This window comes from Vicugna pacos, chromosome 15 (assembly GCF_048564905.1).
Source record: "Vicugna pacos chromosome 15, VicPac4, whole genome shotgun sequence".
NCBI classification, from domain to species: domain Eukaryota; kingdom Metazoa; phylum Chordata; class Mammalia; order Artiodactyla; family Camelidae; genus Vicugna; species Vicugna pacos.
In genome coordinates, this window is record NC_133001.1 from 12,013,578 (window position 1) to 12,590,293 (window position 576,716).

The window sequence follows — 576,716 nt, forward strand, 5'->3', positions numbered from 1 at the left end:
AAAAAAACATTTTGTTGCAGTTTTCAACTTAAACAATTTGATCTAGTAAGGGAAACCCAGGTTATACTTGTAAGAGTATATGAAAGACATATTGCATGTTCTAAATGAACTTCCATTTTAATAGCTCACATTAAATAATTCCATGTAATCAGTGCTCTATATTTTAAAATAATCATACAGAATACAATAAATTTTTAAGCTATTAAGCATAGATGATTTAATCTTGAGTATTATAGAAATATATTATTTTCCTATTGTCTGTTCCTATTATTAATCAAGCAAATTAAGTTAGTGAAGTGGTTCCAATAGAATGTGGTGATTTATTACATACACCAGTGTTAAAAATTAAAAAGTTCAACTCTCTGTGGTAACTGTATTCCCAAATTTAAACATCTAGATGTTTAGAAGCAAATAAAGAACTCCAAATAAAGAGTTCACTGCTTAGTAGGATTTTTTAAATAGCTCTCTTTGTGATGATTCAAAATATATTGCAATAAAATGATTCTAAAATTTAAAAATTATGTTTATTCCCACACGGGTTCATGCACTGTGCATTGCTTTCCTGTCAATGAGGTGCAGTACTAACAATTCACCTCTTGATAGATGTCTTGTGTCTCAGGCTGGGTTCTCCTCTCCCTTTCCCTGTGGCATTTATGGTAATAGAATAACCAGCTGACAAGAAAAATCAAAAAAATATAAACAAGTACATGTGTTTATCTTATAGATGCCATTTTTTATTTAGATTCTCAAATGATATTTAAAGGAAGACACACGGTAAGACCGCAATAGGGATAGCTTACAAGTTTTCAGCAGTTGCATGAGATCTGCATCAACTCCTCCTGCCCTTCTAGTCTTGAAAACTCCAACCCTACTTGTGTGTTACACGGAGCATCAGGTCAAAGCGTATTGCCACGATGGACAAGAAAAGGAAAAAAGAAACTCATGTTTACTCATTCTTAATGGTTTTAATTTTTTTAGGACTAATTTGTGTTAGCCTGTGCATCATCCTGTGAAATTCTTAGACCTACGAATGAGTCAGTGAAGATGGAAATGGTATGTGTGTTAATGTCACTCTCAGGAGCCCCCCACTGGCTAACACAGAGACACAACAAGTGTTTGTTTTATGTGTGACTGTGCTTAAGTAAACACAATGCCACAAAACCTCTAATTTTATATGAACCCCAAAGGTGCAAGAAGCTGTGTTTATTAAACCTATTGTGAAGTAACAAGGTTATGTAAAAATTGCTATTCAAAAATGGAAATGCTTTTACAACAGAAGGAAATACAGGGGAGATATTTTTCTGAAAATTATTTGGAAGGACTTTTCTTCACAGTCCTTGACTTGGAGTACCAGAGGATCCAAAAAGTCCATTTTCATTATAACTCTCAGATTCTGTCATCCTTTCAAAAAATTATTATTATTAGAATGCCAGTCCACTGACCTTCAACTTCCGCTGAGTCTAATCTGTGCATTTTGGTCATGCCTAGGAGGCAACTGAAATAAAAGCTTGAGGGTTTAAGAAGTGAAGCTTGAAAAAGTTTCTTCCTCCCTGTAAATTAGAAAATAGAAGCTATGTCTTTCCAAGTATTCCAGTTTATTAAATAGCTAAACACACGCTTCGTTTCTAACGAGGGTCCCCACTCAGCCCAGAATGGTTCTGTCTGCAAGGGACGTTTCCACTCAGAGGTCAGCGGGGACTTCCATTGAATCAGAAGGTCTGGTTAGATTGAGTAACTCCACTGAGAAATAGGCACAGTGCGATCCAGGCTTAGAAATGTCCTCATTAAACAGGACTTCAGAAGCTTGCAAATGTTGCCAAATTGAATTTAATGTTGACTACTTTAGGAATGTTGCCAAAGCTGAGGGCTGGCCAAGTTACGGCGAAAAGGCCCAGAAAGAAAATGGAAGATGTTGAGGCCATTGGTTTGCAGAAGTTATTTTTCAAAACATTACCATCCATCTTTGTGTGAGCTTTGTGTGTCCACTGAACAGATGCGTGAACGCCAGCGCCCATGCCTTCACCTACACAGAGAAGGCGTTTCAGTGACACCACCATGTTTGTGTAAGGAACGGCCGGGAACCTTGCATGGGCCCTGTTCTTGGGGTCCCAAATCTGCCAATTACCTCCCTTGGCTTTGCAGGTTCAAACACTCCACAGCTGAAATTCGCAGGCCCTTTCTCTTCAAGCACATTGACAGTTGGAAAGTCAAGTAACGGCATCTTCGGAAAGCTCTATTGTGAGGCTGAATTTGGGTAACTGACACCCATAACATAACAGCATTAAATCACCCATATTTTTAGAGTGGATAAGCTAGTCTGCTTGTAAATATGTTCAAGGATAGCAGAGAGGTGGCAGAAGAATTATGCTACAACTTTACCAACTAATAAATCTTTATTTAAGCAGGGGACCTCTAAAATTTAATTAGGCATATGAAAGCAGAGATCACTCTGAGGGTAGAAATCTGCTGATTCTCACAAGGAAAGACACCTGCTTCATGGAAAAACTGTCAGTTAAAATTTACTCTTCTGTTACTTTGTCAATAGAAGGGCTTTCTGGTAGAAGAGCAAATACCTAACTTAAAAAAAAAAAAGGGCAGAGGCAGACAGGACACATTCTTGGCACAGCCTAGAGGGGCGAAGGAAAGGTTGTGTTCATTGTGAACTGTGTGTGTGTGGTTTAGCTAATTCACGTAGATGTCCCTCCTTTCTTTTCCTGTCTTCCTTCTTCCTGGGTCATGGAGGGGTAGTCAAGGATCAATGGCAGATTTGGTAGGACCCAACAGGTAAGACTGGCGGTCATGTTGTCATTTGAGACCATCCAATGTAGTGCTGCCTCAGCGCTCCCCACCCAGAAACCCGTCCTTCTAAGCTCACATCGCAAAGGACGGCTACACTCAGGTAACCCCCCTCCTTCCCAAATTGAAAACTTATGTATCTAAATTACAATCACAGTAAGTGAGATAAGTCAGACAGAGAAGGACAAATAGATGATGTCACGTATACGTGGAATCTAAAAAAATGACACCAATGAACTTATTTAAAAACAGAAAAAGACTTACAGACACAGAAAAACTTATGGTTAAGGGTGGGGCAAGGGAGGGGAGGGATAAATTAAGAGTTTGGGATTTGCAGATGCAAACTACTGTATATAAAATAGATAAACAGCAAGGTCCTACAGTATAGCACAGGGAAGTCTATTCAATATATTGTAATAACCTACAATGAAAAAGAATCTGAAAAAGTATATATGTAAAATTCAATCACTATGCTGCGCACCAGAAACTAACACAACGTTGTAAATCAACTATACTTCAATAAAAAACAAAACAAAACAAAAACCAATTAGCCCTTGAGCCCTTTAATGGATTATAACGTCTCAGTACCTAGTAAGGCTCCCTTTTAAAACGCAGAGACCACTGGGGCTGGTTTAATTCTAATTCCAGATTCTCTAACTTGAGATTGTATCTCTTCTTGATTTCCCTTTTGAGAGAAGGGCTTCCGTCAGTACAGCAGAAAATGATGTCCTTGGGAAGGAAAACAACACGCTTTAAACATTTCTTACGGTCTTGGAGCAAATTTTCTCCTTCTGTCACTACAGCATCTGGTAGACACTGTGGAGGAAGACAGTTAAGTTAGGGCTTGTACTTGCAGGGAATATGATCTACTTCGGGAGATGAGACGTGAACACTTGAAGCAGGCGGCAGCATTTCAATCGTAGAAGGTACAGCCCGCGGCGGTGCGTACATATGCACCACAGCACTCAGATAAATAACTCTTCAGTTTTTTTTTTCTTTTCCCTATGGGCCAACCTCTGTCCTTGAGCCAACAAGGCTGTTTAGGTTCTTGTTTGTTTTTCATTTCTTGGGAGTCCTTCATCCAAGAACAGGATAATATATTTTCACAAAATTAGCTATAGGAACGCGACCTTTGTTTTTAACGTCTGCTGCTTTGAGATACACAAATGAAGCCGAATGAATATCATGAAAACAAAACTGGGTGACGAGAGGATGTTCTCGTTTTTTGTTATTTTTTTTCCTGCGACCATTTGATACATCCTGAAGACGTTCTGCTGCTTGCATGGTATTTCTTCTGAGTCATTTATTTTCCACTAAGAAGGTAACATTGGTGACTTACTTCAAATGTCAACAAGCATCATTAATAATGAATTCAGATCCGAGCTCATGTTGCCCAATTAAATAGTTCTTTCATCAGATCAAATGGCATTCAGGCCTTTTTTGTGCACTTTTCTTGACGCTATTTTAAAAGTCATCCTCGTGTTGTTTTTTTAAATAATAAGTGAAGTAGATGCTCTCTTTTGTGATAGACTTTAATGCTAGCTTTAAATGGCAACATGATGCAATTTAAAGAAAATAGAAGTGGCTGTGATGTAAGGAGAAATGCAATTAGTTATCCTTCCTGGGATTCTGGAAGTGGGTAAATCCTATGCTAGGTGCCCACTTCAAGCGTTCAGAGACCTGGGGGGCTGCATCCAAAAGGCAGTGCTCAGCAGACTGGGGATTAGGTTCCTGGCTTGGCCTTGTTGCTATGCACTGACTGGTGGACATGAGTTAGTTTCCTGGATCTTACCTCTTTAGCCCAAAATATTTGAGGTGTAAACAAGATGACCTCTGAGCTTCCTTCCTTTCAGCTCAAAAATTCTATAAGCTAGCCCAACTCCCTCTAAAGTTCATACAAACTTTGAGTCTTATTTCCATCAATGTGAGAAACTGAAAATTCTGTTCGAATACAAAAATGTGTTGGTCTTCCCAGAACTTATGTTAAGCTGTTCAAGACCTAGCAATAGACTTGTAGGCTAATTGGGAAATGACAGAGATTTATTAGGAACATTTGGGGGTTTCCGAATCATTGCACAGAGCAGAACAATACTTTTATAGAGTTTCTCTTCAGGGTGCTCCTTGACGAGGAGAGCACGCGTCATGGTTTTGTGGCCAGTTCTGATTGCCTTGCCAGTTCAGGGTTTTGTGGAGTACTTTTTATATTCTGTGTGTTCTGATCCATGGTTTCCTCAAGTGTGAAATGAACAATGCCTATTTCAGAGGGTTATTCTGAAAAGGGACCCTATAGTGAAAATTATCTTGTCTATCAGAGATATACTGATATGTAACAAATCATGCCAAGCCTTAGTAACTTACCAAAACCACCATGTTATTACTCATGTGGCCTGGGAATTTGGAGAGAGCTCACAGGGGTCTGCTCATCTCTGCTCTACGTGGTGTTGGCCACTGGCTCAGTGCTTGTCCATGTGGCGTCTCTTCCTCTCCCCACATGGCTTCTCTACCCAATGGGATAGGCTGGACTTCTCAGCATGCTAGCGGGATTCCAAGAATGAAAGCTGGTCTTGGTATGAGAGTCCCAGAAAGCCATTTCTGCTGCTTTCTATTGGTCAAAGGAAGTAACCAGTGCAACCCAGATTCAAAGACTGGGGAACAGACTCTACCTCTTGATGGGAGGAACAGCAAAATGACTTTGCATTTGGCATGGACACAAGAAGGCTGGATTCACTGGGGGCCATTTTAAGCCACCAACCACACCTCAAATAAGGCGAGGCACGTAGTGGGCACTAGGTGAATGTATTACATCCTACCTGTGGCAGTTTCATCAGAATTCAACCTTGTTAGATAGGCAGCACATATTAACTCTGTGAGTTGGGGAAACTCAGAAGAAATGGTGTGTCAGCTGCCTGAATTCATACAGTCAATAAGTGATAACTTAGGACTTGAACAGAGCTTTTCTGACTCCAAGTTCTCTATTCTTTCTACTATAAATAATTCCTGGCAGATTGGAAAGAAAATGAAACATGGAAGGTGAAAATGCCATGGCCAGGAAGTCTTCCATGGCTTTGCTATTTTAGAGAATATTTTAGAAAATGCACTTTTTGGGAGCCAAAGGTTGGTTGGAAACAATGAAAGAAGAATCTTTACTGTGTTTCTTAGATATCCTTCTCCAAAATTTAATTACACCTGGGGCAACTTTATAACTGAGCTTTAGACATACATTTATCAGTAAATGAGTTCTTGGAAATATGTCCAAACTTTCACATCGCTTCAGCTTCAACCAAGAAGTAGTCTTCATAGACAGAGAAAAGAGGTAAAGATATTAGAGTTGAGTCAGACATGATCTGATATCTATGCCTGTAATGGTCTCCCGAATTCAATTTCTGTTCATTCTTTTCCTCCTTCAAGTTTGGTATCAAAACGATGACTACTTTCAGCAAGAATGCAGAATAAAAACCAAAGGAAAACTATTTTAAAAATATTTTCTACAATAGAGTATTCATTATAGTGCAAGCCATTATATCATGTTTATATAATACTTAACATCAGGTCCGGGAACCCTTTATGTAAAAAGTGCCATACAAAGGTTTTCATTCTTGCGTGACAGTTCTTATTATTGTCATTATTTTGATTGAGTCCCTTGTTGAACTCTGAATTCTATTTGAACCTGAAACGGTAATCAAAACCGTGGGCTATTGGATAATCCCCGTGAATGTGACTGCGAAGTTTTCACGAGAGCCCTGCAGACTGAACCCGCTGAATTTAGAATAGTTCTCATTCCAGGAGAAAGAAGCAGATGTCCCAAACCAAACACACTCAGTTTAATATACTTTTACATTGGCTTTAATGGACAGATGTTTTGACTATGACATGGCAAGACAAGGATTTGAAATGGTGGATTGGAAAGATTTTGTTCATAAAAGTAATTGCTCTTACATTACAAAGTGAAGGATTTACATGTGGAAAATGTCAGCCTGTAGCAGCATCTCATGACGGATTGTGTTACCTCCAGCCATGGAGTTCACTAGAAATAACCAACTCACATCTGAGGGGCCCTTTTAATAGGCATCACATAGAGAATGGCAGGGATGGGGAGCCTCAAATCGAGAGTCATTCTAGTTATGCAGTTGATCCTTGATTATACACTTTCAGGATTATCTGGGACTTTTTTTTCCTCCCATCAGAATTTGACTTCTGCCTACATATTGCTTTACGAGCTAAAAGCAACGCTGACATGCCAGGCACTATCCGAAGAGCTTTACACGTAGTAATTACCTACTTTATCCTCATAAGAACTCCTAAGAAAAGGTGAAAAAAAAACAAGATGTACGGAGAAGCCCTGTAACTTGCTCAAGGCCATGCTGCTAGTAAATGACAAAGACAGACTACCTCGGTCTAGCTTGAGTCTACGTTCTTAACTCATACTTTGTTCTCTGCTCTTATTCAACAGGTGGTGGGAGTTCTGTCTAACTATTTGCATGGCTCAGAAATTTCTAAAGAGAGGCTGACTCGGATAAGTGAATCCATCGCCCCAGAACTTCGCGTGCTACTATCTCACTTATGTGGAAGTCACGCACCAGCAAACCCATTCCAAAACTGAGAAGTCAGAAGAGTCTTCGAGCCCAGGATAGTCACAAAGCCCTTGCACCGATTCCCAGCACTGTACCCCTTGGGCTCACCTTCCTAATGCTTATTTTGACAAATAAGAGATGAGAAGGAAAGGGACAGAAAAATGTTAGAAAATATAAACCTATTTGTCCTACTATATGGCATAATTTAAAAACTTACAATGATGGCTCTGAATTGTTCACAAAAGGTTGACTAATGTTCACTCTCTTTTAGAAGGCAGGCGGATTGACTATGTATGCGAAAAGGCCTTTCCTCAGAAATTTTCAAATGTTTAGGCTTTGTTCTGCATTGTCTATCGTGAGAGATCTTATTTGTAGGATACCACATTCCCGGCCACGCCAACCGACTAAGTAAAAGACGCAATCACTGTGGAAAGAACGCTGGGTGAGTTGGAGGCACTCTCCCACTAGCTTGCTGATAAATGATCTGGGCGGGTCATTCATCCTCTCTGTGCCTCAAATTGCTTATATGCCTCCCTCAAAGAGTTATTGTAAGGATTAAATGAAATAATGTATGAGAAAGTGCCTAGTACAGAGCGTGTTCTCAATAAATATTTGTTAGAGAAAAAAGTAGCACTGCATTCCAACATCAAAGATAAATTATTTTTGAGTTATGCTTTGGATATTGCTTGTGTAATAATACCTATGCAGAAATATGGACAGAGGAACAGAGTGATTGTCTTGATTCTTCAATAATTACATTATGTTCTTTTTAATTTATCCAACCTTTTTTTTTTTTTTTGTCTTTCATCTACTTTGAAGAATATAACTATTCAAGGACAGAATTCTTCTCTTTGATAAAACCCAGATGCATTAAGGCAAGATGCATTTCCTGCAGAGGCTCATTCAGGGACCAACGGTGTCCAAGAACTCTCTCCTCTTGTAATTCCACCACACCTCCATTTTTGTTTCTCTTGGCAAGTAGGGATGGAGCACGGACCTTTGCTCATATGGATACTTGTGACAAGAGAATGACCGAGAAAGAAGTAATGTTGGATAAATCAAAAATAACATCATGTTTACCTCGTAAGGTTATTAAGAGCATCAAAGGAGATAATACACATGAAATTATTGAGAGTTATAATCTTTATCGACCTGATACAGAATAATCACTCAAATAATGTTTTCTATTCTTTAATTCATTCAGCTTTTTGAAAATAGCTTTACTGAGGTATAATTGCTATGCAAAAAAATTATACATATTTAATGTATACACTTTGATGAGTTTGGGCATACATGTACACCCATGATACCACCACCACAGTCAAGGTGATAGTCCGTGACTCAGGTGTCATCTCCCTATTGAAGACGTATAAATATTTTCTTGTCCCATTAATTTTTCTCTTCTTTGAAGTCCTTCATTTTTGACCATTATTATTGCACTATTTAACTTTTGTTTATATTCCATGGTATATTATTAGTTTAATATGGTTTTTCAAATCATATAACAGACTTTGGGTCAAAGACAATATCGTTCACTTATTTTGTATCCTTCACAGTTCCGTGTACAATACTGAACACAAGACAGACCCTTAAGAGTCTCTTTGGTGTTTGATTAATTAATCGGAAAGAAGTATTTAAGAACAAATAGGGCTGATCTGATTTGGAATTTCAAGAAAAATGGAAAGAGGAAATGACTCAAATAAGAAACCAGGAAGCAAGGGTTGGAGAAGGAAAATCACTCAATTTGCTGATGACTGAATGTCAAAATCTGGCAGAATTTGGTGGAAAGGCTGACATGCTTTTCCAGCTGAGTGAGGGGGGCAGAATTACTTGAATCCCCGGTAAGTAAGAGCCTCCTACACCTGGGATAGGCTTGTGTCTGCTTGGTGTCCGCCCCCGACCTGCACCCCCTACCCCCTTGGTAAACTCTCAGAACAGGACTATTATAAGACTGCATCCTGAGAACAGTGATTGACGCAGAGATCATCAAGAAAAAACAGCATCAGAGTGTGGGGATTTTGCAAAGGCAGTCACTTGTGTCGCTGTGTACTGCATTCTCACTCTCCCGCTAACGGGAAAGTGAAATTTCAAGTCAGCGCTTTCCATCATGGCCAACCCGTTTCTTCTCTCATTTGCTTAAGGCATCAGACGGAGCAGACTTCAGCTGGAAATCATGTCGGGCTGATTCTAGGCCACAGCATTGGACCAAAACAAGTGGATGATTGAGCCAAAGCCTAATTTGTTTACCCCCCTGCTGACAGAGAGCAATGTTCGTGCTTACTTCTGAGGCAGCAGTGTGATGTGGAGTTCAAGACTTCTGAAACTCTGCACAGATAAAGTGATATCATTCGGTATTTTTCTTTCTCCTTCTGGTTTACTTCACTTAGTTCAGGATTGGCAGATACACATTACTGTATATAAAGTAGATAAACAACAGGGACCTACCGTATAGCACAGGGAACTCTATTCAATACCTTAGAATAACCTATAATGGAAAAGAATATGAAAAGGAATATATATATATATATATATGTATAACTGAAACATTACGCTGTACACCAGAAATTAACACAACATTGTAAAAATAAAATAAAATAAAATAGTTCTAAAAAAAGAGTTCTGACATATTAACACACCATGCAGGCTCAGAAGCCCATCCATCCCTCATTCTTTTGTTGGCGAATATATTGGGGATTTCACTTCACACCATTAAATGCAAGAAGGGAGGCGGCTCTGACCTTGTATCTTTACCCGAGCATGCCTCGTAAACAGAAGTGGCCTCTCTGGCAGGCTAGTGGCTCTGTCTAAAGCCCCTGTTTACTTAATCCGAACGTCTGTTTCTTTCCTGCTCGGGCTGCAAGCGAAATGAAATGAAAAAGTGTGTCAGAATTAGAACTATATGAGTCTGAAAAAGACATTTGGGTGACTGAGTCGCTAAAAGCACCCTCTGTTTACATGTTTTCGCAGTTTGTCACGGCAGCTGTGTTACAGCTTATAACAACTAATCTCTTTTTATTTGTATCTTACTTTATTTAATTTTGTATTAAGGGTTCTTTTAAGCCATGTCTTCCAAATGTGTCTGAGGTTTCAGAACTGTCTTAGGAGCGTATGCACGTGAGAGTGAAGGTGGTGGACCTCCTCCAATCTGGATTTTGTTAAGAGCATCTTTAAGGAGAGTCTGTAGGACAATCAAAATGTGTTCATCTGTATTTGAAAACTTGATCCAGTTAAAAACTGGCTTCCCGTCCACTTGTGTTTTGCCCAAGTTTCCAGCGTCTCGGAGCTGGGTTTACTGGAGAGGCGCATGAAGGAGGTGGTGGGGAGGAGGGGGCCTGGAAGTTAGGCTAGATTTTAGGCCTCTGGGCTGATGTCCTCTTAACATAACCCACGTTCCGCTCCAGGGGGAGGTGATGCACTGAGGGCTGGAAATGGGGCTTGAGCAAGTATACTTTTCATGCTCAGCAAAGCCTAACGTCATTTCACCATGCCGTCTGAGTTATGTGTGTGCTTTTCATAAATCGATCCTCACCAAAAAAATAAATAGATTTGTTCTGCTCAAACTGGCAGAGGGCTTGGGGAGGGGAAAAAGAGTCTTTAACACCTCTTGGGGGTTGGAAGGTAACTTCACTCGCCAGCTTCATGTCAGGAACGTGGGTAACAATCGGACGGGAGGCCAGCGGATCCTGTCCCGGCCTCGGGAGGAGACCGGGCCCCGAGCACAGGGATGTGGGTCTGAAGGCCGAGCTTCCCGCCCAGCAGGGGGTAGCCACGCGCCGGGAACTGGGAAGGGATTCCACTCACAGGATCCTCGCCTCCGCGCCAGCAGCCCGGCTCTCAGCTTCTAGAAGCTGGCCTTCCTTGTCAGGGCTTCGATTATTCACTCCAACAGGAGCCACGCACCTGAGGCCTTCGCCTGAGAGCTGGGGCCTCGGGGATGATCCTGTTGCAGAGGATCCCAGTGAAGGGGTGCGGGCCGGCACGCATCTGCCCAAGGCTCGGGGTGAAAACTGGGGGCCCGGAGGCGAGGTGTCCTTTTCCTTCTGACTCTTTTTCCTGCTCTCCCAGGGGCAGAAGCCCAGAGTTCCCTGAGGAAGGAGGGAGAGAGACCAAGAGGTCAGGCCGGTGTATGCGCATGTGTGAATGTATGTGCTTGGGGTGGGGTATGTGTGATATGAGTGTGTGTGAGTGTGTGTGTATGTGAATACATGGGTTGTGATGGGCTACCTGTGCAGGGTGTGTGTGTGTGTAAGTGTGTAAGTGAGTGTGTGAGCAGTGTGAACACATATGTTGAGGGTGGGGTATGAATGTGATATATGAGGTGTGTGTGGGAATACATGGGTTGGGGTAGGATATGTGTGGTGTGTGAGTGTGTGTGTGAACACATGGGTTGGGATGGGGTGTGTGTGATATGAGTGTGTGTGAGTGTGTGTATGTGTGTGAATACCTATGTTGGGGTTGGGTATGTGCGATTGTGTGTGTGTGTGAATACACAGGTTGGGGTGGGGTGTGTGATATATGAGTGTGTGTGTGTGTGTGTGTGTGTGTGTGTGTGTGTGGTGTCAGAGGGGCCTATGGACAGAGTCCCCAGCGTCTCCCCTGTGAAGACTGGGCTCCACCAGGGAGAGGGGAGGGGAGAGGAAGGGAGGGAAGAGGAAGATTGTGGAGGGGAGGGTTGGGGAGGGGGCCCCAGGATAGCAGGTTAGGGGCGCAGCGCTGGCGCTGCGCTGGGCGGGGGAGAACCAGGGCTGAACCTGGGCAGCTGGGAAGGCTGAACTTGGCTGCAGGGAGGAGGAGGAGGAGGGGGAGGAAGAGGAGGAGGGGGAGGGGGAGGGGGAGGAGGAGGAGGACAAGGTCACTGCCCTGCATCACTCGCTGTGGCTGTGGAAGGAGTCGGGCCTGCAGACCGCTGGCTCCGAGCGAGAACATTCCAGCCCGGTTTCCCCAGCCTGCTTCACCTTGTTGCTTCCCACTCAGGCCATTTTCGGTTGACGCTGCTTTTCTTTGTTCTGTTTTCTGCCAGTGCAGTGAACCCTGACATTATGGGTTTCTGTTGTAGTTCTAACCTCTAATACACCACCATTACATCTTATCTCGTCTTCTAAATGACTCTAAAATCCAATTATAAACCCCCCTCTCCTTCAAGAGCACACGACTTGCCACATTACTGAAAGTCTGGGCTGTTCTTTTGTTTTTCTAAATTAATAATAACTACCATTTTCCGTCTGCTCTTAGCGTGGGAGTCTTTTATATCACCCCACAGCTTTCCAAAATGCGTATTATGATTCTTTCTTACATCTTTGCTGGGCTACAAAAGAGCTAAGGATGATTTTCTAGATATTCATAAAAGATCTGTCAGTTGGTTTTTAGTATCAAAACATTTGAAATCCTGCAATCCTTAAAAGAGAAAGCATTTTAAAATTTAGCAGTTAAAATTTCACCAGTGCTTTGCCATGGTATAGTGAAATACAAGCCTGTCACTTGGAAGGTTTTAAAAGGTTACAATGGATTTTGTTTGTTAACATTTTTATGGATTGGAAACCCTTAGTCCTACTAAGGTTTCAAAAGTACGAGGAATTTTTTTTTTTTTCCAATCCAACACCCATTGTGAGTTTCTCGAAACTACAGGAGGGAAGTGACCATCTTAAAGACAGATTCAACATTTGTTGAATACAGAATATTTTAGTAGAAGTGACCATGCCAAGAACATTTTCGGGAAAACGTTAGTGAGATTATCCTCAATGACTTTTTCTGACAGAGGGGGTAATTGTGGTTTGTAATAGAAAAATGCTTTTAAGGAAAATATGGTAAATTCAAATTCGATATCAGAAAAAAAAACCCAAAAGAAATCTTGTTTCATAATATAACACTTGTTTTACTGTTTTATAATCTCAGGCATGTAATTGAACTGCAATTGCTTTTCTTACTTGCAAATTCTTACTTTTAGTCTTGGGGACAAAGTGTATTTGACACTCCTAAGGCATCTGGTTATGCAGCAACTAAATATGCCTGATGTGCAATTATTGAAAATACTTATATGGTGATCAGCCGCTATACATTTTACTTCACAAGCTTGGCCAATGTTCAGTGGAGCTTTTTCATGTAAATTCTGCACTTAAGAATCCTTTTTTTTACCAGGGGGGTAGAGGGTGGGAAGGGATAGACTGGGATTTCAAAATTGTAGAATAGATAAACAAGATTACACTGTCTAGCACAGGGAAATATACACAAAATGTTATGATAAATCACAGAGAAAAAAATGTGACAATGAGTGTGTATATGTCCATGAATGACTGAAAAATTGTGCTGAACACTGGAATTTGACACAACATTGTAAAATGATTATAAATCAATAAAAAATGTTAAAAAAAGAAAGAATCCTTTTTTATGCCCAGGCTTTAGCTGCTTAGGATAAAGAAATTATAAAATGTTGGAAAGATTGGAAACGTTCTAAAGTGCATGTTGAATCTCAGTCGAACATTGAAATAATCACATCTCTAGTTAGGTATTTTGTATGTTTGTTGTGCCTGGAAGTTAAATCTTTGTCCCCTGAAATATTAAATACATGAAAGGTTGGTTGTTCTTCTTTAATAAGTTAACTCTAGTTAGGTGTTTTCAGAGAACAGAGTGAAACCAAGAGAGAAGATGAAGAGGGTGCAACTGATGAGGGACCACTTGGAATGTACAAGCTGAGACGAACCAGGAGGACGTATGTGGTGGTCACTAACCAGCAGCACCAAATGCATGTTGATGCTGCCCTGATCGCTATCCTGAGCGGGACTCGGGGGAAAATGGAGAGCAGGAAAAAGAAAATCATAGACTGACGTAAAACACACAAACATAGTTTTTCAGTCATAGTAATCAGATATTACATATTGAGTAGTTATGCATATGCAAATATATGTTATGTATTGTATGTTTTTTAATTGTCTTGAACAAATAGGCTCCACAGTCTTAATTTTATCACAATGAAAGCCTCATTCTGCCCTTTAACATTTCAACAGTACAAGTGAAGTCTCCTTCCTTCTGTTTTTTCTCTTTTCAAATTTTCCAGTGAAAATAAAAGACAAGATTATTTTTCCCTTGTATTTCTAAATTCTGAATATTATCCTGTAGTTTCCATGCAGATTAGACACTATTCATTTTGTTGGACAGAATCTAGTCCAACTCACCGTTTCCTTAAAGTTTATATGTTTTAATGATTGACATTATTTACCTTGCTTAGAAATATATATACTGAAACATTCTACTGATATGTTCTTTACGGCTCTCTGATTTTTTTTTTTCACTCCTAATTTTTAATGAGTTTTCAATCATCTGGACAAAGCAGATTCAATTCAAACAACTGGAATATTTGGGTAGCCCTTGTAGAATTGCTTTTTTTAAATACAGAATGGGTTTCCTATCATGTGGAACTATTGTGTAGCAAACTGGAAAAGAAACATTCAAATTTATGACTGTATTATTTTGCATACTTCATGGGGCTTCATTTTTAAATTAAGATTTGGGGGACTTGGTGGCAGGTTAATACGCAGACTATGTGATCTCTAAGCTCTTTAAAATAATCTGTTCTATCTGCTAAACAAATTGCAAGTGACTGTGATTTGTGACATTTGAAAAAGAATATCTAGAAGATCAACATAGTGTCCTAATTTATAAGCCACCTCCAGCGGGTCTTTGAAGTTTTGTGTCGATTTGGAGACAGACCAGGTCTTGGACCACAGGAGCACCCTTTGGGGTGATGTAGCAGTAAATTACTCTGTAGGACCCCGGGGGGCCCAGAAGGGTTAAAGCAGCTCCCAGCAAAATGGAACACCTGGCCAGTAACTCAGGCCGGAGGACGGCCTGATTAAATCTGTCACAAGCATGTCTCAATTGTGATTTTCAAAGAGCAAGATGCAACAGTGCAGCCAGACTTTTCCCCTCTTCCTTTGCATCTCAGCTTCTAAGGGACTGAGCGCTGGTGCCCCTCCCTTCAGCTCTGCAGCACTGGGAGATTATGATGGTCTTAAAAATGAAAGCCTATAATTTAAAGTCATAATTCCACCTTTAAAATGGAGATTGAAATACAGTAATATAAAATACATAAGGCACCAGGATGTAGCAGATGTCTCCTCCCATTAGAGTTCTCTATTTACAAGGCGGACAGTAATATGAAGTCTATTTTCCAGAAGATTGTGTAGCCTCTCCATGTAAAACTGAGCAAGCGTTCTCCACTAGACCCAAATTTCTTTTAATGCCAACTAAATGAAATTTCCTGGCCCTAAAATAAGAGCAAATACAATAAAATTTAAAAGCCCAGAAAAGGAGGCTTCAGTTTTCTAAGATAGGGAATATTTCTTAGAAAACAAGATCGTGAAAAGTTGGATGAAAATGAATATACAGTCTGTATTTCCCTTACCATGCCAATAGTTTACCAAAAACATAAAAAATGTTAAGTACAGAAAAGGATTCCCGTGGCAGCTCCAGAAACAAAGGAACTCAAGACATTTGGCCAACTCAAAACATCCCCTCCCCTGCCTTTTATAATCGTGTTTATGTCTATTTCTGTAACACTCCAGAGCTTTTCCATGATGCTGTGTACTGATTTGAAAGCGCTAGTTTTAAATACTAAATAATGGTGAAATGAAATTTTCTGTGAATCAAGTTTCAGCCACGTGACCAAAAAAAATGTGGAAAATGATTCTGTTTTCACAGGGAAGGAAACGTCATGGGGCTCTTAACTGGGGTGGGGGGAAATCCTTGCAGTGGTACCTATTGGAAATTACACTCAGAATAAAGATCTTTTCTCTTTTCCTTTGAGATAAAGTTCAAGGTAACGTTTTTAAGTGAATAATTATTTACCATTTGGTTAAGTGCTGGCATGCATGTCAGCAATCAACTATTAGTACAAATGCCTTTTCTGCTTAGAATGGCTCATTAGTTTCTTTGTAGGCTGCACTGGCTTTAAGATTCAAACTCAAAATCTCCTCCGATTTTGCTGTTCCATTTCTGGCAGCTGGCCAGCGGCAGATATGCATAATATTTCACTGTTAGACCTTGCAAACATCATATCCTGCTGTGCTAAAGAAAACATTGTGTTTCTTACCACATGAAAATAATCCATCACTTTTCAATCAGCACACACACAAAAAGCTCTACCTGTTTTTCCCATCAGACTCAAGAAAAATTAATGGCCCCAATGTGAAAGGTGGACCCTGCATACATGATCCATTAAAGTAGAAACTAATCAAAATATATCTAGCATCTGATTTGCTAAGCAAGATGGAACAAAAGAGGTGCGATGAAAAAAATAGATCCCTCGAAGACCCATACAACCTTGTTGTAGCAGTGTTAACCTTATTTATTTTAAATGTGGGAAGACATAAATAAAAGATCATGAAGTGGGATCTGCTGAATTCAATCAATTCAAACAGATGCTCTGTATTTATCTGGAAGAGATGGCTAAAGACACCTACAGTGGACTGGAGGAAAGTTTTACATAAAATTTTCTTTTTAAAAAGTAAAGAAAAATACATTGTAAGTACCCCTCCAAGTGGGTCACTAAACAACATAGTAACGTTTTCTTTGGGAGTAAAAATACCAATGTTCATGCTTTTAAAAGTAATTGCATGCCTTTAGCAATGGTGATGCTAAAGCTAGTTTTGAGTGGGGCATGAAGACTTCTTTCTAGGGCAATAGAACTTTGACGACAATATTCTAATCAAAAAGATGGCAGCCATCTCAAAGGAGGGCCCATTTAAAAACTCCATTTTATAACTTTTTAACAGTTCTATTGGAGTTGTTTGGGGTGGCAAGACAAACACTTTGGGGTGGCAAATTTTGCTACCCTATAATCCTGCCTTTGAAATTCCTCCAAGAAACTTCACAGTCCAGAGCTGAACTGGTAAATCACTTCATGTCTCATTGAGCCAGACTCTTAGTCCTGACAATAGGTCAGTTCAGATAAACTCATTTCAAGAGGCAGCGATGCAGGTGGGCTCACAAAGTTAGGCCTATAAGGGGCAAGCAATCAGGTATTTGATAAGACATATTTCTACGGACACAAAAGAAAAACAAAGGTTAATGGTTGGAGTAAATTAGAAACCCAGTGTCTGAGTCCTGCGAACGGCCAGTTAAGAATGTTTCTGGGCGTCAGGTGGACTGAGGGCAGGTAGTGACAATCTGATGGATCTTCCTGGTTTATAGTTTGATTGTCTCCGATGATGTCACCAGGTGGCCAAGTAAACTTTCTAAATGACTTACACAGCAGCAGACATGAGGCTTGTCTAAACACTGGCTGTCGTGGTAATGTCTCTTAAGTTTACAGTAAGTTGTTTAGTTTTTGTTTGCAGGGCTTCAGGAAAAGGACAGCTTTAGTTCTCAATGATCCCAAGACAAAAGTGGGAGAAGAACTGGAAATGTTAGTTTGGAGAGCTGAAGCCAAATATTTGAAGAAACCCAGAGTAATTCAGCCTCCAGTCGTTTATAGGTGCAAAAACAAAACCTCAAAGACAATTAACAGAACTAGAACTTAATATCCGCAACTGTCTATAATAGGTTCCACTGAGACATTTTTTTCTCTCTAAAATCATCTCATTTTTATTAAAAATGGCTAAATTTTGCTCATTTGCTTGCAAAATAAGTCTAGTTTTGGTACAACTGGCTTGATTATTTACATTATGCCCTGCAAGAGTACAGTCTGACCTTATAGACACTTCTAGGTCTGCTTTGCTGGAATTTTTCATAAGGAACCTCCAGACTGAATGTTTAAATGCCTCTTGAAGCCAAGAAGCCAAGCCAAGAACTTACTATGAGACTTGCTTGTAATACCTATAGATTTGGGTGGACACCTGTCTGTCTGAGGTCACCAAATATCCTGAGGTTCCTGCACCTGCCAGTAATTCATCTTCTTCACTCACCTGATAAGGCTGCTAGGAAACCTGTAAGCAAGGTACCAGGGTATTTTTCCAAGGGGCTTTATGGCTCCAATTCAATTTTTGTTAATTTTGTTCAATAATTTCAATTTTTGTTCCTCAAAGCTATCTGGTCATATCTGATTTGATGCACATCCTCAAATATGAAATTCTAGTCAAAGCCTTGGTAATATAAGTGATATTTCCAAATGTGTCCTGTTACAAGAGAACAGATTCTTAGTGAACTTATGTAAAATGATATTGCCGTGAAAATAAGAACGCTCTCTAAGAGTTTCCAAATTCTGGAGGGATCAGGCAGGGAGAAATGGTAACTGTTTCACTTCTGCTTACAAAGGTATAATCTTCCAAATGACTGTAAATCATAGTTAGCTTAAGATAAAAGGTTTCCTTACACCAATAAAACAAAGATTAAAAAGCCAGTAATATTTCACACAAAATGTCGTAAGAATTATAATTATATTCATCAGTTCATTCCATTCTATGTAATTAATTCTTGTTGATCTTGATCTTTCGTTAGCAATTTTATGAAGCCATCAAGTTTTCCATTAGAGTTCTGTAATTTCTTACTCAGTGGTATGATCTGGAAGTTATCAGAAACCTTTATTTGTCAAAAAATTCTTCCTATGAATGGTCTTCATGATGAAGCATTTTTGTAAAAGCTTTAGAGCAAAACAATAACTGTCTATAAATGACAAAAGACTTAAAATGGCATGGTCTAACATCTGATTCATTAAAATGCAATTGATAAATTTTGTTACTTCTGTGACACATAAAATTTTAAGATAACTCAAATTATAACTGATCACATTTTACCAGGAAGCATCAGCTTTTTAGGAATTTTATATAATTTTTAGAACACTTATAGTAATAACATTTATCCATGCAAATATCACCACTTCTTTAACGATGTTTCCCATATAAAATAACATGCCAAGAAAGCCTCATTAGTTTAAAATCTCTCTTTGAGATGTTTTATGGGCAGCTCTGAAAAATCTCAAAGTTGGCTACAGGTTAAAAGGACTTCATCTAAAATTTGATTTGGGGAAGTTTATCAGAGATATTGAAAGTTTTCAAAACATTTGGCCAAACAGGACCACAGATCATTGTGAAACAATACTTAGTTAACCACTTAATCAGTGACAATAGAAGATTTCGAAAGCGAAGAAAGTTAACAATAGATTAGCTAGGTAGGATCTGTTATAAAATGCAGATCAATATAGTCCAAGAAAAGTTTATTCTCTTAACAGAGAGAGAAAACCAAATTACCAAATTCTAGCTTTGCACCAGCTTACTTTTGATATTAAAATATATTTACTCAATTAAATTCAATTTAATCTTAGCTGGTCTTGACTGCACAAAACTCTTTTCTCAGGGGTCCTTTTCCACAAAATTTCTATAGCTTCCTTTTTGTATATTTAGATTTTGTCCTATGTTTAACCTCTCTTTAGGAAAAAATTTCTTTCTTTTTCCTTAAGAAAATGCCTTTTCATTCCGTGTTCCTTTACGAATCAGACATAATAATATAAAGCTCACTAATTTATAAATAACAGTTGGAATAAGTTTTTTTTTTTTTTTTTTGCTTTGGTGGTTATGGTCTTTTTAGTACACATGGAGGAGAGCTTTAAGATTTGTATTTGCCTTTGACAAGTAGTTTTTAAGGAGGCTGTGAATTAAGATTTTGGGTTAGGGAGCCTTTCTAGCAGTTTATATTTTTAAAAGTCCTCTTGTCCTCTTTTTTTTTTTCCCCCTTTTGGTTTCAGGTTCTATCAGTTGAATTCACTGGGCTCAGCTTCAGGTGACTGAGGACGGTGCTTACATTTCTGACTCCGTAGAGTTTTGCAAGCTAAAGACAATTGCTTCTGTTAGGCCTTGAATATTGGCTTCCAGCTTTTGCCTCACCCTGTGTGGGCTCTGGCAACCCTACTGGCTCCCTTTAGCCTGTTTAATTAATGTTTCCTGAAGTGTGGATTCACATGCCATGTTCTACAATACCAGATGAGGGAAAACAATCCCAAATGAGACACAGTGTCCATCTCCACAACACATTCAGGCAAGAGATGTAGCCACTTTACACAAAGACTGTTCACCAATTTTTCTACAAACCTTCACCTCAATTCCATCAACTTTTATACCTTTAATGGTAGTCTCCACTAGGATTCCATCAACAAAATTTGCTCTTACAATACTGGACAGGGAAGCCTTCACGGCTAGACTTAACATCCATTCCCATAGCACATTCGGGCAACGTTGGCATAAGCTCTTCACATAACATCCTCTCAAACCACCCAAATGCTATAATCATATTAACCTTTGTACCTTTATGTTTTTTGAATCTAACTGTAGCCCACGTCAGGGTTCCACCAATGGGTTTTGGTACCATAGCTCATGGGGTTCTCACATTAAGGAATCTCAGAAACTTTTCTCCACTCGCTAGCCATTTAACCCATTCCTGTGTAAAACATGTTGGGTTCCCAGCCAGGGGTGGAGCTAAGGGACCCAGGCCCTTTTGTCAATTGGGCAGAAAATCTGCGTTTCTATCAAGGGTCCAGAGCATCCTCATGCTAGTTTGGAGATTACACTGGTGTAGCAAGGATTGGAGAAGTCTGTCAAATTCTTAGACTGGATCTCAAGGTCCTTGGAACTCTAGTCATTTTTTCCACTGGCCTGGATGAACAGTCTAATCTAGTTTATATAATACTTGCTCACTACTGAATATTCTTTGAGTTTTTTGTTTTTTGTTTTACTTTAGTCTCTTTATTCATTCCCTCTGCCTCTCTTTGCTTCTTTGCAAGTAAATGCCTACATTTTTTTTTCAATAACAAACTTAAATCTCCACTTCTCCATGCACTTTCTTGTGATCAAATGTAGAATGACAGTTCTTTCCTCTGATCACCTCTGTAACTCCTCAAGAACTTACCAAGTCTTTGTGAAAAACTGTTTATTGAACAAAAGAACAAAACAAATGCCTGAGTAAATAACATAACAGCAGAGAATGAGGTACATTAAGTTACAGAAGGAAAGAACAATGAAATTCCTGTGGAAAATCTCAGAATTAACAAAGGATTTTTGTCCTTTTCTTTTACTACATCAAATTATGGAAATACTTCTGGGCCAATTGCAGAAAATAAAGCTTGGAATTTAATATAAACTAAAGTTTGGATTGTCACAGGTCAAAGGTCATCAATTTTTTTCTTAAAGTTCCAAATAGGAAATATTTTAGATTTTGTGATCTCTATGTCAACTACTCAGTTCTGCCATTAGCAGGAAAGTAGGCACTGGCAGCATATAAGCCAATGGATATGGCAGTGTTCAATAATACTTTATTTATAAAAAAGGCACCAGCCAAATTTGTCTTGCTTAGAGTAGTTTTCCAATCCCCATTATAGATGGTGCCCAAATATTATATTCTAAACCAAGAAAGAGAAGGACTTATTTAATCCACAATTCTTAATTATAGCTCAAGTAACTCTATAATGGGAAGCAAACCTGAGGAATTGCATCAGGCCAGTGAGGAGATGCACCGGGAAAAGCAAGGAATCTACTTGGTTTTTTTCCCAATAAGATCACTTTTTATGGACAACCGTCTAAATCATGTGTTACTTATCTCAAACTCAATTTTCAAACTTCTACTACCTCACTATGCAAAGGTGTGGTGCAAGGATCGCGCCATGGGCCATACTCTGGAGCTTATTAGAAAAACACACCTTGCTCTCACAGAATCAAGATCTGCATTTCAACAAGATCCTCAGAGAACTTACACATTTTACAGGTTGAGATCTCAAAACCAGGTCTACAGCTCCTCTGCATCAGAATCATATGGGAGCTGGTAAAAATGTCAACTTTTGAACCAATCTCAGACCTACTTAGTCAGTGTCACTGGGCATGAGGCCTCAGTTTATTTATTTATTTGTTTTGAAACTTACTGAAGTTTTAGAAACAGAGAGCTACACTGAACTCTAAAACTAACCATCAGGAACATGAACCACCGCATTGTCACCAGTTGCTTCCAGTCTATCTTTTCTATCATGACTCCTTAGCCTTATCGTTTGCCAGCTGTACGTGTTTTGTTAATCCCTTTCCAGTTTTTTTTTTCCAGCTCTGAGTTTGTTTTATCTAACATATGACTACAATTTACCTTCTGTTATTTTTCGGTCAGCATTAGTATATATCAGTAAAATGATATGATGACTATTCAATAATCTTAGTAGACGGTAAGAAGGTTCCTCTTGTGGGGATCATTGCACACGTTTAGGAGAAGCTTTTGCCAAGTCACTTGAGTGCAGATGGTTGCAAAGGCAAGCTCAAATAATGACATGGGGACTCAAATGTTTTCTAAGGATGGAGAGACATATTAACTGCGTGGATTTCTGGTTTTGTCTGTGAATATACAGGTCTGCGGTGGAGGTGAATTGCTCTGTAAAACAAAGGAGACAGAAGCAGCCAGTCTTGTTTGGAAGAAAAGGAGAAAAAAAATCTCAGTTGCAGTAAGGGAGACAGCGCTTTAGAGGAAGACAAGTGTCACGTGATAGGAAGTGTGTGACACAAAGAACCTTATCTGACTCTCTCCGACAGCATCAGCTAAGTCTCCACTGTTTACTCTGATTTCTTTTTCTTATTGGGTTTTATTTAGGGGTAGGGAGCAGGAGGGGAGGAGAACCAGAAGGGGATGCCAAAAGGTGAGTCATGGTGGATGTGGAGGTTGAAATGGCAAGAGAATGAGAGGTCAGCTGACTTAAGCTTACATCAGTATCTCATGAGAAGATTAGGGCTTCACTAGACTTCTCTTACCAATTTGCACATTTAATATTTTCATCCTATCCTTTTAAGACAGGGTTTTCAAGTCTGGCTTGCTCCTTCTTTCTTTCTTTCTTTCTCATTTCTCTTTCTCCTTCTTTCTTTCATCACTGAGATAATTTTAAACTACTGTTCTGATAGTTTTTATTGTGTAATAAGCACTCAGTACCTGTATTGAGTTCCTAACAAAGAGAGAATAACATTAAACTAATCAATCAGTATAAAGAAATGCATCTAAATTATTACAATCTACTTAGCTCCTAATTATTAAAGAGCATTCATGACTAATATAAATTTAGTACTAATATATTATAAATACATGTGCATCTGATTTGACAGTTATATGAATCTACACTATGTTTCAGTCTACATATCAGTCTGCATTATGTTTAAGTAGGCTTTTTCCCCCAAGTTGATACATTTCTCAAAAACCATCTTTTTTTCCAAAACCATTTTATTATAAACCGATTTTTTAGAGCTTGGGATATTTTGAAAGAAAATAATGTATTAAAATTACAGGTATATCTTAAATGAGTATTCTTGAATTGCTCCCCAATACCTTAGCATTGTAATGGCTACAGAAAAATCGGAAGAAAGATCAGATGAAGTTGAGAAGGTGAAAGTAAACTATGTGAAGAAGGGATCCATTGGTAATAAAGGATTCATTAATGGATTGACTCACTGAATCAGTCTAGGACTGACTGACTCTGCTACGCTAAGGCACTGGGCAGAGGATGATAGGTAAGGTATTATACTTGGAGTCTCCAGAAAAATCTCTCTTCTTGGGCTCTTTGAAAATTGGAAAAACAATTAGAAAAAGAATCTAAGTCCTTAATTTATTATGAATAATTATTCAAAAGAACCTAGACAGTGAGAGTTTACCACAAGTATATTTATGCAGCTGTATTTCTGTTACTTTGGTTGTTTATTAAAAACAAGTCTCAGTATATTTAATGTGTTTATATATGAATAGAAGTGTTGGTTTCTTTGAGCCCATCTCTTTACATAAGAATAGAAGGCTTTTAATGGGAAATATATATATTATATATATCTCTCTATATATTCATCAGAGATTAATACATTATATTGTGACTCAGAAAAAAAACCATTTCAATAAGTAGTGCTATTAGCATAGACACTATGCTCAAAAAATTTCAGCTAAGTTCTTTTTAATTAATTATATTTATTATAGCTCTACTGATGACATTCAACAAGCTGTATTTGCTATTGCAAATAAACTTCTATAAATATTTTTATATGTCTTTATATGGACATGCTTTTGTTTCCCAGGTTAATGCCTAGGAGTAGAATGCTGGGTGTATGGGAGTTGTATGTTTAATTTCTTAAGAGCATACAGACTGTTTTCCAAAAAGGTACCATTTTACATTGTTAAAATGCAACATCACACCGGCAGGGTATGAGAGTTTCAGTTTCTTCGCATCCTCAACAGCACTTCATAAGGTCAGCATTTTTCATGTGAGTCATTCTAATAAGTGTGTAGCCATATTTCAGTGGAACTGCAGGTAAGTGATCTTAAAGACTTCCTAGCTAGGGATATAGGAAGGTAACAGCATTCATTTAGTTTTCTTTTTCTTTCTGCCCTGTCCTAGATATTTCAAGTAGAGCATCTATTTAAAAATCTTTCTCTCTGCCCTACCACGGTCAAAAAAGTTCACTCCCCTTTCCCTCTTTGACTCTTGGAGACAACTGTGTGCCCTTAAAGGAACTACAACAAGAATTAGAAGTGCCCTGGAGGCAAGGTAAAATGTGGCCCATGTAATCCATCATATCTGCTTCACTGAACTGTAATGACCCTGTGTACAGAAAGCATCTTCAGTGAGGCAGACCTGTTTCCATGAAGTCCTTAACATTTGGGGGGATAGAAAGCCATTTCATACCCATTCTTCTCTTCTTGGACATACAGTGACTTGCAATGGTGTACAGTTATAGTAGCATATCAAAATATAAGGATAAGTAGATCAGAAAGTCACCTAACTTGAACTATTAATAATTCAAACTAAGGAACAGGATCAGTTGCATAATATCCAGCATCACAATAGCCATTTGCAAATAGCGAATAGTGGCAACTGCCCTGGGTTTCATCAAGATTTATTCCCTGCAAGTCAAGTCAAGTAAGTGACTTGGAGACAGATATATGACTTTGAGGAATGATTTCCAAGGGACACAAAGGAAAACAGCTTATTTGTGTCTGTAGTAAGGAAAGTAGCTACAATGTTGGAAAGACTCACCAAATAATAATGGTGGCCAATGAAATGATTACATATGCCAAGCACACGCAGCTTTCTAGGGGAAGTCACTTCATAATCCAGTTTTCTGGTTTCCATTTTCATTGAAGTTCAGATACAAACCTAGGATTTTATTCAGCTACTGAGGAGCTGAGATGAAGCCTTTAAGATACAAGAGTTTCTTTGTGCCTGTTTCCCGTAAGTCATTCCAAACTACTCTCATACAACTTAAAGGAGAAATTGGGAAAACCTCTGGTCAACCTCCCCCTTCAGAAAAGTATTCCTGAATTAGATGCGATGTAGTGGACACGATGACCTCTCAGAGTCTAATCTACATCGAAGAGTCTAATCCACATCGAAGTGTCTAATCTTGACCAAGATGATGCTTGTGAAGGGAGTGATGATGAGGATGCCAAAGTTAAAGATGGTGATGCTAACAGTAACCCTACTGATGATAATGGTAGCTAGCACTTTCAGGGAGCCTGCTCTGGGCCAGCGCTCAGCTAAGTGCTTTGCATGCATTGTCCCATTTGATCTTTGCAAAGCCCCCTCAGGTTGGTACTATTATTATCACCCCTTTACAAGGAAGTTTAGTGAAATAAATGACATAGACTGAATACCACTCTGTGAGTGCTCCCCAACTAGTCTTGTCTCTCTATTACTACAAAAAAAAAAAGGGACTTAGCTCTAATAATTATTATTAGCAGAAAAATTGGAGGCCAGACAGTGTACAGTTGGGTTGGAAGAAGAACCTGAGAGCCCTCCACCTGGATAGCAATCAGTTAATGGATGGAGGTATCAGAAAAAAGGGAGAAAGCTCCTGGACCAGCAGATCATTATGCGGCAGCTCAGCATGTTTATTAATCATTGTGCACAATTAAAATGCCATTTCATCCCTCTAATTAAAACAAGTAGCTCCCCGAGGCTAGCACCTGAACTAATGAAGCCTGGTTGCCTCAGGATCTTACTCAGGGAAGGGAATTAAACAACGGAGGAAGCAGTATGTTTACCAAGTTACCCAGACAACGTCAGACTGTATATGACATCATGAGGGAGCGGACCAGTTGAGCCTGTGATTTTAAACAGCCAGGGATGCTTCTGTTCCTGAGCAAAGGCTGGGTTTAAATATTGAAATTATTCTAGTTTTTGAATTGGTCAGGTTCCATCTTTTGTCATCTTGTCTACTTAATAATTACTTCTGAATCATCTTCCTTCTTGGTGTGTGAATGGGCATCTTGACATCCAGAGGAAGGAGATCCAGGGACTGTATTCTGGCATCTAAGTATTTGGTGGGGGGTGGGGGCTGCAGGGATTTCTGAAATTGGCTGATTACACAAATAAAAGGGAATGTAGACAGATTGTGGAGTCACAAGCTAAAACAGTGGAATGATGAATGGACCAGATGAAGGAAAACCAAAGGTTTAGTCCAAGTATTGGTCACTTCAACTAAATGACCCTGAGCGAGGCTTTTAGTTTCTCTGTTGCACAATGAGAGGACTGGACTAGGTCATCATCAGGTGTTTTTCCAGCTCTGAATTTCTATGGCTTTGGGAGAATTTGCAATCAACAAAGCCTCTCAAAGAGCTGTCATTGTGTCCTAAGGTTCTTACAAATTTGGCTGCATCAAGCCTTGCTTATTCTTTCTTTCTAATTCCTGTTTAATTTACCACATAGCTTTTCTGTCTGGGCATCGTACCTTGCGTGTAGCAATTGTCCAGTTCAATATCTGTAGGAGAAACAAATTAGGTTAAATCCACAGATCTCAGTAACTCGGTGATTTCAGTGCTCTGTTCCTAAATAATTGGTACTACAAAGAGCCATCTTCCATCGGGTTCTGTATCACTCTTCTGGGGAATGGCAATTCTGAGGAATATGAGAATTGCTTTCATCCCATCCAATCTACCAACTCAGTTTCCTACAATTCTGTTCTTGAAATGTCTGGTCCGTGTAGCCTCCATTTGCACTAGGAAAAAGCCGGGGCTCACTCTTCCTTTGCTTTACTCATTACTCTCTTGGTCCTAATGATTCCCTGGTGTCCCAGAAAAAACATCTATGCCTAAAAGTTTGAAGAGCATGAAAGTATTTGTTCTTAAGCTAGTTTTTTTTTTTTTATGGGTCACAGAGTTCTGTGAGACTCTGATCGATCTTACGGAACCTCTCATCAGAAAAATGCCAAAAAAAAAATTTGCAAAGAACAACAGTATGAGAGGTTCATAGACTTCCTAAAATGTATCTATGGAGCTCATATTAAGTTAAAAATCCTGTTTTAAAGAATCTCATAGGAGTTTTCAATAGTTCTTTAGGAGGCCTGTGTCTAGCTACCTCTCTTGCTTCGCTCCAGAAACCGAAGATAGCCATCAAACGTACCAGTCGGAACCAGAAATGCCAATGCTTGCCAATGATGAGTCTTTTTTTTTTTTTTTCTTGTACAGTGTGGCTGGCAGGCTCCAGAAGGAGATACTGTGATTTCAGTTATGACATCTCTTGTTTTTTTATTTGCAACTAGGCAGCTGGCATCCATGTTTTTATTTTAAACAAATGAAAAAGACACCAATGATGTGGCAGTAGCCATACTAATAGAAAACAAGTCATTTATAGAAAAATATTAAGGCTTCTATTTTTTCATACTATGTATCCTGTTCTTAGGGCCAGAAGGAAATTGGTAACTGGAAATTGCATGGAAATTGCAAACTCTGGTGTTAGGATCTAAGAATCTAGGAGTTTAATCTTACTGATTTGGGGCAATTATTCATATGCTGAACCTAAATTTTTCTTTCAAAACAAATTCAGTGTCTCTTGGACGTCACAGTAGGAAATATAACTTGGTCAATAAGATATCCAGAAACTAGCAGAAATCAGCCAATAACTCAGATTAAGTGGCATGATAATTAGGTTTCCTAAGCATTTTTTGGTATTAAAACAAGTTAATCAACCATAAAACACAAACTCATCAGAATCCAAGGTCTTATTCAATTAACTTCTGGCCTCAAACACTTAAGTGAGTTTTTTCTTTCTTTCTTTCTTTCGAATCGTTATGTCATATTTTGCCAAGACAGAAAGGATTTCTGGGGTGGGAAATTCCAAAGATGGAATAAGAGCCAAGTCTTTTAAACTATATCATTTTACCCGTAATTATTATTTTTAGTAAAAAATGAAAACAAAAGTTTCTTCTTGCCCAGAAGGGAGATAAAATCTTGAACTTACAAGTTGAAGCAGAGGGACTGAAGTTGTACAGATTTTTGTTTGAAGTGACCCTTATATTCTTATATCATATTTACTCTAAAACACTGGATAAACTAGAAACTTGGGAGGCAAAATAACTATTAATATAATACCACCAACACATGATTTTGTGCCTAGAAGCTTTGTTTTAAATTGATTTACAACTTCTTAACATCTTTTCTTGATAGTAAGGTCAGAGATTCATAGTCAAATGAGGCAGGTGTAAACCTTTACTAGTCCCCAAATCATAGCTATAGCTTTAGCTTTCCTGAATGTGAGCCTTTGGAAAGGAAGTTTGAGCCTTTTATGTTGCCAAAGTATTGTGGTAGAGTTAAAAGGAAGAGATCTTTTTATTTTCTTGGTCCGACAAAACAGGTTAAAATTCCATATGCCACATATTTAGCTACGTGACACTGGGTAAGTTATTTAATCTATGAGAGTCACAGTTTCTAGCTGTATTTGAGAGAAAAATACTTCTTCCATAAGGTTCATGGTAGGCACACTCACAAAAAAAATCAGTTTCGCCACTATTCCTTGGATCATCAAGCCATTTGGAGTGTCACTGTAACTTCAAATGGTAGTAGAAAAGATGGAGCAGGAAATAATCTATTACTAGGAGATCGGGAAAGAGAGTGGGTCAAAATTTTGGTAGGTAACCTGAGGGCAAAGATGTAAGTAATTGGGTTTCAGAGGTGAGAATGGACCACTGGTCAAGATAATTCAGTCTATATTCAGAGTTGGCAAAGGGAAATCCAGGGCACTGAGTATGGTCAGTGAAGTATCAGAGCATAATCTGGCCAACCAGGGAAGGGATAAAGAAGTCAAATATTTATTTGCTCCTTTGCTCAAAACTATATACTGAGAACTTGCACTGTTCTGGTACTGGAGTAGCTCACTGTCTAGCCAGGGAAACAGACAACATACACACCATAATTATAATGCACTATGATAAGTGCTAGTGCTATTTACAAAGTCCTTTGGGAATAAAGAAAGTAGAAAACTTAACATTGGAGGAGTTGAGAAATCTTCTTGGTCCACTAAAGGTTTGCAGGATGAGAAAGGAACATTTGATCGAGATGTTGAAGGATGAGTGGAAGTTTGTCAAGGTGAAGACGCAAGATAAGAACATTCTACTTTGAGGGAAATGGGTCTATCCTGAAATCATGAACGTCTGATGTATAAAGAGAATAATACAAAATTTAATGGCGTCAAGGAGGCTGGGTAGGAAAATGGACCCAGGCTGGGAAGTCTTCAAATGCTGATTCTGCTTTTATTGTATAAGCAAATGGAGCGCTATCAGAGATTTGCTAAAGTGCTGAATGACATGACAATTTTGTTTTTTAAGGGAAATAATTCTAATAGCAGGCTGAGGATGGACTAGAGAACAGTAGTCAAGTCACAGAAATATTAGGAAGTTCACTGATTTAACAAATACTTTACTAAGTTTTTGAGGGGTAGAGAATGGTCATATTAAGCATTTACATCTATAAATACCTTGAATTTTATTGCATTTACAGTTTATAGAATATTCTTATGTCCAGTATTTAATTTATTCTCTAAAGAGCTCTGTGAAGCAGATATTAGTAAGATTATTCACATTTCATAGATGAAGAAAGTGAAACTGGGAAAATGAATGATTGTTTATCCATCTTCCAGTTACTAAGTGGAATGATTGGTTTAACTCAGGTATTTGATCACTAAGATTAATTTTTTCTTTTTCCTAACATACAGATAGACATTCAGTAGTCAACTGCATTTTCAGCTGAGCACGGAAATTATGCTATTGCAAAAACAGCTGCATTAATTCACCTTTCTGAATCAACACACTTGGTTAGTTCTCTCCCACCTTAACTCTGGACTTAGCCATATGTCTTCTTTTGGCTAACGGGACAATGTAATCATCAAACTGGAGACCTCAAAAGTGTTTGCGCACTGGGGCTTTCCCTCTCTTGCTGCTCTTTGGAAGCCTGAACCTGCCATGTGGAGAATCCTTGGCTTGCCTTCTGCATAAGAGACTTGTGCCCAAATCATCTCCGTTGCCCCAGCTGACTTCAAGACAACCACAAGACATACGAATAAGGCCACTGTAGGTTCTCCAGCACCAGATGAGCCAACCCAGCCCAGAAGAATCACCTAGGTGACTCATAGACTTTGTTTACTGCTTTAAGGCACTAACTTTTGGAGTTACTATGCAGCAATTATACAATGCTAATCAATGGTCTAGTACAGGTTATTTCTACAAAGACTCTTTGACATCTATAGATATTCTGGCAAAGCAACAAAATGATATAGTTATTTCTATCAATTAGAGCAATGATTTTCTTACTTTATCCTGTGAAGTTTACCTGGTCAACTTGTTTGGAAAAAACTCAGACTTGAGATTACCCCAGACCTACTAAATTAATCTTTCTGTGGCAAAAAGCCTGGAAGGCTGCATCTTTAACAAGCTACCCTGTGATTCTTATTTTCGTTAAAATTTGAACTAATCTAGCATATTATTTTCTTTGTATTGTCAAATATTCTCACATGAATATTTAGTTTGATAAGTTACTGGAAATTAACTTTTAAACCACTAGAAAATAACAGGAATCTCTGAATTTTTTTTCCTTTTTTTTTTTTTTTTACAGAATCATTCTCTATAGTCTCAATGGACTTAGTGTATAAAAAGAAACCAAACAAATAATATAGACAGTGATTGAACATCAAATGGCAACATGTATTAAGTTCAATATTCACTTTCATACTGAGGTTAAATTACTAGTAGAAAAGAGAAAAGAAGAGGGGAAGAAATGAAGGGGGAAATAGTAGGTATGAATGCTCTGCAAGAGAGGAAGGGGAAACTTAATCACTGGGGTGTGTACAGTCTCCCAAAATAGAGTTCAGACAGAGAGGACTAGAGGGGAGAGGGGGTCAACAAGAAAAATAAGATAGACTTGCCAAGACTTGACCCCAACATAATTTAAGATTAATACCCACTGTAGCTGTCTCAAGTCTTTTCTGTGGATTTTTACAGCACCATAGGACAGCAAGGTTCACGAAGCATAAAGGAACACAACAATGCCTGCTAAAGTGCTGGCGTCTACCAACTGAAGGAAAGGGGAGCTTAGAGCCAACTCCCAATGAATGAGGGGGTCCGGTTACACTACGAGCTCAATTAACGAACTCGTTATTATACACAAGGACATTCATTCTTCTGAGTGAGGGGAATGATTACAACTTGAATGGGAAAGCCACAAACCACTAATCAGGGTATCTCAGGTTTGACCTATTCAAGTATATTCCAAATTACCCAATTAGCTAGATTGCCGATACGTTCCTTGTCACAGTTATATTGGCACTGATGATACCATAATCAGTTGTGTTAATCAGCCTTTGAAAACAAAAATGATGGGCTACTATACTCATAACAAGGACTGAGAAATTAGAGCCACCATGTCACCGCTGTTGGGTCACTCAACGTTCTGCTCTGGCAACTACTCTTGGAAGACTGCATGACTTTCATTTTGTTTGCTTTTGTATTACCTGCCCCCCTACCCCCATCCTCAGCCTATGCTCCTGTTCCTTAATCTTCCAGCCTCCCTTGAAGGGCACCATCGCTACCTAGGTGACTCTTACAGCCCCTTTCCTGGTCCTGAATCCACTGGCCTTCTTGAGCCATACCTTGGTGGCCTGGATTCTTCGTACTGCTGTTGCTACCCACCAGCTCCGGCTGGGTCTATTCCTAACTGCAGAGGTTGGAAAACGTGAGACCCTCCCCACCCCAGGCTTTTCTGATGATGACAGAGTGCCTGTATATTTCTTGGGTGCCATAGTTGTTTGAGGGCAGGGACTGCTCACTGCTGTGGCTCCAGAATACACGCCTGCCACATAGTACATGGTTACAAATGTGTGATGAATAAGTCAGTAAGTAAATGGAAAACATTTTTATACCAGTCATAACACTATTCCAACAGAGGTAGGACATGGCATTTAAAATACACCTGACCGCAACAAACAGGGAAACTTTCGGTCTTATTCATTTTCCCCAAAGCCTCAAATGATGTCTGGATCATTTATCCTCAAGAAATATTGTTTTGAATGAATGAATATCAGTGATACTTTATTTTTTTTTCCCACTTTCTGGTGAAAATCACGACAATGTTCCAGACATGGGTTAAGGCCAGGTTGGAAACAAAGGAACAACTTATAAAAATTCACCATCCACTGGAACTTGGAGTCGAAGACTAAAATTCTAAACCCTCTGGAAAGCAAGGTAATCTTGGGGAGATCACTGGCCTTTCTACTGCAGAAGGAGCTGGGGTTTGAATGGACAGAGACACTGCAGGTAACCCATTTGGGAATTTAGAAACAAAATAGCCTAACACTTGACTGTGGGGAAGTTGAGGAAAAAATCCAAGAAATTTACATTTAGGCTGGTCTTTTTAAACATTATTGGCAAATATGAATGCAAAAGTTCGAGAAATGGTCTCTGTGGTGGTTTGGGTTCCTCTGAGATGAACATTCAAGTATGAGTGGTTTCTCTGGAAGGTGATCCTAGAAACCTGGTAGGGAAGTGGGGACGCGAGAGGGAAGGGAAGGAAGGCAGAGAAGGTGTGGTGTCAGGTCAGTTACCTGACAGCATCTGGAGGTCAGGGTCTCTAGAAAACTGGTGGACAGTGTAGGACATTCCTCGGGGTCATTCCAACCAAAGTGCCAAAAAGCTGGGACATTTTGTCACCAACTCCTTGCCATTGGTCGAAGGGCTGCTTTTAGGGACATTAACTCTTGCCTCGTCCCGCAGGTAGATCAAGCATGCTTCCTGGGCAGAAAAGATCCCTGGACAGATGATCACACAGTCCACGACCACCTCTGATTACAATGCGATTAAACTAAAATCAATTCCGCATCAGAGTAACTTGAGTCTGTTTTTGCCTTTGCAACTGCTTCCCTTTCCCCTCCCATAACTAGGGCTCTGGAACAATAAAGGGCAGTTAAAGAAGGCATTGTTCCTTTTGTTCCTGCTCAACTAAAACCTGAAACAGAGTTGGATGACTTCCACAGAGCAGAGTGATTGGATTTCACGCACCAGGCCAACGGGGAAGGTTTCGTTGAGGCAACATGTTCACTGATGCCCTCCCCACTTCTTCCCAACACCTGTGCAGAAGCACAGACACAGCGCTCAGTTCTCTAGACCCCTGCATCTTTATTTTATTCTCTTTGGAGTTGTTCCATAACTACTGCCTATCTTATTCTCTCATTTCCTGACAAGAAAACCTAACAAGGACCTAACTTGGCAATTTCAACTCAGCCTATGAGCTGAATCTTAAACTATTCTTAACATCAGATTTCTCTACCTGCTGGCAATTCCTGCCACAGAACACGGTCCTATCAAGACAGTCCCATAATCCACAGAATAATTCTGAAAAGGACGGTGGGTAGGGTGCTAAGGGAGCAAGATTCTAACCAAGGGTACTCTATGAGTGCCACAGAATAGTCCCAAAATGAGTAAAAATGACCCCAAAGTTCAGGATACCTATATGAAGAGGGAATGAGTGAGAGAAATAAACCCCAGGTCTCCAGCAAGAAAAGACAACATTTGAGGGGATGAGAAAGGAGACGCTGAGCAGTGGGAGAAGGTGTCATGGAGGGGACTTAGGGTTCTGGGGAAGGGAAGAGTTACAAAATTAGCAAAGAACCAGACTTCCCTAGAAAGATGCAGGTAATCTATCTTGATTTTAGTGAATCATTTTATGCAAGGCCTCGCACAATCTTACCTGCAAAGTTAATTCAGATTGGCTTGGATGGGAGCACTGCTGCCTGTGTTGAAATGTAACGCTAAATGGAAGGGGGCGACAATACCTGACATTACATCACGGGGAAGGGGGAGATTTTAGTGCAGAGTGTGAAGGCCTGGTGTTGCGTCTGGTCTTATTTAACACCTTGATTAATTCAATTCAGGAAGGAGTAAACAAAAGTATTAATGAAATCTGCACACTTCAATGGAAAAGCAAACTACAGTGAAAGCTGAGAAATGATGCAAAGAAATACTGAGAAATTAGAAACTGGATCGGAAATAAAATAAAAGTTAGATGGAATGGTGTATCTTCCAAAGTCCACTGTACACAAAGTAATTCTTTGAGAAGAAAATCTAGAAGGCAATATATGGAGCAATATTGGAAAAGATTTTACAAGAGCATGGAACAGGAAGTGCCCTTAAGAGGTACATAGCCTGAGATGGCCACATAAAGCAATAAATATCCATTTGGTAGGAAACTTGGGAAATCTAATTTTTTCCTGTCCTAACCCTTCCAGACTCTCATCTCTGTTTGCCCTACACACACACACACACATACACACACCCACATTTTCTGCAGGGAAAGAACAATCAGTTTTTTTTAAGGGTTGGGCATTTTTTGGATTAACTTGTATTTTTATCAGTTACTGCTACTGTAACTGAAAAAAAAAAGTTGTTTTTTATGTTTACACTAGCTGTAGTCTTTAGAATGAAGTCTAGGGAATTTGAGAGTTCAAGAAAAGAACAAGTCAAAATTAAATTATGAAATGAACTGAAAGCTACCAAATATACTACATTTTCTTGAATCTTCCCCTTTTTATATAAGCTGATCTTTCTCAGACTTTTTGATCTCAAGACGTCTTGCACTCTTAAAAGTTATAGAGAATCCCAAAGATCTTTGATTGGTGTAGATTATAGCTGTCAATATGTATCATATTAGAAATTAAAACTGAGAAAATTTTAAAATGTTATTTTACTTAAAATAGCAATAAACACAGTATATGACACAATATATTTTATGAAAAATAATGTTTCCCAAACAAAATGATTAATGGCAAATGGCATTGTTTTATATTTTTACATAATGTGCATACATTTTACACAAAGTGAATCCCTAATATTTGGCTCAATAGAAGACAGTTGAATTCTCGTATCAGCTTCTATATTCAGTCTGCTGGATGTATTGCCTCTGTTGAAATATATGAAGAAAATCCAGCCTTACACAGATAAGTAGTTGGAAGAGAAAGGATAATGCAGACCATCTGAAAGAGTCTTAGGGAGCCTCGGGCTGGGGTCCTCATTTCAAACTTTGAGAATCTGACTATAGGTCAAAGATTAATTACGTCACCCAAGGTCTATATATGCTGAGCTGAATTCTCTTCGTTAATAAAGAAATCATATTTTTTAATCTCCAAATTGCATAGAAAAAACCTTTTATAGCAAAGAAAGATCCGAGTGTTTGGGGTATGCAGTGAGATACTAAGAACATTTTCAGAGCTAACATATACGGTTTAACAAAGCCCCCATTGCACAAGGTCAGACCAGTGAGTATTTTCAAAAATCAGCCACAACTAGAAAAAGCTCTTGGGCTTACCAGCTTGCCGTCTTGTAAGGAATTGATTATATTTTATAAACTGCATCATTACCAATGGAAGCTCAAGCAGACCATTTCCAACGCTGAATGCTTGATTTTAGTTAACACAAATATGGCGGCTATAAAACTTGAAGCTCACCCAAAGACAACCTCTGGAACATAAACCACCAAAACTTGAAGACTGAGTTGTGTTACTGAAGGAAGTCCAAAGGCACACAATAACACTATTCTGCAGAATGACAAACACAGAGAAACACTTTAAAATGGTTCCAAGTCAGACTGTGTTGGGTCACCTTTCAGACTGAATTGGCCAATGAGTTTGGCAAATGTTTTTCCTGCTCTGATAAGCAGTTTTAATGACTTGCCCAAATAGTTGTTTTGGCATTCTCCACAATATTACCAAAGTATTCAACATGCAATTCTGATTATGTAACTACCTTACCTCAGATTTATTCTAAGATGCCTCTTTGTGGTGTGGTCCAAAAACCACATAGGAGGATTTTTTAAGAAATGCAGAGTCCTGATGTCCACCTGAACTAGATTTTAGGGGCAAGGAGGTTCTGGAAACACCCACTTTAACTTTTACCCCAAGTGAGTCTTCTGGTATTCAACTTCCAGATAAAACACTAATCTTTATAGGATTAACTAAAGCATTCTTCATGATCAGTCCCCAAACCTCCCAAGTTAATTTGCTATTGCTCAACTCACATACCCACACCAACTGCTTATCCCAAAATATGCTCCATTGTCTCATATTTCTTTGCCTTTGGCCCTGCTGCTTCCTTGGCAATGCCTTTGCCCTCAGTCTTGGGTACGTTTGGCCAACACTATCTTCCTCTTTCAAGAATCAGGTCAATATCACCTCTTCTGTGAGGTCTTCCCCGACTTACCCAAGGAACATGGCTTTCTCTTTTTGGGCATCATACCTTGACTCAGCCTTACATAATTTATCCCATTGTAGCATAAGCGTCCATTTTCTTGACTATATCTCTGCTGAAATGTTAGCTCTCAGCAGCATAAACTATAATTTTTTCCACCCCCACGTTCCAAATCCTTAGCCCAGGGGCTAGAACAGGCTAAATAAAAGCTTTTGAAAATGAACATAGTAGTTCCTAGAAGATAAGATGAAAATTCCGAAAGGGTGCTTTCAAACATATTTTTTTCTTTTAAAAAATTTTCTTTCATTGTAGAGGCAGAACGTTGAAAACACCAGGAAAGGTGGTGGTGGTGGTGGGGTGTCGCTGTATACAAAATCAGCTAGTGTAAATCAGTGTTATACAACTAACTCATGATGTTGGGCGAATGAGGGGACTGCCACACACCTTTAGGGCAGAAAGTCTTATTAGTCTGCAATGCAATAAACAATGGATTCCAAATTCAAACTCAGAACAGTTCTAAATCAAAGCCATAAGGTGAAAAATGATGGGATTAGCAACAGCAGTGGCCTTACCGGGTGCACCTGCTGTGAGCAACCCATGGAGATGCTTGAGAGAAAATCCCAAGGCTCGACCAAGGGCGAAGATGCAACGTTGAAACGGGTGAGAGATGAAGCTGAGGTTCTGGATGTTTAAGCGTGTTTGCAAGGTCAGAACTGAAGACTGAGTTTCCCGGGAACTCTTCCTTAAGGACAACTGAGCTCCAGGTAGTATTTTTAAAGGCAAGTTGGTCAGTACTTTCTGAGGATTTCTAACGGAACGGGCTCACTGTTTGACCACTCTTGGTTTTGTTGATATCTTTTTTTTTTTTAATTCTTGTGTGTGTGCGTGTGTATGTGTGTGTGGGGGTTGATCTCATCTGATCCAGGATGGTCGAGATAATAGTCAGAATTATCCCTGGAGACATAAAGCAATGTTAGCATGTTCAAAACCCTCTAGTTGTGTGGCCAGACAGGTCTGTTCGTTCATATCTAGTTGCCGTAGTGGTGTCAATGGATGAACAAAGCCTGCTAGCCATGGGAGTCCCTCATCCTGTCCCATTTTCCAATTTTAGTGCTGCCTATAGGTGTTGGATTGGCTCTTTTCAGAGGAATTTGTTTTGGGGTTTTGGCTTTTGATTTTATCAAGCTAACACAACCAATAGCTACAGAAAAATCATTCCTGTTTGCTCCTAATGAGGAGGATAAAAACACTGTACATGATTCTTGTATGTTAAATTTTTACGTATCAGTCAGCCACATTATGGTTTTTTAAATCGATAATTCAACAATTAATCTGCTGTCCAAAGAATCAGTGTCATTAATAATATGTCGGTGGTGGCTCTAATAAATATTGTGACATGAAATTATTGGCTATTCATCACCAATCAGGTTTGGCTTCAAATAACATGATGAAAATATTTGCAAAATATTTGATTTTCCAATACCCCCACAGTAACATCAAGTCAAGCTCATCTTCCAGCAGAAAAAGTGGACAAGCCTAATAATAGCGAAGCCTCCTACATCATACAGGTAAGTAGTTTTGCAGCCCACTTTGGGTGGGGGTAAGCTTTCTCCGAATTCTGGCAATAAAACGTTTAGCACATAGCCAGGAATAACAATAGCTAGCACTGATGAAGCGCTTACTGTGTGCCAGGCTCAGCGGTAGTCTTATGACTCCCCAGATGCACAACGGGGTGAAGGTGAAGACACTGCAAAGGGCAGCAGCCTGACCCCGACCCAGGAGTTAACGAGAAAATAACGCACAACGCGTATTCGAGGAGTCTGACATCCTTTCAGATAACTTGGAAATGTGATTTCCCCATAAATGCCATTTCTTTGGCTTCCATACAGGAGTCTGGCTGGGGCTTATGTCTAATTTCTCCAGCATCCCTTCGTCTCACCAGCTGTTCAGTGGTCACTGCTGATGTCTTCCAGTTGGTCTTGAAGAGAGAGTTTCAAAACCTACTGAGATGGATTATGTTCTTTCAGTTCTTCATTTCTCCTGTCTGGGTGCTGTGAAGGCAACTCTAATCTGATCTCGACCTCACCCCCTGGAGCCCTCTCACCCTGGCCACTTTGCAACACCCAGGATCACAACAATCACACAAGAGATCAGCTGGAATGCATTATTCAGTTCCAGGCAATCTTCAAATAACAGAACATAAACAAATATGTAATGAACCGAATCTCTTCTTTGTGCTGATTAAACTGAGCTGTCAGGGATTTCCTCCATGTTAACCACAGTGCTAGAAAATAAAGTACAGGCGTGGAACATAAATATCAAAAAATTACTTAATGAATATGGCGAAGAAGCTGAGACATCAGCTGAATCAGGAGAAAGCACTGCTGATTGCAAATCATTAGACTGCTACGCAGCTGAGCAAATTATTATACAAACCGTAGCTCACAGCGGGGAGTACCTGCAGTGCCCAGCTCCTGCATTTACACCCCAAAAGTGCTGAGGTGTCAGAGGTGCCACATGACCTGACGGATGTCCACCTGTGGTTCAGCCATGCGCGCATGTGTGTGCATGCAGATGTATACTGATGTGTAACTTCTAACTATATGCTTAACCCTTTATTAAATGAACCTCTACCTGGCTCCTTTAAAGAAGGTTGAACTTTGTTACTTAAGTAACACTTTTTAAATTGCTAATAGCAGATTTCTGCTTTCATAGTCGATATTTAGGTTTAGAAGTAAGACCTCAGAGCCTTAGATATACACTTAAGGAATCCACAGCGCTCACTCAGGAAGGAAACTGCTAACCTAAATAAATCAACATGAGGAGGAAATCCTTCCTTGTAGATGAAATCCTTCCTTGTAGATGAAATCTGAAAGTTCTGTTTCTATTTGAGAATTAGTCGCCCCACGATATGACTCCTGGACACTGGTGAGGTTTAAACAGGCACTTCGAAAAGGCTGACTAGGAATATTTGGATGTCAAATGGAGCCCCTCTCTTCCCCCCCGCCTTTTTTTTTTGCCAGAGAAAGGACAGCAGAGCGGATGTTTCAGTGTCAGTCACTTACAAGACATGTGCCTCGGAGAAAATCATGGCTGGCAGGTGCCGGCTGGGTCTATTTACAACACCTACATTTAGCCAGGGCTCACTCTATGCCAGGCACTGTGTTTGATGCTTTATAAGGAACATCTCATTTAATCCAGATAACAAGACTATGAAGTAGGTACTATTATTATTTCTACTTTTTAGGAATGGAAATTAGTCTAGCAGATGGGTGGCCGCTGGGATTCTCACGTAAGTAGTTCGATAGTAGAGCTGACTCCTATAAGCAATAAACAGCCCTGCCTCCTGGGTTAGTGTGTGGCTGTGATCGTTTAGGGAGTGTGCCCGGCATAGAGTGAGCCCTGGCTAAATGTAGGCACCATACTATTATATATAAAGTAGGTAAACAGCAAGGTCCTACTTATTGCACAGGGAACTATATTCAATATCTTATAATAGCCTATAATGAGAAAGAATATATATATAATATATACAAATACATGTACAAGTGAGTCACTACACAGGACACCAGAAATTAACACACTGACTGTACTTCAATAAAAAAGTTTAAAAATAAAGTAGTTTTAGAAGTCACTGCATATATCAATGTAACTTATATTCAGACAGGAAAAAAAAACTTGTTAAAGCAACATTCTTTAAGAGATGTCTGGAAATTGTACACCTGGACCTGCTTGTCCCTGGCTCCTCTGCACGGTGTCCCAGAGCTCCTCAGTGGATGGAATTCCATTAGCTCACAGCGGACATTGCCTGATAACACAGCTTGGGTTGGCTCCCTTCCCTTTCTCACTTTCCGACTTCTCTACTGTGTTTCCTGCGATCGTTTCCAAGATAAACTACTTACCTGCAAATTCTCGTCCTGGGGTCTGCTTCTGGGACACTGATTCAAAAGAACATCAGAAATACCCATTTGATCTATGTCGATACATAAACAGATAAGCCATGGATGTGGAGAGATCATCTATGGAAAGAATATGAAGGGAGAAGGGAAGTTAATCTGTCTTGAGAAACACCAGTATTTAAGGATCAGGAGGAAGGTACATCCACAGGTGTCAAAGGGAGTTGCAGAGAGACAGGTGGAAAAATCAGAGGAAGCATTTCAAGGGAAGTTTTTTTTTTTTTTTTTTAAGATTGAAAGAAATTTTTTAACTTGATGAAATGTTGATGGAAAAAATGTGGTAGAAAAGAAGAGTCTGAAATGCAGGTAAGTGAAAGGATGAATGTAGGCAACAGTGTAAGATTCCCAAGGCAGTAAGAGAAAATTGGATCCACATCTCAAGTGGTCCCATAAACTCTGTAATGGACTTGGTGAGTTTGGTCACGGGAAATAGAGGAAGTTCCTATCTGCTGTTTTGGATATTTAGGTATTTGGGAAAAACAAGACAATAAATTGACTTTCCCTCCAAGTTTTATCTGAACATTCTGAAAAATAAAGAGCATTGGCGTGACCAAAACTCAGAATAAAATGAATTTCACGTTTTTCCCGCTAGACTACTCTGCTATTATAAAGAACAAATTGGATGGACATGGAATTTGAGGAGGTTTGTTTTATTAATACTAAGTTAAATCTCCCTCTTCTATTCATCAAATTAAATTGGAATAAGGGTCCCTAAACAAGGACCTCCAAATGGGGAAATAGTCTAGTGATTCTCATTGGTTTCATGTCCTAGGTGGGTATAGACAATTTCTACATGGATCTTACTGAATTATATCAATTTTAAAAATTCATATGAAGCCTAAAATAGTTGGATTGGAACATTTTCTTTGTCCTGCTGAAAATAACATCTGGTTTATACTACTGTTGGATGCTCTTGCAACCAAAATAGAATTCTATCGAATTCTGGTCATGATTGAAACTAAAATTACAGTGAATATACAATGATTATTTACCTCTTAGTTCTAAATTTTTCTTAAATATCCAAACCTTTCTGTTCTGCAGATTCAATCTATGTTGAGCAAAATACTGGTAGGGCCACTTAAACTCTGGTCCATTAGCCATGGTCCATTAACATCCACATCATGGTGCTAGAGGTTAATACGGTTAATATGATCCTGGCTGAGGGATTAGATTAAAAGGTAAATTTTGAATATAATATAAAACACTAAAAATTGTTAGGAGCAGTAAAAAAAATATAAGTTCCCATACATGGGTTAGAAAAATCTGGCCTTTACTTTGATCCTTGGGCCTGCTAGGCTGCAGCAAAAAAATATGCAGAAGAAGAAACTGTGATATTGATCTCTGTCTGTAAGATACTCGTGATTAACTCCAGATATTCCATCCATAATAAAAGGATGGGCCTTAGTTATTCTGGTATAACCACTGTGATATTTATAAAGATCGAAGACCTACCATCAAATGCATGAAAGGAAACTATTTGAAATGGTTTGAAATTTCACATAGAAATCTATTTGTTATTTCATGAACAGAGTTTAGTAAAATCAGATAGGAGAACATTGTGATAGCTGAATTATAAAAACAAATGGCTTTGGAGAAGGTGATTTTTCTTCTCTCATGTGTCATGTGCGTGTGTGTGTGTGTGTGTGTGTGTGTGTGTATGAGAAAGAGAGAGTGACTGACGGAGATTGATGGTCTATTGAGCATGGTGTTGGTCTGCCAAATGGGATTGGATACATTCTTTGTTCCTGCTAACTACCCACTTCTCCCCACTCCCCTGACCCAGAAGATTATAGAAGCAAAAGAGAGTGGGCGGGTGGTAAGGAAATATGAATTATTTAAACTGTATAAAAATACCAGAATAAGATGAACATTCAAAACTCCTTTGGTTATATTTAATCTTTTGTTCAACTCATTCACCAAGGAAATCTGTCTTCAAATGGTTCCTAGTGCAGAATATGATGACTCCAGCCACCCATCCTAGACACTACATTTGCTGTAAAGACTATTGCGGCATGATGACAGATGAGGAAATTTACTCCTATAGTCTGCACGGGAGTCAAGTGCCAATAATTTAAGGCTTTCAGCAATACAGTACTAACTTTATATTCTAAGCAATCACAACCTACAGTTATCCACCTGCTGTTTTTATGGCTTAGAAATTACACCATTTGTTTGTGACGGTAATTTATTATATTATAGAAGAAGATTTTTCAAACTACAGACTTGCATTGAATTAGGATGGGAATTAAAATATTTTGCCCTGCTCCTGTTGATAAATAAAAATAGTCCGTTCAATAGATGGAATGTTCTCAAGGAAATAGGACTTTGGGTCATTTTCAGAGTTTTCATTTGTGAACAAAGCCTATGGGGACATAATTAAGTTTTAGACTAGGGAGGCCCAGAAACCAGTTTTTAACAAGAAGAGAAGGGTGGTACCTACAACACTTTGAAGGATTCCTTCAGGTGTACTCACTCGATTTTTCAAAATCATGTTTACTAACAACCGTTAAAACAAATTTCTCTTACTTTAGGCATTTGACAGTTACCTTCATAATTTCTATAGTCTGTGTTACTTTTGTACTATTATTTGCATGATTTTTCTTCAAATACACCCACTTCATAATTATTTGTTGTAGAAGCCAATAGTACTAGTGACATACCTCCTACACTTTAGAAAACACTGCATTAAAACAGTAATTTGCAGCTAAATTCACTGGCAATGTTCTATCTCCATTTTGCTGCAATGTGATGCGACCTCAAAACATTTTGCTTCTTTTTTTCTCAATATCTCAGTGATAGTTGGTTTCAGCTGACACTATTTGAAATTACATTTGGATCATCCTACCCTCAATAATATGTATCTATCCATTACTAAACTATATGTTGCTAATAAATTGCTCTCCGTCTCCCCTTAATTTAAATTGTCTTTTTATCATTTTGCTCAACTCTACACCCAATCATCAGATACAATTAAATGTCTATGAACATGCATTTTTCTATTTCAATGACATTACTTACACAAAAAGAATAGATGGCACACTTCACAGCTTTTTAAGAATAACCCTACGTGAGTGGGTATAAGGATGCTCATTGTAAAATTATTTCAACTTTTCTGTATTTTTGAGAGTTTTAATAATAAAACATTGGAGAAAATACCCAACTTACACTCCTTGAGAACCCAAAACATACCCCTTTGAGTTTATTCTGAAGTTAGAAGTTAAAAGCAAGTGAAACATACAGTAGCTAAATGAGAATATTAGCAAATTTTCTTCATATAGGTTGTAGGTCCTTAAAGTCTTGGTTTAAGGAACGTCACAAAACCCTAAAGATGGTCATAAATTCCCTGAGGTACTGACAGTTACTAATAGGTGAATATGTTTGGTTCCTTTCCTCTACCAAAAGCTAAAAGTAAGGAACTTCAAATATTAAGCCCTTTTTTTTCTTTTTGACATTTGTACAGGATTATTTATTGTAGTCTTATTCATACTGGGCAAAAACTGAAGATAAATTTAATTTTGTATTAAAATTGTTATTACTTATTTTATAGTTAATAGTAGCATTTTATTTTATTTTCATTGAAGTATAGTTGATTTCCAATATTATATTAGGTTCAGGTATACAGCAGAGTGATTCAGTATTTAAATAGATTATACTCCATTAAAAGTTATTACAAAATAATGGCTATAATTCTCTGGGATGTACAACATGTCCTTGTTACTTGTCCATTCTATACATAGTAGTTTGTATTTTTTAATTCCATACCCCTATCTTTCTCCTCTCCACTTTCCTCTTGCCACTGATAAGCACGAATTTACTTTCTATATATGTGAATCTGTTTCTGTTTTGTCATATACATTTATTTGTTTTATGTTTCAGATTCCCCATGTAAGTGATACCATACAGTATTTGTCTTTCTCTGTCTGACTTATTACTAAGCTCACTTAGCATAATATCCTCTAGGTCCATCAGCATTGCTGCAAATGGCAAAATTTCATTTTTGTGTGGGTGAGTAATATTCTCTGTGTATATATACCACATCTTCATTATCTATTTGTCTGTTGATAGACCCTTTGGTTGCTTCCATATCTTAGCTATTGTAAATCATGCTTCTAATGAACATTGGGGTCCATGCATTTTTACAAAGCAGTGGTTTTGTTTTTTCTGGATATACACCCAGGAGTAGAATTGCTGGATCATATGATAGTTCTATTTTTAGTTTTCTGTTCCTTCTGAGCAGAGTCCAGGCTTCCCACAGCCCTCTTATTGTCCCAGTGGCCCTCTGACAGCCAAGGATGCTCATGTAGCCTGGACTGGGCACCCAGTCTCAGACTGCTCACCCCCCAGTGCAGATCTCCACCTGTGTCATCTCCCTTTTCTTCCGAGTCTCCTCCCAGGAACACAGTACCACCTTGATTGCTTCCCTTCGCTTTCTACCCAATTACATGCATATCTTTCTTACAGCCTTGGTTGTACAGGACTCTTTCTGCCAATTTCCAGTTAGTTTCCAGTGAGAATTGTTCCACATGTAGATGTATTTTTGATGTGTTCATGGGCAGTGGGGAGCTGAGTTCCACATCCTCTTACTCCATCTGGATCTACTCTTTGCTATTGAGAAGACAGATTTGAGCTAGCCTCCTGTCTCCTACTCAGCTGCCCTGCGGTAATCTTTTTTTCTTTTTTTTCCTTTTCTTTTGAAAATCTATGATCTACATTTTTTATAACAAAAGTTTCCTGAATCTTATTATTGGAAAGGTACAAAAGGTAATCTTCAGATATAGGAGAGTAAGAGCCTGAATTACTGTATAGGTATTAGCAGTGTATCCCTTTCTGTTCCTTCTGTCTCAATTTACTTGACAAATCCTCTCAAGGAAATATTTTAATCAGTTTACTACTTGATAAAATTTTACCTTAATTTCCAGTAGTAAAAGTTCACCCAAACTATCATATACAACTGTATATGCAGAACTTTAAAAAATCTTAGGTGATTTTTTGAGACATTTTCAGTGTGGCATAGCATATTTGAATATATAGCAAGCCACTTCCTAGATAAAGAATAAGACATATGACACTTCTGTGGTGTGAACAGTCCTCATTATCTTTTGACAAATAATAGTGACTCATCAAATAAAAATTAATGATTTTAATGAAGAATCACTGGAACTTGCTGTCACTAAGGAAAGACAGATGCATTGATGTGATGCACATGGTAACATGCCCTGAACGATGACTATGCTAGGTCTTCACTCTTTTCAATTTATACGCAAGCTGTAATAAAACTTTCACTGTTATTCAGTACAGCAATGGCATTAACAACATAATACGAGTTGCTTGGTGGAGAAGACGACCAAACAAGGATAACTGAATATTGCTGATGGATTTCAAGTTTTAAGATCTTAAGTTAATTCAACTTGGTCGCATCAAATTCCTAGAGTGAGAAAAGGATCTGAGCAAAAGAAAAGAGGCAGAACATGGGAAATATACTCACATGCATTTTTATGCTTACAACAGCTTTTCAAAAACTGAGTTCTCAATTAATTATTTGCAATAGGACAGGCACAAAGCATTCTATGACAAATATTTTAAGTCTAGTGCTAAAATGCCCTGTTTAGACAAGGCAGGCCATGCAGCATCCTTTAAAATTAAATTTTATATTTTCTCCATGGTGGTGGTTGATTACAACTGCTATGGTTTAAAACAACAAAAACAACAAACAGGGTCTGCTCTTTCTAATACCAGTACCTAAAATCTGCATGACATAGTATACATAAGTAAAAACTGCAGACGTTTCTGGGGTAGTACATCCTTCCTGACCCCTGAAATTTCTGATCATTGACCCCTGATGTAAAATGATCCACTGTCCACTTGGCACATGGATTGCAGCATATCTTGAGTTTTAAAGTTTCATGGAATTAGCTTAAACCGCGAGGGTACTTGAATGTTTGAACTTCAGCTGACATCCTTGATGATGGATGGTTTCAGGGAACAGTTGTCATGGTTAACCTAGAACACACTGAATTTGTCTGCATCTAAGCCTTTTTGACTCCAGAATTTTTTTCTTTAATTGAGGAAGTCCAGACCCTATAATCTATGGGTCATCTACCTAAACATGTTGTATTTGTTTACCACAGTTATTTTTACCCAGTCTCGTCTGACCTGCACAAAAACCATGGTACTCATTAAGTCAAAGAGATTTTGAAGCAAGTAAAAAGTGATATGGCTTATGATGTGCACTGGTAAGTGCTGTTGATAACCTTTAAAATTCTTATGCCTATTTGAGGACAGTATTATAACATATTCCAGAATTGTTTACAGCTTTTGCCAATGACCAGACGTTAGCTGTTATCAAACAACATTACAAAAGTGTAGATGGGAAATGGGGGAGTTTTGAAAGACTAAGAATAGTTACCACAGAACTCTGGAGTCATAGAACTGAATGAAATATAACAGAAATGATAATAATTCCTGGCACTGCATGTCTTGGTCCAATCCACAAACATTTAGTAAGCCTCTTCCGTGTGCCAGATGTTGATGATAGAAAGATACGCTTTAAGGAGCACAGGGCTGAGGGAGAGAGACGGATACATCGGGACGCAATAAAAGTAGAAATCTGTTTGAGGGCTGATGGCAATCCTGATTCATAAGGTCTATTTTTCCCTTCTCTTGATCAGATCTAAATAGCACTGTGTTCTACTTAATTTTTAATATCATTAAAGTGGTTGATGACGGCATCGGATAACAGTTTGCTCTTCACAGCAAAGAAAGGCAAAAATGTCTTATCGTGTGATAACTCACATGCAAACGTACATATTTGGTAGTTTTTAGTAGGAAGTTCTTGAGCAGGAATGTATGAAGGATGGAGTATGTGTGCTCTCTCCACTTAACTAAATGATTGTTTAGAGTTAGACTAGTTGTCCTCAATAATGGGTGCACATTAGATCCACCTGCAGAACTTAAAATAAAAATACGCTGGTTCCCACCCCAGAGAGTCTGATTTAATGGACTGAGGGAATCAGTATTTTTATGTAGTTCCCCAGTTGATTTTGTCCTGCCGAGAGCTGAGAGTCTTCGGTTTAGAGTAGCAGACTTATTCGACCCATTCTCAACTCGATTTGAATACACTTAACACTTCCAAGTACCACATTAGCTGGACCCATGGCTTATTTAGGAAGATACTCAAGACACACAACAGCCTGAATTAGCCGCTTCTTATTCTGGAGGCTCAGAAGAGCTGGCGTTCTCCCTGCCCCACTCTCTTTTCCCTGAACAGCCTGCGTGACTCTCCCAGTATGCCAGTGTGCGCGCCTTGTTCTCAGCAGGGTGTCTCGTCCAGTTTTTAGATGCCTTTTTGTTGTGAACTGCCTTCCCTTTTCCCCCTTTCTTTTTCTTTGACAATAATGTGACTTTTCTTATAAATTATGTGTTTTTATAGAAAATATGTAAGACATAAAGCATTAAAATTAAGTGCAAAGATTAACCTGTGTTACAAGACACATATTTTCAAACTTTTTTCTGTGTTAATAGACATATTAACATTTTGTTTATAAATTTAAATATCTTTTATCATCAATGTTTCACCTAAAAAATCTTATCTTGGAGTATTTAAATATTTATTAAAAAATTTGATCCTAATTTCTGACAGTTGCTTGGCTTTCTACTGAATACACAATATATTTTTTCAACAGTCGCCTGTTGAGGCATTGAGGTTGGTACCATTTTTTCCTTTTTACTTGAAAGAGTCTACAGTTAGATTTTGTGTTTTGATTCCAAGTTAGAGTCTTTTTGGAGACTTTAAACCATTCATGCTGACTTTAGTATCTCACAATTTTAGTCCACTTCCATATCATTTCATGTTTTCTCCCTCTTTTTAAGAAGTTGTCTTCCTTGTTTTCCATTCACTTCTCCCTCGCCATTTGACCATCAGTCATGAAGTGGTTGGGAGTAAACACCATGGCAAGCTCTTTGCTCATGGCTGGATCTGTCCTTTGCCTCCAGCTCGCCTTATTCCAGGAAATATTGAGAATATTCTGCTTGAATGTCTTCCTCCCTTTTCCTAGGTCATATGCTCTTTCACATACAGGTCAGAACTGGATTTACTTCAGTGTGGTCTGTATCTTGCAGGACTCTTAGAAATTTCTGCTCTTTGTATAAAATAGCTCCAGTTCTGATGGCTGACACAGATTTTCCTGTGTGTGTCTATCACATCAGTCATGAGAAATAGTCCTGCATAGATTCCAGACTCAGACATAAATGAACACGAATCAAGCTTCCCTCGTTTACTCACTTCATGTGTTCATGCAATAATTTACCTCTCTAATCTCAGTAATCTCATCTGTAATAGGGGGTGGCTCTTGCATTTCGCTCAGAAGAGTATCATGAGGATTAAATGAGATAGTGAGTGTAGTTTGTGCTGCACAATGTGTGACGTGAAGAAGTGCTTAATGTTAGATTGATGAGCAGGAGAAGGATGATAATGATGAAGGTGATGAGGATGATGAGGATTTGAGTGAAAACTTCAGGTTGCTATTTTGCCCCAGAACCATTGACCGAGGCACGAGTAAAAAGCAACCTGATGCTTTTACTGGAAGCACATCACTTTGAACACAAATGAACATATATTAAATTACAAAATCAAATAATAAGTTATTGAAAGCAGATTTTTTTGTTTGAAGTTGAGTCACCCTGTACCTAAAAAGTTTTCTTTTTTATTTCTTAGATCCAAGTATATCTCTAACATTTATAATCCCCAAACTCATGACACAGCTTAAACCGCCTTATGGGCTGAGTTGTGTCCCACCATGCCCCAGATTCACATGTTGAAGTCCTAACTCCTTATGCCACAAAATGTGACAGCATTTGGAGATAAGATCTTTAAGGAGGTGTAATTAAGGTTAAATGAGGCCATTAGGGTGGGTCCTAACCCAACATGATTGGTGTCCTTACAAGAAGAGAAGATGGGGACACAGACACATACAGAGAAAGACTGTGGGGACACACTGGAAGGCAGCCATTTAGAAGCTAAGGAGAGACGGCTTAGGAGAATCCAAGCTACCAACACTTTGATCTTGGCTTTCCAGCCTCCAAAACTAGGGAAAAACAAATTTCTTTTGGTTAATCCACCCAGTCTGTGGCACTTTGTTATGGCAGCCCTAACAGACTCATATAGTTTATATTTTGCCCTCTGTAGAGTTAAAAACTTTGCTGGCTAATCTGGCTTTTTAAAACATATCATCATCATCTTCATTATCGTCCTCCTCATCACCATCAGCATTACACTGCTTTTTAGCAAAATAGCCTTAGTTTATATGTTCCTAATAAATTCTATTTCTTTAAAGTATTTTGGCAAAAGCTACAAAGCTGAAAACATAAAGAAAAGAGTTTCTTCAATCTGGACACTTGTTTTCTTCAAAAAAAAAAGACTATTTGTTGCTTGAGTCTTTGCTTTCTACAGCGGTCTTATTGAATATTTACTAAGATAGTCACATGATGAAAAATATTTCAATTTTTTTTGTTAGTTTACCTTTTCTTGTCAGGCTACAGAAGGAGCTCTTAAAGTGCCTCAAAATGCATACATATCAGTGGATTTTTTTCCTTATGATATTTTTTAAGAATTCATTTCCTTTCTTAAACCTACAGAGATAGTATATCTGAGTGCTCAATAAAAGTTACTTATTTAAGTAAATGTTCAGAAGGGAATCCATGAGCAGGCTGAAATTGTAGCTGAGCAAAGCCAAAGGAACCAAACAAGAATTATATCCACAAAGTTGAATTTTTGTATTTTACTTGAACTTATCTCAATTAGCAGCTGCTGCTATCAACTAGCTTTTACTTATTTATCCATCTCTGCCTAAAAACAAAAAGGAGTCAAGGAAACACTCTCTTCTCTTATTAAAATTGAGCTCTTTGAGATTAAAAAAAAAAAAGTGATGATACACCCCAGCAGGTATCCAGGGTTCAGAACATGGAGGGTGTCCATTAGTGTTTTCTGCTGGTTGAGAGATTTGCCGAGTGTGAGAGGCTATTTATTACTGCACAGAACGAAGTGTGGCCACTGTAAGAGTGTGTCTCTCTCCATCTGAATCACTGTTGATAGAATCTCTGAAAGTGGAGGAGGGGCATTCTTGGGACTTCCGTGCTTAGCAAATTGCCTCTTATCAGTAAACAGACATAAATCAATGTCTATCAATTCAAATTAACTTAAATATTTCCCATTTTAAAGTGTTTTCCAAGGAATGTGTTTTAGAAGCATAGAGTAATTACATAACTAGATGCTTTCTCAAGAGCCAATTTTGTCCATTTGCCAAGGTTTTAGGAAATATAACCAGACCGTCTTGGGTACATTCTTATCTATATGTTTGAAAAGAACTTCATAGACAGTGATTCGACAACCATCCATAAATAAATTTTCGTTTCACATCTATACTTGCGTTATGGGAGGAATTGGGAAACAGTACCTCTCTAGAGTCTTAAAAATGTTAGAGAAAAAAAATCCATATAGGAGCTGTCAGCCCCACAGTATATTTATTCAGGAGATCTCATTCCCTGAGTGTGGTATACAGTATTTTATTTTCTTTCGCCTGTCTTCCAATCCCAAAGTAATTATTCTTAATTTGTTTTCTCACATGACATTTCTGAGCAACAATTAATATCACAATTTTAACTACAGCTTCTTATCAATACCATACATCCTTCCCCCGTCAGTTTTATTCTTACCGCAGTAGGCTCTGCAGTTGGGTACGTACTTTTTACCTTATCAAAATTGAACATACCAGCCAACGTCTTTATCATATTTGAAGTTTACTGTGTTCTGGGGTGCTATCACTGCCATGTTCACTAGATGCCTTTCCTTTAGTGTAAATTAAGCCATTGAATTCAGTTATAGTCATTTCCTGGCAGAGAGAGGCAATTAAAATGGTGTGGGTCCAAAGCTGGTAATGACTTCACAATTATGAACCAACCACAGACCAGGGTTTCCATATAAATGATCACAGTAGCTCTCAACACGGCCTTTCACGTGAGAGCCTGTACTTGGAAGGTGGACAGCAACACTTTGTAGCCGACTGTATCATTTTAGCTTTTGTTGCTTGACATTAATTCTCTTTGTTACACTCATGGGCAAGGTTCCAAGCAGCAGAGCACTATGGAGTATTTTAATTCTAACTACATACTGATTCACCTAATCTCATACTTGAATAGTCATAATTTATCAACTTCATAATTTTAGATGTTTACTTGATATTGTTTACTTATTGTATAGTTGGAGTCTTTTCCTCTTTCCGAACGGGGTTTCTAACTAAAATCTCACTTACTATGTCCAGATGCCGCCACAGGACACTCTGTGCAATAGCTTTGGATGGTTCTGATTTAAGAGGAGGATGAGAGTGGGTGTCCATTTCTTTCAACTCCTCAGCTCTTTTGCCATCCATCATAGTCCATGTGTGGTTACTCAGGACACAGCATTACTGATAGCTGTCAAAATAACAGTCTGCGAGTGAGAGGCCAAGAAAAATATGTAAAAGACTTCAGGGTGAACTGATGATAAAGTAATTCACTTAGTCATTTACATGCTCAACTAGCATGGCCTTGGTGGGATCAGGGGTTAGTGGGAGCCAGAAGAATAAATGGGGACATCTCCAAGTAGTTTACTCTTGTTAAAAAGTAGAAAAAAAAAAGATGATAATAGCATTACCAAACAAGCATGCTACAGGCAAACGTCTTAATTATGGTGCTGACCCAGCAGTGTACACAGAGTGGTCTTGCTATTGGCAGCAATGCTTTTACTTTCAAATAATATTAACTCTTCTTGGTACTGTATGTCTTAATTAAGATAATTCCCAGAAGTGCTGCTGCCAACATCAGCAGTTTTATTTCTGTTGGTGTTTCAAAGCCATTTGTGAAAGAATTGAGCTGGGCTCCTGGCACAGGGTCCATAGTGAGTTGTTCTAAGGAACTTTTGCAGTGAGTCTACAAGAAAAGCCCACAACATACTGTCTTATTAGATTAGTTAGTTAATATCACATTTCACAAATTCCTGAGAGAGAGAGGTGGTCTTGGTACTATAAAATATTCTGGGACAGCAAAAACCACATCACATGATCTGTACAAAAAATACGTTATTTGATTTTAAATATAAAATTGGCATTTATAATCTTGAAGCTCAATTTTGGGGTGTAATTAATTATAATACATTGTTATCTTCAGTGTATAGAAATACTAGAGCTGTTTGTGGTAACCGTACGATGGAAGAATCATTGAAATCTCATTCTAACATCTGAGAAACACTGAGTTGTAATTTTTAAACAAATTCTTACATTTCTTTACCACTGCAGGACTCCAGGAAGGAACCTTTGACATGCTTTGGAGAATAACTGTAGTTACTTTACGGTTACTTGAAGAATTGCTTTTGGAAGGAGACCTGTGATAGGTAATGTCACTCCAAAGTATGCTCTTCTGATTTCCCTACTTGGAAATGTGAATGTGAAATGTAGCTTCTCTGAGAGAGCTCATGGTTCACATAAATAGTGAGCTTGAATACTGTTTGACAAATTTGAGTTCCTGAGGGTTCTAAAGTGGGTATCTGTATGCATCGACAACTCTGTGGACAGTGGCCAAGTCCTCACGTTCCTTGACTCTGGTTAGAAAGTTAAAGGGATAAGATTTCCCGATGGGCTGATTTAGAGAGACCAGACCTATTCTGTTCTACAAATTTTCACTATCGTTTTTTTAGATCTCTATTATTGTCTTCCACTGATGACTTGTTATACTGTACTGAGTGCCAGCATGTTTTCAAACATATGCTCAGGGTATGCATTATTTTCAAACTTAACACACCAAATACATCAGCAAACTTTTCTTTACAGTCCATGTTATGAGATTATGAGATAATACAAAAAGTTCATTAATTATTCTGCAGTAATGAATTTCTAGGCCAAATTAGAGCCGCTCCTGCCCAGGGGCGCCGCGTCAGCAAATCAAACCTTAGACAACTTGTGTCTTTGTAAATGGTCTCCTGGACCAGAAATGCAATACATGCAGCCAATCCCCAAATGCCAAGCCAACTCTGGGCTCTATACTTACTTCTTTGTTCCTTCTTACCACAGACTAGGTTGACTAGATGACCCCAACCAATCAGATGTTTTCTGTTTTTCTGCCTTATACTTTATTCTTTATCCTATAAAATCGTTCTGCCTTCCACCCCCTTTTGCAATTCTCTGGAGACTGTCCACTTCATGAAGGGTAAAATAGAGTTTGTTGCATCACCTAAGTTGTCACCTTTAACCATTTAAAATAGTTCTTTTAGTTGTTTTATGTATGGAAAGTGCCTACTATTATACAATGTTTTTCAACTTCATAAAAAATGTTTTCTCTTTGGTAATTGTTTCCACCGGGCACTAAGACCCTACTATTGCCCTGTGGGTCTTCCTTTGAGAGTTCCTTAAGAGTGTACTTGTTGCCTCTGACGATCTAGGAACTTTTACAAATGACATTAGAACCGAGAGAGAATGGCATTGGCTCTTAATTACATAAGGTTCCCAGAAACCAGCAATGGCTACAGATTGTGGTAATTGAAAGTAACGAAAACTTTTCCCTTAGTGTGAACATTCTCATCTTTAAAAAACAAACAAACAAACAAATTATATCTATTAAAAGAATAATTTCTTTATATTTTAAGACTATGATGTTTGTCCATATTCTAGAAACATTTTGATAATGTAGACAGTTTACATTACATAGGTGGGGGGAAAATAGTATATTTATTTTTTTGAAATCCAAATAAAACAAACAGCACAGTTGGTAACCATACTCAGCTATAACTTTTGAAAATCAGTCAGTATTAAGACTTGCTTCCACCTGTTTTTTTTTTTTTCACTTCTTATTGATGTGTGAAATACTGCAGTTATCTTATAGCATCAGAATTCCAAAGGGGAAAAAAAATTCTACATTTCTCCTAGTAGAGGTGAGAAGGAAGAACTTAGGCAGATGTGGTTATCCAGGTCATTTTTTAAATGAATACTATCATAATGTGCTAAGTGCAAAAACAGTGTCAGGTGTCTCCAAAGAAGATGATCATCTAAATTAAGTTAGGGCCTCAGTGGGCTATTTGAACAATAGTGAAAATAAAATCTTATTTCTATTTCGAAAGATATAGGGTGATTTAAATCACGTGGACAGAGTATTTCACTGAAATGTAATAATCTAAAAAAGAAAAAATGAAATGTAATGATCTGAGGGAAATTTTAATGGAAAGGGATGGAATGTAAGAAAGGGTCAATGTACGACTGATGGAATAGGAAATGATTTAGAAACATTAAAAAAATTATTTCTAGTAATGAATTTGAAGTAGTAAAAGTCATCTTTCTCTTCCTCAATTATTTATTCTTCTATTCATTTATTCAGTTAGAAGTTACAGAAATTCTCTTACTAAGTTTTGTATTTTGGGAAAAAATGCTTCATGTTTATAATTAACAGAACCTGAAATGTTTCTAAAATGTTTACTTAGAAAAGAAGAAATAAAGATTTTTTGCAATAAAAATATGGAGAAACAGTGCAAAATTAATCAACGTATTAAATATATGTTCTTGAGCAAATAATAACCTCTCTGGAAATAAGTTGCTTCCTTTGTAAAAATGAATTAGAAGTAACCGAAATTTACTATCCATTTAAGCTGCATTTGCCAACTATGAGATGAGCTGGACTTGGTGGTAGGCGGGCCCCCTTTCTGAAAGTTGCTAATTCTCTATTTGCTGGCCAAACTATTATATCTCAACATATGTACTGCTCTGGAAAGCTGTAAGGATAGCCGTAATTTCAAGCCTTGGAACAAGCTCCAGAAATCTTAGTAGAACTTACACCTTGAGTGAAGTCTTCCCCTTCCAAAATGGAGTCTGCCAGACTGATGACTTTGACTCACTCTGACTCAGCTAAGGAACTCCAGATCTCAAGCCCGTTTTCTTTCCCACTCTCAGTGACTGAGAAACACTGCGAGTCTCTGTCTAAATGGGTGAGGAGGGGAGGGGAGCAGACACCTTGTTTTCTGGTTTCACGTTGAAGAAGGACAGAGAATCGCGACTAAATGACCCTGGGGACAAAAACACACTCTGATTCAAGGAAGCTGGAAAAGGCTGCAAAATAAATGGATTGTGACTGTGCTATAAATGAACTTGTCAAGGCTCGATCAATCTGAGCAACATCAGACCTATGGAGGGACCTTAGATTTTCCGAATGAAAATATGAGTTACTACGAAACGTTACTGTTTTGTACTAGAACATTGGGTTAAATAGACAAAATCATGAAGTCTTTTGGGGCTCCAGATGGACAAAATTCTCTTTAAAGAATTAAATTTAATTCTTTATGAATTAAAGATGAATAAAAAGTAGTGAAAATCTACGCCCAGGTTCCTATAGTCTGTCCCTACGATCACACATTTGTTTATCTTTATCTTTTGGTCACTAAATTCCTCTACATCCTTTAGTTGGGATTTTCTCCTTCCTTTGTGGAAAACAGAGATATCCTTCTAGAGACTCCAAAAAAATGAAGACAGTACTGTTTTAAAGATGGTATATCAATGAGGTACATCAATTGCTGAATACAGACCATATTTGCAGGGACACAGGGAGATGTGGGAGCTCACAGGACATCTGTGAGCCCAAGAGGGAGACAGAGATTAAATAAGCAGCCACATCAAACAACTTCCGCCTCTTACTTCCAATCGGCCCTGTTGACATGGAGATGAGAACTTGACCTTGTAAATCAACTGAACTCCAATTAAAAAAAACAAAAAGGAAGAACTTGACCTGATTTCCCCCACTCCCAGTCTCCCTTGCCCCTTCCCAGATGTGGTCTATTGCAGTTAGTAACTGGAAGAGCCGTAATACAACAAGACTGCAAGGGACCACAGAAAGGACATGTGACAGAAGCTGCAGGAGGGAACTAATTGTGCCAGGGTCTCAACACTAGTTATGGGTAAGATGATAACTGCAACTCACATCCTACGTCTCGTTTGGTCACAGCTACTCTCTGGCATCAGGCAACTTCCAGAAAATTGTGGAACTCTCCACACCCTGGCTTCACTTTTTAGGGCTGCCATAACAAAGGACCACAGGCTGTCGCTTCCAACAGCCGATGGTTCTTCTCTTATCTCACGGTCTGGAAGCTGTAAGTGAAAAATCAAGTGTTGGCAATTCATGCTCCATCCAGAGCCTACAGGCAGAATCCTCCCTTGCCTCTTCCTAGCTTTTGCTGGCGGCTGGCCATCCTTGTTGCTCCTCGTCTGGTAGCTCCATCACTCCCGACTCTGCCTCTGCACTCACATGACCTTCTTCCCTGTGTGTCTGTCTTCACTTCACCTTCCCTCTTCTTTTAAGGATGACACTCATATTAGAGCAAGAGCCCACCCTACTCCAGTATGTCCTTATGTTAACTAATGACATCTGCAATGACCTTATTAAGTTCATAGTTGGAGGTAGTGGGCATTAGGGACTCAACATCTCTTTTGGGTGGGTACACAACTCAGTCCATAACATACTCCAGACCATGGAGGCTGAGGTCTGCAGAGATCGGAAGGGCAATGGAGAGGCCAGTAAAGAGGTCTTCTGAGGATCTCTCATTTGTTTCCCCTGGTTCCATTTGATATTCAGCTTGTGTATCGTTAACAGAAACTCAGAGGAACTTTGCAACCAAGAAGAGGAGAGATGCTCCTCTCTGTTTCTCTCTTATTCTCTCTTCCCAAAGCAGTTGCCATTTGGAGAAACAAAGGCAGTCTTTGCCCATTGTTTCCTGCCCGCTGCCTCCTGTCTTCCCACCAGAAAATGGGGTCCTATCACTTGCTCGCCTGGTTCACGGTCGTTACCTGCCGACCAGGCAGAGAGCACCACAGTGGCTGATGGAAACTTTCTCCTCAGCATAAACTGTGCCGTTCTCTAATTTGTTTGGCTAAACTGCATTAGTCATACTGAAAGTTTTATTAGCAGAGTCGAATACAGGAAGCTGGGGCGGGCATGCTGTATTTTTAAAAATTAAAGCATTTTTAAAAATAAGCTTGGCACATTGATTAGCTCATTTTCAACACAAGAGGCTCAGTCCTTTTAATAATCCTCAGCATTACTGTAAATTCTGTTTCCGCCTATAGGTCATACTGTTCAAAACAGGATTCACAAAACCCCTTCCAACAACAACACACACGTGTTTCATGTTAGGTTCTGCTTGAGGCTCACTTTTGCTAAGGTATTACCGAGCTGGCCGAGAGAGGGATGGCCCTGAATTTCTGCAGGACCTTACCACTGTAAATTTAAAGGACAAACTGTGATTCTTTGCCTAAGTTGAAACTAACACTTTTTATCCATAAATGTGATTTTTGTATGTTTTCCCAGTGGTCGAAGGCAAGCAATTATGGGCAATTATTCTGTCATTTCTAGAGGTCACTTCATTTGACCTGGTTTTTTTTTGTTTTTTAAATTTCTCCCAGCCTTTCATAGGAGTGGGCGCTTAAGCACATTTTTTTCTTCCCCTTATTGCCATTGTTTGTTTGTTTATAACAGATAAGGAACACTTAGCCTTTGTTTAGAACTCAGCCAATGCTATTGGGTAAGTCCTATCATTACCATGTCAGACACATCACTAGTGCACTAGATCCTGGTAGGTGAGCTTCTCATCACAGCCCACAATGTTTTACAGGGACTATTACTCTGATGTTGCGGATACACATCATATAAAGCCCTTCCGGCACGTTAGCATATTGAGAGCACACTTGGAATCTCCTCTTCCAAAGAAACCTGACTGATTATAGCCTTCATTTCATCAAATTCACTATTACTGCTTTCAGGGTCAAGCACGGTGCTCATGTTGTAGTAAGTATTAATAATCTGTTGAATAACAGTGAAAAAGAAGCGGACAACTGTTTCTTCATCTACATTATTAAAAAAACAGAATTTCTTATTCTTGTTCTTGAATTAAGTAACTCTTACAATAAAGATTTTACTAGGCTCTATGTTGATTAAAACTTCTCATATTACAAGAGCAGAGGAAAAGTCTATGATTTGAAAATTCTCAAGTAACTCATTTTATGGGTTAATGTTTTAGGTTCAGTAGATTAAAGATACGCCAAACAAGAAGAAATTCACTTGAAAGAAAATGGTGGATATTTGTGTATTTTCTTCCAAAAGTTTAACGAAAATAATTACATTAGGAAACCAATAACTTTATGTTTGCTTCTGGAGTTTGTTTGGGAGAAGCAATTTATTTATTAGATTCTGCATTGCCAAGTTAATTTTTTTATGACATTTGCAAATGGATCAGACAGTGTAACATTACCTCCTTGCAACAAAAGGAGAAAAAGCAGCACCAAAAATAAATGTCCTAGGCGTAACTCTCACGTAATTCAAACGACCCAGTTCAGAGTTTGATGCCAATCTAAATGGCCTTACCCATCCCTACCACTGCCCTCCCACACTGGAAATGTGCCCCCCCTGTAAGATGTCTTCATGATGAATGAGCTAATATTTATGAAGCACTGAGAGATTCCCTGGGCAATACACTGTCTAATTACAAAGTACAGTCCTCATTATTAAATGGAAGCTATTTTCCCCCTGTGTTTTTCGTTATCCCTACCATTTCCATGCCATACCCTCCTGATGGTTTCCATTGCAAATTGGAATAAGCTTCTTAAAAATGATGGGGGGGTGGGGTGGAGGAGCTCAATAATTTTAAGTCACAGTGCGTTGCACATGCCCAGAAAAGCCTAGATCACTTCCAAATTCAAGGACTAATAAAAATTGGAAGCACTCCAGTAATTTTAAATTGCTTTGCACATTGAAGAGTGATTTAAAATCACTGAAGTGATTCAATTTTTTTATATACGCACTTCAATTTAGAAGTGAGTCAGACAGCGTCATAGTGTAGACTTAGAAGTCCAAGACATCGAATTAATGTTTAAAAAGTTAGGAATTAGACTAAAACATAACTGCGGAAACCAAGATCAAACAATCACTAGAGTCAATTGGGCCATTACATTGAAGGACCCTGGTCAATGTCCAGACATATTTTCCAAGGCCTGTCCTCATCTGTCCATGACCATCTCTTTTTCTTCGAACCAACAATACATATATTTACTGCTTATTTATAAATGTACTATATATGCTCTTTAACATTTACCAGATTACTTTTTCAGTATTATTATTTATTTTTGTCTGGTCATTTAATTTTCTCTTTTTTCCTCTTTTTAAAAATTGAAGTATACTCAGTTTACAATGTGTCATTTTCTGGTGTATAGCACAGTGATTCAGTTGTACATATACATACATACATTCCTTTTCACATTCTTTTTCATTATAGGGTACTACAAGATATTGAATGTAGTTCCCTGTGCTATACAATAGGACCTTGCTCTTTATCTATTTTATGTATAGTAGTTAGTATCTGCAAACCTCAAACTCCCAATTTATCCCTTCCCACCTGCTTCCCCTCTGGTAACCATAAGTTTGTTCTCTATGTCTGAGTTTATTTCTGTTTTGTAAATAAGTTCATTTGTGTCATTTTTTTAGATTCCACATATGAGTGATATCATATGGTATTTTTCTTTGTTTTTCTGGCTTACTTTACTTAGAATGACAATCTCCAGGTCCATTCATGTCGCTGCAAATGGTTATTTCACTCTTTTTTATGGCTGAGTAGTATTCCATTGTGCGTGCGTGTGTGTGTGTGTGTGTGTGTGTGTGTGTGTGTGTGTGTATATATATGTTGATGGACATTTAGGTTGTTTCCATGTCTTGGCTATTGTAAATAGTGCTGCTATGAACATTGGGGTGCATGTATCTTTTCAAATTAGAGTTCCCTCTGGATATATATCTAGGAGTGGGATTGCTGGACCATATGGTAAGTCTATTTTTAGTTTTTTGAGGAATTTCCATACTGTTTTCCATAATGGCTGCACCAAACTATATTCCTATCAACAGTATAGAAGGGTCCCCTTTTCTCCATACCCTCTCCAGCATTTATCATTTGTGGACTTTTTAATGGTCATTTAATTTTCACATGGGAAATATAATTATACAAATGCAATCAACGTATATAATTTAAATTTTCTACAGTCATATGAAAAAAGAGAAAAATGAAAATGTAAAATTAATTTCAATAGTGTATTTCCTTTAGGTTAATATATCCAAAATATTACTTCAATGTGTAATTAATATACAAAATTATTGAGCTATTTCACTATTTGTTTTCACACTTACAGCACATCTTGATTTAGAGTGGCTGCCCTTTCAGTGTCCGATGGCCACATGTTGCTAGTGGCCACCATATTGGACAGTGCAGGTACAGACTTGAAGGTACGAACTATGTTTTCTACTTTGCAACCTTGGTTATGCTTCTGGTTTGCATTTTTCCTCGCTTTCACCACCTCATTTTACTTTGTGGCTATCTCAATGATGCAGGTTTATCAGCATCAAAAGAAAACCAAACAAAGCAAGACCAAACATCCCAGCGATTGTTCTTCAGGCCACGTGCAATTTGACAACCCATATTCTACCTGAGCTGCATCTCCGATTGAAACAGAAAGCTGACATATGGAGTTTCCTGAAGGCCTAAAGCTAAATTTCAACGTGTATTCATTTATGCATAAAATTCAAATATGGCCAATGAAAAGACTCTCTATTCACCATGACAGAAAGAAGAAAAAGAAAACACACGAATAATTTTCAGTGGTCAAATTGAGCAAGAGTTTATTAACAGCTACAAAACAAGGAGCATCATTTTCCCAGTAAGGAATCTGGCCAGTGATTTTTGCCTATCTCAAGTCTCTGCTGGAAAAGGCATTCTATGCTCAGGGGACGGATTTTTCAGAGCCTCCCGGGCCAGCACATGAGGATATGAGTAAATGTAAAAAAGATGGCAGCGCACAGTGGATGCATTGTCGGGAAAGCAAATGATTTTACATGGCTCAGAGCAAAGAAAGGATGTATACGGCCACAAATGACAGTTTGATGGATAGAGATGGATGGCCAGAGAGAAACCTCACTTAAAATTCTTCCTTTGAACATTCCTGCACTGAAGAATTTCATAGAACTACTCTTGTGTTTTTTCTCCTTTTTCAGTCTTTTAATTATTTATTTGTCAGACTCTAAAAGCAACCTATGTCCTTTATAACCATGTTGAAAGTTTACAAAAAAGAAAAAATAATAATAAAAGATGACCTTCCTTCCCACTAGCCAGAGGAAATCATTGTTAACATTTTGACCATGTTTGGCACACAATATAGAACCAGATCATTTGACATCTTTATTTCTAGTTTTGTTCCAAAATTATTGTTTTAATTCCCCTTTTGTAGTTTTGTTGATAATATTCCATAAGCTGCTGTCAAGAACTTGATGAAATATCTTTGCCCCAGCAGCAACTTGTCCTTAGCATCTATTCAAGCTATTTGTGAACAGACAGTACAGAGAGGAGAGACTTTGGGAGTATTTCCCTCCATTAAAAGTATTATTGCTTGAATTTCAGCAGATAGATTATTAATAGAAGAAGATTTGGGAAAGAGTCCCTTTCCATGTACTCTAAGCGAACACATTTGATTTACTGCCCCCTTGCTGCCTGGCGGACTAGTCATCTTTTAAAGTTGGTAATAACCTACATTTGCTGAGAAAGTACTATATTCCAAATATTTTATATTTTGGATTTTATCATTTCATCCTCAAAATAACTTTATGAAAAGGACACCATCATCAGTCCCTTTTTTTCCATTAAGGGTCCTTATCCTTAGAGATTGAGAATAAGTCATTTATTTAAATCACAATGCTATTAAACAGCAGAGTCAAGATTCACACCCAGAATGTAGAGTCTATTTTGAGAAGAATTGTCCGTTCTTAACTCCTATTACTATACAGCCTCAGATTCATGAAGAAATTCCCCAGTTTGTCCTATGCCTTTGCATCTGCCACTCTTCATTGCACATAGCTGTTCAATTAGCTGACTGTAAGCTTCCTGAGGGCAAGTTGGTGCCTTGTTCATCCTCGTAACTCCCACTGTCTAACACAGCGTCAGGCACCTCAGAGGGGCTCAGGAAGCATTTACTGAACAAATGGTGGAAGTCAAAAATCTTGGAAGAGAGACATAACATGATATTTTACGGTGTTTCTCTTTAAAATTTGAAGTCTTCCAGGGCAGATGGCCTTCTTCTTATGAGTGTAATTTAAAATCACCCAAAGGAGCTGAATTGTTTAGTACTGTGAGAACTTTTGGCTATTAAAACGATCTTCAGAGTACCCTGGGTTATATTTGGCCTATAGCACAGAGCAAAAATTTATCCAACACTCTTTCAAAGATTTACAAACTGCTGTAAACTAAAAATCTATTTTTTTTAATGGGTCTAAATTGATGTACCATAACTTAGAAGTCCTGTGAAGCTTCTTGGTTTCAATTGTTTAACTTTTTTTTTTCTATCCACATGGTTTCAATTGTTTTACTATTTTTTTTTTTTGCTTTTCTATCAACATGGTTTCAATTGTCTTTTTTTTTTTTTGATTTTCTATCAAAGTGTAGCTCAGCAAGTGTGAACCCACACAAGCCAAAATGAAAAAAAGGGGTTTTCACAGAGTCTTTGGAAACTGAGTTGCATGGTACTCGTGGCTTTGTTCAGCAACTCAAGGGGGCTAGTGTGTCCAGCATCGCAATCTATGACATTAACAAAAATGATGACTCTTGGTCAGGGGAGGGTATAGCTCAAGTGGTAGAGTGTGTGCTGAGCATGCAGGAGATCCTGGTTTCAATCCCCAGTACCTCATCTAAAAATAAATAAATAAATAAACCTAATTGCCAACCTCCCCCCCAACCCCGGCCGCCACCTCAAATAGGATGACTCCTTAGGCAGCTGGAATAAAATGTTTAAAAACCAAGTAGCAAGGAAAATATTTAATGACTCCTGTGTGTGCATTTATGACTTCTGTGTTTCCAACTTCTGTGTGGTTTTTTAACAAGGATAGATGTGTTCTTTGTAAAGAAAAGAAGTTGTGTGAAACCCCAAATGCTCAGGTTAAGACCAAAGGATGATAAAATGTCTTCCTCACAGAGAATTCTTACATTTTAAAAAAATGATTTTAAGTACAGCGACTGAGAAACAAGTTTCCACTTGTCTAGATAATGCAGCTTGGGATGGAATGATACATCTTTAGCCATGTGCCTATTTCACTCTTGTGATTTGTCTCATGTTAAAAAAAGGCCACTTCAGAGGTTTTGTACACATTGACTTTGGTTTTATGTCTGTTTAATGGACAATAAAGTCTGCCCTATTATTTATACTTAGTACCTTCCATTTATCCTGCAACCTTACTACACCCAAGTGAAGAAACATTGAATTAGGGCTATGGGTAGGGTTAGGAATTTTGTGTGTGTGTGTGTATGTATACACATACATATACATATACACACACACACACACACACATATTTATTTATAGAAGCATTATATACATATATATTCTATATGCTTATGTGTGTATGTGTTTTGTGTATATATGTGTGTATCTCTATCTCCATATCTCTAGTGTAGTTAAAAGAACACTTTTGAAAGTTTCCTAAATTATCTCCCTGTAGTATTTCCCCTGTCTTCTCTCATATCCCCACTGTGTCCTATATCTTCTGTTTTTGGCAGTATATGAACTCTATTTCCAAAGCATATTTAGATAAAGGATAATTTTTTTTTGTATCATTTTTCATGGACTGCTGATTGGTTGGCAATATGAGACACCAGCTTTTGCAGAAATCTGAAGTATTTTTCTGATCACTCTTCAGCGGGATGCTCCACAGTGATGTCATTTGAATGCTTGGGGTAGCTTAAAGAAATGTCTGTGCAGAGATGGGGAATGCACAGGGCCAGTCCTAGATAAAGAGTGAGTGGCCAGCAGATACAATCTGTGACTAAGTAGCAACATTCAGAAAAAAGTGTGACAACTACTATTGAAAGTTCACAAAGTGACACCAAAAAGATGTTCTAAACATTGTAGTTCAATGACCAATTGAAATTAAACAACAAAGATCTTGGTTGCAGATCAGGGAACTGGCTTCAGGTACCCCACGAAAATTTTTCTTAAACACTTTCTGTTGTTATTGCATTGTTTCTATCTAGATTTCTCTACTTTGATTGGTTTGAATGTACCACTCATGTTACAATCGGATCTTAGGGTAAAATCTCTCCAAATATACTGTGTATTTAATGTCTGGTTTGGCACCATTAGCAATCAGTTTAATTCAGCTCAGATTATTGTGGGGTCAGGAAGCTGGTTTTTAATATAGAGTAGGATCACACCCTGATGTGTGTTTTGGGTGAGGTGGGGATAGAACACAAGGAGAGCAAAATTCAAGATGGAAAACCATGGATGGTAACAACAGTGGAGCCAATGGTTTCTAGGTGTTAATCATTACTCTTCTGGAATAGATAGATGAACCAGGGATGGTTTCATCAGACTTGGTCTTCCAGTTGATAGGTATTGCTCATAAATAGTAAATATTCCATCAGCATTCATCTGCTGAAGTGAAGTCAGGAAAGTCAACTGCAGCTTTGAGCAAGTCCGCACTAGATCTGGAGTTTCTCAGCAGTACCTCAGGGAATCAACAGCAAGGAGCAGGATGGATTGGGAAGGAGAGGAACTCAGAGGAAGTACTCTGTGTCCTCCACCCCTTCTTCAACTAGAGTAACTCCACATAATATAGAATATACCCTTGAATCTAAGGCTTAACCATTAAAAGTACTCTAAGGACTTCCACTTTGGACAACTATTTAGGTGGACACTGAAGTAGTGCCACATACTTCACTGATAATAAAAACCATCATTGCTGATACTGCTTTGAGGCTTAACAGGTCTGTTGTAGAAGAATTGTGTGCTGGATAATAAGAAAGATCAGCACCTCCTGTGGTTTTTGGGGAGATCTGTCCCTGTGCAACACAAACCTTGTCGGACCCTGGTATCTTCTTTCTGAGCATCTGTGACACAGTCAAGGTTAAAATACAGTGCCAGACCAGGTTGTTAAAGGATGCAGTTGTCACTGACTACCATGCTTGTTGAGGGTACAGGTGTCGAAAAGCTTGCAATGAAGGCTGACTATAATCCAAGCACGCTGGGTGGTGCTGGGCTGGTTTCGCATTCCAGGAAGCTCTAACCATTTTGTAACACTGAACTAGGCAGAGGATATCTGGATTCTCTATAGCACAGTGACGTGCTCTGGGATCTTGATTTAGGACAAAATTAATTTACTCAAACTGTTTACATTTAGAAAGTGCTGGTAATGCTTCTCTGAATGAACTGGTAGTTTAATGCCAGGCAATAAAATTGGTCAAGATGTCATATAGGAGTATTTTCTCCACTCAAAAATAAAGAAAACTCTCTTCTAGTGCTTCTGGATGAGAATGGGAGAGTGGTATCAAAGGATTATTAGTATTAACCTCTGTTATATCAGTTTACACACAAGTAGTAAGTTTGTGGGTCTTGAATCATCTAGGGGACAACTAGTCCTTGAGTGCTGGAGCATCAACTTAATATGGAACTGTGCTTCCAGGAGGTTAATCAAACTAACTGGGTCAGAGGTTTTTGTAGCCATGTCCCTGCAGCATAAAGTTGTCTTGAGCAGGGTGATTGGTGCCTTGACAGACTGGTCCAAAAAAAGCTCAAATCATTGTACACCAAGTCCTGGTTTAGATTTCAGATGGCCGATCATTTCATATATTACTACTAAGTGTATGGTGAAAAATGTGGAAGCATCTTCTGTATTGCTGAAGGGTAATTTTAGCATTCATAGTTTTATTTTCCAAAATGTCTTGCAAAGTCTTTGGATTACCTCTATGATCAGAAAGAGAGTGAAATCATTAACGAGATAAGCTCTTCTCTTGGCTCAGGTTTTACCCAAAACGGGGCCTCTTCTGGGTGATACAGGAACACAAGGGACCTCCTTTGGTAAGTTACTCAGTGAGAAGACTGAACGAGAAGCTTTGGACAATTCTCATAGAACTTCTCCAGGTGCTCCAGAAGAGCTGGCAAAGACGTGGACCAGCTGTGATGCTGGACTTGCTCTCCTGAGTCAGGGGTTGTACCTATTTGCTCTAGGCCAGATTACTGGCAAAAAGGAGCAATTATTTGTAAACAGATCAAAAATCTTCCAGTGAGCTGGCTGGGGTTGGGAAGACTTTGGTAGTAAGAAATGTGATGGCATGCTTAATCAGCACCACATAATTCAATGATAACGTCAGGGGTACTATGAATCATCTCTTACCAGTAGTAAACAGTGAGCTGAGAAAACAGAGCTACATAGCAAGTGGGACATTAGTACTGAATCTACTGAAATCTAGTGCAAAGAAGGTGTTGTGGTCAACGAGAGGACGTATTTAGATATAGGAAGATGGAAGCATGAGTCCTTTACAGAAACCTCTCAGCAAATTCTGGCACATTACTTTCTGCTTCTATGGGGTTATCATTTCTCAAGTTCCCACATGCACAGCAACTTCTGTCCCACGGCTCTGCTTTTGTCCCCAAATACTGCTTAGCTTCCTACACTTGTAATCACACATGTCTCAGGATCACCAAACTAAAGGACTTTCGATGAGGCCACAACGAATACATCCATGTTTCAGATATGTCCTATCATCTACACTTATAAATATTGTTGCATATTTCTTGTCACTCACAAAGCCCCTTAGGCTCTGACTACATCTTTTCTTCATTTATATCATATTACAAAAGAACTGCCTCTTAAATATTATCATAATTATTGACTTCCATAATGGCCACTTTAATTGAAATCATTTGGGATTTCCCAATGGTAGTCACTCAAGTGCCATGCAAAAGAATGACGTATTAGCAGCTTTGGAATGCTACACGTTATTAACAAGGGGGATTCCCCTTTCATCCATCTTCCACCCTAAGGATTGTATCATTTCAACAGGAACAAATCTGTTTCCTATCAGGACTCCAGCAACTAACACTTGGGCTTACCTACCATACACTGTATTAATATATACCTCTTGCCAGGCTTCTTACTAATTCAGAGTTTGTATGTGAGTTAGATTATTATTCACAATAAGAAGATGAACTATTCTTAGGATTGGCAATTATTAATGAACTCCAAACTTCTTATCTAATTCCCTTATTTCACAGATAACCTAACGAATTGGCAAGCATTATTGATGCAGGAAAAATGGATGTGGGGCGCGGGGAGGGCCGTGTCCCAGGCTTCAGTTGAGCTCCTAGGACGTTCCCCGCCAAGTGTGGGTCCTTGGTCTCATGCAGGAAAGAATTCAAGAGCGAGCCACAGTTGAGTAAAGGCAAATTTATTTAGAGATACATCAAAAGGCAAAAGAAAGGCCACGAGGTGTGGGGGTTGGATGCTCAGATTAAAAGTAGGTACACACTCCATAGACAGAGCGTGGGCTGAATCCAAAGAGGAAGAGAGAGAGAGAGAGAGGGCAGCAGCCTCAAGGCCTCGTGTTGCCAGTTTTTATGGGCTCAGTGGCTTCATATGCTAACAAGTGGAAGAACCAGTCAAACTAGCCTGGGGAAGGGAATGGGATTCCCAGGAAGTTGGCCATTTCCCACTCTTTGACCTTTTGTGGCTAGTGTTGGGACTGTCATGGCGCCTGTGGGCATGTTATTTACCATGTTAATATATTACAGTGGGCGTATAATGAAGCTCAAGATCTGCTGGAAGTTAAATCTCTCACCATCTTGAGCCTCAAGGCCTACTGGGGGTTGAATCTTCACTATTTTGATGTTAATTGCTGTATCATTCCTTGAATGGCTGTGCCCTGCTCCCTTCCTGTCTCATTATGATCCTCAGTGTGATCTTATAAAAACACCTTTTCTTTGGTATGAAGATTTAGAACCAATCACCTTAAAATACCTTTAACTAGAACTTGACTAACAAGGATCATAACTGAATATTTTTTGCATTCAATTTAAATGGATAAGCAATATCTAATAATTCATTCATTCTCTCAATATATTTATCAAAAAGCTTTTTTATGTGTAAAGTATTGTTCTAGATCCTAAGATTAGGACTTTTTAAAAATAAAGATATAATTTCAGTACACATCCTAGTATTTGGTGCACATTCATTTATATTCTCTTTTTCGCTAAGTGAAGAAATTAAGCTGATTTATTTTCACAGAAAATTTCAGCAACAATGTTGAAACAGAAAGTGCTCACTCTGAATTAAAAAAAACAACAGCACAATTCATCAGAATTCCTGATGGCCAAACTGTTCCATCTTGCGTTGTGATTTTATTTTATTTGGCATCACAGGATCTAAAGGTATCTGTGGGTTAACTGTAAGCCTTACAGTAGCTACGTAAAGTGAAAGAGATGGCACTGGAGTTGGTAGGTACAGAGTAAGCTACTCATACCATAGTTCCTTTCTTCCGGATATATAGACATTATAATATCAAAATACACTACTCATTATTCAACTCAGGAATTGTTTCCTTATCAAGTTCTTCAGTGCTAGGCTATTGTCACATGCAAAATTCCTACTGCTCAACATATTGCTAAAATAATCTTTCCTAGAGCTTTGTGAGGTTTTAAACTTCATAAGTGAACAAACTGTCTTGTAGACATTTACTGATACTATGTTGTGTATTGTTTCAATTTCTACTTAACAGCTGAGTCATTTCTTTAATTTTTGAGTATACATTCAGCCGAATTGACCATTCAATCACAAAGGACTTGCACACAATGTATCTTTATCACCACCACTCTCTATCCAATAAATAATTGGCAAAGTCTAATGAAGTTGACCAATGTCTTCAAAATAATACAAATATGTTCCTAAATATTTAAGTCAACAAACTCATCTCCTATTCAAAGACCCTAAAGTTTCAGATGTGTTTACCAGACAGAAGATAATATAGGGCTGGTGGTGGGTGTAGCTCAGTGGTAGAGTGCATGCTTAGCAAGCATGAGGTCCTGGATTCAATCCCCAGTACCTCCATTAAAAGTAAATAAGTCAATTAAATACAATAAAAAATTGAAAAACACAATAATATGAAACTTAGAAGAACTTTAAGTTTTCTAAGATTTGTCAGCATAAGCTCAGTTTATGATGCTACTTCAATTTTATTTTCTGAACTTAATAAATACTAGTTTTACCCACTTGAGATTGGAACTGTATTCTTTGATCCACTGCAAGTATATTTTTGAAAACAAGAGCAGATAAGAGCTCTTACCAAATAAGAAAGAGACACTTCACACCTGTAATAGTTTATTGCACTGAAATTCTGTGTTAGTCTCTCATTAGCTCTTGCTATTCCTGTGGATGCTGATCATTCTTATCAAGCAGCATAGATTTATGCTTAGGTTTTCAGCAGGGTCGACAATGACAAAAGGATTTATTTACCTCCAGGTACCATTTGTAGTGGGTTGCACAAAACATTACATTCGTGTTAACTATATTTAAGCCCAAGATTTTCACATTTCCTGTAATTCTAATGTTGATTCTAATTTTATCTGGGGGAGGGGAAGGAGTGATGGAACGATTTTTTAAAAATAGAAAATATGAGTGTTCCTAAGACCTTCTTAGAAGAAATAAGCAGATAGCACACAAGCCCATCGACAATCCTTCTTTGCAAACTGGGTCAGGAAATGTGTGTTCCACTTCAAAAAGAAACACTAAATTTGGAGAGAAAGATCATTATGCAAAAATTAACACAAAGCTTTCAAAACGTTTGATTATACGCCAGAGGAGAACAGCACTGAAGGGTCAATTGAACAAAAGGGAGTAAGAAAATGCACTTTTTACATCAAATGCCACATTTTAGGCAAAGCTTCCATTTACGTCAAAAGAGTTTGCTTAGAAAATACAGCGGCATCCTGAACCTAAAGCTTGCTACACATTCTCCAAAACAAACGATAAGATTAACAGGAGTGCAAATAAAGTCATACAGGACCCATGCATCCAGCATTACTACCAGGGAATTGACAATATTATGAACTTGCATAGAATAGAGAAAGGGTGTGACCCTTAGAAATGCGGAAGTGAAAAGAAAGAATAAAGTTAGGAGAAAGATTAAGGGCCCTGATGACAAGACAGAGAATCTTAAGATATAACAATCTTTCCCCTTCTCCCTAACCAACAAAACAATCCCTTTAAAAACTGCATTTTTTCCTATTGACAAAAGATGGAGATTTTGAATGAGGACCCCTGTCCATCTACCTAGAAATAGAAGCCAATTTTATACAAAACTACTTTAAGAAGAAAAATGAAAAATAAGAATTGGAGTATTTCAGAGGATGAAAATTTCACCCTCTAAAATCATGAAGCGAAAGAAACCTACTGTAACACAAGACTCCCAATTTGATTAAATAGTCTCAAACTTGCAGTTGGAAATACATGTGCGTGTACATATATTATATACACATATTTCTTGTTGTAATATAAGCTATCACAAATGTAATCAGAAATTCAAATACTAAGGACAGAACTGAACAATAATAGGACAATAAATCCAATGAGAATGGATAGAAATCAGAAAGAAATTAAAGAAATAAAATTATCTCAGAATCTTAAAAATGAAGAATTACAAGGTAATCAAGGGAGAATAGAGTCAAATAAAAATCCTACAAGAGACATTGAAGAATAGCAGAAAAACTATGAAGAGAATGAAAATGACATTAAGAAAGAAATAAAGATGGTCGTAGAAATAGCACTTGAAATAGAAGACATAAAAAAAGAAGAAATAACGTGTATATTTGAATCTTGGAGGGAAAAAAAAATGGCACACAACTAATTAAACTATAACCCCCAAATGTTTCCAGAAATAAGAAAACAGACATGTGCATATTAAAAGGAGCCACCATGCATCTGGGAAACCCTATCTGACGTGGTCAACTTTAAGACATCGTAGTAAAACTGCTAGGATTTAAAAACAGAAAAACAATATACCCCTGGTGTCTTCAGGACAAAGAAGAAATTATGTAAAAGTTTAAAATGTTAGGCTGGTTTCAGATTTCTCAAGAATAACATATAAATCTTGCAACAATGGAGCAGCATTTAAGACACTCAAGTAAAGAAAATTTATGTCAAGGATTTTATATACTGCCAAGCTGTCTTTCAAGCACCAAGTATTATAGAAAAAAAGAAGTTTAAGACATGTAAGAATTCAGGTAATAATTTACCCACAAACTCTTCCTAAAGAATCTGCTAGAATTAGATCTCTATCTGACCAAGAGATGACTGGGAAAACTTAGGTAAGTGGATTAATAGTCTACAATTATAAATGTAACCATTAAACAAGAGTGGGAACATCAGTGGAATAAAAGCATATAAAAATAAAAATAATACAAATTTAAAATGTGAAGAAAAGGGAGAAAGAGGAAAGAAGAATAAGATCATTAATTCTACCATATGGAAAATAGGTGGAGTCAAAGGAGATAATTTAAAACCAATCAATCATTTAGAAAAAAGGTTAAGAGGGGGGTTCGAGGCACCATGAAAGTTACAAATACAAGGGTAACCACTAGAACAAAAAGAAATAAAAAGGGGAAAAAAAAAAGAAAAGAAAAACATCATACCACATAGAGAAAAAACTCATTAAATATTACTTAATATGCACAGTAATTATGACACAAAATAGTAGGACAGAGTTTATGAAAACATAGAAGTCATATAAAGAAAGAGAATGGGGCTGAATTGGCCCATTGAAAGGAAAAGACATTCAACTTGTTTCATAAGGCAAAACCTCACTCTGTGCTGACATAAACCTAAATAGAATGATTCAAAAAGGAGGAGAAAAAAAGCAAAAAGTCTAACAGGGAAAGGGAGACCATAAGAAAGCAGGGGTTATAATCCTGATATCAAATAAAGAGAATTTAGGCCAAAAAGCATTAAGCAAGACATCTTTGTAACCCAAAAAGCTGTAATTCATAATGCAGATTTAACAGTTATGAGCATCTTTGAATCAAAGAAAAATAGAAACATGGATAATAGAATATTTTGACATACCATCTTTTGTGTAAAACAGGTCAACTGGATTAAAAAATAAAGAATATAATGTGAGTAAGCAATGTAATCAATAATAAGATTTTATGGATTTGTTATCAAACACTACATTTTGAGAATAGAAAATGTACCCTCTTATCAACTGCACATAGAACATTCACAAAAATTGATCATGTAATAGCTTACTCGGGAAATCTGACTAAGTTATAGAACATTTAAAATATTAAAGGTAACATCATCTTATTACAATGGAATAGAACTAAAAGTAAAAAATAATAAAGCCCATTCCAATTGGAAATTTAAAAAAAATCTTTATCCTTAGCTTAAAGGGGAAATGCAAACTGAATTAAGATACTTCTTAAAATGAATGATAATGAAAATCTATACACTTGACTTTATGTTATTCACTTAAAGTAGCAACCAGAAAACTATTCCGTTTTCAACACCTATATCAATATAAATAAAAGAATAAACTTAAGTGAATTCAATTTCTAATTCAAAAATCTGGAGAATCAAAAAAACAAAGTAAACAAGAAAGAAGCACAGGGAAAGAATCAATAAAGATACAAACAGCAATTAAAAAACAATAGGTGAATTAAAAAAAATCAAAGTTCTGTTTTCATTTCTTAAAAAAATGAACAAAACACACAAGGCACTATTTAATCAAGAAATAAGGAGAGAAAGCACATATATACCAAAAGAAAAAAAATGACAAGGAATAAATAACTACTGATTCAGAGGAAATATTAAAAAATCCTCAGAAATTACTTTGCACACCTCCACGCAAATAAATTTGAACAACTAGATGAAGCATGTATAGTTTTCAAGGAAGACAGAGTTTACCAAAATTAACCCATAGAGAGATGACTTTTTTTTAAAGAAGGAAGCTAACAAGGAACTACTCCACAAAAAAGAGTATGCCCAAATATCTTGTATTTTTTTCCAAGGTCTTATTGGCTAGCTAGTTCCAATGCTTTATAAAATATTACAGAATGTAAAAAGTGAAGAAAGACACTGAAATTCTTTTCATGAAGCTAATATAACTTTGACCCTTAGATCTGATACAGATAGGGAAAGAAAAAGAAAATTACAAACCAATATCACTTATAAGTATTGATTCAAAAATCCTAATTGTAACATTAGCAAATAGAAAATTATCCAATAAAATATTAGGGCATAAATGTTATTTATATTAGGAATGCAAGGAAATAGGAAATTTCTTAATATAAATCACCATTTTAGTAAGTCAAAGGAGAAAAATTATTTGATTGTCTTCATGCATGCTGAAAAAGTCTTTGACAAAATTTAACATTAATTCAATCAAATCCTTGAGAATATAAGAATAGATGATAACATGATTTAAAAAAAAAACTTCAATTATAAAGCCAGCATATTACTTAATAGGAAAACTGAAGAATCCATACTAGGACTGGAAATAAGCCAATATGTCCACTTTCTCCACTACATTATATATTATCCTGGAAGCCTTAGCCATTGTAGTTAAATAAAAGAAAACAATTAGAGGCATAGAAATTGGTAAAGAAGTGAAATGGTTTTCACTTGTAGATGAAATGATAGCATGCCCACTGGAATACCCCCTAAATAATTAACTTAACCAATAAAACTAACTTAAACAATCATTCATTACTGCAGTAGGCTATAAAATCAACAGGTAAAAATCAGTCATCTTCATATATACCAAAAGTAACCACTTAGAAGATGCAACAGAAGAGAAGAAATCTATTATATATTTTGACAACAATGACAACAATAAAAATGCTGAAGTATAAACCTAAAAAGTTAACATGAAAAGCATATTGAAGAAACCTATAAAACACATCTTAAGAAACAAAAGGTACACTTGGACAACAACATCAGCCAGATATGATTTCTCTCCGATTTATGAATTCAATGTATTTGCAAACCAAAGCTTTATTTCTAGAGCTAGAAAACTGGTATGAAAGTTCTCATGAAAAAGCGAACATTCAAGAATAGCAAGGAAAACACTAAAAAGAAGAGGAAGGGGTAGGGGTAGGTGCTGGCCCCGACAAACATTAACATTTACTACAAAATCTCTTTAATTAAAGCAATGTGGTACTGGTCCTGAGCGGACAGACAGACCAATAGAAGAGGACAACCAGAAATAGACTCAGGTTCACATGCAAGTTTCATATACGATAAAATGGAATCTCAAATCAGGGACCAAAGTGGATTTTTTTGATAAAAGATGTGAAACAACTGGACGGACAATTTGAAAAATAATGAAAAATGAACCCTTTCCTCAACCTATACAAAATAGTAAGCTCCAAATGGACTGGATACTTAAACATAAAAACAAAACTGTACAAACATGAGAATAAAAGCAGAGGTAAGTGCCTTTATATAACCTAGGCTGGGGAAAGCTTCAGAACTGTGATTCAAAAAAACCCAGAAGCAATAAAAGATTTACATATTTTACTACATAAAAATAATTAAAATATTTCTATGCATTTGTCTAAAGGCAAATGACACACTCGGAAACAATACTCCAGGCTATCCTCTTAGTTAAAGGGCTAATGTTTTACTCTACAAAGAACATTTTAAGATTGAGGAGGAAAAAAGACTAAAAATTCAAAATGAGCAAAGAATAATTTTTTAAAGTTATTAAAATGCTCCTCAAATCTATTAAATGATTTTAACTTCATTCATAAAAGAAAAATGCAAACTTAAAACTACAGTGGATACTGTTGAGAGAGGCAAAAATTGAGAAGGTTGACAATATAGCACCAGGGAGGCTGCTGGAAAACAGGCTTTCTCATTCATCACTGGTGGCAACGCAACATGGGACAGCCTTTTAGAAGGGAAAGCTGACAGTAGCTAAAAAACTATAAATGCCTTTGGCCCAGAAATCCCACTTCCAGAAATGCAGCCTGATGAGACCCCTCCAGGAAGCATCAATCGTAGTCACTTACTACTGGCCATTCTAAATTGCCAAAGCAAAGAAGACTGAGTGAATAAACTATCGTACAGCCACACAGTGGATACAATGCAACTGTAAAAATGGAGGAGAGAGATCTCTACAAACTGATAGAGACTTATTTCAAATATATATTATCAAGGGAGAAAAGCAAAGTGCAGTAGAATTCCTATAGCATGCTGTTCTTTATGTAAGAAAGGAGAAATAAGAAAACATGCTTATTTTTGTTAAAAGAAACATAGGAAAAGATAAGCCAGAAATTTATGGGACTGATTTCTTATGGAGAAAGTTACAGGGGAGAAAGTGGTTTTCTCTGAGTAGCATTTTTTTGGTATAATTTTGTTTTTTGTCATCAGGTAAATATTCTGTGTATTCAAAAAAACCAGAATGAAACTATGAAGAGTTAGGGGCAAACCCCTAAAACTGAATGCAAGGAGAAATAAAAGAATTCAACTAATTTTTTTTTTTAAAAAAAGAACAGCTACATTTAAGGGGAAAAGAACTGATGCAGGTAACTTTTGAATGCATTACTCTACTGTATACTCTTAGTCTTAAACAAACAAACCAACAAACCTGCAGACAAATCTTGAACTCTTGTAATAGGAATGTTTGTTGCAGGAGTACCTTAACCAAAAAATCAAACTAACATCACTAATAAAAGGGTGCACAGACATCACATCCCTCCTTATATAATAATAGCTTATGTAGTATTCCAGCCAAAATGCATAACCTGAACCTAAAAAGGAACCATCAGAAAAACCTATTCAGCTTTTATTGTCCTATTATTCAATGAGATTTTTCTGTAAAATAATTGGCCTGTATTCTTTCAATCTTTTGCATGTCAAAGGCATGAAAGACAAAGAAAGTCTGATGGACTATGTTTGATTAAAAGATATTAGAGAGATTTTGGGTGTATCCTGGACTGGATAAGATTGTTTTAAAGGACATTATTGGGGCAGTTGAAGGAACTGAAATCTGGGCTGAATATTAGATAAGAGCATTATGTCAGTGTTAGATTTTCTGGATTCAAAACTTGTTCTTAGGAAATAAACACTTAAGGGTTAAAGAGCATGATGCATGCAGACACTCCCATGTAGTTCAGAAAAAAAATGAAATGTTACTGAAAGAATGATAAAGCAATGTGGTAAAGTGTTAAAGCTTAGCAAATCTGGATAAGAATATTCCGAAGTTCTTTATTTATACTGTTCTGACCATCTTCTGGGAGGTTGAAATATTGAAGAAAAAAGGTTTTTTAAAAAGCACAGAAAATAAATTGTGTGCATCCTTCACTTGGCCAATTTTTTCTGTAGTATTGTTACTGATGGTAAAGATTAATGTTTGGATGGAGAGAGATATAAACTTTAAAAAATTATCCCCCCCAAAATATTGCTTCTACTGTGATTTGGGTGTTTCAAAACAGTTGACCTACACATTTTCTTTTCTCCTTTTCCTACCTTGATAATCCTTCTATGGGATTGCACATGGCTCGCCCATTACTAAGATTGAGGCTTTCTTTTGTAAATTTCCATGTGTATAACATTATATTGTGAAACAATTTGAAAGGTTTTTTTTTTTAATTATGTACGTAGGTATCCATACAATTTTAGAAGTAAAATATATTCTCTCGGAAAACTTGGAAACATGGAGTCATGGCTCAGTGGTTAAGGTGATAGGCTACAAAATCTGAAAAATGTAGAAAAGTATATAAAATAGAAAAGGAACATCAGTGAGTAATGATTTCATGAAGGAGAAGACAGTGAAAAATATTTTGCATTCTTTTTGGATAAAGGGTCAAAATCATTTGCAAAACAAGAGAGGAAAGATCAGAGATGAAAACGTTGGTTTCCTAATGAAAATAAATCCACTGCATTCCAAAAATAGGAAATTTGCAGTTGAATTCACTTACATTTTCCTTCCAGAAAGTGATCTTCCTTATAAAAAATGAAAAATTTGCTGATACTCAGTTTCATAAAGTAGATAAATCAGTAACTACATAAAGCCTGAGTAGTTTGTTGGCACGAACTGGCACGACCTTATTTTTCACTTAAATGTATCAAGATTCGTTCTGGCATTGAAAAAGAAACACTTTTAAGTTGTCAGCCCCAAAATCTAGACAAACAAGTGAATAATCGAATTACTCACTTTTTTATGCATATAATGACAGAGATGGGTGGGGGGAGGAGAAAAGGGGAAAAACAGTTGAGAGTTTTCCAAGGAGCTGTTTAAAGTTGAAGAAGATGGCCACTGGGAAACGACACAGCACTGTATAAAGATCTAAAAATGTACCTCATCTTAAATCAGGACCACAGCCAATTGTGGATTTAAGTGCAAAGGACAGCCGGGTCACTTTCCCTGGAGTTCCTTTACCGTCAGACCCCTTCCCTGGTGCTCACGCTATTACTGCCATGGGGTGCACTGGAAAAGGGGCCAGGACTCCCCTGCCCAGGGCCTCCGAAGCAGTCCATCTGTCATGGATCATGTTATACAACAGAAATGTTTGTTTTTGATCCTACTCATTTCAACTGGCAGGCAGTTATTATTAGAATGAAAAATTAAGCCATTACGCCGTGGAAGCCTTGCTGGCTCTATCAAATTCATGGAGTTAATACAGCAAAATTATCTTTTATAGCTGATAAAAACAGCTGTCTGTAGACAGCTGGCCTTTTCTTCAAGAGGAAGAAACACAAAATGGCAGCCCTGTTGGGATGGCCCGCGCCAAGGTGGAGGCGCCCGTGATGATTGCTGTTTGGGCAGCGCACGAAGAGGTACATCACCAGGGAGTCTATTCCGAGAGACGGTTTAATTTTCATTAGCCTTCCTGCAGGAAGGAACCAAAAGCCATACCTTCAGGTTTTCTACAAATAAGCGTCTGCTGTCCTTAAGCAGCATTGTTATTTATAGGCCTGCCATTTTTCTGTTATTCAGTGAATGTCTCAATTAACATTTCTGCTACAAAAATATTCCTGTAGCAATTACAACTTTTCCGAAACCAATGAGCTGCAAGGATAGCTGTTTCCTATTTATAAACCACTCTTCTGATATCTTTAGAAGCTGCTCCTCTCTTGTGAAAGATTTGAGTCATAAAAAATGCAAAGCACAATAAGTACTGATGTGGGCTTTTCATTCCAAGAGCTTTATAGTGATAACTTATTCAGGCCACCTCTGTAAAGGTCACATTGATGATGGTACCCACTAGACCAGAACAGTATTGCATCCTTTGGGGGAGGGGGAGGGTCCAGGTCTCTAGGGCACGCGTGACTGAACTAGCACATTAACACCTGGGTATTTTTCAAATCAAATTCTTGAATCTTTTCTTATCACATGTAATAATACCCAAATGCCAACAAGAGTGATATTTTAACCTTATCCTAAAGACTTAAGTGTGTCAGAGTCTCTTAATATCTGTGTATGTGCATGTGTGTTTTATATATGAGTGCTTATTGTTTTATTATTTGTTGAGTTTTAAAATTTTCTTTTGCAGGTTTCATTAAAATGATTTTACTGTAACACAGCTTTCCTTGGTTATTAGGAACTTGTGTGGTTTTTTTGGAGAGAGCATGTAAGTTCTGCTCTGTCAAGATTATTGTATATGAATGGCCATTTTTGACCTTACCAGTGAGGTTAGAATTAAAAGGCAAGTACATTGACAGTATTTCTAAGACTATGTTCAGATGCAAATCCAATTGGCCTACCCATCCTTTCCTTCTTAAAGATGTAATAGGTTTGGCTAAAAAATAATAGCATTCTTGAGGTACAGGGCCATAGAGGAAGGAGGGTTTTTTTTTTTTTTTCATGTTTGCTCTCTTCCTTCAAAGATAAACTTACCCTCAGAAAAGGAGCCAAGGTGCTAGTCTTAGCGACAATGGAGAGGCTTTTTAATAACAAGAATAGGTATCGGTTATGGAGTTTTCTTTTGTGCCATGCTGCATTCTTCATATTCCCTACTCATTACTTCATTTCATTGCTTCATGCCCATTTCATAGACAAGGAAACCAAGGCACTCGTTAAAATTACTTGCAAAGGTCCTACAGATAGTAACTAACTGAAATTCAGATCCAAGCCAGCCTGGCTCCAGTGACTTTATCCCTAAACATAATGAAACTGCTTCCCTATCACAAGGGATTCTGTTGAACAGAGCCTTCACCTTAGGGTGGACAGCTGGTGGGTGGCAGTCTTAGCTAGGACCATGGGCTGGTCTCTCATCAGAGGATTGGCCCCATAGGCCCCACCGCAGTTCCTTCCCTGGCTCCCTCTGATGCTTCCATCAGTTTTGGGCCTCGGGCCCATGTGGCCCTGTAGAACTCCAGGAGCGTTTCTGTGATGGCTCTTGTTCCAGTTGGAGCATGTCACTGGAGCAGCTTTTCTGCTCTGGAGGTCCTCCCTGATTCAACACTTTATTGATGAATTTCACCACTGCATCATTTCACTCCCCACGGGCTTGCAAACCTCAGAGTGAATGCAAAAGCGCTAAGGTCAGTAAATGAACACCGAAGTGACGACGTCAAAAGCATCCTTTTTATCAGAAATTGTTTATTTTACGATTACTTTTGATATTGTAAAGAGATTCATCAAAGTTATTTCATGATGTGTTTACAAGATTTTAAGGCTGATTAATTTTTCTTTTTTCTTAATTAGAGATTTGAACTTTGGTAATGCCACTTTCTAAAAGCATGACTTTGGGCAAATTATTTTAACTTTTCTAAGCCTCAATTGTATCATCTGTGAAAATGGGATGATAAGAACTGCATGGAGCTGTAAAATCTGTTCTGATGTTAGATAAATATTAATTCTCTCCCCTCAGGTAATCCTCAAATTAATACATAGGCTTATATTGAACACAGAGAAGAAAAATATTATATCTAGACTTACATTCTCAGTGATAGTGTATGATTTTTATATCTAGGGTAAACACTAGGATTGCTGACAAGAACAGTGTTTAAAATTCAAGCTGAGTATTCCATCAAACAATTGATTTGTCTAATGAGTTAAAAAGGACTTCCCTATTCAGTCTTGGAAGACATTATGGAATAAACAGGAATTGGGGAGTCATTTAAATGACTCTCTGGAATTTTTTATTTAAGCAAGAAAATTCCAGTTAACAGTTTCAATCCTAGTTTTAAAAATTTGAGTTTTAAAAAGCTGATATAACATCACCCATAAAAGGTAATTATTTTTACTTCCAATGAGGCATGGTATGATTAAAGTTATCTTTTTTTTAAAAAAAAAAAGTATTAATTGGTATAAATGAGAACAATATGTCACAGTAAATGACAACTTTACATTTAAAATGAGGACAGTATCTTCGCACTGTGTGCAATGGCTAATGGTAACAAATAGTGGTGATCTATTACTTTATTTTTTAATGAAATATAGAAGCAGTTAAACTGAAAAGTGGCATTACTATACTTAAAATTCTATGTGTTCCTAAAAGATACACTAAAAACTATGAAAATAATACATAATCTATAAAAGACATGGTTTCTGTTTTTAGGCAACCAATACACATACATACTGAGATACAGACAATGCACATTGAATCAGAAATTAGGTCAGTCCCCAGAGCAACAAAAATTGCAAGAACTTAGATGTATATAAAAATAGGTTGGAAGAAACTCAGAATTTAAACATTAAAGGACATATTGTACAAAACGCTTTCATTTTCAAAGACAAAATCAACTCTCTGCATTTGGCATAAGAATCAATTTAATTTAAAAAGTCAAACTCTGATTATTTATATACTGCCAGAAGCTGGTGTGGGCAAACTTCGTACTTGCCAATCTTATTATGTGTGTGTTACGTACATATGTGTTTATCCGTAAGTATATATGTGCACATATATACACATATATATGTGTGTCTGTCTATACACATACAAATATGGGCGTGTGTAAGCAGACCCACTGTTTTAGTCTATACATTCATACCATCCAGAATAAACAGCAATCCTTGCTAATACCAATCGTCAACAGGAAGTGATTTAAGAAGGGGGCTGCCATGAGAAAAGCCCGCTCTTACAGCACACTTTTAACGACACAACTCTTTGGTTGCACCGTGGAAATGTGTGGCTTTGTTTCCAGCAGACTACACTGAGAGATTCCATCTGGTCAGCAACGCTCATGTGTAAGCTTTGCGAGTTTTGTTCAAGTTTCATAAATCTTCTCCTAGATCAGGTTATTCTCCATTCAGCCAAAGTAAATAATCTACAGCCAGAAGAGTGAAAGATCACTTGTGCCCTAATTGTAGGTCAACATTCTCTCGCGGCCAAAGCCACGGCTCTCCTTTCCTGCGTCAGGCCGTTGGTGACTAACATCGCCTGATGCGAGGAGGAGTTTTCTGTGAACAAAGCTGCAGAACATAAACTAGTCTGGAATTAGGATATTTAATTGTTTGAGTGACAGTCAAAATAACCCTCATGCGGTGTTTTCTTTTTACTAAATGCAATATTGAGAAATGAGGGAAACCTAAGAGGCTTCTGAAAGAAACGTCAATCCCGGGAACTTGGGAACACTCATAAATCCTCCTGCCCTCCTTACCCCTGGCTCTAGTTTGCTGGGCTCCCCGACTCACCATTTTCAGCTATTAATCTCATCATGCTTCTCTGTCTTGACATTAAGCTACTCAAAATTTAACAAAACATTACTCAGACTCTAGAAACACGAATTCTTTGTGTTTTTGCGTGAAAGCTGCTGTTATCTAGATATTTCCTCTACCAGCCTGTAAAAACTGAGATGGAATTATGACCTCTTGGAGGACCGCTTTAGGGCTCTCATGTCTTCCGTGGTGCTTGGAGGGTCTGCGCACACACTGGTTTGGCACATCAACAGTATCTCCTTCTTGTACCTGGAATGTCACTAGTGCTACCTACATCCCAGGTTTTGCGTCTATGGCAGTTGGTTTCCTTCTCATTATCCACCTCTATCTGAGGCCGGCACGTGTGTCCTTCTTTGGCTATTTCCTGTTTCTTGAATTCTCAAGAAGAGCTCGCTTGTTATGGCCTGTCTCACCTTGTTTAAATAAAATCCACCTGAAGCGATGAGATACTGAGAGTAAACAAGCCTGACGTAAACTGACTTGACTTGACTTGAGGTTGTAGGTACATTTATTTATTCAACAAATATATATCAGGTCTCTACCATGCACCAGCATGGAGACAATGGTGACTAAGACAAGAGTGCCTGTCCTCTTGGAACTTATATTCCAGTGGGGAATGATAGGTCGTGGACACGTACACACAGAACATTATTTCTGATATCGGTGAGTACCATGAAGAAAAGAAAGTGTGGCCATTGAAAAAAAGGGTTTGGGGAGCAGCAGTTTAATATGAGATCGAATGGTTGGGGAAGACCACTCTGGGAATGTGACATCTGAGTTGAATGGTAAAGAGATAGGTGTATGAGGGTATGGGGACAACAAGTACAAACACCTGTACTAGAAAGTTGGGGTAATTAAGAAAACGGTACGAAATTCAGCGTGGCTTTTGTGCTGTGAATGTACACTCTCTCGTCTAGCAGCTTTGGCAGTACCATTAGTCAAGGCTTTTGATGGGGAATCTGCAGGCATATCTGTATTTTGAAGGAAACACCTAGAACCTTTGACCTCTCTGATTCTTAGGGGGACCATGGTCAAGCTGAACCAGGTACTTAGATGCTGGTTTTCTTTGATCACTTCCACTGTGTCTCACCCATGATCTGATCAACAAAGCTAAAATCAGAACTAAGCTTCTCTGAGATACACTCTGAATCAGATGTAAATGGCTCATTTGTCTCATATAGTAAAAGACCGATAATAATGGCAAGAAAGGAGCTGGTTTCCTGGGAGCAGTTTTCCTTCCAATCCCTTCCATCCCAATTCTTCCCCCACCTCCCTGCCTTATATAATAATTTGCTTTGTGTCATAATTTGGTATCTTCTTTTGCAGTCAATCCTGCTCTTCGTGCCTATTTTAAATATTGTCTACTGATATAAAACAACTGCATTAATAAAATTGTAGAGTTATTTTCTACTGAGGTTTCCAACACTCCTGGTTTTGGTCCTTAATTTGGGAACACATAGAGTAATCCTATTCACTCAATCTTTAACTAAAATTGACAAAAGATTGTGATTTAAAAAAAAATTAGTACTGCACTATTCATCCACTTTGGGGTCTCCAGGGTTTCAGTCCCCGGGCTACATGGAGAGGGAGAGACACATTGCAGTCCTTATCTTCACGGCTCCGACAGCGTACACGGGACAGACACACAGAAAGTGGACCCAGGCTAGTGCAAAGAGGCATGTGGGAAGTCTGAGGGCAGCTCAAAGTCAAGTCCTTAACCCTGGAGAAATGGCAAGGCCCATTAGCAGACTCCAAGAAAAGCTGGAGTAGGTGACTAGCCTCGGGCCCCTCAGACATGTCCGGTTCTGGCTTACTACCAGGAGTTCGTTATTAGATCCAGTAGAACCTTGCAAGCTGATGGGAAGACACAACGTTCTTTAGTATTTACCTTAATTCCTTATCAGTGCCATAATTGCTGTCCTAGCTTTCTCAAACCACCGAGTGACCCACGGCTGCAGTTACCCAATGATTATTTTCAACACAGCTGATGACAATACTTTATAATTCCGTAGCCCTTCAACATGAAGCCTGGCTCCAGGTTATGACACAAGTTGATGTTGCAAGTTTTATTATCTTTGCCTTCTGACTAAACAGTCAAGGACAGGTGAGGAAAGATTCCTAAAGATTTAGTTGATGTTTATGATGGGTAACTGAAACAGGAACGCTGACAAGTGAAAAGGCAATTAGAGACAAGGTTTCTATAGGTCCAAGGTGGAAAAGAAGCCAGGGATTTATTTAAATCCTTCTCACTCAATACCTATTTTCACCCGAGGGGTTCACTTGAAGAATGAGAGATGGTTTTATCTGGTTAGTACAACCTTTGTTCATAGCCTCTAAATAGCACAGTGTTAATAATTTTGAAGCAAGAAAATAAAAAGATAATGAGATTGATACATTTAAGGCCTATAATTTTGCAAACCCACACCCAGAAAAAGCAGCTAAAAAAAAGTAATTGTCAAAGCTTTCTTCCAAAACATTTGATTGCATTCAACATGTTAGTAGCCAGTATAAGTGAATAACAAAATCTGTTTACAGTCTTAGAAAGTAAACAGTATCCCAGAACATTTGTAGAAAAATAGTAAGCTAAAAAATATACTTGCAGTGCATTTATCTTTTCATCCAAGAATTCCACTTATGAGAATGTATATCCCCCCGGCAGGGGGAGGTAGAAATGTGTGGGACAGATTTAGCTATAAAAGGTTTATGAAAGCAATATTAGTAATAGAAAAAAAATGAAAATCTGAACATCCAATAAAAAGGATCAGTTAATGAATTCCACATAATGGAAAATTATGCAGAAATTATAGTCATTTATTATGGAAATATATTCATGATATACTTTTAAGGGAAAAGAAACAGATTGAAATATAGGATGTATAGATTGAACCATATAAAATTCTTGTTTTTCTAAGTCAAAAGTGGTTGAATATAAGTAATCTGTTATTAAACTAAAATATGACCTCATTTTTGTAAATAATAAAAATAAAACAACTGTTAAATATATGCGTTTGTGTGCACATAAAGATTCTGAAAATATATTTGCCATGGTTTACAATAGCTATCTGTAAGATAAGCTTAAGAGGTTTATTATAATTATTAATTTTTATTATAATTATTATAATCTTTCCTCCTTCATATTTTCAGACTTTTCTTTAAAAGGAATAATCTCCTTTTATTTTTTTACTGAAGGGTGGTTAATTTACAATGTTAGTTTCAGGTATATAGCAAAGTGATTTGGTAATACATTTACATACATATATATTTTTAGATTCTTTTACATTATAGCTTATTAAAAAAAATTGAATAGAGTCCCCTATTCTATACAGTAGGTCCTTATTGTTTATCTATTTTATATATAGTAGTGTGTATCTGTTAATCCCAAAATCCTAATTTATCCCTTCCCCTCCCTTTCCCCTTTGGTGACCATAGTTTGTTTTCTATGTCCATGAATCTATTTCTGGTTTGTAAATAAAATTTGTATCTTTTTTTAGATTCCACATATAAGTGATATTATATGATATTTGTCTTTTATAACAATAAAAAACAATGAAATATACTCCATTTTGAAAAAATTAAAAAAGGAAGAACTTGATGCCACAAATTTGTATTCTTTTCATTTAGTGATAACCCCTTCTGCTGTTATCTTTTATTTGGCCTTGATTCCTCTTCTTTTATGATAACAAAAGGACACATCCTTCATCCTAGTAAAGGTATTCTAAAAAACAGCCAGCAAAATGTGAGCAAGGAAGAAAGAAAGCATGGCTGAGGCCAATTAACTGACTGGTAACTTCAATGAACCAAAATGTTCTCTTCCCAAGCAATATCAAGAATTTGATTAACACACACACACACACACACAAACACACACACACACACACACACTTTGGTCTAGTGCATGCTTTGAGTCATTTTTAGATTGTTACTAGTTGGTATGTGCACAGAAGTGCGGGGTACCTGCTAGAAACAAGAAATTGAGGACAAAGAATAATCTACTTATATTCCAAATTAGCACAAAACTGGGTGCAGTGCCCAAATGGTATGGCACTCCTTGCTCCCACCTTTTCTTCAACCTAGTTCTGTGACTTGACTGCTTTGGGGCTTGGACATCTTGGCAGAAGCTCACTCCTGCCCCACCCACAACCTCCACCCTTGGAAATGCAGAGTCCAAGTCACTCAACACTTTCAGTACCCACTCCTACTTCCCTGAAGCCATTTCTCGGAGAATACTGTAGACATGAATGTACATTTAATCCAATTCCTATTGTATTCTACACTGTTATGATCACTGACAAATGTAAAATGATGATCACAATTATGGCCTCAAGAAAATGCAAGATCCTCAATCAGCAAAGAAAAATTAGATTATCTTCACTTGACTGTTCTTCTGACCAAAACAGTAGATTCATATTAAAGAAAATTTTTCTAAAAATACGAACCAAAATATTTTTTATTATAATTTTGATGACAATTATCTTCTAACCATATGGGCTGACTGGGTATTGGATAGTTAGCAGAACTCAATTATTTCACTGATTTTTACAAGAAGGTCTTACCCATCTAGCACTTCATAATTTGAGTTAACTTTATTGAAGATATATTCACACTGTGCCAGTGTGCCTATTTCTTTTTCCACATTCTCACCTGACATCTCTGTTTGTCTGATTCCAGTGGTTCTCAAGCTTTTTTTTTTCTAATAGTCTTTGCCTCTGAAGTTTGTTGAAAATGAAGATTAGAGGCTTCATGTCTTGAGATTTTGACCCAGTAGGTCTGGCACAAATTGAATAACCTGCATTTTGATCAGGCACCCCAGAGATTTTGATGCCTTGTCCAAGTGGGAAAGGAATCTTTGCAGTCCTTCCTTTACCAAACAGCCCAATGAGATTTTTCTGCCACTTTTCACCCTTCCAAGTGCCCCACCTTCCCGGATCCTTCAGAACACTAGATACCCCTCCATATCCCCAACATTAACTCTTCACCAATTTATTATGAAGGGTAAGTTTATGATCATCTTTGGGTATCCGAGAGTTTCTCTGGGAACTTAGCCAATGTCCTGAGAACTTTAAGGGGCAAATCCTTTCCCAAGAGACTGTTTCAGCTCCTTATATGAAGTTAAAAACCTCCCTTAATCAGATAAGTAACAGATATTTTGATTCAGTGTATTTGGATTTTTAACATCGAAGGCTAATTTTAGCGAGATTCATTAGCAGCTGTGACTCCCTCTAGATCTTAGAAACCAAGGATTAGTTTCATCGGTTTAGTATATTTTTTGGTCAATACTTAGTCCAAGACATAAATAGGTGATTTCAGAAATTTAAACTTTCTGTTTCAGATTTCTTTACACATTTAGGAAATAATTGCTGTGGCAATTCCCTCGCCCCCTACTTCTTGCTGAAGAATTTGGGTTGATGAGTAAAAAATGCAGAACATGGAGTCCACCTGCTTTCACCTCACAGTCTGAGAACCTTCTTCTATTAAAGTTGAACTACAGAGTTCCCTGTTTCCCAGGATTCAGAGATCACTGGCCCAGCTGTGATATGCAGTCTCAAAACACAAAACATCTGGAGAGATGATATGAATAGTTCATCTTTCCTTATTTATATTTGAAAGCTGAGGCAATGTTTATGGAATGAAGAATTTGTTTAAATGAATGTCTGAACATTATGAATTCCTTGTCACACTTTATCTGGCTTCACAATTGATGTAGTGAACCAAGACCTCTCTACACAGATACTCACAGACATATGCATATACATGGGCATACAGCCACAGAGCTATATATGATATATATATAGCCATCTATGATATAGCCGTCTATCAAGTGTGAGGTTGCTTTTTCTCTGTATGTACTTAGGGAAATCTCAAAACACAATAAGGCCACTGTATTCATTCTTCTAAAATCTAAAAGTAGACTGGAATAATGGGATATAAGTACAACATGAAGGTAATATATTCACAAAATCATGGCTATTAAGAATCTCGCCCTCTTTGAATGGAATGTACACTTTGAAATTGAAGTCCTATAACTGAATAACCTTCTTACAAGAAAAAAAATGTGCTCATAAATCTGTTACCCAAAATGCTTTTGAAAGACAGTTCACCACTTTTTTCAGCTTTAAAATCATAATTGCGAGGGAAGCTGTGTGCAGAGCAGTTTGGGATAAATATGAAAGAAAATATAAAGATCTGTTATGTTACTGGAAAACTGGGGGCAGACAGCTTGGACCCAATTATTTTCTTGACCTCTCTCCATCTGATTCATCAAAGACAACTAAAAGTTCCTGGTAAACTATATTTCTGGCCTCTGAATTAATCATGACTCATTCAGAGAAATTATCTGCAATCCAGACTGTACCCTGATTAAAATTTGGACCATCAGAGGCCTCAGAGCAGTCAGAGAGCTCAGAGCTTCAGCAGGCTTTGATCCATCTTCCCTAAGTGCAACTTTTGGATGGTGAGGCAGTTCACTTACTGACTAGACGTTGAATGACTCTGGACCAGTGAAGACCTACTCTGGTGGTACATGGGTTGTCTACAGAGGGTCAAACCCTCAGCTGTCTGAGCCACTCAACAGTGTCAATAGATTATTTCTTGACAGTCACATCAAATTTATTTGTATTTCTTTTCACCTGATTTAGAAACATAATTGAAATATTCCTAAGATATTTGTTTTAAAATTTTGATTTATATTAAAAATCTCACTACTCCTAAGCCTTCACAGATAATTTACTTCAGTATCTCATGTGACATTGAGAGATCCAGTAATCAGTTCCTCCTTTGATTTCTATTTGAGTATCCTTCTTCTCCTAACTCTCAATTAACATATTTGTGAGTATCTATGTCTATGTACGTGTGCACACATTTGTGTAAGTTCGCAAATGATTACTTTGATTTCTATCAAGTGAACTGAAATAAAATTAGAAAATTCTCATTTTGTTTTCTTATTTAAAGTTCTATTTCTGGTGCTAATGACTGCATGTGTTTGTGTATTAATTCATTCCAGATTTGTGTGCTTGATTTTGTCTCAGTGATCTTTGCTACCTTAGGGCCTAGGACAACATTTCAGGTATTCAACATTTTCATGTTATATAAATAAATTAGTAAGTCCAAAAAACTGAAAGCTATACCTTATAAGATTATTTACATATTACAAGTCTTTAGTTTTGCTTGAGGAGATTTAAATTAGGGCAACAATTTGATTTGATTTGATTTATTAATGGCTCCATTTATATCTACAAATAACAAAAGTTTGGGTTGACAACTAAAGTTTAAGCACTAGTACAAATATTTTAATCCTGTATATATTTTTGGCATTTAAGTGCCTTTAACATTATTAACATACACAGTGTTTTTATGTATATGTCTCTACCCCAGTTAATTATGATTTTCTGGAATTAGCCCTTAAAAATCTACATGAACAAGGACAAAGCTTTCCATCATGTTAGAACTCTCATACTGCTTTACAGAATGCCTTCCGCACAGTTGTTATTAAAGGAATGTCTGTTGAACTTCTCCAGTCACGGCTGGAATGATCAGTCAATGATTTACAGAATATAGAAAGAATTCAGTAGATGGCAAGATGCATTATAAAGATAAAAGATTCATTGCACAATAGGATTTCTGCTTCCAATGATGGTGGAATAGTTCACCTTAGACCAAAATTGCTCCCAGCAATAGAAACGCTGGGGAAAAAAATACTAAAAAAACTAACTGAAGGCATCAGAGAGATACCGAGGCAGGACAGACTTGCCGACATCCAAGAAAGAGTCAATCCCTGAGTTTTTTTTATGGCTGGGAAAGAACCCTGATAAAAGCCTCAAGTTTCTGACTGCAATAGAGTAACAGTGACTTGATTTATCTATCTACCTAAAATAATGAAAAACTATGAAAATATATTGTACAGTGATTTTCAAGATACTGGATACCAGGGGAAAATATCAGTAATCCCCGAGTGATGAGAAACACACACGGTGAGTCCTACACTTGCCCAGCTTTCTGCCTTGAGAGACTTTCCAGGCTGTAGAACAGGAAAAAGAAACTGAGGCAAATCCTGGTGGACTCCTTGAATTGAGGAGACAGAGCTGAAAGTGTAGGGAGACTAAAGCAGCTAGATTTCAGAGAACACTAGAGAGAAGAATCCTGCATAAAGAGAAAGACATAAATAAATAAAAACGCATTCCATGTTCATGAATTGGAAGATTCATGTATATACGTATAGGAAGTGGATATGTATAGGAAAAATGTTCTATAATAGGTATAGAAAAAATGTTCACTGTGTACAAGTGGACAGTATCAAGTGTACCATGGAAAAATTTGGCAACTTTTTAAATGAAGTTAAACATACATTTATCATATTACCCAGAATTTTCACTCAGTTGATTACCTAGGAGAAGAAATAACTTAGGTTCACAAAAATACCAAATGTGAATGCTTAGCTGTAATTGCCAAAAATTGGAAACTACGCAGAAGTCTTTCAACTGCTGAATGGATAAAAGCACTGTGGTGCATCCAGACAAGTGCATACTAACCACTTAGCAATAAAATGGAAGAAAATGCTGATTCACACAACAAGGATGAACCTCAAATTCATTTTGTTTAGTGAAAAAATTGAGAACCAAAATATTTCACATGGTGTAATTTGATTCATTTAGCATTCTGGAAAAGGCAAAACTGTAGCGAAATTGCAGAGCAGTGATTGCTAGGAGTTGGGTGTGGCAAAACAAGCTGACTGTACAGGAGGAGTTGAAGAAAATTTGGGGAGTAATAGAACTGTTCTATATCACTATGGTGGTGGATAAAACTTTATGCACTAATCAAACCCATAGAACTATCAAACTGTTTTCCAAATGACTGAACCATTTTATGTTCCCACCAGCAGTCTATGAAGTTTCTGATTTCTCCACATCCTCACCAACACTGGTTATTACCTGACTTCTCAATTACAGCCACCCTAATGAATGTGAAGTGTGTCTCACTGTGGTTTTGATTTGCATTTTCTTGATGACTAATGATGTTGGAAATTTTTATGTGTTTATTGCCATTTGTATATATGAGAGGTGTGTGCTTTTGTGTGACTAGTAATAAAACGTATTCCCTTCCCCATAAATACACTGTACCAACTCCCTGTCATGATACTAAAGATCTAGTAAGAAGGAACCAAATATTCATTCTGATCACCACACTCTTGCAAAAAGTTATTGGAAGACATTTCAAGATTAAAGGGTAAATGGGGGAAAACTATACATAAAAGGACCTAATCACACCCAAGACAGAGAAAGCCTTTAAGTGAGAGCACAGGAGATGGAAACAACAATACTGTCAGCATTCAGAACTTGTTACATTGAGACACAAACTGAAAGGCACAAACAAAATTCAAAAATATGGACAGTATTTATATTACTGAAGACACTTTATTCAAACGTTGATCATTCCTCCTTGGAATAGTATTTATTTACTTAAATCATCAGTATATGTGGAATAGCTGGCAACCCAATTTTTGATGAAGTTTGTATAGAATTATTATGCAGATAAAGGTTCACAGATGTATGCTTTATGTTGGCTAAAAGCATATTTGCATTTCATGCATTTTCTAATGGTATCTCCTATTGAAAGATCTTTTTTTCTCAAGGCAATATTTAGAAGTTATGTCATGCATTTAATAGAGACAAAAAAAATCAATAAGCTACTCAAATAATTTAATGTTCTCAGTCCTCCCAATTCAGACCAAAGGCTGGGAGGAAAATCAAATAACACTGAAAAGGGTTATGATCAAATTCTTTTTTCCCCTCAATGTAAATATAAAGTCCAAGTCACACAGAGAGAAGTTCTTGTAGAGACAGATTGTAATGCGTGCAGGTCACCCTTCTGACTGCCAAAAGGAACAAGTAACTCTTTTGAAAAATGGAGGTCAGCTTGAAGAGATTATTTGTAACTAAATAAAGACTTAAAGCATACATTGAGGTGTCTCGTGGGATCAATTTTTTTTGAAAAAAGGAAAAGTAGGTAGCAGATTTTTTGAAGGTTGCTAGTAAAGCAGTGGGATGTTTCCTGGAACCACCATAACCAAGGCTTAATCACTATTTGGAATTAGAATAAGCAAACCCTATAAAGTTGCACAATGCTTTATGGTTATCTTTGGGTTCGAAACTTTTATGTTTCTGAGTATATATATTGCAGGCAAGACTTAGGACCAAGGTCCCTTTCAGCTGCCTGCAAAATTCAAACAGGCTCACCTTGTGCTAGTATTGGCCTTTCCTTATCCACAACTAGCTCATGGAAATCGATAGACATCCAACAAAATGAGGATATTAGTGAGAATGTTCACTGCTGAACAGTCTTTGGATAGCAAATAACCAAGATTTCTCTAGTTTGCTTTAAAACCTGTCTGTACTATTTACCTTTTGGTAATGAGGCTAATGTACATCTAAAGTAGAAACCAGCCAAAATTGTTCTCTTAAGACCAAACACAGAATTTCTTTCAAGAAGAAAAGCGAACAAAACCTCTTTCAGTAAATAAATAAAAGCATTTTTCAAAAAGTCATCAACAAAAATTTTATTAAGAAATATAGCAATTAAAATGAATTAATTTATTCTTTAAACTCTATTTATTGACTGCCTACAATGTTTCAGGAATTATTCTAGGTGCTGTGGATACAGTGGCAAACACATTAAAAGCCTCTGCCCTCATGGAATTTGTGTTGGAAAGAAGGAAGGAAGGAAGGAAGGAAAGAAAATGTTATGTAGTGATAGATAACTATGGAAAATAAAGACAAAGAACTAGGTGGAGAAGGATACTCTCACCACTAATATTTATTTAATGTTTAATTACAATCGTCTGAAACCATCCGTAAAGGTATAGATCTTACATGTTGACAAAGTCCGAAGATGAATAGTAAAGGTAATATAACCATTATTTTTATAAGCACTTGCTGAACTTGCCCAAATTTAATTATTGTTTATGTATCTAAAATTTATCAGCCAATAGTTACTAGATTTTTGTCCAAAGGAGATGAAGGCAAGATGCCAGGTGTCTAACGAAATAACCTTTATGGTGTTTACTGTCTGGCTTTTTCTATCTTGACAAAGTTAAAATGATGACAGATTTTTTTTCCAAACAGTTTAGTTTGAATGCTCTTCTTTAAAAAAAAAATACTATGAAATATAACAGAGAGTGAAAAGTGCTTAGAACATAAATATTCAACTTAGCAAATTACTGAAAAACAAACATCTTTGAGAACACTCACTCAAGAAACAGCTCACTGCTGCCCTCCCAGAAGTCCCACCATGTACCACGACCCCTTTACTCCTTGAGCTAATCAGTATCCTGACTTTCATGACCTCACTATGTAAGTAAAACTTCCTATCCAATAGAATTAGTTTTGTCTTAGTGTTATCAGACATTAAAAGTTTGCCATTCTGATGACTATGGAGAAGACTGCATTAAATCTATAGAGCAATTTGAGGAGAACTGATATCATTAGAACACTGAGTTCATAAATCTGGTACATCTCTCAAATTCTTTTAACTTCTTTTCCATCCCTCAATAAAGTCTTATAGTTTTCCCTATAAATATTTTGCACATCTTACACTGGGATTATCTGAAGGTACTTTATATTCTTGATGCTATTATAATTAGTATTATCTTATTTGATGTCTTTGAATTGTTGCTAGTATATAAAATGAAAATTGCTTTTTGTTTACTAATATTGCATCCAGAGAACTTGTGGACATTTTGTATAAATCATATTTTATCTTAAAATTCTTTTAGATTTTTTATGTACAACTAATATCTTTGGTGACAGTTTTCTTCATTCTTTTTATCCTTAGGTATTCATGTGTTTTGTCTGTAGATATGTATGTATGTATCTATTGTCATCCTTTTCTCATCCCCAATTTCAAAGGGACTAGTAGGGGACGTTCACACCCCACTTACGTCAATGTAGAAATCATCTGGACAGAAAATCAATATGACAAGAGTGGTCTTAAATGAAACAACAGACCAGTTGGACTTAACATCTATAGGACATTCCAGCCAAAAACAGTAGAATACACATTCAGTTATTTCTGCTTTCAGTACACAGATCTCCACCAACACTGAAGCGCAAAGTGTTGGCCCTGGGTAGCTTCTTCTATTTCATTTTATGTCTCTCTTTGTTTCTCTGTCTCTGTGTTTCTTCTCTCTCTCTTTTATAGTATCCATCACTTTTTTCTCTACTTGATAGAAAGGTAAAGTCTTGCCCATTTTATATTAATAAGAAATAAATCATTACTATCTAACATTCCTCCCAGCTCAGATGTCTGTGAGGACATACTGAATCCTGTTTAGAAACATTTCCTTTCTTCTTTCCTTCTTTCTTAATTGAAAACCTATTACACAGACCCAGGAGAGATGGGAAGACATCATCATAGCAGCCAGAGCCCATATATAAAGGGCACTCAGGCAAGGAGGCCCTCAGTAGAATCAGAAGTTTGCTACATACAAGGACTTGCACATGTAAATATTTATGTTGAGAATACTAGGAGTCAGGATTTTCACCATCGGAGACAGGAAATACAAATACAGAAAGGGCGAAAATTAGAATAAACCCTGTGGTTTTGTACTGGAAATGAAGAGGTTAGTATAAACTCTACACAGTATGTCTAATTTCCTAGCACTTTCTACTCAGGGAGACTAAGGTAGTGACATTCCAGTAGCTACAGCACACTTATCACCCAGCTACCAGTTTTTATTTACCATTATTCACTAGAGGAACTAGGACTCTTGGGAGAATGGCTGATTCCAGGGAAAAACACAATGGACTGAAATAGTTTTTTGTGTGTGTGCCAAAAAGTAAGGAAGGGCTTCAAATGACAGAATCATGTCAAAAGAACACAGATACTAGCTTGAAGGAATTATCACTGGCCAAATCTGGGACCATTGAAGCATTACACTAAATATGTATAATAATGGACCATAATAATTGGAATAAAATAGGAATCTGCAAGTTTACATTGATATAGTACATAAATAGTTTCACCTTACAATAAAATGTCTACTAATAAATGAGATCAATACAGTTATTTCAATTTTACAGATAAAGAAACCGAAGTGGCTTGGAGAAGTTAATCTATTTTCTCATTGTCACAGAACTAGTAAGTGTTATATTCAGCCCTAAATTCAAGTCTGCCTGACTCTTGAGTCCAAGTTCTTTTTTTCTTTTTTTTTAATTGAAGTACAGTCGATTTACAATGTGTTAATTTCTGTTGTACAGCATAGTGATTCAGTTATACACACACACACACACACATATATATACCACATATTTCTTTTCATATTATTTTCCATTCATTTCATTCAATGGCTCATAGGCCATTCTAAGGTACTGAATATAGTTCCCTGTGCTCCACAGTAGGACCTTGTTGTTAAATAGAATCCAGTATCACCACAGGCTTCCTGTTGCTCGCGCTACTGGTGGTAGCCCTAAATACCTCTACAAAGGCCTCCCTGTCTGGCTGTGTTCCTTGCCTCAGACTTGGCCACACAGAGTCACCGGTGGATCTCAGACACCCGTGGTCCTCCTCCACTTCTGTGCTGAACCCGCTCTCCCTCAGAAGTCACAGCTTCCTCTGTTCACCTAACCTCATTCAATGCCCAACCCTACTGCTTGCCCACCTCAGATCTAGTGACTCTTCACATGACCTGATTCTCCAGGATGAACAAAACACCCAGGCTCCATCAAAACTGCCACAAAAACATTCTAGGGGGTAAATAGTGTGGATAATAAGCATCAGCTCTGGCCAAAGTGTCTTCTTACCTCAATTACTCCTAGGCCACTGCATCCCTCTCATGTCCATTCTTCCCTTGGAAGCCCTGGTCACCTGCCAGACTATCCTGTCCCAACACATCTGCTCTCAACGGCCAGTTAACTGCCTTGTGAGATGGGTTTGTGAAGCCCCAAACCATCATCCAGGTAATCAAGCCAAAGATCCATTTCATTGACCTCACCCTCCCCTACCTGGTCCCCTAATAGTTTTCCCATAATAAGCTGAAAATTACCCCTCCTAAATGTGACCACTCACCTGGGCCCACATAGTATCCACCATGTCTTGAATGTCTCCACCAAGAATCTGCCTGTCTTAGATTTCCAGACCTGTACGTTCAGCTGCTCAATTCATGCCTCCACTCACTGGTCTCAGAAACACCTTAGACGTGCAACATGCCCAAAACCAAACAAAGCTCTCGATATCCCTGGTGAATATCACTCCTACTATAATGTTCCCCATCTTTTAAACATTCTTTTGTTTGTTTGTTTGGAGCAGGGAGGTAATTAGATTTATTTAGTTACCTATTTATTTATTTTAATGGAAGTACTGGGAGTCGAACCCAGGACCTTGTGCATGCTAAGCATGCACTCTACCAGTTAGCTATACCCTCCCACCCTAACCTTACCCCTCTTGGATGATGGTGCTTCCATTCCTACAGGTGCTAAAAGCCAGGTGTCATTCCCGAATCCTGTGTTTCACTCTCTCTTCCTCCACATTAGAGAATCTAGTTGCTCCCTTTTAGAACATGCATCTAGAATCCAACCACTTTTCCCAAGCCACCATTCTGGTCCATTAATCTTCACCTGGAGGTAGCAGTAGCCTGCACCCTAACCTTACTTTCTCCTCCTTCATCCACATCTGCAGCCAGATATAGATGGGTGAGATCATTTAAGATCTTCACCTTCCTCTGATAAACCTCCAATTAACTCTAGAATAAACATCCATCTTCTCTTGCAGCCATTCCAGTCCTTACTCCTACATACCTGCTGTTCGTTCCAACGTGAAAGACGATTTGTGGTTTCCTGAACACTTCCGGCTCCTGGTATAGCCCTCCACACTTTTTTACATTGGTTGCCACAAACGGGAACACCTGTCTATATATAAAGCCTGAAATGGACTCAAATCTGGGCTTGGTGTCTCTCCAAGGATCCCAGACCAAAGGTCAGGGAGAAGGGCACTTAAGACTCCTAGGGAAAAAACAACCCAGAGAACATGTGGGCGGAGTTTGGGGCCAGTGAGGGTCTGGGACAGGCTCCCCTTCCCTGTGTGGGTCCCAGAAGCACTTCTGCAGCCACGGGAACCTGTACGAAGAGTGAAGCCCTGTAAGAATTTGCCCATGGTGGGGTTCCATGGGCTTATGCCTCCCTGTACCCTTGCTAGGTCCTGAAGCCAGGTAATCTCAAGCTGTCTGTCTAACCTCTGTGCTTCAGGGCTCAGTGTTGTCTCTTACCAGCTGTGGGATCTTGAAAAAGTATTCAATCTCCTAAGGCCTCAATGTCTTTATAACTCCTCTCCAGTCTGTTCTTACTTTGAAAAGGCTTTGGGAGAGTTTTAAAACACAAACGCAGACTGTGTCCCCCTTTGTTCAAACCTCTCCATGGCTTCTAGAACCCTCACAACGAAGGTACATTCCTGAGTCTGCCATTCCAGGCACGAGGCTGCCATTCCAGCCGCGGCTCCGCCTCACTCTGCAGCACAAGACCGACCCCAGGTTTCCCGAATCCTCCCAACTCAGGCCGACCTCTAAGCCTTTGCACCCGCGGGTCCCTCCACCTGTAAACCTCTCCCGTGCGCCATCACACGGTCAGAAATCGGGCCTCACCGTCCTGGATACCGCGGCCTGGGCTGCAGGCACGTGAGCCGGGGCCCCCCAGTCGGGGCTTTCGTGTCTGGTGGGGTGAGGGTGGTGAGGGCCCGGAGGACAAGCGCTTACCTGAAGCGCGGCCACCTGGAGAGTCTGCAGGCGGACTGGGGCCGGGAGAGGAGGGGAGCCCCGGGCACGGCAGTCCCTGTCCCGGGCCTGGCGCGGGCGGCGTCGCGGAGCCTCACACCCGCCTCTGTGCGGCGGGAACAGATCTGCTCGGTCCCGTCACCTGGATCCCGATCGAAGCTCAAGCCCCTGAGACCCGGTGAAGGCCCCTGAGAGCCGCCGCAATGACCGCCGGGAGGAGGGCGCCGGAAGTCCTGCCCCGAGGCGCTGCGCACGCGCAGAAAACCGAGGGGCCAAGATCGTAACCTGTGCGTTCAGGCTTCTGTTTCTTCTCTTCTAGACCTCTCGGCCCGATGGTCGGCTTTCTCTGCAGTTCTGGCAACCAGCCCAGTAGCTGTAATCGCATAATGGAACTGTGAGTAACCTACCTTTCATCTTTTCCCGAAACCCTCCATCTCCTACTCGTTTCACCACCGTCCCAACCTCTGACACAAAAGCTGTGACTGTACATTCATACTCCTAACATTTTCGTGGTTTAGTTTTTGTTTTCAGGAGTTGGAATTGCTGTTGATGTGATTTCTTCTTTAAGAACTCAGCTAAACAAAACTTTCTCTTTGTTTTTTGAGAGAGAGACAGAACTCAGCAGAGACCAAATTCATATCCTGTTCGCCCTTGGCTCCAACAGACTAGAACCAGCCAGAAACTCAGACGACAGACTGTATTTTGCAACAGACCCTTAGCTAGATTTGTATAAGACCAGATGTCAGCCAAATACAACCTCTCCTCATATCTCCCATGCTAGAACTTTCCTTTCTAATTACAGTAAAAGGTTTGCAGGCATAGAAATATTAAAAGTAAAATTAGACTTGTTCAAAACAGGTTCACTCTTGAAACAGGGCAAATTAGATATAGTCTGGGTTTTTAATACCATTTAACTGGCTGGCTAGCTAGCTAAGACTTGACTCCCACACAGAACAATAGCACTAAGATTTAAGAAAAGTTAGATCACATGATCCTTAAAACCACCAATTGACGCACAGCCACATGCCCTTCCCCATGCCACAACTTGGCAATAGTTTGTATTGTTCATGCTCTGAAATACTGAAATTTGAAGCCAAATACATGAGAGAATTAGTCATGGACTTTGTTCCTCTTTGACTGCATACGTTAAGTAAATCTCTGAGTGTTAATAATCACAATTATGGGTCTTGGTACACAACTCCAAAGATACAGTATCATATAGCCCAGGTTTATAACATTACAAGGTAGAATTCTTAGCCAATATCCACGGACTGGATTCAGAAACTGCAGGGTACTGGACACTTAGGAACTTGCCAGTTTCCCCTTCCTCCATCCTTCTTTTCAGCCACATAATAGATGATGCTTGAAGGAAGAAAATGGGTATCATTTAGTGTAAAACCAAAATAACTACAATGCAAGTGAAGTGTATACCAAAAATCAAATATAATGCTTCCACAGAAGGTCCAATTTGAATGTAAGTGATGCATAAATTAAAATGTAAACTTTCTTTATGGGTTAAATAGAAACCTTTGGCCTTTAATCAGAACCTGAATGCTGGAAAGTAGCTATTTTCAATATCTATGACTTATAAATTAAGATGATATTCTTTCTTCACACCTGACAGGCAGGTTGGAGATGAGACCTAGGTCATGGTTTCTGTCTCTTCTTGTGTATGTTTGTCTCCTGAGAGGATGCTTTTGTTTAAAAAAAAGATTCACCCGAGTACCTTTTGAAGATCTTATACACTTTATTATACCATTTATGAATCAGGTAGTATCCAATCCAGAAAATAGAAAGGAGCTCTAAGGAGCTGTACAAAAATGAAAGGCTTTGATAGGCAGAATGGAGCAGGAACAGGGAAGTTACACTAGGCAAAAAGTGGATTGGTTGTGGCAAGGTAGCTCCATTGTTATTACCAAAAATACAAAACTAAAGCTCAAACTAAAACAAAACAATGAAGAATGATTAGTTAAATAAATTATGGCAAGTTCAATGATATAAAACTATCCAAGTGTAAAACAGAATGAGTTATTTATGTGCACTGAAATTGAAGGATTTCCTCAATGAGTCCTAGGTGAAAAAAACTGAATGTATTTATTATTTGGGTACATAAATACTTAACGTTATGTGAAAATGTATGAGCGTATGTTGGCCGAAAATATGTGAAAGATACAGAAGAAACTGGGATGAGTGCTTGCCACTGGGAAGGGGCACCAGGAAACTTACTTTTCATTATTTTGAGTTTTTGGAATTAGGTACCACTTACATGTTTTATCTATCCATAATTACAGTTCTTTAAAAAAATGTACCAGTCATGAGACAGAACATGAGTCTGTTGAGGCAATCTGTTCATACCCTCTCCCTTCAGTTGAGTTATTTTGTATTGGGAACATTTGTTGCTTAAAATATATTCAAATTACACTATAATCCAATATTGAAAGGCAAGATGATTGTATTAACAAAACAAAAATAGGCATAAGACAGTTAAGACAATTAAAACCAATGAGAAATTGCCAAATCCTTTGAAACAGAACATAGGGTGTCCCAAGGTGGAGAGTTTGGTGTGACTGAGAGAAATTTCACAAAGAACAATCACTTCCATACTCAACAACTATCTCCCCAAAGCTTCTGATTGATAGTCAAGAAAAGATATTTAACTTTTGCACAAACCATAGTGGTTTTCAATATGCCTTGAAATCATACTGTGTGAAAGATGCTAAAGAGGTCAAGACTTCCAGCATGAGGTAAGAGGAGCGGACTGTCACCCCGTGCGTATGAACACTGGTGATAGAAAGTGATGTTGAAGATTCTGAAGAAGCTTTATACACCAACTTAAGCCATGCTACTGAAGAATTAGTATGTAACTTTGGGGGAAAAAACTGCTTGTTTTGTGAACCTTTTGGGCCAACTGGATATAGATCTCTGGACTCCTGCCCACTCTCTGATCTCCTGTACCTTTGGGGAAGAACTGTGATCTCTAATTCTCTCTTTAAGCATTTGCCTTGTCCACATATTCCATCATTGCAAGGACCTTTCTCTTCTTTCTTGTATTTTTTATCAGTTCCTTGACTCACCCCATCCTCTGACCCATACACACTGCCTCTATATCACCTCAGAGGTAGAGAACAGGCTCCTAAACCTTATTAGGAGCCTGAAAACCAGAAAGTCTCCAGAAAACCAGAGCACCTTACTCCACACTATGAATAAAAATGAAAAGGTCATCACTGCATTATAGATACAGTCAGACCAAGAGTGGGCCAACAAAGAGTGTAAATAGATATGGAGAGGAAGAAAACTTGTGAAATACACACACACACACACACACACACACGAACACCCAGAGAAGGACTTCCTTTCAGTTATACTTCCTTCAACAGTAATTACTTACCCTGCAAAATAATCTGCTGTTAGTTTCTGTTTTACCTCTTCCAGAGGTCCTTAAACCCATTCTCACTTCCTAACAAAAATTCCCTAGGAAAAAGATGTGAACTCAAATCAGATTTCCTTTATCCAATCAATTTCTGAATTTCTCCCTTATTTTACCATATCAAGTAAGTCCAAATGTTTGCAACAAGGTTGTTTCTGCACCTTTTGACCCCACCGGTCTCAAATCCCTGTACAGATGGCTTCCTGTTTAATTGTGCTTTAGTTTCCTAGGATAGCAAACCCTCATTTAGGTAAAGAACGTAATGTAGAGGAGTCTCTTGTTACTATAAATTAAGAATGCTTCTAAATATTATGTAACATTTATCTCCACTAAGACCTAATGGGCATTTATTTCCTGTTTATAATGTCAAACATTGGAGGGGAAAAACTTCAAAGAATATTCTTAAGACTGCGTGTTTCCGAATACCTCAGTCTTTGATATGATACAGAAAACACATAAAAACATTTGCCTGCCACTGTTTTCATTTGAATTTTAGGCCCCATGTCTTAATGGAGATGCTTCAAATGGTACTTGATGGTAAGCAGATGACACTACTAATTGTTTCTGCTGTGGAATGATTAAAGTCAAGGAAAGTGAGAACTAGAGCCTGTCTCCTAAACTCCAGACCTGGATGTACACTGTCTACAACGCATTTTCACCTGGCTGTCCCCAAGAGTAGTGACTCCACAGAACTTCCTCAGAAACCAGCTCCTTCCATCACATTCCACTCAAGGACTGGCATCCATCTTGCAACTCCGGCCGGAAACTCTGGTCTCATTTTTGACTCTTTCCCCTCTTTCCTGATAAATCCAGTAAATCATCAGTCTTGCTAGAAAAATTCTGCAACACGCACACCCACACCTCTCCAACACATACGTACCTCTGTCTCTTTGCAGTGAGATATTCTTAGTCAGACCATCAGCTCTCAGCTTAAGGAATCATTTAAAGTCCCTCTTAGGCTCCAGTCTTACCCTTTCCAAATTATTTTCTACATTGCAGTGATCTTTCTTTCTGAATATATGCTTGTAATAAAGATTAAAATAGTATGTTTTCTGCATTTTAAATCTGACTACATAACTCCCCCACTTAAAATCTCTAATACAATTCAGTGTCTTCAAGAGCTGAGTGAAAACTCTGGCAGCTCTAAGGCTGTTCCTAGACAGGTCCTTGCTTACATCTCCAGCCTCATGTTTCACCCCTCTGAGTTCCAGCCACACCGAGCTGTCATCAGTCCCTCTTCATAGTCTGAATTCTCTTCTGCCTCTAGCCCTTTTGCATATGTGGTTATTACTGTTTAACTGTTTGTTACTCAACATTCAGGTCTCAGCTTGAATTTCATATCTCCCAGTGGCTTTGCCTGACCCTCCCCAGCCTCACACCTCTGCCAAGAGTGAGTCAGTGGGTCCAGGTCCAGGTCCCACCTATGTGCTCCTGTAATCACCTGTGTTTACCCATATGAGGTATTACCTGTATTACCTTGTTCTGAATCACTCAGTAAATAATGAACAACTTGAACATAGAAAATAGCTACCAACCCAGCAGAATTCTTAGCTCCATAGTAGGCATTCAAGACATATTGGTTGAATGATGAAGTAAGTAAATGAATGAATCTCAGTGCCATTTACCTTCAAGTTGAAATCAATATCCCAAGACAAACTCATGTCCCAAGCTGAAGGCCTGAACTCCCCAGGCAGTTAGAGACTCAGAAGAGCAACAGTCATCGCCTTCTCAGTGACAGCCACAATCTTGACAGGCACCTCACCGAGGAAAACTGATGCCAAAGTTGGTGGGCAGTAAAATTCAGTGACTCCTAAAACTCGTGCTAGGACCTTCACTTGATACCCCTTGAAATGCAGCACCACAGGTCTGTGTGTAATGAGAAGGCAGTCAGTGGGTCTCCCCATCAGAAGGACTGTTTCCAGTACAGACAGGAAAGAACGAATGGGCATTTTTCTCCTTCCTAATTTCCTTCCTTCCTTCTTGCTTTTTTTGCCTTCCTTCCTTGCCTCGTGGAGTTCGGGTTCAAACACGAGCACACACACACACAAACATATACTACCATTTGCACATTTGCAGCCTCTTGTCATAGAAGAGTAAGACAAGGACATAAATCCAGTGTTTCACACTATCTAAGGTGAGCTCTTAGTTGCATTAAATATTTAGCAGCCAGCATCTGTCCAGTGAGTACGTAGGTATACTTAATTTTTTTAGTGTTTTTTATTTTTTCCATCTGGAATTAAAATGGTGGCCTTAGCCAAAGATAAGAAGGACTTATAACACAGATGTTCACAGCAGAGCATCCTGGAATCACCTATCCTCAACTCACCCCATTGACGCAAGGTTAGAAAGGTGCTCCAAGGCTCAGAAATGTTCTGAGCATCTGTCTGTTTCATTTTGCATCAGGGAAATGAAAAAGAGAAGAGAAGAAGAGTTGGCCACTGTGGTATAAATTATTTGGTTTTAAGGGCTGATTCACCCCTAAAGAGAAAAGGAATTCAGCCTCAGGCCAGTCTGACTGGGGGAAGGTCAAGTTTATTGACACTGCTCATTGGCCGAAGGACTGGGAGGGACTTGGGAGGATGTCTGGCTCCTTATTTTCCTCGGGCAGCTGAAGCCCCTAAAAGTGGCACCGATAATAGGATGATATACTTTCAGCCAATGATGTGTGTGGGTTTCCTCTCCTCCCCCCAGCCATTAAAGCTGTATTCAGTGGGAGACACATAGTAATTTGTTGAAAATCACTATTTGCTAAGAAACTCTCACAAAACCCCAAGAGCCCATTATATTAACAGAAGTGACAAGAAAATAAATGTTTTTGACAAGGGAGTGCTCCTATCCGGGGAAGATGGCTGCAGTGTCAGTGATTATTCAGCAAATCAAACTTATTTAAACACACTGTCTCTGATACTTAATAAATGTTATAGTGTGGCTTTTTGTGGCTAATAAAACTTGGTTTACATTCCACCCCGTGCCTTCTATGATTCGCCTCCCTGGGCTCACTTAAAGTGCATTAAGAAGCAGCAAGCAAGATGAGGACGATTTGCTGCAAAACTTAAATAATTCATTTATGCACCACTGCTTTCAGACTGTGTTTTTACAAACGCTATAATGAGACAAGCTGTGAAATGTTTTACATGGGGAAAAAGGCAGGGAAGTCACTGAAAGAAAAACCCCTTTTCATGCCTTATTTTCTTGAGGTGCAGGACAATAACAAGGGAGCCATCTCTTACAGAAACATTTGTGCTGTTTACCTACTTCTCATAAATACGGGATCGGCTAGATACCATTTATACCTTTCCATTAACTAAAGTTAAAGTCATGCCATATTTGAGAGACTTAATTCCTGAGTTAATTTATAGAATTTTTTTTCTCTTTTTATTTTATTTATTTATTTATTTATTTTAACATTTTTTATTGATTTATAATCATTTTACAATGTTGTGTCAAATTCCAGTGTTCAGCACAATTTTTCAGTCATTCATGGACATATACACACTCATTGTCACATTTTTTTCTCTGTGAGTTATCATAACATTTTCTGTATATTTCCCTGTGCTATACAGTGTAATCTTGTTTATCTGTTCTACAATTTTGAAATCCCAGTCTATCCCTTCCCACCCTCCACCCCCCTGGTAACCACAAGTCTGTATTCTCTATCTGTGAGTCTATTTCTGTCCTGTATTTATGCTTTGTTTTTGTTTGTTTGTTTGTTTTTGTTTTTTAGATTCCACATATGAGTGATCTCATATGGTATTTTTCTTTCTCTTTCTGGCTTACTTCACTTAGAATGACATTCTCCAGGAGCATCCATGTTGCTGCAGATTGCATTATGTTGTTGGTTTTTATGGCTGAGTAGTATTCCATTGTATAAATATACCACATCTTCTTTATCCAGTCACCTGTTGATGGACATTTAGGCTGTTTCCATGTTTTGGCTATTGTAAATAGTGCTGCTATGAACATTGGGGTGCAGGTGTCATCCTGAAGTAGGGTTCCTTCTGGATGCAGTTTGGTGCAGCCACTATGGAAAACAGTGTGGAGATTCCTCAAAAGACTAGGAATAGACTTAATTTATAGAATTGATATAAACCTAATCAAATTCCCAAAAGGATATCTGGGGAGAAAGACTTCACAAAATTTTTTTTAAGTTTATCTGAATAATAACTGGGTAAAAATATCCAATTGACGTTGTAATATAAAAAATGATGTGCATTTGACCTGTTTAATAATAAAGCCTATTGTAAAGCAGTGATATTTAAAAGAATATGGCACTAATCATGGAATAAATAGGCAATCAACAAAACAGTCAAAAGAAAAACAGTGAAAGAGATGAAATAGTCTAGAAAAAAGTGAAGAATCTACTTAATTCAATGTACAGTAAAAGCACCACTGCATACCACTAAGGAAAGAATATATACATTTTTTAAAAGATTCAACAATTCCTAGTTACTCATTTGAAAAAGAAGCTTTTCAAGGAATTTACCAATTGAAATTCCAAATAAAGTGATGACTTAAATATCACAAGTGATACTTAAAGATTTATAAAGTATTTATAAAAAGATCTAGAAAAAATATAACTAGACATTAACATAATTTTGGAGAAAGATCATTCTAAGGTTAACACAACTACAAATAGATTATTATTATTTCATTACTGATACATGTAAAAATGGATCTGTACATAAAAATTAGAATGATAGCAAAGAAAGAAATAAAACTATCATTATTTATAGGTAATAGGGTTGCTTATATGAATTCCCAAAAGAATCCATAGGAAAGCTCTTAGAATTAACAACTGAATATCAAGTTTGCCAAGGATAAAATCAAGATACAAAATTCAATTGTATTTCTCTGTATTAATGATACACTTATAGAAAAATTAAAAAATTGTATATTTTGTATATATAGCTACAAACAAAAAAGAATCTAAGAAAAATTATTTTTAATATTTGTAAGACCATTATAAAATTATGAATTTTTATTAAAAGACAATAAAGAAAACCTAAGTTGATTTAGAAAAATACCACATTCACAGAAACAAATAGTCAGTATTGTAAAGATAGCATCTCTCTGCAAATTCATGTGGAATATTTGATGTAATTTTTATCAAAATTGCAATTGTGTGTAATATGACAAGATAATTCTAGGACAAAGTGTAAAGAACAGCTAAGAAAGGACAGAATAAAATAAAACAAGGTGTCAGAGTGGGAAGGGGAGAACTTATCTTACCAAATGTCAAGACTCATTTAGAAGAACTTAGAGGCAAGAAACAATCTCACTTGTGTAAGGCAACTTTATATACGACAGAACTGAGATGGAACAGGAGTATGGAAGGCAGGACTGGTAATTCATACAACAGACAGAAACAATCCAGATAGACTGAGGACATCAAAGTAGAAGATGAAAGTTTAAAACTGTTAGAAGAAGCATATGCAAGAATATCCTTGTTATCTTGGAGTGAAGAAGGGTTGTTGTTTTTCTTTTTAAGAAGACCAAAAAAAGGCAAACAGTAAAAGAAAAAAAATTAAACAGTATTAAAAGTAAGACATCTATTTAGCAAAATGCAGAACAAAACGAAAAAACAAGTAGAGCACAAACTGGGAGATACTGGTGACACCTGTAACTAGCAAAGGCTTACCCGTCTAAGATCTATAATGTGCTCTTTAAGGAAGGGGGAAAGATGAGAAAGGGAGGAGGAGGAGGAGAAAACAACAACTAAAAGATAAATGGTTGAAAGCCATGAGCAGGCATTTCACACACACACACACACACACACACAAAGGTAAACTCAACAGTTAACGAAGACTTAATCTCCTTACTAATCCGGAAAAAGAAAATTAACATAAAATGCTAGGTTAACATTTCATGCTTACTAGGTTAGCAAATAACGTGAAAGTATAATCATACTAAGCATTGGTGACAATGTGAAACTAGAAACCCTCAAATCCTGCAGGTCTAAACAATTCCACTTTTACCCCTGGTAAGTTACTGAACATTCTCAAGAGACATCTCATAACAAACATTAAGTAGCATTGTTCATAATAAGACAAATTAAAAATGACTCAAATGTCCAACAACAGTAAAATAGACCATTGCATTCTGGTATCCTCATCTAAAAAGAAGCACCATGCAACAGTGAAAATGAGTAGTTCTCAAAATCACAATATTGAGCAGAAAAAGGCAAGTCAACAAAGAATACACAAAGCATACTTACAGCCAAAAAAAGATAAAACAACAGGCAAAATTAAACAATATATTGCTTAGGGCCACACACTTATAAGATATAAAGAAAAGCAAGTGAGTGATGAACTCAGAATTCAGCAGATTGGCTTCGCAGGGGATGGTAAAGAAGGAGCACCTGGGGCATTGACAGTACAGCTCAAACTCTGTGAAGCTGGGCAAATGTGTTTTAAACTGCCTCCTCCAATGCATGCATGATCCATTTCATAATTTTTTTAAATTCAGAAAAACTTCTGAGACATAATAGGAAGTTCATAGGTGATTTTAAAGAATTTTCCATTTTGCTTATATGAATTTTCTAATTTTGCCACAATGAACATGACATACTTATGTGATTAATTTTTTAAACATTTATGAAATGAGACATAATTTTAAAAATATCTGGACTAGTGGACTTGTCCAGTCAGATCAGAAACTTCAGGACCTAGTTAATGTCACATCAAAAGGGTCGTCCATGTGATGACAACTTGCTCATTCATGGGCCAAGGAATTCTGCAATGACTTTCTCCACCAGCAGATACAAATACAGAAATATTAATGCTTGCAAAGGACTTATGGACAGTATTGGGTTCTATCTAAAGAGAGAAAAATTCCAGAGATTTTATTTATATGTCTGAGATCAGATTTTAAAATTCATTGCTTTTTTTTAAAGTATTTTAAATTTAAAAATTAATTTAAGTCTGTCTATCTGTCTATCTAGTAATGTGGCCACAATTAAAGAATAGTTTAAAATAGATAAAGGGAAGAAATACCACTGTTGAGTCTACCATCCTGAGATAGCCAGTCAGGATTTAGTTGTTTTTTTCTCTTAACACTATTTTCCTAAGCATACGTATTTTTCCTCTAAGTGTTAATTCTAGTGAAGATGCATGTTTTTTCTGCCTTTTTCCCTTCTAAAAATTATTGAGGGGGTAGTTATATTCTGCTTTTTTTATTTTAAAAAATTATTTGGAGGAGTAACTAGTTTTATTTATTTATTTATTTAAATGGAGGTACTGGAGATTGAACCCAGGACCTCATGCATGCCAACCCACACTTTACCACTGAGCTATACCCTCTCTATTCTGCTTTTTAAAGACTTGATATTGTATAAAAGCCTTTGTTAATATTGATTTTAAAAATTAACAAAAAACATTTTAAAATATGCGTGATATTCTATGGAGGGAACTGACCGTAATTTATTCATCAATATTCCTATCATTCTTTTGCCTCAAGACTTTCAAAGAAGTTTGCAAAAATGAGCTTAATCTCTAATCTTTATAATGACCAATGTTTATGCTGCTTCAGTGGTAGAATTACTGCCAGGTCTAATACTTCCTCTGCTCCTCTTGCATTTCAAGCCCCTAACAAATAAAAGAGCCCCCAGAGACGTGGTGCTGCAGCACCCCAGGAGGTGTTAGCAGTGGGTGTGCATTTGAGGTGAGAGACCTGTACACTGAAACTTTTTAAATATTGATGAAGGAATTTGAAAACGATTCCAAAAAAAGAAAAAAAAGAAATGGAAAGATATCCCTTGTTCTTGGACTGGAAGAATTAATATTGTGAAAATGGCCATCTTACCCAAAGCAATTACAGATTTAATGCAACTCCAATCAGTGGGATTCCTGATTCTGTCAACAGTGAGTCCCAGAAACCCAACTTGAGGGCCATGCTTCTAGAGCACTACTTCTGAACAACTGTCTTTATTTAGGGTTCCCCCAAAGCAGAGCCTGAGACAAGGCCTTGGCATCAGACAAAAAGTTGCATTCTTGAGGTCACAGCTGTCGGCCATAGGAACGTGATTAAGCTCTGGACTTCTGAGAAGCATAGAAGAAGCCTCCATAATTGTCCAGAATTGGAGGGGTGGGAGGCTGTGTCACTTATCTATTGGCTTCCATCTTCCATTGGTTTAGGCTTTTTCATGGGAGTATAAACTATTTCCCTGTTACAGGGCTGTGCTTGTGATTTGGCCAAGCATGTAGCTTCAGAGAAGACTGAGGCAAAAAGACAAGTGGTACATTCTGGGAAAGGAAGTTGCCAACTCCAGACAAGTCAATGTGTGTAGGACAATCCACTGCAGCTGGAGCTGAGATCAGAGTTGGACTCGGGGAATATGGTGCTGAACTTCAAAGGTGCCTGATACACTCAAACTAACAAACTTGAATTTTTCTTTCATTGGCAATAGAAACTATTAAAAAAATTTAAGGAGTTAAAGTCTGCCTTGTATAACTGGGTAGAAAACAGGAATACTTGGTAAGAGATAATTAAGGCAGAATAGATCAAGGGAAATAGACAAAGAAGCTTAGTTTAAAGCATTGTGACTTGAGCTTTCTGTGAGACATCATCAAACTGTATTCATTTGAAGGCTGAAAATATGGTTTGCACCACTTAATTCCCTACCCCTATCTTGCTCCTCCTTCCTTCTGTCTCCCCTCTAGTAACCACTAGTTTATTCTCCGTACCTGTAGTTGATTTCTGTTTTGTTATTTTCATTTGCTTTGTTTTTTAGATTCCACATATAAGTGATAACACATTATTTGTCTTTGTCTGACTTACTTCACTAAGCATGATACTCTCTAGGCACATCTATGATGTTGCACATGGCGAATTTTCATTCTTTTTAATGGCTGAGTAATATTCCATTATATATATATATTCCATTTTATATATATATATATGTATGTGTATATATATATATACAACACACACATATACATACCCCACATCTTCTTTATCCATTCATCTGTTGATAGACACTTAGGCTTCTTCCGTATCTTGGCTATTGTAAATAATGCTGCTAAACATTGGGGTGCATGTATCTTTTCAAACTAGTGTTTTCATTTTCTCCCACTAAATACCTAGCAGTGAAATTGCTGGATCATATAGTAGTTCAACTTAATTTTTTGAGGAAAGTCCATACTGTTAAAAACTTGTTTTCTGAAATAATTTCAAAATTATTTAAATGTGTATTTTGAAAATACTCAGAAAACGTGTATGCCACATCTCCTTTGTCCATTCATCTGTTGATGGACACTCAAACTACAGTGTATAAAACAAATGAGCTGCAAGAACATATGGTACAGCATAGGAAATATAGACAATGTTTTATACTAACATTAAGTGGAATATAATCTATAAAACTATTGAATCACTATGATGTACACCTGATACTAATGTAATATTATAGGCCAATTCTACTTCAATAAAAAATAAATGAAATAAAAACCAGAGCAAAACATAAAAGACTTTTTGCAACTCAGGGGAAAGGCCTGGATCAAGGTAAATACCAGTGGTAGATAAAGCCATTGGAGACGCGGAAAACGTGAGGGGAGACATGGAATGAAAAGAGAAGGCCACAACAGAGCTTTGTAGAACACCGAAGTTTAAAGGGTGAGCAGAGGAAGAGGGTCAACAATGGAGATGGGCAGGAGTAATAAGGCAAAATGAGCCCAAGAGCTGGGAGTAGGGACTTGAATGAAAAGAGAAGTTGACAGCATCAAACGCTAACGAGAGGCCAAGATAATGAGGGCTGAAAAGAATCCATTGGGTTTTATACTTGAGATGTAACTGACAACTCTGATAAAAGTAATCTTAGGGGAGGGCTCAGGATGAACACCTGTGGGGACTGGAAGTGTAGGTCTGAACTAGGGAAACAGCAGCTCAAGTCACCTTGAGGCTGGGGGAGGTGGTGGGAGGACAGGACGTACATTAAGAAAATCTGCTCAAAGGCGGTGGCAGTGACAGTGGGAGAGAGAGCATGGACTGTCGAGTTTTGAGGTTGATATCTGAGGTAGGAACAAAGGATTTGATAAGTGACTAGATTGGAGGGCATGGAGCTGGAGGGAGCGAAGGGGAGAAATGAGTTGAATGTGTCTTCGAGGTTTCTACCTAGTTGGAAGACAGGTGTAGATGAGGCGTTAAACCATCTTGAATACGTGAGGTGGAATGGTTTTGGGGGAAATAGAATGAATTCCATTTTGGATATGGGATGTATGAGATGACTGATGTGTAAGATTCTATTAGGAATATCTAGAAGGCACTTGGATTTATGGATCTTGAACTTACGAGAAAGAGATGAAAATACAGATTTGTGATTTATCTACACATAGATGAAGTTATATGACTGAAATAGTATAGAAGGCTCTCTGCTCAGGATAATCCTTAGAGTTAAAACAGAAGACTCTACAGTAGAAAGGCTGAAAAATCCAGTCATGAAACACAACCTGAAAGGAGCCAGGGAAGAAGATACAATGCAGGAGATAAAGAATTCAGTTCTTTATGAAAGAGATACTTCTGTTCTTACACAGATAAAGGCCTGAAAATCTTCTGTCTTCTTTCAAACCAGGATGGAAATATTTGCAAGGAAAGTGGAAAAACTCTGGCTGGAAAGTCCTCCGACAGATCCAAAGTCCGTAGCTATAAATGAACTGCAAGATAGGGCCAGGCTTGCATTTTATAAACAAGAAGAAACAGTTCTCAGACACAAAACTTGCATTTGGCTCAAAAATTAAAATTCTTGGAGTTTGATAAATTACAATTTTTTTCTATTCCAGGATATCTGGCTTTCTCTGTTTTTGTGCGTTGCCTCTGGGTGGAACGTTACATTAAATGTCTTCTCTAACCCACTTCACCTATGCTACATCGCTGGAGCCCTTAGGTTCTCAGAGTTTATGGCTCATCCCCAGAGAAGATCTCAGAGAACCAGACTATAATTCTATGGACACCCCGTCATTGGGAAGGTGGAGGCCATTGGACCACCATGTGAGGTCCAATAGGAGGACTCATATTGGCCACAGCCATACCCCTGGCATTGCTGCTTGAATTCTATCCCAATCCCATCCTACAGCATTTGTGATTAACCCCAAGTAGAAGAAGAAGGACGCAAAAAGCTGAAAGAAGAAAACAATGAAAGGTACTTGCCTCTAGGAGCACCGAAGAGGCTGAAAGCCACAGTAACCCTGTTTGTACTCATACAATAAAGATGAAGCACCCGTGAAAAGGACTTTGTTTCTCTTTGCCTCCATGCAGTGAATAGAGGAGCAGGGCCAGGGAGGTTAGACCAGGGTTGCTGAGGTCAATGGAAAAATGGGGATGTGCCCACAGGCCCCAGTGACAGGCAGGGGCAGAGGCCAGGAGCAGTGAGGGGCAGCAGCTGAGAGGTCCTGGGGAGTACTCAGGAGGGATCTCAGGAACACTTGGAACCGGAGGGCTGATATAGCTGAGCTCCTCACAGTTTCCCCAGTGGGCTCTATGCCTGCAGCTGCTACTAACATGGCACAGAGTCTTTGAGCTCCTCAAGGTGGTGGGGCAAGGATGTAAGGGACGCGGTCGCTTGGGTGTCTCTGTAGATCTGACAGCAGAGTTGGTGCTGTCGAAGGGCATAGTCCCGACAAGTCAGTCTCCATCAGTTTAACTGTCCATCCACAGTGCCTGCGAAGCACGCCCCCCAGACAGCAGGGAGATGAGTGAAGATAACCCTTTGATGGCCCGAGCTAACCAATGGTGGTTAGGCTGGAACTCATGGAGGCCCCCCCAAATGGGGGAAAGGTGTGATTTGGTAGCTGAAGCATGAAAAAGCCTTGGATAGTCGTGTGAATGCAATAATCTTCCACAAGTCCCTCCCCCGACACACACACACAAGGTTGTGTTCTATTGACCGCATCTCTCGCCTACCCACTCACCCCCAGCAAACACGTGCATAATGTGCTTATAACTCATCTTTGTTGTTTCAAGGTTGACTGTGATTTTTCACTTCAGCCTTACTTCACGTGGAAGTTTATGTTAGAGTAAGGAGACATCCTCACATATATCGCTGAGTATCCAGGAAGGAGGAAGCTGGGTCACACTTTTACACATCCCCGTCCTAACACCTCACCCCCACCCACCCTCTCGCAGCCGAACAGAAGAATGTACTTTCTTGCACATAAAATCCTTTACTCAACCTTCTAAGTCAGTATTCAGTTTGATTTCCAGTGTGGGAAAATGAGTGACCTCCGATGGGTCCTTCCTGAGCGTGAGGGGAAAAATAGAGTCGAAAATAAACATGTAGCCATCTCTCAGCGCCGCTGAAAATGTCACGATTGGAGCCCAGTCTGAAAACTGCATCAGCTGCTTTACCTCAACTCTTTGCCCTTTTCCCAACAGGCACATATTTATAACCTGGGTTTCCCAAACAGATTACTCTGTATTTCCGCCATCTGGTTTATGGATTTTTTTTTTTTAACATGCTACAGGCTGCCAAACGGTAAAGCTAGGACGGTTCTTGTTTGAGGGAAAGCAACTCTGGCAGAGTGTTGTAAAGTAACAGCACGTTAGCTACTTGGAAGCACTAGCACGGCTCCAGAGATTTGGAAACGCTGGAAGACTCCGAGAGGGCTAATGGGGATATGGCTGGACGGCTTACACGTTTCGGCAGGAGGTTAAAACGTCCTCTTCCATAAGTAGATGGAGAATTTTACCAAAGAGTAAAAGGCGAAATGTTGTTTTAATTTTGCCATTATTTTATGACGATGTCTCCACTGTAGAAAAAAAAATGGTGTGGCTTCATTTATGCGGAGATCCAGGTACTGTGTTTTGATTTCCTCCATTTTTGACATAAAATAGAATCAAGCCAATGTGCGAACAGGCCTCCCTGGTTCCGTGGAAGGTCCCATAAAGTTCATGTCACAGCGACATTTTTGTTAAGTGAATCCTAGTACACTGTTCAATTCCATGATAAATGTCAGAGATTCAGTCTCCGGGAAATCAGCTGGCCCCGAATAGAATGAAATCACAGGTCAGAATGGGGAAAATGTCCTCAAAACACTTAAAGGAACATATCACATCTGTTGAAAAATATTAGCTTCAAGATACGTTTAAAAGTATTCTGCGCTCAGATAATAACATAAGTTATGAAAATACAAGGGTGGGAAATCCTGGAAGCTTTCTCATCGGCCTTAACCTGACTTCGACATTTCAGCAAATGTTAGGAAAACAGTTCCTAATGATCAGAACATGTGGCTAAGGATGTTTTATTTCGTTTTGATCCTCTTCAATTACCTTAAAATTTCTGACTTGATTTCTAGATTTTCCCCCCAGCAGGGTGGCAGAGAGGTACATTTTTTCTAGGCTTGTATGTTAATGTCTCCAGGTATCTTTATCTGTATCCTTATACTAGGGGACCAAAGAGAACTGCATAAAATACAATACCCAAAGTGTGCATTTCTTGTTTCCCTGGAGAGTTCTGCGCTGGTGTTTGCAAAAACAGGTGTTGTTTAGCAAACGGCTCTGTGGCTTTAACAGGGCAATGGTTGTTTGTACACATTGTGATTGCTTTGGACTCACTTCAGAGTTCTTTCAGTTAGCAGATAATGTTTTCTCACTTGGGGGTGTTGGCATATCAAGTGGTGTTTTTTGAGTTTAGAAAAACTTCAACTACTAACTAGATAGGTTTAGTCATTCATCCACCTCTTATTCCTTAATACAAGATCAGATACAAGGTCACTGTCCTAAAGATGCCCATAGTGCCAGGAATGATTGAGAGTCTCTGAAATGTTGAGCCCAGTATGTACAGTCTGACATTTAATCAGCTCTCCTGAAAATATAGGAAGTATTATACCCATTTTAGAAATGTGTAAACTGAGGTTCAGAAGGGGTATGTAATTTGCCCAAGATTATACTAGTATTAAGTGACAGAGTCCAGGTTTAAAGTGGGGGTTCTCTGATCTAGAACGCCAGGCAACTTCCATCACAACGTCCTACTGTTTAACAATGTTTAGCAGTTTAAGAATGAGATCATCAAATTATAATGATGAAACGGGATTCCTAAATTTTGTAACCATAACTGCAGGCTCTTCCCAGCATGAAGTTCTGTTTTAATTCAAGAATTCCTCAAGTTTTGAAATCCGAGAGGCAACTGTTCTCTGAAGGAGAGGAATACCTGTATAATTTAAAAAAAATTTCCAGCAGTCAGCAACCTCTTAAAAACATTTTTACTGACAGTTGGAGATCTTCCTGACATTGGTTTTATGGGATCAGATCTACCATCCTGGATTCCATCATGTTGCTCTTTCTGTACAAACTTGGACAGAAAAGGGAAGATGGGAGGGAGGTAGCCAGCCTCAAATCTCCTCCTGGCCCATCTCAGGATGCAGGTGAGGTGTGGGGTGCGGATGAAACACTTCAGGAAATTCTCCTGCTCCTCCTTTTTTTCTCGCTGGACCAATTCTAGCCCTCATACCTTAGAGGAGAGTTAGAGAGAAAATCAGCAGGCAGAGGAAAGAGAAGGAAGAGGCATAAATAGGATAGGAAAACACGGAAAATGTTTGCTACGCACTCAGAAATAGCAGATTGAAATGAAGCCCTCAAAAATGTCAAGAATATGATTTCAGATTTCTTCAATGAATTTCGAAGTCCTGGATGGGGGAAATTTCCTCCCTAACATTAACACAGGCACAAAAGTCCATCAAGAATGGAGGATCTCCAGTGAATCAGTGTGCTTCACTTAAAGTGGCCTCTATGCTCATTGGAATCAACAGACTATTCAAATACAGTTTTATGGTGTGTTGGCATCACCACTTTAAAAGTGTACTTTAAAAAATTTTTATTGAAATGTATTTGACATATAACATTGAGTACATTTAAGGTGGACAACTTGTTAATTAGGTATATTTGTCCATCCTACCTGCTCACTCCATTCTGAGACGTGGAGCCTAATTTGACCTCTGTCCAACTGAGGAAGGGCAAAGTCGGCTAAGTAGAGAATTTGTGAGACCTTTTATAAACAAACTTGGTAAGCATTCAGTAAACAGAGAGTGAATTTCCAGAACTATTGTGCATGCATCTCCATTGTAATAACGAGCATTGCCGGAGACTGAATTTATTAGCTCCTTTGGGGCTGGAGGTGAGGGAGCGTTCAGATGTAAACTGTGGAGACAGTTACTGGTTTGCACGTGAAGCTGATGAAAGAAGGGTGTGGACAGCTAGTGAGGAGATGAAGAGACTGAAGGCCAATTTAATATTTCTTGTAAATGGTGGGTGATCAGTAGAAGATACTGTTTTTCTGTTTTAATTTAATTGAAGCAGTCCTCAGTACCATGTCAGTGAAGGGTGGAGCACAGTTTTCAGCATCAACAGAGATACGTGTCACTCAATGCCGCCTCTCTTCTTCCCTCTTCTTAATCCTTTTTTCACTCAGTTTTATTGAGATATAATTGACCTACAGCACTGTACAAGCTTACAGTGTATAGCATAGTGATTGGACTTATGTATATTGTGATGTGATTAGCACAATGAGTTTAGTTAACATCTATCATCTCAGATAGATACAAAAAAAAAGAAAAAAATACCCTTGCAATAAGAATTCTTAGGATTTACTCTCTTAACAACTGTCGTATATACCAGACAACAGTGTTAACTATAGTCACTGGATTCTACATTACATCCTAGTACTTAATTATCTTATAACTGGAGTTTTGTGCCTTTGACCATCTTCTTCTGAATCTTAACCTTGTGCCCAAATGAATACTGAATACGGATAAGCACTAGGAGGGAACTGGGAGGCACTGAGAAGCAAGATGTAGGATAACTCTGGGAAAAGTTTCTGTAGAGCAAAGAACATTCATCACCAAGACAAGGAGGGCCACTGTTCACCAAAATGCACATTCTTCTCTTCTTTCTCAGCACATAGACACAGTTGTGTTCTCCAGCCTCCCTTGCAGCTGGATTCAACATGGGACAGAGTCCGAGATGATGACATGCGAGGGGAGGTGATAGAGACCACTTTCTGGTATAGTTTGTTGAAATCTTCCACACATGCTTCTCCAAGCTCTTCTCGATGACTAGGATGGAAAAGGCCACAGAGGCTTCAGAGAACTTACATTGAAAATGGTAGAGCCTCTGTCAGTCTGGATTATTGAACCACCAAGTGGTTCCTCAGATGGAGAAACATCACCACTGTGAACAAAAAACACCTGACTTGCCTGTTACATGAGCAAGTAAGAGTCTTCCGGTATTTTTCATTCATTCTGCATTTCAGATTCTGTTTGTTTCAGCAGCTCCTTTCCTACTAGTCACTGAACACAATTTCATGGGAGACTATATGTGTAACATACAATTACACTTCATAATTTAAGAACAAGCCAGACTTTTAGCTGTCCTTTCTCTGCAGGCCTCTAACATTTCTTTCCGAGTCTGCTCTTGTTGTTGAGAGGAGGCCTTGGGAAAGGGGAGAGGGATGGGTGCATACACGTCTCCAGGTTCCCATGATACTGCAGTTCCGTAATCCCATGTTGGTTGGGGCCATAGCATGAATTGTTTAGATTTCTAAAATGGATCTGGAAAATTTATGCCTTTCCTGTTGGGGAAATTTTCTTGATTTATGATCGCCATGTTTATATGTACTAAATCATACTGAAGTGTATTAAAAATTTTGTTTTTTAATTTTGGTTGAGCAGGGTGCTGGTCATCCAAATTAATGACTATTCATGGGTGGTATAAATTCCGAGAGGCATTTACAGTGGGTGTGAATTATTTGAATGGCAGAGGCAGATTGATGGTCTCTGGATCCCATGTTTGAGTGTCAGGCAGCGCAGCAACTGCTCAGTTCACTCACTCTCCGATCATAAACTTGAGTTGTTATGATTGTTGGTAACAGTTGTACGCTAAAACATGAAGAAGGGTTATGTTTAAATGATGATCCATGTTGTTCCCTAATCACTATTTTTAAAGGCCTTGATGCTTCTACAATGCCATTGTTAGAACCAACGCATATCTGTGTAACTGATGGAAACACTTTGAAGCCACATTAATATCTATCTGCATAACTATCAGAGTAAATTCATTTATTACTTGAATATCATAGCTATTACCTGGTTAAGAATAACTATTTACTTTTCTTTTTGAAAAAATATTCCAAGGTTGCCATTGTAGTGTTTTCACACCAGTAAGAGACCCTCTGCTGTCAATCATTTATTAATTAGCAGGTTTTACTTTGCTCTCAGGACAATGTCAGGCACCAGAAGTGTGGGGAAGAAAGATGAGATGTGTAACATGGTTTTGGCAGTCTTAGGAGGGGCACACTTACCATGATAAGAAACATTTGTGAACAGAGGTGGAATTTCATGATAAATTTGCTCAAGAGGACCTTGAGCATGGATTTGAATCATGTCCCTGGAACCTTCTAGCTCTATAACACTGAACTAATTATTTGACCCATCCAGGCTCAGTTTTCCATTTGCAAGACATTTCTGATACTACCCACCTCCAAACACTGTATGTCAGATGATGGAGACGCACACCTTGTGTCATCCTAACACTAGTCCTGGGATAACAAGAAAATGGCTCACAATTACCAGCCAATAGATCCAGCAGTGAGTGAGGGGTTCTCACAGACAAGGAAAGGCTTAAAAGGAAGTAAATTATCAAGGAAGACTCATAAAAGGTAAGAAATAATGACTCTAAACCTACAAGTGTAAATGGGAGACAACCAGGTCTAAGTAAGTAGGATTAAGAAACCAGAAGGGTGGCAATTTGAACATGATTCTGTGCTATGTTCTGTGTCTGCTGGAGGCATCCTATGTATCAGCTGTCAGCTATGTCTGTAGGGCAAGAGAGGTGTTCAGCTCACCTCTGGTTTAGGAAGACACTCATGAGTCTGCCATTGACCACTAGTTCTTGTGACTTGAGTTATGCTTTTAAGATCATTAGATTTGACAGAAGGCTTCTTATCACTGGATTGACTTATTTATTGTATATCCTCCCCCGACTGGGATGTAAGCTCTAAGAGAACAAGAACATATTGTTGACCTAGTTATAAATTCTTTCATGGATAAATCCCTAGTGCTGAGAACTAGAAAAATATAGACACACATTTTAAATAAGTGAATAAATTAAATAAATAACTCAGTGTCCACTATGACAAAGTCATAGTGTTTTGGTCTGAAGCCCCTACAAAAGATGATTAAAGCAGGTCCCTGCCATCAAGAGATGGGCTCTGTTGGGTCTATGCCAATTATGCAATGCTTTTGCTTGCAATTGACTTAGGGATGGGCTGAATGAAGGCAATATTGGCCAGTAAAACAAATGAATCAGTCTTCCAGAAGCTTTTAAGGGAGAAAATTCTGGCTGCTTAAGAGAAATCTAAGCCTCTGTCTCATTCTCTCTTTCTCTTTCCCTCTCTCTCCTTCCCCCTCCACTCGTTTTCCCCATCTTGGTCCTTGGTGACCACAGCCATCTTGAGACCACAACACAAAACTAGTAGCACAGGGGGCAAGCCGGGTAGAGCTGAAAGAGTGGGAGAAAAATGAGGGTGGTAGGCAGGTCACATGATACTCAACCCACTTTTGAACTCCCAGTTCTGTGAGTCCTTGAGAGTCCTGATTGTGTAAGCCACCGGGAGCTGGTTTTTGTTACTTCAGCCAAAGCATCACAATTGATACCACCTGTTAAAATCCCTTCCAGAGAATTGAATAAAAAATATATGTGGTCATCACGAACCTGCCAAGTAGTCTTTCACAATCTTTCAGAATACTCTACCCCAAGGAGCATTATCTAATGCTTCCTCAGATAGAAGAAGACAGTAACAAAGCCCAGATTAGTTGAATTAAGAGTAGAACCTAAATCTTGCTGCTTTTGCCAAGAAGCTAAGAGAAGGAATTAAAAAAAAAAAAAAACATTGTACAGAAAAGGGAGTAGGAGTGTCCTGTACCCTTTGAGACTCTTAGTAACTGATGTGCACGTGGCAGTGCTAATGTTTTCATCTGTAGCCAGTCATCAGTTTTGCCTTTGAGAGGTGCTGTGATGGGTAGTGAAGCAGGCTGACCTGATCACCCAGCACCATCATGGTTTTCCTGGCCTGTTGGCCACTCTGCATCTCTGTTTTTGCACAGGTAGAAAAGAGCAGAGAAAAGAGATGAGATTCAAATGGGTCACTTCCAGTTCTGGTTGTTTTCATGGCTAAAAGGTGAGGGAGAAATTTAAATCTATTGGCCACTGGGGAGTATTTCAAATTTAAGTAGTATATCCACCCCTCCCACCTCCCGCACACACCCCAGCACTCTCTAGACCTTTCCCTGCTTATTTTCACTGTAGCGTGTATTGTTTTGACATACTATATATTGGTTACTTAATTGTCACTGCTTATATCCTCCCACAAAATTACAGGCTCCAGGAGGGCAGAGATTGTTGTTATCTAGTTCATCTCTAATTTCCAGCATCTGTAAGAGGACCTGCTACATAATAGTGATATAATCAATATTTGGTGACAGAATGAATGGGGTTTTCATTTGCACAAGCATAAAACAGTTGAGATGTTTTACACACTCGGTTTGAAATTACAAATCCAAGCTTGAAACGACTTTCTCGGGTGTCTTCTTTTAGCTAATAAACAATTTTTAAACATGAAGTGACTTCTTTTTACAACTTGGATCCACTCAAAACATATTTAACTCAGGGAAGAGTGTATTAAGGAAAATGTAGATTCATTCAGTCAGGGAGCAAGAAGAGAACTTCTGGAGACTTGGTGTACTGACTTACTTTCCATATCTTAAAATGATGCAGATAGATGGTTTTCATATGTACTTTTAACTATAGGTGAGCCATCCTATGCAGAGAGTAGGATCAGATAGAAGTTAATTTTGAAAGTGCTGCAGTTTAAAAAATGGTCAATGTCTTCCACCTTTTCCCTGGAAGAAATATGGAGAGATATATCCCGACTCGTAGGTTAAAGGACCGCCGACTGAAAACTCGTAGTGATTTTTGTTCTCCTTCCACAGCTGGGTCTTTCTCCTCCTGACAAGGTTGCGCCCATTCCCTAGGCTGTGGCAACTTCCTTGGTTCCTCGCTCCTCTGTTCCCCTCGCCTCTTCCTCCCCCCTCCCCCGTTCTTCTAGAAGAGGTTGCGGTCCAGTGATCTGCAGAAAGTTAACAAGTGCTGAACAAGTGTGGAATCCATGTGATCCCTTCGGTCTGTTTGTTCCCCTCGAGTTCAATATCCCGTTTCTTTCAAGAAGTACCATCCGCTCCTTGTTTGAGGAGATGCCCATGAGTGAGAAAACCTCACTCCAGCCTGGCTCACAATCAAAGAAGGGCTTGTTAACTAGGTCATTAGAGGGTTTCCTGCTCTCTGTGGCTGGGGTGCCTTGTTTCCTCAACAGAAGCAGGTAGTCAGCCAGGGCGTTTATTCACTGAAGGTCAGGCTTTTGTATTATGAAACTTCTAGCAGATGTGATAAGCAGTGAATTGCAGATCTATTGCTTTTTTTTTTCCACCCCAGAAAGTGTGTGTGTATGAAATCAGCAGAATCCTGCCTCTCTGTGATTTATGACCCACTTTTGACCACGTCTTATCAGGTTCCCACAAGCCCCTTTCTGATGCAGTTCATGTCTGAATGACAATAGACAAACCAGCACCATTATGCACCCAAATCTCTCTCTGCATTCTAGACACCAAGATTACATCTAGGGTATTGATTTATTGCTGCCTTTCCCCCACACAGGGACCAGTGCATTAAGCCTGGACAAGATCTACTATTATTAAACAGAGTCACCAACTGTATGTGAACTTGGGAAAGAAAGAATCATTTGCCCCCACCTTTCTCAGAACCTGAGCATAAAAGGAAATGCTTGGTTGAAGTATTAAACTGTTTATTTGTCGCTGCTTGACTCTTTAACTATGCAGAATAAGCTAAAACAGGCTAAAATAAGTCTTGGGAAGAAGGGAACCTTTGTAGTTTCTCAGATGTTGAAACACAATGTACTTCTTTTTATGAACCACACTGAAATGATTACCGATCTCTGCTTTGGTGTATATTTCTGAAACACCTACTGTATCTGTAGCAATGAGGTTTTATGACAGCTTTAACAGTTTCTGCAAAATTTATATGTTCTACCAGTAGATCATTTGGGAAAGCGATATAAATTTTACAGCACATCAGAGTTTTTTATCACCTACGAACGCCTGATGTAGGATTCATATCAAGCAGGCCCTCATCCACCCACACTTTTCTATTCTTCCGGGTATTTACGTTTGCCAGGCAAAAGGGCCCTTCAACACTTTTCTCTTTACAAATCGTCATTCCTCCTCCCTCGTTCCCTCTCAGTTTAGCATCATTCGATCTGACTGTCTGTGGGAGATTCAGCCCTGCTCTCGTCAATTTACACAGTAGACAGTCTCTGCTCTCTTAACTCCCACAGAGAGGGAGGGCGATGTCTCTGGAGTTTCTGGGACCTCTGAAGATCTGAGTGAGCTAAATGAAAACCAAAGGAGGAAATCCTTTTCTAAAGGGGTTTCTTACTTGCTGGACCCCCAGGAGGTTCCTGTGGTCTGACATGCTAGTGGACGAAGAAGTGGCCTAGGGACAGAATACCATCCTCCATAACTGCCTTAAGAGATCTGGGCCCATTATTCCTAAGTCTGTGGGAAAATTCTGGGGCCATGATCCCAGAGATTTAGACCCACTGAAATTAAAAAAGAAGAGAATCAAATTCAGACTCAAAGTTGGATCCAGTCTATTTGTTGAAGTTCTTATCAGAATGCTATTTTTGGAAAAAATTTCTGCCACCTTAGTTCACTGGGTCAGGACCCTCTGTCTTTTAACATTTTTCATTTGTATGAGCCTGATTCTTGGTGTCTGAATACCTGGAAGTTGGTCATGAAGATAGTTTGTCATAATGGATGAAGAAAAGCATGTGTGTTAAGAGGCACAGTGGAAATATTGAGTTTGTCTGTTTCCCTGGGAAACCATATTTCCCTCCCTCCAACCCTCACTTCTGTGTGCACTCCAAAAAGAAAAAAAAGAAAAAGAGAAAAAAAAAAAAAAAGCCTGCTCAACCCATTTGGTTTGAGTAGGAGGGGACCTAGAACTTCAACTCAAGGTGGTAGATTTGTGACCCTGGGCTAGCCAATCAGAAAGATCCTCTTTGTGTATAGAATCATGAGCTACACAAATGAGATAGGGTCAGGGCTACCAGGGGCCATCTGGGTACCAGCCAGGGAACACTTGTCTGAGACAGAAATGAAACAGATGCAAACAGAGCCCAGAGGTGGAGGCAAAGTTCTACGACCTCAACTGAACCTCTTAACACAGCTTTGCCTAAAGACTTTTCTACCTTTTGGACTATTGTTTTGGGTCAGCTGATCAATCCTCGCTTCTGACTTAAGCTAACACAGGGAGAAGAGTAAACACCAACATTTATAAGTAGTCAATTCAGACAAACTACATTATACTTTAGGTATCTCACATCTTACGCTTTTTTCACAACAAACAATGTCACTTGTCTCTTTATGTTCTGTTGCTATGGTTATTCACAAGTTATGACATTGTGGAACAAGAAGTTAAGTATAGGATTCTAAGATAAACAACAAGGTCCTACTGTACAGTACAGGGAACTATATTCAATATCTTGTAATAACCTATAATGGAAAAGAATCTGAAATGAATGAATATAACCAAATGACTTTGCTCTACACCTGAAACTAACACTACATTGTGAATCAAATATACTTCAATTTTTTTAAATGGTTAAAAAAAGTATATGATTCTATTAAAACAAAACGTTACTCCATTCTGGTACCAATTTCTATTTTAGCTGGCCCAAAAGACCAGTCTGGACAAGGAGGACAAGACCAGAGGTATCTGGACTTAATCCCTAAGCAGTAGGAAGCCCAGACAGGTGTATGAGCAAAGGAGTAACAATTACAGATTGTCTTTCCAAGAAGCTAGAACTGGTAACTCTGTGAAGAAGGATTGGCAGTGGGGGGAGATTTGTGGAACGCATAGCTTTTAAGCCAAGTAGAGAGTAGCTGAGGTAGTGGCAGCAAAGGGGAGAAATGAGAGAATCAGTTTGGGGAAAGTTTCTGAGGTTGACTGACAGGACTCGGCAATTAAATACATGGATGTGGGGAATGGGGGTGTTAGAATTCTAACACCTCTAGATAGTGATGATGCTACTGATCATAAGAAGGAAAAAGAAGCATTGTGGAGCAGGTGGAAGGAAGACAGGATGGTGGTTTCCTATGGTAATTTCAGGTTTGGTTGTAGTAGACTGTGTAGACTGCCTTCAGGATAACCAGTTGAGTTTGGAATCATGGGGATGAATGCACTCATTCATGGAGAACACACACACGGAGCCAAGGGAGAGAGAAAGGCAGATCCACAGCTGCTACCACCGTCCAAGGGGTAGCTTCAATCTGCAGAGCCAGGGAAGGAGACAGAGCAGAAGCCATCAGAAGTGAGGCAGAAGAAAGAAGGTCCTTGGGGCTTAGAATGGAGAATGTTTTCACAAAGAGGAGAGTAGTCTACAATCGCCCAATTTACAAATGTGTGGACATCCTAGACTTCGCAATTTACTTATAAATGAGGTGAAAACATCACTTATTGGAGAGCTCAAATGGGAAATGTCATTGTCCCAGCATTGTGTTTTTAATTTAACTTTTTTTTTAATTAAAATGTAGTTGATATACCATGTTAGTTCCAGGTGTACAGCAAAGCAATTCGGCTATACATGTGATTTTACACACACACATACACACACACACACACACACACACATACACATACACATACACAATGGAATATTACTCAGCCACAAAAGAATGAAATAATGCCATTTGTAGCCACATAGATGGACCTAGACTTAAGTGAAGTAACCAGACAGAGAAAGACAAAAATCATATGATATTGCTTATATGTAGAATCTTAAAAAAAAATACAAATTCTATATACAAAGCATTGTTTGTCTTTTTTTTTTTTTGAGGGGGAAAAGTCTCTGTCCAGGGATAGCAATAAAGGTGAGAATTTATTTAACATCAACCAGCAAATTATTTCACGTCTTTCCAATTTTAGAATGTTCTTTTTCCTTTCCATCCAAATGTGATTAATCCTCCAGATCAGGCTCTACTTCTGATTACTCAATATCTCTTTTTTTTTTAACCTGCACCCATATGTGTGTCCTCTCTGAACCACTACCATTACTGCTATATTAATGCTGACACTCTTCACACACCAGGCACTGTCCTAAGCACATTGTATGCATATTAATTTACTTTATCATCCCCAAACTCTGACATAGATAATACTATTACAGTCTTGAGGGCACTGAGGTACTGAGATGTTGAGTAACTTTTCCAAGTTCATACAATTTGAAAGTGTTAAGAGGCAGGATTCGGACCTGAGCTATTTGGCCTCATTATACATTGATCAAATATCTGTTCTATTTTGTGAATGAGCAGGTGTGTATGTGTATGTGTTTGTGTGTTGTTTTGTTGTGTTATTTAGTGACTTTCCAAATGGCTTACAATCCCTTGGATGGCAGTGTCAAGATCTTATACTGATTTGAATTCTTCTTGGAATTCAGTGATAAGAGCTAATGCTTTCTAAGCACTTCCTAGGTTCCCAGCTCTGTGCTTAGTACGTGTACTGTTGATCTTTGGACAGCCAGGGGGCTGGGGGTGCCGACCCTTTGCACTGTTGACAATCCGTGTGTAACTTATACTCAGCCCTCAGTTCCTCGGTATCCAAGGTTCCTCTGCATCCGTGGATTCAACCAACCGCAGATCATACAGTCCTGTAGTATTTACTGTTGAAAAAAAATCCACAAGTTAGTGGACCCCTGCAGTTCACCTGTGCCAGTCAAGCGTTGACTGTATTTCATTTCTTCAGCCAACTCCAAAGACATGGATGAGGTCATTATTGTTTTTTATTTACAAAAGGGGAATTTGAAGCTTGAGGAGATTCAATAACTTGCTTAAGGTCCACACAACAGGCAGTACAGCTAGGATTTAAACACACAGGAACACTAACCTCTGGACTGTATTCCCTCACGTGCAGTTGCTTATCTGAGTAAGCGTAATACACAGAGGACTTGCTGGTTGACTGTGGTCATGCCTGAGACTGCAGAGGTGGAAACTCACTCTCCTCCTGGTGCAGTCCTGCTTGCTGGCCATGTCCCGTTTCCCGGCTGCTTTCATCCGATGGGGAACCTCTGAGCAGGGCTACCATCCAGTGCTAGGTTCAAAATGGTATCAGGAGCTCGATTATCTGGACAAGTCAGAGCTCAGAAGTGTTCAGGCATGTGGTGAGTTTGACTTAAACAGTTTGAAGATTGAAAAATAAAGGAGGGAAAATTTCAATTTCGGCATGTCAGAGCCAAAAAGGTAAGGGAAACTGGCTTTGGGGAGTCATTTGAATAATGGTACAGTTCAAATAAAGTATGCTCAGAGTTTACACTGTATATATATATATATATATATATATATATATATATATATATATATATATATATGCATGTCTTCTTTATCCAATCACCTGTGGATAGACATTTAGTTTGCTTCCATATCTTGGCTATTGTAAATAGAGCTGCTATAAACATTGGGTGCATGTGTCATTTTTTAATGAGCATTTTCTCCAGATATCTGCCCAGGAGTGGGATTGCTGGATCACAGGGTAACTCTATTTTTAGTTTTTTGAGGACTCTCCATACTGTTTTCCATTGTTGCTGCACCAAATTACATTCCCACCAAAAGTGTAGGAGGGTTCCCTTTTCTCCACATCCTCTTCAGCATTTATCATTTGTAGACTTTCTAATGATGGCCATTCTGCCTGGTGTGAGGCAATACCTCACTGTAGTTTTGATTTGCATTTCTCTGATTATTAGCGATACCGAGCATCTTTTCAGTGAGGAAATCCCTTGAGCTATTATTATTTTTTGTAACATGTTAAATTATACAGTAGCCAAAAATAAATCCCTCCCAGCTGATCTCCTTCTTTAGGTTGGGACCACATTGTCATCCTCTTTCAACAGAAACCCTAGGAATGGTAACAGTAGGAATGATGGAAACTTTGCCTTGCAAGTCCCCTCTCAAAGCCTTTATATCCCACTGGGTGGTGTGCCTAGAGCCCAGTCCAGACACTTGACCTGACTCGGGTCTATCAAGGGACGATGGAGGAGAGTGGAGAAAGAAGTGCTCCTGCTTTCCTGCTGAGGAAGTCTGGGATTTGATTGATTGGTTCCTGCCACTCACGGCCCCACTCTCAGGGCAGGGCACACCCCACCCTCAGGGTAGCACAAGGAGTTTGATCAGCCCTCAGCTGGAGGACCAGGTTGACTTTGCAGACACTCTTCTAGCAGAAAATCATTTGTCAGGATGAAGTGCCTGATGATCCCATGGATGCTGTAGCTACAGGATCTGAATAGCCCTCCTCCCAACCACCACCACCCGAATGAAATGGAATACTGAAACCTAGGACAAGAACAGACCCTGGAAAAGGAAAAGGGGCAGGGGGAGAGGGAGGGAAGGAGCGTTAGGAGGAGCCAAAGAGCCAGGCGATGGCTGGAGAGCAGGGAAGGTCCAAAGAAAAGGGAATTGTTCTTTCCTGATCTCCACAATATGGGCTACCTAGGCTTCCTGGAAAACTTAGATTATAGAACCCACCCACATACACAGAGGAGCAGAAGGGGCCAGTGGAATGGATCTATTTTCATTCCTTCATCTCTGTGCTGCTTCCTGTAGATTCCATGGCTCAGAAGATAGGAGAAAAGGAAGGGAAGGGAAGGGAAAGGAAGGGAAAAAGAAAAAAGGAAAGAAAAAAGAAGAAAAATTTGACCCTGGAGTTTACTCTGCACAAAGATAAAATTCATTTTTACTTTCCCTTCCATTTAAAAAGATTATTCAACATTTGTTCTAAGATATTCAAAGCCTTTAAAGAAAAAGTGTAATTCCAAAGCTTCCCTTGATTATTCATGTTACTGAAGGTGAGATTTTGAGCCAAGACTGCTCTTTTATTTAGGAAAGCATGTTGATAGCCCCATTGGTTAGGAAGGATTGTCCATGAACAAGAATTGGAGAATCCTCTCTGAAGAGTCCACAAGACAGAGGGAGGGACTCTTTGGTCTTGAAGAAGTGTGACAAGATGGAAAAGACATGCGAGCACACTCACCCTTGCGATGCGTCAGCCAGCTGGTTCCTAAGAGGAATGGCCAGCCAGGGAAGAGTGGATTAACTTCAGGACTAGAGGTGTCTGCTGTTGTCCCATGTGCCACAAAATAAACTCTGTTCATTATCCTCATCCCTGTACTGAAAATGTCTTTCTTACAATGGACCGTGTTAGTGACACTTCAGGGAACTGAGTGGGTATGAAGTGCTCACTATTGGGATTGGACAGGAGAGAGAATTGTGACTCTTATATGATATGTGTCACACCTGCTTTGAGGTTAGAAGGTGCCAACAGCATCACTTTGAGGGAAAGCGTAGTCCTGAATTTCCGGTGAGGTTGGGATATCCAGCAGTCAGATTCTCTGAAACCCAAGGGAATCTGGCAGGGATCGTTGGGAGACACTGAGAACAGAGCAGCAGGACCTGTGTGAACTGCTTCTATGGGGAGATGCAAGAGAAACTACTCTTTCTCTAAACAGAAAGGCAGATGGAATGACAGAATCGGGGAGCAGTAGGCTCGATCCTGCTAATATGTGGCTTCGGACAAAGCAGATGGCAGATAATTGAGTTATAATTCATCCAATAAGTGTTTATTGAGCACCTGTTACATGGCAGGCACTGTGCCAGGTGCTAGGGATATAAAATCCAATTACACAGACAGTATCCTCCAGAAGTGTCCATCTAGAAAAGAAGACACGCATGTGGGTCAGCAGTTCCCCAACAGTGAGATAAATAGGATGATGACTCGCATACTGATAATAGTTATCATTTCTCTAATGTTTACTCTGTGCTTGGCATTGGACCAAGTGCCTTTCATGTTCTACAGTGTTCACTCTTCCCAACGACTCAATGTGGAAACTCTTCGCAGACCCATCTTACAGGTGAGGAAATTGAAACTTAAGTAAATGAATTTTTTCAGTCCAAGTTACAAGGCTTACATATTTCCTAATTAGGGTATGGAAACTCATAGTCTAATCCCAGAGCTTATCCTCCTCATGGGATGTTGTGGAAGACTGGCAGACAGGCAGACGCACCTGTCAGTCCTGAAGGCTTTAAAGCAAGAGATAATATCTGATTTGATATTAAAATATGAGTAATAGCTTTATAAAAAGATGCTGGGAGGTCAGCATAGGAAAGTATGTTAAGCATGTTGCAAGCAGAGGGAGTGACACCGTGCTCTGCTGACAGCGCTTTAGTTTGGTTAGAGTAGAGGGATGAAGGTGGAGGTGGAGTGGGAGAGAAAGAGGGGACCCATGATCCATGAACCTAGGTAAGTGGGTTCTAATCATGGAGGGCATCGTGTGCCAAATCAATGAATTCTACATATATTATCAAGACTTGAAGTCCACAGAAGCCCCCTTAAGGAGTCAAGGGATCTAATCAGATTGTGATGGCAGAGGGCACCTGGCAGCACTGATTGGGATGGGAGTGGGTGGGGAGGGAGGAGTCAGGGAGTCTAGTTAGGTAGGGTTTGCTCTTATTGGTTGGACCCACTTTGTCACACCCAAGAAATGAGATATTGGGGTGGGGAATTTTGAGCAAAGACAACTCTTTTATTTAGGAAATCATGTTGATAGTCCTGTTCACTTGGAAGGACTGTGCATGAATAGGAATTGGAGAATCCTCTCTGAAGAGCATAGGAGACATAGAATGGGACGCTTTGGTCTTGAAAAAGCATGAAGAGATGGAAAAGAAAGGCAAGCAGCAGATGGCAATCTAAGAGAAAGTAAGAAGTTAGACCAAGAGGACAGTTGTTACAGAAAATGATTCACAGAGAGCCACCCCTACCCCAAGTCTGAAGAGCCTCCATGCCCTTCCTTCACCACTCCCAAGAGCAGACCACCGAGGTCCTAGGAAGTTATAACGTTGGGTATCATCCTTGAAGCAACCTGGGGACCTGGCTTGCCTCCTAGCACAGATCCTCATTGTTCCAACAAACCCAGTCTGGATGCCAGAGAAGGAAAATGAGCGTGGGCAGCTGTGGTGCAGAGGTTAAACACTTGTGCTCTGGGGTCACAATTCTTGCATTTGAATCCTATCTCTATTCCTTATTCTCTCTGTGTGCTCCTGCACCATTTTTTTTTAACCTCCCTTTACTTCGGTTTTCTTATCCATAAAATAGGGTTTAAAAATAGTAACAATAATTAATAATAACAGCACCTACTTCATAAGATGGGTGAAGATTTTATAAAATCACGAAAAGACAAAGCTATAGACTACTGGCTGGTGGATGGAAAAAGTTAGCAATTATTTTCCAGATAACCACAGACCTGATTTCTGGGGGTTCTCTGTTTCTTGCCAAGCAGGAAAGTGGCTGTCTGAGTCTGAGTCCAAAGCCAAGGCCTTTTGGCTTGAGGAAACATTTTCCAAGAGTTCTTTAGGCTCCCTGGCTCTGTTTCAGGGGCCTCGGCCCTCTTCCTGTGGAACAGGAAGCTGTCCCTTGGCCCCCGTGCACTCAGTGTCCAGGATGTCTTCTCACTGCCGATGAATCCCAGACTCCTGGACAAACTTCACAGTCTCCTTTTTCCATGAAGCTTAACAGTCAGGCTAAATACAAGTTAATGCTGATTTTTTTTTTAAAGGGAAGACAGATGGAAGCCTGTATTCTTGATGTGTCTTTGGCAATGAGAAATTATTTGGGCCAGAAAATTCCCTGTTGGCTTCCTGTGGTAATAAACATAGTCAAAGAGGACCTCTAATTTGACACATTGATCCTACGTTGTGAGTTCTTAATGTACTCGATAGCTCCGGGTTTGCCCTCATCCATTCTTCAGAAAGTCCTGGATTGAATGGGTCAAGCAAAGAGATGAGTCTGAAACCCTGGAAGGGGGATTTTGAGGATGTGTACAGCCATAGCATCTCCAGGTGCAGGCAAGGAATCCAGAGACCTGGAATGGAAATCCCTCGGTATGATTAAAGCCACCCATGGATATTTGGAGTCTATCAGGCCTCCTGTTTCTCTGCACCAATTACCAGTCTTCTCAAGGGCATGTCCAGTCAGAAGCTATGCCAGGGACGACCCTCATCCTTGAAGGTCCAGGTCTCCTCCAAACTGCCTTCCACTCAATATTATATCCTTGAGATCTCCCACCTTAGTATGAACCATTATTTCTCTAGAAGATTTTGATGGGGGCAACTCAGCTCTGTCCCCATTTCCCTAAGAACTGGGTTCTACAAATCATTGGAGTGATTTGTCATTTACAAATAGTGAAGCTGGAATTAACAAGAACTGACGCTTAGAGTCACTGCTTCATGGAAGCCAGCTCAGCTGAAAAGATAAACTTTGCTCTGCAGCCAAGAGTAGCTGAGTCAAAATTAGAAGCTAAGCCCACAGCCGGTGAGGTGAGCATGCACTTGAAATGCCACCACTTCCGTTCTCTCTCCTACATTGTGTATACTCTGGGCAGCAGAACCCATGCCCATTTGATATGGACCAAAAAATCCCCAAAAACAAAAATTCACCTGAGCTGCCAGTCTGTGGCCCCTAATCTAAACAAACTGCCTCATTTTATAAATTAGCATCAAAAGTCATGGAGCATCCCTAAAGTATTCCAAATGATAATTAACACATTGACTTTTTTCTCCAGCTCTATTGAGGCATAACTGACAAATAAAAATTGTATATATTTAAGATGTATTACATGATATACAATATACATGGACATTGTGAAATAATTACCACAATCAAGCTAATTAACACATCTGTCGCCTCACAGAGCCATCATTCTTTTTAAGGAGAACAGTTAAGATCTACTCTCTTAGCAAATTTCAATATTAGCTATAGTCATAATGCTGTGCATTAGATCTCCAGAACTTATTTATCCTGCATACCTGAAACATGGTACCCTTTGACCCACATTCCTCTCATCCCTAAGGCCCTGGAAACCAACATTCCACTGTTTGCTTCTTTGAGTTTGATTTTTTATACTCTACATATAAGTGAGATCATGCAGTATTTGTCTTTCTCTGTCTAGCTTATTTCACTTAGCATAATGTCTTCCAGATTCATTCGTGTAATTGCATATGATGGGATTTCCTTCTTTTTTAAGGCTGAAGAATATTCCTCTGTGTGTGTGTGTGTGTGTGTGACATTTCTTTATTCATTTATCTGTTAACAGATCCCTAGGTTATTTCTGTATCTTTGTTATTGTGAATAATGCTGCAATGAACATGGAAATGCAGCTGTCTCTTCAAGACACTGATTTTATTTCCTTTGTACATATACCCAGAAGTGTGAAGCACATTGACTTTTAAAGTGATTTAAAAGCACCATATGAAATCTATGCAAGTGTACAACTTAAAAATGACTACAGCAATGTATTGTCCTTATTATTATTGGTATTGTTTTTATTATTGCTATAGTGGTTATTCTTTCAACAAATGGGCATTGAGGACCCAGGTTCTAGTGTAGAAGGACATCTCCCTACATCTTGGGAAACTCAATGGCTTAACTGGAAAGACATGACTCAGCAAATGCTCCACAGTCCACTGTGGTAGGAGTTTAATAAGAATATGAATGAATCTGTGAAAAATTCTGCACTCATATAGGAAAGTCAGAGGGAGGATGATGTGATCTGTCCCTACAAACGTTAAGTAGATGGTCCCTAGATAGCTGAGGATATTCCAGGAAGAGAGAATAAAGAAACAAAGATATGGAAACTGGAAAGAGGAAGGTATATATTAGTTTGGGTATCCAGCTAAGCTGTCATAATAAGGAGACTGAAATATAAAGTGACTCAGACAAGATAGCAGTGTATTTATTTCTCTGTCCAGATGTAGGCGGGCAGTCTGGAGCCAGTAGATAGCTCTGCTCCATGATGTCAGCAGGGTTTCAGATTCCTTCTTTCTTTCTTTGCCATTTGCCGGCCATCACCAGCATGAGAGCCATATCCAACCCACAGGGAAGGAAGAAGAGAATTAGAATATAAGCTGATTCCTCTTTGCATGACACTGCCTAGAAGTCATACATGTCACTTCCCCTCACATCCCATTTGCTGAACTTAGTAGCATCGAGTTACAAAGAAGCATGGGAAATGTAGTTTATAAGAGAGCCATGACAGCCAGCTAAAATTCAAGGGCTTTTATTATAAAAGGAGGGAGAGAAGCGTGTATAGTTGGGGACAGTTCTTAGCATCTGCTGCAGTTATTTGAGGATTCTTATGTGACTCTTGCCTGAATACTGAGGATTAGTGGGAAATTAAATTTTCATGATGTCTGGTCTTAGACGATGAAAACACAGTCAATAATCAAAGCGGAGGGAGCAGAATATGCAAAAAAAATAGAGGTGTAGACTTAAAAATGGATACAACCTATTAGTATTACTGTTAGGTCACTATTGTGTAAACTTCTGATCCAATGGCTTCATTGAATCTAAGAAATCTTCATAGTGGGGATGAAGCAAACCAGGGTTTTGTTTTGAACAAAATTGGCATAGAGAGACTGTCAACTTTCCTCTGTTGTATTATGTCCTGTCAAAGTAATTGGTCATAAAAGAGGTCAGATCAAAATGATTTCTGTAAATTCCTGTGAAGTAAAGGGAAGCACTGCCTCAAACAAAAAGACACAAGGGATACATTTTTTAATGTGTTTCCCAATGAGTGTCAATCATTGATAGAGAGCAAGATGTTTTGTTAATTATCATATGCAAATTCTGTGTTTTATTTCGGTCATCGGCTGGCTCAGTTTGGATGGGATAATTCTATTATGAAGTTCGAGGAGAGAAATCCTTAAGCAGGAGGAGGTGGTAAGAAGGATGAGATGTGAAATGTGAAGTGGCTGTGCTATATAAAGTAATTTTCTGGTTTCCTGCAGCAAACATAGAACTTACACTTATGCCATATTTTACAGTGAAGTTTAAGCTAATTATTTAAACCTAGAAAATCTAGCTTCTTCTGAAGAACCACAATTACCATCTACAAAGGCAAATCATCCCTTTGGAGGTCTCCAGATTTCTCATATTTGACAAGCTCATAACCTCTGGAGCTTCTTTAGTAATTGGGTGGCACATCCTTATGAAAAAAGACCACAGCTAGGAAAATCAGACGATGTTGACGGTGATCACTGTGCAGGGGCATTTCTACAGTCAGAATAACAGCCCTCTTGGTGGTCAAAGACTTTCTGGACAGTGTGATGCTCAGGAATGATGTGTGAACTTTCCTAACTCCCTCCCTCCTGTTAAGTTAGGACCTACTGGAACATTAGTTAGCAGATGACAGTTGGGAAGTACTGGTGACAGATTTTTAGCTTCGTATCCACAAGACCAGCTGCTCCATGGTGACCCCACTTTGGCAAGCTCCACTGGCAGCTGGTTAAATGTGTTGCTCTTGGCAAGTACCCACCAGCTGTTCCCACCTGTGGGCATATGCAGGGTCTGTCAGTGATGCTTGTTAGATCTGTAAATCCGATGGATAATCCAACCTGTTACAAAGAGCCTGATGCACGGTATATGGGTACCAAATTTAGGGAATCCCCTTTTAGTGGGTGATTATTTTACACGTGGCTTTTCAATCTCATTCTCTCCTACACTCACACCTACAGTCTTTGATGGAAAAACTAATTAATTGGGAAGTCATTCTGCTGTGGGATAACAAGTACATAAGACATCAGAGCTCAGTCCACCGCTGAGAATATGTCGTCACTCAAACCCATTAATTCAAGAACCCATTACTTTTACTCCCTCACTTCTCACCGTCTCCTTCTGCGTGGCAGTTTAAGCCGTATAATTTGCCATCTGAAAGACTTGCATAGGGCACAGAGCATGAAATACTCCGAGAAGTCACCCTATTAATTAGACTCTCACATCATAGGATCATAAAATTTACAAGTGTGGAGGATCTGCAGCAGGAGGTCATTTTGCCCATCTTCCTCCTCTTTGCCTTCTGCCCAAATGGGATGATTTTGTATTGTATTTACTAGTTCTTTGTCCACTTAAGCAGGAAATAGATTAAATATGGTGCTTTCTCAGTGGTCCGTCCAGTGTTATCACAAAAGGTCCCTAAGTAATTGACACTACTTCCCTTGAACCTGTGTGATGAATCCTCACTCAGTGGCCTTTCCTCTATAAATACAGGACCCGTCCCGGCTGACATGCTTGTATTATGGGACGGACTCTAATCGCAGCATTATACAGCCCCACATTTTTCCTCCGCCAAACGCTATTTGCAGTTCTGTCCCAGATGTAACAACCTAATCAAAACAGAATTTCATAGAGCACCACACAGACGGCTGGTTTCTAGGGGACTCTGCAACAGGTATCTGTATGTTTACTGCCTTCTTTTATGGAACTTGATACAACGCAATTGGCAGAGTACACACTGAATACGGGGACTTGACTCATAAGAAACGAGTTGTAAATTACAAGGTATGGTAGCAGCCAGAATCATTGTCAAGTCCTCCTGATGCCAGGTTTCTCAACTGTAACATCACTGACGCCAAAAAAAAAAAAAAAAATTAATGCCTCTGCTACATTATCTTTCTCAGGGACTCATACTCTCAACCGAATTGCATCCCTGACAATGAAGGCCACCATTTTTAGAGCGGAAAAGAAAAACCTTTCATGACCGACAGAAACATGGATGCTTTCAGAGCCCTCTACCACGGAAATGGTCAAAGGACAAAGGAATTAATTAGAAATAGAGAAGTTTTGAGCTGAAAGAGTTTTCAGAAACTACAGACTTAGAAAACATGTACTTGAAACATGCTCTCTAATTAGAAAAACAAGTTACCTGAAAGTAAAACAAAACAAAACAAAACAAAAAAACCCAAAATGGAATGCCTGAATTTCAACTTTTGGCCTGTCACCCACTAGTGCTGTGAATGCATGTAAGTTTCTTGGAGCTTCTGAGCCTCATTATCCTCAAAACTTACAGTTACCAGGGGGAAAATGGGCAGGAAGGGATAAATTGGGAGTTCGAGATTTTTAGATATTAACTACTATATATAAAATAAACAATAAGTTTATACTGTATAGCACAGGGAACTTTATTCAATATCTTGGAGTAACCTATGGTGAAAAAGAATATGAAAAGGGATATAAGTATATATGTGACTGAGACATTATGCTGTACACCAGAAATTGACACAACATTGTAAACTGACGTCAATTAAAAAAGAAAAAGAAAAAAAAAATTGTCAAATTGGGATTTACAGGCCCTGCCTTTCAGATGGCTTTTTAAATAATCAAGCTGAATACTGTAACTGAAATAACTTTTTGAATTATAAAAATCAACATCAGTGTAAGGTGTTATGAACATTTCTGCCAGGATCAGTGCCCAATTCAATTTCTTCATTTTATAAATACAGAAACTGAGGCTCAAAGACAGTAGGAAATTCCTTCCAGGCACCAGATGGCACACACCAAAGCTAAGCCAATAACCAAAGTCTGCCATCGCCCACTGGGCCCACTTCCCTCTATGTAACACGGAAGGGTCGCAAAATTCGAAATTGCCTGAAGGTAAGTGCAAGGCAAAAGTGTGGCAGACTCTTCCAAGAAAAAGAATCCAGCCTTGCTCACACGCCCGGCTGTCCCTTCCGTTTTAGCACTTCTGTGATACATTATACTTGCAAACTGAGATATGACAATTAGTTAATTGAATCTCTGTAGCAGATGGTGGAAGTTTATGAATTGAATCAATTAATGAATAAACAAAAATAAACTGTTGCTCTCATTAGTGTCCCTAAAAAAAATATGTAAGTAGCGTACATTCATTTTCCTAGTTCACAGATGGAGATTTCGAGGCCCATCGAGGTTACATTTGCTCCTGGGCAGGTGGAAATAGACAGATACTCAGTCTAAAAAGAAATTTCCACAGCTATCATTAGCTTCCCCCCCCCTTTCTTATTCAGAACAAAACTTAGTAGAGGCTGTTTACAGTCCTTTCTTCCTGTCTCCTGATTGCCGTTTCATCATCCACTCTGGCCTTGGCCTAGGGACCACTAGTTGCACAAGCTGTGAGCAGCCTGGATATCAGTCAAGCCTTGTCCTTTTCCTTCCAAAAGGTCTTCACACCCAGAGGGCCAGAGGAAAGAGAGCCCAGAGGCCTGGGAACAAGTGCTCGAGAGGGAACCTGGAAACTTCCATCCTGTGAAGCATCAGTGAAGCTCTAGGTGTTCCCGTTTCTGATAGAGTGTCTTCACAGCAGGAAAGGAGGGAGACTGTTGAGTTGTTCCTGGCTTGGTGTCTCCACTCATCCTATCATCTGGAGGGGCTTTGCCTCTGTCCAAGAGTAACCCCTTGCCAACACCCCCCACCTCCAGCCATGCCAGTCCCTTTTGGCCACCTTGGTGGTATCAACGCTGAGTCAGAACTTCCAAAATGTTCTGAGAGGCGGCCCCATGCTACGCCACATTTCACTGATGGTTAGCACCACATTAAAATGTCATTTCAGGCAATTAATATTTTATTTATAAACACTTATAAATATTTATTATAAATGACTATTTAAATAGCAGCTCATGAGAAAACAAATCTATTACGTTTGTATTAAAACATCTTCAGATGCTTAATTATAGGAATATTTAGACAAACCATTAAAAATTTATGCCAACTTTCTTGAGAAGTCTGGGGCAATCCCCATCAGACTTCCCCATTTAGCTGAGGGGGCAAATTTGATAGGATGCCATAATAAACAAGGGAAAGAAATCCATCTTCAGTTCCCCTATCTAGTAGTTGGACAAATTCTGCCTTCATGCCAGGGAAGTCAAGACATCTTTTCTTTTAAAAAAAAAAAATCTTTTCTTAAAAATTGTCAGAAAAGATAGACTCATTCTAGACAAACGTCCCAAGCATACTTGGAAACAAAATATGTCAGGTGTTTAAATGTATCTAATTAAGCGTCTTCAGCTCCCTCGGCTGTTTTAATCAGTTCCCAAACATGCGATCGGCAGTCGTTTTTCAGCCAGAAAGAAAAATGGTTATTGCTGCCATTGATCTGTTGTAGAGCACGTCACCTTACCCTACTCAGCTCTGAAAATATAATTAAAACATTCTGTTTTGATACTGGTGACTCACCAAAGTGTAAGAATCTAGGTGTACATTTTCCTTTTTCATGGCTCTTAAGTTTAGGATGAAAAGAAAGTAAATGAGACGGAATCCCCTTAATTGGCTGTAACTGATTTATTTCTGTTGAAGTGCATTGCAATTTCCATATATCACATATTTCTACCTCAATTACTACACCATCTGATTGGACTTCATTTAACTTTCTTCACGTATTTGCTGATAGCTATTGCGCGCACACCTTAGAAGACTTGCATACATGGAGCTTGAAGGGTACAATGACTGATTTGATAGGAAAGTTGCAGTGTCTCCACGTATTTCCAAAAATTGCTCTTTGGAACATTCTGTTATTGTCACAACATGCCTCTGAGTTATGCTTACTTTAATCGCTCCTGGCTTTTGGTATGAGACAAGTTTATTCCGATACATTACCAAGTAGTTTGAAATAGCATCGTAATTCATAAGGGTCATCTCGTGAATTTTAAGACCATCCAACCCCTTTAGCTACCTTGAATGATCGGAACTATATTTTTGAAAACTGGCAGCATTATGTGTACTGGAGAATATCGTATAACATAAGAAATATGGACTGGATATTTTGCGTAATCAAATCAAGATAGAGGTGAGCAAGCATTGTGGGCTAGAGATGAGAAATCTGGAAAGACATGCTGGATGGCCAAATCTGAGGGGCACAGCTTTGAAATAAAATCCTAATAACCTAAGGAAATCATTTTAAAGACTTTCAGAAAAACCCAGACATATTAGAATAGCTAGTTTTTTGCTTGGCACTTTTTTCCCCCAAAGCCACAGTAAGCAATTTTGAGTGCACTTAAAATGTTGACAACATTGTTTTGAAATACTTTCTATAAGGTCGTATGCCATAGTGAATTGTCCGCTGGAAGTGAACAATTTGATATTATTATAAAGCACAACTTCTCCACGCCTAATTCCAATTAACCACTTGTAACCTAGTTGCAAACACAAATTTGAATCACTTGTCCAGTTTTCTTTCTTTCTTATGTGAGCAAAACCATGATCCGGGATGACTGTGGGTTTTTTTTTTTCGTTGTTGTCATCCTTTTTAATTGAAGTATAATCAGTTTACAATGTTGTGTCCATTTCTGGTGCACAGCATAATAGTTCATTCATACATACACGTACATATATTTGTTTTCATAGGGTGACTGTGCTTTATGTCAATAATATGAAATGCTATGATTCCCAAGGCAAGGAAACCTATCAACCGATTCCAAAAACACCTAGCCGTCGTCCCGTGAAGATTGCGATGCTTTGTTTATTTGCGGGGGATCTGCTCTTTTACTCCAGAAGCAGTGGCTATTGGGGGAATTCAACTTTTTTATTCTCCCTTTAATCACACCCAGAATGCAATGCTTGTAAACTCCACCAATGTGTCACCTCTCTATTTATTACATCTTATGCTTTAAATATCACCTCTGACAAACAAAAGAAAAGCAAATGTCCCTAAATTTCCTGAAGGGCTGAAACATCAAGCCCGGATTATTATTGTTTATGTCTCAGCTTTAGCAGCTCCAGTGTCTCCATGGTCTGCTGTGTGCCGGGCTGGCAATGATGGATGGCCATTACGGCAGCTTATTGGAAATGGCTTGATTTATAACCTGTTCTCCTGCCTCAGTCTAATGGCTTCATTTCTTTCCTCCAGTGCGTGATGCCACAGCCAAGGTCATTGCGCCAATGGCCTTTTGTTGTTAGTCTGCTGATGACCAGTGTGCCTAGGAGTCAGCTCGGGGCGGGGGGGGGGGGGAAGCCCAGGGCAGGGGGTGGGGGGGGAGCACCAACCTTTACATTTTAATTTTTTTTTCATCTCAGTCCCTGATAACTGCAGTAGAACAGTAGATTAAATGCTGTCTTCTATTTGCTTCCCGTGCTTGCCAGACAAGGAGCTACTTTATGATCCTCAGTGGGGAAGTCTATTACTCACCTCTACTTTAAATGACCAACATCAAATATATACAGCTCCCATTAAAGCTGAGATCAATAAAAATGCCATTAAGATAGTAAAAGTTGCTGATATTAGTGAAGCCCCCAAACAAAATATTTGATTTTCTTTCAGGTTGTTAGTGAGATGGAATACGGACAGAGAAGGGGAAGGAGAGCAGGCCAGGCCTATGGTCAATAATTTATCTCAGAGATTCATTCAGCCTCTCACCCAATATTTCCCTCCTGTCTATTGATTCCTCATCATTATTTGTCATAAGCTGTCCTAACTCAAGGAGAAAATATGCCCTGCTGGTCCAAGGGGAGTCATACCTGGAGAAATAGAAAGGAATTTCATTAAAAGCGAGAAAGAACTGCTGTGGCTTTGAGAAACTCCAAGAGCAAGTTGCCAAGACTTTTGTTAAGAGTCTTAAAGCTACTTGGAAGAAGCTTGGCACCGTGAACCCCGGAGTCAGGTTGTTCTGATCGGGGTTCAAGGAAAGTCAGAGACCTTCCCTGTGTATGATTCCAGCTTCCCAAGACTGTGTGTGCCTGTGTCCACACACAGATGTATATACACAAATGTAAACTTGTGCACGCGTGTGTCTACGTATGTATTTTTCCTCTTCGTATTTTCCCTTTCACTAGCATGTTCCAAGTTGATTTTCCTGACTGGTCTCTTACGAAGACCAGAGAGAAGTCAGTGGTCGCAGAGACATGTTAGTAAAGGGTGTACAAGCTTATGCCTACGTCATTAAGTCAAACTAAAACCCCAAAGGTAAAAGCATGACTTTGGCAATGGGATTAATTTTTCAAAGCATGACTGTTTGCTTAAGGGCAATTTTTAATAAATAGGCTATATTTTATTTTAATGGGTACATGCTTGTGATGTGGCAGTCGATGGCAATCTTTGAAATTGGATTTGACCAATGGCTTGAAACTGGCTTTATGCACCACTGAAAGTCGATGTCAGAGAACTTTTTTCTTTAAAGTTAAATCTACCTGCACTTGGCTAATTACCCCCAGTAGATGATCTTATTTAAAATCTTTTTAAATCTTCAGTCAGTTTAGTCTGGAGCATAAATCCATAGTGTTTTAAAACTGCAAGGGACCCACAAGAATACTAGTCTCATTCCTCTATTAAGTAATAACAAGAATGCCACTGTTACTACTGATAATTCATATTAATCTAAGGCTTACTCTGTGCCGGGCATTGCAGTAAGCAGCTTGCATCCTCGTCGCACCTTTATGACGTGAGCAATACTCTCATTTTATTAAAAGGTAAATAGGTTAGGTCGTCCGCCCAAGATCATGTAGCTCATAGTGGCAGAGTCAAGACTCACACCTAGCTCTATGCGAGCTCACAGCCGATCATAAATGGGATATTTGAAGTCAGCTAGAAGAACCTGACAGCTCACCTAGCTCAGTAGTAGATGGCCCAAAGTTGAAAAATACCAAAAAGACAATTTGGAGGTCATTCTGAGGGTATTTTCATTGAAAGATTCAATAAAGGGGATTTTTCTCTGGACTTTTCTTAAAAAATGAAAAACAGAAAGTCACGTATTGGCAATCCTAGAGTTATCTTTCTTCTTTTTCTTGTAAATAAAAGAAAAATATCAGTACCCATTGCTCCAAATGTCAGAACCTGTAGTATACAGAGGCATGAAGTGCTGTTACAGAGATAATTATAATTGACTTAGATATTTTCTAATGTCCACATTTGATTTTGGTTCATTAGTTAATAAAAGAGAAATTATGCGCAATGTCTAGTCCTTTCAGTTATTTAACTTGCAAACTGTAAGACTGTATCTTTTTAATTCTGTGTCTTCAAACATCAAGTTTGAATAAACATCTGAAATCTGTTAAGTTCTTGAACAAAACTTACTTCTGAAGTAAAGGTAAACATGGGCTTGTTTGAATTCATATCATCAGGAAATGGGGCCATCTTAGGGGAAAGGTAGCAGATACAGAACCAGTTTCACCATTCTGAGTAAACTAATGGGTTGTTAATTATCTACTAAACCAGTTATTAGGGGGATATTTACCTAAATTTAGAGAGTAACAAACGTTTAGTGATCTCTCAATTTAGTCCTATTGTCCATGTGACTCTACTGAGTAATTAACAATTACCAAGTGACTGCTGTGGGCCAGAGGTCACCTATGAGAAAAGCCACACGTCTAGACCTCATGTAATACGACATTTAACCTTTGATACAAGCCTGTGTCCATCATGAGAGCATATGTGTAGCAAGATGAATTAGATGAGTGTTGTTTAGTTTCTAAAGGAGGATTGTAGAAGAAAGGAAAGCTCAAAGAGAAAGAAAGGATGGGAAGGAAGGGATGAAGGAAAAGTAAAAGGAAGGAAGGAAGAGGGGGAGGGAAGGAGGGAGGAGGGGAGGGAGGATAACACTCATGTGCTCATGCATGGAACTTCCAAGCTGGCCTTCTATTAGTTCTGTGGTTCCTCTTCCTCCGCTATTGTCAAAGCATCCTTTGTGCCTGTAACTCCTCTCCCTCTGCCTCAGCTACAATCACCAAACACTTGGTGTGAGCAGTAGTGGTTGTTCCCGCCATGATTTCTGGGTGGTGCAGCATTGAAGGCGTCATTTCCCCAGCGGTTGGGAAGGCCATCCATTGACTGCTTTCCACCAGCCACTCTCCTCTGAAACTGCCTCTGTTGAAGGTGAGAGGCAACCAGAGTGGCAGCACATCTCTTCCCAGGGGAGCTCTCATTCAGTGGCTGTGGAGGGGTGGGGCAGGCAGTGCCATATAAAGGCAGGGACCGGATCCCAGGTTCACCCTGACCCCCACCAGACTTCCTGTACTGTCTGCATAATCACAGAGTCCACTTCCAAGGAACACAGCCCACAGAGCTCCCTGGATAGGGCTCTGCGCACAAGCCACACACACTCCTTAGGCATCATGAAGGAGCCGGAGAGAAAGTCCGTAGTTTCTGCTCTTGTTTGGGGTGCTTCTGTGACCTTAACACTGCAGCGAGAGAGCTCACTTTCCAAGAGAACTTTAGGTGGCTTGATTCCTAAAATTAGACCTGGTTTGTCTTTAACTGTTGTTTTAACCAGCTTAATTCTTTTTAAGCGTACAGCTCTGGAGTGTTAAGTATGTTCACACTGTTGTGCAACAGACCTCCAGAATTTTTTCAGCTTGCAGATTTGAAGCTCTGTACCACTGAATGACTCTCCATTCCCTCCTTTGCCTAGCCCCTGGCAATGACCATTCCACTTTCTGTCTCTGTGAATTGGATGACGCTGAGTACCTCATATAAGTGGGAGTGTACAGTATTTATCTTTTTGTGGCTAGCTTACTTCACTTAGCATAATGCCCTTCAGATGCATCATGCTGCAGCGTGAGACAATGTTTCTTTCCTTTTTAAGGCTGAATAATATTCTATTTTATGTAGATACCACATTTTGTTTGTCCCTTCACCCATCAATGAACATTTAGGTTATTTCTACCTCTTGGCTATTGTAGATAATGCTGCTATGAACATGGCTATGCAAATATCTCTTCCAGATCCTGCTTCCAATTCTTTTGTGTATTTGCCCAGAAGTGGGGCTGCTGGAGCATATGGTTGTTCTCTTTTTAGTTTTTTGAGGAACAGCCATACTCTTTGCCACAGCAGTTATGCTATTGTACTGTCCCATCAACAGTGCACGAGGGTTCCAATTTCTCCACATCCTCACCAATTCTTGTTATTTTCTGTTTTCTTTTTTCTTTTTTTAAATAGTAGCCATCCTACTGAGTATAAGGTGGTATCTCGCTGTAGTTTTGATTAGTGATAGCAAACATCTTTTCATATGCTTGTTGGCTGTATATATATTATCTTCTTTGGAGAAATGTCTATTCTAATCCTTTGCTCATTTCTAATCAGATTACTTGTTATTTTGTTGTTGAGTAGTAGGAATTCTTTATATGATCTTAATGTTTATCAGGCATATGATTTGCAACTATTGTACAGGAGTTTTCCCATGATTTGTAAGTCACTAATGGGTGGAGCAATCCCAGCTGGTCCTGATTAGGGAAGAGATTCTGCTCCATCAGTGGGAGGCTGAATCCTGCCGTGTGTCTTCAGGACACCGGTCATTAGAGGACAGTATTGCACCTGCTGAGTCAATCCCATGCTCTCTGCTGGCTCTTGTGAACTACAGGCATACGTGGACCAAAGGGAGGTTGCAGGGAGGCCCCAAACGCCAACATGGAGTCAAGAGGTGAATGTCTGCAGGCTCGAGCAATAGGGGAGTTTCAGCGACTAGTTTTATGTCCTTTCTGGTCAGCAAATGAAAGAAAAGCCCCATGGAAGAGTCATGTTCATGATCGCTAGGCGCTTGGCCAGCCCCAACTCCTCAATCCTCACAGCACCTGAGGGGCCTCGGAAAGCGAGTCACCGAGCCTTAAACAGGACCTGCAAACAGGTTGTTAAAAATGTTTTCTGTGTATGACAGATTGAAGCGTCCCCCAGATCCCGGGTAGACACAATGGTAAATAAGTTTTCACAATTCCTGGCCTCCCTGAAGGACACGGAGATGTGCGTGAACCGATGTTAAGTCTTCTGGGCAAATCTTCCACCTGCTCGCGAGCAGCAGGAAACTGTGACACTGCCTGAAATATCTTGAGCAACTTGGTAGGATGACAGACGTTAAAGAGATTACCATTCTGTGACAGATAGAGCGGTGGTTGAGAGCCGTAGAGATTGAAACCCCAAGTTTTATGAAGGATGAGCTTGGGCAAATACTCCCTTTAAGCCTCAGTTTCCTCCTATATAAAAAGATGCCAGCAGGGGCGCCTTCCTCCTAGAGCAGTGGTTCTCAACTGAGACAGTTTTCTCCTCCAAGGGACATTTGGCACCATCTGGAGACAATTCTGGTTGTCACAGCTGGGGGTAGCGGGTGGAGGGGATGTTCCCAGAATCTAGTGGGTAGAGACCAACATCCTACACAGTGCCCACGACAGCCCCACATTAAGTCACTGGCAGCCCCAAATGTTAGTGGTATTCAGGCTGAAGAAGTCTGCCCCAGGGGTCTTTTGAGAATTCAGTACAAAACTCCACGGAGAAGCTCTCAAGAAAGAACCCGTATCTCACCAGCGTAGTAAGTCTTCCGTCATTATTATAGGGTTTTCATAGGCCCCAACACGGTGTACTTATAGGTCAGTCACTCAACTGTAATAGACACACGTACAATTTGTTAACAAACATAAATAATAAATTCATAATAAATAACGATAGATAAATTCATCCCTCGTTGTACGTGCACCGACGTCAGGATGCTACTCCAGGGAGCAAAAGGCCGCTCAGTCCGGCGGGCCTAGCACGGGTGGTGCGGGGGGCGCGGGGGACAGCCCCAGGGCCACGCGCAGGCCGAGGCGGGGTGTTGAGGCCAGCGCTGAAGGAAGCGGCGGAGGCGGCGGCGGCGCGGCTGGCCTGTCCTCGCTGCCCCCGGGGGCTTCCCGGGGGAGGGCAGTGCCTCCCTCTCTCTCTCGGCCTCGGCTTAACTGGCTTATTTCATGGCTGGACACACAGAAGCTCCTCAGCCTCTTCTACATCCTTGACTGAGCTGTCAGCGTCCAGCAGCGTGACAGAAAGCAAAGTTGGAGCGCCGCCCCGAGGACAGTGTGTAAAAAGGGGGTGGCCTCCCAGACAGGGACGCCGAGGCCCCGGAGGAGGCTGATGGCGGAGCGGCGGGCCTCCCGACGCCCAGAGGGTGTTGCTGTCGATGGGACGTTTCTGTGGAGCTGACGTCCCCCACGCTGTCCTTTCCAAAGCCTAAAGCCCTGCACGTCTCCTCAGGTTCAGAGAGGGCTACTAGTCCGGGAGGCATCTGTGTGGAGCCATTGCCTCCTGGACACTCTTCCCGGCCAGTGGGGAGGCCTAAAAATCTGTGAGGACTAAAGGACTGAACCGAAAGACGGCCGAAGATGGCACTGCTGTCCTGGGCCGCGGGTCTACAGGGACACCAGGTTCCATGGGTCCTTCCAGGCCGTCATGAGGTCTAGAGCAGAGCAAGTCTCGGCTTCAGAAACCTCTGATCTTCAGGGCTACACTTAGAGGGGCTTCCGCCTCCAAATCATCCTTTCAGGTCTTCCTCGAGGCCTGAAGTCAGGCACCAAACCTTCTCAGGCTCAGAGAGTGTCGATATTACAGAGGAGATTCCTCAGAGCCTGCTGCCTAGGAGGTGCCCTTCCAGCCCCCGGGGAGCCAATCAAAGACATTTGCTGGACCTCACGCCCAGAGTTCCTGCTGTAGGTCTGGGGTTGAACGTTACTAGTGAGTTCCCAGTGGATGCTGTCCTGCTGATGAGGGACCACACTTTGAGAACCACTGCTTTAAGCCAACACTGGGGCTCACTAGTTTCTGGCTAATAATTGTGATTATTATGGGTTAAATGTTCCTCAGTACACAGTCTGTGGACCATCAGAATCATATGCATGTTAAGAAACAAATTTCTACTGCCCACTCAAGACCTACTGAATCAAATTCCTAGTGAGGGTTGGAGCCCAGGACTCTGAAATTTCAGTAGGTTCTCCGAAGTGGTTCTGATGTACTATAAAATGTGAGAGTTTACTAATATATGCCTTAAATGTTAGCTCCAGATATATTGGTTTTATATTGTTAGTCCCTGCATTATATTGCCTTATCAAATTTAGAACTTTCATAAGATTCTGCATTTGAAAACACTGTGATCTCTGAATTGATGAACTTATATTACTATTATTATTATTAATATAGTTTCCCAAAGAGAAAATAATCACCTTGATTTCAGTTTCTCTATTTTTGTTGCTTACAAGACCTACCAGATAGCTGAGCACAAATTCAACAAACATTTGTTTATTAGAAATAAAAAAAATACATATATAGACACATGTATGTGCGATGTGAAAAAAAACACATTGGCAAGACACCAAATTGAGAGGCAGTGTCATACATTTATGGAGATGTCCAGGAAATCTAGATTCCCATGTGCCTATGAAAAGAAGCATCAATGGACAAGAGGAAGTCTTTTTTTGCAGTTTTCTAGGAGAAAATGCTTTTTCAGAAAGTCTTGTGAGGAGGGCTACCCGAGGAACACTTTCACAAAAAACAAATGGCTCACAGTTTAGGAAATCAAGAGTTTAAGGTGGAGGAAGCCCTCTTCCCTGAAATTTTGTCCACAAAAAATATGTTGAGTGTGTGTGTAGTTTTGTAAGGACCAAAGGAAACCAAACACTATTCAATCCATCTCTTTTCCGTGGAGTCTGGAGGATGCTTTTAGCAGCAGGTAGTAGACCAAGAGTTTGGACATAGAAAAATGAGTCGTTATTTCACAAAATAAGGAATCTGAAGTCAGGATAGTTAGAAGAAATTCAGTAGCTCAACAGTCCCCAAGGATACAGGTGTTCGCCCTCTGTCCACTCTGCGTTCTGTCCGGAGGCCGTGCTGATGGAGTGGAGAGGCAGGTAGAAAGGAGGAAGCTAAGATCAGGAGCCTAGTGTCTCTCATTGGTTCAACCAGATGTTGGGAGGGTGACAAACAATGACGAGCCCCCTCCCAGGCTAGCCCAAGCTCCTAAGTGAGTGCTTCTGGAACTCTGACCTGGAGGCAGTAAGCCAGGCCAGGTGGAGCCCCAAAGCCACACAGAGTTTGGCCCAAGTGTTTCTCGGGGAGGCTCTTCCCTTGCCCTCCCATCAGTCCCTGAACCTTCAGACAGTCCTCTGAATCCTAGGCCTTTCTTCTCGGGGACATACAGGGGGCCTGAGGCAGGCCATGGGGTGAGACCCATGAGTAGGACATGCCCAAGAGATGGATTTTCCCAGCACCTGGCTCCCCACCTGGCAGCTCTGCCCTGTCCTGTGACTGTGCGTGCTGCTGTCACAGCTTACGGCGTCTCACTGAGGAAAAAGAATACTGCACAATAAAACCAAGCCTCTGAAAAAAAATAAAAAGCCACTGGGGAATTCTCTCTTCCTGCACAAGTCGCCTGCAGTGGTTCTAAGACTTATGCTTAGACAATGCCATATGCAGAGGAGAAGAGCATCTTCCCCATGCATATGGTTTCATTAGCAATAAAAATCTTTTGCAGAAACACCTCAGCCTACTTTTTCAAGTCCCGTTGGCCAGGAAGGAGAAACATTCAGGTTTGTGAATTAAGGCTTGGAAACTAAGTGTAGGTTGTAATCAGTGCATCTTCTATTAGGCTGGAATAGACAGCCTATTGAGACAGGAGGGAATGGGGCAGGGCACAACCATTAAAAGAATGACACAGCCATTGAGCATAGGACAAATATCGGTTAGAACCATCTCAGCCCAAGTGGTGGAAGATCTGACCTCCAGTAGACCTTGAGCCTCATTGTAGGCTCATTGTAACACATCAGCATGGTAAATGGCACAGCCACTGGTGCCATGACAGTTCCCAGGCTGACCATAAAAGGCAAGGCTCAATTCCTAGAAACCCCAGCCCCTTCCCCCAAATAGTTGGAATAATCCTCCCATTCGTTAGCACATGAAATTACTCAGCCCATTAAAAACCCCATACCCTGGGGCCACCTCTCTTGCCTTCCGAGACGGCCTGCACTCTATGGTGTGTGTATCTCCCTGAATAAATCTGTTTCCACGTTACCACGGCATATGTATCTCCTAGGGGGCGCTCTCGTCTTCCTACATGACCCCATGCTCTGGGGCCACTCTCCTCTCTGCACGGACCACATTCTGTCCATGGAATGTGTATCTCTCTAAATAAACTTGCTTTCACTTCATTATGGCTCATTCTGGAATTCTTTCTTGCACGAGACAAGAACGTCCTCTTCGGTGACATAGTGATGCCTAAACCAGCCGCGTGACAGCAGTTCCCTACAGGAGACCATTTCCCTGCACACAAGTCACACAAGTGTGGCGGGGCGGCGACACTCCTACATCAGGGCTCTTCCAGCAAGGAAGAAATAAGGCAGTGGGAATGGCAACTGCGGAAGTGACCGATAGCACCACCTTCTTGGTCTTCAAATGTCTCCGCCTAAATATTGAATTTAAACACTGAATTTGATACCTAAAGCAGCGTCACAGAAACCCGTGCTTCAAAACATGGCAGCACTAAGTAAATGTGAGCAGCTTACTTCAACTCTCTTTGTGTTCTTATCTACAAAATGAGAACAAAGGCAAATTCCAGGATACCCAGCGAAATTTAAATTTTGGATAAACAACAAATGATGTTTTTGTAAAATTATGCCCTAAATATTGCATGGGAATTATACTACAAAATTATTTGTTGTTTATCTGAAATTCAAATTTCACTGAGTATCCTGTATTTTTTTTTTTTTGAACTAAGGTTATGTTGTGCTGGTTTCTGGTGTACAGCATAGTGATTCAGTTATACAGGTCCTATGTTTTTATTTGTTAAATCAGACAATCCTAAATAGAATAGATTGTGGCTGGGGATGGATAGGTGGATGGATAGGGGTAGATTAGATGGAAAGATGGACAGAACTCTTTGGGATAATTTTTCAGTGGTCAAGGGCTGTGTGCCTGTGTGTGTGTGGGGGGGGGGATGAGAGGGTGTGTGTTGTGCATATCTGTGTATTTTCCTCTGAAATAGACCAGCAAGGGAAGGCAGGTGCATATGATGAGAATTTGAGGAGCTAGTCCAGCCTAGAGGACAAAACACCTGCTCTCAGGGAGATGAGAATGTGAACATTTGCCCTGTGATGACACCAGTGACTCACTGTGTGATCTTTGATAAATCGTACAACCTCTCTGTTATGCAGGGTTTCACGTTCATGTAGAAGAGATAACAATAAGGCTTTATCTCCACCGCACATGAGAGAACAAGGTCACGTGAGTGTTGCTTATAAATTCTAGGCCTGAAAGAGGCAAGGGAGGAGTATTTCTGTTCTATTATGTCAATGAAAAGAGAATCGGAACGCTCCCGTAGACCTGGGATTCTTTTCTGGTTTCTTTGGGAAACACTCTGTAAATAATGATTCCAACCTAGCAGAACACGCGCTGATTACAACGTGCACTTGGTTTCCAAGCCTTAATTCACGCACCTGAATGTTTCCCTCGTTAGCTGCGCGCATCACCCTCTCACTGAATCAGCGGAAATTAGCAAATTCAGACATCAGCAGTTTCTTTCCTGTGTTTAACGGGAAGCCTATTGCAACCCAGTGATGGCCCAGGATTTATTTTTTCACGAGTGCCAAAGCAGCACGACACCAGCGGGATCCGAGCTGGGAGCATGTGCCGATAAAAGCCGGCTTCTTTTTGTGGTCGCGGTTGCAGCGAATCGGCTAATGAACGCGGCTCTCATTATCTTGGGAGGTAGAAGTCCCTTATGTTTCACAGGGCCTGGGGGATTTTGCTAATAAAACGAATACAGCCCGAGAAGCAAGAACAATGGAGGGCGGGAGGGTCGGTCCTGTCAGTGATATTCCCAGAGGCCTCCGGGCATCCTCCTACAAGGGGTCAAATGGCCAGAACCAACGGGCGCGCACTGGGTCCGAAAACAGGGGGGAGCCAGCAGACAGGGCACACGTGCAGAAGATTCTGGCCAGGTGCTGCAAGAGGGTGGGTTGGAGTGTGACCCTAGTGGCCCAGGTTAGAGACAGGGCACCCTGCATCACCCTCAAACGCAGGCAGCCTTACAGCCGGTGTAACAACAATCATGACATTAGCATGCCTTCTGGGTCGTTTGCAAAGGACTGTTACATCCAGTAGCTCGGTTCCTCCTTCTCGAATCAGTGAGAAAACCGAAGCTCCTTACAGGTGAGGTGATTGCCTCTAATGCGTATCGGGGCGGGACTGAAAGTCAGGGCTGCTGAACGCACAGCCAGGACTTTCTCCACCAGACCCAGCAGTATTTTCCAAGCGATGTAAATTAGTACCTGCCCAAATGTGGCCTTCACCCCTCTTATCTACAGCTGTTGAAATTCCCAGCACTGGCGTCCCCTTGGGGGGTCAGAGAGGGATGGAAACAAACTCTATATTGTATTAACCCAGGTTATGCAGTGACGGGGAAAGAAAACAGGAACCAATTCTATCTGGCTCTTTCATCCTGGTTGTCATCTTGGAAAGACACATTTCCCTCATGCAAAGTGTGATTTACCAGCATTCATTCCTTCATCCACTCACTCATTCATTCAAAAAAATGTAACTTGAATGTCTATACGCCAGACACTGCGTATTCAGTGGTGAATGAGAGAGAGCTGATGCTTGTCCTCGTGGGGTTCACAGCATCATGAAAGGGACAGGCGTTAGAGAAGGAAACAGAGGCCAAAGTGTCTGATTATCAATTGCGGAAAGTGTTACAGGAATAAGGAGAGGCTGTTTCACAAAAAATACAGATGTCACTTCTCCGACTTGAGCAGGCCACTCCAAGGCGATGCCTCGAAAAATCAGAAGGGGCCCTCTGCCTGAGTAGTGAGAAGAAAGAACGTGAGGAGAACCGTGGAGAAGAGAGAGCTCCGTCCTTTCCAGGAGGTGGATAGACGCCCCTGGAGCTGGAAAGAGGTAAGGGACAGTTAGAGAGAGGAAGGTGACGATGCAGAGGAGGCAGGAGCTCCAAGAAGCAGCCTGGGCTGCGTGGTGCAGACGGTGGCCCTGGCCTCTGGACGGAGAAGGAAACCCCCTGAAGGGCGGGAGACCCCGAAAGGATGGAGGTGAACTTGGACTTTGCCCAGTTTCCAAGTGTGCAGTTGCAGGTGCCCGAGGTGGGCCTGACACCTCCGGCAGTGATTTATCCCCCGCTTTGAATTCTCTGTCCACCACCAGCCCCACTCAGGGGGCTTCGTCCCACCTCCCTCCTACGTTACCGTAGCTGGCCTTCCAGGTTCACGTGGGAACAGGGGGGAAACATAAACTGCCAACTCAGTTCCTCAAAAATATTTTCCCAAGCGCCAGATGGAGACCGAGCCATAAACTGACAAGTTCCTGACCGAGTCCTGGCCACCTGCGAGGGCTCTTCTCAGGCGCCCATCCCGCTTTCTCTCCCGCTGCCCTGCCGGCTGCTCGCGGCTGAGCCAGCGCCCCATCCCAGGGCTGGGCGGCCGATCATTAGAAGTCACTGATTAACCACTGCGGCGGTTAGAAGTTCTGGAGTTTTGTTTTCTGCAACCTGAAAGGGTGCCTGCTTTATGATTTTTTAATTAGAGTGTAAATATCGCAGCCCCATAAAGCTCCTGATTGATTGCTGACAGGTGTGAAAGTTTGCACTCGCTGTAAAAGGCCCCCTGTCTTCTGTTATCTCCGGCTCCTGTTTTCTCAGGCTGCCCTGGCAGCTGGCTGCAGGGGCGGCTTTCTCCGGCTGGGTCGACACACTGGGCGGCACACAGCAAAAATGGCCACACGGAGACTTTATCCTCTGATTTCCCCACTGTCTCCTCTGGAGTCCCTTCTCCCTGTCCCCTCTGCCCTCTTCTTCTTTTGGAAACCACAGTGTGACCTCGGTCTGGTAAAGAACTCCCCACAATGGCTCTGCTGTTCCGAGGCACACCCCATCTTCTGACCATGTCACACATTCTATGGCCCTCACTTCTTCAATGGCTGAGAAACACAAATTAATCCAAATACTTATTCATGGATGTATTCAGTCAACAAATACTAAGGGCGGCTGTGGCTACAGTACACATGTTATTTCAGGTGCCCAGGAGACAGCGTGGAGCACATCCAAGTCCTTGCCATCACAAAGTACATTCTAGAAGGGGAGATGGCAAATACACACATGACCAAATAAGTTAAGAAGATCATTTCAAACACTGATAAGTGCTATGGGGGTGATAATACTGGGGCACACGGATGAGAGTCACTGGCAAGTCGCTTTGGGCAGGAGAGCAGGAGATTTGGTTATTTTCACCATCTTTCCAGCACGAGGCCCCTCACTACTGTTTCTTTTGGAAGACCTGATTTCTTCTTCTTGTTCTCACACCATATGGGCTTCTCCAATCCATGTGACCGAAAATGATCATCTCATCTCTCTTTTCACATTGCCTCAGTACAAGCAATCAACAAAGACCAATCGTCCTCCCTGGGTCCCTGCTCCTAGAAAGTAGGGTCTGATCTGTCCCGCTTGGGTCAGGGTTCATCTTGGTGAAAATCATCCTTGAGCAATCGAGGCTGTGTCACCTATGAGTGTGACCTAAGTCCCTGTTGCTGTGGGCAGAGGGGCATTTATCCTAGGGAAGAGGGAGAATGTAGCCTGGGAATACACCAACTGGTCATCTTGCGTACTGACAGTTGTTTTGTAGACCTGTCATCCATTCCTACAGAGAGGCGGTAATCCAGACAAGAAAGGATGGGCCCTTAAACTGAGGAGGGAGAGGAAGTGCTGTGAAGAAACAATGGGATTTTTAGAGCCAACGTGTTCTGATGAGTTGAACTAAATAATGCAACTATCTTGCAAGCTTAGAATTTGAAACCCGGCCATCTAGAGTGAACACCTGAAATAAAATCCCACAGCTATTTAATATACTCTCAAAGTCCTCCAGAGAAGAAAGCGATACTGCTTTTCAAAATATTTTGAATTTTAAGACTTCTTAGCTCCTACAATCTTGGATTCCTTCATGTCTAGGGCAAATGCTCCAGCGTTAGGTGACAGCATTTACCTGGACCTGAGGGGTAATCATTCATAATGAACCTTTCACTCAAAATACTGTCCCAGTTCAGACACTAAATTAAAAGCCGTCGTATTCCTAGGGCAAGTCAGAGAAAGGCAATTATGTCTATTGTGATTTCAAATATCAAGAAACAAGACAGGACAACTTGAAAAACTATGTGAGGTAAAAGTTTCCAGGTGACTTGGAATCTGAGATTTTAAGTCACATGCAAGTTTCTTGGTGATGATGGTCACTCTGTACAGATTTGGAAGCTATTTACAAAATCCATCATGGCAGGGACGATAATAGCTCATAGCAGAGCACGTGCTTAGCATGCCCAAGGTCCTGGGTTCAATCCCCAGGGCATCCATTAAAAAAAAAACAAAACTCATCCTGCTCAGCGTTGGTGGTATAAGGGTGTGCATAGCTGCCTTCCAAAGCCCTTCTTACATTCTTACACTTTCTCTGATTCTTACTCTGTCAGGTAAGAGGCCCAATCTTGTTTTGTTTTGTTTTTTTCAATTGCAGTACAGTCGGTTTATAATGTTGTGTCAATTTCTGGTGTACAGCATAGTAATTCAATCTTACATATACATATATATATTCTTTTGCAGGTTCTTTCTCATTATAGGCTATTAGAAGGTATTGAATATAGTTCCTGTGCTACACAGTAAGACCTTGTTGTTTATCTATTTCATATACAGTAGTTAGTATCTGCAAATCTCAAACTCCCAGTTTATCCCTCCACCCTCCCCTTCTCCCCTAGTAACCATGAGTTTGTTTCTATTCCCAGAGCAAAAAAGGGAATGAGAATGCATCATGGCCTTTTGGTAAAATGACGGTTATTACATATAACAAAAAACATATTTTTGACAGCAAACCAAAGACCGCACAGGGTATTATCAGCTTTTCAAACACTGAAGTGAAAAAATAAATGGGTAGAGGATTTGTGTGTCATTCAGCAGAGTTTTAGTGTCAGCTATAACAGTTCTTAGTGGAAAAAATGTTTAAGACCCTCTACTTAATCAAAACTAAATTCCTCGTAAATGACTATTTGATAAAAGGAAAGAATTGTCTATGAGTAACTTATCCTACAACGCAGAATTGTTCCCCAACTCCAAAGAATGAAGTAAAGCTGATTGAGAATATTCTAAGTACAGCATTAGGGTTTTGATAAACACAATAAAATCTCAAATACCAAATTGCTCAGCTAGGAACGATTGGATAACCTCGGACAAGTTGATCCCCACTGATTATTTTTCCCCAGAAGCTTAAAGTGTGAATAAAATGTTCTGGTATTTCAGTCTCTCATCAGTTTTTACAAGGGGGTTTTCAAGTTTCTCATATCCTGCTATCCTATTACCCTCCTTTATCTTTCTTGGAGTCTATTCCAGGAATTACTCATGCATAAAGATTATGTGAGCAGCCTTCATCTCGAACACTTTTTTCTAATTGTCAAATTTACAGTAAAAAAAGGGCTAATAACTATTGAGTATTGATTGCTCCAAGCTGTCATAAATGCTCTGGCAATTTCTAGACACAAAAAGCAATCGTAACGTAGTCTGCAGTAGACTGCCCTAATTTACAAGTAAATGCTTTCCAAAGTGAAAAAAAGAAAAAGCTGAGCATACTTAATTCTCTGAATTTTGATAACAGAGGGCAGGAAAAACTGCATCTCACTGGAAACGCAAAGTTAGTCTTCAGCTGAGAGAATTTCTTCCTTGTCTTCATTGATTTAAGCTTTGTTGCCTTTTTTGTGTGTCATAGGCCAGTTCTCAGGTTAGAGGTGATGGCAGAGCTTAATGGTTAAGAGTGAATAGAACAAAAAAGAAAAACAAGAAGAAAACCTACAGAATGGGAGAAAACTTTTGCAAGTGAAACCAACAAAGGCTTGATCTCCAAAATATATAAGCAGCTCATACGATTCAATAAGAAAAAAATAAACAACCCAAACCAAAAATGGGCAGAAGACCTAAACAAGCAATTCTCCAAGGAAGACATACAAATGATCAAAAAGCACATGAAAAAATGCTCAATATCACTAATTATCAGAGAAATGCAAATCAAAACTACAATGAGGTATCACCTCACACCAGTCAGAATGGCCGTCATTCAAAAATCCACAAATGACAAATGCTGGAGAGGCTGTGGAGAAAGGGGAACCCTCCTACACTGCTGGTGGGAATGCAGTTTGGTGCAGCCACTATGGAAAACAGTGTGGAGATTCCTCAAAAGACTAGGAATAGACTTACCATATGACCCAGGAATCCCACTCCTGGGCTTGTATCCAGAAGGAAATCTACTTCAGGATGACACCTGCACTCCAATGTTCATAGCAGCACTATTTACAATAGCCAAAACATGGAAACAGCCTAAATGTCCATCAACAGGTGACTGGATAAAGAAGATGTGGTATATTTATACAATGGAATACTACTCAGCCATAAAAACCAACAACATAACGCCATTTGCAGCAACATGGATGCTCCTGGAGAATGTCATTCTAAGTGAAGTAAGCCAGAAAGAGAAAGAAAAATACCATATGAGATCACTCATATGTGGAATCTAAAGACTCATGGACAGAGAATACAGACTTGTGGTTACCGGGGGGGGTAGAGGGTGGGAAGGGATAGACTGGGATTTCAAAATTGTAGAACAGATAAACAAGATTACACTGTATAGCACAGGGAAATATACACAAAATGTTATGATAAATCACAGAGAAAAAAATGTGACAACGAGTGTGTATATGTCCATGAATGACTGAAAAATTGTGCTGAACACTGGAATTTGACACAACATTGTAAAATGATTATAAATCAATAAAAAATGTTAAAAAAAAAAAGAACAAAAAAGAAGTAGACTCATGGATATAGAGAACAAACTAGTGGCTACCAGTGGGGAGAGGGAAGGGGAGAGAAGCAATGTAGGGGTAGAGGCTCAAGAGGTACTAAATTTTATGTATAAAATAAGCTACAATGATATATTGTACAACAGAAGGAATATAAGCCAATATTTTATAACATATAAAATTATATACTTTATAATGGAGTATAACCTTTAAAACTTGTGACTCACCATGTTGTAAACCTGTAACTTATATATTATACATCAATTATACTTCAATAAAAATAAATATAAATAAATAAATAGGAAAAAGTTTTAAAAAATACACAAGTTAAAAGTTGAATTGCCTCAATTCTAAATCCCAGCTTTGCTACTTGCTATCTGGGTAAATTAGTCCCGATTTTTAAATTTATAACACAGAATATCAATTGTAACTATTCCAGTGAGCGAAATACATATTAAGCGTCAGCACAGAGCCTGGCATAGAGTAGAACCTTAATAAAGTACCCTGTTACATGAAAGGAAAAAATAACTACAAGATAAACAAAGAGCTTAGATAATCAGCCCCTAAATAATTGTAGCCTGAGCCTTTCTCCTCCAGCAGACCTGGGTATATGCCGACAGCCTCTCTTTAATTCATGATGCGTTCTCCATCTACAGGATTCAAGTTCTCTATCTTTTTGGCACAGACTGAACATCATTCCCCAAGGAGGCTGTTAATTCGTTCAGGCCAATGGAAAGCAATCATTATAAGCAATTCAAAGTTCCCTTTGGACTTCCTCTAGGATGCGGATACAACCAATTCTTTATTATTTCCTAGATAAAGGGTGACATCAACCCTGGTAACATGTTAGGGTTGACCCCGTGTTAGAAGGAAATGTTTTCACTGATTTACATTTCTGACCACTACATTCACGTCAGGCAGATTTTGGACACAATTCGTTCTGGTTCACTTTTCCACGTGTCTACCAGACAAGACTGGTTCATGGGACCAGGAGTTTTCTCATTCTACGTTCCAGAATTACATTTTGGAATGTGTTCTTTTGATTCTGACTCAGGTGACTGCTAACTCAGTTATACACAAGTAAACTTGTGGGCACACAGATCTTGATCTATTTACACTGACATTCAGTCTGGCAAGTTCTTGCCAAATGCAGACCTGGCAGAGTTTGGGTTTTTATGAGAATTCCGGGTCAGTGTTATACCTAGAATTCTTAAAATTTTGCTCCAATTACCAAGAATACCAGTCACTCTTCAGAGCATAAATTCCGTAGCTACTGAAATCTAAGAGAAATTCATGTTTATATTAACTTATGGCATGACAGGGCAATAGCATTGGGTTTTTTGGCAAATAGCATTTTCTGTCTAGCTTCTAAGAATATTTTCTTATTACAACTGCTCTTGTCTACAAGTCCATTAAGTGTCTCTCTGAAAAGCCAGATCTCTTTGTTCATCTTGGGCAAACAGAGTCTTATAATAATCGCAGAAAGAACCTAGTGATAAGTACTCTGTACAAAACTGTCATGTGGTCAAATGTCTGTTTGGTGTCTTTTTTTTTTTTCCACAAGGTGCATCAAAAATTCCTATAAATCTGTGGCTGCATCCATTTTGCCTAGTTCGTAACAGGTCTCTTTCCTAAAAAAACTTCCAAAGTTACTCTAGCGTTTGCAAACATGAATACTAGTAGTTCTGTTCAACAGAATCAAGACTTTGGACTGAGACATGACATGTCTAAGAAGATCAGTGCAAGGTTCCCTCCATGACTACCAGTCCCACACTAGGATCACTGAGACACTAGGTAGATGATACTCTTTTCTAGTGTCTTTATTTCATAAGGAAAAGAGAATGCTATAAAGAGATTTCCTATTTCTATTCCACTTTCCTGAAATCATTGGTTTAAAAAAGACAGAAAACATTAGATCAAGCTTCTCAGGATGTCCTAATTCTAAGTGAAAATAAAGCTTTTTAATTTATTATTATTTTTTAAAATCTTGCTACCGATTGCCAGAAAAGCCACTTGGTAGGATACAGTTGCTACCAATAATAAGACTGAGCATGAGAAACCTCATTTTTGGCACTACACTAAAGGGTAAAGTAGAGCAAGGGGGAAAAAGGTCACCTTTGTCAGACAGAAGGTTAGATGTATTAAAATAAAATCTTAATGGAGCCAAAGTGAAGACCTGTATTATGTCCAAGATTTCTGGTGGGAAAGTTTCAGCAATAATGAACTGTTTCCCAAATGGGATAATTAATGAGCAGTGAAGTATTTCACAATAGAAACAATGTAGTTTTGAAAGACCCAGAGAGACATGGGGATATCCTTCACACCAGCTCAAAGTGGCCAAGGTTTGTTTGTTTGCTTTAAATCCTTAATCGACTCCATCAACCCGGGAATGTCCGAGGAAGGAAATGGTGCAGTGTCTGAGCAGTTAACCGAACATAATGGATGGTGTTGCCTTAATCTCCTACTGAATTTATCAGAAGAAATGACTTTTCTTTTTGTTACTTACGTATAGATCATGAAAAATAACCTAATACAGTGGGTTTTCTGTGTATTTCATTGAAATCAACTAAAACCAGCTTGCTATTTTGCCTTCTTTACTTCCTCTTCATTGGACAAATCCTTTGATTTTCAGTCCCCAACACTGGTTTGAATTACCCCCTGTCAAGATCGTCAGCTCTATCCATGTGGCCAAAGACGGTGGTAACCCTCCCATACTCATCCTCGTCTACGTCTCAGAGGGAATAAATACGTTTGATCATTTCTTCCTTCTGGAAACGTGTGTCCTTTTGTCTTAGCTGACTCTACTTTCTTCTGGTCTCCAGGTTGTTCCAACTCAAACTCTTTTCTGGGTCTTCTTCCTCCTCTACTATGTGTTCATTGCCCCAAGACCAATCTTGGCCCCCATCTTTCCTTTATCTACACTAACTCCCCTATGCAAATTCGTCCAACTTCATGACTTAATCTGTGGGGTATTGACTCCAGCCCTGATCACCTCCTTGAGTTCAAGTTCCGTATATCCAACTTCCTGCATGACGTCTCCAGTTGTGGGTTAATAGGGATCTCATCTTTGACTTTTTCAAAGCATACTTCTTTCAAAGCATTTTTTCCCTTCTATTCACCCTCTAACATACACACTCCCACCATCCATTCAGTGGCTCAAGCAAATGCCTTGGGAGTCACATTTAGTTCTCATCATATCACCCACCATGGTCCAAATGCAAACCACCAACATGTCTTTTCCAATCCTGAAATAGCCCATTAAGTTATCTCCTTGTTTTTAATCTTAACTCTGCACATAGCATCCCAAATGATGTATTTAGTGTAACTCAAATAATGTTACTCTTCTGCTTAAAAATCCTACTGTGCCTCTGGTCCACTGTGGCCAGCAGAGCTTTGCATGGTCTAGCTGGTGTCTAACTTTCCTTCCTCAACGCAGGCTGTGTCCTGTACCACTTATTCTACTACACGGAGCTTTTGGTTCAACACACCAAGCTCATTCCTGCCTCAGAGCCGGGGCACTTGCACCTCTCCTTTGCCTCTTTGAACAGCTGCTTCTTGCTCCGTTAGATCCCCTATAAATGTTATTTTCTAAGGTAGTCAGCCCCACGCCACTCCATCTGTCACCATCAGAATGGTGGTTACCTCTGGGGAGATGAGAGCAGAGACTGCCTAGAAAGGTGAATGAGAGAATGTCTGGGGTGATGCTTCTGTCACCCTGTTTGTGCACTTGTCAAAACTCAGTGAAGGTTTGTGCATTTCATTGTATGGAAGTTTAATTTCAAAAGAAACAATATAAATAAGTGTAAAACTCTAGTTAATGCTATGAATGGTGAAGTCTAGAGGAGAAAATGTACTGATGTCTGCACTTTAAAATATTTCAAAATATAAAGTATATTGATAGGTGAAAAATGTATAAATTTAAAAAGTGTGATAAAACAAGTACAGTACAATGTTAAAGGTAGACTCTAGGTGGTGGGGGAACAGATGTTAACTCTAAAATTCACCTGTGCTATATGCTTGAAAGTGTTTTAATGAAACTGGAAAATTATTTTCTTAAAAAAATCTAAAGAGAATCAGTTAAAGATGATTAGATCTGATAAGGATTCAAAAGGTGACTGAATTAAACTTAAATAAACAGAAGGTTTTCTATATAAAAGCTAAAAAGTATAATAAGAAATTGACTCAATTCGTAATAATAACAAAAGCCGTAATATACATATGAACACATTTAACAATATATAAAAATAATATGAAGAAAATTAGAACACTTTCCTGAAACTGCATAAAACCTGACCTGACACCTTGTCCAGCTCAATGTAAAGTGAGTGATAACAGAAATATTACAGAATGTAAATATTACCCAGACTAGTATAAATTCAATGAAGTTTCATTGAAAAAAATCTAATGGAAACACTTATTAACATAAAAAAATTGTTTACAAAATACATTTGGAAAAGCAAAAGGGTAGGAATAGTCAAAATTTGGAACAAAAATTCAAATGGGAGGGAGAAGACTTTTGGATGTTAAAGTAAATCATAACATTTCAGTAATTAAAACAATATTGATTAACCAGATAGATCAGTGAAACAAAAGAGATGGCCCAGATCCTTATCAATATGGCAATTTAACGTATCATAGAGGAGTCATTCTAAATCAGAAAGCAGAGGACTTAATAGAAAGTGTTGACACAATTACATATACATGGAATGTTAATAATGTTCAATCTCTAGAATATATTCTGGATGGATTCATTTCTAACAAACATAGTACAAAATAATAAACCTGCTAGAAAAGAGGAGACTGCTTTCTCTTATTGTGGTAGGTTGCAACTTTCTTTAAAAAAATAATCATCATAAGCCGTAAAAGATGAAATTGACAAGTTTGACCATGAACAAAGTAAACATCTCTATAAATAAATAGATATTATAAACAAAGAAAAAAGCAAAGCATGGAGTGGGGAATTTATCTGTGACATAGATAGATATATAACATAAATAGGATATAAACAGACGAAGCACAGAAATAGAGCTATTTATTAAATATGTAGCCAAGCTTTATCCCTAATATTTTATTTATTTATAAATTAATAGTTATTTATAAATAAATAGTGACCAGTAATAGATGCTAAGTCTCATTAGAGACTGGGACAACAGATTAGCTCTCCTGTTAGTTTTAGCCTATAAAAATAAGGAAAATAAAATTGAAAAGAGAGTTGATAACATTTAGTGTTAGGAAAAATTGAGAAAACAATTTTTCACACATTGGTGGCTGGAGTATAAAAAAATTCTGGAAGGATATTTTGTAAATCGATCAAATTTTAAACTAGTCTTTGAATCATATGCTCCAAGTCTAGGCATACATCTTTGATACACAAGCACATAAAGATGAATGTGCAAGTATGTTTATTGCAGTGCCTTTAATAATGCCAAAAACTGGAGAAAACTTACATTTGCAACTATCAGAAATGGTTAAATAAACGGTACATTCACAATAGGAAATATCATATTTGGAGACAGACCCACAATCTATTGCTGAGTGGAAAACAAATCAGTTACAAAACAAGATGTGTTTGATTATTTATATTCGTTCAAAAAAACATATACTTTTTAAGTGTGTAGAAAATGGGCCAGAAATTTAAAAAAAGCTAAGTTCTCATCAGTGCATTTCTTCAGGAAGGATGTGTATTGGAGGAGTATGAAGAGAGAGCGTTCTTTCACCGTTTTTTATTCCATTTTGGATTTTTATACATTCCCCACCCCCACCCCTCAACACAAAAACAGTTTTAGAAATAGTGTGCTATGTGCTTCTGGAGAAAACTTTTATCTTAAAAAGAGAAAATGCTATGAAAGCAAAAGGAGGAAAGGAAAAGGAGAGGGAGAAAACAGGAAGAAAAGGAGGAAAAGAAAGATGGATGGGGAGGGGTCAGTGCACTGCGGAGAGGAGGAGAAACAGCAGATGTGAGAGATTTGGAGAACGAAGGATAAGGCAACAGAGACAGCTGAGTAATGAGACATGAGGAGGGCCAAACCTTCTTAGCTAATATGCTTGCACCCTGGAAAGGGGGCCTTACCCTGAGCTCCACATGTGAGAGGGACCCACGTGTCACAAACACACACGTGAGAAATACGCGGAGGAACTCACAGGTGTTCTGTTGCTCAGGATCTGATGTCCAGTCTGATGGCCCAGTGTGACCCTACGCATCCACGCCTGCAACACCACTGCTGAAGCCCCAGGGCGGGAAACGCTTCTCCACATCTATTCCTTATGTCTTTAAAACAAAACGCAGCTTGCATCTGAATGCCAGGCAGGTCTGTGGGTAGGGCTGTTGCTGACCTCAGAGGCAGCCACTGCATCAAGTACAAGGACTCTTTAAGAACTAAATCATTTACTGAAGAGAAGATAAGTTAATTAACTTGTCAAATCCTTCCTCTAAGATAGGATGCACGCAATAGATTCTTGCAGAACAATGTACCATTTCCAACCGTCCATTTTCTTACTTTCCTTTATTTTCCAATTTTCTAATTCCTTCAACTTAACGGTTTTGGAAAAAGAGTGCAGCATTTAGGACGTTTGCACATGATGGCCAAAGGAACATTTTTCAGCATTAAATAAGTCACAATTTTCTTAAATATGTGTATGTATGTCTGTGTATGTTCCTACATGTAACATGCATGAAATATACTGCCAATTCCTTCTATGAGTGTGTAAATATAGATATTGCTTTAAAAGATGATGAAAATTGCAGTATGTGTTAATGATTTAAGCTAAAAAATTATAATAATTTCTGACAATAATAATTCATCATAAGCAATCCATTTAAATATTCAAACATGATAGACAAGATTCCTATTCAATTTATAAATCTCAGTGTTGCAGTGTCTCAGTGCAGTTTAAGATGCTGCTGCCACCGGAGTGAAATTTCTGAAACCAAAATTAATAAAATATTGAAATTAGTAAACTGAAATTAATCAAGCTACCATGAGTCACAAAAGGTTGTCAAATTTGGCATTATTGCCAGTAGTACATAAATTATGCAAAAATCTTGATTATTGTAACATAATCAGTGATTCTGCTGAAATGAAGGTAAGAAATGTCTTTTATGAAAAATATATAATAATTGGTGAATTATTTATGTCTTGGTATCATTACTCATCCAATATCACTGTCCCATCAGTAGAACAGTCAGGCATGAAATAATAATTGAAGACACTAGTCTTTCATATTTTACCAACTTTCAAGGATATGTAAACTTTAGCTTTATATCTTTCTATTTTGTGTTATAAATGGACACAGGCAAGGTTGGAGAGGTTTAGACAAAATATATCTTTTTTACAGTCTGCTAACTTAATTTGGATCCTTTAACTATTGAATCCTAAAGTGCATGGTCCTCCATTTGCACTCCTGACCCAGGCTCTGCAAATTTCAGGCACGGACCTTTTACCAGTTTCTTCGCAGTTGAAGCCTTCTCTCTAGCCTTCTTCCTTTCATCTGCCGCTCTGCACTGCACACAGCCAAGCACGCTGTTCATCTTCTGATGCTCCATCCACTGGGCTGGATGATTTACCATTCTCGCTCCTAAGATTCCCATATTAACTGCTCAAATGTGTAGGCTTAGCAAGACAGTGACGTCAAGTCTTTTCTGGACTATAGATTTAAGGCAGAAGAAGTTGAGCTATTTCCCCCTTAGCCTCCCAAAAAAGACAAATAAGAATTTATATTCTAGTCATCTTGGGATTTTTTTCCCCAAGGAACTGTTAATAGGCTATTGTTTTTAAGGTCTAACATCACTTAAAAAAAAAAACTATTTTCCAAACGCGGCCACATCTCCTGTGCTCCTTCTGCAATGTGACTGCTTTAACAATTGAATCTGGTGGAAGTGACACTGTGACATTTCCACGCAGAGCCATTAGCTGGCCTGGTAACCATTTCACTAGTCAGTCTCCTGCTTCTTAGAATATTCAGTGTTAGAACACTGTCTTCTTTTGGAGCAAAGTCCCTGTGCTATGAGAAGCCCAAACCACGGGGAGATGCCACGTGTTGGCGGTCTGGCCACCAGCCAGACCACTCCCAGCTGACAGCCAGTATCAACCACCAGTGGCAGGAGTGAGTCATCTTGGACGGACAGCCCAGATGAGCTCCCTGTGAAAGCAGCTTTGTCATCTTCTGGGGGCAACCTCATGAAAATCACCAAGCGGGGATTGTTCATGGGTCTCATCAACCCACAGCACCAAGAAAGGAATGAATAAATTGCTGTTTTAAGTTTTGGAGTGGTTTGTGACCAAGCCAGTAGATAATCGTATCACAAGGTTTGAACTGAGGATTGGAGTAACCTGTAAGATGGGTTAAGCTTGAGTCCAGTGGAAGGGAAGACTTGAGCCTACTCCGAGGTGACAACTCTGAGGACAAAGCATCTGAAGAATGGGTACACAGGAAGCCAAACTACATTAGTCTCAGGAAGGTAATGAGCTTTTTACCAGCACACTGGTGGGAAGAGAAAGCTTAGACTGGCGATTGCTGGAAATAGGTGTGGCTCGTGAGCTGGGCAGGAACACCTCAATTGCAGAAGGAGAATTTTGTGTCACTTGCTGAAGGCAGACCCTGGGATAGTTGGGTCTGACCCCCTGTTTCCTGTCTGCCCCTCAGTTTCACCAAAGGCATAGCTTCCTGGGAGAAAAAGGTTGAAAGCCACAATCTTTAAAAAAAATACATATATATTAAAAGATGAAAAAGAATGAGTTCGTCAACATGGGCACGTATCCGAGGCTTGTCATTCAAGGATAATTAGACCTCAGTGAGGAGGATAAAAAAACAATACCCTTATCAGACAGCTGTGGGCTTTTTCCCTAGAAATTGGTTTAGGGGAGAAATGTGACCTCTTAAAACTAGTATCAACCACGCTAGCATCTCTCTCAACTACATAAATACCAAAACTAAGGGGAGAGACCTCAGGGTAAAAAAAAAATGCATAACGTGTCATAGGGGATTATTTCCTTTTCATTTGTAAGAAGTCAGACAAGATTAATATCTGCCTTAACCCAAAAATGAGAGTGTTAAGCAAGGGCTCTCCCAGTTCCCCTGATCCTAGCTGCGCTAAGCGACATCGTGGATGAATACTGATAAGGCCAAAATGACATTTCTCTGGAATGTGAACTGTTTTTGCTCCCAGCTAAGAAGTGTAGGGAATCTGGCAGAAGGGGAAGAACTGTACACCCTTGAAGATGATGACAAGCTTAGGTTGACGTCAGGGTCTCACGCTCTTGCCTGAGGGGAAGAAAGGAAGGATGGAGATGAGGTGGGAAATTTATCCGACTCCACTGAGGCCTGAACTGAAAATTCAATTCTCTAGATTTTGAATATGGGCTCACTTTTGTTCTCCGGATATTGGAGTGTGCTTCACACTGTATGAACATTCTTTGGTGTCTCATGAAATCATGGCGACCTGAGACTGGTCCCAATCTCAATTCATTTGCAAGACTAGCATTACATTTTATTGTGAAAATGTCCTCTTAACTTTTCTTATTCTCATGGCTGCAGTTTCTGTGGGCTGGAAAATTTTATTTTATCTCCTCCTCCTCCCCATGTACACACGTGTACACACACACACACACACACACACACGCACAATGTCGACTCTGGTAGGGCTTGCAAGATGTCCAAAGAAAATGAAAGCAAAAATCTCCGGGCGAAAAAAAAAATCCTATAGTATATGGATGGATGTAAAAGATAGTATGATACAGTAATAGAAATAGTTTCAAAAACAAGCGTTAACGCTCTTTCTCCCTTGTCTTTGTGCAAACCTCATATCATCCTTGGGTAGTGATTAGCACCAGTTTTCTCTAATTGACTCCTGCCATCTCCCACCAGAGCTAGGTTGCAATAGCTTGAAACTGATCTACTGAATCTGAAAAAGTTATATATATATATATATATATAAATAACTGAATCACTTTGCTGTTCACCTGAAACTAACACAACATTGTAAAGCAACTATACTTCAATTAAAAAAAAAACTGATCTACTGACCCAAGTGGTCAATACCAAGTAGTCTCAGTCCTGGACTGAGCAATTTCTAGAAGCGTATTATTTACCTAAAGGTAATGAAAGTTCTTAAAGGTGTAGGAGAGTTATTTACTTATAAGTTAGTTTATAATGTACTGCACCGCACTCTGTAGAACCAGACTGGAGCCCAACTGACAGTGTTTGAATCCCAGGTGTTACTAGTTATAAAATCTTGGACAAGATACTTATTTATTTATTTTTAAAATTTTTGTAGGTGGGGGGAGGTAATTAGGTTTACTTATTTTTTAGAGGAGATACTGGGGATTGAACCCAGGACCTTGTGCATGCTAAGCATATGCTCTACCACTTGAGCTACACCCTTGCTCAAGATACTTATTGAAACTCTCTGTGTCTCAGTTTTCCCATCTGGAAACTGAGGATGATAATGACAGTACCAACCTCAGGGCTCTGTTATATGTATTAAAATAATGAATGTATGTTAAGCATTTGGAGCTGTGTCTGGCTTATAGCAAGCGCTATGTGTTTGTTAAGTAAAAACCCTATCTACCTAATAAAATTAGATAAATAAACTCTTGTGATGTGCTAAGGATAGTGCTTGGCATACAGGAAGTACCACGTGCATTCACCAATATTATACAAATCAGAAAACACTACATTGTCTGGCAGCCACACACTGCATTGGTGTTGGGAGAGGAAGGGATACCAAAACAATGAATAGGACAGAAAATTGACCTCCATTTTGCATGTACTATGTCCCAGGCACCTCATTACCCACCAACATTTATAATATCTCTGCCAGCTTGCTCTAGAACCAAAAAAGGCATATCTATAGCAATTTTAATAGGAGGAGATAAAAGTCAGAAAGCAGAACCATAATGTGAGCCATGAGAGCAAGAAGCAAGCGAGGCCTGGAAAACTCAGTTTTGTCAGACACCAAAATTCAAACTTATTCTGCTAGATTTCACTGTCTTTCAGAGTTTGGGTCCTCAGGGAGCTAACAATTTAATAGCGTCGATAAATACACATAAATAATTATGGGCATATGGCATCATGACAGATGTCTGAGCAAAAATATAAGGCATATGTGAGCAAAGCAAAGGGAGAGGCATCTGATCGGTGAGGATGGAGGGAGGGCTTTAGAAGAAAAGATGGCACTGAATCTTAACGTCATTCTCAACAGGATTCCTCCAGTAACAATGAGCACTGGCTACAGCGCACGCTCGGCCTCGAGCATCAGGTCCCACCAACAGCAGGATGTAGCAGGAGACATGGGAGGTGAGAACACTGAAGCTGAGGGTGGTGAACAGGGAGAAGGGAAAAGACCAGGATGAAAGCTGGCTGTCATCGTGGAAAACTTCACCAACAAACATTTCTGCCTTGGAATCCTCAGGTAGAAATATGTTGAACGCCTTGGAGGATGGAGCTGAACACAAATCTGTGCTTTCTCAGACTTGACTGCCTGTCTCTCTGCAAAGGTGTTACTTGCCTCCTGGCCCACTATGGTCTTGATGACTTTGCTGGTCTCCTCGGTCTGGCTGTAGTCTGAGTTGAACACCCAGGACTTCACGACCTTTCACCCCTCATGCCAAATCCTGTCGGTGCTGAGACGACTCCCCACTTCTAAAGGTCAAGGAAACACCACATTGAGAGGCTTGGGGTCTAGCTGCCTGTGCAGCTGCCGAGGGGCTGAGGGACGTAGCCCAGCAGGGTGGGGAGTTAGCTCTCTGTGGGGGAAACTTTGACCAATGAAAAACAGGAGCTGGGAGGGAGCGGAGCAAGTAAGTTCCCTTGTTCATCTTCCTCCTACGGGCTACTCTGAGGTGCTGTTGCTCCCGAGTGCCTGGCAGACATGCTGAGGAAGCTGGTGTGTCTCACTGAAGTCCACCAGGAAGCAGGCGTCACCTCAGTTGCCCACAGCATTGCATTGCTTTGTCTCTATCCTTGCCTGGCTTCTCATTTTATCCTCCTCCACCATGGGCTTCTGCTTCTCAAATATAAAGGATAAACACTTTAATCCTTGCCTCGGCCTCTGCTTCCTAGAGGACCTGGGCTAAAAAAAGAACAATGTGTCTGAATACGTGTCTTTTATTCTTTCATTCCGTGGCACGTCTTACTATGTGCTCTAAAAATCCTGAAAAGTTTTGTAAGGAGAATTTATTCAAATTCAAAACTGTAGACCAAGCCACAGAGTTCTCTGGAGCATTTATGCACCATTTGACTCAAAATACTGGTTAAAGATACAGAGTTCACATCTGCTAGATCCTAGGAGCATTCTTGAGAAGGACCACAGCTAACTCTCTCTGGTTGGCATTGTTAGTGCTTTCGTAGGTATTTTTGGGGTAATACAGAGAGATTCACAGATTTGTTTACTCACTCATTGATTCATCAATAATTTGTTAAATTCTTAACATGCACTAGGGTTGCCGAAACACAACCTCCATACCCTGCTTACCAAACTGAGACTTGAGGACAGAGTTTTGCATGAAGTAGGAAAGGCAGCTTTCTTTCTTTGCTAGGCAAAGAAGGTCACAGCAGGCTAATGCCTCTAAGACTGTGAGCCTGCTGGGGAGAGAGGGCAGAGGGTTTTATAGTAAAAGTTCAAGAGTTCAAGGGGTGGGGCTAGTTTCCATACATGGTAACCAATTATTGCCAGGTTGCTTTTGTTTCACAGATGGGTGGTCCCCTTCCCTCTGCTGGGTATGAAGTTCACCTCTGGCTTTGGGACCCTCTTGATATTCTTGTACCTAGAACAAAGGGTGCATAGGAAGGGGCTCCGTGGAAAAGAGCTCTAGAGAAAAAATTGTGCAGTTTAAAGTCGGGTGGATAAATGTTTTTAGCCTTTTAAGCAGGCTGAGGCCTGGGACCTCCAGCCGCAGGTGGAGGCCTGCAGCTCGAACAACAGGATACAAGGAAACCACAAGAGGTCAAATACAACTGCAGGCATGTTGGGGTGAGTTATGAACAAGATGCACAAAACACCCCACTGCTGTTTCCAAGGAGGGCACTGGGGGTAAAACAAGGACCCTGAGCATGATTCCTGCATGCAGCCCCACAAGGGGCTTAGGTGGACCCCCAGGCCTCCCTCCTCTCCCGGCTAATGCTGGTCAGCAAGAGCATGAGGAAAACCCTTTAAACCATTATAAACGTAAGCCGTTACAAACACCATTACAGACATCAGATGGTCACTAATGACATTAGAGTCCTACTTGGTTACACTAGAACTGCCTAAGTATTGAGGTAGATAGAGGGGGGTGTGTATGTGTGTGTGTGAGTGAGTGTGTGTGTGTGTGTGTGTGTGTGTGTATGTGTGTACATGCTTACTCATAGATCAACCCTAGGGAATTTATCATCAAAGACTTAAAATAAGACATCAGAGTCAAAATCTACAAATAGACCACGTGAAATCAATTTGTTGTTCACAACCTTAGCATTTATATTTGCTTAGAAGTTGCAAAAGCAGATACCAGTGATACTGCAGTTTTAGTTCGACTTTTTTGACACCAATGTCATCAACTAAAAAGGGAAAAAAACATGCAATCGCGTAAATGGTAGTTAAAGCACACGACAGTAAGTTATCTGTTTAATTTCTAGCCTTTGTATTAGCTGATGAGTTTGAACTTGCTCAGAGGGTATATATAAAATAAATATTTTCAAGTTTTTTTTCCTATTTTTTTCTCTTTCTCTTTTTGGAAAGTAGAACTCAATTCCCTTACCTTTCCTCTCTTGATTGTCGCTGAGTTTTTCCTGGAACTAATAAAATCAGATTCTTTGCTTTACCTTTTCTTGGTATTACTGGCTTCCTGGCTTTGTGTAGCCCGGATACTCTGATATTGCCATGGGTCAGGCTATTATTATATTTACAGTGATTTTGCTAGAGGAGGAAAATATTGATGATCCTAGAAGAAGAACAGAAATGAAAAAGACTAGCTCTGCTTCTTTGGGGGTAAGATGTGAGTTTTGAATCAGCAGAAAAGCAAAATCATAAAGGCAGTCTCCTGAAAAAAAATCTCCATTTCAGATTGCTCTTTTCTTTCCCTCTATGAGCCTCCCCCAGCCTTCACGGACGGGCTTGGGCCGAATGAGAGGCAAAAAGTAGCATTAAAACATGTCAGTCATCCATGTGAGACAAGAAAATATGAAGCAGAACTACCTGAAGATATGTGCTGCTGTCCACTGCACTGCTGCTCAGAGTCGTCTGTCAACTATTCCTTATCAGATGTGGTTAGTTAAGAAGCGTGGACAGAAGACGAACCCAACTATGTCACCAAGCGCACTGTTTGGTTTAGTTGCCCTTTTTCCACGGTAAGAGTTTCTGGAAGTGAGTACTATGCTGATTTACACTCTGACACAAGCATCTTATTTCGTCAAGTAACGTGGCTTACTGACTTTCACTGACTTAGAAATTGATCGAGACTGTCTTGTTACACTGCAGCAACAAGCAACCCTCGCATCTCAGTGGCTTACCCTAACCCAACCACAATTTGCCATGGTATGCACGCTCTTCACCTCAAGCAGGTTGATAGGGCTTGGCTCCACCCAGACAAGTAGGGACAGGGCTATTGGAGACTTCTATCTTGTAGCTGACCTTTCTGAAATAGATGGTCTCTTCGTTTCCCAGGACAAGAGGGACAACAGAAAACCTGTAAGGAATCGACCACAGAAGTGACACATGCCACTTCCATTCCCAGTCCATTGGCCAGAACTAGCCAGAAGGCCCTACCTAACCGCAAAGAGGATGGAAAATGGTGGGAGCAAATTGCATGGTTGGTGAACACCAAGTCAGCTCATGTGATGCTGGAATTCTAAAGGCATCCATCATAGATTTCACGTCTTCATCTGTTCAAATGTGGCCCTAAACACAGTTAGAGAGATGTCCATGTTACAGCAATTTCTAAATCTTTTCCTTTCTTCTTTTCAATCTCAAACTGGTAGTATGGCAGTCTACAATCCTTCAAAGCACCGCTGTAGATAGAAAAATTCATCATTGTGTGAAAATCTGCATCAGCACTAATGCAATCATGTCGTTTGATGTAACTGCCTTCCCGAAGGGGAAAAACCCTCTTTGACTTTTTCTCTTGCTCAAGATCTTTCTGGACCTCTGTGACATCAAGGAAACCCCTCGAGTCTACGGAAGGGCAGCTCCATTGTCAGTAGACCCACCTCCTCTTACATAGCTTCGATGGGCCGAGCATCACTGGGCAAGCCCCCCGCCACCTCTGCCTTGTGCAGAATTTGCATTATCTAAAGATCACTCTGTAAGCTATGGTCCATTCGCCTTGGCAAATACTGTTTAAATATAGCATCCATAAATAAATGTTAAATAATTCATGAACATAATTTTGTAAATTCTGCGAGGCCACACCTCTCTGGGGGCATATTTATGAACACGCGTCAGCCCGGAATCAATGTGTCTGCCAAGCTCCTTGCCTCTGAGGCAGAATTCCCACATCTAGCCCAAAATGCTGCAAGTGCCTCCTATCCCCCTTCAGTCGTCATCCATCATACTGTCACTTTAATTCAGATGCTGCTACTTGTTTTAATAACATACATCTTACACAAAGAATATTGCTAACACAAGAATCTTGGGGTAGATTTTTACAGCCTCATAAAATGGTATTAACCCTCTGATCTCTGATGTTCTTTGCACGCGGCGCAGGCCTCCGGACGCTTCCCTGCCCCCTCCACTCCCTTCAATCTTCCCTGATGCTTATCAATAACCTCCGTTCATGGGGGCTACCTAGCACCAAGACCTGTCATCAATCACCGCAGTAAAAATATTATTCCTCCAGCATTGCCCTGAAGAATTATGGAAAGAATAAAAGTGTTATTGCAGGAATTATTTAGCAAACAATAGATGGATAAAATGTATTACGGTAAGTGTTAAATTATATCACCTCATTACGAAGAGCCGACTTCAGATACCAGGAAAGTGGCTCGCTGCCTTTTCTGAGTAGTTCGGCAGAACAATGGGAAAGACCACAAAAGATTTCAAATGGAAACACCAGCCGATCAAGACTAGGATATACACTACTGCAGAGAAATTCGTTTGGGGGGATGATTTGGAATTTCAAAAAACAGAAAACAAAAAACCTCTTCCTGGACTGTTTTGAATATTAAGCTGGAATTTACAGAAAAGCAACGGGGGTTTATATTTAATTGTTGAATACAGGATGCTATTCTAGGAAAGAGGTTCTTAAAAGAAAAAAAAAAGAAAATGGATGTGTGGTCTAACCACTCCCCTGACATGCACCCCCCTCCAAGGACCCCCTACACACTCCTCTAAGCAAGGGCAGGGGAGCCGTTTTCATTAGTGAAGGAAATATACATCTTGCAACACTTAGGTTTTAGTTGGTTCTAGAAAAGTGCACCATACCAATATTTGTAGCTTTGGCCAGTGTTGGAAAATAATATTTCTAAAATGCCAGCTTAAGTCCATTACTAAAATCAGGCTTGCATTTTAAATACTGTTAAGGATGTTGAAACAAAGTTGGAAAGCATATTATTTTTTTTACCCACATAGTCTTTTATCAGTTAATGCAGATTTTTTTTTTTTTTTTTTTTAGGCATAATGTTACACCGGGCCTCTGGGATTCATTTGATCAACATGATTAAATTATTTCCTTACTCAGCTCGAAGGAAATTACTAGTTACCAGACATTATGTGTCTGTTAATTATGTGCAATAAGGCTCTCTCCTATCACACCAGCTCCTGCATTCATGTTCTGTGCATTTTAAAGGCATTATCATTAAAAAAATTTAAATATTGAAAAGGGACAGCTATAATTTTGTTTCATCTATTTAATAAATAAGTAATCTGTGAAATCAGTGGTACAAAGTGTCTCTTTACTCTTTGTGTCAGCGCAGACATTCTTAAGAAGAACATGCTGAAAGATTCTTTTGATTTCTATATTCACAAAAGAATATTTCCCCGTCAGCTTTCTAGGGCAACGACCAGGTCCTCTATCACTGAATATGAGTGTGAGCCTTGCCAAAAAAATAGAACTCTGAGAATGTGTGTCTGGTCAAAGTAGAGAATGCTCACCTGGGGTGGGTGAGGATGCCAAAGTCCACCTTGCCGCTCGTAGCTCAGTCTACAACCAAGGGTTTCTAAAGATTTTATTTTTTATTTTTATTTATTTATTTTTTTGCAAAAGAAGAGACAACATATGGTAGCTGAAGAGGCCTTATTTTGTCTCCTAATGAAATGATGTGCTTCTGTTTCATATTAAAGTGTTAATCGGTCTGAAATTAGGTCTCGCAAAAAAAGAATAGTGCTTTTAAAATGCTTAATATGATTCATTTTCCGCAGTCAAGACCAGATGACTTTTATTTTTGTATCAAAAAGAGAAAGTGGAAAGCAAGCTCTTCGTCCCCCGACGCCCTCCCCCCCCGCCCCCATCTCCTTCCCCCGGCTGCCCGGGCTCGGGACCCAGATCCAGTAACCGGTTTATAGAACAGAAAGCTCCTTAGAGTCGGAGCTTGCACCGAAGCCTAGAAGGTTTTGTTTGAGTTTGAGACCCTTCATAGGTTTATGAAATCTCAACAAATATTTCAAAGAAGGAAGTTTCACATTTGAAGTAGGTGATCCTATTAGGCGCTGAGAGACGGCGCCTTTGTTGTGGGCGCAGGCAGCGTTTCATGTGCGACAGAGCCGTGTCCCGCTAATATGCCAAGACATCACTTTCATGCCACAGATAGGGCTGAACTGGCTTCATGCACTTTGGCTTTCGCTGTTAATAATGAATGACGAAAGTTCAGAGGAGAGGCGCTAAGTGGATGCTCGGCTTTAAAAGAATGAATTTTAACCAGCAACATGCCAAACTAGTCAGAAAGCACTTGGGCGGGCAGGAAAGAGAGCACAAAGAAAAAACTCATCCTGGAGCTCGGTCCCCGCGGAGCCCACAGGGAGACTGGTGAGTCTCCTTCCAGAAGGTTCCAGCGGCCTTCGGCGGTCCCACGACTCGACTCATGGGCCTCCAGAAGCCTGAGGGTTTGCACCAGGAGGCACAAAAGGGGACCCTCTCATACTGTGTTCAGAAAAGAAGAAGGAGATGGAGACAGACAGGGGCAGGAAAGTTGATTAATATAATTTTAAACCTCAGTGGACACAAATATCAGTTAAGTCAATTAGAGTCAAACCAACACATGAAACCCCGGGATTTCTTTTTACTTTCTCCCTTCCTTTCTTCGTCCTTACCTTTCCCTTCTTCCCTTCTCTTTTCTTTCCATTCTCATTTCTTCTGTCCTTTTTTCTCCCTCCTTGTCCTCCCCCTTGCTTCCTTCCTCTCTTTCTTTTTTCCCTTTATTTTCCCTTCTATTTGACTTTCTAGAGAAAGACTTGGGCCACAAGAAAACACACTCTGAAGACCACATGCACAGTATTCATTTGTTTGTTTGTTTGTTTTCATTCAACCAACATTCATTGAGCGCTTGCTCCATGCTGGACCAGAAGGCACCCAGGATAGAAGAGTGAGCAGAGCAAGCCCCGCCCCTTCTCCCGTGGAGCGTGGAACCTAAGCCTCTCAGAATCTAAGCTACTGAGTTCAGTCACTTTTTTTCAGCTCAGTTCTCTGCATCATCTGCACCCACAGCTCGTGAGGTTGAGACCTGATCGTGTGTTCCATCAGTTTTATCATGAAAGGTTCTGGTAGAGTCATTAGACTTGACTTCTAAAACAAGAAAAAAAGAATTAGAAACCGGCACTTTAGAAAAGATTTTCGACAATAAGGAGTAAAAAACCATATGGCTTGGGAGTTTAAATGAAAATTTGAATTATCTGGAATTTCAAATTCTTTGAGCAACACGTTTGAGGTCTGCTCATCTGTATGGAAGAGAAATAAGGGTCCTGCGCTAGTAACAATCCGGACGTGGTAACTCTAGCTTGTTGGCACTGTGTCTTCTAAGGGACCTTGGCCACTTCCTGTCCGTGGTTGTCAATTGCCGAATCCACCATACTGGATGTTTTATCAGCTCTCTATACCTCGTTGTGTGTAGAAATTAATACAAATAGATAGAATTATGAATGCTAGCATCTTTTGATGGTTAAGATCCCTGCAAGTTCAAGTCCCGGGCCTGGAAAGCCCAGTTTTAGAAAAGGGCTCCTTGATCTTTGATCCCGTGCAAGCTAACACATTCTTAGTTCAGAAGAGGACCCTAATTTGGGGCACTTCCCTGAGCTGCTAAAGCTGTTAGTCTAGCATTCAAATCAAAGCATTCTTCTTGACAGCACATTTTCTGGGAGGGAAGATTCCACCTCAGTTGCCAGAATTTGCTGGAGAGGGTTCTCCCAGCCTCATCCAGTCCACCGCAGACCAGCTTTATGAGTTGTCACACTCTCGTGACTCTCAAAACTGTGGTATGATACTGACTTCATCCTTTCATCACCTTAGGTAGTCAGGCTGGTACAAATGGACCGTGAACTGATCATTCACTTGTACCTGTTGCAAGGCTAAGGAATGTGGATATAACGCAGTCTCGTTTGTTTTCCTGTTAATTACATCAACCAGTTGCCTCAGTGTCACATCAGCAGACGTGCCCTACAAGCCTGGCCAACTGTGCCTTATACCTGTAAGCCCACTCCTGTTTGCATAATCTGATGGCTGAAACTCTTTCCACATTTGGAGTTGGCCTTCTGGTTAAAGCGTCCAGAAAGCAGGACTGGGTGCGCACTGATGTTGCTTTGTGCAGAGTTGTTCTATCTGGCGCAACTGGCCTCTCGGGTTTTCCCATCTGACATATCTTAGCAATCAGTCCTACAGCGTCTGTTTCCCTGGCTCATGTGTTTTCTGTCGTGTTTGGAATTTGGGATCTCATGGTCCTCCCTCTCCTCTAGAGATTTTTCTTGGACATCTAATTGGAAAGCCCCTTTATTTCCCTTGTTTGGCACATCAGATCTCTGTTCCCATTGGACTGTTTCTCCCAGTTTGGAACCTAATTATAGCCCTTCAATTTTCGCTTTACAATCTTGAGATATCAACCCTTCCCTGTTAAAGAACATTACTGGTAATCCTTATTCTTTCCCTCTGCTTTTTGGAATCCAGGAATTTCCCTCAAGTCAACCCAGCCCTTAGCTGAAGATTTTTTTTTTTACTGATTTTTAAGAAACTAAGAAGTCTCCAGGTGGGAGAGGGGGAGGGAAAGAGACAGCCCCCTGCACTCCTGGTGGGAATATACAAGTATTGTACAAACTTCTATGTGAGCAATCTCACAATATGCATTAAACCTGAAAACCATATGGGCCATTTGCCCAAGTGATTTCATTTCCAACATTATCCAAATGAAATGTTTTCACAGTGTTCAGAGATGTTCAAACATTTGTTTATAATAACCAAAATGTGAAATGTAGCTGTTTATCAGTAGATTAGTAAAATTAAGCTTTCTATTTCAATATGACAGAATAGTGGTCAGAAACAATAGTATGCACATAAATGAGTGTTTACCGATATTGAATATATCCATGACTTATTAAGTTAAAGATTGCGAAACACTCCTCTGTATTCATTCAATCTATCTACTTTTCAACATGATATCTACCTGTCTTTTTGTCCATTTTGTTAGAACAAATAATGGTTACTTACAGATGGCTGAAGTATTTTGTTTTATTTTGTATGCATAAGATACACTTTCTGATATTTTAAAATGAGTAAGTATTGCCATTGTAATTTAAAACCAACAACAACAACAACAGAAGTTAAAAGAAAATGAGAAGACCCCTACCCAGTGCAGGTGTCACGGGTACATTGGGGAATCACACCAAGTCCTGACTCAGCACTGAGGGGGGAACTCACCCTGTTCCTGTTGTTATCCTTTCAGGCACCAGATAATCTATGCACAATGTACACATTTATCTTTTGATCAATCTTTGTATGGAGGAGGTACTCCATTAATAATTCCTGAATTAAAATAAGTGAAATGATTTCTCTAGAGTGCTTTGTACTGCTGTACCATAGAAGTTCTAAGAATAGAGAATGCATCATTAAATGAATGTTGTAACTTATTTCATTAACACATATGGTAAACTGAATCATGGCTCCCAGGTCTTCATTGCTCCCACATCCTCATTGTCTGCCATATGACTGCACAGTTCCTCTCCCAGAAAAGAGTGCACATCTCAACACATTGACCTTGACTGTATGTCTTTCCTATAGGATATTAGCAAACATCGTTTACAGTCATCCACAGCACAACAGCCAAGGTTTGAAATGTGCTGGCACAGCTCAGTTTTCTCTCTTGAGCTTCTGTCACTACCATGAGAAAATAATGCCTTGGCTAGTTCACTACACCAAGAAAGATGAGAAACGTGAAGATTTGAACCCAGTCTATAGTATGAGCCAGTTTCAGTTGAGCGCAGACTAGATCAGTCAACAAATCACCTCCACCCTCCTGCCAGACCAACAATGCATGGATGGAAATAAACGACTGTTGTTTTAACCTACTGAGTTTGGGGATAGTTTGTTACACAGTGTCATAATGGAATTAGCTGACCAGTACAATACATTTACTAGATGTTAAATTATATTAATCATTAAGTATGATGTATTAATGGAACTTGATAAAAAGTGCATGATTCCAAGAATAGCAATGATCTCATTGTGAGCTTGCATGGGAAGTCAGTAGTGACTATATATTTCTGGAAAATTGAAAAGTCTAAAGTTTAAGAGCAAAAAAGAATTGAGGAGCCTCTTGGAAGTCAATTCAGACAAGGCAAATCCCCTAGTTAAGTTTTAATCATCAGAGACGAGGATGTCCTACAGACTCAGGTTTGGTCACTGAAGAAGGAAGATGGCAACAGTAGCAGTGACTGGTGATAGACTGAGTGGAACAGGAGAAGGCAGTCTCTGGCAGTAATTTACCACGTTTGTGTGTGGGAGCAGGTATGAGACACCCTCTAAGGTTTCCCAGAATTCTGAGACAGAGAGCATTGCAGAAGACTTGTCTTCATACAAATGGTGGCAAGACCCAGGATGAAATGTGGTTTATTATTATTTTACATGACTCCTTTTAAGATGATTTCATTTGTTCTCATGGCTCTGTGAGGATCAGGAAACGCAAGTTACATGGGTATTGCTTCACACTAACAAGTGGAGTCAAGATCTCACCATGTTGCTCCCAGCGGGGGTGTTCCACTTGAGTTTATAACCAATTCAAAATACTCAAAGAGGCATTCGGGAAGTTTGATCACACGAAATTCTCTTTTAATGTTTTTGCAACCGTGCAATGAAAATTGCTGTTCAAGAGACTATAGTGACTCGAAAAGTGAGAAGTAGTGCAGGGTAGCCAGAGAGAGAAATCAAAGCATCGGTAAAGGTGTTCCACATCTGAGAAACATCAAGCTAAAAATGGAAGAAAAGAGCTGTCACTTTCTTCCACAAATTAAAAACAGAGCTGCATTTCTCTTTATTTCAAAACACTTTTTCTAAAGTAGTGGCAGTAGACAGATTTAACATGCTCTAGTGGTTTCTATTGAATTCCTACTCTCAGAAAAGCAAAATTCTGTGTGCTGTTGGCAAGATTTGAATGGGCTATAAGTATGTGGACACACCCAATTAAAATGCTACCTAAACTTTGACCAGTTGTTTTAATATACATTAAACAATGTTCATTCATTCTTTTATAGTCTTTTTGACCTACCCTGTCTGGCATCTTAATCATTTTCTTGTTGTGCCAATATTGTTTGCTTAACAGTAGGTTTATAATTTATGTTTTTTATTAAGAGGTGTCTGTGGAAAAGAGATTTACCATGACTCTTCAGAAAATTATATTTTTAATCAGCTGTAGAAATTCATAGTACTTCCTACATATGGGGCACCTTATGACAATGATCCAAACAGACCGAAGTCAACAAATAATCTTGTCTGTCTATTGTTAATTCTTAGAAGAACAAACATATGTTTTGAGCATCGTTACTGCTAAATTAGCAGAAGCAATCAGGCATTCTAAGAGTATAAAATAAAGATGCAGAGCACTATAGTATAATTACTATTTGCATTTAAATTGTGTGTTATACTTTCCTAACACCGTGTAGTAATAGTAAAGTCTAACACTTACTGAGTTCTTTCTGCGTCAGTTAAATAAGGGGATTATCTCAGTTAATCTTCACAACAACCCCAAGATATAGATACTATTATTATAGCATAATATTTTGCAGATGGAGAAACTGAGGCTTGGGGAGACAAAATCTTTTGCTCGAAGTTGTGGAACGACTCAGCAGAAGCAAGGGTTCAAGCCTGGTATGTTGGCTTTATCTCCCATGTTCTATGGCATGCTTCTGTTATTGATCAGCTAACATGCGGCTTAAATGTTAATTTTAACATTACAGAGTTCAATTATATCACTATCAGAGAAAATCCTACCCCTTTGAAGGAAATAACTCTTCAGGAAATTCTTCAAGAGTGGATTGTAAAGGGAGAAACAAAGGGTTTATCTAAAATAAAATACATCATGTCTATTTTTTACCATAACAGTTATCATGGATATGCATAGTGGCACCCCTAAGATTATTCTTTCTTTTGTAATTTAACACAAAAACAGCTCGAAGAGGCAAGCGCCATAGCTTACTAGTGTTTAAATTTCCAAACTGTGAAGTGCTTGACTGATATGAAAAATACATAGAGTGAGGAGAGATTCAAATTGGAGGTCACACGTCATGGTCAGCAGGAAGCCTGAAATGTACACTTCATTGTTCATTCATTCACTCCATGGATATTTATCGAGCACCTACAATTGTATTTTTCTTGGTATAAAGATACAACAATGAACAAGTTTCACAAAGCTCTGCCCTCATGGAGTTTACATTCTAGTTGAGAGACAGGAAAGCAAAGAAATGTTCACGTTCTTCTTGTACTAAAGACTATGATGAAAAATAATGAAAGTGAAGAGATGGTGATGAAAGCAATGAAACTGGAGCTTTAATAGGTGAAAATGGCTGTGATGGCACAGCTCCTAGTTAGGTTACAGGTGTAAGAAGCAGAGCAGGATCCATCCATCCATCCCAGTACCACTCTTATTCAAGATGGCGTAGGTGTTTTTGTTGATTGACAAACCACATTATTAACTGATTTCTCCCTATGAACGAATATGTATAACCACTAATAGAATTCACAAGTCTTGCTCACACCAAGCTTACTAACGAATTGGGAAAAATAAGATACACATATACTAAAGTGAAAAGAGGAAGAAAGAGCATGTCTGTGGCATCCATCTTGAAAATGGAGTTCAATAATGGTGAAACAAGGCAGGCTTCCTGGAAGAGGAGAAAATTGAGTTTGGACTTTAAAAACAGATAGAGTTGGATTAGGCAGAGATGTGTTATCATTTCTAGAAGATTCCTGACCTCCTGAGAACAGAGTTTAATGTATCTGGTCTTCTTACTGTCCTCTGTTTATATCTGTAGTCCAACAATTATATTTTCCAGTAAACTGAAAGCATTTCCAGAGTGTAGGGGCAGGCGGAGATGTGATGAGACAGAATCTTAGACTAAGGGCAAAATACGGGGTTTAGCTTCCTTGCAGCCATGGAATCCTGGACATGGCACCGACCTCTCTGAGCCTCAGTTTTCTCATTTGAAGAAATGGCACAATAATAATTTCTCTGCCTCCTACTCAGGGCTATCATAGGATTTAAATGAGACAAAAATGGAGATATGGACACGTTCTCCATGACCGAAAAGTGCTATACACCATTGGGGGTTAATAGGCACTCTTCCTTAAGGGTAAGCAACGCGAAATAGACATGTCTTATGGAAGTTTTAGAAGTCACCTTATCCAATTCCTAACTTTTGCAGATTAGGGAATCTCAGACTCAGGGAGGTTAAGGGATATTTAGGAGATGACTCTACCAGTTAGTGGAAAAAACTCCTTCCCAAAGTTCTGGACTGCCAGGGCCCTCCCTACCATACTCTATTGGCTGGACCACAGTATTGCACCAGCACCAAAGGAAACTGTGCATTGAAGGGATAAAACGTGCAGAAATGCCTACTAGTTCAATTTCAGATGTGCAATTCGCTTTGCGGCCCCAGCTGAAGCCCAGTATCCTGCTGGCTTTGAAGATAGCATTTTAGCCAGTGCCTGTGAGGTGTCACCATCTCCCACCCCAAGCCCTTTCCATGTGGCAAGACAGTAAGACTTATAGCAGACTAAACTGAGAGAGTGTTACCTACTTAAACTGTTTTTCTGACTTAATAAGAATTTTTCATCTACAGCGAGCCATTTTAAAATATTGTCTATACACAAACAGTCACTCTGAATAATAGGTCTGCACACAGTAAATGTCACCTCTCTAAATCACATGAGACCTCAGCAGCACAGCAGAGAAGGCTCCATAACAGTTTAAACTTCAGCCTCCCATTTATTACGGATGTGTTTATAAATCTCAAAGGGCGCTCTTCCTCCTCCTGGGAAATCCAAAAACAGGGCCGTTGTTTGTCAGGGTGACTGGTCCAAGATGCTGGGGTCCTGGCCATCCTTCTTACATCCAGATCCCATTTCATTCCAAGATGGGTCATCCAAGGTTGTTGTCAAAGATGCCATTTTCTCATATATAATGACCAAAAAAACTCCATTCCTGGAAAAGTGTATGGGGCTTTGAAACCTGGGGTTTAGAGAATGAAGGAGGTAGGAGCTTTCTTTCTTTCTTTCTTTCTTTCTTTCTTTTTTTTTCTCCCTTTACCTTGAATAAATGGTCTTCTCTACAAAAGTGCTTTGAGTTTCTCACATGAGGGAAGCAAAAGACAGCTTACACAGCAATGGCATTGAAAAACTCCTTAGCTGCTCCCATCTGTCTTGGTTAGTATGAATACTTTAGCATTAAGTGGAGAAAAGGAGAATCCATCAATAGTTAATAACTGACCTTAAGATGGGAATTCAAAGTTCACCACAATTACACCCAAGTGTCAGAGAACACACATGGGACATTATCAATATATTTGACTACAAGAGCCTGGGATGGCAAATTTAAATACCATTGGAGAAAGAGCTGGTCATTATTTCTAATAAGAAAATAGTGTTACCATAGCCAGCAGCCCTTACTAACATCTCAGAACCAAGTCTCATTTAGGAATGGCTGTGGAAAGGTAAGCACAATCTAAAAGAACAAATATGAGTCAGGCTGAAATTCTATCATGTGGCCAAGGTTGTAAACAAAATGTTCCCTTGATTCAAAGGGAGACAGTATTTTAAAGGTGGACGTGAGTTTAAGCAAAAGATAAAAGAAAATATGTTCGTGCAAAGATGCTCAACATGGATTGTCCTTTCAAGAAATGCAACTTTGAACCACAGCGATTCATCTCTGCACTAGCATGGCTACAATGAAAAGACTGACACTGAATGCAGGATGGCAGGAATTCTCTCATACACGGCTAGGGGGAGAAAACAGTGGTACAACCTCTGTGCAGAGCTCCTTGTCAGCTTCTTACAAAGTTACACACATGCACACACACACACACACACACACACACACACACACACACACACACACACACACACCTTATGATCCAGCTATTTCATTTTTAGGTGTTTGCCTTGAAGAAATTAAAAACATTTGTCCATAAAAAACATTTTTACAAGAATGCTCTTAGCTTTATTCATAATAGCAAGATTTTGGAAACAACCCTAATGTCCATCAAAAGGAGAAGCAATAAACCTTATGTCAAACTCAACTAATGGAACACTACTCAGCAAGGCAAAGGGAAGAGTCACAGGCTCTTACAAGCACATGGATGAATCTCGCAAACATTATGTTGCACAAATAAGCTGGACACCAAATGCTGTGTATTATCTGATTCCATTTACACGAAGTTCAAGAACAAGCCAGATTAGTCAATAGGAATGGAAATCAGAAGAGGGGCACAAAAGAAAGACATGGGGAAACTCTCTAGGGAGAGAGTGATGCTTGGTGTTGGCTGTTAGTTGCACGAGTGTGTATACACCAATTAAACTTTAGACTAATTTCTACTCTTTTTAATATACATGATTATAATTCAATTAAAACAAAAAGAAAATAGACGTAGATTAAGATCTCTGAGGCTAATTGTCTTCCTGGTAGTCGCTGTTATGAAGACTTACTATCAAAGAGTGGTCCACCGGGGAGCAGCATCACCTGGTGATGCAGGAGTGCAGATTCTGGCCCCAGCCCAGAGCCAGAATGTGCAAGCTTGTGTGCAGCCCCGAAGAATCACATACACGTTACAGCCTAAGAAGCATTGTTACAGTGGTTATCTGCTTTTTAAAAGGAAAAAACATACACCCAATCATCCTATTTAAGGCAAAAGCAGCGCACATTGGGAGAATTACCTCACCTCCATCTGTGTAGTCCTGAGGTTGCTGTTAATCCAAGTGCACAGCCTTGCCCTCCTTAGGCCGAGAAGTGAGCATATTCCACAGCGAGTCCAATCACATTCTCTGGCCTTGAACGGGGTGGCAGGGGGAGGGGAAGCAAACACTGAAAAACCACTGAAGATCATGCATTCACTGATGGGGGCAGATGAACCGCTGCTGACATCATCCCTTCACTTGCCTTAGATCTGTCTGTTGGGGACGGGAGGGGGCTAGTTCTCCCTTCCTGCTTTGAGCTTTATCAACTACCTGATATTCTTCTAGTAAACCCACTTTTCGTCATGTCATCCAGGTTTGGATTCTGTTGTTTGTAGTCAAAATCCCTACCTGATGTTCTGTCCTGAAGCATTCAAAACACTTCAGGAATCTAAATACAGTTTTTCATCGCATGGCAAAAAAGTTTTTGTGCCCCCCTACACACACTAAAGATCGGAGGAAACTGATTTATGGGTGACTAGAGGCCAATAAAAAAGACCACATTCAAATTTATTCCCATGTCATCTTACTTTATTAATACAACCCTTAGGAGCCTGAATCCCAAAAAGTCTGGCCTCCATAAAATAATTCCACTGGGTAAGACCATTCGTATGTACTGTTCTCTGCCTTGTGCTCGAGACCCAAAAATGACGAATGAAGAAAATCAGTAGGAACTCGTAAAAAGTCAACTGCCAAGGAGTTACATTCATTTGGAATCAATAGACTGGCAAGCTGTTATCTGAGTGGCCTGCTCACATTTTACAATAGTACCTCTGAGGAGATACAATATGACGTTGGCTAGATTTGGGGGGAACAAAATGTAAGATCTGTCATTGTATGATAGAAGCCCACAGATGACTTTTAATTTTTTTATTGCATGCATAGACAATAGGAATAAAAAATAAAAAGCTTGTTAACAAATTTTTTTAGCCCAGTGAACACTGGCAGCTAGTAAAATGATCCCTCTGTTTTTTTCATTCAATAACATTAATTATGAAAAAATCCCTGTAATCAGTTTTTACATAAAGAGATGATTTTAAAAGAATGACGAGACTTATTTAACTTACTGATTTTTAATTAAATATATTCTCTTGTTAACTTTGCATTAAGAAAAACAGCAAAAAATGCCTTTCCTTTCCCTTTTAGTATTATTTGAAAATGGGAATTATTTTTTAAAATGTAAATGAAATTTCAAGTCTGCATTATGGTAGATTAGTAGGTATCAAATTGGATAGGAGTCGACCGTCTGTCATCACAGCCACGCTTACAAAATGAAAATGAATAATTTCTCTATGTTGGAGGGGCTCTTTTCTAGAACTGAGAAGCACGGCACAAAATATTTTAAGTAAAATTAAACAGTTCCATGGCAGATACTGCCAGTTGTCTATTCAGAATCCACTCTTCCTCTCTTTCTTACTCATAGAACCTGGGTTTATTCTCGACCAGCATCTGGCTAAAATATTCTGCTTCCCCGTCTCTCTCACAACCACTGATGTCAATGAGATATAAACAGGATTCATTGTGTGGGAATTCCTGGAAAATTCCTTAAACTACTGACTTTGGAGTTTGCTCTTTGTCTCCAACCCCCATTTCTCTTTCTGTGCAGAATACAGATTTGATGGCTGGGGTAGCAACCGCCATCTTGAACAATGTCCTTTGAGGCTGGAAGCCCTCCAAGGACTTCCAATCCTGGACACAGGTATGAATCTCTATTCCGTGTGGGGCTTTTCTGTTGAGTACAGCTTAATCTATTCTAAGCGATACAGACGGATAAAAACAAGTGTCTATTTAGGTCGATTTATAAATCTTTAACATTTCTTTATGCCATATCTCCTGCCTCAAGAGTTTGACCCTTTAGAATCATAAATTTTCGAGCTAAAAGACATCTTCAAGAACAAGCAGGCAAAATCCCTCATCTTATAAGTAAGACACGACCCAAAGCAGTTCAGTGATTTACCCAAGACCCTGCCAGGAGTTACTTATGAAGTATCCATTATTATCAGCATTCATCAAGCACACATTGTTATGCCTGTCAATGAGACACTTTCCAGAATCCAGGAGGTCAGCCTTCCTTCCAGGACATTTATGTGTCTCTCAGTGCATTGTCTTTCCTTATGTAAATCTACAGAGAAGTGTAGATCTAATGTATACTTAAATGACAAAAATACTAGGGAGAGAAGCTTGCCTTTTTAAGCCCTACCCTACCTCCCATCACAAACGCTGGCTGACAGCATCAATGATCGTTTTGATTCCGTTCGCGTGAGCGGGAGTGCATGTTTGCGCCTGCGCGGACGTGCGCGCGTGCGTCCTTCCAAGAGAGCGAGTCCGGCGTGAAAGCCGTTTTCAGAGAAAGCATTTCAAACTGCTGAAGGAGAATGATGCCTGACAAGCATTTCTTTTATTGAATAATCCGGTTTACAAGTGCTCCCCGACAGACGGAGGGGACTCGACTCGGTTAAAAATACGACAACCACAATCAAAGCCCAGATGGAAAGGGCGCTGTGAATCAGGGATGAGACGGTTCCTCCTCAAGGAGCCCGGCCATCAGAGTAGGTCCTCTGGTCTGGATCTGCCTTTCGGGGCCCAGGGGAGGGCGGGTGGAAGGCGGGGGTTGCTGAGTTGCCCTGAGTACTTGGCAAGACCTGCTCCTCGTGCCTGTCTGGAAGATTCTGAGGCCCTGCGGCCTGGGTGCAGACTGACAGCTGAGAGTGAATCACCAGAGCGGTTGGGAAAAGGCCCCTGAGTAGCCACCTTGCCTGCCTCGCAGATCCTTACAGGGAATGGAGTCACGCTGGGGCATTTTTGTCTTAGCAATTGCTGCTGAGATCCACCATTGCGGCGATCCGTGGGGACTCGCTGAAAAGGTTAACGGCGTCTGTCAGATTTACAGGGTACAACAAGGAAGTTGGCACATTCCCCGGTGCAAGGTGTAATGTCACCTGTGTGGGCTGAGCCGTCCACATTCATTACCATTCATTGGCCAAATGGCCCAGGTTTTAACCGGCCTCGGAATGTAATCCGTCAACAGTTGCACATCCACAGCCAGAGGAGCGGCGAGAGGGCTGGGAAGAGAGGAGACCGCGGCGCTGGCGCCCTGTGCTCGCTCGCACCCGGGCCTTCTGAGGAAGCGCGCAGCGCTCGGTGCCCGCGATGGAACGTGCAGACAGCGCAAGGCCGAGGTGCAAAGCAACACCCGGGCCCTGTCGTGCAACTCTTGAAAAATAACTTGATTAACACACCCACAGGCATCCCACCCTAGCTCCGTGTGAAAGCTGTTGTGTCTCACCCACTCCTTACACGGAGTTTTCAAAAAGCTGTTCGGATTTGTGTAAATATGTGACTATAATTGGCTTTCCAATTCACAGCTTATCAAAGGCAGAAAGGGTGGGAGGATGCTCGCCGACATTTCAAAGACAATACGAACATTTGATGCAATGGTCTATGATTCTCCCCAGTGTTTTTAACCCGCGATTGGAGAAACAGATGGTTAGATTTTCTAGGAAGCTTAAAACAGAAGCCAAGCTAATACAAAACTGCTCAGCTATCAGACGGGGCAAATCCATTCTGTCGCTTTTTTTTTTTCCCCCAAATCACAACCCATCAGAGGAAGGATTTAGCTTCACAAAAAGATATTTACCAGGAAGCTTTCTGCAGAAGAGAAGGGCATGCTTTGTTAAACCAGATGCATTTTATTTTTCCTGGAACAAAGATTTATGAAAGCCGTATGCTCATATTTCTCCATATACAGTAATTGGAACTCATTATGCTAATTGTATTTCCATTATCACTAATTAACAATCAGAGTGACCTGGCCCACAGTCTAATTTGTCTTTAATCTGTTTTTGTATAGGGAGCTTTACCGCGTAATTTCAAGGTGATAATTCTATTCAGTGCAACTTCAGAAATTGCAGAAGGTAACACTTTGGATGCTCGATGCTGGCCTCCTGCAACTCTTCAGGGTAGAACGGGGAAGCAAGTAGATGTACCTGCATGTGCCCTCTCAATGGTGAAGCAGTGGCCTTGCCTGTGATGAGAGTATCCTTTATAATTCTTGCTCAGATCGAACGTCCAATCACATCAACGGGAGAGTTGCCCATATTCAATCTCCAGCTCCCAATTTACAATACGTAACACATAGCCTCAGAAGCAGTTGACATTTGCTGTCATCAAGAAGGAAAATGGATGCTTCCAGTACCTTCTAAGGATTAGTTAACACCTCACAAATATTTCCCTGTGACAAATCTTTTGTAAAAGGAGAAGTGACAGGTTTGGATGATCACAGAACTCGCTTCTCATAAAAATGAGACATCGAAGGGAGAGATGCGATACATTCATGGTATCCTCTCTCACGGGATATTATTATTTATCAGGCAAATTGATAGCAGGGGGAGGGCACGGGGGAAGGGAAATGGATTTGGAGACCAAAGTTCTGAGATCAAGTTCAATTCCATGGCTTAACAGAAAGCACCACTCTCTCTGAACTTCTATTTCTTCATCTTTAAGATGGAGATAACACATATGAGCCAAGTCATTGAGACAGTATCAAATTGTGGGTAAGAGTGAGGACTTGGGAATTAGACTGAGTTCAAATTTGGACTCTACCTCATATTAGCTGGTAGCCTTAGGGAAATCTTTGGTTTCCTAAATGTATTTGAAAAGGGGAAAATAATAATTCCTTCCTACAGAGCTGTTTTGAGATTAACTAATCAATATTAATATGTATAAAATGTTTGCCCAATCCCTGGCACGTGGTAAGCATACAACAAGGCTACCTCTGGTGTGGACAGAGTAGTAAACAAGAAAACATTCTACAGGGATGAGGTTGTGATGAGTGCCAGTCAGTGAGATGTGCTGTTTCATTCTGGGGGCTGAAGTAAACATTACCACCCTGACCCACTGGCAAGAAAAGTCTTCTATTGGGAAGGACTGAAAATCATGCTGGAAGCGAGAGGAATAAAGGAGAGAGTCCACTAAGAAGACTACACATGAGAAATTAATTTTAGGAAATATGCCTCTGTGGTCCTAAGAAACCTTGAAGATTTCAGATCCATCTCCTCATATGCTGACTTCTAATCTGAGTAAGCAATGCTCTAAATAGCTTCTAGTCTTGTGGGTTCCACCAGCTCTATCTTCACAGCCGGATTGACCTGACGTCCCTTTGTGTGACGTTCAGAGTGCCACGAAAGTCAACAACTTTGAGGACTTTCGGGAAAACAAATGAAGCCTTTCTGTGATCTTCCATTCCCACTGCTACCCTGTCCTCTGCCAACACTTGAGAACCAGGTGGACCCCCATGCCTCTTCTTCCGCGGAATGCCTAGAGTTTTCATGTTCTCGGGAAATCCTGTTTCTTAATCTGGCCTCTCCTGCTTGACTAGGAGATTTTCTGAATCCAGGGTCAGATACAGTTATAGCTCTATAACATACTCTGGTTTCACATGCTCAAAAAAAAAAAGTGTTTGGTTTTCCTTGTCTGTGGCATAAATCATAGAGTATCACCTAATCAACAAAACAGTCTTAATCAGTGCTTCACCGTCTGGCTTTCCGTGACAATTCCAACTCCCCGTTGACGTTTTCCATCTTCCCTTCTGTTAGACCAGATGGCGTATGTTCTAGCCTCTTTATTATCTTTTTCTGACCATTGTACTCGGTCCAAAGATCATTGTAGGAAACTCCGCTACGCCGTCAGCAGCAGTGGCCCTGCCCCGCCTGGTTCTACATCGTGGTGGTTCAGTCAGCCTTTGCGGATGCCTCTCCTTTTCCAAATCTGAGCTTTCTCACAAAGTCACTGACTGGCTTGCTCATAATTATTCAATAACACAACCACTTCGGTCTTCACACATCAAGTGTGTGAAGCTTTCTTCTTTGGGGAGAAGCAGAGTCCAACCGGATTCTTTCCCACCTGGCATGCATCTCTCTCACAAGGAGAGTTTGAATTCAGCATCTACCAATAATCACTGCGTCTCTCTTCCTACTGAGTTAAGAAAGGGAAAGGTGCCATCATCCCTTCATGCTGAGGAGGCTGGACCATTAGGTTTTCCTCACACACAACATCACAGCTTAATTATATTCATCTTTCTAGTCTTCCATTTATCTTTCTGTAGGAGTCAGAATGCACTTAAAAAATGAAAATAACTGACATCTGAATGTCAGTGGCACTGTGGCTTGAAAAGAAGACAATTGGGAGTCAATTAAATCTGTGGATCATTTTAAAAGTGATCATCAAACCAACCCTTTTTCTGCCGTGTGTGTGTGTGTGAGAAACTACCAGGACCAAATCCCAAATTCATTCCAAGATAACAAGATCATTTTCATAGAAATCATTTAAAAACCATATCCTTAAACAAGCTGGTTTTCTGGACTTTATTCTGATCACTCCAAAACACAATTTCACATAATACAATGAGTAGGAAATATAACAGTTACATGGAGTTGAAAGAGAGCTTCAGAATCTAAACTCCAAAGAATGCACGTCAGTCACCGAGTGGATGGCTCTGCTCACTTGGCACCATTTTTCTGTGCTATCTGACAGAACTGAAAATCACAGCGCGGAGAGATTTTATCACAAAGGATTTTCAATTTGTTGTTTAGGAAGATAGATCTGCAAGTATCCTCTTTATCCCTAATGACTATAGAATGTAAATAATCCTGTGATAACCATATTTCATGTAAATTTTGTCTCTGGAAGAGGTAGATTTCTTCCTAGGAGATTTCTTTTATTCTGTTTCTCTCTGACCAGCAAGCACAGAACATGCATGATCCCTTGGCTCAAATGGAGCCCAGTAAACTCACAGCTTTGCTCATTGTGGGCCATCTCATCACAAGGTTGCGTCAGCTATATTGCCTTACCAGAATAATGTCTCTCACCTTTCCATCCTGACTCCATGTAAAGGATTTCCGAGAGCACACGTAATCCAAGTTTGAATCTTAAAGCATCTTTTAAACCACAGACAAAAGATATAACCATTAAGCTATTGCTAAAGTTTCCTGTTTTCCACTTGCCTCCTTGACTGTAACTCAGTTACGTCAGGAAAAAAAACAACCAGAAGTGTTTTTTTTGGGGAAAAAAAAACAATCAGAGGTGTTTTTTCCCCTCTCCAGAAATTTAGGCCAATACTATAGGATGCAAATTTTACCCCAAGCACTATTTCTATAGAGGCTAATGTGGTTAACTTCTTCCCTGATTCTCAGCAGAGACTTTACATAATTCTTACTTTATTGGTGAGGTTTCTAGGATTCAGGACACTTTCAGCTCCCCCTTTTCTATTCAGGAGGAGGAATGGAAATGTTAGATTCCACAATTGCTGACTGTATTACTGTTTCCCATTTGCATACTGTCTGATGATCTGCACACAGGGGCAGCCAGAAGGTCTCAGAATCCTTTCCCTCTAAAACCATTTCCCTGATGATAAGGCTTCCCATAAGCATGGCTGGGGAAAACGGGTTAGACTGGATTTCTGAAACTGTTTCAGGAAACATCTTCCAGATTGAGCAATACATTCCAGGCTTTAATAAAGCATCTAAAAGTTCTCATTTTCCTGAAGTCACACACAAGAAAAACTCCCAGCATCTCCCCTTTCTCCTATACTCCCCAGTGTCTTCCGCCTGCACACACTAATCTTGAACGTGGTTATAATGGGAACTCTTCCAAAAGATGTTGATTGTCCTTCTTTCTTTTCTCTATTTTAACTGAAGTATAGGTGTTTCACAATATTATGTTAGTTTCAGGTAGACAACATAGTGACCCCACATTGTTGTAGATTCCTCATCATACAAAGCTGTTATGAAATGACTGTCCTTCTTTGTTTTACATACCATCAAGCGTAATTTACATATTATCTTTTTTTAATTACAGTTTTTTTAATTTCTTTCAATGTCATTCTTACTCCAAGTACAATGAAAAACTTAATTAATTTACCCAAGACTTCAAAAGGATTTTTTTAAAAATATGATCTCCAGGTTGTTTATAATTTCAAATCTTTTACGCTTTTCATGGTTTCATTGTTACCCAAAGTACAAAGCAAAACTGACCAGGGTAGTTTAGCCAGGACCTCTACTGGCTCCCTAAACAGGCTTCATATTCTATTTAGTACATCCCTTTGGAATTATATTTCTTGGGGAGACTTCCCCCGCTGTCTGCCATACACGCTGCCTTTGAGGCCTGAGCCTCCAAATTTGAAAACCGGGTGGATGTGAGGGTCCCCAGTGTGAATCTCATGAAATGGGGTGTGATGTGTTTCTGACAAGGGTGGTTGATTTCAACAGCACGCAAGATTAGGTGCTACCCTATTGGTGCCAAGTGAATAAAGGTGTTTGCTTCATTCTCTCACTCATGTATCCATTCATCAAGCTCATACTTATGAAATAAGCCTGTATGAGATAATCCCCTTGTAAGCTCTTGGGATGTGGGCTGATTAAGATACAGTTACTGACCCCAAGGGACACATAGTTTCGATGAAGAGACCACAGTTAAATGACTAAATATAAGTTTATGAGAGCAGAGATGTTGTCAGTCTTTATAAACAGCTGTCACAGTGCCTGGAAGTGCCTGGTACATCAAAAGTGCTCAGTGAATATTTGTTGAATAAACCAATGACTAACAGGGCATAATAATGGCAGGGGCTTAATCTCCCTTTTCACTGTTAGATCCTCAGCACCTAGAACAGCGCCTAGTTCATAAACGGAATTCAATAAATATTTAGCACCAGCAATGTGACTGGCTTCTAACTGGTGTATGATGCTGCTGATAGTAATAGTAATAATAGTAATAGTAAAGAAAATATATTAGCACTTAGTATGTGCTAGCACATGTTTGAAAAAAAAATTAATGTTCACAGCAATCCTATGGGGTAAGAACTGTTACTGCCTCCATTTTCAGATGAGGAGAAGTTAAGTCACACAGAGTTAGTATTTAAGGAGCCTAGACTTGAAAGCACATGGTCTGCTTCAAAAATACAGCCTCTCAAATGCTTTGCTCTCCTGCCGAATGCATGTTTGCACAACTGACTTGGACTCAATTGTGGCCAGATTTTTGAAAGTCTTGAACAGCAGGCTAAATGGTCTAAATGTGAGTCTCTGGTTTTTTCCCCTACTATTCTGGATCCTGCTACTCATAGCTCTCTGGTACATCACAGCTTTAATGCAGATGACTCCACAGCGTCCTCACTTACTGAATGTTTCTGAGATGTCTTGTAGAAGGATGACTCCGTCGATGGTGTGGAAGAGATAACAAAGAAGGAAAGAACTAAAAACAAAACAGCCTGGTAAGAGCCTGGAGAAATAGCTTAGCAATAGGAAATTCTCCCAACCAAAGTGAGAGGAGTGAGAATCATGTTCTCGATCACAGACAAAGATTGTCTAGCTATGGACAGTAAAGGAAGGAAAGACCATGGGACTGGAGGTACCACTGACTGAAATTTTAAAATTGCCCCAGAAGATACCATTTAGGGTAGCACAGCATAAGTACAGCTCTTTAAATGTTGACTTAGGAGTCACTGAGCGATGGACCAGATGAGGCCCACGACTTGTTTTTGTAAATAAAGTTTTATTAGAACACAGCCCCATCTATTGGTTTACATATTGTCTATGGCTCTTTTCCAATTACAACAGCAGTGTTCAGTAGTTGCAATAGAGATCATATGATGCACAGGTCTCCAATATCATCCCAGTCCAAAGGTAATGGTTAAATTCAACAGACTGTTAGAAACACTATATTGGGTCCCATGTGCGTGTCCTGGATCTGTTTTTGAAAGTGTGCAAGTATGTTTCTAAATGTTCAATTAATGAATCAGTGTTGCTGAACTCTGACAGTGAGACATATGCTTTCAAAACAAAGCCCATGAGAGATGAATTATGCATACATCAACATAGCCTGAGCAGGGTCCCAAGGCACTCACCCATTATTGATCAATTTAGTTCATTACAACTCAAAAAACATTTATTTAATGCTATTCTCAGGGTTAAATGGACAGTGATGAGTACAGGTAAAAATGGAAGTTGGAGGGATAAAATAAAGTCGTAGTTGTGACCTCACTGAGATATTACAGTGACCAGAGCAAGGAATGCCATCAATTAGAGCCCATTTTCCTTCTCCTACCATATTCTCAGGTTTCTGCCCCTCCTTCCTCTTTGACCCACCTCTAAGGCCACCTGTAAGTCCCTCTTCCTTCACTGAATGAGGTGGTGTGAAAAAGCACTTCCGTTCTGGGTCTCTTTTATTACTTCCTAGGGGATCATACTCGTCACGTGATTTTGCTTCTCTGACATCTGTTTTTTTCTGTTACGTGTTGATAATCTCCTACAAGTTGATTGGCAGGAGGATTCCTGCATCATCTCCAGAGGTCATTTCCAGGTCTAAGATCTCCATTGCTACGACTCTGGCTTTACTTTGACACCTCACCTCTTTAACTCCTTTGAAACGTTCTATTTACATTAATATCTCATGTAGTGGGTCAAATGTGTACCCCAAAAGACATGTGGGAGATGTGATCTTATTCCAAGTGAGTCTTTGCAGATGTAGTGAAACTAAAGATCTCAAGATGAGCTCACCCTAGATCGGAGGGGACTCTGAATCCAGTGAAGGTGTCTGGATAAGAGAAAGAAAAGAAGATGCAGACAGACCCAGGGAAGAAGGCCATGTGAAGACAGAAGCAGAGACTGGAGGGATGTGTCAGTAAGCCAAGAAACATTAAGGATTGCCCACAGCCACCAGGAGCTAGAAGCAGGGGACAGACTCTTCCTCAGAGCCTCCAAAAAAGGAGCTGACCTTGCCAACACCTTGATTCTTTTAATTCTGGCCTCTAGAATTGTGAAAGATAAATTTATGTTGTTTTAAGCCACTAAGTTTGTGGTAATTTGTTACAGCAGCCCTAGGAATTTGATATATCTTATTATATAATTTCAGTTTTCTAATTCTCTGTGCCACTGGATATGAACCATTGCTATCTGCTGCTTTATTTTTTCCTGCTTTAAAGATTCCTATAATATTTTGAAAGTAGTTGTTAAGTAATAAGTCACAGACCTTGAGAAAACATTATTTCCCCCAAGGATTGATTCTTTCCTCCTCTTTCTTTCCTTTTCTTTCTTTTTTCCTTTTCTTTCTTTCTCTTTTCTTCCTTCCTTCCTTCCTTCCTTCCTTCCTTCCTTCCTTCCTTCTTCCCTTCCCTTCCCTTCCCTTCCCTTTCTTTCTTTCTTTTCTTTCTTTCTTTTCTTTCTTTCTTTCTTCTTTCTTTCTTTCTTTCTTTCTTTCTTTCTTTCTTTCTTTCTTTCTTTCTTTTCTTTCTTTCTTTCTTCTTTCTTTCTTTCTTTCTTTCTTTCTTTCTTTCTTTCTTTCTTCTTTCTTTTCTTTCTTTCTTTCTTTCTTTCTTTCTTTCTTTCTCTCTTCCTTTCTTTTTCTTTCTTTCTTTCTTTCTCTCTTCCTTTCTCTCTTTCTTTCTTTCTTTCTTTCTTTTTCTTTCTTTCTTTCCTTCCTCCCTCCCTCTTCCTTCCTTCCTTCCTTCCTTCCTTCCTTCCTTCCTTCCTTCCTTCCTTCCTTCCTTTCTTTCTTTCTTTCTTCCTTCCTTCCTTCCTTTCTTTCTTCCTTTCTTTCTTTCTTTCTTTCTTTCTTTCTTTCTTTCTTTCTTTCTTTCTTTCTTTCTTTCTTTCTTTCTTTCTTTCTTTCTTTCTTTCTTTCTTCTTTCTTTCTTTCTTTCTTTCTTTCTTTCTTTCTTTCCTTTCTTTCTTTCTTTCTTTCTTTCTTTCTCACCCTCTCTCTCTTTTCTTCATTTGCTAGAAAATAAATTTTTATAGCTGAAAATATCTTTTAGAAAACACATCCCAAATCATCTATTAGAAGATTTTGGAACTATCTGCCAAAAAGTTAGCTGTGGACCAAGGTAAAACTGTGTTCCAAAATTCCACTTTAATGTCTTAAACACACACTTTTCAACAGACACAATGAATGCCATCTGCTTTGTTTCTAGACTCCAAAACCAGATGATTCATGTGTTCAGACAATTTTCCCCCTTGAAATTCGGGTTTTAAAATAAGGTGTTTTTCTTTTCAAAAAGAGGCTGATGACTGGCTTTATTTTGGAATTTAAAATGCCCAGGGTTTATAGATGTTAATTCACATTTATTAGCAAGATTTCATCAATTATGTAATGGATTGTGAAATGTCACTCTTGTGCTTTACTCCCAAAGTAACTACATCATATATGCTTAGGAAAATATCATATAATTATAAGGTAATTCTATGTTCTAGGAGAATACTTAGTAATTATACTTAATACTGTAGTTCCAATAGTGATTACTATGAAAGCTCATTATAAAAGGCAGAAACAGTCACATATGTATACTTAATTATCTCTGCCACAATAGAAGTTAATGTTAATTGAAATGATTTATAGTTATTAGGGTAACTCAATTAAAAGTATATACTAGCAGTGATAACCAAACTTCAAAAGAACAGAGTGTCAAATTAGCATCAGAAAACTTAAGGGAGAGTCACCCTCGACCTAATTCTACCTAATTCTAATTCAGTTTGATTTTTCTTTATCCAGGAAACGCTTCCACTGTTTTCTTCCTACGAGCTTACCCATCTTTGTCTTCCCAGCACCTAGGACAGTACCTGGCATCTGGAAATACTCCATGAATATATACTAAATGAGTGAGTCAATAAATCAATAACTTGTAATGTTTGTTTGCTCCTTCTAAAATTAGATGAGATTCACAAGTAGATGGTGAGATTCTAAATTGATGCTCTTAATATTTTGGGGTCATTGACCTCACTGAGTATATGATATAAAAGTGCCTGCCCTTCCTCAGGAAAGTGTGTAAACACAAGGTTTTGCAAACATTTGCAGGATGTCCAAGGACGGCCCCCCCCCACCCCCCGCGAAACCCATTCATGGAGCTCAAGGTAAGAACAATAACTCCGGAAGAGCAGCATTTAATGAGCTGCATTATTGGCCACCAGGGGCCTGGGATTGGGCACATTCCCAAAGGAAGTGAGAGTGAATGGATTTCCTAGTTCCCTAGTAGTTCCACTGCTTATAAAAGTACATGGAAAATTAAATCATGATTTCACCCATAGTTCATTTTGCTGCAGTTTCATTTTTAAATTGTTCAGCATAAGAAATTGCACAAAATCTGTCCCTTTGATAGGAGACAACAGACAGCATATATTTCTAAACACAAATGGGCAGCCCATTAAAAAGACAAGTGTGAGACGTGAGGTTTCTGGTTCACAGGAGCTATTTGGCCCAATTTGGGAAACCTTGTTCATCACACCCTCCTAAATGCAGGCACCAGTAAGATGTCACAAGTGGGGAACCATCATCCAGAATAAAGGGCCAACTGGAGTGCTCACGGTCTGCACACTCCTGCGTCAGAGCTGGAGTGGAACCTAGAAGTCCCAGGCAGAGGCAACACCCTTGAAAAGCTTACAGTCTCATCGAAGAAGCAATGACAATGCTCAGCAAATACCACATGGTAGTATTAAAGTGTGCAATCAAAAATGTCGCTGAATCCAGAGAAAAGGCATGTTGAAGGGGGGAGTAGCGGTCAACTTCAATGTCAAGGTGGCAAAGAAATACTTAATATTCTTCAACATTGTTTCATTGTAGGCATAAGAGGGTGTATATGGGCAAGAATTAAATTATTATAAAGGTCCTACTGAGATCTTAGTTACAAAAGCCTGAAAGCACAAGAGTGTATCATACCGGTTTCAAAAAGCCTGAACATCTGGTATATTTGGGAATTTCTCTGTGGATCCGACGACCTGCCATCTCAAAGCATTTCTCATGACCTTTCCCCCACATCTTTGCATATGACTGGGGGTGGTGGTGGCCTAAACTCCAGTTCTGAGAGAGTTAACCTAGAACAGAACACACCTGTCATGTTACTCATGACATCAGGAGTGGATTTATTCCCAGTCGCCATTCCTCAGCGGCACAGAACACTCCCTGCATCTTTCCTAATCTACATAATCACTTGTCAAGATGAGTGATTTCTATCTACTTGTCAATGTTGCTGTTTCTTCTTCTTTTTTTTTTTAACATTACCTGAAAAACTGGTTTAACACATTTTCACTGACACACTTTTCTACGCAACTGGATACCACGGATAGAGACATTTGATAGTCATTTCGCCCTGCCCCCACTCCCCAAATGAGTTCAGTGCTCATGAAATGAGCTGGATTTCCCTAGAGAGTTAACGTCATTACATCTTTGCCTCACAGATATGGGGGATACCTGACTACGCAGATCCCCCAACTCAAGCTCCTCCATCATCTCAGGAAATCTATCATGAGGGGAAGAGAAGGCTGTTCACACTGGTAACTGTGCTGCCCAAGATATCGCTCCATCCCAAAGTGGAATATTTTTGTAAAACCCTTCAGCCACAAAACACCCCAAAATTAGAGAAAACAATTGATACAAGCCAGTTCTTTTAAAAATTGTTTATGGTCATCTCTTGGCCCCGTGGTGAATCATAAGACTGAGCTTAAAAGTCAAATCCAGAGGTACTTTCTTGGCATTTGACAGTGAGAGAGATTTATGAGTTATAGTCACAGGCTTTTATTAGAATTGGAATTGTAGACCAAATCCAGATATATTTCTCTTCCTTCTATTTTTCATTCTCATGTTGGAAGTCCTAAGGCTGTTTTGCTTCTGTTTTAGTTCTAATTTCATATTATGATGTGCTCAGATCAAATTCCCAAGGGCTTGAAGGATACATGCAAAATTGTTCAAATATTAATTTTTTTTTAAAAAAAAGCAAAAATATCTCCATGCAGGAAAAAAAAGTCACTCAGTGGAATCAATCCTTCTTCATTTGCTTCTCCCCCAAGAATACAGACAGTATCTTCCTCCAGTCTTAGCCTTTTCCTGCCCCTGATACAAGGCACATTTGAAGGACTCCAGGAAAAAAACATGCAAGTAGTTCTTTCTGTCCTGCTAGTAGAAATCAGACTTTGGAGCTTTGGAGGGTCCAGGATAGTCAGACAGTATTTTCTACAACTGAGCCAGGGAGTGACATTTGAATTCTAGGTGGATGAAAAAGATTTTCTGTCTGTTTCTAGGTTGAAAAGTGCTGTCGAGTTAAAGTGAGCACTTTGCTTTTTTTTAAAAAAAACTTTCTCATTCTTCCTTGACTCAATATTTGCTACTAAAATCACATGCACAATGCAGAAGTTTCCTGACTTCGATTATTCAATAAATGCATATTAGCATTTAGTTGGTGTCAGGCTGAGCTCTGGGCATTGGAGATGGAGCAAGGAACGGAGTAGAGAGGGCAGAGCCTGAAGGGGGGCAAAACATCTGAACGACATGGCGAGCCCAACGACAGTCCTTGAAGAAACCATGGTCTTGGTTTCCAAGATCAAAGACACCAATTCTGGGGGCACTTTTGTCAAACTCAAGGTCTTCAATGAAATGGCTTTGTTGCATGTCTTCCTTTATCTGAGAACGCCTACATCAATATGCACATTATAAATCTTTTTATTGTTTACTCTCTTACATGCTTTTAACTTTAAATAGGTAATACTTTCCTGTGTTTGTATAAGTGTGTGTGCATGCGAGCATGTGTGTATGAACGTGTTTAATTAATTTCCTTCCACCCAGTCAGCTCATTGCCCTCCATCCTTTCCAAGTACAAGTATACCTGCCCCTCTTCTGTGGTACAACCACTGTTACTGTGTATCTTCTAGAGTTGTCTGTTGCCTATACAAATAGATACTCATATGTTTGTAGTTTTTCTGCCTCCCTCCTTTTTTTAAAAGAAAAATTAGAGTTGATACACACTGTTCTACTGTTTTCACTTAATAATTCTAGGAATCTTCTTGTGTCAGCACACAGAGAATTGCTTCATTCTTTCTTAAAGTGGCATAGTATGTCATTCTATGGATGCATGATGAATAATATTTGCTCAACACCTATTTTTTTTAAATCTTTTGCTATTAAAATGGATTTCACCACTGAAATGGATAAACGTGTGCATATATCATTTCTTACATATAGAAGTCTATTTGTAACACAGATTACCACAGTGAAATTTCTGGGTCAGTGGGGATATTTATTTGTAATTTTGTTGAGTATTGATAAGTTAGCTTCCCTAGAGGTATACCAGTTCACTCACATATCATCCCACGTGCCTCTTTCCACACAGCTGTACCAGAGAGTACATCATCAGACCTTGAGATTTTTGTCATTCTGGTGAGTAAAAATGTTACAACAGGGTAGTTCTGACTGTGCATCTCTCTTTTTTAACCTCCATTCATATGTTTAAGAGACATTTGTGTTTAACTTTTGATCAACGTTCCCTTTCCCTTCTTCCATGTGGATATGTGAGCATTCTGTTAATTTGTTAGGAGCTCTGAAAAATGAGAAAAATTAACGCTTTGTTGATCAAATGGGTTGCACATCTCTCTTCTGAGTTTGTCTTTTAACTTTGTTTTCCTTTTTCTTTTTTTTTTTAATATTAACTCTTTAAAATAGATTCAGATTTATAGAAAAATTGCAAAGATGATGAATTCCCACATACCTCACACCCAGTTTCTCTTATTATTAACTTCTTACATTGGTAAGCCACATTTGTCACAATTAATAGGCTGATATTGATACATTATTGCTAACTCAAGTCCATAATTTATGCCAATTTTCTTTGTTTCTTTGTTTCTTTGTTGAGGTGAAATTCATGTGACCATACAATTTAACCATTTGAAAGTGTAAAATTTAGTATCGTTTATTAAATTCACAGTGTTGTGCAACTACCACCTTTTAAGTTCCATTACATTTTTATCAGCCACCCCCCAAAACCTCATACTCATCATGTGGTCATTCCCTGTTTCCCCATCTTTGCAGCTTCTGGTGATCGCCAACCTGCTTTCTGTCTTGATGGATTTACCGATTCTGGCTATTTCACACAAATGGAATCACGCAAAATGTGATTTTATGGCTAAGCAAGCCATATTTTGTTATCCAACATTCATTGGTGAGAATCTGGGTTGAATCATATGGTAATTATATGTTTAAATTTTTGAGGAACTGCCAAGCGACACCACTTTATATTCCTGTCAACAATACATGAGGATTTCAGTCTCTCCATACCCTCACCACTGCTGCTATTTCCTTTGTTTGTTTGTGTGGGTTTTGTATGGTTTTTATTTACATAATCGTCCTAGTGGATGTGGAGTGGTATCTCTTTGTGGTTTTGATCTGCATTTCCCTGTTTTAATATCTGTACAGGGCTAGTCTGCCGTCATGGAGCTTCTTTCTCACAGTTTTCGTTGTTACTCTTGCTTGTTCTTTTTTTCACACTAACTTTAGAGATAGTTTAGTAGGTTAAAAGAAAACTTTCTTTCATTTTCACTGAGATCACATTAAATTTGGAGATTAACTTAGAGAAGATTTACATCTTTATGACGTTGCTATGGCTTTTTTTTTTTTTTGTCCAAGGCTTCTACTGAGGCTGTTAGTCATACTTGAGTTGTGTCTTCACATAGACCCCTCTCATTTATTGTTATGTTTATTCCTTGATATTTTAATGTTATTCATTACTCTTATACATAGGATATTTTCTTTCATTATGTCTTCTAACAAGTTTTTGTTTGAAATCAGTCTAACTCATGAGAACTGCAATGTGTCTATTCTCAAGAAAGGATTAAGGAGTAACCAACAGCTCTTCCAGTTTTGCCCACAAAGACATACCTTAAATTATAGTTTTTTAATGCTGGTTTAAAATTTATCCTTTATTAGGGGGTGGGTATAGCTCACTGGCAGAGTGTGTGCTCAGCATGCACAAGGTCCTGGGTTCAATCCCCAGTACCTCCATTAAAAAAAAAATGTGAGTACAATTCAAAAACGGTAATAGATATAAATATTCAATATGTTGTAATAACCTATAATGAAAATGAATATATGTATGTATATGTGACTGAAACATCATGCTATGCACCAGAAATTGACACATTGTAACTGACTACTTCAATTAATAAATTGCATCCAAAAATCATAATCAGATGTAAAATTTATCCTTTATTGTAATTGTAGCTTACACTCTGAGTTTGAAATCAGAAAGGTTTAAAAATTATAAATGAAGGCCATGGAAGCAATAATGTACCACAGTATTTCAACACTGTACATCATTAGCTGTAGCATTTATGTATGTATCTCATGTATGTACATATGATCGCACATATATACATGTATGTTTGTACACATACAAAATTACACATACATTTCTAGAGTGAAAATCTCTCTGAATTCATGCTTCAGTAGTCTTTGCTGATAGGTATATAAGGTCACTTCAAAATCACATTTATGGATCAAGGACTGCTTTGAAAATAACTTTGAAGCCTGAAACATGGGGATTTTCCTCGGTGTAAATTTTGTCACCAATTGTCTTTTATTTTTGCCTCAGCTGATGGTATAAACTAGATACTTCCTGACTTTCAAAGAAATGGCTGATTTGTGTTATTCACCCCTGCAGTCTTCATGACAAATGTTGTTTATTCTCTTTCTGAGTAATGTCAGATTCGCTTTGTATTCTTTGTGAAGAGAAGGGAAGACTTCTCTAAACAGTGAGGAAGCAGGCAAAGTAGCTGTTAGCACTTCTATTTCAGAGCAGGCTCGCCTGTCACTTTCGGCTTTGTATTACTCACAAAATTTGGAACTTGGGAACTGAGCATGGCTACCCAACGGAGATAGCTTCGTTTTATTTATTTATTTGCATGTTTATTTATTTGTATTCACTGAACCAACTCAAAGGCTGTGAAGTATAACTATATATATGTATATATATGTATGTGTATGTGTATTTATTTTCCTGGAAGGCATCAACCACTTAAAAATTAAACAGAACCATGTGTGACTCAAATAGGCATGCCATAAGTGTTTGGCAGAAAAGTGAATAAATGAATTAATGATTCAGTAAAAAAGATGCACTTTCAAAATCCATATTCAGTATTTTAACTTGGCTTTCTCACCAAAAGGAGGCACTTGTCTCCACTCCTGCTAGTAAAAATCTGGGGAGGACAGAAGCTGGGCCATCAGTGCCTCAGGGCCTCTGCCTGTCACCCTCTCCCCACTCCTGCTTGTCAGCCGTGATGGATGGCACTCCCATTTGGTCATGCTCTCTTTGATGTGATGTATTCTGCAATATCCAAGGAGAAGTTCTCAAATTCCAGAGGAGGTGGAAGACACAACCCGATGCGGGAACATTTGGAATGGCGGATTAGATCAGGGTGGTGATGGGCGAATAGTCATCAGACTTTCACTGAGCGCAGAAATATGGCATGGCCCTCGATGGCCAAGCACCGAGTACATTTCAAGCCCATCACACACGAGGAGACTTAGGGGGACTGTGAGCCGGATCTTTTGGTCAAAGGGAATATCATCGATGCCTACTTCACATTCAATCTCAGAGAAGGAGTCAAAGAATCAGGGCAGTCATGGAACTTGATCCTCAAAAGTTCAGATCTATTGGGAAGCCTGTGGCTACGGATGCGAATCAATGAGAGAGCTATAGAAAAAGTCTATGCAATTTAAGCTGGGGCATCCTACCAACCCCTAGTTACTCAGAGAAAGGATCTCAGTTAGACACTGAAAAGTGGACGCATCAGGCAGTGATTTTCATGGCACAGTTATAACTGGATGCCTGACAGCCTTGAGATTCATGGTTTCCGTTTATCTTCTGAAAACAGCCAGTCTCCCTCCGAAGTCTTGAGGTCAGGGTGTGAAGCAACATCTGTGTAGGTCATTTACTGTCTGTACGGCACCACGGCACCGAACATGTAACACACATCCCCTCACTGAACCTCAAATGACCGTGTGAAGTACTTCTAATTACCCCCGAGGAAAGAGAAACAAAGAAAGACTCAGAACCTTGCACACCAGTAAATGGTTGATCTGGAATTTGGACTTCAACCCTCTGCTCTGAAGTCCAAATGCTTTCATTACTATGCATTTGTAATTTTACTTTTCTGGAATGGATTTGAAGACTTTCAAGCAAGAGGAACAAAGATGTAGAGAAGGGAACTCTTCCTTGAGAGCAACTTGGTTTTCTTCTTTTTTCTTACCCTCGGCGGAAACTCTGCCATCTTCCCCACCTCCCAGTCCACTTACAAAGAGCCTTGACACAAGGAAACCATTTCGTTACAATCCATAGAAGACCTTCTAGGTTCATTTTCTTGCAGGCTTGGCTCTAAGCATGCACACAATGGCGGGTTATGAGAGAGGGGATCAGCTTCCCTGGGGCAGCTGTGAGGATGCTGCCTGCCAGGGCCTGGAGGTCAGCAGAAAGGCTGTCCCAGAAAAGCAGAGATGACTGATGGCCTGAATGCACAAGGGGCCCTGGAATGCTCTTTTATCTTAAGTCACCGTGCTCCCCCAGCCTCCAGCCCTCCATTCCTCCCATACCGTGCTTCCCATCCCTCATGCCTACAGATTTACTCTCCTTCCTGGCTTTGATTAGCTTGCCCCACAACCAACCTCCACCCTGCTTTCCTGTCCTCCCCGAGAGCCAAGAGCACTCCCGACATGAGGGAAGCAGTCCATCATCATGACGGGAAGTGTCAGGTGCACAAGATAAATGCAAATTTCATGGCACCCCTGCCTCATTCAGCCAAGTTTTATGAGACGGAGAAAACTTGGAGCCTGATGCTGTGGGGCCATTTGGTTGGCAGGGAGCAGAACAGACTTTATCCAACACCGTCTGCTGGCAGCTCTGGCGCTAGATTTATACAGAGTGATAGAGATGGCGCTGGCTATTAAGCCTGCTGCTTGGCCAGCTGGGGGCCTCGCAAGTGATGGTGTGGATCCTGGGAGAGAGCCTCCCCACCGTGCACCCCAATGGCACCTTCAGTAGCCCACCTGGGGCCGGACGGGCCAGCCCCCATGAGACTGGCGTCTTGTACAGAGGCAGAGAATTCCTAACAAGCCACTCTTGTCCAGTGCCCACCGTGCTAGTAAAACCTGGCATCCACAGCAGAGCTGGAGCTGGCTGAGAAATAAAAAAAATCTGTTTTGTTATTTGTTTTCATTTGAGTTTGTGGCTTTCCATTATAGAGTTTGTGGCTTTCACTCATAGAGGACGTTGCTCCATCTGCCTCGAAATCTATTATCCTAAGGGGGGTGTCCACCTGGAAGGACAAGTTTGACACAGGCTGTGACATCATGGCAAAAACCCACGTTCCGGAGCCACGCTGCCTGACTTTGCATCCAGCCTTCTTGCCTTACCAGCTCTGTGTGACCATGACCTAGGGCAGCGCTTTAAAACCCTTTTTTGCCTCGTTACTGATGCAGAGTAAAAAGTTCTCTCTCTGTGTAAAGGAAGCATAATAATAACAGCAGTTACCTCAGAGTGTAGTTGGGCAGATTCAGTTAATAAAATACAGAAATGTAAAGTGCTGAGAACAGGGCCCGGCCAATGGTTACTTCTTGCACAGTTTGTTCTCCAGCCTAGCGGAGTCCATCTGAAGACCTGTGATGGCGCTGAAAAATTTCAAAAGGGACCCTGTGCACTGCCTGGAGGTCTGACGTGACTACAAGACAGCACACTGAGGGGGTCAGCTCTTGTATTTAAGCTCTTAGATGGCAGGGCTGAAGAGGGAGACAGTAAATGCGAGCAGCTCTGTAATCTTTTGGAGGGAACTGCACAGACACGTCTTCTCCTCTTCACAGACAGGGCGGACCTGCGACTGGAGGTGAAGGAACTAATCATCCTTTCTGATCCTCAGATACACAACAGTAGCAAGGACGCAGCCCAGGTCTTTGAAAGTGGAGTGAAATTCTTCATGGAGAAAACCCCAGACCTTAAGAACCTTGGCAACTAACTGCAAATGAGGAAATTGAGGCCCAATGTGACGCTGCTCCACAGCACCCCAGCCAGACAAAAGAAGAGTTGAGATTAGAACCCAAACCCCAGACTCCTAATTCAGGGCCCCTGTGACCTAGTGGCTCTCCAGGCAGCCCCGGCAGGACCTCCCGCCACCTGCCAGTGGGCTGGCTTCCCTGTGAACTGGTGTTCTTTTCCTCATCAGTACCCCCTGTGCATCCCTCCCAGGCACGCTCCCCTCAGTCTCTCGGGACAGTACTGGATCAGTAACTACGGGAGAAATCTAGGGAGCCTATCAAAATCCACATATGAGACACTATAGACAATTTGAGATGCTACAGAAGAATATTGACCATCATCCCTTCTCTGAAACACCTTTTAACCTACTTGGTCAGACACCACGGAAGGGCCTGGGGAACAAGGTGGGGGGGAAGGGCAACATGTGAGGCTTGATCACCAGTGGGAGCGGGAGGCTGTGTGAGCAGACCGGACCATATTTAGCCTTCTAGACGTTCCAACATAACCTATGGAATTATCACTTTAGCAGCTGGTATGCACTTATTTAAGATGAACTCTCTTATGATTTTTCACCCTATGTATTTTGAAAAGAATCATCAGAAAGCCTCTTACGTTCCCTAGTACAAAGATTGTCTTTACTCTGTGACTTAAATAATAATTATCATTATCACCGTCACCATCATTTATTGGTTGAACCCTGACAATGTCCCAGACTCTTTGGTAAGAAAGGCGCGTTAACAGATGACTCATTATATTCCAGAAGGCCAGAGACAGTCCTGTCTTTCATGAGTTTCAGAGCTCCACGCAGGGAGGTCTCTGGTTTAGCCTTTCTGAGCCCCCAGCCGAAGAGGGGGCTCGCCCGCGGAGTCCCAGATGAATGATACAAAGCACAATTCATAAGCTTGTCTTACAACTTCCTGAGGAAAGGGCCTTCCAAACCTCACACAGCAAATTCAAGAGTTGAGGGGAAAACGTGAAAAAGTTGAGTTTTCTTTTTTTAAATCAATTATACTTTGAAATTATTTTCTTCACAGGATTTATTAGAACAAGAAGAAAACCCCCTAAAGTTCTGAAGAAATATTAACATAACATGCCTGTAACTCATGCTGTGTTTAATGAGAGGTGCTGTTTTTCCTGCCATGGGGGCCGCAGCCCAATGAGTGATGGCTCTGAAAAGGGTCACATACATATTCATCAAATTCGACATGCAGATGTAAACTGGTCTTAATAGGCCATGACAGCAGAAGTTGTGTCGGGCAAATAGCTCCACGTGTGCTGCTTCCCACAACTGGCATATTCAGCCATTACCGCTCTGGTATCCATGGATGAAATATTAGCTTGTTCACTTAAGACCATCACTTGTTGTTGATTCTCAGTGGCGACCAAGGGGAGAGATCCTCTCAGCTACTCTATTAGGGGCGAGGCTGGAACTTCAAGATGCTCATTTTACCTTAATGGTGCCATTAATGCCACGCTGCTCCCGGAACCCGGAGTCCAGGAGATGCCTGCAAACTGTCCTGACTGAAACCGATCTCACACCCGGCGGAAAATGAAGCGGGCTCCTCCTCTGTCCCTGTCACAGAGCGCGTGGGGTTTCAAACTTTTTCTTAATCTGTTGCAATGCAAGATGCATTTTACTCAAGTGTCAACCCGTCTGAAGGTGGCTGAGACATGCATGGTTGGTTAAGCACACATCAGCGGCAGATATGAACCCTTCTAAGACGCTCTCCTTGGTTATTTGATGAAGACATTCTCAAGCCCACAGTGATTTAAATTATTGCGAAGCAACAGGGACCACAAATGAGCTGTGAAAAAAAAAAGAGCCATCAAGTAACAAAGTAAGATGTTTATGCCTTGTAGAGGCGACCACATAAGACTAAGACGCCAAAGCCATTATTTTAAGACATGCAGGCCCTGAGTTGGGGTTGATAAATTGTCTTATTGTAACCATCCGGGGGCTTCTGGCTACACCTCCGCCATCAACCTCTGGATACCTGTATTTGGTGAAACACGAGTATCGTTAGTGAACCGTGGACATTTGGCCTTGTCTGTCAGTCAGGTTTCTTCTTGGATTGAACTGGTGTTTTGCTCTATTTTCGGTAAGACAAACAGCTGTGCATTTGAATCGCCCCAAGATTTGGTCTAAATAAAGTGATTTGGGACATGATTGTCTGTAAGTAACGTGTTGAGGAGTTTCAAAGCCTGAGAGCTAATCCCGCCTTCCTCAGTGATCGCACTTGGCTACGGTCCTCTTCCTCCTCATCTTTTCCTGCCTCTTCTCCAAATCATCGATTGGTCTTTGGGAAACAATGTTCTGCCCTTTCTTACCAAAAAAAATCTTCCAATCTTTGTGAATTTAAAATAGGCTTAACTCTAGGTGCCATGAAAGTAACCTGCAAGTAAAATATTTTATCCTTTAATAAAATTACACTCTATGGTGAGAACATATCAAAGAGCAATTCGTTGAACAAGTTCCCTGGCTGCCTGGCTCTTTCTCATGAACCCATTTTCCTGAGCAGAAGGAAATATTACGCATGATGTCTTTCCCTTAACCTCCCCGGAATCAGCCGTGAATGAGGACTACGTTGGATTCAATCCCGTGAGTCTTGTATACTCAACAATTTTCTCAAAAAACCCAAAAAAGTATTAGGTACGGTAATTTCCAAGGCAGACATGTTAAATCTATTCTTAGATTTCAAAAGGAAGGCATTCTTCTTCATTCTCAGACTTGGTGTTTTGGGGTGAGATCATTTAAGGGAAAACGTGATTAACGTGGGCCAGCTCTTCATCGTAATACAGAAGTGGGCTCAAAACAATTTTCCTAAGTGCTGCATTTTAATACAATGATTTCATGCCCCGCATCCTATATGCTTAGGAATTATTAGTGATCAAACATGTTCTGAGACAGTCTCAACTGAAAAGATTATCACCATGTGTATAGGTGACGGAGATGTGTGTTCATTATTTTTCCAGTTCTGGCCCATTAGACCACTGTTGCCAAAGATCACAGGATACAGTTTCCTTGATTTGTGCTTTCTCAGGAAAAAAAAAAAAACAACAAAGGAAGAGGGACCTTCATTTCAAACTATTGTAATTACATTTCAGTGCAATTGAGAAACTCATCCTAGAAAGTAGTGCTGCCTCCGATGACCGGTGAGCTGGGGGAGGACGAGGATAGCCAGCTCTCCTTTGGCATCGCTGCCCATCACTAGGAGTCAGGGATAACTGGGGTGCTTGGCTGATTCAGAAAAATGCCATCTGGTATAGATTTCCTTTCAACTCACTGGGAGGAATTCAGGATCATGGGCAGTAATTGAAAGCTGTTGTCTTAGGGGTGGTATTTTACTTAGCTCCTTCTTCCTAGCGAGCTTCTGGAAGCCAGGCTGTCTGAGCTAACACACGTCTACTTATTCTACCTGGATTCACGCTTCTGACAAATGCCCCTTAAGCTAAGAGTGCACACCTATAAATCATGTGTGGTTTGCATTCATTCTGCTCCGAAGTGCTGTAAACATCAAGGCCTACTTATCGGAGGTGTGTGGCTGGTAACAGAGGGTCATTGAGAAGCAGAGGCAAATGAATTGAGGTCTAAGCAGAATGGATGGCATGGCTGGTCATAACTGAACGCCGGGTCGGAATTGAGGCCACTCAAAGCAGATCACAGATGACTTTAATCCACTCTCTGCCCAGCTTTCTCGGGGGATAAATCTGTCTCCAGTTTTTATTTACATATTATCATTTTACCGTATGTCACCGTCAGAGTTTCAGACTTGAGTAAATCCACCTTTAAATAGCGATTTGTCTCCTTTTGATAGTAAATATTCTCCTAAGTGGTGGTTAGGATTAAAGGGAATTTGTCGACAATAGGGAAAGGGGGCTATTTAGGATTAAATGAAATTATACACTCCGCCAAGACCGCCTTCACCGGGGCGCTCAGTCCGGCAGGTGCTGGTTGTCCCGCAAATTCCCCCTTTGAAAGTACAGTGATGATTCCCTGAAAGGAGCAAAAGAAAGGGAGGGGGCGGAGACACACTGACGAATGTTCTCAGCTCTCCAGACTCCCCGGGAGGGGGCAAATCCTCCCTGAACAGCCCCCGAGACGCCACCACTTAAAGGTTAGCAAAGAGTTCTTTGGAGGTGACATTTAAACCTTTAATAGCTCCCAGCCAGTTTGGGCAGGACTAACTCCCCCTCGCTGGAGGCCCAGAGCCAGGCACTGCTCAGTTACCAGTCTACAGAGGATGCCCGAGGATGTGGGTGAAACCCAAGCCAGGCGACTTGGGAGCCGGGGGTGGAGCCCACCAGTGTCTGCCCGCCTTGCCCTCCAGCCCTGATAGCACCCAAACCCGAAAAAGCTGCCAGTTGCTCATTCGGCCCTTGCTGAGGTTAGCAATTACAATATCAGTGTCCCCCAAACAGGGCGGCCAGGATGGATGGCGGAGCGGAGGGGACTCCGAGTAAGTCTTAGGGGAAGCTGGCTGGCTCCTGCTGTTCTCTGGCTCACAAATCTGGCCGTTCTATTCCCCAGCACTGGCCACAAACAGTAGGAATCCTTTTCAATCACGATTAGCAACACTTCACTGCTGTCATAGTTGACCCCTGGCAAACTGCAACTCAGCGAAGAACATTCTTTCCAGAGAGGAAGCAGACATCGTTCAGTCAGAGACGATTTACTGGGGGACACGCAGCTGACTTGCTTTTGTTGTCTCCCCGGAGCTGCTCAGCCCGTTGAAATGAATGGTCCTTCTCCACAGCAGTGCTAGTGGGAGGGCCTTTCCGGAGAGACAGAGAGAGGGGAGGAGGCCGGCATCCTGCCTTGCGGTTTGCAGCCAGGATCTCTGGCGTATCCTGTCTGTCCAAGGATCATTGTGTAGCTTTTCTCGAGAACAAGACGTAAGTGACGTAGTCCAGAAGAGCCACCTTTTCCTCCATGTCAGGGGATGGCTCCCCCAGCCCCTCACCTTGCTCAGACTCAATTTGCCTAAAAATAAAAAATAAATTAACCAAAACACTAGCAGATTGAAGACTGCTTACATCAGCTGAAGGCACATGCCCCCCCCCACTGTCTTTTTGCTTACTGAAGGAGAAAACATTGGGACTTTTAGTCTGTTGTTCACCCCACTCACCCAATCAGCTCTCATGGGAGTTCCTAAGCAGGGCTGCGACTCAGTCATCTCGTCAACTATCCGGGTAGCTTCCATTGTTTTCAATATTAGTCTTATTTAGGGGAAGGGAACGTTATTGTTTAATGGACCAGAGTCTTGTTGAGGATGACGAAAAAGTTTGGGGCATTGAGGGTGGTGATGGTTCAACAACACTGCGAATATATTGAATGCCACTGAATTGCACACTTACTGATGGTTAAAATGATAAAATGTTTTGTATATTCCCCACAACAAAATATTAATCTAATATTAATATTAAGTGATTAATATTAAGTCAAATTACTTGTGGTTGAGATGTCTGAGCTGTGCTTCCTACCTTAGCATCTCCTAAGATGCAGCGTCTGCAGGGACTGACCACAGCAACGGATACTAAGCCCACCGCACAGCACAAATCTTGCCCTGCTTCAGACGGAACAAGAAGCAGAGAGGGGACAGCCAAGGTTAGAGCACACAGAACCGGCAGAAACTTGGGTCACCCACTAAACACATCACTGCGTGGGTGTGGAATACTCTGACGGTGTACAGACGGCGTACAGAACGGCAAATTAGGAACAAGACGGGCCCAGGTGAGAATGAAGTGTCTTCTCACAATGACCCACAGACATTTACGGAGGCAGGGGATATGGATTTTCAGAAAACCATACATATTTAGGGGAATATAGGGGTCATTCTCCAGAGGCTTTGATCCATTACTTGGCATTTCACAGAAGGCGTCCAGACCGTGTTGATTCAACAACAGAAGTGCAGGCTGGGACCAATTAATTCACCCGGTTTCACATGGGAAAGGCAGCGAGGCCTGACGTGGCCACTGCTGGACTTAACAGAAGTAATGGTGAAATGTTAAAATGGTTCATAAATTTATGAAATCAACGCGTGACTTGATCTTTTCGGAACCACCCAAACCCACTGATGAAGCATTTGTGGACTGCCCTCATCAGTCTTTGTGACCCCATGTTTTAGGCACCAAGGACAGTATAAAATTTGATATCCAAGCAGTCATTTTTTTCCCACATAAGAACTGAAGCATAGGGGTCATTTGGGGCCTTAAACTCTCATTGATTCTGGAGTCAGTCATTGACATCTCGGTTTCATGGGTGTGGTCAAGCACTCGCTTTGACCTTGTAGGAGACCTGTTAGTTGCGGTGGGCTTAACATCCCTTACTGTGGTCGGTCCATGCGGACACTGCATCTTAAGAAGAAGAAGATGCTAAGGTAGGAAGCACAGCTCAAACATCTCAACCTCATGGAGTTGAGACTCCTTACCTGGAGCTATAAACGTGACTCAAAAAAGGTGACCCCCTCTGAGCAAAGCCTTCCATGACCACATCAGCCCGGACTTCAGGCTTTGTCTCTCTTCCAAGGGTTCTGGCCATTTATCAGCAATCAATTTGCTAAATCCAGGGGACATTCCGAGGTAGGCAACGGAAAATGTTGGAGGGAGACAATCTGGATTTCCTAAGGCAGCGGTGAGCTTAAGGGCCATGCTGAGAGGTCATTCCCCTCAAGCTCCATTGCTACAGAAGTTCAGTAAATTGCCTCTTCCTATCTGAGGTAGAGGAATGAACAAAATGCAGGGTGGAATATGACTTTCAACGGGCACTATGTATGAAGACAGAACCATATTACAGACACATCTTATTCAAGAAAAACAATCTCTCCTCTTTATCAGCAGAATTAAGACATTAACTTCCCATCACTCCAACGCTACTGAGAAGGAAGCCAGACCAGGATGCTCCCTGTCTCAGTCTTCGCTGAAACATATGTTAGATGAAATAGATAAGATTAGATAAGAGTAGGCGGAGACTATAGCTCAGTGGTACAGCACGTGCCTAGCATGCACAAGGTCCTGGGTTCAATCCCCAGTACCTCCAATAAAATTAAAAAAAAAAAAAGATTAGCTAGAAAAATGGGAAATTAGATAGAAAAGTGGGAGATAGATCCCATGTCTGTGCAGACTTGTAAAAGAAAAGATCCCAGGAACTGTTCCCAGACTCTGATCCCTTGGTCAGTTGCAGGAGATAAAAGGGATACAAAAAGAGAATTTTTGTGAGAAGGGCGGGGAGGATTTTTTTGAGGGTGGGGAGAGTTTCCTATGTTGTCATTTCTTCTTCCCTCCCCATGCACGAGGGTTGTGGGGTGCTCCTCCTCACCCCAGTGTGGTGATTAGGAAGCCACCTAGAGCTTGGCCTGTGTCCCCTGACCAGTGCTGGATTCTTGGGGCAGTGAACTGGGGTCTGACCCAGCCCCAGGACTCTCGAGGGCCAGGGAAGTCTGGCTGCCTGCTTTAGTAGTGAAAGAGGAGATAGCAGCCCACGCTCCCTCCCCGTGGCTCATATAAGGGATGCGTAGGAGGGAAGACTATTTTTACGGCAAGAAAGTCCCCAAAAGGGAAAATACCAGTTTAACAATTTTCCAGGTCCAGAGAGTGATACTTCTCAGCTAAATGACACCTGTCCTTTCCCCTTACCTTGTCACATCCTCTGTCACCCCCACCTTCAGCTCTTGGATGGAGAGGAAAACTGTAGCTGGAGAGTGGAGGGGGCGAAGACTCTGACAGAGCAGACAGCTCAGAGACAGATTGCCCCATGTCCTCTTTCCCACTGCAGGCTTTCAGCCATAAGCAGGTAGGAGCCAGAGTCAAGAAGCAATTTAAAGCCAAGTCAAGCTCCAGGGTTTGGATGGAATCGCATCCTGCAATTACTTTATAACTTGATTCTGTGACTTAATGACTTGAAATGATCCAAGAAGTCTTTATTATCAGAGAGTGACCAGAATTGTTGCAGGTAGATGAAATTCTTATCCAGGGCAGAGAAAGTGAAATAAAATGGAATGGAAGCTGCCATTTCATGTCAACATACCCATTCCTCTACCAATGGCTGCTCCATTAACAAAGATGCCCTTCCTACTGAGGATGCTAGGGTCTAAGAAGGTAGGTCAGGGTACGACAGGGGAGGGGAAAGAAGACATAAGAAGAAGAACCAAAGCACGGACCAAACCACAAATGGCTCAGGGAAAAATGTGCAAGTCAAAATTAGGATTTCTATACCATGAAATGCATGTGAAGTCACAAACGTCCAATTATTAGTAAATTTATGGATGAGTCTACCTTAAAGTCTGAGTCATTTTCAAATAATTTCCATCTTTCTGAAGTGGCAATTAGATAATTCCACACAGAGGTTGCCAGAGCAACCCTTGCCAAATTTACCTAACGGCAGTAGGTTAAAGATTCTGCCAGCATCAGTTAGGCACTGGTAGATCCAATAGTCAATCTGCCGGATTCAGGTATTAATGAGCACATGGCAGTGATGTCTGACATGTACCTAGTCACCCTAACTCCATTATATGCTCTGTAAGATGAATTTATCCTTTGACATTTAACAAACATTGGTTAAAGAAGTAAATGAAAAGAATAGGCAGTCAATTATGTATACCATTTTGATTCCCATCCCTCAACAAGTAGAATCTTACTTTTCCTAAGTGGACCCAAATAATTGTCTCATTTTTACCATCTTATCAGTAGAACACTGGTGATGTAAACGTTGTCATCTGAAATTGATCGGCCAATTGTCAATGGTGTTATATGACTCCCCCTCTTTTTTAGTAAACCCCATTGAAATAAATTTAAGCCACGGAGCCACATGAAATGAAATATGAATAAATCTGGGAGGAATATCTTAGCTAATTATTTACACAGAAAGGGAAAATGTGGCTCAGCTGTAAAATCTATGGCTAACCACTTTATTTTGTTAATTTCTGTTCATGAACCTAGAAGCAGAGTGATAAGAAATACAGAGAAATAATTCACATTTACAAGTGACAAAGTCATCTTCCCAGCTCTGGAAATAAATAGGAAGTCAGTTTTCCCACTGTCTGGACTAACTAGCCTCCCAGTAGGCAGGGGAGCCAAGCACCCAGTGGCCCCCGCGTCCAAGATAACTGTAACTAGAAGATCTAATGAGTGATTTTGCATTCTGCAAGGAGGACTACTGTTTACACTCTGTTTTGCTTTCCCTGGTGGGATCTTCCTTGTATGGATAACCCAGCATCTCTTTTTTCGGAATAGGGTTTTCCAGAAACAAAACATTAAAGCGAAGAATGAAAACCTGCCAAATGTAATTCCTGAAAAATCACTTTAGTCTCAAAGAATTGTTTTTCTCTCTTGATCTTTCTCGGTTGACCATTACGGTTTTTGTCAAAAACAACATTGGCTCCAAACGGTAAGAATCCTTTTGGGTCACCATTAGCAACACTTTCTTCCCACCAAACTTGACCACAGCAGGCTGCAGCCTCACTCGAAACATTCCTTTGAGAAAGCAACCCAGCATTCAACCACCACAGATTTATGGTGTGAAAAATGGCCTTTTTAAGGACCTTTGAAAATGTTAAAAATGAACGTGGCTTTGCTGTTATTTCCCACAGCAGGAATTTAAATTTATAAACACTACTCCTAATCAATTTGGGAACTGCCCACAGAGCTAGAGGGGAAAAAGAAAATAGAAAAAAACTTCACAGGAACATTCTTCGGATATCATTATATGTTACAACCGACTTTCCACATTGAATCTTTGCCACTGTAAACGTGTATCTTTCCACCGGCTTTTGTTTTAAATTCCCAAAAGGTCTTCTTGCCATCCTAGGGCTGAGAGCTGACACATTTGTGTCCAGGAAAGAAGGCTGTTTATCTTCCTCCAAGCAATTTTTGTTGCGATGTTGTATGAGTGTAGATGGTTTTTTGATTGGTTATTGAAAGCCGAGAAATATGTTTTAAAGCAATTTGTTTCTTAGAACATTTTGTCCACTTCATCACAGCGATGTCTATTAACGCTCTATTTGCTGTACTTAGAAAGATCATTTAAATTGTATTAGTACCTTCATCCGTTTCAGCCCTCTATTACCAATGTAGGTCAAACATTTGGCACTTAAAATGTTTAGCACTTAAAATTCCAGATAGAATAGTGATAACATGACTTAAACACAGACATTCTTTCAAAAAGAACTAAAAGAAAAAAGAAAACTTTAAAGTTTCAGCCACACTTCATAGACATGAAATTGATCCTCAACCCAAACAACCCTCTGCTCCATTATCATAGAGTAAATTTCAGAGCTATTTCAGTAGAGCATAAGGTTCAGAGAGTCATGTGACCAGCAACTCCAAGAGCAAGCAAATGCATCAGGGGTCAAAGGGCACAGAGCAGAAAGAAACATCTGGATTCCATCTTTTGAACTTTTAATGGAAACACTGATCACTTGGCGCACATCTGGGGATTTTGACCAGAAAAAAGAGTGTCTTTTTTTTAAATGGGAAGTTTACTTATGTTGGATATGAATTTCTTTACATAATGTTAGTTTGGTATTGGAGATATCTTTGAATACTGCTGAAATTAATGTTGCTTGATTATTTCTTTAATGAAGTAGGTTTTTGCTTTTTCATTGTTTTTTTTTTTTCCTTTCAAGTTTTGCTTAAAAAGGAGTATCCCAGGAAAAAGTGAGGGGGGCCCCGCTTAGTTATGCAAACTGCACTTTCCCTGGGGAAGCTCTTCTCATCACTCAGCAGGGAGAACCATTTTCAAAATCACCCAGCAGTAACCAAGGAAGAGCCCTGTAGCATTTGGCCATGCTGGCTCACTGCCTACACCCCAAATTAACTCCCTGAGAGGTCTGTGTAAGAAAAATGTCACTAGAAAGCCTTGAAGAGCCTTTACCACATTGTTCTTGGCTGAAAAATGTGTCTCAAGCACAAATAAAAATAATGCAAATCTCTTTGCTGGAGACTTGCATGGTTTAGCATCACATCTGCTGCTAAGTGGGGACACTGCACACAATTCACTTATATTCTTTGAACCCTAGTTTTCTCATTTGTAAAATGACGATCCAGACTATTTGTCTGAGCCTAGTTTGTTTTCAGCAATGATATTTTATGTGTTGATCACTGTCCTGGCTCTAGCACTAAATATAAATTTTAAACATCTTGATGGTTTAAAATGTACTTGTCAATTTCTGCAGCACCCTCACATGTCTTATTTCCCATGATCGTGTGAAGTAGGTGTGGCCAATATCCTCCCCATTTTGAAATAAGCCCGCCAAGGCTCAGAGAGGTCTGGTGCCTCCTTAGTGGCCACGGAAAGGCAGTACATTTCTTCCCAGAAGAGCAGGTGTCTCAACCAACAGAAATATGAATTAAAATAAAGAACTTAAAGATGATTAAGTAGTACACAAAAACTCGAGTACAATACCAGAACTATTCAAATATACACTAAGTCTAATTTGTATATGTGGTATATATATTCAGAAAAATTCATTTAAATGTTATGAATTATTTTTGGAATATAAGAGATGATTAAGAAAATTACTTAATAGTAATAAGATAGATCTGAGCCCAGATTATCTCAACAAATATTGGAAAGTGAAAAGAGAAGGGACTGTAAGAATTCAGAGCCTAGTAAATTTCTCACCTTAAAAAATGGAAGTCTAGAGTTATTGGGTTTTCTTTTAACTGTAGATAAATTCATAGTTTTGAGAATAATTTAAATAAAAGCTTAAGGATAATTACTAGTAAAGTGAAAAACACAACATTTGTAGCACCATTAGAAAAAAAATTAAATTATGGGAAATACAGACCAAACGGAAAAAATGAAGACCAAATATGTCAAGACAATACATGTAAATTAATATCCCCTAATTTTAAATTTATTAAAATAAATCAAAAGATAAAATTCAACTTGATACTGACTATAAAAGAAATGCCAAAGCCAAAGGTATTCTGAAAAATTATAGATAAAATGATAGGCCAAATTATATCAGGAAAAAAGCATCAAAAAATAAATAAATGTACATACTCTATACATACAGATACATATTTTAAATCAAAGTAGAATTCAAAACAAACTATCAAACAGGACAAAGAGGAGGCATTTTATCTATGGAGACAAATCTAACATAAATATGTAGGATTACAAATATGTTATAATTAATAATACAGCATTGATAAGTAAGAAACAAAATATGTTAGGGAGAGTTTTCATAGATCTCTCTGTTTTAAACAGGAGGATAGCTGGCATTAATTAGAGACACAGAAGTCAAGGAAGAGAATTATAAAACATTAACTTAGTAGAGACATAATTAAGGTAGTGCCTGATAAGACAGAATATACTTTTCAAGCACTGACAAAACTGACAAAAATTAATCAGTTATTGACCATAATGAAAATGATCAATATTGACTACAATGGCATTTCAATAAATTCTAAAAAAGTAGGAAATGTTTCGATTACATTCTATCACCATAGTGCAACAAAACTAGCAAGTAATATCAGAAGTACAAATAAACTCTCAGCTGATTGAAATTTATAAACAATTCTTAAAATAACTATTAGAGGAATCAACATTGCAATACAGACTATTTAATTTAAAAAACAATAATAAGAACATATTAATATAAAATTTAAAGATTGTGATCAAAACCTACTCAGAGACAAATTTATTATCTTAAATGCTCATATTGTTAAATAAACTTAGAGAATAAAATAAATAAATCATTAAACTTACTAAATTAAAAGCAAAGAACAATAAAGTAATCATAAAGAAGAGGAAAAAGAAGTAACAGTATGAATAAAAATGAATTAGGACAAATTTGAGTATTTGATAAATAAGTCAAAATCTGATATAACAAACAAGAAAAATGCTGAAAAGGAAAAACCCACAACATTAGTGCTATGAAAACATCACAGATGTTTTCAAAATAAAAGAGATTCTTAAGCTGTGAGAAAATGGTATGCTAAGTCTATGTGAATAGATTTGAAAATAGAAGTGACCAAAATGTTCTTAAGATATAGGAAATCTGAAAATTGCAGTAATTATGGAAGAAGTTGCAGAAGTTATCAAATAATTATCCTCAGAATTCACCCATTTGGTTTTATGAATAAATTCTTCCAAACTTTAGAAATAGGTCATTCCAACGTTTTTTTTTTCATTTATAATTTTTGGTATTTTTCAGATTTTTATATAATTAACACATACAATTGAAAAATGATATTTTATGGACCATTAAGAGAAAGATATCCATGCCAACAGAAAAATGACAAAGGGTATCAAGAAGCAATTTACTAAATAATGATAATAATGGAAAATGCTTACATAGTACAGACTACTTGCCAGATATTTCCTAAATAATGTGTTATATAATTATATAATAGTAATATATATAATATACAGCAATTATATATATAGATCTAATTATATGGATGTAATTGTATATAATTAAATCTCGCAGAGAGCCCTATGGGTTAGGTACCATTATTATCCCTGATTTAAGATGTGTAAATTAAGGCACAGAGAGATTAAATAACTTGTCCAATGCCATATAACTAGTAACTGACGAAGCTAGGGTTTGAGTCCAGACTGGTTGTTTTCAGGGTCTACGGTTTTTAACTCTTAAGTCAAAAGGAAATATATTTATCAAAGAAATGCAAGTAAAGGCAGTAAGTTCTTATTTCTTTAAGCTATTGATTGTAAGATTATAAAAAAATTAAACCAATATAAATGCATATATGAAGAAATAGAAATCCTACACACTTCTGTCAAAATTTGTATCATCCTTTATCAAGGATAACATGGCAGTGTACATTAAAATCTGTATGTTGTACAAAACATTTGCCCCAGTACTTCTACTTCTACCATTGCATATTAAAGAAATAGACACATATTCCCAGATGAAGACAGAATTCATTATGTTTCTTTACAGCACTGAAAAACCAGAAACAAATCTAAATGTCCATCATTTGGGGAACTGATAAATTAGTCATCAAATTGAGTGCAGAGAGGGCAGGCAAAAATACCAGTCCTCCGCCTTTCCTGTGGGCTTGGAGATCCAGAACAGTGGTCAAGCCTTCTTGAGGTTAAAGAGCTCAGTTCAACCCAGGTTGAAATCTTCCCTACAGAAAGTTGAAGATTTGGCTTAAGACTAGGCTGGTGTCAATCCAGAGCCACAGATCGAGGGACCTGTAAAGTCTATGGACCCAGGGGAACCAAGACAGAGAGGATGTGCCTGAGACACTTGTGGACTGACATCCTCCCGTTTGGCCAGCATGAAAAAATATCCTTAGGGCAGCTATGTCCTCCTGTAGTGCTTTGAAGGTTAAGCGGAAAAATCTGAGTGTACTGCCGAGGTGCCAGAGTGCTGAAAAGTTGGTGTTTTCTTCTAGAAAGGAAAAAATAAAGTAGAAAGACTAGGAAGGTGGAATAGCCACAGTGCTTTCCATAACGTTCAATAAAAATGAAAGACTGGTGGTTTGAGAAAATAAAAAGAAGTGATGCATACAGTTAGAGAGATGAGAGTCATCACACTTGGAGTGTTACCTCTACATTTGAAGATATAGCTCCACTAATGAAAAAAGACAATACACTCTCTGCCCCCCTAAAATCAATCCATATGAGGAGACCCCCAAAAGAAACTTCTTTCCTATTCAATTTCAGATGATTTCAATGATATAAATTGAATATCTATAAAACATTCTACAAGCATCAACATGGCAAAAGTCAAATGGCATTTAAAATTCTCCATTGATCGGTATCTGTTTACCACTTCTTGAGAATCCCCAAAATGCATGAAGAAAAAGCCTTTTCCCTCAAGGAACATTATTCATCAGAAGGTCAGGAAGACATGAGTCTCATTCTTCTCATGCACAAGGATATGCTTCAGCCTTCTCTTCTGCGCAGGCACAAGTGGCTAACACTTGTAATGCCCAAGAGAAAGGGTGGCCGGAAGCACCTTACCAGGTGAGCTAGGTTCGGATGGTGGTATCAGAGTAGGAAAGTGGAAATTCAGAGCTCAGTGTGAAGACACGGGCTCTGCATGTTTCCACATGCCACCCTGGGCATGGAGTGGGAGCCCCAGATCCCAACAACACCGGGCTTCCCTTATTACTAGAATATACGTGCTCTTACAAGTCATGTTCACCTCCCTCAACTTATGGTGTCTTCTGTATCTCCTTTCATCCTTCAATGCTCAGCTCAAGTGTCCCTCCTTTGAGATGTCTTCCCTAGGCAATCAGTCCATCCCTTCTCTTAGCAGCCGGAGCATTTGGTAAGCATCTCTAGAATAGCATCTCTCATCACCTTGTGACTACCTGAACATCTGATCCCACGGCTGGACCAAGAACAACTGTATTAAATTCATCTGTGTATACCTAATCCCTAGGAAGAGCCATTGATTCCCCAGGGCAGAACTTAGCAAGTTGCTTGGATAAAGTGAGTGTGTTTGTGTTTGTGAAGGGGAACAGATTGCTGCATGGATGCTCCCAACCAAGAGCCCTGGGATGCGGTGGGGAGTGAACGTAGTAAGAAGTTATCCAGGAGAAAGAAGACAATGGGGCTGTTTTGGGTATTCAGGATTCTGTAAGCCTTTTTAAAAACTCTAAATACCTACAGGAACATTTTATCTTTAGGGCACCTCAGCAGAATCTGCCACTAGAGTTTATAGGTATCCTCATCCTTAAGATGTTCAGCTGAGCAAAAGGAAGAGGCGTCTACTCTAGAAACTTGAAAGTCCTCTTCCGATATTTAAAGGGCAGAGATGTGAGGAGGAGACCAAATTTGTTCTAGACAGTTCCAAGGATGGAATAAGACTAACTGGTAGAAATTCTAGACTTCAGATAGATTCTAAAAAGCAATTCAGCAAACATTTATTGGCATTTACTATACGTAAGTTTTAATAAAGGGAAGAAATTATAAGCGTGGTGTCTTAAAATGGAATGACAAAAAAAAAAAAAGAAAAGAAAATGAAATGAGTTGCCTGAACTAGGAGAGCTTCAAAGGAGACCAATAATTACATGTTACTCCATTCATCTAATACTTTCTGACGACCTGCCACCTGTCAGACGTTGTTCTAAGAGTGTGGGTCACCCCATCCCAGCACCTCACCCTGGCGGGCACACTGACATTAATGGGCTGGTTGGTCTGAATGTCTCCTCCTGAGACATATGATTCTAGGGCATACCTAAGTCAGCTTCTTTTTGCAACTTATGACAAAATTGAACGATCAAGCAACGTTTTCAGAAATCATAGTTTGTGGAAGAATGGAAAATACTCTCTGTGCCTGCAAGTGGTAGCAGTATGCGTGTGGGCACGCACACGTGTGTGCAGGTGCACGTCTGTTACCTAACTGACTCTTGGCAGACTCAGTTTTTCACGATTACATACAGCAAGTTATCCATGGTGGCAGTGGAGGCTGCAGACAAAAGCACAAGGGACGGAAGGCAAGGAAGGAATAAAGTCAAATCAGATGCAGAGTTGCAGTGACGCGCTTCTAAACATCCCGCAAATGTGCATTTAGCTCACGTTTATTTTTACATACTTCACCAGAAAATGGCAACAGAACATCTCATTCTGGATGGTAGCCTCGGGCGAAGAGGAGGCATAAAGTGGGAAAGATGCACAGTAAACAAACAGGCAACTAGCCCCTTCCACACGTCGCAGACTTGAGAACGTCCGCTCCAGCGCTCAAACTTAGCAGCCGAGAGGCCTCGCAGCATGCTCCTGGTGAATGCCAAGTGCTTTTTCCTCAGTATCAAGTGTGACTGAGGATACATTCATGGTCACTTAACCAGGAAAATATAGTTTTGTTCCCAAACTAAAATATATATATATATATATATATATATATATATATATATATATATATATATATTTTTTTTTTTTTTGCACTCTATTCATTACAAAGTCTCCTATGATGGAAAGCCTTTGTTTTCGTCCCCATTGATTTGGCTTAATCAATTACTGACTTCAGTTTTTTTGAATTATAGGGAATATTTTATCCCCACTTAACACATAACACAAGTGAAGCCTGTATCATGAGAAGGTAGGTACACTTTGCCTGATTCCAGCTGCTAGGCATTCTCCACAAATTTTCATTCCAGATTATCCCTTGGACCAGGTAAGACTTGTAAATACTGTTTAACGGTTCTCTTGGTATCTCAAAGGCAGGTTAAACACAAAATGTAAACGACTAATCACACGATGCATTATTCTGCCCAAAAGATCCCAGAAGAGTGCTCGCAGTACCGTGAGCAAGACACCTTTCCCCCATCTCCAGAAAACCAGGGGGCGCCTTCTTATCTCCACTGGCTCGGCTCCTTTACCCAGCCCATCTCCAATACTAGGATTTCACCTCCTCATAATCCCTCACATCTCTCCGTTTCTCCCCTCTTCCACCATGATTACTGCCATAGCTCCTGGTTGATGTCTCGCATCCATTCTTATTTATAACCACTGAACTCTCCCTCCTACAGCAAAACAGTTATTTTCAAAATGGAAACTGGATCATATCGCTCCTTGATTAAAGTATTACATGGCTTCATTTTGTTTTTAATAGTCAATAGGCACTCAAAAGGAGTTCAACCAAAATGATCAGAACTTTAACACCATTCTGGTCTGGGTTCTCCACCCCAACCTGTCTTATATGCCTTATTCCTCTTGCTTTTTTCCAGTCCCTGCAATAGGATGCTCCCTCCTGCCACAGGGCCTTTGCACAAGCTGAACACTCAGCTTGGAAAGCTAACTTCACCTTCAGTTCTCATTGCCTCATTAAAGCCTTCTTATCCTTCCATTTTTTGACTGGTCTTCTCTCAGTTCCACAGATGGAATCAAATTTTCCTATCATAGGTTTTGAACATTTGATATACCTCTCAAATCATATACAGATCATAATAAATATTTGTTGAATTTGTTGGGTGACATTAGCCTTCTTTATCTCTCCAAGGGAAGTGTTCATATAAGTTTTTGCTTGTCCTTATGTCACTAAGGTCTAACATGTTTTCTGACACAAAAGAGATTTCAATAAATATAGGTCAAAGGAACGAATGAATGATTGGGTAAATGACATATTCAGAGTGTGAGCAGTAATGGGCACTTTGAGAAAGGACATCAAAAACAATACTAGTAATTTTTCACATTACAATATCTGTGCAGATGGAAAAACCTGCATTACAGAAGCAGCACCTATGAGGTCAGAACGTGAGGCTTCACACTGGTGTCTCTCCTTGGTGACTTGGTGGTCTTATGCAAGGCCCTGAAAGCACCTGGGTACCAATTTCTTCATCAGTAAAAGTAGGGAACTATCCACTCACTGGGGCAGTGAGAATTCTGTGATATACCTTTGAAAACCCCAGTAAACCCCAGTAAATCTAATTTAAGAAGCCAAAGGGACTACGGAAGCCTGTAGGAAATGGCAGAAGTTGGATCCAGCCTTGACTGTATGGAGAGCCAGTGACTTGTTCTCTGGGGTTTGATGAGACATGATCACACTCATCCATTCACGAACTGTCCATGCTTTCACATGTCACACAGAAACTGTGTGGCGCACAAAACCAAAAATTTCTACTATCTGGCCCTTTGCAGAAAAAGTTTGCCAATGCCTGCTCCAGAATACTGTTATTATGACTGTGTTGGTGACTGGCTTCATTGTCCACGCCGTTACATAAGCTTGAAATGAGAGTCACCTTGACCCTTGCCTCCACCCCACCCCCAAAGTCTAGTCCCTCCTACCTGGTACCTGAGGCCTTCGCTTACAGCCCTCAGATTTCATTTTCTAACCAACACCCTTGACCTCATACAGTTCTTTCCTTTTACAGTTCATGTCTCATAATGCCACAGGGCACTGTGTTTTATTCCAACTTCTTCCAGGCGTAGGAAGGACAGAGCCCATTAACTCCATCTTACCAACACAGTCTCTGCTCTGAAGACGTGGTCCATGTGAAATGGGACGGGGAGGGAGAGCCAAAAAATCATTGTATTTATTAGAGGTACTCAGTTAAAATGCGCCTCACTTTGAAAAGTGGGGAAAGCAAAAGTACATTTATTATAGAATGCACTGAGGATAAAATAGGTAATATATACAAAACCCTTAGCCCAGTTTCTGGCCCATAGTAAGCCTTTATTAGCTATTTCTAATTATTATCCCTGTAATTAGAAAATTATAAACACAATTTAAAGTGCAGCTCATGAAAACGGTCTTTTAAAATGAATAAATTTTGTAGGTGCTAAGTTCTGAAATACCTCCAAGAAAGTTGTATATATATATATATATATTTTTTTTTTAAATGTACAGCTTACTTTAAAAAGAGAGAGTCAGGAGTGAATTTATATAGAAATAGAATACAATGGATCTATGAGGGGAGCAAAATAATTGTAGAAATAAATATGCACTCCCTTTGTTTTTACAGCCCTGGAGGTTTGACACAAATTTGTGTCCAATGTATAGAAAAATGTCCGTGAACAAACTCCCCTTCCAGCTTCATTTTCATTGTCCTGCTGTAATTCCCTCCACAGAACTCTGTACGTTGGGCTTGTATACTCCGTGGTTTCATGTGATATGTCAAATCTGCTTTGGCGGCAGCAGGTGAGGAGATTAATTCATTTTATTCTGCACATGCGTGTGAGTGATTGAGCTTGATCGTATCACTTGCTTCCTTCACTTTCAGAAGTCTGCCCAATGGCTAGGAATGATGAGTGCACAGCACTGTGAATGTTTTTAAGGCCACTGCATTGTATACTTAGAGACGATTAAACTGGTCAGTTTCATATTGTGTATATTTTACTGCAATAAAAAAAAAAAGTCTATCAACCTCTTGGCTTAATGAAAAAACCCACCTAGACCCCAGAAGTCAGGATTAATCGGTCCTTCCTACGAACCCGGGCACATGCTCTTCTTTCTATTAGAAAGCTTACTTCACTCTCCCGTATTGAAGTTCTGTTCGTCTAGGTTTCAACCTCCTCTTAGGTTTCTTTGAGGGTGGGCACCAATCTGTTATCTTGGTGTCTCCCTCACATTGCTGAGCACACACCAACTGCTTTATAAATATTTGCTGGAGGCAGGCAGGGAGGAACGGAGGAGGCCCGAGGAGACTCAGTGCCCACTCCAGTGTCATCAGGGGCACAGCACAGGCCAGGACGTTCCTTGATTTCCATGAGACGATGTAAGATACTCCCAAGAACTGCTCCCCGTTCGATTCTACTTTCATCTGAAAAGTGGTATCTGTAGCCTCCTTCTCAACAAATACAAACACCCCAGCTCGCAGCCAACAATCCATACTCATCATTTCAGGAGCCTCCACTCAAATGCCTGCAGGACCAGGGAGGCGATGTTGCCAGGCAGAGCTGGCCAGAGAGTGACCTTGGAAAGCTGCCGTCACAGACTGTCGAAAGGGCAGTGGCTCCTCCAGGCTGGCCTCTGGTTGCCGTTCCAGGTGTAGGTCCAGTGTTGCCAGAGCTTCTGATTTTCTTTAAGCTGGGAATTAACTCAAAAATTTTTAAACAATATTGCAGGCCAAGCAAAACATATCTTTGGGAAGCGTGTGACCTGATTCTAACCCTCCACACACTATCACAAATCCTTTCAAGAACTTCTGTTATGCAGATTCCTGGAAACTCACTCTTTTGAATGAAGAGAACACTGTAACGTGAACCTCATGCTAAGGGCTGTTCTGGGGATTAAATGAGATAAGGTGTAAAAGTGCCTAGTAACGTATATGTTCCAGTACAGTGCTCAATAAACATTATTTTCCTCTCTTCCTTTCCTCTTTCCTGCCTTTTTAATTGAGACAAGCGATTATCTGATTCCTGGAAAATGTACAAAAAGTGAAAGATGCACCCTTTTTAATAAAAGGTGTCATTTTGGCAAGAAAGGCTCAAGGATGTATTTACAACATGAGGAATATAGCCAATACTTTGTAATAACTGTAAATGGAAAATAACCTTTAAAATTATATAAAAATGAAAAAAAATTTTAAGATGTCATTCTGTTATATCAAACTCCATATCAATCAAGTTAATATATTCCACACACTGAAGCCCTTTCCCAGGAAAGATCTCTGTAGCCCTCTTTAAACCCAGATGAGGCTGGTTTGTAATTGGCAGTTGGATTTTTACATAAAAATGATGTTCCAAACAGGCTTAAGGATGCTTGAATACAGATTTTTCCCTTTAATGATTTAAAACGTTCTCTTGTATTTTATTTGTCCCATAAACATTTAAAAAATAGCTTGTTGGGCCAAATAAAGCTTTGATCCAGGTTTTATCTGAATTATTGTAAATTCTGCATCCAGTTCCACATCCTTGCGTGCTATTTCCTATGTTCTCTAAAGCAGCAACAAGCTCACATATTCCCCAAACGGTCCTTTCCCAAAGCGTTAACCGCAGGTCATCAGTCACGGTCTGTGCGGCAGCAAAGACAAAGAGAGAGACCCCTGGACTTGGAGCATGTCTCAAGTTCAAGTTTATTTCTCTTGAAGATTTGGTTAAATGTGGGCAGGTTATTTAACCTTAAGTCACTCACTCCTCATCTGTGAAATGGGGCAGATAAGCACTACTCTCACAAGCTTACTGCGAAAGCCAAATGAGACACAATTTGCAAAATTATCATATAAATGCAGTGCATTAAACCACACATATACCACGTTGAGCTTTGAGCGGAAAGGATCGCGAGTGTTTGGGATGGGAGCCCAAGGTTACTTTGTTGGTGGCGATGTCTTAACTTGAGGGCGAGACACTGTTTTGTCTGAATTTCCATAGAGTAGCCCCTTCAAGAGTCATAGGTCCCGCTACCCGCCAACTTCATCCCTTACATCTGCACAGCAGACATAATCAAAACCAGGAGGGAAAAATGCTTTTTCTATTTTAATATTATGGACAGTAATTTCCTATATTCTAGGCACAGAGCTAAACATAAGACATGCAGTAAATCAAGCCATGAACACGTAGAACACCCCTGTGTGGCAGATACTACAACCCCCAGTTTACAAATAAAGAAAGCGGGCAGTACACTGCCCAAGACTGTTTACGAATACATAGTGGCGGCAGGACTCCAAGCCTGGCAACAGCAAACCAAGACATCGGGGGGGGGCAGCAGCGTGGAATACAGCGTTCCCAGGAGGACAGGTTTCCAGATAGCTGAGATGAATCCTTCGAGTGCCAAACTTATTTTGGGGCGAAAATCCCACATTCCCTCACCATTTCTGAGCACGGTCTTTTCTGTGCCCCCCCTTTTTTTGACGGACAGATTTTGGAGATTATCTAGTCTAACCGTCTCAATCTTCAAATCACATGATGGACACAGAGCGCCTTTGGTTATGATACAAATCAATTATTACTCCAAGGGCTGTGGCGATACGCAGGAGCCCTGAATGGTAACACATCGCTGTGGTCTATTTCATGCTAAGTATCTCTCTTTGTTGTTTGTTTCACGGGTTCCTTTCTTTTCCGTTACTCTCAGGTTGCCAGGCACCACCTGCCCTGGTTATAAACCAAGAGCCCTCCTTCCACAAACATGTCTTTGCCACCCCAGGCTGTGCTGCCTATAATTTGCTATGAGCAAGGAAACCAGGTAAACTCTCTGAGATTAGATGTCAAACAAATTCTGGGCAAGGACTTAAGAAATCTGATGGGTGACATGCATAAGATTTTGCAAACAGATGCGACCTCCAGGTGGCCAGCAACTGTCTCTTGGATATTTGAGTTTATCAGAGAAATGAATGTCATATATATAAGTGAAGAGCTGAGTACTTTAGTGACACAAAAGAAGGCACAAGTCAGACTTACAAATAAATCCATTCCGTCTTCTGGTCCCCGTAGCGATCCTTAGAGCTACTAGCCAGCCCCACCTGCTTCCTTCACACTCCCCTGCCCTGTCTTTTGTATAAGCACAGTCAAATCATCCTTTACCCTTTTACTTCAGTTGTCATTTTCCAGCTGGGAAGCAGCAAATCTGATCATTCGAACAGAAACAGCGTCTGTTGCTAACCCCTCAAGCTGCTGTACTGGTTGCATTTCTCGCAGCCAAACATTCAGTAACATGTGTTTCCATGTATATCTTTTCCTCTATAATAGTAATAAGTGGGTCATTAAGGGCTGCGGAACGAAAGGATGTGGTTTCCTGGCCTGATAAATCTCCGAGCTGCATTACCAAATTCATCTTACACGTCAGCCATTAATAGCACGGCGTTTTCCTCTCGCTTCCGTGCAGCATCATGTAATGTCATCTAAACGGGGCTTTCTCTGTGGCCATAATCATCACCATCTTCATCGCCACTACTGTCAAGAAGCACGTGCATATGGTGCTACAGTCAGCACGGTTCTACGCAGCTCCACCACCACGACCCTCAGCCCTGGAAGGCCGCAAGCTACCAGGGGACGACTGAAAATCGTGAGACGTGAGTTCAAGTCCAGACCTCGCTGCTGAATCCCCGGGTGAGCTGGAACACAGCATTTTCCTTCTCCGGGCCTGTCTCACTGTCATGGCAGGTCCTCTTCGAGACTCGGCTGCAGGCATTTCAAGCGGGAGGAAGACCAGCAGAGGAGAAAACTGATCTGGAACTTGAAACAAGTGGCTACATCCTGGGAGTAATTAGCCTCTGGGTCTCAGATCAGACTGTCTATGCAGAACGTTGTCTCTCTCCCTGGCCTCCCCCTCACCAATTTCTCCGTGTTCTCAGTGTTTTCTGCCACCCTTATTCCACTCTCTGTTTCTGACTTTGGCTCTCTTCCCATTTTCACTAACCCCTGGATGGCTTCTCCAGATGGCAGCCCACACCAGACCCTCAGCTTCTGTTCTTTCGCTTCTCCCAGCCCCACCCAGGAGCAGGTCCCAATCAGAACATCCGCCTTGAATGGTTTTGAGAGGTAAATCCTGAGCCCCCTGGTACCCTGTTGTGCAGACTCTGTCTGATCTCCCTAAGCGAGGGGGTGGAGCCTGAGCGTAGGTCCCTGACGCGTGTCTAGAGATCCCAGGACCAAGGCTCCCCCCCCATACTGGGGAGGGAGGAAAAACTCATAATGATTTCAAAGAGGACAAAGGAGGCAGCTCAGAGACACGCAGACAAGTCTAGACGGTGACGACAGAGACAGAAACGACGCAAACACCCCAAAACCATGCCTGGCTGGACTGGACACACAGGAACAACGGAGAGGTGGGCAGTAGGGAGAGGAGGGGCAGGGATCGCACGGGCTGCAGACAGTTCTGTGATTTATGCCCAGAAATGTGCCCACGGGTCGGGAGAACCAGCCCGTCCCCTCCCGGCTACGGTATCAATTAAGCTGAGTCAAAAGGCAGGAAAGAGACTGGTTCGCCTGATACAGGAACAGGAAAGAATCCATCCAGTCATCGTAGTTATTCCCACCAGCTGTTCACGGCTTTGTGCTGACATCTTCACATGCCCATGATCTCATGGAACCTTCCAAACTACCTTTTTTTGTTGTTACTACAGTAAAATGTGCATAACATAAAATTTACCATTTTAATCATTTTTAAGTATAGGATTTAGTGGCGTTAAGCACGCTGGTGATATCCTGCAACCATCGCCACTATGTATGTGTTTCAAGAACTTTTCCATCATCCCAAACAGACGTTCTGCACCTGTTAAACAGCAAGTCCCGTTTCTCCCTCACTCCAACCCCTTGTAACCACTCTTCTACTTTGTATCTATGACCCAACCACCATTTAAGAGTAGCCATAAAAGTGGAGGGACGTCTTCCCTGGGGGGTGAAATTCTAAAGTCAGCATAAAAGGCAGAAAAACGTAGTCTATATTCTCACTGAGAACACCTGAGGAGGAAAGATGCTATATTAGTGCCAGGAATCCCATCTCTCAATAAGGATGACCAGCTAATTTTCCCTCCTTCAGCGTGCAGTTGAGTTCCCGAGGAAGTGGCACCACATACATTTAGGACCCTATTGTACAAGAGAATGTACTGATTTTTTTCAAACAGTGGAAACACACTTGGTTTGTTGAGATACTCGTTTCATGTGAGGACCTCGGGAACCAAGACCAAATGAAGGAAGAACAGATTCGTAACCTTATTTTTCACATTTGCCTGGGGAAATACTCACTGTGGAATGGCAGATGGAATCTATCTTGTGATTTGAATTATTTTCCTCTCCCCCTCCTTTTTTTAACCAATGTGCAGTGTTGAATTCTTGTACACTGAGTCTGTATGAAATAATTCCTTCCTATGATATCCTCTTTATAATGATGAAGCTTAGAGAAGTCAAGGAACTTGCCCAAATTCACAAAGCTTTATAAGTAATTGAATCGGTGCCTTTAAGCAATTCCCTATGACTGCCGGCCAAATGGTTCTTTCCAGCAAATTAGACTTTTTTCAACATTAATTTTTTTCTTTCTCTTTATAAAATTAATCAGGGGGTGTATTGACCAAGAAAGTTCATCAGAGGCACTTTTGAGCATTACTCTAAAATTTCAAATCCATTTGTCCAAACTACACAATATGCAAATCTCTGGACTCTAGGGGCCAATTGTAAGTTGGTTTCAAATACCACAGAGGACATAAATCTTCCTCCTCCCTTCTTTATCCCCCTCAACCCATAATCTACTCACTCTTTGACCTCCCCACAAGAAGCATGACTGCCTTAAATTTAGAGTTTTCCTTTCCATTAAACAATGCACGTGTGGAACCCTCATTGTATTTCAGAGATGGAATTGATCAGACTCAGTGAGCTTGCTCACTGCCACAGGTGAGAAGCCCTCTGCAAGGAGGCACCTTCGACTGGAAGCTGGGAGGTGGAACTTGCGGGGATGATTTAGGAATGCAGACCAGTTTTACTTATTTGAACTAGCAGAGGGGAAGGTCAGGCCAAAACCATGAAAAAAAATCTAGATAAGAAAATATTTTTGAAGAAACCCTGTTTTACGACTCCCCGGGACCCACAATAATTTAAGTTTATCCGTTCATCCTGGACCTGCTTTCAGAAATAGATGAGGCTAGTTTCTAATTAGCAGAACTATTATAAATAAATGTAGGTTCTTCTAGTGCTTGAAAACAAATTTTTTCTAATCATGTTTGCACCACTAATTTGTATTTTTGTCAGAAAAGAGTGCGTTGAGTAAAGGTAAATTATAGCCAAAAGTAATGTAGTTTCCTCTCCACATCAAAATTAATTTTGGTCCAGGGCAGATGAGCCTTGATCCAGATTTCAATTCCATTATGGCCAAAGTAACACAAATAAATGTACAATTCCTTGAAAAGCAAAATTCACTTTCACAAAATAATGATCTTTTTCTGGAAGAAAATAAAACAAAAAGAAAGGTGGTTCTTGGCATGGTATGTATAAAACACATAGCATTGATGATTAAAAAACTAAAACTCTCCTTTCCAAAGCAAGAAGCCTGTCTTAAGCCAAAATGAGAACAAGATAAGAGACTTAGAGCGTATTCATTATTTTCCCATTTGGAGATTTCCACCCCCCCCTACCTTTTATCGTTTTATTTATTCTGTTTTCAAATGCCATGCTCCAAACATAAATGGGATTTTCACTGACGCTCTTCAACTTTGTCAGTCTACCCAACCCCCACCCCTCCTTCCTTCCTAAATTTAATTAAAACCAGCATTCAGCCATACTGAAGAGAAACCTTATTTACATAACACAAAGAAAAATAGTTTTTAAAAGCCCACATTAATCACGGCTTTAGAGAAAGTCACCATAAATAGGATGAATCCAGCCCCAGGAGAAGCTCCAGCCACTTAAGAAAAATACGTCTTTCCATCCGCAAGGGTATCAGTGTGACTGAAGAACGTAGCCCTTATGGCCCACAAATGCCTCATTTTCATACGAAGTTACATGTTTGCCTACCCTGATACAGAACAATGCATATTCAAAACTGTCTCACTTGCCCATACAATCTGGTGAAGGCTGAGTTTTGTTTTATGGAATTACCAGAATATAGGAGGAAACATCAAGGACCTACTACGTGCCAAGCAAAATGCTCGGGGCTCTGAAGACCTTACCTCCTTCGAGAGTCCTGGCAGCTCCAGGAAGTTGCTTGTTTACTCACTTTGAACTCTAACTTTAAACCCAGAGAGGTCCTCCTGTCCCAGAGCTCCGGACAGGCCCACAGAGATCCAAGGGCACGTTTAAGCACTGCCGCCTGCTGCCTCCCCCACACACACTTCTTCTGTCATTGTTTTATGTCAACCATGGCACTGAGAAACATGTCGATGAAAATGAATAGAAAAGTGTAGAAAGATTCCCAAAGGCAGAAACCTCAAATGAGTCACCCAAATGGGAAGAAGCGTGCAGAGCAAGCAGGATTATTACAGGAGGCTGTCTAAGGAGCAGGGATCAGAATTACCCACGATCAAAGAATTCACCCAGTTGCTCTCACCTCAATTCCCCTCCAATATCAAAAGGTAATAACGTGGCTAATGCTGTCCACCCAAAAATTTGAGAAAAGTTTACATGATTGCCCTACACAGCTATGTTTGCCAAAAAATAAAAGAAAAATATAGATTATTGAGTTCTTACTATAAGTCAGGCCCTTGTAGAGGAATTTGTATATACTTTGCAACTTAATCTGCACCACCGATAGGGTGATGGGCATTCTCATCTGCATCTTACAGATAAAGAACCTAAAGCAAAGGGTTTAAACTTTTGACTGTGGTTAGACAGGAAATAGATGGTAGAGCCAGGATTTTAATCCAATTTTCTGTTTCCCCATCTACACCTGCTCTTCCTCTCATCAGAAGGGGGTCCTGAATATTGTTATGGCCACGTCACAAAGACATACCTCGAGGAGTGCAGGGGACAGCCCAGGTTCTGTTGCTGACTCTCCTCTATGATTCGTGTTTACTCTGACTCCTGCAATGCTGTGAATCTTGTCAGTCTCTTTGACACCTTGCTAAATGTAAGCTCCAAAAGGCAAGGATTGACTGATTGATTGACTACCTGATCTTTTGGTTTCCTGATGCATCCCCAGCACTGAGAACAGTGTCCCACACTCTGTAGGTGCTCAATGAATATTAGTTAAATGGATGGCGGGAATGAACTCCTGTTCCAGCCTAACCTCTGTGACGGCTCTGTCCTCTGACCACCCAGTACACACAGGCTGGTCTGCCCCCTCCTAGAAACCAGGTGTGTTCAGCCAGGCAGTTATGTCTCTATAACCTTCGTGACAGGATGAGTTGGAAAATAATTGCCATTACTGTTCACCAGAGATCACAGAGACACCAACAGGGGGCGGGGGGGGGGCAGGTTTCTTCCCATTGTCAGCAGATCAAGGGACCAAATTCCCAAGCAGTTCATGGACACACCTAGTGATAGAACCAGGACCAGAACTCACACACCTGATTCTCATTTTAACTCACTATGACGTGCTGCTTAAACAGTGACTTGCTAAAAAAAAAATATATATATATATACACACACACACATATATATATACATATATATATATGCATGACTACAAATTTTTTTGTGCTGAGCACTTTTCCAAGTGCTTTCTAAGTTTGAGCTTAATTATCCCAACTACGCTATCAGTTAGGCCATCTTATTGTGTTGTTTCCTTTACGGTGATTATCTATTTGTTTACGTTTCAGCCTTGTTGCTGTGTAATGGACAAATGAAACTGTCAACTATTTAAAGGACACACCACGCTGATTTGATGTACACACACGTTGTGAAAAGATGCCCACCGTGGAGTCAAATAACACATCCGGCAAATCAGGTTATACTGTCATGCTTTCTTGAAGAGAGGAAGAAACGCAGGCTTGGAGAGCTTATGAAGCTTGTTGAACATCACGTGACAAGTGACAGAGTCTGGGTATCCATTCCTCACCTCATCAGTTCATTTGGAGAAAAAGAAAGGAAAATTTCCAAATTATGTCCAAGTCAAAATCATGTAAGAATGAGGTGTCTGAATAGCTCTTCTCGTTGGCTAAGATATCACAGAGTTGCTTCTATTTCTTCCGGACAGTATTTGAATAATTTCATTCTCCGTTTATTTGGCAAGCATTTCCTGGGGTCTTTTATGTGCCAGCAACTGTGCTGGGAGCTGGGGACTCAGAGCGGAGAATGTAGTCAGGCTCTGCTCAGAGGGAGCCTTCGTTTGCCGGCAAAGGCTGAGAAGGACACGATCATGACAAGGGTGACCAAGTTAAGCTGGGGCCGAGTGAGCAGACTCCGGTGGTGCACCGCGTGCGAGGCTCTGGCTCTGTTCTGTTGCACTGGGAGTCCAGAGCAAGCCAACAGCATCAGATGATAGTAAAACCTGATCACTTCTCCCTTCTCCTCTTCATCCTTGCCAGGAGCAGTTACACTGGTGCTGGAGAGGGCCCAGGTAATAAAATGCTGGTATCACCAGAGATGTTCAGACAGAACCACTGCCACCCTGGCTCCCTCAGGGGAAAAAAAAAATGAGAGCAGGGTTTTCTCCTGTGGGAACAGTATTATCTCTGATCTACTTCTGTCAAAGGTTTAGAATTGTCTTCTATCCACAAAAATAAAAAGATCTTCCACTCACGAATTAGTGCCAAAAAGTCTATCCTTAGTTTTCACCTATTAACCTGAAAGTTTGATATAAATCCCCTTTGAGGTAAGGTGAGGGTTGATGGTTCTCTTACCAACTATTCATTTATCCCTTAATGTGAATTTAAGAAATGGGAAACTATTTCACAGGAGGATGTTCGCTTCTTCTTGGTCCCTGGGAGCCCAGTGTGAGAAGAAAGTGGAGACATAAAGACGCGGAACAGAGAAAAGGAGGCACCGGAGAGCTTCCTGGCTCCTGGCTCTGCAGCTGCAGGACTTCCTGGAGCACTAACACAATGGAAACCATCTTTATCCCAAGGAGGACAATGGGTATCAGAAAACCAGGAGCTGTCTGTAGCCGAGAGCAGCACGGCAGAGGACCCTACAAAACCCCGTGCCTGCCGGACTTGGCTTTTTCTAAAGTTGTTGGATGTCTGTCATGGCTGTTCTTGTTTTCCCCCAAAACCATTAAAAAGGGGACCCAAAATAATGTTGATTAAGGCTTTAATTGTTCCTCCAAACCACTCATCTTACCATGGAGCAAAGGAGAACTCACGGAGATTGAGGGAACTTGCCTGCCTCCAGACTCCGAAACCAGCTGCCTTCCGTAAAACTGACTGTCCAATTAGCACGTTGGCTTTGGGTAAAGTGAAGAGGAGTGAGTCAGAAAGGACCTTCCATTCACCAGATCGCTCAAGAGCTAGGACAAGGAATTAGAAGTTTCCTTTTACCGCTGAGGACATGGAGGCCCACAGAGATCAAGGATCTGATCAAGCCCACCGTACAGTCAATAAGCAGCAGAGCCGGGAGGAACGTGAACTTGGGGTGTTCTCTCCAATCAGCAGTCCGGCTCTGTCCACTCTACATTCTGCTTCTGACGGGTGTCCTTCTGGTTTTCCCATCAGGCATCAGTTTGGGGCATATTTTCCTTTCTCAATCACATCTTTAGTGAGTTACCTGGAATTTGCTTCTTTCTATCACTTTTTTATGATTAGCTAATAGATTTAACCTCTGTTTTTGAGCAGGCTTGTCTAAAGCACTTATATATGTTTTATGTGTCTTCCTCAAAATACCAAGAAGTTTAAAAAATTTTTTAAATATTTTAAAGTGCCATTGTCACTTTCATGCCTAAAGACGACCCTGCTGATGGCGGTCATTCGCCATGTCTGACTGCAGCGTCGCCGGCAACTGTAAGCAGGGAGGCGGACTCGTCTCTGAGGGCTCCTGGCAGGTGCAGGCCTGAGGAAATGACTCAAGGCTTCAGGACGCCATCCGTAATCATCACTTTTGAAACCAATGTTGCAAAATCTGAGGGTGGCATTATCACTGAAATTCCATCACTTCCCTTCCCACTGTCACATCTGCTTGCGTGACACTCTCAGTCAAGACTTGGATGTCACAACCTGGCTCTGAGCAATAGCAGAGAATAAATGTGATCTTTGCTGTCTGAGATTCAGAAAGATTAAAGACCAGCACCAAGTTACCGAGACTGCACTCCCCAGCGTTCTACAAGCATTCAGTGTATTCAAAGAGGCAAATTCATCATTTATTTCAAGTATATCTCACAGTGGCCAAGGATACTGATAAACAAGGTCCCAATCTGGAAGGAGGATTTGTCTAAACATCTTGTATCAGAACGGGCTAAGCCTCTCCCCGGTGTTAGACACACAGAAAATAATGAAAAATAAAATCAACTCTCCTTCCTGTGAGGTAGTTTTGAAACTTTTCCTCTTAGGTTCCCAGCACGGATGGCAGGAGCTCCGGGACCACTGGAAGGAAACTGAGGGAAGGGCTCTAGGTCTCCCAGCACCTCTAAAGAGAGCCGTGTCACCTATATTTATACCTGATGTTCTTCATAAAATTTCCTTTGAAAAATGAATATGGGGGAAGGAAGGATGAACAGGCAGAGCACAGAATTTTTTTTTTTAGGGCAGTGAAATACTCTGGATGATACTGTGATGGTGGATACCTGTCATTATTCATCTGTCCAAACCCACGGAATGTACACCACCCAGAGTGAGTCCTAGTTCAGCTGTGGACTTTGGGTGATAATGATGTGTCATTGTAGGTAACAGTGTAAGTTCATCAACTGAAAGAGTCTGGTGGGTGGGGGCTGCTGATAATGGAGAAGGCTATGTGTGTGTAGGTGTGGGCTGTATATAGGAAATCTCTGTATTTTCCCCTCAGTTTTGTTGTGATCCTAAAACTGCTCTGAAAAATAAAACCTAGGAATAGAAAAAAAAAACCATGAATATGAAAACTCCTCTCCGTGCTTTGGTGTCTTCACCTGCCCTACGCAGTTAAGCTGCACTTTTCTCATGCCTGAAGCTCATCTTTAATGCACTTAGCACTGTCCAACATTCATGCCCCTTACGAGGAAGCAGATGTTGGGCTGGCATATGGTACCCACTCATAAATTTCTCTAACCTTTCCCTGGTGTACCAGTCACAGGCGATGATGGGTTCCAGTGACCGGCCTCCTTAGCTTTCCCCGAGGAGCTCTGGAGCTCGGGTCCCATTTGTTCACCTCGGGTGGGTGAGCCAGTGCCGCGGGCATCCATCCACTGACAGCAGGCCCAGATGGAGGCAGCGAGAGGCCAGCAGGTTGGATCAGGCTCTGAGAGCTGCACCCAGCAGCCCATCTGGGACAGCCAGGGCTAAGGAGCTAGTGGTCCTCCGCAGCCTGCAGGTGGCCATTGGAGGGACCCAGCCAAAGGCTTCAGCTGCGTAGGGTACTCAGAGCTGAGTTGCACTGAAGAAAGGGGATGAATGGCAAAAAAAAAAAAAAAAAAAAAAAAAGGCAGTACTAATTAATCAAGCCGGATGCAAGTGCTCACAGATTAGATCACAGAACATCCAGAGGTGTCTATGAAGGTGGAAGGAAGAAATTCGTCTCCTGACATCAAAAATCACAGAGAATGCTCATCAGCCCCCTTCCTTCTGAGGCCTGCAAGGCTCAGGTGTTCTGATCGCATACGATCCTGCACTGGCACCTATTCTGCTTTTAGCTGATTTGCTTCAGTCTTGTCTCCTGATGCACACTGCAAACAATTTGAGAATGCAAACCATGTTGTCTCCGAAAACATCCCCTCCCTTATGAAGCACCTAACACAAACCTGAGCACACGCTATGCACTCGTAATCAGGCATGGACTGAACGACAGATGGAAGGCCCCCACCCCTGATTTTTGTCACATCAGCAGTGGTAACTAACACCGATGTTACACCTTGTCGTGTTCATACAGTCACAGTGGATAATCCGCTTTCATATGCGATGCCTAATTTGATAGATTATTATGCCTATTTTACAGAAAATCACCCTGAAACCACTGTTTGAATGATTTGCCCAAAGCCATAGAGATTTTAAATATAAAAGGATAGAATTCAGGTTCCCTGACTTATATTCCAGTTGTAGCTAGAGTTCACCTGTACCTTAATTCTAGGATAAGGTACTGGTTTTTTTCTTTAAAAAGGAATTCAGGCAGGTAAGCAGTCACATGTATGTATTTTAGTAGTAGGGTGGTATCAGAAATGCTCCAGAAATTATGCTGAGCCATCAGTGTGGAGCCCCAGCTGCCCTGCTGTTCTTCCACTGGTCCATACTCATGTGCCTCTTCTGTGCCGGAAGCTGACCCCATACAGTCCCACAAGGAGCACAGCTAATGGGGGAGCTGGAAGGGTAAGCATAAAAATAATAAACACATCCCATGCTAATAGTCTGTGTGATCAATGAGATCGCAAAGGAAGATCCCCCGGCTCTGACTGACCCATGGGGAAAGGGCTTCCCAGGGCGTGCTCATTAGGCTGCATCTTGCAGGATGGAGAAGGGGCATGAACTAGAGCTTCAGGCAGAGGAACAACGTAAGCAGGAGATGAGGCATGAAAGAACATGGTGTTTCTGACAAACCATAAATGCTGGAGAGGGTGTGGAGAACAGGAACCCTCCTACACTGTTGGTGGGACTGTAGTTTGGTGCAGCCATTATGGAAAACAGTGTGGAGATTCCTTAAGAAACTGATGACCCAGCAATCCTAATCTGAAGAAAACTCTAATTCGAAAAGATACATGCACTCCAATGTTCATAGCAACACTATTTACAATAGCCAAGACATGGAAGCAACCTAAATGTCCATTGACAGATGACTGGATAAAAAAGATGTGGTTCATATAAATAAATAAATAAATAAATACACACACACACACACACACACACACACACACACAGAAATACTACTCAGTCATAAAAAAGAATAAAATAATGCCATTTGCAGCAACATGGATGGAACTGGAGATTGACATACTAAGTGAAATAAGCCAGACAGATAAAGACAAATATCATATGGTATCATGTATATGTAGAAACTAAAAAAAAGACACAAATGAACTTATTTATAAAGCAGAAACAGACTCACTCACAGACACAGAAAACAAACCTATGGTTATCAGGGGGGAAATGGGGTAGGAAGGGATAAATTGAGAGTTTGAGATTTGCAGATGTTAACTACTATATATAAAATAGATAAACAGCAAGTTTATATTGTATAGAACAGGGAACTATATTCAATATCTTGTAGTAACCCATAATGAAAAAGAATGAGAAAATGACTATAAGTATGTATATGTATGACTGAAACGTTATGCTGTACACCAGAAACTGACACAACATTATAAACTGACGTACTTTGATAAAAAGGGGGGGGAAGAGAAAGAACATGCCATTTTGGTAAACTTTGAGTTGACTTCCATCCTCCACTTTGATATTTTTCCTATGTATTCATCTGTTCTTCCTAAAATTCATTCAGTCAACAAATCCCCATCAGGCATGATGTTACACCAGATACTACCATTCCTCAATTTCTGACCCCATTTTCTGGTAACCTCACATCTGTAGAACTACAGCTCCTTCTCTATCATGGAACACAGCTCCTGGCGGTTCAACAGCTGCTTTGTGAGGACGTGTTGATGTGTATTTATGTGAGAGGCCCTCTGTTGGGTGCCGTACAAGGTCTAAAACTCCATAAAGCAATAACCCTGTCTTCAAGGAGTTTGAATTCTTGTAAGGAAGACAAGACAGGGATGAAAGTAACTATAATTTATGGCGTAATATAAGTGCTACAGAGGAGGTGTCAAATGATTTATGGGCATTTGCACAGGGTAATAGAACTCCATTGTGACATGGTTCATTAGTACATGCGTTTGGGTATGCTATAAATCAGCTCTCTGGCTACACACAGAAACAACAAGTGGCTCAATTAGGAGCAGGAAGCCTTCTTTTCTAGGTGAAGCCGAGATGGCAGAACTAAGACCCAGATTTCAAGATCAGCGGCATCTTTAGTGGCTCCACAGCTCTCCTCCAGGTCCAAGACAGCGGGATGGTGGCAGCTGACATGGAAAAAGGGAGCTGAGACGCTAGGGTCAAAATCCAATGAGTCATGATCACAGGCAGGGTCAAAGGAGTATGTGGAGTTTTTCTATAATGTCACACACGGAGGTGGCAGGTACACTGCAGAACCAGACCGCCAGTTGGGATGACCACCTGGGCTGAGATGCAGAGAACTTGGGACATGGTCGGTCCGGTTCATTCTAGGGCTGTCTCGTAACTCCCCATACAGGGTTCATGACTTTGTTACCATCTCTACACAACCTACCCTGACTTCCTCTGAGATCTATGTTTGTGTTTCTGCCTGCTCAGCCCTTGCCCCTGGGTATCTATTTCAGTGTTCCCAAGACTGGTGTCATCCTCCATGCTTCTAAACCCGCTCTCTTGTGTTTCTCTAATTGTTCCATCATCAGTCACTTACCTAGTTATAGAGTGAGAAATCCAAGAGGCATTCTGGTCACTGCCTTCTCCTCTTTCCCCATGGCCAAACTATTCCCAAAGATGTAAATGTTCCTCTGAAATCTCTTTTGATTGCATTCACTTTTTTTTTTCCATCTCAGTGGCCACCGCTCTGATGTAGGGAGGCTGAACTACTGTAGTTGCCTCCCAGCTGGTCCTCCCACAGCCATTCTGACTACTCTACAATCTATTCCCCACACCACTCTCAGAGGAATCTCTGCGAAATGAAAACATGACTGTGTCACTCCTCTGGGTCTGACATGCCCGTTGTTTCCCATTGCTCTGAGAATGAAACCAAAATCATTAGCATCAAGGGTCTTGCTTCATCTAATTTAACCTGCCTCATCTGATCACCCATGTTTCTCCCAAGCCTCCTGTAATCCAACCACCAAGGCCTCTCCTTGGTATCAAACCTGCCACACTCCCACCTTGTTGGGCTGCACCCCGCCGACCTGCACACCTTATAGTTGCCACATCTCGAGGACCAAAGAAAGAGCCCGGAGACAGTGACAGAGACTTCAGAGGTTTACTGGACACGGACTCTTACACAAAGGGTCCGGAGCGACACCCCACCGTGCGCGGCAGACGGCAGGCAGGACAGGGCAGCAGTCTTTGCTATCAAGGGGAGAAGGAGGCTAACTTTTACAGGGGGAATTGAAGCCAGGTGGGCTTAGTTACCAGGGACTAATTAAGCCCTATAATTAAGAGAACTGGATAGTCTTGCGGGTGAAGCAGGGCCTGGTCCAGCAGGGGACGTACTGATAGCAGGAGAACAGCCATCTTGAATGGCCTGACCATACACTCCTGGCCCAGGGCACTGGCTCGTGTGTCTCCTCGGGCTGGGATGGTCATCTCCCCACTCCTGCAGCCACTTCCCATGACAACTGGTTCACCCAGACCCACCTTTGACATCTTGCTTCAAGACCCTAGAAATGCTTCTCCTAAACTCCATGTCCACTCCTCTTCCATCAACGGTAAATTCTTTCAACTCACGTTCTCCCAGGACTGTTTCTTCCCAGCACACTAATGTCAGTTTATAATTAAATTTATAAGTAAATGATCTAAATAATTACTAAAAATAAATAAATGTTGTAATTTATCAACAGGATTACTTAGTAACATCTGTCTTTCCATGCAGACTGCAGTCTCTATGAGAACTGCATAGGCTTTTTCTTCCCCTTTTATCTCTGGTGACGATCAGAGTGGTTGGGCGTGTCCTAGGCACTCAATACATATATGTGAAATGAATAGTCAAAGCACAAGTGAATGCAAACCCAAGAGAGAGGAGAGTGTGAGAAGTCAGGTGGAGCAGAGTGAAGGGCAAACACAAAAGTCCCCAGGAAGGGATGGGCAAACTCTAGGCTTCTTTAAAAGAGGTTTTCTTCCTGTACTGTCATCATCTTCTGTCATAAGCCTAACCCTGAAGGGTTATTTTGAGAGTGGACACCTGACAGGGATGTTTTATCAGACATTTCAATGTATGCAACTATGATCCATGGATCTGACTGTGCCCGACGTGTTGCTACACACACGTGATGAGGTGATGAAGTCCTGGTACATTTCAGGTGGCATAAAAGCAGTCCAGGCATAGGCTGTTAGCAGTCCATTTAACTCTTTCTTCACCTGAACGCCAAGAACTTCAAGACACTTCATTGTAAACATCAGCTTACAATTTTATATAAAAATGGTGACTCTAGGAAATTCAAACAATAGAAACAATAACAAACGGGGAAAAAAATCGCACCGCTCAGGGATACTACTGGTTAAACAGCTTCCCTAGGGATACATATGTATTTTTTACTACATAAATTAAATCACATTTTACATCAAATCATCATGCTCACAAACGGAACTGGTTGGTTTTACCAAAAGATATAATGGAAATGGTTCTTGACGTTGTTATGACATCATAGATGTAAACCTGCTTGAGGTAACATTCTTAGCTAAGAAAAAGAAATGATAAATTTTCTAACGATCCTGATTCAAACCCTCCAAATAGTGCAATGTCTAAAGAGTCTCAAACTCTTAAAAATGGAAGCCTATTGAAGGGGTCTAAGAGAAAGATCGTAGAAAGCTAGGGAGATTCTGGGTGTCACCCGTGAACGGTCTTCTGTTAATTCATAGACTGGAAAACCCAGGCTCACAGAAGAATGGGGATGGGTGGTTAGGAAGGCAGAGACTGGAACAAGTTCCGTGTGCATATTTCATGTGGACATTCTTCATGAGCACTGCAGAATTTTACGGTGAGAAGCTTGAAGCAAGATTAGCAATTCAGCAGTGGTCAAGTTTGTAAGTCACGATTGTCACTGTCTAGTGGGGCTTCGCGGTCTAAATCTCCAAGAAAAAAACAAAACAGCTCCATTAGCTGGTGACAAACATCCTTATGCAGTTCTGGAACCGAGGTTTTCTTGATTGCTGACACTTGAGAGAGGGTAGATTCACATTATGAAAAGAACTAGTTTCTTTTTTTTTTTTTTTAGGAGATGCAACTCGGTAACTAATTTTTGTCTCTCTCTGCCAGTGTAACCGTTTGAATGTTAATTTAATTTTGCAGAATATCATTTATGTAAATGTAATTAGAAGGGAAACATGATCTGGAGATGCACAGCACCAAAGAAAATTTATTACTCCAAGGGGTATTGCTCTAATCATTCAACTGCAATATTGAGTTTCCCCAGATTTAATCTAAAAGCAATAAATTACAGAAGGCTAATGCCCTGCCCAACAACAGGCTGTCATGAACCCAAGTCTCAGGGAGGGAAACCAGGAAGAGGAAGAGAAGGGAAAAAAAAAAAAAAAAAAAAACCTCGAACTTTATTTCAGCAACAGGCTATCAGCAGCTTCAAGTTTCCTGACATAAAACTCAGGAGAGAAAGAGCCAGGGGAAAATAAAAAGCTTCATTTTCTAAAGGAGAATAAAATGGTGACTTCCAACCTCCTGTGGCTATTCCCTCCAGAAATCTGACCAGGGCTCTTTACTGGTTGCTAAACGTCATTGTAAATGTCCCAAGTTCAGAACCCCATGTTCCCTGACAGCAGAGGGAGAGGAATCCAGCCAGGATGAAACAGCCCTGTCTCTTCACCTTATGGTGAGGCTGTTCTTTTGTAGAGACAAGGAAAAGACACAGCCTGATTGATGTCAAGGTCCACACTACATTCCACTGTGGGCATGCCAGAGAGCCCGGTTCTTCCGGGATATCTTGCCAACACAGGGAAGCCTGTTAAAAGGAAATGCTCTTCAATCGCCTGCTTCCCTCTTCACGCCGAGGGAGAGGTTATAAAAACAGGGACTTGGTGTTGTACGTGGTCTCCCTGTTGCATAGTCCCATATCTGAACTTGAACATGGCTGAGACTACCTGATCCTTTAAAGGTGCCCAACAATTGGAAAGAGAAAAAAAAAAAAGCCAATCAATCAATCAACAACCTGACTCCACAAAAGAAACCTTCAGTGAAGTGTTTAAAAATGTCATAGCCTGGGTTCCACCATGGAGTGATGAAATTAAGATTTCTGTGGTTAGAATCAGGCATGGGCATATTTTAAAAGCTGTCTGCTGGTGACCTGAATGTGCATCCACGGTGAGGAGGATCGTCCTAGATAAAGGTTAATAGCATATAATGGAATGCCTGTGTTCAATTGGTCCTGGTGTCATAGGATCATTCTTATGGATGGGATTTCTTGGATGGGACAACGGTGACAGGGAAATGTATCTTCTCACAGAAGACAGACAGACAATTGCAGCTGGCCAGGTAGGCAATAGTAATTATCATGTAAAACCACATAATTCCCTGGGATTTTAAAAACTAAATAATAAAAAGCCTTATGTTGTTGTTATTATTTTCTTTATCTAACAAAAAACATGTTAAATAATATAACCTATCTCATCTTCTTCAAGTCAAGGAGTTTGAATGAATTTCTGGAAAAAAAAATAATAAAGCCAAATCCTAAATAAACTCTCCATCTCTTTCATTACCCAGAAACATCTTGGCTCTGTTTTTGTTTGTTTTAAGTCTTGGAATTTCGTGCATTGGTTGGGCTGTTTAATTCAGAGAATGGTGTAGCGTCCAAGGCAAATAAATGTTTTCAGAGTTCAAAGATAGAATGGCAGCTAGGTCTCTCAGTATTTCCCAATTTTACATGTGCAGTTTATAGTACATAAAAGACTTTTTTTTAAATTGGAGCTGTTTTGCTCTTATTTGTTTAGTAAAGGAACTATAAGTTGCACTTCAAACCTGTGCTTTGATGGAAAATATTTCTTAAAGTGGGACTAAGGAAAGTTTGATTTGATGCAAACCGATTTAGGAAAGCATACTAGAGAAGTTCTTTAGTATGGATGACATTTATGAAAATGGCACATGAACAAAATTTGTCCATAAACACCCTGATTACTTAACAGGAGACAAAAATTAATTGTAACAATTGAGCATTCAGTATGTTCATTGGTTCTTCCACCACTCCCAGCCTCCCCACCGTGAACATATACTTCACTATTTGAAGGTATTTGACTTTATCGTCCTCCATTCCTCAAATTAGTGAAGATATTTAATGGGATTCATCAATTAGTGAAGACATTGTAGTAGGATTCTTTAAAAGATAAAGGACTTGTCTATGATGTTCTGAAGTATTTAAACAATGGAAAAAGGCAATACTTTCACGTCCATTGGTCCAGCACTCATTTCACAAAACAATCAGCGGCAGACTTCAACGATTGACACAGGCTGTCTGGGAATCGATAACTTTCGCCCACAGGAAAAGATAGACTTGAGAGAGAGGAAAAAATACTCTTTCTGACTCCATCTCTCAGAACAATGTCTCTGCTGATTCTGCTACTCTTTAATTGCACTCGCCAAACAAAACATGCTGATGGGTCAAACAGAATTAAATTACTCAAACAAGTCAGGTAGAAGAGCATCCTTTGGTACCTGATTGGTGGAAGTTTCAAGTCTCTCCTCCACTAGTGAGCACACTTTTCCTATCTTGAAACCATTGGATCTCATTTCTCACTAAACTTTTTTCTTCCAAAGCATATGTCTCAAGAGTCTTAAATTCAGCAGTTCATTAGTACAGCCCCCCTATATTATAGTACAAATTTAATCAGCTAATTATTTTTTCACATTGCAGATTATTAATTATTATTGCCTTCCTCTCTTAGGAGTCAACCAGACTACACAGAGATGGGGCAAAGTACAACTTATCTTCCCCTTCTTGTTTCAAAAGCTACTACATCATTTCATTGAAAATCAGCAAACAATATAATAAAAACAAACAATCAAAACTGGTTTTAATCAGTCATATCATGAGGCAACGTTAAAAGCTTCAGCAGGTTGCCTGAGCTGCAACAACTCATAGAGAAAAACATATAGTTCTTCAAATTTTCTGGTTCACTGATCAGGTCACAGCTAAAACTATAATGTCTTCAACATCACCAAACAGTGACACTGAAAAATGTCATCAGCCAATGACCAGCAATTCCTTGTCCATTGAATTTCAGCCATAGGTACACATCAGATTCTCAAAGTGGATCAAATATTCCCAATTCTTACAAATTCCCAAGTAATCATACTGCTGAGATAAAATGAAATGCTGAGCAATTCTTCAGGTAATACAGCAACACAGACCATCTAGTCTGGGAAAGGCGGGCCATGTATTCACATGCCCTCTCCTTTCACTTTTAGTTACAGCTATTTGTCTAGATTGTCTACACTTTGGCCTCAATCTCTCAATTCATCTAACCCATTGAGAGAGCCTTTGCTGACTAATATATAAATTCTCATTATCAGCTTACAGCAAGGAGAAGCAAATGGTTATGGCCTAATAATAAAATGTGAAGGGGGGAAAAAAAACCCAGAAGTTAGATTGTTCCTGGAATCAAATTAGGAAAATTGGGCAGTAAAAGGGAAATATCAAGGTAATCCCAATGGAAAACACCTGAATAATATAAATAGACTTGGTTGCCTTAAATCCTTTTTGGAATAATGAAGGCTAAACCTGAATACATCCATCCATACTTCTAAACATACACAGGGGTTCAGTAGTTGGCCAAGTTCACACAGCTATTAATAGTGGATCTGGAACTGGAAACCAAAAAATGCATCCAACCCCAAACCAAAAGTAATTGAAAAGTTTGAATGAACCATCACAAGAGGGTGGTGGTGGCCCAGGGCCTTAAAGGAAAGAGGGTAACCATAGGAAGATCTGGGGATAGACATTTTAAGCAAAAGGAGCTGCCAGTGCAAGGACCTGAGGTGGGAAGAGGCAGAAAGTGAAGGTAAAGACAGAAGCCAGCTGGGCTGGAGAAAGCCCCGCTTATCAACCCCATTGTCGTCCACTTGTGTTCTAGTACCAGAGACTGGTAATGGCCACTTCCCCCTAAAGCACTAGTGACCCCTTTTTATTCCAAAAGGAAAGGCCTTTTGATTCTTTTGGCATTTCAATGGTTAGTGTGTAAGGCAATTACTAGCTGGCTAACATTTGAGCAGGATTGATAGATTTCATTTAGGTCAACGTGTGGCTCATGCTTTCCCACCCCAGGAAATTCGCCAAGCTCAGTAGGTTATAGGGCAAATAAATGCCATGAGATGTCAGAATTCCTTATTCTTCTTACATTCCTCTGGCCTTCTTGTTTCAGGTACTGGATCTAGACTGGGAAGCTGATGGTGTAACCCCTAGCCTAGGGCTGCACATTTAGACACTTAATATTTAGTAACTGGATCAAGGTAATAGCAGGCTTTTTAAAAAAATTTATTATATCAATGTATTTACAATGATTTACAATGTTACAATGTGTTATTTTCTGGTGTACGGCAAAGTGATTCAGTTATATTCATTCTTTTTCAGATTTTTTTCCATTATAGTTTATTACAAGATATTGAAGATAGTTCCCTGTGCTATACAGTAGGACCTTGTTGTTTATCTATTCTGTATACAGCAGGTGGTATCTGCTGGTAGCAAACTTCTAATTTATTCCTTCCTCTGCTTCCCCTTTGGTAACCATAAGTTTGTTTTCTATTGTCTGTGAGTCTGTTTCTGTTTTGTAAATAAGTTAATTTGTGTCATTTTTTAAGATTCTGTTTCTGTTTTGAAAAATGAGTTAATTTGTGTCATTTTTTTAGATTCTACATATAAGTGATATCATCTGATATTTGTCTTTCTCTGTCTGACTTACTTCACTTAGTATGATAATCTCTAGGTCCATCCATGTTGTTGCAGATGGCAATATTTCATTCTTTTTGTGGCTGAGTAGTATTCCATTGTAGAAATATACCACATCTTCTTTATCTAATCAGCTATCAATGGACACAGATTTCTTCCATGTCTTCACTACTGTAAATAGTGATGCTACGAACATTGGGGTGCATGTGTCTTTTCAAATTAGAGTTTTCTCCTGATATAATAGCAGATATTTAAAACATCAAAAAAATTCTTCCAAACACTTTATTTACTACCAGAAATGAAAAATTAAAAGGTACAAAATATTGTTTATTTTATAACCTCTATTGTCCTTTTGTTGTTGTTCTTTTTTTAAATTGAGGTAACAAACAAAAAAGCTGTATGTGTTTAATGTACATATTGATGAGTTTGAAGGTACGTACCCATGAAACTGTCACCACCTACAACCCCATAAACAACCATCACCTTTAAAAGATTTCACCCTTCTGCCTTTTTTCAATAAGCATAAGTAAATGTACTGTCTTTTAAAAAGGTGGAATTAATAAAACAAGGTGGATTTGGGGGGTAAGATTGGGTGCAGTTTTTCAGGAGCCAAATAGCCATTTTGGTAGGTTTTTTTCCTTCTACCAAGAAGACACATTTTGGTGTCATATAGATACAACTCTAAATCTCACACTATAGACAAAAAGCAAAATAAAAACTATTTTACTTCATGATTGATATAGGCAATTTGTTCAATTCAGGTCCATAAGCAAGTTTATTCAAAACTACCTACAATCTAAAAATTCTACCTGGATTTCTAGAGTTCATTTTACTTGAGCTCAGGAAACCCAAGTCTAATAAAAAGTTAAAATAATTCTGAAATTCGAGTGTAATTGTTAGTCTAATCAATCAATCATCGTGAAGTTATAATGGCTGCCATGGGGAATGCATTTGACCCAGGTCTAAGAGTTATTTACTAAAACTTCTGTCAAACACTGCTGTTTTCATTATCCAAGGGCCTTCCTATAGCATATCCATTTATTACAATTTCTTAATTAGTCACTCTAGCAAGGTTTATAATTATAATCCTGCCGCCAATGACAAGGCAATATGTAATTCCTTAGGAACTGCATTTTTTATCTGATGTTAATTAATGCCCACTTATAAATAGTGACTTAATCATAAAATCCACTTGGTACTTGAATATAATCTTTTCATACTCGTTGGAAAACTAGAAGGAATCTGCTCCAAGGCAGCCAGGTGAGTCCAGTGTACTGATTTTATTAACATTTGACCACACGACAGGTTTATTTCTTGGTGTGAGTGCCATCCATGAGTAATGTTTGGGGCACAGCACCAGCTCAGAACTTGAAGAGGGAGGGGGTTAAGTCTCATTCTTTTCTTCACCCTAAGAGGCAGCTCTCCGTCAAGATTTCAGCATTTTTAAATGTTGACAAGCATGCACACTCTAAGATGTGCTTTTTCCCTGGCTCATTATGTAAATTATATTCATATAATACATCACTTGGGTATTCAAGTGCAAGCCCATGGTGTCTAATACATGTCCTCCTTGTCAGGAGCGACAGCACTGTACGTTTTCAGTAAAGATAACTGATCCGGGGAAAGAACAAAATAACTGCTATTTTCAATCAGAACTAAAGAAAGTGCTCTTAGTCTAGAAAAGATGGGATGCCAGGCGAAGGCTGTAAAATACATCTCTGACCTTATTAGCTAGGCTCCTGTGTTAAATATAGCGGCTATAATAGAATTTGTATGCCCCAGTTTCTGACAGGTTGAATGTTGCTTAGTGATCCAGGAGTGGAAAATGGCTGCCTGCATTCAAAGGAGATCATAGATTATAGACATTTCCTGGGTATTGCAACCAAAGGATGCTGTTACAATGGCTCACAAAAAGAGACACAGCCTCCTGATGTCTGTACTTGGAAGGGGGCTGTGTTTGTAACCTATTACTGTGTTATGAATAACTCTCAAATTATTTCTTTATCTCAAAGTTGTTTATTTTTCTGGGGGCTGGTAATTTGGGCTGGCTTAGCTAGGTCCTCTGCTTCAGGGTCTCTCACAGGTTGCAATCAAAGGTCAGCCAGGACTGTGGTCATCCCAAGGCTCAACAGGGGGAAGATCATATCACTTGTGTTAGCAGCAAGTCACTAGGCTCAGCCCACATACAAGGGGTCGGGAATACACAAGGGTGTGAATAGCAAGAGGCAGGGCTCACTGGGAGCTTAATGGAGGTCTTCCTACCAAAAGAACTGAGGACTCTCAGGTACCCGAAATACCCCTCCCCTATTTTTGACATACTCATCGTGGCACCTAGTGAAACCTACAAGCCAACAAAATGACATGGTAGCACCTTGGACCTCCTCTTATGCCAGGGTGACTGGCAGGAAATTTAATGATGTTATTCATGGGAAGTACATGATATAGTACAAAAATAGGAACTTATTTTCAATTCCCAAATATAAGCAAAAGATTATTCTTTCTGGAAAAAAAATAGATGTAATGTCCTTTTCCTTCGTGTCTCCAATATACACAAAGCCTCTTCCAAAAGTCCAGGGGAGAATCATGATCCAGCCATGGAGACGGCAGGCACAGCAGTGCAGCTGAGAGAAGTAGGGAGCTGCAGCAACTGGGAGCCAGCTGCAACCAGCACTGCACAGAGCAGAGATGGATGGAAGCAAAGCCCTCAGTGAAAAGTCACCTGATGGACACTCTTAGTTGAAGACTCTACCCTTGTCCAGGGCCCAAGCAAGACTAACACTTAACAGTAAAGCCATTGAAACCAGAACGCAGACTTTGCCCAAGCAAGAGGCACAAATGATGTGTGACAGGAGCCATGTTTGGCAAATCAAGGAGAACACAGAAGAGTTCAGGAACGTTCTCTTGGCCACACTGATAAAAGGTTATCACTAACCCTAAATGGTGAAGAACTAGAAGATGGTCACCAATGTCCACTGTGCATTTGTTATATTTTGTAAAGAGACAGGTGGGATTTTCTGATGGATGGCCTTGGAGCTCTCCCTCCAATGTGCCTGACAATGACCTAATTGGGACTGATGGCTTTCTTCTTTGGGGGAAGGTGTGAGGCTGCAACTTGCCATACATACATAGACGCACTTTGCCCCAACTTCACCAACTCCCCCCTGCTCTTCATTCTTTTAGCATTTGGTTCTCGCGTGGGGGCTCAGCTCTTGAGTCTCTCCTGGGGATTAAGGATGGCAGAGGCTGCAAAGGAGGACTCACTCCATTGATGCATTTCTCCCGCATATGATGCATATCTTCCACCAAATTACTCCAATATTCCTGGAAATACTTAACATTTACAAACTGCTTGTTTTCTGATGCATGCTGAAGTGTCTGTAAACCTCACTTGTCTCAAATGCAAAATGACACTAGTCATATCCAGCTCACAGATTTGTTACGAAGACTATGTAAGACAGCATGTATAAAGGATGAGCATGGTGCCTGCACGTGGTAATTACAATAAATGAGAGCTACTGCTATCATGGGATTTATTATTCATATTTTTATCATTTGGCTTTTGAGTTCCCAAATCCTTCTAGTGAACCCATCACACTTTCAAAATGGTCTCTATAGTAAAGGACAAAAAATATAAGAAAATGTTTCTTTACTTCTTTTTTTTTTTTTTTCTTATTTTCACTTTATTTTAATTTGTAAAGAAAAGGAGAGAGGTTAAGTATTCTTAAAAAGTCTTGGGTTTGATTTAAGTTAACTTAGCAGCTGACATTCATAGAAAATCAAATAAGCTAAGACTCTTTAAACTTTATTCCTTCACAATGTCATATTTCAATTCCATCTCAACTAACGATCAAAATAATTCCACGAATCTCAATTAAGGAGGAGGAGGATTTAAGGTACAGCCTCCTCTCTGGAAGGTCAGTACAGGTTTTTCCTGCAGCTCTTTGTACAATACCAAGGGCATATAAGACACCTATTACCCTTGCAGGGAGGACATTAGGGAATTCTAAACAAAACGCAAAGTGTATTTTACTCCTAATAATTAGAACTGGATGAACAGCTAGGAAAAAAAATATGAACCAGCTCAAACGAAACTGGTTCAGCTGTAACTGATCTAATGCAGTTTTCCAAAGAATAATTGATATTATATAATCGTAACTGCCAGTTTATGTCACAAAAGTAACATTTGACACTTTCCGGCTAACCAGCCTAACGTCATCAATTAAAACATCACTTGCGTAATGACATGTCACTAGTCAGCGTAACGTCATAAATTATGACATCACTTCTTTTATGAAACTGGAAGATTGAGCAGAGGAGATTGGAAAGACAGTCCTACTGAAAACCAGCATTCCTCTTTGATTTGTGTTTTCAGAATCTTTTATGCTCTAATAAGCCAGAATGCTTAGTAGTAAGTGAGTATATTAGGGGGAAAAAAAAAAAAAAGAGAGAGAGAGAGAAAAGGAAGGAAGGAAGGAAGAAATCTCATGAAATCAAAACAGAAGTTACAAAGTTTTAGCAGGGGTTGGGTTTTGTTTCTTTGTTTTTTGGCATAATGAGATGTTACTGAAAACAGAACACCGGTTGAACCAAGGATACAAATAGGAATGTGGACTCAGAGAAAAACAAAACAAAAAAACAGAGGGAAAAGGGTGGGAGGAGGGGTGTCAGAGGGATGAAAGGAGGGGGTAGCAAACGTGAGGAAAGGGGAGGAGGGAATTTTTTACTTTCTTTCCGTTTCTTTAGAAAACCAACACAAGAACAAATCATACATTTTCTAGTTGCCCTTAGTTATGGTTTAATATCCCTGGATGGTGATAATAAGATTTTATTTCACAACTGAACTGTGAAATGGCTGTTCTTGGAAATCCCTGGAAAATAGGAAGCAGGAAAGAAGACTTTGAGTTTGGGTTTGAATTTGGAAGAGTATATTCATGTCTCACCAAACCCATTTAAAAACAATTTATATGTTAGGAAGTTTGCATATTACCTATAGGACTTCCAAAAGCTAACTGCTTGCTTTTCACCTAAGGCTTATAAGTGCGTGCTATAGAAAACATGACAGGAAATAGAGCTTCTAAGATGGGAGGCCCTAATCCTAAAGAAGGAACATTCATTCTTTTGCCCATCTAAAATACTGAATTTTCAAAACAGACTCACAGACAAATAAACTATGGTTACCAAAGGGGAAAAGGTGGGCTGAGGGATAAATTAGGAGTTTGGGGTTAACAGATACACATTACCATATATAAAACAGATAAACAACAAGGACCTACTGCATAGCACGGGGAACTCTATTTAATTTCTTGTAATAACATATAATGGAAAAGTATCTGCAAAGAAAATATATATGTATGTATATGTATAATTGGATCACTTTGCTGTACGCCTGAAACTAACATTATAAATCAAATACACTTCAATAAAAAAAAATTTTTAGTAAAAATAAAATAAAATAGTGGATTTTAAGGCAGAAAAGAGCCATTTCCCAAACTATTTCTTGAGCGTCTGCTAAGCCAACAGCTACAGGAAGGAAGTAAGGAAACACATCCAACAGGAGAGGAAGCGATGGGTCTCTCCTTCAGTCTTGGGGTCCGGCCATGATCAAACGCGAGAACTGCCAGGCATGGAACTTCATTTATAAGAGCTAATATGCAAGTGTTGCCTTCCTCTTACTTTACAATTTGGCAGTAGAGAGACAGAAGAGACTTTTCAATGTCCTAATCTTAATTTTTCAGGAAATTAATCCAACTGATTACTTTAAAGTCATGTATGTAATTATGCATATGAACATCACAAGAGTTGTGGAAAGATTTTTTTGTCCTTTGTATACCTTGCAGTTGAGCAGGGTAAACTGTAAGCAATACGGTAGACATTCTTGACCTCCACCAGCATTTGGTTTGGAGCACACTAGAGGCATACATCTCCTTCCAGGCTAACCTATACTTAAAATAAAAAGAAAGGGCTACCCAAAAAAGTGCTACCAGGCAGATCATATTAGAATTCTCAAAATTCTATCTGGTAGTTGGGTTTTAGCTCTTAAGTTCAATCTTTAAATTCATCGGATCAATGAAGTTTCTATATTAGCCAATGGTAAAATGAAGAAACAAGTGAATAAAATGGAAGGCAAAAATAAAACCCCACAAAATAGTTACTGGTATTTGAATATTTTAACTACTTTGCATAGAATTAACAAATTCTGCTTTATCTTGACTTTGATAAACTGCGACAGGCAAGTTCAGGCCTTGACAGCCACTAGGCAAAGTCCCATGACATCAAGCCGCAGGGTGTGGCTGTTGGCATCCTTTGGTGATCGAATATCAAAAAGTACCAACAGTTCTCATTCATCTTGGGATGGTTCCTGGTGGATGCCTCGCCCTGACAAGGGAAATTTTTAGCAGTTTTCCCAAGGCTTAAGAAGATAAAGTACAAATCTGTGTTGTAAAATGTGTTCCTTTAATGATTGTTTCTTAAATTGTAGTCACATCATGAGATTTCTGTGTGTTGATTCTTGAACCAAAGGAAACCTTTTGAGAGCATCTTTGGGTTAAACAAGATAAACATTAAGGCTAATGTTTGTGATAAAAAGATAAGTTGCTGTTATTACTAATTCGTGGTTGCCATTTATAATAAAATATACCAAAAGTCCTCCTATAAACACATATATTTTTGGACTGGGGACAGGGTTATTGACTATGTAGAATCTGCAATTTTTAGAATGCATAGGAATCAACGTTTGAAAGTTGTTTAGCCAGTTTTGATAGTGAGTGATTTCAATAGCAGACTTCAGAGTATGAAACAAATCCCAAGTTTCCAAGTAATTTTATGTAAGTTGAGGCGGCTTTGGCTACACTGGAACATGAATAAATTTTTTAATCTGTTTTTTAAGGACCAAAGTTTTGGAGAAGGAAGGAAGCATCACAAGGAGTAAGAAGGGTCTGAAAGGCTCCAAGTGCACTTGGAGCAAAGCATGAAGGTACCCAAATACTGGCGCACGTATGTCAGTTGCCATGAAACAAGTTTGCAAATAACAGAGTATAATTTTAAGCAAATCCATGTAAATTGTCAGAGTATATATTAGCCATCTCTGTAGGGACTGTGATTTACTTAGTCTCATTTCTTGACTTCTTTTTGAAAAATTTTTGCTATGAATATTTATGTCTAGACTTCATTTACCGACTGAATTTCTACTCTATTGGAATTATGCATCCCCATAGTGCATCCAAGAAAGGTGAGCAGTTAGAGGTGAGGAAAGAGATTTCCTGACCTTTTAGAAATAGCAAGCTACACTGGATTAAGTACAGCCTGAGCGAGGTTACTCGCGGGTTGGTGGAACGTCATTATCTCAGAATTACCGCAGTGAAACAATTAGCGTGCAATAGATTCGGTGCCAGACCTGCCCTTGTTCTGAACTTTTGTTAAAGCATCTCGGTCCATCCTGGAATTGGGCAATTTGTAATTCTTACGGTAGGTGGGTGTTAGTGAGGGATTCCACATATTCCTCATCTTGAGTGCAAACTTATTTGCAGCTGGTGCTTGTCAGAAGAGTTGTAAACGCGAAGGCGCTAGACTTGATCCGATGGGAGTGTTTCCTTGGTGATGAAGCGTTCACTAGACGAGCCTCCCCAGCCATCAGATGTGCAGCCGGCGCTCATGTCAGTCCTCAAGTGTGCAGGCGGAAGGTGCTGGACTTCTGGCTCTCAGTCTCCCACAGCTGGTTCTTTTTAAAACGGAACTTTGGGCTAAAGGAAGTCAAGCTTGAGTACACCGCAGAAGTGTTCATTTTTGGAAGTCATTTCCATTTCCTCTTTGCGTTTTTACAAAACTGCCTCCAGTGGCAGGGGCAGATTTATTTCAGCCTGTTTATGTTTCCAACAAAATTTAGAAGCTATTTCTTAGGCCAAACAACAGGCTAAGCCTCAAGGATGGGTGAGTCAGGCAGGCTGGTTGCTGTGCCTGGTGCTGTTTAAAGGAAAGGTTTATGTTTTCCTTGAAAGATGCTTTTAAACCGTTATTTCTTGAAACAGTTAAGTAAGTTAGAAAGATGTGAGAAATCACAATGAAATGGGGTGATTTTTCAAAATTGTTTTTTTCTCAATTGATTACACACTGTGGAGCCTAAAGGTGGGATCTGTGTTCAGTTAGGATGAAGGGAAGGCACTGAATGAAGTCAGATTGATACTTCCTAAGAGAAACTGTTTCTTTTACTCAGTGGGAAGGAAACAGTATTTGTCTTAAGTAGTAAACAGATGCGTGATGTTACATAAACAAGAGGAGCTCATTCTGCCACTTTAATGGAAATCAAGTAATACGAAAAGAGATCACCCAAAAAGGTGTTTGAAGGATTGTAAATGTTTATAGTTCTTGAATAAAAAGGAACATAACATTATAAAACATCCTTTTGTTTGTTTTTACTATCCATAACAATGTAGTGAATAAAACAACTTGGATATACTACAAAGGAAGCAAGGAGAGGGAAGAAAACCGCCCAAGACAAGCGTGATTTATCAGGAAAACCATTTGTTGATATTTACTAAGGACCAAGTACTGTGTTAAGAGATCCCATATCTAAACTAAGTCATTTATCTTACACAACCATCTTTATAAGTAAAATTATTCCGATTCCCATAAGAGACGTCTGAGCCTCAGAGAAATCGAGAAATTTGGAAATGCTATAAAACCAAACCACCATAGGGCTAAAGCATAAACTTAGGTTCAGTTCTAAAGATGACAACTTCTTTTCACTCTTTTATTTATTGAGCAACTTTCTACTGAGGAATACTGACAGAAAGAGAGAGGGTTCTGTGAACATTTATTATAGATGCTGAAAGTTTAAGCCTGTACCAAGTACAGAGTGGAAGATACTGATATAGTTTAAGGTTATTCATAAGGAGAAGGGGATGATCATATTCTTTGGGGTTGAAAAAAAAAAGGTCACATTAGTATGGAGGTTTATTAAAAACTAAAAACAGACTTACTATATGATCCAGCAATCCCATTCCTGGGCATATATCTAGAGAAAACTATCATTTGAAAAGACACATGTACCTCAGTGTCCCTGGCAACACTATTGACAATAGCCAAGATATGGAAGCAACCTAAATGTCCATCAACAGATGACTGGATAAAGAAGATGTGGTATATATATATAATGGACTACTACTCAGCCATAAAAAAGAATGAAATAATGCCATTTGTAGCAACATGGATGGACCTAGAGATTATTATATTAAGTGAAATAAGTCAGACTGAGAAAGACAAGTATCATATGACCTTGCATATATGTGAAATCTAAAAAAAAAAAAAAGAGAGAGAGAGAGATACAAATTTTATTTACAAACCAGAAAGAGACACATGGACATAGAAAACAAGCTGTGGTTACCCAGGAGAAATGGGAGTACGGGGAAGGATAGATTAGGAGTCTGGGATTAACAAATATACATAACTATATACAAAATAGATAAACAACAAGGACCTACTGTTTAGCACAGGGAACTATATTCAATTTCTTGTAATGAGCTGTAATGGAAAAGAAACTGAAAAAAAATGTATGTATATGTATATGTATAACTGAATAGGTTTGCTGTACACCTGAAACTAACATTGTAAATAGACTACACTTCAACAAAAAATTAGGGGGGAAAAGTCACATTGATATGCTCAATTAAGCTAGCATTAGTCTTATGGAAGCTTTTCCAATTTCTTCTTTGCTTTCACACAAATCTACCTTAAGTGGAGGCAGCTTAATCTTATTTTTATTTCTGACAAATTTGAAATGGGATTTCTCAGGCTAACCTACTGTCCAATGAAACTGCAAAGATCAATGGTATACAGAGATGACATTGCCATCTTCATACATTTTTTTACTTTGTTGGTAGAATAAGACTTTGGCTTGTGTTTAAGTTATGACTGTTCTCACAAATTTTCTTTATTTTTGTTAATTGTGGAGCAATACAGTGTGGTAGAAAGTATGCTGAACTTGAAGTGAAGGGACTCTGTTTGCCCTGGTCCATGCCCTTCCGGGCATGTCATCTTGGTTGGGTTAGTGGCTTCATGGCACCAGGCTTCCCCTCCTTCACTGGCCAACAGGATGATCTAGAACTGACTCTAAGTTCCATCACCTCTAGAAAATTTTACTTTTGGAAACTTTATGTCTGTGACCACACAATTCAAAACATGTTCATAAATGATGACTGAAATTCTAACCACTGAAGGTTTGACTCTTTATCATTATGCAGAGCCCAGCCCTATCATTTTTTATTCTTTAATGAGCTTTAATGGGATGCAGTACTTAAATTCAGCACCAGCTCTCTGAATGTGTTTTTCGGAATGGTTTTTATTTAGACAAACTGAATTAGGAATATCAACTCAGCGCTATTCTCTTCTGTCATGAACATTTTGAAAAAGAAAACACATTCAAGGGTTTTCTGGGGGTTGCAAGCTCATTATGTTTATGAGTTCCACTTACACAAGGAACTAGAACACATCTTCTCAATATGAGATGTTGACATGTCTTCCACAGTTTCCAACTTCTAAATGACTTCAGGTTTTATTTTGTTTATGCTCACCTGCTGGTGACCTCACTCTGTCTTATTTACACCATTTATAATGCTGATGACTCCCACATTTTTGTCTCCAGATCAAACCTCCTAACTTCACCTCATTGACATCTAACTGTTTACTAGACCTCTTTCCTAGGATGCTGTTGTGAGTTGAATCATCCCTTCAGAACAGGTATGTGGAAGTACTAGCCCCCAGTACCTCAGGATGTGACCTTATTTGGGAGTAAGTTCTTTACAGAGGTAATCAAGTTATAACCAGGTCATTATGGTGGACTCTAGTTCAACAGGACCAGTTCTCTCTTGAAAAAAGGGAAATTTAGGTACAGAAACAGGCACACACAGAATGCTATTATTTCTGGATATACTGGGTTTCTTGCGTTATGTTCAGAATGAACGAGTGATGGGGTGTCAGCTCATGGTGATCAGAAACCTATCAGCCCACCACAACATGCCAGGTATCAGCTTTTCTAGGAAAACTTCGTCAGTCCTCCCAGCTCACCTCCTTTTCTTTTTATGGATTCCCATGAACTACAGAATATTGCCCACTTAATTTTTCTATTACTTCTCTATCTGCAAATCTTTTTCTCCACCGTAATGCACATTTCTGAAGAGCAAGAGCCTCATTGCTCATCCATAGGGTATCTTCCACCACCCCTAGTACAGAGCTATATCCCTTTGGAAAAGGATAAAGTTTCAGGGGAAAATGGAGCATATTAGTAGTTAATGAGGGTGTCAGTTAGACCAATCCCACAGAGGAGATAGTGTCTTCACAGGGACAAGCCTTAGACGGGGTGTTTGGAAGGTTTGCTTGCCAAGAATCTCATTGACGGGAGACCATAGGCTCTATGGAGGATGTAGGGAATGTCAATCAAATTACTTTGTGGAGAGGTGTCTGTTCACATTTGTCTCCCGTTTTGGGATGTCTAATAAGAGTGGAGGGACCTGGCTTCACACACTTACACTTAGGGGTAGCCCACATGAGACTGTGATTTATGGGGATGGAATAAAGCTGGGTAGGTATTCAGTGTAATTCTGTTTTGGGTGGGAAGGGTGCTATTTATAGCAGGTTGTTCATCACTGGTAGAGCCAGCTTCATCTGGACGGTATTATCAAGCATAATTCTAGCTCTAGCTCTCGTGAACTTCTTTTCTGGTTTCAGGCTAGACACTTAGAGAAATTGCCTAAACTCCTTCCTGGAAGAAGCAACTATTGGCAGCTGCTTCTTTTACAGTAATTTGAATCATTATCAAAATGAAACTTAAGTGACATATGCAATTTAATTTTCCTTTTTCATTCTTAATTCTATATTTTATCTTGCCCTTCTGCATTATATCCACTTTTTAAACTAAAAATAATATTGATTTATTTTTGAGAAATTATAAACAAAATTAAAATGTTTATGTAATAAAGGAATTAGTTGAGAGTCCTATTTGGCAGGAACCCTTCTAAACAGTGTCTTCCTTTATTATGCAACCATATATTTACCTGATGTTCAGTGGTTGTACTGATAGAGATCATCAATTTAAATAATTCATATCTTTATGAAGGGGTTGGGTGATTTGTGATATAAAAAGACAACACTGTTTCAGTGGTTCAGCTGTGCAGTGACTGAATGCAGGATGAATGCAATCTTTGCAAATGGAGATTGGCCCATGCAGCTATTGTTTTATTCATTTTAAAAACTTTAGAACTCAGTGTACCATCTTTGCAAGGTGGGCAGTATCACTGTTGCACAACTTTGGGAGCATTATTCACATTTATTATTGTGTGTGAATGGAATTCCTAGAGCAGTTGCCTTCTGACATTTACATAGAACACAGTTTTGAATGGTTTCTCTTGAAGGGCTGCAGCCCTGAGGCACACTGGGCTGGGCTTGAAGAATCAACTAGAGAGAACAAGAGGGGGAAAGTCATCAGCCATCCAGGAATCTCTAGACAGTTCTCACAGATGCTACCCTCCGATCAAGGATTCTTGCTTGCACTTGTGAAATAAGCTAAACAGAAGCACAGATAATAAAATCATCACATTCAAGAGTGAACGAACATGACCAAAATTCTCTTAAATGAAAAGGTGGGTTTTTTTTTTTTCAATTTTAAAGTCAATAATGGAAAACCAGACGGCATTCAATAAAAATAAAAGCAAAGGAGCCACTGACCAATAAAATGACAAAGTTAATAAAAATAAGATGAACTAACAAGTAGCAAAGGCATAGAATGATCAATTAATTAATATAAAAAAAATAGAATGTTGGCCAGCTCATGGTGCCAGGAAATTCCTAGATATTGGATTGGAGGCTCAGAAGAGTAGCAGCCCCTGCCCAGAAAGTCGGCAGGGCTGGTTTCCTTCTCCTGTCCTTCCCATCTTTTCTCCTCAGCAAATCAGGAAAGGCCAAGATGGGTGAGGAAGCAATGAGCACAATCTATTTCATTTGTATATGAATTCTTATGACCATGAGTCCTAGACTCTTGAAATTCAAAAGCTCGAAATTGAAAGAGAAAAAGTATTTGACAAAGCTCAGCAATATTTATGGGAATATATGCATATGTGATAAACTTCTCACTAAACTAGGCATAGAAGGATAAGGTGAAACTATTAAAACCCTATAGTGAACAACATATTGAATTTTGAAGCACTACAGGCTTTTCCTCTTAAGATCAGGAACAAAACATGGATGTCCACTCTCACCACTTCTACTCAACATACTGTAGGGGGTTCCAGCCCATTGAATAAGGCAAGGAAAAGAACCAAAAGGCATCCAGATTGGAAAGGAAGAAGTAAAACTCTATGAGCAGATGACATAATAGTCCCTATACAAAATTATATGAAATCTCCTAAAAAGCCAATAAAATTAATAAATCAGTTTAGTAAGGTTGCAGTTTATAAAACAAAAATCAATTGCATTTCCTTAGACTAACCATGAACAATCAGAAACTGAATTTTAAAAGTTAACTTATATATGTCAGCATCAAAATATGAGAAACTTAAGGATATAGCTTACAAAATATATGCAAAACCTATACTCTAAAATTTTAAGACATTGCTGAGAGAAATTAAGGAAGACCTAAGTAAATGAATACTGATACATGGTATACCATGTTCATAGACTGAAAGACTCAATATCATCAAGGTATCAATTCTCCCCAAACTTATCTATAGATTCAATACAATTCAAATTAAATCCCAGCAAGATTTTGTAAAAAATTGGTCAACTAATCCTCAAAATCATATAGAAATGCAAAGTATCTAAAATAACCCAGACAACCTGGGAAAAGATAAACAAAATTGAAGAATTTATAGGACATAACTTCAAGATTTATCCAAAAGTTTCAGTGATTGTGGTATTGACATCAACATATGCAAATAAGTCACTGGGAAAGAACTGAGAAAACAGAAATAGATTTATACAAATATAATCAATTATTTTCAACAAAGGCACAAAGGCAATTCAATAGAGAAAATAATGCTTTCAACAAAAGTTGTCAGAATGATAGTATATCCAGTTCCAAAAAAAAAATTCTTGATCAGTAACATTCATTGTATACAAATATTAACTCAAATAAATCCTAGACCTAAATGTAAAACCTAAAACTTCTAGGAAAAAAAATAGGAGAAAATATTTGTGAACTTGGTGGGCCAAGATTTCTTAGCTATAACACCAAAATATAAATCACTAAAAAAATTTGATAAATTGGGCTTTATCAAAATTAAGAAATTCTGCTCTCTGGAAGACACTCTGAATGAAAAGATAAGACAAGACTAGGATAAAATATTTGCAAATCACATTCTGATTAAGAAGTTATACCCACAATTTAAAAAGAACTTAAATTTTACAGTAAAAAAGCAAAAACAGACTCAGTAAAAAATGGGCAACAGATTTGAACAAACACTTTAGCAAAGAAAGATATACAGATGACAAAAACACATGAAAATGCTCAACATCATTAGTCATTAGAGAAATGCAAATCCAAGCCACAATGAGATACTACTTTATCTTTTAAGTACTACTAGTAGTATGATGGCTAATATTAAAAAGACTGATCTTGCCAAATGTTTTCAAAAATGTGGAGCAACTAGAATTCTCATACACTGCTAGTGGGAATGTAAAATCATACAACCACTTTAGAAAACAGTTTGCCAGTTTCTGTAAAAGTTAAACATAGACCTACCTCATGACTCAGCCACGCAATTCCTAGTCATTTATCAAGAGAAATAGAAGCATGTGTCTAGATAAAGATTTCTACCTGAATGTTCATTGCAGCTGTAATTGTAATAAGTGAAAAACTGGAAACGTATGGGTCTATCATCAGGTGAAGGCATCAACAAATTGTGGTATGTTCATACAGCAGAAAAATTCTGAGCAATAAAAAGTAATGATACATGTGACAACAGGAATGAATTTAAAAATAATTACGCTGAGTGCGAGAAGCTAGAGGAAAAAGAGTACACACTGCATGATCCATTTCTATAAAATCCCAGAAAATGTAATCTAATCTACAGTGACAGGAACATGTCAGTGGTTTTCTAGGAACTGATGGCAGATGGGCTGGGGGTGGGGCTGAAGAGGGGTGAGAATGAGAAATTAGGAAGATGCACAACGAAAGTTTTGGAAGTGAAGGGTATGTTCATTGTCTTGATTATGGTAATGATTTCATAGGTGCATTATGTGTCAAAAATTATTATACTGTATACTATGAATATGTGCAGTTTATTTTGTCACTTATACGTCAATAAAGCTGTTAAAATCTTGTAAAAAGTGTTAAATTAGAGGAGTAGCATGTTCAATTCGTTCAGTAAATACTGATTGGATTCTAACTGTGGATCAGTTTTTCAGAAGTAAAATTTAGACAAATTATCTAGGCTGGTTATGTGTAGATAAATTGGAAGTCAAAGAAACTAGAAAAGAAGCAACTAAAGGAAAAAGCACAAGCTCTGAAGTTAGAAGGACATAGGTTCAGATCCATCTCTTCCACTTAACACCTGTGTGACCTTTGGAAAGTTAACTAACCTCTCTGAGCTCAGTCATTTCATCTGGAGAAGGAAAAAGCATAATATCTGAGAGTCATCACAATGTTTAGAAATCATGCACATAAAGTATCTGGCACAAAGCAGTCCTTCCTTACAGGAGAGCAGTTACTAGTCCTATTTCTTAACAAATGAGAAAGACGTTGATGTTCAGACGTGAGGTTACAGAGGGCACAACTAGGGAAAGCAGACAAAGTGAATGATGTAAAATACCTTGAATTTTATATAAAAAGACAAGATGTAGAGACAAATTATTTTTTTTCTGGGCCTATAGCTGATTTATAATGTTGTGTTAGTTTCTGGTGTACAGCATAGTGATTCAGCTATACATGTATATATTCTTTTTCATATTGTTTTTATTATAGGTTATTATAAGCTGTTGAATACAGTTCCCTGTGCCATACAGTAGGGCTTTGTTGTTTGTTTATTTTATATACAGTAGTTTTTATCTTCAAATCCCGAACTCCTAATTTATCCCCCACATTAGGTTTTAGAAGCACAGAAAAGGCAAGTGTCAATAACTGGAAGCATGGCAGCTCCATCACTAGAAGTTTTTCTAGGAATCAGGAGGGAGGATCCGGTCTGCAGGAAGATGGTTAGTACAGTAAAGACTTAGTATATATTCACATAGGTAAGTCCTGAAGAGGTTTTTGATGTAAGTCTAAAGTGCAGTCTTTTATATGTTATTAATAATTGGCAGCCTCTGCGGTTGCAAGCCTCACCAGCTTCAGTGCTGCTGCAAAGGCTGTCAAAGTTCAGTTCTGGACCCAGTGCTGACCAGGGTTGGAGTCCCTGGGAGAGGTGCTTCCCTGCTGCGGCCACTGGAGACCAGGATCACCGCGTGTCACAGACACCATCCACAACTGGGAGTGAGTGCTGCACTGCGGGGACCAGGAGAAGGAGTTTCTATCTTTCTTCTGCTTTCTGGTCTCCCCCAGGTGCCTCTACCATCAGCTATAATAGCGAGCCAGCTGGCAAGGAAGCCCAGGGAAAAATAAGTTTGCTGACTCCCAGTCCCAGCGGCACAGGGTGAAATATAAAAGTGTAGAGCTGAGAACAGACAGGTAATTCACCAGCACAGTGTCTACAGGAGTCACTGCAGAGAGAGAACAGGGATGAAGGTGGAAATTGCAGCAATGGAAAAAAGAGAAATGGTTAGAAAAACATGAACCAGAAAAAGTCAAGTGCCCCAGAAGTCCAACGAAGAGAGAGTTTCAAAAGGCAATGCATTCAGTGGTGTCCACTGCTAGAGAGAGGGCAAGGTCTAAGTGAAGGTCATTGGATTTGACCATCAACAGTCCTAACAACCTAGAAAATCTAGTGTCAATTTCTCAACCATTGCAGGAGCAGTTGCCAGATTTCGGAGAAAGTTAAATTTCAGCGTGTACAATGGAGGTTATAAACTACTCATTCTTGAAATCTAGCAGAAAATGTGAGCAATCAACTGACTTACACACCTTTCTCAGAAATTGGACTGTAAGTTGGGTGACCAACTTGTTCCCATTTGTCTAGAACGTTCATAGATTCAGCTTGGAAAGCCCCTGGTTCCAGCAATCCCTCAGTTCCAGGCAAGCTGAGATGGCAGGTCACTGTGACTGTGAACTGTCTTAGAGAATGTTCACAAATGAGCTATATTCAGACTTCAACAAAGGATGCAGAAGACTTGGTTACGCGTAAGTCCTGATACATTTCCAGAGTCACCATTGTTTTGCTCCCTGGTTCACTAACAGTGCAGTCATTCCACTTGACTTTTAAATGGGATTCCTCTCCATCCAGGTCTCACCCTCTTTAGTCCGTCTACTAGCTGCAGTGACATCCCAAGAGAAGCATTCTCCTACTTGGCTTTTCAAGCTCAACCTTTTCACGACACCCCAGTTAATTAATATCTGCCCTGGGTCAGCCTGGAGGAAAACGCATTGAGCTTGGAGATTTCCATTTTAACATTGAACTCCGGGAAGGAGCAAGGCAAATTTATACCAGTGGGCCTAATTGCTAGAGAGGTAATTCTGCAAAGATGGAAATCAGCTGAAAGATTAACACTGCTCTACCAGCTTGAGTGCCCTGGCTAACAAAGAGAAAATAATCTTTCAATTAAATGAAAGGATACTGAATTAGGGAGATTACTCAGGAGGCTGGTAATGGAATGCAGAACCTTTCACCTCCAGGTCACCATTACCGATCTGGTCCACGGCAGTTCTAGACCATAGTTTTGAGGGGCTGATGGTTCACCCCAGCCCTTCCTGTCTGCAGCGCTTGATGAACTGGTCTCCCAACGCCCCTGCATCAGCCCCAAAGGTCGCTGTGGTTCACTGAAGTAGAGGAGGAAACAAAGCCCCTCTTTGGAGAGGAGGGGCTGGCCGTGAGGATAACCCAGGGCTAAGGCAGCGAACAAGGCCCGCGACAGGGGAATTAGGGTAGCGGAAACGGTTCCAAGCAGGGAGCCCCCCAGAGGAGGGGGATCATGTTTCCACCCGCACAGGAGGCAGTTCAGGGCTTCACCTGAATTCAGATCAGGCTAGATGTGGAAGTGGTGACTAAGGTTTGTTCTCTGTGTGGGTCGGGAGGGTGTGGTAGGGAGGAGGGGATTTGCCCCGGAAGTCAAATCTTCATTAGGCATCAGAACACAAGGAGCAAAACTGAGTCCTAAAATCACTTGTTGTCACCCACGTGTGGCTATGTCCCAGGGCTTATCTTCTTCCACAAAATATCCCCCAAGACGGACAAAGTCCGATAGAAGATTAGCTTAATTCCCGATGCCAGTGTAACAAAAACCCGTCCCCATAATGGAACCCATATGTCAGCTGGGGTCCCCCTCTCCTTGATAATCAAGATAAGACTGTCTCAGGCTTTACCTTCCGTAGCTTGTGGGAGTCTTGAAAAGTGCCCGCGATTTCTGCAGATGCTCAGAGGCTGTGCTCTTCCCATCACCTCTGGATTGAAACTCCTGCTTTTCCTGCATATGTTCAGTGTGTAGCGTATCTTCCCATCCTGGACCCGCTGTGTCCAAGAAGATCGAAATGGGAAACTCAGCCCCTTCCTCCGCCTCCACAGTCACTGTGTTATCCCAAGATACTAACATGCACAGAGACTTCATTCAAAATGGGATGTGCGGTGCGGAGGGGAGGACACTGTTTGTATCACAGCAACCCTCACCCAGCCTGTTGCTATCCAACTGCCTCTCTCTTTTCCCCTTGGCTTTCAAGTGGGCCCCAGCAACCCCACATTCTTATCTCCTTTGCAGTTCTCACTTCCAAAGTCTCTGAGACCACCTCCTTGAGCCCCTTGGCAAAAGAGCCACCAGGTCAGGAATCCACCCTCCAGAGGAGGCAGTTTGGGTTTGAAGAAACTTTTTTTTTCCCCTCCCCACGACAGCAATAGACCAGAGAACTATTTCAACAATAGCCCAAGAAAAGGATCTTCCCAGTTCAGTTCAGTTCATTTCTTAGGACATAAAAGAGAAACCTGGTCATGTAGGAGTGTTCAAATACACGTTGGCAGATTGGGTTCCCCCAGGTAGAAGGTGTACCTAGAATTTTGGCTCCTTGCTGAAGAATTACACAGAATACTGACACAGTGGGGACTGGCTGTGGCCATGTTATTAGACGTGAACGGTCTTTATTCAGTCAGTTTGGAAGTAATTCCACACTGATGAACCAAACCTTTAATAAAGACAGTGTGGGGACATTCGGCTCGAGAGGGACTGCCCTGAGCCAAGTGCCTTGGAATGTGTTTCTGATGGTGCAGGGTAGGGTGGGGGAGTTCTGTCATTTCACCAGAGAATGCAGCTTTATCATCACCAGCTGCTGGAAAAGTCTAGTCTTCAAAGTTGTCTTCTAGAGGCGTAACTGTGATAAGTATAGTTTTTCTCTTTCCTATTAAATGTTATAGCAATGTACACACTAAGCATAAGATGTTGCCTAAAATACCTTAGTTCCCACCTAATTCAAACCTTTATTTTACAAATAAGGAAACTGAGGCCCTAGGAGGCTGGTGGCCCTGGGGCAGGAAAAGGGAGGTTTTCTCCTCGTCTGCCCACGTTCCCATCCCACGGGTCTCATGCATTAATGCCTTGTAGATTTATAAGAGCAAAAATGACGTATGGGTCCTGGGGAACGACAGCAAGGAGGATTTTTTTAAACATATGCTTAAGTATTCTGTGTCCTTGATTCGACGGGAGCTGTAAGAGGACAGGGGAAAGCTGACCTATAGATCACTGGGATAATCCAGCTGGGCCAAATAAGACAGCTTTTCATTAGCTGGGTACTTTGTTGTAGCTGGGATATTTTTATTCTGGTAATGGAGAGATAGATATGGCCTCTGGGAACAGTTCTTGGAAATTGTACTTTCTCCAGATGCTCAATTTGGGTGTGGGACAGATTGGCTTCAAGGCCAAGAGCAACAAACATTACCACAATCCCACTGGTCGGAGAGTGGAGGATCTTCAAAGGTCTGGAGGTTTGCCACGAGACCCTTGGGTTTTTGTCATCAGTCTCTACAGCAACCTTCAAATTCCTAGGACAGCAATAGCTGTCGAAGTCGATGGGCAACAGAGCGTGCTCCGGCAGGAGCGAGGCACGCTGTTGAGCTCTGGTGCTTAACGCCCCTCTCTGGACACTCAGTCCATCAGGCTGCAAGACGGGCATTTAGTGAGGTTAGTCATTTACCTAATGGTTCCCCAGCACCCAGTGGGAGGTCAGAAAGTTCCTCCTGCCCTGGGCTGCCACGCTTACTGGCAGAAACTGGCCAAACGGAAAATACCTGGGAGTATTTTTAAGTACAAAATCTGGTTCTGATAAGTCATTATGTCCATAAAGCCATCCAGTATTAATTTTTATTGAATCTTTTCCAAAGCACACTTGGAAATCTCAAGTTTGGAAGTGGGGAGGATGAGTAAGTCAAGACATCCACAATCTATTATATTGGCAAATCAACATCAGTGGTAGATATGTATGAAGGTCCACACACTGGAAATACAGATACAGAGTGGAGAGTTCCCACTCACGTCTGTATAGCAAGTCCGTAAGAAACAGCCTCTATGTGCAGCAAGATATGTGCTCACAAAACACTCCATTCTAGTTAGTGTCACAAACTGTCAGCAGATAATTGCCCTCTTTCCTGCCTGACTTTCACATGCAGCAGACCCTCACGGTCTGTGGGCACTTGCCTTAATTTGGAAAAATCTGAATTCCAGAATTTGTTGCCAAAGAAATGTTCTTTTGCATGTTTTAAGAATACACTTATCTGTGTATTTCAGTAAACTCATTTGCAATTTGAACTTATTTTAATTGAGGTAAGGTTGGTTTATAACAGTATATATGTTTTATGTGTACAGCATTTATATTTTGACTTCAGTATACACTATCGTGTGCTCACCCCTAGAAGTTTAGTTTCCAGCTGTCACCATACAATTGAGCCCGTTACCCATTTTGTCTTCTTCCTCACTCCCTTCCCCTCTAGTAACCATTACTCTGTTCACTGTATTAATATTTTTGTTTGGTTTGGTTTGTTCATTTTTTTAATCCTACATCTGAGTGAAATCACACAGTATTTGTCTTTCTCCATCTGACTAATTTCACTAAGTATAATACCCTTAAAGTCCATCCATGTTGTCACAAATGGCAAAAGTTTGTTCTTTTTCGTGGCTGAGTAGCATTCTATTGTGTATATATACCACTTCTTTATCCATTCATCTGGTGATGGACAAGATATAGGTTGTTTCCATATCTTGCCTACAGTAAATAATGCGGCAATGAACACAAAGGTACATATATTTTTTCAAATTAGTGCTTTTGTAATATATTTAGATAAATATCCAGAAGTGAAATAGCTTCATCATATGGTAGTTCTATCCTTAATTTTGGGGGAAGACTCCATGCTGTTTTCCATAGTAACTGCACCAATTTTCATTTTTATCAACAGTGTATGAGTGTTTCCTTTTCTCCACCTTCTCTCCAAAATTTATTATTTCTTGCTTTTTTGATCATAGATATTCTAATGGGCATGAGGTAATATCTCATTGTGGTTTTAATTAGCATTTCCCAAATAATTAGTGATGTTGAGCATCTTTTCATGTGCCTATTGGCCATCTGTATATCTTCTTTGGAAAAATGTCTTTTCAGATTCTCTGCCCATTTTTTAATTAGGTTATTTGTCTTTTGTTGTTGAGTTGTATGAATTCTTTATATATTTTGGACATTGATCTCTTTCTGGTTATATGGTTATGCAATTTGCAAATATCTTCTCCCTTTTGGTAGGTTGTCCTTTTGTTTTATTGATGGTTTTCTTTGCTGTGCAGAAACTTTTTAGTTTTATGTAGTCCAATTTGTTTATTTTTGCTTGTTTCCCTTGCCTGAGGAGACATATCCAGAAAGATACTGCTAAGACTTATGTCAAAGAGTCTAGTGACTTTATTTACTTCTAGGATTCTTGTGTTTTAGGTCTTACATTTAAGTCTTTAATCCATTTTGAGTTCATTTTTGTGTACATTACGAGAAAGTGGTCTAGTATCATCCTTTTGCATGTAGCTGTCCAGTATTAATTTTAAATTTCTCCTTTGATTTCTTCACTGGCCCAACAGTGGTTCAGTGGCATGCTGTTACAGTCTCCACGTACATGTGATTGTCCAAGCTTTCTTCATGTAGTTGATTTCTAGTTTCATACCATTCTAATCTGAATTTAAAAATATTACTCATCCTTAAACATGGATTTGGTTGACTATTATACTAGCCATTTATAATCTAATTTAAATTCTTCTTTTTAGCATTTTTTACTGAGTTACAGTCATTTTACAATGTTGTGTCTTAACGTACTTTTCAGTGATGTAAAAATAGATCTCATCCTATTTTCTACTCAAAGATGTATCGGTTCCACTGAGTCTGTGACTCTGTTTCCCTGCTTTCATTGCACTTCTAACTGGTTTTTATCTTTCTACTTGACATACTTTTTTCTTTCTTTCCTTTTTTGTTTTTTCTTTGTTTGTTTTCTTTTACTTTGTTTGTTTTGTTTTTTGAGGAACAATTTAAAATTGAGCTGAGATAATTTAAATGAAGATTGTCAAAGCCAGTTACAGACTGACCGGAAATGACAGTTGAAGATTGGATAGATATGATGTATTAGGAGTTCTCCCTCACAAAGAGGATGCATTTTTCCCAGTTTCTCTCATGAAGAAGACAGCGCAACTTTTCTATAGTTCACTTATTTTTAGATAGGCTGATGTGCTGAACTGAAGGACTCACTGCTTTTGTCATTAAGTCACCACAGATGTTCCCCTGAAAAGAGAGAAACAGCCCTGCTGAACTGGTTTGAAGAAGAGGCTAACAGGCATCTAGGACTTGGTCTGGTCGGATGGCTGTGTAGTAAATGCCAGGACACAGTCTGCTGTCATAGTGAACACCCAACCAATGGAATGGCTGCACTGCTACTCTGAGCACTGAACTCCATCACTTCCCAGAGGCCAAGGGGGAACAGACCACTGAGGGAAAACATCACAAAGGTTAACACACATGCATGTTCACGTCTGACCTAAACATTTTGGCCAAGGAGATCACTTAAAACAGGGCTCCTATTTCATGTCCATAAAGTGTATTTTCTTCACCTCAAAGTTCGGAGGTGTTGGAAAGCACATAGGATCGAGACTCAGAAGATCTGCCTCTAGTCTGGTCCGGCCAATGGCTAGTTCCATGATTCCTGGTTGGGTAGAGTCTACATCTCCATCCATGACACAGCTCCTGGGAGAGGAAGGCGTTGGTGCCTGGGAGAGGGAAGCTTCTGATTTGCCTTTTGGGTTGTTGGTCTGTCCGAAAAAGATGTTCACCATCCTGAACCCTCCCTTGTGCCTCCCTGTTTCTCCGTTTTGCCACCCTCGAGTCTCTCTGTGGCTATCTATAAACACAGAATTCTAAAGTGATAGGTTTTCAGGATATATTGCACTAATACATCATCAGCATTGTCATTATGATGTATTAATACAATGCATCATCATAGACCTGTCAGAGCCATGATTTATGACTCAAAAATGTGTTGTGGGACAGCGAGACATCAGGGACCCCACTGACTGAATGCTTGTTTATTTTTACACTTAAGGGCTTTGAAAGTAAGCTTCAGACTACTTTTCCTCGAAGAAGAACCAGGGGAAGACTTTGAAAAAAAGGACTCCATTTCAAAACACTGGAGGGGCCAGTGGGTCACACTTAAGATATGAAGGTTTATGTTTTCCCAGACCATTTTAAGTTCAGAATCAAACTTCTATACTCCCAGTCATTTGGCTCCCACTGGAAGAATCTAGCCCTTTCCATGTCTTTCCACCCCTCTCTTTAGAACTCCCTTAATAGTTAAGTGTGTGAGGTGTGGTAGGAAAGGTATACATTAGAGGCTTTCTTTTACTGCCAAAAGAAATAAGGATAGTGTTTTATTTTATGAGAGTAATAAATGCGATTATGCAGGGAAAATTTGCTTGCAAGGTAGCTGGGACTGGCATTACACATTTTCTTTCTGAGCATTAACATCTTCCATAATGTTCTCAACAAAGTACTAAGCACATACTGCGTGAAAAGCATTGAGCCCCATGCCAAGAGAAAGGCAGAAGACGTGGAGCCATTGCAGAGAAAGAAAGAGGAAAAAAAAAAGGTATGAGAATTAAAGTAAGCTAAAAAGAAATACTGTATCACTTGAATTATAATAACCCCAAGGAAATGACTGAGATGGAAGAAGGTTCACCAGGAAAGGCTTCTTTCTGGACAAGGTGAGTCATGGGGCAAAGCTGGAAGGACAGACATTAGGGAAGAGATGAGAGGACTGTCTGACTATCCCCAACTCTAGGATGACAAGTCTTTCCAGAGTACAGTCACCCCTCGGCATCTGCAGTGGACTGGTTCCAGGACCCCTGCAGAAACCCAAATCCATGGACGCTCAAGTCTCTTGCATAAAATGGCAGAGTACAGTCGGCCATTAGTATCAGCGTCTGTGCACCTTCCCTCATTTATTCCCCAGAGCCTGGCTTCTTAAGAACTAAAGGGACACTGTGGCTGGAGTCTGCGAACTTGGATTGACTCAGGTCCTCTCTGCATAGCTCATCTCCACCCTTCAATGTGTCTAGCCAACAAATCATCACTTTCATAAATGACAAAATCTGTAATGATCAGAAAGGTAGAAAGTGCCTTTGGCCAAAGATTATTATTGGATTTAAGGATCTGGGGCATGGCCCCAAACTTGGCAGATCAGAGCAAATGTCACCTTAAGGATTTTTGTACACCATGACACATTTTTTCTTATTAAAAAAAAAAAAGCCTACTACAATTACGGCCAGGCCTGGTTCATCCAGGCTTATTCATCCCCATGTCTAGGGAGCCTGGAAATGTTAACTAGTAGAGAATTCACTCACAGGAGAAGCAGGGAATTTGCCAAGAGTTTGTTAATCCCAGGGTTTATTTTTTTATCCAAATGTAAAGGGAGTTTGCAAACTGCTTCAGATTAACCAGGTCAAGTTGTATATTTTACTAACTTTAAAACATTTGTTAAAAAGTCCTTTTCACATTAGAAAAAAAAAGAGGCCTAGGGTTAGACAGAGGTAGTGAGAGTGAAGGGAGGTTGTCTGCTTAATAAAAGTTATAAAGGGAGATGTGTCAGCTGCTTAATTTCCACTTTCTGGTTTCGGCCAGAAACAGCTGCAAAATGTCTATTCTAACTCAAGTCTTTTTATGACTTTCACTAACTTCTTATTAAAAAAATGCCCTGTATTGATTTTCTAAGAAATCTCACCACCATGGAGAGAAGAAAGGACATATATGAGCACTTTATGCCTCGTTCACCATCACAGATGAATCAAAATCTTCAGGATAACTTGGTTATTGGCTTCAGGCATTTCTGTTTTCCTGCTATATTTTCCAGAAAAGCAAAATTACTCAGTTTTCTCCTATGTACTACATTAGAATCACAGAAATGGCTGCCATGATTAAAATTCATCAATGGAGCCCAACTGTCCCCAAGATGACATCTGAGCTCCCTACATGCATTCAAAAGTCTTCATGACCTAGTCTGTCTTTACCTCTCCACCTGTATCCTCCACTATTTCCATGTCTTAAATTCTAAATTCTTGCCATACTGAACAATTAATGGTTCACACCTGGCCAGCCTCTCTCTTTTCTCCCAGCCTTGCCCATGCTGTCCCTCTGTCTTCTCACCTCGGCTCCCCCACATTTTGTCTGGCTCACTCCTCATCCTTTAGGTTTCAACTTGGGCATCGTGTCTCCCAGCATGCTCTCCTCATCACCTTAAGACAAGGGCGAGCTGCCCCATCTGTGTGCTGCCATGTCAAAACTTGCCTGGATTTTTCCAGTACTGATCACACTGTAGTGGAATCATCACACTTGGACCCTTGTCCCTGTGCAGACAATTGGCCCTTCAGCTTCAGACTCCATCTCAGTCTCAGTTATATCTCCCCATATCTAGCATAGTGCCTGGAAAATATTTATATGATGCCTCATATAAATATCTGTTGAGTAAGTGAGTGCAAATGAGTGAATATTATATATATATATATATAAATTGCATGTCCTGCTGCAAAACTTGCATTGATTTATATGATATTGTAAATATATTAAAGTATTGCAAATGTTAGCCACTATATATAAAAATAGGTATTCAAAATTTCTTCTGTATAGCACAGGGAACTATGTTCAATATCTTGTAATAACTTTTAATGGAAAAAATATGAAAACGAACATACATATGTACATGCATGACTGGGACACTGTGCTGCACACCAGAAATTGACACATTGTAACTAACTGTATTTCAATTAAAAAAAAGTTCTTTACACATTAGCAAGATTTTCACTCCAATACAAAGCCTTGGGTACAGCAAATGCTCAATCTGTACTGGGCAATTGACTAATAGAAGCTCTTTGTGTCCAATGGAACAACTGACATCTTTGTTATGCAGAACCAAAGACTATGCCTAACTTAGTACGCCATGTTGCTGCTATTTGTATCATGTTGGAACACTGAAATCTTACATTCTTTTTTTTTTTTTTCAGTTGAGCCAACTTAAACATAGGCTCCTTGGGTATTTACCGCCTTGTTCAAGAATTGGTTCACCATTAAGAAGATTTTGATCTAGTGTAAGGTATATTTTAAGAGACTCCCCAAAAAGCACAGTTATCCCTTTTTTGCCCCTCTTAAATCACTGCCCTGAAATGTCTCATCAGCATTTTACCATGTGAGCTCAGAGCTTTATCTCCATGAAAATGTTGGTAGCCCCTGGCAGAGAGGTTCTTGGTCTGTTTAGTCATCAAGACTCTGACGTTGGCAACATCACTCCAATCTCTCTTGAAAGTTCTTAGGTGGATCTGTATCTTGATTAAGACCCCTGGAAGGCTAGACAATGAATCCAGTAGCAGGCAGTGTCTGCAAAGCCATCACCACACAACACCATCTGGCAGAGAGCACAGTCTAGGGAAGTGGAGTCTGGGCTGGGTAAGGCTTGACAAAGAGAGGATTCTCGGAGAATGCTGGCATGATTGCCCTGACCGAGTATGGTGCTGTAGAAGCCCGTGAGCATCTAGGGAGCAGTCTGGGGATACTGATGCCTGGAGTAGAGTTGGACCTTCAAGGGGACAGACAGAAAATGAAGGAGGGAGGAGGATGAAACACAAGCTACACGGACTTTAGTTTTTCCTTCTATGCCTGAACCAGAGGTGGCATCTGGGAAACAGCAATGCTAACCCCGGTAGCCACCTTCAGCTAACATAAGGGTATCTTCATAGCTCAGTGGAAGGAGTGGGGGCATTTGAATCAGAAGGATTCAGGCTCCCTTTTATGGTTATATGGCCTTGGACAGGTCATCTCAAAGACTCAGTTTTTCAACTATAAAACAGGAATGGCAATGCTTACTCTGCAAACCATTCTGAGGATGAGAGGTAATATCTGTCTCACAAATGGTGCTTATTAAGTTTCCTTCCCCGTCAACAGGATTGCAATGCCTTTTCGGTTTGGCATTTAATTCTGAGTTATCATCACCATTAGCCAATAGAATGCTCTTACAGCATTTTTCTCTAACAGGAGAGGGGAAAAAGGCAATAGCTAAAGTTGAGACCTCCTAGATTTAGAGGTACCTGTTGCCAACACTATAAAGTGAGCTCCATCTTCCTCATGTCAAAGCCATTGGAAGGAAAATGTGAAAATTCAATTAGTTGTAAGTTCTGTCTCCAAAAATCCAGGTATTTGGCCATGTGGGAGAAACAGTATATGATGTGATGACTTTTTCACTTGTCCTCCATGTGGCTTGGCCTCTTAGAGGAACAGTCATCAGTATAGATACCAATGTCATTTTGAGTCTTCAGGTTTTCTGTTCTCATCAGTCTAGATCACGGGCCAAACTACTGACTCACTCTTGCTCCCTCCAGAGGTCCAGGCGGATGTGTTTGTTAATATTCTAATGAGTCTTTTTGCTCCATTTCAGAGCAGGTTTCTTTCAAAAGAAGGTTTTAAAGAAATCTAGATTTTGTGAAGCAGCAATTAACCTATTTTGCTAACTTCCGTTGGACTATTTTAAAATTCTCTGAGTGATGATATTCTTCATGAATTATCACTGTTTTAAATGCATCTTACACTTTCGGAGCACGTTTGAGATGTCTCCTGCCAAATCACACATAGAATTGCCAACAGTTAAACAGGTTTTTTTTTTTTTTTTTGAGATGAATCAGAGAGAAATGAATTGAAGACCTTCAAAGCTGAAGGAACCCCAGATTTTCTAGCCCAGTTCATTTTACAGGCAAAGTTGAGAGGTGAAATGATTTGCCCAAGGTCACATGAATAAGTTATGGCAAAACTGGGATTGATCTCAGCCCTTCTAAGTTCAGCTTCCTTCCTCCTAAAACAGAAGCAAAAATCTGAAAGGTTTGAAAGAAGCAACAGCTAGCTCAGTCATGAGAAGCTACTGAAGGGAACTGGGATGGGGGTGCACCAAGGAACTGTTGACAGCAGTTTCAAAGAATAGAGGGAAGCTGTTCATTAGTAAGTAATGGTGAGCAAGAAAAAGGAGCACCCCTGACAATTCTAGGATTCCAGGGGATGTCTTACACTGATGCAGGTGGTTCACAATTAGGGATGATTTTGTCCCCCAGGGGATATATCTGGCATTGTCTTGAGAAATTTCTGGTTGTCACAATTTGGGTGTATGTTGGAGAAATGCTACCAGCAACTAGTGAATGGAAGCCAAGGATGCCGCTAAAGATTCTACAGCACATAGGGTAGATCCTTACAGGGAATGCTAATCTGATCCAAAGTGTCCCTGGTACCACGATTGAGAACTCCTGGGCTAATACATGCCAACTGCATCAGAACCAGCATCGGCTCTTATAACCCTTTACTGTCCTGAAATGAAATCCATAGGAATGATTGTCTGCATCCATAACTAAACACAAAGAAGACATAAAAATAAAACAGTTTATAAGAAATGTATCTGTAGTTCAGTATGTAATTTTCAGAGACAGGTACATGAGCGGGTGCTTGCACCTACTCACTGAATCGTCGTTAAGAACAAATGCTATGTATGAAGGGCTGGTAGCCGTGCATGTACCACAAAAGCTTTTGCTCACAATGACATGACTTTCTGAAATGGCGAACAAATCTTGATAAAGCTTTGAAAAAGTGAGATAACCTATCTCACTAATTTTGCTGTCAGTATATATTGAGACCATGCAAAGATACTCTCTGCTTATTTGCAGAACAGAGTAGGTGTCCAGTGGGACATCCAGAAAGGCAGGAGGCGGGTCACGGGCCAGGGCTTACTCTGTAGGACTCTCCAGCACGTTGCAGGGCATGTAACGTCCCTGACCCCCACCTGGTAACTGCCAGCTGCACACCCCAAACGTTGTAACAGTCTAAATCCACTCTCACATACATTTCTAAAATGCTTTCTGAGCAGACAGCACTTCCCCCTTTAAACATCAATAATCTGGACAAGAATGTAAATGTATACGTAACATAAAGAAGTCTAATGATTGAATATAAAGCAGCTTTTTAAAGAGTAACTTTTGGGCAGTAAAAATGGAAATTGTCATGCATGCCATTAGATTATAATTAGAACTTCTTTGGTAAGTTTTAATAAAACTCCAAATTGACTCCTAAAACTTCTTGTGCCCATGTTCTTTTCTTCTCAAAAAAAAAAAAAAAAACCCACATGGCACTTATTTTTCAATAATAAAAAATGGTGGTTTTTCTGATGCTCTTACTTCCAAACGTATATTTTTTTCTTTAAAACATGTTTCTTTTTAATGAAAGAACTTCAGGTTTTATTTCTGAGTAATCCCACAGTTCTTAGTTACGGCCATGACAGGCAAAACAAAACAAACAGCATCAACAAAACCATCCATTTTCTGAAAAACTGCTGCTTAAATGAGTGATCAACGTAGTAATTTCTCTCCCATTAGAATGGACGTGTGTGTGTTCTAACAGTGCAGGGAGGGGCTATATTTCCACGCCGTAGTAAGATTTTACGACAGCATCAACTCAGCAATTGATTAACTTTTGTTTTTCAAGCCAAGACACTATTTAAAAAACACCAGTTACTGATTCTCAAATTCTTAAGCGATGTACAAACTGGAAGATTTAAGTGGTCACTTCAGTGTCTAAAAAAACGAGCTGGTGGAGGAGAATATTTTCTAGGTCTTTTACTGATTCTTGACCAGATGGCTTTAAATCTTACTAAAGACAAATCACTGACATCATCTTAAACCATGGCCCAAACATGTGAGTGTGGTCTAAAGCAGAGGGTGGGAGAGTGGACGAGCTCATGGGGTTTGTAGGTTATTTCTACTCATAATCCTTCACCCAGAGCCACATCAATTTTATCAGCTTTATTTGTATACTTTCACAAGATTTGGTTCCAACAAAGGATTTCCCCATCTAAAAAAAAAAAAAGAAAATTTGAAAACCACAACCCTAAGGGAAATTAGGCAGTAGAAGTAAAGAAATATAGGTCAAATTTCATCACAACAAATATTACTGTGACAAAAATCCCTATATAGCCCAAGACTTCTGAGCCCTCAGCAATAACCCATGTGTCTTAAGAAATATGCAGTACAACAAAATAGAAGAATCTGGACAATCTTTTTATTACAATGGCCTTTGACCTGTATTCTTTGCTTGGTGGGAGAATGAATCTTTAAGTCGGAATTCAGCATTACTAGTTTCCTCTAGGTAGAGCCATCTCCTTTTCAGTTCCCTTGATACCTGCCAAATGTTTATGGGGAAATAAAAGATCTGAGTGGTTAAAGGCCACACCTAGGTGTATACTCCCTAAATTCTAATTACTACTCAACTCCAATTCCAATAACAGGAGGAAGGATCATGACAAAAGGAATATTGAGGCCCCATATGATAGAGACAGCTGGTTGCCACCCAATGCCCATTTTCTCTTTCTTGTTATCCAACACCTGATTTTTAACCTGCATACACTGGCATCTGATGTACAGTCTACGTTTTCCACCTTCCTTGATACTAAATATGGCTAACAAAATTTTAAAATGCTGTGTGGGTCTTCAGAGAAGTTCACTTAAAAGGAGCAGTCTTAGCACAAAAGAGCTGCCAACTTCTTTTCTGTCTCTAGAAGTCAGTGATCATGGCTAGGACTTCCACTGCCATCTGGGAAAATTAGTTGTCCTTGAAGATGCAAACCATGAGTTGTGAAGCAGAAAAACAGAAGACTCTTGAGTTCCTAGCGCTTTTGGTGAGCCACTAAACAGCCCTGGGCTGTCTGTCTCTGAACCCTCTCTTGCACAAAAGAAGAAGTATTTGTTTGACTTATCCACGGCTTTGGGATTCTGTTACTAGCAGCCAAATCTAATTGATACATCATCCTATCCTAAGCAGCATATCCTTCTTCCCTGTGTACCATGGGATTATATTGCTTCTATTATCTATTCAATCAAAATATACTATGTACCTTTATTACATATCAGGACCTGTGCTGCGACTTAAAGTTTTAGCAACTGAGATCAATAAGACATGCACGTTTCCTTCATGGAAATATCTCTTATTCGTCATTCTAATAGGCAGCATGATATCCTTAAGGGAGATTATAGGGCCATCCTAAAAAAAAAAAATGCCTTAAAATTCTAATGGAGCTTGTCATGTGTTAGTTTTATTATTTTTTTTTTTTACAATTTACAATTGCTTTCAGGTTCGTTGAAGTATCATCAATACAATAAACTGCACATTTTAAGGCCATAATTTGATAAGGTTTGAAATACACATACACCCATGAAACCATCGCCACAATCAACATAGTAAATACACCCATCGTCCCTACACAACTCCTTGTGTGCTTGACAACCCTTCATATCCACCCTTCCCACCTCCAATCTCATCTTCATGCAACCGCTAATCTGTTTTCTTCGCCTGTATATTAGTTTGCATTGCACTTTATAAAGTTTTGTATCAATGTGCTAGTTTTTTTTTAACCAACAATTCTGATGGAAAGGCACATGGCTATACACTAGCATGTTTTGCTCAGTCTAGAGAGAGAATCTATTTTCTGGATTTCTAAGATGGCAAGCTATTCTGTCACTGTTTCCCATAATTTATGGGACTTTATCTGAGGTTAGCTACATACAGATAAGAAAAGAGGAATCTTTGGTGTCCACCCTTTCAATTATATGCACTGCCAATGATAAATATTTTTGTTTGTATGTATGGGTGGATGCCAAAGTGAGACTTACACATATCACATGATTGCTGGAACAGGGAAGTTACTAACAAGGATTCCCATTTAATTCAGGATTCTTACTGGCTTCTAGATGCTCTCTTTGTCTTAGGGCATAGTGTGTGCACATGCGCGTGCACACACACACACACACACACACAACTTTTTAAAAGAATTTCAAATGTTACAAGTACATAGACTTTTTAATGATAGCATATATTTTCCCTTAATTATTTCAACTGTGTCTTCGACATACAAATTAACACTCAGTTCAATTGATAAGAAGCCAAACATTTCCTAGTAATTGTGGGATACAATTTCTCAAGACATTGTTGAAAGTACTTCTTTAAGGAAAAAGAATCCCTTATACCGCACATTAAAGCTCTGGAAATTCAAAGACATCTAACTCCTATAGGTTTCTAGCTCTGGAGGGCTGGCACAGTGCCAAGTTAGGAAACTGTATTTGAATGGATTTGACTCAAACTCATAAAAGATCCCATCCCATGTCATGGGGGAAGCAACTTAAGAAAGCCCCTTTGTAAGTGGCCACAGATCATCATGTGTGACCCTACCTCCACCCAGACTTGCTGCCTCTTTCGGGTCATTAGCTACCGATGACTGCTACTGATGACTACACAGTGCCAAAGACAGTAGACAAGGGGGAAAAGTAAACTTAAAGAGTCCCTGCTCTCGAATCTTTTTTCCTTCCTACTCTTGGACCGCATTCTGAATTCCTCCAAGCGGTGTTGTTTAGATGTTTGGATTAGACTCTGGTTTTGCCAACATCGCATCTGTTTTCTCCCTCCACGAAAGGAATCAAGTGTAGGGTGGAAACAGCTCATTGCCTATGTAAGAAGATCGGTCCCTGCAAACCAGGACAGAGCCAAAACCATTAAGCCATTCGGCTTCGTGTTCTCATGTTTCAGAGCTCTCTTACTCACCCGCTGCAGTGGGAGACTTTCTGACGTGCTCCTGACCTCTCAGGGATAAGTAGCTGGCACCTCAGCCCCGTGCCGTTAACACACAAGGCTTTTTGTTCAGTCTAGAGGCGGTGCTGCCTGACCTTGTGGTCTGGGCTCATGTACGGAACAAATTAGATGGTGTGATTCGAGGGGTACTGAGAAATTCTCTCCCTTCTCCTCCTTTTCCTACCACCCAGCCACCACCTTACCAAGTACTTAAAACATCTCCCAGATCACTGACTGCCAGCTGATCATCAAGTCATCTTGAACAGTCAAGAGGACAAATGGAATCCATACGGGGAATGCTGACCATTCACGGGATGCTACCTGATTAAATGGAAATACACAGGATAAAGATGCCAGTTGTACCTCTTAAAGCTGCTGCCAGTCTCTCATCCACATCCATCGCTTCTTTGATTCTTTCACCGCATGTAGAAAGTGCTCAGTAATCATGTCTACCTGACAAAAAAGAGATGTAAAAAGAGTGCATGGAACACTGACTGGCGAGCTCTCACTTAGTTTGCTAGACATAAAGGGACTGAAATCCCTCCTGACTGAATGAATACTCAGTGTGATACTTGACCACGTTCACCATAAATTCTCTTCCAGTCAATTTCTAACCCTAATTCTCTTAGTTTTGTCTACAACATCTTTCACGTTCCTCTTTATAGAGTTCTAAACACACATCTCTGAATGTCTCTGGACCCACATGAGCAAAATAATCAGATTCCTTTTTCAAAAACAGAGTGTGTCCCAGCTTACTCGAGTAAAGCACGACAGTAGGGCAGCTGCAGGGGCTGTGGACTAGGACTCGAGATGTGGAGAGCAGTTTTGGCCCTGCTGTCCTGAGGCCACCACTACTGGGGGCAGCCACACAATTTCATGTTCCAACAGGACACTTCCAAGTGTGAGACAAAGGTGCTAATAAACATTAAGCTAGAGCAACAGGTGTACACTGAGCTAACCAGGACATAAGCTCACCTGAGAATCTAGGCAAGTCAGCCTCTCCGGGAACTTCAGTTCCATCATCCACAACGCTGAGAGCAAGACCAGATCACCTGCGTCGTTTCCTCAGCGCTAAAGCATTTAGTCAAGAGCCAGTCTTCATTTTATTCCTAACTTCTCAACTACATTTAAAAATAGGAATACATACTTTGTTTTTTCACTTCTCTTACATCTCTATTCAATGGAAATTTCTGGCCACGCAAAATCCTCTTGGAGATCAATTTCAGGGGAGTTAGTCTTTCTAATGGTCTGTCCCTAGATGTGCAGCAGCTCCCCAGCACTGTCAGAAATGCAGTTATCCAGAGAGAGGTGTGGGCCACTATTTCCCTGAGTGTATTTTTCTTTTAATTATAGGAATAGAAGGAGTGATGGAAACAGTGATGGGAAGATTGATGCAGGATATTTGTTCTTCATAGCTGAACCCGGTTCTATGTCCTTGGACTCCAGTTTTCAAGAGCTGCCTCATCTCCATCCATCACCATCCATCAGCCACAAGGATGCATCACACACCCTTATTCTGAACTAGCCAGGAGCTTACACGTGGCCCTTCTTCCCAGCCAACAGGAATACCAATATATTCCTTACGTATGTATTATTTCACTTGATCCTCATATCAACTCTGTATGAACATTAGATGATTCAAAGAAAACAAGTGACTCGTCTAAAGATTCACAGCCAGCATGCAGCAGTCAGAACTGGAACCCAGTTCAATTTTATTATGCCATGCTCCATCTCAGGAAATCCTGCGACTGATGAGGTAAAAAGATGGATAATGCATAGTAACTTTTGTTTTATAAAATATTTAAACTATTTTGAAATACCAGAAATATGATAGTGGGGATGGCAAAAACCATGTGCTTAGTTACAGGTCAAGGTATGAAATTCTTCTCGCTCGGTATTTAATGATTCCTTCCACATGGCTGTCCTTACTCAATCCCCAGCTAAGGGGATGTTACAGATAACTCTTCCCCATCCCCCCTCCAAAAAAAATCTCACAGCATATTAGAGCCAGAACTTACAGATCACCCAATGGTGTTGTATCCTGATTTTTTAAAAAAAAATCTCACTTAACCCATGTAAATGGATAGAATGGGCAAAAGTATTCAGTGTTGTAATCACAGATTTAAAAGGAACATCCACAGAAAGGGTTTTAATCCTTGAACTCTTTTTTTCAATCCTTGAACTTGTAAAAGGCATATTAAACACTTCATTTTAAAAATGCTGAACAACTCAAGGGCTTTTACATACTCATTAAGAGAAAGAAAATTAAATTCCAGGCTCCCTGGAAAAATCCACTGGGCCATTTGAAGGTAGTCCTCTTGTTCCCTATTATGACTGCCAAGGAAACTGAGTTAACCACTTCCCCAGAAAGACTTGGGATTGGATTTCGATTTCAAAATTTAGGTGCTTTAAATAATCATGAAATACGTTCAAATCCATGTTAAATGCTGAAGTATTTATAAATATTTCTTTTAAATACACAAATTTTAAAGTTCATCCAGACAGGTGCAGGGATATATCACGTGCCAACAAACTGCCAAAACTTTTGACAAAGAGTCAACAAATTGTGGCAATGTTTTTAGAAGAGCACCGGTCTTTGTGTGACATAAAATCCAATGCCAGGGAAAATGACCAGCTCCATCTGCAGTAACTCAATAAAAAAAGAAAAGTTAAAAAAGAATTTTCATCTTTCTGCAGATGTCATTTGCCTTGCCAAGAAATTAGGTCATGTAAACCATTACTCTGTCTGACTTAGCCTTAAAAGCCTCTGGACCTAATAGGTGAGCAAGGTGTGGGAACTGCCATCAAAATCGGGTTCTCCAAGCTGAGTTAAGAGACTATGACACATTCAAGTAATCTCTGCCAAAGAACAGTGAAGCCACAAGATACTGGACTCCGAAGAGAAAACACACCAATGCTTTCTTGAAGAGTCACAACTTAGAACAAGAAACTAGAATAATAGTTTAAAGTGTCATTGGAGCATTAAAATTCATTACACACTCAGAAGTAAACCCTCTTATAAGGTGTGTTTCGTTTAGGGACTGATTTTCAATTTGTTTTGTACTTTTCTCAGATGTAAGCAACAGGTTACCAGGATCAGAAATAGATATACTCAAAGATTATGGGTGAGTTTCGTGTTTATCATCCAATATTAGCAGTCAGTATTTACTGCAGACTCAATAAAGGCAAGGTGCTCTGCTAGGAATCACAGGATTTTTAAATCTCATAATACGCAACAGCAACAACTGGGGTGTGACCTTGGCCTTCAGAGTCCATCCTCTAGCTGGAGGAGTCAGATACCAACACCTACCAACATAACCCACAAGTACAAGGTAATAAAAGGTAAGTGCTACGTAACTAGTGGAGGAGAATAAACAAGGGGTAGGTCACTTAAGGAAGGAGCGATCAAGAAAATCTTTATATAAGAGGGAAGATTGAAAATGTGCTCTGAAAGATGTAACTAAACATATATAAAATAAGATATATTTTCTTAAATATTCTATTTAAAACTTACTACATCAGAATGTTAAGAAAATAAATGAACAAGCTGAAGACAGAGAAGAAATATTCGCAGGACACATGTCGTCTCACAAAGGATTTGTATCCACAATTTGTAAAGAGGTCCTACAACTCAATAGTAAAAACACAAACAATCCAATTTAAAAATGGGCAAAAGATTGAAAGGGACAGTTCACAAAAGAAGATATATGAATAGTAGAAGTGCACGTGAACTTATACTCAACGTCACTGGTCATCAAGAAAATGTGAATTGAAATCACAGTGGCATACTGTCTCACACCTACTAGAATGGTAAAATTAAAAAGATTGACAATATCAAATGTGAGTGAGGATGTGGATCAAATGGATTTCACATATATTGATGGCAATAGTGTAAAAGTTACAACCTCTGAAAAAGTGGCAATTTGTCATAAAGTTAAACTCATTACCTGTCTTATAACCCCCAAATTCTATATCAGGTATTTGCTCAAGAGGAATAAAAACAGATAGCCATAGGAAAATTTGTATAAGAATGTTTAAAGCAACTTTACAAGGGCCTACAGCTGGAAAGAATTAAATTTTCTTCAACAAGGAAATAGATAAACAAATTGGGTCACATTCATACAACAGGACTATGACTTGGCAATACAAAGAAATGAATCATGAGTATATGCAACAACATGAAACTCAGCTGTATGAGTTAATTTATTTGAAGTACAAGAACGGGCAGATGATGAAAACCAAAGCACACCCCCCTGCGAGGTGGAGCTGTCTGGAAAGTCGCATGATGAAATCTCCAGGATGGTGGAAATGTTCTAGGTCTGGATTTGGGTGTGACTTACATGAGTGTATGCATTTGACAAAACTAAATGAACTGTACACGGATCAAATGATCAGGGCATTTCCCTCTGCAGATAACACTTCAATAGAAAGAACAACAGCAAATAATAATGTGTTTTCAACTAAGAAGTTTATTTCTATGTTATTTAAGTAACTTCACAGTATCAAAAATATGGAAATCTCTCTAATTTATTTTCCAAAAATTCCTATATCCCTGATTATAAAACCTACTGTTGTGAAGGAAATACACACACACACACACACACACACACACACACACACACACATGACCTCTACCAAACTGAATCTAACATTATACTAAAAGAATTATAAACTATGAGCAAGTCACCTTTATTTCTGGAAAATGAATATAACGTATCACAGAAAATCAAAGTATAAAAAACACTAACATTTAAAAAACCAAATTTCTTCTGTATAGCACAGGAAACTATATTCAATATCTTGTAATAAACTTTAATGAAAAAGAATATAAAAATGAATATATGTATATATAAGCATGACTGGGACATTATGCTGTATACCAGAAACTGACAAATTATAACTGACTATACTTCAATAAAAAAAGAGCACTATCATTGGACAGGGGTTGTAGAAGGATTTGATAATAATGAACATTCATACTTGATTTCTAAAAACAGCTAGATAGGGGTAATAAGGCAATTCCTTTAAAGTTAAAAAGTCTATCACAACACACACATACTAAAAATCCTAATTAATGTGTCATACTGACATCACTTCCATTAAATTCAAAACAAGATAAGGCTAATATTTCAATAATTATTTCTGTTCTGGAGGTTCTGAGGTAATGATACAAGAAAGTAAAAGACGTACAAACTTTAAAAATGTGAAAATATAGGACAACTGATCATTTTCTCATAAGCGTAAAAAGGATGGATTACTTAATAAGGAGATTAGTGTAACTTTCTAACGTTTAGAAAATATAAATTTCATAGTACACCCCGAAGAAATGAGAAGTGAATTACATTTTAAATTGAAAGCAAACAACCATAAAGCCACTAAAAATAATTATAGGTTAAAATAGACATAATTTTATGGTGGTTGAAAACATTGTAAACTTAAACCTACGGCAAAAGCCTTAAAAAGAAAATAAACAAAATTGGGGGAAATCTCTTTTTAAAAAGTCAAAAGTTTCTCAAGTTTTTCTATCCACAGTATATACAGAACATTTGTTTGTAATTGCTGCAAATTACAAGCAAAAGACGTGAAAGACAGGCAAAGGGTATGAAAAGGAAAATGAAAAATAAAAAATAAAAGTAGTTAAGATTTGTTGCTAGTGAATTTAATTAACAAATTACCGTTTTTACCACACAAGTCAAATTGGTAATATTTAAAGTAAAAATGACAGTATCTACAAACAACAGTAAGACAGTGAAAACGGCCTAAATGAATAGAAATAAGTAATTGTCTTAACAAATCATGGTATGACTGTATCACAAAAGACGATGCTTCCATTATAGTCATACGCTGTATAAGAAAACATTAATGAAAATACAGAGAATGATTGTTTAGTGAATAAAATATGGTGTCTAATATCTTTGTAACTTGACACCATTTTTGAAAAATAAATACTCATTTTTTTCAAAAAGACTAGAGCATATATACCAAAAATCTTAAAAACATTGTTTTCTCTGAGTAATAAAATGAATAATACATTTGTGAGGTTTTTTTTTTTTGCTATACTGTCCAACTTTGTCTACATCAAAAAAGAAATAAAAGATTACTTTGCCATCAGAGAAAATACATAAACAAATGATAAAGCTATATGCCATAAAATTTTAAAGCTAAACATAATAACCCTGATTCATAGAAGTAAATTATCTTTGTTATTCTTCAGTGGAAAAAGAGATGCATTTTCTAGTCCTGATACCATATACTGTTTACAGAAGGAGAAAGAAAAAGTAAAAGAAGAAATGCCAGCCTAAGCTCTGACAAGTAGATAGATGAATTTTTTGATTTCAGAATTTTATGGATTTTTTTAATACCAAAGATCAGAATGATAGTAAATGTTCAAACTTAATTACTGCTATTGACACTTTGGGACAAAATGAGAAAATCACAAAATAGCTGCCCAGAGATAGATACTACAGATATGCATATTTCCCTGGATATATAAGTAGTGGTAACCATACAAGGTAGGCTGTTTTTTTAAACAAAGCTGAGCCTCATGGGCTGGCGTGAGTCAGTGAGAGCGGACACGAAACGCAGTAATTTAACATGACCATTAATGTTTTTTGAAAACGTTGAACTCTGGATCCAACATGAGCTATCAGCATGGATACCTGAGCTGGATCCAGTTCCCTGCTGGCCCTGGGAAGTGGAAAAATATTCTCTGAAGTATCAGCAGTATTTGCAAGGTAGTTAAGCCTCGAAAATAGGAAATAATTTAAAATGGTTCTAAATACTCCTTGTGACCTGTCTTTAAAAATAAATCCTTTCTGACTCTTCATTTTGTTGCACAAATGAGAGGCCCAAAAATTATGGCTCGGCACCCATTTTGCATTCAAGGTCAGACAGGCAACAATCAGACGATGATACTTTATTCTCCTGCACATATGAAATCCTGTTTGAACCCATCAGAGAGAATTTATAGATGTGCTAAACTGTCCAATGAGAAGCTTGGGTGTAAGCAGGGCAAGTTCCCTACTCGGCTTCCTAATGCAAGTAAATTACTACCTAGGCATGATTTCACTTGGTATAGAGAAAAAAAAAAAGTTTAATAATTTTTGTCCCAACCTTGACCAAAATACAGGCCTGAATTTTTCAGGACAACACATTTTAAAACCTTGGCAGTGATCACTCAGGAATATTTCTGAATAGGATCCATTCACATGAAGCCTTTTCCCTTTTGCCAGCATGTCTGTAACTACTAGGAACCTGGAAGAATGAAAACAAAATAGCTGCGTGTAAACTGAACCAGAGTTGAATATTTATTCGTGGCAACTTAATCCAAAGAGATGTTCTTCTAGCATTTAGGGTTTGGTTGAATTCCACAAAACCCAGCAATATTTAGAATCAAAATGGCTCCTCTGTCCTCAGTTCACCTCCCAGTCCTTACGTGGGTCTATCTCATGATGTTAAATTCCATTTTGACATCAATTCCATTCCAGCTGATGTCTAAATGGAATGTTAACGTCTTTTTTTTGTGGTTGAAATCACGTTGTATTTTTAATTCGAGGGTTTCTTCTTCACATTTTAGAGGTATAAAGTTATAGATTCCAAAAATATTCCTCTCTGGGCTTAGAGCAGAGGCTTGGAGAAGGGGAAGGACCCAGGCTCACAAATGAATAGCAGGTCGGAGAAAATGTTTCGTTAATCCTTAATAGCAAAACAAGAGAGGAAAGATTGGAGGATACCCCATATAATTAATAGAGTAGAACTAAGCATACCATGCATGCTTCCAAGAAGATCACAGACTGCACTGTGAAAAAAAAAAAAGCAATACAATGGTTAATCGCTTTAGAGAAATCATGCAGAAAGGACGACATGTACCACATCCAAGATAATGACCAAACCTCTTCAAAATCATCCCATCTGGTAAATCTCTTCCAAAGCTCAAATTGCACCAGGCCATCCTTAACCATCCTTGACCCTCCGGGCACATAAAGCTAGCTTTAGTTCCACTGCGTCAGTAATAAAATCTACATGCAGATCAACAAACACCACAGAATCCTCTTGCTCGTCTAAAAAGACTCAAAAATGTTTGTCAGCTTAAGAATGAAAAGGGGAAAGGGGGACAAACGACCGACTGACTTGGATTTTCAAGGGGGCGGGGTAAGACAGCGGTGTGTTTTGGGTCATAACTAAGAACACTCACAGGCTGACCTCATGCACGAGGAAGATAATCCAAACTCAAATAAGAACCAGACGGTTCAGAACAACACTCTGAAGAGCAACACGTGATATTCTGGAATAATGGCACTAAGAACAAATGAATGCTAATCGCGTTAAATATTTATGTGTTTAAGAAAGAGATTTTTTCTATCTAAATTATTGGTAAACCAACCGTTCAACTCTGAGAGAGATTTTTCATGTCTCTGTTGTAATTCCTGAAATCTGTGTTGATATCCAGGGCTGTCCAAACTCCTAGGACTGAGCTGCTATGATTTTAATTAAACTTGCAAAGTGACATATTAAAAGCAGATCTAACCAAAGATACAAGGGAGCAAGAGGGTGAGACTTAAAACAATATTAACAACTAGTGTTTTGTGGTTTCTCTTCAAATACCAAAGGAGATTGAATTGGAGTGAAGGGAATATTGGCTAATAAATTTCCAAATGCAAAAGAAACCGCCTCTATTTTCAATCTTTAAGTCCAAGGGGAAAAAAGGACCTTAATTAAGTATTGTTTGTAATATTTCTCTAAGTTCAAATCAATGTCATGAATCTGGTGACACCCCAAGGAATTCTGTAGCGAGGTAAAATTCTGTACCCAGGATATTTTATGTATACAGCATATACTTAGAGCTGGATTTTCTTAAAATGTGCATAGAAAAATTCAGAAGAAAATGCCAACAGATGCTTAACTCTTGGAAGGCTTAAAGAAACAACACCATCTACTTCAAAATACAGACAGCTGAAAATGTTAAACAAAAGGTTAATGTGTCAGTTTTACTTCCTTTCTCCAGCGGCTCCTATTTAAACAAGTTTGCGCACCTAAGTCATGCTATATGCATAGGATTTTGCATTAAGTTTGCAATGTCAGGCTTGTTTGTAAAAATCGTATTTTTAACCACTGGCCCCTGGGGCTCTGTTCTGGGCAGTTACAAGCTCCAACCAGTTCAGTTTTGATTTTTAAAAAGACAGCCCTCACTTCCATGAGCTTTCATGGGAGACATTTCACATCTTGGAACAAAACTTTTGGTTTATACTTTCTGTGGCCTTACAAACTTGTAATTAAGTTTATTTATTTAGCACAGAAAGTGCACCTCTGCCATGACTGGCCGGTGGCCACTGCCAGCCCTGGGGAGATCTCCAGTTTCTGTTCTTTCTCTCTCTCTCTCTGTCTCTCTGCCTGGCCACCACTGTGTGAAAACACTTCCTCATAGTGCTTTTGAGAGTATTTACCACATTTTTGTTCCTATTCAGAACTTTTAACTCCATTCATAAACCTAGTGGTCACATGGCAGTTCATAAAGGGCAGAAATCTTTATAGTCTTTTCCACCGTGGTTAAAACTGTGGCTTCTGTAATTTATGCTCAACCATAACAATGCTCAAAAGCAGTTGGAGAACAGAAGACCTTCCATTTCTGGATTTGCTGCCACTTCAAGGAAAATGCAGAGACTCTGCCGAATATTTATGAGCAATAATTTCATGTATTTTGCTGTGCAGTCCATTCTCATGTGGCAACATCATAGTAGTTTTTGCTTTGTTCTTACCACAGAACTTTAACATTTTTCTCCATCAAGTTTTTCCCCCTCTTTTCAGCTCCAGACCACCAAAACATAAAGTAAATGTGATCATTATGAGGTTCTAGAAATATATTGTAGCTGGACTTCCCAGATAAGATGTTCATTAAGGGGTTAGCCTTTTATGTTATGAAAACTATGTGGATTTCTATAATGTGTCTCGAAATGTCAATATGGGTTGTGTTCAAGCGGTCATGACTCTCACAGCTAATTACTCATACTCAGTCCAGGAAGTACTGTTGTTTGCAATGTGGCTTAGGTTTGTATAAACTTGATTCTTTGATATCAAAGAAATTATCTAGGGCAAAATGATGTGCTCAGTGCAGCTCTGCAGGGCAGGCTTTCAGCTTGGGTTGACCCAGGGAAATGGGCAGAATGAAGCCTTTTTTCCAAACTGCTGTCCGTACCTCCTGCTCTGCTGTCTCCCCTCTCCGCACCAATCCTGTAGCCCATTCAGAGAATCTAGAACGTGGCCTGCGCTGCTACTATTTACATGGCAATCCTTGAGGAAAGAGAAATGTCATTTTTGTATGGCAGTTTCTACCACTCTGGGACTGAGTTAAGAATCATTTTGGAAGTGGCACCATTGCACGAGGCACTGCCTGTGGTTATTCATTTCATAACACATTAATATTAGACTTCAGAGCTGCATCAAAGAATCACAGGAGTGGCGAGGCTAACAGAAGTTTATCTAAGTCCATCAATGCCTCCTGGAAAACTGCCCGCATTTTATACTGAATTTTTCTATGCATGTTTTTATAAAATTCAGCTCTAAGTATATGCTGTGTACATAAAACATCCTGGGTACAGGTTGAGGGGTGGGGTATAGCTCAGTGGTAGACACGAGGTCCTGAGTTCAATCACCAGTATCTCCATTAAAAAAAACAAAACAAAACAGGGAGGGTATAGCTAAAAGTGGTAGAGTGTATGCTTAGTATGCACAAGGTCCTGGGTTCAATCCCCAGTACCTCCTCTAAAATAAACAAACAAACTAGCCTAATTACCCTCCGCCATGAAAAAAAAAAAAACCAGCCTGGGTGCAAAATTTTACCTTACTACAGAATTCCCTGGGGTGTCACCAAATTAATTATGCTGAATTGAACTTAGAGAAACATTATAAACAATACTTAACTAAGGTTCTTCCCTCTCTTTGTACTTAAAGATTGAAAATTGGTCTCTTTTTCCTCTGGAAATTTATCAGCCAATCTTAAAAAAGATCAAGGTCAGCATCATCAACACCATCACCATTTTCAGCTCTGGAATCAGAGACCATTCACTAAATGTCTACTTGTCAATAGTACCAGAAAAGCCTCCTTATTTAAGCCATCAATAAATAAAATGTACGAAACTTCACCCTTGTCCATTAGAAAAACCCAGCCTAAGATGTGATAGTGGGTATCTGTATTTTTTTAACCTCATGCCCATTTCCTCCTCTTGATAGCTCTTGGATTTTCTTTGGGGGAGTTACCCCTTTTCCATTGTGAGTAGGTTTGGTGGGTGGTAAAACAACATTCTGCTAGAGAGTTGAAGGAGTCCTTGGACACTCCTTCCTTCTAATTCTCCCAGGTCTTAATAATGATCACAATACACAGCAATCTCCTTGAGTGTTAGCTAGAGCCATTTTCATTTCCCAGCATCTCAACTCTTGTAGCCAAAAAGTCATCAGGCTCTGTCGATTGCAGTCCATAAATATTTCTTAAATCTCCCTCTCATCCCCATCTCTCCCTACTGTCAGAGTTAGGGTCTTTGGCTTGTGTCCCCTACATTAATGTGATGGTCTCCTCAGCAGTATGCCTGCATCCTATCTCTCTCCGTCTCAACTCTTTGCAATAATAGAAGTAAGTCTTCAGCATTTACCATACTAAAAATGAGACTTAACACACACAGATACATATATGAATAAAATAATACTGCAAAATGGGGGGAAGGATGGAGACATATGGTATTTCCACATGGTGGCAGTTCAGCTGAATAGCTGTATTTTTAAAATACATGACTACTGACCACCACCTCATACCATTCCCAAAATGCAACTCTAGGAGAACTGTAGACCTAAAAGCAAACAATAAAGCAATAATAAGGGAAAAACTTCTAGAAGATGGCATAGAAGAAAAGTTCATGTCCTTGCAGTAGTCAATTTTCAGGAAAAAAAAATAAGTAACTCTGTAAGTAATTGACCCCTTATAATGGGCCAGGCATTATGCAAAGCACTTTAAATAAAACTAATCTTCACAATTCCCCTGAAATAGATATCACTTTTCTCACTTTATAGACAAGGAAACCAAGCCTAAGAGATTTTACAAAATTTACCTATGATCAACCGAGGTATTACCTATTCTAGGTAATACCTAGATTTGAATTCACTTCTGCATGATTCCAAATTCTGTGTCCTATGTCCAGATGGAACTCTAATTCAAAAAGATACCTGCACCCCAATGTTCACAGCAGCACTATATACAATAGCTAAGACATGGAAACAACCTAAATGTGCATTGACAGATGACTGGATAAAGAAGTTGTGGTATGTTTATAAACAGTGGAATACTACTCAGCCATAAAAAAGAATAAAATAATGCCATTTGCAGCGACATGGATGGATCTAGAGACCATCATTCTAAGTGAAGTAAGACAGAAAGAGAAAGAAAAATACCATATGATATCACTCATATGTGGAATCTTAAAAAAAAAAGAAAAAAAGACACTATGTACTCATCTACATATAGTAAATAATCTTATGGTTCCTGGGGAAAGAGGGAGGGAAGGGGTCAATTTAGGAGTTTGAGATTTGCAAACGCTAGCCATTATATATAAAATTAGATTTTAAAACCTTTCTTCTGTTTAGCACAGGGAACTATATTCACTATCTTGTAATAACCTTTAATGAAAAAGAAAATGAAAATTAATATATGTATGTATATGCATGACTGGAACATTGTGCTCTACACTAGAAATTGATGCATTGTATACTTCAGTTTAATAAAGAAAGAAGGAAACAAGGAAACAAGGAAAGAAAGAAAGAAAGAAAGAAAGAAAGAAAGAAAGAAAGAAAGAAAGAAAGAAAGAAAGAAAGAAAGAAAGAAAGAAAGAGAGAGGAGGGAGGGAGGGAGGGAGGGAGGGAGGGAGGAAGGGAAGGGAAGGGAAGGGAAAGGAAAGGAAAGGAAAGGAAAGGAAAGGAAAGGAAAGGAAAGGAAAGGGGAAAGAAAGAAAGAAAAGAGAGAAATAATTACCTGCCCTCACACTAGAGGCAGGGTAATTGTCCAAATGTCATTATACAACTCTCCGCTCATGAGTCTAATGGTTCATAATCCATTGCCTGTACAATAAAGTCACAAACAAGTGAGGCTTTCCAGAGTCCGCCATGATTTAGCTTTTCCAACCACCCTTCTTGCTAGTCACCACAGTCACCTGACACCCAGACATTCAGTCATCCCTAACTGCTTGGCATCCTTCAAACAAGTGACATTCTTTTCTGCTTCTCCATGCCTTTGCATCCGCAGCTCCTTCTGTCAGCCATACTTGTTCTGTTTTCTTCCATCTGAAAAAGCCCAGTCTTCAAGATGCATCTAGGATGTGATTTCTCTCTGGGACCATCCTTGAGTCCGCTGGCCAAGTTCAATTCCACCTCCCTGGGGAACCCCCTGTGCTTTAACATGTTTTTACTGAGTCTACCTTACACTGTGCTCTGAGCACTCATTGGCACATCTCCTTCCTCACTGGGCTGTGGCTTGTTCAAGGTCTGAGCTTTACTGGTTTTCTAACTTTCCTGCTTCCACCCTGCCCCACCTCATTCTCCACATAAGTCAGGTCATGTCATTCCTCTATTCAAAACCCTCCAATAATTTCCCATCGTGTTTAGAGTAAAATAAAAAACTCTCAACAAGATCTATGAAGCCTAATGTCCCTCTGTCCCTTCCCTACCCCTCCTTCTCCAGGTTCAGCCACCTGGCCTCCAAGCTATTTCTTGAACAGGCCAAGGATACATCTACTCAGAAATCTCCTGCTGACCAGTCCCTCTGCCTTGAAGGCTCTTTGCTCAGAGGTCTACCTGGAAGTTCCCCTTGCTTCTGTCAGATCTCTGCCAAATGTCAGCTCCTCAGAGAAACCTTTCCTGACACCCACATGAAATATAGAGACTTACAGCCACCATCACATTCTTCACCCTTCTTTTTCTAATTGAAGTATAGTTGATTTACAATGTTGTGTTAGTTTCTGATGTAGAGCATACTGATTCAGTTTTATATATGTATGTTCTTTCTCATGTACTTTTTCATTATAGGTTATTACAAGCAATTGAACATAGTTCCCTGTGCTACACAGTAGGTCCTTGTTGTTTATCTGTTTCATATACAGTAGTCTGTACCTGCTAACCCCACACCATATTCTTAGCACTGACCACTATCTGTCATTATACTACACACCTGGGAGTGTGTCTCTCGGTCTGCCCTGTCCACTGTAAGCCTCATGAGGGCAGGCCTGTGTCTGCTTTCTTCAGTGCTAACCCACCAAGGCTTTTAGCAGCTGCTACTGAGTAAGTACAAATGAATAAATGAGCTTCCTCCCCAACTTTCCAGTGTTCACAACATTGCCAGTTGCTCTGCAGGGGCTCAAAACATACTCAGTATACAGTGAGGGAGTTGTGGGGCGAATTATAAAGAGTTGCCATGGAATGTCCCCTTAGATACTTGACAAGTCAAAGAAGCTTCTTACATCCAAAGGGATATTTCAGAAGCTAATTAGATGATAAGAGGATGCTGATTAGATAGACAGGCAAAAGAAAAGGAAAAGCGGGTTCCAAAATATAACTCATAAAATTTTGTAGAGAGGTCGTTTTTCAGTGTCTTGAGACCCTCCCATCACAAATGTATTCTTCGTGTCTTAAGTCCTTCCCAACGTCATCACCAGACAGAAAGCAACTTCTCCTTGTTAGTTCATGGACCCCTTCATAGACAGGAATGTTCTAAATCAGGAATTCCTAATCCTTTCCTCTTTAAGTGAAACAAAGCTGGCATTTTCATCTGGGACCATGTCCCAGAAGTGTATTTAAGTCAACTGCAGCATAACCTTTGAGTCATCATTAATTCTTCTTGATCTTTAAGAAGCCAGGTGTCATGGGAAAATACCTCTCTTACTGTCTGCCATGGTTTTCATGAGGTTCTTGGAGACCCTAAGATCCCTTACTAACTTTACTATTTCCTTTTATCTAAATATCCTGATGTGTGTTTGGTATAAAATATTAATTTTTCATCTTTAAATGACTCCAGTTTTCTCTTTAGCAGCAATGCTAATTACTTGATATTTATTTCTTATAAATACAAAATATATCCTATATATTTCAGTTCTATAATCTCTCTCTCTCATTATTGATGTTTGGAATTTGGGTGAATGAATGAAATGTCATTATATCAAAAAGTCTAAAAAGATTGGGAGGGAGATTGAGTTTTGAGGGAGAGAGGATGAATTCTGTTTTGAATATTTTGATTTCAAGATGGTTTTGGAAAACTAAATTCAACGTCTCTAGGGGCAGATCAATGTGGGAGACTAGAGCTCTGGTCATTCTTCCCACCATCTTCTAATTCACCCCATGCAGCAGTGAGAGACAACTCTTGCTCCAGCATACCGTGGTAATGTTTCCTCCACTATCAAAAAAAAAATTCCCCACAATTCCAAAGATAATTCAATCATGCCCAAACATATGCACTGAGGAACTACCGTGTTCCAGGCATTGCCGTTAGTTTTTTATACATACAGGACCTGATACAGTCCCAGGCACTCAGTAGCCACTCAAAAAGTATTTTAAAAGCCTGAGTCTTTCATCCAAAGCCTGAGTCTTTTATCGTCTTAAGGATGCGAAACCCTAGCACTTGATGTTCAACTCTCTTAAGTTAACAAATCCCTTCCAACTCTTGAGTTTCTGTCTCCATAGACTTGTGTCACTCCCAGTCTACCCAACATGCTCCAGCTGCCTCAGTCTGACCTAGGATGCTCACCTTACTCCTCTCCTCTGTCTAGGTCCCACCTCACAATCCAAGTCCCAGGTCTCAACTCTTCTAAGAGGCATCTCTGAGCAGCCCTACTCTGTCCTCAAAGGGCTCTAAACGTCTGGCCACAACTTCAGTAGACCTCAACCACAACCTCACCCATCTCTTGCTGTGTCACCTGAGCTAATCATTCCTCTTTGACTGGAGCACAAATTCCTCCAAAAGAGCCAACCAGCCTCTGACTTATTTTGAGCTTTAGCCTTGTTTGAGTTCATACAGCACAAGGAGTTCTGGTTCTTGAAGTGAGCCACCAAAATCCCCAGGAGAGCCCTTGGTATCTGAGAGGACAGAGCATTCAACCTCTGATAGAATTACCCCAAATAAGCTCCTGTTCTAAACGAATTGTCATAGTGAGAGCCTCAGACTGGACCTCATGCAGTAGGGTGGGTGGAGCTGCTGGTGGATTTCCCTCTTGTGTGAACAGCTGGAGGGCCGGAGCCTCCTACCCATTCTTGCCTGTACACAGAGATGGCTTCAGTAGTACCTGGAAAATAGGGCCGGTGTCGGGCAACAGTGCTGGGAGAATGATTCTTCACTACCCCATATATTCAGCTGTCCCCAGGAGGTTGCAGCATGAACTCTGACTTACAGAAGTGAGGGGCCACCCCAGGAAATGTGTTCCCACATGGTCCACGTCCTTGTGATCTGCTTCAAGATTTGCTGCTCACCCATCACACTGCTCAGTCTCACCCAGGCCCAGTCTGTCTAGGCGCCTCCTTATTCCTCTCACCTCAGTCCCGGAGGAAAGGCTCCAGGCCATTTTGATGCATGGGAGGTCTCTCCCCTTCATTTCCTCCTGATTAGAACACTTTTCACTCCTCTAATCTCTTCTCCCCTCCATTTCCTCCAGATTAGAACACTTTTCACTCCTCTAATCTCTTCTCCCCTCTTGTTTCCCTTCTCCTCTTCTTTTTCCTCTCTCCTTTTCTCTTCTTTTCCTTTCTTCCTCCCCTAGTCTTTCTCACCTAGAGGAAATCTTACTTTCTGGGTCCAAACTCAGCGTTCTCCCAAGCTCACCTTCAGTACAACTGTAACTGAGCAGGACCCTATGGGCCCTTCCTGGAAGAGACCCCACTCCATGTCCTCTGCCTGATTCTTGTCTGTAGAAAAACAAGTCTCCTAGGCTTTCCCAAGTTCCAAAGAGTACATTTAATCAGAAAAATGCAGAAAGAAAGGAAAACAATCAAGCAAGGCAAAATAATCATAATTTTGCCATTAAACAAAGTCAACAATCTTTCGTTTCTCCTCAAAAACTACAGATAATATTCTGAGCCGGATCCTTTGAGCTGTTTGCAGATACTGAAACCCCCACCAGGTGGAAGAAGTTAACTGTTATGCTGCCCACAAGCACGTAGACCCCAGATCAGTTGGAACCAGAAGGGTGGTGATGCTGACTCCTGATTATCTCACCACCAACCAATCAGGAGAATGTCCACGAACTGATCACACACCCTGCAACCCTCCTACCTCACCCTGCTTTAAAAAACTTTTCCCTGAAAGCCTTCAGGGAGTTCAGGTGTTTCGAGCATTAGCTTCCTGGACTCTTTGCTTGGAGCCCTGCAGTAAACACTGCACTTTCCTTTACCACAGCCTGGTGTCAGTAGACTGGCTTTACTGCACAAAGACAAGCAGACCCAAGTTTGGCTCAGTAACACCATGATATTTTTCTTTGTGATGGCATCGACAGAATGTTCATACGTTTTCCCATTTGTTTGTCAAGTTTCCCACATGGGACTGAACTCTCCTTCAATTTGCTTTTGCCACGTTATGACAGACATGCAGGGTGAGATGAATGACTCAGCAACACCGCTCAAAGCTCAAGGAGGAAATCAGCAAAGGGCCAGCTCCACCCAGCTGCTCTCTGCACTGACCCCATTCTCCTGGAAATCAGAGCATGAGAAGCAGGAAGGGGAAAGGAAAACCACGCATGCAGAGCATGGCTACACCCTCTGGGAGAGAACGTGACTGTGTAGTGGGAGTGAGGCAAGACTTTTGTGCACAGAGGAAAAAGCTCTGCAGTGAGACTAGAGGTGGACCTACCTTAGTGGTCACGAGAAAAATGGGGAAAAATATTCCAATCAAAAAACTCCTGTACCTCCACTGGAGGATGGCTAATTCTACCCCACAGTGTAAGTGGTCTCATTTTTGCAGGGTTGTAACTCTTTTTTGTAAGTATGTGGGCATGCAATTAAGATCTTCCTGGAATCACCCCCACTTAACTCAATGACAATGGAGAGCAGAATTTCCCCATCCTAACAGCTAGTTCAGAGCCCAAGGGGCAGTCCACTAGCAGTCAACGTGAGGAGAGGTTGAGTGGCAGTTCTAATTGACCATTTCTACCCAGGCTCCTCTTAGGAATGGACAATATGAGTTGTCACGGCTTCCCGCCAATCACAAGAAACCTGACCTAGAGAGAGCCACATCTTAGAGCCAGGGATGTTTTTACACCCAATGAATTCAGTTTCCATTGCATTATCTTATTTTTAGGCCATGCAGAGAAGAGCCTGCCTAATCATGTCATAAAATCCTGAATTTCGTAGATGATACATGACAACTTCAAATCTAAATATGTCCTCCAGCTGCCCAAACAAGAGGCTATTTACATTTGATATCCTCTCCTCTTAGAACTCCTAGTTCGTTCTTTGCAGATACTCAGGAGCTTTTGCAAAGTCACAGCTTATCAAGTCCTTAGGAGGTGTTGCTGTTATATGGGACAGAGGGGAAAAAAAACAATGAATTTGCGTTTTGATGGGCAATGAACAGAACTCTAGATGAGCTGTTTTCCTGCAGCGTAAGGGATTGAGGCAACGTGGGAGATTTATGTAGACAAGTGACGGGCCACATTTGCCTGTCTTCCCTCCTTTTACAGTCAATGAGAGATTTTTCACTCTGCCACAGTTTCAACAACACACATGTCAGACGCGATGGGGGTTAGAAGGGAAGAGAAGCCCACAAGGCAAATGAACTAGACAGACAGCAGCGTATCAGCAGCACGTGCTCATGCTCAGTGCCAGTGGACCGGTCTGGCCATAATAAGGCCAGACACATGGATTCCTGAATGTCTCTACAAGTGGTTAGTTAGCAAGTTGTCCACCCGCCCACAGATGCCCTGACAGCAAAACTACAGGAGAAAACATGGTGTTTCTGCTCTCAGCTGCCATCTCCACTCCATCAGGGGACACAGCCGGTGTCTTCTCTCCCCAACTTCACAGGAGACTGTAGGGAAGGTGACAGAGCTTCAGACATTCCATGCACTCAGCAGGAGGAAAAGTGGGATGATCAGACAGAGAAATGCCCTTCCAAATTCTCCACCCATGAAAGGATACACACGGGTGTGCCTGGAGTTTTCAGGCTTCCATTCTTCAGTGCATTCCTGAGCAGTGGTGGATTCTGCAGGAAAGGACTATGGCAGCTTAAATTATTGTCCACAAATAGTCACAGCAGCCTCCCTGGAGGAGAATCATATTTCACTCTCCTATTGACAGGGCTTGGCCATGCGATCCACTCTACCCAGTGAACTATGTGACAAGTGATGTGTGTCACTGACACGTAGAAGTTTTAAAAGCCAGTATGTGGTCCTCAGGCTCTCTTTTTCCTCCTGCTTAATCATCAGCAATGTCCCCAAGAGGAATTGCTCTGCCAGTCTGGGCCCTAGAGTGAAGACAATGTGGAGCAGTATCAAAGGAAACCCAAGATGAGTATGAGCAAGAAATTACCTTCATTATTGTGAACCACTGAAATTCGGGGCTCACCTGTGACTGCATCATCCTAGCCTAGCCAATTCTGGCTGAGTCACTTTAAGAATCTATAGTAAAACTAAGAGTGGGTAGCATCCCTGCCTATGAAGTTCACACATTTCCTTCCTCTTGTCATGATCTCTTTCTTACCTCTAGCCCATTTGTGGTTGGCTTCACTCTATCCTTGGTTTATTAGTCTGATCATTCTCAAGTCGGGTACCAGGTAGGGCAGCTCTCTAGGCCTCACAAGTGAATAGATGTTAGGCAGAAGATGATAAGGCTAATTCCACAGGAAGAAGCAACTGTGGATCTAACAATTCTAGAATGTACTATCCTCTTTGAAAATCATTTATTATCTTCACAATGGACACATTTAGCCAGTTTTATATGAAAGTATATAGATGCTACCTCTTAATATTAGAAAGATGTGGTCAAAGAGTCATGTGGCAAGAAGGACCTATGATAGTATAACATAATCTTTTTAGGGACTACATGTAGAAAAAAGTATCAAACTTAAAATATTTGGGAATCATGAAGGTTCTAAGAATCAGAGTAAATGCTGGATTTCTAGGCAAAAAATCCACTGCATAGCAGGGAACTTTTATCTTATTTAATCCAATTGATTATCTTCTATGACACAACATTGCGTTTTTTGCAGGAAACAGCTTTGAGGTTCACCCACATTCCGTATTTGCTAGTAAAAGGCAATATTCACTTATATCTCATCGAAAACGCATACAACTTTGTCTTATAATTCTTCTTCAGATTTTAAGATCTAATCACCTCAGTAGGCAGAATATCTAGATCTGAGTAGATCAGAGTTTCTCAGGATTATCAATTATATCATTCATTTTAAAAGATGAGAAGTGACTGAAAAAGTTAATGGTTTGACATTACAGTTGGGAGGTAACATTCCAGAGCCATAGAATGTTGGATTTGAACCAAGAAAGCATTGGGAATCCTGAGACCCAGAGAGGTTTAGTAACTCATGAACAGTAGATCAGAGTCCAAAGTTTTGGTGTCCGCTCTGGCACATTGGTTCTTTCCTTTTAACTGTGTGCTGAGGATGGTCTATACTCAGTTAAGGAGCCCCATATTGGATGATAGAAATTTGCTTCAAAAAGAACATAGGGGCTGCATCAAATTACATTCCCACCAACGGTGTAGGAGGGTTTCCTTTTCTCCACACCCTCTCCAGCATTTATTATTTGTAGACTTTTAATGGTGGCCATTCTGACTGGTGTGAGGTGATACCTCACTGTAGTTTTGATTTGCATTTCTCTAATAATTAGCAATGTCGAATATTCTTTCATGTGTCTGTTGCCCATCTGGATGTCTTCTTTGGAAAGATATCTATTTAGGTCTTCTGCCCATTTTTTGATTTGGTTGCTTGTTTTTTTTTATATTAAACTGTATGAGCTGTTTGTATACTTCATTTGTGTCTTTTTTTTTAGATTCCACACATAAGTGATATCATATGGTGTTTTTCTTTCTCTTTCTGGCTTACTTCACTTAGAATAATGATCTGCAGGTCCATCTACGTTGCTGCAAATAGCATTATTTTATTCCTTTTTTGTGGTTGAGTAGTATTCCACTATATATATATATATATATATACACGACATCTTTATCCAGTCATCTGTCAATGGACATTTAGGTTGTTTCCATGTCTTGGCTATTATAAACAGTGCTGCTGTGAACATAGGGGTGCATGTGTCTTTTTGAGTTATAGTTTCCTTCAGATATATGCCCAGGAGTGGGATTGCTGGATCATATAGTAAGTCTATTTTTAGTCTTTTAAGGAATCTCCAAATATATGTATGTACATATATGACTGGAACATTATGCTGTACCAGAAATTGACACAACATTGCAAACTGACTATACCTCAATTAAAAAAACAAACAAACCTGGTAACCCCCCAAAAAAAGAACATGGAGTATGGGAGAACTAGGAATATGGAAATTATAACTACCAACAATCTATTCAGAATAGATACTCTATTTAGAAAAACCCTGATAGTCCCTCAGTCTTTGCTTGGATGCCTCTGTGACTAGAAGCTCACTGTTCTGTGATGGGACCTTGCTGATTAGCAGCAAGGAATAAACTCCTTCCTGATGGGCATTCCCATAAGCTGTCATAGTTCTACTCTATAAGATTATCCAGTGGTTTTCCAACAAAGAGAGGAGCAACTGCATCCCCAAGAAGACGTTTGGCAAAGTTTAGAGGCATTTTTGGTTGTCAAAACTACCAAAAATGCTACTGATAGGCATACTGGTCAATATCGTATAATGCACCAAACTACTCCCACAACAAAGAATTATCTAGTCCCCAATGTCACTAGTGCTGAGATAGAGAAACTCTGATCTAGTCCAATCCCTGTTTGACACGATAGCCCTTTACATATTTGAAAGGGCTATGTTATTCCTTCTAAGTTTTCTTTCTGCTAAATACCTTCAGGTTTGCCATCGTTCTGCATTTGACTCAGTTTCTCCATCCTTCAGGGACTCTGTTAGACATGCTTCGAAGTGTCCTTGTCTCTCATTAATTGCCTCAACCAAAAGGGCACACTATCCTCTACTATCCTCTAGCTCATTCATAGAGCCAGGGGACTCTTAATTCCCATGATGAAAGCCCCACATGTGCTCAATGCATGGAGAAGTACGAATACACCATCACCAGAAGCAGGAAAAGAGTCTGGTGTCTTAGACCAGAGTGTGGATTCAGCAACACTCAGATGACGGTAGAAAAAGCAGTACCTGCAAAAGCAATACTACGTATAAAGGGCTGGTGGCATGCCAGCTACCCTCCTAAGGCTTTTATATGCATTACCTCATCTAATCCTCCTAGTGATCCCATGTGGAATGTTGTGTTATCACCATTTTTATAGATGAAGAAATTAATTCTTAGAAAGGTTAAAAAACTCACCTGAGGTCATGAAGCTAATGATCAGATTGGCCAGACTCAAACCCAGATCTGCCTAATCTCAAAACCCAGGCTCTTAATCCCCCTAATGTGCTCTAACCTGTCTTCCTCAAAACATGGATAAAACAGCACATTCTACAAAAGACTAACAAACCACCATGAATTAGCTAATGCATCCATCTTAGCATGCATGCACCGATCTTGGCAGGTCTCACTCCTTTGCAACCTAAGACCAGAACACACTTTGCAGGAAAACAAAGCTACCAGGAGGAATACTTCTCCAGGTTTAAGAGTCAAAAGCTTGGTGTGTTTTTAATCGTCTCTCGGGTGAAAACAAGTCAATAGCAATGTGAAGAAAGGAAATGTTTCCAACATTTTCACAGCCCCTTGTTCACAAAAGTTGTCCCACTCAAAATCGAAAATCCTGGTCTGGACCATCCCAGATTCATGAGTATCCTGGGACCTTACATGCATGAGCAGTGGTTATAAATCTGCGCCTTTGACGCATCAGGTTTATTTTTGTTTCGCAGGAGTTTGGGTAGTTTCTGCTCAGCACGTCTACGTTTGCACCTTCAAGACTGGAGCTTTTAGGCTTATGACTCAGGGAATCTTTCCTTAGAAGAAAGGCGGACTATATTTTTTTCTTTTGGCAGCTCTTAAATTATTAGTCAAGTTACCGTGTAATCTTTGAGTTTCACCAAGTGGCTTCAAGGATTAGATACTGAGAGCCCGAGAAAAGTGCTTGGATCACAAACTTTCACTATGCTGCAACTTAAAGCCAATTTTTTCTTCCTTTTACAATCCAGGAATATATTTCTGACGTATTTATAGCATTATATGGCACTTCCCTGAAGACAAGGAAAACTCCACAGGCAGAGGTGAGGGAGGAGTCACCTGACATTTAGAGGGCGAGGCTCTCTTGGCAGGAGAGTTCGCCTTAAAATTCACCGTAATTTGACTTTCAGTTTTAAACTTAAGAGGCTTTGATATTGGCCTTTCCTCGTCAGCATAAATGTCTCTTCTTCCCTTACTCCTGGGCTGACCTCCGTTCTCCTCTGTAGATGAGAGTATCCCAGCCACATAACTTCCTTAGGATGGGCTTGATAAAGGATGTCTCTTGCTTTCATCATTTGTCTACCCCCACGTCCCCAGATGTCTCTTGAAGTTGGATTCTCCCAGTGTCTTTCCACCTGCTCCCTAGTCACTGGGCCTCACTCCCACAAAAACAAGGCCTGGATCAGCCACAGTGATTCAGCTCAGCACTGTGAAAGATGGACCAGAAAATCCAAACTCCTCAATAATCCCATCCCTTCATATTGCCCAGTAGGATTTCAAGGTCTCTCGCAGGGATCAGAAAACCTTCCTCGTCAATAAATGTTGGCCCTTGTCAATAGATATTGCTCTTGGGTCCTGTGATCATCCCTGCCTGACCAGCTAGGTCAGATGGGTTTTATGAGAATTAACTGAGATGAGTCTAAAATCTCTTTAATTCTGGGAAGGCAGCTCAAAATTCAAAAGATGAATATTATTAATAATTATGAGGCCCTGGTCAAAACAAAATTTCCCTTTCAGGTGGATTTGAAGAGAAAAAACACACCAAAACATTCCCCAGATCCAACATTATCACCTCTTGGGAACATTTCCTGAGTCCCTCAGACCTTATTGAATCACCATCATCTGGATTCTCCCAATGAACTCACACAGCACTTCCTCTGTGTTATGTTTTATAACAATGACCGGTGATTTTCTCATCTGTTCCCCTGCTGGATTGAAAGCTCCTTACGGGTGGACAGGAAGCTCATTGGTCTCCATCCCTGGTGGCTAGTGCAGTGCCTGCTACATAATAGGCACTCAACAAATGCCCGTTGATTTAATTAATGAGTTAGCTAATTAATAATTAACACAAATCAGCATATGCTGAGTGCCAAATAATAGGTAAATACCAGTGGTTTAAGATTCAAAGCAGGACAAGAAAAATGCAAAATGTGTCAGTAAAATAAAAGATTTATAGAAGAGTTAGAATTGGAAGAAACACAAGGATGAAATCCATTCATCCATCTGTCCATCCAGTAACCACTGCATCTTACTACAGACCACGGAAATGCACAGACCTAGAGATTCAATTTCAGGGAGAGGGGATGGCATGGATAAACCTTGGAAAGTCCTAAATATGAATATATTTATAAAGTAACAAGCAGAGAAGTTTGTTGAAGTGGAGAAGTGAGAAGTTAGGTTTTTGAAGCAGACTGGTGTCAGATGGTGCCAGGCATTGACTACTGGGCTTGAGAGTTTGTACTTTATTCTATAAGCCACGCAGAGCTGGTTTGCAGAGGGGCAAGATGGACGGGTTGCAGAGAGCAAGGGCTGGAGGCAGGATCTGTCAGGAGGCTGGTATAGGAATTCACAAGAGAGGGGAATGGCAGTGTCCACAATTAGGCTACTAGAGAATTATCCCCTAGGGACTTGCTCCGTGTCCTGATTTAGGTTGTAGACACTCCGGTGAAGATATCGTGCACATGTTGCTTTTTAAGGAGGAGCATGGGTATTAGAATTAAGCAACATTTAATTCAAGGCCTTGCACTATTTCAGCTTGGGGGCAGCATCACTCAAGAGGTTAAGGGGACTGGTAAGTCCTGAGGGAGCTGTCAGCTACCTCGTCTTCTAGGCTTCCCTCTGTACCAACCATAAACATCTTAGCCTGAAAAGGCACGTGTTAGAAAATGACAGACCCTGATCGTTTACAATGGCATCTTTATTTCTGATTGGACTTAGACTACAAATATTCCCCAAGATAACTCATATAGTTGCTTACTCATTCATTTTCTACTAGGATGGAGAAAATGAATAAACATAGACCCACTAAATTATTAAAATTTTCCTCAAAATCTCAAAAACAGAATTGATCCTCCCAATGAGACACTGACATTATTATTATTAACTTGTATCTTCCGAAGTTTGTCCTTCATAAAGTTTGTTTGTACCCAATTCAAAAATATTTTTAGGATGTGGGGAATCGTGCAAGAAGCTTTTCAATATATTTTAAGAAAATCAAATTTTTTCTTCCCCTAGCAATTGGGTCAAGGGACAGAAATACCCAAATCAAATGACAACCTTATCTTCCCAAACATTTTCCAAAAGACTCTCCCATGTTGGGCCCAACAGCAGCCGTCTGTGACTGCTTCTCCTGTATCGTTCCCCCACTCCTATTTTTACTTTCAATGCAGACTTTTTCTTTTGCTGTTTCCCACAATAGTTTTAGCCTTTCTTGGTAATCTAATGCCCTAGCCAATATCCTGAGGTAAAGATGTGTTTATATAAAAATTGCTATCAGAAAAACAGTTCAAGCAATGAGAGAAGTCAGTGTACATTTTAACTGACAACTACATAAATAGATGGAGACAGAGTCACATTTCAGAGTCTTGAACTGTTACGTACATTGCCTTGTTCCCTTGCCTGGACCTAAAGCACAGACTACATACTCACAAAAACTTATTCAACCAATGTTTATGTTTGAGTGCCTACTATGTGGTGGGCACTGGGCTAGGCAGTGAGGTTGCACCAAGGGGCAAAACTGCATATGACCACGACGTGTGCAGCTTGCCAACTTATATTTTGTCTATTGACACATGGCACTTACACTTCCCAATTCGATTTTAAGCTCTGAGAGGGCAGAGACCAGGTTTCATGAATGCCTTATTCATCGCTACTCTTCCTAGACCGGACATGGACTAGACATCGACAAGGAAAATCACAGTTTCCTTCCCTGGTGCTGTCCCTTGCTTTGACCTCCTCCGTTGTGCCTTTAGATACATGAGTTGTCGAATCTAGGCTTTGACACGCCGCTTTGAGTTGGTTACTTATACACGCAGATTTAGCTGCCTCATTTATAAAATCAGTCCAATAATGTCTGCTCTCCTACTTAGCGGTTACTTTGCAGCTTACATGAGAGAAAGGCCTATGAAAGCTTTTGGTACACTCTTATTAACATCAACGCAGGAAGTTTTTTTGTTGACTCTTACGGATGGCTCAGAATGATTCTTCGGTTGTTTCAGAAATGAACGCTTTAGCTCTTGAAGTAAGACACAGAGCTCTTTGAAGACAGGGCTCCATGCTGCCTAAGGCAATGGTGGGTCTACAAGCACACAGGGAAGACAAGAATGAATGGATAAATGCTGAGCACTGGTTGCAGAGCACACAGTCATATCTAGTGGGGAAAGGCACACATGTAGAGCTAGCAAAAAGAACCTGATTATGTTAGGAGATCAAACCAGCGAGGCAGTGAAATCTATAATCTGTGTTATCTAACGCAGTCACTGGTAAATACATGTGGTGTTTGAACCCATGGAATGCGACCACCACAACTTGAGGAACTCAATTTTTAACTGTTTACTTTTAATTAATTTAAACACAGTTCCAGTCTCAGTGTGGCCATTGGTTACGCCATTAGCTGTACAACACTGGGAAAATCTGTCACCTTCTTGGAGCCTCAAATTCTCTCAGGGGAAGCTAGATTAAATAATCCCCTAGGTACCTCTTTCAGGTAAAATGTTGCATGAATGAAAATGCAAGGATAACAGTTTAGACACAGGAGGTAGTCCTAGCTCCATACGGATTTAATACTTGCACGTAGCATACGGAAAATCTCTAAATGCTAGCTCTGCGCTAATAAGAGAAACTACCTCTTACTCCAAGATGGGGATTCAATAATTTAAGAAATGTAAACTAACAGCACAGTTCTTGATGCACAGACAGCAACGTTAGCCTTTTTTGTGACGATCACTAACTCGCCATGATAATAAATATCAACGTCCCTTCCACTCTCCGAGCTCCAGTTTCTTCCTTCGATTCGTGCCATCTCAGCTACAGAGGCTTGTGTGAGAATAAAATGAGCTGATACACACAACTAATCTGAAATGCTAAAAATATTAGTTCCTATCTTATTTTTTTAAATCTTGAATTTAGTTACGCTTTAGGTAAATCCAAGCTCTCGTTGTGTATTCAACGAATATTTAGAGTGCCTACTAGGTGCCCAGGACTGTTTTTCAGATAGCAGCTTATAGCAGAGAACAAAACAATGGCCCTGTCCTTTGGGAGTTTACTTTTTGGGTTTGTGGGCGCACACACACACACACACACACACACTCACACACACAGTTTTTGTCTTCTCTGGAGTCAAGCTGCCTCAGTTCAATTCTCCGCTCTGCCACTGACTAATTGCATAACTCTAAACAAGCTGCTTAACTTCTTTAAGCCTCTGTTAGCTTATCTGTGAAAGGGGGCTAATAACGAAAACGTTTAAAGATTAACTGAAGCAATGAGCGTGAAGTGCTCAGCACAGTACCTGGCGCTCTGTGCGGGGTAAGTAGATGGTAGCCATTACTGTTTCTATTATTAGAGCGTAGAAAACCTGCTCTCCCCCTAGGGTTCCACCCTTTGTGGGGTTGCAGGGTTTGCACGTGAAGCAAGAGCTGAGAAGCCACGAGTGATCCCACTTCCCAGTTCCTCTGGGGCTTCTGAACAATTATCCATCTTGAAATCCCCCAGACAGAACACTCAGAAATACCAGGCTTTGAACTTTTTGGACTTTTTCAAAGAAGAGGAGTCCTGATCTATTCTGCTTCAGAAAAATAAGTTTTTCTTAGGGAGGGAAAGGGTCTGAGGGAAAACAGCTTGCACACTATTCACGTCTGGGAGACGTGTGTAGGGATGCAGAGTAGGGTACACAGTGAAAATGGAGGAATACTGTCCTCTCCCAGCCTCTGTTCAAAGCAGACCCATCCCTGCATTTCCCTGGTATTTTCCTGAGATGCTTTTTTCCAACACCAGTCAATGCCTAGAAGAGGAATCTCCATGGGAAGTGGAGATCATTTGCCAGCTGATTATCAGAATAATGGTCCTTGCCTAATTCAAAAAGATACACGCATGCCAGTGTTCATAGCAACACTATTTACAATAGCCAAGACATGGAAACAACCTAAATGTCCATCAACAGATGACTGGATAAAGAAGCTATAGTATATTCATACAGTGGAATACTACCTAGCCATAAAAAATGACAAAATAATGCCATTTGCAGTAACATGGATGGCCCTGGGGATCGTCATTCTAAGTGAAGTAAGTCAGAAAGAAAAAGAAAAATACCATATCATTCATATGTGGAACCTAAAGAAAATGACACAGATGAACTTACTTACAAAACAGAAACAGACTCACATATGTAGAGAACAAGCATTTGGTTACCAGGGTCACGGAGAATGGAGATGGAAAGGGATAAATTGGGAGCTTGAGATTTGCAGATACGAACTACTATCCATAAAATAGATTAAATAAGTTTCTACTGCACAGCACAGGGAACTACATTCAGTATCTTATACTAACCTATAATGAAACAGAATATGAAAATGAATATGTGTATGTATATGTATGACTGAACCATCATGTTGCATAACAGAAAATGATACAAACTTGTAAACTGACTATACTTGAAAGATAGAAAGAAGGAAGAAAGAGGAAGGAAGGAAGGAAGGAAGGAAGGAAGGAAGGAAAGAAAGAAAGAAAGAACGAACGGAAGGAAGGACGGTCCTCACCTCGATGCATAGGCTGCTTATTGATAACACAGCAGCAGTATTATCCATGAGGACCCCTTCTCTTTTCCATGCTTGGCATAAAGGATATTTTCTGTGATATCTTCCTCCTCTTTAAGACTCAATTGGAGGCTCATTTTTGCCTCATTTTGTTCTATGCATGAAAAGAATTGAGAGCTGGAGAAGGATATACGTCCCTGAAAGACGACTCCAGATCCTTGCTACTCTCAGAAGAGCTTGCAAGTATTCAACCCTCAAAGTTTATTACGAATCAACAAAGATGTGTCCTGGGAAGAGCCAGGCTGACTCTGTGGCTAGGTGGCTGTCTATGAGCAATGCTTCCAGAGCTTAAAGGATCACAGACTGTTTACGTCACGATTTATGTCCCTGCCCCCAGGATCTACAATGTCACCATTGCTTCTTTCTTTGGATTATGGCATTGAAGACCTGGGATAAAACAGGAACCCTGCCTGGGAACTGAGCTATGAGACTCCATCAGTGCTCACTCCTCAGAGGTCCACAGACAGGGGAACTTGGGTATGGGAGAGAACCAGGCTAAGGGTCCTGGGAAAACAAGGGTGGGGCTCTGCAGTGGGTAGGGGTCAGGGAGTCCTGCTTGAGAGCTATCGGGCCTTTACAGGCCTATAAGTGCTGGGGGTCAGGTAAGGACAGGTAGAAAAAAAAGGAAAGAAAGGGTCTGGGAAGGAGAGAGAAGTTCATTGCAAAGACCGTCACCTTCGCTATTTTGCTGAGGGAGTAACCAGCTGCCTTGTTATGTAAAGAGCTGGTCAGGGTGAGACCATAACTCATGGAGTCTGTCTTCCCTTTCTGGAAGTTGCAATTGTGAACTCTGGCGATCTGGCAACATTAGGCAAGGATGCTGCCAATGGGAGGAAAGATCTAATCCAACCCTGCAGGGGCCATCATCTGCTCGGCTCTTACAGCAACCTCGCCTTGTATGGCATTGGAACCATAGCTTTCCTTCCACCAGATGAAGTCCTCCGTTAATCCCCCGTCAGTTTCTAAAGCCACGCACTCCATAAATGACTGTCACAGCTGCTCCACAAAGTGTTTAGACGGCACTGGAGAAGGAACGCAATGCTTGTGACAGTATGGGACTCACTCACTCCCCTTTCTGAAAGCCTGGGGCTTGAAGTTCCGGGTCCGATCCCAGTGTCACACAGCACACCCCTCCCCTCCTGTTTGGATGATTTCGTCAATTAGCAATGGAACAAACGTGGTTTCTTTGATACCTCGACTCTCTGCCCTCCATAGAACAGTCTGAGGGGCCTGAAATTTCTCAGCCGACACTTGGAGTTAGACAAAGCACTTCACGTGCCTCTGGGAAGAGGGTGACATCTATTTGTTTATTTCCCCTTATTCATGAAGCAGCTTTCTTCTAAAGGCTGAGGTTAGGAGAGCGGTTCCAACGTGGCAGAGGTCACGCTGCGTTGAAGCTGAAGTTGTCGTTCACGATAAACATGAACTGCTGTGACAACGGGAAGGGAAGAGGAAGAGTTGTCTCTCGGGGGCGGGGGTTGGGGGGTGGCTGAACGTGGGCGAAAGGGAAAGATGCATTTGATTGTGTTTACAAGATTCATTCACAGCACAGCAGGCAGTATTCACACCATCATATTCACCCTAACACAGATAATTTGATTTTCAACCTGGTTATCGTGCATTCAGACATAGCAATACATGAAAATATATGCTTTAGCGGTGCATTTTAAACAAGGTTGCACACTTTAAGTCGGAATATATTAGAGGTGAGTGTTGAAGTTAGTGATTGTGGAAGTCCTGGAAATCTCCATTCAGCGCCTGGCATATGCTTTGAAATTACTCAAAAATTTTTTTACATTGTGTTCCAGCTGCTGACTGTGTATTTCGACATCTATATAATGCAGTCTGCAGTGAACATGATAAACTTGCTTGCCTCTTACATTTTTCACCATTTGAAGCGTCTTTAACTTTCTTTAGAATCCCAAAGTAAAATGGAAACGTAACCCCACCCACACACCTTGAACCCATAACCATTACTATGATAGCTAGGCAGGAGATGATGGATTATCCGGCCCAACCCCCTCATCCGCTGACGGAGGAAGCTGAGCCAAGAGGCTTCAGGGAACTTTATCAAGGTCACACAATTAATTAGTGAAGAGTTGAGGTTAGATGCCATGCCTTCTGAATTTGGGTCTTCTGCCTTCCTGCCATTGGAACGGAATTAAATAAAATATGGGAGATAGACTACCTTTATCATATAGTTAAAATCAAAGATTTTCTATCGCCAATCGAGCACATAGGCATATCTACCAAGGCTCTGGCCATCGTGGCCCCCAGTCTGCAGGCCTGAGAGTCAGCCAACACTGGTGGAAGATTAATTCACTGCAAAGAGGGCTTCCCCATCGCCTTTTGCTGCTTATGATATTAGTCAATAAGGGGTATTTCTTGGCAAGGAGGGGGCCAGAATGGATAGTGCTGGTCTTGGAAGACCTTGGTCTTCCAACACTACAGTGTGACCTCTGAGACTTGGTACGACTCCCAGAGAAACACCAATTGAAGTTTCAGCAAATTGACTTGTCTTTTCATCAGTGACAAATCTCTTTGTCAAGTGTGGTGACTAAAGACTTTGATATGGGTCCTGGGTCAAACACTCGCACTTCACAAGCTGGAGATAATTGCTCCCCAGCGCTCATGAAGTAAGTGGGTACCTGGGACGCATCAGGGGACAGGCAACTCCAGGAGGAGGAGGACACCAGGGGAAGAGGGGAGACAGAGTGGGGAGGCCCTCGTCTCTCTGCTCAGCCCAGTGGGCAGCTGTAACTGTGCCCCTGCTTTTCCATACTTCGCCGAGCCCACATGGACTTCACAGCACAAATCACCAAGTTATTTTGCTCACAGAGTTCTGAGCAGTTTAGAAGGAGACAGGACTGGAAATCGCCCAAGAGACTAGGATAGCGACTGAAGTCTGAGGACTGAGTTAAAAAGAGGTGTTGACCAAGCCTCCAACCCAGAGGCCTGACTGAGACCCGTGGGGAAATGACTTAGGCAGTCTGGGAAAGAGCTGCCTGAAATAGGAATTTTTTAAATGCTGGAATTTTATAATTGTCTTGTCGTAAAATGTTTTAAAATGAGCGAGTTTCTAAACAGTCTAGGAAGTAAATGAATGTAATTCATAATTGTTTTCCAGCCCTGGACAACCAAGGGCCTCCAGAAGGCTGGGGTGCTGTCCGGTCTGCCCTGCCTCCAAGCACTTGCTGCCAACGTGGTCTTCGGGAAGTTACCGAACCTCTCTGTGCATCAGACTCTTCATTGATAAAACTGTCATATCTTCCTTACAGGGCTGTAAAGATTTAAATTAGTTTATTAGAATTGAGTACTTAGAACAGTGCCTGATACATAATAAGCACTCAGTAGAATGCTGGGGTCCATTTATTGCTCCACTTTGATGCAGGTGTTAGGCCAGGAAAAAAGATGGCAATGATTCTTTTTTCACCACTAATTATTCATAAATGTCTCCACGAACCAGGCTCTGGTATTTCTTCTGGTACCACCACCATCCAAAATGACCTGACAGTCCCTCAAATTGCATCCTGCTTCAGAGAACATAGGGCATCTCGTAGTGGGATAGAGTGTGCTACTCGCCTTGAACCACACAGTTAACAACGCTGAACAATCATTTTTATCAGGATGAGAGTGGTGACAAGAAAATGAAAGGAGATGAAAGCAGCACAGATTCAACAGCAACCTGCCAAAAAAAAAAAAAGGAAGATGCAAACGCCACACATTCATCAAGGCGGAGGCAAAACCATCTCTCCTCTCTTCTGTTTTCTTGGGCTTTCTCCATAAACGGAGCTCTACCAAGACAAAGGAGAGAAGTGCTCTACGCAAAATGATGATCTCCCTGGCTGCTTCCAACAGAATGCCTTCCTTTCTCTGGGAGCAGAATGCCGGCTTAGACAAGCCACCATCTGCTCCTCAGCCCCAGCGCTCCGGAGGCCAGCCTTGGGTGGGTCCAGATTTGGACTTGGGTTCGCTCTGTGCTCCTGCAGCCTCCCTCCCCCACCCAAGGTCTGCGCAAACCCCGGCGGGCCCCAGGTTGCAAGCCGGCGGCACCTCCCCATGACGTGGAAAGCATCATCTCTGTGGTGGTTTAAGTGTGTTGTTGACGCCCTCATCAAAGCCTGAGCTCCCGCCTTGCGCTCAGGAAAGCAGCTGGTGATTGCTGAGTTAGGCGGGCTCTACGGACTGAGCAGCGGAGGCAGGCCCAGTGCTCAGCATATCCATGTAGACAGGTGTTTGACTCTGCGTTTTCCAGGTGGCCAGAAGGAAGCTGATGGTTTGGTGAAAGAGGAAGCCATGCGGGAGAGGAACAGCTCCCCAGCACTGGCAAGAGCACAGAGCCAGCCACTTGGCCGTCATCCATCTGTTCACCAGACGTGGTCTTCAAGCCAGAACTTTTCCTCTTGGGGTTCATACTGACTTTGAATTTTAATGGAGAGCCAGAGGATTCTGCTGTCAGTTTGTGCTCTTTTGTGGAGAGTGGTCTTTGGACCTGGGGAGTTAACTAGGTCACTGGGATAAGCGGCAGCTGGTGTCTGCATCGGGGCATCTCTTTCCCCCTCAGCCCAGGCTGCCAGGTGTGGCGTGAGCAGCTGAGGGAGCTGCGTGGAGTGTTCCTCTCCAGTGCCGCGTCTGCCTGCACGGAGCAGCGGGCGGCGCAGGGGATGCTTTCTGGGCACGGGGATGACAGGCGCCGTCCACAGCGAGCCTCACCAGGAAACCGTGAACACAGACCAACAAAGAAAACAGCTGCTCCTTGGAAGGCAGAAATCAAGGGGGGCATCCAAGCAGCTTGTTTTTGGCAGCAAGGAGAGTCACAAATGAGGTTTCAGTCCAATTAGGAGCCAACGGGACTTGCAACCCATGCCTGATGGGGGTTTCAGTGACATGGGCTCCATGCCTCCACAAGGTACAAAGCCATTTCCAAGGTGAACCTGAGAAACCCCAAAGACTTTCACTGGAAGACCTCAAGGGAATTAGGGCAACGATACGAGAGGCCTGGGAGGGGAAAAAAGGAGGAGAAAAAGCAAGTCTGAAAGTCCTCGAGGACCCCCTGTGACGGAAATTGGCACTCGGAAACTATCTTCAAGGCAGGGCGGTGGAACCATTATTCTCAGGGTCCCTCCAAGAGCTCACAGTAAATGGAGTTCGTTCGTCACAACATAAACGAGAGAAAGGGGTAGACCACCTGCCCCAGAGCTGGCACTGTGGGGCTCCTGCTCCTCCTCCTTGGGTCCTGTGACCCGGTGGACCCCGGGAAGGCTGCTGTCAGTTTTCCCACGGCACTCAGTTCTGGCAAAGGAGCAAGTCCAGTGGCAGCCAAACCCTTGACGTGATCCCATCAGCCCCACGATGACGGAGCTGACTGGTGGCGGGCCACAGGAGCGTAGGGGCCCATCGCCTCCTGCCTCTGACTGCACGAGTCACAGCACTTCCCCTCTGGGAAGCCCAAGGAAGACTATTTCTGGAATTTGGGGTGCAGAATCCCTCTGTACAAATAAGTGAGAGACATCTCAAGGATCAGGGATGGTGTCTTCTATTAACATTTGTTTATAATTTATATTCTATTTTTTTAATTGAATTATAGTTCATTTACAGTGTTGTGTTAGTTTCTGGTGTACAGCAATAGTGATTCAGTTGTACATATATATTCTTTTTTATATTCTTTTTCATTATAGGCTACTGCAAGCTAGTGAATGTAGTTCCTTGCGCTATACTGTAGAAACTTGTTGTTTATCCATTTTACATATAGTAGATTGTATCTGCTAATCCCAAATTCCTAATTTATCCTGCCCCTCACCTTTCCCCTTTGATAACCATAAGTTTGTTTTCTATGTCTCAAAGACATAGAAAACAATCTTTTTTTTTTAGATTTCACATATAAGTGATATCATATAGTCGCTATCTTCCGCTGTCTGACTTACTTTACTTAATCTCTAGGTCCTTCCATGTTGCTGCAGACAGCATTGTTTCATTCTTTTTTTATGGTCGAGTCCATACAAAAGACTACTAGCCCATTGTGTATGTGTGTGTGTATGTATGTATATATGTATCTTCTTTATCCAATCATCTTCTTTATCCAATCATACATCAATGGACATTTAGGTTGTTTCCATGTCTAAATTGCTTTATCCAATCATACATCAATGGACATTTAGGTTGTTTCCATGTCTAAATTGCTTCAAAAGGATCAAAGAATAATACATTCATATGTACACATGCACACAGGTTAGTCTGGTTAAACAACCGTGGCAGTCAGCAGTGGCACTATGAAAACATGGGACCAGGTAACCCTTTGTTATGACAGCTGGGGGAGGGGAGGGGCGTGCTGTGCACTGTAGGGTGTCCCTGGCCTCTGCTCACTAGATGCCCTGCCTTGAGAGTTACCAGATGAACATAAAAATGATACATAGATAGCTAATGTGTAGACGTATAATAATCAACAGTTACAGTCAGAAACAAGGAGCCCGATGTTTTTTAAAAGTTGAGCATTAACGTTAGCCTACACAGGTTCGGAGAGAAGGAAGCCAGGGTGGGAGCCTGGCTGTCACAGTCCTGGCGCTGCTGGCGTTTCCCGAGTGCTTCTGCCCGGGTGCAGTGTGGTTTCATGCACGAATTCATTTGGTCCTTATTACCATCCCTATTTTACCAGTGAGAAAAATGAGGCCTCAGGGGGTAAACTAACTTTTTGAAGGATGAGCAGCTAAAAAAACCAAAAGGGCCAGAATATGACCAGTTTGGTTGCCCTGTAACTACTTTACCTACACTCTCCCACATGACAGCATGAGCCACATGTGGCCACTGAACACGTGGAGGGTGACTGGTCCTAAATGAGATGTGTGGTAAGCGTAAAAGATGCTCCCAAATTCCAAAGATCTGTTGAAATGATATTTTTGAATATGTTGGATTAAACAAAATATATTATTAAAACCAGTTGTATCTTCTTAAAAATGTTTTAATGTGGCCTATGTGGCTTGCATTAAATTTCTATTAAGCACTGATGTGCTAAACAATACTATCCCCCCAAGTGTCAGTTTTAAGAAAGGCTGAAAAGGAAAGTCACGTGCTGTGGGCCAGGAGATAGGTACCTGCAGCAAGGGAGCCAGTATCGTCACCTTTCGTTATCAAATAAAAAATAAATATAAGTAAAATCAAAGAAACCTTTTTTTAGAAATAAAGTTACTATAAAGTTGGTAAAGGGCCAAATATTAAAAAAAAAAGAGTTTCAAAGTATGTATTATCAAGTTCATATGTCAGCGTACGCTCTTCGTTGACATCAGATGCTAATTATATGATCCCACAATGTGTCCTGGGTGGAGCTGCTGCTGGGCCTCATTGTCTCCTTCTCCATCATTCCACTCACCTCAACTTTATGCATTTCAGCTGGCCCAGGGCAAAGGGAAATTTCCAGTCAACTTACAGTTCCAGTTGCTGGCACTATTTTTTTAATCTTACACAGATTTGTCATTCAGAATGAGTCTCTGGGTGCTTTCTTACTACCTGTCCAACCAACCCACGAGGTCCCGTGTGCCTCCCTCCCTTTGACTGGTGGTATCATCATCCATCGCGATCTCACCACTTTTCCGGGGCCAGGCCCTCAGAGGTAGGTAAGCTGGTAGACTGGGGGGCCTGAATCCGTTTCCCTGTGATCATGGACCAGATCTGCAAAGTGTGGTTGATGATAGTACCAGCTTTGTAGAGTTGTTGTGAGGATTAACAAATTAACGCAGATGCAGCCCCTGGAATACTGCCTGGCACACGCTAGCTGCTTCGTACTGGATTTTCAGTGGTCTTTGGGTTTAAAGGGGGGGCCAAGTCATGTACGTGAGGATACACCCCTGTTCTCATCCACCCGTGCACTGGGGCCTATTCTCTCTCCCTCACTGGGGAGATCAGCGTGACAGCAGAGAGCAGCCAGGGTGACCAAAGACAGAGCAGCAGCGCACCATCGATGGAAGAAAGTTGCTCCTACCACATTGTCATTAGAGTTTGATGAACAACTCTGATCATCACAGTTTAAAATTATGGGATTCGGGACCAAAGCTGAGGGATTTGTTTCAAATCGGATAAATCCCCAGCAGAGGAAGTCTCTAAAGCAGGCGCCGGGAGAGCACACCCAGGAGGCACACGCAACGAGCTGCAAAGGGCTTTGTTGGAAAGGCCCAGGGGCCCCGCTCTGTTCCAGCGCGGGGCTGGGGTTTCAGGACAGAACAAAAGCTGGCGGCAGGCTGGAGACAGAGGAATGGTACACCACCTCCCTCTCCGGTCAATAATGGGAGATGGATGATGGTACCCGCTGAATAACCTCACTTTGCAACTTTTATGCGAAGGTTTGACAAATGACACTAGCGAAAGGTACAAGGGAGTGATTAAAACCAGCCCTTGTGAAAGGCAGAGATAACTGTCCTGGGGCTCAAGTCTCCTTGAGTTCCCCCCATTCCCACCCCCAATCCCTGACACTGCCTTGTGTTTTCCAGAATTTTTCTCATCTAATCACATCCTTCTCTCCTCCCTCTATCCTCCCCATACAACAGACTTGTCTTTGGGACTATTTTATCCATTAGACTCTATGTCGCTGGACTCAGAATAAAAGCTTGCCTGTCTGCCTGCCTGCCTGCCTGCCTTCAATGCACTAAAAGTCTCTTCAATTTGCTGTCGAGGCAGGAATTTTTCAGCATGTGTTTAGCAGTAACAACTTGCCCAAAATCCTTACAAAGAATTTTTCCTATGAGGAAAATCACCTGGAACTCCTATTAAAAACAGATTCTCAGGCCTCAAAGGAGAATTACTGAATCTGAATTTCCCTGGGAGATGGGGCTCTCTAGAGAGACCACGTGAATCTTACCATCAGAGAAGCCCAGAGAAACTGCTGAACTTCCTCTTACCACTTCCCTTGCAGGGAGTCGCTGCCTGGGTGGAGAAAGACAGTTCCAGTGCTCTGATCTTAAAGCTCTGCCCTCTACTTGGCTGAAAGCTTCCACCAAACTTTGATTCAAGCGGTGACCCACAAAAGGGACAAAACCCATCAAAGGCAAAAATCTCAGGGACCCAGTCTCTCAGAAGTGCTGATGGCTCAGGGGAACCGGACTGACCCAGATCGGAGCCACTACAGCCAAGGAGGGCTGTGCCTCCAAAGAGTCCAGGATGTAGTGAGTGTGTTCGAAGGCACTGACGATGACAAGAAAACGAATTATGTTCAGGAACAGCAAGCCTCAGCGTGGTCTTAATCTCAGAGGATTTGGGAGACGTCACCCTACCTTTCTCGTAAAGATGAGTCCAGTTCCTTCCACCAGTCACTGGCAGGAAAACAATTCACCAAAGTCTTGTTTTTTAAGCATGTCCTGATCAGTTTCCTGGAGCGAGAAAAACATGGAAAAGAGCTTGACATAAACACCTTGAGAAAATGTGCTTAGGAGTCCAGACCTAAAATAACAAATGCTTTGACTCTCAATAGCTGTATAGCTTGTGGGCAATCAAGCCCCACCCCCCCACGTTTACCCTGGGTAGAAGGAGGTATGGGCTACCCTGAAAAATCTTCTCTTTGTCCAGGCAGTGGGTCTGTAAAAACCATCACTGACCTGATGGAGGCATCTCGCTGGGCACCACGTTTATTATTCCCTGCACCAACTTGGCAGACGATGCTAAGATAAGCCAGAGCTGGGTGTAGCATGCAGTTTGTTGATACTGGCCCTTGGAAAGGAATCACCAAGTGACTCCTACAACCTCTGTCTTCCTTGCCCCCACCATTTCCATGTGTTTCACATCTGCTGTATTAAACATATATAATTATTATTATGTGTCAGTACACGCTTAATAAACCCATGTGGGGAGAGGCAGGAGGGACAAGTGAGCGCCCTTCCAGGGTAGCCTGTGGGACAGGATGGGACAGTTAAGGCATTAAGAAGAAGGATCCAGGTATACAGGATTCTCCGGAGGCCCTCACGACTGCTGCAATCAGCAACGTGTGTGCAAGATAGCATGGAGAACCATAGAAAGGCAAGATTTCAGAACCTCACAGGACAGAACAAACACATTTAAAATGACATCTGTCACTAATACAAACGTTTATGGCACTGTTATGGGAGGGGAGATAATATTAGGTGTCGGATGACCTAGAAGACGGAACAAGAGGGATATGGGGGCCCTGACCCTACTCTTTGCACAAAGAGACAGCCATGACCTACATCAGACTCAGGGTCACAAATGATCACCCCAAGAAATACAAAGAAGGAAAGCTCCAAGGTAAAAGAATGAGCTTGGTGTTACCTGTCTAGTTTATGACCTTTTCCCTTTGCTTTTCTTCCTCTTTTTTTTAACTGTCCTTCAACAAGGGGGCTGAAAAGCAATTTTCATGCTATGGCTCTAAATATCAGTTTATTCCTCTGATGGGGTTCCGAGCATGCCCAGTAGGGATGATTTAATACTGCGCTGACGACTTGCAACAGAAGAACGTCATGTGGAAAGGTAGTCTGCCACAGCTAATGGGCTCTCGTTTCAAAGGGATGCTGTGTGTACATTACCAGTGTATGGAGAAGGTGCAGAAAGGCCCAGGCAGCCATTAGGAATGGAGTGTTGTTGATGATGAAAAGGCACTTTGCCGGTGAGGGAATGGTGGGAGAGAGAAGGCTTATCTGTCTTTTTGATTAGAAATGCATGCTTCCTTTCATCATCTGAGCTGAAAAATTGGCTTCTGCTCTTGGTTTATGAAACCATTTTTCTTTTTCCTTTCTTCCCAGGTTTGCAAACTGCTTAATAAATTAGTTACTGTGAGGTACATGGGTGCCACAATAACCTTAGAGGCTTTTCCCAAATGCATCCTTAATATTTTATAAGTATTTAAATAGATTTATTCAATTTGAGCCGGCTGATTTATTAAAGCTGGCATTCTGGCATGAAAAGGGGGTTCTATGCAGATTGAAGCTGATCAAAACAAATTTAAGAAGTGCTCCCAATCCATAGGAAGTTTTTTTAGGAATGAGAGTTAAACTTTTGGATACAACTGGTTGAACAAACAAAGTGAAGAAACATCCAAAGCACAGAAGCTTGACGTGGGAGCACCAGGCCTGTGGTCACATAGGATGTTCTGAACAGTTCATGTATTTATTCGTTCACTCATTCAATCTACCTCACCGGGAGGGCTGGGAACTGTGCTAGGCACTGCTGTTTTTCTGTCCTTCTGTTCTACCCAGCTTTAAAAGATTATAGGACAAAACTTAAGGGTCTATATAGCTCTCAGCCCAAGGAAGACCATGAAAGTCAGATCATCTTATATAAGTCACCATTCTGAATTGCAAATAAAAGTGACTCCTCTGTTTGACAGAAAGGACAGAGATTTTTGGCCCCAAAGGGAGGTTCTTATCTCCAGCAAAAGTGATAGAGTCTGCTAGGAGTTCCTACTAGATGACTGCCATGTCAGCAGGTCTGGGACCGCCAACATCACCCTCCCCCGAGTCATGCCTTGGGCATCCATTATACCTGATGCTTCCAAATACCACCCCGAACCTCTGATCAGAAAATCAGATTCCAGACTCCAGCAGTATCAGACACTCAAACAGAATCCTCCCTGTGTGTCCAAGTAATCTGTGCAAGTCTAAATTCTCTTCTACTGGATAAAAAAAAAAAGCAGACTTAGAGATTTATATCAGGTCAAGAAAGCATCGGAGAAACACAGTCAGAATTAAAGAGAACATAAATCATCTTTTCAAAGTATGTTTTTTCTTATTTACCAGATTTCTAGATGCATCATATTTGTCAAGTATTAAATCTAAATAGTCAGACATCCAATCCTAAAGGAGATGAAATATATTTGGAAGCACACAATGACCAATTTCAAGCAGCATAATAGATAATGCCCCAGTGAAACTTCAGAGAGTATATGAACAATTAAGGTAATTATCCATACCAAAAACTATTTTACAGAAATGTGCTACAAAGAAAAAAAATTATGTTAGGGTCTAAATGATCAGAAAGAAAGCAGCAGCCACGTGGGCGATCTTTCCAAGGCCTTACCTCTTCTTTCCTCCACTACTATCTATTTGACTAAGAGAGCTGAAAATCATGCCATTTGTGTTAGAATCAAATGCAAATGGAATAATTGTCCCTTCTCTAATCAAAACACATTTGTGGACTGAAATACCACATGGGGCAATTTTCAGTTAATCATGGATGTTAATAGATATGACTCTAAGCTCATAAACAAACATTACTTTGGCTAATATAATATAGGAAATTACTGTTAAGCTTGATCAGACATGTAGCAAAAACTGAACTTCGCAGAAAGTCAGCAAATGAGCCGTCTGAAATAGAGATGCGCTTCAACAGTAATGAAAGATTAGATGTAGCTAAAATGCTTAGACAAATCATGCATTAGCCCTCGGAAATATTTAAAGCTGGCTTTGCTGAAAATGGCCAATATTAAGCATTACCAGAGTATTAGCTTCTTTAAAGAGCAAAACCCAGATGCTTAGTGATTGGAGATTTAAAAACTAGAAAATCAGGTTTACCAAAGTCAGTTACCCAGAGCTTGAATCATATCAAAGCCTCTAACAGCAAATAGTGTTTTCAAATGAAATGGAAATATTTAATACACATTCTATTTCCATCACTGAGCTTATACACCAATTTGAGATTCCTTCCTTTAACCGTCCTAAATGTAAAATATGTATTTATTTTGGTGACAAAATACCTAAATGTCTATAAAAGTCTTCCAATCATCTGGAAGACCAGGGCTGGATTCAGATCTGCAGGGGCACTAGTACAGGAAAAGCTCACCGCACTAACTCCACTTCCTGCCATGCACTTCAAATAAAACACTAAGCTTAAACCCCAGACCTCTTAGGTATGCTAAACCCAAAACATCTTCTTTCTAGGTTTACTCATTTCCAAATTCTAATATGTTCCTCAAAGCTGAGCTTTTCTTGTTTGAGGGGTCGGGACGCCTCCCCGTGCTTTCAGGGTCCCCTGCACGAAGTCTGCCTAAGAGCGACTGCCCTGAAGTGGAAGTAGTGTGAGCCAGCATTGACACGTAGGCTCTCTGCTGCAATCTTCTTTCTATCTCTAGGTCTATGTGCAGATTAATCTCTACATATCTATGCAGCGAAGTGAAGTACAAGATCATACTCTAAGCATCTACGAAATGCAAGCTCTCGTCCAAAAACTTGCAGTAAACAAAGGCCAAAATCAGCACTTCCTTTGGATTATTTAGGTAACTATCAGTCTTCCCCACTTTCACTGAAAATGTGGACCTATATGGAGAAAAGGAGAAGAATCCTGAGTAACAAATGAGTTCTCACTAAGGGGGCCATTTTCAATATGTGTGCAATCATTTTGTGATCTACCTTCCACTTTTTAGAAACTCCAGTATCGTCAAGTCTGGCCATCTATAATATGGCTGGTAAGAGTAATAACTGTATCTATTTACCACTCTGTACACATCAGGTTTTGTATTGCTGTTGCTTTAACTTACTCAACACAACAACCCTGTAAGTCAGGAACTGTTTTTCAATATGCATGTCTAAGATAAGAAAACAGAAGTTTAGGGAGGAAAAGAAATTTAACCTGGTTAATGGTGGAGCTGGGACTCGAACCTAGCCTAGGCAGACTTCAGAACTGCCGGTGAGGGTTAGTAAAAACACAACCTTTTCCAACAGACGCTGTCAGTATTCTGAGTTGCTTATGTTAAGAGAGTCTGTGCAAGCCAAAATTGCAAAATGTTCCCATTCATTGTGTAAGAGAAAAGAATTACCCCTATTTTTTTTAAAAAAAATAGAATTTCTGTTTTTAGCTTTAGGTTTGCAGCCCATTGCTCCATTTTCTCCATTATCAAGGAAACCAAGTAAAAGAAATATATTGTGCTGTGGGTCCTTGTCTGAATCACCTTGCCCTTCTTTCTTACTGAAAACCAGACTAAACATTTTGAAAGTCTACATTTTAAAATTTCCAACAGTAATGAGTAAACTGTACCTGGGGTGCTCTAACCAGCCCCCCACATGGTTAGCAGGCCCCACATTCTACAGATATAATTGTACCGGTGCACATTCCTGGCCTGACCCTATCTGGGTCCATCCATTCTTGGATACTCCTGATACGAAGTCCATGTAAAGCATTGGCTGTTCTGAAATTCACTGTTGGAAGACCATCAAGGAGGCAATGAACTTTCAAGGCCTAGTATCTTAAAGGAACCTATAAATGAAGTAGGTCAAGGATGAGGCCCATAAGTGGCTGGGAAAAAAAAAAAATCTCCACTTAGTTTATACAACTTCAGCTTCCCTGGCTGTTCAGATTCCATATAAGGAAGAGTAACTTTTCAAGCCAGCAGGCCTCGACATATTTCTTGGCCTTATAATTCTCACAGATCTAGACATTCCAAGGTAGAGGGTCATTCAAACAGAGTTGTAATTTCTTGTGTATATTTATTTCCAAAGTATCTTATGCATAGTTTCCCAATGAAATCATAGATTCGGGCTAGGGGAATGCTAGCTGGGTTATTTTTCAGGCATGCCCAGAAGAAGCAGTCGAAAAGAACTGCTCTGAGCTTCTCAAGCAAATAGGCCAGACTTGAGCCAAACTACCCCCACTACTCCGGTCACTTGAACGACAGCTTTTGTCTTGGAGATGATGGAAGAAGAGAAGAGGGAGGAAAGACATTCATACAATTTAAAAAATAAATTTCCCTATAAACACACAAGCCAGATTGGTAGGTTATGATACAGTCCAACAAGGATACACTGAGAGGCTAACCACCAGCATTCAAGTGTCTCCTCAAATCCCCACGACTCACCCACAGGGCCACCTTGAGCGCCCCACTCACTGCCTTAGTGCTTTGATCACCTCGTCTGTGCAACAACCAGGACAGACCAAGATGGCGACATGTCAGCTCTGGATCAGGTAGCTACTGAAAACAAGACGTCAAGTGTTTAATATTTGTTTTCCTGTGCTCAAAGATGAACTGAATAGTGTCTATATCATTTTACAACTTCAGCTGAAATTTGAGAGGCAGAATGACTAATAAAATGAGGAAGGTTTGAAAAGCAACACCAATCCAGGGCGCATCATTACTAACTCCACGATAATGAGAATACTGGGGTCAAAGTGCTGCTTAAACCTCATTACAAACCCTGAATTATCTAAGGAAAAAACAGGTTACTCTCTAGTTATCTAGCAAGTATTTATTATCATCCAATCATTCATTCAGCCCTTATTGACTGGACATTTCTCTAGGCACTTGGGATACATCGGTGAATAAGAGAGATGGAACCAGGCCCTGCTGCAGCTTACATTTTCATGGCGGGAGAAACTCAATAAACAATACAGAGAAGACATGAGACAATTCTCCTATAAATTAAAGCATGTTAAGTGCTAGGGAAGAAAGAGAAAGTTGGACAGCCTAAAGGACTGGGAAGTTGGGAGTTGGAGTTGGGCACTGGTGTAGACTGCCCTCTTAAAGTGGTCAGTGGAGGCTTCATTGAAAAAATGACTGACATTTGAGCAGCAACTTCTAGGTGGTAAGGGAGTGAGCTATGCAGGTATGTGGGAGAGAGCACATCTGGGGTTGAAGGAACAGCAGGTAGCTATAAAGACGGTGGCTCTTTGCCCTAAGAGGGCAAGAAGCCATTTGTTGCAGGGATTTTGCCTAGAGAAGAGTGGTGACCTGACCATCTTTCTAAATTCAAAACCTGTATTAACATCCATAAAGGTTTCTTTGCACAGTTAAAATACGTATGTACGTAAGCACAGTCTCCTACGCTTACATACCTACCAAACTGCCATCAGGCACTGAGTATGGGTTTTCTAGTTGGAAGGACAGGACAGTACAGGGCAGTGTTGCTCCATCAAACATTATTCTCCCATTAATACTAAAGCCTAACTCAAGCATTTGCAGAATTGAATTTTACTGGCATTTGTTAAGTACCCACTCCTGTGCCTGAAAGTGGACCAGACACAGTTGGGAATGAAGACTTGTTCATTGGATTGGGAGATCTTCATGGGAGTTGGGAGGAGGGTGTAAGATACACAGTTTTGTCACTTGATTTTGCTCAATTTCCAGCTTCTCATTTGCAAATCCAAAGGAGAATATCTTTTATTTCTCAAAGACTGGGTGAGGATTGAATGAAATAATGTGTCAAACACCTTTATGTTCTGGCTGCCCACCGGTTCCAAACATCAGACACATACACTGCAGCTCGTCACTTAACAAATGCTGTTTATCTCTCCCCTGAGTTGATGAAAGATGTCATTATTTTAAAATTAAACTAACATGAAGCCAAGGAGGTACCCAGTTTGCTAGCAAAGCAGTCCTGTCTACATACCATTAGCAGAATAGGATTTTAAAAGATACTCAGAAAGAATGGAGAACATGGAACCTGTGGGCAGCCAGAACATAAAGTCCCAGAGTGCACTGGGAGTGTGGGATTCCAGATAAGATCCCCAAGGAGAAACTCGTGTACCCCTTTAACGTATAAGTAGTGTATAACACTCACTAGAACCTGAACATGACAAAGACAAGAGGGATAATGGCCAAAAAGATCTCTGCTCTTAAATCCCATTTTTGAGAAATTATTCCTAATTACAGTCAATGGAGACTACAGAAAACATACCCTGGCGTTGGAAAGCTTGGGCATAGCCACTTACTTCTGCTGTGACTTTGATCCAGTTGCTGAGCCTGCTGGGATCTGAGATGGAGAACCATCCAGCACAGACTGAGGTACAGAGGTATTTGGGTGCAGGGAATCCCCAAAGTTACACAAGCAGCTGCCTCCATCTGCTAGTAAGGTCAGCACAGAGGTTGCTGAGGGACATTACACTGGTTGACCTGCATCCCCAAAGCTGGACCCATGGTGAGTCAGAGTCCAAGCCTTGAAAGGAAGGATCGGGTGCCATGTTACACACTCCGCCATAATGCGGTCCAGCTTTGGCCTGTGTCTGGCGCTCTCCCCGCCACCCCTGCTCTCAGACCCCAAACCCTAATGTTGCAAGGGCAGCAGGATCCAAAATAAGAATTGTGGCTTAGAAGAATCCATCAGAGGGCTTCTGTGCCTGAAAGAAAGGAAGGACCCAATAGAGCCTAGAGGCAACGTAGCTATGATACCCAGTTAGCTGGGAGTTCATTTAGCAAACACAGTTCCCTTTATCTGATGTACTTTCAGCATTGCTTATGAGCTGTATCCTACTTAGGAGTATGAGCTCTCCAATTATTTGCCTTACATTATGAACCATTTATCTAGTCAATCTAATATTCTTCCCTTATGCATCTTAATACCTCAGTTAACTATTATGAGTCATTTGTTATTTGTATACCAGAAAACTGCTTTCCAAGTTATTACTTATTGGTCATAATCAATTAGGGAAGTTTTTAGACGATGGCTGTCTTATATAAATACACTGGTAAAGTTCAGGTCCTGTGATTTCTGACAATTAAATTGTTCTGTCACTTGGGGACTCTCATTAATCTCAACTTGTCATCCTTGTTTATGCAGGTTATAATGGGCTATGTGTGTAAGTGAAACAAGACACTAAAAGGCTTTGGCTTTTTAACTCTTTGATGAGACTAGAATTGAAATACTTTCTTAAAGGGGTGACTTTGATTTGTACAGCCTGAAGGAACTGGATTCCAGACAGTGGTTCGTCCACTCCGCTATAACCCGCAGCCATCTTTATGTAGATTTGTAATTAAGAAACCAGAAAGAGAGGAGCTGGCTCCTACCCACTCTACGTTCTCGATATCTGTACATCTAGAAAAGAAAATCTCAGAGAAGAAAATCCGATTGCATTGCTCTCTGTCTTTCCTGGTCAACATCTGAAAGCTCTGGGTGTAACTGTTACATACGTTGAGTGAAAGAAAAGAAGCATCAGAGTGGTCAGAAAGGTCCTGGGGAAAAATTTAGATGTCAAGTACCATCGGTGAAGATTGGATCCATGGCTGGGATTTCAATGCAGGGAGTTGTTTCGAGGGCTACTATGGGATTTGTACTAAGATATAATTTATTGGACATCATTATTTATGATGTGAAATATGCAAACTGTGCATTAATTAAATTCAGGTGTCCCTACCTATAGCAAAACCTCTGACGATAATTAAATTATACAAAGTGACCCAAGTCAACAGATTAGAAATCTGAACAGAAATCTAAGAGCTTTAATAAAGTCATAAATCACTGTAAAGGAAAGGGTGGGTATTATTATTACATTGAGAGCAAGTCTGCAAAGAATGTGTAATAACAGAGCTGATGAAAAACGGATCTGAAATAGACCTATAAGGAACAAGGGGAGCTCATTTGCCCAGATGAAGCTGCTAATCAGAAACTGGTTTAAAAATCACAGTTTGGCAAAAACTAAAATAAACAATTTTTTAAAGAGTCCAGATTCACCACTTTTGACTTCCCCCAAAAATTCAAGTGGTCTTGTATTTGCTAAGCGTGGTGGGGGGCCAGGTTCGTTCTTTGGAGAAAGCTTTGGTTGGTAACTTTGAGTCTTCTGAGTAGTGTAATACCTTCGCACTCACTTCTGAAAAGCAGTCACTGTTATGCAAGGACTTTCCTCCCCAGGTTGGAACAGAATCACTACTTAGCATCAGACATCCTTTATTATGATTCTGTGATTCCATGTTTACTATTCTGTCCTCTCCACTGAGTCTTTCCTGTAGTGTCTTTCCTGTAGCAATACAGCTCTCTTTGACTGAATGCCTATTATGTGCCAAGCACTGTACTACATTCTCATCTATCTTCACAACAATCCTAGAAAGTAGATATTTTTTATCATCTCTGTTTGGTATCCAGATATGGAGTTTCAGTAATTTGCTCAAGGTTAAGACAAGGATGTGAGCCCAATCTGCCTGCCTCTAGACTCCAACTTGAACCGCCCTACTGGCTTACCTCCCTCTTGGTGCCTGATTTACCCTTGAGCCCCATGTCAGTCCATTTCCCCATTTACCCCTTGTCGCTCTGAGAACCTTCATGGCAGCTGAGCCATCTATGATGCCAATTCTTATTTACTTTTAAATCCTGCCCTGCCCCTCCGCCAGTGCCAAACACAAAGTAGTTGACAGTATTGGAGGGAGACAGTGAAAGAAAGAGGCAGATAGGAAGAGGGGATTGCTGAACCCAGTGACTGTATCAATCCAGCATAGAAAGCCATACAGTAAAGAAATACAGTGGAATGCTGGTTAGGAGACAGGGTGCCTCAGCCACCTCTATTGCTGGGTGGTGTGTGTTGTTGAGCAGATAATTCAGTCTATCTTAGCCTCCATTCCTCATCTATAAAATGAGGAGTTGGCCCAAGTGACCACTCTGATCCCACACAGCTCCCACGTTCTCTGATTTTAGATTCATTTCAAAGGTGTTTCCTCCCAGCCCCACCAGGGGCCATGATAGACCTGTCTTGTACTAATTCCTTCCATATACCAAGCACTTTGTGTCCATTAGCTTCCTGTGGTCCTCCTAACAATTCTGTAAGGATAGTATTATCATTCTCGTTCAGCAGAGAAAGTGGATCTTAGCAGGTTTACAAGCTCAAGGTCATGCAGTCAGTGAGAGGCTGTAAGGCAACCCTGATCTCATACATTTAGAAATTTACAAGTCTCCCCGAACTTGAGAACTGTTGAAACTCTTAGCTAAATGGCTTCTTAGAAAGCACAAAATACTATCTTGTGACCCCGAAAAGTTTCCAGTGCAATTTCCTCAATCAAAAGGAATCCGGGACTTGAGAAAATGAAACAATCCCTGAGATGTGATTTTTGGAATTGGCATTTTCACAGTCACAACTGCATCTCTAACCCTGGGCAAGCATCTCACAAAAACATCAGATCACTGCAAACCTGTCAACACTTGGCCGTCTCCGCCATGTCTCCCAAGGCCCGGCCCCCAGAGCACTTTCTGTCTGAACTGTTTGCTTGTCACTTAATCCCACACTCCTTCATCTAGCTTGTTGCTTCGTGTGCCTTACTCTTGCCTGGCCAACACAAACACAAGTTCCTTGAGGACAGAAACTGAGCTTTGTATTTCCTTCCAGCCTTACAGTATCCACAACCGAGGAGAACCCTTCAAATGATCCTCCCTTTCACTCAGTTTATTCATCACATTTTCAGCAGAGGATCAAACAATATTCTTTCTCGGCCCAAATTCTGGCGCCTTATAAGTACTGGCAACCCCACAGCCCAATTCTTACTTAACTGGAAACCACCCGAAAGGGTCTTCGGTACCACATCACGCTGCTGAGCCTGGGGTATGACTGCCAAGAATGGCGAGGTGGCAAGATGAAGATGGACAGAGGTATCTCCTGTCATCCAGGGAGGGGTTCGATTTTAATAGCATTCCCCAGGTGATAGTTTCCTATCAGTCCAAGGTTGAGCTGAAAATCAGGCCCAAGAAAGATGGAATATGAAAGAATCATCTCAAGATCCCAGGGAATCCCACGAGGCCCTTGCCTTTCAGTTTTGCCATGCCTGTCCCGACTCAAAGCTGAGAGAAACGACTTAAGATTCCTTCTACTCAGCAACCTGGATGAACTCAGTGCCTGACTTCCAGTTTAACAAATACTGCAGCAATAAATACTTCAGAAATTTCAAGATGACAGGACCTCAGTTTTTTTAAAAAAATGCACCAACTTAAAAGCATCACTCTGCCTGTAGAGCAAATGAGGCTTGGGGTAAAGGTCTTGCTGTCCCTTTGAGGACCATGAACTTTGCAAATCAAGAGAGAAAAGCCTTAATCACTGGCCCTGAAACTCACCTGTCCTGGCAGAAGACACTCTACAGGGTGCTGTATTTCACCTCTGCCAGGGATAGGCTGTGATACGACAACAGGCAGTTGCCACTTAGGACAGAGCTGTTTGATTTCAACAAAACCAAAGATACCTTCAGGAAACACCCTAGAGCAGTCGAAGTCCTTCCTTCTCTCATCTGGCAAGTTCAGGTGCAAAACATTAAGATCTGTCATGGAAGTTGGGAGACAATTTGTGTTTTCATTCACTAAAGAAATTTTTATCAACTGAAGATGGAAAGATAATAGTAGAACCAAGGACACTCAGGAAAAATAGTTGTTATGTGCTAAGTACATACTCTGTACCTAGTTCCTTTATGTATCTTTTTCAGTTAATCTTCACAAAGACCCTATGAAGTAAGATCTATGCCTCCTTATTTTGTCCACAAATACCTCTGAGACCTCTAGTAATAACATATTGATTAAGTGCTGGGCTTCGCATGCAAATCTAGATCCTCCCAGCTCCAAGTCCAGGCTGTGGATCACCAAAATTTAGTTTGTGTCTATCCCGGCAGATGGCTGGATATTCAAGGCTGATCCTGGGGCTTGATTTGCATGATTAATAAGGAAGAGTTGCCAACTTCCCTAGAAGCCTCCATTGGGCAGCACTGAGCAGGCGCACTGGGTCCCTCAGGCTTGTCAGTAAAAGGACAGGACATGAATCTAAGGCTCAAGTCAAAGGGGGACGGTGGGAGGGCAGACTCTGAACATGGTTTTTGAAAGTGCTATTGTTTGGAAAAGCTGCATGGTGTCAGGCCTGAGCAGGGATCCAGCTGTGAACAGCGCTCGGAGGAGTGTTGATGGGATCCGGGCGGTCCAGCTGTGAGGGGCCCGGAAGCGCTTGCAGAGATGACCCGCGCCCTCCCCAGCAGCTGCGGCCACTGACGAGAGAAACGACAGAGATTCGCGGCAGCCAGGAGCCACAGCCACTACCACGGCGTCAGCCTTACGCCTTGTCACAACACTTAAGTTACACCCACCAACCACGACAGACACAAAACAGACATGCAAGGTACAGAGAGGCCCCTGAAACGTGTGGAAAGGAGCGCAGACACTGGACCACGGTAAGAGCCTAACCCTGTGAGGAGTGTCAGAGGGGCCAAACCAGAGAAACCCCTCCTTGGTATCTCACCAGCTCCTGGACTTCGGCCCGTGGGTAGAAGGAGAAGGTGAGGTTTGGTCAGCTTGTCACCCAGGGATAACACAGAAAATGGCACACGCATGATGCAGAGGAATCGGCAGGGGCTTTGGTGTCCGAAGGACCTGGGCTCAAATCCGGAGGCTTCCGTGTCTTGGCTATGGAACCTTGATGAGTCACATACGCCCTGCTCAAGCCTCCCTCGTTTCTCCTTTATAAAGAGAAAAGTAGTAATTTCCTGTTAGACTTCTGGCAAAAAAATTAAATGAGATAAAATATAAATCATGACACAGAGATTTCTAAATATGTTCATTTTCTTCCCTCCTCTCGTACATTACAAAAGGGTAAAAACTGCTATTTTCTGCTCAGAAATCTCCTGGCGATGGAAGCCCAGAAAGGCTAGGTGAAAACTAAGTCATCTCTAGGGAATTTGAAGGGTGACACAGATTGCCTGCGGACATGTCACCGGGGAAAGTGAGCAGGTCACAGAAGAAAATGTGCTGAAGTGCTCAGAAATGCCCTTTCCAGCTTTGATTATTTCAGATTCCTAGCAGGGTTTAAGCACCCATGGGCAACACAGTACAGCACAGAGGGAACTTCCAACACCAGCAAGCTTTAAATCCATACCCTCCCCTAAATGGACAACTGTACTCGACACTGTCAGATGCAGAAGTTTGTATGTAGATTAAACTGTTTGAAAACTGTGACCTTGTCTTTACCTCTAAAGATTCAATCATCTTTCAAATCCAAGCTCCATTATCAGGTGCACAGGTCCAAGTGGCAGAAAACCCAACTTAAACTGGCTTAAGCTAAAAAAAAAAAAAAAATATATATATATATATATATATATATGGTTTGGGTGGCTGAGGGGTCTAATTCACCTTTGGTTCCAAGCTGGTGGAGAATTTAAATGATGTCAGCAGGACCCAGCTCTCTCTGCTGAGCTTCCCTGTGTTGGCTACATGCAAGGATCTGGCATGGTGGGCCACAGCAACTTCTCGCTCCCTTTGCCCAAAAATCCAGTCCAATAGGAGAAAGAAACTATTTCCAGGATGGCACAAAAAGAGTATTTGGAGTCCAGATTGGAGTTATGTACTTACTAGCAAAGCTAGCTCGAGCCAGGTGAGTGTACTGGGAGCATTAGCATGGCTCGGAGTATGTGATCCCCTGGGAATAAAGTCAGTACCACGTGGGCATATGGGCTGGGAGTGAAGAGGCAAGGTAACCTCAGAGTAAGCTGGAGTACAGCCCTTACATAAAAGTAGTTTGGATACCGCACAGAAAAATCAGCTAATGTCTGCTGTTACATCCTAGCCCCACAGAACAACGACCTTACATCCTTTATACGTTTCCTAATTTTCTTTGTGTCACTCCTATAGTGCTTATCACCTGCAACCTGGTATTTTAGGTTAATACTTTGTACCTCGAGGGCAGAGACTATTTTAAATGCCTTTGTCTCCATCAACATCATCTTTCACAGGACTTTGACCAGAGTGGGTTAATTAAGGGAATTTAATAGAAATGAATGAATTTAACATACACAAGCATTGGACATGAATAATTAAAGTCGAAAGTTGAAATAGCTGACCTGTAGAAGCAATCAAGAGGAAACAATGTTAGAATTATTCGGCTTCTGGAGGAGTGGAAGAAAAGGAAGTTGGGGGCTCTTTATTCAAAAATCGCTGTCAGAAATCCCCAACTTCCTGAAGGAATTTATTAAATAGATTGAGGGGACACATGGCTCGAAACCACCAAAAATCCTCCATGGAAAAGAAGGCTGAACATTCCGCCGAGTCAAGCCCTCAAGATAAATAACTAGAGAAAAATATTTCAAAAGGTGAAGGAAGCAGGTGAATTAATTGGAGTGGAGAGGATGAGCAGCAGGCCAAGGCTCTGAAACAAAGAAACTAAAACAAACAAACAAAAAAAATGGTTTTCCAGTAACTCTATCAGGAATTTGGGAGAAAAAGTTCAGATAAGAGAGAAATTTACTCTCAGAATTACCCAGTCTGTTTGCAGGATTAGATCTGGTCACCATCAAATCCCATCTGGAAGAAGTCCTCACAGCTACACGAGACAGAAAAGCTGATCGAGTCTCTTAAAGACGATCACACTCTGTTAATTAACCTCTGGGCCTCCTGGGTCGTGGAGTGTCGATCGCTTCCATCTTATTAGCGGTCACCAATTTTACGTCGTCAGGACTGCACAGCACACAAACAGGTATAAGAAACTCGTTACAGCCCTATTGTTGAGAAAAGCATTTCAGCTGAGAATATCCTTTTGAGAGAAAAAGATCAGTGTGTCTTGGGATCGGAAAATATTTGATAACACAGAACAAGAGATGGCCAAACTCTGGCCAGTGGGCCAAATTCAACTTGGTATCTGTTTTTATAGTTTTCTTGGCCTACAGCCATGTCCCTTCACTTACTGCTATCTATCAGATGCTTCCAGTGTCTACATGGGCAGAGCTGAGTAGTTGCAATAAGGATCATATGGTCCAAAACACTTAAACTATTTATCATCCAGTCTTTTACAGAAAGAGCCTGTTGATCCTGGCCGTGGAAGAAAAAGAATCCCAGCCCACCGAAAACAAGGGTGTTTTTTCGACCATTTCTCAAAGAATCAGCCATGTTTACACCAAGATGGTGGCAAGATAGTTTGCCATCATCAGTGATGACTTATGGACTGTGGGGAGAGAAGCAAAAGAGAGAGAAAGAATGGAGCAGGTCTGGTCGCTGGGAAGAAGGCTCAGTGAGGAACCAAGATGGGGTGCGATACGGGAGGGGGAGGTGCCTGTCAGGCCTCCCTGGAGAAAGGGGGGGAGAGAGAGAGCAGCAATTAGCAGAAAAGCATCCATGCCTTTGTCTGCCTCAAAGTGTTTCTCTTGCCTGCTACTGCGGCACATTTGAATGTTTTATTTCTTCGACCCTCCGAGCATTACCAAACAGTTATTATCTGAGCTTCTAACAAACAATTATTCCAGCTCCTAATTTATATTTCAATCATTTTAACTACTGATCTTATGATCACATCCAGGCTCTGATCACATTAGTGTCTATTAACTATGCAGCAACCAATAAAATCTGCATGAGAGACTTATTTCATATATACTCCCTTAGCGCAATTTATTAAAATAATGTAGACTATTAACGTTTAAACTAAATGTAATATATATATTTAATATAAAAATTCTCATTACTGTGATTAATAAAATTTTTAGTGTAAGCTGATATTTAGTTAGAGGAAATGAACAAGTTAAGCCAACTGAACCATTTCAGTTACATTAATTTAATTAAATATGACTTTTACATTACGTGGGATTAGGTCCATACCACGGATAATTCTAACATATTCAAAGAGTCAAAAAGTTGAATTCCACTATCAAAGTTACCATCAAATCACCAAAGGTCATTCTAGATAAAGCATAGTGACCGCTCTCACTGAAACCTCCTCGCTTTTCTAAGTATGCCGCGAGGAATTACAGAACTTGAAAAGTAACACAGTAGCACCACACTGTTTTCCTCTTTCAAAAAGTCTCATTGTTCAGGTTTTTGCTTTTGAAGTGCACTAGGCCCGTGCATGTGTGTGTGTGTGTGTGTGTGTGTGTGTGTGTGTGTCAGAGATGCAGAGACACAGACACAGAAAGAAGGACAGAAACAGATCTCATGCTGGTTCTTTGAATTATCTCCATTTATATGGAAACATACCCCAGAATGATTTCTTGAAGTATTTACTGGCTAAACTCCACCTTCTCCTGCCTGGACTCTTCCAGAACCACTTTGGTCTGGGCTGATGTAACTGCCCTGATACTTTCTAACTTTGCAAACTTGGCAAATAAGTACTTCAGCCCAGTGTCTCTGTCAGTAAAATGGGGATGTGAGGTTGTGAGGATTAAATGAGATGGGTAGGAAAAAATCCAGCCTATAATGGCTACCCCTGGGAACTGCATGTCTATGCTGCTGCCTCAGAAAATATTATGATTTATTACTTCTTCTCTTCAAGTATAATCTCATGGGCAGTGTGGCTGGATTATTTTCCACATTCCAAAACTCTTTTCCTAGATTGCCATGGCCATGAGCCCATTTCACTTCTCTCTTTTGCTCTCTTCGTTTTCTTTTTTTACTTTCTTTGTCTTCTGTGCAGGTGCATTTCATTGACACCTAAGTTGTTCCATGACCATTTGGGGCTAAAAGGTAGGAGAGGGGAGTGAGTAGAGCACTAGCACGGGGTCTGGTGGGTCTGTGGTTGAGCCCCAGTTGACTTGCTACATGACCTTGGGTAAGTGCTTAATCTTTTTAAGCCTTGACTCCCATCCGTGCCAAATGGGGATGGTCAATCATAATATCTACTTACGGGGGAGAGTGAACGCTGAATAATTACTGCAAAGAGTGATTTGAATTGTATCTGGCTCATATTAAGAGCTTAATAATAATAATAATAATATCAATAGTAATGGGAACCATGATTCCTAGAAAAATATCACTGCTTTTCCGGAGGCTGGATCATGCATTGGTGATGAGTTCTGAACTTGAGGAGACCCAGAAACATCTGTGCAACTAGCAGAGTATTGGACACTGTGAAGATTCAACTTCCTACATGGAAAAGAGGGTTTTTTCTATATCATCCCAAGCAAAGTCGCCGGTGCCCTCTCCTCTGGCTCTAGTGGTTTATTTAAGAGTCTGCTTGAGCATAGTGGAAGCTTCCAATTTAGCTAGAAATATAGTCCCTTTCAGAGAGCAAGATAAAAGCAACAAGAAGAAAACTTGCCCCTAAAATCTCCCACTCTCAGAAATGCACCAACAGCCCTGATGGTTGATAATCTGGTTTCATACCCAAAGCAAGATGCTCCTGCCTCTGCGGCTCAGAAGGGACAAGGATGGTGTGAAAACAAAATGCTGACTTTCAGGTGGAAGATCGGCCCTCATGGTTGTAATTCTGAACCCAGGAGAAGAACCAGAACCCAGCCAGAGTTATCACCCAGTCTCCTTAATAAATGTGGACAGGAAAATGTCAAGAAAGGTGCTGGCTAATAGGCTGGAACAGATATTCCCACACTAAACCTATCACAATCAGGTGGACGTATTTAGAAAGGATAGTCAGGCAATAATGGGAAGCAATTATTAAATGCACTGCAGTGAACTTCTGGAGACACGGAAGAGCCGGTGGCTGCCACTCCACGTCCTTCTCTGAAAGGCCTTTGATCACATCACCACTCTGTCCCTCCCCCTCATTCAGCAAGAATCTGGACTGAAGGCAGCATTGTTCAGGTGGAGCTCTCAGGCCTGCCCAGACCTCCCCTCCCTTCCTGCAACAAACTAGTTAATAGGACTTGTGTCATCACTCTTGTCAATTTCCCCTGCCCCATGACCCTTACTTTATTTCAAAGTTACATTAGAAAACTTCCCATCCAGTCTAGGAATCCATCTTTCTTTGGCAATTCCATTATAAGAGTTTTTTAGGGGCCCATGACATGGAGTCAGTCTCCCTGGTTTGAACTCTGGACCCGACACCTATTAGCTGGGCAATATGACTTCAACTTTCTGGGCTCATCTGTGAAATGAGGCTAATTAGCACAAGCTTCATTGTGGGGTGGTGTACAAACCAAATGACTCATAAAAGTTAAAGGCAAGTTATTTAAGCGAATGCTTTTCACATCATAAGTGCTCAGTAAATTTTTAGCAGTCATTGTCACCATCATAATAATTATCATTATTCTTGGGGTTATCCTTTGCATCTGAGGTGCCATAGTTCTCTGAATTTTGGAGCAGATATCATTTAAGGTCTTCTTAGACAGTACACAACATGGGATGGTGGCTGAAGCATTAGATTGGGCTTAAGATACCTGACTCCTTGTAAACTGTACACAAATAAGTTCTAATTACAAGGGAACTCAAAGACCATTTTATCCAGCTATAGAATAAAGATGAAGAATTAGGTCCATTGAATCATGTTTCAAGGCCTGACATCTCTTCCTTGGTCCTCTCTGTACTCAAGCACACGTTTTCTGACTAGGGTGGAGAATGTGGTCTGTGCACATGATCTGGAATCACTGTGGTTCACTCCCACCTCATTATGACTGTGCATTAACTGTTGGAGCAGTCAAGACATAAACCCCACCAAGCTAATCAGAGCCTTCCACCAGCACCCAAAGAAGCACCTTGGTTTCACTCTCTCACTCAGAATTTTGTCCTCCTGTCCTTCATGGTCACACTACTAGCCGGCGTCCCCAAGATGCCACATAGGACATCTGAGTTATTTTGCAAGAGAAGTGTTACATCAATCAGAAAAAGAGATACACTTCAACAGTAAATACAAAGCAAAAGAAGGGAAAAATCTGTCCAGTGAAAATCAGACTATTCTTAAAGCCAATTCTATTTTATGAATGTACCATGATTTTCAAAGGTTGACAAACCTCGTTGCCTGGGTCTAGTTATTCCATCTGCCAAGCTAAAGACCATAAGGGGCTTGGAACCATAAGGAACAGAATGAATCAAGACCTAAAAGATACCACCAAACACCATCTTCATGGAATCAGCCTTGCCCAGAAAGAAGCCCAACCCAAGTCTTTACCAAACTTAACCAAACATAGGCAAATAACTCAATCTCAGTAGCTTAGCTCCAGAGAACTTCTTTTTATCAAAATCCATACAGACCCAAACACCATAGCATGATTAGGATCTGCTTTTAAGTAGGTAATACATGGTTTTGTTTCATTAATGAAAGAGCCCTGTGTTGTCTGAAACAATAAAAAGAGACATTAACTTGGTCTGGGTTGCTATTTGAGCCTGAATTTTGAAAAGCTGTGTCTCTTAATTTCACCCTGAGTTTAAAATATGGCACACCTGGACAATCTGGTTCTCTCCAGGGAATGTACTAACTCTGGATTGTTTTATGCATTTGAAGTCTACCATATGGAGCAACTGTGTCATTAAGATGGGTGTTAAAAAGATTTGTTCGCTCAGCTAGATTTAGACAGATAATAATACTTGGCACTTATATAGTAACTTTCACCTGTCCATCTCAAAGTAAGCAATTTGTAAACACATATTGTTACAAACTCTTTATAAAACAGACCTATAGTAGCTTTTTTTCTCTGTAGAAGACAGTTCCTGTACCATACAAGAAGTCCACACCAAGATAAGAAATGGTACAAAAATAGTGACAACAACAAAGCAGTCCACGAATATTAACTACAGACTGTCTTAAACAGGAACCACAATCTGTCCTCTCCTGGCAGAGAAAGACGGGCCCACATATATGGCAAGTATTTGTTTTCTTTTGTCTAACATGGGCTCCATCAAAACAAAATTTCACAATAATCAGAAATACTGTTACTCAAATTAACTGTGAATGAAACTGGCTGAAACCTCACAACCGCTTTCACTTCAGTAATTCAATATTCTGACATTATATTAATATGTTTTAAGAATTAATAGGATTTTCCATAGTTGTCATACTGTTTGTATATCTTTCGGTTTATTTCTTAATAGGTCAGAACTCAGAGGTATAGAAGAGTGTTCATTGTGCCTTCCAAATAACTAATATTCCTCCTGGATTTAAATATGTGTGAAACTTGGTCAAAATACAATCTCTCGGAATTTTATATAGCTTTTCAGCCAAAAAAAAAAAAGTTCTATGTCATTTTGGCAAATCAGTTATGAAAGTATATTTTGTTTGCTTTTTTGTTTTTTTCAGCTACTCCCCTACCCCTCCTGGTAGCAGGGGACACAGCTGACTGTGTCTTGCACAGCACTGAATGTGCGGGATGCTGTTTTAAGCCATCTGATCAGAAACTTTACACCTGTCTCTATTGCTTTTCTGTTATGTGGATACAGGGACTTCTGTGAGGCTTGCCATCAGTTGGGAGGTGACATGCAGCTCTTTCCTAGTCTTAAATCCTACAAAAATAACTGGAATTTCTTCCATTTATCTACTTCCTATTCATATACGTATCAGTATTAGCAGGACAGTGGGTAGAAATGAGAACTTCTAAATTGTAAGAGATTGAGATGCACAGAAGCAGCTGGCAAGACAAATGAAAATAGACTGTCAAAAAAGTGGAAGCCTGATAAAAATAAGGGGGGGGCATAACATTCAAGAAGTGATACAGTTTTCCATTGCTGCTGAGAGGTCACAAAAGGTAACTTCTAAAAAGGTAACCATTGGATTTAGCTACCTGGAGGTCATTGTTGACCTTAACAATAGCAGATTCAATGAAGCACTGAGGGCAGAAACTAGGGTGGAAATGATCGAAGAATAAATGGGAAAAACTGGGCAAAGATGGTAGACCAATGACACATGCCTAATTTAGCTGTCATCTGAAATTCCACTGCAATAATAGGGAAGATACTGTTGAAAAAGGGTGCTGAATCAGACAACAGCATGTAAAATTATGGATGCATTGTTCTAAAAAATCTCATTCCTGTGGATTTGTATTACAGATCAATCTGCACATGTAAGGAAATTATCCACTGTGATATTATTTATAATAGCAAAAGATTAGAAACCATCTAAATGCCTAGAATAAGCAACTGTTGAATAAAGTATGATATACCCACAAAGAATACCATCAGTTGTGAAAATTATAAAGACAGCCTCTATGTGCCTATTAGAAAAGACCTTCAAGGCAAAAGCAAGGGACAAAAATTTTGGTAGGAGAAAGGGAGACAGAAAAACAGCATATCCACATGTATTTGCTGAGTTTTGAATTTTTTTAAAAAAGTAACAATGAAATTAAAAATTAGAAGGGGAGAAAAGGGATAGGTTGGATGAGGAATGAGTGAAAGTGAGATTCTCATTTAAACAGTTTTTGACTTTTCAAACTTGGTATTATATATTTTTGAGTAATGTAATTGTATCATCTCTCAAAAGATAAAAAATATATAAACCGCTGGTTGGGGGTATAGAGACTAAAAAGAGCATAACTTTCACTATTGCAATTAAAAAAAAAACAGAAAAATCACTAGTTTAAAACTTTCCTCAAAGCCATTAGAGAGTTGTAGTCACAGCACTATCTAGTCTGAAATCTAGAGACAGGTGGCTGCAGGGAGTGATAGGATGCGAGCCCTGCTTACCTGGGGCAGGCACAGATACAGGTAAGGAACAATCAGCTGGGGTTGTAAACACATTTGTGAAGAATGTGCTTGTAGGTTGATAAGAGGCTGTGAAGCCATTTCGGGCATATTAGAGGCAAAAGGCGCCCATTTCCATACATAAAACTATTTACTTCAGTCTCCGGTATTCTACACATGATTTCCAGTTTTCAACAAAAAAAATTATGAGACATGAAACAAAGCAATAAAAAATCATCAAGAGACTATACACTCAACAAAACCACACTCAGATATAGAACAGATATTTGAAATGTCAAAGAATTTAAAATAATCATGATAACTATATTAAAATCTCTAACGGAAAAGATAAACAAGAAAGATCAGGTGGATAATTTCAACATGGAGGAAAATATTAAAAAACCAAATGAAAATGCCATTAATTAGAATACAGTAACAGAATTTTTTAAATGCCTTCAAAGAGATCTTCAAGTAAATTTGACAGAATTGAAGAAAGAATCAGTGACCTTGAAGATAGATCAACAGAAATTACTCAAAATGTAACACAAACAGAAAAAACTGTTAAAATGAAAGAACAGAATATCCAAGAACTGTGGAACAATAACAAATGACCTAATGTGTGTATAATTGGAATCTCAAAATGCTGAAAGATTCATTGCTTTTACCATGAGACTGGGAAAAAGGGAAGAATGCCCTCTCTTAACACTGCTGTTCAATATTATATTGGCATTCTTACCCTGTGCAATAAAGCAAGAAAAAGAAATGAAATTCATACAGATTGGAAAGGGAAAAATAAAACTCTCTCTATTCACAGACTACAAGCTCATATACATGAAAAATGCCAAAGAATCTATTTAAAAGCTCCTAGGTATGACAATTGAGTTTTATCAGAAAAGTTGCATGATACTAGGTCAATAAGCAAAAATAATTTGTATTTATATATTCTAGCAATGAGCAATTGGAATACAAATTTTAAAAAATACCTATAACAGTGGATATAAAAAAATGAAATTCTAAATATAAATCTAATAAAACATATTCGGAATCTGTATTCTGAAAGCTATAAAACACTGATGAAAAAATCAAATAAGACTTAAATAAATGGAAAGCTATATCATGTTAATGGTTAGAAGACTTGATAATGATAAGGCAAGCACTAATTCTCCTAAAATTGATCTATAGATTCAATGCTTTGTAGTTTTTGCTCACAAGTTTCTCGTGCAATACCGAAGTGTGGGGCAATTTGCCTCTCTATAACAACAAAATATGAAAAAAGCATCTAAATACATCCCATAGGTTTACTGCCATTTATCTTGATTATAGTTTCTCAAGATGTTATTTACTCAGCTTCATCAGCCTTTTCAAATTTATTATTAGGATCATCAGGCAGTAGTGTACTACCTGCCACACCCTCCGTGGTTTCAAGGGGTTCTAAACATTGCTGTTTTGCTCATTGAGGAATTATCTTCAGCAGTTGTTGGGACATTTATGTTCCAAGTGTGTTTATATCATTTAATTTTTTAAAGGCAAATAAAATACAACATGTCAATGCCAAATTCTAGAATTTCTTCTAGAAGTTCTTTGATATTACCAAGGAACCCACAGTGGAAGGAAACAGAACTAAAAATGGGAATGTTTGTAAATAGACATTTGAGTATAATTATAGCAGAAAGTTGAACAGATATGTGGGAAACATTTTGTATGTGTATAATCAAATTTAAATACACTAGATCTCAGGGGACAAACTCATGTTCTCAAAATTCTAGCCATGCAAACCTTCTGGGTCCCACAAGGAAATCACCCTTCTAGCTTGTTATATCAGGAGACAGAGCACCAGCCCACTGGACCTATGTCATAGTTTTATGGCCTCCCTCAAAGGAATCCTCAGTTCTCTTTGATGGATCTGCAGCACTACTGTAATGAGTGGATAATGCCAAAGTACTAAATTTTGCAGTTATTCCCTGTGCATAAGTATCCTATTTTCTGTGCTTTTATGAAGAATTCAAAATTGTGTGACATGAAAAATGGAATTCTGCTAATTTTTCTGTATATGCAAAACCACTTTTACTCCCCCATTTTTTTCTCTCAGATCTTTACATAAGGTAGAGGCTCCTGGAAACACTGCCATGTTTGTCCTGTAGCATTCATTACATGACACCCAGCCCTCTTTACTCAGCACACCACCTAATCTCCAGGAGCACTTAGTCAACATGAGAAGCAAAGCAATGCACCATGCTTTAGTGGCAACTGCCTGGTATCACGTTCAACCACATCAAGATGCCCTAGTGAGTCATGACTAAATATCTGAAATTAGCAAACCAACAAATTTCTATGCAATATCCTATAAATCTATTTGCCTTTCAAAGTGAGACAGGAATAAAACTACCCCTAAAAACCACACATTGGTTGAGGCAAACATTACTTCCAATATATTATAACAGATTAAACTTCTCATTTCATTATATGTAAAATTTACATCAGAAGTAAAGAACTGAAAAGAAATATCAAATTCTAGTTAATTGTATTCATGTTGAAATATTTAGAAGGACGTGTAACATCTATAATTTACTTTGAAATGCAATAAATATATGATGACTGAATGGACAAAAAATACATGACAACCAAGCTTTGTCAAATGATAATGGTAGAATCTAGGTGGTATTGGTCATTATAAACTTCTTTCAACTTTGCTTTATGTTTGAAATTTTTCATATTGAAAGGTCGGGGAAGGAACTGACCATATACATGTGTATGTTCGGTTCTCTTTCAAGACTTTTTATTCTGTTATTTATTTATTCTTCAGCTAATACCACACTATCTTATTTATCTTAGCTTTACATTAAATTCTTCAAGATTATCTTCACTGTTTTCAGTCCTTTGCTTCAACTATAAATTTTAGAATCACTTTGTCAATTTCTACAACAGTTTCTCTGAGATTTTGATTGGGATTGAATTGAATCTGTGGATTGATTTGGGGGGAATTAACTTTAATTTGTGAACATATTCTGTTCCTCTATTTATTTATCTCTTTAATATCTCTCAACAATGTTCTGACGCTTTTCATTTCAGCTTTGATTTCCTCATTGATCCATTGTTTTTTCAATAACATATTGTTTAATCTCCATGCTTTCCTTTTTTTCTCCTTTGTTTCTCTGTTGTTGATTTCCAGTTTCATGGCATTGTGGTCAGTAAAGATGCTTGAGATAATTTCTATCTTCTTTAAATTGTTGAGGTTTCTTTTGTGCCCAAGTACATGATCGATCCTGGAAAATGTTCCATGTGCACTTGAAAAGAATGTATATCCTATTTTTGGGGGGTGTAATGCTCTGAAAATATCCACCAAATCTAGTTTTTCTATTGTAGTATTTAATTTCTCTGTTGCCTGGTTTATTTTCTGTCTGGAAGATCTGTCTAGTGATGTTAATGCAGTGTTAAAATCTCCAACTATGATTGTATTCCCATCAATATCCCCCTTTATCTCTGTTAGTAATTCTTGTATGCACTTAGGTGCTCCTATATTGGTTGCATATATATTAACGAGTATAATATCTTCATCTTGTATCACTCCTTTAATCATTATAAAATGTCCTTCTTTATCTTTCTTTATGGGCTTTGTTTTAAAGTCTACTTTGTCGTTCTGACGCTTTTCATATAGAAATATTGAATCTCTTTTTGGTATGTTTTCTTTTAGGTATCAGGAAATTTTTAATTTAAAATTTGTTTTTATTTTATTTTTGTTAGTATATTAGCCCCCTCTTATTCATGAGGGAGCTGTTCCAAGATCCCCAGTGTATGCCTGAAACCACAGATAGTAGCAAACCCTGCACCTACAACTCTTTTTCCTATTCATACATACCTACAATAAAGTTTAATTTATAAATTAAGCACAGTAAGAGATTAGCAACAGTAATAATAAAATAAAACAATTATAACAATATACTGTAACAAAGGTTGCATATATGTGGTCTCTCTTTGTCAAAATATCTTATTTTACAAATTTAATGCCTTTTTCATCTCAACTAAGCACTGAACCATATACTGTGGCCGTAACTTAAGCGGTTTGAGATGTGACAGCAAAAGTAGCATGAATTTCTTTTTCCTTCTTCACAACTTCACAGGTAGAAAATTCATTCTTACCATAGATCTTAGCAACCTCAGCATGTGATTTTTTTTTTCTTATTAAGTTGGGAACTTTCACATTTGCAACATTTGCACTTAAAGGAAACACTTTACAGTTTCTCTTTAGCATATCTGAATTGCCAGCATCACTACCTTTGCAATTGGGAGCCACTATTAGGTAAAATAAGGGTTACCTGAACACAAGCATCAGATACCTTGACAGTCAATCTGATAACCCAGAGGGCTACTGACTAACGGGCAGAATACGCTAGACAAAAGGATGATTCACATCCCGGGCAGGACTGCACGTGATTTCATCACACTGCGCAGAACATTGCACAACTTAAAACTTAAGAACTGTTTATTTCTGGAAATTTCCATTTAATATTTTCAAACCATGGTTAAGAGTGGGTAACCGAGGCCAGGGAAAGTGAAACTGTAAAAAAGGAGGACCACTGTAGTACACAAAAATACAATAAAAAAATACCAGGGATCCTTCGAGAAAAGCTTAATTCTAGAACTGGAGCAAGAAACATACAAGATGAACCTGGAGCAACTAAGAGTGCCAAAAAGTAAGAAAGTTGGGGGAAAAAAAGGCAACATGGATGAAAGTTTGTTAAAAGACACAGGAGCCAACCGAAACAGCTCCCAAAGCTGGGACAGATGGAAAGTAAAGCAGTATTCGACTGACACCTAAGTTCAATCAAATACTCCTAAGTCCATGCTGATGTCAATATAGAGTAGATAAATAAACAAATCAAGGGGAAAAGACAAGTCTCTCATGCAGAAGAATTAAAAATAATTTTGGTAGGACACAGTCCTCAACAAAGGGGAGCATAAACTCCCATCTTTAAGTGTGGGCTACCCATTGTGAACTTCATCCAAAGACATAGAAGTGAGAGTGGGGGTAACTTTACACTGAGTGATGTTTTTCAAATGTCAAACCAATATGTGAATAAACTCTACTTGTTTGTGATGTATTATCTTTATTATAAGTCACTGGATTAAATTTTCTAAAGATTTTTTTATGATTTTATGATTTTTGATTTCATGAGAGAAGTTGACCTGTAATTTACCTCTCATATTATTTGTCAGGATTTGATATCAAGATATTACTGATCCTGTAAATTAATTTGTGAATTGTTTCCTCTTTTCCTATTCTTTAAAAATGCATGTGTAATAATTGGCATTATTTCTTCTTTAAACTTGCAGAAGGATTGGTCAGTGAAACCATCTAGGTCAAAACATTTCACTGTGCTATGATTTAAATTACAGATTCATTAGTATTAGTATATCTAGGACTATTTATATTTTCTATTTCATCTTTTGTCAGGTTGGGTATATTCTGCATTTTTGTGATTAATTTTATTCCAAATCTTCAATGTTATTGTCATGAAGGAGCTCTATGTCTTCTATGTTCTGGATAGCTAAAGAACCTGTAATGATGTCTTATTTAACTCGTGATGTTGGTTATTTACAACTGCCCTCTTTTTTTATTCATCATACTTGCTAAGAGTTTATCAATTATGGGTTTTTTTTTATTTTTAAGATCCAGTTTGTGGTTGCCATATAACACTTCTAAAATCTAGTTGACCATTCCAAAGAAATATATCCTTTCCCACACCCAGTATCATGGACTTCCCAAGTATTTATATTCAAAAGAGCATTAGAGTTTTAAAAAACACTAAAAAATGAAACAAAATCAAATAAAATCCCCTTTTTAACACTGAGCACTTATATAGAGAGCAATGGAAGGCATTATGATAAGGAATAAAGACAGACAGACAGAAGCTAGTGTGCTTTGATGCAAGAAGTGATGATAACTAGTAAAAAATGCTTTCCTGTAGGTTGTCCAGTGGTCCCTCTGTGCTTCACTTGATATGAGACAGTCTGGTCAGGGAAGTACAAAAATGATGAAGTTCTCATCCCTTGAAGCCAATCAGTAAACTCTGGTAGGGATGATGAGGGACACCCATAAAGTTCCCTGGAAGATCTTAAGAATAAAAAGTTCTCTAACTGGTCTATCCGTGTGGAAGCTGGGAGTACTGGATTGAAACAGATGACTTCTTAAGGCTTCCTCTCGTTTGATTCATTCTTAATACTGAGAATAGAATCTGACTTATAATATTGAGATTTTTTGGATTTATTTAAACACATGTACATTGAATTTCAGTAGTGAAACTGTCTTGAGAAATTCAAAATTCTATTAATGGATTATTGCCCTGTTAGACAAACATATCAAAACGCTATTTTAAAAAAAAGCTCACTGAACATGCTTAGCAGGAATTGGAACTTTTAGTATGTCTTGCATAACCAACATATTTAAAAGCATATATACATATGTACATATATATGCATATATACACATATACATATATGCCCATATGTCCTTCTGTTGAAAATAAAAACTAGTGTTGCTTAGGAATACTTATTTCCTGATAAAGCTACTCATTGACTTCTCTGCCAGATAAATGCAGCTTATAAATTGACACATTTCAGTCCATCTGTATGTACAGCATGTCCCACATCACAATGATAACACAGGCATCTTAACTCTAAATGAGACAAAACAAACATAAAATTAGCACTGGTGGGAACCCACTGCCACTCAATTTGTGTTGGGTTTAACACCTTCTTATTTAATATATCCTTCCACATAAACAGTTTTATATTAGCCCCTGATAACGTGCCTTCCAACAATTCAATGTTGAGCTGTTTAAAAGCACTAATTAGCAGCTTTAATACAGAAGGGAACATATGTATCAGAAAAATCCTGCAAACCCAGAATACCCTTTGGGCCCTGCCATTTGTGTGTGAAATAACTCAATAAAAATATATACTACATTGTTAATCACAAGACCTTCCAGGAATATAATCTATCACAGGAGAAATATAAACTGTATCTTTATAAACAAAAGAAGAAAAATGATAACTTCCATTTAAGCTGAGCTTGGGAAACATCACAATGAGCAGATGCATTTATAAAACTAAGCACACTTCATAATAATGATAAAAAATATTACAACTGTATATACATCCAATTGACATATACACATTACATTCAATTTTAGCACAACTGGCAACACATTTATTAACACTTCATTTATTTCTATCACTTCCAACAGTACCAAAGCCATATATACTTACCTATTAACTTTAACAGAAAATAAAATAAATAATCTTTTAGTACTTTACAGTATTTTAAAAATACAGAAACATATTTGATTTTCAAAGGATTCCAGGAACACATTTTTCTACAATCTGTAATGTTCACATAATCTAATTATTTCTTTTTAAGTAACATTAAAATAACCAGCTATTTATAACTGCAAGGGATGTTTTTTCTTCTCTCCAACTTTCCACATACCTTGATCAGATAGTTCTAGTTAATATTTCTAGTACATGTAAATAATTACATCCTGAGTGCTTTAAAATTACACTAATTCCTATACCATTAAGGAAGGAAAATGTTTCTAGTTTTTGATGCATTATAAGTGGGAGATATTAATTTCTAGATGAAATTATGCATAAGCAGGAGAAAGCTTTGTACTGAGATAACATTTAAACACAAAATGTTAAGTATCTCAGGAATTACAGATGATTAAAGGCAAACAGGACAACACAACCATATTGTATTTGGATTGTGGGACCCGCTCCCGTCTCTGCAATTTTCTACTCCCCAAAGTAAAAAGCAACTTTATATTTTAATATTGTTGAGCTGTCATGATAGTTGGTTTGAACAGTAGCAAACACTCAAAACCAAAGAAATGGCATATTTCAGTAAATATGTATATGCTATGTCATTTAAATGAATTATAAACAGTAGAATAACCTTTTTTGTTTTTATTTGCTAATATTTTATCATTTGCACAAAACTGCCAGAAAGCAATGTCATTTCCAAAGCAAGTTTTGAAAACTTGAAGGAAATTAATTCATATCAAGTTACACATATTATTTACTAGTATAGTACTAATCGCACTTTCCTATTTGGGGTAAATAGCTTTTTAAAACTATAGTGCGATGATGGAATTGCCCCTTTTTAAGTAGAAATTTCCACACAATAGGTAATTTCAATTCTTTCCAGCTTTATCGCACTAGTAGAAACAGATTTCACCAAAGACCTCACATATTTGCTATGAATGTATTTTAATGTATTTTCTCCCAAGGAATAAAGCTGGCTGACACACAAGTTTGTTTCTCCCCTCATATCTGGGTGTTTCATGACGTAGAGTAATGAGTGTCTTACAGTGCGCTTAATGCACTCAGCGTAGAGTATTTCCGGAAGCACACTGAGCACTCCGTTTTGGGGGGCTGCTGCCGGGACACTGGCGAGCCGTTTCACATCGATGACTGGGAGTATGCTCAAAGTCAGCCAAGCCTTTTGGAGACAGATTCTCTGTTCCTGGTGAATATGGAGCCACTCCTCTTTCACCATTTGTGGCAGGTGACACTGTCTCTTAGTAAACCCGTATCTGTCCACCATGATGGAGTTGGGGGACGGCTGTAAGTGTTCAAGACAGGATAGAAGAGAAGACTGCCAGCTCAGCACAGGGCCTGCGATGTTAAATTACGTAATTAGTTTCCTAGGACTGCCACAACAAAGTGCCACAGAGAAAACTACTGTCTCACAGCTCTGGAGGTCAGAAGTCCAGAACAGTCCATAGGGTCCTGCTCCCTCTGCAATCTGTATGGTAGACTCTTTCTTTGTCTCTTCCTCGTTTCTGGTGGTGGCCTTCAATCCTTGGCCTTCCTTGGCTTGCAGCAATGTAACTCCAGTCTCTCCCTCTGAAGTCATAGAGTGGCTTCCCCTGTGTGTCTTCACATCACCCTCCTATAAAGACACTGGCCATATTGGATTAAGAGCCCACTCTACACCAGCAACGGCCTCATCTTTCTTAGTTACATCTTCAACAGCCCTATTTCCAAAGAAAGTTGCATTCTGAGGCCCTTTCGAGACACAATTCAACCCACAGTGATCATTAATCAATAGCAGATGTAAACCTAAATTGGTAGACTCAGGACTAAATTGCCAGCTAGGAAGTTTTTATGGATTATCCCCTCTTCTTGGAGGAGTTCCATGGCCTGGAGTTGGCATCATAGAGGGAGGAAATTTTCTCCTTTAGATGCCAACCAGGTGGAAGAAAAAAGAATAAAGTGGAGAAGCTGGACCACGGTGTATCTACAAATATTTAATATATAATGACTACCTTGTTGGAGGAATTCAGATGTACTGTCAGACAGAAAAAATAGGGAAAGAAACTGCCTCTCTCTTGCCACTGTTAAAGACTCTTTATTCTAAAAATATTTGGAGTATTACTCCATCAGTCCACTAGGAGTGCCCTGCTTTCTGTCAACTCTACACTTGGGGGGAGGCGGGGTCACTAATCTCCAGCCATTGACATCCTCCAATTCACCAATGGAGAAACTACCATTTTTTCAAAAATAGTAAAAGAAAAGAAAAAACAAACAAAAAAAAAACCCAACCATTTTTAAATAGTAAAAACAAAAAAGAAGCTACCATTTTAAAAAATTATTTTAAAAAAATGAAGAAAGGTTTCAAAAACAATGAGTGTGGGGGAGTAGATTTGCATTACCTCCCACTTCAGCCATTGTCTTCAAAGTCCTTTCTGCAGAGTATTAAATGGTGTTTGGCTTTTTCCCTGTTTTGTTTTCCTCTTTTTGGAGGGGAGGAGAAGTCAATGAGATTTCTGAAAAGGCTCAGAACAGAGAGGTCACTTTCGAACAAATGACATGGACAGCAAGATAAATTTACATTTTTCAGGCCTCGTGGAAAACAAGGCCAGCTTTGTCTAGGATTCACTGAGAAGTCATTGAAGGTAAGCGCCGGCTGCCCACTGGTCAGGATGGAGTAAAACCCGGAGAAACACGAGCTGAGGAGAGTTGATGTGTAACTGTGGGTAGATCATCCCCAACTTCCCACAAAGGCCTTTCATTTCCATCTGGAAAGAGTATATGATAACCCAGACAGGCCAGCCCCTCCATCACCAAGCAAAACTCTTGACATTTGCCTAATTATATTTTCTCATCATCCGTCATTTCTTGAAGCCTCGGCTTCATTCATATGCCAGGTATTTCCGAAATTAATCATGTCATTGAAAGCGGCATCTTTTCATGTAAATGGATTTTATTATCTGGATCAGAAAGCTCCCCCTTTGAGCAACGAAAGCCATTTGTAGGGAGAGTGTCTGAAATCTGACATGTTGCCTTCCCAAGAAAGATTCTTCGTGCTGACCTCCCAGCAAGCAGCAAGCATCCGTCACTGTGAGCTTGTGAGTGAGTGAGTGAGAGAGTGTGAGAGAGAGAGAGAGAGAGAGTGTGTGTGTGTGTGTGTGTGTGTGTGTGTGTGTGTGTGTGCGCGCATGCAGCTAAGAGCCTGAGGCTGGCTGCATGCTAATTTGCCCCATTGTTTCAGGGTGACTGCCTTTCCAGTATTTAGGAACAAAGCCTTTTTGCATAAGCCCGTACGTACAATCATTTTATCTTTACTTGGAAGCCCATCATCCTATCTTCATTGCAACTGTATTGGAGGATGTGCCAGAGCTCCTTTGTCCCCTTGTAAGGCTGTAGATTACAGACAGGGTTTAGCAGGATACCAGGACACTCCTCTTTCATTTGAAGGCATTTTACAAATGCTTGAGCACCCTGGACTGCAGCAACACATCAACACGTGGCTTTGCTCAGCCTCTCTGAATTCAGAAAGGGGAGGACGAAAATCCTTCTAAGAGCTCCGTCAAGTTCCATCAAATTCAATTTTCAGGTGTACAATGTTTGGTCCATAAAGGATGGGGACATGAGGAATGGAAAGCAAGAAATTCCCCACCCACCAAGGTGTGACAGGGTCTCTAAAAGGGTTACATAGCTTCACAGCACTGGCTGGGATGTTACCTAATTAGCAAGTAGGAGTGCCTAATGATAAGCCAAGTCCAGCGTCCAGTAACACACTGCCAGTGAGCTACCACCCGGTCTCATGTGTATAAGGACACGTGGGGAAAGTTCTTTCTACATCTCAGACTCATTTGTCTTTTGTTCTGTGCTTTAACAACTCGGTGTTAATGATAGGGTATTTTTCCTCTGGGAGGAGTACAGAAGAGTACTATTAATTACCTGCCACCCTCCCTCTTTTGTGGAAATAAAATTAATGTTGTGACATAAACTGACAAAAACCAGGAAATTAAAAGTTAAGGCTGAGATTCCTTGGTGATATTTTTCCTTTTTTTGGTCATTGCAAAATGAATATAGTGAGGAAAATTTGTTGGAGGAAAGACTCGATCACGGAGTTCATCAGGAAAGAGGGAAAAAAAATTGTTAAAAATCTCTTTTGCTCTCTTCAATGCCAGCTGAGAGCTGGTTCTAAGAGTACCCCACTTTCTCTTACCTACTTCCTTTCCCTAAACCTGAAGACCTTCGTAAATCAAGGGAAAACAAAAACCTCCTCTTGGTTGTCTTCAAAACAGCTAACTAATACTTTTTTCATTCTTTTAAACAGACACACACTCAAGAAAATCAAGTGTCCTAAATCACAACTGGTAGAAAGTGCAGATGGTCTGGGAATTTGGAAAGAGAATTTTGGAGCATTCCATCATAACCAAAGTCCTACAGGAAAAACAAATACAAAAATCAACTTCTGAGAGGCCATATTTAAGAAAGACCTCAACCCCTCCATTCTTTCATAGCATTTGAAGATTAGCCAAAGGGGAGAAAAGGGAGTGTAAATTCAAGGAATGAAGCTCTCGGCTGTAGGCCAGAAACTCTGCACATTCATCTTCCCCCCTTTGCTGAGAAGAATGTTTCTGGAGAAGAAGTTCCAAGAGGGGCCTGTATTTCTAAGAACTTTCCTGAACTTTACCTTCCTCTTTGCATCTGCCTTCAGTGGTGTCAATCTTGGGTGGCTCTCATCTTTTAGTTTCACTGTTACAAATACAAATGGCTTATTCTGGTGCATAGGAATGCCCTATTTTGTCGTCTTTTCTATTTGGATATATCACTTCCATTCCTTTTTTTTAATTGAAGTATAGCTGCTTTACAATGTTGTGATGTTGTGTTAGTTTCTGGCGAACAGCATAGTGATTCAGTTATACATATGTATCTTCTTTTTCAGATTCTTTTCCATTATAGGTTATCACAAGAGACTGATTACGGGTCCCTGTTCTATACAGTAGGTCCTTGTTGTTTTACCTATTTTCCACTCTGTCTTACTTTGCCAAACACCACCACCTCTTGGGTCACTCATGATTTCCACACCTATCTGCATGTAACATATCAGGAAGTTGTTAAATTTCATATGGAATTGTTAATCACAATTATTAGATTATAAGTTTCTTGAAGGCAGGCTTCCCAAATACAATGACAATTCTTGATGAAATCAAAAGGCCATACATCTCAAAAATGTTCTCCTAGAACAGTCTACTCAAGCAATAGAAATAAAAGCAAGAATAAACAAATGGGACCTAATGAAGCTTACAAGCTTCTGCACAGCAAAGGAAACCATAAGTAAAACAAAAAGACAACCTATGGAATGGGAAAAAATTTTTGCAAATGAAACCGACAAAGGCTTGATCTCCCAAATATATAAGCAACTCATGCGACTTAATAAGAAAAAAATAAACAACCCAATCCAAAAATGGGCAGAAGACCTAAACAAGCAATTCTCCAAGGAAGACATACAAATGATCAATAGGCACATGAAAAAAAGCTCAATATCACTAATTATTAGAGAAATGCAAATCAAAACTACAATGAGGTATCACCTCACACCAGTCAAAATGGCCATCATTCAAAAATCCACAAATGACAAATGCTGGAGAGGCTGTGGAGAAAGGGGAACCCTCCTACGCTGCTGGTGGGAATGCAGTTTAGTGCAGCCACTGTGGAAAACAGTATGGAGAGTCCTCAAAAGACTAGGAATAGACTTACCATATGACCCAGGAATCCCGCTCCTGGGCATATGTCCAGAAGGAACCCTACTTCAAAATGACACCTGCACCCCAATGTTCATAGCAGCACTATTTACAATAGCCAAGACATGGAAACAGCCTAAATGTCCATCAACAGGTGACTGGATAAAGAAGATATGGTATATTTATACAATGGAATACTACTCAGCCATAAAAATCAACAACATAATGCCATTTGCAGCAACATGGATGCTCCTGGAGAATGTCATTCTAAGTAAAGTAAGCCAGAAAGAGAAAGAAAAATACCATATGAGATCACTCATATGTGGAATCTACAAAAAACAAACAAACAAACAAACAAAACATAAATACAAAACAGAAATAGACTCATAGACATAGAATACAAACTTGTGGTTGCCAAGGGGGCAGGGGGTGGGAAGAGATAGACTGGGATTTCAAAATTATAGAATAGATAAACAAGATTATACTGTATAGCATAGGGAAATATATACAAGATCTTATGGTAGCTCACAGAGGAAAAAATGTGACAATGAATATATGTATGTTCATGTATAACTGAAAAATTGTGCTCTACACTGGAATTTGACACAACATTGTAAAATGATTATAAATCAATAAAAAATGTTAAAAAAAAAAAAAAGGCCAACACCACCATGGTCTGACAAAAGATACTTTTCTGATGGATGAATTTATCCATAAAAAAAACAAAAAACCAAATCAATGTAACATGGTATCCTGGATGGGATCCTTAGAATAGCATAAGCACATTATATAAAAACTAAAGAAACCTGAGTACAGTGTGAAATTGGCTCTAAAAACCTTGAAAACACATAATCCCTGTACATTATATATAATACTGAACCTGGTAATTCTTAAAAAAATGCTTAAAAAATTTTCTGTCAAAGTGAATAACAGTTATTAATGGGAAATCAAGTGACATGTCCACAAAAGACCATCCTTATCCACTAACCAATTGTTTTTATCTATTTCTTAGAACAAAACGAACTGAAAATTTGACTCTTGTTCCCTGACGACCCAGATGAAGATATACAGCCAGGGATCCAGTCAGGTCTCAAACCCTAGCAAATGGTGAATTAGTTTTTTTTTAATTTGCTTCCATTTGTTGGACTCAAACCAAAGATGGATGGGCAACAGAAGTAGTGTTTTTATAGAGTTGGCATAGTTAGGAAGTTTGGAAGTTGGCAACATCCTGGAAAAAGAGATGTAGGAGGGTCCATGCCAGCAGGTGCAAATCATCTAAAGGTAGTTATTAAGGGGGTGCTGCCTGCTGGGAAATCAAGAAGACAGAAAGCGAAGAAGAGTTTTGCTCTGATACCAGTCATCAGGGATTCCAAAATTGTTCTGATTTGAAGTTCTGTTCCTAGGCCGAGTTTTTTTCAGGGAGACGGGGTCTGCAAATATTAGGGCTTTCCCTCTCTCTCCTGATGCTTCAGAAAAGTAGAAAATGTTTCCTGCAAAGTGAAGTCAAGATATTAGAAAACAGGGCTGTAGATCCCACCCATGGTGGCTGGGGCTGAGGGCTTTTCCGTGCCATAGTCCTTGTCTTTGAAGAGCATTCAGAGGACAGATTACAAAACCTCTCGGTTAAATGTCATTGGGGAACTTGACATCTCAGAGCTAAAAGCCTATATAATCACTTTGGGCCCCTATTTCTAACCTGTAAAGTTCTCTAACTCTTTTTTTTTTTCAATTAGAAGAAAACTGAATTATTGTTCTTCAGAAAAGCAATGATATTCCTACAGAATTTGGCAAGCTGCAAGAATCACGCTGGAAAGTCTTCTAAGATGGTGCCAAGACTGATGCAAAAGGCATCTGTCTTGCTTCTCAATCATCCTAAAACCAGTGAATCTGTAGTTTCATAATCCATCTTAATTTCAAATGAATGACAGTTTCAGATCCTGGGAGGAGACATGGGTTGCTTTGCTTCTTTCCTAAATTGTAGTAGTCAAAGCAGTCTTGAAAACAATTTTGCAATTTATCCCAACCCCTACCCCAAATTTTTTCAAGTTTCAGCCCTGATTGCCACTTGAGTAAATGAAATAGTTTGTCTACCTCTGAAGAAACAGTCCATATATTACAGTCTGGACACCTACATAATGGCAATGGGCCCGCTTCTGAAATATCTCCTATCGGGGGACACTTGGGAATAGGCATGATTTTATAGCTTAATGGTTCATATTTTCTGCTGCACATTTCTTTAAAAGAACTGCAGAGGAAAACCATGCAGTTTAGTTATTGGAATAGTCTAGCTCTATGGTAGTAGGCATTGCTTTACATAATAGACATGCTGCTAGAATGTGTATGTAAGTCCTTCCCCTTTTTTAAGCTTTTAGTAAAGTTGGTCTTGATTTTTCGTTGAATTTTATTGAATTTCAGTCATTGTAGCTGTTCATTCTGAGTAATCTTTCTTTGTTACAGTTACCAAATACTTGAGGATTAATTGAAGATAGTTAATTCATCGAACATTTAACTGTATGCATGCAGGACTGTGCTGAGAATTAGACAAGGGCTGGCCTTGGAGAAGATACACTCCAGAGGGTGAGCTGTAAAATCACATACACACACACACACACACACTTTTTTTTTTTATAAAAGCTGTATTTCTTCGTTTTAGGACTTACTCTTAACTAACTAGCTGTAAGACTTTGGCTAAAAGAGTGGGCCTCATTTGCTTTCAAATATATAATGGACATAATAACAGAACCTAAAATTTTATTCAGAAAGAACAGTGAGTGGGACCTAATGGACACTGAGTAAACATTAGCTAATATTGTTTCCTCATCTGTAAATAGGAATAATAATAGTACCTTCTCCATAAGGTGGTTGAGAACATCAAATGACTTTAGGCATTTAAAGATTTTTGAAGCTGTCATTACGATAATCAGCGTTAGAGATGTACTATGAAAATGCTCTCAGGAACCGGGAGGTTGAAGGTTGATTTAAATCTAGCTTCCTGGAAAGGCACTGGAAAGGAAGTGAAATGCAAAGGCCTCTAAAGGATGAGCAGGATTTTGACAGGCAAAGAAAGAGGAGGGGTTTTCTGGCAAAGTCAGTACAAACAGCTTGAGCAAAGTTCCTGAAAGAGAACACGGCACTGGGGGTCAGAGAGTAAGGGGTGAATGTGGAGGGCTGTGGGGGAAGGCACAGGAGAGGAACTGGAAACTTGGATAAGTGTATTTATACCATGTTACTGAAGGCTTTCAGCAGACTGCATAAATGGATGAATAAACAAACAAATCAACGAATGGGCTTCATCCCTATATACATTTTGAAGCCCTTGGAGTTTCTTTTTTTAATGAGAAGAATCATGTGATGGAATCCATCTTAGATAACATCAGTGGCAAGATGGGAAGTAAATCGGAGAGAAAACGTGTAGAAGCAGGAAGTCGAACTACAGCAACAGTGTAGTTAAGAGATTAGTCAGTCAACAAACAAGAGAGAAATAAAAAAGAGATTAGCAAGGAACCCGCAGATCAATAAAACATGTTGGGATCTTGTTTGGAGTCTAATTCGAAAATACTTTAAAAAACATTTGACATTTATAAGGCAACTGTAAATATGAGCACCGACTAGATATTTGATAAATTAAGAAGTTATTGCTATTTTTAGGAATGAGTATAGTATCATGTGGTTTTGTTTTTTTAAAAGGATCCTTATCCCATATAGAAACATATTGAAATGTTTATGGATAAAATTATATAATGCCCGAGATTTGCTTCCAAGGTAGTTTGGGATGTGGACATAAGGCAGGACTGATTTGAGGGTCTGGATAACGGTTATGTGGGGTTTATTACACTCTTCTGTGTACTTCTGTGTAAGTCCAAATTCTCCATAATAAAAGTTTGAAAGAGAAATAGAGAGAATACTCTTGCAGTGGGACCAGAAAAGAAGGCATGGATTTCAGAGCCATGGCAGAGGTAGAAATCCATGATGCTGGCAGCTATTTGGAAAAAGAGATGGAGAGTCCGGATTCAGATTTAATCCCAGATTTCTAGCTTCAGTGACTAGATGGATGATAATGACCATGACCAAGAAAACAATAATGTGATCTCACTTAAGAAGGTTCTTTATAGTTTACAAAATGCTCTTGAGTTTGCTATTTTATTTAATCCTCAGAATAGCCCTATGACATAATACTTGCATTTGGCAGATAAAGAACTTGAAGTCCATGAATTTAATAAGTTCAACTGGGAGGCAGATTTTAGGGTGGAAAACAGTGAATGGAGATGGGGCCACATTAGGAATCTCAGATTCTAACGGGCCCTCAAGACACATTTACCTTCACAGACCACGTCCTCTGAAGAGAAATATTAAATTATATTTTATGACTGTGCTAGTACAAAGAATATCCTAATGTTACATATTAAGACATTTTCTTTGACCTAGAAGCTCACTTTTTGTTCTTATTTTTAAAGAAATTAAGACATTTTTTGTGGGCCCCTAAAAGTATCGTGGCTCTCGGCATTATATATACTAGACATCTGGCCTTGACTGGAGAACGAAGGACTTCAGGGATCTCTCCATGGGAAAATTTACATTTCCTGGAGTCATCCCCACCAACGGCTCATAACCTGACAACAAAAACTTAGGCAAACTTGAGGAGCAGTCTTTAAATTTTTTTAAATTTTGTAATTGTTTTAAAATTGAAGTATAGTTGATATATACTATTATAAGTTACAGGTGAACTGTATAGTGATTCAATTTTTAAAGATTATACTCCATTTATAGTTATTATAAAGTATTTGGCTATATTCTCTGTATTGTACGATATCTCCTTGTAGTTTATTTTATGCATAATCATTTGTACCTCTTAATTCCCTACTTCTTTATTGCCCCTCCCCACTTCCCTCTCCCCACTGGTCACCACTAGTCTGGCTCCCTAGATCTGTGAATCTGTTTCTTTTTTGTTTTATTCACTAGTTTGTTTTATTTAAAAAAAAATAGCTTCCAACATGGAGACAACCAGATTGAGAAGATTCCATTGACCTGCTGGCTTGACAGTTCCAAATGTCAAGTTCTGCTGCCCTACACGAGATCAGCTTTGCTATGTTGCTTTTATTTCAGTTGTTTTCTTTTAAGTGATAAAATGATTATTCTAGTTATGAGTTAGTGCATGTAAGGTGAGCATCACCCCTGCCCCTCCATTCTTCACATTAGCTGAGTACCCTAAGGTGCAGCATGATGTCCCTAGTGAATCGGCCATCTGAGTGGTCTTGAACCCCAAGACAACTGAAGTCAACCCACAAGTCTTCCCACCAAGAGTGGCAAGAATCCAGATTGTGTTATCTGGGAGCTGCTCCTTGGGGAATGAAAGCATGAGGGCAAACAGAGCAGACCTGGCTCACACTGAAATTGGCTTTCCAAGAATATGCTGACATTTCTGGAAGGTCGAAACAGGCAGATCCAAGCTGGAAGAACCATCAACCTATGTAGTTGATCATTTGTAAGCTTTCATGTCTTTGCTTTGCTCGGTGTAGAAACAGATTCCACTTGAGTAGCTTGACACAATAAAACTAAAAATGGCGGTGGGGGGTAGGTGGTGGAATAGAGGCTACAGAGATGAGTCTGAATAGAATATCCTAATATACACACAAACACCAGAAAAACGAAACTACGACAAAAAACAAAAAAAACCACCTCAAAACTAATGCCTATACTGGGAAGTAAAAATTTATAAAAGAGAGGCAAACATAAAAGAAGAAATTGTTTATTTGTTTGTTTGCCTTTATAAAACCCATTTGGGAGAGCCATCCATATATATACATCAGTTATCTGGCTTGTCCCAGTTACACTGATGTTAGAGATGTCCTTTGTTAGAAATTAATGTGTGTAATAAAGTTTTACATTTTTCATATGTTTTGAAGTATATGAGCTGTATTTCTTTTGACTGCATAATTACTTTTTGTACACAAGAAAAATGAGGTGCTTAGCCCTAAGTAAATAACCTCAAAACAAACCAAGAGTAATAGTTACATTCTTTTCATCTTCTAGGCTGTATACAATAAATATTTCCAGAAACTTTTTTAAGTTGCGTTAGTATGACTTGTTGCAAAACAAAAAAGAAAACCCTCCAAAAACCAAAAAAACAAAAACAAAACTCTTTTATTGAATTAGAACTGAGTTCAGACAAAAATATGCCCCACCCCATACTGACATTTTGCTCTGTTCCTTGAGAGTATAGATTAATTACAGCCACCAGCTTTCTTCCTAGTTTATATTAATTTCCAAAGTTTTTTTCCTTTACATTCCAAAGGCATCTTTTACTCAGAACAAACTTTTTAGGAAATAAGACCATAGATTTATGGCATTCTAAGTAGTTTATTTTTCTGGATAGATGCTTTCACTAACTCCTACATTTTTGCAGAGGAAAATGTTATCAATAAAGTTATAGGTTATATTGATCAAAGTTTCTCTTCTTTGCAGAAACTGCATCTTTAAGGCTAAGCATTCAGCTGATTCTAAACAATGGTATACTTTTTTAACAAAGGAAACTCCCTCTGTCATTCACACCTTGAAGAACCAATTTGGGTCTTTAAAAATATTTACGTGGAGCCTGTGAAGTCTCAAACTGGGGAAGGGGGGCAGGCAATGCCACAAATGCTAGCAGACTTATTGAGACCCCTAACCCTTTCTGGTAGTTGGCTCCACTGTAATTACCAGCCTGTCTGGTGTTCTCTTTTCCCTCTCCAGAAGCACTTATTATAACCTTGGTTTTTTTTAAGGTAGTATTATTGAACTTGGTAAAGAAGTTCTAAGTTCTGTCAAGCTTGAGTAAAACAGGAAAAGACTGATATTTCAAGTCCATGATGGACTCTGTATAAATATTCATGCCGTATATTTTTCCCCTCATTTTAAGTAATGATGACTATAACTTAGGGTTTTTTCCCTAAAAAATAGAAAAATAAAACTAGGGTGTTTTTTTTTCTCTCTCTCTGGTTCCTAGATCAAAATCTGTATGTATATGGATATGTCTGTGCATATAACTTTATAGAAGAAGAGAGGAGATATGATAATCCATATATTATTAGCACTTATCTCTGCAAATTCGAATTCTCAGTAATTTCATTATTTCTTACTTTCTTGTAATTTAAATATTTATGATAAATGATAGTTATTTCATAAATAAGGAAAGTTTTTTTTTAAATATTGGTTCTAACTTTCTAATAAAATTTTCAAAATCAGTTAAAGGGAGTTTTTAAATCTCTTCACAAAATAGAAAGTATTACCCTTCTTCTAGAAGTTGTGTCTGCACCGGGGACAGTGGAAACACATGGGACGAATTGGTTAGAGTAAAAAAATGCAGGTAAAATATCAGTAGGGACGTGTACCAGGCAGTAAACGGCCTCAGAATAAGTGGAAAACAGAGAGCCAATATAAATAATTAGAAAAAGATTGATCTGAACACATTAACAGAAAAGAAGCCGGCGTGAGGAAGGATGGTGAGGGTATTTCATTAGCTCAGAAGGCTGGCTTGTTTGCTCGTGTATTTGTTTGAAGATCATGCCTAGAGAGAATTACAGTGCGATACCAGCATCAAACACAGAGGGACGTGGCGAGACTAAAATGAAAGATTACTTCAAGTTTTCCAGTACTGTGAGCTTCCGGTAGAAGAGTCCATCTGACTGTGTCCTGAAGTACAACCTCTCAGGTAAGAGACAGAGAAAGAGAACATGAAAGAAAGCAGAGAGAGACTCAACCTCTTTCCCCTGTTAATGAGTATCTTGCATGGACACAGGAACTTCTGCTCAATCTGGTGGGTGACAGGTGGTCAACGGGCATGTTTTGTTCCTTCTACCTTTGCCAGCACTCATCCCTGAGGATGAGGATCCTGGTGCTCAGACTCTAAATTTCACTAGGAGGCCTAGCACAGCATTCCTGTCCACATCTTCTCACACATTCACTTTCAGACAGTGGTTTAAAAATCTTCAGTGGTTTTCAGTTACAGCTAGAGTAAGTTCCAGGTTCCTCACCTCGTACTCTGCTTTTGCACCTCTCATCACCCCCCAGCACAAACCCTTCTGCATTCAGACCAAAGTCCTCTGCGTTTAGGACCACTTTCTCACGGTCTATATATACCCTAATTTATTCCTATCTTTTCAATATTCGCCATCTTGCTAGAGATGCCTTTTCCTGGTTCATCTGCAACCTACCCTTAAAAAATTCCATTGAAGACCTCCACAATTCCACACCACACTGAGCAATCCTTCCCGCAAACCTTGCAGACTTGTGTTTAAACTCTGTATGCCAGTTTCACTATAGCCAAGCTTTGATTGCACACCTCGTCTCTGTGTTTAGATTTGGATCCGGTATCTTGGAAGATGAGCGTAACCAGGACAGACAGAGAAGTCGCAGTGTGGATGCTCTACACAGGCACATAATATGACTTACTTACTTGTGAGTCTTCCTACTTTCCCCTCCCTTTTTTTTTTTTTTTTTGAAATGCATATTGGGTTTTGGGTTTTTTTTTTTAAATTGAAGTATAGTCAGTTTACAATATTGTGTCAATTTCTGGTGTACAGCATGATGTTTCAGTCATACATATACATATGTATGTTCTTTTTCATTATAGGTTACTATAAGATATTGAATGTAGTTCCCTGCCCTATACAGTATAAACTTATTATCTATTTTATATATAGTAGTTTGTATCTGCAAATCCCAAACTCCCAGTTTATCCTTTCCTACCCCCTTTCCCCCCAGTAACTGTAAGTTTGTTTTCTATGTCTGTGAATCTGTTTCTGTTTTGTAAATAAGTTCATTTGTGTCTTTTTTTAGATCCCACTATGAGTGATATCATATGGCATTTTTCTTTCTCTGTCTGACTTACTTCACTTAATATGACAATCTTCAGGTCCATCCATGTTGCTGCAAATGGCATTATTTTATTCTTTTTTATGGCCAAATAGTATTCCATTATATAAATATACCACAACTTCTTTATTCAATCATTTGTTGATGAACAGTTAGGTTGCTACCATGTCTTGGCTATTATAAATAGTGCTGCTAGGAACACTGGATGCATGTTATCTTTTCAAATTAGAGTTCCCTCCAGATATATGTTCAGGAGTGGGATTGCTGTATCATTTGGTAAGTCAATTTTTAGTCTTTTGAGGAATCTCCATACTGTTTTCCATAAAGGCTGCACCAAACTACATTCCCAACAATGGTGCAGGAGGGTCCCCTTTTCTCCACACCCTCTCCAGCATTTATCGTTTGTGGACTGTTTAATGATGGCCATTCTGACTGCTGTGAGGTGATACCTCATTGTAGTTTAGATTTGCATTTCTCTGCTAATTATTCCTGCTTCCCTTTCATTCTCATCCTGCAGCCATCCCACGTGAGAGAACCGGAACACCGTTCCAGAAGAGTGACCACAGCATTCACATCTGGCTGACCTGTCCTTCCAGACTGCAGCCCTGCAAGGCTGGAACTTTTCAAGGAAATTATGCAAAAAGACTCTGCTTCTTCTGTCCTATTCCCACCTCCTGTTCCCTCCCCCGTGTCCCTCTGCTCTGTTCCCATTGAGACTTGGATCAGTTTAACTAGATGGCTTCCCTTATGTCCTACAGCAATTAGAAAATAAATGACACAAAAAACACTGCCATTCCTCTTCATAGTGAAGTGAAGGTACCCTTTTTTTTTTTTAGTAATAAAAAATAAATTTTACACTTTGGGTTTGTTTCTTTGGTTTGAATCCAAAGACCGAGCTGTAAGACGGAGGACAGAGCTTTAAATGTTGACTTGTCTGTTTATAGATGAGTACTTGGACTAGCTGCACTGGTGCTGTGGGACGGTGACTTGCAGGTCTGATATTTATTTACACAATTCACTGGATGTAACAGACTTTGAAATACAGTTTATAAATATTTAGAAAACATTGTTCCTAAGTATTTGTGGCTTCTTTACAATGTATCAGGCTATTTATTTTGAAACAGCATCTCTTTTTATTGAGAGGTAAGGTAGATAGCTGAGCAGAGATGCATGCAGCACTGAACATAATTAATATTGTGGGGGAGGAAAAAAAGGAGATGGCTGTTAGATGGCTGACAATCAGTCCTCCTTCACAGGGAAGGCTTTTCAAATATGCAGATGAGGATGTTGCCCCTAGATGTGCATTTGAACTTTCTGTATTAGGCTGCTTTGATTTTATGATGCATTAGTGGAAGAGGCACTTGTTTAGGATCAGGGTCAGTAGGCCCTCCAGGTCAAAACACCGATGGCTTGGTGATAAAATTCCAAAAGTGGCCACAAAACCTTCCCATGCCTATATCTACGTTCTTAAAAGTAGGCTTTGCAGCTCCATCCATTGTGGAGGTGCACTCTATTTCTCCATTCCTTGAATCTGCGTGCCATGACAACAGGCTTTGACCAATAGATTATAACAGAGGTTCACTGTAATGGTCTTGAACCTATGCCTCAAATGTCTGTCCACCTTCTACTCTCATTCTTGAAATCCTGAGCATCTGCCATGCAAATAGCTGGGGCCATCATGCTAGATGATAAGACACATTCCTCATCACCCCCATCACCACAGGTGACAGCCAGCCAACTCCCAGAAGCAGAGTCACCAAGCTGACTCTAAGCTGCCCACAGATGCATGAGTGAGCCCAGCCAAGACCAAGAGGCCAACACCAAGAAAACTACCCAGTTGAAAGCCCAGCCCAAATCACAAAACCAGAAAATCATAAGCTAAATAAATCACTATTCTGAGTCACTCCATTTGGGGGCAGTTATTTTAGCATCAAAAGCTAACTGACACGAGGTTATGACAGCAGAGTGGGTGACAACCAATGACCAGTGTCTGGGTCATATGTGTAGGGCATCCTTGTTTCTACATGAAATCAGCAGGTCATTTATTCCACCTAAGTTTATTGAGCACCTAATCTCATTCAGGTACTGTTTGTTCAAGGTGCTGGGAATATTTTAATGAACAAGACAGACCAAGTTCCTGCCCTCCTTGACCTTACATTTTAGTGACTCATAGAAACAATAACAAATAAAAGAGTAAATACATAATATGATGCACAATAGCAAAAAAGGGCTACAAAACAAAAATAAAGCCAGAAAAGAGACAGAGCGTAATGCAGGAGGCTATATTTCATAGAGTAGTCAGAGACAGCCTTGCTCAACAAAAGATTTGACCAGAAACTAAAATACAGAAGTGAGCCATTGGGAAATCTAGGGAAATAGTCCTAACTGTTTAATGGGATATTTTAAATTAAAATTATATTCAGGTGACCCCCATGAAGACCTCAGTCCAAGATTCCCTTTGTGTGTTTTTGAAGGGGTTGAGTAATCTTGCCAGTACCTCATGTCTATGTCATTATCAAACTTCCACATTTCAGATTTAATGGTTAGTCATATGAGTTATTGAAAATATTCTTGGTAAGTTGGAGAATTTTCTAATGTTGAATTGTTAGTGGCAGGCAAAATCATGTTTCCATGATTATACAAATGTATTCCTCTTGTGAAATAGAAGTTATTTCTCCAGTAAACTTGAATTTAATTTTTTTTTAAATATGTGTAGTTAAGGCTATCTTTCTTTAATCCCTCAGGACTACCTTGAAGGTAAAGCAGTGTTTTTGTTGTTTTTGTTTGTTTGTTCTAATAAAGGGTAATACGTAGGTTATTTAACATGTTCTGTAATTATGTTTCATTGTCTATGGTAAAAAAAAATTGAGAGACATAAAGACAAAACTTTACAACTTATGTTTTGTGTCTGACTATTTTTAAAATTTTTTTGGACTTTTTTTTATTGAAACTTAAATTTATTGCAGAATTCTAAAAATATCTGGTATGAGCCATAGGAAAAGAAGCAAGTAAGATGACTTTCAATGAGGATGAACTCATACACCCCTTAACAATTGAGGCAAATCATCCTCCACAAACATAAACTAAATCTAACTTGGAATTCATGCACTGACTGAATGGAGGGTGATGCTGCGGGACACTTTTCAACATGTGGCTGAGCATAAAGCCATGTGGCAAAGACTTTCGGCAATTTTTTCCTCTTTCTGGCAACAATATAGACTACATTTTCCAGCCTACCTTCCCTTTACAAGTGGTCATGTGACTAAGTACTAGCCAACAGAGTGTGAGCAAAAGTGCTCAGCGCCATGGCGAGGCAGTCATCTGTGCCCCTTCCCTCCATTTGGTCAGTTACTGGTACCCAGGGTAATCCTGTAAGGATGTCCTGAAGCTGGCACAGCCTCCGTCAATCTGGGGCCCTGAAAAAAACCACCAGGAGCAGAACTGTTTGCCTGTTAAATGAGAAATATATAAAATTCTTGTTCTCTGAGCCATTATATTTGGCAGGAAACAAGGAGAAGGGGATATGCAGCTTAGTGTATCTTAACTAATACAAGCAATATCTACCATTCTGCCCTACTGCCCATATACCAGAAAAACTAATGTAAAATATTCTTCAGTGAGAAAGCTAAGGCAACCAGGTGCTGAATAAAAACAACTACTAAAAATTTAAAAATGCCAACAATGAGATTTCATCAATGCATATGCCTAAGTAAACCATGTTTCTAAACAAAGATCATATGTCTTATGTCTTTTTGACTCCTGACAGGTGAAAAAGATGTTGACTGGATAGCAGGTGCTCAGAAAGTACTGAATGAATGAATGAATGAATGGGTTACAAGACCTGAGCTACATCAGGAAACATAGGTTTTACCAAATATTCTTCTATGACATGACCCTGCAGGCTTAGATATGTTCCTCTCTGAACATCAGCTTCTCTCCTGAGAAATTACGGGGTTGAATTAAATGTTTCCAAGCTGGGAAATTCTAAGCCCATCTGTAAGAGTTATTAATAGTCCCTTCTGGTCACTTAAAAAAAAAAAAAGACACGAAAAGGTGCAAGGTTACCAACTATGAGCAGAGTTGTACAGGTCTGGAAAGTCAATGTCTCTTTGGATTTAGGTCACAGTATGAGCTGCCTCTTCTGCATCTGCAGTGTTCCAGCCTAAGTACCTACCAAAAATTGTGAAAAGAGACTGCTAAATCTACAAGAGGTCATACAAGAGGTCGTAAATCTACAAGAAGTCACAGAGCCACTCCTTCCAGCCAAGGCTAGGATTTAGGTTTCCTAGCTGGCAACCCAGGGTACTTTCTCCAGATTCTCAGTTAGTCATACTGTATCTTGCCTATGCTTAGCTTAATCCAGGCTTACAATTATATCTAACCCACGTAATAAGAATAGGATGCTTTATTTTATCTGTTTGTTTGGGGGTTGGCTAAAAATATTTTGTGTTATCAAGACCTCATCATATTCTTTTTCACCATAATGGCTAAGAACATGAAAACGAATATATGTATATTCATGTATGACTGAAGCATTGCACTGTACACCAGAAATTGACACAACATTGTAAACTGACTATACTTCAATCAAAAAAAATTTAAAATAAAATGCAAATCTAGCCTCCTTCAAAAGAAAAAAAAAAGGCCTCATCAGGTCTTTTTTTCTCCATCAACTCTGCAGGAGCCTCTAAATAAGCTCCACTTCTGATTTCCCCTTTTAATATACACACTAAATACAATAACCATAGCAATCTCAAAACCTTTTGTGACTTTCCAGTCCGCCATTCCTCCCAATTGAGAGGAGTGTTTTGGTATTTGTCCCTAAATGCACTATTTTGTAAGCCTTCCTCTACCAAACTTCACCAACCCAAACTCCAAATCCTGACACACATATCTACTACAATTACCAGGTTAGTGTGGCTTTAGCCAGCAAAGCAAGAAATTGGAAAGAAAAATCAGCATGAGCGATAAATGCTATAGAGTCTGTCGTGTTAAAGAGGAATGATACCACTAGGGTGGAGGGAAGGATGCTGAAGGAAAGAGGAGACTCAGAAATGAAGTCAGAAATTCCAATGAGGGAGCTATGCAGAAGAAACAAAGGAGAAACGTAACTTAAGTCTTTAGCAGGTTCATTCATTCAATGAACACTTGCTAAGTAATGAAACATGTCAGACCCAGCAAAAGTAAAGCAGGTACACAGAAGAATAAAACAACCCACCTGCAAGGAGCCCACTACTTAAGGGGGAAAATAATAAGAGTTGCTACTAAAATGAACTTTAGTTCAACTTACCCACTACCCACAGAGACACACATGACCACCTGGCTCAGCTCTCCTTGGAAGGCTCAGCACAACAGGTGGGGGGACGTTCTTTCTGTTTTGCCCTGGACAGTCCAAACGTATGCCTGTTGTCTTGGTATAATTATTAACAGTGCTTTCTTTCACTTCAAAATTGTCCTGATTTGGACGATAAATTATGTGGCAATATTACTTTCACGTCTAGGATAAAGGAAATTACCATAGGTCTTTGGAGCCAAGAAAGGCTATGAATTCTATGTAGTAGGGAAGTTGGGGAAACGTTACTCAGAGGAAGGGCCACGTGGACTGAAAGAGAGCTCATCTAAACTGGATGAAAACAAGGACTATAAACAGACCACAGTGCTTCTCCAGTTTGACCTGAGTAAACACTGAGACTTATGTAGACTTCCTTTTTTTTTTAAAATAGGCTGATTTGTTAGAGAAGTTTTAGGTTCACAGCAAAATTGAACAAAATGTGCAAAAACGTTCCACATCCCGCCTGCTCCCTCAATACACACAACCTCCTCCAATGCCAACATCCCCCACCAGAGTGGTACATTTGCTACAAACGATGAACCTAGGTTGACACATCACTATCAATCAAGGACAGGCATAGTCCTTGCCCTTCAAGAATTTAACTTCCAGTGTGGGAGACAGCCATTAAAACAAGTAACTGCACAAATAATTTAATAAGAAGATGTGGACTGCCTGGCACATAGCAGATGTACTGAACATTTATTCTGCTAATATACATTGAATAGAGTTGCCAGACTTAAGCAATAAAAAGTAATGAATGATACTTTATATCAGGGTTTACATTAGTTAGTTCACATTAGGGTTCACTCTTGGTACTACACATTCTATGAACTTTGACTGCTGTATAGTGACATGCATCCACCATGATAGTATTACACAGAGTAGTTTCACTGCCCTAAAAATGTGCTCCAGGCAACCATTGATATATCTGTATTTTTTTTTAACTGTTTCCATAGTATTGCCTTTTCCAGAGTGTCACAGAGTTGGAATCATACAGTATACAGCTTTTTCAGATTGGTATCTTTCACTTAGGGATACACATTCAGTGTTCCTCTGTGTCTTTTCATGGCTTGATAGCTCATTTCTTTTTAGCACTGAATAATATTCCATTCCCTAGATATAGCATAGCTTATCCATTCACCTACTGAAGGACATTTTGATTGCTTACAAGTTTTGGCAGTTATAAATAAAGCCGCTATAAACATCTGTGTGCAAGTTTTTGTGTGGGCATAAACTCATTTGCATGGACATCACTCATCTGAGTAAACACCTCCTGGGTGATACTGCTGGATCATATGGCAAGAGTAAGTTTAGTTTTGTAAGAAACTGCCACATTGCCTTCTAAAGTGACTGTGCCATTTTGCATTCCCACCAGCAATGAACTCCTGAGTTCCTGTTGTTCTCCATCCTCACCAGCATTTGACGGTGTCAGTGTTTTGAATTTTGGTCCTTCTAGTAGGTATGTAGTGGTATCTCAGTGTTTCAGTCTGCAATTCCCTAGTGGCAAATGATGATGAGAATCTTTTCATACACTTATTTGCCATCTTTATATCTTCTTTAATGAGGTACCTGTTCAAGTCTTTTGCCGATTTTTTAACTAGGCTGTTCATTTTCTTATTGTTGCGTTCTAAGAGTTCTTTCTATATGTTGGATAACAGTCCTTTGTCCAGTATGTTTCATGCAAATATTTTCTCCTAGTCTGTGGTTTATCTTCTCATTCTCTTGCCAGTGTCTTTGCAGAACAGAAGATTTGAATTTTAAAGAAGTCTAGTATATCAGTTATTTCTTTCATGAATCATTCCTTTGTATTTAAAACTCAACATCATGTTTATGGTCATCTAGATTTTCTCCCATGTTATCTCCTAGTTTTATACTTCTTCATTTACATTTAAGTCCATAACTCATTTTGAGTTAATTTTTGTAAATGATGTAAAGTCTGTGTCTAACGTCATATTTTTGCATGTGAATGTTCAGTTTTCCCAGCACCATTTGTTGAAAGGTCTGTTTTCTCTATTGTATTGCCTTTGCTCCTTTGTCAAAAACAAAGTTGACGATATTTATATGGATTTTTACTGAGCTCTCTATTCTATTCTATTGACCTATTTGTCAAATTTTACACCAGTAATACACTGTCTTGATCACTGTAGCTTTAGAATAAGTTTTGAAGTTAGGTGGTGTCAGTCTTCTGACTCTGCTCTTTCTCTTTAATACTGACTTGGCTATTCTGGGTCTTTTCCCTCTCTACATGAACCTTAGAATCAGTTTGACAATATCCACAAAACAACTTGCTAGGATTTTGTTTGGGACGTTTTGAATCAGTCAATCAAGGCATAGACAATATTGAGTCTTCCTATTCAGGTAAATGGAATATAGCTCTCCATTTATTTATTTCTCATTTAATTTTTTTATTAGAATGTTGTAGCTTTCCTCATATACATATTGTACATATTTTGTTAGATTTATTCCTAAATACTTATCTTTAGGTGCTGATGTAAATGGTTTCCTGTTTTAAATTTTGAATTCCACTTGTTACCACTGTTATATAGGAAAGTGACTGACTTTTGTATGCTAACCTTGTATCCTGCAACCTTGCTATAATTGCTTATTAGTTTCAACTTTTCAGTCAGCTTCCTTCAAATACTCTACATAGACATTTATTTAAAAACAAAGACAGTTTTATTTCTTCTTCCCAATCTGTATGTCTTTTATTTCCTTTTTTTTTACTTATATCATTAGCTAGGACTTTCAGTACAATGTTGAAAAGAAGTCAGGAGAGGGGACATCCTTGCCTCATTCATAATTTTAGCAGGAAAGTTTCTAGTTTCTCCCCTATTAAGTATGATAGTAGCTGTAGGTTTTTTCATAGATGTTCCTTATTGAGTTGAGGAATTTCCCAACCATTCCTAGTTTGCTGAGTTTTTATCTTAAGTGGGCATTAAATTTTGTCAAACTTTTTACACATTTATTGATATGATTATGTGATTTTTCTTAGCCTGTAGATGTGATGGATTACATTAACCAATTTTCAAATGTTGAACCAGTCTTACATACCTGGAAAAAGTCCTACTTGGTTGTGGTGTATTATTCTTTTATGCATTGTTAAGGTTGATTTGCTAATATTTCGTTGAGGATCTTTGTATGTTCAAGTGAGGTATTGGTCTATAGTTTTCTTTACTTGTAATGTCTGTGTCTGGTTTGGTATTAGGGTAATGCTGGCCTCGTAAAATGAGTTAAGAAGAATTCCCTCTCCTTCCAACTTCTGAAAATGATTTAAACAATTTGTATCATTTCTTCTTAAATTTTTGGTAGATTCACCAGTGAACCTACGTGGGCCTGGTGTTTTCTGCATGGGAAGGTTATTAACTATTGATTGAATTTCTGTAATAAATTTAAGCTTATTCAGATTGTCTGTTTCTTCTTGTGTAAGTTTTGGCAGGTTATGTCTTTCAAGGAATCAGTCCATTTCATCTAGGTCACTGAATTTGTGGGCACAAAATTGCCCACAGTAGTCCTTTATTATCCTTTCTATGCCCATGGTCTCTGTAGTGGTGCCCCCTCTTTCATTTCTGATATGAGTAATTTGTGTCTTCTCTTTTTCCTTAGTTAGCCTGGAAAGAAGTTCATCAATTTTACTGATCTTTCAAAGAACCAGCTTTTGGTTTTGGTTTTGTTGGTTTTCTCTATGATTTACTGTTTTTAATTTTATTGATTTTTTTTTACTCTAATTTTTATTGTTTCTTTCTTCATCTTTCTCTGGATTAAATTTGGTCTTCTTTTTATAGTTGCCTAAGGTAGAAGCTTAGAATATTCAGTTTAGACTTTTCCTCTTTTCTAGGATATGCATTTAATGCTATAAATTTACCTCTGAACACTGCTTTCACCACATGCCACAAATTTTGATAAGTTGTGTTTCCATTTTCATCTAGTTCAAAGTGTTTTAAAATTTCTCTAGAGATGTCTTCTTTGACCCGTGTGTTATTTAGAAGTATGTAGTTTAGTCTTCAGGTATTTGGGGATTTTCTAGCTATCTTCCTGTTATTGATTCCTAGAATAATTCCACTGTGGTATGAGCATTCATTGTGTGAGTTCTGTTTTTTTAAATTTTAAGGATTTTAAGGTATGTTTTACAGCCCAGAATGTGGTCTGTCTTAGTAAATATTCCATGTGCGCTTGAGAAGAATGTGTATGCTGCTGTAGTTGGAGGAAGGAATCCATAGATGTTAAATATACATATAGTTGACTAATGGTGCTGTTGTGTTCAACTATGTCCTTACTGATTTTCTGCCTGCTGAATCTGTCCATTTCTGACAGAGGAGTGTTGAAGTCTCCAACTATAATAGTAGATTCATCTACTTCTCTTTGCAGTTCTATCAGTTCATGCCTCACGTGTTTTGACACTCTGTTGTTGGGCACATACACATTAGGGATGGTTATGTCTTCTTGGAGAATTGACTCCTTTACCATTATGTGATGCTGCTCTTTATCCCTAACAATTTTTCTTGCTGTGAAGTCTACTCCATTTGAAATCAATAGAGCTATTTCAACTTTAATTTAATCAGTGTTAACAGGGTAAGTTTTTCTCCATTCATTTACTTTCAATCCATATGTGTCTTTATATTTAAAATGGGTTTCTGATAGACGATACATAGTTGGGTCTTGTTTTTAATCCATTCTAACAATCTCCAGTTTTAATTTTTTGCTTCACGCTGACCATTTCCATCTTTTAGACCACGACATTGAAAGTGATTATTGATAGAGTTGGGTTAATAGCTACAATATTTGTTACTGTTTCCCTTGTTCTTTTTATTTTAATTTTTGTATTCCACTCTTTTTCTGTCTTTTGTGGTTTTAACTGAGCATTTTATGATTCCATTTTCTCTCCTTTCTTAGCATATAAGTTTTACTTTGTTTATTACTTTTCAAGTGGTTGCCTAGAGTTTGCCATATACATTTACAGTTAATCCAAGTCCACTTTCAAGTAACACTATGACACTTCATGAGTAGTGCAAGTATATTAATATAACAAAACTGTAACTAATTCCTCCCTCCTGTCCCTTGTATTATCAGTGTCATTCATTTCATATATACATAATTTATACTCATTGAATACAATGTTATTATTATTTTGAATAAATTATTATCTGTGAGACCAATTGAGAGTAAGAAAAACTTTTTATTTGGCCTTTACTCATTCCTTCTTTAATTCTCTTCCTTTCTTACGTAGCTCTGAGTTTCTGACCTAATAATTTCCCTTCTCTCTGAAGAACTTTTAACATTTCTCAAAAAGCAGGTGTTCTGGCAACAAATTCCCTCAATTTTTGTTTGTGTAAGAAAGTCTTTATTTCTCCTTCACTTTTGAAGGATAATTTTTCAGGCTGCGGAATTCTCGGTTGGTGGAGCTTTTTCTCTCAACACTTAAAGTAGTTCATTCCACTCTCTTCTTACCTAAATGGACTCTAAGAAAAACTTGGATGTAATTATTGTCTTTGCCCCTGTATACGTAAGCTGTCTGTTTTACCTCTGGTTGTTTTTCAAGATTTTTTTTCTTTATCTCTGATTTTCAGAATTTTGAATATAATATGTGAGGTATAAGGGGGGTTTTAATTTGTTTCATCGTTGTTGTCATTGTTGCTGTTTTTCACATTTATCCTACTTGGTGTTCTCTGAGCTTCTGGGATCTCTGTTTTGGGGGAACTGTTCAGTCATTATCATTTCAAATACGCTTTTGTTCCTTTCTCTCTTTTTCCTTCTTCTTTCAGCATTCCCATTAAACATATGTTATACCTTTTGTCTTACAGTTTTTGGATATTCTGTTCTATATTTTTTGTCTTTTTTCTCTTCGCTTTTCAGGTCTGAAAGTTTTGTGGATGTATCCTCAGGCTCAGAAATTTTTCTTCAGCCATGTCCATTCTACTAATGAGCTCATCAAAGGTATTTTTTTTAACTTCTATTACAGTGTTTTGATCGCTAGGATATCTTTTTCATTCTTTTAGAATTCCCATCTATCTGCTTGTATTACCCATCTGTTCCAGCATATTGTTTACCTTTTCCAGTACATCACTAGCACATAAATTACAATTGTTTTAAATACATGATCTGATCATTCCAACATCCCTGCCATATCTGGATCTGGTTCTGATCTTTGCTCTGTATCTTTAAACTGTGGTTTGTTTGTTTGTTTGTTTTTTAGTACGCCTTATAATAGTTTGTTGAATAGCAAACATAATGTACAGGTTTAAAAGAACTGCAGTAATTAGGTCTCTAAAAATGCACGGTTACAGAGGGAGAGCATTCTATAGCACTATGAATCGGTCTCAGTTTTTTAGTGAGCCTATACCCCTGGGCTGTAAACTTCAAAAGTGCTTCTTAGTTTTTTGTTTGGGGTTTGTTTGTTTGTTTGTTTTTAACTCCCTTCGTGGTACAAGATGGCTAGAGTTGGCTAGAGTTGGGTTTTCCCTTTCCCCAGGTGGACTAGGCTTTGTTAAGAACAGAAGGCTCTGGTATATAAATCAAAATTGTTACTTTTTTCCCTCTCCTTCTGCCAGAAGCCTGAAGGGATTTTTTTTTTCTCTGATATTCACTATGATAACCTGGTTGAGCTTCCTGGAGGTAAAACTGACAAAAGTGTGAGGGCCAGCAAATGACGGAGTCCCCTGGAATTTTTATCTCTCAGATTTGTACACTTAGCATCAGCCATTTGTCCATTCCAGTTCAGTTTTCTTATCCCAGTACTGATTCCTGCAGAAGTTTCTGTTTCTGAGTCTCTGCTCCTCTAAAGTTGAATTCCCTGTACCACCTGTCTTTCTCTCCAGTTTTAGGGGCAGAAATTGGCTCTGCCACCTCACTTCTCTGACAGATCCAAGAAGGGTTGTTGATTTTTTCAGTTTGTTCAACTTTTTACTTGTCGTTAGGATAAAGGGATGACTTCTAAGCCCCTTACGTGCTAGACCAGGGAACTTACTTTTTAACAAAATTACATCATGGTCAACTAAGAGGGAGAGTTGATGAGTAGCCAGAGCTTGAGACTTGAGTTCAAAACCGAGTGTCCTCTCTTATTTGTTACGATCTGTGGGCAATTTACTCCACCCATCTGACTCCAAGCTTCCTCTTCTGTGAAAAGGGGAAACTGATACATAGTTTTGAGGTTTTATGTATGGTTTTTTTTCAGTTCAGGATCTGGTGAGTCATAAATCTTCCATAATTGCTAGTTCCTTTCCCTTTTCCTCTTATCAGTTGCCACAATAAATCACTTAATCTCCCTGAGGCTATTGCTTCATCTTTCAAATGGGAATAATGATGCCTAAGCTTACAAACCCACAGGACTGTTTTGATAATCAAAGAGCCAATATGTGTCATCATATTTATATATAAAAAAAGAATGTTATTAAACAAAGACAGGGCAAAAATATTAGTACCATAATAATAATTATCATCATTACAAATATTCAATGCTGTGTCTGACTCACCTGTCTTTATGAAGTTTAACACAAAATCATAAAAGTCTTATGTGACAATCCATCTTGAGTTCTTTTCCAAACAAGTTACTTGCTTTGACATTTTTTTTTCCTGCAATAATCAAAGCTCTTCATCGCCAAGAATTTATAAGACTTGTCAAAAGAGTTTCTGGTTACCTTTCCTGAATTTCGTAAGACTGTGGGACAGAGGGCTGCCAACAAAAGGCTACAGTCCTCCCCCTCCCACTACCCCAGGGTAGAGTTTAGTCTTATGCTCATAAGTGCTAGTATTTTGCCCACCCTCTAGCCTCTGCCAATGCGGATGGTTTTGAGTGATTAAACATGTAAACCATCAAGACCAAAAGCATCACCGAGCATTCTAAGCCCTGCACAGCTGGAAGGCAGAACAAGACCCCAGAAGCTGTCCAAGGTCCTCAACACTACCCTCATTTTATGGGTGTGACCCCCCAAAACTTCCCATTTTCCAGAGTACTCCCACTCAATATTTTCACCCTGCCAGGCAGGCTTACGGGATTGTTTCCAGTATTGCAAGATCTAGAAAAGAAAAAAGTTATCTTGCCTCACTGCTCAATAACTCCCGTACAATAGTCTCCTGGAACCCACTCCCTTAGGGCTGCCGGATTAGGTCTTGGTCCAGCACATTAAACCTAAAGGCCTAACCACACAGCCAGCATACACGTTCCTTTTCTCTGCATCCTTTCCTGTTACTTCAAGTGAAAGAGCCCTGCACTGTCAATGGATACTAAGCATATTGCATAATTATTTATCACTAAACTGTTGCTGTTGGTATGTCTTTCTTTCAAAAAGAAACGAAGACAAAAAACAAACCAAAAAAAACACCTCTCTTCTGGCTTGATCTTGCCTAGTCAGCAGTTTTCTTTACGGCGTTGTTCATTACCGTCCTCGCGTTAATCGCGGGCACTGTAATGCCTCCCCACTATGAGCTTTCCCTGCCTCTCCATATAGTTTGCTTTTCACTGTAGCTGCTGAGCGGCGTAAATCAATACAATGCACACCGTAAACACCACAAGTGCTAACCCTGCCAACTGGCTCTTTAATTGGTTTCAGCTCAAAACCTGTAAACCTATTTGAAGCAAAAAGGTGGACAAGTCAAAGGCAAGACGAATGACCCGGACGCCTCGCTGAGCCACGGGTTGCGAGCTCCAATGTGGTATTTTTCATCTCTGTCATGGTTTTTCTTCCATTTCTCTCTGGATCTTTCTTACTGCCCAGGTATTGGGCTTCAGCAGCCTCTACATTTATAATTACAGAAAGGAAAGTATAAATACCCCAGAGGCTGCATGGTGCATTTTAGTGATCGCACTACCCAAGAGGGCAACTTGAATAAATACCCCTCACAACTAGTGTTATATTGACAGGTTTTCACGGTTACCCTCTTTACAAGTAAATCCGAGCCCTGATGGAGTCTCCCTCAAATGTCACACACAGATGGCAGATTGGCTGGACATTTTTATCACCAGGCTGAGGTTTTTTGAGGGCTTTTTTGTTTTTGTTTTTTATTGAAGTATTGTCACTTACAGTGTTGTGTTTATTTCTGGTGTACAGCATAGTGATTCAGTTACACATATATACATATTCCTTTTTCTATTATTTTTCATTATAGGCTATTAGAAGGTATCGAACATAGTTCCCTGTGCTGTATAGTAGGACCTTGTTATTTATCTATTTTATATATAGCAGTAGGATCTGCAAATCCCAAACTCCCAATTTATCCCTCCATCCCATGCACTTTTCCCACTGGCAACCATAAGTTTGTTTTCTATCTCTGTGAGTCTGTTTGTCTGTCTCTGTTTTGTAAATAAGTGTGGAATCTTAAAAAAAAAATGACACCAATGAACTTATTTACAAAACAGTCTGAGTTTTAAAAACCTATGGCTTTGTTTGCTTCAAAGTGTATTCACTTGTCAATTTGCATTGCTGCAGGGAGAGCACATGGTTCAAATGGTTGTCCATTTGTTTATTCACAGTGACAACAGTGCCTGAGGTACTGCTCTGTTTCCACAAGCCTATCATTCTGCTGAGACTGACTGAGAAGACTGGATTAAGCGATCACCTGAGGGGGTTCCGGGTTAATGGCCTATGGGAATGGCCGCTTCACCAAGCTAGTTCCAAGTTGGTGACAATCTACTGTATTCCCCTGGCCTTAGGTGACTCCTCTAGTCAAGCAAATCACTGAGTCTGTGATCAGAGCCACTGAGCCAGGGACCCTTTTTCTAGAAGTTCCAAATCTCGTCAAGCAGGCAGTGGTATTTGAAAAGGAGAGCTCATGTGTTGAGCAAATGATTATTTAAAATGCGTGTTCAAGCAGCCAGAGGGAAAACCCCTGGGCAGAAACACACTAAGACTGAAACTCATAGAAGGGCTTGTCGAACAGTAAAACATGTGCCTGCGTACACGCGCACACACACACATACACACACACAACACTGGAGAAAAGGAGCTTTCGTGGGGCAGATTTCACAAGCAGGGCCATCTCTTAGCCAGTTGCCACATCTGAATTAGCATTTCAATAACACAATCGTTTCATCACACTCTTGAAATCACTTTTATCTTCCATTTTATTTAAACAGGGCAGCCGCCAACTTTTATGAGAGGCTTGATGCTAAGGCAGCCCCAAGCTTGATTCATAAATCTTCCACCCAGTTCAGGAAGTACACATGCAGTCGTCTGGCGTGTTCATTCAGTAAAGCTCTTTCTTTGCTGTTATTTTATGGTTCTCATTAGGAGTCTCCAAAATGCTACCGGTACAGTTTTCAGGGTTCAGCATGAGAATGAATTTCTAGTTACATCCCCACGATAAAGCTGATGGTATAAGGTCTCTCCCACCTCGTGTTGAGATACAGGTACAAGGACAATCCTTACTAGGGTTATTTTTAAACTGAACCGGCCATCAGGACATGCCATTGGATCACAGGCTCAGAATATGATGCATAGAACATCTCATTTCAACATGTGCAGATCAAGGTAAAGTTTTCTGAAGCACGGAGACCAATGCTCCTGCTTTTTTTTTTTTTTAATAAATTTTAATCTTTAAAACATTTTTTTGGTTTGGGGGTTTTTTTTGGTGGGGAAGTGGAATTAAGTTTATTTATTTCTTTATTTTACTGGAGGTACTGGGGATTGAACCCAGGACCTCGTGTATGCTAAGCACGTGCTCTACCACTGAGCTATAGCCTCTCTCCCCCTAGTGCTCCTGCTTTTGATTGAAATCATACGGAACATCTCTCTTCCTGAGATTTTGCCTCCTGTGATGACGCACCATGCCTCCCTCCATCGTTCTCTCCTTAGGTGGCATGGGCACAGCTTCATTTTTTGTAGGCACTAAGTCTCCCTATTTTTGCATGACTTCAAGAAGATGATTTGGAGTCAGTGAATCAGAGAATACTATTCATTATAAAATTTTTCCCAGTCTACGTGGCCGCCACTATGTAGTTGAGGACCGGGGAAGAGAGGAAGCAGTTGGGTGTATGACACCTGGCAGTGAACAGTTGAAAGGAGTTAGAAAACACTTTTGTTTGTAGCCCATATTACAAGTTTACTAGGAACATTAAAGTCACCTCATCAGCCCTGTTTCTATGAGTTGAGCTATTTAAAGAACACTGCAAGGGGACAGCTAGGGATTTTCCATAAAAGAGCTCACCTGGATGTGCAAAGGACATTCACTTTCGTTTGTTCAGAAACAAGGTTTCCCAGCACAGAATTTCCTTTCTAACCTTCTCTTCCGCTAACACCCCTACCTCCACCAAATTTGCACACACACACACACACACACACACACAAATCGTCTGGGTTTTGGCAAATGTTATGTTGACAATTCTTATCTAATTGTAGGCTCATTAGGAAATGTTGAAAGTGGAATTCTTCTGATCTGCCATTTGGTTTTTTCTTTTTCTTTTTTCTTTCCATGGCTGATTTCATGTTTAATCTTTAAAGTGAAGATAAATCTCGACAGGAAAAGCGAAATATCCCTTGAATACCAGTGTCTACAGAGTTTAACCTTTCCATAAAAATAATTTCATGTCGCTAAAAGGCTTAAATAGTGATGCCCATTAAAAACAGGCTAAACATAAGATTGCAAAAGGTAAAATGACTGTGCAAATTTCGTGCTATAATTAAGGTTTTACCAGGGTCGCCATGATGTTGAATTAGCCTACCTCATGATGGAATGAGCTGGGGGTGTGTATTCAGAATGTGGGGCACATTGAGAACAGAAGAGGGCTGCTTTGCTGGTAACAAATCCCACCCATGTTCATGCTTCCTACAACTGCCCTGAATCAAAAGGAGCCCAAGATAATACAGTCAGAGAACATGTCAAGGACTCTAAAAAACCACTGCTATGTCACAACTTCTAAACACCTTTCTACTTCCTAACACTAATGCATTCTAGCCGAGTAGCCCATTCAGAATTCTAGCAAGTTCTCTTTCTCTTACATGATTTGGGGAAAATCAATCCATCCACGTTTCCTTCTGATTTCATCACTCTGTTCCTACCTAGATATGACCTAGATCTGGATGCTGTCACAGTGTCCTGGACACATTTTCCCTTCAGTCTAAGTGGTAAAAGCTGAGCTAAATGTTCCCATCAAACAACTGCAAGGGAAGACCTGACGTGGCTCTATTATTCCAGACACCTGCCCTTTCCTTGTCTTCTTTCTGAAAGTCAACCAAAAGCATATTTTTGTTTTTAATAAGAATTGGACAGCAAAAATGAGATTGGCTAAAATTCTGGACTGCATTTCCCAACGGCTTCCAAAATAAATGCATCAACATTCTTATTTCGCACCACCTGCAAGAAAAGTCTATGGTTAGCGTTCAGGCTCAATAATGGAAAATGAAAATTATTAGCTGGGAAATAGGTTTCGGGATCAGGTCTACAGAGGGTAATGTTAAACAACAGAAAAACCCCTCTTGGAGACAGAGTCTTCAGACCCCCTTACAAGCATGCTATATTTGGAATTTATGTATTAGCTTCATTTCCCTTTGAGTCACACTCATTCTTCCCAATCAAATGGCTTTCAAATACAAACTCCACCTCGTGAATTATGGAAATCTACTCTTTACCAGCTTTTCCCAACTGAGATTCCTTGAGAGAACTAAGCCCCACAGAAAAATGATTCCAGTGACTGTTCTCTCAATTTTCCCCAGGAAGATACTAGCAAGTCCTGTTCTAGAACACAGAGGAAATAAGTTAATTCAGTGCATACCATAGATGCCTTAAGGCATCAGGACTTAATTCTCTAGCAGTTCTTGAGAAGGGCTGCTGGTGGTTTTAATGAGCAGAGCAATGTCATCACAAACTAATCTGACTAATATTGGAAGGTTCTCCGTGTCCCCAGACATTACCAGCATGACTGTCACTGCAATAACCACAACTACCACCACTAGTACTAGTAAGAAGATGAAGGGTAGCTTCCACGTGCCGATCCGTCCTTGTGCTGAACGTTTAAAACCCATTTGCTCGTGTAAATGGCACGACAGAAGCATGAGGTGGGCATGACTATTGTTATTCCATTTGACAACTGAGGAGACGCTGGTTACATTACAGGAAGATGGGGTGAGACGACGGTCATGTCCCTGGGATGCACCCCGCCAAGTGAGGGTCCTTGTCTTCACACGGGGAAGAAATCAAGAGTGAGCCAGAGCAGAGTTCAAGTAGATTTATCCAGAGAGATACACACTCCATAGACAGAATATGGACCGTCTCAGAAGGCCAGAGAGGCCACGAAGGTAAAAGTAGATACGCATTCCATAGACAGAGCGTGGACTGTCTCCAAAGGCGAAAGAGAGACCATGAGGTGCTGGGTTGTTAGTTTTTATGGGCTCGGTAACTTCATATGCTAACAAGTGGGAGGATTATTCCAACTACTTTGGGGAAGGGGCGGGGATTCCCAGGAATTGGGCCACCATGCACTTTTTACCTTTTATGGTCAGCTTTGAAACCATCATGGCACCTGTGGGAGTGCCATTTAGCATGCCAATGTATTACAGTAGCATACATTGAAGCTCAAGGTCTACTGGGAGTTGAATCTTCTGCCATCTAGGGGCTAACAGCTGTCTCATTCTTTTAATGGTTGTGGCCTGCCCCCTTCCCTCCTGTTTCAGCTAGATGGGTTAACTGGCAAAACCAAATTGGAATCCAGAGCCTGTCTGACTCCTCCAGGAGACAGAAGAAATCTGTAAGATTGTAACAGATGCCAAGGAGAGTAGGGTTAGGGAGCTGACATGGAGGGACTCCACCCACCTGCTGGACCAAGCAGGAGGAGGGAGGAGGTCAAAATGGAGGTCGGGTTGGTTAATGACCACAGCCAAAGAGGTCGAGGCGCCAAAGAAGGAAAAAAATGCCAGGAGGAAGACTGGGACCTCAAAGCCAGAAATAAACAGGAATCAGACCAGGCACTGGAGTACACTAAGGCAGCTACCATGTATGAGGGCTCTAGTCCAAGTCAAAATCAAAAGAACACTTTTAAATGGTAAGTAGACCCAATTTCTTCCTTTCAAAGAAAGTATAAGGATTTAAACAATCCTTTTCTCTCACTTCCCTCCACTGCCTACCCCAGCCTTTTTTTTTTTAATTGAAGTGTAGTTGATTTACAATGTTGTGTTAGTTTGTGGTATATAGAACAGTGATTCAGTTATATAAATCTATATTCTTTTTTTTTTCATTATAGGTTATTACAAGATATTGAATATAGTTCCCTGTGCTATACAGTATGACCTTGTTGTCTATCTATTTTATATATAATAGTGTGTACCTGTTAATCCCAAACTCCTAATATAGCCCTCCCCTGCCTCTCCCCTTTTGGAACCATAAATTTGTTTTCTATGTCTGTGAGTCTGTTTCTGTTTTGTAAATAAGTTCATTTGTATCATCAGTTTTTCTAGATTCTACATATAAGTGATACCATATGATACTTTTCTTTGTCTGACTTACTTCACTTAGTATGATAATCGCTAGGTCCATCCATGTTGTTGCAAATGGCATTATTTTATTCTTTTTTATAGCTGAGTAATATTCCACTGTATATCTATACCACATCTTCTTTACCTAGTCATCTGTCAATGGACAATTAGGTTCTTCCATGCTTTGGCTATTGTAAATAGTGATGCTAGGAACACTAGGGTGTATGTAACTTTTTGAATTAGGGTTTTCTCTGGATATATGCCCAGGAGTGGGATTGCTGGATCTAATGGTAACTTTATTTTTAGTTTTTTAAGGAATCTCCATACTGTCTTCTTTTGATTCCCAAGAGACAGCGTCTCTAGTGGACTCTTCAAGCACAGTAGAAGGTACATTAAGAAAATGGGACGTGTCAGTCCAAAAACTTGGAAGCAACTCAATGTGGACTGAGAAGTGATGGCTGGAGTTGAAAGCAACATTCATGATAGAGCTCATGACTGCAAACCCAATGGTTTCCCTTTGTGTCTGACTGAATCTCTCCTCTCAGTTCCCCCCAATCCAGATAAGATCCTATTTCTAAGATTAAAAAAAAAAGTATAGAAATCAACTAATTTCTAGGAAGAATAAAGTATGTGGATGCTCTGAAGGTCAAAATCGACACTCTGTCTGGAGATGTCCATGTGAAACACCGCCTCTGCTCCATTTGTAAAACAATTTCAGTGACAGGCTGAGTTGCTTTGATGACAAGAGACCCACTTGCTTAAAATTCTTCTTCTCAACTTAGTGGTGATGGATATCAAGGATATGGTATTTTTCTTCTCATAGGGTATTTTACCCAAGGTAAGACCTCACAGATTGTGAGATGAACCATTCTTCTGTGTACCAGTAACAAGAAAGAGCTGCCATTTCAACTATGACCGATCACTCTCTGTAAGAGGCATCCTAGTTTTTGAGCTGCTAAAGTGCCTCAGAGACAGTGGAATCTGGTGACTGTCCTTTGTCCAACAGTCCTCACGCCCCTCAGGGAGTGGGGGGGCTGCTATATTAAGTCATATATCTGCCTACTGCTGACTCAGACAGCCCTGCCGAGGAATCTGGCGCCACCGCTGCTTCTTTCTGCTTGAATTATCCCCACAGCCCACTGAGAGCTGAGGACAGTGGCCCATAGCACTGGGTCATTCCCCGAGAACCTTGCACAGGTCCAGGCCCAGAGAAAGCAATCATAGGCATTTGCAGTTTGCAAAGCACTTTTACATCCAAATTTAAAGCAGCCACATTCCCCATGCTACCTGCCACACTCCTGAGACAAGCAGGGTAAAGATTATTCCCTCCACTTTCCAGAAAACAGATTGTCGCCAGATTAAGTAGCTTCATCTGCCCGAGGACACACCGTGAGCAAGTGATGTCCTTGGTAGGAAAGCTGAAAGCTCCTAACTCCCAGAGCAAGACTTGTCCTTTTTTCCTGTTACTTCTCTCTGCTCCTAAAATAAAATTCCAAGTTTAAAGTTCCCATCTGGTATTTCCCATCCATCTGGAGACCAAGGCACCCCTGGAGAACCTGAGACTTGGCTCTGGACCTGGTCCCCGTGTGGCTGCCCAGCCCACCCAGGATTACTTCCTCTGGGATACCCAGCCCACCCCCTCCAGGGGCCCTGCCTTCCTCCACCATCAATGCCTCATTAACCAGGAGGCAAAGGGAGTCACAGCCATGGGGTTGGGATTTTATTCCCTATTTGATTATTTTCTGAAATACACATTATATAAATATTATACTTTATATGTTACAAGAAACACGAATCTTGAACCCTAGAATATCTGATTTCACCTTATTGAGGTATAGAAGTGATGGCAATGCCACCAAAAAAAAAAAAAAAAAACCCTGACTTCATGTGCCTTATATAGGCTTGTCTCTGCAGAAGGGAAAAAAAAGCAATTAAAACATATGCTCTTCTCATTGCCCTTTCCTTATGCAAAAGGGGAGCCTCACTAACAGAAATCAGAGCATCCAACTTACAAAGATTTAGGAAAGAGGCGGATTTTCAGGGGATAATTTTCTCTTGATTCAAATCCCTTTTGCCCTCTCTCCCATCCCCACTTTTTTTTTTCAGAAAATGAAGAAAACTATTTTTTCAATACGGGGGTATCCAGCAGGATTGTGGGCGTCACAGGTGCCTCACGGTCACGATACACTTTCTTTCCCATTAAATAATAAAATATGCCGTGGAGTCACACAACTCCTTAGACCCAGGGGACATTAAAGCAGCTCATCAAGCACCATCCATGTGGAAAGATATGAATATATTTTACCTGCAGACATAATTCCTCTGCAGCTGCCTCAGAACCCTTGCTTTCTCACACACACTCCTTCCCAAAACACACAAGGGGGAGGGCAGAGGTGAGAGGAGAGGGAGACACTGAGAATTTTACTGAAGACCAGAGAAAAAGAGAGACTTGTAGTATCTGTAAAGAACCCAGTCTGAAAGACTGTGTAGAATTCTTAACAATGTAACTCCTATTTTTTGTTTTCTTTTATTTTCACTTGTTAGGTGAATTTTTAAGTAACTTGAGTTGCTGGAGGCTGGGTTTGCGCTCACCTTCTGCTCCATTACTGGGGAACAATCAGATATTTTCTCCTTACCTGAATTATATTTTTCTTCTATTTTGACCCCAAAAGCACCAAAACCTTATGCTTAGTTAGGAGGGACCTGTTGAGGCTTATATGTTGAAGCCACAGAAAGATACAAATCATGAATTCCATCGCCCAACCCACTAATTGTCAGATTTTTGTGAAAGACTCTAATTAAATCCCATCGGAAAAGAACACCAAGCAGTGGAAAAAGAAAAATCAGTCATTTAAACAACTCTGCTAAGAGCTTAAAATAGACACGGAAGAACATCTTTAAACTGTTCTTTTTTTTTTTCAGGCAAGGATAAGAAAAATCAGGAACAGAGAAATGTTGGGCTAGATAATAATATTCTAAGCATCTGAAAGGTAGCATCTATAAAAACTTTATGAGATGCGCTAAATTTATTCCAGACAAAAATCTTCATCGACTGACTGCCTATTAGATTGCCTTTATTGTCTTTCTTTCTTTATAGAGCTGTCACAGGAAGATTCCTCGTGCTCAGCCAATCATGGAAGATTCCTTAAAAAACCCTGGAGAAGAAAGAGATTGGTACATCAACCTAATCCCTGCACATGAAAACTCCTCCTCCAGTTTTACTGGTAACAGCTGCCCCCCACAAAAAAAAGTGTCTTTTACGAGATGCTCTTCAACAGAACAAATGACAAGTCCCCCCAACATAAAACACATTTTCTCACAAACAAAAAGCACTAAACTTGAGCCGCAAAACCCTCCCAAGGTTGAAAATACATTTCTCACAGATGTGAATGTGAAAAGGGATCTCAAAATTGTGTTCCTTGGGGACTTAGATGTCCCAAGATGAGTCAGGTCGAGTCACAAATGTTGTATCCATGCCCCTACGACAAAAGTCCCAGGGCCAGGCCCCCTGTTCAAAGTCATGCTCCCTTCAGACCCAATCAAAGATACTCATCTCTTATCCTCACCCGATCTGGGACATGGTGTTTCAAGACTGGCTGGGGGTGTGTCAAGGCATGTGAAGGGAGAGCTGCCTCAAAGGAACTTCCTGGATTTTGTTTCCCTCCTGCTTTGTCCAAAAGCAGGACAGTGTTCTGCAAAGCTCTTCCACAGATGCTGCATGACTGACCCCAAATGGGTATAATGGCCTTTTTTTTTTGCAAAACTCCTTGTGACTTGGGGCTTCTCCATCTTTCCTTCCCCCCGCAGGTAAGTTTCTTATCGGGTTATAAAGCAAAGAGAGGCCTCCAGAAGTGGGCCTCACTCTCCAGCCCCTCCTCACCCATCTCCATCAGGCCCACCCTTCTTCCCCTACTCCCCCACCACTTCAAGGAAGAGTGTTCCCCCCTCCTGTTGAAGACTCACTTCCACTGGAGATGCAGCACTGGCAGGCACCTTGCTCCAGCAACAGGAGCATCTGTCACCTGCATGATGAAACTTTCTCTCGTTGTGAGCACTTTCCCCTCTAAATATAATATGAATCTACTTATAATACAGATCTCTCCCTTTGTAACAATTTTTTAAATTCCCAGAGATTGCACATGTAAGTGATATCATATGACATTTGTCTTTCTCTGCCTGGCTTATGTCACTTACTATGATCATCTCTAGGTCCATCTATGCTGCTGCAAATGGCATTATTTCATTCCTTTTTATGGCTGCGTAGTATTCCATTGTGCGCATACACACACACACACACACACACACACACACACCTTCTTTATCCAGTCATCTGTCAATGGACATTTAGGTTGCTTCCATGTCTTAGCTATTGTAAGAAATAGGGCTTCTGTCAACATTGGGGTGCATGTATCTTTTCAAGTTTACCAAGGAGGAAGGGGTGGAGGGATAAATTAGGAGTTTGGGGTTAACATATACACACTAATATATATAAAATAAACAAACAACAAGGGCCTACTATAAAGCACATGGAACTATATTTAATATTTTGTAATAACCTATAATGGAAAAGAATCTGAAAAAGAATATATATGTATATGTATAACTGAATCACTATTCTGTACACCTGAAACTAACACAACATTATAAATCAACTATAGTTCAATAAAAATAAGTTTAAAAAACTTATTTTAAATGACACAAATGGATTTATTTACAAAACAGAAAACACTCACAGACATAGAAAACAAACTTATGTCTACTAAAGGGGAAAGGGAGGGAGAGATAAATTAGGAATCTGAGATTAACAGATACACATTGCTATATATAAAACACAGAAACAACAAGGTCCTACTGTATAGCACAGGGGACTATATTCAATATCTTGTAATAGCCTGTAATGGAAAAGAATCTGAGAAAGAATATATTTAGATGTATACGTGTAACTGAATCACTTTGCTGTACATCTGAAACTAACACATTGTAAATCAACTATACTTCAATAAAAAATTTTTTAATGTCATAATTTTAAATGAAATTTAAAATTTTTAAAATTCCCTAAAAAAAAGTAATTTTAAAAATGATTGTCATCCTGCTCACTATTCCCTTGGCTGCGTCTTGGAAAGCAGTCTGTCCCACAATAATCAGGCTGCCATTCCCCCTGTAATAACAAAGTCCTGGCCCAGGTCAGGCATAACTTACAGCATCCACAGAACTCATCACCTTCGTCCTTTCATCTGCCTTCTCTGTGGAGGTTAACACTTTACCCTTCCTTCCTCTTGGAAACTCTCACCACCTTTGAGTCCCATAGGCCTTCTCTCCTATTTCTCCTCCTTTTTCTCTGCCTGCTTGTGCCCAGTGCCTGCATCTGCCCTTCTTCCACCCAGCACTTCAGGGGCTTGTTATATTTCACGGGCTTATTCATCTTCTCGTTCTAGTCTCCTGGCTCCTTCCTGTGTCTCGCTTCCACAGTGATCAGTGTGATGGCACACACTACCTGTAACTTTACCATCCCACACCAGACGCTTCCACATCTTGCTGATATCTGAAATCACTTTCCCAGGGGACGTAGATTCCATTTCACTTTGAAGCTTAAAATGGTAGATAATCCTTGGAGAAATGAAAGATGTGCAAATCCCTCCCTAAGAGATCATTTTGATGGGAGAAGAGAGAGCAGAGAGGGAAGTCAAACATTCTCTATCCCTCAATTTTTCATTTATCACAAGTGGGATAGTAATAATCATCTTTCCTACATCAGCCATAATACAGCTGAAAGTGTCCTGAGAATTTTTTAACTCTAGTAATATTATCACTAACTGGCATGAGTACAGTTGGTTTTTATTTGGAGAAAGCTTTATACCTCTCGTACTTCCACAATTTTGACTAGAATACCTTGCAAAATTTTTCCCAACATCTCTATTTTAAAAGCTAGTGTGTCGTCCCTGCCTGACCTTGAATTCTCTAGCAAACTGAGTCTCAGGAGAGATGAGAAGGAATAAATGAAGGCATAGAAGAGGCAGGAAAATGGAAATTCCTACTATAAATAAGGGCTCACAATTCATTTTATACCCATCAGGAATACTGGGCTAGAAAGCATTCACACAAGAAAAGATGCCTGTTTCTTAATGTCATCTATAGTTCTGTGTAGTGTCAAATATCCAACACAACATACATTGTGTGCTTGCTGTGAACACTTGCACACCTTTTCAGAGCTGGGGATGAGAAGGAGCGGGCTTGAGTATACATTAAGAGGCTGGCTGTCATCAAATCACCTTCTTGTTTTAGAATCTAAAATGACCACTGAACACTGACTGGTAAAATTCACCAGGTAGTTCCAGTCCATTCTTCCTGCCCTTGAATACAAGAATTGTATCCATGTGATTTGCTTTGGCCAATGAGATGTGAGTGAAAGTGAAGAGTGACATCTTCGGGCTGAAGCTGTAAAACACCTTTATGCAATTCATTATATTCTTCTATTTGTCTTCTGCTATTGCCACTGGCAACATTACAGGTGTTCAGTAGCCTGGGTCCTGAGGTCAGGATAATGCAGAGGCACTTCTGAGTCAATCCATAGAGAATATGGAACATGAGCAAAACAGACTTATTTTTTATGTAATATATCTGGACCTATACTGAACGGTACACTCCCATCAAATCTAGCATCCTAAATCCTACCTAATTAGGTCTCTCACTAACATTTGTATCCTTGTCTCTCAACCTGCTCCAACCTGAAACAGTCTAGTGAAGGGAGCTACGTTCATTTTCTATTTGCTATCTAACAAATTATCACACATCTAGCAGCTTGAGGCAACAAGTGGCACTGATATTGGTCAAGGCTGTGGTCTTCTCTGAGGACTGGAGTCCTCCTCCAAGTTTGTCCCGGTTAATGACGGAATTCCATTTTTTGTGGCTGTAAGACTAACACACTCAACTCCTGAAGGCCACTCTCCCCTGGGCCGTTCCCAGTATGGCTGTGTGATTTCGTCCAGTCCATCGGTAAAGTCTGTCTCTTCTAAAGGCCCACCTAATTAGGTCAAGGCCACACAGAATAATCTTCCTCTTGATTAACTCAAAGTCCACTGATTAGGGACCCTAATTACATCGGCAAAACTCCCTTCACTTTTGCAAATAACACAATGGTCACAGAACTGACATCACATCACATCACATCACAGGTCCCAGCTACGCTAAAGGGGAGGGGATGATACAAGGGTGTGAGTCACTGGGGGTAATCCTGGAATCCTATCTACCAAGGGAGGTCATTCTGCCTTCTCATGTCCACACACAAGGTCTGGCTCCTCTTGCAGTTTACGTATACAATATCCTCTTAACTGCAAACTCTTTTCTGTCCTAAATGTCAGTCCAAAATTTCTCCATCCTTTAGCCTAAGACAGGCCCCTCCTCTCTAAAACCTCCTCAAAGTCTGCCACCCATGGGCAGAGAAGGCTTACAACTCTCGGTTTCTCTCAACTCTCAGCTCTCAGTGTCCTACTCACTGTATACAATGCACATAATGGGATAAACTCTGATGATCTTTATCATCTATATAACACATGTAGCAGGATGATCAAACAAAAGTTTAAAATGATACATAAAAATTGAGTATCTGTGAAACTCCAACGGGAAGTTTCAGCTACAAATTTTCAGAAGAAATAACTAAGAACAGGTTTCCTAAGTGAACAGACTTCTTCCCCACGAGGAGAATATGAAGGAATTAAGGGAGTTGGAATTGTGGAAGAATATTCTGGTAACAGCTGTCCAAATCTTAAACAAGAATTGTGTCTTAGAAAGTGCTTGATGTGATGGCACAAGGAGCCCTAGCTCTAAAAGGCTGGAGGGGAGAGGGTGGTTGGGTACCAGGAGGGCCAGTCAAGAAATAAACAGCACTTATGACAAGAGAAGGGCAGATGGACTGTCCAATAGGTGATGTCTGCACAACCCCATAGTTTTCCCAAAGGAGACAGAGTGGTCTTTAATCATCTGCTAGAAATTCCAGCCCAGAGAAAGCAAAGCCAGCTTACGAGAGTACCAGTCATAAGAGAACCTTCCTGTTTCTCTTACTTAGCTCTACAACCCCAGAGGGACCCGAGATGGCAGCTAGGGAGTGGAGGTGGAGGTGACCAGGAGGAAACAAGGTGGGCAGGTTGCAGATGGAGGTGAAGACTTACCTCTGCATGAATGTTGTACAGTTGATTTGGACTGGCCATCCTGACTTCTTATTTGAGACTGTGCTTTGAGTTTTGTTTTGTTTTGGTTTTTTCTCCATAAGGTGGCCATTGGACTTTTATTGCCTGAAAGTAAGCAGAAAGGCCATAAGACTTCCCTCATTCCGCAGGTTTAAAAGGAGAAGTCGGGACAAAAATAAAGTTGCTTTTAGGATCCCACTCCGTGAGTCCTGTTCGTTCTTGTGATAGATGCTATCTGACACCTGTCTCTTCACTTGGCTGTGAGCTGTTTTAGGGGATCTGCTTATTGATTTTAAAGTTCAAAGTCATGGATTACTATCAGTCTTGTCAGTTTCATGGAAAACCAGGATGTGACATTTCTTGTCTTTCCTGAGAAGGAAGAAGCAGAGCAGATTTCAGCTACTAAACACACACACACACATGCGCGCGTGCACACACACACGCACAAACACACACACATCTCCTCGGGTCTTCTTGAAAGGAGGTAGCGTGATTCCTAGAACACCATGAGTGAAACCATTCCATTTCTCAAGGAGACCACCTCTTGATCTCAAGTTAAAGGCTGCACTGGGTCTTTTTCCAGTTATGCAGCTTTGTTAAGGGGTGTAACAAGAATTCCTGGGGAGGAAGATTAAAAGGGAGTTCAAAGTGAGGACCAGAGATTTTTGCAGATATGCTGTGATTCGAATTGTGAGAAAGCCATCAAGTGGAGATATCTCAACACTTTTCAGATGTTTGCAGAGTGATGTCTCAATGCCAAATACAAAGAGAGCTCATGCCTATAACTGATTTGATTGAAGAAATACATAATAGGCTACTTCAGCACTCAGTGAATAGATAATTTAAGGGGGAAAAGTCAATATATGGTTCAAAAATATCACAAAGGAAACACACAGAGAACTGAGTTTATATATATATATTTTTTTCCACCTAGCTACAAACTCATTTTATATGACTCCTCCCTGACCCAATCCCTCTAAAAATGGAAAAGTCAATTAGTGATATCAGATATTGCTCCTAAAATTTCAGTTTGTGGCTCCAATTACTCATGCAGTCAAGCCCTCTCTTCTACTTCAGCACATTTGTTTGGTGTTTTTTTGCCGGTAATCCCCAACTACTCCAGTTAAGTACAATGGACAGACATTTGCCCACAACTACTTGTTTAAGACCCTCCAAGTGGCATCTCTTCTCTCGATCCTCACCTGTGGCATCTGGTGTTCTCACTCTCTAAAAAGTTGTCTTCTTTGTCTGCTTACTCCTACATGTCTGAATCTTTCATCTAGAATTGAACTCTGCAAGGGTAGTGGCCTTCCTCCTCCTCCCCCTCCCCCTCCTTCTCCTTCTTCATTTACTTCTCTACTCCCAGTAACTAGAACAGTGCCTGGCATAGAGTAGGTACTGAATAAACATTCGCTGAATGAATGGAATAGTCACCCTACTTCTTATTCTCTGTGTAATGTGGGACAAATGGTTTGCCTCCCTAAAATTTACCTGATAGAGTGGTCTTGAGATTTCCAAAATATGAATCATGTGAAGTGTATAACATGGCATTTTGCACATGTCAAGAGCTCAACGCATTTCTGTCCATCTCTCAAATGCACAGAATGCATATCCATGTGTTACCACATTTCCTTCATTATTTACTTCACTGCTTGCTTCTGTTACTGATAAGCCTCCCTCCTGCTCTACCAGCACTTCCCTTCTGTAATGCTCCACGATGCTTCTTTTCCTATTGTCGGAAACAGCCCTGGGAAAAGAGGTGCTCCTGGGGTGGGGTCACGTGATCACAAAACCAGCTTTGCTAGTCAAAAGTGTCCAATAAAAATGGGAAGTCGCTTCCTAAATGTCTCTGGAAGTCTGTGGTTTAGTTCACAATATCTTAACAGATTAAGTTAATGCAAATAGCAGATGTATTTTGTAGCAACAAGACAAATGTTCAGCAGAATTAAAGTTATTCATGTGTAGTCACACTGGGAATATTTGCATGATATTTTGCTAATTGCTCCAAAATCTGACTTGTAGCGAATAAACAAATGGAATAAAAAAAGAGCAAAACTCAGTCCCGGGCCTCTCTGGTTTCTCTTAAGCTCCCAATGTCTTTCTTCAACCACTCAACCCTTGGCTCTGAAAGCCCAGGGGCCTTGCCCAGCCTCCCAAGCATTTTCCTGGACCTGTTATTTCTGTGGATACCCTCATGGTTTTCCCCTGGTAACAAGAGGTCTTCCAAAAGCACTGGGCATTTTTTCTCTCCCTGACTTCAACCACCCTTCCCAGACTTCCAATGTCTATTTAGATTTCCTAATGAAAGCATCACATTGATAGATCGCACCACTTGATAGTAGTATAAATTCGTCAAGTTTTCTTTAAATATTTCAGATGATTTTTTTGGTCAATGTATAAGTGTATTACTTTAAAAAACCATTAAAGAAAGAGAAGAAAGGTGACCAAACTTGAAAGACTGGACTGAAACAAAATTGAAGAGTCTGTGGTTAAATGTGGATTCTAAGTTTAATTTCATCATCATTAAAATAACCCACCGCTAAATTGGAAGTGGGAATTTTATTCTAAAAGAGTCAGAATCAATGCATTCTGCCTATTCTATTAGAATCGGGAAAGAGTGAGTAGGAAAATCTCAACCCCAGAGACAGCAGTCCTATTCCTCCTCTGTTTTATTTCTTTTCTTCCAAGAAGTGGCTTTTCACCAGTATTTTCTGATCATCATGAAACACAGGAATCCAAATGTGAAACTGAAAGGACTTGGTCAGCTTAGCTGTGCGTAGCGCAAACACCTGGAGAAAATGACTTCTCTCAAGTCTCAGCTTTCTCATCCAGGAAATGGTAGTAACACCTGCCTCACTTGACTCTGAACCCCACGAGCCAAATGTGGCCTCCAGGTGGGCAGGTTTTAAAGAGTACGATGTGCAACCCCGAGGCCCTACTGTGGCTTCCTTCATGGAAGCCAATTCACACAACCACTCTGAACCTCCTCAGTTTCTCTATCTGCAAAAGGGGATAAAAAAAAAGTCTATTCTGACTATTTCAAAAGGATTTCATAAGAATAAAAAGGGATAACACAGAAAGAAATACTTTATAATCAACAAAAAGCTTACTTTACTATAAAACGATAAGGTTTTATTATTCATGGCTTGTGAATGTAAACGTAGCTTTCTAATTCACTGATTAGAAAATAGAAATTAGTCTTCAGCTTTGAGAAATCAGAAAAGGAATCTTAGAGTCCCTCAGCTGACCCGGATGTAACCCCAAATCCAATTCAGAAACCCTGACAAGAAGCCGGCGACCAGAGCAGGAAACTGACAACTCAAGCCTGGGAGGCAGCCTCTCAGATCGCTCTAGGGGACTGCTCCAAAGAGGTGAGGCAGGAGCCAGGATACACAGGAGTTTTTACAACAAAAGCCAGATAGTTGGAACAACCAAAGATTACTGCTAATTAAAGAAAACCAGATGTGGGGGAGGGGGTCATAGCTCAGTGGTAGGGCACGTGCTTAGCATGCACGAAGTCCTGAGTTCAGTCCCTAGTACCTCCATTTAAAAAAAGTGTCTAAAAAATTTAAAAAAGGAAAACCAGATATCTCAACTTAATGAATTCAGCATTTTTCTATTTACGGGAAGATTGAAGAGTCTGGTCTTACTGAAGTCATTCCTTTGATATGCACCTTAACTATCGGGGCCAGTATCCTCTTCTCCATCCTGTATCCCCTCAGGGTGTCAAGCCAAAAGACATAACCAAACCAAAGATCAGGAGAAGGAACGATTTATTATTACTTGCAGCTAGTAAGGAGAACACCGAGAATCCTTCCCAGAGCAGCATCTACCTGAACAGCTAAACTGGGGAAGTTTTAAGCTAAGGGGACACACATATTAATGAAGGGGCTTTTGCAAAGGAGAAGTCAGTATAGAATTGGGGCCAAGGTCAATAGAGCCCAAATTTTAGTTGACTGAAGCTCACAAGGGTCAACATCATCATTCCATCCTCCTCCCAGGTGGGGGCCTTAGTTCTGGTAGAACTCAAAGACTGTATCATACTGTGATGTACATCCCTTGAGGAGGTACTAGGACTTTGTTTTATTGCTGAACTATTGTTTCTTGACTGCTTTTCCTTTATTCCTGCATTTCTCTACTTCCCTTAAAATCATTGATTACTGAGACCCATTCAAGGGCCCAAGCATTGTGGCCAGGCTTAGATCACAGAATGGCATATGCCAAAAATGGCGTCTCTTATGTCAAGAAAGCTATGCCTGGTTCCCTTTCTCTGGGGACTTCCTACCCTGTCTGCTTACATTATGAAAAAACGTTCTCCAACTTAGAAGCCTTTGCATGTTACAGGATGACAAAATCATTGTCCACTCAGCTTCATTTTAGAGTAAAGAAGGGCCTAGTTCTTTGAAGCTGATAGCTGGAATAGGAATCTTAGCCTTGTGATTAAAAACTCCATGTCTGAAGGCAAGCTATGGCCTTCTCTGAGGTTCTGTTTCCGTATGTATAGAATGAGGACAATAATACCCACCTTATGGGGTTTTTGTGAAGATGAAATTCAATGAAATAACACGCCAAGTTCCAGGCATCCTGATAACACTCCACTAGCTAACACCCACCCTCCCATTCTGCACAGCACTGAATGCAGATCTACAGTCGGTGAGCTATTCTGACAATAAAGATGAAGTTAGTAAGGCTTTAGATTATAGATTCACAACCCTGGCAGCACAGTTAATCCACCAGGGGCACTTTAAATATTTCTGATGCCCAGACCAGTTCAATCAGCCTCTCCAACACGACACGCAGACATTAGTATCTTGAAAGTTCCCCAGCTGATTCCAACCTGCAGCTAAGGTTGGGAACCCCTACTTTAGATTATGGTATTTGTTTTTTCCAAAGTATGGAAGAGGAGGAACTCTCAGCTTGCTTATACTGAGGATGGAAATGGGGAGGATGAAGGGAAAAACAAGCTCCAAAAGTGTTCAGTTTAATACAATTGCACTGTCAAGAAAATGCAAATTCCTTGTTCAATACATTCCTCTCCATGCAGATGGTAAATGTCTGAAGGACCTGTTTCCAGTCACTGTATTTTGTTGAATAAACCTACACATGCTAAGGCCAACAGCAGACATCAAGATGGTCCCTCTTTATAAGGCTTCGCTAAAAGCAAGCAACACTGTGAGTAAGAACATTGCCCTCCCCCCCGCCACACTCCCCCATCTCCACACACATACTTAGAAACCTACAATCTAGAATGTGTTAATGTTTTCTTTTTCCTTATAACTTGGAGACAAATACCTCACAAATTAAAGTTTCCCCTAAGTCAAATATACAAAGCCCTATCTGATATTTCAGAAGCCAAAACATCAAATTCAGCACAAACACAACTTAGTTTTTTCTTTCTCCAAAAAAAAGGAAGAAAGGCCCCAAATAGTATTCCTACAGGAAGCATAAATTGTATTGCTAGAAGTAATAGCAATTTCTTTAGCTATATCCCCTAGGACTCACTTCAGTCTATTTTCCTAAGTGCTGTATTTTTAAAGCTCTGTTGCATACCTGCCTCTTAAGACCAACTGAACGGAACATTCTAAATTCTGAGCACTTAGTGGTGCAAGGTTGGTTGAAGGTGTACCCTTAGAAAAATGAGTCCCTTTATCAGTCATTCTTGCCATGTGAGACCCTGGGGAAGAAATTATTCACAGAGCCACTGGCCTCAATTTAGAATTTCTTATGTTGTTCTACTTAGTGGTAGATTGGTTTGGTTATTGCTAAAAAAAAATCTACTCCTGATTGCCTATATCCATAAGAGAAATGTATTTCCCTGACTTTAGTCATAGCCATGTGACTTGCTTTGCCAGTGGGTTATTAGCAGATACGATACAAAGGCTTAAAACTGGCTTGTACAGATGATCTTGCCCTCTTATGCCTTACCTGTCATAAATATGAGAAGAGTTTGTGCCCAGGATAAATGAACACATACAGAACAGACCTCAACCCACCCTGCAATGAGGAACTGGGCCTAGCTAGACCCACAGCTTGAATCAGAACCACTCAGCCAAACCCAGCCTAGATTAGCCAAATCCCACACAACCCACAATTTTGTGGGCAAGAATAAATGACTTTATTTTATTTTAAGCCACTGTGTGTTTGGAATGGTCTGTTATACAGCAATAGCTGGCTGATATATACTGCAAGACATGGTATTGAATAAACAAGAACCCATAGAGAAAAACTGGTTTGAAAACTCATTTCTTATGGCCAACTAAAAATATTTTTTGAAGCGGGTTGCTAGGTTCAAAGATTCATTTTATGCTATAAGATAATCATGATATTGCAACCATCACTGGCTATCTGTTGTTGGTACATGTAAGTAAAGCAAATAATTATTTTTCTGAATAACTATTTTAGGTGGTACAAAATTCTGTTTGAATGGAAAAGTTGGCTGCACTTTCACTGTGGTGTTAAATATCAGTTTGGCTATTGGTTGTAAAATAATCATTATAGCTACCATTCACTGAACATTTGCTACATATACCTTACAAATATTGTATCAAAATACTACACTTAGGTAGTTGTGATTATGTATCCCCATTTTAAAGATGAAAACATTGAGGGCTGAATGTTTAAGTAACTGGCCCAAGGGTACCAAGGTAGGAAGCAGCTATGTTGGGATCTGGCCCAAATCTGTCTGGTTCAAGAGCCTAACTCTTCCTGCTGCCTCTCAAATTAAAAAGGCTAATATGTGAGAAGAATAATGCAATAAGAATAGGGTCATTAACATGGGTCAATTACAATGAAGGATAAGTCATAACATAAATCTCTGCGACAGAATGTAGCTTTCTGGTTCCCTTCTATCAGCCATCTTGAGTTAATGTCTCAGATGTAAATATTCAATGCAATTAAACAAGTATTTCTTTGGCCCTCATAGGTACCAGGCCTTATGCTCGTGCTCAGTGTTACAATTTAGTTTAGGACACAGTTCTTTCTTTATAGGAGCTTTCGGTCTAGTAAATAACTGATGTTGAAAAGATCCTAACCAAAAATCCCAGTATGAGCTCTCTTATGTTCGAAACGCAGGGTGAACAGATGTTCCAACTAATGACTGCTGGGGTGGGAAGAGGGTGAGGGTTGGGGAGTCAGTTACATTTACTCACTGAGAATGCTCATTCCTTTCCGAAGGCAGCCGGCAGCCAAGGCAGAAAACAAATTCTAAATTAAAGGGGAGATCAAGCTGTGCAAGACTGCTGACTAGAGTGAGAGCTGAGATAAGGGCTGCATGAGATGCTGAGCTCGGGTCCATGGCCAATGGACCAGAGGAGCAGCACACCCTCGCCTGGTGACTCAGATGGGAATGCTGTTGGCCAACAAATAACAAATTAAGGGGGTAAAAGGAATTGTGGTTCTGTTGAGCATTATAAGACTCTCTCCTATTAAAAGGATTAAAAGTTTATTAAATCAAGATATTTGGCTTAACTGAAGAAGAGTTGTAATACAATGTTATGATGCTATTATTAACTACATCGATCAAATCTTCTACCACCCAAGACTAGGGATCACAACAGATCCAAACATAAGGCTCTCTTCCACCAAAGCATTTGACATTTCCTAGCCCCTCTTATTTTTTTATCCAGTCAAAAGGGGAGGTCTCATCTGAGCTGCCCCCTACTTCTCCATAAAAGTTAAAGAGGAGGAAGGAGGGAGTTTGCTAAAGGCATTTCACAAGTGGAGCATTAATATCAAATGTATTCATCATGGAGAGAAAGCATCCAGTGTTCCATAACTTTTCTTCACCAATTCAAAATCAGCTGTTTCAATCCTCCTTGTTTCAAAAACAATTACTATCAGGATATATCGATATAATCCTGCACAGAAATAGCAGGAATAGTTACCAAATACTGCATAATATCAAATACTTTATCCCTCTTTGCAGGAAAAAGTCAAATGTGTACCCATTCATTTTCTTTACAATTCTAATTTCAAATGTGACATCATTCCAGAAATATCATCTGCTACGTTACATAAGTTACCTAACTGATCTTAATTTCAGCTCTCTCCCTGTAAAATAGGCATAAGAAGCCTACTGGAAGGGTTGTTACAAGGGTCAAAAATAAAACACATAAGACACACGTGAGACACAGAGGAGAAAATCAATAAACAGTAGCTGCTATTATTACTATTGACACTGCTCATACTTAAAATTGTGTTATTGCTTGTATATCTTAATTATTTTTGTCATATGCTTCAGCAAGTCTCCTTCTAAACAAAAACGTTAAAGCAAAATGATTCTAACTACATACCACTTGTGGATCACATCTCCTCTGGATTTCAAAACAGCGCTACCATTCCACTTCGCTATTATGTGTATAAGTAACTAGAGCCCAACAACCTTAGCCCTTCCCACCTTACAGCCTTCTTAGGGCCTTGCTGGAACCAAGGCATCCTGTGTCTGACTTGCTTAAATATTGAATTTACTGTCTACCTAAATTAGTACCAATCTCAAACTTTGATGGAGAGATAAGATTTACACATGGTGCTTGCCAGTGCCAAGACTCAAGAAATCCAAGCAGTCAGCCTTTCCCTTGGTGAGTGGAGATTAGTTCCTCTCCCAAAAGCTCACACTTGCTAGGAAGGGGACATGCATGAGCTCATGAACACCAAAGCCACCAATATCAACAAGTTCAAGCTGGGACTAAGGTTGGGGCATTCTCCTTCCCTGAGCCAAGTCATTACCATCCTCACACCTTGGCACAAATTATCTTATTGGCTTAACCTAGAAAACCTCAGCCAAAAAGACGGTTAGGGTAGTTAGAAAAATAATCCAGTAATATTTTCTCATGATGCATGATGTTAAAGATAGACTTTTCCCATTCAAACTCAACTTGTCTTCATTAGAAATCAGCAACTCCTTTCAGTCTTTCTACCTAAGAAGGAGTCCAGAAGTCAGGTGTTTGGAGTCTGTTGTTTCCTCCTAGCATCCATGGCCCTTTTTATTTTGGTAACAGCACCCAAATTTCCTTTGGGGACCATATACAGTCTCAGTGGGGCCATCATACAAGACACCATGACCACAAGCAACTGATTCATCCATTCTCCTGTGGATGGACTTCGAGTGTTTCCACTCTTTTGCTATTGTGAAAAGAATGGCTATGAATTTTTTTGAGCTTAAGTTAGCTAAAGTGGGTTTCTGTTGCTTAGAAACACAAAATACTAACTGATCTATGTGAGAATACAGAAAGTCCTCAATTATCATGCACCATTATTGATAAATATAGTTCATTGCTCATTATTAGGTACAAAGTATTGTAAAAGTATAAGATTTAAGGAATTCCCAAAGGTACTCTAGCACACTGTTCTGCTTTCACAGAGAGATGTTAAGGCACTCATCTTAGTTTCAGTCATCTATCATCTACCATTTGTGGACTTAATTACAAAAGGCTTTAATCAACTAACTTCTCTTTCCCTCCTAATGAGAACTGAATAGTTACCTTGCTAGTTGAAAAAATAAAAGCCAAGGGTGACTCAAATTGCTAACAAATATTTGCAAAGATGCTCAAACTCATTAACAACCATGGAGATGCAAATCAGACCACAATGAGACACACTTATACAGTAGAGTGGCATAAATTAAAACATCTTACTGCATCGAAGATTGAAAGAGGTGGATCTATGGGAACTTTTATTCATATACACTGGTGAAAGAAAAGCAAGTTGGTACAACTACTTTGGGAAAAAAATGTGGCAGGATGCTCTAAACTACGTAAAGTTGAGTATTTACCTACAATACAATCCAGGGTAAAATGCAGGGAAACTTTTGCCTTTGTGTCCCAGGAGACAGGAACAAAAATATTCATATCAGTTTTTTTCACATTAGCAAAACAAACAAACAAACCTGGGAAACAATTCAAATGCTCATCAACAGGAAAAGTGGATGAACCAATTGTGGTTTAGTCACATAACAGAAAATTATAAAGCAGGAAAAATATATAGTCTAAAATTTCAGAAACAACATGAATATATCTAAGAACACTGACTAAAAACAGAAAGTCCCAGCAAACTGCACAAGGAGTATCACTTTCATAAAGTTCAAAAAACCATCAAAGCCAAGTGACACACTATACAGATATACACATGTGTAGGTGGATAGATGACTGTGTGTGTGTGTGTGTGTTAAAATAATTTTCAGTAAAGCAAGCGATGTTCAGCACAATGTTCACCCTCAGGCTGGAAGGAGGCAGAGATGTGTGATGTGGGAGGACTGTGTAAGAAATTACAATGATGTCTGTGGTGCTAAAATTGCATGGTGAGTTCACAATTGTTCGTTTTATTATTCTGCTTCATCACTTACATGTATGTTACATATATTCTCACACTGAAGACTGTAGTATAGAAGAAGAAGCCAGAAGTCGTAGCTTCATCAAAGGACATAAGTGGAGGAGACTAGAACCCAGACTTCACAAGGAACACTGTAGGTAACTGGGATACATTCTGAGTTTCCACCCACTAATAATTCAGTAACTCCTCTTGCTCTGATTTTTTTATTTTTTTATTTTTTTGGATCCAACTCTTTGTATGTCTTTCGTGGACCACTTCCCACCGAACAGTCTGTAGCATTTTAACCACTCACTAGCCCTATAAACTCAGATAAGCTGAGAGGGAAGGAAACCAATCTCTTATGATTTTGTGAGTCACACATGTTTAATGTGCACATTTTCTTCATAACGGAAGAGGCCGTTTCTATCAGAACCATGAGGTTAATGTATTCCTTCCTTCTCAATTTCCCACCCCAATATACTAACCAATCCTTCTGGGAAAAAAAGCTTTTATCTTATCAGAGACCTATGCTTTGGGGATAATGCAGCAATATTTTATTATTGCTGCTAATATGTGCATGTGGCTAGAGATAGAACAATAGGCAAAGAACATCACTTTGTTCTATGAAAACATAAACCTACCCTGGCCAGTTAAAGTGGCTTCTTTTCTTTGGCAGCTGCTTCTCCAAGGTCTGAAAAGTGCCTAGGTCTAACGGAAGACCTTTGGAAGAGACTCTCGCCCACCAGGGAGAAGAGGAAAGAAAGATATCACCACATAAGACCCTACAACTAAAGCTGTCCAAGCGCGCAATTTGCCAGACTACGGGAAGAGCCTTAGTCACTCTGAGTTTAAAAACGTGACAGATTGTTAACAATGATAATGCCTCGGCTTATAAACGAGAGCAGAAGTGGATCAAGTGGCCTGGCACACACAGAAATGTTTTTCTAGCTAAACCTTTGTCTTAGCTACTCCTCCACTCATCTCAACTGTACCTCTTGTAATAAAAACTTGGACTGGAGCACTAATCCGTATTTATATTACCCTGTTATGTTATGTTACGTTACGTTATGTTATGTTATGCTGAAAGCAACCCAATTTGCTAATAGCCTGTTACTCTCTAGCTGCATTTCCCCCAGGCCTAATACCATTCAATTCCTTCTTAAGGTTGCTTTCTCCAAGGGATGCTGATTGAGAGCTGGGCTGGCTTTCACACATTCAATTTCTAAAGTATCCCTTCGAATGCCTTCTTCCTTGGGAATAACATAAATACAGAACAACAACAACAAAAGTGAGCAGGCAGTATAAAGTGTGTATTGCATCCCAGAGGCATATGAATATAAAATCACTGACTAAGAGGCCATGCCAAACATTCATATGTCTCTCTGGAAAATAACTGATTGTTTCTCCCACTATGGAGAATTCAAATTATTTTTTTTAAAGCCATGCCAGACATACCGAATCAATCACGAAGGAACAGGTTATGACATGGTAACAAAAGAAACCACATAGCCCAGTGGCTTAAAACACCAAGATGTATTTTTTGCTCTGACTATATATTGTACAAGGGTTGACTTAGGGCGCACCTCCATATCACCCTGCACCCAGATGTGCAGAGCTACACTATGTGAAAGTTTGCTGATTGGAGGAATAAGGAAGTGACAGTGACGACTAGCATGCAGGCTGTTAAAGCTTACGACCAGAAGTGGCCCTCCAGACTTCCTCTCATATTTCAGTGATCAGAGTAAAGTATACAAGAAGCAAAGGAATATTTTACCTAATGTCTAGCTGGAAATAGCAAAAGACAAACATTTAGGGAACAATAGATACTGCAACAGATCTTAACAGTACCCGGAAATGTAATCCTCCCAAGATGGAGGGCAGGCGTGAATTTTCAAACAGGCTAACTTTTAATTCTTTCTAAAGACTATGTTTAATGCTGATGAGAAAGTGTGGGGCAAATAGAGAGACTCATTAAGTGAGAAGCCAACTCTTGGGCTGATACTATGAATGGATGGTTACTACGTCCAGACCCCTCAAGAAGGTTCTCAAAACAATTAAGTGACGTGAACCCAGCGATACTGGTGACTGTAGAATTCTAGCTAGTAGACTTTCATTTCTAATACGCAGACTAAAGTGAGCCTTTCCAAAAGAAATTTTATCTTCTGAATTAACATACACCAAAATATTTCAAGCTTTGGCTACAGAGCAAAATTATTCATTATTTTTAAGGGGCTAAGAAAAGAAAATGTTGTAACTGGGAACTTTAAAAGATGAATGTGAAAAGCCAAAATGCTATAAATGTTCTCTATATGCCAGAAATGCCTGAACTTTCCATTTTTACTAAATTACATCTAATGTAAGCACATTTGGCCTTTTCCTTGCTTCCTCATAGTCTGATATTCCAATCAAACCATTTCAATATAAACTAAATCTTGATCCAATACTATTATCTCAACCAAGAGCTCATTTTTAAAGCCATATAACCTTTAATGAGATATATGTATGATGGGTATGAGCAGTGATCTACCTAAAAAGCTGTTTCCCCTGAAAAGGGAGCTATATTTAATATATTATTCTACCATTACCTTCACATTCCACTTGCCAGGGAATTAGAAATTGTCTACATGAGTTCTCAAGGAGCGGGAAGGTTTTGCTATGAACTTCCTCCCCGATTTCTTCTTTCTTTTACAAAATACTCGATTTTCCAGGAGAGAATGAAGAGCACAAGGGCTTATGAAGTATTATAACCTCTACTTGGCATTAGAAGTAGGCAGCAGGGAGAGGAAATAAGTGAATTCCAGTGACGACTCCCTCCAGCTTTAGTACTGGTGAGCATCCTTGCTCTAATACAGCAAACTTTGTCAAGAGCCAGATGGTTAATTTATTTGGCTGTACAGGCCATGAGGTCTCTGTTCCAACTATTCAGCTCTGCTACTGTAGCATGAAAACAGCTATAAACAATATGTAAACAAATGAGCATGGTTCTGTTTCAGTAAAACTTTATTTATAAAACCTGGAGCCTGGCCATATTTGGCCAGGGGGCTACAGTTTGCTGATCCCTAGTTTCGGGAAGAAATACAGCCTACAGCCTAGTGAATCTCAGACATGGTCATCGTTCTGCCTGTCTTCCCATGTTCTTTTATGTCCACACTACCTTTTTTTATTTATTTTCTATCAAACCTGCACCTTGTTTCTCCCTTCAAAAGTTCTTTTTTTTCAGAACTATGATTACTGTTGACTCCTGTGGGTAAAATATCAAGGAAAACAATTTTTCCCCTTATCGTCCAGAAATTGCTGCATATTTACCTGTAAATCTCATCAACCAACACCACTTATTAGTTAGTAACATGTGGGTGCAGAATGTCCTATTCCAGGTCTTGAGGGCAACAGAAAAGGAAGCAGCAGTCAGCCTTTGCCTCAAGCAGCTAATAACCAATATTGAAAGTGTCATGAGAAGATGTAACTCTGCATTTCTTTGACAGGAACATGAATATGTGCACAAGAACAGATGAAAAAAGATAAATGACAAATAAGTGTCTGAGTTAGAACAGACACTTAGAGCTGTAGGAAAGCCCAAAGGCAGTAAGGTCACCAAAGAGCCTGGGAGAGAAGACTGAAGTGGAGAAGGAAGCACAGGCATCTGAAAGAGAAGAGGACATGGCCCCTTTGATTTCCTCTTCATTACAGGCAGAGGGCAAGTTAAACTTCCCTCCGTCCACTCCCTCCCACCTCTTGACTCTCCTCCCCTTCTCAGCTCCAAAGAGAAAAAACCCTAATGTGGATCAGGACTACCGTGTCCCACCACCAAGCAGGTGTGGTGAAGAGACTTCCAGTGAGACTGGAAAGAATGTTTATGCCTCACAGGTGCTTGCAGTACACTCTGCTTAAAATCGCATATTTGGCTGTTTCTCTTTGGGCCTCTCTCTCTTCCCCCATGAGGCTAATGTGGTACAAGGGCACAGAATTTCTTCCACATTCAAGGAGGCATCTCTAGGGTCAGAGGCTCAGATTAGTGTCTAGGAAAACAGAAGCACTGGTCAGGACATTAAGTCTGCCTTACTGTACACCAAGAGCATCTAAGACTCACGTAGGACAGCACAACACACCAGGACTAGAGTTTCCCTGAAGGATTTGGTTTGAGTCAAAGGCTTATCTATCTGCTCTGACTGTTTGTGTCCCCTCTCCTCCAAGTTCATATTTGAAGCCTGTTCCCCAGGTGGTGTCATTTGGAGGTAGGGCCTTTGTTTGGGAGGTGATTAGTCCTCTTATAAAAGAGACCTCACAGAGCTCTCACCCCTCTTCTTGCCATTGAGAATACAAGGAAAAGTCAGCTGTCTCTGAAACAGGAAACAGGCCCTCACCAGACACTGAATTTGCCAGCACCTTGATCTTGGACTTCCCAGTCTCCAGAACTGTGAGAAATTATTGTTTGTTGGTGAAGCCACCTCATCTATGGTATTTTTGTTAAAGCAGCCCAAATGGACTAAGACAATATCCAAATGGTGAGTTTTGCCTAATGTCTTCCCCCAAACATCTCCCCTGAGCCTTGAGAGAAGGTTACATCCCTTTCTCTCAGAGACAGAGCAAACATCAAAGATCCCTGCTTCACACAGATGTGTTCATCCCCAGGGAAGAAAACCTCAGCCTGTTGGCTTAGTCAGGTTAATAGCATGGCAATGCGGTAATGACCCTGAACTGGTAGGGTAAGCTCTCAGCCACACCGCCTTCCAGCTACATGACCTTGAAGCAAGCAGTGAACTCTTCTAAGTTTCTGAATCCTCATCTCCAAAATGAGCATTATTACTTGCTCTACCTACTTTAAGGATTGTTAGTAGGATTAACTAAGATAATGGTTATGCAAGTTGCTCTATAAATGGAAAAGCTGTTTACAACATCACAAGGTCATCATTACGATAATGATTGACATTACAGAAGATAACGTTTTGGTTTTAAGCACTCAGGAGAGTATCTCTAAGCCAGTATTAATGCTCCTAATAGATCAGGGTAGCATTTATCAAAACCAAGGCTTTGCAGACGACTACTCTGTAAGAGTTTAATAGCGTATTTAAAAGGTATTCCAAGGGATTCTGGAAATATGGTGGTGATGGCGGTAGCATAACTGTTAGACCTTCCAGAATCCTTACATAAAAAATAGCAGACCAATTAGATAGCAAAACTAGAAATTCACAGATAGTATTTAGAACAAAACTAGACAATAAAACGTTCTGGCCAATCTCATGTAAGGCCCCACACTGAAGAGAAACTACCAGGAAGGAGATCAAATCTGAGCATGTCTGGGATGACAGAGATGAAGAAAAGAAGGCACAGATAAAAGTGGGGAGGGGAGCAGAGTCAAGAGTCTCTGAAACAAGCCACCGTATTTTTTTTATACTACACAAAAGCAACAGAAGAGGGAGATCTGTGAAGTTAGAAAAGCTACCTAAATCAAGCTTCTTTACAAAGTTCAAGGAAACTACTTTCACATTAAGAAGACCCACAGAAAAGTATTCTATACAAAGTTAGCATAGGAAGAAAAGAGAATGAGCAGAATCCTATTGCTTCAGAAAATAAAACCATGTCAGAAAGACATATTCAAAACATAGAACAGAACTGTAGCATTGAGTTCCAAAATGAGCTAAAAGACATTAAGCAAGTGATACAAGACATGAAAGAAAACCATAAATCAAAATTAAAACTCAGAAATGAGGTGATACAAATCAAGAATAGGAATTTTTTAATCATGAAAACTAAATTACATTTAAGGGGGCTGATTCCAGGAATGGCACAGGAAATACAGAAGATGAGATCAGAAATTCTTGATAATACCAGAAAGCAAGAAAGCTCTTGAAGATTAGTCGTCATGTTAAAAGGACTCAGGACACAACTGGAAGAGGCTCTCATGACCAAAGATTCACCAAGTTGAAGTTCAACAACATTAAAATTCTGATGAATTGAAATCTATCAAATATGTTTTTATGCATGAGTTCATAAAGATATTTACTCAATAAAACCATCTCAAGTTTCAAAATTAGAGGAAAGCTGAATCAAACAGATTTCTTTTCTGTAGGACTTTTCTGAGCTAATAAAATGTGTTGTAAATCTTTAAAACAGAAGATAAACCAAATATCATCACTTTTGTTTTTTACACTTTAATAGTTACACTTTCAAGAAATGGCATGACAGAATTTAATTAATAGTACTTTTCCATCCTTAATAGTACATAAAATAATGGTGCATCTTACAATCAAAGGCTTCTGAGAGTCTGTTAAATACAATAGAATACTTCCATTCCATTCCAACATACTAATGGTTCTCAAAACTATGTTTTGAAGAATACCAGCTCAGGAAATGTTATATTTGAATAAAAATATAGATCATACATTTGCCTTCAAAATCCCACAGAACTCCTCTAACAAACAGGCATTTTATTTCTCCACCTGGAAAAACACACTTTCCTTTGTGGTTGTTTATCTCTGACAGCTCTTACAACATCTCCCACCCCACTGCGGGCAGTGACCACATCCTTTCATAACTCAAACCAAGCCTAAGCAGCCTTTTAAAAGTGGTCAATTTTTAATGGCTAATTGGTATAATTCATTTGCTGTTGAGATTTCCCTTAAAACGGATGTATTGAAAAATATAGGTTTTTATCTTCCCTCTTTTTTAACATTTCTGCATTAATATTACGCTACTCTAGGGCCTAAGAGGGCTGGACTCGTGAATTCTTGAATGGCACCTGGGTAATTTGATCCAAAATATGTCTCCTATCACAAGACCACGTTGACAATACTGGAGAAAGCCCATCCTTATAGAAAGGCTACTAAGTTCAGATTTTGTGGATTCATAACAAAATTAGAAAGACACTTTCAACTAGAGATACAACAGATACAAAAATAGAGTCATAAAAACCAAAACAGTAGCTTCTGACATCCAGCCCATTCTCCTAAAAGTGTAACAAATAAAACACAAAGGAGTCTGACTCCGCCACCACCTCCTTACCTCCTCACCACACTCATTAGCTGCTGGCAGTGGCCTGGGCAGGGGTGCCAGCAACAGGGCCACTGTGGAACAACAGAAGCTTTCTCTTTCAGAAAGTCACATCGAGAAAGTCACTGAAGGGGGTTTTTCTCCAAACCACAAAACCGAGTCAGACAACATGTACCCAGCATGAAGGATGGCCTACTGCCACCAGTTTCTGCTTCAGGCACTGGATTAAGAAGGAGATTATCTAAATCTTAGGTCAGCTCTGGAAGTTAGAGGAAGCAAGGATGAAAAGATACAGATAGACAGATACATACATACATACATACATACATACATACATACATAGACAGACAGACAAATGGGTAGATAAACAGATCATCGTTATATCCATATGGACAGAGGTATATCCTTCTTTTCTGCTCCATCAAGCAGCTCTACTTCTATTCTTGGGGCAGACAACCAGCTCCAGAGGGAAGTTTTCTGTTTGCCCCTCTTTCTCCCTTTCCCTCCAAACCAAAAGAGGCGACGAAGAAATGGTATTCAGGGTTTGACAGAAATGGCTGGAGCTGGTGGAAAAAAGAATTATTCCAATTCTCTTTCCTACTTTAGTACCTGTTCCAAGAAAAACCTAGAAATTGAATGTGGGGGATGGGGAGGGAAATGAAAATACCCAGTGAAGAAAAGTGTGAAACTGGGAAAAGATACTGGGCTGAGGCTCTGACGTTTGAGTTCCAGTGCAAATTTTCCATCATAACTTAAAAGGACTCAGGCTGATATTAAAGACAGACAGAGAGAAAGCAAGCAAGCAAGCAAGCAAGCCAGCCAGCCAGCCAGCCTAAGTATTCCCTGAGCAACGCAACACCATGTTTTGTCCTGAGCACACAGCTTCCCTCCATGTGGCCTCACAGCACTCATCAGAAATCATCTTGGGAGGGCTAAACCTAAGGTGGCCTTATGGACTCATGGGTGCTGGCCCCACAGATAAAGGACAGTGAGGTGGCCTAAGAGTGCCCTGTGGCAGTGGGGTGCCCATGTCCATACAGGCCTGGAAGCCAACCCAGTTATCACTGGGGTGGGCAACTCCGGACTCTCAAGTACCCAGATCATGGTCTAGAAGAGAAGAAATGGGTCTGTGTGGCAATATCCACTTGGCCCCACAAATCCCTGCCCCAACTCAACAGGAGAGGACTCAACAGAGGACAGTCAGAGTGAGGCCATCAAATCCTGGGGCCCAGGGCAGAACCTGTCCTACTGTGGTTTAACAAGGACAATCCAACCTCCTAAACACATATTCTCTAGAAAGTCTCCTAGGCATCACAGACAAAAGTGAATTCTCTCTTTTTCTTTCTTCTCACCCTCCTTAGAGATAAATACCACTTTAAAATTTTAATGATTCTTTTAGAGACTAGGTATGAATATACCTACTAGGGCTTGCTTGTCATTTCCTCCAGTTAGGAACAATGCTGTGTAACTTTTTACGGCAGATTACCTAATACAATCCCCAGCACATTCGCAGGCATAAAAATCCATGATAATAAATGTTGATTTTGGACCTCTGTTCAAAAATTACCTAATATTTTTGCCTATAGTATGTAAAAATTATACCATGGACATGTATCTACAGAAGACTATAGATGCTTTTGATCCCAACTGCACTAGTTGGTTACTAAGCACACTTACTTCCCTGGAATCACCTCTCTGCTAGGCCCATGCCCAGTACACCACGTGACTGGCTGTCTGGTTTTCCTCATCAAGCTTCACAGAGGGATTTAATCCTTTACCAGCTTTTGAAATTGAATGATTTCAGTCGTGCAAAAGTCCCAAATACATGAGTTTATGGATCAATAAAAGGAGCTCACAGTTTCTGCCTTTTCTGGTTTCACAACACAGTATACTGATTTCAGTGAGTTATTTTGGGTTTTTACCTAATTGGTCTTTTACTTTAAGCTTCTTTCCATTGAAAACTCTAGAAAACAGTTTGTAGGAATTGAAATTGCCAGAAAATTCAACCCTATAAATGAAAAAAAAATAAGCTGATAGAAAAAGTACGTATTTCTAGGTTGAATATCTGACTGGAAAGCAGGAATAAAGTAAAATTGTTCAAGGTAAATTTCTGCATGTTGGACACTAGCAACCAACAATAAGCAAGACAATTCCTTATCATTAATGTTTATGGGTCTTTTTTTTTTTCCTAACAGGTACAGAATCTCAAGGCACTGAGGCAATTTTCCCTTTACAAAGTAGAATTAGCTTTTCATCCTCCTCCTGCCTCCCCGCATTAACCATCTCCCCAGCGGCTACACACAAGAACCATTTATATTTACATTAAAAATGATTTGGCCTATGTACACTGCACTGTTTGACAGGAAAGATGGATGTTCATTTATAATTAAATTTCAGCATAAATGACATCATTCAGGAAGATAAGCGTTCCCTTATTCCCTCTCTGCTGGTTTTCTCATAGGACACTGTGGGTTGTGTGCAGACTTTGATGATTTTTCTAGACCTTCTCATCAATAGACACTTCTGCAGCAACTCAAGTTACCTCTGAAAATCGGAAGGAAATTTTTCCTAATTCATCAGGTATCTCTTGGTTTTTCACTTCTGTACAAAGACGACGAGGTGTAGAGCCTCACTACTCAAAGTATGGTCTGTGGGCCAGTAATAGAGGCATTACCTGGAAATTTATCAGAAGTGGAGGATTTTATGGCCCCTCAGACCTGTGGAATCAAAATCTGTATTTAAAAAGTACCCCCAGATGAGTTTTCTGCATGTGACAGTTTGAGAAATGCTGGCATAAGAGATATACATATATATGTCCAATGGGCAGCTTTGTGAATCGGATCCATTGTTTAGGTTTTTTCCTGCCTTTATGCATCAGGCTTTGAGGGCTAAGTTTTCAGACTTCCATGTACTTATTCCCCTTACTGTAGTAAAAGAACTAGGAGAACTATAAGATTATTTTTGCCTTGGTAATTCTCATATTATTCTGTGCGGGCAACCTAATCTTCCCATACTGAAGCTACAGGGCAGCAACCGTACAAGAGTGTATTATTCCGCCTCTACTGTATACTGAGTACATTTCAGATATTATACCACATATGAAGGAGATGGTGTTACTAAGATGTGTAAGGCATCATCCCTGCCAACAAGAGGTATTTGTTTCTTTTCTGTTTATTTGTTCCTTGTCCGTCACCATCACGGGACTGTAAACTCCAACAAGTCAGGAGTCGTGCTGTTCACTGTTGTTCCTGCGACTCCTTCCACAATGCCTAACACATGCTAGGTGCTCAAAAAATTTGTGTTCAATAGAAGAATGACTTTATACCATAGCAGAAAAAAACAGGATGCATATACAAATATTTAAAAGCCTGCCTAGCACATACTAAATGCTCAGTAAACACATGTTCAATAGATGAATGACTTGACAAGATGGTAGGAAAAATAGTATGCTTATACAAATATCTAAAAGCCTGACATAATGAGTAAGAGTCATACAACCACATTGTCCACACTATCCTCCACTTCTTTTAAACTGATCTGCCTAAAAAAGAACTTAACCAGTCCTTCACAAACATTTCAAAAAACAGAAGAGGAGGTAACACTGCTTACCTCATTCTATCAGGCTTGTGTTCTTCTGATATCAAAACCAGGCAGACACCCCAATAAAGGAAAACTAAATACCAATATACCTTATAAATATATGCACAAAAATCCTCAACACAATGCAAACAAACCAAAGCCATCAACATGTAGAAAGGATTATACAGCATGACCAAATGCGATTTATTCCAAGAATACAAGAATGGTTCAACATATGAATATCAATCAATGTAATATGCTACAGTACTAAATAAAGGACAAAAACCACATAATCAACTCAATTAATGTATCAAAAGCACTTGACAAAAATCCAACATGCTCTTATGATTAAAACACTCAACAAACTAAGAATAGAAAGGAACTTTCTCAAACTGATAAAAGAACTCTACAAAAAACCTACAGCTAATAATCATATTTAATTGTAAAAGACAGAAATATTACCCTCTATGATCACGAACAAGACAAGAATGTCCACTCTCACCATTTCTATTTATCATTGTACTAGAGAGTCAAGCCAGGTCAATTAGGCAAAGAAGGAAGGAAGGGAGGGAGGAAGGAAGAGAAACAGAAAGAGAAACAGAGAAAGAGAAAGAGAGAGAGAAAGAAAGCAATCAATCAATCAATCCAGTTTGGAAAGAAAGAAAGAAAACTATATTTACAAATAACATGATCCTGTTTATCAAAAATCCTAAGGAATCCATAAAATAACTACTAGGACAATAAACAAGTTCAGTAATATTGCATGGTACAAGATCAACATATAAAAAAAAAATAAGGTGTGTATCTATACACTAACAATGAACAATCTGAAAATGGAATTAAGAAAACAATTCCACTTGAAATAACATTAAAAAAATACTTAGGGATAAATTTAATAAGAAAAATGCAATACTTACACTGAAAACTACAAACATGACAAAGGAAATTAAACAAGACCTAAATAAATGGAAAGACATCCTGTGTTCATGGATTGGAAGACTAGATGGCAATGCTCTCCAAATTCATCTAGAGATTCCAACAATATTTATCAAATCCCAGTTACTTTTTTTTTTTAGAGAAATGGACAAGCTGAACCCAAAGTGCATACAGAAATACAAGGCAATCAGAATAAGCAAAACAATCTTTAAAAAGGATTTCTTCCCAATTTCAAAACTTCCTATAATGCTACAATAATCAAGTTGTGTGATACTGGAATAAAGTTAGACATACAGATCAATGAAATAGAACTGAGTGTCTAGAAATAAACCTATACATTTATGGTCAATTGATTGTTGCCAAGACAATTTAAAGGGGGGAAAATAGTCTTTTCAATAAATGGTTCTGGGACAACTGGATATCCATATGAAAAGAATGAAGATGGACACCTACTTCACACCATATACACCAAAATAGACCAAAACCCGAAATATAACAGCTAAAGCTATATAGCTCTTAGATGGGGAAAAAAAAAGGTGTAAATCTTTATGACCGTGGATTAGGCAAAAGTTTCCTAGATATGACACCAAAAACACAAAGAACAACAACACAAAGATAATAGATAAACTAGAATTTAAACTTCTGTGCCTCAAAGGGCACGATCAAGAAAATGAAAAAAATCCAAAGAATGAGAGAAAATATTTGCAAATAATATATATTATAAAAGACTAGTGTCCAGAATATATAGAGAACATTTACAACTCAACAATAAAAATACAAAGAACCCAATTAAAATGGGCAAAGGATTTGAACAGACAATTTTTCAAAGATGATATGCAGATGGCCAAAAAGCAAATGAGAAGAATTTCAACATCACCAGCCATCAGGGGACTGCAAATCAAAATCACAAGATAACAACTGTCATTTACTTGGACAACAATAATAAAAAATTTAAAAACCCAGAAAATAACAAATATTAGCAAGGATGTGGAAAACTGGTGCCCTCCCACACGGCTGGCAGAATATAAAATGCTACTGCCACTTTAGAAAAGTTTGTCACTTCTGCAAAAAGTTGAGCATAATGTTACCATGTGACTCAGCAATTCCACTCCCAGCCATATATCCAAGAAAATTAAAATAAGTCCACACAAAGCTTGTTCCTAAATGTTCATAGCAGCATTTTTTTATCATAGCCAAAAAATAGAAACAACGAATGAATAAAGAAAATATTGTATATACATACAGTGGAATATAATTTAGCCATAAAAATGAATGAGATACTGATCTATGCTACAACATGGATGAATCTTGAAAATTCTGCTAAATCAAAGTAGCTGGATATAAAAGACCACCCATTGTGTAATTCCATTTATTTGAAATGTCTAGAATAAGCAACTCACAGAGACAAGAAGGCTAGTTAGTGGTTTCCAGAAACTTGGTAGAGGGGGAATGAGTGCAGCTGCTAATGGTTAGAGAGATCTTTTTGGGGTGATGAAAACATTCTGGAATTATAGAGTGATAATGGTTACACAACTTTGTGAATATGCCCCCCAAAAACACTGAACTGTACACTTCAAAAGGTGAATTTTGTGGTAAATGAATTATATCTCAATTTAAGTAAGAACCTGAATGGAAAAAAGTTAATAATTTCCCCTTTTTTTGTTTGTTTTCTCCTTTTTCCAGGGGGGTGACCGATTGATTGATTTTTAGAAGAGGTACTGGGGATTGAACCTAGGACCTTGTGCATGCTAAGCACACACTCTACCACTGAGCTATATCCACCCCATGCCCCACCCATTGAATTTTGAAGTAAATCCCAGAGATCACATCACATTATCTACACATATTTCAGTAGGGAATCTCTAAAAGAAAAAGAAAAGATGAGGACTTTTTTCTTAACATAACCCCAGTCACGGCAACCTTAGAAGATTTTATTTTCTCTGACCTCTCCAAAAAAGTTGCTTATTCTATTTATAATCGTATTTTGACTGTATGTTCCTCTGGAATTTGGGGGACTAACAATCCAATCTAATCAAAGACTGGGCTTTAAAATCTAATCTATCTATATATATGACCTTAGTTTGACTAGGTCTGTTGGTTCCAGGGGGAGAAAAAGACAAAAGGCAAAAGACACAAAAAACTCGCAACAACAAACTTACCTCTTAATTAGACACTTGAAAAGGGAAAAATTAAGAAAAAAGTCATTGGTAACACTCCCATTTTTCCCTCTCAAATGCTATTTCATGTTTCCCACAGTTATTTATTTTGAACCAAATCCCAATATTTAGAAACTGTGATCCAAATACTAGAATTTCACATTTTAGATAATAATACATTTGTTGATTTGCTACTTGGAGTGCCTCTTAACTTCCCAGCTCAAAATCTATGGAACATCTCTGCATATATGTACTCAAAAAATACAATAAAAGTAATCTTTTAATAATTGTGATGCACTTGGGGATTATCTGGTGCCTTTGTTGACATATGTCTGACTTTTGCTTTCAGTACCAGGCCTCAAGCTTCCCTCTGGAGGTACATCCAACTACCTATTAGGGAGGAGAGCATGTGTTTAATCCAAGTTTAGAGCCCACTAATGCTTTGTAGGTATAGGGTTACAAACCAACTTGAATCTTTTGGTGTTCAACTTTGTTTGTTCTTGGCAAAGCTCAAAAAACTTAACGGGGCTCAAAAGATTTCTTGGACATGGACTTGAAGAAAAAGTATTTTGATGAGCAAAGCATAAATGAACCAGAACCCATATGGATCAAATTTTCCTCAAAATGCACATGGGTTTAATAATTAATGGAAAAAGTGCTTCTAGCATGCATTTGGGGTTTTATCAAACCCCAAATATTTGGGAAAAAATAGTTTGATAAGTTCAAAGAACCCAAACTCTGATTTGATGCACCCACATTAATATCACTTGATGTTGAATAAAAATGAGAACTATTTAGGTGTAATAGAAAACAGAGGCAGAACTTGTTCAAAAATTATGTGAATGAAAGAAAATAACATTAATGCTACAAAGTTCATCTTTGTTCATATTTGTTTTCTTAAACCCTTCTTTTGAGAATATCCAAGAATCTTAACTATACTCTCTCTTAGCATATTAAGGGTTTTGAAAGAAATTATTGATTGCAGTTGAAACAGAAAAAAAAAACTGAATGAAATCCTTTGAGATACATAATATGTCATGAAATTTTCTAAGTTATTTGCAAATGTTTCTGCCAGTATCAATAAATCCCTAAAATTACAGGATAAACTGAATTAATTAAAGAATGGTACTATGTATTTAGAAGTTCCTGGAAGTTGTGTTTTTGAATTCACAGTAGTGCTGCTGTGTATCTTAGCAAAATTTAATTTTACCTCTTTTCCACAAGTCAATTACATTCAGTTATAAGGACATTTTCTCAGCAGAACCTGAACATTTAAACTTCACGTACATTTTGGTATGTTTGTATCTCAAGGAATCCCCCCAATCTTGAAGAATTTTATCTGTTGAGCATTTGAACCTTCTATAAATCTTGAATCAATCACAAAAATGTCACTGTGTTTTCTCTTTTTCAGATTGTTCAATTTACTTAAACTAGAAAACAACATAAATAATTTACCCATTCCTCTCACCCCCACTACCCCACCCTCGCCTCTGGCAACCACCAATCTGTTCTTTGTATCTACAAGCTTGGTTGTTGTTTCTTTTTATTTTTAGCATATATATTTTTTGTATTTCACGTATGAGATAGATAGCATATGGTGTATTTCTTTCCCTGTCTGACTTATTTCACTTAGCATAATGCTCTTGAGGTCCATCCATGTAATTACAAATGGCAAGATTTCATTCATTTCTATGGCTGAATTATACATATATATATATATATGCCACAATTTCTTCATTTATCCACTGATGGATACTTAGCTGTCTTGGCTATATAAATAATGCTGCAGTGAACACAGGGTGTATTTTTTTTTAATTAATGCTTGCATTTTATTTGGATAAATACTCAGAAGTGGACTTGCTGGATCTTATGGTAGGTCTATTTTTTATTTTTTGAGGAACTTCCATACTGTTTTCCACAGTGACTACACAAATTTACATCCCCACCAAGAATGCACAAGAGTTCCCTTTTTTCCACATTCTCCTCAACACTTTTTATTTCTAGTCTTTTTGATAATAACCTTTTTAACAAGTGCTGGATGATATCTCATTGTGGTTTTGATTTGCATCATGCTGATGATTAACGATGCAGAGTATCGTTCTAGGCACCTGTTGTGTCTATGTTGTGATATGTGTCCTATCTATGTGTCTTCTTTGGAAAAATGTCTATTCAGATCTTCTGCCCATTTTTTATTAGATTGTCTCTTTTTTTTGGCTATTAAGTTGGATGAATTCTTTATGCATCTTGGAGGTTAGCCCCTTACCAGATACAGGATTTGTAAATATTTTTTCCCATTCAGTAGCTTGCCTTTTCATTCTATTCATGGTTTCCTTTGTTGTGCAGAAGCTTTTCAGTATGAGGTAGTCCTACTTGTTTATTTTTGCTTTTTGCTTTTGCTTTTGATGTCAGATTCAAAACATCCTAGTTCCCTGAGGTGTAAAGTTAGTTTTTTTAATCTGAGACTTATTTCTTGAGGGAGGCATATATTGCTGAGAACTGTGTTTTTTTATGTAGGCTTTGGGGTTACTATAGAAAATAACAGTTAACACACTTTCAGACAATGACCAAGGAAATTTAACATGACTTTCAGATAAATTTGAGTAGGACACATCAGACCAATAAAATTAAGTCCAAATTATCTTACCCTCTACCTCCTTAAGAAGCTATTGAATTTTCTGAATTATTTTACGTTTAGTTTACTAATTTTACATTCAGTTTACATTCGGTTTTACATAGTTTACATTCAGTTTACATAATTTAACCTTCAGTTGAAATTCTACAGAAAACAGTTAATGATCTATCCTTTTTTACACCTATATACCTATAAAAAGTTACATGAGTAATATTGCAGCAAGGACAGTAAACTACAAGAATTTCTTAAGAGAAAAAGTACTTTCACCATGAAAAATGAAAATTTAGATTTTCATTTGTTGTTGTTACTGTTTTAAAAATACAATAAGGAGAGAGAAGGAAAAATTTTACCATCTTTCCTCATAGAAGCAAAGCTTGATGTCTTGGGAAACATTCATGTTTGGGTTATTTCTCTGTCACTTTCTTTGACCTGTGGGCCAGCAAGTCACAAGCCTTAAGAAGTGAGTCCTCAGAACAGATTACCCTAAAGATAGAAGAACTCTATTATGACTTGGATAACAGTGCGCTCCAACCAAATACAGTTGCTTGGAACCATTTATGGACGAGCTATAATGAACTGAATGCTATCACCACTCCAGTTTTTCTTCCTCCTCATGCTCTGACACACAAGAAACCTATTGTAGAAGGCAGCCCTGTAGGCTGCCAGAAACCCAGCAAAGCCATATTAACGAAACGACCCTTTATGATGCAAGCTTATTTATATTCAGTGAAGTAGGTTACTGACAATTTGGTCATTAATTTGCTGTTTATAAATCGTATTTTCCTTGTGTAGTAATCACAAGACTTTGACATTCACGGTTGTGTTGAAAGAAACAAGCTTATTAAAGAAGGCGAAAGAAAAAAAAAGATTGGCTCCTTAAAGTTCACCAAATTGCACATGTCAGCCACTAAGTAAAATTCTGGACTTGAAAAATAGCAAAATGCCTAGTGCATGGGAAAAAGAAGAGAACACCGCTGTGTATTCAGCTCGCATGTAGAAGGGGAATCAGAGCAGCAAAGAAAATCTCCGTATTCCAACCCCTAAAGAAACATAATCCAGAGTTTATATCAGATGGTTTATGGGAGTTTATTGGAATATACAACAGGGTTCATGTCGTGTGTCACAAGGTGAAGCCTGTTCGCTGGTGATTTACAAGCCGCATGTGCCGGAGTTACTGTAATTTATAGAACGCAGATGGTCCTGGGGTGCCCTGCTGACTTGTAGCTGAATCAGGACCTAAGCCCCGTGTGTCATCTGCTCAGGGTACTTCAGGCTCACTTCCAAAATTACGCACCGACATATTTCTGTTCTGCACTGGAAGATTCCAGAGACCCTTACTTTGTAACAGATGCAGCTAAAATGTGCACTGCAGTGGAGGTCGAGTTAGACTAGGAAGAGACCTGATTTTTTTCTCCCTCTGCCCAAAGAAAGGTGGTTTCAGTCTGTTAACTTCCTTGGGCAGTTTTCATCAATAGGTTTGTCACCACTCTGTTGTTAACAGGGAAATAAGATGCTGCACTTCTTTTTGAAGGCGTCCAAATTGTCTATCTTGACTACCCGCTCCCCAACCCTAAAAGTGGTTGAAAAGGAAAAGAAGACGACTGAGATATTTAAAACTTTTGCCTATTTCTGATATAAAGTGGCTAAAAGCCTCCTTCCCTAGACACCTTCAAAACTGTTACATAATTGTCTTTATTACAAATCCTCTTTATTACCTCAAAGGATGTGATTCAGAAAGATGGCATAATAACATGAGACGGATGTTTACAGAGTCTAATGTAAATGGATTGACCTTTTTCAAAAGATGGTTTGATCAGCACTTTAATTCACAAATTAAGGCACACGTGTTGGTTTTGAGCCGGCTTTCAGTACCTTCATTTGAAGTTTCTAGCACTCCTTGTTCTGGTGCTAACGTATTTCATGTTGCGTTTGAACCTCTGTTGGCCAAGGGGCAGTTAGAGAAGAAAGGACCCTTGAAGTTCCATTTGTGCTGCTCAGACATCTCCCTTTGAGCCTTTTATTGAGAAATTGAGTTGAACAATCCGGCAATCACAAACATGTGCCTTAATAACGTGTTCCAGCACGCACGCGCACTGCCACCAAGAGCTCTGATTTCACCAGGCCAGCCGGCCCTCACAGCCCCAGGAACAGCAGAAAGGACACGAAAAAGTTATTTCCAGTGAATCCTTGCATAGTTCAGTGGGAAATGCAGGAACCCAACCTCCAGAACTGCCCAATATAAACATCGTGTGAGCCACGGATGTCATTCTCAATTTCCTAGTAGCCACCCTCAAAAAAGTAAAAAGCAACAGGTGAAATTAAACAATAATATATTCTGATACAACTCAGTATACCCCAAATAATATTACTCAACAAGTAATTAATATTCCAAGTATCACTGAGATATTTTACTTTTTTTTTGTACTGACATCTTTAAAATCTGATGTGTTCTGTACGCTTACAGCGCATCTGAATTCAGACTAGCCCTAGTTCTAGTGCTCATCAGCCACATGCGACTGGAAGCTACACTACTGCCCAGTGCACTTCGAGAGTGTTTCTCCCACGAAGACATTGATCTAGAAAACCTGAAACATAACCTGAAATACAACTCGTGTGGCCTTTTCCATAAGAAACAACCATTCAGACATGTTTTCACACATGAAAAACATGTATGTATGCAGAGTGTGTGCAATCATTGTTTTCTTATCGAGCAAAAGGGAAGGAGTCCGAGAGGAGAACCAGGAGGGCCGTAATGGAAATAAAATTGACAGCCTCTCAAAACTCAGGTGGCACTTTCCTTTTCCAGTTAATTACGGTTTTAATTACACCGCTTCTTGCGACTCCTTGATACCTAATAAACCAGACTCTTTGGGGCAGCCAAGTTGAGTTTTGCTTGAACTGCAGGTGTAACACTCTGCGTGAAACATAAATCAACTTCTTAAACACGCTCCCAAGGTGTGTTCAAGCCTTTTCTTCCTGTTTGCCTGTAAAATCACATCTTTTCACCGTTGTTGGCAGAGAAATGATTGAAGCAGCTAGGAGCTGAATGATGGCTTTGTGTTTCTGTCTCCCTTGGCCTGGCATAAAACATTTTGCCTCCGATGAAACAGAATAAAAAAAAAATAATTTGTTTTTTTCTCTCTCTCAGTCTTATGAATAATATATACTCCTAAATATTGACTGTTTCATTTAAGAAAATAAATACCTGTTAGGGAAAATAAAAATGAAGTCCCTAGGAATACATTAGGATTTCCGGTTTAAGTGTTTGGGACCCATGAGATAATGAGAGATACATTTATTCCAAGAAAGTGCGGTGTGAGGTCACTCCAGTTCAAACACAGTAGAGCCTGGACCAATGGTGGCCTGGGGCTCTGCCGCCATGGTTAACACTGAAGGGGCGAAGCGTTCCTGACGTTCTCATTGGCTGAAAACCGCGCAGCATCTGATGGCATTATGAGCAGCTTGCAATTTAGCCTCAGCAGCAGGAAAATCTGCACTTGATCAGCTCTGCCATAATCAGTAAACGTCACCATGGTAAATGTGGATTTCAGTGGACAGTTCTGCAGTGCCTAGTGATAATTCTGCCAGTTCTCCCTCCCCTTCTCCTCCATCCATAAAGAGAAAGCGCAACATATGGTATTTGCATGTTATCACAAAACATGAGATACTGGGTGAAATAAATTACGTGTGAACGGGGGTTAGCCCATAATTTCTAGTAATTTCAAAACCATGAAAATGGCTTTTGAAGTAGGAGAGAGGGCCTTTCTCCTTGGGGAAAACTTCAAAACACATCACACGCTGTATAAACACAAATGCGTTTACCTTGCCTGGGCCTCCCTTTTTTCCTCCTTGGAATCCTGGCTAATTGTCAATGATGTCTGTGTTCTAACAAGAGGTTTCTTTTTTTCCGGACCTGAATTATTTGAATTCAAGCTCTCTAATGTGAGGTTCTGTTATGGGGAGGGAAGTTTGTGGGCGAGGGGGAGCAGGGAGGGTCTGCGAGGGAAGGAAGTTGCTCCATATGAATCATGATCTTTTCATGAAAGAAGATCTCAAGCTGGTTCATGATCTGTTGTTCCCCCCGAGTTCTCATCAATAATGCTGAGTTCTAAAAAGATGTCTTTCTTGTCTCCAAGGGATCTCTACTTGTTCTGCTTCTCCTATTAACTTTCATAGCCCTCTAAGGATCAAACTTACAGACCCAAATTAGAGGACATCATGAAACCCTTGGAAAACCCCCACACGTCTGGCTCTTACTGCCCCCGACCACTGATGCCTTTTGGAAAATATGGCCAGGATGAGTGAATAGGTATATACAAACTCTAGGCAGGTGGGTGCTCTGTTTTTATATTAGCAATGAAGAGCTAGAAATACATTCGTGAATATTATTGTAACTGCAGTCATAGGAGTTATCGGATGGATGTAAGTGTTCTGTTTATCCTTTGTTTAAAATAAATGCTGATTACTGTGCACAATAGTCAGTTAATAAGTATCTGTTGAGTCTGCTCTACTGTAAACTCCAGGGGTCAGGAGAACTGTCCTGATCACTCAGCCCAGTGCCTAGCACAGTCTGTGCTCAATAACTACTGGTTGAACAAATAAATGAAGTGGAGTTAGACGTTTCCATCCTTTCTAGACAGGTGAAGATCAAGAGAGGATTTTTGAATCCCAATTCCGCAACTGCGCTAGGATACAGGAAAATCAAGTCCAGCTGCCATAATTAAAATGCTCACCAAGTTGTGAAAAAAGACTGACAGACTCCGATTCAGACCTTCCCTGATGCCTGAACTCCTCAGTCTCCCTTCCCAGTCAGTGCTTCCGGCTGGCCAGAAACACTAAGGAGATTATTTACAGTTCAATGCCAAAGGCATCCTCCCTGACCCTGTGGCCTAGGAGGTGGGGGGCGGGAGGGGAAGGAGCAAAGGGAAATTTTCATCAACAAAAATACTGTAACGTAGTAATTACTAGCAACTGGATGGACTTTGAGAGCTGCGAAAGCACTTTCACAGAACTTTTTCTTCAGTTAATGTGCACGAACAATTTGTACGAGAACCCCATCATCTTCATTTCACAGAGGATGAAACTGAGGCTCAGAGAAATGAAGGTCCTTGCCTAAGATCACAGTGCTAAGAGATAACAGAGCCTGGGCTGATACCCAAGTTTGGAAAGCAGGAGATGGGTCTTTTAAGTCATACATACATATATATATATATATTTTTGAAATGCACAGAACAGGAAAGGAAAGTCATATTTTAATGTCAAAATATAGTATATATGACAGTTTTTTAAATCAATCAGTGAAAAAAAGTAGTGATCTGATCCCCAATTTCTTTCCCCCAAGGCAACTGCTGTCTACGGCTTCTTCAGTATTCTTAAAAGAAATTTAACCTGGCATATAAACATACGCATGCGCGCGCACGCACAGCTGCACACCCAAAAAATTAGGGCCATAGTCTCTAATGTTAGCTTTCTTAGGTAACCTGCAGCTTGGTGAGCATATATATAAAGCTTCCTGTCACTTTTGGACCCACATCATTGTTTTTAATTTTACAAATATATCGTATTTCCCCTTTGGTGGACATTTAAGTTGCTGCTAGGAATTTATCATCGTAAACAATGCTGAAATAAAAATTCATGTTCGTAATAACATTCACTTTTTCATACGATTCCTAGTAACTGGGTTGTCCCCTGGTGCTCCGAATGATGTAAAACGCACTAGGCTGAGGAGGGAATTCCAGCTCTGGGGCCGCCTTTCACTAGTCGCCTGACTTTTAAGGAGCGCCTTGAAGTCTCTGACACCCAATTTTCCCAGATGTCAACTTAGTGACACAGCAGGAAGATCTTTCCCGAGCAGTAAGCCATCCACCCTCATGAGAATATCCCTTTATTCTCTCACAAGGGGTTACCCAACTTTCCAGAGATTTCCCCGTTTTCTCAGGCGACTAAGCCCACTGCTCGGGAGAGCACAGGCCTCTCTCTCTCTCAAGGGGAAACTATTTTTCACACACGAGCGAAGAACTCCATCCCTCGCCACATTCTCCCTTACCGCACTCATGACTCACTGCTCCGGAACTCCAGAGACGGACCCCTTCTCGCCAGCGGTGGCCCATTTACACTCGGGAGAAGAGCCCTCGATTTTCTCTCAAGGCTTTCCCCAACTCTTGCGAGATTTGCCCCTGTTCTCGCGAGACTCACCCCTATTCTCGCAAGACTCATCCCTATTCTCGCGAGACTCGCCCCTGGTCTCATGAGACTACGCGAACAGCTGTGGGGAGCGTAGTGTGGTGGGAGGAGAGTCAGTGTAACCTTAGGACTCCTGGGTTTTGGTCTTAACGAGGTCGGAAATAGCAAAGCTTCTCAAAGTCTGAACTCTGAGACTTCCTATCGCCTCCAAACTACTCTGCAGGAGAAATGACAACAGTCACTAGGTTTGCGGGCAGTGCTTCCAGTATAACTGAGACACTGTAATTGACACCCACCGTGGCTGTGTCCTCATCGTTCTTTTCTTGTCTCCTTTCTGGATGTCCGTATCTCCCCCTTACACTTCCTGTGTTTTGGAGGAAGCTGACATTAAGTTGGTCATAGTTTCCCGCTCTGGGATGGTTCTGGACCAAGCTGGATCACGACAGAGAGCGCTCTGGAAAAAGAAGTTGCTCACTCTTTTAGGACGCTTCCTGGAGAGAGAAACAGGTAGACCCAGGAAGTTTATGCAGCCATTTTCCGACCACAAGAAGCCTTGCCATAAAGCCTTAGGATAAAGTTAACACCAGAAAGGAAGGCTGGAGAGCAGGGGGTTTAAGTAAGCCTTGGTGATATTACTAAAACCAGTGAAACAGACCAACCCCAAGGACTGCCTAACTTTGCTCTCCATTTGGGAGAATCAGTAAGTCCCTGGTCTTTATGGCTAAGTTTGAATCAGATTTTTCTGTCATGTGCAACTGAAGGCATATTAAGAGACAGAGTTAGATATCAAGATAGATACACATGTAGATAGTTTATCGATGCTTATTGATGACAGGCTGGAAATTAAGTACTTTGTAAACAGTAACCCCTTTAAGCATCATTGCAACCCAGAAAAATTGATACTATCATCCACATCTGGATGAGGAGAAAACAACCTCCGAGATGTTAAGTAACTGTCGAGGTTATGCAGCTAATCAGCAGAGGAGGTGGGATTGCATGGTTCCAAAGCCCTGCCTTCAAACTACACACCTCTTCTAGCCATGATGAATAAGTGTGCTTATTCAGTTTACCATCATTCTAAGCTACACTGAAAAGGGTGAGGCTTGTCTCTGGTGCTCCGCCCTGTCAGAACCTGCCCCCGACAGAGATACACAGGGCGCTAGCCTGTCCCTGCACCAAGGGCAAAGGAATGGGCTCTAACTGGGGGGTCATATCCCTACGGTCTGAGTCTCCTATAGTCTCACCCTCAATGGATCCGGGTCCTATTCTTGGAAGATGGGAAGATGTGATTTTTAAATAGTTCTCTTCAGGTGACAACATTTACCACTCACAAGATTATAAAAATGTGAAACTCACATTTTATTAACTGAAAATTGATAAGCTCACTCAAATCAGGTAAAAATCCAAAAGAAAATAGCTAACCTAAAAAGATAAATAATTACAAAGAGACAACAAAATGTCAGAAGGAATGAAACTCTGTGTCAGATTACTTCTAAACAAACAAACACAGATACACACATATATATACAATATCAACAACCTTTTTTTTCTTGTTTATCTGGTTAATTCATAGACATAACTCTAGCCATTACTGTCCATTCCTTTGTTTTCATCTTTTTCACATCTTAAATACTTTTAATTTAAGTTCTTCCATATAACATTGTTGTCTTTATTGTGTTTTGTTTACATAAGTCAAAGGGAGGACAGAAGGAAAGGAAAAAAGAAATGGGAAAAAATTTATTTAACATCAGAAACAATTGTTTAAACAGACTTCCAGAATAAAAACGAAAACTAGTATTACATTTATTAATTTTCTTCTGTGCCGTAATTTAGACTACAATGCAAATTTTATTAAGTTGATTACTATGAAGAAATAAGAGGATCTCACCAATAATTAATTAATTGTGCAATTAAAATCACACACCTGAATCTTCCACAAATGTTTAAATAAATCATTTTTTAGAGAATTACTATGTAGTTGCTTTCCCAGATGTTCCAAAGGCAAACAGATGTGTTAATTAGCATACTCTAGGATTTGAACTATACTTAAATCTCTTCTTTATAATTTTCCTTTTTTTTTCCAACCCTAAATTCCTTGGGTAAAAAAAGGTCAAAACCTGGCTTGGTACCAACAATTAATGTCAAAAAAAAAAAGTAAATACATGTTTTGGGAATCAGTAATAAAATTACAAATAGGCAATGTGTTATTTGCCTGACTTGGGAAAATCTATGAAAGTAAAAATTAGGATACAAGTTAACAGAGAGAAGTCATAGTAAACACACATTTTAAAATAGCCAAAAACAACTCTGATATGTATTATCTCAAGTAACCCTCAACGCCTCTCTGCGGAAAAAAGTGCCGTTTATTATTCCCATTTGCAAGTATAGAAATGGAGATGGAGCGATTGCTTAAGTTTTCACAGCTCGTGAGTTGCAGAAGTTGGTAAAACCGGAACTGAAAAACTCCAGATCCCATGCATGCTCTTTCCCTACGGAGTCCTTTCTTCCAGGAAGTGAGGATTTTGATAAGTCATAAAAGAGCTTAAGAAAGAGGAAGAGTGCAGGGATCTTTCTTATAATGTGGAAAGAGTCCATGAGAAAGTATTTGATGAGCCCGTGGAAACCCAATGAATATGTGTTTAGAGGAACGTGGGAAAGATGAAAAGCTATGAAGCTTTGAAATAAAGATTTATTTTCTGGTGAAACAAACTGAAACCGTCCCACTTTAGCAAAATGTATTTTGTGGCAGGATGGGGTGAAGGCTAGTCTGGCAGAAGGTGCTCTGCTCGGCAGGGTTCTAAAGATCCCCAATGTTCTGGGGAAGCGGGGAGAAGAGATGGCTAGGAAGCTGCTCGCTGACTTACATCAAGGCAGAAAGGTCTGCTTTGTACGTTTCTCTCCAATGTCTTTCACCAAGAGGAAGAATAACAACGTTGTTAGTTGTTATCACAACAGAAGTATAACAATTAATGAGAAAACAATCTTCGTAAAAATTCAGTGGCCTTGAGGGAGGGTAATAGCTCAGTGGTAAAGCCTGAGCTTAGCATGCACCAGGTCCTGGATTTAATTCCCAGTAACTCCATTTTAAAAATCCCAGACATAGAAAACAAACTATGGTTACCAGGGGAGAAACTGGGTAGCAAGGGATAAATTGGGAGTTCGAGATTTGCAGATACTAACTCCTGTATTTAAAATAGATATACAACAAGTTTCTTCTGTATAGCATAGAGAATCGTATTTAGTATCTTGTAACCTATAATGGAAAAGAATATCAGAACAAATATATGTATATGTACATATGACTAAAACATTATACTATATATCAGAAATTGACAGAATATTGTAAACTGACTATACTTCAACTTAAAAAGCATAATAGTAAAATCAAATCTGTTAAAAAAAAAAAGTCCCTAGTCCAGTGGCCTCAAATCCATCAGTTTACTTTTAATTAAGCACACAGGCCCACCCTTAAAACACATTAATAAAAAAAAAAGGACACTCAACCAGAAAAATAAATCAAGGTGCTACCTAGACACCCTAATACCAGAATTGCAACACAATAGGGGAGGGTAAACGGACCAAGAACTCACCCCCAGAGGCTTCCAGGGAACTTCTTTTTCAAGAAGCCATGGATGAGGAGGGATATATTAGGATTTTGGGATTAATAGATACACATTACTGTATGTAAAATATAAACAAGGACCTACTATATAGCACAAGGAACTATATTCAATTTCTTGTAATGAGCTGTAATGGAAAAGAATCTGAATATATATATATACATATACATATGTATACATATACATATATATAGAACTGAATCACTTTGCTGTACACCTGAAACTAATATTGTAAATCAACTACACTTCAATAAAATCCTAAGTCCACATTTGCTTCGGCACTGAGAAAATTCAAAGCTGGGACACCCACTATCTTGTACTTCAAAAGAACAAAAGAAGTAAGTGAGAAACCCAGTAAGATCTAGAGAGGGGAAAAATCACAGCTGAAGGACAGATATTTTCTTTCAAACATTTATACACACTCTCCGTGCTATTTTCTCCATCCATGTAACTCACCTCCTGGTAAAGAAAAAATAATCCATTACAACAAATACAATTATCATTTTTAAAGTGTGGAAGTCAGTGGTCTGGGGATCTGGCCAAAGTCACATAGGAATTAATGGCCAAAGAATTACAGAAGTAGACCCAGTTCTTCTTATTCTTCTTCATAGGTCCGCGATCATTACCACACTCCGTCAGCAAGAGGAATTAAGGCCCCACTTACCCAAACGGAAACTCCAGACAGACAACTGGCAGCACTGAACAGAACCCAGAGCAGTGGTCGTCATGGTCCTGGGATTTTATTTTCACTTTCAATGCGTACGTCAGCTTTTCCTGGGTGAGTTAACTCGGAAGTCCCAAACCTGATACATGAATTATTTTAATTGAACTCCCCATTCGCTAATGTCTGGAAACGTCATTAGGCAAGGACTGCTAGCAGGAATAATCTAGAAAAGTACCTCTCACTTTGCAGGGTATGTAGCACTATGGCTTAGAGGCAGCGATTTCCAAACGGTTCCATTTGGGATCAAGTTATCCCTAGGCCAACTGTGAGTTCCTTTGCAAAAACAAAAAAAAAAAACTTATTAGAACCATCACATAAACACCAATAGAGCGAGACTTGGAATGCTTTGAGAATGGAAGGATAAAGAAAACCAGATAGCTGCAAAGCTCTGACTACTACATACAGCTGTAATATTGTGGCAGCAGAGTAAAGGGAAGTATTTATAGGAAAGACTAGGAGGGAAAGACCTAAGGCACCGGGAAGGCATTGATAATTATTATTTGGAAAAGCAAAAAAAAAAAAAAAGCCTTGGAACATTTAAAAAGAGTTAGAAGGATTTTACTAGACTCTGAGGGAGAGAAAACTCCATAGTTGGAGGTGAGGTTTACAGTCTGTAAACCGGTGACCTCAGAGGGAGCAGAGCAGCCTTCATGGGGACCCGTTAGTCAGCCTCTCCTCTGAGGCCTTTCATCCGGCCTTCGGGGACTCGATGGCAGCGTGGTTTACTTGGCAACACCACATACGTGTTGCTTAGAGATGGTCTCAAATGTGGCGCAAATGTGGAAGGAAGGAGGCAGTGAACTGAGCTGGGAGGACTGAACTGGGAGAATCAGAGACAAACCTGACAGACTAGGGCCCAGGGAGGAAGGCGAGGACACGGATGCTTCCTCCTCCTAAGCTGGGTCTCTCCTTGAACCCAGGCTGGTGGCACAAAAGGGAGACTGTGAGGTCACACAGGGCACTGAGCTCCCAAGGGCCCTGCGCTTGGCTTTGTGCTCTCTTGTCACCATCTTGAAATCCATAAAAACTGAACAGGGCAGCTTGTGGGGTCTGGGCCCCAGGACAACATTCAAAGCTGGGGACTTGCATCTCCTGACCCACCAGCAGGCACAAAGAATTACAGAGAATGTCGAGCTTGCTAGGTTTATTGACAAAGTGAGAAACTCGATGAGCTGCAATACTTTTTCTTCTTGGTAATAGCTTGACCAAGGCTGTATTTTCTATTCTTGATGGGCATTCTGTATTTTTTAGTCATGTGGGCTGTGGTCACACCTGGTGCAGCTTACTAGATAGGACAGTAATCTGCAGGCCAACGAGGGCGAAAATGTCCCATCAACTCAATTCAATATGCATTAGTCTCCTGGGGAAGGAAATCTTTGTAAGGCCCTGCGGTGACTGTTTTAGAAGAAGACTTAACGGGTTCATTGAGTTGGAGAAAAACAGCACTAAACTGGTTGGTTACCAGGCTGGGGTGAATGTTTCACAATGAGGGAGGTATTTGAAAAGTTGATCTGGAGATACTGCAGAATAGCTCGTAGGATTGCTTTGGATCCTACACAGTCCAGTGTCCTCACAAAAGAGCATACGGTTCCCAGCACAGAAGGTCCGTGTAAAAATATTACATTTCAATATATAAGTAATATAATTAGGAGTAATCTTTTCCGTATCCCCAATTCAGCACTACAATTAAACAAGCCAGCACATATTCCAGAGACAATAACCACAGGGGAGGGGGCTGAGGAAACAGATGAAAACAATATATGAAGACATGCAAAACTGCTATTAGCTTGGGAGAGATAAAAGAATTTCTAAATTATAGCTTTTGGTAATGTTTAAGTGGAGAGTCTAGTAATCTGGGTGCAAATTGTACTTGGGGGCATTTGTTCTTTGTAAAAGAAAGCAGATTAAGGGGGGGAAAAAAACGGATTTGCTAAGCCCACCACCAGAAAACAAATCTTCAGAGAGGGGCTCCAGACCTTTGAAACAATGGGGAAACCCAGTCACCACAGGGCTTCAAAGTTGAGACACCCCACCTAGGCCTGCCTGTTGATTTTTTAAGCCAGAAGTGAGCGTAGATGTCACTCACTTCATAAACCTCTTTTTTTTTTTTACAGTAGGAGAGGTCCTTAGTAGGAGAATATCTTCTGCTAAAGCCTTCAATGCGCATGCACCGCAGTTGGTAAGGGGGCACGAGGAGACCTGTGTGGTCAGCGCCGTCATGTCTCCCCACCCCCACGTGGCTACCCATCCCAGCAATTCTCCCACAGACAGCCCAAAGAAGATGAGACTTGCCCAAGGTCACACAGTCCAATAGAAGCAGGTCTGGGACTCCTGCTCAGATCTCCAGGCTCAGACCCAGTCCTTCTTGACAGGAAGGGGACAGGAAAATATCAGTGTACCCAGTCCCAGCCAAGCCGGCCACCCATCTCACCCTCAGTTTGGACACCCTGGGGTCATTCTGTGCCAAGGCTCAGGCTGGGCCATCCTGGCTCTGCAGATCTAGAGTGAAGGTTTTCCAGGGATTCAGGTCTACAAGGACTGGGGAAGACAGTCCTTGGAAGTGACCTCTGCCCTGTTCCTTGGGTCTCTGCAGTCAGGAGGCCAGAGCTCTGTGAACTGGGCCTTCTCTATTATCACACCTATCCCCAAATGCCACACAAATACACACACACTCTCACTGTGTTTTAATGGGACCACAGCGACTCCATGAAAATGTGATTTTCATCTGATTTTGAAAACTCCAAAAGTTCACCTGTCTGAGTTTGTGAGGAGCTGAAGTGCTGTAAGCCAGTAGTTCTCAGTGCATTCTCAGTGCATCAGAATTCCCTGAAGGCTTGTTGAACAGATTGCTGGGCCCTGTCCCCGGAGATGCTGGGGTGGGACCTGAGAATTTGCATTTCTGACAAGTTCCCAAGTGATGCTGATGCTGCACGCCCAGGGACCACACTGGGAAAACCTCTGCTGGCAACTACGTCTGAGGGAATGTTGGCTCCAACGGGGGAGCCGTCCCCATGCTGAACATCCCTTCCAAAGAAGGGACGTCGGTCACCTCAGTGCCAGGCTAGTTTGCTAGCGTTGTCTTCAACATGAAATATCAAGAGCAAGGCTGGCTGATACCCTCAGCCTCTGAGTTCCTCTAATTACTTCTGCCCAGCAAGGGGATCTGAATGGGGGGACTAGTGTCAGGTCTCCAAAAATGCTCCTCTCGTCCTCAGAGAGTGTAGACTTAACTAGCAGGGCAGGTCAGGGTGGCTGCATAGACACAGGTAAGACCAAGAATGTGCACAGGATAATTCAAGGAGAAAAAGGGAGAACGTAAGCATGGGAGGGAAAGGGGATGGAATTGGCTTGAAATAGACCAGCTACTGTATGGTCTCCAGTCTCAGGTTCAAGCTCTTGTCCCTTTGCCAGGCAGGAGGCAGTAACATGTTTCACTGAAAGAGGAAAACCAAAAGCAAAATCCTCTTCTCTAGAAATGATAAAGCTGGTGTTCATTAACATTTAAAGAGGCAGTCCTTTTTTATATTCCAATAGCTCTTTTATTCTTTTGGATGAATTTAACAGGCCGATTTTTCCTTCCAACTGTGTTTCCTATGAAAATAATATAATTGATTTCAGACAAATACTACTTCCAAATTAGGTTATTTTCTCATTTGTATTTTAATTTCTTGCTTAGTTCTGGTCAGAAATCCTGTGAGCTATGCATTTTAATTTATAATTAAATAAACAAGTAATAATAGAATATTACCAATATGCTGGTCCTAAAAAATGAGTACTTTAAAAGAAATACACAAGGACAAAGCATAGTGAAGAAAAGAGAGAAATACAGGTTAAAGTGGAAATTTGGTTCTCTTAATTTGCCATTATTATCCTCTCAATGCAATTCCATAATTACCCAGTTATGTGCTAGGCACTCTGAGAAAACCAATAAATTAATAGACATGAAAGAATCTCACAAATGTTAAAATGTGTGTTGGGGGGTGGGGGAGAATCATATTATCATTATTCAACAGAAGCATAAGATAATGTTACTGCCCTCCAAATAGTCTGAAGTGCCCCTTCACAGCCAGCATCCGATTCAGCTTTCTCATAATGTAAGCATCTTTCCAGAGCACCACTGACAAGAGCCATTGGCACTATTTGAACCATTTCAGATGCTCAAGCATCTCAAGATAGTCCACAGTGATGCAATATGTTGAGTAAAGCCAACAGTTCATCCTATGGGAACTCACTGGAAACTTGAACCCAGCTCTCATGGCCATCACCCTAACTCTTCAGCTACAGAATCAACATTCCCAGTTGTCTGAGCAGGGTTCTCCAGAACCAATAAAAGAACCAATATATATATGTGTGTATATATATATATATATGTATATATATACACACACACACACTCACACACATATACATATACATACATATACATACACATACACTAGAGATTGAGAGAAAGATTGGTTTTAAGAAATTGGTTCATGCAATGGTGGAAACTGGCAAGGCTCTGGTCTGTCAGGCAGGCTGGAAATTCCGGTCAGAGTTGATGTTGCTGTCTTGAGGAGAATCTCTTCTTAGGGAGCCCCCCAGCTTTGCTTTTAGGATATTCAACTGATTAGGTGAGGCCCACCCATATGAGGGAGGGTAATTTGCTTTCCTCAGAGTCAACTGATTGAAATTTTAATCACATCTGAAAAAAGAAAAAAACCTTCACAGCAACACCTAGACTGGTGTTCAAGCAAATAACTGGACACTGTTGTCCAGCCCAGGTGACGCATGCAAGTACCAGTCACATCCTTTCACTCTGTGCAATCCTCTGATATGTCAGTTAGCATTCAGACCACTGCTAGGGACAGGGACTTTATTTCCTGGTTTTATGTTTCTCTGGGAAGATTGAGAGTCACACTGGCTGCTGGCCTGATTGTTGAATCCAGGAGATGTGACTGAGCGTGACTGAGCGTGCCTGGCTGAGCCCAGACGGGGCTGGTTCTGCAGAACCACCTGCCTGCATAGTCTGACTTTCTCCCTGCCTGGGGTGAGCTTACCGCGTACACAAGCTCGGTGCCTTCCAGGTCAAGGGAGGCCCATGGTTCTGGAAGCTCAACTGAGTGTTTGGCTTGGGGTACAGGACCATGGCTCAAGTTCTTTCTGAGAAAGCCGACGTGTATTTCTCAGGTGAATCAGAAACCTGAGAAGACTAAGTTGTGATTAATTGTCACCTATAAGTTCTCATCAGCCTCCCCGCTGGAAAAGCGCTCCAGTTTGTCCATAACCATCTGAAAATAAGCTCTCAGCATGGAACCCCTCCTTTCCCCTCACGGAGCAACAGTGCAAAGTCAGTGTGGCTGCCCCTCCTTTACCTGTGGCCTTTGAGGTCGCCCTATCGGAGCTGCCTCTCCCAAGCTGTATGACCTCAGGCACGCTGTTCAACCTCCCTTAGCCTCAGTCTCCTCATTCACAAAATAGGGTTAATATGACCTGTGTCATAGAGATGCTGTGGGGTTCAATAAATGAGGTTATGAATTAAAAGCATCTGATGGAAGTGCCCAACAGATAGTAGGCATGCAATACACAGTGGCTAATAATAATAATAATAATAATAATAATAATAATAATAATAATAATAATAAAAAAATAATTTAGGCAGCTCCCATCACATTCTTAGTTCATTTGGGGTCATTTCCAGACAAGTTCTTCTCCCACAGTTGGTATTAGTTTAATGAACAGCTGAGCCCAAACAGCTGAATTTTACACCACATCATTTTCAAAGGTGAATCACCTGGACATGTTACCTACTGAAGACATCCTCCCCAAGTTCAGCAGCCTCAGCATCTTACCTCTCACCCTGTCTAATTCTTATAAATCACTACACATTCATTGTCTGATTGAGGCCGGCCCACTCTAAATTCTTTGGGAAAAGTTTTCCACCAGCTATAAATACCTAATTATAATCTCCACTAGGTTTATGCCATCCCTAATCACCACAGGGAAGATCTTGTCAAATTCAGGCTTCATTCATTTACTTACTCAGTAAGCATTTACTGGCCCTGTTACCATAACCAGACTCTGGGTGGGGTGCAGGAGTTGCCAAAATACAAGATCCAGTGTCTGTGTGCAGAAGCTTCCAGACCAGTGGGCAACAGGAAGACTGAAAGGGAGGTATGATATGGTGTGGCCAGTGCCACAAGAGGGACATGACGAGGGTCAGATGGCTCAGACGATGGCTGTCTTGTCCCCCTTCGAGAGTCAGGACAGGTTTCCCAGAGGATGAGGCCTGAGTTGAATGTATAGGAGGGGAAGGATTTAGCCAAGCAGAGAAAGCAAAGGTGCATGTTAAGTTCACAGGAAAGACTCCATCCAAAGGCAAGCCATGGGGAAGGGAGGGGATGACAAATGAGGGAAGCATCGAGCTTGTTAGGGCCAGAGCCCAGCATGGGCCCACACATAGGGTCTGAACACCATGCACACACGGCTACAGTACTCCAAACACAGACGAGCCATTGAAGGATTTTCCACAGGGAAGTAACCCGATCCGAATGGCATTTAGAAAGATGACTTGACTATAGCCTTGCATGGGAGCAGAGGAATGGTTCTTTTCAAGAAGCTTTCCAGTGTCACAGCTGAAGGCAAAGGAATCCAGAAGTTAAGTCCCTGGCAGAAGGTTTCTTTGTGTGAGAGCTAGATTTTAAAGAGGTTGCAATCGGGAGGAGACGTTACAACGGCCTTACGGTAGAACAGATAACCTGAGTCATAGACTCGAGAGTTGGGTGAGACCCCACAAAGCCCCCTGGACCAGGTCCCTGCTGTGACGCTGCCATGGTGGTTCAGCTGGTAGAATGGTGCCGAGACAGCTGGGGCTGGGGAGCTGAAGTGACTGGCCACGGGACAGAGCCTCCCATCACGGGTGGAAGCCAGGGGTGGGTTCCTGCTGATCCCATAGACCCCCACCCACTGCAGGACAGAAGCACTGGTTTCTCCCTTCAGATCTCCCGGAAGTAACAACTGGACTCACTTTCTTGACACCCAGTCGTGTCAACAAGGATCCTCACATAGAATTTTTCTTCTATTCTCTCCATTTTGAAGAACGAGAGCCCCATGAGATACTCAGTCACTGCGCCCCGGGACCAAACATTTTCAAAAGGTTTAGTTTAAGACGAGTAGGATTTGCAGAGATGGCTCTTATTTTCTTAGAGATTTCTAACGCGCATCAGGTCTTCTCAAGGGCTCTTGCTAATTCTCGAAAGTCAGGAAATACACAAAAACACTGATTTCCAGGGGAATGAGCCTTGAACCATTTCCTGGCCCTAGCCTATTACTTTATAAGGGGTAAGTCAAAATTGATCAGATTTGTCCAAGAGAAGAGCAAGAGAAGTATTCTTGGATGAAAGGAGAAATGGAGAAATCTAAGATAAGAATGAGTATGAAAGACCAAAGTTGCAGAGGTGGACAAGGGTGTTCTCTCGTCACGACAAAAGAAGATGAGACCATACATAACAACAGGCAGGAGTTTTGTTTCATTGTTCAGTAATAACTACAGCTAATATTTCTATAGTGCTTATCATGTGCCCACTACATGCATTAACTCTTGAGGTTCTCACAACACCCCAAGGAGAAGGATGCTATTATTGTGCCCATTTTACAGGTGAGAAAACTGAGGCCCGAAGAGATTGTGTAATCCACCCCCGTCATACAACTAGAAATAACATCCAGGGAATTTGGCTTTTAACCTGACATGGGGAAGAGTTGCATTTAGCTGTATTTAGACTTTGTGAATAGCAGATGCAAACAGGATTTTAAAATCATTTGTTCTGAGTTGAAAACACATGCCCTGGCCTTCATTCACACCTTGGGAAATTTCACTTTTAATGTCTTGGTTGTGCTTCCTCGTGGCCCGTGTGATTTTCAAAAGTATAATTGGAAAATAGAAAATAATTATGAATATCGGCTGTTAGATTAAACAGCTGCTTAACTTGGGCAAACTCAGATCAAATTAAGGCTGAATCTCTTCCTTATGAAAATTTTACTTATTTTATGTGTCAGAATTTGTTTTTGTTCTTGTTGAACTCCAGGACTTAGAAGGAGACATATTTATTTAGTTTGGCCCAGATCTAGTATGTGTCGCTCGGTCTATTCTTTTCAGTTTATTGTATCTCTTAATCTTCTACATATGCAACCAGGGACCTCAGTGATGAGGGCACTGGAAAAATCTAAACAAGCAATAAATTCTGGCCACACAATTCCCTATAAATGGAGTGCTTAATAACATAAAGCTTGGAAATGTGATGTTGGAATGATCAGACCTTTATGAAGTCACCAAATTATAAATTTCCAGGGCTTGCCTTGACTGGTAATATTTTTTCCTTATTGTTGCCTGAAATGTTTGTGACCAGTATTTTGTACATGATACAACAAAATAGTTCCTTGTTTTGAGAAGCAAATGTGATTCAGTATTAGATGGTTCAAATAAACCCAGAAGCCATGATGATTCACTTCTAATTGTGAAGCTTCAGTCCTACTCCCCCCTCTTCTTGGTTGCCCCACTGGAGTTCGGAAAACTAGCTTTGGTCTCTATCCTTGGCACTGACTGCACACCCTCACGGAAAGCTCCCACGAACTTCCACCTGGCACAGGCCCTAGGACCCTCAGGTGGCACTTGGGAATCTGCCCTTGAGGACACCTGGTACCAGGAACAACTGGACACCAGCACTCCAAATTGTTGATAATCTCAACTGGCATAGAACTTTGTTTTAACTTATTTTTCTACCCCTGGCTCTTGTTTTTGCCTTGTATAGTCCATACCATTCAGCCATTCCACAAGTGTTTATTAAGTACCTACTCTGCTCCAAGGACAGAGGGAAGGATGGTAACTTAGAAAGACGTAGCCACTATCCACACAGAGCTGATGTCCTGGAAGGGTCGGTGCAGGAACAATAAGGCATGAAGGGTAGATAAAGGCACAGAGACTATATATATCAGAATAAATATGCTGAAATGTTGAAATGGTTCTCCTTAAGTGAAGGGAATTTGGTTCATTCTTTCAAATTAAATACTATTTCAGCAACGGGGAGGATATAGCTCAGGTGGTAGAGCACATGCTTAGCATGCACAGGGTCCTGGGTTCAATCCCCAGTACCTCCTCTAAAACTAAATAAATAAACCTAATTACCTCCCTCCCCCCCAAAATAAAATTAAAATAAATAAAAAGTGAAAATTAAAAATACTGTATTTCAGGGTCTTTCCAAGTTTAATTTAATGGGCAAAAATATTTTATAAAGGGAATATTAAGAATAAAATGTATTTTGAACCTATTCAGATACTTCAGTTTAAAGATTGTTTTCTTTTTTACTAATATCAAAAATAAATATTCATAGTTACTCTGTTACGAAGTACCGTTTTTCAGATGATGACTCTAGACCCCATTCAACTATGCCACCGTTGGCTGCCTTAGATAAACACACTTCCCAGTTTTAAAAGGTCTTAGGCAGCCCTCACCTCCACATTGCCCCCCACCCCATGAAATCTCAGCGACCCCTTTCTTCCCCCTCTCAACTTCATGAGCAGACACTGAAGAATTTAAACTATAGTCACATGAAGCTTTAGACTATTCTGTGAATTTATCCTCAGATTCTCTCTCTGGAAGCTCTGCTGTCAACAAAACAACAAATAGATCACATTTATTTATATAAGAGAAATCAACAAGATCATCAATTATAACAAGACAGAAAATCTTGACTGTGTCCAAAGACCAAGATGATGTAGAGGGAAGCCAGCCAACCTGAAGCTGCATCCAGAACCTTTTACAAACACTCTGCTGCTGGTACCTATTTGATCTTCCAATTTGAAGGTAGAAGTTTGCCATCTTCATTTCTTTGTCATGTTAAGACGAAATTAAGAATAATTTCTTCTGGTGTTAAATACATTTTTCTAATAATAAAAGTAATAACACATGTTCATTAGACACAACTTACACCGTCCAGGAAAAGTTTATTGAAAACAACAAAAGCCTACGTAATCCAACTGAAAGATGCTCACTTCCACCTTTGAGTCACTGTAGAGTTGGTTTTATACTGGTCATATGGTACATTCTGCTCTTTGCGCTTAGCTTTATGTTGGGAGCGTGTCGCTACTTACACACAGATTTCTTTTCATGGCTTTATAATATGCTAGTGAATGGATATACTACTTATTTAATGATTTTTTATGTATAGTTAGATGGCACCTATTATTTTGCTATTATAATGAATGTTTTGCATTATACATACATAAAAGGACGCTCATAATAATAAAGATAAAATTAAAAATTTGAAGACACTTGAACATGTTTCTGCAGGTTCCAAATCGCAAATTATCCTTGTCTCCCACCCTTACGGTGCTTTTTAACATGACCAACTTATACTTGTTAATGCATCAACTTTTCTGTTACCTATTTTCAAGTTTGTTTTAACATGATGCTTTATTTCACACAGATTCCTTCATGGAACTGGGAAGTTTTTAATGCCTTTTAATGCAGTATGTATTAGTTATCTTTACTGAATAATAAATTATTCCAAAACTTAGCCTAAGGCAACAAATATTTACAATCTCACATCATTTCTGTGCATCAGATACCCAGGTGCAAGGTACCTAGGCAATTCTAATTCAGGGTCTCCTATGAAATTCTAGTTAAGCTATCAACCTACAGTCAACCTACAGTCATCTCAAGACCTGAGGGGCTTGAAAATTCACTTCTGGGCTTACTCACATGGTTACTGGTAGACCACAATTTCCAATTGGCTGTTGGCTAGCGGTCTCTGTTCCTCACCTTACTGGCCTCTCCAGAGAGATGCTCAGTAAGGCAGGGTGAGAGAGCTAAAAGAGGCAGAGAGAGAGAGGATGCCACCAACAGAGGCTACTGTCTTTTGTAACCCATACCATCATGTTTGCCATATTCTCTTGGTCACAACTACCAACCTTGGTACGGTGTGGGAGAGGACCATACGAGAGTGTGAAGACCATAAGAAGGAGGTCATTGGGACTTTATATTGAAACCATGCAATCTTAGAGACTGACTACCACCTAGAGTCATTTTTATGAGGACCCAAAATGTGTATGTGATAATCTTCTGTCAAAAACTTCTTCGTGTGCTGCTACTCAGAAGCGTCCCACTACTTAGGAAACTTGAATATTCACGTGTCCTACAACTTCACCTCCTAGATTTAACTTCCTAGGGAGAGTCTTTCAGCCTTTCTCATCTGCACCAGGGCAAATATACAAGAATGTTCTCTGCAGCAGTGTTTGTAATAGCAATCGATCAATAACAGTCCAGATGCCAATCAGTAGAAAAACAAATTACAAAATTAACTGTGGGGTCTGCTGTAATAAAATGCTATACACCAGTGAAACTGACTGAACTAAAGCTACACACATCAATCCAGTTGCATCTGCCGAATAAAAAAAGCAACACACAGAGGATGCATATACCACCATTCCATTAATATCAAATTCCTAAAAGATAAAACCAAGTAACATATTGTTAAGTGGTACAATTATAAGAACTAAAATGATGAAGTGAAGAAAGCATATGATGATCTCAAGGTCAGGAGAGCAGTAACCTGCTGGGGGGGGAAGGAGGCTTCCAGGAGACACTTTGGAATGGGTACCATTTTGGTTTTTAATCTGGGGTGGTAAGCACACAGGTGTTCACCTTATTTTTTTTTCATCTACATAACTGTTTATACACTCTCATATAGGTATATTTCACAATAAAGTAAATGAATAAAAGCACGCCGTATAGTAAAAACATTACAATAATACTTTCAACAAGAAAAGAGCAATTAACACGTATTAAGCACTCACTGTGTGACAGGCACTGTGATAAGCATGTCAAGCAGTTTTGTCTCCATTTAATTCATTGCTGAATTCATTAATTTTCACAACAGGTAGAATGTTAAAATTCTTTTTCCCCCTCATTTGCCAGATGAGAAAACTTACACTTACAGAAAGGAAAGCATTTGCCCCAGGTCACTCAACCAAGATGTCACAGAGCTAGGATTTGGACCCAGGCCCCAGGCAGAATAATTCTGAAGCCAACTGTCCTAACGGCTAAATTAAAAGTAAGATTTGTTCCTAGATTTAGCTCCATGTGTCAAATGACAAAATGAAACGCTAAACTGCTCAAGCGCTGGAATCATGTCTGAAGAGAGAAGTGGTCCTTGCACAGGTGAACAGGCCAACTCACCATCTCTCCGGGAGCTCCCGGCTCTTGTGCTGTTCCCTGGTGAGGAAACAGCCCTAGTCCTTCTCCCAGGATCCCAGGCTCGCCTCTCTTGTAAACACGAACTGAGAACCAGGACATACTCACTGAGCATTTACTGTAAATCAGACATCCATCTAAGTGCTTAGATGTGCTAACTCATTGGATGCTCACAACCATCGTTGGTGGTACATGTGACTATGATGTTCATTTTACAGGTGAGAGAACAAGCTCCGAGAGAATTGTTCCCAACAGTTCCGCAGCTGGCAGGTTTCAGCTCAAGGATTTAAACCCAGGCACTCTTATTCCCACGCCTGTGGTCGTAGTCACTAATATCCTGCCCCCCATGAAATACTATGCTTGGAGTAAAGGCAGATAAGGGAAAAACTGGCTCCTTTCCTAAAGAACTGTATCAAATATAGAGATCTCACTGATACTCTAAAGAATTTCCATTATCAGACTTTCTTCAGGTGTCAGAAAAATGTAACATTTACCACGTGTACTAGGAAAAAACTTGACGGCTTCATTCTGGACACACTAAGAACAATACAATTACGCTTGAGCTTTTTATTTAACTTTTAACAAGTCTTTCTCATCTTAAGCTAACGAGAGTTAATTCAACTAGTTAACAGCGTGATAGGCATTTGAATCACATTTACTTGAAGTCATTTTTTAAGAGTGAGGAGTGGCGTTTTATATATTAATCTAAATTTGGGGGTCTCCCACTATTTGTGAGGTCCTAGGACAAAAGATATCAAGTTGAAAAACACACAGTCACTGCCCAGAGGAGTCCACCACCTCGCATTTACCATGCATATAATGCAGTGCATATGGTTACCATTCAACATGTCAGGTTCTAAAACAGAGGAATACACACCACAAGTGACCGATATGATTTATGCCACACTAAAAAATAGGTGACTTTTGAACTGAGCCATACAGGGTAAGTGTCCATCACTAGATGGGGACGGAAAGGAAGGGCATTCCTGGTAGGGGGCACAGCACAGCCAAAAGTCTGGAGGCACAAAAGCATGTCACATGTGTAATTTTTTGCTGCCAGAGTGCAAATTGCTTGGGGGGACGTGGTCAAAAATGACCCTGGGAAGGCCAGTTGGCAGGGGACTCTGAAGGCCTTTGCCCGACTCAATAGGTAGGCTTGAGGGCAACAAAGAGACTTGAAAGATTTTGAAGCAGGAGAGTATCATGGTTATTGTTTTATAATAATAACGCTGGTGAAGCAAGGAGGCTGCATTACAGATGGGAGAGAAACCAGCTGAAGGCCATTGTAACAGTCCTATCGAGCAGTACCAGGAGTCTGAACTAGGCTACCTTCTGAAACAAGTAGTATTTCAGACCCCATTTTACAGATGAGAAAATCAAGGCACAGCATTATAATGAAAAAGAATATGAAAAGGAATATATATATATGTATAAATGAATCACTATACTGTACCCTGGAAATTAACACAACATTGTAAATTAACTATACTTCAATTTAAAAAATCAAAGAGTAAAATAGTTTCATTTGCTGCAACATGGATGGACCTGGAGATCGTCATTCTAACTGAAGTAAGGCAGAAAGAGAAAGAAAAACCATTTGATATCACTTATGTGTGGAATCTAAGTGGGGGAAAGGGCCACAAATGAACTTATTTACAAAACAGAGACAGACTCATAGACATAGAAAACAAACTTATGGTTACCAGTGGGGAAGGAGGAGGGTGAAGGGATAAACAGGGAGTTCGAGATTTGCAGATACACATTACTATATATAAAATAGATAAACAACAAGATCCTACTGCACAGCACAGGGAACTATATTCAATATCTTGTAAAAACCTATAACAAAAAAGAATATGGAAAGGAATACACATATATGTGTATGACTGAATCACTATGCTGTACACCTGAAATTAACACAACATTGTAAACCAACTATACTTCAATTAAAAAAAAGAAAATCAAGGCACAGAGGAGGAAAGCACCCTGTCCGATGCTGCACGGCTAGTAAACAGGGGAGGCAGGATTCAAACCCAGCTAGAGGGACAGTAACGCCCTGCACGTGTCACTGCCCTCCCAGGCCGGCGGATGGTCCCGGATGGTCGCGGTAGGGGGGAAGGGAGACAGTCAAGACAGCTGGAGCCTGGAGCTTGAATTACAGGTCAGAGCAGGCGATTCTTCTAGGATACACCACGCGGATCACAGAGAGGAAGCAGGTCGGGTGAGGAATCAATGAATTCACAGAAATCAAAGAGGCCTGTGAGAGCCAGGCCGTGACCCCAGAGGGCTGTTGGAGAAAATGCCGGAACTAGACTTCAGCAGAGGGGTGGGTGGGAGGAAGTCAACCCAGACCCCGAATGTTCTGCAAAATAGACACCATTGCACCCAAGACCCACATCCTGGAGGCACAGAACCCATGAGAGGCAGCTCAGAGGAGAGAGTTCTTGAGCCAGACTCCACGTTCAAATTCTGAGCTGAAACGTATGTTCTGGGAGATGTTTCTTCACTTTTCCAACCAGAGCCTTTCATTTATAAATGGAGACGGCAATACTTGATTTGCCACGTTGTTGTAAGGATCAAAATGAATATGTAGCTGAAGCCCCTAGTAGGTTGCTTTCCAAAAGTAAGTGCTCAATAAATTACTCACTGTTACTATTATTACCATGTAAGGGGTTTGTGGAAGGTGAGGCTAGAATGTGGAAAACTCTGTGGGCAGCCAGCCCAATTACTCTTTTGGCAGTTTTCCCCATAAAATCCTCTTACCTACGAGGAATTTTCACTCATTTTTCAACCCAAGAAGCTCCTTTTGAGGAACGTGAATTAACCTTAAAAACAAAACAAAAATCAGTTCTCCATTTGCCAAAAGAATAGCCTAGAGAAATTAGATTAAAATTCTGTATATATACATGATAAAATACAAAATATGGATTGAAAACAAAGCCAGTGCCACATTTCCCAGCGTCTTCAATGACTAAGGCAAATTTGCGGTGTGGTTCGTCGCCTCTAAGGCAGACTCAGGGCGGAGGAATGGGGGAAAGTCTGTTCTCAGCCGTGGCCGCTTTGCTCAAGATTTTCTATTGCGACAGTATCTGTGTTCACAAAGGACACATCTTCCAAGAAAGATGGTCTTTCAGGAGTCACAGAAGACTCTGAGGTCTAAAAATCCAACAGAAAAGACGTGAACTTGGAAATGAAGTCGAAGCTTCAAAGGAAGGATATGTAAGCATGAATTTATCGCTTTGTCACTCCTAACTCCTTCAGACATATTTTATTTGGGGATTCGAGGTGGTGACTAACAGCATGGTTATTTAGCCAAAGACCTTAGGTTTGAAAAATTAGAGTAGAATAGAATTTCTGGTAAAAGGACTCTAATAATTCACATCTCTCTCTCTCACACACACACACACACACACACCCTGCCCCACATATACAATGTTCAGTGCACAAACCAATAGACTTAGGAAGAAGAAAGGACATTGGAAATAATTGAAATATATTGCTTCATTTGATTGCCTCTAAGATAATATGTTCAGAAAGGATGTGAGTATAAGCTACGTGAAAAAAGTTTAAAAAAATTATTTTTTAATTTTTAAAGAGGCAGTGCCAACCTCAGGCCTTAGAAATGAGGAGAGATGTTCCGAGAAGAAACTCTTTTTTCCTTCCCTACTCAAGATTCTCTTCCTTTCAGTTCTCTTCTCTGAACAGGGCGGCAGAGCCTCAGATTCTGCTGGCTCTCCATCCTTCCACGCCCCCGCCCCCACCGGCGCTTATCTGAATATATAAGCCTGCCCTTTGCTCAGATTTATGGGTTGGGCCAGAGCTGTGTGTATTTACAGTGTTCTGACCTGAAGACCCCGGACTGAGGGAGAAGAGGAGGAAACGGGGCCCAATCCATAAACAGAGACAGATATGAGGGGGAGGGAGAGGGCCTCGCTAGCACTTAACATTTTTAACTATTTGGCCAAGCTTTAAGAATTAGTGATTAGATTAGAGCGAAAGAAAAACAAGAGATGTGGGTGCAGACTTGGCGGGGAGGACGCTGTGTTTTTGCTCTAGTTACTTGGAGGGTCTCAGTTGGGGTGGGTGGGAGCGGGGAGACCGGCTGAAAGCCAATTGACTAGTCAGATACAGAGGGAGCTTTAAAATGCTTTGGGGAGGCAGAGGGTCTGCAAAGAGACAAGGATCTACACGACATTAATAAGTTGGAAAATTTCTTCCAACCACAAGTTGGGTAAAGCAAGACATCTTGCATTTTTTAAATCATAATGGGTTCTAGAAGAAAGATCGCCTGCTCCGTGCTTAAATGGGAACACATTGCCATAGATTACCAAAACCTAATCAATTTTGAGTTGAAATATTTTTCTCAGGGTCTGGTGGCCACTTGAAAGTAATTCCATTTTCAAGCAGGGCTGCTCGGCAAATGGACCACTTCTAGGCAGAACACCAGTTCAAATGGGAAATAAAGAGCAGTTGAACCGTAAGTGGGGCTTGGCACCCAAAACCCGAAGCCCTGTCTCCCAGGACCGCAACTTTACACAAGGGGAAAATTTTCGGAAGCACAATTTCTGTTTGGGCTATTCTCAAAGAATCTACTTGCTGGAAAAGCTTGAGTTCCTGTGGAAAAACTGACCTGCCGGCTGACTAAATTAGAAATAATCTGGTATCAAAAGTAAAGGCTACAGTAGTCACTGGAGATCTTAGAAACAAAGCAACCGGGACACACAGTAAGTGGACCGGCCACAAATCAATTTTCATTGAGACAGAGCAAAGAGCTGTGACATCGTGACTTAACCCAAGATGGGAGAATTCGGAAAATACCATGGATTTGCTTCTCTTTATGCGTTTTAATCGAAAGCGACCAGGTTCCCACAATGTTACCTGTTAAAGCAGCAGCTAATCTGACGACGCTTGTTTAATTGGGATTTTTTGTTTTCTAGGCTATGTTCTGGGTAATGAAGAATATAACAATTATAGCCCATTCTAAATGGGTGTATATGACTTGGATTGACTTATCACTAATAATTGCATGAGAAAATGCAAGTGCTTAACACCATGTGTGGCACTTCCTAAATGTTCACTTGTTTGTGAGTATTACATTATTATTAAAGTCATAAGCTGGAAATCAAAAGTAAAATGGATTCTACAACTGAACTTTGAAAAAATTTATAATACAAAATCCACTGAAAGGCATTTTCTTTTCCATTTATGTTTGGCATTTTATGTTGCAAATCAAACATAAAATTCAAAGCAGCAGAGGTAAAGGAGGCATTTGAATTACTACATCGGTGCAAACCGACTATACAGCAGCGAAGACTTGGGCAAAAAGTGATGAATGAAAAGGGGGACCCTAACAAGTCTGCATTTCTAAAGTCAAATGAAATGCATAGTGGTCTAGAAAGCTAACTTTTTCTTCCTCTTGTTTTTTGAACTCTGAAGTAACCAACCTTCTGCTTTGTAAATAATGCACGCTCGAAACAGAGGCCAGTGCACGAGGAGTATTTAGGAGGAATTTGGGGACTATTACAGGGCAGCTAAAATGCTTTTTCTGTGTCATCTCTGGTTGAGATCCATTTGCCAGTGAAATCATTTTTTTCTCTAATATGGTGTGGATCGGAGCAACAGTTCAGATGTAACCATTTAGGAGAAGAGGCCGAGCTCAGTATGCCAGAAAGGGGAAAAAAAAAAAAAAACCACGCACCACAAAGAACATTGAGATGAATGGCACTATTTTATGAGCCATAAAAGTTTTATTCATCTTGACACTGAAACAGGTTTAGGCAGTGAGTTGACACGCCTTAAATAAATAAGTGGAATTAATTCCCCAGCCCTTGAAACAATGGCACCCTGCATGTCGCAGGGAGAAATGCCCCATTGTTTCCTGTGGTTGCCTGAGATTGATATTATTTGTGTTTTTCTGTGCTGCTGCCTCAGGGGCCTGGTTGATCCACTTCAGATCCATCCCCTGTTTTATTAGAGGTTGAAAAAGGTTCAAGACCTGTTTGTACCACAGCTCCCACCGACAGCTAAGGAACCAGTTTGGCGTCTGGTTTGTCTGTTGTTTTACTGCTGACCTTCAAATCAACTTTAACCCCTGACCTCGGGAGGCATCTATCATGACAAGAGGCTGTTTAACACAAATGGTGCCCATTTATAGGGGAAGAGGCTCAGAAGATTTCCTTTTTATGAAGAATTTAGTTTTTCACCCCTCTTTTCTCAGTCACCACAGGTGACATCCCTCTTAGCAGCTGGCTTGTGAAATGTGCAGGGAGGCCTTAATGAGCAGAAAGCACCCTCAGCTGGAGATAAATATATGCAAATGAGATGCACAAACAAAGGAGCCCGGACAGAGAAATATCTGCAATTCCAGCAAAAGGCTGCCTGCAAGCTCGAAGATGAACAGCTTTGATAAAATGGTAACAAAAAGCACCTTTTTATTCTCCAGCGTGTTTTACATTGCAATAGGCCATTGTCATTGCAAACCAGTGGAGCACGCAGGGGTTTTTCTGCCCTGTTTCAGAAAACTGTTTAAACATTTGTTTTAAGGCATTCATGAAATATAATCAATGGACTGCTTCTGTAGGGTGGTTGTGATTTTTTTTTTTTCTCTTTTCCCTGAGTATGTTTGAGATGTTACTGTGGTTATTTTACCTGTTGGTCTTTTCATGGTTTACTATTGCTGTCTCTCTGTGCTGGATCACGTTTTAGGTGATGGTTTCTTCCACTGGCCCGATGATTTTTTTTTTTCCTTTTTGTAAATTTAAATGAAAAGAGACGTCACGTTAGGAAGTAGGAAGAATCGGCCTGAGAAAGGGTTTGAACCATCACAGAGCAGCGCCCAAACAACTAGTTTTAATGAGGGCAATTCAGTGTGTTAGAGCTAATTCAGAGACAGGCATGTAACATGCTGCTTTTAATAAGCTTTAAAAAGGCAATCTCTAACTTTTAAAAGTCTCTTTTTAATTTAATCGTCCTTGGTTCCTATGATGCCAAAACAAACAAAACCATTAAAATATGTTTTCAATATGTATCCGCGGCGTGATTTAATGGTGTTCTAAATTAGCATTGTAGTGGGAAAATATCGATTTGATGAGCTTTAAAAATGGAAAAGCTAAAATCATTAACCTATTTGGGGAGGAGGGGGAAGGAAACATTTGTCTCTAAAAAGGAATGAAACCCCAGCCCCAAGATCTTGCCAGAAGAGTGGCTGGACCCATGACAGGGAAACTGCCGCATCTGAGCTTATGTAGAGTGTTTAGGTTAATAAACAAAGCAGTTAAGGTGAGAGATGAAACACTAGACACTTCACATGTGTCAAAATACTGTCTCTCGAAAAGCTCAGCAGTATTTGGTTCTTTCATTTGGAATCCAATCCTAGCATTCTGCCCTAGCAACGTAGGATGATCTTGAAATTTCCTTTACCTAAATTATTTCATCTTGGTAGCTTGGATTGGAGCGAAGACAGATCTTCGGAGTGCCGTGTAGCTTTCTCATTTTATGTGCATTTCATCAGGCAAATGTCACATTTGCTAATAACAAGAAAATCGCCTCATTTTTAATCATGCCACTCCTGTTGCATGGATGGGGGGCGGTGGGGGGTGGGGAGCAGGGGATGAAGGAGGGACTATAAAGGCACTGAGCAGTCTGACCAAAGAGAAGAAGGAGAAAAGGCTTCTGGGGGAGCAGGGGAGGTTAAAATGACACAGGCTTGGTTATCTCCACATCTGCGTCGGTGCGTCATTAAAGTCAGACTTTCAGGAGTTAATAGAAACTTGGTGCTCTAAGGGATGCTTTTTCAAGTCCAGGTTTGCAGCAGCATAATTATGTTCAACTGCTGTTGTTTGGAAAGGGCAAACAGCATCTTAGGCACAGAACAATGAAATTACAGCTGAGATTTAGGGTAGCAAAAGCCGTCTTCTCTAGGCTTTTATGATTCATTATTTCCCATTAAATACAGTATTAGAAGTGTACACTAGATAGCTCATGGTTGCTGCTCTCGGAGCACATTATCTATATTACGCAGGTCTGGGGAGCAGAATTAGAAAACTTTGGGGGAATGAGCAATATGTGTTTGCTGATAGAAGTACCATATGGCTCATCTTCTTCAATTGCTTTCATTGCGACTCTGATGCTGGAGAAATTAAAGTTTTATTTGATGTGGCACAGCTTAATGAACTGTCTTCTGTTAGGAAAATTGAATATGTTTCCTGTTATTTGAGCACAGAGCCTCCATGGTTTGGCTGATGAGGGATGCATTATGTATTGTTTATTTAGCATTTTGAAAACAAAAGCAAGATATTGAAGGTAAAATTGATTACTGCTGGATTGCATTATATAATCAAGTTTTCTCCCTTTAATTTTCCCTTTACAATCCTTTCGTAATGTTTTCATATGAGAGCATTCCAGGTTTTTGTCTTTCGAAAGTATACCGAACTTGGTTGTTTTTTGTTTTTTGTTTTTTATCGAGATACTTTTATTTGTAAATAAGCCACAAAACTCTCAACCTAGTATTGCTATATTTATAAAGCAATAAAGTTGGAAGAATGATATTTAAGAAGGATGAAAATAATTCAATTTGTGTGAACCTAATGGCAGAACTTCCAGGGAGCCCCCACCGCAGTCGACTTTAAGAGAATTTCACATTTGCTAGTTGAAAGGGGATGTCATGTTCTTTTGTTTGAACTAGACCACTTAAGAGCAAGCTGGGTTGGGGCCTTATGAGAAGGAAGGAATTTTTGATATTCAGAAATACAGACCTCAGAATGTCAAGTTTTAGATGTTTGAGTTAGTTGTCAGTGAATAAAAAGCTGGACTCAACCTGTGAGTTTAAAAAAAAGAAGTGAAGTATATATTCTGTGAATTTAATTGTTGACTGAATAAATCTGATGAAAGAAAACATATACCAAAAAATCTACTTACATGATGAGAAAATGGAGAGGTCATCCATGGGAATGCTTTTCTCTCCCTGAAGAATCTGCAAAGAGAGACGTTTAGCATTTTGTTTAATTTCCCCGGTTTTGTGCTGGATCGGATCATGTTTTAGAAATATAAAATCTCAATGATCGTTAACAAGATGGAACATCAATTCATCTTATCACTGTGTTTCTTTCCTTTTCCAGTGAGAACTAGTCCTCACATGGTCTGATGACTCGGGCACGTCAGATCTGCAACAAGCAACTGGGATTAAAAAAAAAAAACAGTTAAAATGAATCAACATTTATCTGGAATATTCTGTCTTAACCTAAAAAAAAAAAAAGGTCATTTATCTTCCGTGTCCTGTGATGTTTTGAGGATTCTGGCAAATGTGGCAGCTATACAAACTTCTCTCATAATCTAAATACTGTCTGTTCAAGAGAGGCTTCCAATGTTTACAGCCCATAAGTAAAGGAAAAAAAAAAAATCCCTGGTATTGAACCAAGAATAGTGCTCTTGAAAATGTCTTCGAGCAAAGTGTTTAAGCAAAACTTTGGCCACAGATATTTTCAGTTCCTCATCCTTCTGTTTTTTTTTTTTCAATGAAGTATTTTCCTATTCCATCCTGTCACTCCTTGTCTTGAAATTAACGCATTCGTTAAAAAAAAATAAAATTAAATTAACGCCTGACTAGTGACCTGGTCACACAAACTTCCTTTAGAGACAGTTAAGAAGAAAACCTCACATTTTTATGAACCCCCATCTCCTGCCAGGGGCCTCGGAGGAGGAACACCATTATGCATTGTTATCAGCGTGGTGTAATTTGACTGTTGACAGAGTATCCGTGGCAGTGAGAATGAGCCCAGTTAGAAGTGCGGCGGGTTGTAATCAAGAAGATGCTTAGCTGTGCAACACTGCATCTTGAGCAGATTTGAATCAACATTGCCTTAAGGGGACACACACACACACACCCCCAAAAAGGGAAAAAAAATCCATTAATTTTTAGAGGGACAATTAGAGTGGCACTTGATGAAGTGAAATTTGACATGCGTTAATTGCTCCGCAGCTCCCCTAATTAGAGATTTTCAAATTCTTTTACTGCTGTCACCGTGATAGCACATTGTCTTGCTGGACAAATACTGAAATTGCAAATTCGTCTGATCAGGAAGTTTTACAGAGGAAGACTGGACGGTATCCTCGGGTCTCCTTCCAAAAGGTGACCAGCTGGAGAGCAAAGAGAGGTGCTCAGCTTTACCTTCAGCCCAGATACACACAGGCTGATTAAAAATAGTTTCATTATGAGACAAAGCAAAGGAAGCAGGTGCGGTTGTGATTTTCTTAAACAGACAAAAAGGTTCCTCTGGTGCTGGCGCCTGTTTCTGATAAAATATTTCAGGAGGAGGGAAAAAAAGGCCAGTGAGATGCTCCACTATCTACGCATTCTCGTAATTCTACTTACATTCTTCAGAAATTGGAGAGAGGCGGATTTTTGAAAGGATGTGTCACGTTTTGCCCAGGTCTGAAGTCCAAGGCAAACAGTACCCCTGATCCTCTTCTTATCTGAAAGTAATTATTCTGCTGTTTGGCCCCCAGGACGGCACCCAATATGATCCGATAATAATTTTGGTTTCCCTTTTTCAACCCCTCTTGTCTAGCCCTTGAACCCCTCTTAATTCATTAACATGCTGAATTTTTTCAATTTTCCATTTTCTTGCAATAACAATATTAATGCCGGGGTGAAGGCTTGATTGGAGCTAAATTACTTGTTACCTGCTGGCATTTATTTATATGGCATTGAATTATAAAGCTTTGCTATTGTCACGCCTTGGGCGAATTGTTTATGACACCAGTAATAGGAGTAATTGTTATTGTTGAAATTACCTGTCAGCTACCCATAGCAGTGGCCCTTGTCCCACTGACAAATAGTGACAAGGGAGAGGTATCCTCCATGCGTCCCCCTGATGGCTTCTCCTCTGATAATAAGAAGTGCAGGGCCTCTGATAATTTGCCTGTCACTGTTGAGTGCAGCTCAGAGAGAGTTGGCCAAATTGTTGTCATTCACTTTGACAAAGACCGCAAAAGGCTCCCCGTGCAGGGGCAGGATTATCAAAATAAATGAAATCGCTTACACCCCCTTTGTTTGTTTGGCTCCAGAATTGCCTGGCTTTTGTATGAGGTTGTGAAACGAGGGTCCAGTTCTTCTGGCTATATTGCTGTTCATTCTAAGAAGAGGACCGCAGGCAAGAGAAGGCATTTTATTTATAAGACTCCCTGTTTTGCCATTCGCATTGGTTACTAAAAACATCATATTCAGATATAATAAAGAGAAAGTCGATCAAATTGTAACAAGAAGTCTGAGCATGTGGTGGAATCCTTTCGTTTAAAGCACACATAAAACTCACCCCCTTTTCTCTCCTGCCTTCCTTTTCTCCCTCTTTTTTTTGACCACGCAGGCATTCAAATTCAATAGGCGTTTTGAAAAGGCACAGATCTCCCCACTGCAATCAAGTTTTTCTCCAAAAGTGTAGAAATCTGCATCTCTGACTCTTAAAGCCTTAAAAGATTATACGGTCAAATTTAGGATTATTATTTCAAATTGCTGTCTCCTTTCCATAAATTATCTTTTATGTATATAATATCTTCATGTGTAAAGAGAGAAATGAGACGTAGTTCCAGGTATGAAGCATCAATTATCACAGGCTAACAGAGGAAGCAAAATGACTCTGTTATTGCCAGAGCTCAAATATAAATATTTGCATTTTAAAACCCCCGTTGGTTGCAGCCTGTGAACCTGTCACAGAGGAGAAAAGGGGACAGGAGAGTGGGGGATGGTGTCTGGGAGTCTCCACATCTGAAAGATTTGGACTTTAAAGTAATCAAATCTTTGCTCTTGGAAAAAACCAAAATGATTCTCACCATTTCATATAAAGGCATCATTTCACGCTACGAAAATTCTTATTTTTAAGGGGCCTGTGAGGGTACTGCGCATAGGTCTTCTTGACAAATACTTGCTGTTATAAGAAGTTGCAAAGAAAGGAGGGAGAAATAACTAGGGTAAGTGTAAAATACTGGCTCCTTATAGGATAGTAATCAGCTGTTTATTGGTGTCTTGCAGACAGGTAACGACCAAGCCCTGTGTTAAGTGCCAGCAATGTTGCCCTGGGCCCTTCCCTTCCTAACACTGGCCATTATCTGATTAGAGAACCTCCAAAGAAGTCAGTATTGCATAATTTTATGGGTCTTCACAGCGCAGGTTGGCTGGCAGGAAGTCTGCCTAGGAGAGTTGATAAAGCAACAGTGAAACGAGGTTTTATTTACTCCGCTTACACTTTGTTCTCTGAAAGAATCTGAGTATCTCAGACGTTGGTGGCTGCAGAAGACACCTAAAAAGGGTTCAAAGAGGAATTGTGGGAGAGGTCGGGGAGACAGCAGGGGTGGGGAGACAGGAGAAGTAAAATGATCTATCCCTTAGAGCTTTTCGTGGGCTGCCCAGTTTGAGGTAATTAACAACACTGTTCCGGGCATCTGGACCTGGTCTTTGGTGCTTTGTATTTAAAGCAGGTAAGTTTTTAGCAGTGCTGAAATCATATGTGCAATAATATGATGATAAGAATAAAAGGAGTTTCTAATTCTTAATAATAATAATAATAAGTTAGTCTTCTAAAGGCAACCCACTCGCGGGTTAACCGTGTTGAATGTCCCCAATTAACAAGTGGAAGGCAGTGACATAATTAAGAGGTTATCTGGAGTCATAAAAATGCTCCGACCTGTCTTGGAATGTGATTCCTTTACCAGATAATTTTTAAGAATGTAGCATGTCCTCGCTTTCTCTGTCGAGACCCACGTTAGTGATCCCAGGAGAGGAAATAAACATACGTTTTTAAATGAAGATATTTAAAATGCACCCCATATTTCAGCGTGTTGCTGTAACCTGGTCTTTTTTATGTTCTTCCTATAAAACCTAAATTAAGCCTCTCAGGAGTGGTTTTGCTGTAGGTTTCGTCTAAAAACACAATACATTTTAAATGGTTCCAGGACTCGCGTAGACTTTAGCGTGTAATCACTAATGTGCGTTCTCTTCCCTTCTCTTCCAAGCAGCAGCTCTACTAAAAGGATGGGGCTTCTTTAAAATTTAGCTTCATTGGAAATGGAAACTTTTAACAAACAGTAATTGCTCCTGTAGCTCTATTGATGAAGTGACTAGCAGCAAACCTTTTCTTTTCTCCCCACCCCGCCTCCACACCACCTTCTCCTGTAACATTTTGAAACACCCATCAGTGTCAAAGGAAACTGCACACATCTCCTTGGCTGCTCTAAATAAGGCTGAGCAATGTTAAGAAAAATGTCAGAAAAAGCTCAGTGGATTAAAGTAACATTTCTGCACCATGTCACGGAGAATGGCAGGGCAGACTGGTCTGCATAATTCTGAAAGATATTTTGTGTAAAATGCTTACTCTATAAACGGAATGAAATTTTATTTGGAAAGATTTAAGATGGTATTTGATCACATTATAACATTCAGTTGTTTTTCTAAATCTTGTTATTCCTCAATATGCCTTTGGTATGTGTTTTTAAAATTAGAACAGAAATATACTCTTCTTTTGGTAGACTGTTTCTCCACCCCTGTGCAGCGTTAAGATACATTTCAAACTCTTCAATGCATTTTTCTTTTCTTTCTAAAATTCCTAGGATGTTCATTCAGTGGAAGCAGTAAAAACGCTGGGCTCTTACACATGCAAATTCATTGAACAAATCAGTCCCTTTTCCCCCCACAAAATAAAATTTGTATATAGCTTTGGAGATTTTCAGCTCAGTTCATTTAGTGATGTATAAAAAAATATAAAGCATTTACATTTCATTCATGTATTGAAAATAAATGACTAGCTTGAGGTTTTTAGTTTGTTTTGTTCTGTTTTTCTGAAGCGTATTCAATAACTACAAAAGAGTACAATGGTGGTTAAACATCCCACAGTATCATAAATAGGTAATTAAAACTTAGCAATTAAAAGAAGAAAATATCTTCCAAATTCAAAACTAGATACCAACAGACATGGCAAGATTAGTTTCACAGAAACAAGGTCCATCTCAGCTGATTTTAAATATAAACTTTTTCAAAACAGGTTAAAAATGAATTTAGACAAATTTGTCTCTTAACCTTTAAAGATTCCCTGCCCGTTTCTGTATGTCCTTTATTACATTAATTTTTTATTTAAATTACACCATTAACTGGATATGAATTTATCAAGAATACATGTATTGATTTATAAAACAGTACCATTAATTATTATAATAGCTAGATGTAGCTGATATTACAAAGCCATTTAAAGGTTTTTAATATAACTTGGACATACATAGATAGATAGACATTATAGACAAGACTACAATTTAAACTGGCTACCAGCAGTTAATGAAATCCTTGATTTATATTCTAGTTTAGAGATTGATTATATTGTTGCTTTGTAAAACTATTTATATTATGCCATTTTTCAAAGGATGTCTCAATAAAAAAGCTAAATAAAATATTCAGTCAATTCCCAAAGCAGATTTTGTTTTCTATATTTTAAATGCTAGTGAAAATAATTGATAGTGTGTGTTCCAAGCTTTGTCATTTCCATTCCAGAGGTGGCTTTCCTGATGGGAGACTCGTTTGCAATGCACACTTTCACACACTCTTGATCCTTGCAGAAACAAACCCTTTCTCTTTATTTCATTACCTCCCCTCCAACCCCTCCCCATCTCCAACGAACCCATGTATATTTCACAAAACCCGCACATCAGGACACATAAGTCTTTTTGGCATCTTTTATGTTATGCATTTTTTTTTTCTTAAGGTTGTGGAAAACTGGGACTTACCCCAAAGCCGCAAAGCAGGCAATCACGAAGAGTATTTGGGTAAGAATGCAATCTGAAGAGAAAAAAAGAAAAATGAGGTAGAAGATAAGCAAATAACAGTAACACTTTCAAATTACTTTTCAAATGGTAATTAGCCAACGAATAGATTGCAAGTTAACTTCTTTTCACATTGTACTTGGTTTGGGTCTCCTAGTCTCTTTATTTATATCACTTTTCCTTGCCTGGCAACATATGTTACCGATTTATTATAGTATTTTTACTGTTAGCAGACAAATCTAAAGGCTAGCTGAGAAGGCTAGCTTCATCTGATGACTTTAACAACAACTGCAGGGCATCCTTGAGGGTGAGCCAATAGGCTCTTTTGAAGCTATAATACTATTAACCATTTTGATGCCGAAGTATTTCTTATAACTAAAGTTGGCTCTGTCTTTGTAGGCGCTCTGGGTTTTACAACTACAAAAGTTAAATGTAAATGATTTGTTTTGTAAATATTTCAATAGCCTTCGAAGCACTTTCTTCCATGTGTCTTAAGTTCCCTAAAAGCCATATGAATGCTGTGGTTTCTTTATTTCCCTTTCTTTTACAGGACACTGAAATCTGGGCACACAATGGTAAGTAAACAGCTATCAAGCATCAAGTTAAGTTGTCACTTCACCCTCCCCCATGCCATTAATTTTCTGCTATGCTATTAAAAGAAACAAATATCCTTTAGAGTTTCAATGACCACATCTCTCTGATATATGGACAGCCCAGAAAAGTAAAGTTCAAGTGAGATTCTTTTTTTGGCTAAGAATCTGAAATTGCTTTCCAAATTAGAGATGCCATATATTATGACCATTTTAATGGATACGTAACAGTAGCCAAAACTTTATGTCTATTAATACGTACACGTGAAGATGTCTGTTTCAGAGCTGCGTTTGTTGACTGAAAGTATTCACTTTAAAGTTGCCAAATAACAAACTTCCATTTTTGATCATCTGTAATTTATTTCAGTGCAAACTGTCTAGTCATTTTAATTTAAAATGTCATTTATAAACAATCTCTTTTTCCACTTAAATGTCTTATGTGGATTTCACTTACAATTTCAGGTAGATTTTCTAGAAATTCTCTTACGTATGCACGGCTTGAAAATTTGGAAATTAAATCTTAAATATTGAAAGCCAGTACTCTTTTTTTAATTGTAGTTGATTTACTATGTTGTGTTAATCAGCACATATATGTGGCTTTCCCTGAAAGCCAGTATTTCTTATCTACAAGGTCCAGCTCATCAACTAAAATTTACCATAATCTTGCTATTAGAATTCAGCCAATGAAACTGAGATATTCATGGCAGCACTTAGGGGCCTGACTGTGAAAAAAGTGAATTTTGAGGTCCCGGGATGCGCCCTGTACTCCTGGGATGCAGAAGGCGCTAAGACATACTGTCTGTATAAACATATCTAGGATAAGGGATTCTGTCTGCAAATCATAGCAATGCTTCTGCTCTCCAACACACATAAGAATACAAGATCATACTTGGTTTTAGGACACTTGCAAAATTGCAAACTTTGCCTTCAGAACAGGTAGCGAAATAACCACCAGCCATCTAACCATTCACCTGATTCTAAAATTTTCATTTAAGTTCTCAAATACTTATCACTTGTACTTTGATATACTTTTCAAAATTGTATTTTAATATTAACTATAATGACCCCATCAAAATGAGAAGAAAATTTTATATTTATACATATATAGGTACACAGTTTCATCCTAGTCTAATTGAGGATCATGTCTAAGTCGGCTTATTGTTTATATCTATTATCAAATAATTACTGTATTTATTTCTTTGTCCCCAGGTGGCATCTTATGGTGACAGTGAGTAATTTTAGATCAAAAGCAATTATGATCAAAAGGATTTCAGCTTCAGAGAATGAGGCTAGCTTTCCAAAGGCATAAATGCACAGCAATTCCAAAAATGCCCATATGCAGGGCTATGGTTACTGCTGGTCCTGTCATTCCATGAATGAACCATCTTATAAATGTGCTGATTAGAAAAAGCGCATTTTTAAATATTAATTTTCTTGGAAAAATTAATGGAGACAAAGCTGTTGGTGGTTCTCAAGTTTCCTTCTTCTAAAAACAAAAATTATATTCTTGAACCCAAATTGAATCTCCAGCAGAGTTTTATCCCCATATTTGGAAGCAGACCAACTGTGGACACAGGGCTCCACACTCCATGTTGCTTCATGCTGGACTTCAAGTTCTTGGAGACCAGGCCCTGTGCTCTGGGATACAGTGCTCTCACTAGACGGGTTGGGCTGGACTCTCCCTTCTCTGCTTCCCTTAATCTGCGCCCCCCCCATACCTACCGCATTCTCTCACTCTCCTCCACCTTAAAGCAGGTGCCTTTTAAGGGCCTGAATCTAAAGATGGAATTTCCTCTGGCTTCCCAGCTCAGGCTCTGTCATTACTGTTCTGTGATAGATCTAAACGGCCCTTCCAGCGACTGGTCTGAGCCTAAGCCGGGATCCCCACTTTCCTGTTGTTCCTTCACCTCTATCCCGACCTCCAAGGGCCACCCCCCTGCTTTCTGTTTTGTTCATCACCTCTGTTTCTTTCCCCTCCCCGTTTCTGACCTGCACTTTTTCTGGATCAGACACAGGCAGGTTGAGAGGTAATGAGAACCAGATGGACAGAGCGCAGAAATTGCCCAAATGGGTATGAGAATGTGGGGAGCTGTCAGGCATGGAGAGAAGCTGGAATTTTTCAGCAATAAAATGGGATTTATCGCCACTCTACCACAGTCATTGCCGACAACCGTTTACCTTGACAGAAACCCCATTCCAATAGGCCACGCCGATGCAGATTCTTTTTTTCCCAAAGAGTGATGATTGGTATTTGTTCTAAGGCTCAAATGGCCTGCACTAAAGGTGAAGCATTAGGGCCAAAGTCCTGTATTCCCCACTGAGGCAAATGAACCTGCTAAAATAAGTTCCTTCCACAATGGCTCTGTAATTGAAACCAGAAAGTCAGAGAATTTGATAAATTGCTTGACCCTGAAGGAATGTTAAGGTCATAAATTTTCATTGCATTTTTCCCCCCTCTCTCTCTTTTTCTTTTTAATTTTTATCTATTGATTATACTTAGTATTTGCTTCGAAATTCAACAAGCTTACAGATCATTGGTTGTGGCCCCAGGGGAGAGCACCGTAAATCATCAATTAAGAGGGTGGGGGGCATTCTCCCCTCATCTTCCAAAGAGGAATGTCACCTCCTCAGTATTCCAAGGACAGTCATGAAAGTCATGAAGGTGTCTTACATCTCAGAATGATTCCAACTTAGCACGCCATTTGTCCTGCCGTGGACAAAGTAAAATCCACAGGAAAGATTTTTCTCAGAAGGGGGCTGCTACACGTCTCTTATTTAAGAATGATGAACTGTTAAGAGGCTGGCGATCCGTTCACAGCCATCACATCCACATCCCTTCCCCCTCTCCCCAACCTAAAAATAAGAACAATTGTATTTTAGTTAAAAACTGTGATCCTCTTTTTCAGGTAAATTGACAGTGTGGCTGTGTTCATGCGCTTGAAAGCATCCGTGCTTCTGAATGCTGGTTTTGGCAAGTCTGCTTTGAAATTTCTCAAACTTACTTTTTAAAAATCTGGATGATCTTAATGGGGAAATAAAACGTAGGTCATAAAAACCGTCCAAGCCGCATGTTACATAATATAAAATAGACAAAAATACTAAAGTCATCACATAGTAGCAAATTTCTACACATCTGGCTTCAAGGCTTTACTTGTTTTTCTAAAAAGTGAATGACTGAAGCTTGCCAGCATTTTAATTTAGCCGTATTTTCTGCCGATTGTGTATAGTGCTATGATATGAAGATGTATATACTCTCAACCTGAAGCAGGTTAAATAATTTCTTAATAGCCAAAACTTCTTGTCCTTGAAAATTTTTAAGAACAACCTACTTCCTTGGTATTTGCGTTCTTGGCTCGTTCCCGCGGTTAAATAAAATCAGAAGTATTTGATCAGTAACGTTTAAATTTTATGTTCAGAATTTTCAGAATTCAGGAGACCCCAAATGGGACACAGGGCAGAATTCCTTATTGACTATTGGGACAGTTTCTCTAATTTTGGAAAGATTCATGCTGATTCCTTTTTAATTATTAATTATCAATTTATAGATTGACACCAGCACTAGCTCTAGAATGTAAAATATTAAATAAGCCCATACATTTTTTTTAAAAAACCATCTAAACTGTGTGAGGAGAAGATAATTTATGTTTCATTCCATCAATTATTATCAGTAAGGATGAGGCTAAATAATTTCTAGTCTCACGTCTTGCTTTCTTTTGTTCAAAAGTAATTAATGGCCAATGTTGATTAAGAGTACATATTTCTGTCTCAGATTTTTTTTTCCCCTTTGGTCAAGTAAGAAAATGGGGAAGAGAACCCACAAAAGAAAGAAGTTCGAAATCCTTCTTATTCCAAAAGACAAAAGTCAGAGAATTTGTGAGTGATACAAAATAATAAACGGTCAGTAGTACCAGCGCTGTTGAAAATCTTGGAATTTGGCCCCAAAGTGCAGGGGAAGATGAGAACTTTCATATGTTGCTGCTTAGATGTGTATAAGTATTCCAATAAGAATTCAGCAGCGATAGGTTTTCACCTTATAGAGGGGGGGCTCGTGATGTACACACAATCTACTTTTAATCTAGTGGCTTTGTCAGTGTTAAAAATGTGACTTCCTTCCTCCCCACTTAAAAAAACACCATCGCAAGGCTGTCTCAAAGAAAGCAAAAAAATGAATAAATATATGCAGATGTATACATCTACATATATAAGTATAAATAAAATATGAACAGAAAATGGCTCCAATCACTAATATTTTTGCAAACTAATGTTCAGCTGATGCAACTCAATTTTATTTTGCATCACATTAGTGTCATAATGGTAATGACTAGCCTTTATTCACTAACAGTTTGAGTCAGCACTTTGAGACATTTTCAAATTAGGTCATACTGCACATTTGTGGCTGATACAAAGGTTGATTAAGAGAGCTGCACAATTTTAAAGTGATGTGGTGTGAGTTGAATTAAGTTCTCTCCGATAGTTCCGAGAAATGTAAGCCACCACAACTAAGCAGAAATAATGTATGGGCTATCGGGGGGCGTATATTTCCACAGCGTGCTGGAAGTCATACTCATTTACAATTTCACAAAGTCCTCTGTCTGGCAAGGAAGAATTCTATCATGAGGCCTAGAAACAGGCAATGAATTACAATAAGGACACTGGGGGCCTGGTCCCCAGTCCTGTTTCAGTGAAAGTCAGTTTTTGCCTTTATGTCCCTTTTGATCGTCTCAATAAAGACTTTTTTCCTTCCTTCTAGAAACTGTCTACTGCTTTTCTGAAGTCAGAATGATCCTATGTCACAACCAAACCATTTACCCATAATGTAACGATTCTAAGGCCAGGCTAAATTGCCATGCAAGCTAGATCTGGGGGAAAGAAAAAAAAATGATCTATTTAAAGTCATATTGTCATACATAAAATGTGTGTGTCTAACTGGATCGCTTTGCTGTACGCCTGAAACTAACAGTGTAAATCAATTACACTTCAACAAAATACAAAATTTTTTAAATGAAAAATAAAATTTAAAAAATCGTTTTTAAAAAATGATAATTGTCACGGCAAATCCACAATCTCATCAAAAATTGGAAGGCACAGGATTTTCTTTGGTCACTCAGCACTTCGAATAAATTGTAAAAATGGCCCCTACAAAGCAAAGTTCCTTTTAATTGGGTTTATGGAGAACAAAAATAAAGGCTGTGATTCTTAAACTGTTGGTTTATTCAAAAGGACAAAAGTAGCTGTTATTAATAACACTGTACTTACTTGCATCTTGCCCTCTCTATAGCAGAAAGGAGCCACAGAAGGTTCTCTAAATACATATTTTTAAATTGTGCAAGTGGCCTTAAGAGCCAAGAAACCTGGAGAAAAACGGAAAGAGTGGATGGAACGGAACCGAAAAAAAAGGCTCCCTCATTTGGCAAGTTTTGGTCCCTGGATGCAAAAGGAGTTTCCCTGTAGTTCCTCTTGCGCATATACCTTGCTTTCTTTGTACTCACCTCCAGAAACATAATGCAGTCAGATCACATTGTACTTCATGTATTTGATGAGTTCTTTTTCCAATTCCAACCTCCCAACTTTCTGTATTCCCAGATTCAGACTTTGCCCGGAGGCTGGGACAGTGTGCACCTCTCTGCCCTCTGCAGACCTGTTACCTCTAATTTGCTCTCAGTTTCTTTCAAAATTTCAGCAGAGTTTTCAGAGAAATTAGGGCTGAACTTGTTTTCTTGGGCAAGAATACCTAAGAAAAATAAGAGAAAGGGTTCCACTAAAGAGTAGGTGTACGTGGTGATGTTTTAAAAAATAAATGTCCCTAATTAGGAGCATGAAGTTGTAAAAGCCACAGTCATCCTCAGTATTGATAACCAGGTTTCTATTCCAGTCTCCTGAAGATTTCCACAATGAAAGGAAAACAGCTTTCAAATCCTGCAAGGAATATAAACAAGTACGCTTTGGAAGAAAGGAAGGAAGGCAGGGAGGGAGGGAAGGAAGTGAGGAAGGGGGGTGGGGAGGGAAGAGGAAGCAAGCTTGACTTCACGTCCCTCATTCTATCCCAGTGAAGCCCTGCTCATCAGCCTGCACCCCTCTTCACTGGCTGCTGCCCTTCCTTTCTGAAGGACCACAGTCCGTGAAACTGACACGTAAACTTGCTGCCAGTTAAAAGTTGAAGCTTTGCCATCATCGTGGTTCTTATAACCAAGATTTTCTTCACATAACCAATATTTAATACATTATAACTGGAATTTGAATAACCCCTTGTTCTTGCTAAACTACAGAGGTTGCTCTGATTATTTATCACACCTTGAGTATCTTTAAGTGGACCTTCCGTGGACTCCGATTAAAATGCAGATATCCCCGGATGCAGAGTCTGCCTATGAAGACCTGAGCGACCGAGGCACTGTGTCTCAAGCCTGTACATTTTCGTTCCCAACACACCCCTGGTGTGTGCAATCACTTAATTTACATTTTCAAAAGGTCACTGGTGGTGCTAGCTGGAATGGACTGTATATTTTACTTATTTTGAAGTAGGCTAATTTGCCCAGCCAGGGAGACATCCCTTTCCAGCCACTCAGATGACGTAAATCTGAATCAGTCATAAGATCACAACGAACAGGTTTTGCTACTGTGTTCAGTAACTATGGGAATACTTGAGTTTCTCCAACAGTTTAATTTGGGACACGATAGGAGCCTTTAGTGACCTGTGTTTATTAACAGTGGGGTTTTTATTATTATTTTCCCGAATGGATACAGCAACATAACAGGAGTTTGACATGACTTCTGATGATCTGGTATGCAGTGATTAAATAAGGTGAATCCACATTTTATATGCTAATAGGATATTTATAATCTCTACAGCATATCCAATTTAACTATTTTATTTTCTGTTGTTCAGAAAGTATCTCTTATTAGTGAAAGAGAATACCCTTGCATTCGCCACAGACGCTAGTTTAATTGGGCTGGAGTGCATTGTGTATAATTAGTCCACTTCCCCAATATTTTATCTATAATTACACAATGAACAATGTGCTTCAATTTCATAAAATTAGTGGGTTCAAAGAAAGACTTCAAAAAAAACAAAAACAAAAAAAGAGCTGTTTTTAAGCTACCCAAGCCTTGCTAAGAGCTTGATGAAAATACGGCTCAAGCCAGTGTGTGTTTCTTAAACAGCGAATGGCTGCCCAAAGGCTCTGAGGCTGAAAGCAAAAATAATGTTCCCCTCTACCTCCACTCATCCCACCCAATGACAGTGTTACTGCAGAGCTGCTTGGACCAGGCCCAGCTGTCACTGGAGAAACAGGATGAAAGCACCCCCCCCCGCCCCCGTGCTGTATTCCCAAGGTCTCTGCAAACGTCGGCCTTCACAGTGGTAATTTTGAACGGCAAAGCTATTTGGTTTGGGGTTTGGATATTTCTCTCCCCCAGGATTTAGAACTCTTTGGGGCAAACTCCTTCCAGACAGTAGCCAACGAAGTTTTATCATGGTGACCAATTTTTAGTTTTGTTAGGGAATGTGACCGCATAGAGAAAGAGGGGGAAAAAGAGACAGAGAGAGACACTGGTTTATGATTTTGATGACTCCTCTGTGGATTGCAGGAAGTTCACTGGACTCTGAGTGTGCACGTGGGTGTTACCCATCTGAGTTCAAATGAGGCTATTTTACACTAGGACGATAGTTACTTGCAAAAAAATTTTTTTAAAGTCCAGAATGAAAGAAAAATGGATTATGGGGTTTTAGGAGAGTTTTTTTTAAGGCCATAGGAAGTCTCTGTTTTCAGTACTATCCAGCTCAGGGGAGGCAGCCAAGATCAACAGCATGTCCACATGGCCTCTTCAAGGAGCCTTCTCTTATACCCCTAAAACAGACATCTGATAAGGTCCTTACATGGTTCTTACTTCTTCATTTTACCTTTAACATGTTTGTTTCACTTTGACCAAAGAGAGTGCCAGTTGCCAAAATGACCACTGTGACGCAGCAGCCTACCCACTGGCCAACAGACAAAGACCCTGAGGATCGCAAACGGAATCTCTTACCCTTGGAACCAATAACCTACACGTGAAAAAGCTGTTGGCTGCTACATTAGTCAGGGTTGAGTCAGGAAAATAGAGTCAGCACAAGGTACTTCAACAGAGGGATTTAAATTAGGGAACTAGTTACAAAAGTGGTGGGAGGACTGAAAAGCCAATGGAGACCACCAAGAGTTTGGTGATAGCAGGAAGCCACTGCCACCCCTGTAGTGAAGGGACACAGCGAAGGGGACAGGTGCGGGGACCTCAGAGGAGATGCCGCCATTGCCAGAACCACCTCCAAAACAGGCGGGGGTGAGATAGCCCAGTCTCCTCGCCTTTCCCCTTCTCTTTGCTCAGAGCCTCCCTTTGTGGGAGCCAGATGGCAATGGACTTTGCAAGGCTAAGCCCCCTAAAATACAAAAGAACAGGGAAAGGGCAGAGACGGGTCTAAGAGCAAACAGATAAATGACCAAGCAAAGCTCCTTCTCACCAGCCTTAAGACTTTCGTATGAAGATAAAATTCCCAACAGATCCCTGTGTGCACACAGGAGAAGGAACGTGATATTTATTTCAGTTTCAAATTCCTAAGGCCCGTTCCTAGGAGCGCCGACTAGGAAAATGGCGACCACGTGGAAGATGGACATTAAAGCCAACGCAATACAGCGTAGCTGTGTGCATTAAAAGGGGGTACAAGTGCTTTAAAAGTTGAGCCCCAACCCTTGAAGTTGTTTGTCAGGGTAATATGTCATTTTCCACTCTGTGTGGCAGCAGAGTGAGGCACCAATAGAGGTCAATCTTGACTTTAAGTCTCTCTGGTTTCCATGGATTTTGGACACCCCAAACTCTGCTTGAACAAGGATAGGTTTTGACTGAACAGCAATGGATTGTCTGCATTCTGTGTCCCCCTTGTCACTGTACTGCTGCCCCAAAGCCAGATCAACTATTTATATTGTTTATATTGTCCTCATGTCCCTTAAGCCCTCTTCCCCAGATGCCAGCTGACACTAATGGGGCTTGTGGTTCAAGCTCAGGAACAAAGCCTCCTTGAAACCTAGACACAGGGACACTTTTCAAGGTTTAACATCTTATCTTCTTGCTCGTCTAATTTCTGCCAAATCGCTTGCCCATTAAAATGCATGGTGCAGTTAAAAGAGATTTGCATTTGGTCCTACAAAATGAAGAATTCATAAGTTGGCTTTTTTTTTTACCTCCTGACCAGAATCCATATTACTTGGAAAGGAAAAGGCCAAAGGGAAATTATTGCTATTTTAGACAGCAGCATAAATTTTCTTCCTATTTTTAACCTAGCTTTTAATTTAATAAGTTTTATGACCCTTATATTAAGTACATATGTTTTACAAGACATTGTGTCCCTTGAGTCACCCTGAATTTGCTCTACTGTATTGGAGTTAAATGAATGAATACTGTGTTTCTGATTGTAGTTCACCTTGTATTTGATCCTTATAATCTGCCTGGTAAACCTTCACCAAAACAGAGAGCGGCACCACCACTGAATGGCCGTGTGAAGGCTGGCTGACACTGTCTGAAATGAAATGAATGAATGGATGTCCCCCTGGAAGTATTCTAAATTTCAGATTTCTCTCCCAGTGGTGTTTGCAGTAAACAATTATGGACACACAAGATACTGGCCATGGTCTCTGGTTTTCAGATCTGACAACTAAGCATACAAGCCCTTTCTGTGTTTATTCCACTGGCCAGTGCAAAGGTATTTTTCGTTCAAATTGAAGCTTCAAAATTGAACATGGTTCTCTTTTTGGAATCGGAAGTCATATTAATGTTCTTACACAAGATATTCACCATCATGTCTTCATGGTTATTTAAAAATGAGTTTGATGCCATTTAAACATAAGGAGGGTCCCACCAATCTTGAAAGATTATTCGAAGAATAACTCCATGGTTATTTTCTAAAATTTTTTTAATTCATTGCAGAGTGGGAAAAAAATCACCTACAATGTTAGTGTTGAGGGATGTCAAGTAGTTAGCAGTCAGTTAATAAAGAAGTAAGTTTTCTTGAGTTCGTACGGGGTTGGGGGAAGAGCCAGAGGCACACAGGCATGATTGGGCTCAAAGCTGTGTGTGTAAATGTCGCAAAAAATGTAACAACCTCGCACTGGTGACAAAACTTGTGTTTTTTTTAATGATGAAGGTGTAACGGAGTTTCACATCTTACCAGAGTACAGGAGCTACTGATTAGCTGAATATTCACCCAGGAAATCTTTGTCATGTAATAAGACTTGTTTTGAAAGACGCCTGGTAAATTTTCTGCTTCAGTTCTGGTTTTTAAAATGGTTTCCTGATGCATGCCAAAGCTCAGTAAATCAAGAGCCGACTAAAAGTGCATTTTAGGTCAATGGATTAAGGCTGGCACAAACTCAAGATGGCAAAATTTAGCCTCATACCACAGCTTCAGATTAAGTGCCAGAGTATATAACTGTGTACACTTAAATCTATTAATGCATCAAATCCAATTCAAGAAGTCATTAATTTCTTTCCTATGCATTTTGTTTGCTTTTGTCCTACTTCAGTGACTTTGAAGGACAGGACTTTAGTGTAACCTGTTTTCAGCAGAACCTTCCTCAAAGATCTACAGAAGAATTAACGTTTATTTCATGTTCATATATGGGCTCAAAAATTGATATGCTGCCCTGTGATTCTATTGTCAAAAGAAACCATCCGTTATTTTCAAAAGGGAAGACTCTCAGCCTTCGGAGATTTCACTTCAAAACTAAGTGACCAATCTATGAGACCTGTTTGAAATCTATTTAAATATTTGGCACCTAGTAGGTTACTTGCATTTAAAACGTTTTTTGTTTTGTTTTTAGGGGAAAAAAAATGTAAGGGTCTCTAATATCAAGGAGCTCGTGGTCAGTCCGACCATCTAAGTTATGGCCACACTGCTGAGAAACACAGGTTAGGAGGGAATGTTGGCGTTAGACTCCGGGAAAACAAGGGCTGGCGATTTCAGCCCGTCATGGAGAACTCCTGGTCACCTCCCAAGGGGCAAATTGATGTCAAGTTCTGCTGTCTGTCAGGATTAAGTGCCTGTTTGCTTTTTTCGCTAACATGTGGTTTGAGAACAAAGCAGCTCAAATCTCCTCAGTCCCTAACAAAGCATCTCAAATTGCTGAGTAAAATTCCTTAATCCCTCATCTTAATCTGAAAACACCAGCAGCGCATGGTGGGACACTGTGGTCTCTTTTTGTAATGCTCTCCCCTCCACCCACCCCCACCTTCCCCGGTCCTGACCACCTACTCCTCCACACCACCAAGCCCACGTGCGTGCCACCCTCCTCCCAACCCCTACTTGATGCTTCAGTGGAATATTATCAGAGTTGAAATCCAGATAACTTGGTCCAGGATCATGCTGGCTCTAGGCATCTTTATCCCTTATCAACTTCATTTTTAGAACCCAAGGGGAAATAAAATAATAAAGATCATAATGGAGAGATGCATGAACCCCCTTCGCATAACCTTGAAGGTTATATGTACACAAATGGTACTGTCATAAGTTTTAACAGACAGGACTTAACCGCTTGTTTGCAGTATTTGTCAGCTCGCAGTCAGAAGTCAAAGGCTATGGGGATTTTATGTACCAATTTAGAATATTTTTACTAAGGTAAGAGAAAGAAGCGAAACTAACTTCCATGACTTGTTTGAAACCGTGAAATAATCTTTGTTAACATAGGGCAAGTGAATCAGCAGTTGGAAAATGTTTTCCATTATTTGCATATGTTCATTGCATATTAAGGATCCAGACTTGATCTGTTGACTAGAGTTGAAAGGCTCCAACTTTTTGCTTCCTTAATTTGCAGAGTGTTGAAGTCTGCAAGTTGAAGTACATAAAACCTTACTTTCCCTCAAAAAACAAACAAACAAACAAAAAAAAAACCTTGTTTTTTCAACCCTTTATTTGAGCTATCTTCCTACCAATTTTTAGTGGAAAAATGGAATTGGTAGATTTTTCTTGGGGAGATTTGTGGAGGGAGCTGTTAAATTAAGTTCTGATCTTTGGGAAGCTGAAATTCATAGTGGTTCTCTCTTTTTCTATTTTTCTAAAAGGAAGTTGAACAAGATTTACCATAAAAATAAATAAAATCAGAAAACTCTACTCCTTCACTCCCAAAATTTTATTCAATAGAGTGCCGAGGCAAGATAGATCCTAATCCAGGAGGCACTCACCCTTTCCCTTCTCTTTCACAGCATCCTTCTCCCAAAAACAAGTGAAATGAATAAAACCCTTTCCCCTAGTAATCCTGGACTCTGCTGCAGTATGTATATTTCAGGCAAATGGTAACAAAACTTCATAGGGAATGTGAAAAATAGAAGGACTAAAACTTTCCAACACTATATATATATATATATATACATATGTATGTATGTATAGCACTTGTGCTCTGTTTAATAGTCTCACTTTCCCCATTTTTCTTCCTGGCATTTTTACTTTCTACAGGGTTGGATGAGGGAAAAGAGCAAAAGGAGAAGAAGGGAGGTGTCTGCAAGCATCCTAGCTCTAGTTCAAGCTTTCATCGACAGCTGTCCCTTCAAGAACTTAACCCCTATTAGAGAAAAAAATAATAATAAAGTATTAGAACTCAGCTCCAAAACATCACATTTTTCTCAATAAATTCATTCATTCCTATAAAATCTCTACTTAAATAGTAGAAAGAGCCCCCCCCCTTCAGAAATGATTATCCTTGACAAATGTCAGATTTTTAAGCTCATCACTTTTAATATGAGAAACAGATAATCTGGACAGTTGCTGTAGCTCCAAACCCATAAATCCTCCAACATGAACCTTTTTATAGCAAGCCCAAGGTTGGAGGCACTGACCTTGGATGACGTAAATAGAACAATAATCCCAGAAAAGCCTCAGAGTACATTACATAGTACATGGGTGAGAGCAAGGACTCTAGTCGAACTATCTATGTTTGAATCCCAGTTCTTCTGTTTTCTAGCTGTGTGGCCTTGAGAAAGTTACTTAACTTCTCTGTGCCTCATTTTCCTCTGCAAATTTGAATAACAGTCATACCCAACTCATATGAATATTAAATGAGTTAGTATTTGTAACATACAGCACTGTCTGCTATAGGAATTTTTAAATTTTTTCTTATTTAAAAAAATTTCTTTTTAATGTACACCTTGCCAAGTTAGTTTGAAAATAAGATTTTTCTTTTTCTATTCTAGTCAAAGTAAAAGATTTCACATCCTAAGGTGACAGCATGGGAAGAAAAGAAGGAAAATGCTGGGAGTTTTTTTGTCTAGTTAGTTTTATCATAACAAAATGGGGAAGAATATGGAAAGAAAAAAAAAAGGCAAATATTTGAAATACATGAAAAATATATCTTTAGGAGTTCAAAGGGTTTGGAAAAGGATATGATGTGTTTTATGTTTTAATAGCCTACGTTAGTCATAACAAACAGTTCTTTGAGAACTCAATTATTCTAGGCAAGCTATTTTGTTAAACAAGCTATTGGATATTTAGGCTACATGTACCTTGGCAAATATTTATTACTCAAAGTTAGGCTTGAGCAAATAAATGCCAAATTTTGGAACATCTTAACAACCTGAGCTGAGATCTCAAAACAAATATTTTTAGTAGGTTTTTTGGTTTGTTTGTTTTTTCACGAATAGTCGTGCTTATTTTAAGCATTAACTAAAATGGGCACCTGGGTTAAAGTTTCTATAAAGTTTTTTTTACAAGCTTTCTCATATGCCCTTCCAGCTGTCATTTAAACCAGCATTCCTGGCCGCCACACTGAAACAGTCATGAAAATATGTTCTTTCATTGACTCAGCAAGTATTCACTGCATCTCTACCTGTGCTGGGACCTGAGTTAGGAACTGTTATACCTCAGTGAACTAAACAGACACCATCCACGTGTGTTGGATTGGCAACACTGGCAAAGATTCCCTGATGGCTAATATACACCCATGAGAAAATGTTGGAAAACCTTTTGGACTCTAGTCTTTCATCCTGGATGTGTTTTTCTCAGCCTCTTCAAGAAGAGGACTTAATGTTGACCGGGTAACCCAATCTGTGGATACTCAGAGCTCCAGTTAGGAGATTTGGGGAACATTTCAAGGCATTAATCTCGCTTTGGTATAGCCAAGCTCCCCAAAGCGAAGTTTAAATGGAAAACAACGAAAGAGTCCTGTAACATAGCTCAACTTTAATGAGGGTTGGAAGAAAAGATAAAGAACGTCTGTGGTGCAACTGTAGCTTACCGTTTTGTTGATCATGGTGTGAAAATTTCTACAGAAGATAAGATTTGCAGTAAGAGATGCTACAAACTGCACAAGGACTGCAGCAACGTCACTTAAAATGTTTGGGAGAAACTCAAAACATTCTTCAGGCCATAACTCTTCCCTGGAGGTGGAACCACAACTGGAATTCATCAAGACTTTCCCCGACTGTGTGCTCACGAAGCCAAAGCCCAGGGTGCAATTCTCAGGCCCTCTAGTTAGTGTTACCGTGTCTCACAGGTAGAAACTGCTCCTAAACCGGAATAATCTCTCTCAAAGTCTATGTTTGTAGTCACAGCCACTCAAGGGAAAGATATCAATGAATCAACATATATATAAATTGATCAAAGTATCAAAATAATTTCTTAAGAATAGCGAGATGGCAGGCAGAGTGCCCCACATGCTAAAGTCCCCCAAAATGTCTTGCCAATCACATTTAATTGTAGTCCAAAGAATACCTGAAACTCCTTAAAAAATGGGGAGCCAGCTAACACTAGTGTTCAAGCTTTTATAAAGCTGGGACAGAACAGCGAAGTCTCAGCCATGCAAGTTGGAGGATTTTGTCATTTATCTCACCTCTTTACTCATTACTTGGTGGAACTTGAGTTTTCTAAAATGGGAAAGAAAAGAAGAAGGAAAGAAAGAAAGAGAGAGGGGGAGGAAGGAAGAAAGAGAAATAGAAAGAGAAAGAAATGAAAGCTGAAAAATAATCTAATGGTCCATCAATACATAATGAGCCATGGGCTATGGAATTATTAAAAATGAGTCTGTGTGTGTGTGTATGTGTGTGTGTGTGTTGATTTGCTGGCATTCATGGCATATTCTTAAGTTAAAATGAGGGTTAGAAGACTGTATGCATAGTATGATATCATTTGGGAGAGTTTTTCTCTGTTGTGTGTATGAAGCAAAAGCCTGAGAGCGAACACAGATAAAGATAATAATGACTACGTGCTTGAAGCGTTTTCCTTTCTCATTAGTTTCTGTTTTCCCACCTATATTTTCTCTTATTTGTGTGAGGTGAACACTTAGTACGTAAACCCAGGTGGCCACAACCAAAATGCCACTTTGGAACTTTTGTTCCTGAACAGAGGGTACCTTCATTTACATCTGTTAGGTTTTGATGACGCAGAAATCTGTGGACAACTGCTAGCCAACAAGTCTTACATAAATACATAAATTTATGCCTTGTTATATACAGACAAATGCAGAAACTTTAAAAAATTATGAATTGTTAGGACGATTATTAGTAAGAATCACCCACATCTGATCAAAACTACCTTATCAGTAGTTCTCAAATTTCAGGGAGCGTGAAAATCCCCTGGAAGGCCTGTTAGAAACCCCAGTGGCTGGGCTCACGCTCAGGTTCTGACTGAGCAGGTCTGGGGTGGGACCTGAGATGCTGCATAACTTACTGGGTTCCCAGGAGATGCGGGTTTTCCAGTCAGAGGACCACTTTGAGAACGACTGATGTTATCAAGTCTCTGTTGCCTGAATGATGGAAGGCGAAGGGTGAGTGGGCACTTCTGTGTTCAGGTGTGTTCAGCACTCCTCTCAGGAAGGTGGTAAACAGCTGTTCTTCCTCCTCACTGGAGAGAGGAGAGGAAATGGAATTAACCTGTAGGTAATGATTTAGGTTTACTCCAGAGGGAAAACGTCCTCACATAACGGGTTACTAAGCGCTGAGACAGCTTGGACAGCCACTAAGAGGAAGTATTTGTTATCTGCTTCCCCTAGAGGGTTCTAAGAATTTACAGACCTTACCTGAATGGAGAGGAAGATAAAAGAGGTGACATAGTGGCACCAATTATTTTCAGGGGGACCCAAACCCATTTCACTATCTTATGGTGAACGAGAACGACTAAATATTTTCTCCTCTGCTCCCCAAACCGAGCGATATGCAATTGCTCTGTTTTTATCCTTACTGCAAGGAGAGTGTTTCAGACTCACATCACATTGACATAGTTGAATTTATACCCTTTCCCTGAGACATAAGAGCAGATCAGCCAGAATAAGATGCTTTTCTGATTTTCCATTTGTCATACTGGGAAAGCACCAAATCAAGAGGTTTACTTCTATCTCCTTGGAGGGAGAAGCCCAGACGTCAACTCCGTAAAACTTACGAAAGGCTGCCTTCCACATAGGCTCAGAGCTTCCAGAGAAAACCTTTGGAGAATGAAAATGGTTTCATTATAGAGCCCACTCAACTAATTTTCTTCACGTTGAACTCTTCCTTCTCAGCGCTTTGCCATCTTAGAGTCCAGGACCAGTTGCAATCAACAGCTGACAGCTGCCTTCATTCACTAGACCTATCTGGACTTTCCAACGGTTCTCATCATGGAACTTGGAAAACTGACACACCACACTCCTACCGGCTATGAGAGCTTAGACTCTGGTGGGCGAGACACCTGAATTCACAGCCCCATTCACCACTCTCTGGCTGTGCGACCTTGAGCAAGTCATTTCATCGCTCTGTTCCTCCTCTGTAACATGGAACCCATCACACATACCCCCCTGGGCTGCCCTGGAAATTAAACCAGCTGCAGGATGGAGGGGACCTTAGCCCAGTGCTTGCCCCACAGAAGGGGTTACGAATGTGAGTTGTATCTCCCTTCAAAGCCTAGTCCATCAGGCAAAAATGGTCTGGACAGAAGCCATTTGATGGTTCTGAAATCGAATTCAACATTTGTTACCAAGACAATTTTGTGTGTACATTTGCCCCTCCATATTTTCTTTCAGGTCAATGCAACTTTGCTTTAATGAGTGCCTCTGAATTTCCACTGACCAAGTAGTGGAAAAAGCCTGTCTTCACTGGCATATTAATAAACTAAATTGTTTTGGATGCAATTATACAATTAACCCCCAATCTATATATATATTATATTTTTTAACATGCAGTGAGAAGAATGGAGAAACAGCTTTGGAGTCAACATTAGTATTCAGATTTCTCTGCTTTATTTAAAAAAGGCAAATGCTAAGCTCCAACTATTTTCAAATGGGGACTTATTCAGATTATTACTAAAAAAATCAAAACAAATAGCTATCAAATGGGAATAATGTGATCATATGTCTGAAAGCATCATTATGAGGATGAAATGGGATAATGGGCACAAAATACCCAGCAGAGTTCAGAGTCCATAGTTCGCTGTAATTATTGTTATTATGATGGTTTTGAGGAAGTGATGATGAAAGTCCTCTTCAGGTCTAAAATTCGATGCTTAGAAGTAATTTAATCCTCAGGAAAGCCTGTCTCATTCTTTCACTCTACACATACCACCTTCCTAGACAAAGAACATTTAGGACCTGTGTGACCACATCCACAGCCAATTTTCACTTGTGCCATAGTGTCTTTCTTTTTAATGAAGTTGGAGGAGAGGGATTTTATGGAAAATCTCTAAACACGTTCCTTTTAAATTGATTTATGTAATCCATATTTGCCTCCCCAGTCTATAATGTGGAAGTATTATGGGATCATAGTCATTTGGAACTTCGGGGTCATCTAATCCACTCTTGTTATTTTGAAGATGAGGGAACTGAGATTCAAAAATCTTAGGTGACATTCCAAAGCCCCCAAACAAACACCGTCAAATCAGGAACCCAAATTTCTTCCTTCCCATCCCAGCAGATAGGGAGCTAAGAAAAACCCTAATGGATTTGGGATATTTGTTGCATGGAGAGTATGTTTGTTTTGATTTTCATATCCCCAGAATTCCATTATTTGCAAGTGTCAGAAACCAAACTTTAAGAAACTTCAGCAGAACAGGGTTCCGTTGGTTCATATAACACAGCCCCAGGCTGCAGAGAAATGCTAGACACAAGAGACTTGAAGGTCTGGACTTGTTATTGGTCTCTTGACTTTTTTTTTTTTTTTTGGTGTGTTGGCTTCATTTTCTCAGGGTTGATCTTCTCTATAAGCTGCCCTAATACAGGTAGAACACCATACCCATGAAGGCTTTGTTTTTGTAAACACAATGGCAACTCACACCTAGTAGCGTAACTAGAGGCTTCCTTCTGATGCAGCAAGAATTCTGAAGGGGAGCAGACTGAGGCTGGGACAGCCACTTGAGGCATTCTCAATGAATGGAGCTTTCATCGGGACAGTAATTTTCTAGAAGTTCCCACTGGTAGACTTTCATTTACATCACACTGGCTAGGAATAGGGGACAAGAACACTTTTGGTTCCAGGACAGTGTGAGGAGATGGGTACTTTCAAGTGGGCACAGTCCCACTCTTAAAAAGGCAGGGCTTTGTTCATAAGGAAACAGGCGAGAACAGACATTGGGTAGGCAACTTGCTTGCCACAGGACATGCCTCTATTTCCAACTAGACAAATCCTAAGAAGGGCCCTGAGTTGACTCTCGGGGGCCCCACGGCCACCCCTGTGGCCAGGATAGCAAGAGAGCGTGTTCACAGCCCCAACGAGAACCACACAAGGTTCAGAGAAGAAGATTCCAGCATAAGGAGGTGTTCCTGTTGCCCAACAGAAGAACAGGGTGCACGGCAGAGAAAACAGTGGAAACCATGAAAGTCCTAACTGTACGAAGTATAACTACAATGCAAACACTTGCTCAGTGTGGAAAGTGCAGATCACAGCTGTGAATTTTGAAAAGCCCCAAGAATTTCCTCTGATGAAGTTCAGAACGTACCCCCCAAAAGCCACAGGGAAACCTGTAGCAAAAGACCGATTCCAAATATGATATGTGAGATTGCATACCCATTTGTCAGGTGCATCCTTTTATAGCCTACGGGTGAGTAATAGGTCAAGGCTAGGTGTCTGCTGCCTCATCCAGTGGTATTATCTTCAATCATGTTAATTAAATTAATATGACCTGTGCTAATGAAAACCGCAAAAAAACCTATTTTGGTTTCTCCTTGCACATCCATTTGGATAATTTAGTCCTGTCAAGACTTGTGTGCCTCTCGGTACCAGATTCAATGCTTATAATATCAGGGTAATTTTAAGCATTTCCTACACAAAACCAACAAAGAAAATGACTCATGAATTAAATTTCATTTCGGTTGAGCAGCAAACCAAATCAACGATTAGAGATTGATGCTGACTTCAGTGGCGCTTCTGGTCCTGTCCCTCCGTCTCTCTTTCTTAACATATATTCTTCTCTGACATGTTTTCTAAATGATTAGCCACCTGAGAAAATATTTAAATGACCAAATCATAAGGTAAAAAAATTTATGACTGGAATTACATTAAACAAAATTCAACGCTATGCCTATGGAAATTAGAAGCATTCAGATTGCATTTTAGCCGTTAAAATGTGCCTTAAAATATTTAGTTTCTGTTTGCCACAGCATGATTTTTTTTTTTTTTTTTTTGCCGCTTCATGTGATGGTAGATTCTCAGAGTAACCAAGCAAAAACAAATGACTTAGTCCTTGGTTCAGAGAAATAATGGGTTACGAGCATAATTAATTTTATGTTTAATTACTGTAGAATGAAACAATTCAACAATCTCCAATCAATCCTTAGAATGACAGACCAGAAGGTCAGCAGTTGCTAAGTCAATTGTTTTGAAAGAGAAATTTATGTCAGGTTCTCTTTTATGTGCTATGGAAAGAAATTGGATAAAAGTGGTCAAGCAAACATTAATTAATTGTATAAATGTAATCTGGTTGTCACGCTAAATCATACAGCCAGGAGATACAGTTCTCAGAATGGTGGGCATGCATCCACTGCAAATTTCAGTGACATACTCAACCCCACTCCACGGCCAAGCCAGACACAATCAAAAGCCTGGGGGTCAAATATTAACAGCTCTAGAGTTAGTTTCTTAAAGTTTGTATTGACAACCCCGTTGGAAAGGAGTTGATGGTTCCAGTCCATTTCCTCCCACATCCCCCCACGGCATGGGGAGCTGAGACTCACTGAGCCCCCCAACCCTACTCCTCTTGCCACCCCATTAATAATAGCAAGAAATGATTTCACAAGGCAGTTCTGATCCCAGCACTGATCATATTTGGGAGCTCATGTACACAACACAGGATCCAGAAGGTGGTCCCCGTTACCTTTCCACGTTCAAAAAAGTTAATTTCCCAAGATTTCTGCCTGGCTATTGGTTTTTCCAGCATTTAAAGTCATTTAGTGGGGGGAACAGCTCAGTGGTAAAGTGCATGCTTAGCCTGCATGAGGTCCTGGGCTCCATCCCTAGAACCTCCATTAAAAAAAAAAAAAAAGAAGAAATGATAAGGCATTTAGATACTCTGCTCATTTGACTTAACACCCAGTTTCCCCTCTGCCGTGACTGAGGTCCCTAACATCAGTGTGACCCTGTACTGGCCCCAGGACCATCACTTCTGCTTCTATGAGAACTCTTTTGGGAGATGGCCCCAAACACTCTATTTCATTTCTTCTCAGCAGCCTCTTTCTGAAGCTAGAGTGCTACGAAGAAGCCATCACTCTGCCCGCATGAAGGTGAAAAGAGCACGCCTGCGTCCCTCGAGAATTTTCGGTGAAAAGGCTGGGGGTCACTTTCCCCACTCGACCTACCAACTCCTTGAAGACGGCTTTGAGAAACCCAGGCATGAAGTGATCGTGCTTTCCGTATTTAGGATGTTACTGAAAACGGAGAAGAGTTTGTGGCTGTTTAATGAATGGGACTAAGCGAAACGTGGAACAAGCTCATTCGTGGAGATTAAAATCGGTACGGCATGGAAATTTCCCTTGGAGTAGTTGAATACTGAAGGGTAGTGAGGGAGGCAGGGAGGGTGCAGGAAATGTTCTGATTTTTGAGCTGGAGCTGGTTGTATAGGTACATTCAGTGTGTTAAAATTCACTTGGTTTATGATTCATGTATTTTTCTGTATACAGGTAGACTGCAAGAAAAGGGTACTTGAAAATAGAAATTAAAAGGGAAAGCCCTTGCCCCACGGGCCTTGGTGTCCAGAAGTCTGGGAAAAATGTTTCTCCAAGAGGATCTTGGATTCATTATAGAAAACTGTGTGGATGTGTCTGATTTTTCATGAATCAGTCGAGGTTCTCTGCACATGCTGAACCAATATTCTAGAGCTGCTGCCCCATTCCACTGGGCGGATGTGGGCCGTGAGCAAATGTTGCCCATCTGTTAACTAACAGTAGCAATGTCATGCTTTGAAGCTGTATCTTAAACACAGAATTTTCACTTGAGAAGCTGGAATAACCTTAAACTACATGAAAAGTGTGCATAGTGTACCGAGACTGAGCGAACAACCAGTCGAAACACCTTGGAATGAAAAAAATCACCTTGACATTATCACCGGTGGCATTCTCAGTGGGCCTGAACAGGTGGGGAGCCATCACGACCACACTCACCCGTGGTAACAGCACTGCCACCCTGGTGTCCAAAACTCCCACAATGTTGAAGCAGTTGCTTTTCTTGGGCCGCCAGATATTTTCCAACAGGAAAATTCAGCTCCTTTTCACATCCTTAAATACAAAGAAACACTGTGACTACAAATTTAGTTATCTTCAGAATAATGTACGAATTCTTTCTCCCAGTATTAAGGCTGCTTTCTGTAGCAAAATCGTCTGTTTACAGCAACCTTCCTCTCAGACGGAGCGACTACCAGGCTGATACCCGCGGTGCCTGGACTTTGAAAGCATTATCTCTGATAGCAGAACTGGCTGATGCTCTGAATGGAAAGTCGACGCGCTCTAAATAAATCCAACCAAAACCAGAAATAGAAATGCAAAAGCCGGCAGGATTAAAACCATTAAATTATAGTCCTCAAAAAGGCACTTGATAAATCAGCTACTGATATTTTTGAGTATATTCAGTTTAATGTTTGTTGATTTATCCAAAGATATCCCAGCCCTTGTGTTATAAGGTCTTTGGGACCATATATCTAATTTCTCAACCATACAAATACTGAGTTTTAGAACCTTCGTTAAAAAAACTACACCCCTTTGTTATGGATTATGCATAGATGGGTATGTACAGTGTAGCATAATATTGTATCACTCAGTGTTACATTTCATTGGGAAGTAAGAAGCCATCAACTATAAGGAGCATTATTATTTTACATACTATCTCTAAGAAAGGAAAAAAATACGTCTAATTTTTAAAATTTCAAAGGGAAGGGCATGGCTTAGTGGTAGAGTGCGTGTTTAGCACGCACGAGGTCCTGGGTTCAATCCTTAGTGTCTCCGTTAAAAATAAATAAATAAATAAATAAATAAATAAACCTAATTACCTACCCCTCCCACCAAAAAACAGAAAAAAATAAAATGCAGTAAGAGAAATTTTTTTAAAAATTCATGACATCTCTTGTAAGATACAGCTTTACTTCGAATACTAAAAGGGGCAAAATATGTCTTAGATGTAATGAAATATGTCTTTTTTCTACTATCAAGAAGACTAGAGGAACAAAATTCTAGCTAATTTTAAAATTCAATAGAAATCACCAGTGGACAAGGGTTTGGGGGAACTTTGTTTTTAAATACATTGTATTGATTATAAGCCTTTTTATGATTTAATGTGAGAGAAGATAAGATTGTTTTGCTACTTGAAAAACAAAGTTACTGTCTTCTATAAAGTGACTATAAAAGGTCACAGTTCCCCTCTTCTATTTTCTGCAAGAGTTTTTGCAGAAAAACTGCTAATGAAAATATGACATAAAATCGAGTCCGTAAAATTCACACAAACTGTAACCCCCGAAATGCAGCTTCTCCGTGTTTCCCTTAAGTATAACTCTAAAGCAATTATACGGCCCCTTTACAAAACCGTAGATACGTGTAATTATACATGAAACGTGCACTTGTGACACTGAATTCAATCACATTCCCTTAAACTTGATCTTTGAATGTCCATGGCAGTAATAAAATCATCATTTGCGATCAGTGAATGTTCTTTGAAATTAATTCTTCTTTCTACTTTTAATTGTAACACATTTTGCTTTCAAGAGAATAAGTAGAAGTCTAAATTAGAAGAAAACTCAATTACCTGAAACTTATAATTCATTCTAAACATACCGCTGAAAAACTTTGCTTCAAGCAGTTGATGATTCTTTTCTCTTTCTGCGTAGGGCTGGAATCAATCCTCTACACTGAGATTTTAATCCTACAACTACTTTGAAACCTTAGAATAAAACATATGATAGCTCCATGAGATTGAAATTTTTTACATTGTGAATTAATAATAATATTTCCCCACATCCATCAATTTAAATATGGTAAATTGGGAAAGAGATTGAAATACTTTAGGAAAAAATGACCACTAAGATAGTTTACATATTTTATAAGCAGAATGTATTAGAACTACTTGGGGACAAAACATTACTAACACTTTATCACTAGTCCTTTTAAATCGCTGTGGATCAAAGGCCTTGTGTTTTCATTTTTACTGGTAAAATTCTGTATAAATGCTTAACAAACTAAATGCAAGGTGTAAATTTTGATTAAATTCTGCACATTAAAAAAAAAAGACAGCTTTAAAAACATTTTGGGGACAGTTGGGGAAACGGAAATATAAACTATATGTTAGAAAAATATCATGTGATATTACTTATATGTGGAATCTGAAAAAATGAAACAAATGAACTTATTTGCAAAACAGAAGCAGATTCACAGACATAGAAAACAAACTTGTGGTTACTAGGGGGAAGGGTGGGGTGGAGGGATAAATTGGAAGTTCAGGATTTGCAGATACTAACCACTATCTATAAAATAGATAAACCACAAGTTTATACTGTATAGCACAGAGAACTATATTCAATACCTTCTAATAGCCTATAATGAAAAAGAATATGAAAAGGAATCTATGTATGTATAACTGAATCACTATGCTGTACACCAGAAATGAACACAGCATTGCAAACTGACCACACTTAAGTTGAATAAATAAATAAATAAAAATAAACAATCAAAAAATTAAAACTATATATTAGATGATATTATCAAATTGTTAATTTTCTTAGATGTGTGATAATGGTATTTTAGTTATACAGGAGAATGTCCTAATTCTTAAGGGATACACACTGAAGGAGTGAAGTGTCATGATGTCTGTAATTTACTCTAAAATAGTACAAACACACACACACACACAGAGGAGAGAGTGCACAAATGTGACAAGATGTTAACAGCTGATGAATCCAGGTGACAGTGTACAGATATTCATGGTGCTATATTTTCTATTTTTCTACAGGTTTGAAATTTTTTTCAAAATGAGAAGTGGAGGGGAACTTGTTTAAGTTCATGGAAAGGCTCTTCATCTGAACAGCACTGAATACACACACTCTTTACCCTTTCCTTCCAGTACAATAGTTGATTTTAGTATGTGCTACTCTGGTGTTTCAATAAAACACTTCTGGAAGAATGGCAGGTCAGCAGGCCTTGTTTTAAGTTTATTAAGTGACCGTCTACTTTCAATGACAAAAGAAACTGTAACCAAGGCCTGTTTTAGAGCGATGATTGTCAGCTCGCATGGTCAATATGTCATGCAGGGTACACTTCATTAAGGAAGGAATTACTTCACTTGTAATCTGAGCTAAATGAACGTCAGTGTCAGGCTGCATAAATCATAGATTAAAATGTATCACTCAGTGCAATCAGATAGGCAGCATCACCCTTTGCCCTCCAGAAACAACCCCAAATCGGGGCTTATCTGATACAAGTAGCAAATAGAAAGTCTCTTTGGTCCCACAAAGAAGCCACTTGCCTGCCACTAAAAGGCCTGCAGGGACTACATGTAATACGTACGTGTCTCACTGACACACTTTCCTCTCTGGCAAGACTGAAAATTAAAACTCCACCCTGTCCAAGGGTTTGTGAGCTAAGGTAGCAAACCCTCTAGGTTGATATCCCACGTAGTAACAAGAGAAACAACTGAGGGGCGGGTAGAGCTCAGTGGTAGAGCGTGTGCTTAGCATGCATGAGGTCCTGGGTTCAATCCCCAGTACCTCCATCCAAAAAAAACCCCAAAAGCAAAAACAAACAAGCCCAATTTTAATTAAGCGATGTATGTAGAATAGATGAACAAATTCACGCTGTATATAGTGCAGGGAACTATATTCAATATCTTGTAGTAACTTACGGTAAAAAAGAATATGAAAATGAATATATGTATGTCCCTGTGTGACTGAAGCATTGTGCTGTACACCAGAAATTGACACAATACTGTAAACTGACTATACTTCAATAAAAATTATATATATACAAAAAGAAAAAAAGAGAGAGAGAGAAACAACTGAAAACACCCTGCAAAGGGTAAATAGTAGAAAGTATATTATTTTGGCAAAATTCCTCCTGTGTCCTATGCATTAAAAAAGCAAGTTTTCTGTCAAAGATGCTCTCCAAAGACAAGGCACAGTTTACATGAAACACATCTAATTGTAATGCACTTATTCTCAGTCAAGTCAACAAAATGCATCTCTGTTCCGATTGTTCTAAACAGGGCAAATGGATTCAGGACCATGTTTACCTAAGCAGGTACCCACGGACCATGCTGACGGTTTTGAATGTGGGAGAGGTTTGGTAAAGTGGGCAGAGAGCTAACTCCAGCATCAGATAAGAAACGAATTTCCACCCTGGTGCTTCCACTTTCTGCCTGTGTAAGTTTGAGCAAGTCCATTAATGTTTCTCAACCTCAGTTTTTTCATCTACAAAAATAGGTATAATAACGGCCACTCCTCCAGATTGTTATCATGATTAGGAATAATATAAGAAAAACGCCTTGGAAGGGCCTGACACTTACCAAGTAGACAAAAAAGGGGAATTACAAATTGTAAAACAGCAGTAGGTTTTAGTTTTCAAAGATATGAATGGTTTTTAATTGAGTAGATCACTCTGGTCTGGAGTGAACAGCTCAGTGCACAGATTAGTGAGTTTGAAATATTTAAAGAGGCCCATTTTGCACAACCCCAAGGGAGGTTGAAATCTGGCTTATTCCTACAACATCTCATCACAGCTCAGGGGAAATTCGGGTTTTCCAACCGGGAGGAACAGCAGATAACGGTCTAATACCTGCTTGGTTTCATTTCACGGACCACCAGTCTCTAAATGAACTTTGGTCGAAGAGGAACAGCTACTTTGCATTTCTCAGGAGTCCAGATGGGGAAGGAATCCCACAGTCACTTCCAGGGGTGGGGGTCAATCTGACAGAGAAGTTCCACGAAGCACAGTGCTCCCCACCCAGAATGCTTCTAGAAGGACTTAGAAATTTACTAGGTAAGACTTTTTGTTCTGTGGCCCTAATCCACCTGTGGAATCCCATCCTACGTCCACAGCATTTCACTATGAAATGACTTTTCCTGAAGGAACATATCAGCCAAAGTAAAACAAGTTGAATCTTCTAGAACACCAAGGCCAAAGTGGTTTTGTTTTGTGTTGAGCTCCTTTCCCCAATATCTGGCTTCTTCCATCTGTAGACATGTGGAAATGATTTTTTTTAATGTTTAATTTTTATATAGGTTTTAAAGGTTACACTCCATTTACAGTTATTACAAAATATTGGCTATATGCCCCATGTTCCAATACATCCTTGTAGCCTGTCTTACACCCAGTAGTTTATGGCTTTCACTCCCCTATCCCTGCGTTACCCTGCCACCTCTCCCACTGGTAACCACTAGTTTGTTCTCTACATCTGTGAGTCTGCTTCTTTTTTGTTGTTGTTGTATTCACTAGTTTGTTGTACTTTTTTAGATTCCACATACAAGTGATATCATATAGTATTTGTCTTTCTCTGTCTGACTTACTTCACTTAGCATCATGCCCTCCAAGTCCATCCATGTTGCTGCAAATGGCAAAAGTTCATTCTTTTTCTGGCTGAGTAGTACTCCATTGTGTGTGTGTGTGTGTGTGTGTAGCCACAACCTCTTTATGCATTCATCTGTTGATGGACACAGGTTGCTTCCATATCTTTGCAATTGTAAATAATACTGCTAAGAACTATGAGGTGCCTGCATCTTTTCAAATGCGTTTCTTCATTTTCTTTGATTAGATACCCAGGAGTGGAATTTCTGAGGCATATGGCAGTTCTGTTTTGAGTATTTTAAGGAAACTCCATATTGTTTTCCACAGTGGCTGCACCAATTTACATTCCCACCAACAGCGTAGGAGATAGAAATGATGTCTTTGAAATGTGACTTTTGCTCTCTTGGCAGAGGGATAGGATTGGGTGAAAAGAACCCAGTCCAGGACTGGATACATGGTGGGTGCTGTTTGCAAACAGAGCAGGAAACTCTGCCCATTGACTTTCCTTCAGCTTTAAAGCCAAACGAGAAAATAGTCATTATCATCTAACAAATGAAGAGCTATCTGAAGAGCATCATTTAGGAAAGCACTCTGGCCGTACCTGTTTACCTTTTCAATGTTAGTGGAAACAATCCTTAGGTTGGCTGGAAGGTCAGGGCGGCAGCTAACAGAATCAGCAAGCGAATTTAAAATAAAGACATGTCCTCCCCCTGCATAAGGAATTGTCAGTTTGCCCTCTCCTTTAGTCACAGCCTGCATGAGAATTTCTTTCGATTTTTCAAAAGTGAAAGTTGGAGCAAATAAGATGTGAATATTGGAGGCTGAGATCCGCTAGATGTGTTTTTTAAACAGCTCTTTAGATGGGGGAATACAGCGGCGTGATTAAGAGGTGCATACCTTGATCATCTGTCATCTGCTTGTCTTTAAGCCCTGAGGGGTAGTTTGTGCCAGATCCGGAAAGAAGTATGCCCCAGGAGACTGAGGACAGCACCACCTGGTAATCAAAAAAGAGAAATGAACATGGCATTGAAGAGACTTTAAGAGGCGGGCGCAGAACTCATTTGTTTATCCCCGAATATAAATTTCCTCCCAGATCTCGTTCATGTCTGCTATCCTTCTCCTTAGCTGGAAAAGAAATTGCATCATTTCTCTTCCTCTGCCTTTACATCTCCATCCTTATAGGGTGCCCTTTGCCTCCTCACGCATATGGGATGTCAGCATTACCCACCGCTCTGGACCGCGGCGTGGTTGGGGGGAGATGCGGTCCCTAGTTCAGGTGGCTTATGTAGATCTTCCTGGGACCAAGGGCTCTTCTCACAGGATGTGAGCTACAGGACCACGGGAACCCAGGGAAGGCAGATGCGGACGGGCCTGGACAGAGTTTGAGAGGTTTGATCTCAGCTGCAGAAGGCCCTGACCCCAAGCCAGTTCCTGCCACCCCATTCCAGACGGGGAGGAGGCTGAAACGGCTCGGCAAGCCACCCTCCTGCGTTCGAGTCCAGCTGCTCCTGACGGGACACCCACTGTACTTTGCTGCATGTACTCTTTGCAAACTGGCTAGAATTCTGCCTTTCCTTTTGTATTTTACATTTTGTAAAGTGAAGTTTTCTTCCACCTCCACCCCCTCCAGTGCAATAGCAGGGCAGTCTTAACAAATACTTTAGCAATGAATATATAAATTACAGAAGTCTTTAAGAAAAAGGATTATAGCAGCATTTATTTCAAAACCTGTGTTCCACAGCATTAATTAGGTTGACATAATACCATGTATTTGTTTTAGAAGGTAAAAACTTAGAAGTTTTGAAATCAAAGAACACCCCCCTCCGCCCCCAGGCTTCATTTCTCAGCCAAAATCTGAAATTTGGCAAGCGGTGAAAATGTTTGAATATTAGAAGTTTAATGATACAGAGAACAAAAACCAAATATAATTTTATTGCAACAACTAATTTGTATTTATTTATTATAAAAGGTTTTAATATGGAAAACTGTATGAACAATACAGAATACCTCTGGGGCCACCACCCAGCTTAAAAAATTAGCTAGTACAAGATTAGTTCCTCGTGTACCCCTCCAAATGCATTTCTCTCCAAACCCCCATCAGAGGGGAACCAGATTCTGAATTTAGAGATTATCGTCCTGAAGCATAGTTTTAGACTTTTATACATATGCAAATTTCCTTAGATCACATACAGGACTATTTTGCATATGTAAAATTTTTGCGTAAGTAGTATCATACTGTCTGTATAATTTCTGGTTTTTTACTCCATGCTTTCTAAGAGCTATCCACTTTGATCCATGGTGTTCCAGTTTATCCATTTTTCAAGGTCACATATTATTCTGCTGTAGGACTATACCACGCTGTAGACATTCATTGAAAGCCTGATGCTCAAAAGAGGAGAAAACCTTTGTATCGTGGGGGAGAAAAGGACAGTCAGGTAAAACTGATCCTCCAGTTACGCACATCATGGCTCGGCTGCCCTGGCACTTCCCTCCTTGCTGAGCAGAAACTCTATCTGGGTAAGTAGCCGAGGCAAAACTGCTAAAAGAAAAAAATGAACAGAATAAACGACAGGTGGTGACAGCCGAGTACCCCTGGCCTGTCCCTGGGGTAGTGGCCTCCTTCACTGCACCAGGGATGCAGAATAACTCCTGCCAGAGGCCACAGATCAGCTAACTGGACATCGTGCCGTCACCTATCAGAATGCAATTTGTTTCTCCCGAAAAATCATTTATTTTATCATTTTGTTAAAACTATGTACTTAGAGTCACGCATCCTTCCAAACACCCACAGGGTCATAAAACCTCCCCGGAACATCCTTTTTGCTCTGTTCAGTAACTGATCAAAAGGAAGATCGGTCACCTGTCAAAGGCAAGCCCTAAGATGAGCAGTTGCCCTGCCCCTCTAGCCCCGGCTGCGCAGATCTGCCTGTCTTGACATTCAGAGTAGCAAGTGGGATGATGAGGAAAGAGCCATGAGCTAAAGGAGGAGCCCAGGAACCTCACTGACCCCGGTGGGTTCTCTTCAATCTGGTTGTATAAAAACAGAACTCCTTGCTGCCGGGTACCTGCAGCCAAAGATGTGGGTCTGCGGCCCCGTCCTGCAGCACTCTGAGGAGGCTGGGCTAAGGAAGTGGGTTCGCTGTGATAAGAAAAGCCTGAGGGGTCTGGCCCCCAGGAGTGGGAGCCAGAAAGAACCAGGTGCCTGGAGGGCAAGGTCTTAATGCTGACAAGGGTGGGGCTCCTTGTTGACACTCAGAGGGAAGAAGAAACCCACTGACACCAGTGAAAGGTGTGTCCCTGAAACAAGAGAAATGTGACGAGTGACCCAGCAGTGAGGTTGCCATGCAGATCGGTCCATCCTTCAGTTCTACACCTCCCTGTCAGTGACCCATATTTTGAAAAATTTTAAAAAAGGCTCTCATTCACACAAAGCCCCTATTTAAAAACCACATAAATTTATACCATGGAATACTATTCAGCAATGAAAAAGTCCAAAATATTGTTACACAAAGGTTCATTCTATGATGAATCTCCAAATCATTAAAATTCCTCCCTCTGAAATCTTACTTAAGAATTTTTGGAAGCTTAACCATTTTCACCTTTTTTTTTGCGAGGGGAGTAATTAGGTTTATTTATTTATTGTAATGGAGGCACTGATGATTGAACCCAGAACCTCGTGCATGCTAAGCAGATACTTTACCACTGAGCTATAACCTCCCCCCGACATTGTTATGTATTAAAATAACCTTTTTACACACACATACACACACACAAAACAAAAAAACAAAAACCACAGACACACAGAAGAGAAAAACCAAAAATCTATATGCTCCTCATTTGACCAAAGTTAGTAGTTCTTCCTGCCTCTTAATGCCCTTTCCATGCATACTTGTAACTATTCTAATTGGACGGATCATCAAATTTCAAGAAAGACACACAACATAAACAGACTATTCATACTTGCCTTGAAGCTTCTACTTCCAAGATAAGTAATATAACATGGTTACTAATGTGCCTAGTAAATCTAGACTGGAATGACATCACTTGAAACCTGGCTACAGAAAGACAAGTCAAGATTCTGAATGTTTGCTTTGTACAGAGAGCACTGTGCTAGGTTCAAAAGGGATTCGTGGCGTATTCTAAGAAAAGCAAGGTACAGGAGGGACTTGGTGCCATGCCACTCAGTTATTTATGGCAAAGCAAATGCTGGAGCCTGCGTCCTGTCCTGTCTTGCTGTGTTACCATATATGATGAAACCTGGAGCTGAGATGGGGATCTCTGTAAGAGTCCAGGCATCAAGCAGCAGTTGCCTTCCCCAGATTCTTAAGAGTACATCCTGCTTCTTCAAGAGGATGCCCTTGTTCATTTCCGAGTGCAAGTGACAGAGAGTGAACAGTTTATCTACCGTGATGGCGACAGATCAGACAGCCTCCAAGACCAAGGCCAGCAAGGGCTGACAAAGAAGAAAAGGAAGCAGGACAAAGAGTCTCACTCAGGAAATCTCAGCAAGGGTGAGAGGAAGGCCTTACGCCATGTCGGCAGGCTTTTACGAGACTTCAAGCTCCACCTTCTAGGGGCCTCTACAAGGAAGCTTCAATAGCCTTTCTTCATTCCACTCATCCAACAAATACTTAGAGTGCTCATTATGGGACAAGGGCTTTTCCAGGTGCCAGATGTACTGGGATGAACACACTGGCGCGTGCTCTGACCCCTCCCCACGTCCGTTACTTCACGCTCTACCTCTCCCCCCTCAAACAACTTCTGTGGTCTCAGTGGAGTTAGCTTCAGCCATCTACCAGCAGGGAAAGGACTTGGGTTGACCAATACTCCTCCATTGTCAGAATAAATGACAGTCTGATAAGATGGCATTCTCCTCTTAAACGCACACATGCACGCACACACGCACACATAACTATTTGCATTTAAAAAGCTAATTCTTGTTAGCCCAGATGATCCTTCAGTTGTGGGACTTCAGGTAGATGACAAACAGAAGTCAGACTAAGGGTCTGGAGAGCAGAGGTGGCAGAGGAATTGACAAACAGAAGGGTGTCTGGGGGTTGGCCCCTGGGATTAGCATCTCAGATGTGCTTTTCACTGCTTTTCATTACTTCTTCCTTTAATCTTCATCTGAATCCAACATTTAAAAAAAAAAAATCTGCCAGATTTTATGTGAGGGAGGAGGGTGAAATGAAGGCAAGGAAGTTCTGCCCCCAAGTAAGGCAAAGAGGACAATGATCAATGTTTGTATGTGCATCATATTTAGCGTGGAGGTTTTTAGGTTAGAAATGGACCAACTAGAAATTTTTTTAAACTTCAATTTTCTAGGAACTTCTTGGGGACTGAAGGTTTGTGTCCCTCCCAAATTCATATGTGGACACCCTACTTCCCCGTGTGCTGGTATCTGGAGACAGGACCTAAGAGGGGGTCATTACGCTTAGATGAGGTCATGAGGGTGGGGCCTTCATGGCGGGATTAGTGGCCTTACAAGAAGTGACACCAGAGAGGCCTTTCTCTTTCTCTCTCTGTTACAAAGAAGAGGTCACATGCACACACAGCAAGACAGCAGCCTCCTACCAGCCAAGAGGAGAGGCCTCAGAATGAAACTCACCTTGCTGGCACCTTGATCTTGGACCTCCCAGCCTCCAGAGTTGTGAGAAATAAATCTCTATTGTCTAAGCCACCCAGTCTATGGCTCTTTGCTGTGCAGCCTGAGCTAATATGCCCCTATTCTATATCCCTAAGTCAGAAATAATAATTTGATATGATTCTCGAATATATCATTAAACTTCCCCTTCATTCTTTCTCTTTCTCTCTCTCTCTCACACACACATAGAAGCTAAGAAAAGACTACTTAAATAAAACTGCTAAAATAGAATAGATTTTTAAAGTATGCTTTGCATACCATATATAGCTTGAATTGAAAAGTAAATAGGTCAGCCTAAAAAAGACTTCTTTTTCTGGAGGGGATTGGTAATTAGGTTATTTGTTTATTAATTTATTAATGGAGGTGCTGGGGATTGAACCCAAGACCTTGTGCATGCTAAGCAGGTGCTGTACCACTGAGCTATGCCCTTCCACACCCACCCCACCCCAGAAGAAGGCATCTTTTCTGATTGCTTTCGGTTGTCTTTCATGATGAGTCCTTATGAAGCTCACGTGAATAAGGATGTACCAGCCTATCTTTAATACTCCCTCTTCCGCTTTTTCCATTGATTAGAATTTGCCAAGGCTACTTGAGCCTCTCCAGTACTTAAGCTGGCTCAGTGGGGGTTTTTCCCCCCAAGCCTGGTGCTGACTGTCTCACAGTGAACCCCAGCAAGCAGATGCCGGGATGGCTGAGTTGAGCTGTGTGGACTGGGGACCAGGTTCAGACACTGAGGAACTCATTTATCTTCCACAGGAACTGCCCCCCGTACCTCCATAACCAACTACTTAACCCATCAAATCTCAGAGCTGCCAAAGCCGCTCTCCTCCTGGGAGTGTGAACACCTCCAGTCAGAGTCACAAAGCTTTTCAAACTAACAGACTCACGATTGGCATAAACTGCTAAAACCTGACTATCTTTAGATTCAGTTTTCTCACTTAAATCACTCGTCATTCTATATATACGGTTAAAGAATGGGAACTGGAGATAAAAAATAAATGAGGGGTCACATTACTGCTGTGTTCATTTCTCAAGAGCTTCAGACTTCTCAGATAGGGCAATAACATTGAAATAGACCTTATTTCCACAGGCTCCAGAGACGGATGTTAAATTTTATAATCAAGAAAATTTTTTACTTGAACAGGAATCCGGGAATTTAAAGGAGCTCTGGAAATGCTAATGGGAAAGACTGGCTATATTAACATCGTTAGGAATTCCTGTGCCTTTAATGCCATTCTGAAATATGCTGAACCACGTGAAAAGAGTTTGAACAACCTATTTTTGTCTTCACTCACCATGTGTTTGGAGTCTTAAGTCACCAGTGATTGGTTATGCTTCTCCATTCTTTTTTTTTTTTTTTTGTCAACTTCATTCAATCGGTCACAAACACTTATTGCTGGCTAAGATGTATGGGCAAGAGGGGCAAGAATATTGATTGCAAAATGGTTAATCATATCAAAGACTAGAAAGAACCTAACTGTTCCTCCATAGGGAGTTGATTAAAGAAGCCATGGTCCATCTGTAAAGTGGAATATTATGCATCAGTTAAAAGAGAAGAGGTAGAATTCAATGTCTTGATGTGGGGAAATATGGCCTTGCTATATGGTTAAGGGTGAAAGTGAAGAAGATTAGAGAAATAGCATTTCTTGGACGGAGGGTGTAGCTCAGTGGTAGAGTGCATGCTTAGCATGCACAAGGTCCTGGGTTCAATCCCCAGTACCTCCATTAATAAATAAATAAATCTTATTACCTCCCTTCACCCCATCCCCCAAAAAGAAATGGCATTTCTAGGGGGATACTTTTAAATTAAATCATGTGTGTATGTGTGTGCACATATGCATATTTCTATGAGTCTAGAAAATACACACCAATTTAACTTAATGGTGGTTGTCTCTTGGGTACTACTGGCTGAGATTTCTACTATTTGAATTTTTTACAGTAAGCTAATCCATCAATCTCTTCAGCACATAGTTGAAGTTTCTTGTCTTGGGAGCCCATGGAAGAATTATACACACCAGGACCCCTTGTGGTCGGCTGACACCATGTGATTGATTCTGTCTAATGAATTGTAAGCAAAAAATGGCTTGTGTCACCTCTAGGCTGGAACGTTTAATTGCTGGTGCAGAATCGTCCAGAACACTTTCCTTCTGCTGTGAAACCCAGCAATATTTGAGACAGTAGCTGCTCCATCTGCCTAAATCCTGAAATGAGTGGAGCCCCCAGCCAGCCCACGATGGCCATGTCTTAAGAACAAAAATAAACTCTTGTTATTATGAACCTTTATTTGGGAATTTTCTTAATGAAGAATGATCTGCTCCCTCCTGTGCTAGTATAAGGAAGCATATCTTAATTTTCTCTTTAAAATAAAGATGTCACTCTGCTGAAAAGCAGTGTGTGACTTGAAAGATGCCTGTCGCGGTACACTGAACAAACCTTGCAGTTGAGATCAGATCAACACCATAAGGAAAAGCAAAACATTGAGAGGATTATAACACCCTTCTGTGACATAGCTATTTCAGATGCAGAAATACTTGTCTCGGAGGGCATTATGCTAAGTGAAATAAATCAGACAAAGACAAATACTATATGATATCACTTACATGTGGAATCTAAAAAATACAACAAACTAGTGAATATAACAAAAAAGAAGCAGCATCAGAGATGGAGAGAATAAACCAGTGGTTGCCAAGGGAGGGGAAGGGGCCGTATGAGGGTAGGGACATGGGAGGTACAAACTGTTGGGTGTAAGACAGGTTCAAGGATATATTGTACAGCAAAAGGAATACAGCTAATATTTTGTCATAATTGTAAATGGAAAGTAACCTTTAAAAATTGTATTACAATTTTTTTTTAAATCAAAGAGTTTTAGAGTTGAAAAGAGATCATTTGATCAATTTTTATTGGCCTAAGCTCAAAAAGCTAGATTTGTGCAGAATTCGCTGGGTTATTATTAATCGGAAGAGAAATCCACTGTGTTGAAGTAGACAGATGCATTAGGATCAATAGTAAGTATTTAAATGTATTTGGTGCAAAGGTTAACCACTACATATAAAAACAGATTTAAAAAAAAAAAACAAGTTTCTTCTGTAGAGCACAGGGAACTATATTCAATGTCTTGGAGTGAACCTTAATGAAAAAATGAAAACGAATATATGTATATATATGCATGACTGGGACATCATGCTGTACACCAGAGATTGACACATTGTAACTGACTGCACTTCAATAAAAAAATTCTAAACAAATTAAAATAAATTAAAATAACTGCATTTAGTTAGAGGATTTATAAAGGAATAACTAGATGATTCTACTTAACTACATTAATAGAAGTAAAATATATTCAGTTGATGACTATTGGTATTTCAAGAGGATATAATGTTTGTAAAACAGCCTCTTTTTGTGTGTGTGTGTGTGCACGTCTGTCCGTCTGTTTGTCCTTCCCTTCCTGTCTCTCCTGTCTTTTGATGCCTCAGGCAGCTGGCAGCTTCAGCCACACGCTAACTTGGCTTCCCACAGCCCGCATCCAAAGCAAAGACCCCTGAATTCCTTCACATGGGCTTGTCACAACCCACACAACTCTTGTCCTGAGCCTCTCCCCTCCCATGACCCCTTTCAAATGAGACACTTTTTTTTGTTCCTTCCTGAGGTTCAGGCACAGAGCCAGAAAATGGATCACAGCCATCTATTTCTTCTCACAGAACAATCCAGGCACATTGTTTCTCTGGTGATTTGCACTGAAACCCCGGAGGCTTAAGAATTACCTTACAATGGGCAAAACTGTCACTGATGGGTTAAGTTGGAATGAACTATAAAAGTTGAGTTTGTCTTAGAGGCTTTCCACTGCCCCAGCACCTCTTCCCCCTCCCTGGAGGGTTACCCCTTCCAGGCAATATGGATGCCAATTAATCCCTGCTGAAGTATTTATTAATTGATAGCAGCTTTGGGTGAGACCCTGTGGCTGATTTACATTTCGAAAGGTGACTCTTAAAGATCAAAAAGTCATTAAGAACCACATAAATTAAGCTCTCAGGTGGCCTAGCAGGCAGCAGAATGGTTATCTTTCAGCAGAATCTCCATCTTACTGCACCTTCAAATATTAAAACATATGGCTAACATTCACTGAGCACTTACTAAGTGCGTCAAGCACTGTTCTGGATGCTGTGCATGTAGTAACTCATTTAACCTTCACAGTTAGCCTGGCAGGTAGTCACCGTTACCACTCTCATTTGAATGATGAGGAAAGTCAGACACAGAGAGGTTGAATCACTTCTCTTGGGTCACACAGGATGACTAGATCCAATTCTAGGCAGTGTGGCCTCAGAGCCATGTACACGATCACTAGGCTGTACTGCCTCTTGCATCACATCCTGGCCGGTTTGGAGAGCTGATACATCTTCCGTTTCTTACGAGAAAACTATTTACTCCAGTGAGTTGTGTTTTTGTTTTTGTTTTTCTTTTCACGGCGGTCCTGGCGATTGAACCCAGGACCTCATGCATGCTAAGCATGCGCTCTACCACTGAGCATACCTACCCCTCCCTCCAGTGATTTTTAATTTGCCTTTTTTCCAGATCCATTATTATATGTGTCTATCAGCACATAATAAAAATCGACTTTCTTTTCCTTAATTCATTGTCCTTTTTCCATGACATTTTTTGGGACTCATCACTCCTCCATCCTTGAACCCAAACTCTGTGGGTTCCCCACCCCAAAATGTGTTTCCATTTGTTCCCCATCTGGCTGAAATTCCTTTTGAAGATGGAAGTTTAGGCTTCAAAGAAATCCTTGAACCTGTACCTTAGCGGATCTAGCCATCTCTTCCTGTCAACCATATTTTACTCCTTTAATCCCATTCAGGTCCCCCGGCTACTCCCTTATCTCCACAAACCTACCCTGAAGAAGAAACTTAGCCTAAAGCTAACCGGCCCCATAAAGGAAACAGGTAGGCTTCTGATGGCCAGAAGGACCCTAAAGGCAAGTTCCGGTTGGTTTTCTTCCCAGCTCTTGAACACAGGCAGAGTGAAACCCCACCCACCGCCATTCCACTGATGGACTGAGGAAGAAGGAGCTTGTCACAAACAGAATTAGCGCTAAGTAATTTTCCCTTTCTTTACGTAAACAATTGCCTTTTAATATACAGCAACCCTCGAGGTGTTCAGGTTACATGCTTATTTTAAGATCTTCTGTTTACTTTCTGATCTCCATAGGTCATTGACATCCCATTTAGCCCTAGTGACCCTGTTTATACAATTCTGATAGAAATTAAAAAGTGTTCTTGGAGATAACATTAACATTCTTGATCTCCATAGACCACATAAGCAAACAATAGCCTTTGCTCAGCCCTGTATATACTTGTTCAAAAGCTTCCATAATGCAGACTCCAATATTCAGACGGAGAAAGTCTGATCAGATTTGCTTTCTGAAGTTTTATTCTAAGTAGGATGAGACCCTTGTTTATGTAAACGTGAATGAAATATCTTACGGGACCTCTGGTAGAATGGAGTCATGATTGGATAGAGTATTTTAGGTTTTAATTAATAAGAGGCAAATCACTTATAAAAACAGTAGGGATCTATCTTTATATCCTTATCTGAATTTAAAATGTATTTCCTTTTCACCTGAAACTCAGAAAGGATTGTTCCTCCTAAGCTTTTCGATTCTCTACCAAGGGTTGAGCGGGGTAACGTTTTGGGGATTGGCTTTCTTACTTTATTGTTTAATGAGACAGGCACATAGTTTCTATACTGGAAAAACACTTTGAAGACTACTCCTTTATAAAGATGCATATTGATCTTGTGAATAATTGCAGATATTTCAAAAATCATATTTCTCATAGCTCTCTCTGTTCCTGTTCATCCTTTATGAGTATACATTTCAACTAAATCCTCACCCTAACTATTTTTAATGAAAAACTGTTATACTCTTGGGCAAAGAAACTAATCTTGGAACATAGGGAAATTAAAAGGCTTGTAATTTCTCTTCTTTTGGAAGTTTATCCTAAGGGAATAATTGGGCAAGTTTATAAGAAAGAGATGTACAGGGCATTGATTTCAGCATAATTTACAAAAGCAAAAAAAAAAAAAAGGAAGCAACCTAAATGTACACCAATAAAAGGTTGTTTAAAAACTGAGGGAGCATAAAAACAATGTCATACTTTGCAGCTATTAAAAATGGTAATGTGTATGAAAATGAATATATGTGTGTTCATGTATGACTGAAGCAATGTGCTGTACACCAGAAACTGACACAACATTATAAACTGACTATACTTCAATAAATAAAGAATGGTGATGTGGCTTCCCATTTATTGTTGGGAATAGATGCCCATGATATATTAAATTCATTAGCCTATTTTTTAAAAAATTGCTTAGAATTAAGTAAACAAAGACTATGTGAATTGCCAGTGTGTATATGTGTGTGTGAAGAACATTGCTTAGCAATATGTATTCTGAAGGAAAAAAAAAATCTATGGGAATAAAAAAAAATCTTGAGTCAAATAAGTTTGAGAAACTCTATGTCTTACCTCCCTTTTCTGAGCACCATAGTACACTTCAACATATTAAGGGCATTGAGAAGTCCCACAGTAAAAGAAAACCTATTTAAGTGCATTGAAACCAAAATTTCCCAAACTTACTTTAGCATAAATACCTTCTTCCAATTGCCCCATAGAACAACTGTAAAGAACTTTGGGCAGTAGTATTAAAGATGATTTTGACCTTTGTTTTTTTGTGTATTTCCTAAACTATTTTGCAATCAGTATGTATAGCATTTATAATTGGAAAAATAGAGTTAGTGAAAATTATTTTTAATTCTGTCAGGAAAAACACACATTGACAAAGAGATAGAGAGTCAGAAATATTTAGATACATTGCTGTAGGACATAGCAATGTATGAAATGACATTTAATGGGATAGATTCTGTTTAAAAAGAGAAATTAATATAAATTTTAAAAAGAAAAGAAAAAAGAGGAAAGGAGGAAGGAATAAGGAAAAAGAAAATAATTGGGAGAACACACACAGTCAAGTTTTACTGTTAATACCTCTATGTGGTTAGTGAAGGGCCATTTTTATTGTTTTACTTCTTTGTTTTAAACTCGTTCCTCATTAAGTATGTATTTCCTTTGCAATTAGAAAATTAACAATAAATTTTAGAATTTTTTGGGGGGTGGATGTGGCACATGTGTATTTCCAACAAGAGAAAAAGAAACATACCAAAGCAAGACTTACCCCATAATCTCAATTTAAACTTATTCATGATTGCTTTTATTTCTATTGTTAATACAAATTTTATCTTCCTCAAGTTAAATCTATTTTTAATCAAAATGGAAACAACCTAAATGTCCATTGACAGATGATTGGATAAAGAAGCTGTGGTATATTTATACAATGGAATACTACTCAGCCATAAAAAAGAATAAAATAATGCCATTTGCAGCAACATGGATGGACCTGGAGATTGTCATACTAAGTGAAGTAAGCCAGAAAGAGAAAGAAAAGTACCATATGATATCATTCATATGTGGAATCTAAAAAAAAAACAGCCAGAAATGAACTTATTTACAAAACATAAACAGACTCTCAGACATAGAAAACAAACTTATGGTCACCAGCAGGAAAACGAAGTGGGGAAGGGATAAATTAGGAGTTTGAGATTTGCAAATATTAACTACTATACATAAAATAGATAAACAACGAGGTCCTACTGTATAGCACAGGGAACTATATTCAATATCTTGTAGTAACCTATAATGAAAAAGAATATGAAAAGGAATATATGTATGTATATGAATGATTGAAACATTATTGTGTATACTAGAAATTAACACAACATTCTAAACTGACTCTACTTCAATAACAAAATTAAAAATAAAAAATAATAATCCCAAGTATTATCCGTTTGAATACTTCTCTCCTCTCTCTCAACGGTGCCTCTATTCTCCTCCACAAGCCTCCAGCTTGCTTTCTTTCAACATTTGGCTCCATCATAAAAACAATAAAGAATTCCTTTTCCTGCCCTTTGATTGCTTAGCCTTGGAATACCACCCAGAATGGACAGCAGACGTTACAGGTACTCAAGAGGAAAAGTCCTATCATGAAATCTCAACATGTTGGGCTTGTGAGAGTTTGGGAAATTAGCAGCAAAGTGTCCATAGATTTCTTGAAAGAGACAAATTATAAACCTGTTGACAGTTCCTTATATTTATCCACATTATCCTCCCAAGGGAGAACAGGAGACCATATTTTACAAGCTATGAATATAGAGTAATAAGACTTTTAAAACAGATCTTGGCTTCCATACCAAATGAAAGTTGTCTTTCAGAAATTAATCTAAGGAAGTAATACATATTTCAGCAACGTTTCCCCTGCTAAAAACATCAAAAAAAAATCCTTTAAAGCGACATCATGGACGTAACAAAAAAACAAACAAAAAATCAGTCCTGTTACTTCAACATTACACCTTATTTTAGACAAAGATACATCTAACTTATGCATTATATGTTAGCTCCAGTTGTGTTGGGGGTGTCTCCAAAAATAAGCCAACCACTGAAGAACAGTAAAGTGACTGCCAAGAGTATAAAAACAAACAATATACAGGAACAACAATGACAAAAGCCCTATCACAGACTGAGAAGTTTTTCAAAGTATGAAATCCAGCCTCCTTTAAGAACTGATAGTATTGAAATTTGGCAGGAATAAATATTCATGGACATTAGGGAATCTGCAAGAGACTGATGTTTAAAATTATATATATAATATATAATATATAAATATAACATATATTGATATAATTAATTTATTTATTTATAAATTAATATAATATAATAAATATGTATAAATATATATAAGTATATAAATATGCTTATGTATATTATCTACTCCCTCAAAATATACATATATTTGACATATGACATATATATAGATAGATATACATAATCCAGTCCCTAAAATTATATTTAGCTTTGAAATAGGACTAATACCAAATCAGACATTGACATACAGGTCCCTCTGCACCATGAGAAAATTTATTGAAACAGAAGCAAAAGTCAGTCATCCTATGTGCTAAAGCATGAAGCAATGATACTGAGGAGGAATCTCACATTTGCAGCCTTTGTGATGGAGAAACTCTGTGCATTAAAGCAGAACATTCAAATGTTTAATTTAGAGCTCTGGAGGTATTCAGTTCTGTGATTACGTAGAAACAAACTCTAACAAATGTATGGTACCCATATGCTTCCCTCCCTTTAAGCTTCGACCCCACTGGAATTAAGAGCTAAGTCTAGCTCTCTGGCAGAAGGTAGAAATATTTGTTTAGGAAGAAAGTTATGAGCCCCTAATATCAAAGAAGCTTTGAGACACTAACGTCTTGTTTGACATTGATATACGCTATTTTAACAAACAATTTCACGTTGACGTCATGCTTCTTCAAAGAATTTCCAAAGGGCTTTCCAATTTAACCAGAAGACACGGAAGTCAAAGTCTAAAAGCACCAATGATAGGAACGCTTGTTTAATATTTTCCAGAATAGCAACTGATACCCACCTTGCAAATAAGAAATACTCAGTTGTGAAGGAATGAACTCTTTGACTATTCAGCAGCTGGAAAACTCCAGCCCAGGGGCCAAATCATGCAGACCAGCGGCTTTTGTAAATAAAGCTTGACGGGAACACAGCCACGCCCATTTGTTTTCGTTCTGTCTATGGCTGCTACCAAGGCAGAGGTGAGCAGTTGCAACTGAAACCTAAAATATTTACCCCTTGGCTTTTTCCAAAAAGTTGGCTGATGTCTGGACTAGAACATTCATTCTGTTTTCTAACGAAACAATTTCTGCTGTTACTGTTCAATAGCAGCAAATTCACAAATATTTTCCCATTCCATTGGCTAGAAAACTAAGTTAGAGCCAGTGGTGCAAGAAAAACATTGATCACATTGTGGTAACCAACATAAAGACACTTGGGGTGATTTATCATCTCAGCCTCGCACCACAACTGCTTGGTCTAGATCCACACATCGGTGTCAGGGACACAGTACGAAACTCACATTTTCTGCCATTTTTATAAGAACAAAGAGTCAGTGCAAAGACTTGGTCACAGAGAGTATTTATAATGATATATCAAAATCATCAAGTGAATTACAAATTAGACATGATAAACTGGTGTTTAGAGTGGGAAGGACATTTCTCACCAGGTGCTAATAATTTGAAGGTAGATTTGACTGCAGGCTTACATAAGTTTGATACAGCACTCCCTTAATCAAAGGATAGTTTAAAAGAATCTGAAATGAGCTGACACATTTTGACATGATCACCAATTGCAGTGCAGAGACATGTGCACCGCACATTGGGAAGGCCTTGGAAAGAGTTTCGTTCGCTTAAGCTACGGATTTTAAATCAGTTCCTGAGATGAATGTTTCAAATATATAAGCTTACGGTTCTGAAACATTCAGCCAAACCTGAAAAATAGGACATGTGCCTGAAAGTCTTTCCCACTCCTGCACATCCCCATCTTGCTTTGAATTACAGAGTAAACTATAAAAGAACCAGAAGAATATATAACTTTCAGTGTGAAGGGTAGGGAAGAATATCTAAACATAAAAGCAAAGGAAGAAACCATGAAGAAAAACAGAAACATTTGACACATAAAACTTCAAAATATCTGGATAACATAAAGTCATAAAAGCTACAGGGCAAAAGAAAAACCTATATAATATAGAGAACTGTATTCTTAATATAGTGTGAGTCTTTAGCATTTATGAAAAATAATAAACAACGTTTATTAAATTAACCATTCAACAACAACAAAAAAGAAAATAATAACCTAAAAAAAAAATTAACCATTCAAGTGATCTTCTGCCCTAATACTGTTGGGCTTCAAATGAGGACCTCACTGTTCCAGGACTGACATGTGTCCCCGAACTTGAGACTTGCGGTGCTAACAGAAGGACACTTCCAGGCAACCCTGGAGTCAGACCGACCTGACTTCAAGTCCGTCTTCCACCATGAGTCTCAATTTCCTCCTCTTAAAATGGTGCTGACATGGGTACTTAACTCTTTGATTCTTAGTGATGATTAAACAAGATAAAATGTATTATCAGCATATTATCATCATATTATCATCACTGTCGGTCAGCTGTGAAGACCTGCTAAGTGTATTCTCAATATATATTCTTTTTTTAAAATTTAATTAATTTCATTTTATTTTTAGGGGAGAGGTAATTAGATTTTTATTTATTTTTAATGGAGGTACTGGGGAATGAACCCAGGATCTTGTGCTTGCTAAGCACGTGCTCTGCCACTGAGCTACACCGTCCACCCTCAATATCTATTCTTTTATTCCCATCTACAGAACCCCAGATTGGGGAAACCTTAAACAAATAATGCTGGATTCCTTGATGGAAGTCGTCATCTGACCTAGCTCTGGTCACTGGGAAAAAGAAGGAAGTTTTTGGTTGAGACTTCCAAGAATGTGCCTTAAAGTATATGGATGTGTGGGCACGGGGTGAGGGCAGTCATAACTGGTGAGTACAATTTACTTTGCTTTTCCACTCGCTCCTGCCTCAAACACAGATGCTGGAAGCAGAGCCACCATCCTGGGACCCTCCCAAGGGTGGCAAAAAGACGCTGAGGATGGCTGGGTGCAAAGAGACAAGGAGTCCACTCCTCCCCTGGCATCATGGAACCACCAGATGTGTCTTGGATTTCTGACATCTGGACTTGTTACTCTGCAAGAAAAAAAAAGAAAACCTCCAATTTGTTTAAGCCGCTGTTTCCAGGTTTGTGTTATTCACAGTCAAATTCTCAATCAGCACACACCAACAGAAATAGAGGCAACGGATTCAAACAGGCAATTTAACAAACAAACAAACAAAAAGTACAAAGATTGGGTAAGTGTGATAAATCTGATTATATAGTTATTGTTACATAAATATAAACATGACACTGTATTTACCTGTCATGTTGATAACAAGCTAAAGAGAATAGTTAAAACAACATATTTAACTGCTCAATATCACTAATGATCAGAGAAATGCAAATCCAAACTGCAATGAGGTTATCACCTCACACCAGTCAGAATGGCCATCATTCAAAAGTCCACAAATGACAAATGCTGGAGAGGCTGTGGAGAAAGGGGAACCCTCCTACGCTGCTGGTGGGAATGCAGTTTAGTGCAGCCACTGTGGAAAACAGTATGGAGATTCCTCAAAAGACTAGGAATAGACTTACCATATGACCCAGGAATCCCACTCCTGGGCATATATCCAGAAAGAACCCTACTTTAAAATGACACCTGCAGCCCAATGTTCATAGCAGCACTATTTACAATAGCCAAGACATGGAAACAGCCTAAATGTCCATCAATAGATGACTGGTTAAAGAAAGTGGTATATTTATATAATGGAATACTATTCAGCCATAAAAATGACACCATAACGCCATTTGTAGCAACATGGATGTCCCTGGAGAATGTCATTCTAAGTGAAGTAAGCCAGAAAGGGAAAGAAAAATACCATATGAGATCGCTCATATGTGAAATCTAAAAATAGAGAACATAAATACAAAACAGAAATAGACTCATAGACATAGAATACAAACTTGTGGTTACCAAGGGGGTGGGGGATGGGAAGGGACAGACTGGGATTTCAAAATGTAGAATAGATAAACAAGATTATACTGTATAGCACAGGGAAATATATACAAGATCTTGTGGTAGCACACAGTGAAAAAAAATGTGACAATGAATATATGTATGTTCATGTATAACTGAAAAATTGTGCTCTACACTGGAATTTGACACAACATTGTAAAATGACTATCACTCAATAAAAAAAAGTTTAAAACAACACCATATTTAACAATTAACAAAATGTAACAATTACTTTTATTTTGCCATGTTTTCTTCTGACTCTTTTCAAAGAAAGAAAATTCAGTAGATTCATATGTGTATATGTATGACAGAAACATTATGCTGGACACCAGAAATTGACGTAACATTGTCAACTGACTATACTTCAATAAAAAATAAATAAAAATATGTAATTTTTGTATAATAAAAAACAAAAGCAAGCTAAAAAAAAATTCAATAGATGCAATGGAAGCCCCCTATCTTTTTCCGGATCCATTACCAGTGCTGTGAATCTTCCCTGCCTAGGTTTTTATACTTTTATTACATAAGTATATATATATATATATATACACACACACAAATATATGCAAAACAATATGTTGTTTAATATGCAGTTTAACAAGTTACATGTGGTGCATGTTTTTTTACTTATTATACTTTATTTTTAGAGCAGTTTTAGATTCACAGCAAAATTGGGCATGAAGTACAAACAATTCGTATATACATCCTGTTCCCACACATACACAACCTTTTTGTTGTTGTTGTTAATAAACTTTATTTTTAGAAAGTGGTGTATTTTTAAATTTCACATATTTGTTACAATTCTCTCCATTCAATTCTTTCAAGAACTGCTTTTTTAACTTTTTAACTCAATATTATAAATTTGAGATTCACTCCCATGTATGTACCTAGTTTGTACTCACATGGATACATATGTACCTAGTTCATGCTAGCTGGTGGGAAACAGCGTGGTGTCTCATTGTGGTTTTGATTTGCATTTCCCTGTGGCTAATGCAGTTGAGTATCTTTTCATGTGTTTATTGGTCCTTTGAACACCTTCTTTAGGTAAACATCTATTCAAACCCTTTGCCTAGTATTTTAAATTGGGCTGTCTTTTTATTGTTTAGATGTAAGAATTCGTTATATATTCTGGATACTAGTATTTCATTAGATGTATGTTTGCAAATATTTTTTCCCACTCTGTAAGTAATATTTTCACTTTCTTGATAGTGTCCTTTGAAGCACAAACCCTTTTAACCTTAATAAAGTCCAATTTATCTCTGTTTCCTTTGTTACTTGTGCTTTGATGACATATCTAAGAAACCACTGCCAACTCTAAAGTGATGGAGATGGACACTTAATTTTTCTTCTAAGAGTTTTATAGTTTAACTCTCATAATTAGGTCTTTGATCCATTTTTTAGTTAGTTTCTGGATATGGTATGAGATGCAGGTCCAACTTCATTCTTCCGCACTTGTGTTTCTAGCTATACTGTCCTTCCTTCACGGTTGCATTTTGTGACTATTTTAAGAAATTATTTCGCAGCCTGCTATGTTTACCTATAATTTCCCCTAGAAGCTTGAAATTCGGGGGTTTTACTTTTATGTAAATCTACATGGATTTGATTTTTGGGTTGGTGTAAAGTCGGAATCCAACTTCCTTTCTTCTCTATGACTACCATTTGACACAGTGGCATTTTCTAAATACCCTAGCCTTTTCCTCCTGATCTATGTAATACTTCCTCTGTCAAACAACAAATCTCCATACCCACTTGGGTATGTTTCCGGGTTCTCTATTCTGTTTTACCATTCTGCTTGTCAAACATTTAAATTAGTAGGAGCTTTATAACTCGTCATTGGATTTTTAAATATTCAATTATTCTTCTCATTTCTAGAACATCTACTTGACCCTTTTTCAAACATGGTTCTTCTTTGTCCATGATTTTTGAAGTTTCTTTGTGATTTCTATTTCTTCTTTTATCTCTAATTAACATATGGCATATATAGTCTCATTTAGATTATTCTATAATGTCCAATGTCAGAACTATTAATCTCCTATTAGTTACAGCTGTTGATTCTTCTTCAAGGAGGCTCCTATCACCACATGGTGAGGTCATTCTCTATCAGGGTTCCTTTCTTGATGATTCTTAGGGTGGAGGAAATGTATTAACAGAGAAGTTTTTGTTTACTCTTGTAGGATTCTAGGAGTTTCACCTAGTCTGTGACTTATTTTGGAATGTTTTATTAACTTGAAATCACACCATGTGAACAGGAAAATTGAGACCTTTCTCCTGGTTATGGTGGCTTGACTTCCATCAGGTCACTCTTCCATAGTTTTCTACATGGAGCCCAAGTGTATGCCAAGATCATTTACAGTCCTTGTACTTTTCAAATCCCATTTTGGTGGACAAGGTGCATTTTAAGACTTCCAGCTTTATCCAGGGTTAGCATTAATACTGCTTCTTTTGGAAAACATTTTAACAAAGGTTGTAACGGTCTTTCTAAAATACTGCAACATAATGAGTGCTTGTAGGTATCGAGGTCAAACAGACTACAACATTAAGACAATACATTTATTTATGATAAAGCCTGGTAACGTCATCATACTTTCAAACTTGATTAGAAGGGAAAGAGCCAGCATATGGATCTTCCTGAAAATATGGGTTGAGGAACCCATTTTTAATCTCCAAAATTTTACCTACAGCAAAAGTAACTGTCATTCTGCTTCCTATCTCTAAAAAAGAATTTCACACCATTTGAGGATCATTGTTCTAAGTAATAAGTCTTCATGAACAAATGTATAGACCATAGATATCAAACTGTTTAAAACTGGACAATTGTTTGCTGAATTTGGAGGAAAATATTACAGTTTGTACTTTATAACGTTGACATATACACTAGTAAACTCAGAAAGATTCTGATCAGTTCTTTTCATTTAATTTTATATGTCTAAAAGAGTATTACTATAAAGTTGGGATTTTTTAGGCAGTTCTGTTTATCAGTGTCCATCATTCACAATTTTTTTATGTGTGTAGTTTTTAGATTATAACATTTCTATTTCTTTGAACAGGGTTTATCCTGGTATCATGAGTATTGAATAGATAACAAAACATTTTTTTTCATGTTGCAGATGCCATAAGGTACCAATGGTATTTCCAACAAGCAGAAGTGTTCTTGAAGTCTTATGCAAGTCAAATTTATTTCTAATGAGATAAGAAAATACATTATGGAAATACCATGATGTACCTTTATTTAATTGACTAACAAAACCCCTACTTTATTAGAAAGTTGTGATTGTCATTTATCAGGTCTCTTAAGACAAAGGTATTTCTTGACCTTAGCCGCTAGTAACAATCAACTCTTTGGCTTTTCAAAGCAAAATCTAATGCCCCCTTGAAAGAAATTCAAAATGGCAGAACTGAGAAACAAAGTCTGGAGAGACATATGGAACCTCTCAGAGAAACTTAGAGTAAATTAAATAATCCTGGTTACAGAAAAACAACTTTTTTCTACTTTACTCTACTGTGAGTTTCATTTAATAAAAGGTTAATTATGAAAACAGACTTGCCCTACAATCTAGCAATCCCATTCCTGGGCATATATTTGAGGGGAAACTCTAATTCGGTAAGACATATGCACCCAGTGTTCATAGAAGCACTATTTACAATAGCCAAGACATGGAAGCAACCTAAATGTCCATTGCAGATGACTGGATAAAGAAGAAGTGGTACATATATACAATGGAATACTACTCAGCCATAAAGAAAGAATAAAAATAGTCCCATTTGCAGCAACATGGATGGACCTGGAGACTGTCATACTAAGTAAAGTAAGTCAGACAGAGAAAGACAAATATCATGTGATATCACTTATATGTAGAACCTAAAAAAAAAAAAGGACAAAAATGAACTTATTTACAAAACAGGGACAGACTCACAGACATAGAAAACAAACATATGGTTACCAGGGGGGACGGGAGTAGAGAGGGATAAATTGGGAGTTTGAGATTTTCAGATACACACTACCAAATATAAAATATAGAAAACAACAGATAAACAATTAGATCCTACTGTACAGCACAGGGAACTATATTCAATACTTTGTAATGGCCTATAATGAAAAAGAATATATGTATGTATGTATGTATAAATGAAACACTATGCTAAACACCAGAAATTAACACAACATTGTAAACTAAGTATAGATTGATCAATCAATCAATAAAAGTTAATCAACAAAGATCAATCATTTGCCTTCCTGAATTTAAAAAATAAATAGCCCATTTAAGCATATGCTAAAATGTGATAAGGCTAGTTACAAAATTTATCACATTTTCACAGAAATACATAGGTTATTAGCAAGATAATGAGCGATGAGTAACATTTTCTCCAAGCTATTAAATTCTTTTAATGTTCTATAGTACAAGGCAATGTGGATTTAATTTGTGGTTATACTTTTAAGGATTCTTATCAGTATCTCTCCAGTGAGTTGTTATTTCAGAACATGTGTAACTCTTGGTAGAGAAACCTCTCATTTTATATTCTTGCAAGTTGGAACCAAAAGAAAGGGTACGGGAGTTGCGGACACTCAAAGGTTTAATCTTCCTGGCACAACTGAACTATTAGAAGTTTGACTGCCATCCAAGATACTGAATGCCTTTTACGTTTCCTGTTCATTTTGGATGGGAGCAGACGAAGTGGAGCCTGAGTCATCCTTCAAGTCAGCCCCCTAAGAATAGAGGATTTAAGACTAGAGATTGCCTAGTTGCAATCAGCCTGACTCAGTGTTCATATTATGGGAGGTGAAGAATGGCTTTCACTACAATTCCAAAAACACAAGAGATGGCCCAGAGTCCAGAACCAGGCGATGGGAGATCTGAAACATGAGGAGTCTTATTAAATCAATCGATCAAGAAATATTTATAAAGCACCTAAATGTGTTTACTGTTATATTAGGCAAGAAAAGATCAAACCTCAAGGAAAAGGGGGAAAATAAATAACCAAGGAGGCAGCACATGGGAGTACATAACACTACACAGGTAGAATTCGTGTCACAAGAGGGAACCAAAGAGCACAGAGAATACAAGTAAAACTCAAGAGTAAAAAAATAGAAAAACAATGGGAAAAGAGGATAGATATAAAGAGCTGGTCAAGTAGCAAGAATGCATAAATTTTCTAAAAAGTGTGGGCTAAAGAGAGTCACACCTGGCCCAAAAGATGAGGCAGGAGTTGAAGTAACAGGATCAAGTCTAAGGTCATATAATGTCAGGTCTCAGGGAACCTCGGGGACCTGACCCCTGCTCCCTCCAGGAAGGGAGGCAAGTGTCCTGCAGTCAGGTCACACAAAGAAGCAGATTTCAGACTAGAACCCAGCAATCTAACTCCAGCTCAGGGTCTCAAAGCAAAAGAGAGAAATCATGAAAGCCGTGGCCATGGCCATAAAGAAGAGAAAGAGGTTTGAGAACAGAAAGAGAAGGAATGAATGCTGGATACAGGCGCAAAGCATCCTTAGTATGGCCTGAATTCTAGGAGGTCCAGCCAAGCAGAAGGAGAGGCCGTGCCTTTGATTTCCACATGCCACGAGATTATTTGAGTTTTAAAATGCCCATTTACCTAGGACGCTTGACTTGACTGCATGTGTCTGCGGACCCTTGGCTTTTTTTTTTTTTTTCTCTTTCCTAACACCTCCTTTTTCTCGTTGAGAAGCACTGAAATACAATTTGAGAAACACTATAGCGCACTCGACCTTTTTCAAATCTCCCAGACAAACTCCAAACTCGCCAGCTTTCCCCATCTCAGGAGTGTGAAATCTTATTTTCCAGTTCTCTGCTCAAATTTAACAAGCCACCTCCTGCTTAACCTTCTTCTGGGAAACCTGAAAGTACCAGACAATTGTATGCCCAACCCTTGCTTCTAGGAGCGCCCCCCAATTCTCCCCATCAGAAGTCCGGAGAGCCACAATTTCAAGTCTCTGATAATAGCCTTCAGTGACCCAGGGTAACACATTAAGGTTTAACTTATGTCTTTGCACCTTAAATACAAAAGAACATCCCCCACCCACCAAAAAAACCAAAAAACAAAAAAAGGCATCTTTCTAACCGTCCTCCCATCTTCCCAGCCTTTGACTTTCAGAGAAAAACATTTAGACAGCATTTCATCATCTCCAAATTCTCAAAGACTGATTAAATGAATCTATGTGGAGACTGGGTTCCTGTTGACAATATTCTTGTTTTTACTGCTTTCTGGTGAAGATGTATTTAGTAAAAACACTACGGCTCTCAATTAGGCAGCTGGGTGACTTATAAATATATATTTATGTTTGAAGCCTAAGTGGCCATTGGCTTCCCTACTGTTTTACTTAGCTAACAAAACAACTCTATCAAAGTAAGTATTATTCCAAAACCCAACTTCCTGAGCAGAATGCTCCCATGTGCTCCATCAGTCTGGCTCTCTGATGAACTACATCGTTTCTTATAAACTGTCCATGGCCCATAAATTTCCAAGCATAAAGGCTATTACTGTGCTGTGCAAATCTGCTGAGAATTTGGGTCTTTCGAACTCCATTTTACCTGGTTGGAAATGAGGCTGGGGGATGTCAGTCCATCTCCAAACTTCCTCTCCCCCCACTGCCTTGTCAGCCCCACTCCCATTTTCATCAGTGAGAATCATTTAATGTGCACAAGATTGGAAAAGGGTTTCTTTTGACTGATTTTAAGCAGCTTCTGCATCAAATTAGCATCTTCTCTCTTGGCAAGTGCTACATATCAGGGAAGAGAAAAGAGAGATTGGGGCAATTTTCTAATTAATCTGGGAAGTGTGGATGGGAAAACTCAGAAGGTTAAAAAAGAAAATCCTCTTTTCTTGTACCAGTTACATGATTCTAGACAATAGTGGAAGCGAAGTCACAAGAGGATAATTCAGAATCCCAGTGAATGGCTACATCTAGTTGACATCAGCCCAAATTATGTTACTTGAGACCATAGAGTTGACAGGCTGCTACCAGATTCTGGTCTAAATATGAATAGCAAGTCGGGCAGCAGCCTAATCACCGCTGGCATCATCTGCTCTTACTTTTGTGCTTCATAGTGTATGATGGGTTCATAGACGTAATCTCATTTGACCTTCATGAATAGGTACCAAGGATTTAGAAGGAGAAATGGGTCAATAACATGTCGTTGTCCTGAGACTTCTTGACAACTCGTTACCAACTTCCTTCAGTTTCATTTATGATAAAAGCAATGAGGGTGGTATCAGCAGTAGGTGTGCAGAGTGATCAGAAAACCAGGGTATCACTAAGCGTTTGCTACAAAGGAAATTAGAACATAAGCCAATGTTTTCTGAAGCTAAACCACTTCAGTTTATCAACATCGAATCTGACAGTTTTGAGAGCAAACTAATCCACCTTAGAATTTTTAAGGCAGATAGGGAAGACTCTCCAAGCGAAGGAAGGAAGGAAGGAGGAAGATTTCTGTTAACTTCAGACATGATGTTTCCTGGGGTTTTCCCCTTGTGCTAAAGAAGTGGTCTCACCTTGCCATCCCCCATCCTAGAACCTGTCTTTTAACCTTCACACTTCCATTCACATCTCATTAAGTAAACGGTGAGATGCTCTGCTATGGTTAGTCTCTTTGACACAGAATTACAAATGTTTTGTTGAAGAATTCTTTCTAGCGTATGAGAAAACTGTGGTTCTTTGTGTGATGTATTTAGTGCAAAGGGGGCTAGTAAATTCTAAGGAAAGAAGAGACGTTTTGCTTCTTTAATCACTTTAAAACCACTAAAAAAATTTTTTTTCCCAGGTAGTTATAACTCTAATGTGAACGCATTCATCAAGTTCACTAACTGTATCGAAGACAGAGGATTTGGGGTAAGGGAGAAGACAGAATGAAATAACATCCCAGCATCTCAGTGTCTGGGTCTAAAAATTTCTTTCCATAAAGTCGTACTAATCAGATTACTGTTGCATTTATAATATCATGATAGTTTTCATCTTTCATTTCTTGAAAAATATTGTTTATTGTACTATAATATATATTCCACAACAAGTAGGATTCCGCAGTGCCATATTTTTTTTTCCAGATGTAATTCTCCCCACTATTTATATATAAGATTTTCACTAAAATTCTCTTTCCAGGGAAATTTTCAAAATTAATGTCATAATTTTTAATAAAATCACAACCATTACATGCCATTGAACGATTTTTAAAATCTCGATATAAAAATCCTAGGTGACTGAACTAAGAAGTAAAAAATAGCACAGAAAGTTATGTTTCAGCGTTTCCTTGGCAAGTCACTCATTTAAAGTGCTTATTACATTGTGCAAGATGAGGTTACACTCTCCTGCAAGGTTTCCTTTAAAAAGATCATAAAATCTCACTGTGAATATTTAACTGAAGAGTAATAACATAGTGTCAGATACTTACACAGCATAATGTTGTGACACTCTGCATTGTGACATCTGTCCAGACAGATGTTTAAAACTTAAATTCTTCAAGACTATTTTTTTTTAAGTTCTATAGAAAAAGATCTGGGAATCATTTTTTATGCTAATGCTACTTTGTTACAATTTCACTGTCTACAATTTAATTAATGGAAACAGAGACAGAAAAGCCACTGATTTACATATGCTTTCGGAGAAGAATTTGGTCAAATTAAACAAAACAAAACGAAACAAAAAAACTACAACTAACTTTCCTTAGGGACACACCATCATCAATCACCTTGTCTTCTTACATGGTTTACATATATATATATAAAAAATACAGTTTCTTATTTGGGTTTTTTTTTTTGATTTGAGTCAGTATAGCAAGTAATTTGATCTCAAAAAGGAATCATTAACCTTCAAAGCAACAATAGCCATGTTTTATTGTTCAGAAAGGTATCTTTCTTCTATGCCATAATGTCGCTGCTAAATATGAATGTGATATATTTCTTTTTAATTAAAAGTAGTTGCATTGTGGTGTGATTTTTAATAACTTCAGCGTCTTCGGATTTGTACATTTTAGATTCATGTTGAAACTTGTACACCACCACATGCTGATTGCAAAATTCATTAGCGCGTAAATCATGTTTTAGGGACCGTCTTTTAAACAAAGTTGGTTTGATGGCGGAGTTCTCACTGGTTGGCTTATTTATTATGAAGGTTTGCCAGGCTGAGCCGTTAAGTTAATCAGTAACCAATAAAAGATTTAAACCTATAGCCAGAGATGAATCAATTTATTACTTACAAAGGTTTGGGACTTCTTAATAAACACTCATGAACATACGCTGTAATGGTTACTTCAGAAATCTGGCTTCCACGCTGCAGGCAGAGCTTAAAGGAGATTTCCTAGTTCAGTTGAAAACAGAAAAGAGTACACATTATTTTCCTCTGTTTTATTGTCTGACTACGTGTCCATGCAAGATACTCAACTTGATTTGCATTAGAATCAACGTGCAGTTTGCTGTTTCTGTTTTGCAACATGGCTTAGGGTGTCGCTGTCACCTGAGATAGAATCTTTTCACTTAGCCTTGGTTTCTCGTAGGTATTATAACGTCACTAACTTTCAGCAAGGTCACGGGAACTCGCTCTTGGAAGGTTCTGATGTTATAATCTTATTCAGTAAATTTTTATGGAAGAAAACCATGATGCCAAACACAATTAGGACCACGTTAAAAGGGTGGGCAAAAGCTTCTTTTCCTCCACTGGACCATTTTAGAAAACAAACAAGAAATGTGAAACCTTATGCCTTTACCACTGGAATTTATGTAAAAGCTGTGAAACCTTGGGAAAAAAATCTCTGGGTCTCAGTTTCCTTATCATTAAAATGATGTGGGGCGGGGGGTAAAGGCTTGAAAGCAATCATATCTAAATTCCTAGCACATACTGAAATTCTATGATCTTATGAGTCCGTTACAATCCCCTTTTAACTCAGAAGAACACACTTGCACCTCCAAAGCTAATGCAAAGACATGCAATGGAGTCTTTCCAACAAATTGTTACCCGGAGTGATTACTTGTACTCACAGACCATGTTCTCACAAAGTTAAGGGAAGGTTTAAGGTTTTGTCTAGAAAATTCAGGTCAATCTAATCTATGATGGGGTCAGACAATCAAGATTTAAGAAAAGAATAAACACTCACAACCATGTGGGGGATGAATTATTCAGATGACTGCTCAGATCTCTACTTCCTTTTGCCAGGGTCTCGAAATATTCTCTCCGTGTTTTTCTTTATAAGGCTTTGGGGGTGAAGTTCCTGGGCTCTTTTTTCTTTTCTGTTTATTTTTAATTCTTTCAGTCAACAAAGGAGACACATAAAACATATTCACCCAAACAGTATCTTTTGCTAAGTTAAAAATAATTGTAAATATAGTAACCAGGAGACCGTGATAGTTGGCTGTCTTGAAATGAATCGAATTTAAGGGGAAAACTCGCTTCTACCAAGGGGCTCAAGTACAAAACTGTATCTTCCTAGTTCACCTTCCACTTGTGCCCACAGTTTAATATATCAGAAGAGCAGAAATATTTTGTGTCCCTTTTGTGCTTGATAATAAAACAAAAATAGGGGGCAGGAAGGGAAAATCCCACCTGGAGTAAATTTTGAGTTGTATCTGGTGGAATAATTTCTATTACAAAAACATCATACCCATTCCAAATCTGTTCAGAGCATGATCTCAAATGTTGTGCAGTCTCTGATGGATTTGAGAGGACTGGCTTTCAGGGAGCAAGACCCTAATTTCTTCCAAACTCATCCTTCCTTGAGTTAAACAGTAAGAAGAGGAAAGCACAGTATGCATGTGTTTGAACTGCTAAAACTGCTTTAGCTCAAAAAGAGTTTAAAGGATATAAAGGACCAAAATATTCCTTTTGACTCAGATGGGAGGAAATTCTTGTGCATATTGTGCATATTCCTGTGCATATTTCCATGATACCTTCATCATGGAAAGTAAGTTAAATCACACTCAAATGCTGAGCTGCTAGGCTCAGAGCTTTCTTTGCAGGCTTTCCCAGACATCCACACGTGCCCATAGGAAGCTTGATGTATTATTGGAAACTATAGTTAGAATGTCTTGGTTGCACCAGAAATTAACACAACATTGTAAACTGACTACACTTCAATAATAAATAAAAAGAATTACTTGGTTGCATATCACAGAGAAACTCAAAATTACCGTGACAAAAGGGAAAGAAGGAAAAGAAGAAAAAAAGGAAGGAAGGAAGGAAGGAAGGGAGAAAGGAAGCAAGGAAGGAAGGAAGAGGGAAGGGGAGGAAGGGACGGACGAGGGTGTTTTCCTCCTGCTGTAAGAATAGAGGTAAGCAGCCCAGGACAAGTAAAGTGACTGCAAGGTGTCATCAGTGACCCAGGCTTCTGCCTTTCACTCTACGATCCTACCAGGTGGTTTCTGTCTTCAAGGTCACCTCCTGGTTCCAGAGAGTCACTAGAACTTTAGCTATCCCTTCTCAGTTGCTGCTCTAACAAAGTGGGAATGGCCGGAGGGCAAAAGAGTTTCCTCCCATCTGAGTCAAAACCAGAATCACACAGAGAACTTCTGCTCGTAGCATTAGCTCAGTCACGTGACCACACGGAGCTGCAAGAGAGGCGGGGAACCATCTGTCACTCCAGGTAGCAATGGGTCTGACTCAAATTCAAGCTCTCTTCTTGAGGAAAGGAGAATGGATGTTGGGGCAGACAAGAAGCAGCCTCTGCCACAGGGATGCTTAAGTGACCAGGGTGTGAAATGTTTTTAGAGGAATATTCTGAGAACATACTTTTTATTTTTTCCCCCAGAAGGGGAAAGAGGTTTGCTGTTGAAGGCTATCCCTAATGCCAAACTGTGGACAGTGATGAGTGGAGTGCTAAGTCTTAGGGGCTGGACGTCACCAGAGTCTGGTTAAAAGAAAAAAAAATCTACTTCCAAGCAGGAAAAGAAATTGTGCATCTGCGATCAATTCTTTCAGCTCATTGGAGACGTTATAGGAGTGAGAATTGGGCTGTGGCACCGCCAGGCACCCAGGGAATTTGTTGGTATCTGTGCTGAGAGCGGGAAGTAGCAGAGAGGAGCGGCGGGACTGAGCCGTGACCTTGCACAGACCCGGTCTGGAATGGGACGCCTGCAGGACTCCTTAGCTCCCTGACCCTTGGCTTCTTTGTCTTGTTTTGTTTTTTGATCCTTGGTTTCCTTACTTCCAAAATTAGGGAATCAATATACCCCAAAGGGTTGCTGTAACATTAAAATGGGAATTCCATAAAGTCCATGTGCTCAATAAAGAGAAACTGTTAGCACTATTATCATGCATGTTTGTAAACCCTGATTTAGAACAAGATAAGCAACCAGGCACTCCAGAGATGGAGGCGGGTATTCACCTTGTCTGTCTAGTAAGTCTCTCTCTCTCACCTTTCCCTGTCTTTTCTCTTGCACTCTTAATTATTTCTGTTTCTAGCCCAGGTTAATTCCTTCTTACCACAACTTAGGGCTCCCAACTGTATTCACTTAATAATTTGTACAAACCCATGAGTTACTACACCTAATTTATGAAAAGTCATAGTTACGAGAGGTAGGAGAGTATAAAGATTAAGATCTTGGACTCAGGCATCAAACGTGAAACCCCAGCAGCGACCCTTGGTCAAGGACCCTTAACCCCTCTGGGTCTCAGTTTTCTCATCAGTAAATTGGAAATAATAATTCCTCTTTCATGAGTAGTGCCTGTGAAACACTGAGGTCAGAGTCTGGCACAGGGCAAGAAATGAACAAATAATGGCGACTACTACACGGTTAGAAGCAAAAGGGGGATGGAAGAGGAGTCACATTCACTGGAGGCCTCCTCTATGCCAGGCGCTATACTTGATCATAAAGTCTTCTGTAGCTTTTACTCCTTACATTGATCCTACAAGTTGTGAACCTTTCTTTACAGATGAGGAAACCAACGCTTAGAATGAACTTTCGAAAGATAGAAAGCAAATCAAAGTGGCATCATTTGGTCTTAGGTCTGTGTTTCCAAAGGTCATGCTCTTTCCACTTATTCACCAGGAAGAAGCTGGCAGGCCAATTTCTAATTCAACCTCTTAAGACACCAAAGGGGCAGAGAAAAAAATTTAGGACACAGGCTACAATGATTACCTTGAGCACTGAAGTGACCTCAAAAGAATGCATTCGGCCTCTGACATGAATAAGTGTTGTTTTAAACAGAGGCTGTACCATCCAATAATTTTTAAATGTCAAAATGGCTCAATCACTATGGGACTTTAGAAAACCTATTGTTTGTGTAGTTTTTAAAAGTTTTTCATTTAAATGTTATTTTTTTATTGTGCCCCACACTAAACTTTCCTATATATGACTGCCATTCAGATATTGCATATGTTTCTGAAACAGTTAAGGAAAATGAACATTATTTTTTTAATGACACCTCTCATGTAAGAAACATGTGTATTTATAGATCTTCTGGTAATTCTCTACATTAATTCCTTGACCTCAAACTGACCGGAGAAGGTCAACAATTCCTGTAATGTCCCCGAGTGGTACATTTTCATCTCTAACTCAGCTGAAAAGTATATAAAAGCTCAGGCAGCCAGAAAGCACCCAAATAGCTCTGCGGCTGAGATGACCCCACGATGCAAGTTAATCCCTCCAAGGTCAACTGTAATTTATGTTCAATTAACTGGCTCAAGAAACCTGTTTTAGACAGAAGCCAGAAATTAGGAAACCCGTTGCTTGACTTTTGAGTGGGGAGCATGTTCTAAGAAAGCCACTATCAGGGAACCACAATAGGAGACTAACACCAGGCTTTTTTCCTGAGTGTACTTTCAGCTCCTCCACTGACCCCGCCGACTCACACCAGGCACGTGCTGGAAACCTGGAGGATTTGGATGGAAAGTCTGTTGCTCCTGTGGCTCGTGGATACTGTGCAAGGGACCAGGATTGCCAACCTCAGTCTCCACTTCAACGTGGAAGGTATCAAGTTAACCTTCTTTCAGGATCCATCAACAAAACAGGAGGCAGTGAGAGGGGCTCCTGCTGACCATCTCTGAAAAATACTAGCATAAAAAATAAAGGGCGTAGAAATGAAGCAGAACCCAGTAAATAAAGCAAGAATCTGATAGTCCAGACAAATAGAAATAAGTAAATGGATAAATAAATAAGAGGACAAAGGAAAAGCTTTTCCTTACAATAGAATGACAACCAATAAATGGAGTTAGAAGACCACCAGTGAGTGTGAAAACCAGTGAATAAAGGTTTGATGAGGAAGAGGACAGTTATACAGTAATCTCAGACGATCTCTATGTCCTGCTTGGCAGACAACACCTTAATGAGACAAATGAAGTTAACGTCACCGATCCTGGAACAAATAGACATCAGGTGCCAGTGGATGCCATGGACTGAGGGCATCTCATTCTCTTCTGTGGTGCTTGTGCCAAACATGCACTGCCTGAATCCAATCGTAAGGAAACATCATGCAAACCTCAGCTGAGGCACATTCCACAAAATAATGCATCTGGACTCTCAAAAATGTCTAGGTTGAGAAAGACTGAGAAACTGCTTATTCCAGGTCTAAGGAGACTAAAGAAAAATGACAAGTGAAAGGTAATGTGTGATCCTGGATTAGATTCTGTGTCAGGAAGAAATAGCTATAAAGGACATTGTTTTGGCAATTGATGAAATTTGAATATGGACTGTGGCCTCAGTAACAGTGTTACATCAATAGTCAATTTCCTGCTTTTAGTAATTATTCTGTGGTTATGTATGAAAAAGTCCTCGTTCTTAGAACATACCCACTGAAGTATTTAGTAATAAAAGGAGATTTCTCCCCAACTCAAGCTCGAAGTGTTCAAAGAAAAGTTATATCTTATATGAAAGAGAAAGAGAGAGAACCATAAAGCAAAAGTCAAAATGCATACAATTTTTGATTCTGGGTAAAGGATTAAAGGATTACAGGAGTCCTCTGTATTATTCTTGCAACTTTTCTATAAGTTTAAAATACATCATTTATGTCAAAATGAAAAGTATTTTTAATTTTAAATTGAAAACTACAGCAGAACAGTCATTATTATGTAAAGATACATTCTGAAGTATTCGAAAGTGAAGAGAGCTGGTATCTAGTGTCTGATTGACAATATTCCAGAATAAAAGAGAGAGCAAGAAAAGGAGAGAAAAAGATAAAACAAAAGTAATTCTTGAATCTGAGTGATGAATACACAGGGAACTGTTGTCTCAGTCTCTCTACTTTTGTACATGTTTGAAATTTTTCCATAATAAAAAAGGTTTTAAAATTTTAAGCCCCCTCTAAGTTGATGCCCGCCCTCCAACTCCAGCAATGACAACAATGATAATTCAGCACCCTCCCCTCCCCCCAAACAGCATTCCAGTTCGCCCACATTCCTGAGAGTCAAGGTAAAAAATCTAAATTGTTTGGACCATCCTCCAGATTATAATTTGGCTTCGAAAGCAGCATTGTATGAGAATGATGTGACTTTAATGGACTTTCACCAATGTCCCAATTCAGGAAGCGAGAACTACCTGCTGGTAGTTCCCTTAATGCCCTGTGCTAATACAGAGTGAAGGAGGTTCACGTTCACTATTTCTTCTGTTCAGAAAACATGTTCTACAGCCCAGCTGGAATCAGAAACCCTAGGAACTGGATAGGCTTTCAGAAAGGCAGCCAGAGGTGCGGAGCTGTGCTTACCACACTCCGAGATGACACATTCTCACGCATTGCATGAACTTGACATTAGGTTCTGGAAGATTTCTATCTGAGGGAAAGTTTACACCTTTGACATTTAAATCTTGGGGAAATAAGCAGGGAAAAAAAGCACTCCCTAACGTAAGATCGAAAACAAAACCCAACATCAAACTTCAATAGACACCTTGAAATCCAGGGGAACGCCGAGTCCTTCTGGGAATCCTGTCAAGCAAGAGATACTTCCTATTTACTATGATTTTCATCCCTGAAGGTGAAACTTCATTCCAGGTGCTAATTCATTCAGAATGTAAGAAAGCAAAGGAAAAGGGTCATTAAGTAAAACCATTTAGTGGCAACTCCATTAATAAGGATGAGATTTAAACGTGCACAGCAAGTCTGAAAGTCCCACAATAAAAAATAATAAAAAAAATAAAACCCACCATAGAGACACTCATTATTTAACTTCACTCCCACAAACACCTGTAAGTTAGCCTTGGAAGGTAAAATTCATCCCTGTTTTACAGGTGAATAGACTGGTGCTCACTGTGATTGATGTCACTGAAGTCACACAGTAAGGCAATGAGAAGGCTGGGACTCATCCAGAAGATTTCCCAGCTCCCAGTTACGCACAGGTCATGTGTAGAATTCCCAAGAACAATGGCCAGGAAAATTCATGGGCAGCAAACCTTTCATGAACACCCCGCTGCTCACCGCAGGTTCTGTGCTCCACCTGGCGTGGTTTCTCTAAAGCAGACTTTACAAATCAGCCTAGACTGTTCAAAGTCAACAGTTACAAACCGCTTCACAAGACAATGTCAGATCTGCTTGGGGTCTTCTGCGACATTTTCAGTAAAATCTGATATCAACATGTTATTCACAAAAACATACAACTTGATGCCACAGAGATTCCCCCTGTCAGCATCATGTGCCTAGGAGGATTTGAGAAAATCATTTTTAATTAAAAGTGCCAAACATTAGAATCAAGCTGAGGTATTTGAAATACTAAAGAGAATTAACCAGGTAGGATGACTGGCCTAAATTTCTTGGGTAATAAAGGGAGTAAAATCATTGACTTAACCTTTGTGCTCAGATGCGGGTTTAATTCCCACTAAACGTAATGAAAACGCTGCCTACAAATGCCATAACCGAGCATGGTCCTAAAAACTGCAGCATGGTCATTTGAAATCCACTGTATTTTAAAAATGACCCCAATAGTCCATGCAGATATGAACGCACTGAGACATAAAGGAGCTTTGGGAAAACCCAGGAGCAGAGAGGAGTGATGATGTCACCTTCCATGGTAAACTCAGCAAAAGTGTTTGATAAATATTTGACACATAAATAAGGTGGAGGTAAATGTAGCATTTTCTTAGCAGACATATCCTGAGTTCATTTATGAACAACTGATATGGCCACTGCTTCTCAGATTGTTGAGGAATTCAAATTCTTAATCTCCCTATTGCAGTCCAAAATCAAGCTAGTGGTGGGTTTGATTTTTTTTCTAAGTCCTCTCTCCTTGGCTTGCAGACGGCTGCCTTCTCCCTGTGTCTTCACGTGGCTTTGTGCAGCCCTCGTGTCTCTTTTTGTGCCCAAATGTCTTCTTATTTTTAGGACACCCATCATATCGGGTTAATAAATCTATATATCTCATCTAACCTTAACTATCTCTTTAAAGGCTCTATCTCCAAATAGAGTCACATTTTGAGATACTAGGTAACCCCGAATTAGGGCTTCAACATATGACCTATGGGGTCGGAGGGAGGCGGAGAAGGACACATTTCAGCCTATGAAACTCCTATTGCCTGAATCCTCAGCCCTCTTAGGGAGTTTCTGAGCCAAGCTGCATCAGATTTCAGATGAGATTTGAATACCTTCCCCAAGCCAAGCTGAGTTTCAGATTTTCACCAAAGGCATGTAGGTGGGGTCTCTCTTGTACCCCATTTCTGTAAGTTTAGAGCTCCTAGCTTGTTCTAATTATAGAGCAAAATTTAGAAGCCCTTTACCTACTTGGAAGCTATCCAATTTCATCTTTCCAGATATTTTATTTGAATCACCTTATTGGAGTTAACTGTCCCATCTGACCAGTCACCAGCTAGACAGCAACATGTTTACCTTTGTCTTTGTTCCTGTAACCAACAAAGGTGGAAATACTACCAGGAATAAATGTGTACAGTTTAGTAGAGGACAAAGGCGAAACCTTCCCATGGCACGCCTTTCGCATGGCATGTGGGGAGAGCCTGCAACGAGAGATCAAGGGTTGACACTGGGTGAGGACCTTTGCTCCCTGCTTCTTATCTCCAGACACAGCTTAAAGACCAGTGTCTAAGTTACTCTTTGAGGGAGAAGATGTATTTGGAAGACGTGACTCTATCTCAGAGATGCCTCAAGATACTGTGGAATGTTGCAACTCTGCCATTTGTCAACTACATGACATAACTCTGTGACCGATGAAGAAAGAGGGATGTTGTCCACCACTGACAGCAAAATCTTCCACCTCGCAGGTGACTATTTCTGGCAACCCTGCCACTTGAGTTTCACTGTTTCCCTGCCCCCAGAATGAGACCTCTGATACATTATAAAGAGTCCTGCACACACATGTGGATGAGTTAACTACTCTCTCCTGAAAAAAACAACTCAGGATGCTTCAGCACTGCTGAAGAAAATCACACAGCCATGCACAAAGTGGTGCCCGCTGGTCTCCAATTCCCTTCGTGTCCCTGACCCTGGCCAGCAAGCGTTGCATGTCTGGTCAGCTCCCTCTCCCCTTTTCCATTGTGATATTAACATTTAGCCTTCTCGTCAAGTCTTTTCCTTCCTGCTATCCTTGGGGTGACCAAACTTCCTGGTTTATCCAGGACCCATGAGGGGGGTTCTTTGGCGAGATGTGGGACTTTCAATGCAAAAAAAAACCTTGTTACCATCCTAACCTCTCACTCTTCATCAAATGATTACCCACATCGCAAAAAAGACAAGTCAGGTCATTAGGTGTGAACTGCCCCAGTTTTTTCCTCCACCATCCCCTTACCTGGACATACATCTGTACCCTTCATTCCCCTTCAGCCTAAAGGCTTGGGTATCCCACTGCTGATTCACAGCTCAATTCCCCACCCTGATGGTTAAATGACGATGTCCACATTATTTAACCCTTTTTATTGCAATTTCAACACTTCCTTCCCTTTCCCCACATTCTACAAATACGTACACGTCTTCCCCATCTTCAAAATCAGATATCCTTCCCCCTTTACGTTCCCCTTTATTGACATCCCTACTCCCAGCCTTTTCTTCACTGTAAACTTCTTGAGAGAGATTCTTAATAATCTCATCTACTCCAGTGGCTCCTCCTAAATTTTTATCTCCAGCCCAGACCTCTCTACTAAAGGAAGGCTTGTGTCTTCATCTTCCTAATGAACATCTTATCTTGATAACCCACAAGTATCTTAAACTCAAAATGTCTAAAATCAAGTTATCATTTTTCTTTCCAACATGCCCCTCTTCTAAAGTCACTGTCCCAACAAATGGAACCACAACCTGTCCAATGTTCCAAACCGGAAACCACTGCTTTCATCTTCTCTCTATCCATCATCTCCCACATTCCATACAGCCTTCTGTCTCCTAACTATCTTCTCTTATACATCACTCTCACTCCTGGACCCCACTGTGATCACAACAGCCTCCTCATTGGTTTCTTAGCTCCCCTGTTCTAGTCCCACCTCCTCCCCGTTCTCATGCATGAGGTTGGCATCTGCGAGGTCATGGATCGAGCTATTCCTGTTACGCAGGAGAAGAGAAAAGCTTTGACTTAGCCCTCTGAACACCAAACTGGCCGCGAGGATGTCTCCTGGGGATGAGGGAACAATTTCTAATTTGTTCACGAAAATGACTGGATCGATGTCCCCCCTGGCTCAGTGGCTGATTCAAACAACTGTGTAAATTAGAAGGTAGTCATAAGGGCACCTGTGTTTCATTGTAGGCATGCCATGTGCCAACAGGCTGCAATGCACCTGTGGAAACCAATGTCTCTATTTTTTTGCAGTGTTAGACCCAATAATCTGTTTTACCCTGGCCTCTGGGGTTGGATGGTTGCTAACAAGTTGGGCTGTTACAGAAGCCACTGGTCATCTCACACCATTAGCTGGTGTGAATTTCAGTGCTGTCCTACGATGTCCTCCTGCTCCTCTGCTCCAGCCACACTGGCAAAGTCGCCATTTTCCAAGTAAGCCACCTTCTCTCCCAACTCAGTGCCCTTGCCTGGAAGACCCCCTCCTCCTTCAGCATTCTCAAACAAGTCCATTCAGAATTAACGATCTTACTTTTCACTTGGAAGAATAGAACAAGACCGCTGGTGGGTCACATCTGCCTAGAAGCTGTGATGCTCCTGGGACAGTTTGCCTTCCAAGCTCTTCCTTGCCCTGCTCTGTATTGCAGGAGGGCAGAGCTGGTGTCTGGCAGAGCTGGATTCTGTGTCAGCTGGTTTCTTGCTGGTTTTAGCTGAAGGGAGGTACTGGTGATGAATTAGAGTGTGAAAGACAAGACTCCAGAATATTCCTCCCTCTCTCATCTCCTCCATAGCTCCAGCATCACTAGACTGGCTGCTTACAACTTCTACTGGTGACTGGTCCCTGGAGTCTGACACCTGCTCCCTCTGTCCCTCTGGTCTTTGGGAGGCAACAGCCTCCTGAGATCACTGCCACATGCTTGCCTTCAAAGCCTCTTGTCCCTGGTGCAATCAATTCACTACATTAAAGTCTATCCCTTGTACGTAACACTCAGAGTGACTTCTGTTTCCCTGATTGAACTTGGCTGTGAAAACATTCCTTGATCTCCACTCCTGCCTTCAGCCCACCACAAAGGCTCTCAAGGGTGCCCTCCCGGCAGGTGGCTGGTTTAACTTTTATGCCTCCACAGCACCTATGTCTACTGCTATCAGCTCCACTCCTGGCTGAGCTCTTGAGGGCAGAAACATTGTTCTATTAATTTCAGCATCTCCACCCTCACCCCTCCATGTCCTGCTCACAGCTCGGGGGACAGGAGGTGCTCAAAATTTTGAAACATGCATGCACACATGGGTGCACACGTGGAATTTTCTTCAGTCTTAAGAAGGATTCCATGAAGTAGGCTAGAAATATACAAAGATTTAAGGCAAGACCCAGAATAGAATAACACATAACTTCAGTGCAAACTAGTGAAAATGTGGGGTTTTTTTTTTTCATACTGTGGATTTTTTCGTGAAAGGGGAAGACACTCTAGTCATTGGGCTTCCCTCTTCTCTTTGGGCACCAAGTTGTTGTTTTTCAGTCTATAGGATTACACTCTGGTCATTGGTGGAAATTTATCTCATTGAAGCAACTTAATCAATAAATATTAATTACTCTAGCTACTGCCTGGAAACAATAGGCCCTGTCAGGTGGCTGGGCAGGAAAAATCAAAGGAAAGCAGCTCAGAATTCTGGGAGACCCTTACAACTTTGAGGACAGTGGAATATTCCCTTACGAGTCAGGACTCCCCTGGAAAAAACCTGGAATTCTTTGAGAGAGAAATTTCGCTATTGTATTATACATAATTTAAAGCCATTCCTTACCACATTTTGCAATGTAAAGTGATCTACAAAGCAGAAATATAGTCATACTGTTCAGAGATTAGGGAAAAGATCCATTGAAGATAAATTACACAATGTTCTAGCCATAGAGTCGGAATTACTAATCAGAGTTCCTGGAAGTTTGGTTACTGATTTAGCGCCGCCCCCACATCCCATCCCACCACGACTTTCCACTAGAAGATCCTTGTCAACTTGGGCATAGGTGTGGTACAACAGTATTTATCCGGACCGTTTTATTATGGACATCTTGAATTCAATGTACCATGAAATCCTTAACCATTAAACTTCAACATAAAGTCATGGCAGCGTCCCTAACACAGCAATATTTTTACTGCAAGGAAACCAGAAAACAGGCTTCTCATCAGCTCCTTAAGACTGCGGAGGGATGAGCAAAAAGAATTCATTCCTCGTTAATCGTAACAGCATATGATATTTCCTATCATAAAATTTGCCAAGAGTTGACTTCCTACTCTGGTGTGAATCAGGGCGGTGGCTGTTTTGGCAAGAATGGCCCATGTGTTGTGTGAAACACTGCAGGTGCCGGTTGCAGCAAAGTCACCATTGTCTTTCGGTAATGAAGTCAGGTGGAACAGCTAAGTGTCTTAAAGTGATTCCAAGTGTGCCTGGCGTCCAAAAAGTCAATCATCCCACGGTTTGCATTACTACTAACGCAGGTGCTTTTGTTTTTGTTTTCAATTAGGCAATGCTAGCCTATTAGAATAAAGAAAAAATATTACAGCAAACAATGAATCAGGCATTGTGACACAATGACAGATCTAAATTGCCACAGGTGACACAGATTTCACAAAACAACACTGACCCTTGTTATATGCAAATCAGACAGAATGTTTTGCATATAATTTCCAGCAAACTCCAGACTTTTGCTTTAGAGGCATTTGACTTGACTTATTAGTCGTTATGGCATATATTTTTTGCTAGGCTGAGATTCCACACCTTCCAATGATTGTTACAGCCAAGTCCCACTTTTTGTAGTGAAGGTAGTGGATTTTGAACCAGACTACAAATTAATTTTTTGGAAACAACTTCCAGAAAATGTATTTTACTTCAGGTAAGATTTTACAGCCATCTACTTGGATTTTCACTGATTTCTTGTTATTCTTCAAAGATGTTTTCTTTTAAAATAAAAATTATATTCATTTTGAAATTCTTCATGTGCCAATGAAACAGACTTTTTCTAAAAACAAAAAGCCAATCTGATGCCATCTTGATGGGAAAAAATACATTAAAATAGTAAACTGTTACATATATAAATACTATGTCTATTAAACTAAGGTGCCATACATTTTGTTTAAATTTTTTAAATAATTCATCACTTCCTTTTAAAGTTTTACTTTTTCCTTTAAGGAATATTGTTTCATTTAGGGCAACACTAATTTTTTAAGTGACAAATATGAGTTGAAATATAGAAAAAAAGTTTGAATTTAACATATTTGAAAAGATTTTTAAAGTTTTCTTTTTAAACTTTCTGTATGGAATTATAAAAGGACACTAGATATAGATTTTCCAACCCGACACATTTAGACGAATTAAGCTGAATGATTTTAAAATTAACTTTTTAAAACTTAACTTGGTAGTTACAGATGTTTTGATCTTTGCAAGTCATTACATGCTCATTTCCCTTTCAGCATTAATTATGCATAATGACCTCCACCTATCACGTACTCTGGAAGAAAACAATATGTATTTACATTTTCCAATGCATTTAAAAATACAAGTAGGTTTCATTATGAACAGTAAGGGCAGATTTTGAATTATTCAAATCTCAGTATTTTTGAAGACGTGTCTGGCTATTCTAACTAGAAAATTCTGTTGTAAATGAAACTGTTGCATAAATTCCTCCCAATAATAGCTTAATTACTTATGAACTCTGGAAACAATTAGTTTATCACCCTTTCAAAGTGAGTAAGGCAACTTGCCAGGCTGAGAGCAAAACGCGTGTCACTTTCTTATGTAATGAGCTTGGTTCCTTTTTGTTGTTTTAGGTTATTTGGAAAAGGAAACTCGGTAGCATACACATCAATGTTCACAAGATTCAGAGTTGAAGCATTCACTTCATAAATGGCCTCCGCAATAACACTTAATAAAGTACCCGAAAGAAATACTGAAGGCTGTGAAGATTATAATTTATGTGCTTATGGAAATCATTGAAACAGATATTCTGGTTCAAAGATAAAGTTGTGCTTGAATGACACCGATATTGTAGAAGATTGACGAGGACTGTCCTCCTTCTCAGCCTCATGGTATCATCCCTCACACAAACCGCCAAATTACCAGAACAGCCCGCTCTCCTACAGCTGTTCTCTGCTTTCGCTCCCCACCTGCCCCCACCCCATCGCTTCCCACCGCCCAAGGTCTCTCTCCCCGCTCCCCCCACTTTTCTCCCTCGCCTCACTGGACCGCCCGCCCCTCGCTCCCTCCGCGACTCTCTTTTTCATCGTAGTTCATTGTCAGGTGTTTTTATCCGGCCCCAACATATCAAAGGAAGTTCTGAATAAAAGTGGCTATTGGGAGATTGAAACACTCTATATCTGAAATTAACCACCCCCCACCTGCCAGCCCCCAAAAACATGAGGAAGAAAGAAAAAAGAGCATCAGAAGAGGATGCTGACTTCATTCTGGCAGGCTCGGATCCGCCTGAGCTGACGCTGAGCGAAGGTGGGAGGTGAGAAGCTGTCCCTCTTGGAGGCCGCGTTGTTCAAGGCCAGCCTGGTGCCTCTAACTGCAGCCACTGCGTCAGACGGAGCCAACACCTGAGGCCGCCCGCTCCCTTCTGACCTTGGCGGTCAACGGGCAAGGTCACCTGTAATTCCATCACCTGACTCTAGGATTGTTTACCCAGCTCAGGAGAGAGAAACTGAGGGCCAAGAAAGGAGGACAGGTCTCAAGAGCCAGCAGGCTCCCCTGGGGACCTATCCAGCAGGTGAGGGCCCCTAGCAGATCCAGGACTGCAAACTTTGTGCGCCATTTTGCACATTTCAAGATGATATTAACATACTTCCGATACTGCCCCCACCCCACACACTGGAAGTCATAATTACCACTCACCTTTCCCTTTGTCGGCGGGAATCGCTTTAAGCAGTCCCAGCGAGTCAACCTACTTTGGGGATGCGCTTTGCATTTTTCATTGCCCCTCAACCCTCCCCAGACCTATATGTCAAGGAATAGGGAGTTGAGACATGACACATTAATGTTTTTATCAGGGGACGCTCTCGGCTCCCACAGAAAGGGAGGGAGACTGGGAGGAGGGGGCGGCCAAGAAAGAGAGGGAAGGCATCACTCCGCAGCTCCTGCGGAAATTCATATTCCGCGTATGTTCCTCGCACCTGAAATAAATCCTGCAGGCCTACCCACACAAACGCCGAGGCACTTATTTATTTGCATGTCATGCTTATAATATGGGAGAAAGCAAGACGGATCTTCGAGGAGGGGAGGTGAGGCTCACCTTTCAGACTCGCTCCCTTAAATAAAAAAGAATTGTCCGGCTGGGCGCCTAAGAATTTATCTTGAGTTTGTGGTCATTATCTCTATTATATAGCCCTGGCAATAAATAAATCGGGTAGTTACTACCCAACAATAAAACTGTAGTGGATGGGACACCTTACTATTACTTTCTTAATAATCTGCCGTTTCTTTCACTTTAAATCTTCCCCGCCTTGTCTTCCCACTTGTCTACAAGGATCTATCTTCACCCCTTGAGGTACCAGATTGCTCGGTTCATTTTTATATTTTGTGAACACGATAAGTTTTCCTGTCTAGACTTTCTGGTTTTCCTCCTATTTCTAGTCTGCCTAATCTGCTTCAAGACAAAGGGTCGGCCCGGATCAAATGTCTTTCCCCCCTCCCTCTCTAGTTTCACCGCCAGTGCGTCTACTTTAAGGAAGATCGGCCCCCTGGAGGCAGCCACCCTTGGGGTCTCTAGGAGAAAGGGAGCAATGCAGGCCGGGGAGGGGGAGGGGGATGCGCCCCAGGGAAGATGGTCTGAGCTCCCGCAGTGGGCACGCCCTTGGGTGCGCACCGAGTCCAAAGGCCGAGCAGGAGAGAACTCTTGTCTGGAATAGTCCTCCCACCCACGGCCCCCACCCGGATTCTTGCTGGTGTGCGCGCCCACGCAGGGATTTCGGGGGTGGGCGTCCTCCGACTGTCCCCGGCTAGCCCCTCCGCCTGGGCACAGCGCGCCACACGCGGACGCGAGCACGAGCAGCCTGGACCCGCTGGAGAAGTCGGTCCCCGCTCCTCTACCGGCTCCTCTGAGTCCACGGGCATTAAAACCCCACCAAGGGGGCTCGGCCCGGCGGCGCGGGCGCGGGGTAGGGGCGCCCCTCTCGGATGCCCAGACGCGCGGCTGGCGGGAGAGGAGCGCACACACCCACCCAACCTCGTCTCACACCTGGGGCTTGCCTCCTCCGCGACAGCGAGGTGCGCGGCTCCCACCCCGACCCCGACCCCCAGCCAGGCCCGAGGAGCAATCCGTTCCGTGCCAGAGCCTTCCAGAGCCCCAGGGGCCCTCAACCCTGCTGGGAGGATGCGCCCAGCCCACGTCCGGCCGGCCGGCGCCTTCCAAAACCACCGCCACCCTTGCTTTCACGCCAGCGCGAAAAGTGACGCGTCCGAGCAAAGCGGTCAGCAAATGACCGTCTTATCCGCGGAGCCGGGGAAATCCGGGGAGGGAGTGTGGGAGGGCTGGGGGAGAAAGGGGCAAAGGGGCAGTAGTAAGCCGGGGAAAGAAAACAAACAGTCCCGCGTCGCTTCCCCTTTTGTCTTTATGCTGCTTGTCTCCAGAAATCAACTTAAGCGCCGCAAGCCCCCACCAGGCTTGTTTTTGTTTGTGTGACTTAGATCACAGATAGAACTCACGACCTAATCTCTGAGTGTGTGTGAGAGAGAAAGAAGCCACGGCCGGGCTACTGATGGTTGAAGGGACGATGAACTTCTCACCTTTCTTAAACTCGCGAACAACACGTCCTTTAAAAAAATCCACGCCGCCGTGGGTGTGTGTTTCGCTGTTAATTGCGTTTTCCTGGGATGATCTTTTACGACTGGAAAACAAGCGGCTGGGAAAATATTCACGTTTGGGACAGAAAACATTTTTTATTTATATCTTTGACATTTAAAAGAGCAGAATTAATTTGTCCTGTCTACATTAGCATTGAGAGAAAGTTTCAGAAATCTACCCAGGGGGAAGAGGAGGGGGAGGAGAAAAAAGAAAGCGAATAAAAGAAAGGAAAAAGAAAAGCTAGCCTTGGTTTTTCTTATTTCAGATCTGTAATCAATCATTGAAATAGGAGGCAGCAAAATTGTAAAGATTCGATAGATTAAAATGCAAATGAAAGGTAGAAAAAGAAACATTAACATGGCGATCAAAGATTTAATAACCGTAAATCAAGTGTTTTTTTTCTGTTGCAGCTGCAGTTTGTGTGTGTTTATGTTTTAATCATGTTCGTTCCATAAATAAATAATATCTGAAACGAGACTAATTTTTCATTATTTTAACCGTGGGCTATAACACTAAATATTAAAAACAGAAAACATACAGGATGCCAGATTCCCAGCCAAAGAAGAGAAAGACTTGTGTTGATTGGTTAAAATCAAGGGGTTTCATTTGTGTGTTTTGAAAATCAGAGTATCATGCTAAAAAATTCTATCTCAACTGACAAAGCCCAAAGTTTTATTTCCCCTTTAATATTTTATGTTAACAACAAGACACCATTTATGTTAAATATATGCGTGGCTGCGTATCCATTTCAGTTTGAGTATTTTCAAAGAACGAAAGTGCCAGAATATTTAAATAATACAAAAATATATATTATTTCATAGTGATTTGACAGGATTCCTGGAAAATAATACTTTTTAAGGAGAATTTGCCTTCTAGAGAAAAATTAAGTGATAGTCCGACAGTTAAAACTTTTTTTTAGCTTTATTATTAAAGTTCTTTTTCTGAAGGGGAGTATTTTTGTCCTTTTTTTTTTTTTTTTTTTTTTGCTACCATTCGATTTAAGGCTTTATGTCAAGGTGTCAAATTATGGGGACACACCATTTTATTTAACTAGTACTCATTTTCTCATATGGTGAAGGCTTTTCATTTACCTCTTTTTTATTTAAAATAATGATTTATGCTGTTCAGAAATTATTTCTGGAACTTTAAAAATAAACACCTGGTCTTTGTCTTTTCTTTTCTTTTCTTTCTTTTCTTTTTTCTTCCTGTTTTTGGTAGCCTTATTATCATGGGGGAATTCATCTTCAGAAAACTGGAAACTTTTCTTTTTGATAATACAGACTCGCAATGTTTAAAATAAGCTCTCTGCTTCATTTTGTCTTTGAAGGAGTTATTCACCCTAATTTATTGAGATGATGAATTAGAATTGTCTCCATTTCTCCTTTCCACAAATTAAAATGATAATCAAACCTGGGATACTTGTTTCCTTTATAAAACCTTTGAGTTAAATGTGAGCTAAGTTGATGTCCACTCCCTCTGTCCCAGCTACACAAGCACAGTTTTCACTGTGACAGTCCAATAATGCATTTAGTTTAAAATTACACTTGGACTTTCCTCCTTTGTATTTTTTCATTTACTTCAGTGCAACAAGATGACTTGATTTTCTTGGGATTACATGGACTCCATTCAGTGTTACTGGATTACATTTCTGCTCAACTAAATACTTGCCTTAATAGACAAATGAACTTCTTTTTATTTGCTGGAGTTTGTAGACGGTTTTAGATACAGAGCGTGCAACTGATTTAGTTATTGTTGTTGTGAGAATCGAACAGGCACAAAAGTCATTTATCTAAACCGAAGAGATATGACTCTGTAAAAGGGAGAAGCAAGGGCAGAATCATGGGGAATTATTTCAGTTTATGACTCTTATTAATTACACCGGATGTGGTTTTATTCTGATCTTTTAGTATCGACCTGCTTAAATACCCTCAGGTACCTTTCCCCCTCACCCCAATGTTTTCATTCACTAGATAACTTGGGCCCCTTGTTGATGGGGGTTGCTTTCTCTACATTATGTCACTAAGCGGTGGCGGTGTAAAATCGCGTGCATCTTTAGACGATTGCACCCACCCCCGGAAAAAAGGGCCGGGGTGAGGGGGGAGAAATGCTTTTCTCATTCAGTGTTAGCATCTTGTTTCGTTGAAATGCAAGACAGGTACTTGATTTAGCATTTAAGCAAAAGGTTACACAAACCGCGTTTTAAAAAGTGTTGGGATGTCCGACAGGGTCAGCCCCAGATCAGATCATTTTTTGAATGCAGACCTAAAGATAATGAGTACTTGTTGTATTAAAGGGGACAAACAGTACTTTGGCTTCCTCTGACCCCAGAATGCACGGCTCGGTTTCATTGATCATCCTCCTTTATGAGATAATGCAATTACAAACATCAATAAGGGCTGCAAGGGGAATCATTATGCGGTGACAGTGATAAATGACGGTGCAGAAATAGCATGCTTTTCCCCCCTAACAATCCAGGAGCCCAGGGGCTCCGGGGGCTGAACACAGTCGCCAAGGAAACAGATGACATCCCAAACGGCACCAAAGGAAAAAAAAAATGAACAGTCTTTCTTTTCCTTTCACTCTTTTCCGTTTTCCAAAGAGTTAGTTTTGGCTCAAGTAGCAGCTGCCACACAGGCATTTCGTTATTTCAGACATTAAAGACTGGAGCGGGCGGTGGAGTCTCCGTCTCTTCCACCCCCACCCCCACGAGATAACGCACAAAGCTCGCTGTTCACAGTTTAGGACTACCTGAAAATGCCCGTCTTGAAAATCAGATTGGGGTTGGGGGGGTGCAAGAACGTGGGCTTACACAGCCATGGCGTTGTGTTTCCCCCGTTTTCACGATGGTCCCGTGGAAACTGAGTCTCCAGAAAAAGCTGGCGCCTCGTGGGTCGGCCAGTAAGGACGGGGGCGCGTGGCTCGCCTCCATCTCCCTGCGATGCCAGACGCTGTTCGATGCCAAGGCGGGGGAGGGTATTGGGGGGGAGTGGGAATGGGGAGTAGGCGGCTGCGAGGGGTGTTTGCCGCTTCACTGCCTTTCTTTGAGAAAGAATCGTCAATGGGCGCAGGGATCTCCCCTAGATCGAGGAATCAGGTTGTTTAAAGCCCCAGGGTGCCCTCAGCAAGTGGCTTCAGGAGGGCTTTGCTGAGCGATCCCTATTCACCCACGTCCAGGCTGGCGGGTGAAGTAAGCAGGCGCGAAAAGGCTACGGGTTACCGGGACTGTGTGCTGGACCTGCAGCTGCGGGGAGAAGGGGGGGGGTGCCTGGGGACACTTGGAAGGGAAGGGGAACTGGCCACTTTGGGGGACAGGAGGAAGAGAGCGCGGAGATGCGAGGGGGGCCCCAAGAAGAAAATACAAGGGAGGGAAGGAAGAAAGCGAGCGCCATCCCACCCTTCGAGAAGGTCGCCAACCCGAAGAAAGCAGACGTAGGGTTCTTGACCCCTGCGGGAAACGCCCCGGCGTGGAGTGCAGGACCCCTGCGGAGCTCGTCCTGCCACTCAAGGCCCCCGACCTGAGGAGCCAGCCGGGCGGGTGCGGGAGCAGGTGACTTTATTCACCGCTTCCCCAATTCGCGAGGTCCCGGGACTCGTTTTCCGCCTGGAGATTAAGATCATCGCTCGCGTAATGAACTTAATGCTTTAGGGTAGAGGTGAGTGTGTCTGCGAGTGGGCAGGGGTAGGAATTACCGACCCGATCGATGGGAGACTGGCTTAAAACTAAATCCCTTTTCTCCAGGGCTTCAGCGCCTGGATTTCCCCGCGGTGGGCTGAGCGCGCCGGGCCGGCAGGAGGCAGCGCGCGGAGGGGGCGACCTCGGGGCGCGGCCCGCCAGAATTAAGATTCTATAAGGTCCCTCATCTCCCCATCGAGACCCTCGGGATACCGGCTTTGAGGGCAAAGACTCTTAAATGATCAAATGTTGGCGAACTGATTGCTCAATACGTTGTTTGTTTTTCCATCCAGCTCCGCCTCGGGAGAGGATGTTACAGACGCATTGGCAGGCAGATTGGGCCAAGATGAGACATACCTTCCCCCACCCCGTCATCAGCGCCTCTAAGTGCGAGTTCCCATTCTCTCTCCCTCACCGCTCTGTCCTGAGCCATGGGATTCCCAACCTCGTGTCGACTCTGCACCTGGCCACCCCGAGTGTTACGGGCTGCCCGACAGTCAAGTGGCTGCGGGTTGGCACGAGGGAGTGAGACGAGGTGAAATGCCCGACCAGGCAGGGCGCCCCACGACCCTCTTTGACGTCACTCCACCCGGCGTCCAAGCGCGTACCCAAGAGCTCTGCATCGTCTTGTTTTTACTGCCTTCACGTGGGCCGAGGGCCTGCTGGGATCCGAAAGGCAGAGGAAAGTTTGCAAAGGCTTTAAAGTGATCCCGAGGACCTCCTGCCTAAGGCTTCGGGGTGCTGCCCATGGCTCCCTCGCTGCGCCTGGTGGCCGCTGCCCACCTCCCAAGTGCCCCCGGGCCCCAAGCTCTCGCAGTCCCGCTCCTGGAGTCGCGTTGGGACTCGGAAGCTGAATCCATCAAGAAGCCTTTAGTCCACCACAAAGCACCCCTAGCGGAGCGGTTCCGAGGGGTGGGGGCCCGGAGTCTTCCAGGAGGTGCTCTCCACGACCTTCTGCGCAGACCTGGGGATGCCTCGTCTCCGGGGACGAAGTCGGCAGCCCCCTTAGACCTGACTTTCACGTTGAGGTGGGGAGGAGGTAGGAGGCTAGTTAAGGTGCTGCAGCCGCTCCCCACCCCCAAGGTGCTCTGGACTCAGAGCAGAGACCTGTCCACCCTGCACCCGCCCGGCCTAGAGCCCGAGGTTAGGACGCAGGGACAGCCGCATCCTGGCCCGGATCCTCGCAGCTGCCGCGCTGACCGCGTAATCTTCCGTCGGCGCAAGGAGATCAGCCCAGACCCAGGCCACTGGCATTGCTCCTCCCGCCCCCGCCGCAGACTCGGGAGGCGCTGCACACAGAGATGAACCCGGAGCGCAAAGTCTGCGCGCCGCGTGGGAGACGCGGGCGGGAGGGGGCAAGCGGTTACAGTATTTCTGCTTTTCAGAACCTTTAGACTTCACTACAAAGTTTCCCGGTAGGCGCCTCGGCCCCGGGGTCGGTGCCTCCCACCGCCGCTCCTTCCTCTCCCTCCTCCCGGCCCCAGCGAGCCGAGCGAGCCGGAGCCTTCTCCCGGGCCAAGCCGCCGCTCATTCTCCACCCCCCGGGCGGGTCCACGGCGCCCAGAGCGCGGCCCTCCCCGCCTTATCCCCGGGCTCCGCGGGGGTGCCTCTTCCCGGGGCGAAGCTCGCTGGCCGGGCGCACAAGAAGAAGACACCCGCTGCCTCCCGAGGAACTCCTAATACCATCCATACAGCTTTAATGCGTTTATAATTCGATAAGTGATTTCAATTTGAAATTGTTAGTAACTAATTTTATGGGTAATTTTTCCACATCAAATATTTAAGCATCAGATTAAGGGAGCCAGTTCCGACACAGGATAATAAGGGGGTTCCCCCCCACCCCCCCGTGCCCCCGCCTCCTTCAGATTCCTACCGAGTCGTTTTTCCAAATCCCCAAAAGATGGCAGTCGAAGCCGACGTTCTTCTTTTCCTGCGGCTCTGCGAAGGGAGGGGGAGAAAGAGCGGAGAGGGAGGAAAGGAGAGAGGTGGGGGGAGGGAGAGGGAGAAGGAAAGAGAGACAGAGGGACAGAGAGAGAAAGGAGAGGGAGAAACTAGACGTTGCACGGACTTTTCAAAGTGGCTCTTTCACACGTTTTCTAATACAGGCAAGAAGCAGTGGTGAATTTCCTGGAAATGTCCTGGCTGAAAAGAAAGCCAAAAACGTGCCTTGTGGGCTCAGAGTAAAGGATGTGAGAAACTCAGCACTTTCAAACTAAATCCTCAATTCAGAGCAGAAGCGGGAGAAGGGAGACTGGGAGAGAGACAGGCTGGCTTTTTGGTATTTCTTTGTATTTAACAATGTATACAAATACTATTAAACTAAGCAACTTGTTTCCTCCACAGGACTCTGCAAATTACCTAATTGGGGGAGGGGGAAGTGGGGTGAGGAAAGGTGATGGGTGGGGGGCGGACTGCTGTGGGCGGAGGGGAGGCTGGGGCCAGAATCGGATGAATTGCAGACCAGTTGCCAAAACTTTTTTTTTTTTCCTGCTGCTGCTGCTGCTGCTGCTGCTGCCTTTGCTGCTGCCTTTGCTTTGAATGTGGGTAACTAGGAAACAGCAAGCCGTCTGAGAAGACGGAATTTCCAACGTGTAAAATGTTCTTAACGGAACCATTGAGCGAGTGCAATAAGGCGTGAGGGGGAACTAATCTTCCCATTTAAATGTTTGTGGCAATTTTATCTAAATGAATTTTAATGCTAAACGAGGGTAATTCCCCATTTGTAGCGCGTTTACTTCTCTTTCCTGTGCTTCTAAAGCAGTCGAACATCATGCAATGAACAATAACAATAAAAATACTGTCAAGGCATATTATTCATTTCGAATGTGTTATAATTACAGCTGATTAAATATGATAGGGGATTTTTTTTAATTTTCGGAAAAATATTTAAATCATGCCAAAAAGTCGTCTCATTCAACCAGCAGGCCCCCTCCCCCAAATAAAAATAAAAAGCAGGTACAATTGTGTGCTCTTGTTTAGAAGAGGGCGTTTTGTTTTTGCCTTTTAAGAAACATCAAAAACACTCTCAGCACCTCTATTATTTCCCTCTTTCGGTTAAGTGTCCTCAATAACCTCTGAGCTGGCTCTGAAATTTACAAGAGGAAAAGCTAAAACAGCATTGAGGGGGAGGTGGGGGTGTCCAGCGGGGGGAGGAAGGACCTGCCGACAGCAAGGCTCTCACAAAACCGGCACACGGAGCGGGGAACGCAGGCAGAGAACATCGTTTTATTTTTTCTCATTCACTGAACACTAATGATCGTGATTCTTCATAGCTTCCATATTCCCTAATACTTCTTCACTTGTACCCTGTTCCTTCCCCTAGTGCCTACCCTACCCCACCCCCCGCGCCCGCCCGCCCTCCCTCCTCCCCTTTCTTTCCCTCCCCCACCGGGCAAGAGCTTCCTCGGGAATAAAGGCTGAAAATAACCAACTCACCCAGGCATGTACAAAGGAGGAGGGGCAAATGGATGGTTAGTTTCTGAAGTTTATTATTAATTTTTAAAGTAAATAAACGGTTGTTAACGGCTAGTAACCACCTATCAAAGGAGAATTCTTTCACGAATATGGACTCTTTATGTAGACGAAGAATTGCCACTGGGTCCAAATGGGAAATTTAAACAATCCCATATATGGGGTGGGGGCGGGGTAGGGCGGAGGGCGCTGCGCGCGCACGGGGCTGCTGAGGTGGTGCCTCGCTCTCCTTCTCCGGGTCCACGTGTTTAGAAACCAGGCCCCATAAACAAAAGGTGAGAGAGTGCACTGCTGCTCCAGCAGGTGAGTCAGTCAATCACACGTCACCTAGTATACCCAACCCACAGCTGGTTTCTCTTTTCAAATAGAAAATAGAATCGTTCAGGGCGGGTTTATAGGGTGACACGGGCCTGAATGTCAGGCTTGAGTTTAAGGCACTCGCCTGCGACCCCTCCTTTGTTTACAAAGCAATCACTACTAAAAGCCTGTTTTTTTTTTTAAGCCGAATTTGCCTTAATTAAAATATTTGTATATTTTTCCTTAGCTTTGGGAAGCACTTTTTATAGCGGCAATTTTATTTAAATAAAATTATAAGCTAGTCCAGCTTAAACATGTTATTTTGGACCATTTAGCTGGCTGCCATGCAGAAATTCTGGACAGCTGTTCTGGAAAATTGGTTAATAACCAGTTTTATCCAATGAGAACAGAGAGCATATTTATAAAAATTAGATTTTGACGTCTGGTCTCTTCAATTCCTGTCATTAATTTCCTAATAAACATATACAGCTCTTCCTAGGTAACATCCTTGGTAAAAGACTTAACTCAGGCCTTAGGTTTGCCATTATGTGCAAGAATAATTTCACTGATCTGATACTAGATGAGTAATTCGGCTGGATGTAATCAGAGTCTACAGTTTAGTACCCTTAGGCCTTAAATTTGCAGATATTAGGAGTTTAAGTCAGCTTAAAGAAATCAGTGACTATTATTAAATAATTTACTTTGTGGCTAAAATTTCCAAATACATGTATGTATGTCTTAGGGAGCTAAAATGAATTATTTCTATTTACTGCATTAATCATTAAAAAAAATTTTGGGGGGTGGCAGTAAACAAATTTTGCAAGCAGTGGAGTCAGCATGACAAAAATAATCTTGTTTTTATTTTAGATTCAGATTTCATTACTGCACTCAAACGACTACAACTGGGCTTGGCGTTATTATACAATCCAAACTGTTTCCGTCAGAAACGCTAAGACTCAGTGTGCAATGATTGTTATTAATAATTAGCTCCTTGGTTTCTTGATAGAAAAAGGCTATCCACAAGCATTTGTTTATCCACAACAAAAAGTATAATTAGCTTATCCCACTTAGTAAATCTTGTATGCATGCCAACTCATACCAAACTGCTACTTTTACAAAAAAAAAATTGCAATAATACAGTTCATTTTTCCAGTCCTTTTTGCACAAAATTTATTTACAATGTCTACATAAATGCTCCAAGGTGGGACTATGGAAAAATACACACATGACCGATGCTTTGCTCAGAAATAAAGTCAACATATTAAAAATAAATCTTCAGTCTATGTTTTTGAGCTGCATAAAACAGGAAGTGATGTATAAGGTGGTGGTTGTTGCATGGGGACAATGACGCTTGATGTGACAATTAGGCTTCTAAACACACGGCCTTTTGGTTTCCATGCCTCCTCCTACCAGTCTCCTTAAGACACTGCCTGCGACAGCTGATTAATCATTGTTCATGACTGCAGTTTTTCCCATCCTTCCCGATTTACATCTGTTCAGGCCAATTCAAATATGGTGAGTAAATGAATTAGACATGCAAATTCAAGCCCCAGGCTAGAGAGAGAGGGAGAGAGAGAGGAAAAGAGAGAGAGAGAGAGAAAGAGAGAGAGAGAGACCGCGCATGGCTGAAATCCTAGGCGAGAAGAAAGATTCTTCTGCCTGATAATTATTTTAATGCTCTAAAAATCCTGCAAACCAGACCTTCCTGTCCCTTGCAGGATAACTGTAAGGCTTTTTAATGTAAGGAGGCTTCTGGAGGAAGTGAAGAGCTATGGAAACAACACACATAGTGTGGAAAAATTTCACATTTTTCTTAAAAAATCTATAAGAAACAACGTAATATGGATAACAGTATAATAGCATTTACAATAGTTCACTCTTTGTTCTCTTAATGTCTTATATAGTTATTTAGCATGTCCCCCAGATTGACTTCAGTTGGTATTTCCTGCTTTTTAAGAGTCCCTAGGAAGAATTAGGGATGCTCCTTGGTCCAAAGTAGATGCCAAGAATGGAACTCCACAGTCATTGCCGAAAAAACATGATTTGAAATCAGTCACCATTGCAGACAATGCATATTCCCTTAAGCTACTGAGCATGAATGTCCATGACTTGTCCACTCATTGTTGGGTCTCCTGTATTAAGAACCGTGGGGCTTGATGCTGACATTGGCATTCCAGGGTGGGGCGGTCCTCCATGCATCATCACTGTTGGGTGGTGAGGGTGTCCAGGAATGTACGTGTGCATGGGGGGCCCATGACGCAGCTGAGCAGGATGGGGGGGCATCTGGGGTTGGGTATAACTTGGCTGTCCCATACTCACACCCATTGGACCACCCCGGGCTACATACTCCCCTGGCATACTTTGCAGCCCTGTAGAAATTCAAAAGAAAGAAACAAAAAAGAAAATATTATGAAAAAGCAACAGTGTGGCTCTGGCTGTGGCAATCCTAGGAAAGCCAGGGAGCATGGGGAGTAAGGGAGCATGGCTCTGTCAAGTGTTCTTTCGAGTCACATAGAAGAAAATAAAATGAGAAATGTGCCGGACACTCACATGGTGAGACTATTTTCCTTTCCTTGTCACCGTTATCGGGGCCGCCTACTGAGGTCTTACTTATTAAAAAAAAAATAAAACTGTTATTTGAGGTCTGGTCTCAAACAGCCCTTTGGTCCCCTTAAACATCCTCTATCGAGAGTACAAGGCTACACGAAACATTTCTCGTGAAACCGAATTAGGATGACTTAGCAAAACCTGTTACTTTTAAAAGCAAAACAAAACAAAAGCGCCACCTCCCCCACGCGCCCCCCCCCTCCAAACCACCACTCCCAGACAATCACAGTTATCAGTGAATTCCTCCCTCATGGTTTCTTACAGCTGGGGAAAGAAAGCCTTCACAAAACCCTGTCCACCTTACAATGATTTTGAGAACAATAAGAAAAATTGGACCTAAAACAATACCCCTCCTGCTTTGAGGGGCCTCTTGTCTTCTGCATGGATTGCTCTCGTTGATGGAAACTGACAGGTGTATTGTTTCTGAGAGCCATAGCTCTGTAATCATCAGGGGTGAGAGGCATAACGCTATTGCTAAGTAGGTTCAATTGGCTTTAGTTCTAAGTAATAGTGCGCCGTGAATACGATGAACACCTTCGAATCAGGTCTCCAGGCTCTAGCAATGAATGGCTGCTTAATCTAGCCTAAAGGAACATTTTTGAACTAATGAAAATTGCTTATAAAATATACTGTACCCACAGCTCTTTAATCAAAAAAGATGATAATATTTTTTGTAATAACCTATTAATTTAATTGGTCACGAAGCATAAAATACATCATTTAAATTTAATTGACCCAGAAACTAAGAAACAATATTTAAATTAACTAAGCTACAGAATTCCACGATGAGGTAATAAGACTGTGGCATTCCGAGCTCCGTGGAATGTTTGCAAGAGCTAATTGTTAAACTTATATTTGACTCCCACCCAGAGAAGAAGATCAGCCTGAATTACCCTTGGCTTCAGCAGTGATTCTAAATAGTGTGTTAATATAATCAGAGACACGACCAAGACTCCAACATCACTGCTTTTAATTTCAGAAACAAAGCAAGAGCAAGGCTCTTAGGGGTAATTTAGGAAGTGAACGAGAGCTTTGGTGTTCAAAACAGTTTTACTTGTTTGAACATGAATTGCTGGAGTGTCTTTTTAGGGGAGCAAATGCAAGAGCTGGAATCTGGGACAGTTTTCCTGGGCCCACTTCACTAGGCCTGCCACTGAAGATTGCATTAATGATCTCTATTTTTGTATACTGAATAAGTCAAATCCATTTGTCACACTGCAAGTGATGGCATACTTAATTTGGATATAGTCAATTAGCCCGGGCTAAGCCCTGCAGCCCGCTGTGCACACCTCTATTTTGTATTCTCCTTTTTTTCCATTGCCACACGTAATCCCATTATGATGGACAGACAAAGGAATAAACTAAGAAAAAAAAAATCAAAGTTTAGTTGCCCGCAGCTCAAAATATGCCTTTACTTACCCTAAGTAAAGCTAGTGTTGATTTTACCTAAAAGAAGTCTCTGTTGGGCTTTGCGGTGTCTTGCAGGTTAGTGTAGAAATGTAACTCATGCATCAACTGCGGTTAGACAGATTTATGACACTTTGGGGACATGCTCTTTCCTCTCCTTGCACTGCTGCAGACTGCTTACATTTTGCAAATCAGTCTGTTGCCATGACAACCCACTCCCCCACCTCCTGACTGTTTCTTGTTTTGTCATGTGGTCAGTACTGTATAATAGCAACACACAGGATAAATGTACATCATACACAGTATTCGTAAGCTTAAAAGCCTGATCACAACCAAGGAGAAAATGAAGGAAGCAAGAAACCAGGAGTTTAATGGAAAGGAATGAACAAGCATGAAGCTATGGGCAAGGAGAACATAAGAAAATGCAAGAGGAAAAATATTCCTAGGACAAAGTGAAAACAAAGACCCCATTTGTACTTACTTCCCCCTGGCTTTGCGATTGGTTAACTAGATGAAGGTTACATGTAGTGCCACTGCCCCTCCATGCCCATATTCATGCCCATTCCACTCATAGGTCCTAGAAGGGAGATAAAAATCCAAGAAGAGGCCAGAAAATGAGCAAAGTCAACAGATAGTGCCAAAAGACCCTTAAAAAAAAAACCAAAAAAAAAAAAACCAGGTTCCAGAGGGTCAAGAAACAGTGAGATCTTCAGCGCGTCAAGATCCTAGCATCCCCTCTGCAGTATCTTAGATGCACAGATGGCAGGCAAGGCAGGCGGCTTGAGATAACAGCAAAGGATGAGGTGAATTGACCTGTGCCGATGAGGGGTGACACTCTTGGAGTTTAAAAATGAGGAGCAACCACAAAAACAGAGTCTTACCTGGCGCTCTGATCCCCATGTGTTGCTGACCATCCATTACAAAACCTCCCATTGGCTGTCCGTCGGGGTTATAAGGGGTTCCTTGACTTACTACAAAAGGGCAGAACACACCTTCTTAATAACAATCTTCGGGAGAGAAAGAAATAGCCAGAGATATAGAAAGAGACGAGACAGACCATACCAGGCAGGTATCGTTTAAACACATTCAAAGTTACATTTCTTTCGGATCTTCTGTGACTGAGTTTTAAAGCACTGTGCTCAAAGAACAGCTAAGATACAGAAACTTCGTGTTTGGCTTTTTGTCTGGTGACCACATAAAGGGTATTGAAAAAATTACAAGAATATGACTCAGTGTGTACTGACTCATGCTGCTGAACACGGTTTTTCAGAGTGCTCTCTGCAAGTAAGAGGGCATCTCAGACCCACATCACCCCTAGTAAATACCGTTGGTGATCTTACTGGTACATTACAACACAAAAACAAATCCTAGAAAGGCGTGTCTTGGATTTTTTAGATCTGCAAGTCAAGACCCCGTAGAAGGGTTGCCATTTGAAGCTCACGATTAAAAAAACAGAAAAAGCTGTTATTTTTTTTTTAAGTTGAACACTAGAAGATGGATATTAACAAGAGAAGGCCTGAGAAATCAGAACCGTGTATTTATACCACTACCTGAATCCCATGTTTTAACTGTACATGAAAAGCTGCTTCAGAAGTAAGCTGCCTTGGGTTATTAAAGCACACAAAAGCTCTACCTCATTGAATGTCTTTGAACTTTACTGAGTCCCACAAGCGATCCTGACCCCTTTGCCCTTTTGACAGGTAATAAAGTTTACAGCAATTCCACACCAAGCCATGCACCAGGGAGTGGTCATAGGAGCAGAAAGAGCTGGGAAGGCAAACTCAGAAAAAAAAAATAACATTAATATATTGAATGTGTACAAAGGATATTATAACCGAGCATATGATTTAAGAGTTACTTTTCTCTGTTGGCTTTTATTCCCCCCCACCGTCTCCAAACATTTTATAACGATGTTAAATTGATTAGTGTGGTTATGAAACAAAACTGGTTTGATTTTAATTGCCAGGCGCGCCTAGCTCTCACTCCCAGTTTATTTACCAGGTATGGGACCTCCCGGTGAATGGCTTGAGGATGGTTTTCGCTTGCGTGACTTGAATACAGTCACTATGGGGGACTTGCCTGCTCGGTTGGACTGGTCTATCATGGGTTGCACTATTCTTCTCCGGGCATTAATAAACCTGTAACCGAGAAAGTAGAGCAAATCATTATTCCTTAACAAAAAAAAAAAGTTGGGGGGAGGGGGAGGAAGAGGATAAGATGGATCAGGTGAGAGAAAAGCTAGGTCTTGGCACAATGGTTCTCTCCATTGCTTTGTGCAGCTTCGCAAGCTGCAAAACCTGTAACCCCCAGTGACCTCTGAGTACACAGGCTCCGGGTTTCTGAGTTGATTTATGTTTGCCCGTTTTACCACAGTTGGACACTTCCATTTCATCTTTTCATAGGGGAATTAGCAGAGTTTTCAGGAAACAATACTAGCTACCATTCCTTTCCATTGCAAAAGGGGGGAGGGGGGTGGAATTCGGTGGACAGAGAGACGATCTTAAGGGCATCTGTTACCTCCCCTGAGCGACATTTCAGTCTTCTGTTCTCTGACTTCTTTTTGACAATTTTTATCAAAACCTTCCCTACCTCTTGCAAACCTGATTCTATTTTAATGCCCACTATTAAGATAATGAACCAGGAGGGCGGCGCACCATCAAGTGAAAAAAATGTCTGGAGTTTATCACCACTAACTCACACTGCTGGGGACTTCAGAGAAATGCATTCCTTGGAGAGATTTCTTGGGGTGGCTTTGTGTGCATGTGTGTGTGTGTGCGTGTGTGTGTGTGTGTGTGTGTGTGTGTGTGCGCGCGCGCGCGTGCGCGCATGCTCTTTATGCGGAGTCTGAGGTCAAGGCAAGGTCATGGCTATACAGTAATTGAACTTATAATCTTGCTTTCTCCAGCTAGCCCTGAACATGTATTATAAACATCTTAAGACACTACGTCACTTACGTGTCTTAACAAGATTTTTTTTCCCATTTTTGTAGCCCCCTAAAAAGGTGCCTAGCCATGGAAAATTTTAAAAAGTGGTTCGTACAAGCTCTCCAGAGCCATGCTCATGAAATTTCTAACTCTTAAGATCTGTTTGTATCCCATAATACTGAGAATTACGTCTCAAATGCAGAAAAATGAACAGGGCATATCAGACTCCGAAATAGCAAACTGCTTTTAGTTCTCAATTCAGATTTGAATATATGGAACCTGAATAGCACATGAAAAAATACAATGAAAAGTTTCACACTGCACTGTTAACAATTAAAGGGGCAACAGTCCACTATGAATTCTAGTTCATGAGTCTGCCCACTTCAGGAAGGAAAACAGTTCCTAAAAAACAAAACATTAAACAGACAGGGATAGGTTTTAAAACCAAAAATGCATCCTTCATGATATTTTAAGATGTTCAACATCCTATATCCTCACGTTCTTTCATAATCTGAGAAGTAATTAAAATAACTAACGAAACTGGAATCTCACTAAAAGGACACTGGTTGATGCTAACTCTTACTGCCAATGTGTATTATATCAGTTCTTGGATGTGAAGTCCCTGAACTGCTAATAAAAATATTTAAAACACAGACCGACAACAAATTGTGTTGCAAATCAGGTTATCATTATCTTGTATAAACCATGAAAATTGGAATCATGTGAGCAGAAGGTTAGATTAATTCTCCATTCTCATTATAAGCACAGGTGTAGCACAAACACCATGTGAAATGACCAATTAAAATGAAAAAAAAATCTGCTTTTTCATTAGCTGCCTTCCCTGCATGACCAATTAGAAAATTATTTAATATTAATATTCTGCAGATACCAAAAGTAATTTTCATAGTAACTAATATAGCGAAGAGAGCGAAAGTAGCTCTTTCTGGTACTATTCATAGAAATCTGCATTCTCTTAGAGGGAAAGAACTCTGACAACTTTTTAAAAGTCCTTTTAAAAGCATAATATTTTACAGATGTGATTTATACTATTTATCTAAGAATAGGAAGAGTGCTTTTTTAACAGATGAGAAACGAAAGCTCTGAGAAATGAATGACTTATTTGAGGTCACATGCTACCCAAGAGATGTTAATAATTTGCTGATTGACACACAGCTGGCAAACGGTAGCAGGCACCTCTTCCCCTAAGGTCCTGACCAGAGCATGGCCACTACTGTACCACCCATCTAGAATATTCCAGATTAAACAGATATCTAAAAATGAGCTGGTTTTGAGCCAGTCACCACTGGCAACAACTCTACTGTTGAGTCCAGGAAGAAGCGTGACAAGATTTTGTAGATGAGGGGTTTTGATGACTCTAACTGCTTGTACAGAAAGACAGAAAGAAGGCTACACAAAAGGGGGTTCAGTTACTTGAGTTAAAACTTGAGTTATCTCTGTTCCAAAGCTTGCCTCCTTCACGCTCGTATTTTCTGATTTCCAAAGACCAGTTCATGATAGCCAACTCAGGTTTGAATCCATGACTATCACACCCATAGAAAGATTCCACCTCAGTATGAAAAGGGCTATAAACATTACCTAGCTTGGTCCTTGACATGACGCTCCTCTCTGATATCCCCACCAGGTAGATGGATGGCTTCAGCCGGACTGTTTCTAATTCAGCACTCGCCACCCAACCAGAAAGGCCACTCTATCCACGGACAAGGTAATTGTTAGAAGGTTCTGCCTTACCTACCAGGACAACTCCTTGGGGTCATTTTTAAACAACTCTAATCTCACATCTTCAGGACAGTCTTCCAAATATTTTAACTACAGCCACCACACCCCATAGGCTTTGCCCTCTTCTCCCCAGGTTAAACATCCGTGATTCTTAACAAGTTCCTTCTGGGGTTTTGAGACGACTCAGTCCTTGGACCACTCTCTGCTCGAAAGGCTGAGGTTTGTCCCTGTGCCTGTGAAAGTCTGCGATGGACAACACTGAATGTAGTTATTCCAGGTCTCCGGGTAGAGGGCAAACACCTCACCGCAGCCTCTTAGTTAAGGGCCCACAGGGCTGAGGTACTGTCTGTTGTCTTTGGGTGGAAATAACCATTTGTTGTTACTGACAACACAGATGTAGGCCACCTACAGGATATGTAGATACAACGGTAGGAATCCTTTCATTAAATCAAACTTTAAAAACATTGTAAACCTAAGAACACCTAATCAGTTTGTTCAAACTGCTTGACCACCATTAACATTAGTAGGTGTACCTGGAACTTCTCACTTTTGCAAACTTTAATTAAAACCAGTATTTGTTTCAATATAATGGACATTATCAACACCTACAGGACATAGTAAATTCTTAAAAGAGTGTTACTGAATTATAATTCCTATACTTATTTGAAACACTTAAATTATTACCTGGGGTCATGGTGGACATCTTTATGTGAAAATAACCGAGTAAGTAGCAAAAATATTTTATTTTTAAAAACAACATCATCTTCCGGATCTTGAAACCATCTCAACATTTGATTCTCTTTAGTGTATTTTATCATTATCCCGTAGTATCTCGTATGCACCCGCTTTGGAATTAGCTACATACAGTAAGGCCATGTGTTTAGATGGCTGGGGGTGAATTCAGATAGGAAAACATTTTCCTTCTGGGCAAAGTAATAAAATGACATTCTTGCTCCTCCCACTGTAAGTCAAATGGAGGTCAGTTCCCCCATCCCTGTATCTGTTTAAATAAACTGGTCCAGCTGTTTGTTTCTAAAATGCCCTTTGACCTTGTATCTCATCCTCCCAGCTTTTGTGACAGAATGCTTTACTTTCCATTGTGGAAGACTCTAAATTATCGAGAATTTTCTAAACATTGAACCAAAAAAAGACTTTTAGATTTTATGTACACTTATATGAACGTATTTCCTTCTTAAAACACTGTCATTTCAAGAAGCATCAGTAAAATACTTATTTTAAACTTCATGTGTGTGCTATGTATGAGCACATAAATATACATTAGAGCTTGAACATAAGAAGAAACAGTATCTTGAAGAGAAAAAAAAAAGAAAAACAATGACCAAATTCCAATTTGAATGTACAATAAAAAATACATTCTCCAACAACCACGAAATAGTTTACGATGAAATATGTCCGTGAAATATACACAATCTTTGGAATTTTCCATATTGATAAGGCCTTTTCAAAAAAGCTTGTTAGTTTAAAGATGTTAAGAAAAAACTTTTTACGATTTTGCAACTGATGTCCAAACATTACAGCCTTTTCAAACTCGGATGTATCACGTCAGGAAAACATGACAATGGGACAGTGTTTCTTACTCATTAAAAGAGCTTCACAGCTTGGTTTGGTGGAATATAGCTCAGATTTGCCATGGATTGGGCATTTTGCAAGATAATCCTTTTAGTTAGAAGTATCCTTTAAGGTTGAGAAATATCCTGCTTGCATTTCCAGATTTCATTCCAAACACCAAGGTATATGTTTTTAAAAATCCCATTTTGCTTTGAAAACACAAATCTTCTTTTATGAAGTATGTTTTAAGGACTAGACACCCTATGGTTGGTAGGAAACTGAATTAGAGAAAGAATTCTTAAATTTCCTTTTTTCGTAGAATCATGGATTAGAATTTCTTCCTGCGACCAAACTGTCTCCTTTCTCAAAACAAGTTTTACAAAGGAAAGGAAGATAATGGATTGGCTTTATAGCTTCTTTCCATGTCAAAATAAACAGAGATGTATTTCTTTTTACCTAGCTATTTGTTTGGGATTCAGGTCCTAGTGAGGGGGGGTGGGAGGTGAAAAGGGGAGCAAAATCTTCAAATATCTGAGACATGGAATCACCTAAAAGCTGAATTTTATTATTTGCGTTTTTCAAAAGGAATCAGGCAAGGAGAATGGGGCATGAATCCTCAGTTATGCTAAAAAGAAATACAGGAAGTTTTTGCTTTATTCTTTTTTTCTTTGTCCCTAGATGTTTATTTATCATTCACCACTCCCCCACCCTTTTTTTTTCATTCTGCTAATTCCATCTATCTCTTTCTTCCTCAGTCTTTGGGTATCTGAATAGTTTTCTGAACAAGAGCTGGTAGAACAGCTTTCTAAAGCTGACCTTTGTCCTTTAGTTTATCCTCCCCTTCTTGCCCTGGTTCCTTCCCACAAAACTGGCTTGTTAAATTTCGTTTCCTCTTTGTAAGAATCAGGAGGGGTGGAGAGACCCTCATCGGCACCCGTTAGGACCAAACACCAGGTATATTTGTTCAGTTCCAAGGGTGACTTTCCCACAAGGCTTTGCCCTCTCCCCATCCTCTTCCACCCTCAGTCCTCCTTGCGTGGTTCTCCATCATCCTGACAAAAGTAAGGAGAAATTATGTGCTGACTTTCAGGAATGGATTTCTCACCTTTATTCTATTTCTCCGTGTTGACCACACGACTTACTCACTGATGATTTAGGGGAGCCCATATCTGGTGACTGTAACACGCCACAACCAACTCAGGAAACCACATAAAATCAAAATGCTGTTGTTTCTAAACAATGACGTGACCCTCAGTCATCCTCATGGTGCTTCTTGTCAACTAGGTGTAAGTAAATAGCAGGAAGGTAGGCGCCCACTGAAGTATGGCACCTAAGGAGAAATGCCATTTTGCAACACCCTCCTTTGCCCAAGAAGCTAAAATTATCAACTATCAGAAAAAGATTTCATTAAATGACAGGATATGTTAAGTAGAAAATGCCTTCTCTACCTATGCTGTCCATTAAAGAAAGTATTAATTACAGTCATCCTGATTACTCTTCAGGTATACTTGATGCTTACACACATCCTTAATAATCAAAATTAATATCATGCATTCTTAAGTACTGATTTCTGCATGCAGTATACGTATGTATAACTGAGTTACCACGCTGTACACTAGAAATTAACACAACATTGTAAACCGATACTTCAATAAGAAAAAATAAAATAATAAAATAAAACATATAAACAAAAACATTTTTTTCCACATTGGAAAGCAGTTGCTGAATTCCAGAATTCAGTTCTTTCTTTTTTCATGAGTTTTCTTGCTGAAGCGTTTCTCTCAACTTTATCGCAGTCATTTAAATAAAACTCTATATACTACTTTTTTTTTTTTTAAGTCAGCATTTCCTAGTAACTTTAAGGCCTGTCTTATAAACAAACTCCTCAGGGAATGAGTTCTAGCTATCTCCCACATAACTCTCTATTCTTTTTAACAAGAAATCAACTTCCAAATCTTGGGTTGGAATTCTTCATTTTAGATTTACATTCACTTATTGGATTTAATGATCCGTAACTGGCAGTCTTCGGGGTTCAAGCCTTCTACACTCCCTTTGTGAAGTGAAATTTCATGAAACATGATTTTAAGACGCTCAAGAAAGTTGACTCAATCTCCAGTCAAACCTTATGAAATCATGTTTTTGGCACTTTCTTCTCGTTTCTCAGCCTCCTCCAGGATCCAGCAGTTCCAGGACTGCAATACATCATCTGTGTGTCTGAGGGCGGGGGAGGTGCCTGAACCCAAGGGGAGAAAGGAGCACGTGCTCTGCCCTCCATCCGCTCTAGAAATGTAACGTTGGAATTTGCTCAGATCACAAAAATCCCAACAACCAGAGGTCCCAGACAGTCCCCCTTCTCTAGAAGTGATAGGTGTATTTGCCAAACTACTCTAGAAAACACTGAAGCTAAACCAATGGAGGAAGTTAATTACATACAAAATCGAAGCAGCTGGTGAAAAGAAAAAATCACTAATTACTTGAAAATTATAATGCCAAGTAAAAACAAAACCCAAGTATTATTTTGGACTTCCTAATGTTAAAATAACTTGGCAAATACTTCATCGCTTGGTTATATATTACAGAAAGTTTTCCTTGAAAGCAAATTGTAAAATGATTTTTTTTTTTGCTCTAAAAAAAGAAAAAAGCTCAGCTTGTGAAATCCTTTCATCTGAATTCAAAGCAAGGGGGACTCCCTTCGTGGTGGAGGGGGTCTCTGTGTTGCTCTATTATGCTTGTTACCTTCTGGATCACTAAAACCCTAGGCTCCGGACCCAGTGGAATGATCGTGGAGATACATCACTAGACCTAGCGTGAGAAATACCCAGTAGTCACACATAACTTAAGTACCACTGACAAGCATCCAGGTAAGGCACAGATAACAAAATGGCATTTATAACATATTTACTTAAGTGTGACCGACAGTTTGCCAAATTTGACTTTGTATAACCTTACAAATATTAAAAAAAAAAGTGGTTTACTTAAAGTGTATGAAATTACAGTGATTACTAGCACAATGTATAAGCAATAGAATGATCCAGGATAATACAGCAAAACCTCCTTGACTAATGAAAAGCTAAATTGTGCATAATAAAATCTTCAACGAATACATGTGTCTCTGATTTATGCTAAACAATTTTCCATATAAATTCTAATTTTCCCATATTCACAAAAGTCAATCAAATCACATCTAATTAAACATCCCTTAAATATTACAGAATAAATACATAGTTATTTAAAACAAATCTTAATTTTCAGCCCATCTCCATTATAAGAGGGATAACCAGATAATTTATCTTCTAGACTGGGACATTTTTGAGAGTAAAGGGACATTCTTAATAATTATGCTGAATAACCTAGAATGAAAAAGAATATGAAAAAGTATATATATTATATATATATATATATATATACATATATATATATATAACTGAGTCACTATGCTGTATGCCAGAAACCAACACAACATTGTAAATCAACTATACTTCAATAAAAAAATAATGAGAATTTTGTTGGACAGCAGGCATAAACCACGAAGGTCCAACCCAATTGGTACGTGTAGGGGCCATCTTATTGACGAAATATATACTTTCCTCTCAAATAGAACTTCCCCTGAGTGACTGCAATTGAAACCTTTTTGTGTTAGGATGGTGACCAGCCCCGACATGCATTTGGTGTCCTAGAATCCCGCACCATCTTGGAGTATCTCCCAGTCCTTTCCTTTCTCTAGCATCTCTCCTTTAGTCCTCTCAGCTCCCTAAGCCCTCACTAACCAAAAACTTCCTAGGCCTGGTGTCCCCACCCGTGCCAAGGGAAGAGATCTCAAAGTTTAGCTTCACTTCTTTTTTTAACCTGATTAGGCTGGACCTGAATGGAGGCCTGTGTCTATTCCTCAGAATGTTCACTGTAACTTCCGTTTCAATTAGTAAAGCTTGAAACCCAAGCACTACGCAACGTATATCCATAGGTAACCTGTCGGCCCTTAAATACAAATGGAACCACTCAGACTAAAAGGCAACACCTCCCAAAGGCAAATTGAGGTGTATGACAAAAGCTTTCAGATGAGGACAATAAAACCAACAAAATGGCCTCCTCTTGGAACTTGTCAAATCTTTGAAAAATGCTTATGGTCATCTTAAGTCGCAGTGGGGAAAGTCTGGAGAATGTACGTTTCACTTCTGAGTTGTTTCTTTGAACATCGTCGCTCATAATTATCACAGTCCACACACTGGCCAAGGGCAGGGAGAGTCAGAGCAGGGTCCAGTGGGAGGGGGAGGAGAAGTGAGCAGGGAAACTGCCGCTCGCTCTCTCACTCTGAGATCACAGCGGGATTTACGTGCTGGGACTGTGACGATCCTCCGTGAGTTAACGTTTCAGGAAAAGTGCTTTGCAAATTGTAAAAGCTAAGAGAGGTTTGCTGAGGCTACTGCTGTTATGATTCTCAAAAATACTGAACGGTGCAAAAACTTATACAGAAATTCTTACAGCAGCAAAAGATGGAAACAACCCAAATGTCCACCAATGGATGAATCAATAAAGGAAATGTGGTATATCCAGACAACGGAACATTATTCAACCAATAAAGAGGAATGAAGTATGACACACACTACAACGTGAATGAAACTTGAAAACACAGTGCCAAGTGAAGGAAGCCCATCATGAAAGAACACAGATTATCTGATCACTTTTATGTGAGCCGTCCAGAATAGGCAAGTCCACAGAAACAGAAAGCAGACTGACTAGTGGCAGCGTCAGGGTTGGAAGACAGGGGAGGGGTACCAGGTTTCTTTATGAGGTGGTGAAAATGTTCTAAAATTGACTGTGGGGATGGTTGGCATGTAGCTGTGAATAGACTTAAAACCCCTGAACTGTACACTTTAAATGGGTGAATTGCATGGTATGTGAATTATATTTCAATAAAGCTGTTAAAAGTAAATACATAATGGTGGAATTCCAGAAGCATTGGACCAGGAATCAGCCCCGTCCTTGCCTCTAATTAGCAGGGTTAACATTATAAGGCCCAGGGCCTCATCTGTCAAATGGCGCATAAAATCCTCTCCAGAACTTGGACTCTGTCGTTCCATAGATGTGTTTCTAAAATTTTCATCCCTGCTCCCTTTCAATAAACTTCAGAATCTCCTACGCCTTTGTCATTTGCTATTTCAGAAGAAATAGAAGGACTAAAATTGAAAGTTAATTCTCAATATGCTTTTTTATGCTACATTCGCTCAGGATGATTTCGATGTGCCTTTTCTGGCCCGCCACTCCCTCTCCGCCCCGTCTCAGTCCCCAAGTTGGGAATCCCTGCCATAAACTGTTGCACTTTCCTTTCTGTAAACAGTCCTGCCAGGTGACCAGCCATGGGGGCTGAAACCGGACATCTCTGGACACATACACTTCTTTCCGTTAGCTTTTCAACATCTCCTACTTCCTGCCCTTTCCAAGTCCATATGAACTCTGACCCAAACTGGGGATCAAATGAAGTCACCCATGTTCTAGTGTTCTAGTGATCCAGGCCAACAAAACCCTTCAACTAAACAACAGCCCTCAAAACTGCCGCTTACATTCAAATCAGCATCCCAGAGTAGAACACACTGGAAACTTAAATATATCTTTTTTTAAATCATGGCGCATTTCATTCCACCCCCCAGGCAATATACTAGTCTTCAAAACTCAGGACCTAATCAATATTAAGGCAGATGTCTCCCACGACAGGAAATATGTGTTTGAGCTAAGGAACACTTAAGAATCCGAGACCAGTAATTCCCACGGGCCTGAAGGAGTTAATGTATTTGAGAAAGGAAGTGCTTTTTCCCTTCTTCAGTGATGGGATCTAATCTTGTGAAGCATTAGGCCTTTAGCCACATTTGTTAAGAGGGTGGAAAGAAGAAAGGAGCTTTCAAGGATGGGAACAGATTAAGGGTTTTTTTGTTTGTTTGTTTATTTGTGATTGTTCAGGTGTCAAGAGCCCAATAGAGTTAATTATTTCCCATATTCATGGGTCAGGTTTAAATGCTTCATGAGAATAGAAATAAAATGAGGAAAATGTCAAGGGCTTTGATTGGGAGAGCCCTGTATTTGCCAGTTACAAGCATCCATGTTGAAGGAGTGGGTTTTTTGGTTGGTATTGCTATTACTATTTTTTTAATGTTCTCTTTCCCTTTAAAAATTAAAAAAAAAAAAAAGCAGCCAAACCTGAAGCGTCTACACAGAGCTCCAGGCATTTACATGTTGGAGCCACAAAGAGCAGATCCAAGACGGTGTTTGCCCCCAGAAAGACTTCCTTCCCCCACACCCTTGGCTCCTCTCCATTTCCGAGAAAACTGTTTTATTCAACAAGGAGGCAACATTTGCCCCAGTTTTTAATTTACTATTTCAGGCTGATTTTTTTCACCACTCAGAAATGCTGTTTATTTTCTGTAGGTGCAGCCTGAAGCAAGAGGATGATGTAAGGGAGAGGGGAGAGGGGTCTCCGGGAGCACCGCTCCGCGCCCCAGTGCTCCGCGGCTAATCGTCCAACACCAGCCCCAGCAACTGTTGACACAAAATAGGTGGAGATCAGGTCTGTGCAAGCAGAAAATACCAGAAAGGCAAACTCTATGTAAACACACTTAAGACAGATTTGACAAGAATAGACCTAAACCTGACTTGCTAGGAAACTCCTCAAGTCTCGAGCTTCAGGGTCCCTCTCTGCTGAACTGGCTCCCCGCACAAAGTTTGCTTTGAGAAGAAAAAGGGTAACATTTTCCAAACTAAAATCAGCTTACAGAAGACAGCTGGGACATTCGTCCCCTTGATTCACATGGTGTGAGTTTCGAATCTGCTTCTACATGCAGGATTTATGTAATGTAATACGAATCTTCCAGGTAAACCTGGAGCAGAGCCAAATGAGAGGGAGAGAGAGAGAGAGATGGAAAAAAAAAAAAAAACCCAGCATGTGCAAACAACCACAATTCAAAAAGTTATTTCTCCTGACCTATAAAACTCCTGCAAAGAAGCAAATGGATAATGCTTAAACAGTCTTTTAATCTTATCTAACTGACACCTGACAACCCATTACTTATAGATTATTAATGCACCCACTAAAAAGTTTGTCATGTACAAAATTACTAGAGAAAAAGATTGAACGCCTGAGGGAAAAACAAATTTTGCTCTACCATAACTTCAGAAATTCCAAGCCTATTATCTGTCATGCCCTTCACAGACGCGTAGCGCACTGCTAAAAACAACTGATTTATCTTTATTATGAATCCGAAAGTGACAGCACACATGTTTTTCATGTCTTGCGATAATGTTTAATTCCATCTAGTTTTTATTTTACAGTGCTTGATGTGCTTATTTAAGACGAAGAAAAGTAACAGCTTTTTAATGAATTGTCCTGTTTGCCTCTTTATCAAAGGACTTGTTTTCTTTCTTTCTTTTCTTTCTTTATTTATTTATTCTTTGCCACTCCTAATGTGAAACCAGGATCAAAATCAGTTTCAGAACATTCACCTTGCTTCTCTTTGGTTCACTTTTTTTGGGGTTGTTGTTTTCGTTTTGGGTTTTGGGGTTTTTTTTTCCCCCATGTTTTAATTGAAGTATAGTCGATTTATAAAGTTGTGTTAATTTCTGGTCTACAGCATTGTGATCCAGTTATACACACACATCTATATATTCCCTTTCATGTTCTTTTTCGTTATAGGCTATGACAAAGTATTGGCTATCATTCCCTGGGTTATATACCGCCTAGAATATTAGGCTGGAAGAGTCCTCAGTCCTACCTGCCCATTTAAGACAGAGGAAGCTGTTGCCATGGAGATAAAGTGACTTGACGAAGGACACACATCTAATTGGTGAGGAGTGGGGATGCCAGATGACATGTCTGGGCCCCCGTGTTCTTTCCCCTGCATATTCCCTCTCCTTAGTCGCCCTGTGTAAACTGTGTGCTGTCGTGACGCTTACAGGGAGATTTGCTCCTCAGCCACCTGTGGATGCCGGGGCTCCCTCCCCTTGACCGAGGTGCCCCTGAGCGCCTCGCTTCCCATGCCCTCCACAAGTAAACAGGAGTCAGGTCCTGCTCTGCCGGCTGCGTGACGCCCATGGAGTTCTTTCCCCTTCTCTGACCCAATACTTGTGCCAAGATGCTGAAAACAATAAATCTGCTTAATTCGGACTTGCAGCAACTCCTGCTGACCTCCACACCACTGGCAAAGTCAACCACCACACCGCTGGTTGTGCTGCCTTGAAAGGAGACACTGGGTTCCTGGTGGACTCAGTCTCCCACCTACGTCACTCAGCTCTGAGCCTCACCTGAACCCCAACCCTAAATGGTCCTGAACCACTCCTCAGGTGGTACCAACTCTCAGCTGGCAGGCATCACATTCTTATCTTGTCCTGAAAAGCTAAGGAACTGCCTTTGAATGTTGGCTGGAGGAGAAACAGCAGTTACACAAAACAGTGTTTGGACTTTCACATTCACCTTCCTCCAACCCACCCCTTCCTGTTTCTCTTCTCACCTAGCCTCAAGGTCCCATGGTGGAAGGGGCAGGGTTTTTTTTCCATCCACTGCAGTGGGCCAACACCTACCCCTTCAGAAGGACTTTCCATCTTTCCCAGTATTAATGATGTGATTGAACACAGAGGGGGGAAATTTCTGAGTAAACGTGGGGAGTGAAACTTACAACACAGTATACTTGAACAGACGGCAGAGTCGTTTTCAAAGAGGATTGTTTGCTGGAAATTTTTAAAAATCTGCAGACAAAAGCAGCGTCTCTGTTGAAGTCCTAAGACTCTCTGACATGACAATACCTGAAGGTTTCAAAATTCGCAGCTTTTTTCCCTGCAAGCTATGGGCTCACCTTTTCCTAATAATGCCTTGCCTGCCTGGCGCCTCGCCAGCTCTGTCTCCGGCAATATGCAAGCTAAATATTTTTTGACTGATTTCAATATTTTCTCATGAGCAACTAGACAGTATTTTATCTAGTGAGTATTACTGATTGCTATAATCTAAGCCCAGAGTGAGTGCCTGTACAGGTAATATTATTAGAACTGACACTCAAGGTGAAGAGCCTAGCAATTAACTGTGGCTTGGAAGACAACAACCCGTTTGAAACATGCTGGAGAGGTGTTCTGTTTCCAGTTCTCTGTCTCTTCCTTCTTGTTTTAAGAATTTTGCACCTGTTACTCCATTGATCCATTAGGAGGTCTACCTTAAATGTAGGTTACACTCAAAGATTCTCAAGGGAAAATGTTAACCCACCTGCTTAATAAAATTACCTTTGTGTGTGAAGTTGTCCCGTCCCTAGGTGATGCTCAGGCAAGGAAAATCACCACACACCCTGTACTTTCGTTTTGCAGCTAAATAGGAAACAAATGACTCAGGACTCCTTGCTTGGTGCGCTGCTCTTTTTCTTACATCTGTTTTCCTTGCTTGTGTGTCATGCCTCTGTTTAGTTTTATTGACAAAACAATCTGTGCCTAATGTTTAAACAACATCTGTAAAATGTATTATTAAATTATGTTAGAAGCAAAAGCAGAGCAATTCTATGAAACCCTATGACCCCCTATTGATTTTTAGATCTCAGAAGTTGAAAGGATAATTTGTGAATGTTTTAACATTTACATCCACACAGGTACCTATATTTATAGCATCTTTGATTACTTATAAAAGTATTTGCTATATTATTACCATAACTCAGAAAGAAACTTGACCTTTAACAGTTGAATCTGTTTATTATAATAAGGGCGATCCTATTTTTTGAAAGTAAGTTTATATTTTTACCTGCTGGTGGCATAAATCTCCAAGGATAACAGCTTTTCCCCGCAACGGCAATAAATGGGAAGTGATGCCTGAATGCTTTGCAGTTTTGAAGGCAATAAATGAAGTAAGTAGGGAAATCTGGTGTGTGTGCTAAATCTGAGAACTGTACCGCTGTGGTGGTTCTGTAAAGTGTCACCTCGGAGGTTAGGGTCTGCACCCTACTGATGGAGAGTGATTTTTCTCTCCACATACAGGCTGTATTTCACATAAATTGTGTATTTCGCACCTAAGACTCATATTGCTTTGTCAGAGAGGGTAAAGGAATAAACATTTAACACGAGGCCTTAATGGGAAAGTGTTTGGATGAGAAAAGGTAAACAAAGAAACTGTCATATTTCTTCAGTACACCCTAGGCTAGAACTCTGCTGAGGCAGGATGTGTCTGAGGCATCCAGCAAATAAGATATCATCGCAGGCACAAGTTTTCATCAGACAGAATTCCCAAGTCTGCAACCTGGCTGTGAAAACATATAAGGGAATTTTTATTTGACCATTTTACACTCATATTTTCAATATAAAAAAATAAAGTTGATCCATTCAGGAAAGAAAGAACCCACTATTGACTTTGTGTGTGTGTGTGTTTTCGTCAAAGTTCTACTTCCCTATTGAAAGACCTACATAACCATCTAATCTTAAAATTTATGAAGTACCTGCCTGAATGACCGAAACAGTCAGCGTATCAGTAATATATTTTCACTGATGTAACAGAAGTATTTATCGAACCCACAACAACCAACAAGAAGACAAAAGCCCCCAGTGCTATTATTTATCGTTTGGGGGCCAAATCATAATTGGGAGTGAGGAAGCAAAAGACGGAGACTACATGCATTTATAGCACATACTGCATTTCAAAAATTATTACGCTTTAAGTCTAGGTCTGCCACAGCATGCTAGATTAAAATTTTTAGACAGTGATGAAGGTTGACTTTTTAAAAAACATGCAGTTGCCTCAAATGCTTGGATAATTTAGGCAGAAATATTTTTACACAAATTATTTGCATAATTGACTCAATTCTCCAAAAATGTATGTATTGGCATAGACTTGTCCTGGGATGTCTCATCTAATAAATTTCACATTCCATCCCAGGACCCAATGCCTACAAGTCCTAAAAGCAACCATTTGAAGATTCCTCCTCTCTCTTTTCATTCTGACAAGTAGACTCAATATCAAAAATTAACAGTTATTTCTTTTCATCCAGGTTTTCTCTTCACTAATCAAACACGCCTTGCTGTTTTACATTGAAATTCTCCCTGTTAGCCCCTCTCCTCACCTAGTCCCATCTGCTTTGTCCTTAGTTAGCCAAAGTGGGTAATATAGATTACTTACGTCAATGAAAGATGCATAAAATTAGTTCAGCCATGGAATGAAAGAATCATTACAACGCACCAGACTTTCCTCATCTCATTTTTCTGTCAAAACCTAACTTAAAGCTGCCTCGGCCAGGGTTTCTATGACAAGCTAACAACTGGATGTGAGTTTCTATTTTTCACTTTCATATTGTGTATTTCAATGCATTATGCTGCTCCCAATAATTATGACTGATCTACACCCAACCTGCCCTTCAGCATTTTATTAAATCTCTTCAACAGTGACTCATAGTTCATACAAAATGTACATGTGTGTTAACAAGTTTTAAGAAACCCAAGAAGGGAGACACACGTCTTTAAATCCTGTGCCTTAATGAAGTGAAGGGGGAGTGCTAAAGTATGCACGAAGTGGTCTTTTTTTTTTTTTTTCAATTATTATTCCCAGGAGGAAGTCACTTGGGCACGATGCTCAACACAGGAAAAATATCTACAGGCTCTCAAAAAACCTCTGTATAATTTCTTATTAAGATCAAGTAAAATGAAGATCACTAAGAGGTCATGCTGCTTTTTCGTCTTCAAGTCCGCCATCATCGTTTAAGATTTTCTTGCCTCTTTGAGTACCACCCGGGCTTTTCCTCATTTTTGTATCATCTTTCCTACCCAAAGCCCAAAGAAAAAGAAACCTAGTATCAGCCCCTAAAAAGGAGAAGGTTTGGATGAAAATTAATATTCTGCTAAAGACTCAAACACAGGAGTGTCATTATTCACCAAACTCAAGAGAAACAGTCTTACAACTTTTAGTTTCTGGAGGGGAATTCCCTTCCACAAACAGAGCCGTTATAGAGATGAAACAGTTGCCAAATGCAATGGGAAGCAATGAAGTGCAAGCGAGGATGGTTCCTCCTAACTCCCCACGGAAGCAGAGAACACATGCGCACCACACCTACACGGTGCCAGGTGAGAACGGAATTGGGTTTACATCCCATGTAACGAAGGAAAACGATTCTTGAAAAGCTCAACTCTAAGGCTACAAACTGTATGATTCCACTTCTGTAACATTCTCGAAATGACAAAATTACAGAGATGCGGGACAGATTCCTGGTTGCCAGGGGTTAGGAACTGGGTTGGGAGGGTGTGGAGAGAGAAGGGGAAGGATATGCCTATAATAGAGTAGCAAGCGGGTATTCGTGGTAATGGAGCAGGTCTGCATCTTGATTATGGAGTTGAAATACAAATCCACACATGATAAAATTATTGCATAGAACTTCAGGCACACACAAGTGCATATAAAACTGGCAAAATCTAAGTAAAATCTATAGATGCACCAGTGTCAATTTCCTGGGTTTTTTTAATAGTTATTAAGACGTTACCGAAAATTGCACCTCTAGGGAAGTGATGGAAACGTTAGCTCTCTTGATTGTGGTGGTGGTTTCATGGATGTGTACATCTATCAAAATTTATCAAACTGTACATCTGAAACATGTGTAGTTTACTGTACAGGAACCAGACCACAGTAAAGGTGTTAAGGAAAAAAAAAAGATGTTACCATTGGAGGAAACCAGGTGAAGAGTTCACGGGACCTCTTTGTCCTTCTTTTTAAGCTTACTGTGAATCTATAATTATTTCAAAATAAAGAATAATAAAAAACAAGAAAAAAGATTTTTATGTTATGTACCTATTGCAAAATTGAATATCCATGTGAAGTTTAGGGTAAAGTCTGCGTTTACATTGAAAAATTATCTGACTTGTGCTATAACTTTTTTTAAGGTCCCCTTCCCCCCCTCCCCCTTAATTGCAAAACTGAGGAAATCGGATTGTGATCACTGTGCACAGAATCTAGGAAAAGACAGTGGCATACAGCCTGGTGTCGCAGGAATGCCTGGCTGCCCCAGCAGCCACAGGAAGTATCCCAGAAGGCTGTCCACCTGTGGCAAGCAGCTTGTATTGGAATCTGTTCTCTGGTAACAGTGTGTGTGGCTGAGGTTTGCTAGCAACACTGAGGAGGAGAGAGGGCGTGTGTGATAGATCACCTTCCTTAATGAGAGCTGGCCCGGCCACTCCTTGGCACTCAAATGGGAACATTTCCCAGGGAAATAGACATTTGTACAGCCTCCATTGTATTCAAATTGCCTTCCTGTTGGTATAACTTTAAAAATAGTTACGAATTTAGGTGTGCATGCAAAATTGCTGGTCTGCATTGTAATATCATCCAGAACAACCTGGAAGGCGGAGTTCAAGTATATACTATCAAGAGTTTTGAAAATGAAGATACAGTCACAGATTAAAAGAGGCAAACAAACAAACAAAAATCTCAGCAGCTAGTAACTCCTAGCAACACACTCAGGTATAGGATGTCTTCCACCGGCTCCCGGTCCACTTGACCACGAGGGCTGCAAAAATTGATCTCCCGAGGCCGCCGTAAGGTCACAGGAATTGATAACCCTTACAAGCAATGCTTATGTGAGTCTGTCTGTGTCTTGAAGATAGTGCACTTTGTAAATTAATCCTCCAAAGGCAAATATATTGTAAGTAGCTTGTTATCTCTAAAATACTAAATTGAAGAATACATGGGATTATATTGACAGAAATTACATTTTCTGTAATGGGGTTTAATATATCTGAAATCTCTCCCAAAGGCTCCCAGGCTCTCTAACAGAGAAGGGTCTGTTAATGTAGGTGCAATGGACATTAAGAACAAATTTCTTCACCAAAATGGATTAGGCTATGTAATCAGAGATTCTGTAATATTAATCTTTTGACACTGATTGAACAGAAAGAAATACTTCTGTCTACGAACTGGCATTCCCAGTTCTCCTCTTTCCCCAACCCGGCTTTGGGCCTTCTCTGGATTTTTACTTCAAAGAGGATAAGGTTTCGCCGTCATAAATACTAATCTAAAAATATTAGGACAATTAATTAGATACACTTAATTTTAGAGGCTATCGGATTTCGATACCCTTCAAATATGACACTACCTCTGGGTGATTATACGAACCCGGCTTTCAGCACACTCACAAAGGGTCATAAATCATACTTCCTCAGAGCCTCGTTGCCATGCCGTCGTGCATTAAGTCCGAATATTGTTGCCTGGTACTTGGGCCATCAGCTCAGCTTCCCCCCAAATCAGGAATTCACCCATTTGTTTAGAAGCAGTATTGCACAGCCCTGAGAAACAGCAGATTCTGAGGCGCTTCCAAGGAGAAACAGAAATGATTTCTCTTTTTTTCCAGAGGGAGATAAGAAGAAAGGGGAGCCTGACCTGGAAAGCATCGCCTTCACAAAAATCTAGCTGAACTTTCAGTTTTTCAGTGAATTTAAAACCTGGCAGATAGGTTTTTTTACTTGTTTCTTAGAAAATAGGATACCACTCTTTCTATCGATTATTCCAAAGGGGGAAAAAAGCCACAAAGAGAGAGACATTTACAGAGCCACAGCGAATATCAATCAAACACTTATTTACACTATGCCTAAAATTTTGTCAGTTGATTCAGCCAGACAGTGTTTTCTTTTCCAAAACAGCAAACGCTCTGGCCTACCACTCAACAGTGCCTTCTCACCTTTCGATCAAAACAAGCCACCAGGGAACACTGGGTGTGTCTTCTTTATGCAAAACATTACCGCACCTTGCCGGAGCGAGGAAGCAGATTGCGGGTCAACCCAAAGCCAAATTACTTACCAGTTGTTCACTTGAAGGATGGTGAGTCCCGTGTCTTGTGCCAACTGCTTTTTCTGTTCTTCAGAAGGGTAAGGGTGCTGGAAGAGAACAAAAAAGATAGGTGTACGCACGTACGCTTTGGACACACGATGTGCACATCGCATGTCAGGTGCAACAATGCCAGGTATAAGGGATTCGATAATAAACACACACACTCTGTTAAAAAAAAAAGATGTGTACATCAGGCAACATTTAGGTTATTTTTTCAATACCCTACGTGTCTATTGAGGTCTATAATTAAAGGTAAAAATGCTGAGGTGTGTCGCTCTTATTAATGGAATACTACATCATCTAATTAATGGCAATAAAAGACAAGCCAATTACAAAGATTAGTGAAGTGTATAAATAGCTAGTTAGGATACTTGCAGAACCTTGATACTGAGTTTATTCTTTAACAGGTTGATTTGTTGCAAACATGAAAAGTTTAGTATGAACGTCACTTTATTTTATAGGATTAAAATAAGAACAAGTCTCTCTTGACCATATAAAAGTGTACCACCCAGACATAATATTTTTACAGAACCACTGATTTCTAAAGCTGAACCATTTGGACCAACAGCCTCAGCTCACGTCCCCAGGAGTTAAGCACCTTGTCAGCATGAAATTCTCCTTCCAAAACACCACATTGCCAGATGCAACTATCAAAATTAAAAATGGGTGTATTTTTTTTTAAAAAACCACTATTCATTTTAGCTCTTCTGCAGAGCACAAACAAGTGAAATTCTACCAAAGTTGGTTTCCCTAACTGAAAGTCAACAGACACTGGGATTCTGAACACAAGCCAATATAAGGTCAAAGACCGGCACATTTTGCCTGCTAAGAACCAGCCCATCTATGTTCCTCAGGAGTTAGAGTGTATAAAAATGTATTATGGGATTAGACAATAAAATGAAATCCATACCTTCTTATAGGAATGTTTAGAATTCTACTAAAATCCATCGCTTCTTATAGGAATGCTTAGAATTTTACTAAACACTATTGTGTTTGGGCACAGATATCTTCTGTTTAATAGTCAACTACATCTAAATTTGAAATAGACATTTCTAAAGCCTGGGTGAGCAGCCCAGGACACGGTTTCCACTGGCTATTTTGAAACACTGCATCCCAGTAAATTCTCCCAAGATAAAACTTGTTCTGACGGTCAACCTTCTATTTTCTTATGAATGGGAAAGGGCACCCCCAGCTCTCCATTTAACTCTCTGTGCCACTGGAAACTAAATTCTGGTCTATTGAATGTTAATTAACATAGCGTTTAATCTCATTAATAATGTCTGATGAGATACTAAGGAGGCTCGTTAATGACACTTCAATACTCTTAATACGTAGGTTTAAATATGTTCTGTATCTATACACCTGGGATTCGTTTGTGGAGAGCAGAGATGTAGCCATTTCCCCAATAAGCATTGTCTCTTGATTGTCACTTAATCAATAAATACACAATTAGAATAAGGCTTTGCTTTCATGGAATATAGTTCCTCTCTCTAAAGAGCTCCAAGTGTATTACAGGCAGAATGGTAATTAATCCCCATTCTATCCCTTTGAGGGACATAAATGGAATCTATTGTCCCTGCTGTTTTACAGGTGAGGAAACTGGCCTGGGGAAGGGAGGGTCAGCGGCAACACGACTCAGGGATATTTCCTGCTTCCCTTCCAGCATCTAAGCCTCGCCGTGACTGAAGGATGTGACAAATGCCTTTCATAATCTCCATTCATGAGCACCCCTACTGAAGCCTCCAGACTGTTCACCTTGCCCTGCCAGACCCACCGCCCACCAGCCCTGCCCACCTCTCGGCCGGCGACCTCTGATCTTCGTCCCACTCCACCCCTCTGTCCAGCCACTTCCTGTTTTTCCAACACATCCAGCTGGTCTCTACCACTCAGGATCCTGCTCCAATGTCACTTTCAGGTCTCAGCTCAAATTCCAAGCCATGCCCACCCCACTCTTCACCAGCCCACCTTATGCCTCTCTTCAGGTTTTTTTCCTTTTTCCCTTAGAGCGAGCATCACTCTCTGAAGCCTTCATTCGGACTTTTTGTTTCCTTGGTCCTATGTCTCTTCTCACTCATTTAGCATCTCTAACATTCAAGCCTTTCTCATTCGCTATCCTCAAAGCCCAGACCGGCACATAAAGGAAACCAGTAAATATCTGCAGAACAAAGGAATGGCTATGATTTGCTATGATACGCAGATATGCTCCACTCAGATGCAACATCAAAATATATAATAATTTTTTCTCAAAGCCCACAGGAAGTATAAATAACCCAACTTGACATCTACAATACTACTTTCCTTACTTCATTCCTAGAAGTGATGTCTCCCCACTCTTCAGGTAAAAGTACATCACCTCCATAATAGGCTAAGACCACAGGTGACAATCACCCTACTCACCACACTGCTGTCCCCACGGGCAACAGCTCACAATTGGATACTGACCCAAAAGCAATCCACCGCCCTAAGGTTTAAAACATGCCTAACAGTGTGCCACATGACCCAAACCGAATGAATCTCTTATCCTCTGAATTGAATACTGAATTCAGTTTCGATGTATAATAGTGCGAGGTCTGCACTAGTTGAAGCATAGCACATAGTTAAATACAACCCTATTCGACCGTATAAATTATTCTGCCGTTCACCAACTAGGAAACTTTGAGCAACGGACAATTTTTCCTCAATTTTATCATCTGGAGGTGACCCAGGCCAGCAATTCGTATGGAATCAAAGCTTGATTTGAAACGTACACATTTTAGCATCTAGAAGTTGGCACTATTTGCTATACACATTGTACAGTGATCTATACATGGATCATTTATGATCTATAACGTCTTCTGTAATGTTATTGCCTTACAGTTTTGCGGGTCCTCTGGAAATCCCTGTGAGTGATTTTTCAAGAGAATTAATAAATACGTCAACAGCCCCTCTTCACTGCAGCTCGACGGCAACACCTTTTGCCCCGTCTTGTTAGTTGTGTCTTAATATGATGACCAGAACCGGATAAAAATGAATATTTATGCCATTTACCTGTAGTTACTTTGAAAATCGAGAATTGTCACAGTCATTTATTTGTGCTGTGTTTTCAAGAGTATTCTTGCATGCCTGTTTGTGAGCAAGTTTTATACCCATTCTTATAAAGTAAATGGAATTCACATTTTCTTTATGCAAGAGGTGTCGGGAAAATTCTCTTTGGATCATTAAAATTACCTGAATCGTCACAGCTTCAAAGAGCGATCGTATGGACTGCAAATTTTCAGTGCAGACTTCGGTTGTTCCTTTACATCATGCAGTTTCTGATTTCATAATTTAAATATTGTAAAATGGGAACGTTCTCCCCTTTTTCTTCCTCTGTCACTTTTCATGTGATCTGATTTTAAGTAATTGGAACAAACTGTGTCTAATTTCATGCAGCATAATTGCCAGGCAGCCTCAAGCTACGGAGACCCAGCATTCTGTCTCCACTCAACAATTTTCAGTCGTTCAGGATATACATGTATATCTTTTAAATAGAAATGAATGAGCCTGGATGAAATTAAATGTTACAATAATCTGGTCACTGTTAAGCGGGGCAATAAAGGTATCAACAAAATTCTTAAACATTTGTCTATGGTAGATCAACTGGGTATTTTTCTTTTTCTCACTGTTTTCGGCCGTGGTGTCCTGCAAACTTTCAATTCCCTGGGGAAAAAAAAAATCTGTAATTGCCAGAATCACATGAAAGCCATGAATTCAGGTAGTTAATCCCTAGTCAGCCAAAAGTGCACAAAGAAGCGGGCTTTTTAACTGAAATCCAATATGTTTAACTATCTTAAGTCCTATGCATCTTTACTAGATAAGCTTTTTGTGGACAGTATGAGTTATTCCTTTGTAGACTTAAAAAAAAAATGACAAAAACCCAGCATGCCACAGGCAAGGCTGCTGTAAAAACATTCAAAGCCGAGGTTGCCTTCCGCCCACAGGGCTGGGGAGGCCAAGAGAAGGGCAAAGGTAGATGTCATTTTACAAAAGGGAGAAAGAAAAGTGTCATTTTAGGAAGAAAATGGTATTCAAACCATTGCAACGATGGGGCTAGGTCCCCCTTGTCAGTTTCCCGAACACCTTGGCTACTATGGCTTCTTAACAGCAAAGGACACCGGTTTAAGAAAGATCAGTGGGTTCTTGTGAAGGGAAAGAGGGGTTGCACTTGCCAGATACACCAATCAACCTAATCACTTTGGGATATCAAAGCAAATTTGACCACAGTCCAATAGACAGTGACAGGAGACCTCGCCTTTGTTGTGTACATTAGCCTCCTGCCATTATCTCTTAAAAGCTTAATTATTTGCAAACAATTGATCAAGATGGGAATTTGAGAAAGGATATGCAAGGGCCACTGGGACAACTGCAACGCATTAAGAGGGCAAACAAAATTACCTTTAGATCTCACAATAAGAATTAACGACGGAGACCGGAGAGCGAGGCCTTGCGGTAGCTGCCAGGGTTCTTTCTGGAGTGTTTCCCATTTGATCTGCATTAACACCTCAGGAATGAGTGAAAGCCATAAAACAGTGATTATGTCTGGGTAAAGCTGACCCTCCCTTCCAACACTGAACCTGCACACATGCATCAGGCTGGCTTCGCTGGGAAGAGAAGAGCTGCTGGCCTCCGGGGGAAGCAGGTGGCTTGTGGGCAGTGGCGCCCAAGGTAACGGGAAAGACTCACAAAATGAGCATCCTGACTTCAGCTGCCAACACCCTGACTTCTTTCCAGTGTGAGTCTCTTACTGAAACAGACACTGCTCGCCACTCTTCCCGCGTTTCTGTGACTTTTAATAATGACCTAGTAGAACAGTGACTGTTTAATAACCCCATCAAAGGTAAAACGATCCCTAGAGCCTGTGTCCTGGGTCACAGACGCGGTGAGAGGCTGTCTGAAAAAACTCTAAAAATAGCTTACGTAAAAATTAAGTCTGAACTGTCATTTTGCCAGTCGCAGAGGATAGGAAGTGACAGAAAGAAAATGACAACTTTCTAAAGAACGTTATCTCTGCGCGATTCCAATCTTACGTTTTGAGACTGGGATGGCAGGGTCGGGGGTGGTTCTGGGGTTGGTTCTCTGGTATTTCCAAGTTTACAATACCTTGCAAGAAAACTTATGCCTTTAAACAATCGGGTCGACTCCTTCTGACGAGCATTAATGGGAAAAGAGAAACCCTTCAGCACACACAGATGGAAACTGTCCAGCCTTCTATCTTAACAATATCCTTGACCAAATGTACGCCTTTCATCAAATTTTCCACCCCTGGCTGCAAATGTGGATGCCAAGACAGTGATGAACTTTATCTTATCTACCCTGGTAACCAAGTTTCAATAACGTTCCCTCCCTCACTGCCTTACCCACTGGAACAGCACATTGTAATGGCAGCAGAAAATTTGAAAATAATCCTGTACAGAGCTCGCTGTTGAGATAATGGAAGGCTACCCTGCCCCTTCTCAAGCCTCAGATTAGTAATTTCTTGTGACACAGAACTGCCTCTCTACTGGAACTGCAAAACAGCTATAACAAAGCAATAGAGGTGGAAGCAATTTTCAAGCAAAATGTTACATGCTATCCTTTAAAAGGTGTGGGAATAGGTACCAGGGGAGCTGATCTAACAGGAGGAATTATGGCAACTGTCCAATATAACCCTTATCAAGGCGATGCTCTGTTGCCTGGCTGAATATGTTGGAAGAACAATTTCGGAACTTCTTTTATCCTTTTTCCTCCAGCCCTTTGCCTCCTCCACAGCTAAGTTTAATGCATTAATATAAGTTGACCTTGAGCTAAACTCTAGCATGTGATGGAGAGATACTCCCTTTAAAGAAGGAAAAAAAAATCTACCATATGGCTCTTAACCATTAGATCTCTGTGTTCTTTTAAAACTTCTACTGAGTTTTTGTCACTAAGGGAATATTGTGGATCGAAACTAAAATAACCAGCCATGTATGTGACCTCTAAGAGCAGAAGCAGAAACTTGTTAACCAAATATATTTACATTTGTTTAACGTCATTTTTTTTTTTTTGCCCATAAAAACTTCTTCCACTTTAAATAAACTTGCAGCCATTGCCCCCTTATGCATTGACTCTGAATAGCTTACACTGTGACAATTACATTGATCTAGGATACTTTTTTCCTTTAAAAAAAATCCATAATGCTCTCCTATTGTCTTTCAGCTTTATGAATTAGTTTTACTGTTTCAGTGAATGCTTTTTTGTCTTCTGACTGCACATTATCAAAGAGACACTTTGTGCCTGCCATTTGCATTACAAAAGCGGTGCACCGTGCAGTGGAAGAACGGAGCCTGAATGCATAGCAGTTGAGTCCTGCATCCCCACACATGCGGGAATCAAAAAAGAAGAGCCATGGTGCCCGTCCTGGCTAAGAAGCCACAGATGTTTGGAGCATCATCATGGAAGTCGCAGGATTTCAACCTGCTTTCTTTAATTCTCCACTGACGCTCCTACAGTGTCTAGCTGCTCAGATTCACTGTGCTCCGCTGATTGGTCAGAACTTGCTTTTTCCGAAGCCTGATCAAGCCATTGTCCAGACGAGCCCTCCGATTTCTTGTCTACCCAGCAGCAGTTATAAGAAGTTGCTAGTAGAGGTGTGCAAACAGGAGGGCCAGGTAGGACTATCTAAACTTAATCTTATCACATGAAAACAACACGTGTGGAAGGAATATTTCATAACAATCTTTACTTTTGCATTAATGAGACTATACATACACAGCAGTAAAAACATTGTTTTATAGTCACTTACAAGAGGCTAAGATTACAAAGCCATGCCTGTCCCACCTATCTGATCTTTTAATTTCTTTTAAATGTCAATTCAATATAAAAATGAAAACAATAGGAAAAGCAGATCCTTATAGTAAGGGATTTCACAGTCCTTTGGATTAGGGATTTTTTTTTTAAAGTTACTTGCATTTCTGTTATAATAATGATGTTTAGATCTATTCTTCATTAACTATAGATATGTTCCAGGAGTATTTTTAAATATATGCATTAAAGACATAAAATTTGGTCTCTAAATTAGCAATTACTTATATCCTCCTCCTAAAAGTATTAAAATTCATGAAGAGTGCTAAAATTATTTTGAACAGTTATGATTATTAATGAACTCCCTGAATATTGATTCTCTTCATAGAAAATGATGGCTATAAAAGGAAACACAAAAAGGCCAATAAGGAAAACAGGGGGAAGGGGGTGGGGGAGGAACAGAGGAGAAAACTCATGCTTCACTTTTCTGTCCTCTTTGAATCATTTAAAATAATATTCACTATCTGGTAGTCATCTATAATGAAAAAGAGTGTCAGAAGGAATATATGTATGTCTGTGTATGACTGATACATTATGCTCTACACCAGAAATTAACCCAACATTGTAAACTGACTATACTTCAACAAGAAAAAAAAATGGGGAAAAAAAGAGAAAGAAATGGTTAAAAAAATACTAACAGGTCATTTGAACTTACTCTGTTGTTAGTTTTTGGGGGGAGGGGGTAATTGGGTTTATTTATTTATGCTTAGGAGAGGTACTGGGGATTGAACCCAGGACCTCGTGCATGCTAAGCATGTGCTCTACCATGTGAGCTATACCTCCCCCGCTGAACTCTTTCTGTTTGTCAGTAGGACAGATTCATCACATGCATCATTGCATGTGCTCTTGGTGACCTCGTGAGTAGGGGATGATGCTCAGCCCCACTTTACAGATGAGGAAACTGAGGCTTGGAGAGGTCAAACACATGCACGAGGCTCACAGCCACGTCATTCTGGAGCCAGATCCGTCCTCCCCGGAGTTTCTCCACTTGGCTGCTCTTTCAGTGATGTCTCTTTCCAATTTCTCCCATCCCTTTTTTAAACTAAACATTTAAAAACCAAAAACACATTATCATGGAACATGAACAAAGTTACTCATTGTGGTGAGCGGTGACTGAATGTTTCTCTGCCGTTTTAATAGCCTGGATCCCAGGAGGGTTGCCACTTTCCTACCCCCCCCCCCCACTAGCATCCCCGCTGCTTCTGCCCTGCAGGCAACAATTAAGGGTGGGGATGGAGCTGCAGGGTGAAAGTCAGTTCACCAGAACCTTTCCCCACATTCTCCCTCCAGCATCCTCCAAAGGGACCTGATTAATAGTAGCTGAGTAACACTGATGAGAGTGGCAGACGTAGTAATGGCAACATGTATTGACAACTGAGGATGTACCAGGCATTGTTCCCAGTACTTCACATGCACTAACTCATTCAACTCCTCACAGATACTTTCTGAAGTCGGCACAACTATTATACCCATTTTATAGATGAAGACACTTGAGCACAGAAAGGACAAACAACTTTCTCGAGATCACACAGCTTGTAAGGAATAGAGCTGGGGTTTGAAATTCGGTGATAACACACAAGTTGCGAAAATTCACTTCCAAATTATTTTGTTTTCTAAATGATGGGTGGAGCAATCCCACTCATTCCTGATGAGTTAATCACGAATATATAGACGATGATTACTACTCATTTTATGAAGAAGCCATTATCTTAATGTGTGTGTGTCTACAGCTCAGTTCTGCTAATGGAAGCAATAGGAAATGGTGCTGCAAGATACAAAACTCAATGGAAACTAATACATCTGTCACTCTTAGTTCTTCTAGTGTTGCTTATAAATATGAGAATGATGGAAGGTTATATACAAGATTTCTTTAAGGGTCACAGAAACAAATGCCTGCTATTCCATCCAACCACATTACAATATGCCTTAAATTGTCTGCTTTGAAATTAATTTGTTGTGTATTTCTACCAATTACTTTCATTTCATATGTGATTCTTAATCAAATATGAATTAAATTACATTTGGAACCATTTCATTTTAGCAGAATACTAATAAAAACACAGGAATGCTACTGCCATTTACAATGCAGCTAGCCCAGTGCAGGGCCCAGGAAATGTTTGTTGCATGAATGAAGGAGCACTATCGAAGTCGGCAACACCCCAAATGCCTCAACTAGTCTTTCGAAGTAGACGACTTCAGACATGCGTTAGAAAACCAGCAGCCCCATTTCAGCAACTCTTCATCTTTCTCATTCAGTTCCACAAATCTCCCAAACAGTACAGATTTTATTGACTTTATTTAACTGACATTTTTATAATGTGCCAAGCAATGTTCTCAGTGCTTTACACGTATTCACTCGTTTAATCCTTACAGCAAGTCTACAAGGTCAGTGCTTTCACCCTGAGGTTACAGATGAGGAAACTGAGGCACAGAGTCCCCTAAGTCACTTGCAAATAGGATGAAGCTGGGATTTGGACCGTGAGAAACCTCATTCCTGTGTTACTCTGTTTGTGTTTCTTAGCGTGTATAATTTCCCCTGAAGTTTCTCCAAAATCCACGCTATGTGCTCGCTGGGTTTATTGGTTGCAAAAGTTCCCTTCCCACTGCCCAACTGCAGGGTAATAAAGTTCAAGTTCTTCTTACAGCACAGGACGGAAGGAAGAAGAGAGAAAGCTGTTTCCACACACAGCCTCTTCCCCGAGAATTTCACTGTCACAAATAAAACACAACAACAGCACACCATCCTGGACCACTTTTCTGAAAAGAAAGTTCATGACCAGTTCATACAATAAACTCCAACAAAGATCTTTTCCAAAGGATAGCACAGCTCATCTCCGCTATTACAGAGAGCCCGCCAGCTAAAACGAGACCCAGCCCCAACCCGAAGAACACTTCTCCACTTTAAACATCAAAGTGAAAGGGTTTTGAAACCACGAAGAGAAAAGGCAAGAAGGCGAAATACAACGATACCATTTGGAACGAGTCTGTCGACAGCAATCATTATTGCCTTTAGAGACGCCCTGTCCAGCATTAAATATTGAGGAAAAATCCATCCAAAAAACAAATACCAACTTGAAAACAACATGCGCATCTTTTATGCATCCTTGTAGAGAGAACCAAGTATCTTTAAGTCAGAAGCAAAAATAAGTACACTTGGTGAAGATGTTCTGAGAGACAGAAAGCAAGAGTCAGGGCGCGAAAGATGGAGAATTCGTACGGCTCCCCACATGACTAAAGACCCCTGGAACTGGTACTCGTTCTCCAGTGCTAATTTTCCCACTTAAATTACAGTGATGGTGTAGCCTCATCTCATTAGAGATCATTGTCCCCAGTAGACAGTTGTGTTTATGGGGGACTCTGGCTGTTCCACACCTGCTGATCAGGTTGCTATGTGATCAAGGCTGCATACAAACAGCAGACTCGAGCTTGCTGGACTGCGACTGATGAGCCCGGGCTAATTCAGGGGTGATTATGTAGTTTACTGGACCACTAAACCTCTTTAAGCTTGTAATTACTGCCTATTTGAGTAAAGAACATTCAAAAGCAATTCACTGCATCATGCCTGCCACAGCTGGAAGCAGGCTGCCAGCAGTCTGTGGGGACATTAAAATCTACAGGGACGTGGATTGAAGCCCAGCTAGCAGGCACTGTCAGCGCGCACCCGCAGCCAAGTCTGTGCACATTCCCGTTCACCTCTCCTGACCAAGCTTACCATTAAAGGTGCCGTGGAAGCTACAGAGCAGCCATAAAGATGACAAATAACGGAACGAAATGATACAAACTACATTTTAATGATTTCCCCCTTTTGTAAAGCTAAAATCTAAAAAGTCTTTTCACAACACCGAAGAGAGAGAAAGCACATGCTTTAAATAACAGACACCGCTGAGATCTCCTGGGTTCGTGTTAAAAGTTCCATCCAAAAAAAAAAAAACCTAACTTGCAAACAAAATGCCCACCTTTTATGCATCCAAAAAGAACTGGGATGTACAGTCTTTTGAGATCTCTTTCTACCCACTTTAGCTGTCGTGTTTATAACCTTAGCTGGGAAAATATTGTTTCGCTAGTTGATTGACATTTTGTAAGATCCCATGTAGATTTTTGCTGTTAATGAATTAAAATGCTGCTCAGACACCTGAGTGAAATTTACTTTCAAGAGTCAGAGAAGATTTCAGGAAAAGAAATGTATCAGTATTTATCAATGTTCTCGTTTTATTTTGCTGTCACCTTAACAACTGCAGTTCTTTTGTGTAACAGAAGTGTAAAACACGCTTTGCATCGCTGCGGATATAATTATTACTTGTCTCTAAGTAACAACAACAAAAAAAAGACTAGAACTTAATGAAGGGGGATTAAGTTAATTTCTTTTTTAGCTAACAGTTTCCTGTCTCTTAAAATGCAGACCTTGGTGATTCTAATGTTCAGGGAAGGAAAATTAAGCTTTTTAATTTCACTAAAATCCCCACTTTGGAATATTGATATTAAAATATTAAGATGATGTTTATTCTTTAAAAGTATGTAAATTTGGTATTAAATAAAGCCACAGAAATCCTTTCTGACTACTCCGTCCAAAGTCCGCAGATCCAGGGGGTTTGTGTGTTATCTACACATCATTCCTATTAATATTCATTAGGTGGGTCTGCTTGCATTTTTATAAGCTGTGAGAGAGGCAGAGAAACAACCAGAATTCTTTAACACACAGGCATTATCAATTCAACCTATGCCAACAACAGAGCACCCAGATCTGAAGTTGAGATTCAAATGTAATTTACCTTTACGTAGCTAATTTTCATGAAAACTCTTTTCCCTTTACCCACTGTAGTCTGAGCTATTTAATTATCTCCATTCTCTGTAACATACACTTCAATTTTTAATTTAAAAGCTTATTCAGCACTACATTTTATCTTGGTTAACTACAAAACTCTTATCTTGCAATCAAACTAAAGAGAATTTCCCTTTAAGAAAAAAAAAACGAAAAACTTCAAATTGTCTTAGTAATGAGATTACCTTTATCTTTATGAACCTTCTTGAGCAAACCCTTTCTAACTCCCTAAAGCATTTATTGATGTGAATTCACTGTCTGTCTCCAGAGTGGATTATAGAAGAGGGAAGAGTCTTAAGTCAAAATTTGGGCCGATCCCCGGTATTTGTTTCCCAAATTATGCTTTCTCAGCTGTCCGACCTAGCTGGACAGGGAAAGGCTCGCAGGGCTGTGGATTTACTTCTGTGGCGTTCCCACAGATCTCACAGATGTTCATGGGATATCTTAGATGAGTGAGAGAAAGAGCAGGACCTGTCACCAATAAGATGACAAGATAAAGGTGCAGAAATAAAGGTATTCAATCACAGTTAACTTGGACAGTAAATTGGTGCAGCCACTATGGAAAACCGCATGGAGGTTCCTTACAAAACTACAACCAGAGCTACCATATGATCCAGACATCCCGCTCCTGGGTACATAGCAGGAAAAAAACAAGAACTCTAATTCAAAAAGATACAGGCACCCCAGTGTTCAAAGCAGTGCTATGTACAATTGCCAAGACACTGAAGCAACCCAAGTACCCATCAACAGACGATTCGCTTAATATATATACTTCAGCTTAATATATATACATACAATGCACAATGAAATACCGCTCAGCCATAAAAAGAATGAAATTTGGCCATTTGCAGCAACATAGATGGACCTAGGAAGTATTATGCTTAGTGAAATAAGTCAGACAGAGAATGGCAAATACTATATATCACTTATGTATGGAATCTAAAACATAATACACATGAATCTGTGTACCAAACAGAACCAAACTCACACTTACAGAAAACAAACCTATGGTTACCAAAGGTGGGGGGACAAATTAGGAGTAGGGGATTGATTAACAGATACAAACTACTGTACATAAAATAGGTAAGCAACAAGGATTTACTGTACAGCACAGGGAATTATACCCACTACCTTGTAATAACCTATAATGGAATCTAATCTGCAAAATAAAAGTATTTAACTTGAAGGCCAATTGGGGGCTTTTCTTGTTGTTGTTAAGGCTTTGAGTTTGGGTGATCTTTTATATCTCTTTCATTCAAAGAGCTTTTAGTATATTCTACCAAAATTGACCCTAACAATTACTTGGCCAGGTTGGAAGGACAGAGAACTCTGTCTTAATTCTATAGGAGAAAAAGCAAAACTCCGAGCTGACACATGGCAGGATATGTGGCTCTTAGGCCTGGAGCCCAGGCCTCCTACTTCTCAGTCTGGTTCCTTTCTGGCTCTCCAGAAGCTCAAGGTGTATCGCTTAATGATGAAATGAAGAGCTGTAGCCACGTCTTTCAGAAAGCCGCGGTGAGCTGGTGGCCCCAGCCTGTTTTACTGTGTGAATGTGCACTGCTCTCTACACGAAGGGTGAAACCAAAAACTCAGACGAAAACCACGTAAAGCTGAACATCTTTCAAGTTGTCTGTCATCATTTCTAAGAAAACTTTCATAAGTAATCTAACTTCTACAAGTAATCTAAAGCGAAAAAGCCTTAATTAGTGGCATTTGGCCCTTCCTAAACAGGCTCTGGGGAAGAGCTATTCTGGCCGAATGACTGGGTAGTTGGTTTTCTTTGAAATAACTGGATACAGTTTTATTTAATGCAGGTCTCGCTTTGCCATGTCATGAGGCTGCTAATAACATATCCAAGGAACCTAACTGTGTCCCTTTCTAAGTCACCTCCTAGGAGCGCTTAGGTCTACGTGGAGAGTCTTCAAATTGTGCAGGCCAGGGGAGTGGGTCATTAAGTCCATTTCTGCTTCAGTGATGCGGTGACACATCGACAAATGGCAAATCTAAAGGAAACCATTTTAAGAGTTACTGGTTTCAAGAGGTACAGGCCGGTGTCCTGACTAGGTTGGAGACCTGAAGCTCACGTCCCGGAACCCAGACTGACTGTCTGACCTTGATCAAAGCCCTTCAGTGTTCGGAGCCTCACCTTCCGTCAGTGGCAGTGAGGATGGCAAAACGGGGGCAGGGGGGGAGCCACGCAAGACAACACACATCACATTGCTTGGCGGAGTGTCTGGCCTGGAGGTAGAGCTTAGTAAATAGTGGCTGAATCCGAGATGAATCACAAGGTTGGGCCAATCTAAGTTAACATACTATATACATTTTTCCCCCCTCAATTTGTAGGGAAGATCTGACTAAGTAATTCTTATATTTTTTTTTCTAGTGTTTAAATTAGGTTTCAGTGTTTTCTTGCAATTAATTCCCTTTATATGGACAATCACTTCCAGGATATCTAAAGACAAGGTCACCTTCAAAGGCAGTCACACAGGGCACCCCACACAGAAGGGCCCCACATCTGGTTTCATTGGCTGATGTTGCCATCTTGAAATTCTTCATAATTTTTTTTTAGAAGCCCTGCATTTTCCACCTACACAGTTATGTGGCGCCCATATGCATTCTCCACAAATCAGAGAGCTGGCCCCCGCCAAGGGCAAAGGAGGTTACGTTTTCCCTAGCAGATGTTTTATACTCAGCTACGACCCCACCCACCATCTTGAATTTATCTGAGCTTCCCAGAAGTAGATAAATAATTACTATGTTCGGACTAAAAGAGTGTAAAAGAGACAACACTAAAAAAGCAAGATGTGGGAGGCGAGACTGACAGAGTAGACGTGCTCAGAGCTCAGACAGATGAGGAAGGACACTTAAATGAGCCTCTGGTGGCCTGCAAGGGTTCACACACTCCTGTAAGTGCCTAAATCACCCTCGGGGATAGACCAAGGCCCCGAGAAAATACTCCATATTTTAAAGTCTATGGGGGAAAAAAATCAATAATTCGGAACCGTCAAGGTGTGAGGCTCATCCTGATTCCTGAGACTTGAGGATGTGGAAAGCCTTTGTCTTTTGGTGGCTGGGACTCAGAAGTGGCAGCTCGCCCACCTTCCTTGGCAGGGCAGGGGCGCCACATTTGGCAGAAAAGTGTGCTCTCGAGAAAAGGGAGCAGAGAATCTTTTGGCCTGGGAGCCAGCTCGGATAGACCAAGAGTGAGAACTCGCCCTTACATGCCAACCAAATGCCACTGTAATTAAAAACAAACCTTTGGAAATAAAGTCTCTGGAAAGTATTTCAATTCCAACACATTCACATTCTGAGCTCATCGATAATTAATTAATTCATTTGGTCACAGGATTTTGGAGGGCGGAATGCTGCCATTTTTTTTCTAATCCTTCTTAAACAGAATTCTATTTTTCATCTAAGGAGGTCCAAATAAATATATAAATAAGCAAACTAAAGAGAAAAATGTATCTAATAAGGCATGAAGTTTCAGAAACCTCTAGCGTATTGGGACCTGCACCTTATGGCAAACCTTCTAAAATGGCAGCCCTGATTTTTAAAAATGCAAAATTCTATCATTTTGATGATGCCACATGATGAACTCAACTATTATATGCATCTATTTTGTTTAATGGCTTCATTTATTTTAATAACAAAGGGAAACTAGATTTTACAGATGAAAGCTTTTTTTTCATGGCTCCAGTGCAGCTGGGATTTAAAAAATCTGTGATGTTAACCAGTATGTGATAATGGCTGCTCTCAGGAGCCCTATTTTATACCATTTCGTGCAGTGAAAACCTACACAGAGTAGCCACCACCAGACACCACCCCCAGAGTACCCCGATTTTAAGAGGGCACAATGGGGGTGAGTGCCAGAGGTCTTGCGATTAGCTCCATGTTTCTTTTCTCTGAATGGTTACAAGGGCAGTAAGGTGTCCGCTGTGGAATGACTGGAGCAATGGGATTAACTCACTACAGATCTATCCTAAGTGAGGCGGGAAAGGGCTGTTCATGTGATTTCAGGGATGAGAAAATAATTGCATAAACCTCTTTCCTTCTGTTCAGAAATTTGCCCACAGGGTTTGAGATTTTGTTGAGAATCAGAAAAATAAATCACCATCAGTAACTTCAGTTTAATTCTTGTCTGATTTCTTCATTAGACTGAAGATCTACGGTGAATCAGGAAACCAGGAAGTCATGGAAATCAATTCCCATGGGAACAAAAGACACGCCATCTCAGAGCGTCCCCGCCAGCCACTAAACCTTGCCCATTTATTCAGAACGTCTAGCTAGTTTCAGGAAAGGAAGGAAGGAAGGAGGGAAAGCAGGAAGGAAGGAAGGAGACATTTGGCCCACTAAAAATTCTGATGAGATGACACTAACTGAAGGTCTGAAGTGATGTTTTCCACTAAGAGCCATACCTGGAAACTCTAGAACACAACAGATGCAACCTGCCAGCCACATATACACACACACACACACACACACACACACACGCACAAGATATGGAATGATTTTACAGACACTCTTGGCCCAAGATGGCAGCTGGTGATTAATGGTTGCGTCATCCTTGGCCCTGCTGCAGTCAGGCCTGGGGTCTGATCCTGACACACAGAGGCTTCGTCCGCAGCCAATCAGCAAATGTAAGCACATAGGCCCTGTCAGGTTGACATATCATTCCTTCGACAATGTCAGCAAG

The 576,716-nt window shown here is 40.0% G+C and overlaps 1 protein-coding gene and 4 long non-coding RNA genes across 6 annotated transcripts in view; 2 read left to right on the forward strand and 3 right to left on the reverse strand.

Annotated features, from left to right (window-relative positions):
• Positions 1-1,448: 1,448 nt before the first annotated feature.
• Positions 1,449-11,439, reverse strand: LOC116279435 (uncharacterized). The gene is made up of 3 exons (XR_004188798.2): positions 11,169-11,439; positions 10,106-10,221; positions 1,449-1,550 (listed from the first exon to the last, which is right to left on the reverse strand). It is a non-coding gene; the product is annotated as an uncharacterized lncRNA (long non-coding RNA).
• Positions 11,440-105,016: 93,577 nt separating this feature from the next.
• On the reverse strand, positions 105,017-424,432 carry LOC140685663 (uncharacterized). Its single transcript, XR_012058927.1, has 5 exons — positions 424,319-424,432; positions 391,660-391,782; positions 332,803-333,019; positions 320,175-320,270; positions 105,017-105,451 (listed from the first exon to the last, which is right to left on the reverse strand). It is a non-coding gene; the product is annotated as an uncharacterized lncRNA (long non-coding RNA).
• On the forward strand, positions 186,590-196,928 carry LOC140685664 (uncharacterized). The gene is made up of 3 exons (XR_012058928.1): positions 186,590-186,806; positions 188,108-188,171; positions 196,795-196,928. It is a non-coding gene; the product is annotated as an uncharacterized lncRNA (long non-coding RNA).
• Positions 424,433-424,549: 117 nt separating the features above from the next.
• On the forward strand, positions 424,550-439,100 carry LOC116279431 (uncharacterized). The gene is made up of 3 exons (XR_012058926.1): positions 424,550-424,962; positions 428,687-428,853; positions 438,418-439,100. It is a non-coding gene; the product is annotated as an uncharacterized lncRNA (long non-coding RNA).
• A 97,358-nt stretch (positions 439,101-536,458) lies between these two features.
• MEIS1 (Meis homeobox 1) overlaps positions 536,459-576,716 on the reverse strand; it is a 130,831-nt gene continuing 90,573 nt past the window's right edge. Inside the window, exons 9-13 of one of the 2 annotated variants that reach the window (XM_006201524.4) lie at positions 560,338-560,414; positions 541,408-541,466; positions 540,210-540,299; positions 539,810-539,905; positions 536,459-537,683 (exon numbers count right to left, since the gene is read on the reverse strand). In XM_006201524.4, the coding sequence (XP_006201586.1) occupies positions 539,847-539,905; positions 540,210-540,299; positions 541,408-541,466; positions 560,338-560,414 (285 nt within the window). In that variant the 3' untranslated portion in view covers positions 536,459-537,683; positions 539,810-539,846. The remainder of the gene's footprint in view (positions 537,684-539,809; positions 539,906-540,209; positions 540,300-541,407; positions 541,467-560,337; positions 560,415-576,716) is intronic. The other variant, XM_015237051.3, reaches the window with a different exon arrangement.